Source organism: Giraffa tippelskirchi, chromosome 13 (assembly GCF_054371585.1).
Source record: "Giraffa tippelskirchi isolate mGirTip1 chromosome 13, T2T-mGirTip1v1.2.pri, whole genome shotgun sequence".
NCBI classification, from domain to species: domain Eukaryota; kingdom Metazoa; phylum Chordata; class Mammalia; order Artiodactyla; family Giraffidae; genus Giraffa; species Giraffa tippelskirchi.
This window is the reverse complement of record NC_137287.1, coordinates 61,656,209-62,102,858: the sequence shown is the minus strand read 5'-3', so window position 1 is coordinate 62,102,858 and position 446,650 is coordinate 61,656,209. Positions and strand designations below refer to the sequence as shown.

Here is a 446,650-nt window from a genome sequence, read left to right as displayed (position 1 = left end):
AGACCTTCTGCAGGTCTCACCAGCAAGTCTCACTTGCCAGATGCTCATCGTCACCTCCTTCCGTAGCTGCTCACTGGCCTGGAGAGTGGAGTTAAAAGCTCTGGATTCCTAGTAAGGATGCAACCTCTGGGGCTGGGAGGGTGGCCAGCTTCTGTGAAGCATATGGCCAACTGGTGTTGAGAACTGGATTCTGGAAGAGCCAGGTGTGGGCAGCTAATGGGGTCTCCCATATTGGTGATGTGCAAGGCTGCAGCTGGCCAGGAGTTGGGACCTCAGTGGGATTTGAGGCTGGAGCCGCACAGGACTTCCCCAGATTCTGGCTCATCTGATTTGTACCTTGGAACCTCCTCTTTTGCTGCTAGATTAGCACAATGTGCTAGCTCTCTACCCAGCATTAGCAGATACTGCCTGCAGCCTCCTGGTGGATGGAGCCAAAGGTAAGTTGGAAGCTCTGTGAACATTGATTGTCTCATGCAGCAGTGCTGCATTGAATCCAGAGCTGTCACTGTGTCTGTGACTTTATTCTTTTAATCCTAAGAGTTTCTGCACCTGGACTATTGGAAATAGAAATTACTGACCCTAGGTTGGAGGATTACACCACCTTGTCAGATTTAACTAGGTGACTTGTGACGTGAAATTGCTCAGAATGGAAGAATAGAGGCAGGACATTGCTGGGTGTGTGGCCACGAGCTCTGCACTTACCCGAAGTAGGACCGTTTGTATCAGCAGCCTTGCCTCTCCTCTTCCTTCATCAGCTCTTATGTCCAGTAAGGCTGTGCCTTTGTGCCTAAAGTACATTTTAAAAATACGAGGACTCTTGAAACCAACACACTGCTTTTCTAGTCCTCAACCAAAAATAATGGCGTGATTTGGGCACATGTGCGGCACAGGCTGCCCCCGAGGCTCAGCCGGCCCTACTCAGTTATCAGCACTTCACAAGCTTCTCGGCAGCTGAGGTGCCGCATCTGAGGTGGTCCTAGAGACACCCAACCCCATGCCAGCTACTCAAGCATGGCACAGTTTAATCTTTATGCTTTGTGCGTAAGCTTCTCTATAAATCCATTTTCTCCTAAGTACATTTCATATTCATACATTTCAGAATTCCAAATGTATTTTTTTTTAAACACAAAGCCTTGTTAACACGGTATGGTTTGTACTTCAAAGATTTATTTTGCCACCGGGTACTGTGTGATGACTCATGACAAGATTTAAGGTAAGTCTCTTCATGTACACATAATTTCATCAAAGATGGAAAACGAATAAAACAAAAGTGAACTTGCACTCTGTTACAGTAGCTTGTATGTGCTTAAATAAAATGCAACCCTTATTTCTAAGCCAGTCTTAGTTTTCAGGAAGATAGAGGTTTTTGTTTTTTCAGATTTCCTTATTAAAAAAAAATGTTTGTTTGTAAACAGTACCAAAAGGCCAGCTCAGTGTGGGTTGTGCTGTGGACATTTCATTACCATTTGTTTTTACTTAATTTTTTTTATTTTTTGGCCGAGGGATCTTAGTCCCCCGACCAGGGATTGAACCAGTGACCCTTGCTTTAGGAGTGTGGGGGTGTGGAGTCTTAACCACTGAACCACCAAGGAGTCCCTGTTCTTGCTTTTAATCCAGATCTTTCCCTTTCCTGGGCCATTGATCAGATGTGGAGATAGAGCCTTGCTCTGAATCTACGAATTCCTTGGATCTTTGTGCAGAAAGAGTCAGAGCCTGAACTTAACAACCTTCCTCCTCCCCTCTGTGCCCCCCATGGCTTCTGCACACAGCCCTGAGGTAGGAGGCGGGGGATGAGGCGGCCTATGAGGCTCGACTTTCAGCTCCCTAACTGTCCAGAGGGAAGGTGTCACCTTTAAAAAATAAATTGTATCCTTTTACTTTTCAGAAATCAACTTTATTTCCTAATATAGGTAAGACATATTTGAGATTAAAAATTCAAAGGATACAAAGGTATAGGGTGGGAAGTCTGTTTCCCATCCCTGGCTCCAGTCACCTGGGAGGCAACTGCAGTCACCAGTTTCTTTTTTGGGAAAGAGATTCATGGATGATGCCTCCTGTTTCCTTAGATTGCTGCGCCATATTAGGGACTGTAATGAGAGGTTTCTGAAAAGAGACCTGCGGAGTCAGGCAGCATGTTCATTGCTACAAGTGAGAAAGGGTCTGGAAGAAGAGAGGGTCAGGGCCCATGGCAACATTGGCACTTCACGGACTCTTCTGTTACATCCTGAGTCCTGTGGAGGCTCCAATCGCACAGCTGTTATCGAAAGTAATGGCTGCCATTTACTGAGTGCTGTGTCTGTGCCCAGCACCAAACTGTGTGCCATTCGGGGCTTATCACACCTAATTCTCATCAGTAGTGGTGCTTTTACCATCATCCCCATCTTGCAGATGAGGAAGTAGACTTGGAGAGGGTAAGTGACTTGCCCAAGGTCACACAACTGTTAGGGCTCAGGGCTGAGAGCAAAGCTGGCAGAGAGCAAGGGAGCCCGGACCCAAAGCAAGAATGTGGCTGGAGGGCATGTGTGCTGGCCAGGTGGGTGGTGGCTGGAGACAGCTCTGTGGTCCCATTGGGTAGACTTATGAACACCCGAACCCTTCCTATTGTAATGAACAAGGGCATGCATCCATTTCTTTTTAAAACTTTTTATGTTGGAATATAGCCAATTAACAATGTTGTGATAGTCTCACGTGCACAGCAAAGGGACTCAGCCATACATGGACATGTATCCATTCTCCCCTAAATTCCCCTCCCATCCAGGCTGGCACATAACACTGAGCAGAGTTCCCTGTGCTATACAGTAGGCCCTTGCTGGTTATCCGTTTGAGAGCATGCATCCGTTTCTCTCTGGTGTTTAAAAATCCATGAAGCCAATCAGGAGAAAATGGCACAGATTGAGGATTAGATGTTGGGGTATCAAAGCTGCAGACTTACATGTTGGAATAGAATCCTCAAGCTAAAAGAAGTCATAAAGGTGTAACTTACTGCTTTAATTTTACAGACAAGGAAACCAGATTTCAGGTTGATTTATTTAAATGTTGACAGTTACTGGGAATGGCGAGATTAGAAATACTCAGAACTCTTAACTCCATTACCACAATGCCCCTCTTTTTTTATAAACTAGATTTTCAACCAGCTTTTGGTGAAAGCATAGTTTTCTGAGAAACTATTTGCCCTTATGACCCCTGAAACAGTGGGAGGCTGTAGGACCCTGGTGGATCTATCCATCTCTGACATGTGGTACAGAATTCATGAGCAAAATGGCCTTAGACTGAAACTGGCCTTAATGAAGGAAGGGGTGTCTACTTTGATCCAGATCATCTAGGTTAAGATTTTGACACATGAAGACTTTATTTAGACAAATGTTACTTCACTTACAGTTATTTATAAATATGCTCAAAATGTGACTGAAAAATTTCCAGCTCACAAGTCTCTGCCTTGCTTAATCTTAACACGGCTGCACTGAGTAAAAGGAAGTATTGCCAGCCCAGAAACCACTGTGGTTTTCAATGCTTTAGAAGATTTACCTTCCCATAACCCGACTTACTGATTTTACCTTCTTCAAAGAACTAAATTAGTCATGAGTAAGAGAGACTACACTCCTTTTAGATTTCTCTCCATGTTAACTAGTTATTTGAAAAGTTTTATTGATTATTTTATCTGATTTTTAAAATCAAACTTGTTATTTGAATAGTTTCATTGATTTTTATCTAATTTGATGGAAATTTTGAAAATTCTACTTTTAAATTTAGTTTTAATGTATAATAGCTATACAAATTCAAGTTTATATAACAGAACATATAACTAGTCCAAAACCAGTTTTAAAGGACTTTCATATTTCCAATAGGACTCAATTTCTAATTTGCTTATTGAAGATTATTGTGGTGTGAGGTTTTTTTTTTTTACTTAATTGCATATCAGTTCAGTTCAGTCGCTGAGTCATGTCTGACTTTTTGTAACCCCATGGACTGCCGCACACCAGGCTTCCCTGTCCTTCACCAACTCTTGGAGCTTGCTAAAACTCATGTCCATTGAGTCAGTGATGCCATATAACCATCTCATCCTGTCGTCCCCTTCTCCTCCTGCCTTTAATCTTTCCCAGCATCAGGGTCTTTACCAATTAGTCAGTTCTTCATAGCAGGCGGCCAAAGTATTGGAGTTTCAGCTTCAGCAAATATCATGGGTTAAATGATTTGATAGCTACGATCACAGAAGATTTGCATAAGCAAATATTTGAAAATATTTCCTTATTCCTGCTACCTGACTCTGGTACTTGGTAACTTCAAACCCCTGAGACCCAGGACACAGGAATAATTGTGGTGAGAGGCAGCCACAGTCAGTGTGGTTGGTGATGTTCTCTTTGGAGATAGGTTCATGGCAAAATCCTTCATGTTTGTCTTGGCTGACACTCTGTGGTCATATAGTGTACTGCAATGAATTTGGTGTGTGGGAGTATCTTTATTGAGATATAATTCACATACTGCAATTCATCTAGTTCAAGTATACAGTTCAGTGACTTTTAGCTGTGTAATCATCACCACAATCTAGATGTTAGAGCATTTCCACCACTCCACTAAGATGGTTCATCCCCATTTATAGTTAACTAATTTGCTTTTATTTTGCTTCCTGTGATATAAATGGTAAGATATCATTTATAATTTGGGATTTTATCAAAACTAGGAGAGAATTTTTTTTTTTTTTGGCTGCACCATACAGTTTCTTGGATCTTAGTTCCCTGACCAGGGATCAAACCCATGCCCCTTGCTGTGGAAAGTGGAAGCACAGAGTTTTAACCATTGGACCACAAGGGGAGTCCCCATGTATTTTATGATGACAGTCTGGAGATGCAGGAGAGAACCTGAGGCAGCCTATGTTTGGGCTGGGTTTCATGATGAACATTGCCCTCATGTAGTAGCTGTGTCCTCACAAATGACTGGAACCCACAGGTGAGCCCCAGGGGCCAGGTGGGGAAGCTTCTGGGAGAGGTTGAGGGTCCCCTGGGACCTTGCATGGTGATCATTTCACCTGGTCAAGTTAAAATAAAGATGTCTCAGGATCCTTCGAGCTTAAACTCAAGTGTTATCTGATCAGACTCTGATCTGATTTCTTCTGGGAACTTAGAGGAAAATTTCTAAAGAAAAAACAAGGACAAGCCACAGTAAAATGGGAAAAATACTTTGAATTTTTTTGAGCCTTTGATCCTCAGAATTCTCATTTGTTAAATGAGATTCAAAACGTGATAGAAATACATAAATTGCCAGATCATACTTACACTAAAAAAATTTTACTAAATTTTATACTAAAATTGTTTTTAATCTGAAATTTAAATTTTATTGAGTACCCTGTATTTTTATAAACCTGTCAATCATATATACAAACTTTAGTCATTCTTCAAAAAATGTTATGTGGCAGTCTGGATGGAAGGGATGTTTGGGGGAGAATAGATAACATGTCCATGTATGGCCAACTCCCTTTGCTGTGCACCTGAAACTACCACAACATTGTTAACTGGCCTTACTTCAATATAAAATAAAAAGTTTAAAATAGAAAAGATTTCTTATCCACTTGAAAAAAAAAACCTTAGTCATTCTTCAAAAAATGACTGTCATGTTTGCTAAAAATGCATATATTGTCTTAATTTTAGTCAGTTATTCTCCCCCCAAAAAACCTAAGAAAAATGACTATGTTTTAAGAGGGGTTTTAAAGGTGGCACTAGTGGTAAAGAATACACAGAAGAACTGTACAAAAAAGATCTTCACGACCCAGATAATCACGATGGTGTGATCACTCACCTAGAGCCAGACATCCTGGAATGTGAAGTCAAGTGGGCGTTAGAAAGCATCACTACGAACAAAGCTAGTGGAGGTGATGGAATTCCAGTTGAGCTATTTCAAATCCTCAAAGGTGATGCTGTGAAAGTGCTGCATTCGATATGCCAGCAAATTTGGAAAACTCAGCAGTGGCCACAGGACTGGAAAAGGTCAGTTTTCGTTCCAATCCCAAAGAAAGGCAATGCCCAAGAATGCTCAAACTACCGCACAATTGCATTCATCTCACATGCTAGTAAAGTAATGCTCAAAATTCTCCAAGCCAGGCTTCAGCAATACGTGAACCATGAACTTCCAGATGTTCAAGCTGGTTTTAGAAAAGGCAGAGGAACCAGAGATCAAATTGCCAATATCCGCTGGATCATTGAAAAAGCAAGCGAGTTCCAGAAAAACATCTATTTCTGCTTTATTGACTATGCCAAAGCCTTTGACTGTGTGGATCACAATAAACTGTGGAAAATTCTGAAAGAGATGGGAATACCAGATCATCTGACCTGTCTCTTGAGAAACCTGTAGGCAGGTCAGGAAGCAACAGTTAGAACTGGACATGGAAAAATAGACTGGTTCCAAATAGGAAAAGGAGTACGTCAAGGCTGTATATTGTCACCCTGCTTATTTAACTTATATGCAGAGTACATCATGAGACACGCTGGGCTGGAAGAAACACAAGCTGGAATCAAGATTGCCGGGAGAAATATCAATAACCTCAGATATGCAGATGACACCACCCTTATGGCAGAAAGTGAAGAAGAACTAAAGAGCCTCTTGATGAAGGTGAAAGAGGAGAGTGAAAAAGTTGGCTTAAAGCTCAACGTTCGGAAAACTAAGATCATGGCATCTGGTCCCATAACTTCATGGCAAATAGATGGGGAAATAGTGGAAACAGTGTCAGACTTTATTTTTTGGGGCTCCAAAATCAATGCTGATGGTGATTGCAGCCATGAAATTAAAAGACGCTTACTCCTTGGAAGGAAGGTTATGGCCAACCTAGATAGCATATTGAAAAGCAGAGACATTACTTTGCCAACAAAAGTCCGTCTAGTCAAGGCTATGGTTTTTCCAGTGGTCATGTATGGATGTGAGAGTTGGACAGTGAAGAAAGCTGAGTGCCGAAGAATTGATGCTTTTGAACTGTGGTGTTAGAGAAGACTCTTGAGAGTCCCTTGGACTGCAAGGAGATCCAATCAATCCATCCTAAAAGAGATCAATCCTGGGTGTTCATTGGAAGGTCTGATGTTGAAGCTGAAACTCCAATACTTTGGGCACCTCATGCGAAGGGTTGACTCACTGGAAAAGACCCTAATGCTGGGTAGGATTGGGGGCGGGAGGAGAAGGGGCCGACAGAGGATGAGATGGTTGGATGGCATCACTGACTCGATGGACATGGGTTTGGGTGGACTCAGGGAGTTGGTGATGGACAGGGAGGCCTGGCGTGCTGCAATTCATGGGGTCGCAAAGAGTCGGACACGACTGAGCGACTGAACTGAACTGAGTGGTAAAGAATCAGCCTGCCAGTGCAGGAGACACAAGAGACTCGGGTTTGATCCCTGGGTCGGGATGATCCCCTGGAGGAGGAAACGGCAACCCACGCCAGTATTCTTGCCTGGGGAATCACATGGACAGAGGATTCGGCCGGCTACAGTCCATGGGGTTGCAGAGTCAAGACAGGAAAGCACACACTATTGCATATTATTATTAAAGAATAGATGAGAACCTATGAAAATTCCCAAACTGACCACTAGATGGAGAGAAATTGTTAAACAGAAATAACAGCCCATCTCCTGGTCTGCTTAGTCTCAATGGCGCGTCAAAATGAACCCTATTTGAGAATCACTTTTCTGAAAGAGATGGGTTTTTCTTTTAACTTCCTCAAAGTAACATAACTAACATATCCAACGTCTAAAAGCGGTATCAAACAACATATGCTTTTCAACACGAGTATGCTTTGCGTTAAACATTTCTCATTTGCCATGAATGGAGATGGGGAAGAGCAGGGAGAAGGTGCAAACTCACAGGAAATACCCAGGTAACAAGCCCTAAGACTGATGATGTAATGCACTAAAACTGCAAACTAGAATCAAATACCAGGAAAACAGTGTAGGAAGTCTCCAAGCTTCATTCTCTCCACCAGTGGGATGTCACCTTCCCGGTAGTCCTCTGACCAGAAGGTGAACCAACTTATTTTGCTGCTGCTTCCTCTCCCCAGATCTGGAAGAGACGGGATTTTTCTATTTTCCTTTCCTGTTTCAAGGGACTCCCTGGCGCTCTGGTTTAAAGTAAACTTCTGTTTTATCCTTGCATTTTTCACAAGATCATTAGTGTTAAAAATCAAGCTCTTGTAATAATGTACAAGCCAGCCTGGGTTTGCCCCTGGAAATACAAAGACAGAGCATTTGGGATTTAGGAAGTCCTGTCTCTTTTGAAAGCCTGATTTGCAAGTTTGTGATCTTAAAAATTCTCGATAGCAAAGGCTAGACTGCACAAACATACATGTTTTTCTTTGCCTTTCTTCTGGAAGAATCATAATTCTGCCTGAGACAAATGGATGTTACCAACAGGGCATAGGGAGGTCATGTACATGGAGGTTCAGGGAGAGAAGGACTGCTGCTGCTGCTGCTAAGTCGCTTCAGTCGTGTCCGACTCTGTGCGACCCCATAGACGGCAGCCCACCAGGCTCCGCCGTCCCTGGGATTCTCCAGGCAAGAACACTGGAGTGGGTTGCCATTTCCTTCTCCAGTGCATGAAAGGGAAAAGTGAAAGTGAAGTCTCTCAGTCATGTCCAATTCTTAGCGACCCCATGGACTGTAGCCTATCAGGCTCCTCTGTCCATGGGATTTTCCAGGCAAGAGTACTGGAGTGGGGTGCCATTGCCTTCTCCGGAGAGAAGGACATCACCTATTTAAAAAATAATATCCATTACAATTTTTCAGCATGATAGTGAAGCCAGCTTTATCAAGTACTTTCTAACACCTGATGTTTAGCCAGTAGTTATTTAGATCCAAGCAAACAGAAATACTTCCTACCTTTAATTTTATTACAAGTTAATCACTAAAGGGATATTGCCTATAAACTTAAATCATACATAATGGTCCTCTGGGAACCCTGCCTCCCAGGTAATTAGCATTAAGCTAAAATACCTTTGTTTAGCTCCCAGGAAACATCCTGACCAGGCCCACCTGTGAATGACTTCAGGGAGAAAGAAATTAACACATGCCCTCCGAAGGCTGACCGGAAACAGGAAATGTCTGACTTTACTCCCTCCTCTGTTAGTATAAAAGAAGCCTGAATTCTAACTCCAGACAAGCTGCTTATTTGGGACACATCCGTTATTTTTTTTTTCAGGCTTCTGGCTTTCCTCTTAAAGTTGTTATTCCTTGCCCCAACAACTCATCTCTTGACGTACTGTCTGTCACGCAGTGGGCAGTATAAGCTTAGAATCAGTAACACATGTACATTCTCAAGTGAGATGTACAAAAATCCCTGCTATTCGGAGGTCACCTGTTGGGGCCACTCCAGCCATCCACAAACACTAGAACAAACAGATGTTCTCTGTGTCTCAGTGGCTGAAGTAAGTATTACAGAAGAGTCTAAGTGGCAAAAGAATTGTTCTAAAAGAATTTTTCCAAATGACTACGCACTGTTAAAAATTTCAGCACTGTAATAATGAAAGAAATTGCTAGGAAACTGGGGTTGTAACAGTTATGTTTTGGTAGTTATTAAGTGTTGCAGAAGGTTGAATAGCATTTTGCCATTACACAGCAGAAACTATACATCTGCAGAAATAAAGAGCAATGAACAAAATGAGAAAAGCAAACGCCATTATTCTGAGTTTGCAACAGTAAGGGGGCCAGCCACCATCACTGGTGTTTCGGTGGCGACTCAAAGGTGGGCAAGGAATGGGAAAACTTTATAAGATGGAGAAAGGGAGGTTTCAGGTGTGCCTGACCAGAGGCTGGTGGCAGGGGGCAGCTGAGGGTGGATAACCTAGAACTGGGGATCTTACCTGATTGGTTGGGGGTCAGATTTGACTCTCTCTGGTTGGCTTTAAGTTGGAAGCAGGGACAAAATTAGGAAGGTGTGTCAGTTATTAACCAAGCCCTAGCCATCTGAGGCCGATTGTTACAGAAGTTACTATTTAGCTTCCTGGCTTGTTGCTAGAGACAGCAATCTTGCTTCCTGTAAGTTTGATTTAAAGGAGGCTGGCTTCCTGGGCTGGTTACTATAGATAAGGGGTTGGTCTCCAGGGTAGGTGGCCGCAGGTTGTGGGTCAACCTATTGCTCTGATGGTCTGGCCATTGAGTATGTGTACAGTCAGTCTCTCCCATTCCATTCCTTAATCTGTAACAGAAAGAAAAACTAAGCAGATACACCCAGAAGATGTTGATGAGAGATCAAAATTAAAAATTTTAATCATAATGGGAATTCCCTGGTGGTCCTGAGGTTAGGACTCTGTGCTTTCACTGTATCTGTGATTTGATTTCCCAGGTGCCTCACATATATAAGTGGAATCTTAAAATATTCGTCTTTTTGTGACTGGCTTATTTCACTTGGTACAATGTCCTCAAGGTTGGTTTATGTGTAGCGTATGTCAGAATTTCCTTTCTTCCTTTTTTAACAGCCACCCCCACCTGCTGCTCCCCCTGAGAAAAATTAGGAAAGATTTAATCTGAGAATAACAACTCACAGTGGTGCCCTTGTTTCTCTTCACTTAATTTCACCTTTTGGAAATGGGCCTCATTTCCCGCTTTTGTAAGATGGGGTCAAAATATATACATGTTCATGTGCCCACTGCCTAGCACAAAAGAGGCGATCAGGGACTGTAAGGTCTCCCCTGCTAGTCCCCTCAAGACGGTTTTCCCCTGTACCCCATCTCTCCCTACTCCATTTCCTTCTCTCTTCTTTTGACACTCCTAGGAACTGAGAGAGGGAGGGACCAGGGTGAGGTGTCAGTCATGACATGCAGGGGTCATGGGCTGGAGGGAAGAAACTGAGAGGGAAGAAAACTCACTAGGCCCAAGACAACATAGGGATTCTCAAGGGGAAATTCAGCCTTTTTAAGGCTGGAAAATATTCCACTGTAGATATACACCACATTTTGTTTATCCACTCGTCAACGGACCCTTAGGTTGCTTCCACCTTTTGTCTACTGTAGATGCTGCTGCTGTGAACGTGAATGTACAGAAATCTTTTTGAAACCCTGCCTTCAAATTTTTTTGGGGGGGTACACTCAGAAGTGGGATTGCTGAATCATACAATAATTTTATTTTTATTTTGGGGGGATTCCCCTGGAGAGGGAAATGGCAACTCACTCCAGTATTCTTGCTTGGAGAATCCCATGGACAGAGGAGCCTGGCAGGCTACAGTCCATGAGGTTGCAAGAGTCGGACACAACTTAGCGACTAAACCACCACCACCATACTAGTTTATATAGCAGCTGCACCAGTTTACATTCCTACCAGCAGTGTACAAACATGTTTCTGACTCCTAAGTTTGATTTCCTGGTGTGCTGGTCTGGAGTAGATTGCTTATTTAGTTACTAACTCGTGTCTGACTCTTTTGCGACCCTCTGAACTGTAGCCTGCCAGGCTTCTCTTTGCATGGGATTCTGGGGCAAGAATACTGAGTGGGTTGCCATTTTCTCCTCCCAGGGGATCTTCTTGACCCAGGGATCAAACCCCCATTTCCTGCATTGGCAGGTGGATTCTCTACCACTGAGCCAGCTGGGAAGCCTGTGGAGTAGATTAGAAGCAGTGCATTAGAAGGGACCAGTGGGTAAAATAATAGTGTGTCATCTGGCAATCTGGCTGAGAAATAAGAATTCTAAGAAGAAAAACTAGCACTGGATTATTACAATATTCAATAACGTATACTTAATGATGCTTTGGAATGTAATGAAAAAACTTAAATTATGTTTGATTTCCCATTTACAAGGAGGCAGACATCTATATACATTTTAGAAAAACATCCATTGATAAATATGTAAGTACTGAAGCGTTTGATTATATTATGATTTATGAAACAAAGAGTGCCATCAAAAATGGTGAAACTTTTCGAAGGGTCCTTAAGGAGGTCTTTTCATTTACCCAGGAAGTTTACTTAAATGGCCTGGACCCCTCCCTATAATGCCACATCAGTGAGACATTGCTGTTCCCATGTATAATGATCATACAGGGAGGGGCCTTTTCAAATTTAAATCATGATGTAATAAGGACATACACTAAGCCAGAATGATATTTTCAGCTAATGGTGTTTGTATGGTAGTGAAATGTTTATTAAGGATAGTGAAATGTTTATTAAGGAAAGTGCTAGTCTGTTGAGCTGGGAAAACCTTCTCCAAACCACTGGAGAACAGGTCTAACAGATAATTACCATTTGGGGGTGTATATTGAACTGTCTTATGTACAGGGCACTAGGAGTCTGAGAGAAGCGAGGAGGTGACTTATGGCCTGAGAAAGGTCATGACCTAGTTATGACACACAAGGGACATTATTACAGTGTGTGGGCTGCACATGGGAAGAAGGGGGTGGTCAGAGAGGGGTGTACCCTTTATCCCGGGCAAGAACCATTGCAGCCACCCTGTTGATGGCTGGTGGGCTGGCAGGCATGTCCAGAGGCGGGTGGTGGAGGCATGGTGATGAGCCTGTGCAAGCCAGGCCTGGGGTGCTGAGGATGGAGGGTGAGCTTGGAGGCAGATGAAATGGTTGTCGGAAAGCTTACTCAGGGCTCACCATCAGAGATCAAAGCCAAGGTTAGGAAATCCAGAGTAACCTGAACAGAAGGTGTTGAGACTGAGACTAAATAAGTCACTGATAGTTAATGGGCTTCCCAGGTGGCACAGTGGTAAAGGAATCCACCTGCCAAAGCAGGTGATGCAGGAGATGTGAGTTTGATCCCTGGATTGGGAAGATCCCCTGGAGTAGGAAATGGCAACCCACTCCAGTATTCTCGTCTGGAAAATTCCATGGGCAGAGGAGCCTGGTGGGCTATAGCACAGAGTTGGACATGCCTGAACACACTACCCCGATAGTTAAAACGGCAGAGGTGTGTGGGGACATCTCACATAATGAGGTTATGCTTGCCCATCTTTTTTTTTTTTTTTAATGTTTTCCCATCTTGAAATGGGAAAAGTGCTGCCGTCCTTTATTTGCTCCATATCCTGGCCCCTTTGTGAAGTCGGCTGTGTTGTCATTTCAGGGTCATGGTGAGGAAACTGGGCAGTGCGCCCGAAGTCCCTTCAGTCACATCATGTCAGGAGCTGAACTGGAACTGGAATTCCCTGCCCTGGAGCTTTCTGCTACCAGGTGAGCCTTGGTCCTGTTATTTTCCAGTGCTCAACATCTTCTCCTTCCTAGAAAAAGCTTTTGTTTCTAATAAATGTGTTATGTCTTAATGGGCAGTGGGCTGTGAGGCCTGGAGGGTAGCTTGTGCAACAAATTCAGTCAAAATTGCAGTACCCTGGTTTCCTCAGCAATGTTAGGAGGTGGCCTGAAATTGAGGTGACTTGGTTTTTGAAAAGTCTTTTTTAGAGACACTAGGTTTTTGGTGGCTGGCACTGAGACTTCTATTCAGTACAGATTCTATACTAACCAATAATCCTTGACTGGACTAATGATTTCTATCTAGGTGAAGGTATTCATGTTTTACAGGCAATGAAGCAATGGCTTTTGCATGTACATTCGACACTTTAGTGACTATTTCAGAAAATCACTAAAATGTAAGACTACTGAGATTGCTTATGTTATTTAAGGCTTTTAAAAAATTAACTGGACTGGTAGGGAATGAATCTTGGCCACATTTTCTTTTTCAACTGTAAGTTCCCTTATTCACTAGTTGTATCTTTAAACCTGAGTTACTACTCGTTGGTTACAAACAGTTCAAGGCATTAAAGTATTCTAGAAAGTTCTGCAAACAAGTGCAGCTTAGGATGTATACTAACAATGAATTGCAAAGTGAAGTGGGCTCCCTTACTTCCTAACTCACCTCAATTGTAGAGAAAATAACCTTGGAGCTTTGTTCTATGGATAAATAAATCACTTCACGCTGGTCCAGGTCAAGTTGCTATCAGAGCCAATACTTCCCTCGTAGCTGGTTACCATCAAATTTTCCAGGGGCCTATTTTGGAGGGGGAGGGGTCATTGGAAAATAAAGTGACAGGAAGAGCACTGGTGGTACAACAAAGGGTCTTGGTTATCCCACAGCGGCCTTACAAACATCAGCGTGACCGACATGGAAACTGGCCACCAGGTGGTCGGAGCAGATACACTCTGAGCAGGTATTTAGCCTGAGCTTGGGATCATTTTCCTTCTTTTGAACAAAGGTCCATGTCCTGGGTTAACTTGGCTCAGTCTTCTGTCTTCTGGGTGATTCAGGGAGTTGTGCAAATGACTGGTGTGTGTAATTATGGCTCCCTGATTCAGTTGAGGTGGTTTCTTTTCATAAGCAGATATTTATAAATTGTTTGACCTGACATTGATATTGCTCATGTTTTCAATATTGTGATTCCTTTCAAAATTCTGCTTTAAAAAACCCAGCTTCTATAGCTAAAAAGTTTGAAGAGCACTGACTAAGCTATCCCCCCAAGTTTCATATTTACTTTTCTACAACAACCAAAACCTTCAACAGTGATTACAGAGATGAATGGAAAAAAAAATTCCCAAGTACTTCTGTCTGCTCAGAGAGCAGGGTGGGGTTAGCTGATCCAACTGCAAGTTTTCTAAGGCTGAGTGTTCAAGGACAGGGTCTCAGGCTGCACTGCTTACCTCCCCTCGCCCCCTCCAGCCCCAAACCTGGGCCAGATCCACGTGAGAAAGTGCCCCTGCATTCAGACTTCCAAGGGCTACATCACAGCAGATGCTGGGACTAAAGGCACAGGGTTTTCCTGAATAACGCTTCTCAACCCTGCTGCCTTTGGTTGGGAGGGCTGAGTTCCACAGAAATAACAAGGCTCCCCTCTCTTCAAGTCTAGAACTAGTCCTAAGCAGTTACTCCCAAACCACTTCAAAAAGAGGAAAGAAGCAAGGCTCACTAGAATGAGTCTTTTTTCCACTCGAACCATCTGCAGAATCCTCTCTCATTATTCCAATCTGCTTCCCTGAGCTCCTCCTGTTCAGTGATTCCTGGAGGTGGGGCAGGAGGGTGGGGTGGAGGCAGCTGAGAGGGGATCTTGCAGACAAGATCCCCACTTTGGCCATTTCTCAGGAGTGTGACCTTCCACAGATTTAATGATCAGAGTTAGTGTCTTTATTTGTAAAATGGAGGATAAAAGCATAGGCTTGGTTGTAAAAACAAAAAAAACACTTTAGTATCCAGCAGCACCTTTCACCATCATACTGGCACCATTTCTCTGCAGTGTGACCTTCTACAGGTTTAATGATCAGAATTAATGTCTTTGTCAAATGGAGGATAAAAGCATAGGCTTGGTTCTATACACACACACACACACATATATATAAAGCCAACTTAGTATCTACCAGGTGTTCAATAAGAGATGCCCCTCATCATCATCTTGGCATCACACTGCTTCTGCGGCCTTTCCTGGAACCCTCACCATGTGTCAAGCTGGAGTCATTTGTCTTGAGGGTTTTCACGTGCGTGTGATGTTTTGGTGGGCGGGGGTTGGCACTCTGGAAAATTACTGATGAGGCCTTCGTACTTGTCTTTCCTTTCCAGGCCTGCTGACCCAAAGTTGTATCCTGAATAAGCCCCGCAGATGCATTGCTAAGGGGAATATGGCAGAACATTCAAGGAGGCGGTGGGATGGGGGCGGGTAGTGCAGAAAAGTCCCTGTAGACCTAGTAGCTGTCCATCAATGGGCAACAGTCTGTGGCCACCTTGCCCTCTGGTCGTGTCTGTGCCCTCCCCTAGATGGTGTTCTCAGCTGACACTGCCATTCTGTTCTGCCAATGACCCTTCAGCACAGAAAGCTTGCAGAAGTCATGCTGTCTCCTATGTGCCATTCTGTGTCTCCTTGTAAGCCCTTCAGCCCACATCATTAATATAAATATTTTAAGTGTTGTGATTAAGTAAAAAGTTCATGTGTCTGCATGGACATGCTGCATACAGATGGTCGAATGACTGCATGCTTCCTTTCATACAGCACCCAAATCACAAAACAGCAACTGGAACAGATCACACAGTAACCATGCACTGCAGCCCTGAAAATCTGAATATTCACTGACTTGCAGTTACATCCCAGTCAAACTTGCCTGGGAAGCAAAAGGGTCAGAACTGCCTTAATAAAAAGAAATAATTTCATCCTGTCGCTACCTCCCCACCTCTATGGGACTGCACTTCTTTAGAACTTTCCTTCCTCATCTTGGCATTAGCACTTAGCTGTCATTTATTTTCCCAGTGCTACTAACCTGGGCCCTTGGACTCTTTAATCAATAGAAATTGACAAGAGGCCAGATGAGAATTTCCAACAAGGTTTTATGGGGGCTCACACTGCAGCACAAGGGAATAAAGGCAAGAATCAGGTGTCCTTGCCCACCCGCTCCTTCACAAAGAGCTCCCTGGGTCCTTAGATGGGTGACGGTGGGAATGGATCTGCAGTCCAGGCAGAGGGCATGGCTCAGGTGGTCTGTTCATCCTCCTTGGCAGTGCCATACGCATGAACTGTGTAGTTTTTTGCTTTCTGCATTAGCACTTCAAAATGGCAGACTTGCCGACTACCGCCACTAAGAAGGGTGTGTAGTGGTCAACATCGCCCTACTACACAGGCGTGAGGTTGTTTTTAATCACTTGTGGTTAACTTATGGCCTTCAGCACCATGTTGTTTAAGGAAGCTTCACCCCTTGGCCAGTCTACAGATGCCAGCTTCCTGTTGTTCATGGAGGAGCTGTCCAGGGGCAGGTGTCCTGACAGATGACCCAAGATCCCAACCAATCTCATTTTCCTTTGAGGGATTCTACACCTTTTATTCTTAAGGGTCAAGGAGCTGAATGTCTCTTCTTCTGGAGCTCCTTCCTGCTGAGACCCTAGCCTAGCCGAGAGGTGCAGAAGTCTCTCGCTGACTGTTCCAAAGACCTATAGGGACCAGGGTCACCTTCTAGGAATGGGTTGAAATCCTTGGGCCATCAGGAGCCTCACTTGGAACTGTTGAAGCATGGAAGACACAAATCTAACTCAAGATTAAACAGGCAGGCTCTGAATAATAACAAAAGAACTACCACCACTAGAGGGCCTAGGAGAGGCAGGAACCAAGGGAATGTAACAGGATGAAACCTTTGACTGAGTCCCATATAGTCTGGGCAGTGGGGGAGCTGAACCCATGTAGCCATTTAACTTGTTCATAAATTTCCTGAGTATTTACTTCAACTTCCTCTGAGTTGTTGATGGATGTTCTACAAGTTTTGTTAATCACTGCATAGACACCCCCTTGTTCATCCAGAAGATGATCCAGGCTTATTGTCAAACACAACATTGGCTAAGGATCTGGGGACTCTTGGAGACCCCTTAAAGGGATCACCAGTTGTTTTATTTCGCTGCACCAGGCATATCTTGCAGGATCTTAGTTCCCTGACCAGGGATTGAACCCGCACCCTTGGCAGTGAAAGCATGGGATCCTGACCACTGGACCACCAGGAAATTCCCATCACCGTTTTTTGCGACCAGGTTTTCTATGGCCTGTGTGAGGTTTCTTAAGATTGTTTCATGACAGGTAAAACTACCCAAGGGGCAGCCAGACCTATGGCCACCCCAATTCCTGCCAGGACTAGCCTGAGTGCCCAGTTATGTCTGTTTTGAGAGGTGGCATTATTATATGCAGTGGTGCTTAGTCCTTTAGCGCCCAATCGGCCCAAAGAGCATTCTCCTCGGAAATGAACATTGTCTAAGCATGGGTAGGCCATTGCTCGGAGAGGCCAGGAGAAGGAGGAATTTGGGCTCCCTTCAAAGGGTAGTTTATTCTGCGGTGGACCACAGAGGAATAGATATCCGGCAGGGGTGCAAGCTTGGCGGGGTGAAGTAGAATTAAACCACTGACGTAAAAGGGCACCCCAGCGAGGGGCATTACTGCATCTAGGGGACAAAGGCCCTCCGTCTAGCGGTCCCCCATCCATTTCTGAATTTTCCTCTATTTCCTCGTCGTCGCTGAAGGCAGAGGGGGTCTGATAGGTGAGCCTCCAGGCCGGGGCTGCTGTTCCTTTCCAGTGCGTACAAGATGTGTTGGGCTGGGTGCCTGGGGAGAGCAGAGATGGGTCCACACACCAGTGAGTCTGGTTAGGGGTGCAGGAGGAGCTTAATGTGGAAAATGACATCGGATAAATAGACAGTGAGCTTCCCGCATCAATAAGGCAGGCATCTGTCTGGCAGGGGCAACAGGGTTTTCCTTGCCCTGTGCAGAGAAAGGGCCGCTTGATCCAGAGACCCGTTTGGTTCCAAGGGTCTGTAAGCTCTACACACCCCATTTCCTCGTGATCTTCAAGTTCCACTATTAGAAGCAGCGTGTTCCTAACCGGTTCAGAAGTCAGGGTGAGATTAACATCCTCATCTACAGGCACAATCTGGAGCTGAGGAACCCCCTCTTGTGGGTGGGGATGACAGGTCCAACAATTGGAGAGATTATTTCCTGAAGCCAAAATGCTGGAGAAGTTGATGACTGAATTCTCTCTCCAGGTTCCCCTCTCCTCGTTGTTTTGTCCCCAACCCCTCCTTAGGAGAAGGGCCAGGAGAAGGGTCCACGTTTCCCATCCTGTCATTGGTTCTGGTCTTCTAGACTCCAAGGGTCCAAAAAAGCTGCTTATCCAGTGGGGATGGCTGAGCAAACCAGGAATATGCGAGCAAATACGCAATGACAAAATTAGCAACCAGAAGTCCAGCCTAATGCCTCACTTTTTACTCATCTGTTAGAGGTGCTTGTCTTCTGCATAAGTATCTCAGGTCTTCAACTGGCTCACAGATGTGTTCTTCCGTTGTAGCCTGTGGGATTTTTGGAGGCAAGAAATTTAATCTAATCATTTAATCTAGTTAAATGTACCTAACTAGGTATTCCTTGTAGTTCACTGGCAGTGAGGGTGGCTAAAATTACTCCATAGAGGCCCTTCCATTTTGGTAGCTGATCTTCAGGGGATCCCTCCTTCCAAGTTTTAAGAACTTGGTCCCCGAACTGAACTTGTAGAGAAGCTGCCCACTCCACTGTATCCCTAGTGGGCGCTGGTGGTGCTTTGTTGGCACTAGCCAAGGCTGCTTTGTGAACCTGTTCCAGGTTAACAGTACATTGTAGACACTGGCTCAGTTCCTCACACCGATGGTAAGGAAGGGCCTCTGCTAGGTCATGTCAAATGGGCTAAACTTCAGGATACCCCGGGGGCCGCGTGCACCCTGAGGAGTGCAAGAGGGACCACAGGGCTCATGAGTCTCTCGGCAAAGTTTTGTTAAGGTCTTCTTTGAAGTATGGTTCAGTTTTTCTACTTTTTCCTGAAGATTGGAGGTGCCAAGAGGTGTGCAGATTATAGCTAATCCCCAAGGTGTTTGTTAGGGTTTCCTGTGCTACGATCCAGTATTCTTGCCTGGAGAATCCCTGGGACGGAGGAGCCTGGTGGGCTGCCATCTATGGGGTCGCACAGAGTCGGACACGACTGAAGCAACTTAGCAGCAGCAGCAGCATTATGGCTCTGGAGGGATTTTAGAAGTCCAAACCAAGCAACTGTCTCCTTTAAGAGAGACTCACAGACTTCAGTGGGCTTTTCAGATTGAATGGGGAAGGCTTCCACCCATCCTGTAAAAGTATTGATGGACACAGGAAGATACTTTTATCCTGACGGTGGGGGCATCTGGGTGAAGTTTAATTGCCAGTCTTCCCCCAGGTCTGTCCATGGGTGTTGAACTGGCTTGAGTAATGAACCAGGGATTGGATGGGCTTGCAGATTATTACGGGGATACAAATCACAAGCAAGGGTCACTGGTTTTATTGTTCCTTTAAGCCCCTTTCCTGAAAAAGTCCTTAGTATCAAGTCCCATAGTGCACTCCTCCCATAGGTGGTGGCATCATATGAACCCTAATGAGCCTTTATTGTTAGGCTCCGGGGATAAGAAACTTGTCATCCTTTCTATACCAGCTTGTTCTAGCTTTCTTGTAGCCCCATTTTTCAGCATCCTCTTGTTCCTGTGGGGAATACTGGGGAAGGCAGGCCAGGCCAGGGTGGGGAGACAATCACTATGGCCATGATTTGGTCATGCTCTGCAACTGCACTGTGTGTTTAGGGACTTGATCAGCTTTGTTCTTTCTTTGGGTTATAAAGGACCTGTCCTTCCGATGGCCCTTACAGGGAATTACTGCCATCTGGGTCAGGAACTGCACTGCTTCTAAAAGAGCTAAGATTAAATCTTCATGTTTTATGGCAGAATTTCTAGCAGTTAACATTCCTGTCTCTCTCCAAATGGCAGCATGAGCGTGTATATATCACATGGAATCCATATTTAGAATCAGTAAAAATATTTTTCTGGGCTGAAGTCTGGGGTGGTGGGGCCTTGGCTTTGATGATTTTATATAAGCTAACTATGTGTGCTGTGCTTAGTCTCGAAGTTGTGTCTGACCCATGACGACCACAAGGACTGTAGCCTGCCAGGCTCCTCTGTCCATGGGGATCTCTAGGCAAGAATACTCGAGTGGGTTGCCTTGCCTTCCTCCAGGGGATCTTCCCAACCCAGTGATTGAACCCAGGTCTCCAGCATTGCAGGCAGATTCTTTACCATCTGAGCTACCAGGGAAGCCCTAACTATAGCAGCCTGCCATTTGGATTCCCATCTCTATAAACTACTCCCATCAATGAACCGTTCAGCCTCAGGGTTGTCATGGGGTTCATCCAGAAGACTGGATCTGACAGACTAAGTTTGTTTTACTGTCTCTGTACAATGATGCAATAAATTTCCATTTTCAACAGCTGGGAGAAGTGTTGGGTTTAAGGCTTGGCACACTTTTAAAGTAATATCAGGGGCGTCCATTAGAAGAGCCTGGTATTTTGCTTACCTCCCTCTGGTTCACCAATGGTATCCTTTGGCTTCTAACACAGATTGTACCTGATGAAGGGTTAATTCATCTAGGTGTTGTCCCAGGGTGAGCTTGCAAGCCTCACTGACGAGTAGGGCCATGCTGCTAATGCCTGAAGGCAGCTGGGGCATCCCAAGGCTACTGAGTAGAACCGTTTTGAAAAGTAAGCCACTGGCCGTTGATCTGCTCCCAATTTTTGGGTCAGGACTCCTAGTGCTATCCCTGCCCTCTCACGGATAGGGTGAAGGGTTTGTCTAAATTTGGAAGCCCCAGTGCTGGTGCTTTGCTCAACTCAGTCTTTAGAGTCTCCAAGTGCTACTGGTGCTCCCTACTCCACTGAAAGGGTTCCCTTTCTCCCTTCAGAGCTTCATACATAAGGCCACACTTGGAATCCAGATACAGCAGAACCCAGACATTCCGAGAGAGCCTCCGAGTTGTCTCTTCGTGGCTGGAGGTGGTAATGCAGGAACTGCTGTTTTCTGATTTATGGCCAGGGGGTCAAAACAAACCCTAAACATTGAACCTGTTGTAAAAGCTCAGACTTTGTTGAGGAGACTTTTTATTCCCTTTCTGCCAGGAAACTTAGGACCTTAACAGTATTCTGATCTGAATCTTGCTTTATCTCACAACTTATTAATGGTTGGACATGAATTTCACCAAACTCCGGGAGGCAGTGAAGGACAGGGGAGCCTGCTGTGCTGCAGTCCATGGGGACTCAAAGAGTCGGACACGATTTAGTGACTGAACAACAATTAATAGGTCATTAACATACTGGAACACAGCGTTCCACATTACAGGCTCAGTTCCATCAGTTTTTTTGCTAATGCATTTCCAAAGAGATGGGGGCTCTCCAGAAAGCCCCAGGAAAGCACTGTCCAAGTGCTTCCAGGGTATCAAGTTCCCTCTGTTCAAAGGCAGAAAGGTGTGAGAGTCTGGATGAAGGGAGATAAAGAAAAATGCATCCTTGAGGTCTAGGAAAGAGAAGTACTGAGCCACCCCCCTGGCATTTAGGTGAGTTGGGTGTATGTATGGGTTTGGCACCAATGGGTGAATGGGGTGGATGACCCATAAGTCTTGTACAAACGGGAGCCAAAATGTATCCCTGTGAGGCTTTTTGGATGGGAGAATTTGAGTGCTGTAATAGGACTGACTGGACTCAGTGGGCCTGTGTCTTAGGAATTCGCGTGCGCAGAGCAGCAGTTTGATCTGTGACCCCTCCTCCCTGTCAAGGTCTCAGGCTTTAAAAGATAGTGCCTCTACCAGGGGTATTTTCCCACAGGCTTGACCTCTATTTCCATCCGGGGAACAAGCTTTGCCTTTCCTGGTACCGATATAGTTCCAAACCACAGGATCCACCTGTTCCCTAATTTCCTGGGGAATATTTTCATGACAAATGGGTGGGGCATCTGGGGCTACTAACAAAGGCCTTCTCTGTTTTCTTGGATCTCACCTGGTTCTAAGAGTATACTAGCTCCCAGTTTATTTAGCAAACCTCTTCTGAGGAGGGGAAGAGGCCCCTCAGGCATATACAAAAAAGAATGAGTGATGAGATGACACCAGCTGCAAACTCACAGGTAAAGGGGAGGGGGTGTAAATCGTCTTACGTTTGGCCGCCCATCAATCCCCGGTAAGTACAGTCGCGGATAGAGAAGCAGGTGGGCCGGGGACAGCACAGTCAGGCAAGTCAGAACAAGGACACCCACCACTTATCCCAATAAACGGCAACAATACACTTCGGACATGGAGCTTTTAAAACACGGACTAACAAAGAGACAGAGGGGGAAGCACAAGTTTAAAAAAGAATAAACTCGTCCAGAATTAGACAATATCATGTTTACAGTGCCTATGGCAAGCTGTACACACATTGCGGATGCAGAGTATTTGCTCCCTTTTGTTACCAGTTAGCACCTGCGTCGACACGTCGTGTTTCTGGGCCTCAGCTTCCTCGCATGGAGAATGGGGTCACGCCAGGTTCCACCCGTTAGAGCATTCTATCCCCAGTCTCAGGATGCCTTCCCCGGCCATTTGGAAAGGGGGGGGAAGGGTGGTTTCAGCTGCCTTATTTTGTCCTTCCGAGAGGTGAGGGCTCAGCGCTGCAGTGTGTGTGTGGGGAGAGGGGGGTGGCAGGCTGGGGACCACCCTGCAAAGTTCCCGCACCCACAGCCGACTGCGTGGTGGGGTGACAGGAGAGCCTGGCGCACCTGACGATAAACCTGCGGGGAGCGCGGCGCCGCCCCGGCCCAAGGTGCATTCTGAGCAGACGACGGGCGGCTCAGGCCGGGAGAGCGCCCCAACCCTGCCTATTAATTCTAACCTCTGAGACTTTAAAGGAGAAAAAAAAATCCCCTCCCTCCACCCCGACTCCCCTCCGCCGCTGCCAGCGGCCCAGGCGCCGCACGCACCTCTAGTCCCTGCGCCGGTTCCTCGCGACACCACTGCACCGCCGCCGCGCGAGCGCGGGAGACCGCCCCCTCCTCCGCATCCGCTTCCAGGGCAGAGGGCGGTAAGAGGCCGGGTGGGCGGGGCGCGGGGGGCGGGGCGGCCCGTGGGTAGGTGGGGCGTGGGGGGAGCGGGGGACGCGGAGGGCGGGGCCGGGCCTGCGGGTGGGCGGGGCGCGGAGGGCGCGGAGGGCGGGGCCGGGCCCCAGCGTCCCCCGGGCCGCCCACGCCAGGGCCCAGCGCCGCGCCTCCCCGCCGCCCGCGTTCCCGTCGCCCACGGCCGCTCGTGTCCCCGCCGCCTGCTTTCGCCCCCGCGGCTCCGCATCCTTAACGGCCGCGCCCCCTGAACCGGAACCGCTTGCGGCCGCCGGCGCAGAGCCGGGCCGATCGGGAAGCGGAGGCGGTTGCGCGGCGCCGGCCATGGCGGCGGCGGGGTGAGCCGGGCCGGGCGGCCGCAGTCGCGCGGGCGCGGGCGCTCCTCCGCCGCGGACAGGCCGCCGGGCCGGGCGAGGGGAGCCGGGCCGCCCATGGCGAGGCCGCGCCGCCGCCGCCGCTGCTGACCCGGGGCCGCGCCGGGGCCGGGGCGCCAGCCATGGGGAACACCGCCTCGTGCTGCGTGTCGTCCAGCCCCAAGCTCCGCAGGAATGCCCACTCGCGGCTGGAGTCCTGCCGGCCCGACGCCGACCTTAGCCGCGAAGATACGGGCTGCAACCTGCAGCACATCAGCGACCGGGAGAACATCGACGGTGAGGCGGGCGGGCGGGTGGGGGGGTCCCTCTGATTCCTCCGACGCCCCGCGCCGCCTGCGCGCGCGCCCCGCACCCCGCGCCCCGCCCGGCGGCCGTTGCTCTCGGCCCGTTACCGCCAGCGGACAGGGGTCTTCGCCCCGGAGAGCGGGCCGGGGCGGGGTCCAGGCCGGGCTCCGGCTGTCTGTCCGACGGAGCTGGCTGTCGAGTTGCGCGCCGAAGGGTGAGCCTGTCTGTATCCCGAGAGGCGAAGGAGATAGGGACCCTGGGCACGGCCGAGGACGGAATGCCTGGGTCGGCTCCCCGGAAACTCGCGAATTGAGCCCACTTGCTGGCCCTGACCCCATTTCTTTAAAAAAACAAAACAAAAACACAGCCCTCCTCGCAAAATACCAACAACAAAAAGGATTTTGGGGGGGGATGTTGAGAGATCGCAGTCAAATAACGTCACCTGAATTCTTTAACATTTTTTCCTTTACAGTATTATCGCAGTGATTTGCAGACAGCTTTGGAATAAGTCCCCTTGTTTTTGCTTGAGGTTGAATTACAGTCCTGTGAATTTCCGATTGATTTCAATGACTTCTGGACTAGGATTATAAAGGAAGTTAAAGGACTGATCGCTGAACCTAGTAATGATTGTTTATTTTATTGGTCTTACAGTATTTTATTAGTACTGTTTTATCAATAAGCTTATGTGATTTAATATCTAATAGATGGGTAGTTTATGCATCATACAGTTAAAAATTTTGAAATTGGAAATATATTTTTATGAAACTTGACTTTTTTTTAACCACCGATTCTTTTCACAGTTGATGTGGTTGAACTAATTTGAAAAAATTTTCTTACGTGAATGAATTGGCACAACTCTGTCATAATTCATTCTTGTCACTTTTAGGATAGCACATTCCATCTAGTATGCAAAGCCAAATTTAAACTCTACCACGGGGAAGAATTTTTTCATTGTTTGGCGTCATTTAATTTCTTGTAAATAGTAAATTCATCTTTTTAGAACAATTTTATTAAATGGGTACCATATGTAAAGAGAGACTAATAAAATATCTGATTTATAGTAGACAGTAAGTTAGGGTTCAGTATGACATTTCTAGTGGTGTTATTTTAGACTTCCATTATATTAACCTGGGCTTCCCTAGTTGTCTGGGTGCGTGGGTGCCAAGTCGCTTCAGTCCTGTCTGACTCTTTGTGACCCCATGGAGTGTAGCCACCCAGGCTCCTCTGTCTATGGGATTGTCCAGGCAAGAATACTGGAGTGGGTTACCATTTCCTTCTCCCGGGGATTTTCCTGACCCAGGGAGCAAACCCACATTTCTTAAGTCTCCTTCATTGGCAGGTGGGTTCTTTACCACTAATTAGCACCACCTGGGAAGCCCTCCCTGGTAGCTTGGTGGTAAAGAATCCCTGGGTGGGGAAGATCCCCTGGAGAAGGAAATGATAACTCACTCCAGTATTCTTGCCTGGGAAATCCCATGGACAGAGGAGCGTAGTGGGCTATATAGTCCATGGGATCGAAAAGAGTGGGACATGAATCACGTGACTTCGCACATGTGCACAGCAGAAGTGTATTAAGTCCCACTTGTCTTGATCTCACTTCTGTGGTCCCAAGCACTTGAAAGAAGTGTCCAGCATGTAATAAAGACTGAATAACTATTGTATTATAAAGGAATGAATGAATGACTTTGTTGTAGAATATTGTTACTCATATATATTGTTGGAACATTGGAAATAATTTTTCTCTTGTGTTGTGCCCTAATATTGGGTAGAGACATTGTGTTTTAAATAATGGATTAAAGTAATACAAAGAAAAGGAAGACTCAACGTTTCTTAGACCCGGGCTGCATACCGTTATGATTATAATAAGGAAAGGGGAAAATAAAAGTAACTGTAATCAGCTGTTTGGCAATAAGGTTTGGAAGGATTTTGCCAGAAAAATGTAGAATGGTGTTGTGTGTTCTTTCATTTGGAAGAAGTCTAAGTTTTGCTCATCATTTGTTTTTGAGAAAACATTTGGAAGATCATCAGTACTTGGTTTGGAGCTTTGGGTTAGTTTGAGAGACTGTAGAGCAGGCTAAGAGGATTTCTGATCTGGGTTGTAGTGTCTTCTCGCCCCAGAACCCACTGGTTATGATGCTAATTTAAACCCGAAAGTCCTCATTCACTATTTAAATAATGTCCTCTCTGTCTACCACATTCAGTCAATAATACTAGTAGTATTTACCTATTCAGCCGTTCTCAGTGATTTCAGTTAGACCGGAAATCTAGGACTGGGCTTTGGCATGAGTATGTGCAAAGCTCTCCAGGTGATTCTGAGATGCTGCTGGTTTGAAAATCACTGGTTGGGATGAGTCTTGAAAGTGTCATTGTTGTTTAGAGGCATTTTCCATGGAAATTCATTATGTCAGAAGCTGGCAGAAGAGAACAGATTTGCTCAAGTTGTGGTGTATAGATATGTATATATATATTTGTATTTTAACTTCTGATTGTTAGATGATTAAACTTTTAAAAACTGTGTCTCAAGAGTTCTTACTTTTAGTACCTAACAAAAGCTGAAGTGCCTAAGTACCATATGTCTTCTGTCCTGAGAGACCTTCCAGATAGCTAGACTTGGAAGATTCAGAGAAATTCAGAGCTTGGTTAGGATAATTTCTTTAGGGCACCAAAGATGCTGGGTTCATGTTTTCCCCACCCAAGTACAGCAGGTAGCGTTTGTCCGTAGAATTTCAGTGATTGTCTTAGGCTTCCATGATGCCCAAGGGGAACTTGCCTGCTTTTATATTCAGTGTGCGGTATCCACTGGAGGAGGGAATGGCTACCCACTCCAGTATTCTTGCCTGGAGAATCCCATGGACAGAGGAGCCTGGAGGGCTACATACAGTCCATGGGGTTGCAAAGAGTTGAACATGATTGAGCAGCTGACACACACACAATGTTAGGTTATTCCTGTCTTAGAAATTTATGTTAGACTCATCATTAGGTGTTCTTGCCTGGAGAATCCCAGGGACTGGGGAGCCTGGTGGGCTGCTGTCTATGGGGTCGCACAGAGTCGGACATTACTGAAGCGACTTAGCAGCAGCAGCATCATTAGGTAAGTAAATGAATGAGTTACTAAATGAAATAAATGTTACTAAATAAATGTTACTTCTTGTAAAGTTATTGTGAGATCAAGAAGTAACAAAAACACTTAGCAACAATGATGATAACAAAGTACAGCACTTACATGTTGCTTGCCATCAGCTCATTCATTTAGTAACATTTAGTCACAGTAACCCTGGGGACAGTATCATCCTTACTCTACCACCAGAAACAAGGCAGAGAGGAGAAATGACTTGCTCAAAGCCATGGAGCCATTAAATTACAAGTGGAAACTCGGCAGTGTTGCTTGACTAGCCATCAGATAATAACTAGGCTGGGGTTGCCTTCTTGGGTAGGCTGTGGGTCACTGGGTCATATCTGTGGTTTTTCTTCTTCCATCTGTAACAACTGGTATTACCTGATTAGATCATTTTTTTGTGGAAGAAGAAGAGGAGGAACAGACTAAAGAGAATTTAAAATTCAGTGAGGCCAAATAAATCAGGATAATTATAACACCTGTACCTGCGTGTCAGTTTGGGTTGACAAACTCAAATCTTAAAATGATTGAGAGCCACTTCATCCAGGAACTAGCTGTCATCCTGGACCACCCTATCACTTCCTCATCTCCTGTTCAATCTGCTAGGAAGGCATGACTCTCTGCCTTCAAAATACAGCCAGAAGGACTCCCCTAGTGGTCCAGTGGCTAAGACTCCACCCTCCCAGTGCAGGGGATCAGGTTTGATCAGTTGTCAGGGAACTAGATCCCACACACAGCAATGAAGAAAAAAGATTCCTCATGCCACAACTAAGACCCGGTGCAGAATCTGACCACTTTAAGACCTCTCCTGCTGTTGCCATGTAATGAGCCTGACTGGTCTCCCTGCCTCTCTCCAAGCTCACCCACCACAGTCTGTTCTCAGCACTGCTGCTGCACTGAGATCCTTCTGAGAACTTTAACACATCACTCCTCTGCTCAGAAAACTGCAGCAACTCCTTCTGTCACATAGAATAAAAGCCTTACAGTGAATTTGACAATGCAGGCCTTCCAGTGGACTCCAGGGTCCTTTGTAATCTGCCTGCCTGCCTGCCTACCTGCTTCAGTCACTTGCTCTTTGCAGCCACACTGGCCCCTTCAATGCTGTTCCTTGAACACATCAGACATGCAGTCACTTTAGGACCTTTGCTCTGTCACTCTGCCTGGAGTTCTCTTCTCCATGTGTGCTCTTGGCTAGCTTCCTCATCAATTTCAGTCTCAATTCAGGCCTCACTTTTCAGTGAATCCTTCCCAGACACCCCACTAAACACCCCTCTTGTCACCCCATTAGCAATCCTAATATGCCTTTTGTGCACCACCATTTCTTTATTGCATATCACCTATAGTGCCTTGTATATATCCTTTTACCACTGCACCACTTGCGAAGCCCCTTTTCGTACATATATACAACTGTTAACTATAACTATTTCTACTTTAGCATGTAAGTTCTAATAGAACTCTTTTATTCATTAATGTAACCTACATGCTTACAATAGTGGGTTGTCTGATACCTTGCAGACATGCTCTATTTGTTGAATGAACGAGTGACGCCACCCGCTGAAGGACATTAGTCAGAGCATCAGCGTGTGTGTTTATTGAGAGGAAGTAGAGAATGTGTAAGACTTGTAGTAATGAAAGCAGATTGGGGTAGGAAACTTTTTGGTTGGTGTGCGTTTCTGCCTGAGAGGTAAGCAGATAGGGTCGTGTCCTGAAAACGAAACTTAAGAAAGATTTCAAAGCATATAGCAAAAGGAAAAACACCCAAACTGAAAGGAAACCGTGGTTAGTGGAAATCTGTTTAACAACATGATGCTATTCAGTCTTCTTTCCTTGTCTGTTTAGATGAATGACTTTAGCTGTCTCACATCTTTGAGGATCAAAGAGTCTCAAATGCTTAACACACCAAAAAGTACTAGATAAACATTTTTGATCAGGGACACAGCCACTCACGGTGATTTTCATGTATTAAATGTGAAGTGTGTTACGGGCTGTACAGCACTGATATCTGAACCGCTCATCTCAGGCATGGGAGGGTAGCTGGGCAAGTCCACTGTGTTTAAACTCCAGGGGCCTCAGTGCCTGTTGGGGAGGATTAGCTTGGACTCCTGCAGTCAGTTTCCACGCTGTCTGCAGCCTATGAAAAGTTATCTCTTATGCATTCTCTTTCTTGGATTTAACCCACTTTAACCTTTCCAGCTTGACAGGCAAAACCATGCCTGTAGACTTTGCTTCCAAACTGAAATTTATTAGCAGTGCTGCCTGCGAGGTTGTGAAGATGCTCCGACCAAGTGTGGGCTGACTGCATACAGGTGGCTCCCTGACCTCCACCCTGCTGACTTATTTTCCTCTCTGATTTAGAGTAGGGGCTTGTTTGCTCCCATCCCCTCATGCTGTGCATGAGGAAACTGAATCTTGGAGACGTGCAGTCTCGCCCCGGTCTTGTAGATCCTGGACAAGGGCAGTGAATCTCTTCATGTCTTTGTCCTCATTTTCCAGGGGAGGTAATCGAGTCTTAAAGGTTAAGATATTTGCTCGAGTTTCCGCAGCTGGTTAGTGGCAGAGTTGGAGTCCAGTCTGTCCTCACTTGGTAGAGCATCCCACCTCAGCTGCCCTGTGACTGCTAATACGAGGTGGGGGGTGGTCTGTGCCTGGCCCACACTTGCCTTGTTTTCAGAGATTCAGTTGTTGCCTGTGTGCTTTTGGCTAGCAGTATTTGCGATTAGGATTTTTACTTTTCTGCTCCTTTTTGAGAGGAGTGCATATTAAATAATTTTGTGGAATAGTATTGAATAGATTTTCTCACCCTTTTCTACAAAGCTGATTGTCTCTATCATCTTGAGATGAATTGCTTTCACACTTCTGGCTAGATGAAACTTAACAACACACAACACAAAGATGAAATCCATTCCTACTCAGGAAAGGGCAGAACCAAAAGGAAAAATATGAGAGACAAGCCACGTGAGCAGTTTTGAAATCCTGTTTTAATCATGCAGGGTCAGAGATGTAGCTCCAAGTGTATAGTGTTGGACTTGCCTGTAAGAAAGCAGTGTCTGGTATTTTTCACAAGAGAGCTATTGACAGTGTTATACTTGTCATACTTCAAAGTACAAATCCCTTAACGATTCAACATCTGGGCACCCAGGGTAAGTGCGTGGTACTAGCAGTTGATGTCAGGGCCTCTCATGCTTTCAGTATCGTTTTCAGCAGAGAGCTAGAAGGAAAGAGAGAGCTCATTCTCTCTGCAGCCTTTGCGTCATTGTGAAATGTTGAGTTTGTGGCTGCGAGTCTTGGGTAGGAGATCATTTCCTCTCTGTGCTCTGAGACTCACTGTTAGCCTGTCCTACCTTTCCCAAAGAAGAGGGAGGGCTCTTCCCTAAACTTTTTTTCAGAATGTGCCTCTGGCTATGTGAAGTGGGTGGAGGGTGAAGAGTCCAGAAGTCAGGAGTCTGCACTCTGGCCATGACCCTGCCTTGGCTATGGATCCTCTGTCCTACTGACCCTCACTGCATCTCTGCTTAAACATACCGCCTTGACATGTGACCCGAGGAACCTGAAATTAGGCTAAGATGGTTAATAAACCAGAAGGTGCTAGATGGATATATGTCATTATGAACATAGCATTCAGGTTGATTTTCTTAAATTAAATATGCAGCGGGTGGTAAGAGCTACAGCAGCCTGTGTATGAACTTGCTCTAGCCAGAGAAGCCAGAAGCCAGAGGGCTCATCCTGCAAACACATCGAGGGTTCAAGGCAGTCCTGGAAGTGATAAGTGGAATTTGAGAGCTGGGTGGGATGAGGTTAGACAGAGCTCTGTGACTTGAGTGGAAATCCTCCTCTTGGCATTTATTGCCCTTCTAGGTTGCGTCTCTCTACAGTCACACCATAATGCCATGCAGAGAGTGTGGGATGAATGTTTGAGGCAACTCCCCTCTCTCCCGTGGGTGCCAGGCCCACCCAACTGGCCAGTCTGCGTCCGCCCTTGGAGCTGTGTCCTCGGTACGTCAGCTTGTGCCCTGACAGAGAGGGTGAGGCCAGGGATTTAAAAAAACAATTATTCAAAGAATAAGGTTTAGAGGCCTGCATACAGGTGCTTTATTTTATTAAAATAGTGCTATAACTAAAGAGGAGTTGATGGACTGAAAAATAAGCGCAGGCAGCCCTGAGTAAATTTGGGGGATGGTTTGTGCCTGTTTCTTTCAAGAAAAAGTCTGACCGGCTGGGTCTACAGCTGCAGAGGTCAGAGGAGACCTATGGTCCCTTCCTTTGCTTCTTTTTGAGGCTTCTGTTGCTCTCTGCCAGCTTGGAGAGAGGGATGTGCTGAAGCTAAAATCGAGTGGTCGGCCCAACAGCAGACAACTTGGCAGGCTCCTCGGTCGGCAAGATTCTGCCTAGAAAGTCAGTTGGTGGCTCTTAGAAGAGAGGTCATCTCAGGGACGGTTGGTCCCAATCAGCAGCGTGCTGGCTTCTCTGCTGCTTTGCTGGGGAAGTTACTTAACACGCAAATATTGGAGGGGAAAGCCTTGAAATCCTTTATTCTTCACCTTTGTCAGAATACCGACATTCTGTACTTCAGTTTTGACTTTGTAAAGAGATTTTTGTTTTCATTATTTGTTTTTTCATATGGCTCAAAAGTTGGACTGAAAAGAATCCAAAAAGGGAGTTCTAAAATGTTCCGGCAATGGTGACATCTCTGGGTTAAGTGTCTAGTCTCCCTTGGTTATACTACTTTGATGAAAAAAAAAAAAATTCAACCTGATTTCATTATTCTATAGATACATCACCTGGCACGTGTGATTTTAATTTCTGGGTCATTTTCTGCGGTCTTTGTTCCCTACTCGGGCTGTATAGTAGGGGCTCATTGGGTGTGACAGATGAGTGCTGTGCCCAGCAGAGATGTACCAGCCTCCGCAGACATGTCAGCTGGCTCCTGGTACTGAGAGGAATACAGCTGGAGTACACTAAAGATAATTGTTAGCCACTGCAGTTACATCCTTGCCAGTGTGCTTTATGAGCTTTGCAGAAATCTTCGTTGGATGGTGAAATGCAAGTCACTTCTATTTTGGATGCCTCTGATTATAGACCTTGTGACTCTGAGGGGGGTGAATAGGAAATACTCTGCATGGGAGTTGGTTGATATGTAGTATAGCCATGAGTGTAGAGCTTGAAACATTCTGTAAGCAAATTCTTTCTTGTGGCTGGGTGATTCTGGTCCTTGGTGGGGAAAGAAAAGCTATGAAAACTATTCTCATTATATTTGGGGAATTCTTGTCTCACTCTGCAAATTGACCATTAATATGGGGAATTGGTGCATGGATTGATAGGTTGAGAGGCCTGTACTTCAAGAGAAGACTTTGCTCTACACTTAGAATTTTGTCCAGTAATGAACCTTTGACTCAGGATACCAGTTAATGACAGCTGTTCTGTTAAGTGTAATTGTCATTATCCTTTAAACATGCTCTTGTTTTTAGATGTGGATCTAGATTTTGTACAGTTGCTTGTCAATCTAGGTTTTAGGGCTCCCTGTGTGTCCTGCCAAAATCTAGGACAAGAGTCGAAGTCATGATGCTGTGCTTGAATTCAGCTTCAAAAATTTTGAACTCCCAAAACAATCAAGCAGTACTTTCATTTATAGTGAACACTACTTTTGCTGGTTTTATGCAGACAGTCTTTTTTCCCCTCAAGCTGTAAGTGATGGGCGGTTATTTTAATGTGTAGTCATTGTTACTCCTTTGCTAGAAAGGCATTAGTAAGCAGGGTTTCTGCAGCGTTGGAGCATGCCTTCTGTCTTCTGCAAGCTGCAGTGGGGACTCGTTCATTCACTGTAATGTTAGCGTACATTTGACTCTTAAGATAAATCTAATGTCTAATTTTCTGTTTCTTGCATTTTGTCAAACATCTGGAGGAAGCATAGCAGAGCTGGCCTTCAGAAGTGTGACTTTAGGTTTTAACCACACAGCCCTGAACTGGAGGAGGAGAGCACGGGTCCTTGCTTTGCACGCCTCTCTCTTCCCAGAGGCTGGTTGTTCGGAGCCCTGGCCCAGCTGCAGGGCCTGCTCCTTTGCAGCGAGGGTAGTGCAGCTTTGTTGCTGGCTTTGCAGCTGTCACTGGCCCCCGGGTGTTGGGAGTGCAGGATGTAAGTGGAGTGTGCGTGGAGGAGCTGCAGTGGCCTCGAGAAGTGGGGAGGAGACCCAGCACAAGACCCCCAGACAGGCACAGCCCCCACGGTGGCCCAGGAGTGGTCAGTGGCTCTGCTTCTGGGCCATGTTGGGTGTCTCTGAGCCTTTGAGAATGACTGGGGCTGGACAGCGAGTGTGGCCATGGTTTTCAGTTGGGGGGCATGGTCTACTGGGGCCCTGTGGTCTTCTGGCATGGAACCAGGAGACTGGATGACTGGACCACATTGCCTTTTCTCATTTAACCAAGAATGTTCTGGGAGGAGCCCTTGTGGAATCTAGAGTCAGGTTTTGAAAACAAGTTATTCCTCTGTCTGGGGTAAAATGGCACTGTGATGGCTCAGAGGGAAGGGCAGAAGGAGCTGCGGACAGAGTGTGAGGACGAGAGGATGGAACGAATAAGCACGGGCCCCAGCCACTGAGGCCAGGCTGAGTCAGCCTCGTCCTGGCCACCCAGCCCCCAGGGGCCTCAGGCTCAATCTGTATGTTCACGTTGGATGCAGAAGGGTGACAGCCGGGGCACCGGGCAAGTGCTGTCCCCCGCCTTCTGGATCCGGAATGTAGTGCTGACATCCAGCCAAGAAGGACCTCAAGCTGACTTTCATAAATGGGTTTCTGTCTTGATGAGCTGTATTCATGTGTGAGGGGATATTTATGGAGCCTGGCTTCTTGGGGTGAAGATCAGGGTCACATTCAGTAAAGCAGGTGTCCTCAGCGAAGTCCCACTGGGTCTCTCAGCCTTGGTGTCATTGACGCTTTGGGCAGGATCCTTCTTTGTTGGTGGTGGTGGTCCTCCCTGTCCATGGTAGCATGCTTAGCAGTGCCCCTTCCTCCACTCGCTGCTCAGGACAGTCAGACATGTCTCCAGACTTTGCCAAATCTCATTTCCCCAGAGGGCAGCTCCCCTTTGCCCCTTTTGAGAACCACTGAGCTGCCAGGCTCCATGAGTCAAAATGACAGAGAAACTGACATAGTGGCGGTCCTGCACCTTTGTCACTGTCACACACCAGAGGGGGCGGTGCGGGTCTCCTGGGGCACCATGTGAACCATGCTACTGTTCCCCCACCGGCCTGCTTTCTGTACTCATGTGGACTCCGTGCAACTGGCCCGGGCTCTGAGGTGGGGCTCCTCGTGTTGCTGTGGACAGAAATCTGTGCCCCTGACTCTGATGGTGCCATGGCGTTCTGGGTGCACTGAATGGTGTGTGATTCTTTTACTCAAATTAAAAGGTCATGTGTTTTCTTCTCTGTGCCTTTTCCTTTTTTTCTCCTTTCTTTTTTCCCTTTTTAATGCAATATACTGAAAGGTGTGGTACATTGATCTTCTTTTAGCCAGCAGTTTTATTTTTTACTTCAACTTCAAAATCAGCTAGTTTTTTGTGTGGGCTTTTCATATTTTATTAATACTCACAGTGGGCTTTCCTCTGAGACTCTGTTTTGAGGAGAAATGTAAAGATTGTTCAAGTTGGTAAAGCTCTGATCTGTGTTTTCTGCTTCACTCTGGCTTGGTTTGAGTTCTCAGTGCAGTTTTGTATTTTTGTGGACCATATCAAATCTCATCTCTGCAGCTGGACGATCTGGGTGAACTGGGTGGGTGTTTGATTCAGGGTCTGGTGTTCAAGGTCATGCTCAGTAGAATACTTGAGGGGAAACCCTCAGGGCGTGGATCTCTGTTGCACTGTTACACTCTGAAGGAAAAAAGTTGAGAGATGAACCCATTTAAGTCATTTGATTTCAAGAAGTTTCTTTACCCAAGCACACCAATGCTGGAATGAGGAAGTGGAGTTTGGGTTTCTTGAGATGGAAGTTTAGAAATTGAGGTCTTGATTTGTAGCTTGCCTAGGGGAAGAAAGCCCCCTAAAATATGGTGATGCTGTATTCCTGACAATTAAACCTTGCTTTTATGAATATTTGAACCCAAAATGTCAGTCCCTCTGTTGTAAAAGTGCTTATAAAGATACAAACGGAAGTGGTTCCTGAAGTTAGAGGTGTTCTCTCAGAGCCTGGTGGTTGAAGGGTATGGTCAATGCCTGCATAGCACAGATCGCTGGTTAGGAAGCATCCTTGTGGTCAAGGTACAGCTGCTGGTTAGAGGGGTGGTGGTCAGCACCCTTGTTGCAGAGCTAGGAGGGAAGTCGGCTGCCTGGACCTTGACTGCAGGATTGAAAAGGATCCTGGCAGAAAGATGGGAAGACCAAGGCCTTGATGCTGGGACTGCGTCTGGGGCTGCCTGTCTGTGTGCACACAGTGTGCCATTTAGCAGCACGGTTTGGAGTTACTAGGTCGAGCCCCTCTTGGTCCTTGGGACACATCTGGACGTGACGCAGAGATGAACCTCAGAAGCATCCAGAGCTTGGTCATTTTCTCTCAGTTCTTTCTGTATTCTGAAGTCCTCCAAAGTGACCTTCAGTATTGTTTTCAGAGTGGCTCTTAAGTTTAACCAACCCCAGCACATGCCTGTGTGCATGAAATAAGAGGTCTCTCAGGGAGGGAAGGTCTGGCCTTACCCAAGCGAAGTGTGTTATAGTTCCTTCAGCTCCTTTCACGAGCAGGCCAGCTAGCGAGTCTCTTTGCACAAGAAGAAATACAGCAAAATACTTTCTGTACCACTTATGGAGTGGTGCTTAGCAGTGTGTGGGAACTCTGAGACAGAAGATTGTGGTTATAGTGAATTTTAAGTATTTTTATTTTAGGCATATAAATAAAACCATGGGGCAGTATGACCAGAAGAGCTTCTTATTAGGTATCCTCACAAGACTCTTTCAGTGAGCAGGTGACCAGGATATAAGGGGGTGTCCAGTATGAACTTGTGTCCTGCTCCCTCAGTAAAGAGCAGTGTTCCTCGCGAGTGTCTACAGCCCAACAGTTCATGGGACTATTTATTTCTCCTTTCACCTGTTGGTGGTTTAACATGGCGACCAGCTGGGCGCCATCACTGAGGTCTGTGTTGGTCATGTTGTTTGGTTTGCTCCCCGGGGTGCAGGTATGAGAATACACAACTTTTGGTACCATTTTTATTTGAAATGATTGTTACTGTTGAAAATGGGATCAGCGATGCCATCACAAAGCTGATCACAAAGTTCTTTTTTTCCCCAGAGTTCAGAAATGTGGTGACGGTTTGGAATTCTCTCTATAGATAAAACAGGCCATGTGAGCAAAATGCTAATGCTGAGAAGTTAGAGGGCTTCCTTCCCTCTTAAACTAATATGTCTAACAAGTGGTAAATTCCTTGTGAGAAAGTATTTCTAGAATGTGTTCTCTTCAGCCACAGAGAAGCAGGAGTTGGAAAAAACGTGGAATTCAGTAGCACGTGTTGGCTGAGAGACGTCTGGTCTCCCTCACTTACAGGGCAACTCCTGGTGCCTGTGACCACTGGGCTCAGAGCCCTGGCTACCGTGGGCAGCACACAGCTATGCTGGCATTTTTTACAGGAGCAAGAATTTGATGCCCCCTGTTGGAGTTTAAGGTTCATTTCTTCTACAGGTCAATAAATAATTGGTCAGTCCAAGTACCAGTAAATTCCAGGCTCCTCACTGGATACTCGAAATGCAAAGAACAGTGCAGCTCAGACTTTGCCCTTAAGGACCGGATGATCCTTTAAGGGAGACAGATATGCAGATAAATGATTGCAGTACCTTATGCTGAGGTAGAAGGGAGGCCCGTGGTGACCTCTGACCTAGGTGGTGAGGGGATGTGATCAGGGGAGGCTTTGCCAAGGCAGCCTGGTAGTGAGGGAAGAGGAGTGGGCCTGGGGAAGAGGCAGGAAGCAGGCAGGGAAACTGCTTCAGAAAGATCGTACATGAATCGGGCACGGGATGGTGTGAAGTCAGTAGATAATGTTGGACTTGTTAGTGGCTTAGTCCCCAGACATCTCATTTAATGGATTATGCTTGTTAGGGGGACGTTTGTTTGTTCTAAAAGATTTCCTAATGGATGGATGTTCATTGGAGAGCAGTGTCTTGTGTATTTTGCCCATACTCTGGATTCTGGGAAATGATGACTCTAAGTTGTAACATGGAAGACAGAATAACGTCTTGAGAACTGTTTTTGTTGAGCTTGAGAAGTTAGCCTTCATAGAATCACAGAATGTTCATACCATCAGGGACCACCGAGATCCTTGAGCCCTCGAGCCTGCTGGGAGGGCTGCTCCTCCCCAGAGCCCCACAACTCCTGCTAGGTGGTGTGCAGGCGGGAGCTGGATCCTAATGGGGTCAGAGCCTTTCCCCCTGGTTCTCGCCACCAGGTTAAAGATTTCCCCAGAGGAGATGAATCTTGACCCATCTTAATGTTCCTTCTTTACATGATGTTAGTCTGATTGAGAGTTGTGTCTTAGAGAATTGTGTTAGTCATCAGTCTCTGTAACAAACTACCCCCAAATTTGGTAGCTTAGAACAACAGCATTCATAATCCTCAGGGTCTGTGGGTTGGGACTCAGACCTAGCTCAGCTCGGGGCCTCTGGTGGCATTGTAGTCCAGTTGTCACCGGGGGCCTCCGTCCTCTTAGGGCTCAACCAGGGGAATCGAATCTCCTCCCAAGGCCTCAGGTGCTGGCTGTAGATATCATTTCCTTGTCTTGCGGGCCTCTCCAGGGCAGCTCACACTGGCAGCTGCCTTCCCTGGAACCAGTGATCTAGGAGAGCAAGAGAGACCCCTAGGGTGAGAGCCGCAGCTCTTCTGTACCTAAGTTAGAAATGGCATTTCATCATTGCTCAAGGCTGGCCCACACCCAAGGAGCCTGTGTTCCACAGGAGTGTGAATACCTGGAGGTGTTTGGGGGGCTGTATTGGAGGCGGCTTACCATGAACATCAGACCAGATTCTCTTGCTTGTATGTAACAGAAGTCCGCTGAAACCACGAGAGCAAGGTGGGTGGGGAGTGCGAGAGGAAAGAGCTATTGCAAGTATGGGAGGATATTTCATGGAAAGCGAGGGCCAGGAGCAACCTGAGTCTCATAGGGAACTGGAGTTGGGAGTTGGACACCCTGTTGGAACAGGTGCGCCTTTCTCTTCAGTATTTTACTATCAAATTCTCTTGTCAAGCTTAGTTGATCTCATCCTTCTCCATGTCTCAGATTTACTTTTATGTCAATTTTTATTCTCTATAAAATTTCTTCTTTCCTTCCTTCCTCCTTCCCTCCCTCCTTTCCTGTCTTCTTCCCTCCCTCAGTTCTAAGACCCCCACTGACTGACTAGGATCTCAGTGTTCCAGCTTCCCAGGAGAAAGGATTGCATTCACTCAGTGCAACTAATGGGGTGGCTCCCCTGTGAAAGGTGTCCAGTCAGCTACGGTGTGTGAACGTCAAGATGGGGATCTGGACCTGACTGTAGAAGCATTATCTCTGTTGTTGTGGAAACAGATAAAAGGATGAGGATGCAAAAGCTGATGAATGGTTGGGGGAAGCACATTTCAGAGAAGGGCATTTGGAAATAATTTTTTCAGATAGGTATATTCTTAAAATCCGTATTTCAGTTTTTCTTAGTAGGAAAAGAAATTCCCTAGTAGACCTAAAATAAATTGATTTGGGTAAAACTCAAGCTAAAGATAAGTTTGCAGATAGTTTTGAAAAGAGGGACCTTAGCAGAAAAGCATGGTTATCTCTATTAAGAAACAAATTAAAAAATTTCTTTGAGGCTTTTGTTAACTTGAAAGCTGGAAAATCTATTGGTTACTAAAATTACTGTTTCTCTTTCTCACTCTTTCTGAGCTTGCCCCTTATAAATTCCAGGTTTATCTACTTAAAAAAAAAAATGTTCTTAGACTGTGAACGTCTGTCAGCTTTCCTATCTTAGATTTTTTTTTTTAGGAGTTTATGTAACTTGAGTTGAAATAAGCATTTTTGTTCTTTTCTGAAACTGCCCACTTAAGTGTCTTCATAACATTGTGTTTTGGGCTTTAATTGATTTCAATAAATTATAAAAATGCACAGAAGGTTCTTATCCACGTTTTCGCATGCTTGTTTACTTTCACGGCATTTTTAAATGATGTACACTTTGACTTAGCTGTAAAAAATTTTATATTGTAAAGATGGGAACTGAAAGCCTTTCCCAGAGGTTTTTTGTTTGTTTGTTTGTTTTGCTTTGTAGACAAGTTGGTTGGTTGGTTTCGAGTTTTCTCAGAGTTTGATTTGAATGGCCCCAGTAGTAGCAACAGGTCTTTTTTCCTTCTAGATTCTAACAGGAAATAGCAGCAGCATTACCAAATCTATATCTGCAATAGGGGTTCCCCAGTGGCTCAGTGGTAAAGAATCTGCCTGCAGTGCAGGAGAGCCAGGTTCAATCCCGGGGTTGGGATGATCTCCTGGAGGAGCAGATGGCAACCCTCTTGTTAGGAAAATCCCATGGACAGAGGAACTTGGAGAGTTACAGTTCATGGGGTCACCAAGAGTCAGACACGACTGAGTGACCAAACACATACACACCAACTGCAATAATGGAGTATTGTGTGAGGAATATATTAGAGTAAATAGAGCGAGTAGACTTTTCCAAAGGAGCACCAGCCAGCAAACCTTGCAGAAATCAGTGGACCCTGAAACACTCAGAATACCCTCTGGGTCTCCACACCCACCGATGCCAACTCCACTTGCCAGCTCCCCCACCCAGGGACCTGTGAGGGCTTAGCATTCCCAGAGACCATTCTGCCAGTTTCAATTTTTAACCAGCAGAGCAACATCCTAAGATGTACAGGCTTAAGTATTCACCACGTATTAATCTGCTTTGACTGGCACATCACACCCAGGGGCACATGTGTCCTGTTCATCCCAGTGCTGCTGATGTTGACTTCACCCTTGGTTAAGGGATAATATCATCCAGGTTTCTTCAGCACTCTGGCTTTAGTTAATAGTAATAAGTGATTTGTGGGGAGATCGAGACTGTGTTGACACCCTGTTTCTGATGAGTTTTTTTCTGTGAGCTGCAGTGTCCATTGGTGACTTAGCCCCTTCCGTGTTTGGGGTAGGCATCTATTGTGGGGGTGAGCTCTTCCTTCTCACTTATATATTTGCCAGTATGGAGTCATGGATTCTTATTTTATTCAGTGAGTTGCAATACCCTCTTCTTCTTTTTTTTTTTTTGTTGCTCAAATTGTCCCAGATTTGGTTGGTGGAAGCCTCTTCAAACTGCAGACTGGTTTCTTTACAAGCTGTGTCATTTTGTTATGTCTTCCTCATTCCTTGAACACTTCCTTAATTTCCAGCAGGTTATTTGCCTTTTAGAAGTAATTTTTCTCTTAGTTTGGAAAAAGTTTTCCCCCTTAAGAAATACGGATGCAATATTTTCCTTTCTAGAACATCACAGTAACATCAGTAGCCAATCATGCTGCCTTAGAATGTGACTAGTAGCCAGTCTCTTGTAAACTCACATGATTTTGCTTGCTGGTCCTGAGAAATCAAAAAGAGGCAGCTTATCTGCTGGTAGCTCATGGAGTAGAGAGTTGAGTGAGTGTTTATTGAGTACTGCCAGTGGCTCAGTGGTAAAGAATCTGCCTGCCTGTGGGAGACACAGGAGATGTGGGTTTGATCCCTGGGTTGGAAAGATCCCCTGGAGGAGGAAATGGCAACCCACTCCAGTATCCTTGTCTGGAAAAATCCAATGGACAGAGGAGCCTGGCGGGCTACAGTCCATGAGGTCACAGAGTCAGACACAGTTGAGTGCACACACATTCCAGTGTGTGAAGCCTTCTACCTGGAGCTGAAAAAACTGACGACAGTTGCCGGCTCTGCTCCCTGGGATGGACGGTTTAGTGGAGGAAGACAAGACTGTCTGCCCTGAAGAATGAGTGAGGTCAGAAAGTTGGACTTTGGTAACGAACAGTCCTCTTTACATGCTCACTCACACAGGACAAGGCAAGACCAGGGCCTGACCCTTTGACTATAAAGATATGGCCAGTCACCTTCAGATTTAGATGGTTGATTACCTATATGGACAAAGGAGCCGGTGTCGCATAATCCTTGTCCTACACACCAGCAGGGTTGCACTGAAATAAAAGGGACCCATGATTGTGTGACTCGCAGAACCTTGCTGCCATGAAGCCACATCTCAGTGGGTTTATATTCTGGACATCTGCTCAGGCCAGAGCGAGGTGTGCAGAAGGCCCCACTTCACCAGAACCCTGGGGACAGTGAGAACTGTCTCATGGCAGCTGCCAGAGAACAGGGGTGGCCGACGGGAAGTGACCTCTGCTGTATCTGAGAGTGTGTGTTCCCCAGAATTCATGTGTTGGAATCCTCACTCCCATTGGGTTTGTATTCAACTGGGGCCTTTGGGAGTGCTTAAGTTGTGAGGGTGGAGCCCTCGTGAGTGGGACTGGTACCTCATGAAAGAGATTTCAGAGCGCTCCCTCGCCCCTTCTACTAGGAGAGGGTACAGTCAGAAGTCTGCACCCTAGAAGAGGACCCTCACCCCACCGTGTTGGCACCCCAATCTCTGACTTCCAGCCACCAGAACTGTGAGAAATCAGTTTCTGGTGTTTATAAGCCATCTGAGCTGTTTGTATCTGCGACCAGAGCAGACTAAGGCAGGTCCCTGGTGCTCCTCAGGCCCCCTCCTCTCATGTCCCAGGAGGGGCACAAGGTGTTCCTCCAGAACAGGTCAGCTGCGCTTCTGCCTCTGGGACTGTGTAGATGAGTGCAGGGTCACTGGGGCATTGCGGTGGAGCCATCCTTCTGCACTTGTTCACTTTGTAACATGGTTGATACCTCCACGTGGAAATAGTCATGGGACCTCTGATTATCGCTTACCTGGTTGTTCACTTCCCCCAGTCCTGATCCACCTGGCTACGCATCTGTTCTGTGATTGGCTCTTGTATGTATTAGGCTGTTCTTGGTGCTTTTTTTTTTTCCTGTCTACTCTACTCTTTAGATCCAGGCTAAACTCATGAATGGCATTTGTTTGAGAACGCCAGGTCAGGCTGTCCTGATGCCATTGTTCAGGAGCATCTGGTTTTGGGCAGCAGGCTCAGCTGCTCAGAGTGGTCCAGGAAGGTGAGTATGTTGGAGCTGTGGAGCCAGATAAGTTGCTAATAGGAAATGACTGGAGCCCATGGGTTCACGTGGAAAGTCTGAGGTGGGATGGTGGTCTTGAAAAGAAAGTTGTGGAAGTGCCCTGCTGCCACAGCCCCCAGCGCCATGCAGACTGAGTCCATCAGAGCACCCACACCACTCACTCAACCAGCTTTGTTGCGAATGAATGGAACAGTCTTGGAATTTAGTGCCCGAGTGACGATTCAAAGCTGACCCTGGGTCCTTGGAGATGGGAGAATGCTGTGCTAGTGAATGGAAACTGCAGCAGAGGAGGAGGAATTGACTTTAAGGAAGGAGGGGGCAAACTTTGGGGGCAGAGACAGGTTTCATACAGTCTCAGTGTTCAGTGATAATTAAATTTCACAGAGTTCATTTTCGTATATTCCTGTTAAGAATGTAGTTTTCTAAAATCTGAGTGTTCTCATCCTCAGATTAGTGTCAAAGGGATGATGAAAGGATCAAGATTTATAGTCATTTCACTTGATGAAGGTGTGTGTTTATAGCAGCTCTTGGTGGTTTGGGATCCTTTGATCTCATTTCTCATGGGACTTCAGGTCCTGTAGCCCTTCGCCCATAATTCAAAACAAGAGAAGAGGCAAGTAGGTGTGAAATTAAAGTATTCAGATTTAACTAAAGGTTCTTTTGATTATTCCTTTAAGTTATTCAAGCTAATATGACAGAAAGTTGACTAAGTTTTATGTCCTGTTTGTTTCATTTGTAATTAAATATACCAAAAGATTGCTTTCTGACCCCCAGACATACTTTTTAAGTTGGTTCAATATAATGTTATGCGTTTAACTAATTAAAAAATGTGATGTGGTGGAATGGTCAGAAGTACCATTAGGATGATTTTTTAATTTTATTTAAAAAAATTTTATTGGGGTATAATTGATTGACAGTGTTGTATTAGTTTGAGGTGTACAGCAGAGTGAATCTGTTAAACAAATACTTTAAATCCACTCTTCTTTTAGAGTCTTTTTCCATATAGACCATTATAGAATATTGAGTATTGAAGTATGATTGATTTACAATATTATATTACTTTCAGCTGTGCAACATAGTGATTCAGTGTTTCTTTACGTTACAAAATAATCACTGCAATAAGTGTAGTTACCATCTATTACCATTCAAAGTTATTAAAATAATATTGAGTATATTCTCTTTGCTGTACATTACATCCTTATGACTTATAACTGGAAGTTTGTGTTTCTTAATCTCTCTCACCTATTTCACTCATCCCCCCACTTCCCTCTCTTCTGGCAGTCACTTGTTTATTCTCTTTATGAGTCTGTTTCTGTTTTGTTGTTTGTGTTTGTTGGTTTTTTTTTGTTATATGCGTCCGCCTTCCCAGGTGGCCCAGTTGACAAAGAATCCGCCTGCCATTGCTGGAGTCACAAGAGATGCAGTTTCAATCCCTGGGTAGGGGAGATCCCCTGGAGTAGGAAATGGCAACCCACTCCAGTATTCTTGCCTGGAAAATTCCACAGACAGAGTCGTCTGGAGGGCTACAGTCTATGGAATCACAAAGAGTCAGACGTGACTGAGCACACACTCATAAGTGAAATCCTATGGTATTTGTCTTGTCTGACCCATTTCACTTAGCATAATCCCCTCTGGTCCATCCATGTTGTCACAAATGGCAAAAGTTCATTCTTTATGGCTAATACTCTATTCTATTTTATAAATATGCCATGTCTTCTTTATCCACTCATCTGTTGATGGACACATAGATTGTTTCCTTGTCTCTGCTGCTAAGTTGCGTCAGTCGTGTCCGACTCTGTGCGACCCCATAGACGGCAGCCCACCAGGCTCCACTGTCCCTGGGATTCTCCAGGCAAGAATACTGGAGTGGGTTGCCATTTCCTTCTCCAGCGCATGAAAGGGAAAAGTGAAAGCAAAGTCGCTCAGTCGTGTCCGACTCTTAGCGATCCCATGGACTGCAGACTACCAGGCTCCTCCGTCCATGGGATTTTTCCAGGCAAGAGTACTGGAGTGGGGTGCCATTGCCTTCTCCTTCCTTGTCTCAGCTATTGTAAATAATACTGCTGTGAATTTGGAGGTGCAGGTAGACATAGTGTTTTTGTTTTCTCTGGATATGTACCTAGAAGTTGAATTGCTGGATCATGTGGTAGTTGTATTTTTAATTTTTCAAGGAGCCTCCATACTGTTTCTCATAGAGGCTGCACCAATTTACATTCCCATCAACAGTGTCCAAGGGTTTCCTTTCCTCCACACATTCGGATGAGCTTTGAATTTGTGTTCATAGTGGCATAAAATACCAAGAGACAGCATATTTCTGAAGAGTTCTGAATTCTTATGTGAAAGTCAGCTTTAATAGGAACATTACCTACATTGATGTGCTTATTAGACATTTCACCTCTGTGAATCATATGTTTTTATACTTCATTTTTTCCAGCTGATTGTGTTTTTTCCAAACTTTGGTTTCTTTACAGATATGCCTGTTAACTCTTACAACTTTTGAACTTCTAAAAGCCACCGTGTTTTACAGATTGAGGTCTTTGCCAAAGCCAAGGCTGTATAAATCTGATTTGGGGAATGGTCCCAAGTTAGAATTGGCACTGGCTGTCAAAATGTGGATGTTTTGAGTTCTTCTAGTGCTCATTTAATTTCAAGACCACCTTGTTTATGCTTTTGAAGCTAGCCAATTAGCATATGTTTAACAATCAGTCAGTTTAAACAAATGTGTTTTGTAACATGTTGAACTTTGAACATTAGTGCTTTGGAAGGTGGAAAATTCCAAGTGCATGTGAAAGATTTTTATCACTGAATTTCATACCTTAAAGTCAGTTCTGTCTCACACTTACTGAGTAAAGTTTGTTGAGCTGGTGAGGTTTATGGAGTATAAATAAGATAGGTTATTTTCTTCCCTGTAGGACATTTGAAAGCAAGAGTAACATAAATTTGATACTCAACTAGGAAAGAAAAGAAATGTGGCTTAGTGGCTGCAAGTGCTCGTTCGTTAAGTGGTCCACTTTGAATGCCAATTTAAGTGTAAAAGAAGAGACACAGACATTCAGTTCTCCATTTTCAATATAAAATCTCCATTAAAGCACATAGAAATGATGTTACCATGTTGACTCTCTGCTTTTGCTTTAGGGGTACCTTAGTGAGAGTCACCTTTTGGGTACCTCTTTTTTTGGGGAGGAGATGGCATGCCACATGTCTTGTGGGATCTTAGTTTCCTGACCAAGGATTGAACCCAGGCCTAGCAGTGAAAGTGTGGAGTCCCAACCACTGGACCTCCAGGGAATTCCCCTTGGGTACCATTTTAAAATATAATTTTTTTTTTTCACATAAACTTTTTTCCCAGGTCAGTAAACATAACTTATCTCGTTGTTATTAATCACTGTTGTAGTGGTCTATTTTATGGCTCTGTCATTTACTTATCACCTATTTATTCTTTAAAATATTACATACAATTTTTATGTTACATGCAATTCTTAGGAGATTAATTATGTACATTCACTTGGGAGGGGATACATCTTTGCTTTGTTCCTCAGGAAATTCCTAGGATTACAGTTTCATAGTCAAAGCTCAGGTGTATATTAGGTTGGTTTGGTATTTACTGCCAAAGTGCCCCTGCTGTCACCCCCGCCCCTCGAGGCTAGACCAGTTTGCTCTCTAAACTGGCATTTGTGGAAGGTTCACCAGAGTAAGACACTTTTTAGGAGTCATTTGTTGAAATAAAGGCAGCTTTGAGGTGGCATGTGCACTTTGCTGAATCTGTCTCTTCTTTCTACCCTGTTTGGGGCAGAGATGCTGTGACCCTGAACATGGTGTTGTGTTAGATACTTGGCTTTCTGGGTTGACCTCAGGGTGATGGCTCAGCAGCGCCTCCTGAGGGGCAGGGTTGGGGCTCGTCTGGTGGGTCCATGGGGAGCTCTCACCACGGCTCTCGCTGCCTGTCGGGTCTTGCAGTCGAGAAGCCGTTTACTGGACAGCAGTGGGTCTGGAGCCTTCAGCTCTCTCTCCCTGGCACTGCTGCCCTGGTACAGAGGCCCCGGCTGAGCACAGTGATGCCACATTCACGGCCGGCGCATCTCTTGCTGGACCAAGTTAGCTGTCTGAGGTCAAGTCAGTGCTGCCAGTCCAGTGCTGAAAACAGGTGTTATTTGACATTTGGGACAAAAGGGGGCCATTTTCTGTCACGTTTTTCTTAGGATTCTGTCTAATCTTCCTTTTGAAAAAAGCCTCAAGTTCAGAGACTTTTTGAAAGGAAGTAGCCTGGCTTATTCTTAATTTATTTTTAAAGACAGTTTTTAAAAGAGCAGTTAAGGTTCACCACAAAATTGAGAGGAAAGCAGAGCAGTTTCTCATACATGTCCTTCCCCCACAGCTGCAGGGTCTGCCCCACTGCCAGCATCCCCTCCCAGAATGGGGCTTGTTACAATTGCTGGACCTACACTTTACATTAGGGTTCACTCTTGGTGCTGTACATTCTTTGGGTTTGGACAAATATATAATGACATGGATCCATCATTATAGTATCATACATAGTATCTTCACTGCCCTGAAAATCCTATGTGCTTCACCTGTTCCTCCCTCCCTCCTCCCAACTCCTGGCAACCACTGATCTTTTTTACTGTTGCCATAGTTCCTCCTTTTCCAGAATGTCATGTAGTTGGAATCATACTATATGTCACCTTTTTAGACTGGCTTCTTTCACTTAATAATGTTAATTCAGGGCTCCTCCATGTCTTGTCATAGCTCAATAGCTTATTTCTTTTTAGCACTGAGTGATTTTGCATTGTCTGAATGTGCCACGTTTGTTTAGCCATTCACCTACTGAAGGACATCCTGGTTACTTCCGAACTTGGGCAGTTCAGGATAAAGCTGCTATAAACATCTGTGTTCACTTTCAGGTTTAGGTATGGGCTTAAGTTTTCGATCCCTTTGGGTAAATACTGAGGAACATGATTACTGGATTGTATGGGATGAGTACCTTTAGTTTTGTAAGAAATTGCCAAACTCTCTTCTGCAGTAGTTGTACCGTTTTGCATCCCCACCAATAATGAATGAGAGTCCTTGATGCTCCACGTCTCACCAGCATTTGGTGGTGTTGGTGTTCAGATTTGGGCCATTCTTACAGGTCTGTGGTGGTACCTCATTTTAATTTACATTTCCCTGATGACATTTGCTTATTTGCCTGCATTTTAGAAAAAGTAATAATTTAAAAATTGTGGTAAGAACTGACCTCTGCTAGAATTAAACCTGGGGAAGTGCAGACCACTAGCACAGAGATGAAATCCCCGAACTTTAGAATGGATGGTGGAAAGCTTTTTCTTTGACGGGCTGTAGGTGGGTGGGAATAACAGCACTTGCTTATCGGAGAGTAGAGTGATGTGGGAGATAAGATATACAAGAAAGAGTCACAAAACAAGAAGGCTTTATTAGATCGTAAGAAGGTGAAAGAGGCAAATGGGTTAACATTCATGGAGCACCTGCTGTGATTACCTGGGCCTGTTACTTCATGTCCCTCAGCCTCATTTTCCTCTTCTGTGAACTAGGATAGTAAAAATACCTACCTCAGAAAGTGTTTGGGGCTGGCATGGGGAAAAAAAGGATCAAGATCACTTACTTTTTTTGGTACAAAGTAAACAGTCAACAAATACTAATTGTTATTAATCATATTACTAGGTGAAGGTTGTTTCTTGTGAAATGACATAGGCCCAAATGTCATGGATCTTAATAGAATAAAACAAACGGCAAAAACTTGGGATGGGTTAGGCATCTCTGGATTCCGAGTCCCAAGAGCTGACCATTATACCTTGGAACCAGCTAGTCCGGCATCTCTGGAATGCTGCTCTCCAAGAGGCTGGCTTCCCGAGTAGGCGGGCAGCCTCTTCTGGGGAAGTCATGTGGTTTGTTAGAGGGCACCTTCCCCTTAGAGCCAAGTGGTGGAGGTGGGCAGGGTCATCAGGGCACCTCTGGGCCTGTGTTTTTTCCACAAGTCTGTGGTTTGAAACTGATTTTCCTAAACTAGAACAAGGCATGTCTGAATGACCAGAAGTTGAAGATGTCTTGGGGACATCTCATTCTGCCCAGTCTCCTGAGTAATGGGGTACAGAGAATAGTCACACACACAAGTTCCACCTTCCCACTCCTCTGTAAAGCTTCAGAGTATAGGTGCTGGTTTAAAGAGTTTGGTTACTACCTAGATGGAAAGCCACTAGCTTTTTTTTCTTTTTTAATCAGCACAGGGAAATGGGTAAAATTATCAGAAGAGTGATTTAGGTACATGTGCTAAGGAAACTCTTAAAAGTAAGAAAGGTTAGAACTGGAACTAGTCACAGGTGAGGCTGCACAGCCTTGCCTGGGGGGCCTTACAGCCAAGGTGAGAGCTGCTCCATTGGGAAGCAGCTCTGCAGCCAGAAATTGGGAGACCTGCCATAGTGTTCACTCAGCTGCTTTTAGCTGCATGACCTTGGGCAAGTCTTAGGAGTTTTCTGGGCTTCAGGTGCTTAACCTTCATCTTTAGGATCCATCTGTAGACCATGTCCTAGTATTTTCATTTGCAGAAACTGCACTGCCACAAAAAATGGAAAAATCATAGTCTTTTCCTAATTTGCAAAAAGGAAAAAAGAAAGCTTTTAAAATTGCATTGATAAGCTTTTCTTTGTTCTGAGTTTTCTTATATAAAATTGTCTTCTACTTCTTTTTTTTTTGGTTCGGGCCCAGACCAGGGATCAAACCTGAGCCCTCTGCAATGGGAGCACAGAGTCTCATCCACTGGACCACCAGGAAGCCCCTGTCTTACACTCTTTTGCTTCTTTTCACCTGTATCGAGCATTCATAGATAATATATGTGCTTGTTCTGTTCACAAATGTGGACATCATCATATCCTCTGTTAGGCTGTCAGAGGCATGTCTGTACGGGTGAGACCATTCCCAATTTGCCATGGAGCCATCTGCACCCCTGCCCAGAGACCGAGGGCTGTCCTGGGGCACTCACTGCCCTGCACGGGTCCTTCCCAGTGGGATTAAAGATGATTTTTGTAGTAAAGAGTCATAAAATCCTACATTTTAGATCCTCAGAGGGGCCTCACAGAACATCTCCTTAACTAAGGCTCAGAGTTGTCCCACCTCACAAGGCTGCTGAAAGGCTGCTCAGTGGGCTGGGCAAGCAGCTGTCCAGATTCCAGGCCAGTGTCCTTTCCACTACTGAATTCTGAGAACTTATCATTCTGTTGAGAAACCCTTCAGTGTTTGCCACTTTGTGGTGTATAGGAAAGAGCAGCAGTAGCCTGCCTGTTATCCTGTGGAACTTCCTGCTGGTCTGACATCATGGACACCGCCCAGCTTGCTTTGTGGAAGTGGTTCAGTGCCAGACATACAAATAGTGTTCTGGACTAATTCATCATCAGGTACAAATGGCCTTGCACTGTGTCATGGACAAGATTAGTTAAGATTATCTTAATGAAGGTGCTGGTGACTGTGGGAACTGATGTCCCCCTGAGGCTGTCAGCGGATAGAGGGACAGAGCAGGACAGATGAATCTTGACAGAGGTCCTGCCCGTGACCTTGGACTCAGTAGCATCATATCTCATCCCACCAGAGGCATCAGCTAAACTGTTAGGGTATGAACATTGTTTTGTTTCAGGGGTAAATTTGATGTTAATCACATTTGCAAAGCCGAGGATGAAAGACTCAGCAGAGTTCAGGGAGGTTGTGGTCTCTGGCAAGTCCTAAACAGAACCATTTCTGTAATCCCTGAAAACTTGGATTCTTGCTGTCAGAAAACACAGAACAAATTCCAGTCAGTTCTTTATGGGAAATAATTATGAAAATGTAAATTGAATAAATTCTTGGCTTTGTTGACTAGAAAAAAAAGCACAGTGTTAAGAGCTGTGAGTTTCAGTTTGATTCGGGGATGGCAGTGGTCTTACTAAGGACTTCAGCCTGGGAGACAGCCTCTCAGATAGCTCTGAGGAACTGCTCCACAGAGAGAACCATGTGTATGATTCTGGTGAAGGGTATAGCATGTGTAATTAGGGCTTCCCTAGTGGCTCAGTGGTAAAGAATCCGCCTGCCAATGCAGGAGACGTGGGTTCGATCCCTGGGTCAAGAAGATACCCTGGAGGAGGAAATGTCAACCCACTCCAGTATTCTTGGCTGGAGAATCCCAGGGACAGAGGAGCCTGGTGGGCTACAGTCCATGGAGTCATGAAGAATCAGGCAGGACTCAGAGACTAAACAACAGACAACAACATGTAATCAAGCACACCTCTTGGTATAAGGTTACTGGTCGTCACGAGGAACAAATAGCTCAGTTAATGATATTAGTGCTTTTCTAAGTGTGGGAAGATGCCAGGAACTGGGTTCATGACATTTTCTCCTAAAAATACCTGTGTGAAGCTTGAAGTGCCTCATTCCTGATCTTTGCCCTGAATTCCTTTCGTGATATACTGTAGGTAGAATGGAATGTGGGCAGCATTCTTTGTTTTATAGCTTTATATACCCTTCTGAGAAAACTGCTCCATCAGGCCATCCTCTATTAAATTTATCTTGCCTGAGATTTTCATAGCATTTTTCTCACTGGACTGAACCAACTTAGGTGAGCTAAACGTATATAAAAATTTGCGATTGAAATATGTTTCTGAGATTAAGCCTACTAATGTGTAATGGAGTATTTTTCTACTTCCCATTTGTGTGTATTTCATCAATTGGACCCCAGAGAAATCAATATCTTTATTAGATTAGAGGTGACCAGATATCTTAATAAAGTGCATTTAAATTCTGCCCTGTGTTGCTCTAGACTTGGCAGACCACTTTTGAGAATATTGAAAAGGGTGACTGTACGTTATTCTGGATCAGAATTCCCTGGGTGGCTGTTTGAAAGTACAGATTTCTAAATCAGAATTTGCAGGAATGGAACTGCAGAATATGTGTTTTTAGGAAATTGCCCAGGTGATTTGTCCTAAAGCCTTAGCTCCTCCAAGACTCACAGTATCCCCAGGATTTCACTGGTGAGGGCATGTGCTCAGAGAGGGGAGGTGAATCCTGTCTGTCACCCTGGCCATATTCTCTGGGCGTTGACATGTATTTGCTGTGTGCCTGGAGGTGGACTGGTTATGAAGCCTGAATTGAACGTTGTTCTGACTTAGCAAGTTACAACATTGCCCATAAACAGAGATCTTCTGCTCCGTTCCCATTACTGATCATCCGGAGACTTGGCTGGTTCATGCTACTGCTTTTCTTCCTCTGCTCAGCTGTTTCTGGTCTCATCTTGGAAGAAACTTTTAGACTCTGTTCCTTGTTGATTGCCTCTTAGGTAGCTAATTTCACTTTTTGTGCTGTGAGGTTTTTTTAAAAAAGGCTGGATTTCTTTTCCTTCCCCCCTGCCTAGCCTATGTGTCCCTGCTCAGCAGGGACTGTATATGGTTGGTGTTGGTAACAGCAACAAAGGGAAGCAGGAGGAACGTGGTGCCTAGTTAGTGACGTGGGCTGGTGAGACCTTGCGTTCTGTTGCCACCCTCGCTCCTGCCCTCATCTCCTAAGGCTGGACTCAGTGGCCTCCTCGGCCTCCTCCTCTGTGGTCAAGACCTGTCTTCGCCATCCTGCCAGGCTCATGTGTGAACACTGCTTTGACTGAGTCCGTCCCTCCTCAGTGACCTTCGCTGACCCTTGCTGGCCTGGGAGACTCTTCACAGTCTCCCTTCTGCCTGCTTTCTCAGCGTCTCATCCTGCCCTTTCAGATCAAGTCTGTACCAGTTGGGATCGGCTTTTTCATCCTCCCCATGGTTTTAAATGAGGGGTTCGTGCTGAGCAGGGTCAGGACAGTGCCGAGGTGGTGGATGTGTTCTCCTGGCAGAGGCTGTGGGCCCAGGACAGGACGTGGGGCCACAGCTCTGGGTTCAGAAGTCAAGTGGAAAAGGGTGGTCAGAGTTGAGACGGGAACCAGGACAGGCAGCCACAAAGTCCAGTGAAGAAAGCATTTCCAGGTGAAGAGGATGATTGAGAGGATTGCGTGTTCAGGCAAGTGGGCGAAGACCAAGGGAGTTCCATTGCATTTGATGAATGAATGATGACAGTCTGGTGTGCTCTGAAAGCACTTCAACAGAAACAGAGGTTAAATTGCAGCAGGGAGGAGCCAGACCACACACACTTTTGTGAGATTTAAAAATGAAAAGGCAGGTTTTATTTTCTTTTTTCCCAAATGGCAGATTCTTAGGTGTATTGAAGGCTCAGAGGAGAAGATTCAGAATAAAGAACTGTCGTGGAGGATGAGGGAAGGGACCGGGTTCCCTTGGGACAGTCAGGAAGGAGGAGAGGGCGGGAGGCAGGCGGTGGCACTCTGTCCAGCTCCGTCCGTTTTGCTGCTGGGAGGAGAGGAGTCTCACTGTTAGCTGCTCACCTGGGGCAGCTTGAGGTGAGCCTGCACACATGAGTCTGGCAAAGGTCTGTCTTGTGTCATCCTCTTCACAAAGCTTAGCTGACTCCCTGTCGCTGGCGTGAACCCGGGTGACTTCTGTGGTGGCCAGGCCATTGCCCGTCTGCCTGCCCAGCCCCTCTGTCCCGAGTGTTGTTCCCCCAACACACCCAGCTGTTTGCCGACGTGCCTTCACTCACATGGGCTCAGGCCTTGGCCGGAATCGGCCTTTCCTGCTCCCCTTCCGCCACTGTGCTATGGGTCAGTTAACTGTAGATCTCACTCCGTAGAGAATGGAAACACATTCCTTAAAACTATGGTTATTTTTAGTCATGCTTTTATTTCCTCTGCTAGGTTGTGACTGAAAGGATTTTTAAATACAGGAATGATTTTAAATGTTAATAAAATGTAGTGAGAACATGCATGTCTGTATCAGAGGACAAGCCCTAACTGGGCTGACTTTAGTTTGAATCCAGGCTCTGCTTCTCCCTGGGTGTGGTTTGGGGTGGTTACATCCTGTCACCTTATTAACCTACAAAATGGGGATCATGCAGCTGACCTTTTAGCAACGTGGGGCCCAGGCCTGGCACACACTAAATACTCAGCAGCCTACACCCCAACAACATCTGGCTGCACCTCGGGGGGCGGGGATAACGAGGTAGAGGAGAGTGAGTGAGGGTGCCCCCTGCTCCTCATTAGGGTGACGGGGGCAAGGATGCATGTTTCTGCCCTTCTGAACATCCTTTCCCGTGTCTGTGTGCATTGGGTGACACATGTCATAAAGAGCTGGTGGACGTTCTTTATGACTGTGCTCACTTGTTTCCTAGAGTGTCCTATGCTAATAGTGGTTTCATTTTTTTCCACTGGTGATTGCATAGAAGGAAGTGTGTATTTATTCTAGGAAAACAGTGTACACTATAGTCAATAGCATCAATTTGTACTTTTTAAAAAAGATTTGATTGGCAACTATTTGGGAGTATCACACAATTCGATGTTTATAACATTTATGGTGGGAAGTGCAACCTGTAAAGTTAGTTTCCCCATTGAAGTTGCTCTGTTTTGCCTTTGTCCACAGAACTCTGGGCATGTTGAAACAATTTGGTTGTTGGCCCTCTCCTTTTCAGAACAAACACTGAGGCTTAGATGTATAGTAGGTCAGATGTGTGAAGTGTACATACCATATCGCTTATGAAACCAGAGAAGGAATATTACCACGGGGTTCATTTTTTCCTATAAATTTTTAATGTATTTGACATGGTTGTGGGTAGCTGATCCTTCCATTTTCTCAGTAGGAATACAAATGTTTCCTAACAGAGAAAGGAAAAGAAGCTTGCTCTATGAGAACTCGATAAACCAATATAAATATTTTAAGAGTATTCTGTTCCTCTCCATAGCCAGTCACACCAGGTTTTATTTCTCATCCATCTTCATGATAAATGAGTGCACATGAATTTTTAGTGCTGAAAATATGTCTCGTGACATGGAGGCTGGTGACAAATGACACTTCCAACCAAGAGATTGTGTTGAGATGTTTTGCGGGTGCAGATGGGGTGGTGGTTCATAATTGAGCCAGTGGGAAGCATCTCATTGAATGCTGATGCATCTTTGACCTTTGTGAAGTGTTTCTTGGTTTTTCAGATGGGCATTCTGAAACAGTTTATATTCATAGCATACTAGAGGTCTAACTGAAGGTCTAACACGTGGATCTCTGGAAAATAGGTAAATATGCCAAAGAGAACACTGACAGAAAGGGTGGGGGAAATGAAGTCATTGCCCACAGAAGAGATTTGGATTGTTAAAACCAGAATGCAAAGGAGACAAAAGCGTATTGTCAGTACTTGTTACGAAGTGGTGCTGAGCAGGTACTTTGATGTTTGTCATTCGACAGAAAAGAATAAGGGTTCAGATTGTAAGAAAGGACGTGGAAAACTCCAGGGAAAGAGCGTGGGTAGGTCCGTGCCCCTTCCTTCCTCCCTCCGTCCATCCCTACCTTCCTTCCAAGTGTTTGCAGGAACTTTATTTGGAAGAGTTAGAAACCAGAAGCCACGCAAATGTCCTTAAACAGGTCAGTGAGTACCCCAGGGAGCTCTACACAACGATCAGAAGAAACATACCACTTAAACATGTAACTCCCTGGGGGCGTCTCCAGAGTGCTGGGCTGAGTAGGAGAAGCCAGTCCCCAGTGATGACCTTGTGTTCAATACCAAGCGTGGGGCCGGTCTCCTTTCTCTTTCTGGGTTCCTGTCCACCTCTCTACTCTCGTCTCTCCTTCACTTTCATCCCAAGTGTCTCTCTCTTCTCTCGTCTGCTGTACTTCTTGGCTTCCCATAGAAGACGGCCTGTGACAGGCACCGGCAGGCAGACAGCGCTGTGCTTCTTGGGCCCCTCTCTGAGCACCTGTCACAGCACAGACTTGGAGAGGTGGATTTAAGAGCCACTTTTCAGAGTTTCTGAGATACAGTAAAGATAGCATAATGCCCTTGTGGTCTGTTCATGCTATAGCAAAAGGCAGGATTTCCTTCTTTTCAGGGACCGCATTTTGAGGTCCGTTGGACTAACACATAGTAGATGTTAAGTGCATACATCAGCTACTATTGTCTTATATTATAATTCTTTGTAGCTCCATCTTCTTTGATCCAGGCTCTCATCGCTCCATCTCCAGCATTGGGCACAGTGCCCCAGGGAGAGCAGGGCACTGATAAACCTGGGATTAACTCATGAACTCCTGCAGGTTGGTATTGGAGGAGGTCGAGTTCAGCAGCTGCCTGCTGTGCTGGATGCTGAACGGAAGGAGGCTGCTTTCCGGGACGAGTAGTTCATCTTTTGGTGCTTTCTTGATAACTTTGATGGTGAGTGACGTTTTCCCCAAGGGTACCAGATAATTGCAGATTTTGATATTTGACATTTGGCTGAGACCTCCATCTCGGGAGTCTCTGTGGTGACGTTTGAGCTCAAGAAGACGTTTCAGGCAGGCAATACATGTGTGATTTCCAGCCGTCACCAATGCCGTCACCTCTTTCGAGGAATTGGCCCCAGTGTCCATTTGGACGTGCACGGGGAACGCAGGCGCCAGTGCAGGGAGGGGGCAGTGGGGCCACGGGAGGCTGAGTTCCACATGGATCCATTTCTACATTAAGACGTGCTTTCTCAGCACTTTGAGCAGTTTTTGTTTTGTTTTTTGTTTTTGTTTTCAATTTAATGACAAAGTTCATGAATATGGGAGCCATTTCCTTAAAGAGGTTTCGGTATTCTTTATCCTAACCCTGAAACTTGGATAATTAACCTGGAGGTGACTTGTTACACTTAGATTTTTCAAAATCGACATCTGCTTAACTTCTGAGCTCTTCCTTATTACCAGTGTTGTCGTCAGGGGGAGAAGTGGCTTTTCTTTTTCAGTGATTCTCTGTGGTGTGATCAACATATTCCCTTCCTCCAAGGGGCTCAGAAGTTGAGAGGGAACCCCAGCTGTTGGCCTTGGGGGCTGTGATAAGACATGTGATATTCAGTGTTTGGCAGTATGAGAGATTGTGCCTGGTATTAGCCTGTTTACATGGATGAGTTCCTGGAAGTCCTCCGTTACTGCTCGGGTATGAGGAGAGCTGGGGGTTTTGTTTGTTTGTGTTCAGGGATCTAAGCCTTTAGAGCAGAGCCCGAGGGAGCAGAGGAGGGCAGAGAGCAGGGCAGGTGCTGGGCGGGGGCTCATCACCTCAGGAAGCCACTGTGTGTGTAGCACCACAGCTTGCAGCGTGCCGTCCACCCCTTCTGCTCCCCAGAGTCATCAAAGGGCAGGCAGGATGGCCAGCAGTGGTTTATAAGTGTGAAAGTGAGACTCACACCTGCCAGTCTCAAGTCTTAGGCAGTCGGGGGTGGAGTGGGCCCTGGTCCTCAGGCCTTCTGCTCCTGTGGACGCCTGTAGGTTTGTGACCACAGAGTTGGCATACCAAGTGGCGACCTTGGAAAAGACTTGGGCCGAAGTCAGAAGGAACACCTGGAGACGTGTGGAAGTGGGGTGGACCCTGCTTGAGCTTGGTTCAGAGGTCGGGCTCACAAAGTGGCACACACACAGGGTGTGTTGTCACATCTGAAGCTTTATGGGGAGCACCGGGCGGGCTCTCAGGCAGGCTGAGGGGTGTCTTAAGAGAACAGGGGAAGGACATGGCATGGCTTTATGTTTCGAGGGTGAGCTTGACTGAGGGATTCCTTGGTTTGAAAGTCCTGCGTGTGCTAAAAGGGGTCCCCAGCTTTCTTCCCAGCCCACCCCTAGAAAGCCTTAGAGTCATTTGTGGTATAGTATTGCCTTCAACTCAGTCAGCCTTTTGAGGGGGCATTTCCTTCCTCCAGCAACAGCCCCCATCATTGTGTCCTTTGCTGGGCTCTGATCCGTGAAGAGCAGGAAGATTCAGGCACCAGTCTCAGGTCATCAGGGGCTTGAATCTGAAAGTGCTGGTCCTGTTTGGGTTTGTATTTTGTAATGAAAGCCTGGGGTCAGTCCAACATCCAGTCATTGAAGCAAGTATGTAGGATGCTGAAATGGAATAGTATGATGTATCCCTATAGATTCATCCCCCAGATTCAGTAATTTCAAGGTATTTCCTGGGTACAGCTGACCATTATATCTAGAGCACTTAACTCTACTTTTATTACCTTACAACAGCCCCATGGGGCAGGTATTATTTATTTCCATCTTGAAGGTGAGAAAACTGACAGGCCCAGAGAGATGAAGTAACTTACCCAGGGTCACACAGCAGCAGCTGGCCTTGGCAGCCTGTGTGCTGACTCTCTCAACTGCACTGCTTGGGAACGCTTCTTAGCTTTTCTGACACAGTTCAATAAAACCATCCAAAAGTTTGTCTGCAAAATCCGAAAGTCTAGAATTGTGCCTGTAATTGTGAATGTCATTGATGGCATACTCCTCCAACAAAAATCTTTTGTTGGTGTGTGTTCTGCATAATTGCTATGGTAACTTGAGTTTTAACAATATATGTATAAGCCTCAAATGAGTACTTTTTGATTACTTAGCCTTTAGTAGACAGCATAAACTGCATGAAAGTTAAATCAGAGACTGCTAATTATACAGTTAGCTGCTAACACGTGGTGAGGGACTCAGCTATGTGCATTCATTTCGAGAGAAGATTTTTAGGAGTTTGGAATTGTTCCAGCTTGCTTCAGACCTTCTTCCCTACTTAACTCCTGTGGTACTGTGTATTTCTGCATTTAAACAGTAGATTTGAAATGAACAGTAGTAGTGTTATTGAGTAATTCTGTCATTCTTTGTGACCATGTGGAGTTTTTATTTCTGTTTAAAAATTAAAACAGATCTGGAGGTGTAATATTTTTTCTTTGGTAAGTTCAAGTTTTAGGTCATACATGAACTGTTTTACTAAATTTGCTTAATATCAGTAAAGTTGAAATGTATTATTTTAAAATGGGTGGTTCTGATAATGAAGAACAAAGCATGAAAATAGTTGATTTTTATGTAATTATTACTGAAAATAGTGTTTTCATGTGAAGAGAGTGTTTTTAAAAATGGTCCTTCCTGGCTGTTGAATACACAAGGTATATCCTGGCAGGCAGAATTCTTTTCCTGTGATTCCTTTTTAAGTGGACAGAATGAGAATCTCGTATGCATGCCGCTGGAGCCTTTGGCAGGACAGGAAGAAAGACGTAGGACTCTACTGCGCGAGGAGTCTGTGCCAGAAATCACCGCAGGCACCTTTATCTCATTCTCCCTCTGCGAACTTCTCCCAGGCCTGCAGCCTGTGAGACCGAGCAGTGAAGGCTCCAACAGGGCTGGCTGGATGGAGCCACAAAGGATGGCATTGAGGCTGCTCCCACCCAGGTGGTGGGCTGGTGGAGACCTCTGCTCTGACCTCGAGCATCACTCAGGGCAGTGGTCCCTACCTGATTGTGCGCCCGGGGGTGTGTGGTGAGGACTGGAGACATTCGTGGTCACAGCTGGAGGGGATCTGACCGTGGCATCTTGTTTGTAGAGGTGGGTTATTCAGCTGAGCGTCCTCCAGGGCACCAGGCAGCCTCTCCACCCCCACGGCAAAGAACTCTCTGCCCAGAACGTCCATGGTGCTGAGAAACTCTGACTTAGGGCAAATAAAGTAAAATTCCCTAGCCTGTTTCATTTCCTTGAAATGGAAAAAAATTAGTGCTTTTCTCATAGCGACTTTGTGGCAAACTGTGGAAAATGATACATTGAAGAGGCCAGTTTTTGGTGGCATAACAATGATGGTTAATTTGGTGGGGAGACGCATAGGATGGAAACCTGTTGCTGTGACGGCTCAGGTGCAGTAGAAGCGCTCCACTCTGCATGCTAGGAGCTCTCCACAGGTGATGGTGCTTAGGATCCAGCCTTAGATATTTATTTATTTATTTTGGGCTGCACTGTGCAGTTTGCGGGATCTCAGTCCCCTGATCAGGGGTTGAACCTGAGCCACTGCGCCAAGTTGTAACCACTGGATCCTCAGGAAATTCCCAAGATTGTGCCATTAAATTAGGAAATTGAACTGGAAATCACTTAGAAATGTTTGAACAGGAAGTAGTGTTTCTGGCCAAATGCTGGCTTGTCAGTCTTTTCCTGAACTGGTCTGATGATAAGCCATCTGGGCTGCTTGTTACATGACAAGATCCTCCCCTTGAAGACTCAGAGGTTAGAAGAAGGGGCCAGGGTTGTGACCGTGTGATGGGAATCCTCAGTGTCAACAGTAGTCCTCGGTGAGTCTTAAGATCAAGCAAGTTTGGGAAACAGTCCTTTTAGTTGGGGAAAAGCTCCTTTGTCAGTGAGTTTGGAAAATCGTGGTTTAGAGTGATGTGTGTGTATTAGTTGCTCGATCATGTCCAGTTCTTTGCAACCCCGTGGACTGTAGCCTGCCAGGCTCCTCTGTCCATGGAATTCTCCAGGCAAGAGTACTGGAGTGGGTTGCCATTTCCTTCTCCATGGGGTCTTCCTGACCCAGGGATCAAACCCAGGTCTCCTGCATTGCAGGAGGATGCTTTTACTGTCGGAGCTACTAGGGAAACCCATCGTTTAGAGTAAAGCAGACATCTTTCGTATAGCACTCTGCTGAGCCTTTAATAGGATAATTTGCATTGCTGTCTGCTCAGTGTCCCATCTTGTGCAGACGTGGGACAGGGTGGTGGGACGGGAAGCGGCTTTAATCAGCCTGCTGACCACATGTGCAAAGTTGGACACTGGGTGGTACCTCCGAGAAGCTATGGGGAGATCAGGAAAAAGAAAGAACTCTAGACATGAGAGGAGGGGAGGATACACATGCTCTTAAAAGTGACTGTATTCACACAGTTCACTTGTTTTTAAAAATTTACAGTGGCAAGTGTTCTAAGTTCAAAAAACTAAGACAAAATTTTGGACGGTGTAATAAATTTAGTAGTTAATATACAGCATGTAGAATGCAACTTGCTGCCAGCATCCACAAGATAATTTTTAAGCCACAGATAGTTGATGGATTCTGGACATAGCTGTGGGATTTCATACTGAAGCCCGACTTTCCTGAAAATAACCCATGAGGCATGGTCCTTCCCCTTTGGCCTCAGTCCTCCTGAGACCGTGCTCCCCAGAGTCATCTTGAGGCACAGACACACTGCAGGCTGGGACCCAGGGGAAGCCATCGCCTTGTGCTTTTCCACATTCACGTCCAGTTGGTGTTTCAGAATTCGGCCTAGCAGGAGACCTGGGTGCTATTTCCTCTGCAGAGCAGTTCCGGAGAAGCAGACTCTGTGGCCCCTGATTCTGTGACTTTTTGTGGCATCACATTTAAATGCTGTGCTCCATTTATAGTCTCTGTTGACCAAGGCTGCCGCAAAGTAGACTCGGCTAGCAGGCACCTCAGAAGAAGGCCTGCATCAGATGCGTGGCACTCACATGTTGAAAGTGGTGGTGCCAGCCCAATGGTAGTGACCTTGTAATTTGGCAAGTAGTTTGTCTCCTAAGTGACAGTTCTCTGGCTGGTGAACGAGTGAAGGGTGTTTCGAGAGCAGGCCCCGGAGACCTACTGTAGCACCATGAATGTGTGGAGCTTGGCCGTTTGTGCTTCTTTGTGGAGCATTAAGGTTGAACAGCCTCGCTCTCCTTGCCGAGCCTGGCTGATGAAGCTTTGGTAAGAGTGAGTGTTCTCATTCACATGTAAATAGTATCTTCCCACTGAAGGGCTCTTGATTAACTTTCTGTTGCTACCTTAAATTACTGCACACTTAGTGGTTTAAAATGCTACAGACGTATTTTTATCTCTGGTTCAGAAGTGAGCATGCATCACCAGGCTGACATCACGCAGCCCTGTATGTGGTTCCGAGAGCTCCCTCTCTTCCTGCCTTCACCAGCTGCATCCCTTGGCTCGTGGTCCCCTCTGTCTTCAGAGTCAGCAGCCTCACATCTCTTGACTTGCTTCTCTCATTGCATATCTTCTGTTCTCCATGTTTATAGGTTCCTGGGGTTAGGGTGTAGACATCTCTGGAGCCATTATTCTGCCTACCACAGGCTCTTTCTATATTTCCATAGTACCCTCATCTGTACTGAGTCATATAGAAGTTCTATTTACATATATTTCATTCCTACTAAATTTCCCAGACTCCTCTAGGGCCACCACATTGTCTGTATCACCTTTGAATTCCCAGCATTTCCACAGCACCTGGCACACAATGTAGGGTGCTCAGTAAGTGTTTGCCAAGCTAAACAGAACTGTTTCAACCCCCCCCACCCCACCCCAGCCCAGATTTTAAGAACAAACATAAGAGCTAGAGAATTGTGACTTTTATAGCAAAGCAGTAAGAACTCAAAACTCCTTTTGTCTCTTGACTTCTGGAAAGCCATTGAGTGTAAGGCTCAGACAACCTACGTGTGCAGTAGAATTCATTATTGTAGCCATCTCTCAGGAACGCATCATCTGATGCTGGTCATAAGTGTGAAACCAACTGTGCAAAATGAATTACCGCTTGTCTATTTGAAGACTGCTCTTTGCTAAACCGAGTATCGCTTCGTAATAAATCATGGAAAATGGAAAACCTCAAACCACACATTTATTATTGCCTTGCTCTTAAGGATAATATTGTGAAACTGTGAGGGCTTCAGATTATTTTTGTATTAAATATACCATACAAGTTGGCACAAAAGCATAATTTGATCTTTCTTTGTATTACAGGTGAATATAGATAAATTCTTGTCCATTAATTTTGACTTTGTCTGAATGCCCTTTGTGCCACCTTTTAAGTGATTAATTTTTAGGAGGCATGCCTCAGAGTAACGCCCCCCAAAACTTGCCCAGAATACCTAGTGAGACTGCCTCAGCAGCAGGAATGCTGAGAAAGCTCACTTTTTTTGGCAAGATTGGCACACATTCAGTTGATTTTAAAATAGAGTTACACATCTGTTGCATTTGTCTTGGTATTTGAGTTTTTAAATCAGAGCTGGCTCTCCCAGAACAGCAGGCTCTCTGAAGTTTGTATTAAATGCCGTGGCTTTGAGGGTGACCTGCACATTTGGTTTTGGTGTGGATGGTTGTCACCCCTAGAGGCTCCTTCACATCTCTCCTGCTCCAGGTCCTCTGGAACTTCTGGCCCTCATGTTCCATCTCATTTCTGTTTCCAGCACACGCCCCTTCCTCCCCACTGTGTCACTTGCCCAGCATACCTGCCAAATCCATCTCAGCCCCTCAGGGCCAGTGTAATTGGCACTATGGCAAAGGAAAGTGGTTTTCAAACTGTTGTTTATTTTTTGAAGCGTTGAGAACTCCTGTTTTTGTGTGTGTGTGTTTTTTAATGCTCTCTTACACAGATACTGAAGATATAGAAAATGGGTACAGGTGGAACTGCTCAGGTGATACTGAAGGGGGCCAGGGCCTTCCCTGCTCAGTGTGGGGACTGAAGCCAAGTGTCTGAGGATCCCGCTGGTAACACAGTACCCCCTTGAGAAGTTGCTAGCGGAGTAGAGAGAGCACAGACTCCATCACTTACTAGATGTATGCTTCAAGCAAGTCACCCTGATTTTCAGTTCTGTCATCTTTAAAATGGAAATGATAGTTATACCTACCCCCTTCACCCCCCCACCCCCCCAGTGCCACCCCCCACCCCTCCAGCGCCACCCCCCACCCGGTGGTTATAAGGACGAGATGAGATTATGCTTATCAGGAGCCTGGGGTCTGGCTCCTCTCGATAAATGGTAGCCTTGGCTGGAGACAGGCTTTATTGGGACGGCAGGCCAGGCATGTGTTCTCCTATTTATAGGGCCTCTCAGAAAACACGTGCAACCCCACGCTCACTCACCAGCGCCTCTCGGATACTCTGTTGCGCCTGATTCCAGCCACGTGGATAACTTTCCTTTCTATTTGGCTCCCCTTCCAGCAACATGTATTTGATGTGGGTAGTTTTGCAGAGGAAGCCTGGGAGCCTTTGTGAGACACTAAGAAGTCGTCCTTGTCATGCAATGAATAGTCATTTTATTCAGAAACCCCCTGGTACAGTGCTGGCGTTTTATTCTGGGAGGAGAAGCTGAACAGTTACCTTCTTCTCACCCCATCCTCCTGCTTTGGGAATGCATGTGCAGGGCACCCAGTGGGTCCCTGTAGATTCACCGGTTCTCGGAGGGAGGAGGGCACTTGGCATCACAGCCTGGAGCCTTGTAGTTGCCGACCTGATCAGATTATTTGAAGTAACCTTGTGTACTTGGTTAAGAATAAGTCTTATTGAGAAAGTGTATTTTCTGTTCTAAGAACTAAAAGAGATTTTCCTAACTGACATCTCTCAGTTCTCTAACTGAAAGAACTATCGGGAGATGTCTCCAGAGTCATCAGCTGTGGGTTAGATGACTGGGAGCAAGGAATATGAATGGTGCAGTAGGTGCTCAAACAGTGTTTTCAGTGGAGAGAATTCCAATCACAGAACAAGGGAGCCTTCCCTGCCCCGGGAATCTTTGCAGCGTGGAGGCATCGAACGGTTGATGCTGCGAGTTGGGCTGTGGAACTGTTGCTGTGGCAACCTCTGCATGAATTTCCAGACTATTGTGTTTTCTTTTAGTAGGCATGCTGTGGCAGTGATCTGATGTTGTTAATCAGCGCTTGCTTTCTTTTGGGAGGAGAAAATGGTGGAGAAGAAAAGAGACTTTTGCATGTGTACTTTCTAGAAAATGGACTGCGGTGAACTGTGCTTTGAAGGGCACGCAGGACTGGCAGGGAAGGTGTGGGGCTGGTAGGCCCCTGCGTGCGGTACTTGTGTTTGAGCATGTTCCCATCTGGGGGGGTTCTGTCGTGAGAGGCATGTGCTTCTTCACATCCCTGGCGCCCAGCCGCCCTGTGATTGCTCCATCGCAGCTATGCAGAGAGGAGTGGAAGCGGGGCCGAGGGCAGGCCTCTACAGAAGAGCATGTACTCCCGGGGGAGGCTGCTGCGCGTTCCTCTGTGACCCCCTCATTGCCTGGGAGGTGATAACAAAACCCTGGCACTACCAGAGGACCACAGAGTACTTCCCCTTCCAGCTCCACTCTCTTGGGTTGAACGATTGCCTGCCAGGCCTCTCCTCAGACCAGCTGTAGCAGAAATTTGTTTTGCCAGAAGCAGGCCCAATTGTAAATTTTTTGCAGGGTAGGGGAGGGAGTGGCACCTGCCTTTCTCACTCTGAAGTGTTTTTTCACTCAAAATAAGTGAAAATTTGGGACCTGACATGAGAAATTGATGAACACAGGCCAACAAACTGTATTGTTTCATCCTGAATGGCTCAGCTTATGTTCTTGCCATCCACCACCCTGCTTAATAACTTGTTCTTGTTTTCCAGGAGAAAAACAAAAAATAATTACTCTTTTCCCTGAACCCAGGCACAGAGATGAAAGCCTAAATCAAAGTGACCCTACATCATAGCTCATTATTAGGCAGAGAAGCCAGCTGTGTTGAGAGGACTGTGTCTTCCTCATGGACTCGCCTGGCTGTATTGTGACCAGGAGTCACCAAGCTTCTGGCCCAAGTCCACGTCGGGAGCCGTGATGCTGTGTAGCCAGGTGCCTTTATGGGGGCGAGCCCTGTCCCTGCCATGGTGAACCCCCCACCACTCCTGAGCTGTGGTGTTCCCAGGTCACTGCAGTGATGGCTCTGGTGCCCTTGCTGCCTTTTCTGGAGCTCCTGTGTTGGGAGAGCCTCCCAGCTGACACGAGCCTGGGCGCTGGCTGAGGAGGCCCGGCCGCAGCTGCTGTCCGAGCATCTGAAGTGGGGCAGCTGTATGCGGGGTGGCCAGGCCACACGCTCCAAGCGTCACTGAAGTCACCGCCGGCAGCCGGAGGGTAACGGCTGCTGTGAACAGAGGACCAGCTGGTCTTCTGCCCTCCAGAGGCTGGGCCAGAGTGAGCAGAGAAGAGAAACAACCGGGAACAGAAAATGTACCATAATTCTAAAGTGCAAAGAGAAATTGCTTGAATTTTAAACTGATGTACAGATGATTCCTAGGCTTCCCTGGTAGCTCAGCTGGTAAAGAATCTGCCTGCAATGCAGGATACCCCAGTTCGATCCCTGGATCAGGAAGATCCCCTAGAGGAGGGGTAGGCTACCCACTCCAGTATTCTTGCTTGGAGAATCCCCCAGGAGCCTGGCAGGCTACAGTCCATGGGGTGGGTCGCAAAGAGTCAGACACGACTGAGCGACTCAGCACAGCACAGATGATTCCTAGGGAAGAAAGACACAGTATAGGGAACACCTTGAAGAAGTCATGTTAAAATAAAATTGAAATTAATACTAAAATGTTACAGATAAGAGATACTCCGCTGCCATGTGATAAAGTTGTCTGTGATTCTTAAGTACGTCTTGGATGGTACAGAAACACAAAGGAACCAAAAAAATCGGCCTTGACGTGTTCCCCTAGAAAGAGGAAACTAGATGCAGGAGAGGCACTGACTTTTCAGAACAGTGTCAAAACCCAGAATAAGCAGAGGCTTTCACAAAAGCTAGAGACAAAACAGAACAGTGAAAATGGTCTTATGCCTTGAGCACAACCAAGGAAGAGACAGGCTCCCTGCATGGAAAATGATACAAAACAAGCAGTTTGGTTCTCTCCTACATGCCCCTTGCTCGGCTTGCATACCATCCGGGCAGAGCCGGACTGAGAATGAGAGTAGGCATGGGAGATGTGATGTTCAGGACAGAGGCACCCTCCACCCCCATCCCCCCCCCCCACCCTGCTTTCTTGGGGAGATGTGGAGCCAGTGGTGGCTGAACTTGACCTCTCAAGTTCCCTTCTGCTGTGGAGCCTCTGTCACAGAGTCAAGTTGCAGATATGGATCTTTCAGTCCAAGGATTTCTACCTTTTTTTACCTGTCCCTTCTGTGTTAGTTTTTTATTGTGGTGTGACAAATCACCTCAAATTCAGCATACTGCGAGTGCTCTGATGTGTTATTTCTATTACTTGGGAATTCTTGAAGAAAAGTTAATAAAAGGTAGGTTGAGGTTAATTGTGAGGTACCTTTAATGTGATTTGATGCTAAATAAGTTGGACTTTGTCCTGTAAGTCTTTAAAAAATTAAGCAAAGGAATGGCATGGAGAAGTGTTTCGGAGATGTTGGAACACTGGCAGAGTCATCCATGATGGACCCGAGGTTTCACTGGAAACCTGCTGAAATAATGAATGCAGGTGTGCCTCAGGCATGCACCTGGGCGGTATCCATGGAGACATAAAGGGAGCTAGGGTGCATTGGTCCTTTCCCTTTCTTTGCAGTGTGTATCAGGTGTTAAGTTAGAGGTTGAGAGACTGATTGAATAGCTAATTGGGAGTCTGTTCAAAACTAGGTCCCCATAGACACACCACTCAGTGTACTTTCATCCTTAGTCATTCATATAGATGTGTGTGGATTTTACATATATATGAATTATACATGTATATATGATGTTTTCAGTTTTGATGCTTTCCCATCATTGTGGCCATCTTCACTCTTCTGAAGGTAGGACGTAGGTTGACTGATTATCAATTCCTAGATAAATTTTCTAATTAAAAGAAATAAGAAATACGGCTGCCATTATTTGGTCCTGGAAATGATTTCTTCCTTTTTCAATTTTTCTCTGTAGGAAAAGTTTGGTGCCCCCTGTTCCTAATCTTCTCTTTTTTCTTAGTTGAGGCTCTCAGCCTGTGCTTGCCTGATTCTTCCTGCGCTCTCTTTCCTAGCTAAAATAGTGGGAGTGTTGTCATGTATATAAATTCCAGAAATTTTCCTTTGAACCACTTTGCTCCCTAGAGAAATCTGCACCCTGCTTCATCTTTTGTTTGTGTGTGGGAGTGTATGGAGCCATGCCTGAGTGATTCATGTCCTGCTCTGGGCGATACCTGTTCTGGTATCGTTTGCCTTGTGTACAGCGGAGCGGGCTGGTGGGATCTGGCCCCAATGGTCCTTCCTAATGGGGAGAAGGGAGCTAGCTTGGGAATCTAGGTCCGCCTGGATATTCTGGGTGTTTCTCACTGGTGGCCTCTTATTTCTCGAGAAGGTGTGAAGCTCTTGTGATGATATTTTTATGCCTCTGACTTGGCACAGGTAGCTTTTTGGTGAGTTTACACCTACGCCTCCAGCATATCTTCAATTTGAGGTTAAAAAAAGATGAAAATGTGTGGAGTGCAATTGGAATGAGGTAAAAACCCACACGTGTGGTGGAGGCTCTAGGGAGTAGAGTGTGGGACCCAGGATCGCCAATCTGGTCCCTGATAATTGAATCATCAGGAAAATCACTACCTTACCTCAAAATCTCATTTGAAAATAAAAACGAAGTCTCACCTAAAAAACAGAAACTGAAAGTTTAAGTAAACTCTAAAATGAAACAACTAGCTGCCACGCTGCGAAAGCAGGTGCTTGCTTTTGGCAACTTTGCTTGTCAAGCCTAGGCTGAGTGTGAGTGGAGAATAATTCTTAACTATTTCAATATTAATTTGTTGGAGTCTGGATGAAAATGAGTCTGAATTCTCATTTCAAAATCTTATTTGGCCGACCACAGTGAAAAATGTGTCATTGTGTTACTAATTCAGAGTCACACCTTGTAGCATTTTAAGCCAAATCTGAGCCTGTCTTCATCAAATGTAAATGTGCAGTTTCCATTTATTTCTTAATAGCTCAACCAGCCGAGTTGACAGGCCTGTCATCTAAGTCAGGCTGTACTGCCCTCGTGCTGAGGCCTGCTCGGCTCAGGGGCTGGACCTTGGGTACAGGACCTAGGGAACCTGGCTGAGGACACGGAGCGGCCACACAGGGGTCCAGGAGGCCCGGTCCCGGAAGCCCGTGCCTGTGCCCTTCTCTGGTTATCTTTGGAAGGCCAAATGTAAGGAGAGGGCATTTCTTCTTTTGATTGGCAGTCCTGGCTTCATGGACATGTCTTTACTTTGACTTCTCTGGAAGTTACCGGGCAGACAACATGGCGCTTCATGCTGTTCTCTCTAACTCAGTAAATCCCACTGCTTGTCTCCTGTTGCTCAGGTTTACGGGGCTGGTGCCTTGCAGTCCTGTCCAGGACCCCTTTCCTCTTATTCTGGACCCTGACCTCGACGGCCCAGAACTTGCTAGTGTCTCTTCAGTGTCCTGTCTGCAATCTATGGCCAAGGACTTTTGACTCCCTCGGTATTTCAGAGTCGGACCGTTCATGTCAGAGACTCAGTTTCATGCCCCCTTGGCTTTGTTTTCCTCTAAAACCACCCTGCTAGAGTTACGCCGATTGCTACCGTGTTCTCCCGGCTGGACCCCCTTCTCCTAGAGTCTGAGTGACCCTTCCTACTGGGTCTGGGCAGCCCACCCTGTGTCCCTGAGTGCAGGTGCTCGTCATCCTGCAGGAGCTGTGTCTTCCTGTCTGCTCTGTCATGTCTTCTGTGTTCTGTCCTTGTCCACGGGGTAACCCTCCCTCCAGACGTCTCCCTTCACAGCAGCAGCCCCAGCTCAGTGCTCTCTGTAGCCAGACATGGTTCTCAGTTGGGGCACATTTAACCCATTCCTCATCACAGTCTTACCAGGTGCATTATCCCCGCTTTGCAGGTGGGGCGACAGAGGCGCAAAGAAGGTAAGTCACTGCCCCAGGTCGTCAAGACTGCTAAGTCGGGGAAGCTGGATTTGAACTTAGACATCTGTCTCTGTGGCCAGATCTTGTACCACTGCTTTATTCTGCTTGCAGATCTTGGTTCCTTCACTCTCTGAAATCTTCTTTCCATCTGGCCCAGTGGTCCCAGATGGGTCAGCTCATTCATACAAGCTCAGCCACCCTGTAACACAGGCAAGTGTGATGTTTTGAAAACAGCTTTGGGCTTTGGATTAGATCTGGGGTCCTGGCTTCAACACTCACCTAATTGTGTGACTTCGGACAAAATTCCTAACCTCCCTGATCTGTTTCCTCCTCTAACTCACGAGCAATTGGGAAGATTAAATGTGAGTAAGTAGCAAGATTCCTGGCGCAATACTAGATGTTCAGAAAATGGCAGTTATTATGTCCTTTATGAAAAAGCAGTGAACTGTTATTAACTTGAGAAAGATGCTAGTTCATGTTTGCAGTTGGTTCAGGTTTATGATGGATGGGGCCAAGAAAAGACTTTGCAGTTTACATTCAGTTTGGGACAAAAAGGCTTTTTTTGTTTTTGTTTTTTCTAGTTAGCTGAAGGGATAGGAGAGAACTTTTCACATCTAGTTAAGTCTGAAGATACTGATTTATCTTTTTCATGTTTTTTTCCCCCATTTACTTTCTTTCTTAAAAAATATTGACTCATTTAATGTCTATAGCTAGGGCAAAGGCCCTTACAAAAATTTTCTCTAAAAGCACAATAAAATCGTCTCTGCTTTCATCTAATTGCAGCCTTTGAAACTGACTCCAAATGTTGTTACATGGCACTAAGTCATCCGCAGTTAGTGCTCTAATTAATGAGGAAGAAAACCCCCTTGATTTGTGAACCTCTATTTTGAGCCACCAAACCCCCACCTCCCTCAGTCTCCTAAAATAAGACGGGCCCTCCTCGGGTGCTGCTTCGTCAGCGTGATGCTTGCCTTTAATTCAGTTCAGTTTTCTATAGATAGTCTTCTTTCATTTATTTAGTCGTTTTCTACTGAAAGAGGCTTTTGGGGGAGGGGGCGTGCATACTGGGGTTGACTGCAGCAGCAGGTTATATTGGTAGAAACTTTTGTGTTGGGAAGAAGCTTTCTTCCCTGTGTGCTGGACGATGACAGATGCGTCAGCTTGGTTTCGACACCTGAGACCTCATGGAGATCCTGCAAAGAAACCTTCTATCCAAGAAGAACTTTGGGCTGCCTGAATTCTTAGGGTACCAGCCATGGCCAGATCAGGCAAACGATTAAAAACAGCAGACCTTTTGACAGACGTCCTCTTTTGGAAATTCTCACATTTGCTGTTTTGAAACTCCTGTGAGGCTGCACATATCCAAAGGTTGATTTTCTGGTCACCTAACAGAATTCACACTGTGGAACGTGCTGTTTAGAGAAGAGCCCTTCAGATGGCCCCCAAGTCCCCCTTCAGCGTGGAAATGAGGATACCGGGGCAGTAATGTGCCCAGAACAAGAGGGCAGAGCAGAGAGCAAGGACGGGCCCTGCAGACTGCCTGGGCTTCTCCACGTCCCGAGCCGCCCAGCATGGGTAGGAGCCCCTCCTTCAGAGCAGCTGTGAGGGTGGGACGAGTTAATGCAGCAGAGCCCACTGTACACTCTCAGATGTTAGTTCTTCTGATTGTAGTAAATAACCCCTCGTGTTTCTGCAGTGCTCTGTGGCTTACAGAGTGTTTCCTCGAAAATTCTCTCATCTGAGGTTCACAGCATCTTCTCAAAGGGGGTGTGTCTGCTCCAAGGTCCAGTGACCCTGGACCTTGTGTTCAAGGGGCCTGAGCAGAGGCTGGCTTTGCAGCTGTCCAGAGTGTTGAGAACCAAGATATATGTTCCACCATGTGTCTGAGGAGACATGTATAGTTTATAGAATTCATGCTTTGAAACTCATGCCTTGTATGATTGTAGAAATTCCCTTTGCTGAGAACATATCTGCTGTCAGGCACAGTCTAGAGAAATGTCTAATCTGCATTGTCCTCCAGCTACACGAGCTTAAAAAGTGCAAGTAAAAACATCAGGTAGAGGATTGGTTCTAAAACAAGTAGAACTATGATTTCTTCTCAACCCCATAAGCTGGCTGGGGTTTTCTCTGGTTCTTCAGAAGTCCTGATGCTGTGTGCTGTGTTCCAGGTGTGACATGGGTGCCCTGCTTTCACTCCACATGTATACAGTCACCGCGTGCAGCCAGGTGTGCAGCCTGGGCCCCCAGAAGGTACGCGGCAATTGCCTCCGGAGATGGCAGGCTGCCCTGAAAGGTGGTGGTGGTTGTTGTTTACTTGCTCAGTCATGCCCAACTCTTTGTGACCCCATGGACTGTAGCCTGCCAGGCTCCTCTCACCATGGGATTTCCCAGGCAAGAAATACTAGAGTGGGTTACCATTTCCTTCTCCAAGGGATTTTCCCAGCCCAGGGATCGAACCCTTGTCTCCTTCGTTGGCAGGCAGAGTCTTTACCGCTGAACCACCAGGAAAGCACTGCCATAAGATGGGCTCCCTCCAAGTAGCATGGGCTTTGGGATTGCAGTTCCCATTTATTTCACTTACTCTTTACTGTTTTCTCCTATTAGGGCCAGGATCCTTGGAAAGGCCTAAAGATGATTGCATTGGTATCAGATTAAAAGTTGTTCTGTAAATTGTCACAACCTGTTGGGCAGGTGACTGGGCAATATCTGTTTAAATTTACTTGAACCCTACGACCAAGAAATTTCCATTTAAAGGCATTTATTACTGGTATGCATTTGCAAAGGTCTAGGGTGTTCATCTGGGCTTCCCTGGTGGCTCAGATGCTAAAGAATTCGCGTGCAATACAGGAGACCTGGGTTCACTCCCTGGGTTGGGTAGATCCCCTGGAGAAGGGAGTGGCAACCCACTCCAATATTCTTGCCTGGGAAATCCCGTGGACAGAGGAGCCTAGCTGGCTAAAATCCATGGGGTCTCAGAGTCGGACATGACTGAGCGACTACCACCTTTCAGGCGTTCATCACAGCATTATTCATAGTAACTATTTATTGGAGGACTTCTGGAGAAGGATATGGCAACCCACTCCAGTACTCTTGCCTGGAAAATCCCATGGACGGACGGAGGAGCCTGTTAGGCTGTAGTCCATGGGGTCGCAAAGAGTCGGACACGACTGAGCGACTTCACTTTCTTTCTTTCTTTCATTCAGTTAAAACCCTGTTTCCTCCTCCCCCCTCCACTACCCTAGCACACACCTGTGCACACACACCCGTGTGCACACACCCACACTCATTCTTACACACTTGCACACACAATGAGCAGCACTTAGGCCTTTGCTCTGAAATCTTCTCCACAAACATGCTGTGTTGCCTGCTTTCCCAGTTGGAAGCAAGTTATTAGGAAGGTATGATAGTGAGGAAGGAGACAGCAGAACTATAGAGAAATAAACCAAGACCTCAAAAAACACCCCAAGTCAAACTCCACGTTGATGCAAAGAGCCCAGCATCCTCAGTAGCCTCTTCACTGCAGTAATGCGTTGTCCTCGCGGATTTATCCCAATGACTTTGGGCAGGCGTTGAGAGCAGGCAGGATGCGGTCTCAGATACTCTGATTAGGAAGGCAGGAGGGTGCGCGGTACATTTTAAAAATACTCTTAGAATTTCTTGTACAGCATGGTTTAATACAGTGTCAGCTATCTGGAAATTCTGTGATGCTGAACCAGTGGTTTCACTGACTTTTAAAGACAATATCCATCTCCCTGGAACTCTTTGTCTCAAAAATAAAATGTTAAGTTGAGGCCAGAAATCTTTCTGGCAACCCTTCCACCCTGGTAGAGTATTAGAGTATTCTGAATTATCATTTCTACGTGGACAAGCACTCTTGACAGAAAAGACCTCGATATTTTGTTCTGAGGAAGAAATCAGATTTCTACCGGTCTGTGTCACAGTAGGCTTTGTGGTTCCTTCATTATTGGTAGATCGAATTTGTAATGAGCAGAAGCCATTGTGCCCCTGAGGCTTCCTGTCTCAACTCAGACAGATGTAGCCACAGTGGCAGAAACCATTTCTAAGATCCATTGTGCACTCTTAAAAAGTATATCGGTGTCTTGAGCAGAGCAGAAAGAAGGTCCCTTTAATATCCTGGGCTTTATGTTGGTAATTAAATGCAATGACCCCATCACAGATTTATTGAGCATCACTGAGAAATCTACTGCTCAAGCTGCACACCAGGGCATGCGATGTGAATTTTGTCAGGGAAGTAGTTGGTACCTGGATGGACTAAGGCATTAAAGCCTTGGAGTGAAGAACTCGGATGCCTGTTGGGTCTTTCATGGTGGGGGGCTGGGGTGGGGGCCTGCGGTGGCTGCCGGAGGGAGGCTGGTCCAGGACCCTACCCCTCCCTCCGGCTACCCCACAGGCTCCCCAACCAACTCTGAGATCCACCTGGTCCCAGCCCATCCCAGACCCATGGAATCAGGAGCTGTTGGGGTGGATCCAGGCATCAGTATTTTGTAAGCTTCCCAGGTGAGTCTCACCTGCAGCCAGGTGAGCACAACTGCTTGGGATGGATCAGTGGGAGGAGAGGAGCTCTCCTTCGAGGGAAGAGGAGGTGGTTACCTGTCTCTCCCAGTCCTGCCCTGTCCACTCAGGGAACCAGCTCCACCTTTTCTGTGACACCTACACATGCAGGAAGATACTATAAATTTAAAAGGGAAGGAAAGAAAATGGAAAACTGTGATTGAAGCATAAGATGAAACAGAAGTGAGGCTGAACACAATTCCAGAGAGCCTGAGGACTTGCCGTGAGCAGGGGGCTCATTTTGCAGCAGCCTGAGTCTTAGGGAACTCTCCTGGGGTTCACAGGAAACCAGGGCTTCCCAGGCTCCATGCCTTCAGCCTGCCTGGGGTGCTGGGAGATAGGGCACCGTGCCAGGGCTGCTCGGCTGTTTGCATGCACACGCGTGCCTGCACAGTGCGGCCTGAACTTGCCTCTCCACCCTGTGGCTCATCGAACAGAGCATCAGACAGCACAGCTGGAATTCATTAAATACCAGAATTTATGAAACAGTGCACTGTAGAGAAGATGTGTAAATCAGGGGTGGGCTAGGGTCCTACTCCGTGCGTCTGTTTGTGTGCAAGTCTAGAGAAGATGCCTCCAGTTCACTGTGTGTAATGGGGGATCAGGGCCTTCCTGTGGGTAGAGGTGAGGAGGGGTGTGTGGACTGGGAAGGGGCACAGGAGCAGATCTGAAGTTATGTAAATACTCTGTCTTGACTGTGATGGTAGTCATACAGTGTATAAATTTGTCAAAACACCCTGAGATGTACACTCAAAATGGGTGTACGTTTAATTCCCTGTAGATCACTTCCATCAAGTTTATTTTTAAAAAGTGGACAAGAAAAAAGGTGGGCAAGGAGCAGCGATGTGAGTGGAGGGCCCTGGCATTGCTGTTCTCAGGGTTTGTATGTCATGGGTGTTTTTCCAGGGAGGGACATGGTCATTTTCTCTGTAGTTAAAATACATGCTTCCTAAGGGCATGTTGTAGTTTTCCATCCAGGCCAGCAAGGGTGGAACCAAAAAAGTTGGTTTTAAGAAATGTACAGAATAAATGGTATTACCCTTGGTAGTTTCCTCCCCTTTCTTTGATGCGTGTGATTGTACGTGCTTACATCTGGCCTGCGAATTCATTCTATGGTGGAGATGGATCTCCGAATAAACCCACTGTGCTAGCTCTGTGTGTGGTCATGGCCTGCTATGGCATGGAAAGACCAATTAAGCTAAGGACGGTATTTTCTTCTCTTTAAAAAAAAGCCAAAACATTTTTCTTTTCAAGCTCCTGCTGGTTGGCTGTAGTTTGGCAGAAGTCGGGTGAGCTTGGGGGAAGAGATGGCGGGTCTGCAGCAGACAGACGCCGGCTCTGCCTCTCCCCTGTGGTGGTTCAGTCGCTCAGTCACTTCTGACTCTTTGCAACCCCATGGACTGCAGCACACCTGGCTTCCCTGTCCTTCACTATCTCCCGGAGTTTGTTCAAACTCATGTCCATTGAATCAGTGATGCCATCCAACCGTCTCTTCCTCTGTCGCCCCCTTCTCCTCCCGCCTTCAGTCTTTGCTAGCTTCAGGATCTTTTCCCATAAGTCGGCTCTTCACATCGGATCCCCAAAGTATTGGAGCTTCAGCTTCAGCATCAGTTCTTCCAATATTCAGGGTTGATTTCCTTTAGCATTGACTGGTTTGATCTCCTTGCTGTCCAGGGAACTCTCAAGAGTCTCCTCCAGCACCACAGTTCAAAAACATCAATTCTTCGGGGCTCATCCTTCTTTATGTAGCCTTGGGTCTTGGGCCAGTTATACAGCCTTCTAACCTTCAGTTTCCTCATTCTAAAATGGATATGATCATAGAATGTTCTTGAAAGCCTTCTAGTAAGTAACTGAAATAATGCATCTAAAACTTTTGTTATTATGCCTGGCACATAATAAGTGTTCCATAAATGTTAATGAATATGTGTATCTGTGTGAGTATTATAATACTTACTGGTACACATATTCTCCATGTATGTATATGAGATAAATTTGTTACAACCCATGGAAGCATATGTGTAAATAAAGAACATAGATTGCAAGGGAGTTGAGTTGAGATCAGCGTCTGGGATTTGCCAGAAGCAAATATGTGTAGTGTCAGCAGGAGCCTGTCAGAGGTCTTCGTAAAAGAGGCTGAAACCCAGTCTCAAATTACATCCTTCATTGAGATTTAAGGAGCAGCAACCAGCCAAGCGTTGACGGGTGCCAGCTGTGAGGGCACCGCATGCTGCTGCCTCCTTCACCACTGCCCCTCCTGGGCCTGGCAGCCACCACTTAGCCAGGATGTGGAAACTTCCCTAGTACCTGGTGACAAAGATGGGAAAAGTCACTTCCACACCCTGTGGGAATGTAAATCGGCTCGTTCTTTCTGTGTGTGTATCAGCACATTCTGATTATGTGTTAGTTTTTATTTATCTAGCAGCTATTTATTATGTACTTACTCTATGCCAAGCTTTGGGTTAAAATGGTGAGCAAAACAGATGTCGTCACTGCTGCCAAGTTGTTGACAGGAGGGAGAGGCGGTGCACTATGATGGATGCTGGGGGCGTTCAGGAGAGCCTGCAGGGAGAAGCAGCACTGCGGGGCCAGGGCGGGTCTAACTGCAGACCTAGTGGTCCGGCTGAGACCCGAGGGCTTGGCGGAGACCAGAGGTAAGCGTGTGGACTGCTGCCCGCCACCAGCAGCTGCAGGAAGCCCACGTGGCCAGAGCAGGAGCATGAGAGGGAGGGAGGGTGGTGGAGGGTGAGCCCCGAAGGGTGATCAGGGCCAGGTGAAACACAGCAGGTAGGCTGTGGCAGTCCTCTCTGTGTTTACACTGAGAGCACTGAGAAGCCAGTGATGGGGTGTGAGAAGAGAGGGAGGGCGCACGGGCGGGACACTTGTCAGTGTTGGAGAATACGAGAACAATCTAGAGAGGTGATGTGGTGGGGAGTTGTGCAGGTGAGAGGTGATGGAGATAAGATTAAGGTGGTAACATTGGCAGCACGTGCTGGATGCATGAGGGGAGGGAACCACTGGGTTGAGCCACTGCGTGGTGATTCCACAAACTCAGGGAACCCTGGAGGAAGAGTGTTTTGAATGCATCTGGACCTTCTCTCCTTCAGTCAAAATAAGGACAGTTGACGCTTGAACACGAGAGTCTCCTGGAGGGGAATGGAGTCCGCCATAAGGCAGCGGATAGCCAGAGCCTGAATGAAGCAGCATTCGCCTGGTCTTTGGGGTGGCAGATTTAGGGACTGGAAGCATGGACTGAGGAAATTGCTAGCTCCTCTCCTGACTACGATTGCATTTCCCTGGATTGGCTTAGGCTGTGGAGAGAAAGAATCTTAGGCAGCTGTCCTTATCCACTGCTCCCTAGGGGCAGTTCTACACGGAAGTAGCTTTATGCTTCCCTTGTGTGCTGAGTTCACATATGATTTACATCTGCAGGAGATGAAAGTGCTTTATAGACTGTGGGGTCAGGTGAGCTAGGTTTGGGTATGGGGTCTTCCAGTTTCTGGCTTTGAGACACTAGGCCAGTTATTTAGTTCTCTCTCAGCCTCAGTTTGGGCTTCCCAGGTTGTGCTCATGATAAAGAACCTGCCTGCCAATGCTGGAGATGTAAGTGGCGCGGGTTTGATCCCTGGATTGGGAAGATCCCCTGGAGGAGGATATCGCAGCCCACTCCAGTATTCTTGCCTGGAGAATCCATGGACAGAGGAGCCTGGTGGGCCACAGTCCGTAGGTTCGCAGAGTCAGACACGACTGAAATGACTTAGCACGCACGCACAAGCCTCAGTTTTCATTTGTAAGATAGGAATTAAAAGACCATGTTTATAGGGTTGCTTTAACTAAATACATTAAGACTTTGTTAACTTGTACCATGCATAACCTGCTCAACCCACTCAGTGTCTGCGGTGGTGCAACGGTGGGCAGAGGAAGGCAGGTTGGTGGGGGGTGAGGACAGAGCAGGTTTTCGTGTCAGCAGAGTGCATGCATCTTTTGAAGCATATATTTGGGTTATATAAATGCCTTTCAAACACTTAAGAGTGTTTGATGTTTTTTTGAGATACTGATAATTAGCATTGAAGGGTAAGAGACTTGAATAAATGGTATTCCTGTATTCCTTACATGGATAAAAAGGATGGGCTGATACTGCCTTTTTTTATTTTTTAAAGCAACCATTTTCAAAAAGTCTAAGCATAATTATTCTTTGTTTCTTGTGGTGTGTCTTGTCACTTGTTTGTGAGAACTAACACATGTACTTTTGCATACGTACTTTTTACTTAGCAGAGAGTGTGCTGTCGGGGGATTGAGAGTAAGGACCGGGTGGGACTGGTCTAGAAGCTTCCTTGTCCTACACCCTGCTTAACCGTCAGTTGACTTAGACATTCTTGTTCTCCTGGGGAGTGACACTTCTGTGCCCCTATCCAGAGATTCCCTCACATGTATTTCCAGCCTTGGTCTTTTTCCTTATCTCTAGACCAGAGGTCAGCTGCCTTTTTCTGGAAAGGGCCACATGGTCTGCATCTCACCTACTCAGCTCCACCAAAGAGCTACAGAAACAGCCACAGACAAGCTGCACATGAGCAGGCCCCCCTGCTCCAAATCCTTGTTCTTTCCCATGCCTCACACGGCTGTTTCTCCAACACTCCCAGAAGCTTCTTTGGGGTGTCTGACTGGGGCTTATGCCCGTGTTCTAGACCCTGTTCCTGATCTCCAGTGTTTGAACATTTGACACATACTCGAGCACACTGGGACCTGATCTCTAGAGAGCTGCACTTCCAATAGACATTACACAACACTTGTGTGCTTGTTCACAGCATTTTTAGTGATGCTACCCATAGAAGTCATCCAACTCAGCTGAACCATGTCTGCATTTTCACATAGCGTCGCTGAGTCAAAACATCTCTTTTTTACACATCATTTTGGCTTGTGTTTCTGTGATGTTGTTTAAGGATGGGTGTTCTTATTTCTGTTGTATAGCTGTGGCCAGAGACATTGCAGAAAGCTGTGCTTTTTCTCCAGTTAGAGTATTGTGGTTGCTAATTCAGAGTTCATGCTATATTATTAGCACCTCCCTGACAAGACCCCATTTGCTGGAAATATAAAGGCAGTCTCTTAAGAAGCCAGACTGAAATGAATAACATGAATTAGATTATTTACTTGAGATTATCCCTTTAATATGGGCTTTTCTGATGACCCAGTGGTAAAGAATCCACCTGCCAAGGGGAAGACTCAGGTTCAATCCCTGGGTCAGGAGGATTCCCTGGAGAAGAGGATGGTAACCCACTCCATTATTTTTGCCTGAAGAATCCCATGGACTGAGGAGCCTGGTGAACTACAGTCCATGGGGTCACAAAGAGTTGGACATGACTTAGCAACTCAACAACAAGGCCTGTAGTAGAAAAGGAAAGATGATAAATGTTCATAACAAGAAGGGAAATCCCCTTCTCCCCCCCCCTTTTTTTTTATTAAGGAAAGTCATGTGTTACAAATCAGACTGAAATTGCTTGAAATGTAAAGTTTCCCAAAATGTCAACTTCATAAAAGTTCTCCTCATACTGCTGCTGCTGCTGCTGCTGCTGCTAAGTCGCTCAGTCGTGTCTGACTCTTAGTGACCCCATGGACTGAAGCCTACCAGGCTCCTCTGTCCATGGGATTTTCCAGGCAAGAGTACTGGAGTGGGTCGCCAGTGCCTTCTCCATCTTCTCATACTAAAGGGACATAAAATGTAGCAGTAGAAATTTAATATAGGAACTTAATTCTGAGTCCCAAGTGCTGCTAATCTGAGAAAAGCACTGTTGCATAACATTCCATGCTTTGAAAGATGGGCTCTGTGCTCCTGGCCGCTCCTGTGGAGCGCGTCATGGGGTGGGGTGGGCTGGGCTGGGGGTTCTCCAGCTCCGACAGGTGTCGGGCCCCCTCCTTCTGAACACAGCCCGTTCCACCGTCTTGCAGAAAGGCGCCATTGTGAGTGTGGAACAAGTTGGCTTTTAGACTATTGTCAGCAGAGAAGCAGCAACAGTCTTGTTTGAAACGACTTTCACTGTGGAAGGGAGACTTTCACTGTGGAAGGGACGGTGACAGGAAGAGCCAGAGCTTTCCCAGATGTTGTGTGTTTGTGGCCTTAGGTAGTTACATAGAGTGTTTCTTCCTGTGCATCAGCCCTGTGTGTGCTGTTTGTTTTCTTTATCTTCGTGGTCTATAAATAGACTGCACCTTAGAAATTAGGCTTTTAAATGGAAAAAGCAGGAGGTTATTCTTAAAATTTGGTAAGAGTTTATCTGTTATATCTCATTTGACAGTGGAGATGCCTTTTATATAAAGTTAATTTTGGTTAATGACTCGCTGTAAAATTAAAAGAGAAAGAAAATGTGTTTCTTTGGAAATAAACTTGGCTTCAGAGTTGCAGATACTGAGAATACCCAACCTTATAAGAAAATCTATGAAAAGGAAAGTTTCCATTTATAGTTTTAGATAGAAAAAATTTTAAACAGTGAAACAGTTAATAAGAAAGGAGGTTTTAAACAATAGTTTAAAAGTCTGAGTAAAGCAATATGAAAAGTGTCCCCAGGCATAACCCAAGGGCTGACCAGCACTAAATGACCAGTTACCTGACCAGCAGAGCGCATCCATATCGCCCCTGGTGTGTAAGGTCACGTGCTGAGGTTGGGCTTTGGCAAACCTTGAAGTCAGGGCCCGTTGCCCTGCATGGGTTTACAATGGAGCCTCAGGATCCTTCCCACGGCAGAGCACTGGGAATTGACAGTAGTTGGGGCAAAAAGTGCATCGTATTTGAAATCTAAGGGAAGTCTAAGAGTCAGAGGAAGAAAATTTCATGGAGAGACAACAGCGGAGCAAGAGTTGGAGTCACATCTCGACCAGAAAAGCTGGAGTCTGGTTAGAGCTAGTGTCTTGGGAATGAGAGTCATTGATGACTTTGGTAAGAAAGGATTCAGGTGAGAAGAAACAGAAGCCCGTGTTTGGAGGAGGCTTGGAGCTGGGAGTGGGGCGAGAGAGGCTGCTTTCCTACAAGTCTGACTAGGAAAGTACGGATGGAGGTTGGATGAGAACCAGAAGTAAGGAAAGGTAGAGAGTCTGTAGGAAAGACTTCACAACCTAAATAACTCTTCTTTTGTGTAGTAAACCTGCTGATACATGTTCCTTCATGTTTTATTTGTAAACAGTTTCAGACTTACAGAAAAGTTGGAATAGAACTAACGTCACCACAAAATGTAGTTAACATTTTGCCACAATCGCTTTATCATTTTTTCTTTTCTTACATACATTTTTTTCCTGAACCATATGAGAATAAGTTGCAGACAGTAGGTACTTTTACTTCTAAATAGTTCATGTTTTAAGAACTCTTACGTTTGTTATATAATCTGTTTAATACCCTTTACTCTCATAAGAACAGGCTTTTGAGACACTCTGTTGAAAAATAATTAGGGCACCCCACCATCTCCTGAAATATTTTTTGGTTATTTGTCTAGTGGGAGGCTTAAACACAGAAAGTTTGGGACTTGGACTATACTATAAAGCTCTGAAATAGAAAATATACTTTTAGATATTGGTTTTTCTTGATTGGTAACCAATCAGAAGAAAAGGTAGAGGAACATGATGGCTATTTGGGCCTTTTTCAAAAAATAGTAAATGTTTGAGTCCACAGTGTAATACTGTGTTATTTATTAATTTTATTAATTGTCTGAGAAGTGAGATAGATTAGTGAGGTTCAAAAGTCTTCCCTTCAAAATACTTACGTGTCAAATTAATCCCTAAAGCGTTGTCCCCTTTTCGGCATTGGACAAATATATACGCCCAGTGGAAAATGTGAGTTTTGTTCCATCCCCTCCAAATACAGAATATTTTAGTTCATTTAGATAGTACTTAACTGTCCTAAATCAGCTGCCCTCTGGAGCATGTTTGTGTGCAGGAAGTCATTCCCTTTCCTTCTCTGCTTTCAGTGAAAACGGGTGGTGTATATTTGCCACAGATAGTGGATATTTGGAACACAAAACTCAGAAACAGGAATTCTCATAAAATTGTGTCAGATCATCTTTCTCGAGAAGCTTCCCCTCTTTGCCAGGAACTTTGTTTGGTGGTGAGGAGAGACAGCCTTCTGTCCTTGCCCTGCCCCTTGTGGGATCTGTGAAGCTGATGACCACCCCTCCACCCCCACCCATGATGTTTCCCCAGGGCTGTTTATGGTTCCCTGCTCTGCTGGTTAGAGGGGAGAAGCGGGTTGGTTTTCATTTATATTTAAAAGCAGAGGATAAAAGCCAGCACTCTGGGCCTGAGATGGTGATGATGATGACAAAGATGGTGGTGGTGATAATTGATCACCATCATCATCATCGTCCTCATCTCAGTTATTTCTAACACTACGCGTTCATGTTTCTTAAGAAAATATGACAAGGGGGTTCCCTGGTGGTCTAGTGGTTTGGACTTGGCACTTTCACTGCCATGGCCCAGGTTCGATCCCTGGTGGGGGCTGCACGGTGTGGCCCCCCCCAAAATTAACTCTGAATCCTAAAAAAAGAAAAGAAAAAATATGGCAAAACTGGAAGTAATGTAAAATTTTAATTTCTAAGATATCATGGGTTATTTAGTAGCAGTGTTGTTTCAGTAGCTTGAAAGCTTTATAAATAATAACCCAAATGTAGTGTGTCTACCATGAAATGCCAGAAATAGTGTGTCTGACACTGGGGCGTTTACAGGCTTCATGTGATTTCTGTTCACTGCTTTTGCTCAGTCTTTTTAGCCTAAATTGGCTATTTGTGCAGTGTCTGTGATTTGGGACCATGGATAGTTGGATAAGGAAGTAACAGGCAGGAAACAGTTAATACACTTTTAGCCCAAATGTGTAGGTCTATCCTGTGATTTCTTTGGGGCACTAAGCTGCTCAGGGTGCCCCTGGGTGCTCTGCTCGGCTCCCCACTCTTCTGTGAAACTTTGTCTCTGCCTATGTGCTTAGTCGCTCAGTCATGTCTCTTTGCAACCCCGTGGACTGTAGCCCACCAGGCTCCTGGGGGATTCTCCAAGCAAGAATACTGGAGTGGGTACCTATCCCTCCTCCAGGGGATCTTCCCGACCCAGGAATCAAACCAGGGTCTTCTGCATCGTAGGTGGATTCACTACCAGCTGAGAGATGGCTGAGAGACGGGAGAAGCCCCGTCTCTACGTATACCTTTAGGTTAAATGCTGCTGAAATGAGAAATGACATGTACACTTTTCACCTCCTACTCAGATATCAAAATAGCCTTTTAGTTTATATCAGCTCAACAATGGTATTGGTCTTCTTTAAACCAACCATAACCTTGCTTATCTGGAATGAAACAATATTCCTGTTCAACAGTAAATAAATTTAACCTTGTTTAATTTGTAATGTTTATCTTCCCATCTCTTACATGAAGTTACTACCAACTCTTTGTTTTTCATCTAAATGACTGTGGAAGTTTCCACCATTTTAGAGTAAATTTTTTTGTCTTTGTTGATGCTGAAAATTTAATAGTAAGATTTAAAGCTCTGTAGCATGATATACTTATAAAGGGCAGCTCTAACGCTGTCTTCATTTTAAATGTGCAAAATATGTCCGCAGAGAAAAACTGGAACATATAGAAAATTAAAAAAAAAAAAAAAGACTCAAATGTGTTCCTTTTTATGACTGAGTAATATTCCATTGTATATATGTACCACAGTTTCTTTATCCATTCATCTGTCATTGGACATCTAGGTTGCTTCCATGTTCTAGCTATTGTAAATAGTGCTGCAGTGAACAATGGGATACATGTGTCTTTTTCAGTTTTGGCTTCCTCAGGTTATATGCCTAGGAGTGGGATTGCTGGGTCGTATGGTGGTTTTATTCCTAGTTTTTAATGGAATCTCCATACCGTCTTCCATAGTGGCTATATCAATTTACTTTCCCACCAGCAGTGCAAGAGTGTTCCCTTTTTTCCACACCCTTCTAATGAGGTGGACAAACCTAGAGCCTATTTTACAGAGCGAAGTGAATCAGAAAAAGAAATATAAATGTTGTATACTAATGCATATATGTGGAATCTACAAAGATGGTACTGATGAATTTATTTGCAGGGCAGCAGTGGAGAAACAGACATAGAGAACAGACTTAGGGACACAGGGAGAGGGGAGGAGAGAGTGAGATATCTGGAAGGAGTAACATGGAAACTTACGTTGCCATGTGTAAAATAGATAGCCAATGGGAGTTTGCTGTATGACTCAGGGAACTTAAACAGGTGCTCTGTATCAACCTAGAGTGGTTGGATGGGGAGGAAGATGGGAGAGGAGTTTGGGAGGGAGGGGACATGGGTGTACCTAAGGCTGATTCTTGTTGATGTTTGACAGAAAACAACATAATTCTGTAAAACGGTTATCTTTCAATTAAAAAAATAAAGTGGAAAAAAAATGAAAAGAGAAAAAGTTCCCATGCTTGCCTTACACAAAAGAAGTACTGTGAACATTTGTTTGTGTAGTTTCTTTTAGTACTTTTAAAAGCTAGATTTACTTAAAACCACCACCACCAAAGCAATAAAATCCAAACCTGGGTGACATATAATTGTGGTGACACTGTGTACAAAATTTTTTATCTTCATTTTCATTTAGCATGATAAATAGAAGCATTTCCCCAATTATAAATACATTATGCATTTTATAAACATTTATTATTTGTAATAGCTACAAAATTTTCAGTATGGTTAATTTGCCACCTACTTTATTCAGTCTCTTATTACTGAACATTTAGATTATTTATAGTTTTCTTTTTCCTATTATAAATAATGCAGTAATGAACATCTTTGGGCTTAAAGCCTTGTCTGCATGTGAGAGCATCTCACTAGGATAGAGTCCCAAAACTAAATGAATGACTCATAGAGTTTCAGATTGCAGTCTGAAATTACTATATGAGAAAGTACGTAATACTAATATTTAATGTAACTAGCAAAAGCTACTCATTGGATGTCTAAATTGAGCAGGCATAGCTTATTTTAATCCTTTTTAATTACCTTTTCTCTGTCCAGTGACTAGACTTTTTAAAAGATTTTAATCAGGCAAAAGAAAATCTGGTATATTTAAGGCTTTTTGCACAGTTGTGCATGCTCTCTAGTAATAATAATATTGGTGTTTCACTGATATACTTGTGGACCTTATCAATTTTTCGACTGTGACTTGTCTGAATCTGTGTTTTCTGTTCACAAACCCCCATGAAGCAGTATGATCCTTGCTTGGATCAGACGTGGCCGCTTGGTGCTTTGAGGAGGAGGCTGTCAGTGACTCAGAACCTCTCACCACTCTGACTCCTAAGAAGCATGATGCAGTGAACCATTCTACCTGAGGGTTTCCGAGGGCCTGATGTCACTGGAACTGTCTGTCCCCTTCCATTGGGTGCGGTAACCATGGCAGGATGACCTTTCAGTGAACGCTCTAGGACATTCTCATTATGGAAGAAAATCAAAGCTAATCACTGCTAGTGTTTTCCTCTTCTCAAAGGGCAGTTCATTGTATCATGCGAACAAGTGACATTTCCTGTTTCGAACATAGTCACCAGGGTATGTGGTTGATCATGGATTTCTTGGAATGCTGAGAAAAATGTTGCCTTAAAAGTCCGTTTTCACCAAACCTGGCAGATTGCAGTAGGAAAAATGTAATAAATGTGGCATTCTCCCCTCCTCTTCTCCATCACAAGAAGCCTACCAGAGGGCCTGCTCCTATTCTGCTCCCCCTGGGGTCGCCACCACACTGCCAGCGCAGAGAAGATGCCCCCTGGCTGCCCTGCTTGGGCCTTGGGATACCGAGCAGGCTCAGTGCCTGACTCCCCAGCCCTGATCTCTCACCGGGTCTGGAGAGGAGAGGAACAGGACGGGTGCTGAGCCCCTGGTTCTGGCGTACTGATCGAACAGTTTACTAGGTTAACAAACCAGGCACCCCGAGTGACCTGACCCAGTCAAATGTGCCTTTGTTTTCTTCTGCAGTCGTGATGGCTGTTTTAGTGGCAGGCTGGGCACTTGGCTGCCTGTCCCCCGTGTCTCAGTGTCTCGGGTTTTGCAGAGGACTAAGGGTTGTCATGTGTGCTGGTGTGTGTGTGCTTGCACTCATACGTGCTTCGAGTTGTTAAGTTGCAGCCACCGTTTGCCGGATGGTTGTGGAGGGAGGGCTCCTGCGTTGCCCACCTCTCTGCGTCTTGGTGCCGCCTGGACTGGAGCCTGACGTGCCCAGTGCTGAGCCCTCAGATGGAACAAAAGAAAATCAGCACCGCGCTTCTCTCATGCTGATTCAGCTTTAAAAACGAAGTGTGATTATTTCGGTCCAGTGATAGTGAACCAAGCAGCAGGTCTGTGATGGCAGGTTCTGAAGCACATTTACTTGGATCTTCCGATGTGGCTCTTCTGAATGTATGTCTTGTCCATCTGGCTGCCTGTTTTCTTTCCCTCTGAAGCTTGACAGACCTGATTAAATACAGAACGGCTCGGCCCTGGCAGTTGCCTCTCAGATTTTATTATTGGTTATGCATCCCATTTCCTTGTGTCTGAGTCGAGTAGGACCCTCAGAGGCCACAGTATTCGCGTCTATATATTTCCCCAGAATTGGCAGGTTGAAGTTACAGATTGAAGTAGGAGGTAAATTCTGGATTTAACTTTCTTCTTAGAATGTAAGATATAGATCAGGTCTAAACGTGAGGAAAATACTGAAGGGTGATGATCTCATTTCCAGAGTATGAGTTTGACCTCTTGAAATTGTAGATGTGCTCTCGGCTGACATGTTGGAACTGAGAGAACAGTCTTCAGAGTCTGTGGAATAGAACTGCTGTAAGAGAGGCAGGCTGGTTCATTTCCTGTCGTTTATTCCCTGTTGTTGGTGTCAAGTAGGAGCCAGGGCTTTCTTCCCCTCAGACAGTTCTGGGGCGTTGCACCTCGGTGCCCACATTCTGGTGTCACTCACCCAATAGGTCTCCTCACACATAGGTTACACTGTGTTTGCCCCGAGTTATCTTTTCTATTTTCCTGTCTTTCATGTGATATCCTTTTGTAATCTTATTTTCATTTTTTATTTGGTTTATTTCCTTTCTTTAAGTGCTTTCAGATAATTCCTGATTTATATAACCATGATTTCTGTTTTTAGTGCTTTCTGCATCTGCTCCAAATGTGACCCTCATTTCCATGTCTGGTGGTGACTGGGGAACGCTCCAGATTACTTGGGGAGAATTGATCAGAGAATCTCTTGCCACCCTCTTGCTTGTGCTCTGTGTCCTTTATGGCACCTGTGAGCTTTTGGTGGTTTTGTGTTTGAAAGTGGAAATACTGTAGGATCTGTTATTGGGAAATCTCAGTATTACTGACTTCATTTGTCCTGGAGTTATTCAGTCCCACCTGCCTCTAAAATCAGACGTGAATCTTTTTGTGGACTGAGTGTTCTTGGTGCATTTATGTTTTTATCCCCGGCACCCCCTACATCCCTCGCTCCTCACTCAACACGCAGTGGGACTCGATTCACGGCGGCCTCAGCTCTCTCCTGGATTCTGGGGCACCGTCCCGCCCTGACTACTTCCCCGCCCCCAGGCCTCAGCATTCTGGGGGCCACAGGAGTTTCACTTTGTATTTGTTGCATGCAATGCCTGCATCAAGTTGATCCTGAGTAATAATTGGGACTCAAGTGTCTCTGCTGACTTTCAGGGTGTCATTTCAGACACTTTTTAGTTGTCTGCAGTAGCCGATTTTACCAATATTGCCCATACTAGACCTAGTTATCTGCCTGATATTAAAATATCAGTGTTCCAAGTGGTGTTTTTACTGTTCAGTGATAGCATTGATTCAGGCCTCAGCAGAGGCTGGTTGCTAGGAGATTCTCTTTGAATTAATCTACATGTGAGTTAATGGTTGGTTCTTGCCGGTTTTTCTTAAAAAAAAAAAAAAGAAAAGAAAAGCTGAGAAGAGCTGCTTCACTTGATGATTCTCTTGTGTATTTCCATTATTCAGCTTGTTTGTTGATTACTGTTGAGCATTTGGACTTTGTACACGTGGTCTCTGTCCTCAGTGCTGATCTGTGGGGCTGAGGGCCCCACTCAGCCTTTCCATGGGGCCCCCAAATCCTATTGGCTTTAAGCAGCACTGTCTCTGATCATCACAGGGTCTGGTGGCCTGTCAGAGTGTTACTATCATCTTTAAGTGATTTGCTCAGGTGGCTGAGGAGAAGCCAGAATTCAGTCTTGTCATTGTCAGTTGTACAGTTTTTATCTTTTTCTCTCCTTTAAGTACTACTTTAAGTACCTCAGCCTGTGCTTATTTTGCCGTCTCTCACCAGCTCTGTTATCCAGGTTCTAGTCGCACCATTTGTTGTGTCTCTTGACTCTTGCTTCTGATGGATCATTTCCTCTGAGTCATGTCATTTGGGATGGGGAGCCTGTCTTTGGAGAGGCTCAGAGAGGCAGACTTCTCCAGAGTGGTTTGCAGTTACTTCTGCCAGGCGCACAGGGGTCTCACTGGCATGTGACCAATTTGGTGCAAAAGTCACAGGGTTCCCTGGACTACATGTGCAGAGTAGAGTGGAACTCCAGAACCATGCTGGAGATTCAGACAGACCAGTGGGTACCATTCACTCTGGCAGGGGGGAGCTTGGGAGACATTTCCCCTTCTGAGGCCCAGCTCCTTTTTCATTTGGGTTTATAGATAACTTTGTTTTCTAGTTCAGTTTTTGTTGCAGTTGTATCTCTTTGAGGATTTCAGACACATATACAAGCATCTGTTCTAACTTGTATCCTCTCTACTGCCTTATATCCTGTCCTGCAGGACATTAAAATAAGGTAACTTCCTAATCAGGACGTTATAAGTAAAGAGGATAGCATTGGTTATTGTACCAGAATAATCGGTGTGAACCAAGACATGTGGTCACCTTGGTTGAAACCTGAGACCCAGGGCACACAGCCAGACAGGCTTTGCTCTGCCAGAAGACTCCACTTCACTCTTCGGTTAGAGGCTCGAGCCACTTCCCTTGCCTCACTCTCTAGGCTTTTAAATGGATGTCTTATATTTTATCTCAGATTTCTAGGTACTTGTAGTGTGAGAGCTTGTAGGTTATCTAGTTGCTGTATTGGTGGAACAGTCTCTCTTTAGCCTTAAACATTAGGATGTTTTCTCTTCTTTGGTTCATCTTAACAAAGAATATTTGAAAGGGACAGTGGAGAGACTGGAGAGAGGGTGCGGGAGGGAGACAGATACAGGGAGAGAACAAGAGTGAGTAGGAGACAGAGAGATAGGCAGCTTAGAAAGAGGTGGATGAAGAGACAGAGCACATGAGTGTGAGTCAGATGTGTGCACAGACCTAGGCTGGAGGCCCACCATGCATAGGAGTGCCCCCAGGAGAGCGAAAACAGAAAATGACCAAATGTGAGCGTGTTAGAATAATCGTAAGAAATAAACATGAAGAAAGCAGGGTTACAAAAGATGGCTTTGGAATCAGTCAGAATTGTAGTAGCAGTGGTTTGCTGCCACACCAGCAGCAACAGGGTTTATAGATAGGGGTGCTGATGCGGGATGCAGGGATTGGGGCTGGCCCAGTGGCAACCAATGGAGCAAACCAGTGGGGTCAGGTTCTGATGAATGGAGCACTAATGAATGGAGATAGTTGCTGATCTTCAGGCAGTGGGTCAGTAGTGACTAAAAATAAAAGTAAACCAAACTGATTTAAAATTAACAGGCTTTATTTGTTGATTTTTCATCATTGCTTTGCAGATCCTAGTCACACTTAGCAATATGACTACCTAAAATTGAAATTAGAAGTTTAAGATTATGACCATGTCAAATACATTCGTCTAAAGATAGGAAACAGACCTGATGAAATCATCTGAGGTTAAGTTGGGGTTGTTAGCTGACCACAGTTGGTCTTAAAGCACTACCAAGTGCTCAACAGGGTCCTTGAGTCCTTCAGCCTCTACTCACTGATGCTGTCAAGGCCGAAATGAACAGCTCGTCTCTTGGATGAGTCACTGGAACATGACCAACCTGAGGCCAGGCAGTGTGGAGAAAGTGGGTGGGAGGTAAAAGTTTCTGGTTTTTGCAGATAGTCTTTTATGTTTCCTCATCTATCCTAATTAGACCCAGCACTGTTTAGGCCTTGCTGCACCATCATGTTTTTCTTTTTCTGGTTTTCCAGACTGCCAGTCATGGATTATGACTCCCACTTGTCTTAGGCACCATCACAGGGATCTTTATAGCATTGGTGCTAGTTTAAAAGCTGAGACGAACAAGGCTATGACATCTGTGGAAAGGACAGAAAAAAACTAGGCTACATGGCATGGGAGAATATAGTCATTTCTCAGTAACCACCAGAGATTGGTTCCAAAATCTGTGGGTGCCCAAGTCCCTCATATAAAATGGCATGGATTTGCATATAACCTACCACATCTCCCTATACACCTTAAGTCCTCTCGAGGTTACTTATAATACCTAATGTTATGTAAATTTTATATACAGAGTTGTAAATATGCAATACAATGTTATTTAAATAGATGCCCATGTGTGGCGAATGCATTATTTTTGACCAAAGGTTGATTGAACCCACAGGTGCAGTTCTCACAGACATGGAGGACTCACAGCACTGCTGTATTAAGTTCTGTCAGTTTCTTTTCAGTTTTGAATAAAGGGATCCTATCATGCCTTGTACTCAGGCGAAATGTGGACTGAAGGCATTGTGACCTAGTATTTTTGTTTTCACCCGAAAGTCTGGCAATAGACTCTTAGAATGTTCTATTAGTATGAGGTGCTCAGTCATGTCCGACTCTTTGTGATCCTGTGTACTGTAGCCCGCCAGGCTCCTCTGTCCATGGAATTTCCCAGGCAAGAATACTGTAGTGGGCAGCCCTTTCCTTCTCCAGGGGATCTTCCCAACCTAGTGATTGAATCTGCGTCTCCTGCATTGGATTCTTTACTGCTGAGCCACCTGAGAAGCTTAATAAGTATCATCATCATAAAGAACCAGTGGGTTGAAGTCAACTCCAGGGACTCCACATCTCCTAAAACTGCCTTTTCTCTCTGAGGCACAGTCACCTCAAAGGGGTCTTTGTGACAGCCATCAGGTGTTGCCTCCAGGGTACAAGGCAGAGTGCCAAAGTAGTGGTGCCTTCGAACTGTGGTGCTGGAGAAGACTCCTGAGAGTCCCTTGGACAGCAAGGAGATGAAACCATTCAGTCTTAAGGAAAATCAACCCTGAATACTCATTGGAAGGACTAATGCTGAAGCTGAAGCTCTCATATTTTGGTCACCTAAGGTGAACAGCCGACTCATTGGAAAAGTCACTGATGCTGTGAAAGATTGAGGGTAGGAGGAGGGGAGGGCATCAGAGGATGAGAAGGCTGGATGGCATCACCGATGCAATGGACTTGAATTTGGGCACACTTTGGGAGATGGTGAAGGACAGGGAAGCTTGGCATGCTGCAGTCCATGGGGTCACAAAGAGTCAGACATGACTTAGTAACTGAACAACAACAAAGAATAATAAAGTGCACAATAAAAGTAATGCACTTGAATCACCCCAAAACCATCCTCCCCACCCAAATCTGTAGAAGAACTGTCTTCCACAAAGCTGGTCCCTGGTGCCAAAAAGGTTGGGGACCACTGGCTTAGAGCAAGCCCTAGGCTTTAACCTGCCACTCTGAATGAACTCTGAAGCCATTTCCCCTGTGTTCTCTCCTGATTGGCAGATAGATACTTATCTCCTCAGAGGATATGATCCTCAAGTTAAAATGAGCAAAGAACGACTTCCCTGGTGGCCGAGGGGCCAAGACTCTGTGCTCCCAAGGCAGGGGACCCCAGGTTGGATCCCTGGTCAGGGAACTAGATCCCACCTGCCACAGCTGAGGTCCGAGGCAACCCAATAAATAAATAATAAATACAATAAATATATATATTTTTAAATGAAGTGATAGAACACGAAAACAAACAAGGAGTCGGCCCCAGCCACCGTGGGCCACAGGCACCATGAGGGCTCTCCTGGTCTGATTCTCTTTCTTTCCACCAGCAAGTCACAAACGCCCACCTTCTACCAGGTCATGAGCTGCCACACCTTAATGCAGGTGGCACCTCAGGCTGAGACACAGTCATTCTCTCCCTCAAGGCAGGCTCCAGAGACAACTCACAAGCACAGACACACCAACACCCTCCAGAGCTGAGGCTGCCCTGAGCCCTACTTCGTGAGGGCCCTGGATGCCCCCAACAACAACAATGTGTGACCATCCTTGTTTTTTCTTTCCTTTTATCTTTGACTGGATTAGCTATTAAAGCTAAGGATAAGATACCTTCTGTTTTTTGTTGGTGTTGATTAGATTTCTTTGCAAATTTATTGAAATAATGGAACTCAAAAGTTTTCACTGTGATGTTGGAAGCTGATTTGAAGACCATTCTGACTTTCCACTAATTTTGGTCTTCTCTCTTCCCTCCTGTAACTTTACTCTTTTGTTTTGCTTAACCATTCTTTCCGTATGGAGTTTTTTTTAATTGAAAAAACTCCCCGGTGATGGGATTCTGATTGTTTATACTGGACAAGCCTGTAGCCCTTGGAGACTGTTCTAAGGCAAGATTACAAAGGCAGATGCCAGTATCGGGGAGGAACTGAGGAACGGCCCCAAGGAGTGGGTGGTGGGGCAGAGGGTGAGGACTGGGCATTGGGGTCTTAGGTCCTGCCAGTTCCTACCATTGGGGTGGAGCCCAGTGTTGCTAAATGATCTGATTTCTTAAGAGAAGCTGGAAATACAATTTTTTTTCCCTTTGTGATATGTGTTTGAAATACAGAAATTATACATGGGCTCAAATTTATTAAAAAAGAAAGAAAATAAATGAATCAGACAAAACACATCTGTGGCCCCGATTATGCCCACAGATGGGCAGTGTGAGCTTTTGCTCTAAAGGATTAATTTTGCCTTTTCAGAAAATAACTGTCTTAATTAAGCAGAGTGTGTAGATACCAATTTGGCTGAGATATCCTATTTTAATCACATTTAACAAGGAAATACCACTCGCTTAACTGTGGATTTAGATGAATCAGTTTTCGCACATGCTGCTGCTGCTGCTGCTGCTGCTGCTGCTGCTGCTGCTAAATCGCTTCAGTCGTGTCCGACTCTGTGCGACCCCATAGACGGCAGCCCACCAGGCTCCGCCATCCCTGGGATTCTCCAGGCAAGAATACTGGAGTGGGTTGCCATTTCCTTCTCCAGTGCATGAACAGGAAAAGTGAAAGTGAAGTCGCTCAGTCATGTCTGACTCTTAGCGACCCCATGGACTACAGCCTACCAGGCTCCTCCGTCCATGGGATTTTCCAGGCAAGAGTACTGGAGTGGGGTGCCATTGCCTTCTCTGGTTTTCGCACATACCTCTCCTTAATTACATGTTAGGACTTTGTCCTGCTATTTTGTAGTTATACTGGGTGCAGAACAGACTTTTGAAAAGAAAATGGAGTTTTTGGCTAATAGATCTCCAGCCAGGTGTCTAATTTTTATGTATGACTTTCTCAAGTTTCTAAATAGTTAAGTGTTTGAAGTTGAACCTGGAAGAATCTATTAACACAGTAACTGTTGGTTTCTTCCAGAATCCTTGAATGTCTTAGTAATCTAAGGTTTAAAAAACTGAAAATCTTGACTCCCTTTAGTTATCAGATGGGTTTATCATATATCTTCTTTTTCTTTCTTTAAAGATTTGAACATGGAATTCAATCCTTCAGACCATCCTCGGGCCAGCACGATATTCCTCAGTAAATCTCAAACAGACGGTAGGTTCTTTCTTCTTTCTTTTTGTTTTTTTAAAGACTTATGTTGGTAACTAGCCTGTCTTGATTTTTCAGTCGCTGTGATTCTCAAGATAAAGATAGAATCCCCTTTAGTAACCACTAAGGATGTTTGGGTGGTTACCCTTTGGGGTTTCTTTACTTTATAGTAAGTTATATTTTTAGAATTTACTGTTTGAAGCAACTGTCCTCATTTTGCCAATCATTGGGATCGTTCTAGGCAGTTTCTACTCTGAGAATGAGAAACTTTCCTTTAAAAATTTATTATTTGCATAAATTCTCTAAAGATCAGAAGTATTAGATAGTAGGTAAAAAGAAATCATAATACAACTCTAAATAAAAACACCATTATCTCAGTTGTGTCATTTGAGAGCCAAATTGAACCTGTACACTAGGGGTAGATGTTTTCCTTCTGTCATACTTGTGTTAAGCTGTTTCTGTGGCGTGGAATTTCTTTTGGGGGATTTTCTCTTCTTTTCAGCCCTTGACTTATGTCACTGTTCCCTGGCTCTTGGCTACAAAGGAGAGAGAAAACACACAATACCGTGAACACAGCCCGTTCCTGCAGAAAAGAGCAGTGGAGGAATCTGTTAAATGATGTTGTAGTGACAGTGCTGAGGTCCTGGGGGTTCTAGCTGTGACTCTTGTCAAATTGCTAAGCTCTTATTTTGAGAAGATCCTAAGTTAAGTTGACTAGAAAAATAATCAAACATGTTTAAGACAGTTCATTTTAAGAACTGATAACTCCTCAGTTAAGGCTAGGTGACAACTTTCATGTAGCATAATGCTAATATAATATTGGTGATCTTGCTTTAAGCAGGCTAGCGACGAGATCTGAGAGAATTTGGTGCATTTATTATTTTTTTTAAAGTGTGCTTCCAGGCATAAGAAGAAATCACTGTAGGCATCAAATACTTGTGAGATAAGTTTTGAATGTTTTTGGTGGAAACTAAGCAAGACATTTTTTTCTTCACCTGGTGAAGTGGGAGCCCATGGAGAAGGGAGGGTATTGCCAGGCAGGAAAGTGGCAGTGGTTTGAAGGTTTGGGACAGTGAGAAATGAGAATCAAAAGCAAGTTTTTGCACTTAATATTTAATACTATGAAAACAAGTTACATGGCTGGCACACTTTCAGATTCGGTTCTTGCTTCCTGTGAATTCAGGGCACAGACCAACATCAATCAGAAACTTTTCACCTAGATTCACATGGAATGGCATTAGAGCCTCTTAAGTGGATGACACGTGGCTAGGTTGTCACGGGGAGACAGATGGCAGGGTCCTCCGACCTCACAGGATCCCCGGGTGTGAGTCAGGGATGCGCATCTACCCCTGCCCTCTCACCCTCCTCTCCTCCACCGATCATTGGGGTGTTGGCAACTCTCACCCTTCTGTTTTCGCTTCATTCCTCAAATGCTGGGTCCTCTCTTTGAGTGTAAAGGATCTACTTGAGTCTCACAGGTTAAAAACAAGGAAGAGGAACCGGCACCGTCTCTGTGCAGTGTCCTGTCTCCCAGCCTGCAGAGTGAACACTCTTGTGCCACCTCCTCCTCCTCTTCCCCTCTGCTTGCCCACTAGGGTCTTCCTCCCGCCACCCCTGTTCAGGGGATATGTTTACAGTGAAATACTGAAGAATCCATAGGTTCTACGCTACTTGGTTTATGTGTCAAAAACTCCAGGGGATTTATCATCCAGAGTCCCTCCTAATCGCTGCAATTCAGTCTTATTCTCCTTCAGTTCTGTTGACAGTAAGGAATTCGAGTCCACTTATGCGTAAGAGTTTCTCACCTGGTTGTGGGAGCTCCTTAAAAGTAAGGAGTTTCTGGAAAGTACACCCTAAAGCCTTCACCAGCCCTGTGAATGACTATCACTCGTATCCAGTGCTCTTGTCATTTGGTGGCACCTGGGCTGACCTGACACACTCAGGAGCCTGGAAAAAGTGGACAAGGGGTCTGCAGCATCTGTGTGCCCTCTGGAGCAGCCACGAGTCTCTTCTCCACACCAGGCGCAGCAACACACAGACAAGGACCTCACATCCACACTCAGTGAAAGAGCCTCACCTGCCTTTTCCTTTCAGCTCATGTTCCTTTTGATTTAAATATATTGCTGTCCTCTCCAGTGACCTGCTTGTTAACTGTTGATTGATTACTGTGTTGTTGTTCAGTCACTAAGTCCTATCTGACTCGGTGACCCCATGGACTGCAGCATGCTAGGCTTTGCTGTCCTTCACTATCTCCCCAAGTTTGCTCAAACTCATGACCATTGAGTTAGTGATGCCATCCAACCATCTCATCTTCCATCATCCTTCTCCTGCCTTTAGTCTTTCCCAGCATCAGGGTCTTGTCCGGTGAGTAAGCCCTTCGCATCAGGTAGCCAAAGTGTTGGCACTCCAGGTTCAGCATCAGTCCTTCCAATGAATATTCAGGGTTGATTTCCCTTAGGATTGACTGGTTTGATCTCCTTGCAGTCCAAGCAACTCTCAGAAGTCTTCTCCAGCACCACAGTTTGAAAGCATCACTTCTTCAGTGCTCGGCCTTCTTTATGGTCCAACTGTTACTCTGTGCTATGCACAGTTTCTCAGTTGCGTCTGACTCTTTGACACCCCATGGACTGTAGCCCACCAGGCTCCTCTGTCCATGGGATTGTCCAGGCAAGAATACTCGAGTGGGTTGCCATTCCCTTCTCTAGGGAATCTTTCTGACCCAGGGATCAAACCTGGGTCTCATGCATTGCAGGCAGATTCTTTACCGTCTGAGCCACCAGGTAAGCCCCAGAATACTGGAATGGGTAGCCTGTCCCTTCTCCAGGGGATCTTCCTGACTGAACTCTTACTCTGTATACTCTCAGAAGGGAGTTTTCAGGAAAGAAAATGCAAAACTCAGTGATAATAGGTTGTTAGAAAGCTCTTCTGGGTTCCCTGTCTCTCCCCTCTACATCTCTGAGGTTGAGGGCCCCCATTTTGAGAAACACTGAGGTCTGGGAAGCCAAGGTGGGGTGCTGACCGCGCCACACAGACAACAGTGTGAGAACGGCCTCTGAGAAGCAGTGCTTTTGTTGTGAGTTTGCTTGGCCTCCCTGGAGCGGGCAGGGTGCTCTGGGAGGCCCCCCAGCACCAGCACGGAGAGTAACTGGTTTCCAGTGATGCTTCTGACATCCAGTGTCCTGTATTTTAATCAGTTATGGGTAGTATTGTTATCATTTGTAGTTCAGTCACTAAGTTGTGTCATATTTCACCCTAATAGTATGGACCTTTATGGGTCTGTTTTGGTTAGAAATAAATAGTCCTGCTTTTTGTTGAACATCTTAATTAGTGGATGCAGGCAGAATTTTATGAGCTTTACTAGTTACTGTTTTCTTTAATTATTGGGAAGCTGTTACCCCTGGGTTAACTATGGCGCAGTGATTCTGTTGGGTGCTGTGGTGTGCATGGTTTTATGTTCTGCTCTCTTATCAGAGGTCACATCTGCATGTGTGCAGGTTGCATTTCTTAAGTCCTAATTGAGCAGCTGGATATGTTGGTTGGTGGAAGGATGGGACCTTAACGCAGAGAGAGGCCCATCCTCAGCAACCTGCCAGGGGTTAGCACGCAGGCGTGTAACATTTCTGTTGCATCTTTTGTTTTCACAGTGAGAGAAAAGCGCAAGAGTCTCTTCATTAACCATGTAAGTAGAGCTGTTCCCCTCTGTTCTTCGTAATAACTGTCCAGAGACCATCCACACTGTGTATGCGGTGGGGAAGTGGTCCGTAAATCTTGTCTGCACGTGGAAGAGTGTGAAGAAGGCTGCAGGGCACTCATGCTCTGTTTCACCTGTGGCTGGACGGGCACGGCTTGGCATTTATTGCCGGGGCCAGTGTGTGACCTGAAGCCCTGGGCTGCTGCTGCTCCTGGGATGGTGTGCGTGGACAGTGCGGTATCAGATCCCACAGGTCCTTTCCTGCCTCCCTTCCCCCAAGTGACTCTCTCCTAACTCAGTCCTATTTGAATAAGCAAGCACATGTTTTCTTCCCCCTTGTTGTTTATAGGTCCAGTAGAGTCTGTCTGTTCTTTCGATGCTCTAAGAAAGGATGAACTTGACAACACTTGAATTTTAAAATGAATTTTAAAAAACCCAGCTCTAGCCTTTCGGCCATTCTGAGCAGCATCTCCCTACTCTGCTGGTCAGGCAAAAAGATACTTGATCATTCTCCTTTGATCAGTGGGTACAGCCAGCCTCCCTCCACCCCTGCCCGGAGGTGACCTCAAGCTGCCCCCCCAGGACTGTGGTGCTCGGCCACCAGGAGATCTATGACCACACCTCCTAATCCTCTAAACTTAGGCCTCTTGATGAAGTAGGTGTGTTACCAAATAAGCATATGCCATCAATTCTCATATCGAAAACGAGCACGATATATTTGATTTCTCAGGGGTTTTTCTCAGGGTTTCTAAACTGTCTGCATTTAAGTATTTGTGAATCTTGAAGTACTTGGCACTGGAGCTTTGTGCTAAGCAGACTTAAAGCCACAGCATTGCCTCTTCTGCCCTTTGAAAATCTGGGCAAAATGCAGTTGAAAGGAAATTCATAGCCAGACCCTTGCACCCAAAGGGCTCCACTCTCGGCCTGTAGGAGGTTGGTGAGTCCTTCGTGGGCAGTGGTCTCAGGGTTGGAGAGAAGCCCTGTAGTTTTTATCAGATTCTTACAGAAGTTCACAGCCTATTCCCTGGCCCTCTCCAGTTTTGCCGCAGCAGTGTGAAGCATCTGTGAAATTATGAGCTGTGTCTTAAGGAAAACGTGGAAAATTGCTATGCCCTTTTTGATTTTTTTGAAAGCTGTATCTGCCTGGACCTAGAGAGGTGAGAGATTTGACCCCATTCCGTAAGTCCTCACGTGCCGGGGGCACTAGAACACTGCTCCCCGGTTAGCACATCTGCCCAGGAGCCTGTAGACCACCTCTGCTGGTCACTGCAGCCCCATTCAAGTGGGCTGGAGGGGAGGCCTGCCCTCGTGCCAGCCGCACGCCCCACGTGTCTCCCCCGTGCCCCACGACTCACGCTTTGTGGCGTGCCATTCTGGCACCTGTCTCGCGCTGTGCCCCCTGACTCAGCGTGTCCCCTTACCCCTGCCAGCCCTGTCACCCCCCGACACAAAGAGCAGAAGCACAGTTGTTGGAATGTGCTCATTCCTGTAAAAGAAATCTCTGTGCTGCCTTATGTAACAGATGCTCGGGTAGCAGCATGCCCTCCAGACCGCATTGCACAGTAGCATCTCAGCTCTGCCCACGCTGGGAGAAGCCACTGGAATGTGCTGTTTCAACCAACTGAAATCGAATTGGAGTGGAAGTACCTGCAGGTTCAATTAGGCTAATAAACCAGCTGTGCTTTTCAAGTTTTGAGACACTTGAGTGTCATAAGTTAGGGCAATAAAGAGACGATAAGTGGTAATAATAATCATCAGTACAGTGGAGCGAACATTTTATACCATGTTTGTGCCAGACTCTGTTCTTTAGTTTAATGTGCTTGATTACTGTGCCCAGGAGGTACTGTGTGTCACTCCAGTCTTCCATATGGGGAAAGTGAGGCACAAAGAATCAGCCAGCTGAGCAGTGGAGCCAGCCTGGGGCCCAGGGGGCTGGCCTGGGCTATTCAGTCCTCACACGGTCATACCAAGCGCCACCCGGACACAAGTTGTTTAGCTTTTTATCTGAAGACAGAGAGCACTGTTTTCTGAATTGGGGCCCCAACTAACATTTGTAATTTCTTTTGTTGTTGAACTCTGGAATGACCGTTATTCTTTGCCCTTGTTTATAAAACCCATTGTGTTTATTTGCTTTATTGTGAGGGATGTTGTTTCTTTTAATTTTACCCTTCAAGTTTCTGAAGAACCTGCTTATTAGTACATGCTGCTAAGACAATCTTTAAAGAGGCTACTATTTAAGAAAAAGCAGTGGATGTAGATAAGCCATGTGAGGAAAGGTGAGGGCTGATGGTCACAACAGGAAATAGCTTCCACCAGGTGGAGAGAAACAAGGTTTTTTCTGGCTCCAGGACAGTAACACAGTCTAGCAAGTGATGGAAGCTGACTTTGGATGCAGCCTTCAGAGAAGGGGCCAAAAGAAGGAACCCCTGGCTGGAAAAGAGGGCACCGCTTGCTGGCTGAGAACTGCCAAGAGAGACTGACAAAGTAAAAGGAGCTTCTTCTGAAAGAATTATTAATACGTTTTAAATCTTGAAGCTATTTGAGGATAAACCCTTTGGGGGAGTTTTAACGTAAGTTAAACCAGGGCAAATTATAAAGATTAATATTCTAATCAGCACTATGTTTTAGATGTAATTATCCAATCAGCAGTTACAGGAAAATTTAATACATTACAATAGAGTCACAGGTATTTTAGCAAGGATTGTGTAAAGGGCTTTATTTAAAGTTCATAGCTTGCTTAAAATTGGCTGAAGTTTTGGCTGGCTATTTTAATGACTCTTTGAATTAAAATGCAGTAGTCTCTGATTATAAATTGTGGGTAGCATTGTCGGTGGCTGAGAGTCTGAAATCTCTCTCCTGAAACTTAGGGAAAATGCACATCTTTTGCTTAGCCTAATATTTCCGTGACATTCTCCTCCCCTTGATGACAGCGTACCTGAAGGGAATTGATCATTCTAAGTTAAAGAAAAAATTAAAACAGAGTGAGTCAGGAGTTGAATGGCTAGCCTACTTCACCCTCAGCAAAATAATCAGTTATTTGTCTTAATATTGAGACAGGTGGTAGCTGTAAAAACTTCGTGAAGGAATATAGAGCGTTCTTTATCAGTTTAGCAAGAGCCACATTTGTAGCTGGACTTGGAGCCAAAAGAATTTTGTTCAAGCCCTAAATCTACCAGCTGATAAAAGGGGGATCTTGAAACAGTCTTGAAGTCATAGTTGTCTGATCTCGTAGAATGACTCCTGGTCCGCCTGTTTACCTAGTGGACTGAACAGAAGGTGATTTGCAAAAGTGATTTTAGCACCATCTGAGTATGTTGATGTTATTATTGTTATTGCTCATTAGATTTGTAGGTAAATTTTGTTTACTTTTCCAAGTTCAGTAGCAAAACTGATCAAAGTCTTCCTGGTATTTTAAGTACAGATATCGTTTTTTCATAAGTATTAAGCCATAGAACTTAAGGAATGAAGTGAATGTGATCCAGAAACTGAAATTTTAAAGATTCTAAACCTTGCTTTTGCCTCTTTGGGAGCTTTGCTCTTAATAGAACACACATTTATTGAGCACGGTCCCTGCCTGCCTCTGCCACACGAGAGTTCAAACCAGGAACCAGGCAGGGGAGCTGCCCTGGGCTCAGGAGCCTTTCTGTGGAGGGATCCTTGTTCTCTCAGCCTTTTTTTTTTGGTGGGGTGTGGATGTCAGATCAAGAGAAGTATACATTCTGTGAACCTTGTAGCCCTTCTATCCAGCAAATGACTTAATGCCCAAATAGGGTTTCAAACTTAACCCCATTATAACAATGCCAAGGACTTCTATTCAATTTAGAAATTATTAAATAGTTTGAAGGGGGCTTCCCTGCTGGCTCAGATGGTAACGAATCTGCCTGCACTGTAGGAGACCCGAGTTCCATCCCTGGGTTGGGAAGACCCCCTGGAGAAGGGAATGGCTACCCACTCCAGTATTCTTGCCTGGAGAATGCCATGGACAGAGGAGCCTGGTGAGCCACAGTCCATGGGGTTGCAAAGAGTCAGAAAGCTGAGTTGGCATCCCCCTTTGGCACACCAGCCCTTAGTGATAGAGGGCTCAGACTAACAGCTGGGGGATCCCCAGGCCAGGACCGGCCCCCCTGGGGGTGCTGGTTTCCAGTTAACCCTGTGACCCCAAAACTGCTACTCCTGAAAGGAGGACGAGGAAGTGCCCGCTCTGTGACCTGGTGCATCACCGACCTCCTCTCCTTAACTCTAGTGCTCATGTTTTCTTAGGGAAACCACTTACTCTTGGCTGTTCCCATCACGTTTTCATCTTGAGGAAATTTGTGTCAGAGGAAACAGTGGAAACCTCACAAATACAAGCCAGTCATTGCTGTTCTTTGCTTCACTGTTGTGATTATTCCTAAATAATAATTCTCTTGTATTTCTAAAGATTCTTTAATATATCAACTAATTACTGAATTTTTGTGTTAAGTATATCTGTTGAGGTTTCTGTTTATACTAGATTTTCCATTGGTGGGGAAAATTTCATAAGGATTTTTAAAACTTGCCACACATGTTAATAACTGTTATTAGATTGCGAGTTTTTGTCTGTGACTTAAGTGTGATTGCTACCTGACCTACAAAAGAGATCAAAATGGTTTTTAATCCCTCTGGTTTGTCTTAGTGAAACTGTTGTGATTAATTTGATAGACATGAAAAATGCCATGTTAAAATTGCCCTCAAGTAACTTGAACTTGACAGGCTTTTTTGGTGCCCTTATCTTACACAGGCACAGAACAATGTGTGCCTAAACACATTGGCCAAGAACAAGTCTTATCTTTTGAATTCCCTGACTCTGGTTATTTCCCCCTGACCCACATGCCCTTCGTAAAAGCAGCGCTCAAGAGGGTCATAGTGATTCGGTGGTGCAGTGCCCTCTGGCGGGGATTTTAGGAACTGTATGCCCCAAGGAGTGACGATTAGCAAGAGGGGAGATTGTGTCACTGTCTTCTGTTTCTCAGGCTGTTGCATATTTCCATAATTTTATCACATGGGAAGTGAAAGTAAAAGTCGCTTAGTCATGTCCGACTCTTTGCGACCCCATGGACTATACAGTCCGTGGAATTCTCCAGGCCAGAATACTGAAGTAGGTAGCCGTTCCCATCTCCAGGGGATCTTCCCAATCCAGGGATTGAACCCAGGTCTCCCGCATTACAGGCGGATTCTTTACCAGCTGAGCCACAAGGGAATCCCTTATTACATGGGAAACCTTATTTAATAAGAAATAAATGTTAAACAAGGCATTTGGTCTCTGATGAGCTTTAAGGCTCCCTTCATGTTGATAAACCATGGGTACTGAGGGCTTTCCTGCGGGTGGGCAGGTGAGTCAGGGCAGTGTTGTTATCCTTAAGTAATTAATTGTTTTGGTTGCTGAAAACAGACACTTTTGATTGTCAACCAGACCAGTCGAAACTCATTTGGATGATTTGATTTTTTTTTTTTTTAGCATGCTTTGAGCAAGAATGATCCAGATTGATATCTACTAATCACGTTGCCCACATAATTGCCAAAAATCTACTTACTATTCAATTAGATGTCATCTGAGTGTAATTTAAATTCTGTTTTCTTTAACAGTATGTTTTAGAAGTATAGTTCTTAGTTCTAAAGTTTTCCAAAGAGCTCAAAATTTACACAGCCTTAAAGAACCAGGTGCACAGCTGCCACAGGCACCCCACCTGAAGCTTATCCACTGGTCACATTTTCAAAAGCATCAGATAACTGTCACCTTTAAAATGTATTTTACCCTTAAAGAAGGAATACTTTTTTCTTTACATCTTCACCTCCTGAAATTGAAGAGTAGGAGATTCTAAATTAACAGTGGCTGCATCTTCCATGGTCCACGAGTCAACTGTTCCTCAGGGGTAGAAAAAAATGGGTGCTGTGGACTCCTGTCTTGATTCTGGCACCTCACACCAGGTTGCCCTCTGCAGCATGGGCTTTTGCTGGTGTGATGAGCACACGCTTCTTGCTTCTCAGTGATTTTTATGGACTCTGCAGCACACCCTTTGATGCTCGATTTTGGGAGTATGCTGAGCTGATGGAGGTTTGGGACCGGGAATGGTGGTGGTGACTTTTTTATATGAAAGAACATGGAATTCCATTGTAGGAAAAAAGTGAGTTTTGTGCTGTACTTTCTGGTAGTATTAACATTTCTCAGTAAGACACTTTTCCTCTATAGGCTGGTCTCAAGGTGAAGGGGATGATGTTCCTTGGAAGAATTTTGAGCCCCTTTTTAATTGTTCTTGTCTTGTTGCCATTGTTTTTGTAGCATCCTCCAGGACAAATAGCGAGGAAATACAGCTCCTGCTCGACTATTTTCCTAGATGATAGCACAGTCAGTCAACCAAACCTCAAGTATACAATTAAATGGTGGGTATACACATTTTTCCTTTACTGAATGTCTTTTCTGTTCCTTAACCTGCTGGCTAACTGGTTGTGGGGCCTGTGAATGGTAGCAGGGGGAGGACACTGACTACTCAGGGAGTCTTTTAAAAATGTGATTTTGGGAGTTAAAGTGTAGAGGTGTTCAAAATATTTATGTATACTACCATTTACAAAAAAGACCAAAATTTTCAATTACTTGAAATTGTAAGTTAAGCATAGTTTTGTTTTTGTGCATGCTTTCTACCTTCCTACCTTGTATGGACTCCATCCCAGCCTAATTCTGCTTGAATTTTACTGTCAGGATGTGACAGGTCCCACTTTGACTTGGGGCTGCAGTAGAGAGCAAGCCTGGCACCGTGGAAGTGTGCTTGTCTGGAGCAAGGACAGCAGGCTTCTGACCTCCCCCAGTGGGGAGGGTGAGAGTGAAGACCCTTCGCTTTGGGCTTCTGCTGTAAAGTGGGGTTTAAGGGAGGAAGGGGAGTATTTGGATTAAAATTTTTCCCTTTGGGCTTCAGCTCCCTTATTTTAAAGTGAGAGGTGGGAGGGCCGGAACACTGGTTTTCCCTGAAGTGTGCCCCCCAGCATTGTAGTAGGAATCTTTGACTGAAGTTACAGAGACCCATTTGCTGGGGATCTGGGCTTAACTATGAAAAACCTGGGATATTTTGCCTCTGTACTCATTTAAGGAGAATCCACGTTCAACAGTTCTCTGTGCCATCATGTGCAGTGAGTGTTTGCTTTCTAAATAAGATGCATTCTGTTCCATTGAGCCAGGCCTCCAGGTCTAGAAACCCTTTCCTGCACATGCCCATATGTGACAGTGAGTTAGGCCCGCCAGGCAGTGGAGACTGGGATGGTCTTCTATGGACAGTGTCCCCTCCAGGGGGAAGGTAGGAGGTGGGCCCACCCGGAGAGTTGGGTGGGTTGCATGTCTCCTATGGGTTACATGTCTCTAAGACCTCAATGGGACCGTAGCGTCTTCCTTTGTTCCACTGGTGATAGAGGGTGTGGTGGTGACCAGTGGGCATCACCCCATGGTGGACACTCACAGCTAGGGGACCGTGTGTGCACTCACCCCACTGTTCTGCCCTTGGTCAAGCCACTCTGCCCTGGGAGCTTCATGCCAGGAACGAGAGGTGCTAGGGGAGTGGGAGCCTGGAGACCTTTTACCTAGCACCCACTCCAGCCCTGGAGCCCAGCCTCCCTGGAGTCTGAGACCTGCCTTCCGGGGCCAGTGGGTTTCTTGGGCCTCCGACTCTGTTGCTCAGTGCTTCCCCTGGGGATGACTTCACACTGCCCCTGGTTGTGACACAGACACTTGGAGGCCCAGCAGGAAATTTGGGTGACAGTTGGATACTTTGGTATTGAGTCTGGGAGGTGCCAGCTCCAAAGTCACGTGTGTGGTTTGTGCATCAGCAATTTTAGCTGTACTGCACCTGTGAGGCCCCCGAAGGGGCTTAAGGGCTCCACGAGATGTGTCTGGCTCCACACATCTGGGATCTGGATTGTCAGCCCCTTCAGGAGGGTTTCATGGGTAGCCAAGGCTGAGGACCCCAGATGTCTGTTCCCTTGAAGATGTTGCCTGTGGTTAATACCAAGAGGAAGAGAAGGGTCTCCCACACAAAGAGTGGAACGTCCAACCTGACACCCTCAGTATCATCAAGTCGTGACTTGTGTCTGCAAAAAAAAGTGGAAACTTAACAGGTCTTAAGAACTACCACAGATGCTGGATTCTTGTAGAAAACATATCACATTGACTTGGTCTCTCCTTGTAAACACTAACAACTGGTATATGATATCAGTTTGTCTCATTATTGTGATGTTGTGATGTTGATTTTGTGCTTAAAGTGGTCACCAGAGAGCACCAGGTTGAGTTCCCTGTGCTATACACTCTAACACCCTCTTACTGAGATGCCCATAGTTCCCCGTTGGTGGGTTTTCTTTTTGTTGCAACAAGTAACGAACCTGCTCAAGGACTCTGATGAAGAAGAACATGAAGAGATCAAGCCCTGAGCCTTTAGAGTGGGAGCACTGACTCTGAGACCCTCGACTACCAGAGAACTAACCCTAGGGAATATCAAATAGTGAGGACTCACACGAAGGAAACCACTTGAATACAAGACCAGGCATCACCCAACCACCAGTAGCACCCTTTGCAGGATACCCCAACTAAACAACAAACACAAACTCAATCATCAGCAGACAGGATTACCACTTCACTCAGCCTTGCCCATCAGAGGAAAAACAAACAAAAAACTCAGCACAAATCTCACCCTATATGAAGCTTACACAAACCACTGGACCAGCCTTAGGAGGGCAGAAACCAAAAGGAAGAAAGAATTCAACCTTGAACCCACGGAAAAGGAGACCTCAAACACAGTAAGTTTAAAAGAAAAAAAAAATAATGAAAAGGCAGAGAAATACTACACAAATGAAGGACCAAATTAGAAACACAGAAGTCCAAATAAATGAAGAGGAAATAGGCAAACTACCTGAAAAAGAATTCAGAATAATAATAGTAAAGGTGATCAAAAACCTTGAAATCAAAATGGGGAAAATGCAAGAATCAATTAACAAAGACCTTGAAGAATTAAAGAATAAACATACAAAGACAAACAACACAATTACTGAAATTAAAAATACTCTGGAAGGAATCTGAAGCAGAAGAACAAATCAATGAGCTGGAAGATAAAATGGTGGAAATAACTTCAGAAGAGCAGAATAAAGTAAAAAGAATGAAAACAACAGAGGATAGTCTCAGAGACCCCTGGGACAATATCAAACACACAAACATTTGAATTATAGGGGTCCCAGAAGAAGAAGAGAAAAAGAAAGGCTATGAGAAAATTTTTGAAGAGATTATAGTTGAAATTTCCCCAACATGGAAAAGGAAATCGTCAAATCAAGTCCAAGAGGCACAGAGAGTCCCATACAGGATAAACCCAAGGAGAAACATGCTGAGACACATACTAATCAAACTAACAAAGACTAAATACAAGAAAAGAATATTGAAAGCAGCAAGGGAAAAGCAACAAGTAACATACAAGGGACACCCCATATGTTTAACAGCTGATCTTTCAGCAGAAACTCTGCAGGCCAGAAGGGAATGGCAGGATATATTTAAAGTACTGAAAGGGAAAAATCTACAACCAAGGTTACTGTACCCGGCAAGGATCTCATTCAAAATTGATGGAGAAATAAAAAGGTTTTCAGACAAGCAAAAGTTAAGAGAATTCAATACCATGAAACCAGCTTTACAACAAATGTTAAAGGGACTTATATAGTCAAGAAATACAAGAGAAGGAAAAAGATCTACAAAATCAACCCCAAACAATTAAGAAAATGGCAATAGGAACATATATATCAATAATTACTTTAAATGGGTTAACTGCTCCAACTAAAAGACACAGACTGGCTGAATGGATACAAAAACAAGACCCATATATATGCTGTCTACAAGAAACCCACTTCAGACCTCAAGCTACATATAGACTGAAAGAGGATGGAAAAATATATTCCATGCAAATGGGAAGCAAAAGAAAGCTGGAGTAGCAATTCTCATATCAGACAAAATAGACCTCAAAATAAAGAATATCTCAAGAGATAAGGAAGGACACTACATAATGATCAGGGGGTCAATCCAAGAGGACGACATGATAATTGTAAATATCTAAGCACCCAACATAGGAGCACCTCAATACATAAGACAAACACTAACAGACATAAAAGGAGAAATTGACAGTAACACGATAATAGTAGGAGACCTCATTCACACCATTGGACAGATCATCAAAACAGAAAATTAATAAGGAAACACAAGTCTTAAATGATACATTAGATGAGATGGATCTCATTGATATCTTTAGGACATTCCATCTAAATGCAGAAGAATACACTTCCTCAAGTGCACATGGAACATTCTTCAGGATAGACCACATCTTGGGTCACAAATCAAACCTCAGTAAATTTAAGAAAATTGAAATTGTATCAAGCATCTTTTCCAACCATGGCACTATGAGACTAGATATCAATTATAAGAAAAAACTGTAAGAAACACAAACACATGGAGATTAAACACTGTTTCTAAATAACAGGTTACTGAAGAAATCAAAAGGGAAATCAAAAAATTTCTAGAAACAAATGACAATGAAAACACGACAGCTCAAAACCTACGGGATGCAGCAAAAGCAGTTCTAAGAGGGAAGTTGATTGCAATACAATCCTACCTCAAGAAACAAGAGAAACGTTGAATAGACAACCTAACTTTACACCTAAAACAACTGGAAAAAGAAGAACAAAAAACCCCCAAAATTAGTAGAAAGAGAGAGATCATAAAGATTCAACCAGAAATAAATGAAAAGGAAATGAAAGAAACAATAGTAAAGATGAATAAAACTAAAACCTGGTTCTTTGAGAAGATAAACAAACTTGACAAACCTTTAGCCAGACTCATCAAGGAAAAAAGAGAGAAGAATCAAATCAACAAAATTAGAAATGAAAAAGGAGAGATTACAACAGACAATGCAGAAATACAAAGGATTATAAGATAAGAGACTATTATGAACAACTACATGGCAATAAAATGGATAACCTGGAAGAAATGGACAGATTCATAGAAAAGTTCAGTCTTCCAGGAAGAAATAGAAATTATGAACAACCCAATTATAAGCACTGAAATTGAAGCTGTGATCAAAAATCTTCCCAAAAACAAAAGCCTAGGACCAGATGGCTTCACAGGAGAGTTCTATCAGACATTTAGAGAAGAACTAATGCCTATCCTTCTAAAACTCTGTTTCAAAAAATTGCAGAGGAAGGAACACTTCCAAACTCATTCTACAAGCCACCATCACGCTGATACCAAAACCAGACAAAGACAACACAAAAAAGAAAACCTTATTGCCAAATACAGACTTAAATTGAAGAAAGTAGGGAAAACCACTAGACCATTCAGGTATGACCTTAATCAGATCCCTTACGATTATACAGTGGAAGTGACAAGTAGATTCAAGGGATTAGATCTGATAGAGTGCCTAAAGAACTATGGACGGAGGTTCATGACATTGTACAGGAGGCAGTGATCAAGACCATCCCCAAGAAAAAGAAATGCAAAAAGGCAAAATGATTGTCTGAGGAGGCCTTACAAATAGCTGTGAAAAGAACAAGCAAAAAGCAAAGGAGAAAAGGAAAGATATACCCATTTGAATGCAGAGTTCCAAAGAATAGCAAGGAGAGATAAGAAAGCCTTCCTTAGTGATCAGTACAAAGAAACAGAGGAAAACAATAGAATGGGAAACACTAGAGATCTCTTCAAGAAAATTAGATATACCAAGGGAACATATCATGCAAAGATGGGCTCAATAAAGGACAGAAATGGTATGGACCTAACAGAAGCAGAAGATATTAAGAAGAGGTAGCAAGAACACACAGAAGAACTATACGAAAAAGATCTTCAAGACCCAGATAATCACGATGGTGTGATCACTCACCTAGAGCCAGACATCCTGGAATGTGAAGTCGAGTGGGCCTTAGGAAGCATTACTATGAACAAAGCTAGTGGATGTGATGGAATTCCAGTTGAGCTACTTCAAATCCTAAAAGATGATGCTGTTACAGTGCTGCACTCGATATGCCAGCAAATTTGGAAAGCTCAGCAGTGGCCACAGGACTGGAAAAGGTCAGTTTTCATTCCAATCCCAAAGAAAGGCAGTGCCAAAGAATGGTCAAACTACCGCACAATTGCATTCATCTCACATGCTAGTAAAGTGATGCTCAAAATTCTCCAAGTCAGGCTTCAACAGTACATGAACTGTGAACTTCCAGATGTTCAAGCTGGTTTTAGAAAAGGCAGAGGAACCAGAGATCAAACTGCCAACATCTGTTGGATCATCGAAAAAGCAAGAGAGTTCCAGAAAAACATCTATTTCTGCTTTATTGTCTATGCCAAAGCCTTTGACTGTGTGAATCACAAGAAACTGTGGAAAATTCTGAAAGATGGGAATACCAGACCACCTGACCTGCCTCCTGAGAAATCTGTATGCAGGTCAGGAAGCAATAGTTAGAACTAGACATGGGACAACAGACTGGTTCCAAATGGGAAAAGGAGTACGTCAAGGCTGTATATTGTCACCCTGCTTATTTAACTTATATGGAGAGCACATTATGAGAAACGCTGGGCTGGATGAACCACAAGGTGGAATCAAGATTGCTGGGAGAAATATCAGTAACCTCAGATATGCAGATGACACCACCCTTATGGCAGAAAGTGAAGAAGAACTAAAGAGCTTCTTGATGAAAGTGAGAGAGGAGAGTGAAAAAGTTGGCTTAAAGCTGAACATTCAGAAATCAAAGATCATGGCATCCAGTCCCATCACGTCATGGCAAACAGATGGGGAAACAGTGGCAGAGTTTATTTTTGGGAGCTCCAGAATCAGTGCAGATGGTGATTGCAGCCATGAAATTAAAAGACGCTTGCTCCTTGGAAGAAAAGTTATGACCAACCTAGACAGCATTTTAAAAAGCAGAGACATTACTTTGCCAACAAAGGTCTGTCTAGTCAAGGCTCTGGTTTTTCCAGTAGTCACGTATGGATGTGAGAGTTGTACTATAAAGAAAGCTGAGCGCCACCAAGAATTGATGCTTTTGAACTGTGGTGTTGGAGAAGACTCTTGAGAGTCCCTTGGACTGCAAGGAGATCCAACCAGTTCATCCTAAAGGAAATCAATCAGTCCTGAATATTCTTTGGAAGGACAGATGTTGAACCTGAAACTCCAATACTTTGGCCACCTGATGGGAAGAACTGACTCATTTGAAAAGAACCTGATGCTGGGAAAGATTGAAGGCGGGAGGAGAAGGGGATGACAGAAGATGAGATGGTTGGATGGCATCACTGACTTGCTGGACATGAGTTTGAGTAAACTCCAGGAATTGGTGATGGACAGGGAGACCTGGCATGCTGCAGTCCATGGGGTCACAAAGAGTCAGACACAACTGAGCAACTAAACTAAACTGAAGGAGACAAAAGAACCGTACACAAAAAATTATAAGACGCTAATGAAAGAAATCAAAGATGACATAAACAGATGGAGAGATATTCCATGTTCCTGGGTAGGAAGAATCAATATTGTGAAAATGACTATACTACCAAATGCAGTCTACAGATTCAATGTGATCCCTATCAAATTACCAATGACATTTTTCACAGAACTAGAACAAAAGATTTCACAATTCATATGGAAACACAAAAGACCCCGTATAGCCAAAGTATTCTTGAGAAAGAAGAATGGAGCTGGAGGAATCAACCTTCCTGACTTCAGGTTATACTACAAAGCTACAGTCATCAAGACAGTATGGTACTGGCACAAAAACAGAAATATACGCCAATGGAACAAGATAGAAAGTCCCGAAATAAACCCACGCATCTATGGGTACCTTATTGTTGACAAAGGAGGCAAGAATATACAATGGGGCAAAGATAGGCTCTTTCAATAAATGGTGCTGTGAAAACTGGAGAACTACATGTAAAAGAATGAAATTAGAACACTTCCTAACACCATACACAAAGATAAACTCAAAATCGATTAAAAACCTAAATACAAGACCAGAAACTATAAAACCCTTAAAGGAAAACATAGGCAGAACACTCGATGACATAAATCAAAGCAAGATCCTATGTGACCCACTTCCTAGAGTAATGGAAATAAGAACAAAAGTAAACAAGTGGGACCTGACTAAACTTAAAAGCTTTTGCACAGCAAAGGAAACACTAAGCAAGCTGAAAAGACAACCCTCAGAATGTTGTCTGGAGAAAATAATAGCAAATGAAACAACTGACAAAGGATTACTTTCTGAAATATACAAGCAGCTCATACAACTCAATAACAGAAAAACAACCCAATCAAAAAGTGGGAAAAAGACCTAAACAGACATTTCTCCAAAGAAGACATACAGATGGCTAACAAACATGAAAAGATGCTCAACATCGCTCTTTATTAGAGAAATGCAAATCAAACTACAATGAGATATCACCTTACACCAGTCAGAATGGCCATCATTAAAATGTCTACAAACAATAAATGCTGGAGAAGGGTGTGGAGAAAAGGTAACCTCTTGCACTGTTGGTGGGAATGTAAATTGATTCAGCCACTATGGAAGATGGTATGGAGATTCCTTAAAAAACTAGGAATAAAACCACCATATCACCCAGCAATCCCACTCCTAGGCATATACCATGAGGAAACCAAAATTTAAAGACACATGTATCCCATTATTCATTGCAACACTATTTACAACAGCTAGAACATGGAAGCAACCTAGATGTCCATCGACAGATGAATGGATAAAGAAGTTGTGGTACAGATACACAATGGACTAGTACTCAGCTATAAAAAGGAACGCCTTTGAGTCACTTCTAATGAGGTGGATGAACCTAGAGCCTATTGTACAGAGTGAAGTAAGTCAGAAAGAGAAAGATAAATATCGTATTCTAACGCGTATATGTGGAATCTAGAAAAATGGTACTGAAGAATTTACTTACAGGGCAGCAGTGGAGAAACAGACATAGAGTATAGACTTACGGACATGGGGAGAGGGGAGGAGAGGGTGAGATGTTTGGAAAGAGTAACATGGAAACTTACATTACCATATGTGAAATAGATAGCCAGTGGGAATTTGCTGTATGGCTCAGGAAACTCAAACAGGGGCTCTGAATCAACCTAGAGGGGTGGGATGGGGAGGGAGATGGGAGGAAAGTTCAAAAGGGAGGGGATATATATATATACTTATGGCTGATTCATGTTGAGGTTTGACAGAAAACAGGAAAATTCTGTAAAGCAATTATTCTTCAATAAATAATAAATAAATGTTAAAAAAAGAGGAAGAGAAGCTGGAAAGCTGGGCCAGTGGTGAGGGTTGAGTGTCAAGAGGAAGAGTCCAGTGTGGATGCTGTGGCTTCCCTGGACACCACCCAGATTTGAGATGCCTTCAGTCTGTAGCTTATTTGTTTTAAAATGTGCCCTGTTTTTAAAAATGTCCATTTTGAATCTGAGAGCTTGGCAGGGTAGACCCTAACAGTAGACCTAACATCAGAATCCTTCCCTGTAAATCCGGTGTGTCACACGTGACTTGGTGGTGGTCATTTTGAGGTGTTAGTGGGCCTGGTGACTCCAGCCAGGGCCTTTGCCCACACAAGGGGGACGCATGTCATGAAGGGCAGGGTGTGCGAGGTCTGAGTGCCCTCCTGTTCTGAAATTCTGCCTAATCTTGTCCTACACTTGCCAAGACCCCTGTGGCCTCCTCCTCCAAGATGTTAAAATTGATACAAACTCACTAATCAGTCATTTATCTTCCTATGGGCAGAGCGGGCATTCGAGGGCTGAACTCAACCTCCTGTTAACCACATTTGACCTTTGAGAAAAGCTCTGGGTTCTAACAACTGCTTTGTAAGCTAATTTTAGAAGAAAACCCTCTGGGGAGTTCCCTGGTGGCCTAGTGGTCAGGATTCTGGGCTTTTCATGGCTGTGGCCCGAGTTCAATCCCTGGTCGGTGCAGCCAGAAAAAAGAGTAGAGTTACAAAAAGACCCAAATGGAAATCCAGGAACTGAAAGGTACTGTGAAATAAAATTCATATTAAAAAAAAAAAAAGAAAACTCTTTTGTAAATTGGGGATTGTCCAAAGAGCAAACATATTTACACATTCTGGTTAGGGAATGAGTGGAGGGTTGAACGGTCAAAGAGAAGCAGACATGTGACAGGTTTCCACACTATTCTGTGTTCATTTTTTTCACAGGCATGATATCTTCCCTGAGAACTTGATTTTTCCCATCTTTCCCCTAAATGCTGATAGCTGTGGTATGAATTCAGAGTTTGCCATCCACCCCGGTGCCCCTGTAACCACCCTAGGCCCCCAGTTGCGTATAAGCATGGGGCTGGTGCTCAAAGGACGGGTGCAGGTGGTGAGGAGCTGTTTGCAGCTGCCCACGCTATCATCCGTGGCCCCTGGCCTCAGGGTCGGAGCAGCTTCGTACACCTCCCAGAACCTGGCACCTCTGACCTAGCTCTAGGTCAGAAGTGAGGCAAACAAAATGGGTTTTGTCTTCCTGGGCAAGAAAATAGCATCTCTTCCTTCCAGGCTCTCCTTTCCTCCTGGCTCTGCAACTAGGGCGGTTGCGCCAGCCCTCTGGTCGGCCTGTCCTGGGAGACCTCACCAGTTCTGAGCACGTGGTAGATTGGCTAGGTCTCCCAAGCTGGCCATTGGGAGTGAAGCCTGGGATTGATTCCGTTTCCAGCTGACCAGGCTTTGCCGCCCAAGAGTCGCTTACTTCTTTCACGGTGACCTGCTGAACTGGCCAGTGGAACTGGACCACATGTGCATCCTCAGCTTGGTTTTCTCACTTTCGTGGTTTGACCTTGAGTGGACATTGGCCTTCAGAGCATCCCTCTGTTTCACGGGGGTGTGAGTTGTGATAATGTCCAACCTGGCTTTCGGCTCTGGAGATATGAGAGATAGTAGTAACCTGGGGCCCTGAGACTTTCCCTCCACAGAGGCTGGAAGACCTCCAGAGGTGGAATTATTCACAGGGCAACAGCAGCAGAAATAATAGTAACTTTCATTTGAGATCATGCTTTTATTTACTTCATTTGATTGTAATAACCACTCTGCGATGCAGGTTGAATTGTCCGAATGTTATAGATGAGGAAGTGACGGCTCTGAGAGGTGGATGAACTCTAACTGATGAAGGAGTCAGGTTTTGAGCCCAGCTGGTCTGACTTCAGTCCAATGATGTTTTTCCGATGACATGTTCCCTCCCAGGGAAAGCAGAGACCATATTTTTTCCTCAACCAATTAAAGCAATTAAAGTAATCACTTTACCAAACCCAATCACATGAAACATTCAATTTAATCATCACAGCATGACTTTTAAATGAATAAAACAGTACCTCTTCCTTTTTTCCAGAGGCAGCATTATAGAATGAAAGGGCACAAAACCATTGTATAAGTCAGAAATCCTGACATCTGATATCTTTACCTGAATTTTCTCATTTATAAAATAGAATTGGTTACATTTATTATTTCCCATGGCAGGGCTTTTTAGGTACATGTGAAGGCACTTTGAAAACTGTACCATTCTTTTTTAAGCTTTTGAAGTCCCTTCACCCCAATTACAATTCCTTCATCAGCTTAGATGCTTTTCAGGATGTTAGGAGAACAAATATATTACACTCACTCAGGAATACTTTTCACACTTAACTAAAATCACTTGAATTCATAGATCCGGAAAGAGATTTGGGAGAACGTGCTCTCTTTCAGCAGAGCGAGATGAGCTGTTGTCGTGTCAGGTCGTGGGTGAACGTCTGGGCCGCTTGGAGTCCAGCATGCACGCCCGGGCTCTAAGTGGGCATCGCCGAGTAAGAGGAGGTGTTTGGGGCTCAGTCTGCTCGCTCCATGTTGGGGCCCTGGATGGCAGTTCCTGGGCTCAGAGACCAGAGCTCAACCTGATGCAGCCAGTTAGCTACGTTCTTAGAAGCTTAAAAAAAAAAATATTGGCCTCCTCAATAAATTTTAAAATTGTGGAAGGATCTAGACAGGTTACAAAGGAGGAAGTAATAAAAAGATTGAGCAGTTCAACCTGAATAACCCTGCCCACTTGATAGGTGATCAAAGAAACTCAGGTTGAAAGCAGTTACCCTTTTTACCCTATCCAGCTGGAGAACATTTTTTCAAAACATTCAAGGTGAGCGTTGGTGAAGGTGAAGTGAGACAGACACTGGTGAGGAGGTGTATATGGTACAGCTTTTCTGCAGAGATATTGGGAGGTATGTCTGGGGGAGCCTTACAATTATTAATGACCTTAGAGCTCCTATTTCCGATTACAGGATGTTTTCTTGTGGAAATAATAAGAGTTGTAGGTCACAAAATGTTTATTTGTGGGAATATTATGGTGTTAATCATAATTGCAGAATACTATAAACAACTTAAATGTTCAAGAACAGGGAAATGGTTAATAAATTAATCAGCAGTATGGTGAAATATGGAATATAGTCAGCCATTTAAAGTTGTATTTTTGAGTAACATTATTATGGTAAGAAACATGTTAATGAGGGTGAAAGTGGGATGCCAGCCTGCTTGCTTACACACATAATTGATAGGTAACTAGGAATAGATGTCTCTGTATCTCAAGCTGGTAGTAATCATCTTTGGGCAGAGGAATTATTTTCTGTATACTTGATTTTCGAAAATTTTCTACAATATGAATATATCTCATTTTATAATCAGAGAAGTGGTACTTGAAGAAAATTCAGGGGATGGGAATGTCTTCATTAAATTATTTTAAAATGTAAAATGAAATTTTAAGGTATTAAAGTATAAGGTATTACAAATAAGAGGTAAGTACCATTTTAGCAGATGAATGAATAAGTTAGGCAGATTGCCAAGAGGTTATTGATTTTAAGAGAAAAAATGATAAACCACTGTGGGTAATATTCACATTTTTCCGGCAGTTATAAAGAAACCACTGGTTTTCTAAAATAGCAGGTGATAAGTTGGGAGACCTCTAGAGGAGTTTAATTTCATCATTTAATTTTTACATAATGACTGTATTATAAAGTGAGGAAACTTAAATTTTCACATAGAAAGAGAAATTTATTTCTGAATATCACAAAATTTTGGTGTTTCTGGAAAAGATTTAATAACTTCTGGGTATAAATACCTGATTGATTTACTTTGAAGAATGCATGTTCTTAATCAGCATTCTGAATTAAATGGGGGCTGTTCAGATGGATTGTTTTATTTAAGTTTTAAATATTTATGATCAGACTGATGCCAGAGAAAATACAACATCTTGAATATGCTTATGAAACACTGAACTCCTGCATTTTATTTTACAGTGTAGCTCTCGCAATATATTACCACATCAAAAACAGGTATGTGGATTTTGTTTAATTTTGTGCTGAAAACATCACACTTTATCTGCTGTGACATTTTCCTGTTGCGTTCTAGTTGCCTCAGCCTTTAAGTTTTGTATTTTTATCTCACTTTCATAGAATCTGTAAAGGTAACACAGTTTACCCACACCTCCCAGAGAAGTACTGAACTGCTTCTGAGTCAGAGGAAACCAAATGAAGTCAGCAAAAGAGAACAGAGTTTCTTGACAGTATTCAGCCTCCTCTTGACTTTATTTTTTGTGTCATTCACTTAAACATTCTGTCTTTTATAAAATATTTTAGCAAGTTTCTGTGCACAGTATTCACATGAAAAAGAAGTTTATAGTTTCAATTCAGTAGAAACAATTTTGTTGTAAAGTTAGTCATAAACTCTTTTAAGGTGGTAGAAATCCTCTCTAATGGGAGTCTGGAGATAGTTCAGTTAATTACAGAAGTGAATTGAAAATCACGGAATCATGGAAAAAGCATATAAGAAATTACCTGTTCTGCCAAGCTCTCTTTCGTCTTTTTGCAGACAGTAAGTCATAGAGCAGAAACTGTGGTGTGTGCCACGGGGGTGCATGTCAGAGACAGATCTACAGCTTCTGATAATTGCAAGCCTGACTGACGTTGGAACATTACGTGCTGTTACCAAAGCAGGGGTTTCCAAATTCGGTTTTCAAAGAATAATTTTTTAGGCAACACTCAAATGACATAAGTCAGGTGGAAGCAGAGCCGTCACTAGCGGGGTGTGGCCCCCCAGAGCCCAGCGCCCCCTCTGCCTGCGTTCACAGAGAGAGCCACCCCTTTAAATGGATCTGTGCAGGGACTGGCTTGGTAACAGCCAGGGACACTTTTCTACGTGCCCCCTGTTGTTTTTCAAAATTGAGTCATGGGGCTTCCCTGGTGGCTCAGTGGTAAAGAATCTGCCTGCCAGTGCAGGAGACACAGGTTTGATCCCTAATCCAGGACGATTTTGCATGCTGCAGAGTGGCTAAGCCCGTGGGCCACAACTACTGAGCCGTGCTCTGGAGCCCAGGAGCCCAACCACTGAGCACACGTGCCTAGAGCCTGTGCTCCGCAACGAGAAGCCCAAGCACAGCAACTAGAGAAAAGCCCATGCAGCAGTGAAGACCCAGCATGGCCAAAAATAAATACATAAATAAAAGTATTTTTTAAAAATACAGTCGTGAAGCCGCTCATTAGTGAAGTGGTTAAGCTGCATGCTGTGAGAATTTCAGATTAATCTCCAGGACACACTGCGTGTTCATTCTTACCCTCAGACGTCTTTTGTGTTGACCACAACGTAGTGATGGTTTAAACAGATCCATCAAACTTTGCTCAGAAACAAGATGTTAAAGAAATTTAGACTTGGTGCATTTGAAAACTCAGGAAATGAAAATCTTTGATTTTTACTTTACTAAATGGGGTTCATAACCTTTATTTTATGGACTATTCAAAAGTGATTAAGTATTGTCCCCAAGAAAAACAAATTATAATTCATGAATAATCAGTAGCATCTCTTAACAGTACTGCCTCTGTTTCTTGAAATAACAGTTGAATCAGAATATATTTTGTTTTCATTTTGACTGGCACTCTGTTACAGAAGGGAAACTCCGTTTTCTGTTACTTTCCTCCCCAGGGACCCAGATGGAAGGATGCTCTTGGATATTTTCGATGAAAACCTTCACCCTCTTTCGGTAACCCTCCCCTTGGGTCCCAGGGTGTGGTCCAGTCATGTCTCTGTGGCTCCTGTGGGGCGGCTGGTCGTTGACAATGTCTTCCTCCCTAGAAATCCGAAGTGCCACCAGATTACGACAAACACAACCCAGAGCAGAAGCAGATTTACCGGTTTGTTCGGACACTGTTCAGTGCTGCTCAGCTGACTGCAGAATGTGCCATCGTCACCCTGGTGAGTGCCCGCAGGATGACGTGGCCATGGAGTGGGATGCGAATATCCACTGTAGACCTGGGAACCCCAGCGCCACCTCAGGGTTGTCTTTTATCCAGAACAGCGACTGGATCTCCCAAAAGAGGGCCTGTGGTCTGTTCCACAGTCCCACCTAGAGCCCCTTGTCAGATCACACTCAGAATCAGGAAAGCTGAAATGACCCATGCAGGTGAGTGAGACACAGGGCCCACTGCTGAGAAGGACCAGGGCCGCCTCATTGATGTCCAGGTTTCTGGTGTTGGTTCCCGACGTCTCAAGGACTGCTGTAATTGCTGCCTTCTCTTCTGTGATTTTTGTGTAAATACATGTCTGTAAGATATTCAGAGACAGCATAGACATAATCTGCACACTGACTCAAGTTAAAAACCTGTAACCTTCCTTAGATTCTTAAAACCTTAGGGACGGATGATTTAGCTCCAATCTCATTGGGGAAGTAGCTTTGACAGCAGAGCCCGCTGTCACTGACTTTTCACACTGTGCACCACTCAGATAAGAAATGGGCTCTGCCAGTGCGTGGGCTGCCCCGTGGGCCTGTGCGGTTCCCTAAGAGATGCTGTGGTGTGACGGCGAGCGTAAGGACCCTCCACATCTCCGCCACACTGAGAGCCCTGTGTTCTCGGCTGATGGCACAGTGACCTGTTTGCTTGTGCATTCCTTCTCTCCTGGAACTTGCCCCCTGACAGATGAACAGACATTCAGCAAGTCTTCCTCAGGTGCTGTGGAGTGCTGATAGACCCTGAGGTCATGACTGAGAAGCATATTTATGGCTCAGCTTTGTTCCTCCAAAGGATCTCAGATCCTCAAAAAACACCCTCCAGGTGGCAGGGTTGACATTTTAATGAAGGGAGATTGTGACAAAGGGGGAAGAAGGGGAAGAAAAGCAGATAATGAGTACTTAAATTGACGCCCTGAAGAAGGATTTATTTTGAAGCTCCTGCTTCAAGATGCAATGTGGTGGGGTTTTTTACCTTCCATTCGGAAGAAAATGGTGACTTGACTTCGCCCTGTAGCACCTTCGAGTTTGGATTTATCAGTGTGAAGAAGCTTCGTGTCCTGTGAAAGATGTAGTTTCTGCAGAGACTTCTGTTGAGAACATGTAGAGTGTGTTCCCCTGTCTCCGAGCAGACGTGGGTGGTTAGTTTGTCTTGGGAGTGCTGTGGGAGTGTGTGTGTGTCTGTCACTTGTGGGACCTGCTGAAATCCTCCCTTGTCCTGGGACATCAGCTGGTGGCTTAGTGGGAGATGAGCATCTCTGGCTACAGCTGACAAGTGGGCAGCGTCAGGGGCCCTCACAACAGGCACAGCTCTGCAGACTGATTCTCCAGGGTCTGCTTGGTTGGCCCAGGCAGCCAACTGTGTGTTTCGAGCAAGCCCTGCGTGTGGTGGTCCCACCCATCTCTCCAGGTTCGCAACAACCCTTCACAACAGGTCTGGGCTTGAGCTAGCGGGCTACATCCCTCTCTGCCTCTCTCCTGGGCCTTCCCTTGGTGGCCTGGCCCGTTGCCCAGAGGAGGCAGGGAGGACCACAGTTTGCTCTGTCCCACTGCCCTCAGGGAGCCAGACCGCTGCCTGCCTGTGGGAGGCGCTTCCAGGGCCTTCAGGCACTTGCTGCTGTGTGTGTCCGGGAGCACCAGGCATGCCAGCCCAGCTGGGTCCCCCCACCCCCACCCCGGGCAGCCCTGAGGGCTGTCACTTGGCCCCAAAGTGCCTCTCAGAAGCCGGTGCTCTGGTGAAGAGGCCACCTGTGGAATCTATACATTCTGACCCCAGAAACCCCCTTTTTAGGGCACATTAGTGGTTTCTACTGAGGTCAAAGTGTTGTTCAGATAAAGTCCAGTGAGGAATCCAGCTACCTCAAATATTAGCAAATAGGAAGTGCTGGGGAGGCCCACAGTCAGCTGAGCTGTGGGTAAGAGTACAGTGAACAGACCCGGTGCTGCTCTTTGTGATGGACAGGGAAACCCAGCGTCCTCGGAAGCGTGGTCCTGTGTACCCTGGACTCTGTGAGTTGCCACTTTCTCCCTCCCCTCCTCCCCCCCACGCCGTGCCTTCGAACAGCTTTATTTTGTACAGTCACCTGAATGCTCTGTAAGTGCTCACTAACCTGTATTTTCTAGAGACTCTCAGGATGGTCCTTCTTAGGAAATTAAATCTGAAAATTTGATTGAGAAGCAGTGTCCTATTAGCAATGGTGTAGGGAATGGTGTTCAGAAAAAATCAATCGTATATTATTTTACTTGGCAGAACATTAAAATACCCAAGTGGGAGTTTACTAAAGAAATTACAGCTGACCCTTGAATATAGCTTTCTTGACAAGTTCTGCTAAATTACATGCTATTATGTGGTGCTTATTATGAATTCCTCCTCCCCAAACATAACATCTGCTTCCCCTTGGTAATGGAGTGTGTTATCATATCTAATTTCTTTAGTTCATCTTAGTGGAATATCAGATGTGGTAGATGCCTGTTTTTTTCCAAACATCTTAAATATTACCTAGTGTGACTGTTAATATCTATCTACTATGGTTAAGTAAGACGAAAATTGAGTAGCCTTCTTTTTGTACTGAGTCAGTGAGAAGCTATTTCATTGGAGAGCTTGGAGAGGTTTACATAGCTCGTTTATATAAAGGAATAGCGTGTTAGGGATCTGATTGAAGAGTGTCCATAATGATTGCTTCAAAAAATCTGGAGTTAGATCCAGCCTCAGTTCTCTGCTCTTAGCACAATTTTGTTGCACATTTAAAAAATTCTTTTCTTGGTGGAATGAGAAGAGTTAGTCATCAACCTTTGTAACATACATAGTCTGGGCTCCTGAGGTCGGTGTCCAGTTAAAATTCTACTCAACCTGGCCTGGATCTCTCGCTGAAGAATTTCAGTTTTCACACAAAAAGAATGATCTAAAACATTAGCTTACTCTTCCTGCTCCTTGAATGTAATAAATGCCATTAAAAACTAAAATCTGAACAATGGAAAAGATGATTGAACTTTGCTGAGTGACCTACTTTTTTTCACCAGTGGTTGTCATAGCCCAGTGCTGTTCTGTCCCCAGGAGACATTTGGAAGTGCCCTTGAAGGTACATAGAGTGTGGTTGGCAGGCACGTATCGTGACCCTAGAGGCCTCTGTGAAGGCCTCTCAGATGTTCTGTGCTGAGCACCACAGTGGGCTCTTCCCTGAGCGGTCTCCTCTGACCCCACCCCCCTTCCCCCGTACTTCGATCCAGGGCCTGAGTTTCCCGCCTGCCTCTTACCGCGGCTCCTTCCTGAATGCCATTGCTGTGGTCATCTCATCCACTCAGGCCTCCCTAGACCTGCCCTCCTGTAGCCGCATTCCACACCCAGAGCTCATCCTTCCTGCAGGGTCCTGTGTCCCTGAGGCCAGCACGCGGGGGCCACTCCCTGACCCAGCCCCATGCTGGTTGCTGGGCACACACGGTGGGAGTGAGGCCTGGGCGTGGTCCTCAGGGGACTCTGGCTTCCTCTGGGGAGAGACAGGAGGAGGGCAGCTGCCCTTCCTGGGGAGAAACGCAACCACGGTGGCGGGGGCGGGTCACCGGACCAGGGTGGGGCAGTAAGGTGGACGTGATGGCTTCCTGTTTCATCACCTTTCAGGAAACTTAGGGCCTCTTGGCAGCTCATTGGGTATGGCTATTTTGTCTTTGTGATTACATTAGTAATTTCTTTCTCATGATTTTTATTGTCTTTCATACTGTGCCCCTCATCTGGTCTGAGGAGTACCTGGTATCTGAGATCAGCCATAAAAATCCTGCTTTTTAAGATGGAAAGAATTGATTTTTCATTAGTAAAGTACTGGAAGCAGAATGAAAGCCTTTTAAGCAAAAGAACTATCATCATTCGTCTGTTTACTGACTTAGCAGACCGTTGAGTGCCGGCCCCCATCTTAAGAGGCTCCTGTCTGAGCTCCTGTCTGAGTGGCAGAGGCAGACAAGGGGGTGGCCCTCTCAGCCTCCCTGGGGCTTCCCCACCTGTGCCCCCGTTCACAGGCCGCAGGCCGCACAGACTGGCTGCGGAGGCCATCAGGGGGCTGCTGTGGTTTGGGAGGGAGCCCTTGACCCTCCTCTGCCTGTGGTTTAGGGATGAAGGGTGCCCGTGTGCTCATGTCTTCCAGGTGTACCTCGAACGGCTTCTCACATACGCAGAGATTGACATCTGTCCGGCCAACTGGAAGCGGATTGTTCTGGGGGCCATCCTGCTGGCCTCCAAGGTGTGGGACGACCAGGCTGTGTGGAACGTGGACTACTGCCAGATCCTGAAGGACATCACGGTGGAGGACATGTGAGTGGGGGCGGGGGCGTCCCCGTGTGGACGTGCATGGGGTGGGGTGAGTGACCGTGACTGTGTGTGTCTGTTGTGAGCTGGCCGAGCAAGGACACGGTTGCGGACAGGATTTACAAAAACCTGTACGTCTTGTCCCGTGGGTCCCAGACGTACAGGATTTACAAAAACCTGTACGTCTTGTCCCGTGGGTCCCAGACAGGTACTGGTAACGCTTTCTGGCTTGTGAATCTAGTCTCTGAAACTATGTCCCAGGGAACCTTCCTTTACCTTCCTGCTCCCCTTCTGCAGTGGGGTTCATCCCCACTCTGTACTCACTGCAGACCGACAACAGGCAGCAGACGGACTAAAATGCTCCCTGCCTCTGTTCAGTTTCAGAGAGAAGATTTTCACTGCTTTTGTCACGTGTTGCAAGTTCACTTGGCTTCACATGAACTTTCTGTCCCTAAGGGTCCTCCTGTGCTTCCTGGTCCGGCCGCTTCTCTCTCAGGGCACCGTCCTGGGTTCACCTGCAGCCCGGGGCCTGGGGTCCCTGGGGCTGGGTGTACAGGAAGTGGGGTCAGGACGAAAGGAGCTGCTTTGGAAACAATCAGGATGATCTTCTGCATCATTGCTGTCCCAATTCTTAGGTTTTTCTCATCTTGTTTGTCCGGCGTCCTCGAGGCATCTCTTGCTAGAGGAGGTTCCACTGTGTCCCAGCCCCCATCCGTGTCCCTGGACCCTGTGACCACTGAGTGCTCCTCCCCTGCCTGCCCCCTTCCTCCGGTGGCTGGCTGGCTGGGCACCCCCCTGCTTGTTGCTGCCCTGGGGACACTTGTTTATGTTCTTGCATCTTTTGCCACAGAGCCTTTTCCTACTACAGACCAATAAGACTCCTTCCTGCACCTGTCATTCTTAATAAGAAAAATATGAAGTTTGTGATAGCAAGAAAAAGAAAATTAAAAACATTTTTTAAAGTCTTAATTTTATTCCACGCTAAGAACAGTTATTAAGAGAATTGTCATCCAGATTGTAAGTTGGTTGCTTCCACCTTTTGGCTGCTGTGAGTAACTCTGCTGTAAACGTGAACAGGAGTGTGCAGATTCCTCCCTGAGGCCTTGTTTGGAGTCTGTGCCCAAGAGTGGGATTGCCGCTTGCTACTGCTACTGCTACTGCTACTAAGTCGCTTCAGTCGTGTCCGACTCTGTGCGACCCTGTAGACGGCAGCCCACCAGGCTCCGCCGTCCCTAGGATTCTCCAGGCAAGAATACTGGAGTGGGTTGCCATTTCCTTCTCCAGTGCATGAAAGGGAAAAGTTAAAGTGAAGTCGCTCAGTCGTGTCCGACTCTTAGCGACCCCATGGACTATAGCCTACCAGGCTCCTCCGTCCATGGGATCTTCCAGGCAAGAGTACTGGAGTGGGGTGCCATTGCCTTGTAGCTGGCAATCTTTAAAGTGAGCTCATTTTTCGAGAAAAGTCGATAGGCCATGAGGTGATGAAAACAACTCTCTTTCCTCCATTGTAGAGCCCCATTCGCAAGTTGCTAAGTGACATCAGTTCAACTGGGTTTCTTTACAGTGATGATTTAATGTAACAGATCCTTCTGAAATGTTTTTGGTTTATTGGCTTGATTTGTTTATTATAAAGTTTTACATCAGAACTATTTACTGGTAATTAGGCTTCCCAGGTGATGCTAATGGTAAAGAATCCACCTGCCAGTGCAGGAGATGAAAGAGACTCAGGTTTGATGTCCTGGGGAAGATTCCCTGGAGAAGGAAATGGCAACCCACTCTAGTATTCTTACCTAGAGAATCCCATAGACAAGGAGCTAGGCGGGCTAAAGTTCATGGCAATGCAAAGAGTCAGACACGACTGAGCAACTAAATGCGCGCGCACACACACACACACCCTTGAGAGTAGCAAATCCATCAAGCCCATTCCCTCTGCATCACTGTTAGTTTTCTGATGATTTATCATATAACAAGCTGTCAGATGTCCCTGGAGGAGGTACTGCTATTGTTTGGAAATTCAAATTTGGGGGATTACTTTTATTTTCTAAATATTGCCCTAGTTTGAAAACACAGCCACTCTAAAATCTTTATTTCCCCCAAAACTTAAACAGAAACATTTAAAAAATAAATATTCAGAAAGGCTGTTTTTCCCTTAAGGAACTTGGGGAAACTGCCACCTTGTTGGACACCAGATTCCTCTCGACTTTAATCCTGGTTATACCCGCAACAAAAGGCAGTGGTGTCTAGGTACCGTCTGGGGTGGGAATAGCTTCCTGGCTCTCACTGGTCTTCTTCGTGGCATTGGAGAAGGGGATCTGCAGTGGCACCTCTTGGCCACTAGGTGGCAGTGTTTCCACGGGCAGCTCCCAAGTCTTGTTAAGCTCTTGCCTGGATTCTTGTATTTCACAGGATGAAATACAATTTCCTAAGTCTGACTTAAAGCAGGCATAAATAAAAGTCATTAGAAGTGTAAATTTTGACATAACATATACATTTGGGGCTTAACTCCTTTCTCAAAGCTGTATGGAAGCAGCCCCTCTGATTAGATGAACTGAATTCAATGTCTTGGTCTTTCCCTCCAAAGCGCTCAGGCCTTCGATAACAACTTGCTGAGGTTTCTCAGTTATCTTTTGCCTGGGAGCTGCTGTCAGGGAACCAGCCACTACGGCCTCCAGACTCAGCTCAGCTCTCACTTCCAGGAAGCTTTCCCTGATCCCTCCACCCAGGCTGAGCTTGGTACGCTCCATTCAGTAATTAATAACAGTAATTACTGAGCACCAGCTGTGTGTCAGGTGCTGTGCTGGGGCCAGGCTGCAGTCAAATGTCACAGTTTCCGGCTCGGAGAAGAGTAGGAGGGGAGACTGTGGTAAAGGACAGAAGCGAGTCCAGGGTGCTGCCCGGGGAGTGGCCTAGAGCTGAGAGTCTGGCCCAGGACCAGTGCTGACAGACAGACCTGTCCCTGAGGATGCTTCTCCCCCAGCAGTGACTACCAAGAGGTAGGCCTGCTGATGGGGGACGTTTTACAATGTGTTCTGGCCTTCATCCAGCTATAAGTGGGTTGGCTCCTTTATGGACCAGGTGCTGTCATCCAGGTGTTCGGCAGGAGGGCAGGCTCAGCCGCAAGAGCGTATTAGAGATGCATATTCTTGGGCCCACCCAGACCTGTCACATCAGATGGGTGGCCCAGGCGTGGGTCCTCACAGACCCTGCAAGTAATGGGTTTGGATTAGGGTTAGGGTGGGTGGGTGGCTGCATGCTGAGACTGGTGGTCTCCTCCCTCTACTCCCATGGTCTTGAGGAAGCTGCTCATCGTTTCCCCACCCTTCCCTCCCAGCAAGGCGATCCTCTGGGTCTCGGAGGCCTGTCCTCTAGGCAGCTGTCCAATCTCACTGGACTCTGTTTGACAGCTCCGAACTGTGTCTTCTGCCCCCTGTTTGAACTGATGGTTCATGCGGTGAGGTGAGGCCAGAGCCTGCTGCATATGTATGTGTGTGCAGGTTGGTCTCAGTGTTGGGGTCACTCTGAAGCACTTCCTGGCGCTGATCATCCCAGTTAAGCAGGCCTCATCCTTCCGGGCACTGGATCAGATGGGCTTGGCTTTTATCGCCAATTTGGTGGTGAGATGGCAACTCTGCATCCAAGCAGGCTGCTGGTGAGATGGCTCTTCTCCCTGGAGGATGCGGCCTTGTGGCCTCTGTGTCCAGCAGCCTGCCTGGGCCATCGCGGTGGGGACAGCGGCCCAGCTGTGTATTTCTGTCTTCCTCTGCAGGAACGAGCTAGAGCGACAGTTCCTTGAATTGCTCCAGTTCAACATCAACGTTCCTTCCAGTGTTTATGCCAAGTATTATTTTGATCTTCGTTCTCTGGCGGAAGCTAACAACCTGAGCTTCCCCTTGGAACCCCTGAGCAGGGAGAGGGCCCACAAGCTGGAGGTAAGGGGCGCCAGCGTCCCGCGGGTGTACTCCTGCGGCAGAGCTCTGTGCTCAGGCTAGTTCCTGCCATTGCCAGTCATCGTAAAAATAAGGACCAGATGACCTGGATTGCATTGGTACAACCTCGTACTTTTAATAACCTTCTCAGTACTGGTTTTTATTTAATATGCATTGATTCTGTTTTTTAAACCAAATAAGTTTTTTAAAACCCCTGTTTTAAACCAGCCTGCACTTTTATAAGGGAAAAGATACCAGATGACCCTATGATTGGCAATCCAGAAAGGTTTGAGTCTGCTTTTATTTTTCATTTTGTAAAGTGTTTTCTCCACAGCCTAGTTAGAGCACCGGCCAGCCGGTTGGTCTTAACCTGGGTTTAGGGCAGTCACTGTGAAGCTGTGGGACACTTGTGTCTTATGTATAACTCGGCTTTGCACGTGCACTGGGCTCTTCCCATCCGACTTTTGGCGGCTGTAGGTGTGGGGAGGAGAAGGCTCACAGGTCAGAGCCATCTTCCACGGGCGGTGCCGGGCCCTCAGCACCTTCATCCCGAGTGTCCTCAGTGTGGATGGTGCTGGCCAGCTGCGAGGATGGAGGGTGTGGCCAGGGTACCGGCCCCGGGGCTGATCTGAGTGTGTCTCTCCTGCCCCTCAGGCCATCTCCCGCCTCTGCGAGGACAAGTACAAGGACCTGAGAAGACCCACGAGGAAGCGGTCAGCGAGTGCTGACAATCTGACTCTGCCCAGGTGGTCCCCGGCCATCATCTCCTAACCATGGGCGTCCCTGCCGGAGGCCGTGCCATCCCTCAGTTTCTCCTTTAGTTCGAGAAAAGACAGACGTGGGGTGGTTTGGTTTTGTTTCCCCTCTCCTTTTCTTTTTAATTCATAGCTCCGCCAGGCTGCCTTGATGAGTGCCTCCAGGCTGCGCGCATGCGCAGCTGGGCTCCGAGGACGCGAAGTCAGTGCCATGGGATCCCGTCCACGCCTTCCCAACCCCGGGACAGCGCTTCCTTCATGGAGGAAAAAGACTCTAACCCTGGAGGAGGCAGGGAAGGGACGGGAAGTCGCATAGAGGCAGGGAGAGCGGCTTGGCCTGGTTCCTAAGTCCCCGTCGGTCAGTATCGGAACCAACCCAACAGGAGAGCCTGGCGTAGGTGACAAAGTTGGATGCTCATTAAAGGCGCGCGCCCTGTTCACCACCCCACTCGGATCAGTATGTCCCGTTAAGACTTCCTTCTTGCATTCCTTCTTGCTGCTTCTCGGGGACTTGGGGGGGATTTTTGTTTGTTTTATTCTGTTTTGGTTTTGGTCCCACAGAGCAGAGAATATAGTTTGTACCCACCATGGCACAGACATCCAAATAAATAGCACTGGCTGTTTCTCTCTGCACTACTCCTGCGAGCTGTCTTCTGAGCTTTCTTGCTCTCCAGGGGGAGCACTTGTCACGTCTCTGCGCACCTTGATCCTAGCCGGTTTTCTCCACAGTGGTGGAATCAACTTGACTGTAGTGCTGAACCAGACGACTCCCTTCCCCCAACTCCTCCCCCAGGAACATTCTAGATCACATGGGTGCTTGTGCCTTCTGATCCTGCGGTGGTCTCTCTCTCTCTGCCTGCCCCAAGGGGCAGCCCCTTCCTCGCCCTGCCCACCCCACTCCTCTACTTCCACGTCCATTGTGCAAGCAATATTCCTCTCAACTTTTATATGTTTACTTCAAATCAAAGTTAGTCTATTTGTATAAAAATTTTTTTAAAAATCTAAAATTAAAAAAAAGGGGGGTGGGGGTGGGTATTCACATGGAAGATCACTGAAGAGCAAAATGTTCCTATTTACTGAGGTATTTTTCACAGAATGATTGAATAAAAAACTCAACTTGCATTTTCATTGTGGGTGCTTAGTGAAGTTATATGAAACTAAAACTGTGAAGGTTTATGTGTCATTAATTATGACCGTCCTTTTTCATTTCTGACTATTCTTCATTTCCTTATGGGCTAGATGAAAAGCTTTTATAGCAAGGAAAATTAAAGAGTTAATGACAGAACCTCACAGTTAAGTCTAAGAATCTGGGTCAACGAAGCATACAGTGCTTTGGGGTTTGCACATTTTCTCAGGTCACAATGACAGAGGTTTCTAAGTTTTTCGTTCATTAGGTCTTTGAGGCAAATGGCAGTAGATAAATCTGTGTTTTACCACCCTCCTGTGTGAGCTTGGAAAACTCTGGAATCTTACATTATTTGTCGTGTGCCCTGAACTCATACACCTGCTCCCCAGACACGCCTGCCCCTGAGGAGACATGCTTTGTTAGTGGGAGGTACTCAGAAACAGCCAAGCAGCCCAAAAACATGAAGCCCAGTGCTAGTCAGATGGCCCTGAAGTTTGTAGCATGTGTAAACCCAACTGTGTGGGCCAGAAATACTGTCAGATTCTTTCTGGCTTAAACTTTCAAAAACAAACAAGCAGAATATGAAAAGTTAATTATCTTTCCATTGTAACTGTGTCAATATACTCCATATGGGTTCCAAAATCAGCTGCTCCCTTCAAGTAAGATTTGGATTTAGAACATGAAATAGAGACCCCCCAAAATGTAGAAAATACCATTTTATATTCCCTAAACTATATAGCTTAAAAAGGGACATATTTTCTTAGCTGACTATGAATACCTCTCAAATAAGTTAGTTCCTCCCATGTAGAGTATCTTACTTTACCGATCCATTTCAGGAAAGAGGTTTTGCTGCCTTTCAAGCAGACATCTTATTTTTATCCCTTTTATTTGAATGAGAGATTTGAAAATTGAATTATGTAAATATTTCAATGCATCTACTATTATTTTGTGGAGTTTATTAAACTACTTTAAAAAATTGTATAGTCTATTTATTGTATGTATGTACATACAGTCTGCTAACTTAAAGTGGATTCCGTACAACCTGACTCAGTCTTGTTTAGACTATTGAATATTGTTTTAGCCTTGTGCACTGGATTCTACCTCTGTATAGGAAAATTTTCCATATTCCTGAGCATCGATCTGTATTAATTGGTTATGTTTCTTGCACTAAGGATTTTTAAAACTCTGCTGTAAGTGTAGATTTCAGTTTTACTTTTGCAGAATGGATCCCTTGCCATGAAGGTAATTTAGGTTGGGTTTATTTTTCTACATGATGAATAAGACTTAAACATTACGTTTTCTGGTTTGTTCTAAGTTTGCAAAAAAAAAAAAAGCCCGAAAACACCCAGTACAGTACCTATTGATAAATCATCGTGATGTAATTTGTTTGCAAGGTGGTTCATGCCCTAAAATTAAAGCTGGATTGCTATTTAGGAATATATTGTCTTAGTGTAGTTTTTGAATGGGCAGTTTTCATCATTAATGAAGGGTGAAGAAAACCACACAACTTATTGCCTTTTAGATTTGACTTAAACAAAGTCATTTGGGAGAATAAGTATCCCAGTGAATTTTCCCTTTTTGTTTTACCCTTTTTTTTTTTTTAACTGGGAGAAGGCGAAAAAGTCAGGGATTTAAAGCCAACTGGAGGGCAAGATGGGAGGTCCTGCCAAGATCCAGACATCACTGTGCCTTAAATGCACCCACTGGGGCTATCACCTGGCCCCTCTCCTGGGTGCCCCCTCACCCCACCCCCACACCACCCTCCAAGCTCCTCCTCTTGGTCTTTGGCAAGACCGTCTCTGCCCTGGGCTTTCCCTTGGGTCTAGGGGTTTTGATGCTTGGCCAAGCTGCAGAGCAGAATTTGCGGAGTGAGTGATTTTGATCCTTCCAGGCTACTTTTGGTAACCTCTCACCTGGGGCCATATTTTACAGCTTTGAAATTTTTAAACAATAAGATACAATTCCTGGTTCATTGTAGGTACTTATTAAGTGTTAAATAAACACAGAGACCAAATAGTGCTTGCCTCCCTGCTGCATTTTTTGAATATGACATTGAGGTAGGATTGAACCAGTTTTGAGGATGCTGAGTGAACCTGTTCTTTTCTACATGATGAAAAGCGGTGGAGAGTATTATGGGTTCTGTAAGTGTTAAGTGATCCTCAGAAGGACTGGATCTTCTTCATCCGCTTTGACTTCACTAGAATTAGCATCTCAAGACTCCCAATGGGTGGACTGTGGCAACACAGGTCGTCTTCTGAAAGGCTAACCACAGGAGCCCTTCCCTGCCCTTGTTGAAAAAGGGAAGTAGGGAACGTACTCTCAAGTGAAATAGGAACAGGATACCGAAGGATTAATTTGGGACTCATATTTTAAGCTCCGCGAATTACAAGGAAGGCCCCGTACACAACTGCATACAGTTCATGACTGGCGGGTCCTGAACGCCAAGCCTTCCTAGCCCCACTGTGCTGGAAACAAATCGTCCCACGGGGGCCAGCGGCCCCATCCGCAGTAGGGAGGTAAGCAGGAGCTTTCAGTCACCAAGCTGCTGGACTCAGACTAGAGCGGGGTAGCGGCTTCCTTCCAGCTCTTCCTGGTAGGTTTTCTCACTAAGTTTGCATGTCTGGAGCTGCTCAAGGTCAGTTGTGTCATTTTCCATTAGAAACGTTCATCTCTGATTTGAAAGGGTCATGGGAGGCCTCTGTTTGTCTGCTTCGCTGTGAGTCTGGGCCGTGGGTCAGACTGGGTGGTCCTGGTGCCCACAATGTCCATTGTAGGTCTTTACAGCAAGAATTGTGGAGGAGCCTGTGTCCTTTAGGGACTCAGTCTAGGTAGAGAGCTTTATTCCTTAAAGAGCTTTGTTTAAATAGAATGCAGGATTAAAAAAATGGCATTCCAAAACAACTGCCATAATGGGCAAAAATATTAAATGTAACTAGAACTTAGGCATAACATTTATATTAACGTTATTCATTTATATTGTAACAGAACATTGGGTTTCAGTCTCAGCCCAAAGTTAACTTGCTGTGTGACCTTGGACAAGTTCCATCACCTCTCTGGATCACTCAGCAAACTTCACTGGCAAGAGATCAACTTGCTTGTGTTTTCTCCACCTGTCTTACTCTGTTTCTAAACTCACACTGCTCAGCTATACTTGCATTACGATTGTTGGGATGCTGCTCTGTGTGTATGTAGGCAGGCTGGACCCACTGAAAGACAAGTCCAAGCTCATTTGTGAGTTTCCTTGGGGAAATCGGTTGGCCCTTTCAGGGCCAGGGTGGAAGAAGGGTGAGCATCAGCAGATACGGCTGTTCTTAGGAGAAGGATGTGGGTATCTAGAATTCAGCTGCTGTCCATCCTCCCCAGGTTTGCCCTAATGCAACTGAATCCTCAGCTTGTCCAGTTGGGTTTTACTGCACCTTGTGGTTCTTTTCCACGTTGATGGACAATGAAAATCTTGCAACAGAGAAGTTGGGTCTAGGAATCCTCCCCAGTGGTTGTCTTGAGAAGGGTGCTGCCTCTTGGGTTAACCCCCAAGTAATGCTTATCCTCCTTAGACCTGAAGACCCAAAGCTCTGGGGGTCACCATGGAGGACAAAGAACCCCCTCCCCCTCCTCTCCTGCAGCGCTTCCATGGAACTCGGCTTGCAGGCTTCTCAGGTCTGCCTCTGCTCACCAGCTCTTGGGTCTGTTGCAAAGGACTTGCATTGGGGGTGGGGGGGTGTGCAGAAGAGTTGGGGTTTACTCCAAAGAGAAGTGCAGTATTTGCGGGACAGTGTAAGGTAAAACAGTAGACTCTGCAGGGTCAGGACACCCGCGTATGAGGACTCACCAGGGTACACTGGGCATTTGGTCTGACCAGCAAGTCTTAGAACTTTTCTGGCTTCCAGGAGCTTCATCTTTAGAGCAGAGAAATAGGTCAAACCCTGGATCACCCTAAGATCCTTTCACTTCTAAAACTCAGTTATCTTATGAACTACTTATTCTGAGATTTCCAGGAGCAGCCTCCGGGCTCAGAACAAGAGATGTACTCACCCCTGCAGTGTTAGGAAAACAATTTGGGAAAGTCTATTCCTGAAGCATTCTAGGATCCCACGTGTGTATTTGCTCCCTTCCATGGTTCTCAGCTACATCCTTCAAAGAGTGCCAGCCTCTAACATGTGAGCAAAAACTGGAAACAAAATTTCTATTCCAGAATATTCTCTAGAACACAGGTGTTTGTGAGGAGTAGACTTGAATGAAGGCTTTAGCTCACACAATGACTTCATTCAGCAAATACTTACGGAGCAGGAACTATGCGGGATGCTGTCTGTGGGTCTAGTGACACCAGGGACAAGACAGGCAGGGTCCGTGGGGCAGTAGGGCAGACAATCAGTAGGTCACTGTCAGTAGCACATTTCAGACTGTGATCAGGGTCATGAAGGCAGTCGGGTGGCCTGAGTAGTGGGGTGAGGCACCTTTTGAGTGGGGGTCTCCGTGGAAGAGCCCCAGGGGGAGCCGTTTAGGGGGAGGGAGGGAGGCACTTTGCCGGCCTCCATGAGGAGAGCATGCAAGACCATCCTTGACATAACTCCTAGCTATATCTTCACTAGAATATCATGATATCATATCACACTAAGTGTTCTTGCTATTTTAAGTTACATGTGGGTCCTTAAACAAGTTAGTTTTTTTTGTTGTTGTTGTTAATGCTTTCTCTGCCTGAATGCCTCTCAGGCCCCCTTTTCACCTAGAGGTGAATTTCAGGACCCATTTCACATTGTTAACACTTCTAGAAAGCCTCTGCTTTCATAAGTATAACACTGCAGAAAGTACTGGAGAGCTTTCTCCTCCTTTTTGGAGGAGAAACTTCCTTCTTGGGAATTATATGAAAGCTCTGCTCCCTTCTCCCTCAAACATCACCAAGTCAGTAACTCAGTGGCTGTCTCTTCAATAACTTTTGTAATCCGTTTACATTTGGGCTCCATTTTTTTCTCCCCTTTTCCTCATCTGGTTCGGAATTAGTGGGACAGATAGTAGAGAAATTATCAGAAGCCAGGTATTAGGAAAAGCTTCTTTATCTTAGCCAGTGAAGAGTCAGCACCAAGGACAGGGCACCTGTGCCTGTCCAGGCTCTCTTCCCTGCCCACTCCTCCCCATCAATATTTTAGTCGTGCCATGCCTGTGTTCCTTAGGTGAAGAGCTCCTCCTCACTCCTCCTCAGTGCTGAGTTAACTCTATCATAGGTGTCACTTTATATTGAAATTACTTGTCTCTTATTATCTACCCTGCCAAACTTAGGGGTACCCTCCTTAACTACACTTAGCACAATTCCTGAGGCATAGCAGACTCTTCAAATACTAGATGAATAAATAAATGAATCAATGACAATAGAACCACAAATACAATTCATAAAACAGTAAAATCCAAGGACACATTTAGATAAAACAAGTATGCATGGAAGCAAAGTAATGTCTTTTTTATTACACCTTCAGATATCACTTCTCAACCATGGCTGTGCATCAGAGTGATCTTGAAGTGCAATATCCAAGATGCTACTCTAGAAAAGTAGACAAAGAATCCTAAGAGTGGGGGCTTTTCATGTGCATGGGAGTCAAGGACAGGTGACTTCCAAGGGCCCGAAATAATTTCTTCTGCAAAGGGCATGAAGTGATTCTTCCACAAATGACCATAAAGCTGCCACATCCCTAGAGGGAGAAGCAGGCATCTCAATGAGTGAGGAAGCCCCAGCTGCTCCTGTTTGTATGAGCAACAGGACCAAATCTTTTCATCTAGGTGAACCAGAAATCAGGAGGACTGTGTCCTTATGCTGACATCTACTGGTCTCTCAGTGCTGGTATAACAGTGCAGGCAAAATTATTCTTTCGGGTCCTCCCTTTTCCATCTGCAACTTAAAAGTAAACAGTCCTCAGAATCATTTCACTTCCCAGGTGGTGCCAGTAACACAGTAAGTCCATTCTGCTTCAACTTTTTGTTGTTGCTCAGTTGCTCAGTTGTGTCCGACTCTTTATGACCCCAGGGACTACAACTTGCCAGACCCTGTCCTTCACTATCTCCCAGAATTTGCTCAAGTTCATGTCCGTTGAGTTGGTGATGCTATCTAACCACTTCATCCTTGCCACCCCCTTCTCTTTTTGCCTTCAACTTTTCCCAGCATCAGAGTCTTTCTAATGAGTCAGCTCTTCAACTGGGGAAGCAAAGAAATGCCAAAACAGCACAGTGGATGTGAGAGAAAAGGCATTTCAAGCTTTTGACTTCCTTTCTTTTTGTGAACTTCACCTTTCTGGTTATCTAACTAGCTATAAATGTTCTCCTCAAAATATGAATGATAAGCATTTTCATTAATACTTGGAAGCTCAGGGACTTCCCTGGTAGCCCAGTGGCTAAGACGCCATCCTCCCAGTGCCAGGGGCCCAGGTTGAATCCCTCGTCAGGGAACCAGATCCACGTGCTGTAACTAAGAGTTTGCATGCCACAACTAAAGATCCCACATGCCGCAATGATCCCGTGTGCCACAACTAAGACCCCGTCAAATTGTAGGTTAAATGAAAGTGCTCAGTTATGAAACAAAATGGACTAAGGAGACCTTCCTCTGACTACGCTGATTTTAATGGAAACCATTTTACGGAAAAACCCAAATGAAATTTTTGGCTAACCCAATATTAAAACACTTTTGTATCTCCTAAGAACTCACAGACAGTTGTTGAGGAATGCCCAAAAGAATAGTGATGGGTAAAGGGGAGGCAATTTAGAAATAGGATTTACCCTCCAAAGTCCAGAAATTTGCTAATCCATTTGCAGGTGAGCAAAGATTAACAGCCTGTGTGTTTTATAAAAATTACATGCTCATTGTAACAAGAAACGATCTGAGATATATAAACTGAAAGACATACTATGTGCTGAAAAAACTGATTTTAATAAAAGCTGATGGTATTTCCTCAACAAATTTCCCCAAATTAATGAATAAATGCTAATATACAGGGAGTGTATCTGGTCTCACAACAGTAAGATCATATTATTGATATTTCTCAGCACTTTGCCTTTGCCATTTAATAATAATCATCATCATGGAGATTCTCCACCTTTGTCAATACATAGCACATCTATATCATATCTATGTCCAATAACATATATATTGATACACCAAGTTATAAAAATTATATATCAGTACACACAAAAATGTTGTAGAGATAAATCACATTCTGTTTAGCACGTACAAAGGCCCCAGGGTTATTTAACTGTTCATCCAGGCAATCTTTCCTCTATCAGAAAGAATTTCTGAACTCCATACCTAAGCAAAGCAGAACAGATAATGATGAAGTCAAACACCTAAACATTTTCACATTGAAAAGTCTGAGAGAGAAAGGAGGAGATCTTCTAAAATCTTGAAATTAAGGTCGAGGCACTTCCTTCCCTACAGTGTTTGCTACAGGAACAAGGTCACACAACATGGCTCCATATCAATATCTTTTCTGATCTTCAGCTTTTGAACATCCTTCTAAATTAGTCATTCAGTAACTGACAACTTAATCATTTTTTGTTTTCTTGCCACTACAAACAAAGCTGTTAACAAATATCCAGGAACATACGGCTTTCTATGCCACTATCTCCATGAGACAGATTTCTAAGGTGGAACTCCTCTGCCAAAGAGAATGAATTTTTTTTTCTTTTGGTAGGTGGTCAGATTACATTCAGAAAAGGCACAGCACTTGACTACCTCCAGAAGCAAAGGAAGAGAACATCCGCTTTCTGCAGCACAGCGACACACAATGCGATCCTTCCCCTTCCTTTTTCCTGCCAATTACATGATTTATAGTTACATTTAATGATTGTTAGCACTTCGTAAAATATATATATTTGATATAAAATTATCAAATATTCCTTCTGAAAAGAGCTGATATAACCTGCACCCACCTGACATCAGAACATTTCTTCATAATTTTAAAAATAGTTGTTAAATTATTGCTTTAACTCCTGGGACTTCCCTGGCAGTCCAGGGGCTAAGACTGTTCCCAGTGCAGGCACCCCAGGTTCGATCCCTGGTGAAGGAATTAAGATCCCACATGCTGTGAGGCATGGCCAAAAAATACAAAGAATATATATATATATATATGCATATACACACACACTCCTTGTTTAACTTTCACCAGCTTGACTTCTAGTCAGTTTGAGTATCTTTTCATATAAATCTTATCTTCAGTGAGTCACCTTTGCCTCTATGTTTTCTATTTCTTATTCAGAGAAATTATTATTATGGATATTAATAGTTTTGTTTGTCATATCTATTGAAAATATGTTTTCCAATCTGTCCAACCTTGGCTATGATTGTTTTGCCATAAACTTTTAAAAATAAATATGTAAAAAAACATACCTGTCTGATTACTAGGATTTTTGGTATGTTTGGAGGATTTTTCCCATTCCAAATTTACTCTCCAAAATATCATTCTAATTCTTTATTGTTTTCTAATATTAAACCATTACTATTTCTGTTTATAGTATGAGAAAGGGAGGCAGCTTTGTTTTCATGTATCTAATACGTTGTGTATATGTTACATATATTTAAGCATCTATCAGGGAGAATGATGTCACCAAGATGGCAGAGTATGGGGGCCCTAGTCACCGTATCCCAACAAAGATCCATAATGAGACAGCTATGCACAAACACACCCTGGGAATGGAGTTCACTTAAGAAACTTTAGTAACACAGCAGAACAAAAAAACCCTGAGGATAACCACACAAAAGGAGAAGGAAGACAACCTCATTTTGCCCACATCATCCCATCCCCCAAGCCAGCTTTGCAGAGCATCGAGAGAGAGAAGTCCCCAGTTAGAAACAGTTCCCCTCATAAAAAGAGGAAGAGCAGGGTGAGCAACCAGCCTCCCAGTCTCTCTGGGCCCCACAGAAAGGTCCCATTCAGTTTTACCACAAGCAGAGGCCGGCAAAGCTGAGATATAGACAGATGACTAGGAACGACAAAATCAGGAGGCTACCAGCAGCAGCCACATGACAGAAATGATCGTGGGTTCTCAGGGCCCTGTCCTGGAGACAAACCCAGCAGCCTTCACTACCAGAGAGATTCCTCACAAATGTCACTGGTTTCCATTCCACAGGCACCTACAGCTGGCCGCCACAGCTAAGCATGCGTGCACGCCACCAGTGCCGCACCCCTAACCCCCCTACCTCCCCATCCCCCTGCTGCTTGCCCTCGTCCCTGTTCACGGAGACTGGAGGCTCTGCTGAGGACCCCACCAGCCCTACAGCCTCTGTAGACCTTCCTCCCCTCCTCCTGCAGTGCTCACCAAGGACCACACCGTTGTTCATGCTGTGGAACCCAGCAGCCTGAGCTAATGACCATCCCTAGACTTGGGGCCACAATCACCCCCTGCACTGGGCAACCTTCAATAAACGGTGTTGGGAAAATTGGATAGTCATCTGCAAAAGAATGAAATTAAACCTCTTCCTTATAAAAATTAACTCAAGTGTAAAAACTGAAACCATAAAACTCCTGGAAGAAAACATGGAGAAAAATCTGGATGTCTGTCTTGGCAATAAATGTTTGGATTTGGACACCAAAAGCACCAACAACAAAAGCAAAATTTAACAAGTGAAACTACATCAAAGTGAAAAAGCTTCTACATAGGGAAAGTAAATATATATATCAATAAAAGGCAACCTAAGGAATGGGAGAAAATAGTTGCAAACCACATTTGTGATAAGGGGTTAATACCCAAAATATATGAAGAAATTACACAACAGCAAAATTAAAAAGTCCAAGTCAAAAATGAGCAAAGGCTTTGAATACACATTTTTCCAAAAAAGATACATAAATGGCCAAAACGTACATGAAAAGATCAACATCACTAATCAGGGAAATGCAAATCAAAACTGTGAGGAAATATCTCATGCCTGCTGCTGCTGCTGCTAAGTCGCTTCAGTCGTGTCCGATTCTGTGCGACCCCATAGACGGCAGCCTACCAGGCTCCTCCGTCCATGGGATTTTCCAGGCAAGAGTACTGGAGTGGGGTGCCATTGCCTTCTCCATCATGCCTGCTAGAACAGCTATTATGAAAAACACAAGAGATAACATGCTAATGAGGATGTGAAGAAAAGGGAACTTTTGTGCACTGTTGGTTGGAAATGTATAGTGCAGCCACTATGGAAAATAGTATGGAGGTTCCTCAAAAAAATTAAAAATAGAACTGCCCTGTATGTGTGTGTGTTAAGTCACTTCAGTCCTGCCGACTCTTTGTAACCGTATGAACTGTAGCCCCACCAGGCTCTTCTGTCCATGGGGATTCTCCAGGCAAGAATACTGGAGTTGGTTGCTATGCCCTCCTCCGGGGGATCTTCCTGACTCAGGGATTGACCCTGCATCTTTCTTTTCCTGACCCTGCATCTTTTATGTCTCCTGCATTGGCAGGCAGGTTCTTTGCCACAAGTGCCACCTGGGAAGCCCCTAGAACTACCCTATGATCCAGCAATTCCATTTCTGGGTGTATTTCCAAAGGAAATGAAATCACTACCTCAGAGAGGTATCTACACTGCCATGTTTACTGCAGCATTTTTGACAATAGCCAAGACATGAAACAACTTAAGTGTCTACTGATTTAATGAATGGATAAAGAAAACATGAGAGAAAGATATAAGGAGAGAGAGAAAATAGAATTTATCTATGAGAAAGAAGAAAATCCTGCCATTTGCAACAACACAAATGAACCTTGAGGGCAAGTCAGACAGAACAAGACAGTTACTGCATGATCTCCCTTACATGTGGAATGCAAAAACATTAAATTCATAGACACAGAAGAGAATGGTGGTAGTCATTGGTTAAAGGTTATACACTTCCAGGTATAAGTAAGCTCTGGGGAATTATGTACTGCATGGTGCTACAGTTACCAATACTGTATTATATGCTTGAAAATATCTATAAGAGGAGAGATTAAATTTTCTCACCACAACACACCACCACAATGATAACCATGTGAGGTAAAGGTAAAGGATATGTTAACTAACCTTAGTGTGGTAATCATTTTGCAAATATATGTGTATCAAATCATTATACTGCACACCTTAAATTTACCAAATGTTAATGTTGATTATATTTCCAGAACGCTAGGAAAAAATAGCTATGATTAGTATGTTCAAGAAATTAGATGACACAATGGAAAAACCTCAGTAGAGAACTGGAAACTTTTTTTTTAAAAGAACCAAATGGAAATTCTAGAACTGAAACAATGAACAAAATCAATTGGGTTTAACGTAGATGACAAACAGGTGAACCAGAACACAGCTCAGAAGATTAAAGCACAGAAAGAAAAAATAGGACTCAAAATTACAGAACGAGCATAAGAGATTCATGTAAGACAGCAGAAACACTTAACATGCAATTAGCGTCCCAGAAAGTGAGGAGCAAAAGAGGGGGACAAAAGCAACTGGGTTTGGGGGATTTTTTTTTTCTTTCTTTGTTTTTTTTTTTTTGTTGAGAAAACAATATCCCAGCGACGGAATGGATGACAACAGAGGCAGCCCTCATCAAGGGGGACAGGAAGACTTCCTTGGCCCACGCGTCACAAGAAAAAGAGTAAAGTCTACGCTTTCTTTTCTTACTGGCTGGTGAGAGGCCTTTGATAGATTCAGACCAGGATGTGGCCTTCAGGTGGCTTATTTTCAGTTAAGTGTTATGTGAACTGTGACACTGTCTATGTGTGACTTTTAACTTCGACATGTTTCTGATGTAGTTTAATTGTATGTTACTAAATAGCTTCTCTGTGCAAATGCAATTTGGACTCTAAAAATACTGCTTAGTTTTACTGGAATACCTTATAAATTTGTTATTAACAGTGTCTGGATGATTTAGCCTGATGAGATCTAATTATTTCCCTTTGCACCCGTGCATTCTTTTCTTCCTCAATACCATCTACAGCAACAAGAGAGGAGTTTTGAGCAGGACGTTGCCTGAGTTATAAATCACCTTATCGCAAGAAAGAAAGAGGAAGAAAAGATGTTAAATAACACAGGATTGAGCAGAATTCATTTTTCACTTGTACTTCCGAAGCTTGGAGTAAAAGGGGAGAGTCCAAGAGAAGAGGAACAGGGAGGGGAGCTGGTATGGGTTGCCCAGCCTTTCGGCCTGGTCTGCAGGGGTGAGCATTTTGAATCAGGTGGATCCATGCCCTGACTCCATTCTGGTTGCCCGTGGAGGGAGCCGGTGTCCGTCACATGTCCACGGCTCGGAGAGTAAAGACAGCGACATGGCAAAAAGCGGAAGAAGATAGGTTAGAAAATACAGCTCACAGTCCCCAAGCCTCAGCATGGGGGGGGGGGGTAGCCAAAGGTTTCTCCTGAGTGCTCAGCATGGTGACCACAGGGCACTGGCAGCTTTCAGTCAAGAGAGGCACCATTCACTCAAGGGGGCAGAGGGCCCAGGGACCCTGCCTGTGGGACCCTGCCCGTTGGGAGTCTGCCAGGATTCGCTTCACAAGATTCAAATATAGGCAGATCACATCAACATGAAATAGATTTGGGGAATTTTTTTTGAGTAAGATTCCTTTGTAAATAATAATAAAATCACTGAGAATCACGCAAGATAGGATGGGAACGAAAAATAAAGGAGCCTGTTGACAGATGCACTGATGGCTTTACCAAATACCATCTAAGTGACTGATTGCAAGCATGGTTCTAGGAGAGAAAGAGAACCTGTCTCTTATTTTGAATAAATTACAATTAAAAGATGGAGACTTCACCCCACAACATGGTTCTAATTAGAAATTTACATATCCAGTGATGGATTTTTTTTAAACTTTCACCTTAGATGATAGGATATAAAACTGAATGAAGCAAAGCAAACAGAAGGAGTCAAGGTAGCCTTTGTGGGGTCTTAGCAGCTCCCCCAGGTCATCTGATTACACCAACATCCCCTAATATCATTAATGAGTACCACTAAAATATCTACTGCCAGCTGTTTTACTGTGCTTGCCATTCATTTGTTCATAGGAAGTTTTCCGCTTTGACCAGTTTCCTGCTTCAATCTTGACAAAGATGGGAAGGAATCAGCGGAGACAGTAAATGAGGGAGGTAAAAAGGGAATTCTCATCTAAGTCAGCTAGAGAAAATTTTCTCATTTGAAATTTAATTTGGGGGGACCTTGCTGGTATTCCAGTGGTTCAGACTTCACCTTCCAGGGCAGGGAGTGCAGATTTGATCCCTGGTCAGGAGAAGGAAATGGCAACCCACTCCAGTATTCTTGCCTGGAGAATCCCAGGGATGGCGGAGCCTGGTAGGCTACAGTCCATGGGGTCGCACAGAGTCGGACACGACTGAAGCGACTTAGCAGCAGCAGCAGCAGCAGCAGGAAGCTAAGATCCCACAAGCCTCCTGGCCCAAAATACCAAAACATAGAACAGAAGCAACATTGTAGCAAACTCCATCAAGAGTTTACAAATGGTCCACATCAAATGAAATGTATTTCTTTGCTGTGTTCTTTGAAATAAGAGGCACATATTGTTACTTAGTGTTTGAAGGCTGCTGCATGATGGGCAGTGGGTCCCTTGAGGTCCCCAGAGCAGGCGATGAAATTATCCTAAGGGCATCTCCTCTACGCCTGTTGACCTTCTTTAATTGGTCCTTGGCAGAATTCACAAAGGAAGGCACACTATGATGTGAAGACCACATTAGCCTGAAGCACTGGTTCCTGTTTACAGTTTTCAAGGCAAACTTGCCCAGTTTATCTGCACACCCACCCTGTGATTTGGGCAGGAAGACATTATTATTAGCCTCATTTTATAGCTAAGAGTGGGGTGAGAACATAAACACGCCAACTTCTGACCTTCTTATGTTTCGTAGTCTAATTACAGGTATTTAAACTGAATACTTCAAACTATTTCTCTTAGAGAAGGCACCAGGGTAGGAGGCAGTACTTGGAGAAACAAAGCTCCCTGAGCTCCCTCAGTCCCTACCTTCAAACCACCCCTTTCCCCACACTGCAGCAACACCTCCATGTCCTCCTGGACCTTATCTAACGGGGCAGAAGGCCACCTTTAAGCTGAGACTGAAAGGACGTGAAGACACCATTCAGGAAAAATCAGAAGGAAAGAATTCCAAGTTTCTCAATCAGGAATAGAGAGGAATACATCAGTGTAGCGTGAATTCAGCTTGTTTTGGAAGAGAATATGAGATGCTATGAGATGAGGTTAAAGAAGTGGAGCTGCCACCCACCAGAACACCGACACAAGCTCCCCCAACCAGGAAACCTTGACAAGCCACCCGTCCAACCCCACCCACAGTGAGGAACCTCCACAATAAAGAGGAACTTCAAACTACCAGAATACAGAAAGGCCACGCCTAACACAGCAATCTAAACAAGATGAAAAGGCAGAGAAATACTCAGCAAGTAAAGGAAAATGAGAAATGCCCACCAAACCAAACAAAATAGGAGGAGATAGGGAATCTATCTGAAAAAGAATTTAGAATAATGATAATAAGAATGATCCAAAATCTTGAAAACAAAATGGAGTTACAGATAAATAGCCTGGAGACAAGGATTGAGAAGATGCAAGAAATGTTTATCAAGGACCTAGAAGAAATAAAAAGGAGTCAATATATAATGAATAATGAAATAAAGGAGATAAAAGACACTCTGGAGGGAACCAACAGTAGAATAACGGAGGCAGAAGATAGGATAAGTGAGGTCGAAGATAGAATGATGGAAATAAACGAAGCAGAGAGGAAAAAAGAAAAAAGAATCAAAAGAAATGAGGAAAACCTCAGGGACCTCTGGGACAATATGAAACGCCCCAACATTCAAATCATAGGAGTCCCAGAAGAAGAAGATAAAAGGAAAGGCCATGAAAAAATACTCAAGGAGATAATAGTTGAAAATTTCCCCCAAATGAGGAAGGAAATAGTCACAGAAGTCCAAGAAACCCAGAGAGTCCCAAACAGGATAAACTCAAGGCAAAACACCCCAAGACACATATTAATCAAATTAACAAAGATCAAACACAAAGAACAAATATTAAAAGCAGCAAGGGAAAAACAACAAATAACACACAAGGGGATCCCCATAAGGATAACAGCTGATCTTTCAATAGAAACTCTTCAGGCTAGAAGGGAATGGCAGGACATACTTAAAGTAATGAAAGAGAATAATCTACAACCCAGATTACTGTACCCAGCAAGGATCTCATTCAGTTATGAAGGAGAATTCAAAAGCTTTACAGACAAGCAAGAGCTGAGGGAATTCAGCACCACCAAACCAGCTCTCCAACAAATGCTAAAGGATCTTCTCTAAACAGGAAACACAGAAAGGATGTTTAAACATGAACTCAAAACAACAAAGTAAATGGCAACGGGACCATACTTATCAATAATTACCTTAGATGTAAATGGGTTGAATGCCCCAACCAAAAGACAAAGACTGGCTGAATGGATACAAAAACAAGACCCCTATATATGCTGTCTACAAGAGACCCACCTCAAAACTAGGGACACATACAGACTGAAAGTGAAGGGGTGGAAAAACATATTTCATGCAAATGGAGACCAAAAGAAAGCAGGAGTTGCAATACTCATTTCAGATAAAATAGACTTTAAAATAAAGGCTGTGAAAAGGGACAAAGAAGGACACTACATAATGATCAAAGGATCAATCCAAGAAGAAGATGTAACAATTATAAATATATATGCACCCAATGTAGGAGCACCACAATATATAAGGCAAATACTAACAAGTATGAAAGGGGAAATTAACAATAACACAATAATAGTGGGAGACTTTAATACTCCACTCACGCATATGGATAGATCAACTAAACAGAAAATTAACAAGGAAACACAAACTTTAAATGATACAATAGACAAATTAGATTTAATTGATATTTACAGGACTTTCCACCCCAAAACAATCAATTTCAACTTTTTCTCAAGTGCACATGGAACTTTCTCCAGGATAGATCACATCCTGGGCCGTAAATCTAGCCTTGGTAAATTCCAAAAAATTGAAATTATCCCAGCCATCTTCTCTGACCACAATGCAGTAAGACCAGACCTCAATTACAGGAAAAAAACTATTAAAAATTCCAACATATGGAGGCTAAACAACATGCTTCTGAATAACCAACAAATCACAGAAGAAATCAAAAAAGAAATCAAAATATGCATAGAAACAAATGAAAATGAAAACACAACAACCCAAAACCTATGGGACACTGTAAAAGCAGTGCTAAGGGGAAGGTTCATAGCAATACAGGCGTACCTCAAGAAACAAGAAAAAAATCAAATAAATAAACTAACTCTACACCTAAAGCAACTAGAGAAGGAAGAAATGAAGAACTCCAGGGTTACTAGAAGGAAATAAATCTTAAAAATTAGGGCAGAAATAAATGCAAAAGAAACAAAAGAGACCATAGCAAAAATCAACAAAACTAAAAGCTGGTTTTTCGAGAAGATAAACAAAATTGACAAGCCATTAGCCAGACTCATCAAGAAACAAAGGGAGAAGAATCAGATCAACAAAATTAGAAATGAAAATGGAGAGATCACAACAGACTCCACAGAAATACAAAGGATCATAAGAGACTACTACCAACAGCTATATGCCAATAAAATGGACAACTTGGAAGAAATGGACAAATTCTTAGAAAAGTATAACTTTCCAAAACTGAACCAGGAAGAAGTAGAAGATCTTAACAGACCCATCACAAGCACGGAAATCGAAACTGTAGTCAGAAATCTTCCAGCAAACAAAAGCCCAGTACCAGACGGCTTCACAGCTGAATTCTACCAAAAATTTAGAGAAGAGCTAACACCTATCCTACTCAAACTCTTCCAGAAAATTGCAGAAGATGGTAAACTTCCAAACTCATTCTATGAGGCCACCATCACCCTGATTCCAAAACCAGACAAAGATGCCACAAAAAAAGAAAACTACAGGCCAATATCACTGATGAACTTAGATGCAAAAATCCTTAATAAAATTCTAGCAAACAGAATCCAACATCATATTAAAAAGATCATACATCATGACCAAGTGGGCTTTATCCCAGGAATGCAAGGTTTCTTTAACACCCGCAAATCAATGTAATACACCACATTAACAAATTGAAAGATAAAAGCCATATGATTATCTCAATAGATGCAGAAAAATCCTTTGACAAAATTCAACATCCATTTATGATAAAAACCCTCCAGAAAGCAGGAATAGAAGGAACATACCTCAACATAATGAAAGCTATATATGACAAATCCACAGCAAACATTATCCTCAGTGGTGAAAAATTGAAAGCATTTCTCCTAAAGTCAGGAACAAGGCAAGGATGCCCACTTTCACCACTACTATTCAACACAGTTTTGGAAGTTTTGGCCACAGCAATCAGAGCAGGAAAAGAAATAAAAGGAATACAGATAGGAAAAGAAGAAGTAAAACTCTCACTGTTTGCAGATGACATGATCCTCTACATAGAAAACCCTAAAGATTCTACCAGAAAATTACTAGAGCTAATCAATGAATATAGTAAAGTTGAAGGATATAAAATTAACACACAGAAATCCCTTGCATTCCTATACTCCAATAATGAGAAAACAGAAAGAGAAATTAAGGAAACAATACCATTCACCACTGCAACAAAAAGAATAAAATACTTAGGAATATATCTACCTAAAGAAACAAAAGACTTATATATAGAAAACTATAAAACACTGATGAAAGAAATCAAAGAGGACACAAAGAGATGGAGAAATATACCGTGTTCATGGATTGGAAGAATTAATATAGTGAAAATGAGTATACTACCCAAAGCAATCTATAGATTCAATGCAATCCCTATCAAGCTACCAATGGTATTTTTCAGGGAACTAGAACAAATCATTTCACAATTTGTATGGAAATATAAGAAACCTCGAGTAGCCAAAGCAATCTTGAGAAAGAAGAATGGAACTGGAGGAATCAATCTGCCTGACTTCAGGCTCTACTACAAAGCCACAGTCATCAAGATAGTATGGTACTGGCACAAAGATAGAAATATAGATCAATGGAACAAAATAGAAAGCCCAGAAATAAACCCACGCACCTATGAACACCTTATCTTCGACAGAGGAGGCAAGAATATACAATGGAGAAAAGACAATCTCTTTAACAAGTGGTGCTGGGAAAACTGGTCAACCACTTGTAAAAGAATGAAACTAGAACACTTTCTAACACCATACACCAAAATAAACTCAAAATGGATTAAAGATCTAAACGTAAGACCAGAAACTATAAAACTCCTTGAGGAAAACATAGGCAAAACACTCTCCGACATAAATCACAGCAGGATGCTCCATGACCCACCTCCCAGAATATTGGAAATAAAAGCAAAAATAAACAAATGGGACCTAATTAAAATTAAAAGCTTTTGCACAACAAAGGAAACTATAAGCAAGGTGAAAAGACAGCCTTCAGAACGGGAGAAAATAATAGCAAATGAAGCAACAGACAAACAATTAATCTCAAAAATATACAAGCAACTTCTGCAGCTGAATTCCAGAAAAATAAATGACCCAATCAAAAAATGGGCCAAAGAACTAAACAGACATTTCTCCAAAGAAGACATACAGATGGCTAACAAACACATGAAAAGATGCTCAACATCACTCATTATTAGAGAAATGCAAATCAAAACCACAATGAGGTACCATTTCACACCAGTCAGAATGGCTGCTATCCAAAAGTCTACAAGCAATAAATGCTGGAGAGGGTGTGGAGAAAAGGGAACCCTCTTACACTGTTGGTGGGAATGCAAACTAGTACAGCCACTATGGAGAACAGTGTGGAGATTCCTTAAAAAACTGGGAATAGAACTGCCATATGACCCAGCAATCCCACTGCTGGGCATACACACCAAGGAAACCAGAATTGAAAGAGATGCATGTACGCCAATGTTCATCGCAGCACTGTTTACAATAGCCAGGACATGGAAGCAACCTAGATGTCCATCAGCAGACAAATGGATAAGGAAGCTGTGGTACATATACACAATGGAATATTACTCAGCCATTAAAAAAAATACATTTGAATCGGTTCTATTGAGATGGATGAAACTGGAGCCCATTATACAGAGTGAAGTAAGCCAGAAAGAAAAACACCAATACAGTATACTAATGCATATATATGGAATTTGAAAGATGGTAACGATAACCCTATATGTGAGACAGAATAAGAGACACAGATGCATAGAACAGTCTTATGGACTCTGAGGGAGAAGGTGAGGGTGGGACATTCTGGGACAATAGCATTGAAACATGTATATTATCATATGTGAAACAGAACACCATTCCATGTTCGATGCATGAGACAAATGCTCATGGCTGGGGCAATGGGATGACCCAGAGGGATGGGATGGGGAGGGAAGTGGGAGGGGGGTTCAGGATGGGGAACACATGTAAACCCATGGCTGATTCATGTCAATGTATGGCAAAAACCACTACAACATTGTAAAGTAATTAGCCCCCAACTAAAATAAATAAATTTATTAAAAAAAAAAAAAAGAAGTGGAGCTTGCATCAGATCTTTTTTTTTTTTTTGGGCTACACAGCTTGTGAGATCTTAGTTCCCCTGAGTGGGAATTGAACCCAGGCCCTCGGCAGTGAAAATACAGAGTCCTAACCACTGGACTGCCACTGGAATTCTCTGGCATCAGATCTTGTAAAGACTTGGAGGTCATGGCAAGGAGTTTAGATTTTACCTTAAGTACAAAGACAAGTTTAAATGACAAATCTGACATGTTCAGGGAGCTGTGATATATGATGGTTAATGATCCAATCTCTAGAATCAGACTATGTATATGTAGATTCAAACACCATTTCTACCATTAAATGAAGACATATTATTTAATTTCCATATGTCAGTTTCCTCGTTAATAAAGGTAACACTAGTACAACATAGGACTCTATTAAAATGATTCACGGTAAATCACTTAGAATGGTGCCTCGTGTCTAAAAAGCATTGGTAAACAATTGTGTATGTGTGTGTTAGTTGCTCAGTCATGTCCGACTCTTTGCGACCCCATGGACTGTAGCCCACCAGCCTCCTCTTTCCCTTCTCCAGGGGTCTTCTTGAGCCAGAGATAGAACCCTGGTCTCCCACATTGCAGGCAGATTCTTTACTGTCTGAGCCACAAACATTACTTGCTTTTATTTTGTTTTTAATTATTCTGGCTGCTGTTTCGAGAATGGATTGGGGGCAGGGGGTAAGGAACAAGGTCAGCTGGGAAATTATTGAAATGGCCCAAGCGATAGTTTATGGGGCTTGGACTAAGTAGGTGAGAACAGAGACAAAGGAATATACATTTGGGGAGAGCCAGAAGGACATCTGCTGCATTAGACAAGGGTAAGAATTAAGAGATAGAATTAATAATGGTTTTGGGGGTTAGGATTGAGGTATGAAGGGGAGAGATCAGTTTTACTGAAATGACAAAGACCGAGAGGAGCACTGGTTTAAGGTAAAATTAAAGTTTCTATTTTATCCAAAATAAGTTTCAGGCAACTTGTTGCAGATTCAAATGGAAAGGTCAACAAAACAGTTATGTAAAAACCAGGTAAATGTAACAGCTGAAGCTGTTACAATCTTGGGAGCACAGAGTCTTAGCCGCTGTATAATTTAAACGGTTCTATAGAATAAGACCTTAAGGTCTTATTGGCAACCCCAATGCCTTAAGGAAATAATTTGTATTGATCTTATATCCAGCTCAGTGTTGAAGACCAGCATTTAAATGTGACTCTGTAGGGACTTCTCTGGTGGCCCAGTGGCTAAGACTCTGTTTTCCCAATCCAGCGGCATGGTTTTAATTCCTGGTGAGGGAACTAAGATCCCACAAGGTATGGCCAAAGATAGAAAAATGTGACTGTGCCCATTAAAAACTGCTAAATCTTAATTTTATGTTCTAAAATACTGAACAGAGTCAATTGCAATAAATTCTCATATATATATATTTGCCTTAATCAAGCTATTATAATCTTGCCATATAAACATACATACAGAAGATTAACTATTTAAATTGGAAGCAGTTGAAATTCTTCCCTTCTTATCAATGGAGTTTCACCAGATCATCTGAGGAGTGCGTTGGCCTCTGTTACCATCTTCCCAGGTGGCACTAGCAGTAAAGAAACTGGCTGCCCATGCAGGAGATGAAAGAGACTGAGTTCTATCCTGGATAAGTAAGATCCCCTGGAGGAAGGCATGGCAACTCACTCCAGTATTCTTGCCTGGAGAATCCCATGGACAGAGAAGCCTGGCAGGTACAGTCCATGGGGTCACAAAGAGTCGGACAGACGAAGGCAACTTAGCACACGCACATACACCAGCTAAAAAGCAGATTTAAAAAACCTTTGGATACAAAAGACCTTTAATAAGGTTTGTGCTCTAAACTTTAAAAATATGTAACAATAGTGTTTCTTAAATCTTGTTCTCTTTTCAGTTCTGGGACAAACCCCTTTTTGCTGTAGGATCATTTAAGGTTCCTCTGCAACCTCCAATAGCTTGTTGTAGCCAGTGGCATCAAACAGAGCTTCTGGAAAATCTGTAGCATTTAATTTCATATTTCTTCCCACACAATTTTGAATTTTCTCCCTAATTATATTTCAGATCAAGGCTTCCTACAGCAAAACATTGTGATTCTTTCATAATTATCAATATTTGTTAAGAATATTAATATTACAGACTGAAAATTTTCCTTTATTTTTGATAAGATTCCAATTAAAATATAGTATGTAGATTGTTAAAATTATGTGTGGGGTTTTTTGTTTTTTATATTTTTTTCTTAATATTCGTTTTGTTATTTCTGTTAAATAGTAAGTGAATAATTGCACTAAAATTTGAAAATTGTGAAATGCTGACAGTTTCCCATTCTAGCTGGAAATAGATTCCAACAACTTATTTCAGTAATTATTTATTAAAGACTGCAGCTGCTGCTGCTAAGTCGCTCAGTCATGTCCAACTCTGTGCGACCCCATAGACGGCAGCCCACCAGGCTCCCCCATCCCTGGGATTCTCTAGGCAAAAACACTGGAGTGGGTTGCCATTTCCTTCTCTGTGTTTTCTAAATTTTTTAAGTTGCTTTTTGAAATCATGAATTGAAAAACAGTCCAAGGTACAAAGATATTTTCTATAGCTCTGTTGATGTACAACTGACATATAGTAAATGACACATATTTAAGGTGTACTATTTGGTCAGTTTTGGGCATATGTACATACGTTTGGAAACCATCACCAAAACATGTTCATTACCCTTGAAAGTTTCTTTCTTTTTTCCTTGGCCTCGCAGGACATGAGGGATCTTATTTCTCTGACCAGGAACTGAACCTGTGCCCTGCAGTGGAAATGCTGAGTCTTAACCACCAGGGAGAAGGCAATGGCACCCCACTCCAGTACTCTTGCTTGGAAAATCCCATGGACGGAGGAGCCTGGTAGGCTACAGTCCATGGGGTCGCTAAGAGTCGGACACGACTGAGCGACTTCACTTTAACTTTTCCCTTTCATGCACTGGAGAAGGAAATGGCAACCCACTCCAGTATTCTTGCCTGGAGAATCCCAGGGATGGCGGAGCCTGGTGGGCTCCTATCTATGGGGTCGCACAGAGTTGGACACGACCGAAGTGACTTAGCAGCAGCAGCAACCACCAGGGAAGTCCCTAGAAAGTTTCTTAAAAGTTCCCTTGTGCCCCTCTGTAATCCTCCCTTTTTCCTTCCTCCCACCCCTCCCAGTTCTTTTACTCACTATAGATTATTTTGAATTCTCAAGAATTTAAAGAAATAAGACCAACCATTCAACATGTCTTCTTTTTAACCTCTTTTCACTCAGCATTATTTTGAGATTCATCCACACTGTTGTATCAGAAGTTTGTTCTATTTTATGGCTGAATAATATTCTGCAGTATAATTCTTTTAACACTATTTTTTTTTTATCCATTCACCTATGCTGGACAGTTGGGTTGTCTCCAACTTGGGACTATCACAAATAAAGCTGCTATGAATATTTGTGTACAAGTCTTTGTGTGGACATATGCTTTTACTTCTCTTGGACAGTTACCTCGAGTAGAATAGCCAGGTCATGCAGTAAGTATGTGTTTAACTTTTTAATCACCTGCTAAACCATTTTCTGTTTTCGTTCCAATCCCAAAGAAAGGCAATGCCAAAGAATGCTCAAACTACCGCACAATTTCACTCATCTCACATGCTAGTAAAGTAATGCTCAAAATTCTCCAAGCCAGGCTTCAGCAATACGTGAACTGTGAACTACCAGATGTTCAAGCTGGTTTTAGAAAAGGCAGAGGAACCAGAGATCAAATTGCCAATATCTGCTGGATCATCGAAAAAGCAAGAGAGTTCCAGAAAAACATCTATTTCTGCTTTATTGACTATGCCAAAGCCTTTGACTGTGTGGATCACAATAAACTGGGGAAAATTCTGAAAGAGATGGGAATACCAGACCATCTGACCTGTCTCTTGAGAAACCTGTATGCAGGTCAGGAAGCAACAGTTAGGACTGGACATGGAACAACAGACTGGTTCCAAATAGGAAAAGGAGTCCGTCAAGGCTGTATATTGTCACCCTGCTTATTTAACTTATATGCAGAGTACATCATGAGAAACGCTGGGCTGGAAGAAACACAAGCTGGAATCAAGACTGCCGGGAGAAACATCAATAACCTCAGATATGCGGATGACACCACCCTTATGGCAGAAAGTGAAGAAGAACTAAAGAGCCTCTTGATGAAGGTGAAGGAGGAGAGTGAAAAAGTTGGCTTAAAGCTCAACGTTCAGAAAACTAAGATCATGGCATCTGGTCCCATCACTCCATGGGAAATAGATGGGGAAACAGTGGAAACAGTGTCAGACTTTACTTTTTTGGGCTCCAGAATCACTGCTGATGGTGATTGCAGCCATGAAATTAAAAGACGCTTACTCCTTGGAAGGAAGGTTATGGCCAACCTAGATAGCATGTTTAAAAGCAGAGACATTACTTTGCCAACAAAAGTCCATCTAGTCAAGGCTATGGTTTTTCCAGTGGTCATGTATGGATGTGAGAGTTGGACGGTGAAGAAAGCTGAGGGCCGAAGAATTGATGCTTTTGAACCGTGGTGTTGGAGAAGACTCTTGAGAGTCCCTTGGACTGCAAGGAGATCCAATCAATCCATCCTAAAAGAGATCAATCCTGGGTGTTCATTGGAAGGTCTGATGTTGAAGCTGAAGCTCCAATACTTTGGCCACCTCATGCGAAGGGTTGACTCATTGGAAAAGACCCTAATGCTGGGTAGGATTGGGGGTGGGAGGAGAAGGGGACGACAGAGGATGAGATGGTTGGATGGCATCACCGACTCGATGAACATGGGTTTGGGTAGACTCCGGGAGTTGGTGATGGACAGAGAGGCCTGGCGTGCTGCAATTCATGGGGTCGCAGAGAGTCGGACGCGACTGAGCGACTGAACTGAACTGAACTGAACTGAAACCATTTTCTAAAGTTGTACCATTTCCACTCCTGCAAGCAGTATCTGAGAGTTCCACTTCCTCCACACCCTTGCCAACACTTACTATGACCAATCTTTCTAATTTTAGCCATGCTAGTGTAAGTATGTAGTATTGCCTCATATGGTTTTAGTCAGTGCAGTAATTTTGATATTAACAAGTTTTTTAAGATTTTGGTTAAGGCGTAAGTATTTTTCAGGCTTCCGCTCGTGTTCTCATTCACACCCAGGCGTGGCAATCAAACTGGATGAAACATACAGAGGAAAGACTTTAAATATTGGTTTTATAGCTTGCATTTTCATACATTTTACTTTGACAGCCTTAAACCACTTTTCACCAGGTTTGGTCTTTGATACAAAAGCTGACTGCTGGATGTTGCCATATGCCATTACTGTGTGAAAAGAAATGGTGTGGAAGAACAGGTGTTTTCTTTTCAGGTTTTGCTAGGGTTAACAACTGAGTGAGCAGAAAGTGGATATTAAAAATGTATAATTATCTAACAAAACAGAAACAGACTCACAGATATAGAGATCAAACTAGGGTTACCACTGGAGAGAGGGAAGAGGGTGAGATAATATAGGGGTGAGGATTAAGTGACACAAACCAAAACAGATAAAATAAATAAGCTACAAGGATATATTGTACAGCACGAGGGATATGGCTAATATTTTACAATAACTTTAAATGGAGTATAAACTTTAAATACTGTGAAACTTCTATCACACCTGAAACTTACTGTTCATCAACTATACCTTAATTAAAAAAAAAGCAAATAAGCTACCTGGTATATCATACAGCACAGGGAATACAGCCAATATTTTCTAATAAAGCTAAATGGTGTATAATCTATAAAAATACTGAATTACTATATTTTACACCTGAAATTAATGTAATATTGTAAATTGACTATACTTCAATTTAAAAAAACTTAATCACAAAAATTTAACATTCTCATAATGTACAAAGAACTCATAACTCAACAATAATACAACAAAGCCAAATAAAAATGGAGAAGGCAAAAAAAATGTATAGAGTGAGAACTACAGTTAATAATACTGGATTGTCTATTTGCAAGTTACTGATACAGTAGATCTTAAAAGTTCTCATCACAAGAAAAAAAAATTGTAACTGTGTGTCTGTGTATGGTGACAGATGTTAACTAGACTTATCCTGGTGATCATTTCACAACATATACATGTACTGAATTATCATGTCGTACATTAAAGCTACAATGAGGTACCTACCGCCTCACACTTATTAACATAGCTACTAGAAAGAGGGAGGGTGTGGAGAAATTGGAACACATGCAGTGTTAATGGGAATGTAAGATTGTACAGCCACTGTGGATAACAGTACAACAGCTCCTCAAAAATAAAAAAGTAGATATGATCCCGCAATTCCACTTCTGGGTATATACACAAATTTATTAAAAGCAGGGGTTCAAAGAGATATTTGTATACCCATATTGAGGTGGCTTTATTCACAAAAGCTAAGATGCAGAAGTAAGCCAAGTGTCCATGTTTAAAAGAACAGAGAAGCAAAATGTGAATACACAAGGAATGGAATATTATTCAGCTTTAAGAAGGCAGGAAATTTTGATTTACGTTCCCACATGGATGGAGCTTAAGGGCAAAATGTAACTGAAATAAGCCAGTTTCAAAAAGATAAACACTGTATGATTCTACTTACATGAAACAGTCGAAATCGTAGAGAAAGCAGAGAGGTGGTTACCGGGGGCTCCAGGTGGGGAAGACTAGGGAGTTAATGTCCAATAAGAACAAAGTTTTGGTTTTTACAAAATGAAAAAGCAATGGAGATGAATGGTGGTGATGGTCCCACAACATTATAAATGCATTTAATTTTTGTTGTTGCTGTTCAATTGCTAAGTCGTGTCCGACTCTTTGAGACCCCACGGACGGCAGCCCACCAGACTCCTCTGTCCTTCACTACCTCTTGGAGTTTGCTCAAATTCCTGTCCATTGAGTTGGTGATGCTGTCTAATACCACTGAACTGTACCCTTTAAAATGGTTAAGATGATAAATTTTATGATATATATATATATATCTTACCACAATTTTAAAAATTGGAAAAAAAAAAAAAGATTCAGAGACTTCCTGGTAGTCCTCTGGTTCTTAGTGTAGTCCCTCAAGAGACCCAGCTGTACTTCTCGAGTTCAATGAGCCATCAGAGCTTTTCTTCAAGAACTTCTCCTTTATGCCTGAGCCACTCTGAATGGAATTTGTTCCTTATAAATCATTCCCCATTGGTTTCATACTTTCAGCCAGTGATACTTGGTAGCAATGAAAATGGCTCCAGAGTCACAAGGTCTAGGGAGGCACAGTGTATGTGTGTATCTCAGTATTTCACTTTTCACTTTCATGCATTGGAGAAGGAAATGGCAACCCACTCCAGTGTTCTTGCCCGGAGAATCCCAGGGATGGCGGAGCCTGGTGGGCTGCCGTCCATGGGGTTGCACAGAGTCGGACACGACTAAAGCGACTTAGCAGCAGCAGCACTATTTCACAGATGTTAATGCTTATCAAGTAACCAAACACTGGGCTCCCATGGGCATAGTCTCTATGCAGTGGCAATGCAAAGAAACCAACGACCACATTTAATTTTAAACCAAGCCTACAATTCTTAAACCCCCCTTCTTCCCTTTCTTCTCACTTTCTGCCTCTCTTTTACCCTGCAGTGTCCCCAAACATCCTTCTCCCTGCTTAGCTCTCAGCTCCCCACCAAAAATTCTCTCCCAAGCTTTCTCGGGCATTGTCTTCCTCCTCATCCTTCTCCTCCTGGGGTTATTCTTCCATCTCTTCTCTTCTGGTTCTCCTCCCACTGACTAGCACCAGGGTGTGGGGCAGGAAAGGGTTGGCTGAAGGAGGTGAACAAAGGTCAGAGGACTAAACGGTCAGGCAGAGGGATTGTTTTATTAACAAGCAAGAGGAAAGATATAGACTATATATAAAACATATATGGACTGGGTTTGATCCCTGGTCAGGGAACTAAGTCCCATATGCCACACAGTGCGACTAAAATTCTTTTTTAAAAAACCCATCCTCCGTCCATGGGACTCTCCAGGCAAGAATACTGGAGTGGGTTGCCATGCCCTCCTCCAAGGAATCTTCCCAACCCAGGGATCAAGCCAGAGTCGCTTACATCTCCTGCTTTGGCAGGTGGGTTTTTTTTTTTTTTACCACTAGCCCTACCTGGGAAGCCCTAGTAATAGCATCCTAATTACACATACATGTAAATCATGAGCTGAGTTATTGAGTTATTTTTTTTACTACCAGTTTGTAAGTACACCTTTACCAGGACAGAAAAACGAGCAGCAGAGGTACCCAAGATGATATCCTGAGCATCTCTGGCTGTGAACAAGCTGAAATTCAGAGGCTCACACAGCTCTTTATCATTATTGCTCAGGGATCTGTGGGTTGACTGGACTCAGCTGGGTGATTATTTCACCCTGGTCTCTCTCCTGCAGCTTCATTTAGATAAGAGCTGGGGGGAGGCCCTGACGGGGGCTGAGTGCCTTCACCTCATCCCTGATGCCTCTGTGTTTCTCCACGTGGCCTCGCCCCCCTGTGGGCTGAAAGAGCCAATGAAGGGCTCAGCCCACCACCACTTCTGCTGTCTTCTATCTGTCAGAACAGTCACAGCGCCTGCCTGGATTCAACGGAGAGGGAAAGAAATGGATTCCAGCTCTTCGTGGGGAAAGAGAGAGATGGCTGTGGCCATCTTTGGAAAATACAGCCCGCTGCAGGGGGCATAAAAGTTAGACATTTATATCAGAAACAAATATTTCTTATGATTAAGGGCAAGCCAAATAAAATAAATGGGCAAAACTATACAAAATGCTAAACCAAAAGAAAAAAAAAAAACCCTCTCCACTGGAGGAAAAAAAAAAGGTAGCAGGATTCTTACCTCAAGTCAACCCAGGTCCCTTGCCAGAAGATGAAAGTGCCCTTTAGCTGGAAGGAAATGAGCCAAAACACAAGTTGTACTTGGTGGATGTGCCCAAAGAGTGAGGTTGTAAGAAACAGTGAAAATCCAGTTCAGTGAAACCAAGTTCCCCTGCATTCTCTATCCACAAGCCACCCTCTGCAGAGATATTCCAGGAAGCCACCTAGAGAATTTTCTTCCACCCTATTGTACCAGGATAATCAGTTCTTCCTTGCCTGTAATTCCATCACGCATTCTCTTCCCCATCTCCCAAACTCAGTCACTGCCACTCCTGTGTCCTGAAGCTATTTCTAGAGCTTTCCTCTACTGGGGCATTAACTTTGCCCTTGCAGACTTTCCACTGTAACTTAGTCAACGGTAGGTGGTCTATTCTCTCACACTCCATGTACCTTAGGTTCAGAGGGTGAGTTTGTTGTTCTCTGTGCTCCCCACTGCTACCTGCAGACATTCTAGTGGCCCAACTTTTTATTTAAAATAATTCAAAAAGCAAACACATGTTTCTCTTGAAGCTCATGCCATTTGGGTAAACTATTCTGTTTACCTCTTCAGAACTGTCATCTCTCCGAATCCCAGTCACTCCTGCTTTCTCACTTCAGAACCCTGACACTTGACTTCCAATCTTCCTTAAAGATTACCTTAAATCTTATCATCATTCTGTTTGTCCAGAAGAGTCATGCATTACACCTGTTTCCTGATTTCTCATCCAGTTGGCACTCTGGTACCCTCAAAAGTGTCCCAGGCTTAACAGTTCTATGTGACCACTCTAACCCTGGGTGACTTAACAGTTTGCTACTCTTTGGCCTCTTATTTCCTTGATCATCTCAGACATCCAGGCCCTTGGTCACACCCTGGACATTGTCAGCATCCATAATCTCACTGCCTCCAGAAGGCAACTTCAAACTGCCTCCCTTCTGACCACAATGGCCCACTCTTCCAGCTGGCTTGTTTTGGCCACTCCCATTACATCTGAACGATCTCCAAACCTAGGTAACCAGCTCTGCAGGAAGGCCACATGAACGAGCAGACTGCTTCTGCCACCATCACCAATTTCAGACTCTCAGGCTGCCTGGAAATTCCATTACATTCTTCTGAGCAATTCACTCTCCGATTCTTTGCAATGCCCTTGTTAAACTTTCTCCAGCTCCCTAAATCTATGACCTGCTAACCCCAGCAGATGACCCTACTTCTTTTTTTACTTTACAAAGAAAATAGAGGCTTCAGATATTATTTTATACAATCTCATTGTTTTTAGGATGAGAAAACAATCCTGGACATGGTCCACGTGGTCCTACCTGGCTTGTCCCTACTGACCTTTCTCCAGTAGCCCTGCCTCATACCAGAGCTCCCAGAATGCCAGTCTCACTGGTTTACACTTAATTTCTAATCCCTTCTGCCCCTCACCCACCCTCAACCCAGCCCATCAGCAATGCTGCTGGTTCTGGTTTCATACTGTATCTTGGATCCAAACTCCTCTCCTCATCCCCACTGTTCAAATCCTGATCAAAGCTACCATCATCCTTCATCTGGATGGTCCCCACAGCCTCCTAAATGTTCTTACTGCTTTTCCTCTTGTCCTGTCTGACTGATCTTCCAATCATGGGCCAGCACAATGGCACATACCAGAAATCAAATCACTTGCTAAAAACCTTCCAATAGCTCCCTGCTGTAATTAGAATAAAACCCAAAGTCCTCAAGGCTGACTCCCAGGCCCTGCTTGGTCTGGAGCCTGCCTACCTCTCCTTCCCCAGCCTCTACCACTGCCCAACTCTTTTGCCATATTCCGGTTACACTGCCTTTTTAACCTTCTCTGTTCCTACCTCAAGACCTTTTCTTGCTCTTTCTTCTCTATGAATGCTTTTCCAAGTCTGAATGACTGCCCCTTTCCATTATTTTGCAAAGAGGTGCTCCTTAACCTCTTTTGCCATGAAAGTCACTCTGCTGCTCAACTCCGCCTCTTTACATAGTACTGTGACTGTTCAGAACCTCCCACTGTCTGCCCATCACTCAGAGCAAGATCCCTACCAGACCAGAACAGTCCCTTCCTTGCTGTTTTTCCAACATCTTGAGTGCCCTCCTAACCCAAGGGCACTTTGAATGGGCTTCTTTTGCTTGGAATATTCTCATCCAAAAATCCACATGGATTGCTCTCTCATCCATTTAGGTCTGGCTAAAGTGTCACTTAGCTAGATCTTCCTTGACTTTAATTAATACAGCAACTCCATCCCCACTCCCATCACTCTATTCCTCCCCTTTCAATTGCTGTCAAAATGCTTATATTACTTGACATGTTAAATATTAATTTGTGTATTGTCTGTTTTCTCCCAACTAGAATGTACCTTCCATGAGAGCAGAATTACTCTCATCGCTACTGTTTTCCCTGTTCTTAGAAGGGTAGGTGCTGAACAGTTTCTCATTAAGTATTCAATGGCTGAACTATCTGAAATTACCTAATGAATTTATGGGTCTAATTTATGCCATCAGGTCTCCACCACCTTCCCCACAGATCCAGCTGTAGAACGCCAGAGGACGTGACTTCAACCACATTTCCAAATCTGGCTTTAACTGCTGTGTTTTCAGATTTCATCCACTTTCCCTCTAGAGATTCCACTTCCAAAAGTCACCGGGTTCTTCCCAGTTAGTCCTTTGTGATTATAAATCCTGCAGCCAAGAGTGGCCTGGCCCTGTGCGCAGGACTTCTTTTGCATCACTGTATCTCTGTAACCCATTCTTAGTATGTATTACATTAGATCTCAGATCGCTGGGTCAAAGGGTCACTGAAGATGTAAGTTAAATCGCTGTGGCCGAATCCCCGTGCACAAGGTTTTGGCTCTTTTGGATTTCCACCAGCTATATGGGAGAGGCCACAGCCTCACCCGCCAACTGAGTGTCATTAGTCTTTAGGGGGTTGCCCCTGCGGAGCGCACCCTTCCCCGCCCCAGCTCTACTACGGAGACCGGCCAACCGCGGGCGGCGCGCGGCCTGCAAACAGGACCTTGCACAAATGGCCCGAAAAGGGGACGCCCCAAAAGGGCTGAAGTCGACACTTACGAACACAGCTGCAAAAGAAACCGCCGTCTGGGGCCCAATCCCTTGGCCGGTGATAGATACATCGAGGCGACAATCCAGGGGACGCCCCCGAGAGAGGCGGGTCCGCGGCGCAGGTAGGGGAGGGCGAGGAGGGGGGAGGGGAAGGAGGAAGGGCCGTGGGAGGTGGTGGTGGGGGAGGGGTAAGATGCGCGGAGGCACAGAGCTGTCGAGTCGGTAAAAGCAGCCCTGGGGCTTCAGGCGTCTGTATCCGCGTCCGTGGGTGTGTCTCCCACCAGGCGCCCTCCTCGCACCTCGATGCGGAGCAGCGCGCTGAGCGCCCCCCGTCTGCTCGCCGCGAGGGTCGGCCCGGGCTGAGACCACTTCCTCCCGAGCCGCCGACCCTAGCCGGGGCGCAGCCCGCAATCCGCGAAGCCTCCCGGCTGCCGCCCCGAAGCTGCCCCGGGCACGAGTCTCCGTCGAGTGCCCGCGCGCCCAGAGCCGCCGTCGAGGTAAGTGGCGCCGGCCTGCCTGCCCCGGGGACCCGGGGAAGGGCACTCGGGCCGCCCCCGGTCCCCGACTCCCCGCGCCGGGGATGTCTCCCGACCAGGGTCATGCCCTAGGTCGGGCCCGGTGAACGCGCGGCTCCTCTCGGCCCTGGAGGGCGGTCCCCTCCACCGACCCCTGCACTTGACCCAGCTCCGTGGGGTTTGGGGCTGGGGCTCGCCTTCCCCGATTTGGGTTTCGTCATATTTGACTGATTTCCTGCCTAGAAAATTGCTCCAAGGTCAGACGGGGAACCGGTGCACCCTCGCCTGTCCAGCGGTTCCGGGAGCCCCAGCCTGACCAGCGCTGAAGGGGTTCCAGGGGCATTTCAGGCGGCATGTCCGGGCGCCGTGCATTGAGTGCAGGTCGTGTGAGAATTTGAGAGTGACGGTCACAAGTCTGTCGCGTCTTATTGTTTCTTTCCTTGAAAACTTTCAGATGGCTGTTTCTTCTTTTTTAAAATAACTTTGCCTCCGAATTATTGTCCTTTTCGCTTTAAAATAGAGAGGAACGAGCTGGACACCAGGCACAGGTGTTGTAATTTGGCTTGGAATGAATATCCAGAGCGCCCCTTTAGAAGCACGAAGCAAATTAACCAGGATGTCGTTATATCCAGGAGGATCTCGGGGCAGGGGTCCCCCAGAACACCTCATCCAAGTGCACCCCTTATCTTCCTTCTGGGAGGGTGTTTCTTTTTTTGTTGTTTTGTTTTTTGTTTTTTGTTTTTTAATTTTTATTGTATAATGAATTGCTATTGAACACAGTGGAAGAAAAAGGGGACTGTGATGAAGTCCTGGAAGCCCTGAGTTTCCTGGCTAAATGATATTTGTTAGGAAAGAGCCTTAAAGGGTCCCTTTCTTGAAATTTGCAGAAAATAATTGTGCATCAAGGAGGACATTAGATACTAAAAGCTTGAGATTGTATGAGAGCATACTTATATTTGAAAAGTAATTTTCAACTGAAGAGTGCTTTCATAAATTTTTATCTGATTTTATCTTTACTAAAACCTCATATCTACAGGACAGATGTTATTTTTCCCTAATTTGATAGGGAACCTGACTCAGGTTAAGTCTCTGGTTAAGTAAGCAATGTTGTGAAGATAAGTTATGGTGGAATTAGGTGTTAATCTCTTCATTCGTGGAACTATTCAGTAGCTACCATTTGTCAGGAGATCATGCAGGGAAACAAAATAATACAGAACCCTATTGTCATCTAATTCCTCCACTATCTTCTAAATAACCTAATATGGAGAAGAGTTATCTAAGAAATAGAAATAGGTAAGTATTAATGAAAATTAAGGGCAGTCTCAGAAAAAAGCATGGAAAGTTGGGAAAATTGTTCTAGTGTGTGCTTTCCGTGCATAGAGATGTGTCCATCTCACACTCATTTCACAGCACAGTTGAGTCCTCTGGTCTTCTCTGCTCTAAATTTCTCTTCTATTCTTTTAAGCTGTAAAGAGTCAGAGTCCACTGATGGTAAAAATGCTCTCTTTTGTCCCTTAAGTGGACAATTCTGAAACAGATTCTGTAAAGATCTTCAGAGGCTCCCAGTAAGATTGAGGGCCAGTTGCTTACAGTGGTGACCATTTCAAGCTCACACGCTGGTAATGACTTTGTTGTTGTTATTAAGTCACTCAGTCATGTCCGACTCTTTGCAGCCCAGTGGACGGCAACATGCCAGGCTTCCCTGTCCTTCACTATCTCCCAGAGTTTGCTCGAACTAATGTCCATTGAGTCAGTGATGCCATCCAATCATCTCATCCTCTCTCACTCCCTTCTCCTTCTACCCTCAATCTTTCCCAGCATCATGGGCTTTTCCAGTGAGTTGGCTCTTCCCATCAGGTGGACAAAGTACTGGGGCCTCAGCTTCAGCATCAGACCTTCCAATGAATAGTCAGGGTTGATTTCCTTGGTCATGAGTGTCCTTTATTTTTTTTCTCTCTTTCTCTCCATGTTCTCCATTTTTGTTTCTTTTTAACTTTTAATTGTAGGATAATTGCTTTACAGAATTTTGTTGTTTTCTGTCAAACCCCAACATGAATCAGCCATAGGTATACATATATCCCCTCCCTTTTGAACCTCCCTTGCATCTCCCACCTCATCCCAGCCCTCTAGGTTGATATAGAGCACCTGTTTGAGTTTCTTGAGACATACAGCAAATTCCGGTGGGCTATCTATTTTATATTTGGTAATATAAATTTCCATGTTACTCTTCCCATACATCTCACTCTCTCCTCCCCTCTCCTCATGTTCATAAGTCTATTCTCTATGTCTGTTTCTCCATTGCTGCTGCTGCTAAGTCGCTTCAGTCGTGTCCGACTCTGTGCGACCCCATAGACGGCAGCCCACCAGGCTTCGCCATCCCTGGGATTCTCCAGGCAAGAACACTGGAGTGGGTTGCCATTTCCTTCTCCAGTGCATGAACAGGAAAAGTGAAAGTGAAGTCGCTCAGTCATGTCTGACTCTTAGCGACCCCATGGACTACAGCCTACCAGGCTCCTTCATCCATGGGATTTTCCAGGCAAGAGTACTGGAGTGGGGTGCCATTGCCTTCTCCGTGCGGGAGGGTGTTTCTTATCGTTCAGACCATTGTGGAATGCTAAACGTGTTTGTTCCTGGTGCCACTCGCTGCAAAGTGGTTCAAAAACAACTTTAAATGCAATCGTTATAGAAATAAATGGAGTATCAGCAGAAGTAACATACAGAAAAAGCTCAGGGGTTTATTACTGCTCAGGTATGATGTGGTTTAAACAAAGGCAAGAGTACTAGCTACTACTGATTTTAAAGTCTAGGCCTCCGAATGGAGGTTTCCGGGCCTTTGTCTCTCTGAGGAAACCTCAGGGTCAATTTTCTCTCTGGCCTGAAAACTGAAATACTGGGACAGCTCATGGCCAGCCTTACAGTAACGCAGGCTAGCAAAATTAACAGAGAATCTACTAGGAAATTTCTGTAATGTCTTCTGGGTGGTATTTCCTGTCTGCTCAACGTGTTGTGAAAAGTCTAAGGAATTTAATGTCATCTTCAGATTCTGAGCCACCAGGGAATCAGATGGTAAAGAGTCTGCATGCAAGGCAGGAGACCCAGGTTCCTTCCCTGGGTTGGGAAAATCCCCTGGAGAAGAAAATGGCAACCCAGTTTCTTTTCTTTTTTTTTAAATTAGTTTATTTTCTGTTTTTTAACTTTACAATATTGTATTTGTTTTGCCATACATTGACTTGAATCCACGGTGGGTGTACATGTTTTCCCCTTCCAGAACCCCTCTTCCACCTCCCTCCCCATCCCATCCCTCTGGGTCATCCCGGTGCACCAGCCCCAAGCACCCTGTATCATGCGTTGAATCTGGACTGGTGATTCATTTCACATATGATAATTTCCGTGCTTCAACGGCATTCTCCCATATCATCCCGCCCTCGCCCTCTCCCATAGAGTCCGTAATACTGTTCTGTTTATCTGTGTCTCTTTTGATGTCTCGTATACAGGGTTATCTTTACCGATTGACTAAATACCATATATATGTGTTAGTATACTATATTGGTGTTTTTCTTTCTGGCTTACTTCACTCTGTATAATAGGCTCCAGTTTCATCCACCTCATTAGAACCGATTCAAATGTATTCTTTTTAATGGCTGAGTAATATTCCATTGTGTATATGTACCACAGCTTTCTTATCCATTCATCTGCTGATGGGCATCTAGGCTGCTTCCATGTCCTCCACTCCAGTATTCTTGCCTGGAGAATCCCATGGACAGAGGAGCCTGGCAGGCTACAGTCCATGGAGTTGCAAAGAGTCAGACATAACTGAGCAACTTCACTTTCTTTCCGATTCTTAGTCATTTTCACATTATTACTGATATTTATATCTTTCCTGGATATTTGGGAGACTTGGGTTCTTTTCCACACCTGCCTTTAACTAGAAAAAAAAATGATGTTAATTAAGTTGCTTAGATCTCTCTGACCTTATCAGTAAAGATTATTGGCCTACCTGATGTCTATCATTAAAATAGCAACAGAGTTTCCAGAATTCTTTGAATCTGTCCTGTCTTGAATGCTGACAAAGATTGGCTGATCACTAACAAAAAAGAATGGAGAAAATGATAACAGATGTTGTTAGAGTCAAATCTTTTGAGGTCTTTTGTTTCTGAGAAGTTCCTCAAGAAACAGTGAATTTCTGGTCTATATGTAAGAAGGCGCATTTCCATTCTATTGAAAAACTTCAATAAGAAATTGATGAGCCCAAGCTTGGGTAGGTCTATATAATCAATTTCAAATTTTTTCAAGTGTTAATTCTCAGGACATATAACTTTGTAATAAGGATTGCTTTATGACTCAGTTTCTTTAAATCTTAAGTGGTGCTTACTAGGTTTTGTTCCTTGATGGCTCAGATGGTAAAGAATCTGCCTGCAATGCAGGAGACCCAGGTTCGATCCCTGTGTTGGGAAGATCCTCTGGAGAAGGGAATGGCAACCCACTCCAGTATTCTTGCCTGGAAAATTTCATGGACAGGGGAGCCTGGCAGGCTACAGTCCATGGGGTTGCAAAGAGTCAGACATGTTTGAGCAACTAACACTTAACACTAAATTTTGTAGTGTCTATTAAATCTTTTGTGTATTTATATCCTGAGAATGTATACCAATCACCCACTATTTTTTGACTTTTTTCAATAACAAATTAAAAGTTCTAGATATCTTCATATTACTATTAGAATGAACTGCTCATAAAATGCATTGTCGGGACTTCCCTGGTGGTCCAATGATTAAGACTTTCCTTTCCAATGCAGGGTGTACAGGTTCCATTCCTGGTCAGGTAGCTAAGCTCTCACATGCCTTGCAGACAAAAAACCAAAACATAAAACAGAAGCAGTATTGTAACAAATTCAATACTTTAAAAATGGTTCACATAAAAAACCTTTAAAAAATGCATCGCTGTAAATGCCTGTATTTGATATACCACTTTCAATTTCTTTAAACCATCCCACTTTCACAAACATGATTTTCATTTACTTCTAATCCTCTTCAATGTTAATTATTTTTATACTCAATGCCTTTTAGTAAGTGCAGAAGCTTGTAATAAATTGTTTGTGTGTCATAGTCTGTCACACCGAAACATTTACAATTGCACTGCATCCCCATCACCTAGCCAAATTCCTCGCACCATAGTTGGGACTCAAATAACATTTACTAAATGTCCAGCGATATTAGTTCCACTTCTGGGTGGTACTATCAATCTGTGTAAGCCCTGAGACCCAGCTGGCCCCCTACCAACCCTGACACTTTAGCAGGCAGAGCTATAGCATCGCCCCAAGGCACCAGACCTTCTTAGCTCCTGTTCTAAAGCTTGAATTCCTGACCCCATTTCCAAACATTTTCTAAACATCATCTTTGCACTTGAATCACTAAGAATCTTATTATAAGAGCTAGTCTTTCTTCTCTCTCAACTCACTTTCCTCTTTATCACCAAATGGTCATCGTAAACAGTTATTATATTTATTTAGCTTATATTTTGTACCAGACCCTGTGTTAACTAACTTGGATGTGTTGTTTCATTAAGCTTCACATCCTGTATCTATGGGGCTTCCCCGGTGGCGCTGGTGGTAAAGAACCCACCTGCCAGTGCAGGAAACATAATGAGGCCTGGGTTCTATCTCTGGGTCAGAAAGATCTGGAGGAGAGCATGGCAACCCACTCCAGTATTCTTGCCTGGACAATTGCATGGACAGAGGAGCCTGGCGGGCTACGGTCCATAGGGTCGCAAAGAGTTGGACACAACTGAAACAACTTAGCATACATGCACGCACACACCTGGGCTTATACTACTATTAACCCCTTTTATCATTGAGGAAATGAAAGTACAGAGAGGTTAAGAAGCTTAGCCAGGGAGTGAGAAGCAGAGCTGACCTTTGAACTGAGTCAGTATGACACCAGCACTCGAGGCGCTATACCAAGGGCAAGAGCTTAAATGGTGGAAAAGAACAGGAGGCCTTTCCTCAGTGAAGTTCGAGTTTAGTAGGGGAGACATAAATGGGCAGTTACAGCCCCACACATGACCAAGGCCCTGTGCTGTGGGAGCACCCATCAGATTCCTACACCACACGGGGGTCAGGGAGGATGAAGTGAAGGTAGGCCAGCAAAGAACGTGCCTTTTTAGAGTGGGAAAACATGTCTTTTGAAAAAATAATCTTTATCAGCAACCATGTGATTTAAGTTTTGACTGTGTTGCACAGTATGTGGGGTCTTAATTCCCTGACCAGGGATTGAACCCACACCCTCTGCATTGGAACCGTGGAGTCTTAACCACTAGACCGCCAGGGAAGTCCCCATGTGGTTTCATTTTTATCTTTATTATATTTCCAATCCTCTTGATAATGGGCTGTGTTAATTAAATCAATGAACAGTGAGTAGCTTTTATTTTTTTTCTATTTCTGCTGGGGATCCTTCTGATTTGATCTCATATCACAAACTCATCAGTGAAATGGCTGTGGGCTGGGAGCGGGGATAAATGCTAAATCACACAATAGTTACGTTTCCATAAACTGGCCAGAAGATTTATGTCCATAGATCTATATCATATCAAACTGGAGGGAAAATACAGAGTGATAGTAGAACAAACGAAAACTAGATTTATTTTCCCTTTTTCACTATGAAATATTTTATACATACAGTAGATGGTGTAAGATATATATGTGAGTGTGTGAAAGTCCATTAGTTGTGTCCAACTCTTTGTGACCCCATGCGCTATACAGTCCATGGAATTCTGCAGGCCAGAATACTGGAGTGGGTAGTCCTTCCTTTCTCCAGGGGATCTTCTCAACCTAGGGATTGAACCCAAGTCTCCTGCATAGCAGGCAGATTCTTGACCAGCTGAGCCACAAGGCAAGCCCATACATAAATTACAGCAAATAATAATAAAGCCGACATCAGGAAACATATCACCTAGCTTAAGAAGTAAAATAATACCAGTACCTCTGACTTCCTCTCAATAGCATTACCCTTTTTTCTTGATGGACTTCCCTGGTGGCTCAGATGGTAAAGCGTCTGCCTACAATGTGGGAGACCTGGGTTCAATCCCTGGGTAGGGAAGATCGCCTGGAGAAGGAAATGCCAACCCACTCCAGTATTCTTGCCTGGGAAATCTCATGGACGGAGGAGCCTGGTAGGCTACAGTCCCTGGGGTCGCTAAGAGTCGGACACAACTTAGCGACTTCACTTCACTTTTTCTTGATAGAGGTCATCATTATTTTGAGTGTGCTGATTTTTTGAAAAGGATTTAAAAAGCAGGTACATGCATTTACAAAGATTTCAAACTGGGAATTAGGCTATATTGGCACTTGGGAAACTGAAATTATTTTTTAAATATTTATTTATTATTAGTTTATTTATTTGGCTGCACTGGGTCTTAGTTGCAGCATCTGGGATCTACTTCCCTGACCATGGATGTGACTTGGGCTCCCTGTATTGCAAGCACAGAATCTTAGCCACTGGACTACCAGGGAAGTCCCCTGGGAAACTGAAATTAGAATCTTCACTGACTCAAAGCATGGTCATAAATAGAGTAGAAGACGAAGTACCATGGAAGTAGTAGAATCTTAGTCATTAATGAAGTAACCAAGATTCATCATCGGATAACTGTAACTTTTAAGTGTGGTAAAGCATACGTAAGGTAGGAACTGCTAATTTCCATATTGATTGAATTGATGCTTTTGAATTGTGGTGTTGGAGAAGACTCTTGAGAGTCCCTTTGACTGCAAGGAGATCCAACCAGTCCATCCTAAAGGAGATCAGTCCTGTGTGTTCATTGGAAGGACTGATGTTGAAGCTGAAACTCCAATACTTTGGCCACCTCATGCGAAGTTGACTCATTGGAAAAGACCCTGATGCTGGGAAGGATTGGGGGCAGGAGGAGAAGGGGATGACAGAGGATGAGATGGCTGGATGGCATCACAGACTCAATGGACATAAGTTTGGGTAAACTCCGAGAGTTGGTGATGGATAGGGAGGCCTGGCGTGCTGCGATTCATAGGGTCGCAAAGAGTCGGACACGACTGAGCAACTGAACTGAACTGAACTGAACTGATTCCAGGTGAATGGAAGAGACAGAGATCTCTGCATTTGGGGAGCTATATTCCAATGAGAAGACACAGACAATCATCAGTAAGCATCATAAATAAGTAAATAATATAGTTGAGTGAAAAGTCCCATTTAAAAAAGTAAAGATGAATGAAGTAAAATTGCAGTGTTAAATAAGATGGTCAGGCTTGGCCTCATTGGGAAGGTAAGACCTGAGCCAGGGTTTGAAGGAGCTGACTGTCTGAGGGAACAGTGTTCTGAACAGAGGGAACAGCTAGTGCTGAGGCCTTAAGGCACAAGTAAGCCTGGTGTGTTTGAGGAAAAGGGCAACTGTGTGGCCTGGAGGGAGAGAGTAATAGGAGGTGTGGTTGGAGATGTAGGATGAGGGTGAAGAGATCACGTAGGGTCTTGTAAGCCATCATGAATACATTGGCTTTTACACTGAGTTAAATTGAGGGGCCATTACAGGATTCTGAGGAGTATTGTAATCTGACTTATACGTCAAAGGCTCACTGTGATTGGTTGACAAAGAGCTGGATAAAGTCAGAAATCTATTAAGAAACTTTGGGAATCAGCATATATTTTAATGGTAGAGCCAACAGGATTTCCTGGCAAAATGGATGTGGGATTTAAGAGAAAGAGGAACCAAAGATGACTGGAAAGTTCTTGACCCAAACAATGGGAAGGATGGAACTGGCATCAGCCATGTGGGCAGTTTAGAGGGGAAGCTGTGAGAAGTTGAGTTTTGGGGAGGGAGGCTTCAGAGGGAGGGAGCATATGTATACATATAGTTGATTCATGTTGTGGTACAGCAGAAACTACAACATTGTAAAGGAATTATACTCCAATTAAAAATAAATTGAAAAAGAAATCTGGAAAAAAAAGTTTTGGACATGGATATGAAATGTCAACTGATAATAACTATGTGCTTATTACATAAAAGGCTACAGTCATTCAGCCTAAGTAACTTTTGGGGAAGGTACTGTCATTAATTCTCATTGTACAGATTAGAAATGACAGAGAGTTTTAAGAATTTTACCCAAGATTACAGTTTAAGAACTAGGATGTAAAATTAGCTCTTAGGATCTTAATGCTTTAACCCTTTTTTTGAAACTTGCTGAAAGAATTGACCAGCAATCTTTATCATATAAATGAAATAAGCATGCCCTTGAAACTTAAGACAGTGAGAGTTCTTTTTAATAAATGAGAGAGTGAGAAATTAATATTGAAAAGCCCCATATTTATACATGAATTCACAACCAGTGACGTGGGCCTTATAAAAGGTTTCTATGATTGTGAGGGTTTTTGGAATTTATTTATTTATTTGACTGTGTTGGGTCTTAGTCGTGGCATGTTGGATCTTTACTGGGGTGGGCACACAGGCTTTCCTCTAATTGTGGCTCTTGGGCTTAGTTGTGGGATCTTAGTTTTCAGACCAGGGATTGAACCCACGTTTCCTGCTCTGAAAGGTGGATTTTTAACCACTGGACCATCAGGAAAGTCCTCTCTAAGATTGTGAGTTTAACATCAGGATTCTGAGGAAGGGAAGACAACAACGGCCTTTTCCAGAAAGGAAGTTTTTGTGCCCCGAGGTTAAGATACTTATATTTTCAAAATCTAAGACAAGATGGATTTTAAATGGATACACGAGTTAGAGCAGGACTAAGAGTTCACTAGCAGCTGTTGGATGGTAGGTAACACTGCTCTGATGTTTGGAAAGCTGGAAGTCGTTTCTAGGAAGTAACTACTGAGATCAAGATAGCTGATATTTCATTTGTTTTGGCTACAGTAGGTGTCAGGGCAGTATAATTATGAGATAGTAGCACTCAGTGGAATTCTGCTTACTTCATTGTCTGCATCATAGTTCATGTCATAAACTATTTTTCCCCCCATAGGCGAAAGTTTGTTTTTCAATTAAGTGCATTATTAGAATTTCAAATTTCATCTCGAAAAGAATGAACAAATCAGTTATGTGGCAGAAAAAAATACCACAAAATCTTTTTCAGGCAGTTTACAGAATGATCTCAATTCAGTGAGCTGACTAAATGAATTTGTCTAAGGCTACTGTATTTATGGTATTAACGAACTCTTTCATCTTTGCTGATAACATAAAATTCACAGTTGATGGGTCAATGAACTGATGAGGTTTGGGACGTAGCATTAAAAAAATCATTTATTTTTTTTTTAAGGGGAATGGCTCCCTTCTAGTTAAATTCCTAAATGATATAGCTTAGCAAGTCAAGACTGTTTCTTAGCAAATCAAGACTATTGTTGACTGACATAGTGCTTAAATTTCCGCCATTGTATGTGGCAAACAAGAAATGAAGTGGCTTGGGCCCGGGACGTGGGTAAGTGCAGTGTGATGCTGTGAGAAAATGGCTCCCAAGATTACTGTAGAAGTGAAAAGCTGAAACATTCAGGGAACTCACTGCCCTGACCATCAGAGCAGAAAAACGCCCCTCATTCGAGATTCACAGAAGCGACTTCTGTGCTTACATGCACACTCAAGTTGAATGACACTCTGCTGAACATGCTGACCCTGGAACTTTTTCTCCAGTCTTATTACATATCTGTTGAGGGCTGACCATGTGCCAGAGTAGAAGGTGTAAAACAAAATAAGATATGGCACCAAACCTCCAGAAGCTTCTGGTCTAGTGGGAGACCCAGGCGTGCAAATAAACACATTCCAGTTTGTGATGAGCATAAGACGGTGATGGGAGTGATTGTAGGGAAGACATAGTATGGGGGGAACCAAAGGCATTTTGAAGGATAAATGTATTTCCAGGAGGCCCAATGGAAGAAAGCCACCTCAGGCACTACATGCATGAGATTGTTCGGCGGAGCTGGAGCATACAGGGCAGTGGGAAAGGAAATGGGGAGATTTAGGTTTAACTCTTAGTGCGTAATACTCAGATTACATTTATGTGGTACAGTCCCCACAATCTACCACCTTTGAGTCAAAATGCTTAGCACTTGTAAAAACAGAAAACTCTGGTTCTCTGGAGCCCTGTCCGACACAAGTACAATGCGAGTCACATAGATTATTTTTGTTTATTTATTTATTTTGCCATGCCATGCGGCATGAAGGATGTTAGTTCCCTGACCAGGGATCTAACCCATGCCCCTGCAGTGAAAGGGCAGCATCCTAACCATTGGACTGCCAGGAAAGTTCCCACATAAATAACTTCACATTTTCAAGAAGCCACACTAGAAACAGTCAAAGAGAAACACGGGATGTTAATTTCAGTTCAGTTCAGTCGCTCAGTCGTGTCCGACTCTTTGCAACCCCATGAATTGCAGCACGCCAGGCCTCTCTGTCCATCACCAACTACCGAAGTCTACCCAAACCCATGTCCATCGAGTCAGTGATGCCATCCAACCATCTCATCCTCTGTTGTCCCCTTCTCTTCCTGCCCCCAATCCTACCCAGCATTAGGGTCTTTTCCAATGAGTCAACTCTTTGCATGAGGTGGCCAAAGTATTGGAGTTTCAGCTTCAACATCAGTCCTTCCAATGAACACTCAGGATTGATCTCCTTTAGGATAGATTGATTGGATCTCCTTGCAGTCCAAGGGACTCTCAAGAGTCTTCTCCAACACCACAGTTCAAAAGCATCAATTCTTCGGCGCTCAGCTCTCTTCACCGTCCAACTCTCACATCCATACATGACCACTGGAAAAACCATAGCCTTGACTAGACGGACTTCTGTTGGCAAAGTAATGTCTCTGCTTTTAAATATGCTATCTAGGTTGGCCATAACCTTCCTTCCAAGGAGTAAGCATCTTTTAATTTCATGGCTGCAATCACCATCAGCAGTGATTTTGGAGCCCCCCAAAAATAAAGTCTGACACTGTTTCCCCATCTATTTGCCATGAAGTTAGGGGACCAGATGCCATGATCTTAGTTTTCTGAACGTTGAGCTTTAAGCCAACTTTTTCACTCTCCTCTTTCACTTTCATCAAGAGGCTCTTTAGTTCTTCTTCACTCTCTGCCATAAGGGTGGTGTCATCCGCATATCTGAGGTTATTGATATTTCTCCCGGCAATCTTGATTCCAGCTTGTGTTTCTTCCAGCCCAGCGTTTCTCATGATGTACTCTGCATATAAGTTAAATAAGCAGGGTGACAATATACAGCCTTGACGTACTCCTTTTCCTATTTGGAACCAGTCTGTTGTTCCATGTCCAGTCCTAACTGTTGCTTCCTGACCTGCATACAGGTTTCTCAAGAGACAGGTCAGATGGTCTGGTATTCCCATCTCTTTCAGAATTTTCCCCAGTTTATTGTGATCCACACAGTCAAAGGCTTTGGCATAGTCAATAAAGCAGAAATAGATGTTTTTCTGGAACTCTCTTGCTTTTTCGATGATCCAGCAGATATTGGCAATTTGATCTCTGGTTCCTCTGCCTTTTCTAAAACCAGCTTGAACATCTGGAAGTTCACGGTTCATGTATTGCTGAAGCCTGGCTTGGAGAATTTTGAGCATTACTTTACTAGCATGTGAGATGAGTGCAGTTGTGCGGTAGTTTGAGCATTCTTCTGTTTTATTTAGTATGTATGTATCCAAAATGATCATTTAATGAATTAATATTAATTATACTAAATTACAGTAAATGTAAGTCATATTGAAATTGTGGATGAATTCTTTTTCTTTTTTCATACTAAATCTTCCAAATCCAGCATGTCTTACACTTACAGCACATTTCAGTTTGGACGAGCCACAATTCAGGTGCTCAGTGGCCACCTGTGTCTAGTGGCTACTGAACTGGATGGTGCAGCTCTGGGTAATTGCACATATACTGTATCCTAACTAAGTGTTGACTGTTCAGCTGTATGGAGGATACTAGATGCCTTATGAAGGAAACTAAGGGGAAAAAGAAGCAAAAAGCATTTTCTATTACTGTGGGATGTGTCCTTGGAACCAGATTTTAATGCATAGCTCAGCCTACACCCAGAATGGTTTATTAGCCCTCTAAGCAACAAAAACAACAACAAATTGCCATTGCTTACTTTTTATTCTTTATCTTCCCCTCTGCCCACCCTCCCATCATCCTCACCCTTATTTTTAGGATTCTTCTTAAAAGTAACAGGGACTGTAAAAAGAGTGGAAGCAAAACATAGAGCAGGATACCATAAACCCACATCCGGCAAATGTGATTGGTTGCGCTAGGCAACAGTGGTTGTCAACTGTTTTTTTTTTTTTCTCTTTAGTTTTCATCTGCTAGCTCACAAGCATAACACACCCTCACAACAGCAGCTCTCTTTGTCATGGTCTTCAACTCCAAAAATACACCTCCCTTCCAGGATGGAAGGTAGTGATAAGATTTGGATTGTGGAGTTGTAAGTGCCATGGGTACAGTTTGAAAAAACTTTGGGGAGATTCCGATGCAGTTCCTCTGTAGTTTAGAATGGTTAAGAATCTCTGTCCTAGGGATGTCCCTGGTGGTCTAGTGAGGAACTAAGAACTCACATGCTGTGTGGCTTGGCCAAAAAAAACACCCACAACAGCCTCTGTCCTAGAAACACAACTTACAGATGTCCTTTCCAGTGGTCTATGGAAAAATGGCCGTTCAGGTACACAAAAATGCAACATGCAGAAGTAAACAAGTCCTGCTTGGGACCTGGGAAACCTGTATGTGGTGTATGGGTAAGTGACGGACATTTGTTTCCGCTAGTGGTTTTAGATCCTCTGGAGAAGGAAATGGCACCCCACTCCAGTATTCTTGCCTAGAGAAACCCCATGGACAGAGGAGCCTGGCGGGCTACGGTCCATAGGGTTGCAAAGAGTCGGACACGACTGAAGCGACTTAGTACACGGTAGTTTTTAGCACACGGTGGTTTTAGAGGGACATACAGTAACAAAAATGATGATGGTGGTGATAATAATAATGGCTTAGTATAGTATATCAGACACTATACCAAGGACTCAGGTTAAATCACTTAGCCAGGATCTCCCAACAGCTGAATGTATTTACTGAGTACGTGATGTGTGTAAAATACAAGATTTTCTGCCTAACCTCAGTGTGGTCTGAAAGATAGACACGAACTCAGTTGCATTCAAACTGGACAAATAGATACTGTAACAGCAGCATTAGCAAAATAGCTGCCAAATTCTACCTCTTAATGATCACCGTTGGTTTGTGTCTTCAGAAGGCCCACGTGACATGATTGTGAACATGAGCTTTCGACTGAGACCTGGGCACAGTCCAGTCCTCCAGTCACATGAGCTTGTGCAAATTATTGTTTCTCCAGCCCTAAGTTTTATAACCTGTAAAATTAGAATAATGTCACTACATCCAAAGATTGCTTTGAGAATTAAATGAGATACTATGTGTGTCTGATCTTTAGTAATTGTCCCATATTTATAACTCCTACTACATATTAACATGAACTGTTATCCATTGAGTTCCAATAGTTGAACTGTTCTCCAACCATAGCGCTGTGCCAGCTGCTGGGAGAGTTGAGTCAAAATGCTTAGGCACTTGTGAAAACAGAAGACTGTGGTTCTCTGGAGCCCTGCCCAATACAAATATAATACAAATAAAATGCTGCCCCTCTCAGCACAGCTGAAAAGATTTTTTGAAATCTTGGTTGTTGATTCATACTTTTATTGAAAGGCTAGAATAAAATAAGAAGGTGGTATGACTTACTTGGCAGCTGAACAAGCCTCTTTCTTGACTATGAGGCTGACGGGTTCTATAGAGGGATGTGGTGATTGACAGAAGGCAGCTTTCCTGTTTGGTTTGGATAAAGATCAGATGTATAAGTTTCAACCCTCCTTGGGGGCTATTCGCTGAGGCCAGCAATGCTTTATGCTGAAAGTGGAGCTCCTAAGAGTTCTTAGTGCATTTCACTGAATGTGAACATTTCTTTTCTCAACCCCTTCTAATGGATGGAAGGATGGATGAATAGTTGGCTGATTGAACTGGGATCTCATGTCTGTTACAGAGTCCCAAACTTTCTGAGTCCCAAACTGCTTAATTTGTTTTTGTTTTCTTGGCTCAAGTCCCACCTTAAGAACCTGTGAGCCAGTTGGCCCATAGTGTATAGGGCAAGGGTTCTTGCTGATTTTAGACCCAGGGCAGTTGCAGTTTCTCTTTGTTCCTTGTGACAGAGGAGTCGAATGGCCCATAGCATCAGTCCTTAATTATTCCAGTTTGTCCATGACCTTCCATCTTTGCTGACCCCGAGTTTGGCCATTTTCCTTGGCTCTGTGTTTGACAGCCCTCTTCCAGACCCACATTGGACCGCTGCTCCCCTCGCTCTAGTGGTTCTCTGTACAATCCTTTCTCCTTAACATCTTCCAGAAATTCCTCAAGGTTTTTCATCTAGCAGCAGCACCCTTCCTTGCGTTCCAGACTGCTCTGGAGTCACTTCACTGGAATCTTAGGAAAGGATGTGTATTCACTGCCAACTAACCAGAAGTTATCAGTGCATTTATTTTTTAAAAAATAATTTTATATATTTATTTATTTTTGGCTGTGCTGGGTCTTTGTTGCTATGTGGGCTTTTTCTCTAGTTGCAGAGAGCAAGGGGTACTCTAGTTGCAGTGGGCGGGTTTCTCACTGCAGTGGCTTCTCTTGTTGTGGAGCATGGGCTCTAGGGCACACCAGCTTCAGTAGTTCTAGAGCTACTGGGCTCTAGAACACAGGCTCAATAGTTGTGGTGCATGGGCTTAGTTGTAGGATCTTCTTGGATCAGGGGTAGAAACTGTGTCTCCTGCATTGGCAGGCGGATTCTTCGCTACTGAGCCACGAGGGAAGCCCCTATCAGTGTATTTAAGTGATTTGAATTATGTAGATCATGAAACAGTTACCACAATAAGTTTGGTGAATATCCATCATCTGATATAGATATAAAATCTAAAGTAATAAATTCTTTTTCCTTGTGATGAGAACTCAGGATTTACTCTCTTAACATCCTTCATATATAACATACGGCAGTGTTAATTATATGCATCATGATGTACACTACATCCCTAATGGTTATTTATCCTATAACCAGAAGTTTGTACCTTTTGATCACCTTCTTCCAATCCCTACCCCACCTCCCAGTAACCACAAATCTAATATCTTTTTCTATGAATTTCTTTGTGTTTGAAGTATACTGACATACAACCACTGTGTTAGTTCCTGGTGCACAACATAGTGATTTGATCATTCTATTCATTACAAAATGATCACCACAATTTTTGCCGTCTTCTAACTATTATTTTTGGATAAAGACTGACATTTTGGCTTTTTTTAATGCACTGAATATTGACATAAATAGTTATTTACCACGTGTGCCTTTGCATGACACTTTTCTGCTCACAGCCTCCATTTCTTCACTTGCAGACGGGACTAACATATTTTGCAGAGCAGGTGGAACGAGGCAGAATCTAGCATAAGAGCATAGTACCATGCTGGACTTGTAGAAGGTACCCTGGAGTGGTAGCTGCAGTGATCATTTGTTCCACTATCAACAGCTGCATAACAGATCACCCCAAACTCAGTGCTGTGCAACAGACAGTTTTATTGTGATCACGGATTGTGTGGGTCAGGACTCGCCACCGCAGGGCTAACTGGCCTCAGCTATGTGATGTCTGTGACCTCAGCTGTGGAGACTTGAACAGCTGGAGGTGGTGGAAACTGCTGGAGACTGGGCTTACCTGGAGGATTTTTCACTCACCAGCCTGGCCCCTGAGCTGGGCGGGACTGGTAACCAGAGTATCTCCTGTGGCCCTCCAGGTGGCTCTGGCTTCTCACAGGGCGACAGCTGGGCTTCCACAGGGAGTGTATGGAGGGAGTTCTAAGCGACCCTGTGGATGGCCTCTCATGGCCTGCCCCGCACGTAGAGCGTCACTTCCTTAATACTGCATCCGTCATAGCAGTCAGACTGCTCAGAGTCAAGGGGAGGGGACAGAGACCCCACATCAAAGAACAAGAAGCCTTGTTTAAAACCATCATCATCATTACCATCTTTAAATTGTGAATCTGCTTATTCCGTGTGAATAAGGAAAGGAAGTGCTTCCAAGTCCCATAGCAATTGAGTGAACATTTTCCTCAAGAGGTTACACATTGCCCAGGGAAGGAACATGAGTGATAAAAATAAGTTGGATTTTCCAGTATCTAACCAGGTTAGATCCAATATTTAACCTGGTTCTTTTTCACTCCATACTTTTTTTTTTTTTAATCCTTTTTTTTTAGCCATGCCACAAAGCTTGTGAGAACTTATTTCCCCAACCAGGGATCACATCTGGGCCCTTGGTCAGTGATAGCTCAGTCTAAACCACTTGACTGCCAGGGAATTCCCTCATTCCATACCTTTAAACAGTAAATAGACAGTTTCTTATGCATTTTCAACACAGAAATAATACAGGGCATGGCACATGGCGAGAGCCTTCCTTGTGTTTGACGTAAAGCACAAGCCACTTTTGTCTTGGCTAAAACTTTTGATTCTCATAATCTTCATACACCCTGTACTTGCCTATAACATTTTTTTTAATTTATTTGTTTTTAATTGGAGATAATTACAGTATTTTATTGGTTTCTGCCATACATCAACATGAATCAGCCATTGGTATACACATGTCCGCTCCCTTTTGAACCTCCCTCCCTTTTAAAAATTTTACCGTCAATTTGTAGACCAGTGGTTCTCAAACTTTAGCATGCAAACAAATCATGTGGGAGGCTTTTTAAAATACAGATTTGTGGTCCTCACCCCCAGAGTTTCAGATTCAATAATTTTAGAGTGGGGATGAAGAATTTGCATTTCCAAGTATCTGGGTGATGCTGTGGCTGTTGGTCTGAGCTCACACTTTGAGAACCACTGTTGTAAAAAAAAAAAGGGGCTTCCCTAATGGCTCAGCAGTAAAGAATCCACCTGCAGTGAAGGAGACATGAGTTCGATCCCTGATTCAGGAAGATCACCTAGAGGAGAAAATGGCAATGGACTCCAGTATTCTTGCCTGAAAAATCCCATGGACAGAGGAGCCTGAAGGGCTACAGTCTGCGGGGTTGCAAAGAGTCAGACACGACTGAGCAACTAAGAGGGTAGCAGGCAGGCGGAAAAGAAAGTGCAGATCCAAATCCAAAGATTAGCTTGGGCCTCACTAGATTTCCCAACTCTGTCAACCCACCATGTGCTTCCAGAGTCTGGCGTTCTTCTCGTAGGATACACGTACTGACTCAACAAGGGCAGTGGTGACCTTAGCACTCTTAGCACTTTCTGAGCATCTCACATGTAGGAGGCATTCGGTGTTATCTTATTTAATCCTTACAAAAATTCAGTGAAATATCCTCGTTTTATAGATTGAGAAACCAACACTATTAAGGCCAAGTTTCTCAACATTTTACCACAATGAGGGCAGGGCTGAACCCCAGGTCTTCCAGAATCCAAAGTGCTAGCCCGTGCTCTCAGCTGCTGTGCATCCCACCATCGTCTCAGGCTGCAGAGAACAACTTCTCACCCCCAGAGACTGAGTGATCTCTCTTCTCTGATCCCTTATTATTTTATATCTTTCATATTATTGTGTGTGCTCAGTTGCTCAGTTGTGTTTGGCTGTTTGACTATAGCCCACCAGGCTCCTCTGTTATGGGATTCTCTAGGCAAGAATACTGAAGCAGGTTGCCATCTCCTGCTTCAGGGGATCTTCCCTACCCAGGGATTAAACCTGTGTCTCCTGTGGCTGTTCCATTACAGGCGAATTCTTTACTCCTGAGGGGAAGCCCTTTAATTATTGTTCCATGGTGTTAAATTATTTTCATATCTGCCATCCTATTTAGACTTTGAACTTGATTCATCCATTCACCAAATATTCAAGGGATGGATTCTAGCATTACCATAAGGTCTGGCAGAGAGCTTGCCTCCCATTATTGCTTCTTGAGATAATGAATGAATTAAGAAGCAAAGAATCATGATCTAAAACTATGACCTATCGCTGTGTAGTTAAATGAGTTCATGTGAAAATAAACAAGTGGTCTCTAGGTATATTTGTTTTTGTATCACTCATTTCTCTAGGTCATCTCAACCTAAGAGAATAAGAAATATGGTTATTATAATAGCAACTACTTAATGGCCCCATAAAGCAGACCTGTGTTCTTGGTTTCCTTTAGGGAAACAAAAAATAGTCTGTTTTCTTTTTGTTTTTACCTGTTTTGTATATCGTGGTGTGTCTGTGTTAATCCCAAACTTCCAATTTATATCTCTCCTAGTCCCTGCCCTGCTATCTGCTTTAGTAACCAAAAATTTATTTTCTATGTCTGTAAGTCTGTTTCTGTTTTATAAGTAAGTCCATTTGTGTCATTTTTTTTTGATTCCACAAATAAGTGCTATTATATGATATTTGTCTTTGTCTGACTTACTGTACTTAATATGATCATCACTAGGTCCATCCATATTGCTGCAAATGGCATTATTTCATTCTTTTTTGGCTGAGTAATATTCCATCATGTGTATGTGTGTATGTAGATACCTACATAAATACATACATACGTACCACATCTTTTTTATCCGTTCATCTGTCAGTAGACATTTAGGTTGCCTCTGTATCTTGGCTATTGTAAATAGTGCAGCTATTAACATTGGGGTGTGCATGTATATTTTTAAATTAGAATTTTCTCTGGATATATGACTGGTAGTGAGATTGCAGGATCATACAGTAACTCTAGGTTTATTTTTTTAAGGAGCCTCCATACTGATATCCATGGGCTTCCCAGGTAGTGCTAGTGGTAAAGTACCCAGCTGCCAACGTAAGAGACACAAAGGACGTGTGTTCAATCCCTGGGTTAGGAAGATCCCCTGGAGGGAGCATGGCAACCCCCTCCAGTATTCTTGCCTGGAGAATCCCCAAAGCCTGGTGGGCTACAGTCCATAGGGTTGCATAGAGGCAGACACTACTGAAGTGACTTAGCATGCATGCACATACTGATAACCACAGAGGCTGCACCAACTTATATTCCCACCAACAGTGAAGGAGGGTTCCTTTTTGTCCACACCCTCTATAGTATTTATTTATTATTTGTGGACTTTTTAATGATCGCCATCCTGACTGTTTGGATTTGTAGTTTTGATTTTCATTTCCCTGGTGACTCAGATGGTAAAGAATCTGCCTGCAATGCAGGAAACCTGGGTTCGATCCCTGGGTTGGGAAGATCCCCTGGAGAAAGGAATGGCTACCCACTTCAGTATTCTTGCCTGGAGAATTCCATAGACAGAGGAACTTGGAGGGCTACAGTCTATGGGATTGCAAAGCGCTGGACATGACTGAACGACTAACAGTTTCTCTTTCACTTTTTGTCTAATAGAGATATTGAGCATCTTTTCACGTGCCTGTTGGCCATCTGTGTGCCTTCTTTGGAGAAACGTCTATTTAGATCCTACTATATAGCACAGGGCACTATACTCAATACCTTGTAATACCTATATGGGAAAGAATCTGAAAAATAATTTGTATATGTATAACTGAACCAGTTTGCTGTACACTTGAGACTCACACAACATTGTAAATGAACAATACTCCAATTAAAAAAAAATCTTTAAAGAGGCTATTGTAAAAAAAAAAATAAAGATATGTATATATTTTAAAACACTCTCCCTTTTCTTTCCATTCATGACTTTCCCACCCCTGCCAGTTACATCCAAGAATGCCTGTGGAGCCAGTTGGTTTTCCTGGTGGGGAAAGGATGGTCTGAGCATTAGGCTCCTGGTCAGGAGACTGTTGGGTGGAACAGTGTGACTTGCGCTGCTCACCATCACCCTTCTCTCCACAACCATGATCAGAATATCCGATCAGCCCATATCCTTGAGCATCGGAGCATGCAGTATGATTTGGTGGAGATCTTGAGGGGCCTGCTTTTCTTTGAGGAGGTGACATTTAAGCTGAGTCTCAAGCACCAAAGCTACTGCATTCACCTAAAATCTCTCTCCTTAAACCCTAAGCTGCTAATAAGACTCTAAATAATGGATCTAAGGCAGTGATTCAAAGTGGCACTTATTTTAAGTAAAGTAATTAGTGATTCCATACTATTGCAGCTAACTAATTTTCTGATCTAGGATAAGTTACTTAAACTTTGTAAGATAGGAAAAATAATGCTAGCTTCTAAAGGATTATTATCGGGATGTCTTCAGCCTTCCAGGCCTTTCAGAGGCTAAAGAAGGCTTCAGTTCCAGTTGCTTATGGTTTTGGGGCTACAGTTACTGAGTGCTCAGAGCTCAGAGAGGCCTGTTGTACAGACTTTACATGCATTCATTTATAGACTCTCTCCTGGACCCCACAAGGCAGCTAGTTATCACACCTTTGGGAGATGAGAAAAATAAAACGCTGAGAGGTTTAAGTAACTTGCCCAAGGTTACCCAGCCAATAAGTGACAGTGCTGGGTTTTGTCTCTGAATTCTAGACTCTGCTCCGTCCCTGGGGAAGGGTCTTGTCTGCCCCAGGTGGCTCAGTGGTCCCCCAGCCTCAGCCGTGGGTGGGCCCATGTGTCACAAGGCAAATGTGAACAAAATAGGAGCGCCCCCCACACACATTGCACCCCAGCTACTTATGGAAGATGATTTGGGAGAAAAATATTGTTAATAGATGTTTTTTGCTTTTTTTTTAAGGGATGAATCATCACAAATGTGTGGGAGTAAAAATTCAGTTCCTATCTTCAAAATAGAGTAGAAAACATTGTCAGTGCATCTTTGAGGAAAAAGAGAAAATTTACTGATTTTAAAATTTACTAAAAATTGACTCATTTACTAAAATTTTAGTAAAATACATTAGCATTTACTAAAAAATTTTAGTAAAACTTAATAGAAAAAGAATTAGAACTGGGTTGCCGCTGAAAACTCTTAAATGCACCTCAGATTTTCCTGATATCTTTTCCGTGGCATGTGGTATATCATGTTTTGGACATATGTGGTCGCAGAAATGGCCATAAAGACTTGAAAATAGAGAGAAGGCCGGGGCATGGTGGGGACACACGCTGCTTGAACTCATTAATGCAGAGTTTACCACCCTTGACTGTTATTTTTACCAATAGCCCCAGTCCTTTGGGGGCTTTGGTGCCAGGTGCAGAATACTGATGAAGACCCAAAACCAGAGATTTTCTTACCCCACAGAAAGGCAACAAGAATTAATTGATATTTCCAGTTTTATCCTTAAGCCTTGCTGCATATAATTTTTCAGCAAAGGAAAACATCTGGCTCATAACATTATTTCTTGAAAAGAAGGGCAAATAATCCATTTCCAGCAATAGAGAAGTGGTTAAATGATGGCACAGCACATCTGCGGGGGACTTCCGTGGGGGTCCGGTGGTTAAGACTTCATACTTCCATTGCAGGGGCCGTGGGTTCGAGCTCTGGCTGGGGAACTAAGATCCCACATGCTATGCGGTGCGGCCGAAAGAAAAAATTAAGTAGATAAAAATAAAATTTCAGTTTAAAAGAAAGATGTTTGGAGCCTTGAAACTGGAAGAACTGTGAGTGACAGGCAGGAACACGTTACAATTGCTACTGACTGAATGGACTCATATTCTCAGATAGGTTGTATTGTCTAATCTCTCTTCCCCACTCCCTTCTGAAGGGGCTCCGTTTGGTTTATACCCTCAACCCTTCTCCAGAGATGACTAGTGAATTTTATGTGGTTAAAGCCAAAGGTCATTGTTCACTTCTCATCTTGAGAACATTCAGCATCATTATCCTATTTCATTGATCAATTCCTTAACAGTTTCTTTTTGGAGATAGAAGACACTGCATCGAATGTTCAGGGACATTTTAGGGCATAACAGCATACAGTTGCTTCTAGAATTTCATATTGTTTCTTGGTATTACAAATAAAATATGAGCCTTTACCTCTTCACATTGAGAATCTTAAGATTCTAAGACAGGCTGAGTGTGCCAGACACTTAGCCAAGCCTGTTACTTTCAACCTTTAGAGTTCACAGTGTAATTTTTAAGCTTATCCAAAAAAGTCAGTCCATCCTAAAGGAAATCAGTCCTGAATATTCATTGGAAGAACTGATGCTGAAGCTGAAACTCTAGTACTTTGGCCACCTGATGCGAAGGACTGACTCATTTGAAAAGACCCTGATGCTGGGAAAGATTGAAGGCAGGAGGAGAAGGGGACGACAGAGGATGAGATGGTTAGATGGCATCACCGACTCAATGAACATGAGTTTGAGTAAACTCCAGGAGTTGGTCATGGACAGGAAGGCCTGGCGTTCTGCAGTCCATGGGGTCTCAAAGAGTCAGACACAACTGAGCAACTGAACTGAAAAAAGTCATGAATTTTAAAAATATTTCTTATTTGCTCAAATACAAAGATTTATTTTTCTTTATTGTCTTAAATATTTTTGGAGGCGAAACAACTCTTGAATTCCAATTACAAGTGTTTAATACATAGACCGTTGGTACCTAAATGATAATTTTTCATGATACATAAATCTATGACATCCAGCTCTTTTGAGTTTGAAAATTACAGTCTGAGCACCCTAGTAATTTCTGCTGCCATGAATTGCATGTCCTGGTCTATGAATGTCAGTCTTCACCAGACCTTAACTTTACATTTCAGTGCTGCATCACTGTGAATTTTTTGAAAGCTTTTTATTTATTTTTAATTTTATTTTTATTTATTTATTTTTTGGTTGTGCAGCATGCAGGATCTTAGTTTCCCAACCAGAGATTGAACTCAGTGGATTGTTTTTTTTTAATTTGTTTTTTATTTGGAGGAAAACCGCTTTACAATGTTGTGTTTGTTTCTGCTCTACGACAGTGCATATCAGCCTTCCTTCCCTCCCCCCATCCCACCCTTCTAGGTCATCACAGAGCGCCAAGCTGAGCTCCCTATGTTATATAGCAACTTCTCACCAGCTGTCTGTTTTACACATAGTAGTGTATACATGTCGATGCTACTTTTTCTGTCGTACTTTTTCCTTCCCCCACTGTGTCCACAAGTCTGTTCTCTGTATCTGCATCTGCATTCCTTTCCTCCAAATAGGTTCATTGATACTATTTTTCTAGATTCCATATATATGCATTAATATACGATGTTTATTTTTCTCTTTCTGACTTAACTTCACTCTGTATAACAGGTTCTAGCTTCATCCACCTCACTAGAACAGACTCAAATTGCTGTAGTCATCAAGACAGTATGGTACTGGCACAAAAACAGAAATAAAGACTAGTGGAACAAGATAGAAAGCCCAGAGCTAAACCCACACACATATGGGCACCTTATCTTTGACAAAGGAGATGAGAATATACAATGGAGAAAAGGCAGCCTCTTCAATAAGTCATGCTGGGAAAACCAGACAGCTACATGTAAAAGTATGAAAGTAGAACACTTACTGACACCGTACACAAAAATAAACTCAGAATGGAAGTGTGGATTCTTATGCACTGGGCCACCAGGGAAATCCCTGGTAACTTTTTAAATGAACTGTGTCTTCTACTACCAATGCCTGTAACAAAGAAAATGACGATAAGATAAAAGGACACCTTTTCTGTTCCACTCAGTTGACACATGTGTGGTTAAGGAATACTGTGTCATAGCTGATTCCTACTGGTGGGAGCCAGATTTCGTATTCGGCAGTATGAATCATGGCTTCAGAAGTATTTGAATGTCAAAATATGTTTTCGAATTGAGGAAATAAGTTGCCTTTAGTTTTTCTTTTGGTTTCAGTGATTTTTTTATGGTGTGCAGTAACCTGTGGGTCTATTTTGCCATAAGAAACAACTCACAAAGCTGGCCAACAGTCTTAGAGTGTTGTTGTGGCAGATTCAGCCCCGAGGAGCTGTTTCCTGCTTTCTAAGCAAAGCCTGGAACATGTGCTCTGCTGGGGACTGTTCCACACATCTCAATGGACATGTCTGGTCCTTTTTACTCCAGTGATGGCCAAGGTCATGACTCTTCATTCTTAGGAGTCCTTAGGAAATATCCCCTCTGCCCTCCTGCAAATTAAAAAGCCATCTGACAGTAATCTTCTCATGCTTGGATATTTAAGAATTTCAGCAATCCCTCAGGGAAATCCTCCTTGCACTAGAACACATTGGTCTTCACTGCCAAAGCAAAAATGAGGAACTGAAGCCAAAGGGCCAAAGCAAAAATGAGAAATTGAAGCCAAAGTGTTTTGACCTCTTTGCCTTCATCCTTTTCCGCTTTCAACTAGGAGTTGGAAGAAGGGAAGATTACTGTTTTAAAATCATGCATCAAAATCTTGTGATTACCAGATAATTTCTGTATCCATCTGTTCGTTAAGACCCAGGTGGCCCCTCCCTTTCCACCTATCCTAAGGGGTGGATGTCAGGACCATGGCCAAGTAGGGACCCTAGGTTAGCATAGCTGTTCTAGAGTGGGGAGATGCTATGACATAGCACCCACGGTCACGTCTATGAAGACAAAACCCCATTCTGGAGTCTTTAGAAGCTCTGATGTGAAAGAACCTCCCTTTGAGCTGAGATGTTACTGCGTGAAATCCTGTTTCAGTTTGGCTTCCTATACTATGTGTGCCTTTTTCTCCTCTTAAATTTTCTTGTTGCCTGTGACTATGTGTCATCTCTAGGCAGATGTGCTGTGAGTGTCCAAGTGTACTTTGCACCTACGTTTTTCTTTCACAAAGACTCCCCTGCTGTGACTTTTTGACTATGTGGATTATTTTCTTCATAAGGCAAGAGCAAGCAGTATGATGGAAGAGACAGGACTTGAGTTTGAGTCCTGTCCTGTGTGATCTCGGGCCTGTCACTCAGACTCCTAACCACAAGCTCCTCATCTATGAAGATGGGAATAAGTAGTGTTATCCACCCCCACAGGGTTATATGAGAATTAGATGAGATAACATATCAGCTCTGCTTAGGATAGATTTTTTTTTTCTTTTGTTTTGTCTTTGCCTGCATCTCACATTTCATTCTCTCCCTGCTCCTCTTTCTTTCTTTCTTTTTTTTTGGCTTGGCTTTTTTTTTTTTTTAAAGGAGTACCATTTTATTTATTTATTTTGTTTATTTTTTTATTGCTCTGGGTCTTTGTTGCTGCGCACAGGCTTTCTCTAGTTGCAGTGAGCTGGGGCTTCTCTTTATCGCAGTGCATGAGCTTCTCATTGCAGTGGTTTCCCTTGTGGAGCACAGGCTCTAGGCACCCAGGCTTCAATAGTTGCAGTACTTGGGCTCAGTAGTTGTGGCACATGGGCTTTAGTTGCTCCAAGGCATGTGGAACCTACCCAGAAGAGGGATCGAACCTGTGTCCCCTGCCTTGGCAGGCGGATTCTTCTCCTCTGTACCACCAGGGAAGTCCCTGCTTTGCTTTTTTAAATTCAGATTCAGTGGACTTAAAAGATTTTGGTTCTCCCCCCCCCACCGCCCCAACTTTTTCTCTTGAAAAGTTTCAATACTTCAACCACAACAAAAAAGTAAGAATAGTGCAACAGACAGCCATATTCCCATCACCGAGATTCACTCATTGTTTACATTTTATGGTGTGTGCTTTATGTTTTTCACCAGTTATCTCTTAAGAACAAAGACTGTCTCAAACACAAACCACAGTTATCACACCCAGGAAATTTAATTAATTTAAATATTCATATTTTCCAAATTATCCCAATAACATCTTTTTTTTTTTCCTGAAGAGTCTAGACAAGTCATTTTGTTTGTTCTGCAGAAAGTCCCTCAGTGGAGATTTGTTGGATTGACCCCTCCAGACTAGACTCCAGCGAAACACTCTGGTGCGTTAGTGTAGAGGTGATGCCACGTTCTGGGGGCATAACCACAGAGGCAGTGATGTCAGGTTATCCTATCAGTGATGATCCTAAGTTTTTGATTATTTGGTTAAAAGTGTGTCCACTTTAACCAAATAATTCCCTTTGAAAGGTCTTCCCTTTGAAAGGTCTTCCCTTTGAAAGCATTAAAGAATACTCTTGTGTCACTATTTCTGAGTTCTGTTGAACGTTTTGGGGTCTTATTCACGCATCTCACCTCTCACCTACCTGGAGCTTGACTTAGCAGAGCATCATCTTTTTTTCTTTCCTTTCCTTTCCTTCTCTTTTTTTCCTCTTTCTTTTCTTGACTGTACCTCAAGGCTTATGGGATCTTAGTTCCCCAGACCTGGTCCATTGGCAATGAAAGTTCAGAGTCCTAACCACTGGACCCCCAGGGAATTCCCTACTGTTCCTTCTTACCACCCACTATGGTGGCTGTAGAAATATTTCCCTTCTCTTTTCTTTTTTAAAAATATTTTTGGCCACACTATGTGGCATTTGGGAGGTTAGTTCCCCAACCAGGGATCAAACCTTCACTCCCTGCAGTGGAAGCACAGAGTCTTAACAATTGGACCATCAGGTAAGTCCCCATTTCCCTTTTTTTATCTGTTTCCCTCTCTCATCATTTCTCCTCCACTGCTTCCCCTTGAAGCCATTCATCCATTCATAGAAGACTTTTGCAGGTCTTCTGTGACCAAGACAGGCACTATGTTTGGCACTAGGAACACATAAGTAATCCTTGCCCTCTTGAAACTTAATGTATTGCATTTTATATTTTGTATTCATTCATTCATGTGACAAGTATTCACTCAGTGTCTATCGTGTATCTGCATTGCTCAGCTTCCTGGGAACCCATAAAGAAACAAAAACAGTCAAATCCCTGCCCTCACGGAGCTTACATTCTAGTTGATAAGTGGAAAGAGAATGCAAACAGGGAGAAGTAGGCTTGTGGTAAAAAGTTGATTTTGAAAGAGGTCGGGGAACACTGAGGGAACATTTAAGCAACCACCTAAAGGCTGTGGGGAGCAAACCATTTAGGTCAGCAGGAAACAGCTGTTCCAGACAAAGAGAAAAACATGTGGAGATGCACCCTGGCAGGGTCCTCAGCAGCTGGGGGGCTCCGGGGAGCAGAAGTAAAGAAGATAAAATCGGAGACTCAAGGGATGGGGCGGGGCTAAGTAGTAGTTGAATATGTGAAATAAGAGAGAAGTTTGGGCTGGAGATGCACGCTGGGATTTGGCAGCTTGTATGCAGTGTTTAAAGCCACAAGACGGCATGAGATCAGCCCAGAATGAGTGTAGGTAGAGGCAGCTTGTATGCAGTGTTTAAAGCCACAAGACGGCATGAGATCAGCCCAGAATGAGTGTAGGTAGAGGCCAGAGAGAAGACCAGGAGATCTGGGAAATGAGGAGGGACTGATGGGAGAGGCTGAAAGGAGAAGCCAGTGAGGTTCCTCCTGAATCTTACACATTTTGAGGACATCCCCTTAAAAAAAAAAAAAAAGAGTACAAAATGATGAATAAAATTTAAAATAGAAAGTAAATATTTAGAGTGAGAAAGGAATCACAACAAATGGCTAATTTTTTAAAGTACTTACCACAAATCTAAAAAAATGATACAAAGGAACTTACTTACAAAACAGAAATAAACTCACAGACTTACAAAACAGAAATAGACTGACAGACATAGGAAACAAACCTATAGTGGAATCTAGAAAAATGGTACAGATGAACCTATTTGCGGGGCAGGAATATAGACACAGATGTAGGAAATGGACATGTGGTCACAGGGCAGAAAGGGGAGGGTGGGAGGAATTGGGAGATTAGGATTGACATTTATACACTGCCATGTGTAAAACAGGGGCTTCCCAGGTGGCTCAGCGGTAAAGAATCCTACCAAGCAGGAGATACAGGAGACCCAGGTTCAATCCCTGGGTTGGCAAGATCATCTGAAGGAGGAAATGGCAACCCACTCCAGTATTCCTGCCTGGGGAGTTCCATGGACAGAGAAGCCTGGCGGGTTAGAGTCCATGGGGTTGCAGAGTCGGACACGACTGAGTAACTGATCATGATGGGTAAAATGGATAGCTAGTGGGAGCCTGCCGTAAAGCATCGGAAGCTCAGCTCTGTGCTCTGTGGTGACCTAGATGGGTGGGATGGGGCTGGAGTGGAGTAGGAGGGGATATATATATGTATACATATGGCTGATTCATTTCATTTTAAAGCACTTATACTCCAATTAAAAATTTTTTAAAAATTAAATATATCAAAATTAAAAAAAAAAGAAACCATGGTTACTAAAGGGGAAAGGGGAAGGGGAGGATGAATCAGAAATTTGGGATTAACCGATATACACTACTATATATAAAATAGATAAACAGCAAGAACCTACTGCATAGCACAGGGAATAATATTAAATACCTTAACCTATAATGGAAAAGAATCTGAAAAATAATACATATATATATGTGCATTATATATAATATGTATATATACTATACATATATATATATATAAGCTGAATCACTGTGCTGTACACCTGAAATATTATAGTAAATCAACTGTATTTCAATTTTAAAAGAACGTACATGCCACAAATATCATAATATCCCCAAAGTACGTTTTATTACTAACTGCCTGACATATGTCTTCCTGCATTTTAGACTGCATATTCTCTGATCAGCTCTCCATATGAGGATGGATTTGAAATACAATCTTCTGTAGTGGGAATAGCTAATTTAGTCTTTCCTCCAACTTGGTTGCTCAACATTAATTGTGTTACTGGTAATTTAGAAAAAGTTTTGCTTCAGTTACATAACTCTCCATGGTCAGGCCTCATCTGAACTTCCTCTGTGGTTTCTTCCACTGGTGGTGGTTCTTGCCCAGGAGCAAGATCTCAGAGAACTGAGTCACTTGCTTCCGCTAGATATGACATGGTACCCATGGCTCCCAATGGCTCAAGAAGCAGCTGGTCCAGTTTAGCTGGGACCACAGAGCTCCTGCTCCCTCCCAACTGCTAAGCTGTCCCTGGGGGTGAGGTAAGGTGGCCATGGAGCCTGGGTCAAGGTGACTCCAGGCGAGTAACAAAGCAGAACAGTGAGTGTTTCCTTTCGATATTCTCCTTGGAATAGAAGATGGCATCCACAGTCTGTGAGATTTACCTTAGATCCAGCTCTTGCTGGAGTCCAGGTGAAGTGGATGTGATGCTGGCAGCCCACTAGCCCCACTCTAAGCCCTGAGACCACTACCAAGGTGATCTCCCAGCAAGAAAGCAGTGTTCCATGCTGTGGCTTGGGGGCCAGAAGAGAAGTGCAGTCTTAGAAAGAGCCTGTAAGTGAGGATCCCTGAAACTTAAAAAGTTTATTTATTTGGCTGTGTCAGGTCTCAGTTGCAGCATGTGGGATCTTCACTGTGACACACAGACCTAGCTGTGGCGCGTGGGCTTAGTTGCTCTGCAGCATGTGGGATCCTAGTTCCCAGACCAGGGATTGAATCTGAGTCGCCTGTATTGCAAGGTGGATTCTAAACCACTGGACCACCAGGGAAGTCCCTGGAATCCCTGAAACTTAAGTTTTACTAGCTTCAGGTTCAGTTGGTCTCTGTTAGGAGGAAAAGCAGGAAGGAAAACTTTCATGGAAGCCAAGTGAAGAAAGTATTTCCAAAACAAGGTCATCCGTGAATGGTGTTAAATGCTGTTTAAGAGGCTGAGAATTAACTATTGGACTTAGAAACGTGATGGTTGTTGGTGATCTTGACACAGTTTGGTGACATGGTGGAAACAAAAGTTCTTGGTGGCTCAGATGGTAAAGAAGACGCCTGCAGTGCAGGAGACCAAGGTTTGATCCCTGGGAAGATCCCCTGCAGAAGGGAATGGCTACCCACTCCAGTATTCTTGCCTGGAGAATTCCATGGACAGAGGAGCCTGGTGGGCTACAGTCCATGGTGTTGCAAAGAGTCAGACACGACTGAGCAACTCACACTCTTCATTTCGTCAGTTTGAGATGCTATAACAAAAATACCGTAGACTGGGCAGCTTAAGCAACAGACATTTATGTCTCAACAGTTCTGGAAGTTGGAAGGTCAGAGACCAAGGCATGAGCAGATCTGGTGTCTGGTGAAGGTCTTCTTCCTGATTTGCGATAGCCATCTTCTAGCTATGTCATCACATGGCAGAGAGAGAGAGAAGCAAGCTGTCTCATATCTCTTTATTTCTTTATCTGGCTGCACCAGGTCTTAGCTGTGGCATGTAAGATCTAGTTCCCTGACCAAGGATTGAACCCAGGCCCCCTGTACTGGGAGCGAAGAGTCTTAGCCACTGGACCACAGGGGAAGTCCCTCTAATCTCTTCTTATAGAATCAGTAATCCCAACATGAAGGCTCCACTCTCATGACCTAATTTCCTCCCAAAGGCCCCATCTACAGATACCATCACATTGGAGATTAGGGTTGCAACAAATGAATTTGGTGACCAGGGCAGCGGGTAAGTGGGACACAAACACTCAGCCATAGCAGGGTAAATTCAAGAGAAAACGGAGACAAGTAGAAAACAGTGAATACATATAACTATTCATAGGAGTTGTGTGTATGAAATTAGTACCCATTGTTCTTATTTACAAATGAGTGAATAATGTATTTTTCTATTTTTATCTCTTCAGAAAGCCCTAAATTATGTTGTCACTTTTGTTTGATGCCACAGTAGATCCTAAATACAAAAGCAGCTCCCCATACTTTATGTAAAATGCTCAAAATAGAATAAAAAGGGAACTTAAGAAAATCTCAAGATCTCTTTTCAGCCCAAGTATATACAAGTGACACTAGTCTACTTCTTGTCTTCTAAAGATATAGAAAAGTCAGTAAGACAGATGCAAGTGAGAATTTGCATTCATATAAGCCGCCCTTCCCCCATGTCACATGTGGTTAACTTTTGATGCTGTTGAATATTTTTGGGTCTCTTTCTGCCGTCTCACTTTTCACCTCCCTGGAGCTTGAGTTAGCAGAGTACATTATTACTCTGCCCACTCCACTCTGTATTCACTCAAAACCAAAACGATTTGGAAATAAGTCCATTTAAAAATCATACTTTTGGTGCTTCCCTGGTGGTCCAGTGACTAAGACACCACACTTCCAATGCAGGGGGCCTGGGTTCAATCCCTGGTCAGGAACTAGATCCCACGTGCCACAACTAAGAGTTTGCATGCCACCACTGAGACCCAGTGCAGCCAAATAAATAAATACAAATATTTAAAAAAATAATCTTTTTAAAAAATATGGTAATCCATTTCATGTTATGTACGTGTGTGTGTCTACGCTGTCAACAAATTCTAAGACTTTTCCAAATACTTGTTCAGTGTTTTTTTTAATTATTAAACTATGTCATTTCATGATCACTCTTCCATTTACAGATGTTTTTTCCATCATACTTTTGCCATCACAATACTGCCTACCAAAGAATCCTATTGTCTGTTCCTTTTGCATGATCATACATATACACAGTTACGACATCCCTGTGAATTTCCATTGTGATTGATTGTTGTGTTGGTCTGTATTGTTCATATGACCATAGTGATTATTCTGTTAACTTCATAACTATTTGTTTGCCTAGTTCTTAAAATTTTCACTGATTTCCACCCATGAATGGACAAAGAAGATGTGATACATATATACATTGAAATATTACTCAGACATAAAAAGGAATGGGATTGGGTCATTTGTAGTGATGTGGATGAACCTAGAGTCTGTCATACAGAGTAAAGTAAGTCAGAAAGAAAACCAAATATTGCATGTTAAGGCAAATTTATGGAATCTAGAAAAATGGTACAGGTGAACCTATTTGCAGGGCAAGAATAGAGATGCAGATATAGAGAAGTGACATGTGGATACAGAGAGGGAAGGGGAAGGGAAAGGTGGGACGAACTGTGAGAGTAGCATTTATATACACACACACAGACACACAGACACACACACTACCATGTGTAAAATAGATAGCTAGTGGGAAGCTGCTCTATACCATAGAGAACTCAGTTCTGTGCTCTGTGATAACCTAGAGGGGTGGGAAGTGGGGGTTGGGAGGGAGACTCCAGAGGAAGGGGGTATATGCATACATATAGCTAATTCATGATGTTGTACAGCAGAAACTAACACAACATTTTAAAGCAATTATACTCCAATAAAAACATTTTTTTCACTGATCTCAAGTATACTGTGCAAAGCCAGTTAAGTTGACCCAAGAGATTTCTTATAGTTCTTTGTTGAGTATTATTTGATCCTGTATGTAATTTTAGAGATGTTTCTGCTTCCTGTTTTATGTTACGCAGAAGTTTTACCTCCCTCCTCCCCCACACATTGCGAGAACCTTTAACCACGGGCTGTGTTGTTCCATGAACCACTTCCTCTTGAGGAGGGCTTTCATTGCATTTTGAAAAAAAACCACACAGCAGGAATTGGGTAAAATGCAATATTGTCTGTTATTTTCCAGTTGTACCGTACACTGGCTACTTCACGAACTCCACCAGCATTTGTGATCACCTGGATTCTGCACTACATATTCCATACCAAGTGTGATTCCTATCACCGACAGATTTTTTAAAAATTATCTCCTCTTTTGTATCTGTAGTTGTAATATGTGGGCTGGGGCTTCCCTGGTGGCTCAATGATAAATAATCCATGGACCAAATGGGTTCGATCCCTGGGTTAGGAAGATCCCCTGGGGAAGGAAATGGCGACCCGCTCCAGTATTCTTGCCTGGGAAATCGCATGGACAGAGGAGCCAGGCAGGCTACAGTCCATGGAGTCACAAAAGAGTCGGACAGACTGAGTGACTAAACAGCAACAATGTGTGGGCTGATTTTTTTTCCCTCAAAAAAATAAACACAGCCAGTTTTTTTTTTTAATTTAAAAATAATAAAAATATCAAAGCAAATTGATACTGAAAGAATCTCAGATATTCCAACCTTCTTTCTCATGAATTATGTTAATAGTTATAGTTTAATTCTGGCAATCTAGCTATAGACTCAAACACCACTTCGCTTGCACAATAGTGGATGACACACGATAGTACATGATACACAATAGTGCTACAACCAGGGTGAATCTTCAGGACAAATATTTCAGTCCACTTACATGAGATGTCTAGAGTATCCAGATTCATAAACACAGAAAGTAGGGTGATGGATCCTAGGATTTGGGGCTGGGGGTGGGAGGGATGGGGAGTTACTATTTAATGGGTATGAAATTTCGGTTGAGGAAGATGAAGAGCTTCCGGAAATGAATAGTGATCATGGCTGCACACCAATGTGAATGTCACAGCAATCCTATGAATTACATGTTAATCTCTCCATTTTACAGATGAGGAAACTAACCCAGGGAGGTTTAAAAACCTTATCCAGGTGGTTGTTGTTGGCATCGGAATTTACTGATAGGGTTGCCAAGTGCAATGGACAGCAAGTCTCTCCACGAGGTATGCTTTCATCCATGAAAGTTGGATTCCAAATGATCAGTAGGTTTATATGAAGGATGAGTGGACAGAGGAGGATGCTACTTAAAGGGAATAGTGTGTACGAAGACAAAGAGAATGTTTAAAAGCCTGTTCAGGCAGTGTCAAGGGCCCTGATGGGTAAGAGTTGAACCCTGAAGAGTAGGTTGGGGCAAATTACGAAGGACTTTAAAAGATGTGGCGAGACTTGAACTCTCCCCGCTTCATCGTGATCAGCCATGGAACAGGAGATTGAAACATTCATATTCCCATTTCAAATTCTAAATGATAGTGATGGGACTTGATGAGGAATCCTGGAGGCTTGATGAGCTGATGAGAGTCTCAACAGTGAGGATGAAGGAAAGGAAAGCTCTCTGCAGGAACCACTGACAGGATTTTTTTGACTGATGGGGGTGGAAAAATGGGAGGAGTCTAGGGACTATGCCAGGGTTTCTGAATTAGACTAATAGATGGATAATGACCAATAGCCAAGTTAGAGCGTATAGGAGGAGAATGCACCAGAGGCGGAAGAATGATGGAAAGGCTTGTGGAATATTGAATGGGCTGTTTTAGGTGAGTCAGTTCAGTTCAGTCGCTCAGTCGCGTCCGACTCTTTGCAACCCCATGAATCGCAGCACGCCAGGCCTCCCTGTCCATCACCAACTCCCGGAGTTTACCCAAACTCATGTCCATTGAGTTGGTGATGCCATCCAGCCATCTCATCCTCTGTCGTCCCCTTCTCCTCCTGCCCCCAATCCTTCCCAGCATCAGGGTCTTTTCCAATGAGTCAACTCTTCACATGAGGTGGCCAAAGTATTGGAGTTTCAGCTTCAACATCAGTCCTTCCAGTGAACACCCAGGACTGATCTCCTTTAGGATGGACTGGTTGGATCTTCCTGCAGTCCAAGGGACTCTCAAGAGTCTTCTCCAACACCACAGTTCAAAAGCATCGATTCTCTGGCGCTCAGCTTTCTTCACAGTCCAACTCTCACATCCATACATGACTACTGGAAAAACCATAGCCTTGACTAGACAGACCTTTGTTGGCAAAGTAATGTCTCTGCTTTTTAATATGCTATCTAGGTTGGTCATAACTTTCCTTCCAAGGAGTAAGCGTCTTTTAATTTCATGGCTGCAATCACCATGTGCAGTGATTTTGGAGCCCAAAGAAATAAAGTCTGACACTGTTTCCATTGTTTCCCCATCTATTCCCCATGAAGTGATGGGACCAGATGCCATGATCTTAGTTTTCTGAATGTTGAGCTTTAAGCCAACTTTTTCACGCTCCTCTTTCACTTTCATCAAGAGGCTCTTTAGTTCCTCTTCACTTTCTGCCATAAGGGTGCTGTCATGTGCATATCTGAGGTTATTGATCACTCAGGTCCAAAATCACGGCTGGAATTGCTCATCCAAGTGGCAATGAAACCTGCGTCCAAACTGGTTTAAATAGACAAGGTTAACTTTGCCATAGATATAAGCAGATGTCCTATTAAGCAATATATAGAGATATATTTACATAACATATATTATGTAAGTTATATATAAATGTATTTATATTATGTAACATATAATATATAACATAAATATATATCAGAATGCTATCAGGATACCCTTTTTCCTGCACTCTGGGGATCTAACTGACATCTAACACTAAGGCATCCACATAATCATATGATATATGTATATATTGTGAAACAGTCACCACAAGTTGCATTAACACCTCCTATAGTCACCATGTTTTCTCTGACAGGCAGATTTTTAAAAATATGCATATTTAAAGCTTATATTGGAAATGTATGTATGTGGAGAAGACAAACTATCTGTAGATAAAAACAGGCTTAGAAGTTTGAGCTTTAGGGAAAGACAGAGCATTAGGGAAAATCCCACTGTCATTCAGGGACTCTAAGGCAGAATTTCGGCCTGAATGTACTGCCTCAACCACCCCATCCCCCTCCTATCCAACTCTCTGCACCCTCCAAAAAAAAAAACAGCAAAATCTATCTGATAAAGAATGATTCCAAATGTTTTTAAATCAACAATGTGTTCTTCCCAAGACACAAAAGGATTTCAGAAATGACATACTCACAAAAAATGTTAATTCCACCCAGTTGATATGGGCACGTTGGTTGTTTCACAATCCATTGCTTCACTAAGGTTCCTCCACCCCTTCTCTTTTGGCTGTTAACCCATACAACACTTCGAGTGCTCAGGGCTGGGTGTTTCCTTTCTCTCTTTCTCTCTTTTAACTCTTGATTTTGACCTTCAGGAAATACCACACATACAAATAGACACAGCCCTATTTTCTTGTGCATGTGTGTGTGTGTATATCCATGGGACTCTGGTTCTGTTCATTCCAAAAGCAAGGTTTTCTTGCAGGGAAGATAAATATGTAAGATGGTTTGAATTTACACATTAATACACATTTATGTTATTGATAGCTCTTAGCTAAATGTTTCAGGATTTTCACCAAGGATAACAACACTTTTTAAACCGTGATCCTTTCAGCAACCTACTTTACTTATAACAAGATTTACAGAATAATTTTGATGTTAACTCCTTTAAATAATTCAATATCAACAGACTCTAGGGAAAAGGAATGAAAAGGCAGGGGGAAGATTTTTTTTCTACTTTGATGAACATAGAGGGAGTCAGCAGAGGTCACGAGAACGTGCTGCTGTTTCGAGTTATTTCCACACTAGGTGTGTGATTCACTCTGGCATGTCCTCAACCTGTTCTGGTTTTTTTAATTTTTAATTTAATTTTTATTTTGTATTGGAGTATAGTTGATTTACAATGTTGTGTTAGTTTCAGGTATACAGCAAAGTGATTCAGTTGTACATATATTCATTCTTTTTCAGATGCTTTTCCCGTATAGGCTATTACAGAACATTTAGTAGAGTTTCTGTGCTCTACAGCAGGTTCTTGTTGGTTACCTATTTTATACATAGTTGTGTGTGTATGCCTCAACCCATTCTGTATGTGGTGTATACAGTCTGAGAATCAAAGGTGTTTGGGCTCAGTGGATATTTCTGACCCATCGATGCCACGTCTTAGCCACTGGGCCACAAGGGAAGTCCGCGGGGTGGATGTCTGGAAGATATGCACTGATGGACTCGAGAGGGTTTTTACAGCCCTCATTCATTCTGATTTCTCAGTGACAGTGCCATTCTAGCTGTTTACTATTAATATCAACCTGGCTTATAGATCAGTTCCTAGAACAAGGTTAAGTGCTAGATAATGCCTTCATCATTGTCATCATTACATCTCTGTACTTTCAAGAACTGATTTTTTTTAATCATTTAGGTCAGTTTTAAGTAAGCAGAGTCAGTATGACAGAGGTCTTTTAGCTACATATAAATAGACAGAGGGTTTAGTTAAATCCTGATTAACTAAAGCTATTAAATATGAAAAGGTATTATTGCTTAAGTATTAGTTTGAGGTTACAGTAAAGGGAGAACTATAAGTTTTCATGATAATTTATTCAAGGAAAGATAAATCCACCTTGACTTTGCCTATTTTAGCCAAATATTTTTTATTGACATATAGTTGCTGTAGTGGAGAAGGCAGTGGCAACCCACTCCAGTACTCTTGCCTGGAAAATCCCAGGGACGGCAGAGCCTGGTGAGCTGCTGTCTATGGGATTGCACAGAGTTGGACACGACTGAAGCGACTTAGCAGCAGCAGCAGCAGCATAGTTACTGTATGGTATTATGTAAGCTACAGGTATATAGTATAGTGATTCACAGTTTTTAAAGGTTATACCTCATTTATAGCTATTATAAAATAGTGGCTATATTCTCGTGTCATGCAGTATATCCTTGTAGTTTACTTCATACCAAATTGTTTGTACCTCTTACCCTGCACCCCTATATTGCCCCTCCCCTTTCCTCTCTCCCCACTGGTAACCACTAATTCATTCTCAACACCTGTGAATCTGCTTCTTTTCTGTTTTATCCACTAATTTATTGTGTTTTTTTAGATTCTACATATAAGTGATATCATATAGTATTTGTCTTTGTCTGTCTGACTTATTTCACTTAGCATAATGCCCACCAAGTCCATCTGTGTTGCTGCAAATGGTGAAATTTCACTTCTTTTTATGGCTGAGTAATATTCCACTGTGTATGTATACCACATCTTCTTTATCTATTCATCTATTGATAGATAGGTTGCTTCTGTATCTTGGCAATTCAAATAATTTATTTCAAATACAAATACACAAAAGTGTGTGTGCAGAGATAATATTATCATGGTTATATGAGGAAAAAAAAAACCTTTAGTGTTACATATATGATATCTACATAAAAAAGATCAGTCATGAGTTGGTCATTATTAAAGCTGGACAATGGGTACATGAAGATAATTACATTATTTTCTCGACTTTTGTATGTATTTAAGTTTCATATAAAATGATGGAAACACAAACACATGTATACACACACATACATATTGTTTGGTTTAAATAATCCATGCTGATCTCATCTATTCACCAGACTTCTTAGCTTGAACTGTAATGAGCACTAATTTTGTAGTGTTTTAGAGCATTTGCGACCCTTAGAAATTATCTGAGACAAAGTCCCCATCTTACAGATGAAGCAGTTGAGTCTTTTTTGCCAAACAACACATTACTAATTAAGCCTTGTGACCGTGTCTCCTAATGTCCTAATCCAGCCTCACCAACAATGTCAGGACCAGAGCAATTAGTTATACCTCCCAGGGCAACCCTCTTCACACTTTATGGAAGCACTTTTTCTCCCTCGGCCACTTCCTTAACTTGGTTTAGGTAGAGAAAGGTTATAATGTAAAATACGTTTTATTTCCATCTCTTATCACTTGATCATGTGGCTGTTTGAGTTGTGTTTGTCACCCTAATATTTCCAAATAAATATGCTGAAAACTGATGTTTTGGAGATAAACTTGTAAAGCAAGGAGTTATTTGGTAAATTTGCTTACTCACACCTGACATCATTTTTGTGTTCGTTTTCAAGTGGGAATGAAGTTCTTGGCGGCTCTGGTGCCACCACCCGTGGCCTGAGGCATTCTCTTTTTCCAATCAGGGTGTCCTACGCGGTTGTGAATTCCTGAGTGTCGTGCACTTGGCCCCAAGGAGACTAGTTCTGTCTGGGAAAACAGTCCCCTTGTCACTCTGAGACAGTCCCTGGAGTTCGGCTCAGCCTTGGACCAAGCAAATCGCAGAGAGGTCAGGCATGGAAGTGCAGGCTGAAATGAACCTTCCTCTCCACAAGCTTTTCTTCTCGACCTACCTGCCTATTGATGGGCCTTTTGGAGGAAAAGAAAGAGATGGGACAGTTATCCCCAAGGACCAGGCTTTTATTAGACTGTTTATATCTGGATTTCTTCCTTTTTCAGATGGGTGAGTCAAACGAAGATATAGACCAAATGTTCAGCAATTTGCTGGGAGAGATGGATCTCCTGACTCAGGTAAATTCTTCTTCTTAACTTTCAAATTAGAAAAAAAAAAAAAGTGTTACCGAATTTGATTCTAATATGACAAGAGAGCAATCTTGTTAAAGACTGGAAATTGACAATGTTATATATTCCTGCTCTAACTGTAGTAGGGGAAAAAAATAAAGCTTTTTTCCTGATTATACCCTTCTGAGTTCAGTTAACTGAATACATGGATCACACACACGTTTTGTTATGGCAGTTCTCATGCTCACGGTGTTCAAATACTTAGGAATCCCAATGGAGGAATTTTCCCCAAGCAAACCCTCTACAACCACCACCCTCCCTGAACAATTTCCCTGGCAGTTACCTTTATGTAAAGGCTTATCAGCTCATGACTTTCTGCATAAAGCACTAAAATAAGAATCATCCAGTATTCCTAAATAAGACAGGGATCCCAAAATTTTCTACAAAATAAATGAAGACTAATCTATTTTTTATGTTTATTTTAGAAAAATAAATCAATACTAATTAGCATCTACTTTATATTCCATATGAAATTCAAGGAAGTTCAGACTCTATGAAGGAAGAGACAAAAGATGAGACAATAGGCTTAGAGAAAAGGGGTGCTGACTAAAAACCAGAGGGAGGGTGTTAGGGTGGTAGCCACATTTCTGTAGATCTGAGGACTTTTTTCCACCCATGAAGGGGGAGAATTTGATGAACGTCTGCATGTCTCTGTCCACTCACTTCTGCTCCATAGAGGAATGACTATCCTGTTTGGTCAGTTTGGGATTTTCATAGTTGAGTAGTGTTGCTATAACCTCCAGAGTAAGACGGGGACCCTCAGTGTCTTGGATCTGCCTTTACTGAGGGCCTTTCTGAGTTTTGATCTTTATTATGGTCAGGTGAGTCCAGTCACAGGGTTTGCTTGGCTAAAACTGGTGAAAGGAGTTCCTTCCTAAAACCAGTTTCCTTTCTCTTCTTCCCTCTCTATTTTACTCAAAGCCTGTTACATCACACATTCATGGATACATATTTTGATAGAGAACTACTTCTAATTTCTTTAAGTAGCCTGATGTATTCCTGAGAAAAAATGAGTTGGCTCCCCTAATTGCAATGTTATACTTCCTAATTATAATGTTTAAAAACCAACTAGTTAATGAGTAATTTTATGTGTGTGTGCACTTCCTTTCGCTAATTTTTTTGCTCCGGTATCTGCCCCATAGTTTCTCCATCAACCTTCCCTTTCCCTGGCAATTTTTGCAAGCTTATTCTAGTTTTTAGAATGAATTCTAGGGTTGTAGTCACTCTTCCCTACATTTTATCCTTGATTTTAACTTTCTTTGGTTCAGTTTTTTAAGCTACTTGATTAATGGTCTTTTTTTTTCTACTTGTAACTGATAGTATCTCATTAATTTATTCTCAAAGATATAATGATTGCTTCTTTCAGAAATTTAAAACATGAACAAGGATATTATTAAGTCAAATTAACATCAAAAAATGTACTTACTGGCATGAAAACATTCATGAGTAGGAACAGGTGAAATCACTTCTCAAACTATGGATGTAAAAATATTTTTAAATATTAGCTTTTAAATCATATAAGAAGTATCTTTTTCACTTAAAAAATAATGTTATTTACAAAATTAGTAACTTACTGTGTCTTCATTTCTTTTTAACAAGAGTTTTATTAAATAAAAGCAACAGCATTAACATTTTACTGTATAATAAAAGATTGCATCCTGAACAGGTCTTTTCTTCTAGTGACTAAATATTCCTTTCTTTGATGTCATAACTTAAGTCTTAATGAATTATATACAGTGTATGTGTCACAAATGCACCATTACCAGAACAAACAACTTCATTCTCATCAGTCTCAGTTGTTCTGTTTTGTTTCAAGATGTAGTTTCTAGAATAATTTTTAACTTGTCATTTTCTATAGGGGAAAAAATCACCTAAAACGTGCAAATAAGAATACAGTTTTTAGAGAACATATTTAGAGAGACCATGGGTAAACAGTAGATGATTCTTTACTTAATGAATAATTTGCCCTGCAAAAATGTGAGTATCCTGAATAACTTTGGGGCTGGGGATCTGTTTTCACAGAGTTTAGGAGTCGACATCCTCCCTCCTTCAGAACCTGAACCGCCCAGAGCTGAATTTAACTACAGTGTGGGGTTTAAGGATTTAAATGGTAAGCATCATCATTTCTTTTCTTGAGTTATTTGAAATCATAGCAATGAATAAAATCTGTCAGAGTATAATTGGTAGCACTAGAAAACTAGGAACACACTTCCTTAGTTCTACATATATTCTTTCTGAGATTTTTAAAATTCATTTCACTTAATTTTATGAAGAAGTTATATGCAAAACAACTGGCTTAGGAGGAAATAAACCCTTTGTACATGGTTAGGAGATCCAAACTTCAGTCCAAGTGCTGTACATAGAACCATTGTTGTTGTTCAGTGACTAAGTTGTGTACAACTCAGCGACCCCATGGACTGCAGCATGCCAGGCTCCTCAGTTTTCCACTATCACCTGGACTTTGCTCAAATTCATGTCCATCGGGTTGGTGTCCATGAGATCTAACCATCTCATCCTCTGCCGCCCCCTTTTCCTTTTGCCTTCAATCTTTTCCAGCATCAAAGTCTTTTCCAATGAGTCAGCTCTTTGCATCAGGTGGCCAAGGTATCAGAGCTTCAGCTTCAGCAACAATCCTTCCAATGAATATTCAGGGTCGAACCATTAGCATTAATGTAATAATATGCTACATGGTGTTTGTGCTGATGATGTTTGGCAATAAATGATTTCCCCATGCTTTCTGCTCCTTTGTTCCTGAGAAGGCTGTATTTCCCCTGCTCCCATTTCCTCAATCTCGTTCACGTTGCACACAGCAGCTAGATTTCTCTTCCTCATCATCACTTCCACCCTACTCACCCTTTGTTCATCACACTCACCATCCAGTGACCGCCTGATCAGCCAAGTGCTGTGCCAGCTCGATTCACAGCCACGGCTCCCTGGATGCACGTGGTCTCATTAGTTTTCAGCATCCCATGTCTGATCACAGTAATCTCACACGTGGAAGAAATTCCAGTGAAACCATCCTCCCTCACCCTCACTCTGAAATCCGGGTCTGCCATTTCCTTTAAGAGTTAACTCCCAGGACTGCCCTGGTGGTGGAGTGGTTGAGACTCCTCCGTGCTCCCAATGCAGTAGGCCCAAGTTTGATCCCTGGTCAGGGAACCCCCAAGCCATGTGGCACAGTCAAAAAAACAAAACAATACTTAACTACTAGTATTAATGTATAGAAAGTCTTGAAAACAACAAGAGAAAATTCTTAAAAAAAAGAGAGAATTAACTTCCAACTCACTGTCTTATGAAGTCTTTACCAGTTAATCCCAATTTTTCAAAAAACATTTTTTTCACTCCTTAATGCCCTTTGTGGTTTGTTTCCTGCTGTTTATCAGTAGTTGCTCTTTTTGAGATGTGAGAGTTCCTATAATTGGATGATGTGCCCACAGAAACTCTCTCCTCACCCCAAATCTCAAGGCATATCAAATAAATCCCAGTTGGTGGAGACCGACTCTCTTCCAAGTATTTTCATCAGTGTTGCTCTGTTTGCCACTGTCCAAAGACCTGGGAGAACTTTCCATCCATTTCCAGCCTCTCCCATGCCCTACTTTGTAAAACTCTTAAGATCTTGCACCAGAATGCACAAGGATTTCCTACTTAGGCCTCCAAACAGCACTTGGATTTGACTTTATAGGTGGCCTGTGAGAACGCTCAATGTGGGGAAGGCATTTGCCTCCCTTTCTTTTCTGTTTTTTGGAAGGAAAGGATATTTTTAGCTTTATTGAGGTTTAATTGATGAATAAAACTGTACGATACCTAAAGTGTACAACGTGCAGATTTGATGTGCATATACATTGTGAAAAGATTCCCCCATCAAGATAGTTAACCTGTCCATCACCTCACATATTGACTTCTTTTTTTAGTGAGAACGTTTAAGTTCTACTCTTTCAGCAGATTTCAATTATACCATACAGTGTTAGCAACTAGAGTCATCATGGTATACTTAGATCCTCAGACCTTATTTGCCTTATAAAAGTTCATATTCTTTCACCAACCTCATCCTATTTCCCCAACCCCAGTCCCTGGAAACCTGTACTCAAACTTTTTAAAAAAATTAATTTATTTTTTAATTGAAGAGTAATTGCTTTACAGAAAAACTAACTCTTTAAAAAGACTTTCATTTAGTTTTTCCAGGTACACATCATTATCTTGTTCATGAATGTGGTTTTCCCTATCAGAGTCCTTAAATGCACTGGAAGACCAAGATTTAGATGCTCTCATGGCAGATCTGGTAGCAGACATAAGTGAAGCTGAGCAGAGGACAATCCAGGCCCAGAAAGAGTCCCCTCAGAAGCAACCTCATTCAGCATCCCTGTATGTGCCAAGTTTCAGTGGTACAGCCTCTCTTGGTTACGGAGCAAATGTTGCTGCAACGAATCAGTATGATGATGACTTACCACCTCCACCAGCTGATCCAGTGTTAGATCTTCCGCTGCCACCACCCCCTCCAGAACCCATCTCTCAGGTAAGTCCGTGGGGTCAGGACTCTTGACCTCTGCCACCCATGATCTCTGACTTTCTTCAAAGTGATGGTTCCATTCATAAATTTGTATGCCCAGAGCTCTAAGATTCAAAAAAATGGATCCCAGATGTGTTCATTGCAAAGTCAGACATAAAATGCCCGTGAAAGGACTCATTGGTGAGTATAACGAACTTATTAGGGCCATATTCTGGAATTATTACAGTTTGGCTAAAGTCTACATTTGTATGTGGCTTTTCCTGATAATACTCAACCTTTGGGGCTCATGTTTGATTAACTTGGTATGAGCTGTGGAAATGGTTTATACATTGCTGTGTCCCTGGTCTTCGCCCAGTACATAAAGAATAGAAGGCATTCCTTACATATTTCTAAATTCAACCAAGTGGAATTTTGCTGAATTTGACAGCCTTGTTCATTGGCAAAGATATCACTTGTAAGGTCATAGTTGGAAGGGGTGTTATGGGCAAGCAGGTGGTGAGTGTTTGATATTAATAGGTTTCTGGGAAGTTCATATTGTCATTATTTGGGATGTCAGTTTATGTCCCTCATCAATGCAAAAAGGGTGCTGTAAGGATTTTGCTTAGGGTAAGCCACTTTTTAAATATTTTAGAGAAATAACCTAGCTCTATTTCCTGTGGCTCTCACATTTATTGCACCGTATGCTGATCAGTACTTATAAATACAACTCTAATAACCCTGAAAATCCCTACAATATCTTTTGGATGAGTAAATATGAAATATAAACAAATATCAAATACTACTCATTGCTGTATTGTGTGATTCTTGTATAAAAATTATTTGAAAATTGGTGATCCATTTAGAACAGAGGCTCTTTTTCCCTCCAGTTTATTGAGATATAATTGATGTGGAATATTATAGAAGTTTCAAAGGGCCTGGTTGAGTCCAAAAAACTTTTCAGAGAGAATTTTGTACATTTATATTATTTACAGCAAGATGCAGTAACATAGGGCTTCCCCAGTAGCTTGTCAGTAAAGAATCTGCCTGCAAGTCAGGAGCTGCAGGAGACACGGGTTCCATCCCTGGGTTGGGAAGATCCCCTGGAGGAGGGCATGGCAACCCACTGCAGTATTCTTGCCTGGAGAATCCCATGAACAATGGAGCATGGTGGGCTACAGTCCATAGGGTCGCAAAGAGTTGGACATGACTGAAGAGACTTAGCATGCACATATGCAGTAATGTAAGACTTCCCTGGTGGCTCAGTGGTAAAGAATCCAGCTGCCAATGCAGGAGATGCAGGTTTGATCCCTGGGCTGGGAATATCCCCTGAAGTACATGGCAACCCACTCCAGTATTCTTGCCTGGGAAATCCCACGGACAGAGGAGCCTGGCGGCTACAGTCCTTGGGATCACAGAGTCAGACACGATTTAGCAACTGAGGCCAAGCACGACCATACAATTTTAAGTTATACAACATGATGAGTCTCAACCCCTGGGCAGCCAGGCGAGCACCAATACAGCCTTTTATCAGCAGAAAGTGACTAAGACACTAGCGGTGGTGGGAGTACTTACTTGCTAGTATGATTAATGGACTGTGTTGACGTCTTCCGTTTTACAGGAAGAAGAAGAAGCTCAAGCCAAGGCTGATAAAATAAAACTGGCATTGGAAAAACTGAAGGAGGCCAAGGTCAAGAAGGTAAACTATGAATCACTTTTGCATGGGGCAGTCAAATTAACAACTTCTTATGCTTAAGGGTAAAAAAGTTTTACATTCAAGTGGTACTTTCCAATGACTTATATTTTTTTTTAACTTAAGGACAAAGATAAATTATTCTTTCCATGACATCAATTGCTCATTTGTGATTGATAAATAGGGAGCCTATGTTAGTGTCAATGTGGAAGTTTCCAGGTTTCTACCCCCAGGGCTTCCTCCCCTGAGGATGCCCTCTGGGTTCTGCTCACTCTTGGGTAATAGCAGGTGGCATCCTCTTCTGGGCCCACCTCAGTTTGGTTAGAGTTCAGCTTCTACTGGCATCACCTCATTCACAGTTGCTTTTGTGCATGTAATATACCCCCTGGGGCAGCCCCTAGCCTGCCCTGGGTGTCCGAGTTCTCCCCTGAACTTCCAAATGTTCTTCTGGCTGGTGCTGTGTGTTCAAAGTTGCGTAGATTTTGAGTGACCTGCCCCACCCTGTGGTCTCAATAAGCGTGTAATTTATTGTGCATTTTCTGTAGGCTTTTCCAGAGACATATTTATTGTATTATATCAGAAACACACATATTTAACCTCAGTAAAAGCATCTGCCTAATAATAAAGTGTTAATAATAGTTAATTTGGTTAATTGAAAGATAAACAGTCTCACCTCAACCCCTGAGGCATACGCCATGACTGAGACTCATTAAGAGCTTTTTACTTACAGTTGGGTGAATTATTCTTATCATAGAAGGTGTTCGATTTTATGTTCCTGCAGCCCCTCTCATGGTTCTTTAAATGAAGGAGTTCAACACATGCTGATTGATGTTTAATAAATATTCCTTCATTACCCCGGGATCCAGACAGTCAAGGTTCATCTGTGAGAATGTTTCCAGATCAGCCTGGTTCCTTTCATTTCAAGCACGCATGCACCTTCTTACTATTTTCCTTCCTGTTCTCTATGCGTAATTACATTCTGTGGTCGGTTACTGAGCTGATGCATCTGAGAGGGCCATTTCCTCCCCTGCCTCGTTCTCTGTGAATCCCTGGTTAAATCCAGCTCTCCTTCTGCTCAGCCCGGGCCCTCAGTGCTGCCGGAGCTCCCCACTCCAGTCTCTGTCTCACGAACCTAGAGGACCGCTTCCACCGTGTCCTCTCCCTGAAAACCTCCAGTACCTCTTCCCTCTTCCTCGTGATGTTGCCACCCATTGCAGAGAAGTAGAAGCGATCCAAAGAAAGGTTCGACAAGCTCCTAACACATTGGCCTCCTGCCCAGCTGCAGCTGGTCCCTAGTCTTGTCCCTGTGGATGGACTGTCCTATTTCTAAAACCAGTCTCCTTTGTGTGCTTAACTGGAGATGAAGAGGACAGGGACAAGTGAGCAGTATTTCCTGCTGGAGACCAGAAGCCAGAGGAAGTTGCCATAATTCAGTTGAGGTGAATTGTAGTGGCCGCAAAAAGCAGCACCTGCCTCTAGTCAACAAAGTGTATGAGAAACAGATGATCGGGGGTGGGGAGGGAGACAAGAAAATTAAGAAGCCAAGATGTATATTTTTTCTGACTTGAGATACTCGAGACTTAGTTTTAAAAATAAAAGGCTGTGTGCCACAGATAATTTTAAAAAAATAACTGAGTCATACTCATCCGTTAATAAAGTAAATAAGGTATACTAACACATAATCTACAGCATGTTTTATAAAGGGTGGAAATCAAGTTGACCTGAAGTACTCTGTCCTCAAATATTCTGCTGGGTGTTGTCATCTTTTTGGATGATGAATGATGTACATAGTTTGTGGTGCAAAGAAAGTTTTTAGAACTGGAAAGAGTATCAGACTTGCTCATTGACTGCATTTGTTTCTTTGTGGTCAAGAATCTGCCTACCAACGCAGGAGAAGCAAGAGGTGTAGGTTTGACCCCTGGGTGGGAAAGATCCCCTGGAGGAGAAGATGACACCCCACTCCAGTATTCTTGCCTAGAAAATCCCATGGTCTTTACTACAATGGATTAGAAAGGGGAAGCCTTTTCATTCTGGAATCATTGTGCCCTGTATCATATGGCATTGATGTGAAATGGGGTCGCAAGGAGTTGGACATGACTGAGCAACTGAACTAAACTGATTGATGTGAAAAGTACTCAGCTTGCTACCTCCCGTAACCAAGCTTTAGCGTGTCATGTGGTGGTAGAGAACTACCTGCAGCTTTGAAATGGGAAGAAAGCTATGAAGAAGAGTCAACATGGTTTCTTGTTGCTAAACGTCACCTGCCTTCTCGGTTGTTTTTCCTAAGTTTCATAATTGTGGACATTCGTAACTACAAGTGGGTTAAATTTAGTTTGCAGTTTCTGCCAAAAGAAAAACCAAAACCCAGCCCTTTCCATCATTGCATCATCGTCAAACTATGTGGTTTGCTTTTTTTCTCTCTTACAAACAAAAGATAACACCAAGCTATGTTTTATTTTCTCAAGAATTCCTAAGCAAGAAAAAATGTGGTCAAAAGTCATTGATTTTCCCATCGGGAACATTATCCTCTAAATCCTAACATTGGTAGGCTTTCTTGGGACCCGTAGCTACTTTATAGCAATAATCCTCAGCAGAGAGCAGTGGGTATGCCTTCTATGGAAAATAAGCCATGGTCATTCTGATATTTGACGAATTTCTGTTTTTCAGTGCACCCCTCCATGCGTGATTTCTCAGGTCAGATGAATGTTTTTTGTGGGTTTTTTTGGCCATGTGGTATGGCATATTGGGATCTTACTTCCCCGACCAGGGATTGAACCCCGTGTACCCTGCAGTGGAAGGGTGGAGTCTTAAGCACTGAACTGCCAGGAAAATCCCCAGATGAATGTCTGACACTGTGGTAAGCCTGTATTTAACTAGACTCTGAATTAGGGAGGACCAGTGATTTTGGTCATCAGAATGCAGAACATACAACAAAAACAAAGTGTCCAACTAGAAGTTTCTGGGCTACAGGTTTCAAAGGGAAAAAAGTATTCTTTGGCCAAGCCTGGAATAAAAGCCTAATTCGAATGGCCCCAGGAGGAGGAAATGCACTTTACTGCCCCAGTGTTTGCATTTGAGTCTCAAGAGTGCAAGTGGGGGAAGGGAAGATACTAGGTGTGCTTTGACTTGTGCACCTTGCCCGCTCCTCACCCAGATTCTTATCACCACCCACACCCTTGTTTGCTCTTAGTAAGTCTGCACAGCAGGCCACAGGGGCTGTGTGTGCCCTTCACCAGTCACTGTGCAGTGTCGTCAGGATCCGACTGGGTGGGAGAGGGTCCAGCGAGGCAGTTTACCTGCTGCTCAGAATGTGGCCCAGACTTTAGGGGAGGAAGAAATGTTGCCAAGTGTATGACTTCTCTTTCCATTCCGTCTAAATACTTTTTACTTATTTATTTTTAAAATGTATTTATTTATTTGGCTGCACCGGATGATAGTTGCTGCACATAGGATCTTCAGTCTTTGCTGAGGCATGCGGGCATCTTTAGCTGTGGCATGAGAACTTCTATTCTGGCACGTGGGATCTGGTTCCCCAACCAGGGATCAAACCTGTGCCCCCTACATTGGGAGCGTGGAGTCCCAGCCACTGGCCCACCAGCGAAGTCCCAATACTTTTTAAATAATGATACGCTTCCTGTGTGAATAGCCAGGACCAACCTTAGACAAACAATAGGCAGAACTTGTCTCTATCTCACACTTCTCTTTTCAAGTGAGAATAGAAATTTAAGGAAGAGTGTCTGGGGTTCTGGGTGACGATGTTGCTTCGGGAATTCTCTGCTGGCGGTGTGTGGAGTGGCTTCAAGCACTGCAGGCTGGAGGTTGGATGGGGATGGTCTGGAAAGGGAAAGACAATCCCATGTGGCAGAGGTAGACTCTGAATTAGGGAGGACCAGTGATTTTGGTGGGCTTCCCTGGTGGCTCAGACAGTAAAGAATCTGCCTGCAATGCAGGAGACCCAGGTTCAGTCCTTGGGGCGGGAAGATTCCCTGGAGAAGGGCATGGCAACCCACCCCAGTATTCTTGCCTGGAGAATTCCATGGACAGAGGAGCCTGGTGGGCTACAGTCCATGGAGTCACCAAGAGTCAATATCTCCCTCATCAGAATGCAGAGTCTCTGAAGACTGGGTAAGCACTTTGCTTATTGTGTAATATTTCTGTTTTTGTGAATTGGTTTCTCTAGCACCTGCCTGTATTCCTGTACCTTAAACAAATGCTTGGCACATGAATGAGTCTGTGGGATACCTTCTTACCTAAACATGCAGAAGCAATAGCAGTTGAAACCTGAACCTTCCTCAGTGGCCTTCTCCAGTTGCTGGAATTTACTGGCTGTCCTGTGGCTTTATCCTCAGCTTGTTGTCAAGATACACATGAATGATAACAGCTCGAAGTCACTGATGGTGGATGAGCGGCAGTTAGCCCGAGATGTTCTCGACAACCTTTTTGAGAAAACCCACTGTGACTGTAACGTGGATTGGTGTCTTTATGAAATATATCCAGAACTACAAATTGGTAAGTCCCAGTCCTAACGGCAGGCTGTACTCCAGAAACCTGTGGTTTGCTTTATTATATTATGGGTTTTGATCTAATTATGAAGAAGAGTTTTGTTCAAGGCTGTGAGGACTACCCCATCCATCACTTTCCTTATGTCGGATTCAGTGCTTGTCTCTTGCTTGATGTGTGGTGAAGAGACTCAGATGGAAGCAGGTGGCCAGACCCGGGGGAGTGTGTGCATTATTGCAGCTACTTCTCTAGCAGATCCAAAAGGAAAGTGAGTGACAAGATGATGCTTCTTACTGCTTAGCCAGCTGAGCAGATGGGCCTGGGTACTGGTACATTCAGCCAATGTCTCTTTAAAGTTTGCTTCTTTAAACTCTAAGGCAGTCATCCCCCACCTTTTTGATACCAGGGGCCAGTTTCATGCAACTCAGTTTTCCCGTAGACCTGGTCAGGGGTAGTATTGGGATATTTCAAGTGTGTTACATTTACTGAGTTCTTTGAACAGGAGAAGGTGGATCTCTGGCAGCAATAAGAGTGATGGGGAGCAGCTGTAAATACGGATGAAGCTGCTTCACTCACTCGCCCGCCGCTCACCTCCTGCTCCTCAGCTGGGTTCCTAACAGGCCACGGACCAGTACCAGTCTGTGGCCCAGGAGTTGGTGACCCCTGCTCTTGGGTAACTCTGCACGGGCCTCACATAACTGTCCACTTCTCTTCCTCCACGCCTCACTTACTTAGTACCTGACACTTTGTCTAGTTGAAGAGGCTCAGCCCCAAAGAGCAAAGGACAGTTGATAGAAGCTGATGAACTAAAAAGCAGTTAAAGAAAGATTCTGTTACTTCTCATTCTTAGTGCCACTCACAGAACAATTGTCTCCTGGAGAGTTGGGATACAGAATGGTTGGGATACAGGATTGCCTGTTTTAGAAGCTTTGGGTATATGTCTTACTGAAGGAAATGATCTACAAGGAAATAATCCTCCGAGTTTTCTTCGATTCTTGGAGTCAGATAGAGAAAAGATGGGAAGGAGGGTTTAGGGTTGGTTTCAATATTCATATAATACATTGTGTTTTATATGTATTTGATATGTGTTTAGGAAGCAATGTTTTGTGGGGCCCCCAACCTCTAGGATCTAATTCCTGATGATCTGAGGTGGAGCTGATGTAATAATAATAATAGAAATAAAGTGCACAATCAGTGTAATGCCCTTGAATCATCCTGAAACCATCCCCCGTCCCCAGTTGGTGGAAAAATTGTCTTCCATGAAATTGGTCCCTGATGCCAGAAAGGTTGAGGACCTTTGTATAAGTGCTTATTAGTTATCTCACAATTTCATTCAAAGTTATTTACCCAATTACTGCCTAACTGTCCTCCTTCCAGATAGGGTGGAGGGCTATTTAAAGTAGTAAAACACCCAAATACAAAAAAAGAGCCATGGCTGACCACTACCACTATATTGTAGGTTCATCTGCCATGTTTTTTTATGGGAAATAAGTTGAAGACCTGAGACTGAAGAATACACATAACAGAGATGTTACAGTATGACATCATGTAAGAATTAGGAATTTCTAAAACCAGTGAGAAGTATGAAGCATTGTGTTAGCTCAGTACCAACTTATTTCTGTGTTGGAAACCCTGATGTCTTGGGTCTGAAAAAATGCTTTCTCTTGTTACATCAGAAAGGTTTTTTGAAGACCATGAAAATGTTGTTGAAATCTTATCAGACTGGACAAGAGACACAGAAAATAAACTGTTATTTTTGGAGAAAGAGGAAAAATATGCTGTATTTAAAAACCCCCAGGTAAGATAATTTGTATATTGTTAAACCATATAAAATAACCATTCTGTAATGTCAGCTGTGTCCTCACAAGATATCTCACAAAATTTCACATTATTCATTATCTCACAAAATATCACAAATGTATTCCTTTCAAAGAAATACAAACTCAACTCTTAGGGGTCAGGACAGGGGCCGCTTGTGCCCACGTGGTCTTGCCTCTTTGGGGTAAAGTAGGTTGGGGCAGGGAGAAGGCAATGGCATCCCACTCCAGTACTCTTGCCTGGAGAATCCCAGGGACGGTGGAGCCTGGTGGGCTGCCGTCTATGGAGTTGCACAGAGTCGGACACGACTGAAGCGACTTAGCAGCAGCAGCAGCAGCAGGTTGGGGCAGTAGAACCTTACTGTCCGACTCAGGGCAACTTTGTTGATGAAGCAGCTGAGTCTCTCTCAGTTTCTCAGGCCCGTTGGTGTTGGGAAAGTTCCTCTTCCTAGTTAACTGTGGTCACAGGGTGGTCTGCTCATCTTAAAAAAGTGCCAGGTGTTCAAATGAACACACAAACCTCAGCTGTAACCCAAAGAGTTTTGTTTTCCCAGCTGTGCTAACATGTATCCCCCACTGTGCGAAGACCAGTGGGGCCCAAAACCAAAATAAGAAGTGTGAGCCCTGGGGTCTGTGTCTGGAGAGGGTGACCCACCTTGGTATTAACATTAGCCGACCTTCTTGCCAGGAGCCCCGACGAATGTCTTTTTCAGAGAACGTATTGTGAAAACAAATTAAGGTCACCTGTTTGCTGTATTGCTGTTTGTTTCTTTTTATAAACATCTTTTATGTTTCTGACTTCAAAATTAATATCAATTTATTGGAAAAAAACTGAAAATAGAAGAAAGGAAATTTAAGTATTCCCACAGTTCAACGATCATCACTATTGATACTTCAGGCAATTTTTGCTCCACTGTTCTGTTTCTTAACTGAAATTTGGTAATGGTGGTGGTTTATTTAGTTGCATGAGTAAGAAGCAGAGACGGAACCACAATGGCATGCTTCCCCTTGGGTATAGAACGACATCAGGCACCATGGGGGAAAATGACCTCATGGCCTCTCCCCTCCTTTCCAACCTCCCTCTCCTGCCAAGGTTCATCTCTGACCATCTGGGACCAGGCCCAGCTGGAAGGAAAGTCATACAGGCATCACATTTACAACCTCCAGAAGGGGCTTTTATTTTAATTTATTAATTTTACTTATTTGGCTATGCTGGTCCTTAGTTGCAGCACTGAGGATTTTAGTTGCAGCAAGATCTTTAGTTGTGGCATGCATTATCCCTGACCAGGGATCAAACCCGGGCCTCCTGCTTTGGAAGGATGGAGTCTTAACCTCTTCACAACCAGGGAAGTCCCTGAGAGGGGCTTCTCCTTTAAAGCAAAGTCTGCTCTCAACTTCAGTGCGCAGAGCCCCTGACCAGCCAGTGTGGGCATGTGTATCAGTCAGGGTTGGAGGTGTAAACACAACCTGAGGATCCCAGTGGCTTCTGCAGCTGCTAAGTCGCTTCAGTTGTGTCCGACTCTGTGTGACCCCATAGACAGCAGCCCACCAGGCTCCCCTGTCCCTGGGATTCTCCAGGCAAGAATACTGGAGTGGGTTGCCATTTTCTCTTTCTAGCAGCAGGTATTTCCTCTCTCCAGGGCCTACAGGTCATCAGGTCCTCTGTCCCTGGCTCCACAATGTGAGTCAGATCAAGAGAGTTCCACGTGCCTCTTACTGTCCTCAGACCAGCAGCCACCTGTGAAACACTCTCCTCCTGGTGAAGGGCAAGCGTGCTGGAGAAACCGTGGAAAAACACCATGCCACTTCCCAGGCCCTCTGCTCCCATGGACCCACAGTCTGTTCTCCCACCCACATTCTGCTGGCCCAAGCAAGTCACGTGGCCAAACCGAGCATAAGATGGCGAGGACATGCGCTCCAGGCATCCTGGGGGGCAGGCACTGCAGAGTCACTAGGTGACAGGCATCAGTGAATTCTGACCCAGGACGGAAGGGAGGACTTGGGGTGATGGTCTGGGCTGCATCAGGTGTGCCCCAGCTCTAGCCAGGCTGGTTGTTCACCAGTGCCCCAAAGATACCCAGTGATTTTTTCAATTGAAGTATGTTCATTTATTGGAGAAGGAAATGGCAACCCACTCCAGCGTTCTTGCCTGGAGAATCCCAGGGACAGCGGAGCCTGGTGGGCTTCCGTCTATGGGGTCGCACAGAGTCGGACACGACTGAAGCAATGCAGCAGCAGCAGCAGCAATGTTCATTTATAATGTGTTAGATTCAAGTGTACAGGAAAGTGATTTGGTCATATACACACACACATATATACATATGTTCTTTTTCAGATCATTTTCCATTACAGGTTAATACAAGATATTGAGTAGAGTTCCCTGAGCTATACAGTAGGTCCTTGTTTTTACTTCTTTTATATATAGTAGTGTGTGTATGTTAATCCCAGGTTGCTACTTTATCTTTCCCCTCGCTCCCACTATCCCCTTGGTAACCATAAGTTGGTTTTCTATGTCCGTGAATCTATTACTATTTCTGTTTTGTAGATAAGTTCATTTGTATCATTATTTTTAGATTCCACATATAAATGATATCATATGATATTTCTTTCTCATCTGACTTACCTAATATGATCATCTCTAGGTCCATCCATGTTGCTGCAAATGGCATTATTTCATTCTTTTTATGGCTTAGTGGTATTCCATTGTATTTATGTACCACATCTTCTTTATCTTTTCATCTGTCCATGGACATTTAGTTTGCTTCAAGGAGCCCCAGTGTTTAACCACCTCTGGGCCTCTGTCCATGCTGTTCCTCCTGCCCTGAATGCTCTGTTTCTTTTTCTCTATCTGAATATGAACATCTTTCAAGGCGCAGTTACAACTTTGACCTCCTCTGGGAAGTCTTCCTTGATCATCTAAGCCCACAGCAATTTCTTCCTCTCTGCAAACCTACAGAACTTGAGCTCATTTTTAATTGGTGCAGTCTTATACGGTTTCCCCATCTATAGATATATAGCCATCTACTTACATTTATCTTCTCGGTGTGATAAAATGATTCTTGAAACAGTGATATTTTACATGTGAAGGGTACTCACAAATATTTACTCGTGGATTGATAAGTGTTTGTGTAATTTATTCATTATCCCAGCGAGGTGATTTTATTTTTTTATTTATTATTTTTTAAAATTTTAGTTATTTTTTATTTTTTTCACTTTACAACGAGGTGATTTTAAAAAATGGATTTGCTGTTTCTTCCCTATCCTGCTGCTCTCCAAGCTTGCACTTTCAGAAGCTGTGAGAAAGAGGGGCGGGCTGCAGCTGAGAGTCTCATTTCCCATTTTAAAGTTCCTTTATTTTGCAATTTTTCAGATTGTCCCTAATAGATAATGGGTTAACTGTTACATTCTGCCGCTTGCTACAGAGCCCTCCAAATTCTCACCCAAGAGCAGTCCTTCTAAGGATTGCCCTGCATGATCTCCAGCTTGGAATTTCATTAAAGCAAAAGCACAGTGTAGTACTACCACCTGGAAGGGGAAAAGGGGTATTCAGAAGCTGAAAAAGTGAGAGGGGTCTCAGAAAAGTTAATGGCTTCAGAGTACCCTCATAAAATGAGACCCTTTGTAGTTTAGAAAGGCTCTTGCCCTGTCTCTCCTGCAGAGGGCGACATATGCCCTCTTTTTCTCAAATGATGATGCCCCGCACATGCTCTGCAGTCTCTTCATGTTCCTCTCCCTTCTTGCAGCGCATACGCGGTCACATTTTTCCAGGGCCTGGTGGGTCTGTGGGGTCGCACAGAGTTGGACACGACTGAAGCGACTTAGCAGCAGCAAAGCAAGTGTGCTTGCTAGCAGCACACTCTGTATTCATTGTCAGGACTAAGTTATCACATTTTTTAAAATTTTGGTAAAATACACATAACAGAATTTACCATTTTAGTCACTTTTTAGTGTGCAGTTCAGTGGTATTAAGTCCATCCACACTATCATACTAGGTTCTTTCCTGTGGTGTTTAGAGCAGTTTAATACTGAGAAAGATTATGAAAAATTCAAACCTCTGCCCCTAATTGTTCTCGGGCAGTCACTTAATCTGTTTCCTTATCTCTGAAATAGCAGTCACACCTACATTGTGGGGTTGCTGAGAGGATGAAATGAAAAACCTGTAAGGCCTTAGTATAGAGTTCAGGCAGGTGGTATATGTTCCATATTACATTAGTCACAGTCTGCAAGCCAAATACATAAAATAATAACCACACTAATTCACAATATGCTATCCTTTCAAATAATACATAAAAGTTTGTCTTTAAAAATGCATTAAAAGATAATTCAAGGATATCAACCTTGAATATTCACTGGAAGGACTGATGCTGAAGCTGAAGCTCCAGTACTTTGGCCACCTGATGAGAAGAGCTGACTCACTGGAAAAGATCCTGATGCTGGGAAAGATTGAGGGCAGGAGGAGAAGGGGGCGACAGAGGATGAGATGGTTGGATGGCATCACTGATTCGATGGACATGAGTTTGAGCAAACTCCAGGAGATAGTGAAGGACAGGGAAGCCTGGTGTGCTGCAATTCATGGGGTCACAAAGAGTCGAACATGACTGAGAGGCTGAACAACAACAGAAAGATAATTCAACAAGATTTATGGAAGGAGTTGTATGTGACTTATTTCCTCTATTTAAGTTAACAATTTGTCATCATGGTGCATTCTATTTCTAGGAGATGTCCTAATTCTACAAAGTTTGCTTTGCAGTTTGCTTCCTCTTTATTCTCAAACTTCAGTGTAAGTAGAAATCATCCAGGAAGTGTGCTGGAATGCAGATTCTCAGGTCCCCTGAGATTCCAGTTCAGTAGGTTGGGGCCCCGGGAGCATGCATTTAACAGAGCATTGGGGTGGTCTGGGGGTCACACTTGGGGAAACACTCCCATCATGTAAGTAAACATTTGTGTCTAGACTCAGGAGGCTCCTTAACTTAGTCACTACACTCCAGGGTTATATGCTGTAGCTTTAATACATGTTTTTCAGGCATTATTTTATAAACTTTGTTTCCACCCAGAAGACCTTAAATGCTTTAACTGTGGCGGTGGTTCTGCCTGACATAGTCCACAAGCAGATGTTCCAAAGGGATAATCATGGGAAAGGTGAGGACCCTGCCTCCTTGCTGAGTCAGGAGCTGCTGGAATTAGAGTAGGTTTAGTCTCTCTGCCCTTGAACTGCACTGACCTTCAGTTTCAGGGGTAGTGGCTGTGGTGGTAAGAGCCCACACATAAGACACTTAGCTCTGGTGTTCATTCACCTGCAGTGCCCTAGCTATTTAACCTGGCTGAGCTTCAGTGTCCTACCTAACCTGTAAAGTGGAGGGGACTGTCACTTACCTCACAGCTTTGTCATTAGGATTGGAGGTGATGTTTGCAAAGCACCTGGCTGAGGGTCTGCCATGTAGTAGGTGCCCCCGCAAATCATGAGTGCTTCTAAATGGTGGTCTTCTTTGCCTTTGCTAAGCTGGTTCTCTTTCCAAAAATGTCCTTTCTGCTTCTCTTTGTCCCTTGAAGTTGCCAAGTAGCAAACTCTGTGTTGTGACTGATGCATGCAGTTTTTAAAAATTAAAATTGGTTGCCCACACTGATAAAAGTCCAGATTTCACGCTTCTCTGGAGAAGCCAGAATCTCTAGTCCTCAGGGACCCTACATGGTGACCAAAGGCCTGGGATCTGGGATGCTCCACTATCCTCCAGTTCTGGGCTTCTCCAAGGGCCCTGGGGTCTCCAGGCTTCCAGCATTTGACATGGAATTCTAGACCATGGTTAAATTAAATGACAATTGTATCCTTTGCTAGTGTTTTCTCTCTTGCGCTTGTTGCCTCATTGATTATACACTGTGCGGGGAAGGGTAGGTGTTACTTCAGGCCAGTGGGACAGTGCTCAACGCTTGGTAAGCCCCTCGATCAGCACTTGGTTGACAGAGACCATACACTGTGGTCCTCAGTTTACCTCCTCCAGGTATGTGTCCGTCTCCAGCAAGACCGTGGGTTCTGTGGCTACCATGGTGATCAACCCTTACTGATCCTATCTTTTACTATTTTATTTAGAATTTTTACCTAGATAACAAAGGAAAAAAAGAAAAAAAGGAAACAAATGAGAAAATGAATGCAAAGAACAAGGAATCCTTGCTTGAGGTAAGATTAATTTTGCAGAGCAGTAGAAGAGAGAGGAATATTAGCTGTATCTTTTTAAACTATTTGCTTCTCAGAATAATGAGTGATTCAGAGACACATTGAAATTTTAACTTGGGGTTTTAAGATCAAATTATTACTAAATTATAGCTATTTAGATTAAACTGGTTCTTGGAGTTGGTTGTTCAAAAGTATGGTTTTAGACAATATAGTTTACTCTTCATGAAGTTGGATTGGTAATTCTTGATAAAAGACAATAATCCACATGAAACTCATCTCTAACATTCCATAGATTTCATTGCTTACATGCTCTTAACAGAAGTCAGGCGTGACTTCTTTGTAGTGAATTCTCCAATGCCCCTCCAGCAGGCAGGTGTGGTAGAAAGTGTGAGATGGCAGTTGGAGATCTGATCCAAGTTTGGTTCTGCCTGTGGAGGTTCATGTGTTATTGGGCAAGTCCAAGAACCTTGGTTTCCTGTATCGTATTGCATTATTACAAAGATTTAGGAAGAGAGTGGAAGCACCATGTGTAAAGTGTGGTACACATGTCTGATTATCACTCAAGGCTGTATTGCTGAAGTTCATTTGATGGTTGATTTTTTTGAAACTTCTGAATGACTTTTCACGCTGCAACTTTGCTAAAAATTGAGGCTGTGGTCTCTGCCTATAATGCAGATGCCTGCCAGGTCACAGGTCACAAATGGGCACTGGAGCCCCAGATTTTTGTTGCTCCAACAACACTATGACCTTTTGAGTTAGGAGATTTGCGGTTTCTCTTGAAAAGTCAGAAGACCTGGTGACACCTGGGCCCACATTCCTACCTGGAGCCAGTTCACTGATGCTCATCATGAGGAAAAAAATGTATTACTATGTGGGGTGATAGATGTTAACTACACTTATGATGGTTATCACTTTGCAATATATACATACATTAAATCATTAGGTCGTATACCTAAATCTAATGCAATATTCTATTTCAGCTGTATCTCAATTTAAAAGTATGCCAAAAATAAAATACTAATTTATACATATTTTATGTACAGAATTAATGATATAATTTTTCTATTTACTAGCAGTGAAATCATAACTTTTCCACTTACAGGTAAAGGAATAAGTTATATATTTATCCACCTACAGTAACAGAAATAGATTTTATGTAATACTTCTACAATATGTACCAAGATTGTACTCACTACCTTCGTTACGAAGTTGGAGCTATCAGCACTCTTATTTTGCAAGTAAAAGCACTGAGGTTGAGTCACTTGCTCAGAATCACAGACCTAAGTGGTCAAGAAGCCTGGAAGTCTACCTCTAGAGCTGAAATTCAATCACCATGTTCTTCCTGTCTTTTGGCAAATAGTATGCAGTGTCAATATATGCTTTCAATTAGAGCTGTAGACAAAATGATTTTTAGCTTGCAGGCTAGCTTGCCACAGTTTATTTCAATGTGAACAAAATATGTGTTTTATCTCTGATGGGTTTTACATCATTGGAATCCCAATTTCAGGAGAGTTTCTGCGGAACATCCGTCATTGTGCCAGAACTCGAGGGAGCTCTTTATTTGAAAGAAGATGGGAAGAAATCCTGGAAAAGGCGCTATTTTCTTTTACGAGCTTCTGGAATTTATTATGTCCCCAAAGGAAAGACTAAGGTTAGAAAGAAAAAAAATATGCGTATAAAAAAGTCATTTCATGAAAGTGAAATTCACTCAGTCGTGTCCAGCTCTTGGCGACCCCATGGACTATACAATCCATGGAATTCTCCAGGCCAGAATACTGGAGTGGGTAGCCTTTCCCTTCTGCAAAGGATCTTCCCAACCCAGGGATCAAACCCAGGTCTCCTGCATTGCAGGCGGATTCTTTTCCAGCTGAGCCACAAGGGAAGCCCAAGAATACTGGAGTAGGTAGCCTATGCCTTCTCCAGCGGATCTTCCCAACCCAGGAATCGAACTGGGGTCTCCTGCATTGAAGGTGGATTCTTTACCAGCTGAGCTACCAGGGAAAAACTAAAGAAATCCTCAGGTGGAAATTTCAATACTCTGTCTTTTGCTGTGAGATTCATGTGATGACAGTGTTTATGCAAATAAATATACTTTTAGGATAGAATTATAGAAATCCTTCTGAATCTTTCAGTTGCTTTCTTTTAAAGGTAAAGAAATCTATCTACTTTAAAAGTCAGGTCTCAGGAATTATGACCAAAGCATTTCTCTAAAGATTAATTCATTTTTTTACATATTGATTTCAGAGGACTTTTTTCCCTCCCTTTTTACTCTATTGTTCTGTAGGCATAAGAGTAAGACTTCTTTTATCTGGAATCATACATCTGGGTATAGCCAAATTAGGGGACAGTTTAGCAAAAGGTCTAGGCAAATGTCAAAGGGAATACCCCTTCAAAGGCTGGCTCTATGTTTAGCAATCTACCCCACAGAGTATTTTTAAGTATTTTTTGTAATAGCAAGATATTAAAATAGCCTCTGGTCATCTATAGTAGGATGGTTGAATAAATAATTACATCTGTACAGTGTAATGTTATGCAGCTATACAATGTGATATAGCCTTTCATACATCCTGATATAGAAAGACCCCAAGATATAATCTTAAGAAAAAGAATAAATTCATGAAAAAATATTAAGAGTAAAATCTCATTTATATTTTTAAAATTTTATATGTGAATATGTCTACACATACATAGGCATATAAATATATCCCCCAAAACATTTGGAAGAATCTCTTCTCTGGAGAAGAGAAATGAAATGAGAAAAGAAGGGTGAAGGAAGATTTTCATTTTTCTTTTAAATATACATTTATATTTAATTTATCTTTAAATATAAATGTATAATTATTTTTAAGTTATGATGAATGTTTAATTTTCTAATTAAAAAGACTAAAACTTTGAAAATCCAGAAGAAAATATCTCACAAGAAAAAAATGTAGTATAAAGGAATAATTGTGCATTGAGATGTAGTAATTCTGCCCTTTATTTTTTATTCGTTAAAAAACAGAATGTGCGAGGGGAAAAAGTAATGGAACAAATTTGTAGTTGATGTGTCACCAAATATGTAGATTAGAGGTCTTCACAATGTATATTATATGTAAGGAGAGGATTCTGTTTCCATAGCAACACTGCCAGCCCTAAAGAGATGGCATGAAAGGAATCTTTTCTCCTCAAGAAGAGGTGCATGAAGTGTGTGCTGATTTTCTGAGCATCAAATATCACTCATTGTTCATCCATGAGGGACTTTTTTCCTAAATGCTCAGTCATGAAATCCATCAGTGACTTAGAATGGCAAAAGCCAAAATAAAACGTCTGACAAGGTGCTCAGTCACCTTGTCTGGACCACATCAATACAGTAATGATGTCTCAAGGTCAGCCAGTCATCATCTTTTGCTCCACCTGTGGCACACTGTTTTGCCTTAGAAGTGCTCTTTCACTTTTTAAAATGTAGGCCTGGCTTTTAGAAGACTACATGGTAAATGCTTAAGTAACACCTGAAATTCTGTATTTTCCTACTAAAATGTAACCCTTCATTGTGCCGTGAACAACCTTGGGAAAATATTACCTGTCAGCTAGGTTGAGGTTATTTTTTCCTTCTCTTTCAGACATCTCGAGATCTGGCCTGTTTTATACAGTTTGAAAATGTCAACATTTACTATGGGATTCAGTGTAAAATAAAATACAAAGCACCCACTGACTACTGCTTTGTTTTAAAGGTAGGTTTTAAGTCCTTACCTTAGATCTGTAAGAAGTTTGAATTAGTTATTTCCTTTTAAGAAAAGAAATGTTCAGTGTTACACAATTAATTACAACATAATAAGCTTTTTATTGTAAACCAAAATAGGAGAGGAGAAAACATTTCTACCCAGTTCAGATCATTTCCCCCAAAGTCTGTTACTGAGTCTAAAACTTTCAAGTTAGCCTGTCTGGATTTCTTCATCACTTTATGAGAATAAAAGCTCTACAATTTGGACAGATTTTATTTATAATTTTATTGACAAAATGATTGATTGTTCAGTTCTTTATCAGGTCCTTATTCCATTGTAAGATATTTTGAGAAATTAGGAAGTTGGCAAGACTTCCTAGAAAAATATAGAAAATAGAAAAAAAAATCTTTTTCTAAAAATAGTATTAGTGGGTCTTGAAACTTTTTAAATTGCACATTATCAAAAGTCAGTATATATTATCAGGTGTCTGGTAAGGTTGACATTAGCACCATATTTTGGAAGGTTGGTCAGAAGTAACTTTTCTCTGCCCAATGTAACCAACTGATTCCTAGAAATGGACTCAAGGAATTTATGGAGCTCTTCTGGCCATGTCAATAACCTCAGATATGCGGATGACACCACCCTTATGGCAGAAAGTGAAGAAGAACTAAAGAGCCTCTTGATGAAGGTGAAAGAGGAGAGTGAAAAAGTTGGCTTAAAGCTCAACGTTCAGAAAACTAAGATCATGGCATCTGGTCCCATCACTTCATGGGAAATAGATGGGGAAACAGTGGAAACCGTGTCAGACTTTATTTTTTTGGGCTCCAGAATCACTGCTGATGGTGACTGCAGCCATGAAATTAAAAGACGCTTACTCCTTGGAAGGAAGGTTATGGCCAACCTAGACAGCATATTTAAAAGCAGAGACATTACTTTGCCAACAAAAGTCCGTCTAGTCAAGGCTATGGTTTTTCCAGTGGTCATGTATGGATGTGAGAGTTGGACGGTGAAGAAAGCTGAGTGCCGAAGAATTGATGCTTTTGAACTGTGGTGTTGGAGAAGACTCTTGAGAGTCCCTTGGACTGCAAGGAGATCCAATCAATCCATCCTAAAGGAGATCAATCCTGGGTGTTCATTGGAAGGTCTGATGTTGAGGCTGAAACTCCAATACTTTGGCCACCTCATGCAAAGGGTTGACTCATTGGAAAAGACCCTAATGCTGGGTAGGATTGGGGGCGGAAGGAGAAGGGGACGACAGAGGATGAGATGGTTGGATGGCATAACCGACTCGATGGACATGGGTTTGGGTAGACTCCGGGAGTTGGTGATGGACAGAGAGGCCTGGCGTGCTGCAATTCATGGGGTCGCAAAGAGTCGGACACGATTGAGCGACTGAACTGAACTGAACTCTGGCCATGTCATTGCCTCCAACACCACAAATTCCCCTTCACAAATTCACACCAGAAAAACCCAGGTTATATCATTCCATTTGGCTCAGGTGCAAGGCTGTGTGCAGAATTTCTTTTTTTCCTGCAAATATACTTTATTATTTTTTATTAAATTGTAAATATTGCTGTGCAATGTTATATAAATTACAGGTGTACAGTATAGTGATTCACCATTTTTAAAGGTTATACTCCACTTACAGTAATAAAATACTGGCATAGAAAGGGCCATGAGAACAATGGCAGACACATTATACATTGCATTTGCAATGCAATGATTTAAGCACTTTTCATATGGTAATTAATAGATTGATTCATTTAATCCTTTATCAGCCTTCTGTGGTAAGAGCCACAGTTCTCCCTAGTTTGATTTATTTCTTTATTTTTGGTTGCGCTGGGTCTTTGTTGCTGCACACAGGCTTTCTCTAGTTGCAAAAGAGAAGAGCGAAGGCTTTGAGAGAGCGAAGGCAACTCTCTAGCTGTGGCTCACGGGCTTCTTGCTGTGGTGACTTCTCTTGTTGCGGCTCCCAGGCTCTAGAGCACAGGCTCAGTAGTTCTGGTACATGGGCTTAGTTGCTGCATGGCATGTGGGATCTTCCCGGACCAGGGATCGAACCTGTGTCTCCTGCAATGGCAGGCGGATTCTTTACCACTGAGCCACCAGGCAAGCCTCTCTCCGTAGGCTGTAGATGTGGAATCTGGGCACAGAGACTCTCAGCCAGGAAGTAGCTGAACCAGGATGAGAAGCCAAGAAGGGGAGGATGGTGTGGGGAGGCTATCTCTCAGACACTGTTTGCCGGCACACAAAATCTCTCCTCTGCCTCCCCTAACCCCAGCCCTAGCCACTCTTGAACTGTGTCTTCATTGTGTTGCTGTCTGCCCTCATGGCCCTCATTTGCAATCCTGAGACTCTGAGAACTTACGAACACAGAGGCCCTCCTTTGCACATGGGCATCCCGATGCCTGCACGGCATAAGAATGTCTTCTGGCTCTAAGTTTCAACAGTCAGGGCTTCTCTGCTGGTGATGAAATAAATATGCTTCAGAGCAGACAAATATAATGAAAGTTGTCAGAAGTGGGTAAGGGCCCATAAACCCATGGCCAGAGGCTGGAGCAGAGATTTTCAGCAAGAGAAAGCAGAGATCTCAGACCTAGAAGTCTCCAGGCTGAGGATTTAGACCCAGTGAGCAGGGTGGGAATGTGGTTTCTAGTGCTGACTCACAAACTTGGGAATAAGTCCCAGGATCATGGGTTGAACTATCTGGCCTGGGACGCGGGTCACCCTGGGCTGCACCAAGAATGGCGATGCTGAGACCCAGCAGAGGACCTCCCACGGACGGGGACGAGGGCTCTGAGATGGAGAAAAATGCAGGCCTCATGATCCCAGAACAAACAAGAATCAGAACAAACAACCCAACAGGAACATGCATTTCCCTTTTCTCAAAATGATGATCGACTCTGTTCTCAAGCCAGGTTCCTTCTGGGCAGTCACCCTGCTCGTTTTGCACTTAGGCACACTTCTCAGTTCCTTCCCAAAATGCTAGGAATTTTTATTCATTTGCTGAGTAAAAGGGTCAGTCATCCTTTGGAGAACTTAATTTTTTTTACAAACATTTTGGTCACTTATTTCCCTTTCTGTCCACTCTGGAAGGCGGAAAAAACTCTTGATATGCAAATATTTCATGAGGGTGAGCAAACTGACAGAATTCAAAGAGTATGCACATACATTGCAGAAAGGGTTCAGGATGAGAGTAGCATGTTAAGAGATCATGTGAGCCCACAGACGTGCACAGGCTGAGAAATTCAACCCGGGAGCTTCTTACTCAGGATGAACCCATGGATTATGACCGTCCATGGAGGGTGCTGCCAGGAAGATGGGAGTTTGAGTCCTGGCTCTGTCTCCTGGCACAGTGTCAAGACTCTCTAAGCTTCACTGCCCTCTGTATGAAGTGGAAATAACACTTCCTGTGCAGATTAAACCATCTATGCCCGTAAGACCATTAGTGCAATGTTGACAGACATAACCAGTGAGCAAGAATTGGAGTCATTCTTACTGCATTCTAGTACCAGTTAAACATGTCTGTTGACCAGCATTTCTTAAACTTGAGAGTGCATAGGGCTCACCAGGAGAGCTGTTAAGACAGGTGGTTGGGCCCCCAGAGCTTCTGATTCTGTGGGCCTGGGATCTGGCCCAGGAATTTGCACGTCCACCAAGCTTCCAGGTTCTTACCTGCCTCTTCCTTCCACAGCTGTCACCTCTTCCAAAGAACCTTTCTCTGTTTTCCAACTTTTGCTGCAGACTTTACCATGTCATCGAGTGATCATACATTTGTTTACATACGTCTCCCTCAGCAACACCCCAGCCACCACTTCCTAAGTACGGTGTGAGCCACTCTTCCTCATCTCTATCTAACCACCCGGAGGTATCTACTGAATGCACGAGCCCTCGGATCTCATTAGGGTTCTGCCACTCAGTGTGACCTTGGATAAACAGCTTAACCTCTCTGGTCTCCCACTGTTTCGAGGATCTGTAAGATCCCTTTGGACAAGGGTCTGCAGTTGCCCTGACATTTGTGTGCTGCATAGCATGTCTGCAGGAGCTTCTCCCTTTCTGTGGTCAGGAGCAACCAAACCAATGGCAGAAGAGGCTGGCCAGCGGCATGAAGCTAGCATTTTTCCTTAAACTTCTTTGCAAACATTTTTCCAGCTAAAAGCTCAAGGGAGTAAACGCCTTGGCAAGGTCCCAAGACATGACAGAAGACTAAGCACAGCGATGTGCTGAGTGATGTCCTGGGAGCCTGTAGGGCTCCTGCCTTAATGGGGGAGCCAGAAAGGAGCCTTGTGCCCACCAGGCAGCTCATCTTAGAATCATAAAATCTGAGGCTCACAAGTGATCTTTGAGGTCATCTTCAAGATCATCTGATGTTTAATTCTCCTGTGTCCAGTCCTGGTACACTTGTGATATGAGGAAGCTGGTGAGATGCACCCCACTAATATTGGAGAGAATGAATCCAAGTCTGTACATCAACCTCTTCATCACAGGAAGAGCCATGGTTAGAACTCAAGGTCAAGTGTTCCTGCCTATGTTTTGTGCTCAGCAGCCACTGTGTTGAAAGGAAGAACCACATTTTACTCTGGATGAACATACTTAAGAAATTGTTGACTGTGCTGTTTAAGTGGATCCCTCTACCCAGACAGTTGCTTTCTCTGCCTTTCACTCCAAGCACAATATGATTTACAGTCTGCTCCTGGGAACCCATCACGTGACATGCACCAAAAAAAAAAAAAAGAAACTTTAATATACCAAGCCCAAGGTAACAAAAATCAACTTTTTAAATTCCTCCAGGGGGAAAAAAAAAACCAGCTGTTTCCTAAGAACAATTATAAACATCAGATTTCCGGAGACACCCATGTTTTGCCCCTCTTACACAAGGGCCAGACCAGAAAGTTCTGTTCTGGTTCAGCTGGAAAGTTTGGTTAGAAGTTAGGGAGCCATGTTTCTGGTGTTGAAAGACAAAGATGTTCTGTATGACCTTGGACCCGTAATACTCCATCTCCTTCGCACCTGCCCATCACTGTTTTCTTTGACTGGGAGCTCCTGGAAGGCCCGGGTGACCCCCTAGTGCAGCATCCAGCTCACTGCCACTTAAAATTAGACAGAAATACTCCTTCTCTGGGCCATCCATGTGGGTAAGAGATGACAGAAGACAGGGTGAAACCCTGAATTCCTCGTAGCAGAAATAACCCTAGGCCTGCATGAGAGTCACAAAAGCATTAATTCCTTGGCATGAGGATTACATCAGATAAGTTCCCTTATCTGATAAATGGAGAAGTGATTTGGATTTTTCTTGTAGGGCTAGAAACATGATAGATACGAAGGTTTCCAGATGTTCAAAAAGCAGGAATGGAAATGACTATTGATAATATAGTAAAAAGTGCTTGTGATAAATCATGTCAATTCTTTCCAAATTTAGCCTCTGTAAAAAAGTATCCCTATTTCTAATTCTAAAATTGCTACCAGTGATTTTGGCCACCATCTCAGGAAATTTCAGACACTGTGAGAATTTTCTAAACATTTTTTGAAAGGTGCTAATTTGTGAAGAGATTACAAATGGTCTTTGGAATGGCTTTTTTCCAGCATCCCCAGATTCAGAAGGAGTCCCAGTATATCAAGTATCTGTGCTGTGATGATGCCAGAGCGCTAAGCCAGTGGGTCATGGGAGTCAGGATCGCCAAGGTGAGAGAAAGGGTGGACTCACCCCACCATGAATTTGCCAGCTAGCCTCCTGACGTGGGTCCAATCTTTGTGCTACTCGGAAACAGCTGATTCATTCTTTTTTTTTTTTTGGCTGCACAAGATCTTAGTAGCCTGTGGGATCTAGTTCCCTGACTGGGGATCAAACCCAGGCCCCCTGAATTGGGAGCTCAGAGTCTTAACCGCTGGACCACAAGGAAAGTCCCAACACCTGATCCATTCTCACTAAGTCAAGGCCATTAATGGATCAATGCCACAGCTATCACCTCATTTATTTGCCCATTGGTTTTTTATTGAGTAAGTGGGAGTGGTTGAGACGTGGACCTCTCCCATGACCTGAGAAGCAGGGATTTATTTTCACATGAGCCATTGCAGATACTGATTTATGGAGAGCTTTGCAAGTAATTATGCATAATTAAGAAGCATGAGATACAAGCTGTGGCAAAATTACATAGAGACATATGTCATCATATTGCATAGCGAAAGCTCCCTTCTCATAGAGAGGTACAAATATTACCTGATTTTGCTAATCTGGAATATTTTTCACATATGAAAATGTGGTTTGTGGATTTTTTTTAATGGAAATACTTCTACTAAAAGTATCTCAGGAAAGGAGTAAAAAGAATAGTCATGAGGTCCTCTTTTCCCTGAATTTGTAGACTGCAGTGGAGTACAGAATCTGGGATCTATGGACTGCTCCGTTGCTTCTTTGTGTTCTCTCTCTAGTATGGGAAGACGCTCTACGATAATTATCAGCGGGCCATGGCCAGGGCAGGGCTTGCCTCTCGGTGGACAAACCTGGGCACAGTCAACGCAGTGCCACCAGCCCCGCCTTCCACAGGTACCACGCAGGGGGGAGATTCTGATGCCTGTTCAAAGCTCAGAGCTTGTGCTCAAACTTACCTAATGTATTTCATAGAAACAGAACTCTGTAGACACTGTCCTGAATACTCTTCCCTCCTGATGGTCAAATGTAAGATCCCCCAATACCTACCCCCCACATACTTGTATCTCTTTATAAGTGACTTTTAGCAAAGCTCTGACCTTTTTCTTCATGATATGCTTATGGACAAGATGGTGGTCACCAGCTTAGGGTGAGCTTGTAGGGAACTGTGTCTCCTCAGAGTATAGGTGTGATGATTGTCCAAGGCTCCATTAATGCCCAGCAGACTGTCCGCACCAAGGGTTAAGAGCATTCCTCGGTGTTTGGCCTCAGTAACATCACACCTAGGTCCTTGTACCCAATCCTGGATGTCACATGTGAATGTAACAGCTACTGGTTTATATTTTAAGACACTGAGGGATGGAGTGGGTACTATGTTACTACTCTTTATATATATACAAATTTACATATATATATATATACACACACACACACACAAATAGATCTATATAAATATACATATACAACTATACATAATTTCTGGTCCTTACAGCAAGGTATACATTATTATCATTTACTCCACAGCTGAGAAAACTGAAGCTGTGGGAAGCTAGTATCTAGCTTGGAAAGTACGCAGTTCCATGCCAGGATCCCAGGACAAAGACCAGACCCGGATGTATTATTATGCCATTCTCTTCCACTTTCTCTCCTGCTCTCCTGTGTCCTTCTCATCAACACCACTCCCTTCTTCAAAGAAACAAAGTTAAAACCCTCCTATGACTCCAAATCCCCCTCCTATTGCTCCATCTGACAAGCAAACTATTCTAAAGGGTGGACTGTATTTGCTGTCTCTGTTTTTCTACTTCCTGTTCACTACCCAGGGCTTCCCAGGTGGCTCAGTGGTAAAGAATCTGCCTACCAATGCAGGAGACCTGGGTTCAATCACTGGGCTGGGAAGATCCCATGGAGAAGGAAATGGCAACCCACTCCAGTATTCTTGCCAGGGAAATCCTCTGGACAGAGGATCCTGGCAGGCTACTGTCCATGGGGTCGCAAAAGAGTCAGATGTGACTTAGTGTGTAAACAGCAATGACAGTTCACTCTTCATAACCATTTCAGTCAGGCTCCTGCCTCTAGTACGTCATGGAAAATGCTCTTGCTAAATCAAACTACTACAGACTCCTCTTTTTTTTTTTTAACTTAAACTTTTCAGCTATACCCCACAGCATGGGGATCTTAGTTCCCCCACCAGGCATCAAACCCCAGTCCCCTGCATTTGCAGTGCAGAGTCTTAACCACTGGACCACCGAGGAAATCCCATAAACCCTTCTTTCTAGTTGACCTTTCAGCAACTCCAACACAACTGACCACTCCTCCTGGAGCCAACCCCTTTTCTGGCTTTCCAGATATCACACACTCCAAGACCCACACCCGAACTCAACTTCTCTAGCCACTCTTTTTCAATCTGCTGTAATAATTCTTCTTCTTCTACCCCCAACTTAAATTATGCAAGGCCGAGTCAATCCTAACCCTACTCTCACTGTACACTATCTCCCTAAGTGATCTGATCCACCCCCAGCACTGTCTACACGCTGACCACCTATAACTGCATAAATCCAATCCAGGCTTCTCTGTTGACCTTCAAAACCATGTATCCAGCAGTCTGCTCAATGGCTTCATCTGAATGCACCCCAGACCTCAAACTCAACATCTGTAAAACCAAGCCCATCCTCTTCCTCTCCCGACTTGCTCCCCCATGATTGTTCCGTTTCCACAAATAACATCATCATCTGCCCAATTACTCCTGCAGGAAACATGCAAAAAAAGCTCATTGTTGTCAAGTGGTGTCTGACTCTTTGCAACTCCATGGACTACAGCATGCCAGGCTTCCCTGTCATTCACTATCTCCCACAGTTTGCTCAAATTTATGTCCATTGAATCGGTGATACTATATAATCATCTCATCGTCTGTCGTCCCCTTCTCCTCCTGCTTTCAGTCTTTCCCAGCATCAGGGTCTTTTCCAATGAGTCTACTCTTCACATCTGGCGGCCAAAGTATTGGAGCTTTAGCTTCAGCATCAGTCCTTCCAATGAATATTCAGGGTTAATTTTCTAAAGGAGTGATTGATCTCCTTGCAGTCCAAAGGACACTCAAGAGTCTTCTCCAGCACCACAATTTGAAAGCATCAATTCTTCGGCGCTCAGCTTTCTTTATAGTCCAGCTCTCACATCCATACATGACTACTGGAAAAACCATAGCTTTGACTATAAAAGATTTTCACTAAGAAAAGCTCATTCATCTTCAAATCCAGTCACTCCTAAATCTTGTTGATTCTACCTTCTAAGTATTGGTCAAATCTGTCCGTGCTTGTCTGTCTCCATTGCCATCAAATCCAGACCACCACCATCTTCATGTGGCCCCACAGGCTCCAGTCCTTCCAATGCTTTCCACTGCTCTCAGAAAAGTCCCCAGTTCCCAGCAAGGCCACCAGAACCTGCATGAAATGAGCCTCGCACATTTCGCCTCTTTCCCCACCTGTCTTCCTGTTCCTGTCACAAGACCCTTTTTTTTTTTTTTCCCACTTTTTCAAAGCCCCAAGCACCCTCCTTTCTTAGGGACTTCACAGATGCTCTTCTTTGTTTATGAGGCTCTTTCTTTTCTTTGTTTAACAAGATCTTTTTTTTCACGTTTAGTATTATTTATTTGGCTGTACCAGGTGTTAATTGTATTTTGTGGAATCTTTTCCCATACATACTCTCCAGGCCAGAATACTGGAGTGGGTAGCTGTTCCCTTCTCCAGGAGACCTTCCCGACTCAGGGATCCAACCCAGCTCTCCTGCATTGCAGGCAGATTCTTTACCAGCTGAGCCACAAGGGAAGCCCAAGAATACTAGAGTGGGTAGCCTATCCCTTTTCCAGCAGATCTTCCTGACCCAGGAATCAAACCAGAGTCTCCTAAGTGGGATCTTTTAGTGGTGGCATGTGAACTCTTCCCAGGTGGTACTAGTAGTAAAGGACCCGCCTGCCAATGCAGGAGACATAAGAGATGTGGGTTCCATTCCTGGGTTGGGAAGATCGCCCGGGGGAGGGTATCACAATCTACTCCAGTATTCTTGCCTGGAGAATCCCATGGAAAGAGAAGCCTGGCATGCTATAGTCCATGGGGTTGCAAAGAGTCAGACAGGACTGAAGTGACTTAGCACACATGTGAACTCTTAGTTTCAGCATGTGGGATCTAGTTCCCCGACGAGGAATTGAACCTGCGTCCTCAGCATTGGGAGCACAGAGTCTTAGGCACTGGAAGTCCCTATGGTGTGCTTTCTTTCATGCAGCTAATTTCTGCCCATTTTCAGATCTCAAATAAATTATCCTTTGTAGGCCAGTCATAATAATCTGTGTAACTGTTAGTTTAGTATCTGTTACCTCCTCCAGACACTGAAGGAAATCATGCTGTCAGGGACTATTTCTGTATGGTCAGTTCAGTTCAGTTGCTCAGTCGTGTCCGACTCTGTGACCCCAAGGACTGCAGCACACCAGGCTTCCTGTCCACCACCAACTCCTGGAGTTCGCTCAGACTCATGTCCATTGAGTTAGTGATGCCATCTAACCATCTAATCCTCTTGTCGTCCCCTTCTCCTCCTGCCTTCAACCTTTCCCACCATCAGGGTCTTTTCCAATGAGTGGGTTCTTCGCATCAGGTGGCCAAAGTATTGGAGCTTCAGCTTCAGCATCAGTCCTTCCGATGAATATTCAGGACTGATTTCCTTTAGGATTGACTGGTTTGATCTCCTTGCAGTCCAGGGGACTCTCAAGAGTCTTCTCCAACACCACAGTTCAAAAGCATCAATTCTTCGGTGCTCAGCTTTCTTTATGGTCCATACATGACTACTGGAAAAACCATAGCTTTGACTAGATGGACCTTTGTCAGCAAAGTAATGTCTCTGCTTTTTAATTTGCTGTCTAGGTTGGCCATAGCTTTTCCTCCAAGGAGCAATTAATTAATTGCTCTGTTAATTTTATGGCTGCAGTCACCATCTGCAGTGATTTTGGAGCCCAAGAAAATAAAGTCTCACTGTTTCCATTGTTTTCCCATCTGTTTGCCATGAAGTGATGGGACCAGGTGCCATGATCTTAGCTTTTTGAATGTTGTGTGTAAAGCCAGCTTGGTACATGGTAGTTTTCCCAGAAGGAAGCAGAATGCTTGGCAGATAATAGGCTAGAATTTGAAGATGGTTGGGGTGACAATAAATTAATAACTTGGAGGGTTTCTCTGAAAGTGAAGTAATATAAACACTCTTAATACTAAATGTTCAATACATGTTCAATCCATTTTCCTAAATGAATTGCTTAAATCCAATTTTTGAAGAACACTATCACAGCAGTCAGATGAGATGTCCATTGATCAAAAAAGAGGATCTTTCTTGTAATGGAAAATCTGCTAGTAGACAGTAAATTAACCCATGTTGGTTCTGCTGTAGAGTTTTATCAGAAATAAGCCCTACAGAGAACAAATGTGCTGAGATGTTAAACCATACTGGCAGTGTTCCTGCTTATTATTTTTTTAGAGCCTTTTGAGAGTAAGTAGATTGACTGTCATGTCCCTTTGCCCATTAAATCTTCCCTTTGTATTTCCTTAAAAAAAAAAAAAAGTAAAATAAGGCCATTTTCTTACTAACAATAGTGCAGTTATAAAATTTTGGAAATTTAACTTTTCATGTTGATAGAGCATTTTTAGGTAAACCACAGCCTGTATTTCAGTTTTGCCAGGTGTCTCAGTGATGCCATTACAACAGTGCTCTTTCCTAGCATGCATTCCCTCCAGAATTGCATTTAGGCATCACATTTCTTTCTTCTTCTTTCATTTGGCACATTTCCTCAGCCTTTCTTTGTCTAACAGGACATTAACATATTTTAAAAAATAAGGGCCATTTATTTTATAGAATGTCCCTCAGTTTGGATGTGTCTGATGTTTCCTAATAATTCATCTCAAGTAATGTGTTTGGGGCAGGACTAAGCTGCTGTGTCCTTTTCGGGGTACCTCCTTTGGAGGCCTGTGGTGTCTGTGGCCCCTCGCTGAAAACATTCACTCTGACCGCTTAGCTAAGATGCTGTCCGGGTTTTCTCCTGTGCAGCTTTTTCATATTGTACTTAATAATTTGTACAGAGATACTTGGAGACAGCAGAAGTGTCCAAGTCCTTATCAAACTTTCCCTTCTTCCCCTTTTCCTGGAGTGCTTAATCACCTCCTTTGAGTTATTCTGTAGATTTATGGGCTTTTTGAAATATTGGGAAAATATCTGAAGAAGCAAGCACACAGTCATTTCATAAATGTTTGACAGAAGAGCTAGTCCTGAGCAGAGAGCTAAGGCAAGCTCAGATGCACTCAAAAAAGGAGACCTCATGTCTGGGGCTGGGAGGCAGTTCAGTTGTGGGAGGAGCAGCCACCCACAACCCCCACATCCTCACCCCACCTCCCCCTACCCCACCCCGAGGATGCCCTCTTAGGAGCCAGAGATCAACGCACAGCTTCTTCTCTCTGATTGACCCTCTCAGAACTGTGAAACCTCAGCTAGGCACACTTGTGCAAAAGCGCAAATAAAAAGACAGGAAAAGAAGCACCTATCAGGACTTTCTGGGGAAAATAAATCTAATTCCAGGGTATATTCAAGGTTTGTACATTTTGCTCAGTCCCCTCTGTCTACTGTTTTTGTGCCCAAAGTATTTTTTTGTTGAGGATAACGTTCAGAAGTTGTTTCTGTACACAGCATGGTGCAAACCCAGATACATCCATTTCAGAAAAAATCATCCACAGGAAGAATTCTTCTAGAAGGGAGGTTTTCGAGATTTATTCCTCAGTTACGAAAAGGTTTTTAAAAGCAGAACATACTATTGTTTGGGACCCCAGTTAACCCAGATCATGTGGCTTGTATAAAGCATTCACTTTCCTGAATGTTTTGCTGAACCTTATGAAGTATTGTTATAGAAGCTCAGATTTTTTTGTAAACCCTGTGTACCTGTAAATCCTTTCACTTTGGAGACAAACTGCTTTATCTTTTCAGATTAACTCTCAAGAATGTTGAAAATACCCACCGACTCTTATTTTTAGTGAAGTATAGTTGATTTACAATACTATATTAGTTTCAGGTGTACAGCAAAGGGATTCACTATTCTATTCAGATTATTTTCCATTATAGGTTATTATAATGCAAGACACTGAATATAGTTCCCTATGTTATACATTAACTCCTTGTTGCTCACCTATTTTATGTACAATAGTTTGTATCTGTTGATTCCATATGCCTAACTTTCCCTCCCCCCTTATCTACTCTTCTCTCTCTCTGCCTCTTAGGAGTTACAACAGGCACCACCCAAGCCAATGGTCAGATCCCCCAGGCAACACAGTCTGCGAATACTGCTCTTGGAGAAGACCGCAGACACCTTGAAACAACCAAGGTAAGGCTGGGGGTACCTCACCTACTTCTGTCAGATGGTCACTTGTAAGCCCGTATTCTAAACTGTGTTTGAATAACTGCTCCTTTAAAAAAGAAAAAATACAGTTCTAACAATTCAAGTCACTATAATTTCATTTAGATAATTGCTCCATAGATAGATAGATAGATAGATAATCTTAAAGTTATATAGGCTAGAAAGGAAAATTAAAACCAACTACTACCACACAGCTTTAGGAAAATGTAAGAATCTTTTTTAATACTGAGGATTGGTAACTATTTTTAGTTTAGCTACACTTATTTTGACTGAAGTGATTTTTGTTTGTTTAATTCAAGTGGTTTTAGCCCTCTCTGAAAGTGAGGGCTACATTTTAAACCCTTGGGATTTTAAATTATTTTTTCTGAATAACTTAGAGCAGTGTGATGGTCAGAAGCCCTTTATTAAATGCTAACTGGGCCCCAAACCAAATTAGAAGAATATTGGTAAGGTTCCGCTGTAAAATACACATTTTGTATTTTTCTGTTAATGTTCTACATATATCCTCAGGCTAATGGAGAATAAAACACATTTGAAAATAATAGCCAAATTGGTATAACATTCTCCATAACTTTTTTTTCAGTAGAGGAGATATAATGAAGAGTTATTTAAATCTAAAATTTTAGCTAAAAATTATAGTTTAGTTTCTAGTCCAGTTGCTAACATCTCAATTGACTATAGAAGTTCCACTGAATATTTCTCATATGTGACTCAAACCAACTCTAAATGTACCTTCAGAAGTTTTCCACCTCACTCTTCCCTTTTACTTTGTCCCATCAGCCAGTGGTGAAAACAAGTCATATAGTTATTGAGCTGCTTATAATTTTTGAAGAAAAACTTAGGTCATTAAAAGGGCCACCTGGGAAGCCCTTATGTCTGTATGGTTCAGGAGCAAAATAATTTCAGACACCTGCTCCTGATGACTGCATTTCACAACCAGCTCAACTCAGACCAAGAAAAATGTTGTATCTGTGTATGCCTACAACCCTAGTAGGGCTTCTGTGGTGGCACAGTGGTAAAGAATCGACTGCCAAGCAGGAGGCTCCAGTTGGATCCCTGGGTGGGGAAGATTCCCCTGGAGAAAGACATGGCAACCCACTCCAGTATTCTTGCCTGGGAAATCCCACGGACAGAGGAGCCTGTAAGGCTACAGTCCAGGGGGTCCCAAAAGAGCAGGACACGACTTTGTGACTTAAAAAACAACAAGGGTAAAGACTGAGGTAACCCCAAACTAAACTCTGTACCACTAGAGCTCTAAGACACTGACAACCTTGTATCAAGCAGTTCCTAGAAGATACATTATTAGTATTATAATAAGTACCTTGTGGAGTAGGGCAAAATCTTCCATTTACGGAATACAAGGCAGATTAACACCAGGTGATAACGTAAAATAATAATGTTATTGTTGATGATCCTGTTGAAGGGCATTTGGAGTCGTTCTCTGTCCCAGAGCACAGAGGGGCTAATTCAGGAACAACCTGGAGGCTCAGGACTGAGAGATTGGGGGCCACCCCTGGCGGGGGTTTGGAGGCAGGACAGATGCTTCCTAAATCCGCAGACTCACCTGTCCAGGTAAATGTCATGTCCGCACGGCCGTGTGGTCACAAGCATAACGCTGTTGTCGCTTTGTTGAAGGACAAGAAGCCCGGCCTCGGCAGCCACGACCCCGGAGCGCCCAGGGCCCAGCCCCTTCCCAAGTCCAGCCTGCCTCCGCCCCCTCCTCCCGTGCGCCGGTCCTCGGACGTGGGCGGCGGCAGCCCGGGGACGCCCCCCAAGGCCAAGGGCGCGGCCGCTCGCTTCCCCGCCCCGCCCGACGACCTCCTGCCACCGCCCCCGCCGCCGCCGCCGCCCCTGGAGGACGAAGAACTCCCCCCTCCACCCCCCGACTTTAACGACGCGCCCCCAGACTTCGTGCCTCCCCCGCCGCCGTCGTTTGCGGGGGATTTGGAGTTCTCTCTGCCGCCGCCGCCGCCACCCCCACCCGCCCTCGCCCCCGAATCCGCGAAGACGCCCCCGGTGGTCGTCAAAAGGCCGCCGCCTCCGCCAAAGAGGCAGGAAAACCCTGGACCACCGGGCGGGGGAGGCGGGGGAGGCGGGGAGCAAGATTTCATGTCGGATCTCATGAAAGCATTGCAGAAGAAGAGAGGCAACGTGTCCTAAAGGGAAGCTTAGAAATACCTTTGGGTGACGGGCGTAACATTGCTAACCTGAAGTGCATTTTTGCTACTGTTTTTAAACTTCTCCCTGTTGATCAAGTACATTAGTAATCCTTAACCTACACAGAATTGAGACTATCTGTGTGAATGTACCGGAGAAGGCAGTGGCACCCCACTCCAGTACTCTTGCCTGGAAAATCCCATGGACAGAGGAGCCTGGTAGGCTGCAGTCCATGGGGTCGCTAAGAGTCGGACACGACTGAGCAACTTCACTTTCACTTTTCCCTTTCATGCGCTGGAGAAGGAAATGGCAATCCACTCCAGTATTCTTGCCTGGAGAATCCCAGGGACGGGGGAGCCTAGTGGGCTGCCGTCTATGGGGCCGCACAGAGTCGGACACGGCTGAAGCGACTTAGCAGCAGCAGCGTGAATGTACACATCTTTTCTGTGTATTTCCATTTCGATGGATTTTTCTCTTCCAGGTTAACTAAAATAATGTTTTGTGTTCGTTTATTATGTTCTGAACCATCAAATTAATAAAAGTTTAAAATGTTTTATCTGAAAATGGAATTTCTAGAAATATCAGTATAAATCTAGTGCAAAATCAATCCTGTTTTATAATATATACTTGACCTTTTACAAATCCTAGGCCTTCTAAAGTCTTGTTGATCTTCGAAATATGTTCCATCTCTGTCTCAGTAACCTCCAGAATTTTCAGAAAAGTCGAAAGGGGAGAAAGAAAAAACCAGGAGCGGTAGAGTGAATTTAGTTTCTTTGAGATTTCATTGTTTTGTTGAAGTCCTGGACATACCCTAACTTGGTTTTGGTCTTCTAGTGGCTGAATAACAGTAACTGGGGTGGGGGGAAGCTTTTTAGATAGTTTTTGGATTCTCTATTATACTTTTATTTGCTATAAGTTGTTATGATGCTATAAATTGCTATAAAAATTTAGAGATAGGAAAAGGCAATCATATTCTTCAATCTGGAATGTTTTCCCGCAGATAAACTTAATGCTTAATTTTAACAACCAGTTTATCCTAAGTTCCTGTTACCCTTATCTCCCTTCTCTTTCTAATTGGCTGAGGATCCTTTTAGATTTTTTTAGTTTTATTTCCATGGTTCTGTTTTATTTTCTTTTTAAATGTAAAACAGCTCAAAATCTTAAAGTGGGTAGAAAATAATAATGTGTTATTTTCTACTTAAGGAAGATTATTAATCTGATGTTTTAATATTTGGAGAAAAGTAAGCTCTAAATTGACATTTAAGACAAAAAGCAAATTCACATTTTAAAACCAAAATATTTAATCATTAAACCTGGTAAGATGCACTCAGTTTTTCCTAAACACTGGGACCAATGGCCATGGAAAGAAAGGGCTCAGAGAGCAGCACCAGGGGACTGGGAAACGGAAAGGGAGAGATGTGTTTATTACGGGCTTCAGTGGTGACCCCCAAACCATCAATTCAAACATATAGAAATATAAAAATGCAAACTTTAAAATGTTCTTGAGTTTTAGCATTAGATGATACATATTTTAGAAAAACTACAGAAGAGAATTAGCTGATTTTGTGGTCAAAATATTGATGCAGTTTTGGTGGACCGAAAGGTTGAATGCACTGTTTCTCTCTATCCCTGCCTTTGTTACAGGCTATAAATGAAAACACTAGGAAATAGATGGTCGAGACAGCCCTTGCTTTGCATAGTTCTGCCTGCACAAGTTCCAATTAGCACAGTTTAGTTAAATAACACTAGACTCCCAACATGGTTCCTATATGCTGCCATGGTATTTTAACTAGTAATTAGTTTTAACTAGTAAGTAATTGGAGAAGGCAATGGCACCCCACTCCAGTACTCTTGCCTGGAAAATCCCATGGACAGAGGAGCCTGGTAGGCTACAGTCCATGGGGTCGCTAAGAGTCAGACACAACTGATCGACTTCTTTCACTTTTCCCTTTCATGCACTGGAGAAGGAAATGGCAGCCCACTCCAGTGTTCTTGCCTGGAGAATCCCAGGGACGGCAGAGCCTGGTGGGCTGCTGTCTATGGGGTCGCACAGAGTCGGACACGACTGAAGCGACTTAGCAGCAGCAGCAGTAAGTAATTATATGGAATACAAACTTTGCTGTTAGGTTTTCAGCCCACAAATCACCATATAAGTAACAGATACGTATCATGATCAGTGACTAGTTACACCCTTCTTTCAACGCCTGTTAGGGATTGATCACTGAATATTTGTTCATTTATGTACAGACAGAAAAGTGTCTTAAGGTGCTAAAGTATTATACATATGTGTCAAGCCATTAATGTTTGGAGATATAGAAATATTCATAGATTAAGTGAACCTATGTCAGAATTCCTTTAAAATACTTGGGGATATGTAAATTATACTTCAATGAAAACAATAACTAGAAATGCAAAGTGTGTAAGGGTAAAAATGAAGCAAGACCGATCTTGCATTGATAATAAATTGGTTGAATGGTAAATCAGGTTCATTAAACTATTCTCTTTATTTTGGTAAATGATTGAAAATTACCATAATAGACAAAAGCTTGAGGAGTACCATTAAATTATATTATTTGATATGATGCAAATTTCTAGGTACATGGTGTTAGATTGCTAGTATTAGATAAAAACTTATAAATTCATTAAAAGATTGTCATGGTTTTTTTTTAGTTATTGAGAATAACTCAGGTGGTTTATTATTTATTAAATTTATTAATTAAAACAAAAATGATCACAAAGATGTTCCAGAGAATAGGCCAAGTTTATTTGGTTAAAAAAATATTTCTATACATTACCATTATTATAGAGTGCAGTATTGTCAAGAGAATGTAGGTGGTCATTAAGAATTTATCAAATAGATTGTTTTACCCTGGGTTTGATGACAGAAGTATTCCTTAATTGATTTGCCCCAAATTAAGATGAGCAGCTAACCCTGAGATCTCTGGCCCAGGAAGGAGTTGGGGAAGAATAGCCTGCTGTCTCAGCTGCAGAATGCTTCTGGAAAGGATGGCGGAGAACTTGCTGGAGGAGGTGGACCTGGGAAACAATTTAAACTAGATAAATACGGATTCTCTTACTAGGACCCTTATGAATTTTCTAAATTTTCGAAACAACTAGGTAAATTTTAAATGTATATGAAGCTGCTTAAACATTTTCTGTTTCATTACAACTTCAACTGTGGCTGTTACTTAAGATTTCTGTTGTTCCACAGAAAGTTCCTTAGGTACTAGTTTTTTTGCTAAAACAGGAGAGTGAATATGTACAGTGTCATGAAGAATACATATATATCCTGATCATTTCTTAATTCCTTCACAGCATTAAGAGAATTTTAATTTTCTAAAATATTTATAAAAATAAGAGGATGTCAGTGATTTACACTATTTCCAGATCAAGGGTATGGATTCCAACTGATGCTGCTTCCTCATTTGCAGTTTTGCCCTCTGACGTAAACTGAGGCATCAAAGAATCCACCTCTTTCAACAATAAATTCTGGGATCAAAATGTGTATTTTCATTTAGTTATAAAGTAATTAAGTCATGGGGATATACAGCATGGTGACTATAGTTAATAATACTATATATTTGAAAGTTGCTAAGAGAATCTCAAAAAAAAAAAAAGAATAGCTCTCAAAAGTCCTCATCACAAGAAAAAAAAAATTGTAGCTATGTATGGGGACAGATGTCAACTAGACTTACTGTGGTAAGCATTTCACAAGATACACAAGTATCAAATCATTATGCTGTACCCCTGAAATTAAAAAAATGTTACATGCCAACTATATCTCAATTTAAAAAGTACGGATAACATATATTAAACCTATCTAATCTCACTTGCTAGTTTAAAAGCTCCCTGAATATATTTTTATACTTTTCCACAGCACCTTGCAGAGAGTGGATTCTCAAGAAATGTTTGATGCAGAAAGGTAAACACAAGAGGTATGTGTCAAGGGTTATAGGTCTAAAGGTTTGACAAAGTCATTTTCTTTTCCTGCAATGAGAATTTAACCCTTGGTTAACTTTCTGGGTCTGTTCCCCTAATAACCTGATAAGCGGTTTGTCCACTGGATCACCATACAACATGGCTCATGACTGACAAATAGCACTTGGCCTGGGAGAACTGGAAACACCTGAGAGAATGCCGGGCTTCCTTTAGTGCGAGGACTCGTGGGATAAGGCAGGTCTCTTGCGGGGGTATTGGAAACTATGCCCATGGAGTTGTTATAGGAGCCACTGGTTTGTGTGGAACATTCAGCTTTCCAGCCAGGGCCAGCCCTGCGTCTTCCCAGTGTGGATCGTGTCCTCCTGCACCTGAGCTTTACCACTGTCCCTGCCTGCCTGCGTGGACACTACAAGAACTGCAAAGGAGGAATCTGATGGCGCCTGCTGGTAAGCTGTGTTTGTGTCCTATGTCTTTCTGAATCAACTGGGGCCAAGAGCAGCCTGTAATTATCTTAGGAAGCTGAATGCTTACTTGAACCTAGGAAGACACCTACCTACCCACGGTGGACACTGCATCCTTACTTAAATATAATTTTGAGGAGAGAGAGAAAACGGAATGAACAAAAGAGAGGGAAGGAAGGCAAAACAAGCCAACACCGTATTAAACACTGTTTAGTTCCCCAGCTTAGACTGATTTATCTAAAGATAATACCGAAAACTCCTTTCTCTTTGTTTTTCCTTAATACTCTAAAAAGGTTACACTTTAAAATATTTTATTTTCTAAGATGAAAACCTGGATTTTGTCAGGCTAATTGAACTACTGAAATGAAAAGTTAATGCAAGCTCCACGTTAGAAATAGCAAGAACAGTTTCTCTGTCATGCCCGCTCTGGTGGGTTGTGGTGACTACACAGTACGCTGTGATGAAGAAGATTCTGAGGCTGTGACCCATGTGGGACAGAAAGAGGGCCGTGATCGTCAGTAATGTCTGCAGGACCGAAGAGGGACAGCACGAGTGCCGGGACCACTCCTGTTCTAAAGACTACACTGTGTGTAATGCATTTTTAAACAATTAGGAGATATTTGAGACAAAGAAAGTGTACAGAATAATAAAAACAAACACCTGTGTACCCTCTACTCAACTTCGGAAATAAAATGCTTCCTGTATGGTTGAAGCCCTGAGTATCCTTCCCTAACCCAAACTTCTCCTTGTTGCTAAGCAACCACTGTCCAAAGATAATGTTATCATCTCTGTTCATTTTTGTTACTTTTATTATATATGCATTCATATATCCCTAAAAACATATGATTTTACATGTGTTACATGAAATTGGGGTGGTGACAGATTGTAGGTATTCCTTTGCTTATTTTGCTAACATTATATGTGAGAGTCATCCAAGCTGAGAGTCATCCAAGCTGAAGAGTGTAGATGATGCCTTCATCTTCATGGATGTTAAGACTCATTTTAGTGGACCCAGGTCACTAGAGCCATGGAAGCCTGGTGAAAACAAAACTTAGCTCCCTCTGGAGAGATGCTCAAATCAGGCTTCACCAGATTTCTGAGACTAAAATCCAAAACCCCCAACGTGAACAGTGAATAGCAGAACCAGACCCTCAGGAGTTCAAATAATGCAGGTAATGTGATATCAAATGAATATTTAAAATTTTAAGTACATTAAAGAATAAACTTTGAAATACAAGAAAATGCTCCACTGATTTAAAAAAAAAAGAAAAAGGAGAGACCAGAGAGAATCCTGGGAAGCTAGTGCTAGCAACGATGTGGTTTAGTAAGTCTGCAAAGAAAAAAAATAAGTGTGTTTAAAAGATGATACATTTAAAAATGAATAAAAATAAGTCCAGACCTTACCTCTGAAAAATCATTCCTTTCTGCTTTTTGCACTGCGGATTCTGCCATCCAGTTCTTCAGCACATATCTAGGATTAACAGCTTAAACAAAGAGGAGAGGTGCATCGTGGAACAATAATTACTAAGTCGACACAGGCCATATGAAATTACCACTGAAATGAGATAACCTTTAAGAACTTTGCTGGAAGGCCCAAATGAGAACAATGATCAGCCTCAGTCAATTCTGATTGTTTACAATGTACAGTACTCTGACCTTGTGGCACAGAAAAAACTTTGTTTAGCATTATGAGCAACATTATGGTTTATCTTTTCAGTGTTTCATCAATTTGGTTTTTCACCATGTTCAGTTCACTAAGCATTTTATAAAGCGCAGAGAAAGTAGCAAATTCATCCTGTAGCCCATGTGAAGAGAGGAAAATAGTCTCTGCTTTTAACATCTTCAAACAGAATTAAGGTCTGACTCTTAAGATTGTTTAATGCTGATGTTGCCAAGGGCAAACAGGAAGGGTTACATGCAAGCAAAACTCTCTGTAAATTTATATTTTTTACAGTAACCATGCATTGTTTCATACTAAAAAGTATTATAATAGTGGGACATTGCAGAAACTATGTCTTTATTTGAGATGAACCTTTTCCAAAATAATTTATCAAGTGGGTGGAGAGGAGGCAAGTTTATCCCCAGTGGCATAATAGGAATTCAGAGAGGACTCCCGATATCACCATTTTGTGATTCTCAACAGCATTCTTCTGAATTACTTGAATAGACAGAACATACAAATTCCATTTCAACTTGGTTTTAAAGATCTGCCAAGACATGACAGATAATCTAAAATACAACTTCTAAAATAGAACTTCCCTGTGACCCAAGTAATCCTATTTCTCTAGGAACATAGTCTCTGGAAACAAATTTAAACATTCAAAAGCATTATTTATATTATGGAAAATTAGAAACAACATAAATACCTATTAATAGGTGACTAAGTGAAACATTACACACCTTTTCAAAGATATATTATGCAGTCACTAAAAATGTTACACTATAAAGGATGAAATAGGCAAAATGTTTATTTTTAGTTAAAAAAGCTCTAAAATTATACCATAATATGATTACTACAGTATTTTCTCATAATCAATACACACAGAAAAAGAGAGACCAGAAGGAAATGCATCAAAGAGTGAATAGCAGTTGTGTTTGAGTATGGGAGTCTTTTTATTCTTTCTACAAATTTGCATTTTCCAAATTTTAAAGAATTCATAGAGAACTCTTTTAAAATAAAAACACATACATACAATAAATGTATACAGTCCTTAGATGAAAAAGAAATTGGCATGCAAGGAAAACTGTGGAAGCCGTCAGCTTAGGCAGAGGGAGTAGAGTCACCCAATTTAAAGTTTGACAATCTTAATACTTTATAGAAACCTGGCAATGGAATACTGTTAAAATATGCTGAGACTTCCAGCTGCAAACCCAAGTACCTTGGATGAAATTATACACATACAAACTATTTGAAATCAGAAAATTATAGATCTGCTTATAGAATTCTTTGAAGAGTTACCTAATTCCATACAGTTTTTTAACATGGTCTGGAACTTTCCCATTGCTCATTGTGGAAATTAAGAGTACGTTGTTCAGTACTTATTATTTCTTTAACTCAAAGCTGCAGCCTTGAATTCACTTAAATATCTTTCATTTTTCCATCTCATCCATCCTGTCATGATCAAACAAATCCAAATCCTAATGACAGGCATCATATTTTCTTCTTTCAATTTTTTTTTCTCTTAATTGCTGAGACTATCCATATTGAGCTGCCATATAAATTCTGTGTGACTACATCAATGTACATAAGTGGCTGGCAACTGAACCCATGCTGAGCCCCAAATAGATTATTCACTTCCTTGTAAAAACTCCACTTGCTTTTATTTCTACAATGATGTCCTGAGTCAAGAAGCAATCTCATCCACTAACAATGTGGGATATTAGCATCACCCTTATTTCATCCACATGGATCAGCCGCCTTGGTGATACCAACTTACTAGCTCTCCTCAAGAGTCCTCGGTAAGGCAAGAGAACTCCAGGACTTGAGTCCTTCTGTCTTAACTTATTTGATCTATTAGACCCCACAGTGCAAAAAAAACTAACTTCCATTTTTTTTCTTCCATTTCTTTTACCAAGCATGATGTCACATGGTAAACTGAAAGCAGTATATAAAGGTGATTTTTTTTTTTTAGCTCTATCATTTAGTGGATGTGTATTATGGCCCAGGCACTGTAACAAGATACCTTACAAATATTATTGCTCACGATCACAACATTCCTGCAAAATATGCCCCCTTTACAAATAGCTGAGAGCCTTGAAACTATATTATACAGCAAAACAGTGGCAAGATGAGATTCATCTGTCAGATTCCAAAACTCATGTTCTTCCCACCATAAATACATCATCTTCCTTGTCTCTCCACCACCATCTTTGAAGACCATATTATTTAAACATCAATTGGCAAACATATTGAAAGCAGGGGTATCACCTGCTGAAACTAGAAAGGCTTCTGTTTGACACTTCAACTCCACTAAAAGATATTCATCTAGAGTTACTGTAGTTAAAACAACAAATTCAGTTCCCTCAAGTAATTACTTCCAGGTTTCAAAACCTATCACTTTTATGTAAAAATCTTTAAAGATGAAAAAAATCAAAAGGATTACTTACCTGTCATTCTTTTTCTTCTTTCAGAATCTGAATCATTGATGTTACTAAAAAAATGAACAAAACAAAGGACATAATTAATTACTGTTTCCCCAAATCATATCTTTTATCCAAAAGGGTGAATATTATTTCACAAGACAAATATTGAAAAAAAATTTTTTTAATTACACTGAATCAGTATTTGAAAGGAAGACAGAAAATACTGTTTGATTAAACAATACATAAAATAATGCCTTATTGAGTTATTTGTGCTGTGTTGTGTTTAGTCGCTCAGTTGTGTCCTACTCTTTGCAACTCCATGGCCTGTAGCCTGCCAGGCTCCTCTGTCCATGGGATTCTCCAGGCAAGAATACTGGAGTGGGTTGCCATTCCCATCTCCAGGGAATCTTCCCAACCCAGGGATCAAACCTAGGTCTCTTGCATTGCCCACAAATTTTTTTACTGTGTGAGCCACCAGGGAAGCCCATTTAGTTATTTGAGATAAGCCCAAAACTTTTATTTTTACCAATTAAAAAAAATAATTTTGTAAAAAAAAAAAAATGTAACTCCCTGACACCTATTTTTATCTTCAACATAGTTTTCTGAAAATAACTTGTTCTTTGTTAACCAGGGTCAGCTTTATGAAAACCCTCAGCTGTCATTAAACTGTGAAAGGCTATTTGCTCCTGTGCATGCTGTGGTCTCCCTCTTCAACTCTTTCATGTCCTACCTACAACTTCATACTCTTTCATGTTTGTTGCTTCAGATTCATTGTGACGGTTATGAAGCAGAGTCACTTCTGACAATTGTATAAGATGTGAGGACAGTTAACAGACACTGGATGAAAGCCTGGGGCGCTCTCTCTCTCCAGAGCTTCAAGGCTTTGAGGGGTGGGTCCTTGGGCTGTGTTATCAGAGTTGAGGTGAACAGAAGGGTGCTCTCTGTGCGGGTGAGATGTTAGCAGACGCGCCTCATCCAGAGCAGACTTCCCGGGCGTTAGAAGGAAATGTTGGAAAATGGAAAGAAAGTGAGGAATCGGATGGGTTGATGATGCCAAAGTAACACATTACACGCTCTTTCAAGAAGTGATTAGGTTACTTTACCTCTTCAGTCTCGAAAGGTACTGGGACACCCAGGCAGGAAAGAGTTTGTGCTTTGAGATCATTTTCAGTGCCCAGAATTCCTAGAAGAAAATACAGTAATAGACTGCTTATTGATATTTGTTCAGTTTATTTTAACTGTATATTTCTTAAATTGTGTACTTTAACAATATTAATAATTTATAACATCCAGATTTCTTTTAAGGTTCTCTATTTCAAGCAGAAGCAGTAAAAAGGAATAATGTTTTCCTTTTCTTTATATAACATTCAACTCAAATTCTAATTCATGGAAATCCATGTCATGGAATGATTTAAGAGAAATAAAAAAATTATACAAAGTTCTTATAAATAGACATTACATGTGAATACTTATCAAAACCCTTCCTTTAAATAGAGAACTCGCTTAATTTATAATTTACTTTGAAAATTTAATTTGTAACTATTTTATTTAGTTATCTATTAATTCATTTAGCAAATATTTATGGGGTGTCAGCTATGTGCTAGGAAGTATGTTAGTTGGGAAGGATGTAAAAATTAATAAGACATAGCCTCTGCTTTTAAAAAGGAAAATGTGTAAACAAATAATTCAGTGCCATTTTAGAAGTGTTATAGAAATATACATAACGGCTAAAGGAACAGAAATAAGCAATTAGCTCTAGCTAAGTGTTACAGAGTTGAAAAAGTTTCAAATTCAGAAGACACAGAAATGAACTATTAAAACAAATAAAGGCGTTATAATCTTCTCTCCTAGATTTTCCCAATAGTCAGTAAATATTAACACTTGTCAAGAACTTGTTCAGATCACGTTAACATTACTTTGTCTCAGTTTTCTACACATTAAATGATTATTAGTTCTGATAGGCAAATCATTACTAATTTTAAAATTATATCCAAGATGCTTAATAGTTAACATTTTGCTGAATAAGTAGACATTCTTTTATTCAAATCACTCCTAAAAACATAATTTATGGGTATTTCACACCTGTGAGAACTATATATATGTATATATAGTTTTATGTGTATATATATATGTATATATTTCTTTAGTTAACACAGAAAAGATCATAAAATATAATGAACTGAAATTTTTAAAAATATGGCTAGGTTTTTATCTGAAAATAATAAAAACAATGATCAATATAAAAGATTCACACCCTATAAGTAGATCTATATTTATAAAAATCTATAATAAGTCGGAGTCCTCTGGTTAGTTCAGTTCAGTTGCTCAGTTGTGTCCGACTCTTTGTGACCCCATGGACTGCAGCACACCAGGCTTCCCTGTTCATCACCAACTCCCAGAGTTTACTCCAACTCATGTCCATCATGTCGGTGATGCCATCTAACCATCTCATCCTCTGTTGTCCCCTTCTCCTCCCGCCTTCAATCTTTCCCAGCATCAGGGTCTTTTCAAATGAGTCGGTTCTTCACATCAAAGTATTGGAGTTTCAGCTTTGGCATCAGTCCTGCCAGTGAATATTCAGGACTGATTAACTTTAGGATGGACTGGTTGGATCTCCTTGCAGTCCAAGGGACTCTCAAGAGTCTTCTCCAACACCACAGTTCAAAAGCATCAAGTCTTCGGTGCTCAGCTTTCTTTACAGTCCAACTCATATCCATACATGACTACTGGAAAAACCATAGCTTTGACTAGACAGACCTTTGTTGGTAAAGTAATGTCTCTGCTTTTTAATATGCTGTCTAGGTTGGTCACAACTTTTCTTCCAAGGGGCAAGCATCTTTTAATTTCATGGCTGCAGTCACCATGTGCAGTGATTTTGGAGCCCCCAAAAATAAAGTCTGTCACTTTTTCCATCGTTTCCCCATCTATTTGCCATGAAGTGATGGGACCAGATGCCATGATCTTAGTTTTCTGAATGTTGAGTTTTAAACCAACTTTTTCACTCTCTTCTTTCATTTTCATCAAGAGGCTCTTTAGTTCTTCACTTTCTGCCATAAGGGTTATGTCATCTGCATATCTGAGGTTATTGATATTTCTCCCGGCAATCTTGATTCCAGCTTGTGCTTCATCCAGCCCGGCATTTTGCATGATGTACTCTGCATTTAAGTTAAATAAGCAGGGTGACAATATACAGCCTTGTATACTGTACTCCTTTCCCAATTTGGAACCAGTCTGTTGTTCCATGTCCAGTTCTAACTGTTGCTTCTTGACCTGCATACAGATTTCTCAAGAGGCAGGTCAGGTGGTCTGGTATTCCCATCTAAGAATTTTTCAGTTTATTGTGATCCACCCAGTCAAAGGCTTTGGCACAGTCAATAAGGCAAAAGTAGATGTTTTTTTGGAACTCTCTTGCTTTTTCAATGATTCAGCAGATATTGGCAATCTGATCTCTGGTTCCTCTGCCTTTTCTAAATCCAGCTTGAACATGTGTAAGTTCATAGTTCATGTACTGTTGAAGCCTTGCTTGGGAATTTTGAGCATTACTTCTGGTTAATATCCATATTATTTCATAAATGCAATGGATTAGTACTGAAATAAAAAGATGACACATATTCTTAAAACTAAGTTAAGAACAGCCACTTTGGTAACTATTGAGCAGTTCCTTTAAAAATTAAACATACATTTACTAAACAACCCAGCAATTCTACTCCTTATATCTACCTAAGAGAAATGAAAACATGTTCACACGAAAACTTGTACATGAATGTTCATAGCAGTATTTATTCACAATAGCCAGAAAATAGAAATGATCCAAATGTCCATCAACTAGTAACTGGATAAACAGAACGTGGTCTACCCTTATAAGGGAGTTATAAAGTAATAAAGAGGAAATAATATTTTAAGATCTACTTAAAGTAATAAAGAGGAAAGAACCACTGATAAAGTTATGACATGGGTGAACCTCAAAAATATGCTAAGTGAAGAAGCCAGACACTAAAGACTACATATCATATGATTCCATTTACAGAGAATGTCTAGAAAGGGAAACCTTAAGAGAAAGAAAGAAGATTAGTAGTTGCTTGAGGACAGAAGCAGAAAAAAGGGATTCACTGCAAATGGGCACAAAGGATCTTTTAAAGTGATGGAATTGCTCTACAATTGAACTGTGGCATATCTGCACATTGTTTAAAAATCATTGAATTGTACACTTAAAATGAGTGGAATTTTAGGGTATGTAAATTATGCCTTAACAAACCTGTTAAAGAAAAGTGAGTTAAGAAAAAAGCCAAAAGGCATGAATAAATACCTGAGGAATGATTAGTTCCTGTAATTGGCTTTGAGTGATCTCACTGAGCTGCCGAAATGTCATTGTAAAGTCAGCTTCTGTCTTTTCCATGAGCTAATGAAAATAATTACATTTAGCAACCTCAATCATTCTAAGAATATACAGTGTATTCAGTCAAATGTTAATCAGGAAAAAAAGATAAAATGATAATAAACTCACATGTAAGAGAAATGCAATTAAATCATCATCACCCTCGCTTTTTCCAAGTAATCCCAATTTGGCTTTGAACAGTTCTCTAAATCTAAAAGGAAAAATGCCAATTTGATTTGTTATTAGAATTCTCACTATTTTAAGAACTGCCCTCAAACCAAGCAGGATGCTTTAATATGTGTTGAAACAAACAAACCTTGTATAATAAAGAACGGGATACTCCTTAAGAATCTGAGTGGCACTGTAGGGAGAGAAAAAAAGAGAGCATAGGTAAACCTTAATTTAATATTCACATTCTTGAGTTACATGTTATGTGAACAAAGTGAACCTTCTCATACATTAAATAATGTTTGATTATGTACGACTGATTCTGTTTTAGTGATTTAATTATATATCATATCTTAGAGAAAATTGTCCATATAAATTTACTGTCTCAAAGATGTGAAGACAGTACAGGTCAAATCATGTCACTCCTGAAATATCACTACATACCATTAGCTTAGAGGATAAATGTTAATATGTCTCCATAATACCAAAAAAATTTGATGTATTTTAAACTTGTCTTAGACTCAAAACAATGCATTAGATACCTCACCCAATACAATGACATTTTATTTGCCTGAATGGGATGGAGGGGAAAATAATACACAAATAGACACTTAGTGAGGAAAAATATCTGAAAAACTTGTTCTCTTTAAACAGTAGAGAAAGTGGCAGAGAAGGGAAGGTAACTGGGTGGGGGGGTGGGGTGGGAAATGCAATAGTTTCCAAATCAAAGGGGGTGGTGTTGGGGAGGAATGAGTGAATTGCTCAAATCATTAAAAGGTAAGGAGAGTAGGGGGAAAGTTAAATCAAAGATAATGCACAATGTAAAACAGAAGAAATAAAATATATCAATTATTATAATCAACATGAATAACCTATATATGTCTGTTAAATAAGAAGCCTGACTACTTAGAAATTCAGAAAAACAGTAATACATAACCTTTGGATCAAAGAAGAAATAAACTATGATTTCACAACACCTAAAAAACAATAAATAAGAGAATAGTTTATCCTTATAACTATGGAAAAAGGCCAACACTGTACCCTCCCCCCCCAAAAAAAATATATATAAACATATATATAGTTTGGAAGCCTTCATTATTAAATATTAAATAATAAGATTGTTTTTAAAATGTTTCTTGGTTTTCAAAAAGTGATCTCTATACAGATATATTTTCACACTGATTTAATTAGTAAATTTTAGGTTTACTCACAGATGCTTTTGCCTAGGATTCAACAATGGGTTTAGTGCTTGTAACAACTTGTTTAAATTAAACATCCCAATATTGGCCTGATTTCCTATTTTATATCTTCTTTCATCATCAGATGTGTTTGGTACAAAATCTGTTTAGAACAAAAATACAACCGTTTTACAATGATGACAATTATAATAGTTTCTTTTTTCATTTTTAACTTTACATTTAAACTGAATGAATTTATATTTATTAGATAAGAACATTTTTGACATTTAAACATGTAACTCAAGAGTAATGTAAATACTTAATACCCATGCTCATGAAAATCTTTTAAAATATGAATATTTGCCTAATAGAGGCACACATTTCTAACCTACAAGAATTTCCGGGTTATCACATGTACTTTACACTCCAACTCAACAGCATGTTTCCCCACCCTGATCCTATAACAGATTAGTAAGGGGGGAGGTTAAGTTACTTGACCAAGAGCACTGATTAAGGATCGATCAGATGCCAGAGCTCAGACTCATGTCTGTCTGACAACAAAGTCCCTTCCTCCCTTCATGGCATCTTCTCTTAATAAGTAATTCTTTGGCTTTCTGGGGTTTTTGCCACTCCTAGGGACTTGCAGGATCTTACTTCCCAGACCAGGGATTGAACCTGTGCCCTTGGCAGTGAAAGCTCGGAGTCCTAATCTCTGGACCACCCATAGATGGGAATTCCCATCTTTGAGGACTCAATATTATATCCCTGTGGCACCTGAAAGATTGAATGGCACATTACACAACTGTTTAATCAATGAACCCAATTCTTTCTACTACCTCAACATTGTGTTAGCCATAATGGTTTATCTAAAATAAACCAGTGATAATTTTTTTTTTAGTTAAATAAAAATAAATCATACATACCTGGATTATAGGCCTCCATAAAACCAAATGGACCATAGTCAATTGTAATGGATAACAAACTGAAGTTATCAGTATTACAAACACCTAACAACAACAAAATGCCAAAAGCATGATAATAAAATAATAAAGCATTTTTAACTGTATAGAACTATATAGAATAGGAAAGGTCATGAAGATGCATTTGTTTTAGAAATGAAACAAAATTAGTTTATCAACTGAAAGTTTAACTGGTGAAGTCAACTAGCTTAACATATATTAAAACTGTATTTTAAGATTAAATTTAGCCTTTTGTTGTATACTTCCCCTCCCCAAAGATTTCAAATACTACAGGAACAAAAGCCGGAAGAAATAAAAGTTCCTCTCATTTGTCCTGAATTTATAGCATTTACTTGAAAATATATGTAGTTTGGAATGGAACTGAAGAAGTAACATTAATTTTCAAAGGTTGTGAGAGTGGGGGAATGGTAAAAATATCCATATTGGTACACACCCATATACGTCATAACTAACAGTCCTTAGCTGCAGACCACCAGCAGTGTGGGGAGGGAGTGTGACTTCCTAGGGGAGGGGGTCATGGCAGAGTGTGGGGAAGGACGGAGGCTGGGTGTGCATACACCAGCCTAACGTAGGAGAGTTGGATGTGGTGGCAGCAGTGTCCAGGGAAGATGGTTTCACCCTTTTTCTGAGCAGGATGACTCTGCTTGTCAAAGTGTTTAGTATATATATAGACTCTCTAATCCAGCCATTCCACTTTTAGGAGTTTATCTTCAGAAACTCACCTTCAAATACAGCTGCACGGTGGTCACTGCAGCACAGTTCGTAAAAGCAGAAACTCCCTGCTCACCACCCCAACCCATCCCAAGTGAGACATAGTGAGTATGTCATTAAGGCAGAGTTCAAGAGGTTTTGCAACGTGAGAACCTTCTTTGGTATTTAGCTAGAGATCTTAGTATATATATATGATTTGCTTTTCAGTATTCTCAGTTCAGGCAGATATTCCTTTCAGTATAACCCCACACAGTGAATGGCTTCCAAACACACAAGCCAGCCCTGTTTTTATAGATGTATGAATACCATCCAAAAAAAGTCTAGAAGAATTGAGATGAAATGGTTACTAATGACCCTGGAAGATCAAGAATATGCTGGAAGACAGAACTCACAGGCACTTCTATATATTTTAAATTCTTTACCATAAGCAGACAGTGCTTTTATGATTAAGGTTTTTTTTTTTAAAAAAAAAGCTTTTAAAAGACCTAATATATACTCACAAGGTTAAAAAGCTTTACAGGTAACAATACCCTCATCAAATCAAGGATGCTTATTCTATTTGGTGTATCTGTTCCATTCAAAGTCATTTTAAACATAGAATTGTTTCTCTTTTGCTAAAAACAAATTTATATATTATAAGTGTTATTCCTGCTCACTGGTGGGAATATTTTAAAATACTTAAAAAAAGAAGTCTCCTGGCTTCAACAGATTGATTCTACTTTCCTATCAGAAGACTGAAACATCAGTAGATCGCTTACCATGAGCAAAACCAACAGACATCCACAAGGCAACGAGCTGTGCCGTCTCAAACACCACAATAGAAAAAAAATCCTAAAATAAAATTTAGAAGATTTTCAGATTTCTCAGTAGTATATATGCTTTTAGGATCTTTCTGTTTCCAACATAGAAAGATCCTCTCAAGGGTGACCCAAAAGGTGATTAAAGGGATGGAAATTAGTACATGTAAGAAAACAATGGAAGTACATAGAATTATTGACCCAGAAATAACATATAAAAGGCTCAGGCACAGTATTATGATCAGATTTTCTCTATGTACAGTAAGAAAAGGAAAAACATTAGAATTCATCACAAAGGAGTTAAATGTAAACAAAATGAATTATTAAACTTTGAAATGAGTCACCAAGAAAAATAATGGAATTTCTTTCTCTGTGGCTGTTAAAAGAAAGAAAAAGATTATGCAGATCAAAAAATTTCCATAAGAATAAAAAATCACATTTGCTTATGATGTATTTTTTTTTTACAACCACTACTATAGAAATGTCTATATATCAAACGTGTGAGAAAAGAATATATGTGACCAAGTTGCAAAAAGCAACATATATAGTCAGGATGTAGTCACATCTGTTCTTTTTCTAGATACCTTTCAAACGGAACAACTTCCTTATCCATGTCTTGTTTACGAGGTAGTTCATCACCTTTTCCTTTCACAACATGTTCAAAGTGCTCTACGTTTCCCTTTTTAACTTTAGTTTTTTAAGCACTGGGTTGTAACCACTGATGGTGGCCAGCCAATAGAGAAAACAGAGTATTGCTCTTTGTTTTAAAAAAAAAAACTTACCACATATCTGTTAGGTTCCTTGACATCTACTAAGGGGAAGTACTCCTGTATGATGAAGTCTAATAATATCCTAGAGATAAAGGGGAGATAGCCATCAGTGTTCCTCAGAATACAGTATCAAGTATCAATCATCTCAGTCCACTCCTGACATTCATGAAATCATTAGAATGCATGCTTATCATTTTAAAAAGTAAAATAAGATTTTACGCCCAGCCACAGAGAAATATTTCAATACCAATCACAACTGGAAATATGTTTCTAAGATCATGTTAGATGCCATCTTATTATGATGCAACTCAGATTGGTTCAACAAACATCTATGGAGAACCTCCAAGTGCTAGGAAAAAGAATGACAAAACCCAAACCCAGATATTAAAGAGCATAAAGTCTATTGGGGTGAAAAACATCTAAAGAAATAATGACCTCACTGTCTAATACATGCAATCATAGAAATATATAAAAAGGACAAAGATAATAGAGCAAGGAATGATTATTTATGTGTAGAAGGTCATATAAGGTTTCCCAAATAAGGTTTCAAAGAAATTGGTCAATGTTTGAAGTTAAAATAATGAAGTTGTGTATCATGTTCCATTCCCTACTTTAACTGACTACTCTGTTTAGTTGACTACTAGTGTTTCTTGCATTGGATGAGAGAGAATTCTGAAAAAAAGCTGGGGATTGCAGATATGATTTGGGAATTATTAAAACCCATTCAAAACAATAGGAGTGGATTAGAGTTTATTTAGAGTGGATTAGAGACCTGTTTCAGGCACTTGGCAAACAAAAAGGAATATACACATGGTCGTAGTAGCCAACATAGACATTTTCAGGATAAACTGGAAATGTCAATATACATCAAATGTCAGAGAGAGAAGTGAAATATAACTGAAGTATGACCACCAGATGGAACAATTTCAGCAACGTGGTAAATCTGAGTGGAATGACCACCCCCCAGAAAAATAAGAAGTTAGAAACAGCACGCTTTGAGAGGAGACCCCTCTCTCAATGAGCTCGATGACACTTAGTTCAGTGTTGTTGTTCAGTCGCTAAGTCAAGTCCGACTCTGAGACCCCATGGGCTGAGGTATGCCAGGCTCCCCTGTCCTTCACTGTCTCTTGGGGTTTGCTCAAATCCATGTCCACCAAGTCAGTGCTGCTATCTAACCATCTTCTCCTCTACTGTCCCCTTCTTCTGCCTTCAATCTTTCCCAGCATCAGGTTCTTTTCCAGTGAGTCAGTTCTTTGCATCAGGTGGCCAGAGTATTGGAGCTTCAGCTTCAGCATCAGTCCTTCCAATGAATATTCAGGACTGATTTCCTTTAGGATTGACTGGTTTGATCTCCTTGCTGTCCAAGGGACTCTCAACAGTCTTCTCCAGCACCACTGAGTCCAGTAAACACTTGCTAAAGAGACTTGGGAGAAGAGTCATAACAACAGTGATGACTTCTCTGCTCTTCTCTCTCCCCATACTCTTCATGGACCAGGAATTTGGATTTACTAAGCTGATAACTTCCCTAATAGCTCAGTTGGTAAAGAATCCATCTGCAATGAAGGAGACCCTGGTTCAATTTCTGTGTTGGGAAAATTCGCTGGAAAGGGGATAGGCTATCCACTCCAGTATTCTTGGGTTTCCCTTGTGGATCAGCTGGTAAAGAATCCGCCTGCAATGCAGGAGACCTGGGTTCGATCCTTGGATTGGGAAGATCCCCTGAAGAAGGGAAAGGCTACCCACTCCAGTATTGTGGCTTGGAGAATTCCATGAACTCTATAGTCCATGGGGTCGCAAAGAGCTGGACACAACTGAGTGACTTTCACTTTCACTTCACTTTCACTTTCAAGCTGATAACTACAGTGAGGATCCATGATCCAAATGATTCTAGTCTGTCCAAGAGAATTTTCTTATATTATTTCTAGTGGCTTTTAAAAACTGTATGATCTTAACAAATGGAAACAGAATTCCTCTTAAAGGAGGAAACGTTTTTGTTGGAAGGAACATCCTGCTAAGTCAGCTTTGAGGAAGACAGAATTTTGTGAGTGCTGATTCCGTTGGCCCAAGACATCAGAGTTTGGTGGAAGCTACACTGCGTGACACAAGGGGAAGAGCTTTTGATCTTTTGAGAGAATTGTTTCTCTGTCTTACCTGAAGAAATCTTCAGTAAGATTTGTTCACAAATGCTTTGTGCAGTTTCAGTCTGGCATTTGTTTGCTTTCACCCTGTTGAAGGGACTGGGTCAACCCAGTATGAAACAGGCATCACACACACGTCAAAACTGGAGTCAAGGAAAGAAGACACATGAGCCAGAGCACATATCCTGGGAACCCCAGATGTTTGGGGAGAGCTCTGGAACCTCGTGAGGCTACAGAATTCAGGAGTTTGAGTCGCTTCCACCTGGTGTCTGGGTGGCACAGAGGCCCTCAGTTCCAGCTGAGTTTCATACTAGATAATAACACTCCTTGAGAAGAGGGTCTATTGAGTCTTAACACATCTTTTTCAGCCTCCTAGAAACCCAAATGATGGTAGACACAAAACATATCTAATAGATGTTAAAAATATCTATTAATTGAAATTTGAGGTCTTACTTACAAGAAAACCAAAAATATTTTAACTTCACAGCACATAAATGAGCATTTCTTTCCACTGTCTTCTACCATTATAAAAAAACTGGTTTTCTAACCTTAGTAAATCCAGTTCACCATAATGAGTCAAAATTTCTAATGATCCAATTCTAAACCAGGATTCTGCAACACGCAGCACTACTGCACCTGGAAGAGAAACATTTATTTTAGCATAAACTATTTTAAACTGTGCAAATACAGCATAATATGCTCTTCTTAAAATGAAATTATTTTAATAAAAAAGAATAGAGTGATTGAATTTATCAGAAAAACAATTAACTTACATCCTACAAAGGGCCAAGGCTTTTATATCTTTCTTTACCTAATAAAGCATGTAAGGCTGTCAGCCGTTCTCAATAGCTCTGCTTTATAAGTAGTTAAATATGTTTATTATTGGTTTTCAGATCTCCTCCCTCGCCAGAGATTTAGAGTCACGTTTCCCTCGCTCTTTCTCTTTTTACTGCTTTATGGCACTTTCTGATTTTTTCTTTCTGACCTACTAACATTCAAGAAAATTAGAGATACCAAGGGAACATTTCATGCGAAGATGGGCTCAATAAAGGACAGAAATGGTATGGACCTAACAGAAGCAGAAGATATTAAGAAGAGGTGGCAAGAATACACAGAAGAACTATCCAAAAAAGATCTTCATGACCCAGATAATCACGATGGTGTGATCACTCACCTAGAGCCAGACATCCTGGAATGTGAAGTCAAGTGGGCCTTAGGAAGTATCACTACGAACAAAGCTAGTGGAGGTGATGGAATTCCAGTTGAGCTATTTCAAATCCTGAAAGATGATGCTGTGAAAGTGCTGCACTTAATGTCAGCAAATTTGGAAAACTCAGCAGTGGCCACAGGACTGGAAAACGTCCATTTTCATTCCAATCCCAAAGAAAGGCAATGCCAAAGAACGCTCAAACTACTGCACAATTGCACTCATCTCACACACTAGTAAAGTAATGCTCAAAATTCTCCAAGCCAGGCTTCAGCAATATGTGAACCGTGAACTTCCAGATGTTCAAGCTGGTTTTAGAAAAGGCAGAGGAACCAGAGATCAAATTGCCAACATTTGCCGGATCATTGAAAAAGCAAGAGAGTTCCAGAAAAACATCTATTTCTGCTTTATTGACTATGCCAAAGCCTTTGACTGTACGGATCACAATAAACTGTGGAAAATTCTGAAAAAGATGGGAATAGCAGACCACCTGACCTGCCTCTTGAGAAGCCTGTATGCAGGTCAGGAAGCAACAGTTAGAACTGGACATGGAACAACAGACTGGTTCCAAATAGGAAAAGGAGTACATCAAAGCTGTATATTGTCACCCTGCTTATTTAACTTATATGCAGAGTACATCATGAGAAACGCTGGGCTGGAGAAAGCACAAGCTGGAATCAAGATTGCTGGGAGAAATATCAATAACCTCAGATATGCAGATGACACCAGCCTTATGGCAGAAAGTGAAGAGGAACTAAAGAGCCTCTTGATGAAAGTGAAAGAGGAGAGCGAAAAAGTTGGCTTAAAGCTTAGCATTCAGAAAACTAAGATCATGGCATCCGGTCCCATCACTTCATGGGGAATAGATGGGGAAACAGTGGAAACAGTGGCTGACTTAATTTTTTTTGGGCTCCAAAATCACTGCTGATGGTGATTGCAGCCATGAAATTAAAAGATGCTTACTCCTTGGAAGGAAAGTTATGACCAACCTAGATAGCACATTAAAAAGCAGAGACATTACTTTGTCCACAAAGGTCTGTCTAGTCAAGGCTGTGGTTTTTCCAGTAGTCACGTATGGATGTGAGAGTTGGATTATAAAGAAAGCTGACCATAGAAGAATTGATGCTTTTGAACTGTAGTGTTGGAGAAAGCTCTTGAGAGTCCCTTGGACTGCAAGGAGATCCAACCAGTCCATCCTAAAGGAGATCAGTCCTGAATATTCATTGGAAGGAGTGATGTTGAAGCTGAAACTCTAATATTTTGGCCACCTGATGCAAAGAGCTGACTCATTTGAAAACACCCTGATGTTGGGAAAGATTGACGGCAGAAGGAAAATGGGACGACAGAGGATGAGATGGTTGGATGGCATCACTGACTCGATGGACATGGGTTTGGGTAGACTCCAGGAGTTGGTGATGGACAGGGAGGCCTGGCGTGCTGCGATTCATGAGGTCGCAAAGAGTCGGACACGACTGAGAGACTGAGCTGAACTGAACTGAACTGCTGAGGTGAAAGGTAACCGAACTTACTGGAAGTAAACAGGAAGTAAGAGCAATTAGGATCTGAAGAAAGGTCTTGGAGGGGGTCTCCTGGGAAGAAGTGTATGAATGTTGGTGCACTGGCTTTGTGACGTTTTGGGATGTTTTGCACTGGTTGTCCATGAATTTCCCATCTTCACTCCCCAGATGTTTTGCTATTTCAAAAGGATGGCTAAGTGATATAAGCGTATGAGAAAGGATATTCTACTATAATATCATAATGCTGAACTTACATCATGAAGATCCACAGGTCATGTTTTTGATCTTTTGTTTTTTAGTATTTTAAAGTCTTTACTGAATTTGTTACAATATCGCTTTTTATATTTTGGCTTTTTGGCTGCAAGCCATGTGGTCTCCTAGCTCTCTGACTAGGGATTGAACCTGCACCCCTTGCACTGGAAAGTGAACTCAATCACCAGGGAAGTCCCCACAGGCCATGTATTACAAAGACTGCTGAGATGCCCAATATCTGTTATTCCCGAAGAAGTTAGTCTGATTTTATGTAAGCATTCTAAGAACTGTCATTACCTCGTTCTTTTGCAAGGTTTCCATTGTAGAATTGATCTCTCCATACCACATCATCACTCACAACCAGACTGAAAGGTAAGAGAACCATTCAAGTTATACTTTTAACTGCTAGCAAGCTATCAAGAAGTTATAAGCTATACCTAGTTATGTATGGACGTGAGACCTGGACCATAAAGAAAGCTGAGCGCTGAGGAATTGATGCCTTTGAACTGTGATATTGGAGAAGGCTCTTGAGAGTCCCTTGGACTGCAACGAGATCCAACCAGTCCATCCTAAAGGAAATCAGTCCTGAATATTCATTGGAAGGACTGATGCCGAAGCTCCAATATTTTGGCCACCTGATGTGAAGAACTGACTCATTGGAAAAGACCCTGACGCTGGAAAAGGTTGAAGGCAGGAGGAGAAGGGGACGACAGAGGATGAGATGGTTGGGTGGCATCACCAACTCAATGGACATGAGTTTGAGCAAGCTCCGGGAGTTGGTGATGGACAGGGAAGCCTGGCGTGCTGCAGTCCATGGGGTCGCAAAGAGCAGGACACGACTGAGAGTCTGAACTAAGCTGAACTGAAAACTGTAAGAAATAATGAGAAGTCACGCTCTTGGGGGCTTATCTGCTCACTTGACTGATGTGTTTCTGAAGGTAATGGGACACAGTCCTGAAAGTTAGCTTACCGGAAAGGAATTACCTTGCAGCTCTGCTGGTAGGAATTCCGAGATAATGCAGAGCCTCACTACACAGAAATTCTCTCACAGAGGAACGAAGGACGGCTCTGCCATCGCCATTTCTATGGGTAAAATGATAAAAAAGATTTTCAGTTATAATTCAGATAACATTAATTTTTACTTAGATGACTAAAATTAAAAAAAAAACAAAAAAAACCCAACCAAAATATACCGGGAGTATGGGGTCTTTCCTGAGCCTTTTAATTGGAGCTCCCATTTTTCACCTTGCCTTAGGGGAAAAAAAAACAACTAAATGTTAGAAGATTTGTGTTAATATTTAGAAGAAAAGCTATTCTACAAGAAAACAGGTAGTACCTATTCATGTAAATTCCAATAAGATGGGCTCTTCCATCCCCAAGCTGATCTGCCCATATCCCAAACTAAAAGGGAAAAGAGAAAATTATTCATGTTGATTAAACTCTAAAGTGTTTATTGTAATCTTATATTCAAAGTTACTTTGTCAAATGATACTGGAACAGTGCATTTTTTAGATTATAATAATCAACAACCTGAATAAAGGTGAAAATAAAATTCAATCCATAAGTCAAATTCATTTTAAAAATATAAATTTAAGACATATAATCAATTTCTTCATCATTTTATAGCTGAGCTCAAGCTTGTTTGGGGTAGAATACTGACAACTGACCTATTTAATTCCAGAACATGAACTAGGAACAACTGTCAGTAGAAAATTTACCTGTACTATACATATACAATCAGAGAAGGCAATGGCACCCCACTCCAGTACTCTTGCCTGGAAAATCCCATGGACGGAGGAGCCTAGTAGGCTACAGTCCATGGGGTCGCTAAGAGTCGGACACGACTGAGCGACTTCACTTTCACTTTTCCCTTTCATGCACTGGAGAAGGAAATTGCAATCCACTCCAGTATTCTCGCCTGGAGAATCCCAGGGACGGTGGAGCCTGATGGGCTGCCGTCTACGGGGTCACACAGAGTCGGACACGACTGAAGCGACTTAGCAGCAGCAGCAGCAGCAGCATACATATACAATATAAAACCAGGAACATACTGTACCTGGAAAAAACTGCTTTTGAATGGACATGATTAACGGTTTCCAGACTTTTGCATTAAGATTTGTTTGTGGTTGTTCAACTCCCAGCTATGCCACTTACTAGTTGCGGAAATTTGTTTGAGTTACTTAATCTCAGTGAGACTGACTTTTCACTTACGTAAAATGGGAAAACCCTTGCCAGATTGTTGTAAGAATGAATGTTAATATATGAAAAATGTCTTGCACTATGTCCAACACACCCAGGTGCTCAAAAGATGGTAATTATTATTATTGCTAATGGTTACTTGCTAAGTTAAAGATCACTCTATTTTCTTAAATTAATCAAACTCACAAGAAAGTTACAGCAATTTCAACAATTGATTCTGTTTCCTCCTCTTTTTTTTAAATCAGTGTTTCCACACCTTGAACTTGCTTCAATATCTTGCTTTACTTCTAGAAGGCAACATTAGTATAAAGCAACATCTTTGCTTTATTTCTAATTCCTTTCACAAGTACAACATCCCCAATTAATCCTGATTTAATTTCTACCAGTTTCTATTAAAAGCAGTTCTAAAACTTTGCTCTACAGCTATTCTGGCAAAATTATATTCTACTTATCCTTCTGAGGCTTTTATATTGATGCATCATGCGACCTGACTTTGCTTAAATCTCTTGCCAAGAACTCCACAGAATGAGTTTTTTAGCAGTAATTCACAGAGCTATTATATTGTGCTGCCTCAGTTTCCTCAGTTCCATCAGAGAAATTTAAGAAATCACATCAGCTAATCCATATAAACATTTCATGACACATTCTTCTAGAAACATCTTGGTGAAGTTTCAATATACTAATATTAGAGAAATTAATGCAAGAAGGAAATGGCAACCCACTCCAGTATTCCTGCTGGGAGAATCCCATGGACGGAGAAGCCTGGTGGGCTATAGTTCATGGGGTCGGAGAGAGTCGGACACGATTGAAGTGACTTAGCACGCACGCACTTCTGTAATGGGATAGCATTTCCACCAGCTGCTTATATTTGCATAAGGAAGGGATACTGGTGTTATTTTTTTTAATTAATTAATTTATTTGGCTGTGCCAGGTCTTAGGCACTCGGCATATTCAATGTGTTGTGGCATGCGGAATCTTTTAGTTGTGGCGTGTGGGATCTAGTTCTCTGAGAAGGCTTCGAACCCGGGCCCCCTGCATTGGGAGTGCTGGGTCTTAGCCACTGGACCACCAGGAGAGTCCTGGTACTATTCTTACCTGGTGGCCGCCATATCTGTGAGCCAATGGAATGGATCCAAATACTATCTTTCCACCACTTACAAGCTGGATAAAATCATCTGTTTCTGAGACAGATAAATCAAGGTCCAAAATATCTTCTAGCACTTCCTGAGGCAGGGAAAAAAACAAAAAACTTCTTACAAACTTAAGTAATCCTTTAACAGTTTTTGAGAAAATACACTTTTTGGAAGAAGGAAAATTAAAAGAATAAACTTCTTACAAAATTACATTAATATCTTCCCAGAAGAGATGTACCATACTTTCTAGGATTATTTATGCTACTTGGGAAAATTAGTTCTATTAGATAGTTATACAATTTTTGTGGGTTTCTTATTATGCATGGTAAAATAATATTCTTCCTAGCACATATTCTTTCAAGGAAGTAGAAAAAAGTAAATGTCCAATTTTTTTAATCTCAAATTCATTTATATCTTGAGAGAACAATTTAGAATTTATTAGAGCCCCTTTCTAAGAATTTAACTCATTTACCTTTTTTTTTTTTTCACAAAAGTGTGTTTTCCTTGAAGATAATTTTAAAATGAAACTGAGTACCAGTCCCAGGAATAAGTATTAAAAAGTGATTTCTAAGAATGACATTCTCCAAGTTATGAAGTTTAAACACAAATCATTTATCAATAGACTAACAAGTTAACTCTGAAAAAAGTTACTAATTTTTAGACAAAGTTATAGTGAATTAAGTATTTGTGTTGTGAAAAAGTAAAGCCTAACCTTTGAAACTGCTACAAGACGTACTCTGGATTGGAAAGGAGTGGGGATGGCAATTGAAAAAACACAGTTTTTCACTTTACGCACATAATTTTCTTTAACAGGATCAATTGGCAACACAGCTGATAAAAAAAAAAAAAGACCTTCTTAATGTTCTCATTTGTTGCATATACAGCATTAATAATCTTTAGAAAGGTTACAGTTCTTGAAGAAAATCGTCTTCAACTACTATTTTGTTCACACTTTGCTATTTAAAGCTATCCTATTAACCATTTTCTGATTCCAATCTCATGAGAAACTTCAAAACATTTGATACATGCCTGTTCACAATGCTAGAAATTTAACAATTGCCTCTAAAGAGGTATGTTTCATAAGGTCCATACACTAAAGTACATATTTTAAAAGCTATAGAGAAAAAAGGAGAGCTTTGAACATGTTTACTTTTAAGTATAATTCTTAAACCTTAATGTTTTCCTAATCTTAATCAATTAAAACAAAAATATAGAGGAGACTAGGTGTACTACAAAAAGATATAAGAAACACAAAAATCTATGTTTCTGGATAAAGATATTATCAAGTTGCCACTGTCACCAAACATAATGGAAATCCAATCAAAATTCTAGTAGAATTTCTTTTTTGAAGAAACAAAGTGTAAATACAGGAAAATAAAGACTTTTTTTTAAATAAGAGAGATAGGAGCTTCCTTATCATTTTAAAACTTATAAAATATTGCTATCCCCAAAATAGATGCAAAAATCAATGGGCCTCCAAAAGCACAGAAAAAGTAATGGAAGAATTCTCTATATAATGAAAATGATTATTTTGAATCTGTGGAGAAAGGTGGCATCAGGTTGATTTGCTAAACTGTTTGGAATAACTCCTATTTTTTCCACCCAAGCCTAGGTGAACTAAATATCAGTTGTAATAGAAACAAGAGAATTCTTATATCTCCTCCATGGGAGTAAAAAACAGGCAACTGTGGGTCAGATTTAGGTCTTCATGGTGTTCCCTAAGTACATGGTGAACAAGGCAGCACCGTGGGGAATTATCCACCAAGAAAACCTCTGATTAGTAGTAGATGATCCAATAGCTTGTTTTCTTCTCGTCTAGAAGAGCCATTGTGTGGAAACAGACTAAATTATATAATAAAGGCATTTTCTTTTATGGCATTTTCAATTTCAGTAGAGCATGGCAAGTACATGATGTTTAACTGATAGTTATGATTTTGTACTGATGGACTCATACTTTGGCAAGGTAGTTCATCAGCTAATACCTGTGATCATTGACTATGGAACAAAAAAGACTGTTTCACAGGCAATCAGTCCTCACACTTATTACATTTAGCCAACTTATCAGAGACCAAGACCCCAGCAAAAATTCCAAATATGTGTTAACCCTTTATCTTAACGTTTTGGAGAAATTGGTCATAGAAGTAAGGGTATCGTTTCAATTCTTCAGAATTCAGTGGGGCTTCAGAATATGAAATGCACAAAAATTGCTAACCTTTCAGTGCAACTATGGTTGAACCGGTTCTCTCAGTAAATGTTATCACAGTTATATTGATAATTTTATCAGTTATCGAATAACCTCAAAATGAGGTATTTCTATGAAGTACTATGAAACAAGACATGGTTAATACATATATAGTATTTTATATATAATCCTTCCTTGGCTGTAAAACCTAGTCCTACCTAGTGTTATGAACAGTATCTTCATGATGGAAATGTAGCCAATTCTGCAATATCAAGATAACTATGAAAATGTTTTCAGTTATTCCATTTTTATCGGTGTTGCTAGTTGTTTCTTTTGTTTAAGTGCAGTGAAAAAGACAGTGCACAAAAGGAGTCTGTTCTTTGGCAGTTCATTGCTCAGCATAGAGAGCGTGTTAACTTCCTAGACTCACGCTTGACTTAGTTGGGTCAAAAGAACTATTTTGTATTCTCTGGGTGTCCAGTTGGTGGGTTATTGTTCATCAGAAGTTTAGTTATAATGTTGGAGGCCTTGACTAATTTCAGCTGTTTTCCCTACCTTAGCCTTGCCATTACTACATCTTTGTAAGAGCCAGGTTGTTGTTTTAATCTGGCAAACAATGTCTAAATGAAAATGACTTAACAGAATCATGCAGAATTATGTTCTACCAACTATGTGAGCTTGGGCAAGACACTTAATTCCTCTACATCTGTCTCCCTATTTAGAAAAAAGAGCAAATGATACTATTTAAGTCACAGGATTGTTACAAGTTCAAGGGTTTACTGCAACTCTATTTTGGCAAATTCTACCTGTTGGTTATTTCTTAATATGTAAACCTAGATCAAGATAAGCCACCAGGTGCATAGTAACAACCTTAATCTAAAGCACCTGACACACTTTTTACATAATTTTCCAAGATTGGAGTTGGGGAACACCTCGATAAAATGGACATTAAAAAATTTTTTTTTATTATATTCTTTTATTCAGTTGAAAAAACACTTTGAAGATAAATCTAAAAATACTGTGCTCAGCTATTTGGGTACTTATGTTTTTTTAAGTGCAAAATGCATGTGCAAAATGCCTAGGTGAGAAGAACAAGAAAAAAATATCAGAGAATCACAGTTGTCTGTTTGCTGGTCTATTTTCTCATAGGAGAGTTGTTTTTTGTTTCTTTTTGAGGAGGACAGAGCAAGTTTCTATTTATGTATCCCTGATGCTTACATTGTCTCTGATCAGCTTTGTGCGTGTATGTGCTTGTGTTGAATGATTAATTATATCACAACTTCTGTTATAAAGGCTCAGACGGTAAAGAATCTGCCTATGCGGGAGACCTGGGTTCGATCCTTGGGTGGGAAGATCCTCAAGAGAAGAGAATGGCTACCCACGCCAGTATCCTTGCCTGGAGAATTCCATGAATAGAAGAACCTGGAGGTCTACAGTCCAAAGACGCCCTATTAGTACCATGACAAGAATAAATGTGGACATAAGATTAAGGAAAGGACTTTCTAACTCTTCTCGGGTATTAGTCTTGTCTACTCTCCAGTATCCCCTGGGCTGGTTACAAGTAGCTTCAACATTATCAAATAGGAAACTACTCCACACAGCTCAGTACACCCACGCGCAGGACTCACACATCCAGATGTGAGCAAGACCGCCAAACTAGACCACGATATACCTATGAGGTTTTCAGAGGAGAGAGTCCAGAAGTCGAGAGACGAGGCTAATCTAGCTCCTCTTTCACAGTAGCCCTGCTCGGGGTTTGACCTGTTCCTGGAAAGATGCAAAAGGCTGGCATTTCCTTGAAAGCTAGGTCGCCATAAGGAGCCGACAACGGCGTGGCAGGTGACGCCCAAGAGAAGCAGCGGCGGAAACTGGAGCCTCCAAATTAGGCAGCAAAACGGGAACCCGATCCTCTGCGTCCTATTTCCCCCTAAAAACGCAGAAGGAAAGTTAAGGACTGTTCGTCGGGCGCCCTGTAGCATTTCCAGGTGACAGCTGGTTTCCGCCAGGGGTAGATTTTGGCGGTGACTGCCGGAGGCACGGGCTGGACGGGGTCGGGAGAGGCCGCTTCCTGGGAGGAAGATCCCGCTGGCTTCTCCCGGGCCGGCGGCCGGCGGAGGTACGAAGGGTCCAGCCGCCGCGGAGTAACCTTTGTGGCCGCCCCTCCAGCTCTCCGGCTAGAAGGTCCTCCGTGAGGAGAGCGAAGGGGCGGGGCGTGCGAGACCAACCTCTTCCGATGCCGGACTTCCGGCTCCGGGTCCCGGGAGGAGGGGCCGCCGGGCCAGAGGCGGAGCCGCCGCCCTGCCGCGACTTTCATACTCGGACCATGGCCTCGTGCTGGTGGCGGTGGCGGTGGCGATGCGGCTGCTCTTGGAGGCCGGCGGCACGGAGCCCCGGGCCCAACTCCGCCGGCCGCGCGGCACTGTCTGCGCCGCGGGCTGCCGCCGTCGCTGCCGCTGCCACTGCCGCCGTCGCCTGCGCGCAGGTGAGGCCGGGGAGCGCACGCCGCGGCCGGGCGCAGAGGTCACGGCGCCAATGACAGCGGCGCCGCGGAATGAATGGGACGCAAGCTGCAAGAGCGGCGGGCGGGGACCGTGGGGCCGCGCTGGGATGCGACCCTGTGCTGGCGGGGCTCCGAGGATGGGACCGAGCCGAGGGGTGGGCGCCCGGCGTCCGCCTGAAATGGGGGTGCCCCGCGCGGGGCTGCAGAGCGGTGTCCTGGGACCGGGGAGCGTCTTGGGTGTCGGGAAGGGGCGACGAGGAGCCGGGTCCCGGGCAACGCAGGTGTGGCCCAGTTTTCTCCTGCAGTCTGTGTAACGCGTGGAGAGCGTCTGCAGGTGTTTCCTTTCGAGTTAACAGTCAAGGCTTCGGGGGCAACCGAACTTAATTGGGATTTTAGGGCATAAGGGGAGACAATGGCACCCCACTCCAGTACTCTTGCCTGGAAAATCCCATGGACGGAGGAGCCTGGTGGGCTGCAGTCCATGGGGTCGCGAAGCGTCGGACACGACTGAGCAACTTCACTTTCACTTTTCTCTTTCATGCACTGGAGAAGGAAATGGCAACCCACTCCAGTAATCTTGCCTGGAGAATCCCAGGGAAGGGAGCCTGGTGGGCTGCCGTCTATGGGGTCACACAGAGTCGGACACGACTGACGTGACTTCGCAGCAGCAGCAGAGCATAAGGTGCTCTGAGCGCTCAGAGATGCGAAGGGCCAGGGTGACCTCGGAATAGGTCTCGTGGAGAACGCAGGGCTGATGCTTAGAGTGAACCGGAGATCGGTTATGCGGTAGTTGCTTCGGAGGGAGGGCACAACTGGACGGGCTGGAAGAAGAGACCCAAGGATGTCGCAGAAGTGGGGAAACCTTTAGTTTAAGTCTGACTTCTTGAAGTAGAGTCAGAATCGGAGTTCTAACCGTGAACTCTGGTGTTGTCTCCTGCTGCCTTTGGACTCCATCTCTTTTTTTCTCCCTTTGTGGTCAGTTTAGCTCCTGTGTATTGATACGTTTCTCTGGCTCTGTAAATCCTTTTCTGCACTTTGTAGTGATTAATTCCTAACTTGCTGTAGGCTAAGCTCGCATTGGATAGCATAACCATGCAAGATCGATGGGCTCACTCTCTTTTTGGAGACTTCTCCCATCACATAGTAATTGTTATGTGTTTGCCTCTCATCTGGAAGGCTCATTTTTTTTTAAAAGTTTATTTGAATTTAGGACTCTCTTCTGTCTCAGATTTGGTACACTTCCATGTACCCATCAAATACCATTTCCCAATATGAAATATGTAGCATCTCTAAGTGTCTGCTTTTAGATACGTATGGGTACAAATAACAACTTATTCAGAACAGACACTTGAAGAGAGAATGCTGTTGGACTGGTCTACAGAAAAGACAGTAAAGAGAGAATATGGGGAATAGCGAGACTGTGGGATCCGTGTAGGTGCTGTCCTAGCCAGGCTTCAGATATTCCTAGTACTGCAAATGAGGATGTTACTTGCAGACAAGGATGCACCCACCACTGATGACATTGATTCTTCTTTGACGCTCCTTTTTTTAAAAAAAATCCGTGCCCATTAAGCAATTATCTTAGCTACAGAAAGGGTGCTTTCCTGGAGAGAATTGTTGGAGGAGCTTTGCCGATAATTCCAGTACTGTATATCTCTCTTTTTTTATTAATTTTCTTTCTTTATTTTTTGGCTCTGCTGGGTCTTGCTGCTTGGGCTTTTCTCTAATTGCAGTGAGCGGGGGCCACTCTCCAGTTGTAGTGCATTGGCTTGTTGCGGAGCTCGGGCTCTAGGGTATGAGGGGTTCGATAGTTGTGTCACATGGGCTCAGTAGTTGGTCTCCCTGGCTCGAGAGCACAGGCTCAATAATTGTAGCACTCGGGCTTTGTTGCTCCCCAGCATGTGGGATCTTCTGGGACCAGGGATCGAACTCATGTCTCCTGCATTGGCAGGCAAATTCTTTAACTCTGAGCCACCAGGGAAACCCCAATACCGTATATTTCTGATTTCTGTGTCAGTCGTATTTTTCACTGTAAATTAATACAGGAGCCTTCTGGTGTCTGCCTTAGGAGGATGTGTTTTGGCTAGTTCAAGTCTCATAGGGCCTAATGGTCCTTGGGGACAAAGAGCAGCAACAGTAAAGCCACGCCCAGCTCTCCCAGCAAAGCTCCACTCTTACTGCTGTTTGTACGTTTTCTCAACCTCTTCACTGGGAGTGTTCGCATATCTTGTGATAGGACAAAAACCAGGGTGTGTCTGATTGTGCCAAATCACTAGTCGGTATGTCTTGATTCTTACTCAGCATTTTCTCTCTCTCTCTTTTTTTTTAAAGTAACTTCATGGGAGGCAAGTTGAATTTCAGGGGAGAGTATGAGATGGAAAGATAGAAAATCAGATTTGGGACATTGTTGATGTTTGCACTAGTCATGCCCCTAGGTGGCCCGGTTCAACAACTCCCTTTGAATACAGCTCTTCTGTGTATCTCTAACCTCACTTCAAAAAACCTCACCCCAAGATACTTTTAAAGCAGAAAATAGCTTGGCGGAATACATCCTATAAATGTTCACAGCAAAGAGCTTTACGTGTAATTGCTCAATTAGTCCAAGCATCTTTGCCATAGATTTTATCAGAAAGCTGTCTGAAGGTAACTACTAGGAAATGTTGAGATCTGAGCCAAGATCCACCCTCTAGGCTTTAAACGTTGCTCAGTGATTAAGAGCCCTCTGTGCTAGCTGTGTAATTTTAACTCTTCACTGCACTTAGAGATTAGGTTTCAAATTAAATAAGTATTATAATAAATACTAAATTCAAGTGAATTATTTATGTGTGAAGGCTGAAGAAGTAGGTTAAGTGTCACCTTAGGTTGAATTCAAAGGAGGATTGTCAGTTTTTTTCTTTAGGACATTGTAATGCTTGGGACGTCATTAATGGATATGTAATGCCATGGGGAAGCTAGAACTCTGGGCCACTTCCTTTGGCCACTGCCTGCCAGGAAAAGTCAGCGTTTATTGTCATTTTATTTTATTTATTTTTTAAAATAGTGGGCCATTTAAAAAATTCTTTATTTATTTGACTGCCCTGGGTCTTAGTTGCAACACGTGGGATCCTTCCTTGCAGCATAGGAAGGATGCCCTGCTTCAAGGCATGTTGGATCCCTGATGAGGGATCGAACCCACATGCCCTGCATTGCAAGGTGGATTCTCCCCGACTTGTCCACCAAGGAACTCCCTATTGTCATTTTAATACGTCTAAAGCAGTATGTGTTCACTAGAGAAAACTCGGAAAATATGAATTAAAAACAAGCAAAAAAACTCCCATAATCTGATTTATTCCAAAATAACCATTTTTAATACCCCCCTTATGTGCTTCCAAATCCTGGATTTTATTTGTATAGTTACACAAATTTTTAGTGGAATCACATAGTGCACCCTGTTCTGTAGGTGCTTTTTTCTTTTGACGTGTTGTAAACATATCCGCATTATCAGTTTTTCAGACTTTTCTGAATTTCAAGTTCCCTGGCTGTGTAACAAGTAATTGTCAGAGTCAAGCCCACGTTGTAGGACTTTATTGTAAAGTCTTGGTTGTAAGACCAATACAATGGATTCGTTTTCTTTTTGCTAATGCTAAATCTATCCTTGGTTAAAATGTTTTCTTTAAATATCCTACAAGAGCCCTTCCTACATCAGATTAGTAATTTTTGAAATGCCTGTGTCCCTGAATTCTTCAAGTTTGGCTGCTGTATCTCTGGGTCCCTAGTGCCTGTCACAATTCCTGACACACAGTAGTGCACAACAATTGCTGTTGTTGCCACCACAACCTCTGAGTCTTCTAAAAGTCGTCTTCTGTTGTTCTTGATCTCTGATTAAGTTAATATTATCAAAATGTCCTGCTGAGCTTGTTTGTTAATACTACTTTTCAAGAAATACCATTTCTAGGTATATTCAGGAACAGTGGCTTGACATATGCAGTGTTTGTGTGGCTAAATTTCTTAACACTGAAATCCTCTTTCACTGTCTGGGCAGGTGCTTTGGGGATCTTGACTATTGTCTTAAACCAATTTAAGATTTTAAAACAGTGTAAGCCACACTAATCCTTACTACTCTCTGCCCAGTGTTAGTTAAATGGAAGGGAATTTCAGATCTGGAAAGATAGGTATAAATGTGGAGCAGTCTTTGGGGGAAGGGCTAGATTATAGATGTTTTCTATTTTCTGTTTTTTTTCATATTTATATTTTCTGTAATGACAGATAACTGCTTTTATAATATGGAGAGAAAACTTTCTTATTTTTTCTGAAGTTTGCAGTCTCTAAATGGACAACTAAAAGATAAAAGATTACCATTTTTTATAAGTTATGGGAATTCTTATTTAGTGTTATAAAAGTTTTTCATGAATATTCTTTCTTAGAAGTTTCTTAATATTTTATTTTATAGGTGTCCTATTGTAATCTTATGAAGAGTTTAACATCTGCCTTTCCAAATATGTATGGTGTATCACGGTAAGTTTATTATCCGTATTGCAGTTAAAATTATTAGTCATATATATTGCCAGTAAATGTCTATTCTAAATTGTGGTGGGCTATTCAATTCAGGAAATTGAATATGCTATTTAAGTTCCACAATACCTGCTTTATGTGATCTTGATCTTCTTAAAAAAGTCATCCATTCGTAGGGTGGGGGGGGGGTAGGGGACATTGGTTCTAGGGCACTCTCACCTCAGATACCAAAATTAGGGATGCTCAAGTCCTTTATATAAAATGGCATAATACTTGCATATAACTTACACGCATCATTCCTTATACTTTGTCATTTTTAGATGACTTATAATACCTAATACGTAATATAAATGCTATGCAAATAGTTGCCTGAGCATGGTAAATTCAAATTTTGCTTTTTGAAACTTTCTGGAATTAAAATACACACACACACACACACACACACACACATATATATATTTTCAATATGAGGTTGTTTGAATCCAAAGATGCAGAACCCATAGATAAAGAGGCCCAACTGTATAATAAAATTTAAACTTGGACTTCCCTGGTAGCTCAGGGTAAAGAACTCACCTGCTAATCAGAAGACATGGATTCGATCCCTGATTGGGATCCCATATGGAAGATCCCATACGCCTCAGAGCAACTAAGCCATGCGCCACAAGTTTTGAGCCAGCACCGTAGAGCCCAGAAGCTGAAACTAGTGAGCCTTTGTGCTGTAGCTACTGAAGCCGGTGCACCCTAGAGCTCATGCTCTGCAGCAAGAGAAGCCACTGCAATGAAAACCTGATACATTGCAACTGGAGAAAAGCCCTCACAGCAATTGAAGACCTAGCACAGCCAAAAAAAAATAATCTGACCTTTAAAAAAATTTTTAAACTCAGAACACAGTGAACATGGTTTATATTTCTTTTGATTTTGTGGCTCCCTAGGTCCTGGTTATGAAAATTGGTGTGGTGTTGAGCAGGATCAGAATTCTATGTGATCTTCGAAATTATAATGACCTTTTTGCATTCATGCTTAATTCCCAGCAGGTATCTAGGCTTAAATTTTCCATCCTCCAATTGTGTTACATATATGTATATATGCATAGGTCTGTATAATTTTTACTTAAAAATGAAGTAACGAGGTAAAATAGCGCCCAGCCTTCCGTTGTGTGTGTTTCTGCTTAGGTTCCATCACACGACGCCAGTAGCTTGCTGCTGCAGTAAAACACACAGCGGTGAGAAATACACCGACCCTTTTAAGCTTGGCTGGAGAGACTTGAAAGGTCTCTATGAGGACATCAGGAAGGTAAGAGATTTTTGACGATACTGTGAAGTTATGTCGATTTCTTTGAATTACAAAAAAAACCTGCAGGTTTCCCCATGTGTGCCATGCCATTGCAGACCTGATTCCCAAATGTCTGGTTTTAAATGTTTCTTGAGCAGTGAGTATGAGGCGGTGTGGAAGATGTGATACAAGTCACCACCCAGAGGCGGGTGATGGCAGGAATAGGAAACTGAAAAAAAGGAAGGTTCAGGCCACAGGTGCATGTCCACAGAGTCCTCTGACTCTCTGCCCCCAGATCAGTCTCTTGCGCCGGGCCTGGTGCGGCTCTGAAGCCTCCATTGCCTCCGCTACTGTCCTCCTCTCTGGTTCTGAATATCAGTGCTGGGATGCCCCTGACAGGGCTTTCTTCATCAAGCATTCTGTTGCCCAAATTTTCAGTGGCCCCCAGCCTCACGTGGATTCTCCTATGCTGCCCAAGATGCTCAGATGCCCCTGGTCAGCTTCCTTCCCCTTTCAAGGTTCTGCATTTACCCCCTCCAGTCCCCGCCCCACTCTCCTGTCTCCCTGGCACCACCACTTCCTGTCCGAGGAACCACACAGAAGCTGTGAAGGAGGAGCTCCCTGAACTCCTGCCCTGGGCCCGTTACAGTCCACACCACTGCTGTAGCCTGCCTCCTCGCCTCCTCCAGCGTCATCCCTGTGTCTCTGGTTAAGTCCCATGCCCTTTGCCTCCTCCTTGGGGCCCTAGGCTCTTCTCCCCCAATTCCCTGTTCTCCGTGTTTGTCTGCAGACTTGCCCTCTTTATTCTCTTCTGGATCCATTTCAGATGCTCCAGCTTCTTCCTGTTCATCTTTTAAAGGACCATCCCATCACCCTGTGTCCTCCTGATTCCATTCCAGTATTCCCAGCCTCTCTCTGTCTTGCCCCTTCACCACGGCTCCATCACCACCCTTTGCCTACCTATCCAGCCTCTCATCCGAAACTGCCTCTGCCCCCTTTTACTAACTCCAACAGGCACTGCTGGCTTGTATCTTCACAGACTCTCTGAACATTGGACCCTGTTCACCACAGCCCTTTTGTGAAGCCCAGCCCTTGGCTTCTGCACTGTCCTTGTGCTCCTCAGAACATCCTTTAGTCGGCTTCCTGGGTTCCTCTCTGCCCCCTCCAGCCCACCCCCTTTGATTTTGCCGTTCCCTGGGGTTGTTTGCTCCTCTTCTCGCTCTGTCTTCAGTTTACCCGTTTCCATGCTAAAGACTCCCGTGTGATGGCTCTGGCCCAGAATGAGTGTTCTCTCCTAAACTCTGACTGCTCCCTGGGCAGCTCTGTGGAGTGTCCATCACTGTCTCACACTGGCAGATCTGAAGCTCCGCTTTTTCCTACGAATTGTTGTTTCTCTTATTTATCCTGTTGATGCAAGGTTGTCACCCAGGACCTTGGGGAGAATCCTTGACTCCGCCCACTCCTTCCCCTCCACACCCTCCTCATCTCATCTCTCTCTCTTTTTAAAGTTGCTTTTATTTATTTTTGGTTGTGCGGGATCTTTGTTGCTACGTGAGGGTTTTTCTCTAGTTGCGGCAAGGGCGGGGCTACTCTCTAGTTGTAGCGCCCAGGCTTCTCACTGTGGTGATTTCTTTTGCAGAGCCTGGGCTCTAGGTGCACAGGCTCCAGCAGCTGTGGTCCTCAGGCTTAGATGCTCCGCGGCATGTGGGATCTTCCCAGACCAGGGATCGAACTGGTGTCACTTGCATTGGCAGGCAGATTCTTATCCACTGGACCCTCAGGGAAGTCCCTCATCAGTATCTGGCCTTCAGTCCCCAGCCCTGGGTTTCTGTCACCCCTCCACCTCTGCTCTCGCCCTTGCGGCCTGAGCCTGAGCCAGAGGTGCCTCCTGTGTGCTCCCAGGCAGGCAGCCCTCACCTCCAGGACAGGAGTCCTCACCCTGCTATGTTACACTACGGTCCTGTTTCCCTTCCCCTACCTAGACTCTGAGCTCCGTGCAGACAAGAGCCTGTCCCATTTATCTCTGAAACCTCTGCGTTTATTATCGTCCTTGGCGCCGAGGAGGGAGTGCCTGGCCTGCTGGGTCATGTGCGCTTGAACCCTGTGAAGGGCTGCTGGGCCCGTCTGTTGCTCCTGGGACACAAGCTCTGATTCTTCCTAGCAAGTCCCTGAGGGCTAGAGACAGGAAACACATGAGCCCATCCCCAGGACAGCTCTCCCTCCTCTTCAGGAAGCAAAATCCTCCTTAGCCTCTCTTCCCCAGGCATAGCTTGTCTCCTCCCTGAAATGCTCAGTTTTTCTCATCCACACTGATCTTTCCATTCTTTGAACCTTAATGCATTTAACAAACGGCCATTATTCAAGTTGCCACCATATCATTCACTGAATATTTCATATTTTAAAAAATTTTGCTTCCCTAATGCCATCGTAGGAGAAGGCAGTGACAACCCACTCCAGTACTCTTGCCTGGAAAATCCCATGGACAGAGGGGCCTGGTGGGCTGCAGTCCATGGGGTCGCTAAGAGTCGGACATGACTGAGCGACTTCACCTTCACTTTTCACTTTCATGCGTTGAAGAAGGAAATGGCAACCCACTCCAGTGTTCTTGCCTGGAGGAGCCCAGGGATGAGGGAGCCTGGTGGGCTGCTGTTTATGGGGTCACACAGAGTCGGACACAACTGAAGCGACTTAGCAGCAGCAGCAATGCCATCATAAGCTCCTTGCAATTATGTATAGCTTTTGTTGTACACTTGCCCTGTGAACCTTTGGCTTGTGTGGCTGAGGAACGCCTGAACCAGACTGACCCCGCCCTTCTCTCTTCTCATCTCGTCTGCCACCCCCTGACCTTGTGCTTCACTGGCTCCCACACTCCACCTCTTTGTCCTCCCGCCTCCATCTTCCAGGCTGCAAGCAGCCCCGTTTCTCTCCCTCTCCAGCTGTCACCAGCCTTCTGGTGTCCCCCCTCCGCCGCTGTCACTCAGGGTCTCCGCCAGCGGCAGGCCCACCCAGCACTTGGGCCCCTGGCGGGGTCTGGCCAGTCACTGCTTGTGGCGCAGCCGCAGGAGCCAGCTTTGTGGCCACACAGTGTTGGCACCTCTTCCTACCAAGTGTTGGATTTCCCCGTTGAAATGAATGCGCTAAAATCAAAGCTGTGTGAAAGAAATTCCACTGACATTTTGTGTAGTTATGCTGCCCTGTTGACGCAGAGAAACTTTGTTTCAGGAACTCTTCATATCTACAGCAGAACTCAAGGAAATGTCTGAATACTACTTTGATGGAAAAGGAAAAGCCTTTCGACCAATTATTGTGGTGCTAATGGCCCGAGCCTGTAACATTCATCATAATAACTCCCGGTGAGTTATTTACTTTCTCTCCTCTGGTCTCTATTTGGCAAACCTTCCTTCCCAAGGTTTCCCATTTACTTTCTTGTTTAACTAGTACCTTGTGTCTGTGAACTCACTTTGTGGTGAGTAATTTCCAGCTTTGTGTTCCCAGGGTCATCCTGGAGTCTCTTCTGGGCATCTTCCTTTTCCATGCTTTTTAATATCCATGGGAGAACAACTTCAGCAGCAAATAAACATTTTAGAAAGAATGTTCAAAGCTACATTGAGTTTTCTCATGCAGAAGTAAAGAATGCCAGCATGTATGCATATTTGTAACTGTTGTACACACGGGGCCATTATTCCAAAGGTTGATGGTTATAAAGTCATGAGTTAGGCCCAGATTCTGGCCACCACACCCCCTGCAGGACCTGACTTCCTGTGGCCTTCAGAAACATGCCAAAGAAAATTTTTCTTAAAAGAAGGCATTTTGACTTTTGGTCTTCAACTTCTGTGTCGCAAATATATGTAAAATTTTCAACTATTACAAGAACTGCCATGTTTTAACATTAAAGGAAACCTTGAAACGACAGAGGACTTACCCATTGGCATTGTTCTTAAAACTCTTTGCCATGTTACTGAAGTGTCTTCACTGTGTTTATTTTTACATCAGGCAGTCTACTGCTGCACACTCCAGTGGACCATAACGTACTGGCACATTTTCCTGGTGTTGAATGTTTGCATCCTGCTCCCTTTTATCTGTAGATAGCTCAAGAAAAGATGTAGAGCTTAGGGAGGGCCTAAGGTTTGCCATGCTGGGAAAGACCGAAGGCAGAAGAGGATGATGGATGATGCATGGTTGGATGTTATCACCCAGAGTTTGCCCAAGTTCAATGGACATGAACTGGGGCAAACTTTGGGAGATGGTGAGGGACAGGGAGGCCTGGCGTGATACAGTCCATAGCATCACGAAGAGTCGAACAAGTCTTGGCAACTGAACAGCAGAGCTTTGCCAGCACCAAATCTAAGGATGCTGTAAGAGTGGGTGTCAGGTGTTGCTTCTTAGCACATGCTCAGCCGCTTGTGCCCTGAGTCTGTGCCACTCCAGCTCCAGGACACAACTCTGTGCTCAGGGGTGCCTCCCATTTGCCCTGAGACTTTCTAAGTGCTCACAGGAGAGTATGAACAAGCAGCAAGGTCTCTGGGGGTAGCTGTTTTCCCATCAGGACCATTTCACCTAGAAGGCAGAGCAGCAGAAATACTCCCTCTGAACCAAACTTGAAATACCTCTCATGAGGTCTGGAACTGGGTTCCTCAGCCTTGCCTCTGCTGACATTTGGGGGCAGGTAGTCCTTAGCTGTGGGGACTATTCTGGGTCTTGTCGGGCGTTTGGCAGCTATACCTGGCCTCCATCTGTTAGATGCCAGTGGTACCCCTTCCCTAGTTGATGACAAACAAAAAATGTCTCCAGACATTGCCAGGTGTCCCCTGAGGAGCAGAATCGTCCCTGGTTGAGAACCTCTGGTCTAGAGATAGTGTTTATGTCTTTATTAACGCTTGATACAGGTCATCACGCTCGGAGATGTCATGGGAAGGAAAACATTCTGCGTTGCTTGCTTTAAATCCTGTCAGCTGTTATCCCCATTGTCAGAGCCTTCAGTTTATGTTGTTGAAACTGTAGAAATTGTTGGTTTGCAGGAACAAATGGGAGACTATAACACAGAAAAGGCATTGCTGGTTTAAGAAGTGAGTTCCATTCTGCCTTCCCTGGGGATGTCCTGGCTCCAGCTTCATTCTCCCCGTGTTGGGAGCAGGGCTGACTGAAGACTCAGAGCAGAGCTGTGTCCAGCATTGAGATGTGCATCATGACTGGTGTGCATTCTGGTGGCACAGTAGCCTAGCACGATTACTCTCCGAGCCCCAACTTCTTGGGAATACTCACCTCCTAAGGACCCTTGTGGATCAGGCACTCAAGGGACCGAGTGTCTTCCCACTTAAAGCAGGAGCGGGTTGGGAGCAGGGGGAGAGCTTCTGGAGAGCAGGGGCCATCTGTGGTTTTGCTGTAAGAGGTTTATTAGAACAAGGTGAGCAAAGGTGGCTGAAGATCCCAGGCGGGGCCCCACAGGCCTGTTTGCCAAGTAATTTTAGGAATGCGATCACTGAAAAGGAAACATTTGAGCATCAACAGAAGAGACTGGCAAAAGCAAGAAACTGTTCAACTGAAAAGTGGCTCCACCAAAGGTATCCACGTCCTAAGCCTTGGGACCTATAAGTGTTGCATTTTGTGGCAAGAAAATGGTCTTTGCGGGTGTGCTTTCAGCTAAGGATTTTGAAATGGAAACGTCATCCTGGGTTTTCTGATGGGCCCTAAATGCAGTCACTGGTATCCCTAAAGAGGGAGGCAGAGGAGATCGCCTCACACAGGAGAAGGGCACGTGAAGATGAGAGGGAGCGGCTTGGAGGGGACGCCTTCCAGCTTGTGGCCACAGCAAAGGTCACCAGCAGCCAGCTTAACTGGAAGGAGTGAGGAGAGGACCCTGCCCTTGAGCCCCTGCAGGGAGCCCAGCCTTGCCAACACCTTGGTTTCAGCTCAGGGGAACTGTTTCTGGACTTGCGGTCTCCAGAACCGTGGGAGAATTTCTGTCAATTTAAACCAGCACGTTTGTGGTGACCTGTCACAGAGCCCCAGGAAACTAGTACAAACGCCGTTGTTGACGTCGTGTCATGTCCATGCGGGCAGTGCGCCTGGCGGGCTTTTCCCTCCCTCTGGAGGTGCCTGCTCGGGAGGCACCAGGACTGGCAGCGCAGCCCCAGCGGGAAAAGCAGAACCCTTTCCACCGTGTCGGTCGTTGAGGGGCCCAAACTTGTAGCAGTCCGCCACCCGGCTTAGTGGCAGATAAGATAGAATCTAAAGTGCGTCGATGTGGATATATTGTTCAGTGTGTTGAAAACTTGGCTATATATAGTTTCATCAGGTAACAGTTCACATCCTGAAGAATTTTAGAGACAGAGACTTCGTTTGCCTTTTAAATAGAGAATTTCTTCGGTACCAAACTGATAGTGTCCATTCCTATCCTTTAAAACTCGAGATGACACGGAGTGTCAGAGAAGAGGTCACCCTCCTCTGATTGTGCCCTTCAGAGCAGAGGACACTGCCTGCCCTCGAGCTATGAAGAGACTTGGAGAGAAGTTGGCCCAAGACCTTGCTTGAACTGAGCCGCCAAGTTCAGGTCACCTTTCAGGCAGAGGAGACTTCTCATGGCTGCAGTTTAGAGGCTTGGCCACAGGGGGGCAGCAGAGACCATGCTTCTGTCAAACTCCTTCTTAGGAGCCGCTTCCTTTTGGGGCTTGCGGTAAGGCAGGTGAATGCCCCCCGCTCACGGATCAGCATTTCCCTGACTTTGTGCGTCAGACTCAGTGCGCCTGCCACTTCACAATCCCAGTTCCTGAGCCCCATCATGAGAGATCCCAATTGCTGTGTCTGAGGAACTCAGTCTGCATTTTCAAGAATGTTGAAATTTTTGACAAGGTGGGCAAGAGATGAGATTTAAGGAATACTAAGCTAGTGCTAACAAGCAAAGTGAAAAGCTTCTCTTTAGAATTGTCAGAAGAGATAAACAGAAGAACATAGTGAACTTTAGAAGTAGAGCCTCCTGTAACCCACCTGAGAACTCTCTGGTCTTCATACAGTCCCGGTAGTTTTAGGAATAGATGTGCCTCTGTCCCTGTTAAAGTGAAAACTGCATTTACTATTTAAATTTATCTGCCTCCTTCATTTGTTGCAAGTCAAGGTAATCCATTGACAAGGTTTGATTTTCTTTTTGGAGACAACTTTCTCACTCTCGGGGTTTGCTTGTCATTTAGACTTGGCGTTATATATATCAGCATGAATAGGAGGAGAAAGGGTTTTACTTCAGTCACATGTCAGCTTGGTAAAGGGTATGTGGAGAGGTCATTATACTATTCCATCTATTCCCATCTGTGCTTCTGATTCTTCATTCTAATAATGTTTTGCATCTGATGAGGGGGAAACCTCTGATGGTGATGAGGGGCTGGCTGAGTCATCGCTCGCTCTTGCAGGTGTAAAGTGCAGGGGGTAAGAACCTCTGCTTTCTGAGGTTCGGGGCCTCCCTTTCTCCCACTGTCTCGCCTGGCTGGCTTTTCCTAGCACCTCTCCCAGAAGCTGGGAAAGTGTGGCCGCTCTTTCACAGCAGGAAGTAGAAACAGTGCCCATTTTTTTGAAGGCATGATTCGGTACACTACTTGGAAGATTTCGTCTTCGCACAGTGTGAGTCGTTTCCAGAATCTGTAAATTTGGCTTGCAGACTGTTATGCTGTGCTTGGGTATTCAGTGGCAGCATTTTCCAGATAGAATCTCACACACGTGAAAGTCTAAGTGGGCAGGAAAAAGTATATCAGACAAAATGAGGAAGCGTCGAAAATGTGATGCTTATCCTACGTAGGGGCTGTGTGATGATGCCAAAGAATGTTCTAAGCAAGAATCCTGGTTTCATCAATGTAGGCATACAAAATGGCATTTTTACATACATGTAGAGTCTATGAAATTTCAAAATATTTCAAGAAATCTGTGTTTTTTAATATCTTAAAATTACCAAAAAAAACCCCACCCCAGTGTTTCACTGAGCACTGCCACTTTACTGCAGTTTCTCAGCAGGGCCTTTGCCTGCTGCTGTGATAATGGAAGTCGTGCCTGACCTAGAAATGCCAGAGAAAGGCTAGATGACATCTTCCCAGTTGTTTGAAGGTGAGTCTGCTATTAACCAATAGCGAGTATATGTTTCATCAGACTGAAATTCATTGAGAAAATATTCTAAAAAAAAAAATAGTCTATTTAAAAAATGACTGTAAAAGTCTACATCTTTTCTTGTGCATTCAACTCAAAAAAAGATAGGATCCAATAAATGTACCTGGAAAATATTTAAGGTCCAAGCTTCTTCCTGTGGGGTCTGTGAGTGTCTCACTGAGAGATTCGGAGCAAGCTCCTGGAAGCCCTCTGAAGCTCCATTTTCTCACTCACTAAAGTGCTCTTACCAGATCATTTGTCCCTCCCTACTATGAAAGTAGGCTGTGATCCAGAAGTATTTAGAACAGTTATAATTGTGACATTAATAAATAATAAGCAGCACTTTACAGTTTATTTCCAAGCTAAAAGCAGTTGGAAGGTTCTGAGGTTTAGTTCTGAAAATCTTAGGTAAGAGTTGCTGGCAAAGCACTATATTTTAAAATTACATTTCAAGCAAAACGGGAAGATGTCTTTAGGCTGATTTAGTAGTTAAATTCCAGTATCTGTACTGTAGCTGTACATCATTTTTCATGGCTTTCTGCTAGAACTGAGGCATTAGAAGGAACACTGGCTTTTGCAGATGTTCAGGTTAGATTTTTAAAGAAAACATCACATTTCAGGATCCCCTTCACTTTTCTCCTGAGAGAACATGATATTTGAAAAGTAAGCTAGAGGAATAAGTGAAACATTTGGTTAGCATGTGTTTGATCCAGGCTTCTGTTTTTAGGTTCAGAAAATTCAGTTGGTTATTTTCCCAGTTTGATTTTCTCAAAATTCAGTGTTTTAAAATTTCCCTAGAAGATTGATGGTGATAATAATCACGATTAAAAAGAAATTGAAGTCCCCTTTTAGCTGTAGTACTCATATCCATGTATCTTCTTGGAGTGCTTTTCCTGTATTTTGTGTTAAATATGGGAAATGAAAGTTTAAATTTCTAACGCACAGGTTAAACATGAATTGGAACTCATACTCCAATATGAATGAATTATCAATTCATATTGATAACCAATGTCAGTAGCCAAGTGGAATTATGAATTCCAGCTATCTTGGTTATGGAGGTCTTCTTACTAAACATGTGGTGGTGGTGGTGGTTTAGTCACCAAGTCATGTCTGACTCTTGCAACCGCATGGACTGTAGCCCGCCAGGCTCCTCTGTCCATGGGATTCTCCAGGCAAGAATACTGGAGTGGGTTGCCATTTCCTTCTACATACTAAACGTGTAAGACAATATTAAAAGGTTTGAACAGTGATTGGTGGTTCTTTAACACACGATTCTCTAGATTGCTTTTCACCTATCTTCCCCATCAACTCCTGAAATTTAGTTGTAATCTAATTACAAACTTGATCAACTGACCAAGACCACTGTTACAGGACATAAAGATGATTGTTTTCAGTCCAATGCCCAGACTTATAAGCTGTTTATCCTTCTTTTGTTGTTCATTATACAAATTCTACTTCTTAATGTGGTGTCCTGAAAGCATAATCTTGATTCACAGTATCGCCTGTGTTTTTAAATGTTCTCCAAATGATAGAATTGGCTGTGTAGGGAAGCCGAAGTTTTTATACAGTTTCTCTTAGAGAAATAAAATTCTTTATCCTAGATCCAATGTCCACTTTTCACAAGATGATTGCTGAGAAGGTTATAGGCGGCGTCTCTGTTAAAAAGCACTGCTTTCTGTTAACTAGAAATGTGCAAGCAAGCCAGCGTGCCATAGCCTTAATTGCAGAAATGATCCACACTGCCAGTCTGGTCCATGACGATGTCATTGATGACGCAAGTTCCCGGAGAGGAAAACACACTGTCAATAAGATCTGGGGTGAAAAGAAGGTACGTGCGGCTTTTTTGGGTTTTTTCATCTTTCATATTAAATACCACACTCTTTGGATTACATTTATTTTTCAGATTTGTCTCAAATGATGAAAATACGTTTCATCAAATGTGGTCTTCTAGCTTTCAAAAGAGTTTCTTGTATATAGTTTTCATCTATATACAGATGTTTGATCGTAGATAACACCATAGAAAGATAAACTTACTAGTTCTGTTTAATCACAGTTTTACATAGAATTTGGTTAAGGAAAGCGTTTTGTAGTTATCCAAAAAGTGTCTCTTATGAGGAATCACACCTTTTACTCTAGGGCTCAGATTACTCAGATTCACCTGAATTACTTAACCACCACATGTGAGAGTGTCAGGGCAAGTAAATAAAACTAAAAAAAATATATATATATATAAATACACAAGCGCATGCACACACACACACACACGCACACACTCCCTCTCCATTCCTTTCCATCCGTCACATGTCTGTAGTACCTGGTTCCCACCTGTTTGCTAATCGTATTCAAAGAAGAAGTAATACCTTAATTACTACGTTTACATGCTGGTTTTGCTTTAGTATACACAGTTCAGTTGTATAATCAAGTCCTGCAGTTTCAATTGTAAGACTCTTATCGCCAATTTTAGATGAAAAGGTTTTGTGTCCTACGACATGTGCTGCAGTTTGCTGTGTCCATTTTCAGGGCCCGCTCTAAAGCCGTTAATACTTAAGCACTTGGGCAGAGGAGGCTGAAGTGAACAAGTTGACATTTTCTCCTGACTGGCCCCCTCTCGTGAGTGCCTCTGCTGTTGGGGGCCCCCTGAGTGGCAATGAGAGATCGTGTTTCTACCCTCACTGCCTCGTTCAGCTGCGAGGCTGGTCCGCCCTGCCCGGGGCCACCTGCTAGTCTCCTCCCCTCCTCTGCCCCTCAGACAGGACTGCTGTGTTACCAGTAAAGACCCAGTCATACAGTGCCTCCCCCATCCCTGCCTGTGTCTCTAGTCCTGCTTTCCTTTCACCCCTCAGTCCAGCCATCCCTAGTCGGGCAGTTTTATTTCCGTTTTGGCTTCAGGGATCCCCAGGGCCAAGAGAGGCAGGAGGCAGAAGCTTGGAGATCCTGAGCCTTCAGCTGCTCGTGCTGTGGGGCGGAGGCGGATGTGTGTGTGCCTGTTAAGTCATGATGTGTACAGTGACTTTATCAGTGTGTATTTACAGTTATGTCAGGATACCTCATACAGTGTGTGTTGTATAAAATGATGTTTAGTTGGTAAACAAACTGAACATCACTAATTTTTAAATGCCAGAGAACTAATAGACAATTAAAACTTGGGACTTCTCTGGTGGTCCAACAGTTAAGACTCCAAGCTTCCACTACAGGGGGCATGGGTTCAATCCCTAGTTGAGGAACTTAGGTCCCACATGCTGTGTGGAATAAAGACTTAAAATGTTGCATTCTAAGGGATTAAAATTTCCATGAACTTGATCATTTATAACTGCTCTTTAAAACGTATGCATATCTTTAAGTATGCAGATTAGTATACTTGATTATAGCATATAATTCAATCATGATTTATAATTAGTTGTAAATACAGTGCAAACATTTAACTCATCATCTAAAGAAGATTGAAAAAATATCGATGCGTGTTCAGTGAAAAAAATATTTTGTTCTGGAATGAGAGGCAGTGTAATAGTGTCCTAAGCGCCTTGAACTTGGAGCCAAGGTTCCTTGGTTTAGTTTTCATTGAGCAAAGCATGCGTGGGGCCATGGTGTGTGCCAAGTACTAGCTGGGTGATTCACAGTATGTGCCCTTAGGGGTTTGACAAATAGGAAAACAGGAAGACAGCAGTACCCAAGGGGCGCTGTGCTCACCGGTCAGACTGAGGCGTCTGAGTGGACCTCCTGCAGGTACTGCCTGAGCTAACCCCGCACATGAGTCACGAGGTGAAGGGGAAGGGCTTTTTGAGCAGAAGAAACAGTAAGTGCAGAGGCGCAGCCACGTGGTGTGAGGGGAGAACGAATGGTCCAGAGCTAAATGAAGGCAGTGAGATGCATTTTGCTGCGGCCAAGGATGAAGCCAGGGGGTCAGGCAGTTCCCATCTCCAGGTGTTCATTTCTTCAGCTCTCAACTGGAGAGAGAGACTGGATAATCTCTGAGAGCCTAGAGATTCCAAACAGGGTCCCAAATGCAAAACAATCCCGCCGAGGAAGAGGAGAAACAGAGACCCAGGATGAGCCCTCCCTCCCTCCCATTCTGGACTTCTCTCCTGAGAAACTTCATTGTTGGCTCCAGTGCTCGGACACTTTTCTCTGAAGGTTTTTCTTCTTTTCTAGGCTGTCCTTGCTGGTGACTTAATTCTTTCTGCAGCATCAATAGCTCTGGCACGAATTGGAAATACAACTGTTATATCTATTTTAACCCAAGTGATTGAAGATTTGGTGCGTGGTAGGTTAATTCTGACTTTTCTTCTTTGTTCATTCTTAGTATTTTGCCAGCTCCCCCCCTCCCCCGCCCCAAAAGAAACAAAAAAACAAAAATCCCTCACCTGACCACTTTCCTTCTTTGTAGGTGAATTTCTTCAGCTTGGGTCAAAAGAAAATGAAAATGAAAGATTTGCACACTACCTTGAAAAGACTTTCAAGAAGACTGCAAGTCTGATCGCCAACAGTTGTAAAGCAGTATGTACGTTCTGTTTCTTTTCAAGTTAAAAAAATAAATAAAAAGCCTCCTAGCTCTTTCTTGGGAGCTAATTCTTATAGAAAAAGTTGCACTGGAGAATCTTAAAATAGTGACCAAAATCCCAAGAGTAACTGAGAAAAGAATTGCATCCCCAGACAGCAAAGAACTTCTGCTATGGTTTTCATTTTTGCTGTTTCGGCCCAACTTTCCTCCTAGGAGTCGAATCAAAACAAGCTTTCTAATATATTCCCCAGTCTAATTTCCAAATGGGTGCAACATTTTGAACTAATCATAAGTGGTCTCCCTCACGGTTACCACACACTGTTTTGTACATTTTACATGTAAAAGTGCTATGTTGTGTTCTTAAATATTGACCAGGGCGAAAATATCCAACTAATAGATTGTTCCAGTGTTCTGTGTCCTCCTCCATGAGTAATAAATCCCTCCCAGTTATATGGAATATAAAAAAGCCCTTCTACTTCCAAGTATAAGCTGAGCATGAACCATAACTTTTCTGTACTCCTTGCTTTCTCTGTGGCCTTCCCTCCACTCCTCACATAGTTTCCTTTTTTAAAAATCAATATTGTCTTTAATCATTCAGTGCTAGCCCATGAATGAGAGACAGTTCTCTGCCTAGAATTATTCATCCGATCATCTTTCAGCCTAGCAGATACTCAGGATGAAAACTGGGCCAAGTAAGAGTCCCTGTGATTAAAGCAACAAGAAAGGGAGACTCCTAAGGGGCAAGTGTCAGTTGCTGTCATGATACACTCTTAACATAATTACAGTTGAAGAGAGCTTTTTCTCAGGCCTCTCAGGTGAAAAAGCCCCTTGCCAGTAATGTCTCTGTTTGGAAAAGTGTCAAGAAATGTGTAATTGTAATTGAGCCAAAAAAGAATGAGGACAACATTTCTTCCTAAAAAGACCCAATTGAAACCCAAAGGAATGTGAATTATGTAGAACATGATGGCCACAGTCTCAGCCATTTTTGTCTTTTTATTGAAAGAGCATTTTTTTCTTAATTTCCCAGAAATTGCGAGTGTGGTTTTCTAAAAAAAGAGAGACAAAAATAGGATAGGCTTGAGAATGCTAAATTAAAAAAAATAAAAAGATTTAAAATGGTGGCCTTCAATCTTAATTAATCTTGAGAACATTGATCTTTCATTGCTCATCATACCCTTGATGGCCAACGTCTCCATGAAGCTGGACACCCAGCCTCGCTAGTGTGTTAGGTGACAGTGAGATCTTCACAGGCCTGAGGCTGTGGAGGGAAGCACAGCCATTACTGGGGCAGTTGGATCTGAAACACTGAGGGTCATTGTCCACAGAATGGACATTCCACAGGGCAGCAGTGCTTGCTGCCCCGAGCCAGAATGGGAGCTCGTGCACTCAGTGAGCGAACCCTCCGAAGGGCCCACGTCATTGAGGAGAGACTGCATTTGCTGTCCTCTGCTTAGGAAGCCAAAGGCAGGGTCGCACGTATATTCGTTCATAAAGAGGACCTTGTCCCTCACAGGTAGGCAAGTACAAGTGGACCTGCATATTAACAGGGCTCGACCCTCGTGAAAAATGAAATGTCTCAGGCTGCCCACTAGGAGGCAGGCTGACATCAGCCCTGAACTGCCCACTTCTGTGATTTATTCCTGAGCTCCAGAGCTGTTAGAATAATAAAGCAGAATGCTAGTGTGAGCTCCCTGAATAAAAGTTTCTATATATAAGTGCCTATGGGGAGAGATGTTCCAGAGGTGTTATATATTCAAAACTGCTATTTTTATGTGATTTTGGTATTTAAAATGCAGACACGTGGGCTCTGAGAGAACACATGCAAAGCAAATTAGAGACACCAAAAAGAATGGGTAAGAACTTAAACATCAGAATCATTGGAGAAGAACTAATGGAATTCAGGATGTCGTGGGAATTTGGAGGAAACCTCACAACTTACAATTCATTGTCCTAAGGACTGTTAAATGGAAAATGGTATTAAATCTAAGAGAGGGCTGTTCAGGATTGTTTTGGGACACTGATTGATGTTAAAATAGAAGTAATCTTAAAAGGTGATTGGCTCTTTGTTTCTGTACATAGTCACGCAAAATACATTGTATAGTTTACCAGTGAACACTGTGCCTGTTCCCCAGAAAACCTCATGGGAATGAGACCAGAGGGATCTCCCATCCAGTGTTTTTCAGGCAGACAGTAGCTGAGTGGAGATTTAAACCCAGAACTGGGTATGATAACTGCAGATTCATGTATTCGTTCATTTTTTGTTGTTTTTTTCTGAATTTCTGTTCTCTCGAGTGCTGCATGTGTCCTGAAATCAGTGGACTGTCTTCCTAGTGCCTTATTGTCAAAGCTATGGAGGGCTGCCCCAGAATCTCAGTTTGTGGGTTATAGCTGTAGAACACCTATTTTTTTTATTATGATATTCTTATCTAATCTACACATAGTCCTTATTCAAATTTTAATAGTTCTCATTATATTGTTAGAACAAATGGGAATGTTGTTTTCTGGCCCAGGATCTAGTCTAGGATCTCATGTTGCATTTAGTTGTCGAGAATCTTTTTTTTTTTTTTTTTAAAGTATAGTTGATTTGAAGTATAGTTGTATTTTAGGCGTATAGCAAAATGATTCAGTGATATATATATACACACACACACATACATATATCAGATTATTTCCACTATAGGTTATTATAAGGTATTGAATATAATTCTCTGTGCTGTATAGTAAATCCTTGTTATTTATCTGTTTTACTTATAGTAGTTTCTGTCTGTTAATCCCATATTCCTAATTTATCCCTGTACCCTATGGTAAACATAAGTTTGTTTGCTATGAGTCTTTCTGGTTTGTATTCAGTAATTCATTCGTATTATTTTTTCGATTTCACATATAAGTGATATCATATAATATTTATCTTTCTCTGACTTCACTTAGTATAGTATTCTCAAGTTCCATCCATATTGCTGCAAATAGTATTTTATTCCTTTTTGTGGCTGAGTGATATTCCATTGTGTGTATGTGTATGTGTACACACATACACATCTTCTTAAACCAGTTTTCTATTGCTGGGTACTTGAGTTGCTTCCGCGTCTTGGCTTTGTAAGAGTGCTGCCATGCATGCTGGGGCATGTGTGTGTGTCGCAGATGTGGCGCCAGGCTGTGGTGTGGAGTGGGCTGTGGCCTGGGACCTGGGCTGCCTCTGTGGCCGGCCTCTTCCAGGACCTGTTGGCCCAGATCCAGCTCCAAGCAGGGATGTGGGGCAGGCAAACCAGGGCTGTCGGCTGGGGAATGAACCGCTGTGTGCTCCTCCCCAGAGGCTCCCTGCCCAAGGCCCACGGTTAACATGGTTGCCTGTTTTCCCACAGCCACGCTAACCAAATGTAGCCTTAGACTTGAGTGTTTGACAGTCTGATAGATGAGAAATGGTGTTACGGTGGAGTTTTAATTTACATCTCTCTTTTCTCAGTGAAGTAGAACTCCTTTTAAGATGCTGAAGGGCTGTTTTCATTTCTTTAATTTTTGTGAATTGTATATTCATGTCTCTTGCCCATTTTCTTGATGGGTGGTTGGTCTTTTTTCCTTCTCAGTTTTAAAGAGTTCTTTATATATGAAGAATATTAGCCCTTTATCTGTGATTTTATGTTGAAAAAGTTTTCTCCTCAATGTTTTCCTTTGGTTTCTGACGACCACCTGTTTTGGTATTTTTTTAATATAATGGTGGCGCTCCAATAATCTCCATTATTTTTAATAAATAAGACCACAGTACGTATATTGACTCTCATAGTGATGTAAACACACACTTTAAAGACAGAGATGCTCAATAGATGTCAAGGGCTGTGCCCCGGTCGATGTGATCTTTCTGATGGTTTTGAGGAAAGGTGTAGAAGAGTCTCCTGAGAGGTGTGGGCCTTACCCCCCACCCTCGACTCGTGCGCCCCGTGGCCTGGCTGCGGACCTGCTTCAAACAAAATGGTTAGCTGAGCTCTGCTTTCTTTTACCCTCTCCCCTCCACCTTCCTCCAGGAATCAGATGGGGGGCGTCTCTCTGAGGCTGAGGACGAGAAGCGTGCACGTCAGCGTACCTCCTTTCTGTTTTGTGTTGTGTCGCTTCTGACTTTCCTGGTTCAGACAGTCCTCATGGGGCAGGGGGAGCAGGACTCTGCCATGAGAAGGGGTGCTGTTCACGTTGTAGTGGGGAAATCTGAGCAGCAGTGTCCCTTTACTGCCTGGCTTTGAGGGGGCGGCGAGGCGGACTCAGGGCTTTCTGATTCCTGAGCGCCGTGACTGGCCTCTCTGAGCCTCGACTTTGAGGCCCATTAAAGGCAGCAGGTCCACGTGATAGGGACCAGTCTCTGAGGCAGACCGCCCGGGCTCGGTCCTGATTTCGCCATCTCCTCATCCTGTGACGCCTGGTCCCCGCTGTGTCTCAGCGCCGGCCTCCTCAGTGAGTGGCAACGTGAGAAATCTCAGGACAGCGCCCAGCACACAGAGTGCTGAATGGCTGTTAGTTTTTACCCTCATCAACCACAGAAGAGATATTTATAGGCTGTTGTGAGATCTAAGATAATGCACAATGCTTATCGTATGTACTCCATACATTTTAATCCATTGAGTTTAGAAATAGAATGGAGTTTTTAAAAATCTTCAACTTCTCAGGAAGGAAGTCTGTATTTCTGTGCTGCTTTGTGCATAGGAAATAGCATCACCCTCTACAGAACTTATTTACGAGTTATTTCTGTCTAGAAAGGGGATGTCTTTGTTTTTTGGGCTCAGCATGTCCCAGGCTGCCCGAGCCTGGCTACGCACTCATTCTCTCAGCCAGGTTGATGCATTTCTTGACTTCTTTCAAAATTTCTGCACTGTCTCCCCTGGTGGTCTCATGGATCCCTCCCTACAGCCCACCGTGGGTCAGTCCCTGCCGGTGGTAAGGTTTTGCTATTGGGAGCAGTTGAGTTTATTATTCACTCAAGTAAGCGGCCGCCTGGCCTTTTACCATGTGTGCGTTTTTATCAAGGACATGTGACCAAACATGACATAGGCACGGGCTTCGCTCAGTCCCTGAAAACCTGCTCAGGGCTGAGCAGGTTATGTGCTCTGGCTGCAGCAGCAGGCCGGGACACTCCCCGGGCTCCTGTTGGCACAGCAGTGGAGGAGGGCTGGTCACAGTCTCAGCAGACACTCGGGGTTACAGCTAGACGCCCGCACTGTGCAGAGGGCATGGGTAGCGTCACGCGTCCTCCTTCCAGCCTCTGCTGTAGGCGCTTGTGAGCCTTGGTTTTACAGACGAGGAGACTGAAGCACAGACAGACAGGATCACAAAGGTCACGTGGTAACTGAGGGGCAGGAGCGCCGCCCCCCCGGCTCACTGTGGCACCCAGCTGCCTGTGCCCAGCAGGGTCCCCTGTGTCCCCAGAGGCCGACAAAGGTGAGGGCTGAGGCCAGACAGGAGGCCCAGAAGAGCTCTGTCTGGCTCTTGGGGCCAGTCCAGGCCCTCCCTCCCCTAGAGGAGTGTTCTCCCCCACCCCACCCCGGTTCTCTGAAGTGTGGCCGGGCCTGCTTTGCATGCTTAGCAGAACAGCAGGAAAAGTGCTGAGTGGCCAGTGCCAGCTGGGTTTTTGAAGTTTTACAGAAGACTTAGAAGTCCTGTTCCCTCACTGAACAGGGGAAAAAGCTTTTATACAGTTACATGACTTCTTGTGAGAGAAACATGGAAAAAGTAGGACTGGGGACTGTCCTTAGGTAATGGAAGAACCATACCTATGTCTGAAGCATGAGGCTTGAGGCTGTTACACCAAGAAAAAACAGCTTTTCAGAATCAAGTGAAATCACCAAAAATGATTATAAGGACTACAAATGTGGAAATGAACGATGGCCACATCCTGTGTACTATTAGATCAGATCTCTACCCCTAAAATAAGGGTAAGTCAGTAGAAAAATAAAAATAATGCCAACAGTTGGGCCAGGTTTGCCAGGCGCTGGAAGACAGCATTTCAGATACTGTAGTCTGTTTGGTTTGCACGTCAGAAAGGCTGACTAGCAGAACTGGTCTTTTTTCTTTTTTTTTTTTTCCTTTTGAAAGTTGCTCAGTTGTGTCTGACTCTTTGCGACCCTATGGACTGTCCATGGAATTCTCCAGGCCAGAATACTGGAGTGGGTAGCCTTTCCCTTCTCCAGGGGATCTTCCCAAACCAGGGATTGAATCCAGGTCTCCCGCATTGCAGAACTAATCTAGTCCTATCTCATTTTTCCCTAAGTGGTGGGAAAGATGGCCTGTCTTGTGAAAGGAGGTGGGAAAGGTGAGTTTTCTTGAAATTTAAGAAAACAGTCTGAGACTGAAGTCCTTTATACCACAGGTCAGACACACAGGTACTCTGTATGTGATTGGTCTCCTGAGAGCAGTCTCTCTTGGCTGCACACACCCAACATCACGGCTCCTTTTCTAAGGAGGAGGAGGTGTGAATCCCCGTGGGGATGCCACCCTGCCTCTGCAGCTTACCAGCAGCTTACCTCGGGATCCTCTGTTTCAGGTCTCTGTCCTGGGATGCCCTGACCCAGCGGTGCATGAGATTGCCTATCAATACGGGAAGAACGTGGGCATCGCTTTTCAGGTTGGTCTGCTGCTCTGGAAGGGTGCGGTCCAGCAGGCAGGGCGGGTGGGACACTGGTGTGGCGGGGCTGTGACAGCCCTTTCTCCCTCTCCAGCTGATAGACGACGTCCTGGACTTCACCTCATGTTCTGACCAGATGGGCAAACCGACCTCGGCCGACCTGAAGCTCGGGTTAGCCACTGGCCCCGTCTTATTTGCTTGTCGGCAGGTAGGTTTTATGCACTTCCCTGGGACAATCTTCCGGGAGGCCCTGTGGGACCAGTACCTGCCAGGCACAGCTGATGGGAAGGTTAGATGAGATGGGAGCATTTCTAACAGACCAGAGTTCTAGATTTGATCCCAAGTCCAGGGCTGAAGCATCCAAGCCAGTCATTTTTGCCTCTGAACTCTGTTTCCTTGTCTGTAACATTGAGAAGATTATAAGATTCCTTCCAGGGCCACTGTAAGGATTACCTGAGATGATACTCATGGAGATACTGTGTGCATTAAGTGCTGTGTGCATTTAAGGAAGTGCTGCGATCATTTCTGTGTGTCTTGGGCACTGACAGGGTGGGTAGTTTCCACATCTTGATTATAGGGCTGGACTTTGTGCATCAGAGCCCCTCAAACAGGTACAGGAAGGCCCCCAGCAGGAGTAATTCTCCAGTTCTAGAAATTTAACAGGACTGTTGGCTGCTCTCAGCAAGCCTCTGCCATTGCCTCAAAAATGTCAAGAACAGAGGGATGCACTGGGACCACATAGTTTCTTCTTTATCCAGATTGAGGGGCTGTGAATTAAGGAAGGAAGTAAAGCTACCATCATCTTCCCCTTAATATGCGGAAGCTTCGGAGAAGCCTTGGTGACTAGCAGGGCGGACCCTTCCAGATCCTGCTCTGGCCCCTGGCCACACTGCTTCTGGTTTGCCAAATGCTCTTTGAAAGAAGTAGGACATTAGCTGGTATTTGGACTTCTTTCTAATAGATTTTCATCTTCGTATTTAATTCATTGTTTAGCAAAGCTAAATGTTCATCACCAGGCTGTGAAATTTAGAATTAGCTCTTTGGTCCAAAATGTTGTAGTCTGCTGAAAATTTTGCCTCTATTTCTCTCAGAATTTACAAAGATAAATCATTTTTTCCATAGACCTCAGTGATTCCATTTGTGTTTTTTTTTCCTTACAGTCAGATTTTTAAAAAATTGGATCCATTTTGATATTCCAAAAACCAGTGTCCTTGTTTTCACTCAGTTTCTGGTGCAAGAAAACAGAGTCTATCTTTTAGCTGTAAACAGGGTGATACTCAGAGAAGGCAGGTGCCTGGGGGCAGCAGGGGACGGAGGAGCGAGCCTGGGGACAGGCTCTGGGCAGCCTCTCGGGATGTTGAGGCAGAGGTGAGAAGTGTGAGGTCTGCTAGGAGTGGCTCCTTTCTTCTGACTTGCCCAGCCAGAACTCAAAGCGACACGTTCTGACAAAAATCTGTCAGATCACCTTGTGTGCATTAAAGGGTGAGTGAGGGACTTACTTTTTTTAACCATGAGCTCACAGAAAAGCAGAGGATTCATGAGCCACGTCCATGTAAGGCCTCTGAGATTAGAAAGAGGAGGCACTGGCTGTAGACACGAGTCTCCTTCCCGGGCCCCAGTGAGGAAACGTGGGTGAGGAGCCACAAGCTGGGCCCGGCACTCTGAGCTGCTGCCCCTGGTCCCCGGGTTATCAGGATGCCTGAGGAACCCGCCTCTCCCTGAAGAAGCCTGCAGTCTGCTGAAAGCCTTGGGGGGCTGTGCTGTCAGAAGTCTCCCCAAGTCTACATAACTATCCTGAGCCTCTGTGACTCCGTTAACAGCAGGGTCCCGCTTCAACCTGAGGATGGAGAATGTTTGCCTCTTCTGATTATGTTTGACCACGAATGTGTTTCAGAAGAAACACATTTACTTTCCTCTACTCAAAGGAGTATCACTAATTCTGCCTGCAGATACGGAGGGGGTGAAGTCGGAGGGCAGTGGACCACGCCCACAGATTGACTTGTCAGTGGTCTACAAGAGATTAAGAAGTGGTGGTTTTTAAAAAAAAAAAAAAGGAAAAGGAACCACCAAAAGCATGCAGTGTGCGAAACCACAGTTCTGTATCACTGGGACAGCCCAGCATCAACGAGGCGCACACTCACCCTCACTGGACAGGCTTCTCCCATCTGCCCAGAAAAGGAGTTAAAAGGCACAGGCTTTGGAGTGAGGCCGAGCAGGATGCCGCTCCAGACAGGACTTGTTTCCTAAGCAGACTGACTGTTCTGTCTTGTGGCACATGGGCCTACAGTTAGTCAAATGTTTCAGTTCTTTTCAAATAAAACATCACGTCTAGGCTCTACTAGTTCACACTGTCAAAAATTAAGATTCTTGGTCAGAAATTTGTCAAGATTTGTGGGGCTAAAATTGATTTGGGATAAAATAAGTTCCATAAAATAACATGAGACTGCAGTATCTCCACTGAAGGAAAATGCATTGCTCTTAGAGCTTGTAAAGGATTACCTCTGATCTCACAGCTCTTCTGGGGATAGGTAGTATGTCCCTTCTACAAATAAGAAAGTGATGCTCAAACTTGGCCAGAATGAAACCTCGGGTAAATGGCACAGCAGGCAGTTAAATGCTTTGCATCCTCTTAGACCAGTGTCGTGTCCCCACACGCTCAGTATTAGTGCTGCTGCCTGTGGGGATCAGCACTGGTGTCCAAAGGGCCCATCTGAGCCCCCAGAGGCCACCCAGAGCAGGGGACTGGCTTCTCCCATGCTGGAAAGGCTTTGAAGACACTCAGGAGTCTGTGTCAGCCTTTGCTGTTTGCCCATTTAGTGGAGTAATTCCAAGATGCCTGTCATCTTTTTCCATAGGTAGGTGTGTTTTGTTTGCAGATTAATTAGTCTTTGAATTTTTCCACTTAAGAACATTGAGTTTCATTGCACCAAGACAAGCAACCTTGGGAGACCATTTTTCCTTTCATTTAGCATGCTGACTTGTCTTAAAATTGGAGTTTGTTGATAGAAACCCCTTCTGTTTGGAACTCACTATTTCTGAAATCTCTCTGAAGGGGTTTTCGGTCAAATGAGGATTTAAGAAAATCTTCCACATTTCTGGGGAAGTCCGAGAGATGACAGCACACTCCCATGTGTATGTGTACACATACTATACTATGTATAAAAAACACAAACCTTAACGTTAAATAACAGAGGTTGGATTTCAAGATCTTCAGAAACCAAATGGAAGTTGTTTTCTTTTTTGGTGAGATTATATTTGTTCCCAAATACCCTTGAAAAGCTCTCTCCTTTCTTCTGCATCTCTTCCTTCTGTGATCAGTCAGCAGACCTAACTAAATGTCAGCCTGTAGTCATGCTTCCAACCGCCAACACCACCACCACCAGCCCCGCACCAGCTGCACGGGCTTCTGCTATTGTTGTGAGTGTCGCTGCCTTAGAGTCACCCTCAAGTTTTGCTTGAGTAACAAGCTCACCACAGTTTACCGACCACCTTTTGTCATTAGTTTATGGACAAACTTCACAGTCAGACTCTGATTTTGGCCACAGGTGACTTCCCTCTTAAAATCAGAGCCCAGGCAACAAGAACTTTCCTATTTCTCAGTAGGTCTGCAGGCAGGCCAGCGCTCCTCCCACCTGGTGAACAGGAACGCCTAGGGGAAGAGTTTGATATTTGCATATTAAAATTGCACACATTTCATGCTTCAAAGGAAAGATGTAGTCAACACTCAGTGGAAAAAACTTTTTTTCCCCCAGATTTTGCTTTGTCAGTGCTTTTTATAGTGAAAGAACCAAAGAGAAACCACCCAATCAGCACATTTTACTCCAGTTGTTGGTACTGCAGGAAAATGCTCATCTCCCCTAAAAAAGGTAGTTTTACCAGTTGCCGGACCAGTATCACATTAGCTTTGAGGATACGCAGCCTTCTCGAAATCCAGTTGTGAAATACGGTGTTAAGTAACTAAGACCCATGCCTACTTGGTTTGACTCTTACCACTAAAATTGACTGATGGGAGCTTTCCTATGAAACTTAAACTTTTTGTTCTTAAAAGACCAGTACCTGAAACTAATCACTGGTTTTCATTTAAGAACTAACCAGTTGCCACTCTTTACATTTCATAAGCATGTTATAAGCAGCCTCTCCTTTGTCTGGACACGTACTTTGTTCTGAAAGGAACATTCTTCATTCGTCATTTGCTGCCATCTAGTTGAGATTTTTCTGTGACCTAGTTTCCCTTCCAGGATTACTAACACCATGGTGGTTCCAGGACAAAGCTGACTTCATCCCCCGGGCTGCCTGCCAGGGGAGCACTGGCCGCTGCCCTGGGCACTGCCTAGCCGGAACCACACACCTTGTAACCTCATTTCACGGACTATAAGCTGTTAGAACTAACAGATTTCTGATCATGTAGCTCGGCTCCTTCCTAACATAGACGAGGAGGCAGAGGAGCTCGGCTGTGGCAGCAGGACACGAGCTCGAGTCTAGAGGAGGAAATGATTTGGTGTCTTGGCTTCCAGGTTCTGTTCATGGTGACAGTTCCCCTACCTAGTTGCTAAGTACTACAGGACAGATTTTCTCTTCATTGCACCTTGGACCTGTTTTGTTTTCCTCTTAACTGCCGTCAGCTTAAACTGGTGTTCAGAATTCACTCCGGTAAAAAAAAAAAAAATTCACTCCAGTACCCTGACTGCCACTTCTATCTCGGTCTCCTCTTAACTCCATGGTTCTCAACCTTGGCTGCATATTAGAAATGCCCAAAGAGTTTTTAAAATATGACGCCGGGGCCAGACCCCAAGCCAGCTGAGTCAACCTTAGGGAGCAGATCCAGGCAGCTGCACCGGAAGCCTCCCCAGCTGACTGCAGGGCCGGCGGGCGTCTAGCGTTGCTGCCCCATCCCGTCCACAAGCTGAGCTTTTCCCGGGATTCCCTCTGCTCAGAGACCTTGGCGGCTCTCAAGTGAGGCACAGGTTAGGACTGAAAGCAGAATGCTTACCCTTGTCTTAGGCAGAGAGCAGCAGGACCGCCCCGGGAATGCAGTAGAAAGGCACCCACAGGCCCCACGGCTGCTGAGTCAGAAACCTCAGGGGAGAGGCCCAGTGGGCCCCCAGTGACTTGAGACCCTGAGGGAAGCTGGTAGGTGTCGGGGCGCACGCCTTCTCCTCCCCGCTCACTCAGCATTGGACCCAGGAGAGAACCAGCGGCAGAGCGAGCACGGGTCAGGTCGAGGCACCTCTCAGGGCCTGGCTTGTCGCTGGGCCTGCCGGGCCTGCTGCTGTAATTGCAACAGCTTGCTGCTCCCCCACCCACATCATGTAAACCTTTGATCACCTTTTTTTTTTTTAACCTGTTCTTGCAAACTGATGCTTTAACATTTGATTTCTCCCAAGAGCTCTAAATAGGTTCTCTTTCTGGTTAGTTCCCAGAAATGAATGCTATGATAATGAGACGGTTCAGTTCACCAGGAGACGTGGACAGAGCGCGACAGTACGTATTACAGGTGAGACGATTTCAAAAGGAAAAGAGGCAACACTAGGTATGGTGCAGTAGAAGAGTTCTTTGGTAACCAAATTAATGTAACAAATTTGAGACACAAGACCAAGTTTGGTCAGGGAGTGTTCTATGTTTTCCTTGGAGAGTTTTATTGTTGCTGGCCTGTGTTCAGGTCTTTAATCCATTCTGAGTTTATTTTTGTGTGTAGTGTTAGGGAGTGTCCTTCCTAATTTCGTTTTACATGAAGCTGTCCAGTTTTCCCAGCACTATTTACTGAAGAGATTGAAAATCACTATATAGTCTTCTCTCTTGTCAGATGAGGTGACCATAGGTGCAAGGGTATCTCTGGGCTTTCTATCCTTTACCATTGATCTGCATTTGCTTTCGTGCCAGTATCATACTGTCTGGATTACTATAGCTTTGGAGTAGGTACAGTCTGAAGTCAGGGAGCTTGATTTTTCCAGCTTCATTTTCCTTAAGATAATTTTGGTTATTCAGGGTCTTTTGTGTTACCATACAAATTCTAAAATTTTTTGTTCTGATTTTATGAAAAACGCCATTGTTGGTAATTTGATAGGGATTGCACTGAATCTGTAGCTTGCCTTGGGTAATAGAAGTCCTTTTGACAATATTCTTTTGAGAACATGGTATGTCTCTCTGTTCATGTTGTCTTTCATTAGTATCTTCGTTTTCTGCATACAGTTCTTTTGCCTTCTTATGTAGGTTTATTCCTAGGCATTTTATCCTTTTTGTTCCAGTGGTAAATGGGACTGTTTCCTTAATTTCTCTTTCTGATCTCTCATTATTAGTGTATAGGAATGCAAGAGATTTCTGTGTATTTTGTATCATGCAACTTTACTACACTTCATTGATTAGCTCTAGCAATTTTCTGGTGCCATTATTTAGGATTTTCTATGTATAGTATCATCGAAAAAGCAAGAGAGTTCCAGAAAAACATCTACTTCTGCTTTATTTAAAGGGAGAAGTGGCACCCCACTCCAGTACTCTTGCCTGGAGAATCCCATGGACGGCGGAGCCTGGTGGGCTGCCGTCTATGGGGTCGCACAGAGCTGGACACGACTGGAGTGAGTTAGCAGCAGCAGCAGCAGCAGCTGCTTTATTGACTATTCCAAAGCCTTTGACTGTGTGGATCACAATAAACGGTGGAAAATTCTGAAAGATGGGAATACCAGACCACCTGTCCTGCCTCCTGAGAAATCTGTATACAGGTCAAGAAGCAACAGTTAGAACCGGACATGGAACAACAGACTGGTTCCAAATCGGGAAAGGAGTACATCAAGGCTGTAAATTGTTACCCTGCTTATTTAACTTATATGCAGAGTACATCTTGAGAAATGCTGGGCTGGATGAAGCACAAGCTGGAATCAAGACTGTAGGGAGAAATATCAATAACCTCAGATATGCAGATGACACCACCCTTACGGCAGACAGTGAGGAAGAACTCAAGAACCTCTTGATGAAACAGGCGAGCGAAAAAGTTGGCTTCAAACTCAACATTCAGAAAACTAAGATCATGGCATCTGGTCCCATCACTTCATGGGAAATAGATGGGGAAACGATGGAAACAGTGACAGACTTTACTTTTCTGGGCTCCAAAATCACTGCAGATGGGTGATTGCAGCCATGAAATTAAAAGACACTTGCTTCTTAGAAGAATAGCTATGACCAACCTAGATAGCATATTAAAAAGCAGAGACATTACTTTACCAACAAAGGTCTGTCTAGTCCAAGCTATGGTTCTTCCAGTAGTCATGTATGAATGTGAGAGTTGGACTGTAAAGAAAGCTGAGTGCTGAAGAATTGATGCTTTTGAACTGTGGTGTTGGAGGACTCTTGAGTCCCTTGGACTGCAAGAAGATCCAACCAGTCCATCCTAAAGGAAACCAGTCCTGAATATCCACTGGAAGGACTGATGCTGAAGCTGAAACTCCCAATACTTTGGCCACCTGATGCGAAGAACTGACTCATTTGAAAAGATCCTGATGCTGGGAAAGATTGAAGGCAAGAGAAGGGGACAACAGAGGATGAGATGGTTAGATGGGATCACTAACTCAATGGACATGAGTTTGAATAAACTCTGCGAGTTGGTGACGGACGGGAAGCCTGGCATGCTGCAGTCCATGGGGCCACGAAGAGTTGGACAAGACTGAATGAACTGAACTGACTGATGTACAGTATAGTATATCATCTACAGAAGATGACGGTTTTACTTCTTTTCTAATTTGAATTCCTAATTTTTTCTGATTGCCATGGCAAGGCAATCACTGTTGAGTAATAGCAGTGAGAGTAGACATCCTTGTCTTGTTCCTGATCTTGGCGGAAATGCTTTGTTTTTCACCAAGGAGATTTGTGTTTGCTAGTGGTTTATCATAGGTGGCCTTTATGTTGAGGTAGGTTCCCTCTATGCCCACTTTCTGCAGTTTTTGTGTATCAATTTTGTCAAAAGCTTTTCCTGCATCTATTAGAGATGATCATATGGTTTTCATTCTTCAGTTTGTTAATGTGGTGTGTCACACTGATTGAATTGCATATACTGAAGAATCCTTGCATCCCTGGGATAAATCTCACTTGGTCATGGTGTATAAGCCTGTTAATGTGTTGTCAAATTTGGTTTGGTAGTATCTTATTGAGGATTTTTGTGTCTAAAATGTGTCCTTTCAATCATGATGCTACAGATATCTTGTTCTGAATGACAGAGGGAACCACTCAGAAGAAAAGCAACTATATATCTTGATTCTGCCATAAACATTTTGACATAATGGAAATAGTAAATATAATTATGTTATTAGTGTTTAGCTTTTTGAAAGAACCAACATAAAAACATGGTTACAAAATGGAATGCAACTCTCTATAGTGTAAAGATAGAGGAAAGAGAAGGAGCAGTGGTTTCCTCATCTCAGATGAGATGAAGTCAGAAGTCGATGCTGCATGGTGACCACAGTGATCAATAGAAGAACTGAAGACCAACAGTCAGTGGTCAGGCTGGGAGACAGTATGGCTGGGCTTAAAACCCTGTCTTAACAGAAAGGCAATAGATAATTAAAACCAACAGACAAAACTGGTGCCTTTGGAAGAAGGAACTGTTGATTTTCATCGTAAGCTCTTCTGTATTATGAATGTATTAAGTTGCACTTAGAATTTTACTGTAAAAATTTTAATGTACATGTAACTTAAAAACTAATATTTAAATGAAAAATAGGGGGAAAATAGATGGCTACTTGGTATTAATGAGTTCACTACTTGTCATGGTAATAGAATAAAAATATGCTTCAGTCTGAGAAAGGGGGAAAGAGAGAACATTAGAAACAATGTCCAGCTCTTAATCAGATCTCAAGAGTATGTTTTAACTCATTGTAGCAGGAATTTAAAGAGCTGATCCCAGTGGCTGACGTGCATCTGTTCTGTTGTGTTTTGTTCCACGTCCGGTAGAGCGACGGTGTGCAGCAGACAACCTACCTCGCCCAGCGGTACTGCCACGAAGCGGTGAGAGAGATCAGTAAACTTCGACCATCCCCAGAAAGAGACGCCCTCATACAGCTTTCAGAGATTGTGCTCGCAAGAGACAAGTGACACCTCTTTCTGGTATTTCTGGCAGCTATTTTACCAGATTGTGCCTCAAGAATTTTGTGGAATATACTTTGCTTCATGTGCAGATAACCAAAAAAATCATTTGAAAAGATCATTTCCTTATTAATGGGACTTTTTTTTTTTATTGGCAAAAAGTTTTTCAGAAAACTTTAAATGTATTTAAACCATCTGAATCTGTCATTCTAGTCCTGTAAACTCTAATCGAGGTATCTTGATGGTTATATGTGGTATTGTTTACACAGTTATAGTAGCCACATGTAAAGCCATTACACAAATAAATAATGTTAAAATTCATATGGTTTATCTTGTTTCATCATAGGAGTAAAGATCATAAAACTGAAGTCTACATTTCAGTCCACATTAGTTAGATTTTAACAGTATCCAAAATTTCATAAAGGAGAATGGTTTATTATAAAAGACTGTACATAAAATTTGGACAACAGGTTATATACAAAATTAAAAGAACAGTCCACTTGAAAAAATGAAATGAAGAAGGTAGCTGATTACCAGTGATACTGAAATCATGTTTAAGATTAACAAAGGCAAAATGCGTATGCAACAGTCACATTGATTTGGTAGCAATAATGGCCTTTAATTTTCAGAAATAAACATCTTGCACTAGTCTTACCATTTACTATACTGTTGTAAGTCTGTAACGCCCAGTAGTACATAACTATAACTTGAAATCCAAACAAATCATTGAAACACAGAAACCCACAATTGAGTGCTCTACTTTAATGTCCTAGGCAACAGAGAATTATCCACGATGAGAAAACACCCCTTGAACCTTCCCTTAAGGGGAGACACACAAAGTGCACGTGTTGCATTTCAATTATGTCAAACGACAGTACAACTCTGTCTGTCAGGTATATCCCTGTCCAATGACGAATACATGGCACACCTTTCCCCCCAATTACTTTATATTTAAAATCTTTTTATGTTGCAAGTGCCAGGTAATGGGTTAAACAGTGCCTATTCGAAAATCCATTGCATTCACTTCTACCAAAAAAAATATGTAAAAGATTATTAATCATTTCCTATCATTGAATCGTATATGACAGTCCACTGGGAAACCAGAGGCCTCGGAGCAGTCCTTAAGAATCTCACCTACAGCATGTGCACTCTGACACATTATCTTAGCTTTGAAAATGTTACTTTAGAAAAGGGATTCAGTAGACTGACTTGTAAATAACCATCTCTGATTTTAAATTCTGCAAAAATCAGCCACTGCTATTGAGATAGGTTGAAATAAGGCTAAATTTTTTTCCAAGTTAATATATTGAGAAAATAGAACCATAATTCTGCAATAATAAATCGGTATCTCTTATTTATCATTATTTTTAAAGCAAACCAGTGAAGGAAAGGACAAAAACCTTTGGTTCACTTACATATTTATGAATGGAAAAAATTTATAATGCAAATTCACTCATTAAAAAACTCAGGTACAAATTACAACATTATAGGTAACCCTTTGTTTTTGTTTCACGTGGAGAACTTAGAGACTCAGTTCATTTCAAGAGACCTAAGTATGAGTACTCCAAGTAACTATTACACAAATTGGAAGCATCTTGGATTTTTTAAAAGTATATTTCAGTACATAAATTTGTATGCATGCTTTAAACAAACAGTATATTTCAAGAATGAGAGAGTCTAAACAAAAAGTATGACCAGCACCAGCATTTAAGTTTTCTGATTTTTAGTATCAGTCTGACAGAGCGTTAGTAACCATGCTGCACTGAGACATGTGATGGCACGATCTGAATCACAATTTGTTAAATAGACCCCACACCCCCAGAATATTTAGGCTGGTCATCAAGTTAACAATGTGTAAGTAAGTATGTAAGCATAATCCGTGACAGGCAACCTCATGTAGAATGCTGTTCAGCAATCCACAAACTGCCTCAGAGATTTATGCTTATAGGTAGACAGTCAATTATACCAATAAAACAGCATGTTCTGAAAATATGGGCACATTTTAAAACATTTTAAGACAATTCTGTTAACCATAATAGTCCCACAGTATGACTGAGTGATAATAAGAACCTACTTTAAAAGCAAAAATTTAATCAGTATAGTGCATGATTGATTCCACATAGTTTCCTGGGAACAGACCAGTCACTCGATTGCAGACTCCTTCATACCAGCCATCGTCGTTTTTCTTTATTACATAGATGATTGCGCCCTCCATAAATGACAGCTCATCATCCTTGTCTTTTGTATAATCATATATTGCCACAACTGTGGAGAAGAATTGGAAGATCATGTGAGTGCATTATATCCAACGTTTAATTGAATTTTTAAATGTAATGCCAACGAATAGTATAGCAAACCCAACCTTTTTATGAATACTCTTAATTCTTAAATATCTATATCCAGGTAGGTCAAGTAGCCAACTGTATGCCTAAATCACTAGCTTGATCTTTCAGGCCAAACCGTCAAATAACTCGAGAAGTCAAGAGTTTCTATCAACCTATTTAGGAAAGGTCTCTGAATTTTATGATTTATTACATGTTTCAATTCATGTGTTCAAATATCTACTAAGTTCCAACCATATGCAAAGCACCATTTATCAAAGTAACTATTGAGGAAAGCTGCAGAGCCAATCGGTAAACCAGGTAACAACCCAAACTATCTAATTTAAAAATATACATATACTGTGAAGTAAATCTCATCCTACTCATCCCAGAAAAATATTCATATGTTCATATAATTTATGGGTCTATACCTAGATTTAAATATATATATATATATATATACCTTAAAGGTCAGCAAGAATTTTTCTTTATTTTTAAAGGAGAAACAGGTGAATAAAGATTCACATAAGACTTACGAGAACATTTTTGCTATTTATTGTGCTATCGGTGATTATGCTGAGTACAAAATATCCATTTCCTTTGCAAACGGTGTTGTGGAAAGCAAAGGCATCAAAAAATCACTAGCTTTCCAAACCATTGGTTTATTATTTTAAGTATTCCTTCCTTCTGGCTTTATAACATGATCATTCTAGAATATGCAATTTTCCAGTATATGTGAAAGAGTATGTCATACAAAATTTTTTTCATTACCTCATGCAATCTTTTTCTTAAAAGAGGACTTTTAAGATATTTAAGATATTCTGGAACTCATTTTTTCCTTAAGAAAGGTGGCTATGTGCCATAATTATTCTGAATCAGTAAATTACAATAAGAGACCCGAAGTACTGATCCACAGCATCATTTGATAAAGTAAAACAGGCAATCTTTTTTTCCCCTTTACAAAACAGTACATGAAGTAAACTCAACAAGTACATTTTCCTCCATTTTAATCCTGTAGTGAAATCACAGTGTTGTAATCACAGGCTCACTTAACATGCCCAGTTTCAAAACACCAAAATATATCGAATAAATAACATTAATTATCCTGGTATTTTTAGCTAAATAACCACTCAAGAAAACCAAGTGACTGCTAGAAAGAAACATTTTCTTTTGTATTCCATCACATTTTTAGTGGTATAGATGAGTTTTAAACTGATCGTGACAATGCCTGATATCCTCAAAGTCATTCAGCAAAATTAAACTAGTATTTCCTCATGTTCTTAGTTCCACTTATACTAAGCTGATAAAAACACTGCACCCAACTAATTGTTTCTATTTGCCAAATCCCCTCTGTAAATGAAACTTAGTTGCCCCTCACACCTCCCCTTCCTGAATGCATATATTCTCATATAACAACTCTCATTGCTGAGTATTTAACCATTAACAATGTGTGTCCATCCTAGTCTATAGGATCCTAGTCCACATAAAGTTCTGAACTCTCCCTTCTCTATATATTCACTGTAGGGTTCTATGGGACTAGAAATCTAATATTCTTATCTACATCTGTCATGAATGCATGCGTGCTAAGTCACTTCAGTTATGTCCGACTCTATGTGACCCTATGGACGCTTTGCAGTCTGCCAGGCTCCTCTGTCCATGAGATTTCCCAGGCAAGAATACTGGAGTGAGTTGCCATGCTTCCTACAGACCCAGGGATCAAACGTGCGTCCCCTGAATTACAGGCAGATGTGAGCCACCAGGGAAACCCCTACATCTGTCTATATGATAAAAATTTGAAGATAGCTAGCTAGTCCCTCTGAAATCTTCTTTTCCTCAACTTAGAAACAATGCTTTTAACTCATTATAGATACACTGTCTTAAATATTTCAGCCTCCTGAATATCATCCTCAAAATTAAACATACTATTAGTCTAATATAAGTGACTGAACATGGCTTCTGCAACAGTCATGTCATACTGTTGGATTAACATATTCAACTGAAATCCTATTAAACCTGCTTTTAATCATCTTGTGACTTATAAAGGTGACTATTAAAGGCTTTAAATATAACTCTACTAAATACCAACTTTCTGATTAAGACCTGGAGTCCGTAAACAATGGCTCATGACCAAATTCAAACCAAAGCCTTTCTGTCAATAATTTTACTGGGGCATAGCCATATCCTCACTTGTGTTCTGTCTATGACTGCTTGTTTTGTCTTGTTTTTTCCCCCTTTGGTTGCGCTGCATGGCTTGTGGGATCTTAGTTCCCCAACCAGGGATTAAATCCAGGCCCCCAGCAGTGGAAGCATGAAATCCTAACCACTGGACCGCCAGGGAATTCTCAATGACTGCTTTTGTGCTACAACAGTGGGGTTGAGTAGTTGTGACAAGCCTGAATGACCAGACTATATTTTCAATTAAAAAAATTAAAAATGTCTCTCCAGATGAAGGGATAAAGATGTGGTATATATATTTAATATATACAGTGGAATATTACTCAGCCATAGTAAAGACCTAAGTGGGCCTTAGGAAACATCACTACGAACAAAGCTAGTGGAGGTGATGGAATTCCAGTTGAGCTATTTCAAATCCTGAAAGATGATGCTGTGAAAGTGCTGCACTCAATATGCCAGCAAATTTGGAAAACTCAGTGGTGGCCACAGGACTGGAAAAGGTCAGTTTTCGTTCCAATCCCAAAGAAAGGCAATGCCAAAGAATGTTCAAACTACCGCACAATTGCACTCATCTCACACACTAGTAAAGTAATGCTCAAAATTCTCCAAGCCAGACTTCAGCAATACGTGAACCATGAACTTCCAGATGTTCAAGCTGGTTTTACAAAAGGCAGAGGAACCAGAGATCAAATTGCCAACATCCACTGGATCATCGAAAAAGCAAGAGAGTTTCAGAAAAACATCTATTTCTGCCTTATTGACTATGCCAAAGCCTTTGACTGTGTGAATCACAATAAACTGTGGAAAATTCTGAAAGAGATGGGAATGCCAGACCACCTGACCTCTTGAGAAACCTGTATGCAGGTCAAGAAGCAACAGTTAGCACTGGACATGGAACAACAGACTGGTTCCAAATAGGAAAAGGAGTACGTCAAGGCTGTATATTGTCACCCTGCTTATTTAACTTATATGCAGAGTACATCATGAGAAATGTTGGGCTGGAGGAAGCACAACCTGGAATTAAGATTGCTGGGAGAAATATCAATAACCTCAGATATGCAGATGACACCACCCTTATGGCAGAAAGTGAAGAAGAACTAAAGAGCCTCTTGATGAAAATGAAGAGGAGAATGAAAAAGTTGGCTTAAAGCTCAACATTCAGGAAACTAAGAACATGGCATCCAGTCCCATCACTTCATGGCAAATAGATGGGGAAACAGTGGAAACAGTGGCTGACTTTATTCTTTCTGGGCTCCAAAATCACTGCAGATGATGACTGCAGCCATGAAATTAAAGGACACTTACTCCTTGGAAGGAAAGTTATGACCAACCTAGACAGTATATTAAAAAGCGAGACATTACTTTGCCAACAAAGGTCTAGTCAAGGCTATGGTTTTTCCACTGGTCATGTATGCATGTGAGAATTGGAACGCTGAAGAAAGCTGAGTGCCACAGAATTGATGCTTTTGAACTGTGGTGTTGGAGAAGACTCTTGAGAGTCCCTTGGACTGCAAGGAGATCCAACCAGTCCATCCTAAAGGAGATAAGCCCTGGGTGTTCATTGGAAGGACTGATGTTGAAGCTGAAACTCCAATATTTTGGCCACCTCATGCGAAGAGCTGACTCATTGGAAAAGACCCTGATGCTAGGAAAGATTGAGGGCAGGAGAAGGAGGGGACGACAGAGGATGAGATGTTGGATGGCATCACCGACTCAATGGACATGGGTTTGGGTAGACTCCGGGAGTTGGTGATGGACAGGGAGGCCTGGCGTACTGTGATTCATGGAGTCGCAAAGAGTCGGACACGACTGAACGACTGAACTGAACCGAACTGAATGCCATTTGCATTTGCAGCAATATGGATGAACCCAGAGATCATCTAACTTCCTACTTACTTACTAAGGGAAGTAGTCAGAGAAAGGCAAATACTCTGTGATATCACTTATATGTGGAATCAAAAAAATGATACAAAATGAATTCCTTAAAAAAACAGAAACAGACACACAAACATAGAAAAACCTACAGTTACCAAAGGGGAAGGGGGTAGGGTAGGGATAAACTCAGAGTCTAGGATTAGCAGATACAAACGATAATATAGAATATAAACAGCAAGGACCTACTGTACAGCACAGGAAGCTATATTCAATATCCTGTAATAAACTATAATGGAAGAAAGCTGAAAAAGAATTTATATATATATACACACACATACACATAGGCATATAACTGAATCACTTTGCTGTACACCAGAAACTAACACAACACTGTAAATCAACTATACTCCAATTAAAAAATTAATAGAAAATAAAGAATCCTTGCTTTATATTGGGAAATGTTTAGGAACTAAATCATCTTGTCTGCATAAGGGTGTTCAAAAGGTAGAGACATACTGGACTAGGTGTTCTTTACAGCTCTAAAATACGATCATTGCTAGTTCCTTCCCGTTACAGCAATTCAGTGATGACTGTACCTTACCTTTCTCAATATAATTCTTGGGGGCCCAAGCAGGATCCCCATCTGCGTATGGGTCATTATACTGAACTACCGCAGCCTCCTCATCTTCATAATCCACTGGCGGCGGAGGTGGTGGAGGTGGCGAGTCGTCAAACATGGGGATGTCGTCTGGTGGAGGTGGTGGTGGTGGAGTTGGACTATCAGCAACTAAAAAATTCAGATACTTAATTGAAATCAGAAATCAGACTAGATGGAAGTTCCTAAGTTAATAGAATTTAAGGAAGCTCTATCTCATATACAGCATGCACTATAATAATACATGCAAGATTAGAAATAAAAGCTTGGTGTGTTAAAGCTTCTACTACTTTTAAGAATAATTTTGCAATAATAAAATGAGTTAAAAATTAAAGGTATTAGGAAGTACTACAAATTAATGAATGCAGAGGTTAGGAGACAATATGTCTTTTTTTTTTTTAAATAAGACTACAGGAGTAAGGAAGTTCCCTTAAGGTTCAGGTCACAACAAATGTCACTCTTTAGTTAGCCTCTCTCCTTAAATAAGCCTTATATCACATCTGTCATCTGGACTATGGTAAACATTATGAATGTTAATTTAATGGTTTGATAACCATTTATTGTGCACATTCATGTCCCCGATTTTGGCTTTTAGTTACCTTTAGTTACAAAGAAATCTCTAGTGGGTGGATATATGTTTATTTTTATTTGTTTTATGCAAGGGGGAAAAAAAGCTGTGGTGTAGGTATGCTTCTATGTGTAGGTTTTCTATTTAAATTTTAACAAGAGAAAATAAATTTAAAGTTAAATAATTCTAAGCAGAAAATCTCATTAAATATTTTTTAAATGTTTGTACTCATAATCAACTTTAAAGAAAGATAATCAGCTTCTAAAATGTAGAAAGCAAGCTAAGATTTCTGTATTATTGCTTGTAAAACTAAGATAGAATGAGGGAAAAACTAGATCCTAAAGGTCCAATTTCCTAAGAATACATCCTCAATAAAGATTTTAAAAATAAAGTACTGCAGGAAGATGTTTAAAAAAAAAAAAGAACTCAAATCATGCAAAACAATAAAAACGATTCATATCTCAAATTCTAGATGGCTGTGGTATGTATATGTGTGATTTAAATAAAGGTGTAAACAGTGAAATGGAAAAAATGTCACGCTAGAATTGTTTCAAGAAAGTATTATGATACCAGATAACAAATGCTCCCAATATTAACGAATTCAGAGCTGAAGCACAACTAATTCTTAAATTTCTGATCCACAAATTTCTTAAAAAAAAAAAATGAAAATATTTTGATACAAAGAATTATATAGTCTCCAGTATCTGAGAGAAGTAATTCAGAATTCCAACATACTAATAATTCCAACATACTACCTCAAGTGCCAATTTCTGGGGCTATTTATATGATCAAAGAAAATGGTCATCATCTATTCTAAGATAGTGTTAAAGTTTTCAACACCCTATTTGCAGTAATGAGCTGAGAATATAACCAAAGAACCCAGATTTAAAACATATGCACATAAGAGCCCTACTGACAACCACTTTAATTCTGTGATTTCTACTTTATCCTATTTGGGGTAAGAAAGGACACTATTAGGAAACAAGTCCTGTGTGCTGATGCTCATTCAGACAGCTCTCACACAGGTGTGCAGTTTATTCTTCCTACAAATGCTAGGATCCGTTTTATTTCTGCCAGTACCTTCTCCATAAAGCTTGCTAATATTATTGAGATGAGAAGAAAATGTATATGAATCCATTCTGACATTGAAGAGTCATAGCTCATATCCTTAATATGGCTTAATGAATAAATTATGTATGTTTGCCTGAATTCTTAAAGTACATTTACTCTTTATACACAACTTACTAGTCTAATGTTTTCATTCAACTGTCTTTATACCCAACTGCTGTTAATTTACATTGGCTTATCTTCAAATTGCATACACTGGGGTGAGAGTCTTGTCATCTTATTCTCTGTGCATAATACTCTGTCTAGCACCATGTGTAATTAGTTCAAAAATGCTTCCTGATGTTAATCATGCTGCTGCTGCTGCTAAGTCGCAGATGTAAACACACTGCTTTTTTAGATGCTCATGTCTTAAACTGAAACAGATTTATTAATAGGTTAATTGCTCTGTGCATTCATTATCACCACTTTGTCAAAGAAAGTGAATGTTAAAGAACATAGAAAATTTGTAATTCATAAAACATTTAATATACTGATACCAATTTATCAATAATCTTCCTAACATGCTTTCAAAGAAAACAGATGCCAAATAAAGTGAGGCATCCTGTGGCACCAGGAGAATTACCGACTCAAGATCACAAGTTTGGGAGAAGAACTGAAATAGCCCATGGGCTCTAGAGCAAAGACCATACATGTACATTACACTGAATTTCTGTTTAAAAAGGGATTACCAAAAATCTAATCTATGAGCTCTGGACTCACTAAATGGATGTTTATTATGGCTATTTTAAAACATTTCCTAAAAATTCTCGGCTATTAGGCAGTTCAAAGGTTGAACTGGATTTGTCTTTAAACTCTTGCAAACAATTTTTAAACTCTTAGAGCACCAAGAACCAGCAATTTACCTTTATCCACTAATTTTTTAAAAAGAAGATTCGCTTATTTTCACATGTTTAAACACATAAGAGTTTCCAATCAAATGTAAATGATAAGGTTGGTTTAGGCTCAGAAATTTCAGCATTTTGAAACTGTTTTATAAAGTCTATTAAATCACACATTTCTTAAAGATGGGGACTTTGTCTTAGACTATGTATATTCCTCCCAGAGCCTAGGACATAACACTGAATAAACAAATACTTGACTGGACGAAGGGAGGAAACGTGGAGAATAATACAACAAGGTCAGGAGAAGCTGCAGGATGGAATTTGCCACAATGTTTTCTCCTGGAAGATGGGCTGGTCATTTGAGTTACACATCTTGTTCAAACTGTTCTGAGATTTATCTGCATGGTGATGAAGCCAAATGAAGTGAATTAGTACTAGACCATCTTACCATTTTCAGCATTTTTGGCATAATATAATTCAATAATAGCAGTATTTTCCATTTTGCCAAATAACATTCACTATGATCATATAGTTAGGATGATGTATCTCCCAGAACATCAAAGTAATCAGGTGGTAATAAAAAAAAAAAAAACCACTCTATCCTAATTCATATATTCAAAAGAATTTCCTAGTCAATCTGACCCTCCTTCAAAAAGACCTAAAAAATGTGACAAGTCTGCCTGTTCAGAAATTATCCTCATGGGCCAAAACATAAAGAGGGCTCTATACGGATCATCACTTAAATGGAGTGCATGGATGTAATTTACTTATTCTTGCAGATCCTTGTTTATCCTAACAAATCTTTATATTAGGTTCAAAACTGTTTATGTATAAAAATTTGAACAAATCTTTATATAGGTTCAAAATTGTTTATGTATAAAAATCAAAGGCTACAAAGTTTTCTTCAAAAATGTTTCGTAACTAAAGGAGAAAATGCCACAAAAAAACCCCAAAAAAACCCAAAGCAAAGAAAATAAAACAAACCACCTGTCCTAATAGATTTAATCTCACAGTGTAACTATGCATCTTGATGGGTTTGCTGGCAACAGAAAACTAATTCCCCTAAAAACTATTGAAAACTAGTAGTTTCCACACAATTTTAATTTGAGGCTTTGATTATGCTTTCCTTAAGAATCTGCAAAGATCTGATTTCATGTTTTAGAGCATGTGAATACATAAGGGAATCGCAGTTGTAACATTCATCTGAGTCAGTAACCATGCACACAGAGGAAAACTGAAGATCGTGCTCTTCAGTTTCAATAGCGGATCTGCACCTATTTTCAAGGTAAGATTAGCTTCTCAACAAAAGTAAGGAAAATGATGACTTATCAGCCATGCATGCTATAAGGAGACAGCCTCTACTCTTGGACAGCTCAGGTTTTCCAAACTTACTGTTTTCCTGCACCCTGGCCACGAAGCCTGTGAGAGGTATCTGTGGAGTCAACTGGGGCATAGGGGGAGGGGGTGGAGCAATAGAAACTGGCGGTGACAACACAGAATGGGGGAAGTAAAACAGATAAAGGAAAGAAAAGGAAACAAACAAAAAGCAGAAGTCAGTTACAAGGACCACAAACATAAGTATGCAAAGAACAGTTTGTAAATGAAACAAAACAAAACAAGAAACAAAACAAAAACCTGCAGAACCTTCTTCATTTCCCACAAACAAACCTAAAGCTGAGCTGTGCTTAGCCAACTGGTAATTTTATTAAAAAACAAATACATTTATTTTAATCCTACTGTTATATTGTTTGCGGAAGATTGAGATTTACCATCACCTTCTTCCATGCAATGAAAATTTTGAATTCTAAGGAAAGACTAACAAAACAGGTAAGAATGAAATACCAGTAAAGGTTTCCAGGATACTGTTAGTTCACCTTACCTCTCTAATCCTAACAGGTATGTCTAGCTTAAGGGTAATGCTGTAAATCAGAATTCAAATAAACAAAACAAAAATGTTATGGAATAGCTGTTTATTCCATGTATAAATAAATGCACTAGTTATAGGTTTTCTTTAAAAACAGTTCTTATGTATCTAAATATATAATATACATCTAAATTATATATAATTTTATATATAACATGCATGTATGTTATAGATAGTAAGATTAACTATATAATGTATATTATATAATTATGATAGTATAAAGTCATGATTTATCATGTAAATTACACATGATTTAATAATAAACACAAATTATAATAATTATATATTATACAATTATATAACATTAATTGTATGATTGATTATATAATACAATATTATTATACACAGTAATATAATCTCATTATGTACCTAAATATATTCTATATATCTCTATCAGCTCTCTAGGAAAAAATCCTTGTTTATAAAAAAAAAAAAGGTTACTATTATTTTTTAAGTTGACAATTTTAAATACATCACTCTTAAATTTACTAGGGAATAAGAGTGCTCCATATACCATGTTAAGTGTTCACTGAATTTCAAGGGATATTTCAAGGGACCTTCTTCCTTTCATATCACAAAATTCTGTGTACTAGTAGTCACCAAGAAATGACACTAAACTGACAGGGAAAATTTATTGGCTCCCAAAGATCATTTAATTGAAAGATTGTTTCCATTAATCCAATCTAAAAATTGTTTGCTAAGCATAAAAATCTGAAAGAGGTTCAGTGTACAAATAAACAACAAAACAATGTATGTGTATTTATATTCATTATATGGCTAAAAATAACATTCAATTCACTATGAAATTAGTCCTGGTTCATTCTGATACTCTGTATATAGAAGTGTATACATGTGTGTATATACTGGAACAAGTTCCAGTATATACACATTTATATATGATAGTGTTAATAAATAAAAGATTATATACCTTTTCAATGTAAAAAAAATTTAAAAAAAACTTCCACAAACCTAAAAATTTAAAAAAACAACCCTTAGTAACTAGCCATGCTGGTTAGTACATAAAGAAAAGACAGGTTATGCTGCAACAATACTAATCATATGCACAGAATATGCACATCAAAACACTAAACACTCACATGCTACCACTACAACACCAACAGTAACTCAGGTTGAAGGATAATTGATTTGACAACACATAATAATATGTTTAAAATGTGAGGCAAATTTGCTTTACAATATCCAAAAATATGGACATTCAGTAATGACAATGTCTTCTTTGAGGATAAGCAACCAACCCAAGCAGTGTTAAAACAGAACTACACAAACATGTATCAGGTGAAGAGTCACCAGAAGCCCTATTTGCAGAGTAAACTAAATGAATGTCTAAGTGCAGAAAAGAAAAATAACACAGAGATGAGATCTAAAAATGCAGCATAATATGAAAAAAAAAAAAATTAAAGGTTCATGAAACTAGTGAGACTAATGATCAGATTAACTGTGGGATTCTCAGCTGCCAGCTACTTTTCTTTACCAAAAGGAGACTAGGGGAAATGTGAGGTAAAATTCTAACTGCTAAAGTTTCTCAGGAGCTTGGATGAAAATTTCAGTCTGGAAAAGGGATCTATAACATAAATGTGGGGATTACTTGTGAATTATGATATTTCTGCTAAAGTGATTTTCAATTCTTAGAAGGCTTTTGGCTTATAACCACAATTAAGTCTTTAAAACTAAAATTTAACCAAAAAAAAAAGAGAGAGAATTTAGTTCTACTTTAAAACACTTGTTTAAAACATGCATTATAAATAAAAAGAATTTAAAACCAATTTCCTGTGTAAATATGGAGTATTCAATATTTTTTAGGTAACATAAAACAACATGCAGCTCCAGAAAGTAGTTAGAAAAACCATATGAGAAAGCGTGTTTCAGTCTATGTCTGATGATCACTGTTTCAAGCCAGTAACAAATACTGAACAACTGGCTCATTTCAGATTTCTCCTGGTTGGATTGAGCACCCTGATAGGGAAAGTGAAATTAATGACTACTCACTCTAAGCAACTGGAACTTTTTCATATTTTAGGCCAAAGTTATTTTCTAATCTTATCAGTCTTTAAACACTGATTGCAGTTAGTGTTGAGATGTGCAATCTGAGGTGAACAGAAACAATTTGTCAAAGGAAAGTCCTCCCCGCTGTTATAATTATTAGAGACAGAATAAGCAGGCATCAAGAATGGTTTTTAATGGTTTGGAACTCATTTCAGTATAGGTTAACAAGCTTAAAAGTGATAGCCAGCAATTTTGTTATATTACTGAAAAGAAAAATTGTCACAATATTTTTAATTTTACTGTTATCAAACTGTATCAAACATGCCAATATTTTTAAATTCAGCTTAATTAATTTCAGAGTTTTTCCTCTTTAATTCTATTTACAGTATATTCAGTGAGTTGGAAGTTTTTGAAAGTGATAAGCAATTATTCTTAAAATGATATGATTCAAGGTCAAACTTCTTAAAACAAAAATAAACATGAAATAACATGGTTTCAATTGTTGTCTATCACTGGCAAGAACAATTTAAAATAATTTCCTTCAAAAGGAACTCCACTGCTGCGTGCGCCTGCTAAGCACAAGCTTACTTGAATTCTGAGAATAAAGTGGACCTCCATTAACATGAGGCTGAGCAGAAAACTGAGCCGTCACAGAGGGAGTCCGTCTGTATCCACCAGAAGATGTCGAGGAAGTGGTAGAGTTGTGTCGAGAAATCTGCCTGGTCATTGTGCCATACTGGGAACCAGGAGCTGAGCCCGGGGCTGCTGGAAAGCATTAGTCAAAGGCAACCAACAAAGAACTTGAGCATTGCAGGTAACCTCCGATGGCAGAACAAAGAGAAGCAGACTCTCAGCAAGAAATGTTTTTTATCACTTTTTAAAGTCCACAGCACAAAATAAAGAGAAAAGTAAAGATACAACATAAATAGCTCTATCTCTGAACTTACAAAAACTTACAAAAAAGCAGAAAAAACAGATACTGTGTGGAAAGTGCAAAAGTTGAGTATGAAACATTCTTCAGCCTTTTAATTTAGCATAATCCCAAGCGGTATTTTGCTAATAAAATGTATAATCTTTTTCTTTATTTTAGAACATATAGTTTTTATATGTCAACTGTGTCTCTCCAACAAATAAGTACCAAATGACAGTCTGAAGTGAAAAGCATTAGTTTTTAGATGTGACTACCTTAGTATCTGGATTGTACACTTCTTCCTTTTCATTGGCAAGTCTACAGAAACAAAGTCTAAGAAGCTAGCCAGCCAAACCTGCTTAAATTATAAAGTTTAAACAGTTAAGCTTATTTTCCACATTTACTAGTATATTTATTTGACTGTTTACTGTATTAGCAGTTATACATATTATAGTAGAATCATTTTTTTAGAGAAGCACAATTTCTAGCTTCAAAGCACCTATGTCAGATTTGTTGTATATCTCCAAACTTTTAAGAATTACACACTTTACCCTATCACTTAAATTTCTGTGAATGATAAAACTGAAAAAAACTTTAAGACTGTAAAATATGGACATTTTAAGGCAGCTTTGGGTAGAGAATCCACTATCTTTTCCCACATATTTGGAGGGCTTTTTTTTTCCCCATAATACATCCAAAGCAATCTTTTCTTTTTTAATTCCATGCATATTTAAACTAACTAAAGTATTAACAATACTTAAAATTTCATTCAATGTCATCTTTACCAATGTCTTCAAAGTTTAAAATTTTAAAGGTTAATATAAAGTTCAAAGCCTCTAAAGTTAACTATACCTTCCAGGCAACTTCAGGATTTACATCATTCTCCCAAACATCTAACCACAACTGAAGAAATAAAAAGGCAGAATCCTGGTTTCCTTTCCTTCAGTCGTTTCATTTAACCTCTCCTAGAGGCCATACAAATTATTAGAAAAATCATACAGCAGAGGTTGTTCATTAAAAGAAGTGCTAATATTTAACATTTTGGAGCTCCCAAGCCATAGGCAGTCACTAATTAAATCATCCACACACTCATTTTCTAAACAGAGACACACTTTTAAAATAACAGTCTATTCAAATGCCTTTGAGAATGAGTAATTCTGGACAGTTAAGTTTCCCAAGGAGCTAAGAGGTAATCCTTTAACCATTTTAGTAGAAATCTTAAAATGATTTTTTATATTTCTTTGACTTATATAAAACCTATATAAAATCCAGGTTATTATTTTTGGTGATTGAAAACCAAATTGAGCTATTTATATAGTCCCAAACCAGGCCAATTTCAGAATTTATTTTAGTATTTTATTATGAAATAAATCATAATGTTAAAGGGTATGTGACTGATGTATATATAATTATATATGCTATATACATATAAATAATACATATACTAATATATATTATACAACTATTTACAATGGTTATATATAATCTGTTTACATATATAAGTATTATTTATATATTTGATTATATAGGATTATATATTCTGTTGGTTTGCTGTTTTCCTTTTATATTTTTTAAGATTCATTCATTCATGTTGATAAGTATATCAATATATCATTCATTTTTTTGCTTTATTTACATACAAACATGCCACGATTACAATTACTTATCCATTCCACTGTTAGACATTTGAACTGCATCCAGATTTTTGCTATTATTATTATACCACCATTATGAACATTCCTAAATATGGTTCCTCAGTTCCTCTGAAACAGTTCTCAAACACTGATCAGAATTTTATCTTAAGAGCCTATTGTGATACAAGCTGCTTGGCTCCAGTCTCAGTTTCCGAATGAGGAGGTCTGGAATGGGACCTGAGAATTTACATTCCTAACTAGCTCCCACGACAATGATGCTGTTGATCTGGAAATCATATTTCAAAAGCCACTGCTCTAATACAGTGGTGGTTAAACTTTTTGGTCTTAGGGTCCACTCTAAAATTAGAGAACCTCAAAAAATTTTTATTGAAGTGAGTTACAGGAATAGGTAATTACCATATTAGAAATTAAAACTGATTTATCTTTAAAACACATGAATACACAAATACACATTCCTTTAGCTGTCAAAAACTATGCTATCAAATGTTACATAGCTTCTGGAAAATTCCACTGTGTCCTTGTACCAGAATGAGAATGAAAATGGCAAACAAGTCTTAGTATTATTATGGTCATAGTTCTAACCTCAAAAATGCCAAGAAAGGATTTTGGCAACACTCAGGAGTCACATACCTATATGTTGAGAACCAGTACTCTAGGGGAAATATCTAGAAATGAAATTGACGAATCTAAGGTAAGAAACCTGGTTCAACTTGACTGAGTAACAACAAATTACTTTCTAAAGGGAGCATATTAGCTAATAAACTCCCGCCAGCAATGTACCTTTCTGTTACTGCACATTCTCACTGACATTTGGTATTAGGAGACTTCGACATGTTTACCTATCGTAGCTATAAAATAGTATCCACTGGTTTTTATTTTCTGTGTTCCTGATTATTAATTAGGTTGAGGGCATTATTTTTTCAACATGAACTTTCTGCCAACAACTTCTATTACTAGGGTCTTTTTTTTAAATTACTTCCTTTTCCCCTTTTCTTTTGAGTACAAGTGCCAATGGTTTTAAAAGAAGATTCTAGATGGTTTTATTTCACCTAAGCTCCATCATTTGAGACAGTTCTTTATCCATTTCCGCCCAAATGCTACTGTGCATTTCTAGGCTGAATGGTTTTTATATAGTCTATATTTGGAATTCTTATAGCTCAATCCAGTCTCCCTCAACCTGGGAACAATTTAAATGTATTTTATTGATAAAAACTTTTCACAGCACCCTCAGATGCCATAAATCCTTGACTGTATCAGACTTTTTCAACTGTGAGCCACAGGGAAGCCTCAGAGCATCCCACACATCATTCTCTTTTCTATTTTTCTTCCTCCTGTCCTCCACCTTCACCCCACTCATTTGACTGTTGTATACACCAGGGAGTTCCAAATCAAGTCTCACTTTAACAAAATACTGCATCACTAATAAAAAAAATTTTTTTGAACAATCACTGCTATAATATTCCTAGAAAGATCTAAATAAAACAAAAGCTAAACCACATTCAACTGGTTATAAACAAGGCAGAGACACATTTGACATCACAGAGAAGTTTCTGTGTAACTTCAGAGGCCTTTCACAAGGAGAAATTAGTGTAAACTAGATTTAATACTTTAAACTTTGTACTACAACCTAATAACTACAAAAGCTAACCATCTAACAGAGGAGTGGACTATGAACTAGGCACAGTAAATTAAATCACTCCAGTGGTTATGCAGTCTCACCTATCACAGTGTTCGCGGGGAGGGGTGGTGCAAGAGGTGGTGCTGGTGGAGCTCCAGAAGGAGGAAGGACAGAAATGTTTTCTAATAAAATAGTTTATAATTCAGGTCAGAGTGCAAGAAAGAGAACTAATCATTCTGAAACAGTAAGAAAGTACAATGCTTTGGAAAGAAGAAAAAAAGAAAGACACCCATATGCAAAGCATGTTCCAAAGAATAAGAATTTTACAAGGTAAAAAGGTCACCGAGTTCACACTTTCATTAACTATAAAATACGCCTGTTTTTATAAGTAGCTTTTCCTTCTTTTTCAACAACATCCTTGAGAAACTAAGAATTTTTCCCAGTTTTGATTATCAAACTCATTTTTCAATGTATATTTTAACACCAAAAAGTCTTCCTTTCATTTACTAAACAATCAAGGGACTAATCATAGCTCTTAAATTTTTATATAATCTAAAAAGTAAAAGAGCTTTTCCTAGTTTAATCCCATGTTACATTCATAGTGTTTTACTGACATATGTATCGAGTATCATACATAAAAGCAGTAAAGTCACAACCAGCTATCACCAGAGTTGATACACCTACCAGGCTACAAGGCAACATCAAAGTTCAGTGATACATAATTCACATTAAAGACACTGATCTTTCAGTTGAATTATCAACAATATTGGTTTGCTCTTGAAATAATAATTATCATTCTTGATTACTAAAGCAAATTGCCCCAAAAGTTATTTAATATGCTTTTTTTATAAGTAAGGAGAAATAGCTGCAAAACTCTAAAGACTCTGAAAACCAATCAAAAATTGTTTTTGAATTTGTTAGCTTTCATTCTGGCAACAATCACATAAACTTAATAAATGGTTTTATCTAATATAACTAAATTGCTTCAGACTTCCATAATAAAGCTCATAAATGCCACCACATGTGACAGTGGATGAGTGGATGACACACCTGGCCCAATGGTGGGTGGGGAGGGTGTAGGCACAGCGATGGGAATGCCAATACTGCTGCTGCCACTGTTCTCTCGGCTGCCGCTTCCCCCGCTGCTTCCACTGCAAAAGAGAGAAAAATCATGAAAACAGCAATTCTAGGGACTCCTTCAAAAAATATAATCAACTCAAAGCCACCAGATACCATTATGATGGATATGTGTGTGCCTACGTATACACACGCTTACATAGAAAGAAATGTTTTAACTGTCCAATACAAATTTTAACTCTAATACCTGAAGTGGTTTTTGTGTTTCACTGTGTGTGTTAGTTGTTCAGTGGTGTCCAACTCTTTGCGCACCTATGGACTGTAGCCCACCAAGCTTATCTGTTCATGGAATTCTCCAGGCAAGAATACTGGAGTGGATTGCCATTCCCTTCTCCAGAGGAACTTCCCAACCCAGGGATTGAACCCTGGTCTCCTGCCTCACAGGCAGATTCTTTACCGTTTGAGCTACAGGGAAGTCGATGTGTTTCACTATGTTTCTCCATCTACTGAAAAACCAATAAAATCATATAGTACTCAGAACTGTAAGAGATCACTGAGAAATGAATGACCAACACAATCTTATATACAGTGAATCAGCAAGGATTTATTTAAAACCTAGTATAAATAGCAGTACACAAAGCAGACATGAACTACACTGTCATGGGACTCTTGGCTGAGAATGGGAAAACAGACATTAAAAAATAGTGGGATGGAAGCCACAAAAGAAGCTATGGAAGTTAATAAAAATGGTAACCAACCTTAGTCTAAAATTAGTATGCAAACCTCTACTTAATGTCAAAGAACAGTAATAAGATGGAAATTTTTGGAAAAATGAGCAAATGAAAAAGAAGAAAGACAATAATGAAATTTCACCAAGGAACATTCTAGAACAGTGGATACTATTAAATTTTAACTTCGATGGATTTACTGTCCCTTTAGGTATACAACCTCACACTGACCAGTTTCAGTAATGTGAAGTGGACATGTTGTTGTTGTTCAGTCGCTAAACCATGTCCCACTCTTTGTGACCCCATGGACAGAAGCATGCCAGGCTTCCCTGTCCTTCATGATCTCCCTGAATTTGCTCAGTCACGTCCATTGAGTCAGTGATGCTATCTAGCCATCTGATCCTCTGCCACCACCTTCTTCTTTTGTCCTCAATCTTTCCCAGCAGCAGTCTTTTCCAATGAGTCAGTTCTTTGCATCAGGTGGCCCAAGTATTGGAGCTTCAGCTTCAGTCCTTCCAATGAATATTCAGGGTTGATTCCTTTTAGGAGTGCACATGTACACATATGCAAATATACCTATGTACCCATGTAGCCTGAAGCCCCATATTGTATTTTTAAAACTCAACATCACTGGTTCAATAGGCCCAGAAACCCAGCAGAGTAATAATCTGCACTATCTAAATTAATTTATTTTCTTCAATATGATCCCTCTATAATTACACTGTCACATACTAACAAAAGGGGAAAAAATATTTATATAACAAAAATAGCTCTGATGTGAAGGCCTCCCTACTTCCAAGCTAGTCAATACTCTGCTTTGTGCCACCACCATATAACAGACAGATGTGCTTATCTGCTTGTATGATTAACTAGTCTGTATGCCTTTTTCTAACATGGAGGTTGGCAAGTTATAGCCTGCAAGCCAAATTTGGCCCATAGTCTGATTTTTATAACCCATGAGCTAAGAACACTTTTTTTATATTTTAATTAGTTGGAAAAAATCAAAATAATAATATTTTATGACACATTAAAATTATGTGAAATTCAAATTCCAGTGCCATATATAAAAGTTTTGTTGGAACACAGCCATGCTCATTCAATTACGTGCTGCTGGTGGCTGCTCTCATGACAGAGCTGAGTAACTGCAGCAGAGACCACATGGACCACAAATACTAAAGTACTGACAATCTGGCCCTTTATTAAAAAGTTTGTTGATACCTATTCTAATAGAACAAGTTCCTGAAAAAAACAACCATATCTCACTGGTATATCCCTAGTATCTAATGAAGTAACTTAGCTGTTGAATATGATTAAACTATTACTACATCTACTACAGAGAAAAATCATGCTTTGATGTAATAATTCAATAATAAACATATAAAGAAACAATTTAAAAAACAATTTTGGTCCTCACTGAATTCATACTGTAACTGATACTGTAACTGCAGAGATCAATATGACGAATTATTTACTAACAGGAATAATAACAACAAATAACAATTACATAGCATTTAAGAGCTTGATATACCCTATGCAACTGAATCCTTCAAAATAATTTTACCAAGTTATATCTCTAATAAAACCAACCAAAAATCAAGGTAAAGAGCAGTTCCCTGTCCAAGTTATTAAGTGAGAGGTAAAAATTAAATTAAAAAGTTAAACTATACAATAAAGTACTGCCAAAATAAAGTAGTTACTTTAGGAGGAGGGAAGTAGAAGCAATCATTGGGAAAGGCCTGAGGCAGACTTCTGGGTTGCTGGTACTATTCCATTCTCTCATCTGCGTGGTGGTTACATGACTATATTCAGTTTGTATTAATACATCAAGCTTTATATTAATAAATTATCTCCTTTTCTGAAATGCACGTTATGTCCCATACCAAGCCTTTAAAAATCCACTGGGTAGATTCCCTGGTGGCTCAGTGGTAAATAATCCACCTGTCAATGCAGGAGACAAAGGTTCAATCCCTGTTCTGGGAAGATCCCACATGCAGCCCGGCAACTAAAAGCCCATGGCGCCACAGCTACTGAGCCTGTGCTCGAGAGTCTGAGAACCACAACTACTAAGCCCACGTGCCACCACTACTGAAGCCCATGCACTCTTGAGCTCATGCCCTGCAACAAGAGAAGCCACCACAATGAAAAGCTTGTGTACCGCAACTAGAGAGTAGCCCCTGCTCACCTCCACTAGAGAAAAGTCCGCATAGCAACAAAGAACCAGCACAGCCAAAAATTAATAAAATAAATTTTTAAAAATAAAGGGGAATAAAAATCCACTGGATAGTTGATTTCTAGAACTTTTTTAAAAAACAATTTATATAATAACATATTCTACAGTCTATCAACTCTCCTAAGAAATTCTTCCTTAGAGCTTCAAGTTTAAATCTCATTGTATAGTTTCTGATATTTTAACCATTTACCCAAAAAATTTCACAGTGGTTATCTTGATCTTTTTTTCCTAAATGACCATAAAAAAAAATTCTTTAGGCTTCATCCAAATGTACATATGTACCTCTGTCAAAAAGAGGAAATACTAGCAATCTGCTAGCAGTATAGATACTAAAAAATCTAAAAAAAATAGAAGTCCTATAAATTTACAGAAACGTATACAGTACTATCATCCTCAACCTTACCATCTATGTTAGCATCAGAGGAGCACTTTTCCTATAATTCTACAAGTTCGTCACCAATCAATAACATACATTCTCAGCTGTTCAAAGGCTCAACCTAAAAATTTACCTGTGTGTCCTCGGTCTCTGATTTAAAGAAGCCGTCCTGCCTGGACTATGCTGACTTCCCAGCCTCGCAGGACTTGTCATGTAGTCGTTAGGAACTGTTGGAGGTTTAACAGGCTCCAGGGTTTTGTAAGGAGTATTTCGTCTAAAGAAGCATAATAGAGAAAGGAGTAATGGATAAGAAAGATAAAATAGTATTGTCCCCCAATTTGTCACTATCCCTTTATTATCAAATATAACACAATTTTTTAAAAATAATAATGTTTGTTTTTAAAAAATGCTTTAATTGGAACGTATGAATTTTGTTACTTTAACAAAAGCTAAAATCTGTTACCTTTTCTTAGGAAAACCACTGAGAAAGGTAAAAGTTCTAACTAATCTTATTTCTAAAAATAATAGTCGTAATTTTTTAAATGCTCAGTAATATTAAACTTTAAAATACATATGATTCCCAACTCAGTAACCCACAAGCCACTGTCCTTATGTATTGTGGAAGCTAAATATCTCCTCTGCAATTTATTCCTACCTCAATATGGAAATATTAATATATACAGGCAAGTACATTCTGGTCCGAGTTGTGATGCCATTAATTTCTCAATAAATGATTTTAATTTTTCTATTTAACAACTTCATGGTTTTTTTTCAGGGGTAAGGGGTTCACAAAATGAAAATAGAAACTAAGAGATACAAAAAAAGTTGCTTACTGATTCCTGTTACTATAAAGTAACGATGCTACCACCCCACCAAAAACAAGGAGTCTATAGTCTTAAATAACATGAATAATCTTTCAGGACTGTCTTACCAAATATTCAGTATTTGCATTGCACTGAAAATTGGGAAGGAAGAAGGCACAAATTGTTATCTTTTCTACTTTTGCACTGGCCTTCTCACAAAGCTACTCTAGAATGAAGGGCCCCAAGATGACCAGCAGAAGCACAGTTAGAAGGATTGCCAGTAAAGATTCCCAAGTCTCAGGTGAAGCAGAAATGGAGGAAATGGAAGAACTAAAGGCTACCAAACCAAAGTATGCAAAACAGGCCACTTATTCAAAGTTCTATAATATAAATATTGCAAACAGATGTGAAGACAACATATATGGAAACCTCTGGTTATTTCATTTTAATAAATATTTCATTTTAAGATCAGATTTATATATATGTATATAAAATTTTTAATGAATTGGAAAATAATAGACAATGCTCATTTATACACATACAAAAAACTTGTCTAGTACAGTACAGTTCCTCAGAGAAATTACAGAATAGGCAGATTCATTTTGGATTCCATTCATTGGATTTGAAGAATGTAGATGTAACTGAGTTCTGACAGATGTAACTGAGTTCTTACCCCAACGTTCCCCGGCCTGACATGGGAGGACTCGGTGGTTTCTGAGTAGGAGGATTTGTTCTCGACAGTGTGCCAGTTCTTGCAGGCTGGTTATTTCCATGCTAAAATGTGGAAAGAAATGCTTTTATTTTTATATCAAATTGTTCTCTTGGTGTCTTGACACCAGGTATTATTATTTTTTAAATATCAGAATGTGAAATAAGGATTCCCAGACAGCTTTAATAACCGACTTTGGTACTATATTTTAAAAAGTCAAGATACCAGTTGCACTTGGCTTTTCATATTATTTTGCGTCCTTCATGCCAATTAATTGCAAAATACAGGTGAGATTACTGAATTTTATATATTATCTTATTGTTATACATGTTCACTGAGATCTAACTTATCTGCAATTCAAATATTGGGTTTCCTGAAATTTTTGAAACGTGTGCATGAATATAAACTACAGATCTCAGTGTCAACTTGCTAAAATATTCATCTGAAAAATCATCTCTATCACAACTCAGTAACAAAGTCACATGTAATGTCTGGGAAACCTCCTAATTGTAAGTCAATAAAAGCAAGGCAACTATCAAAAAATGAGCAAAGCAATAAATGTTAGCAAAATTAATGTTCCTATATAAATGCAGATGTCAATATATCTTTGATATATTAACACATCCAAGCTAAATGTTGCTGATTTGAACTGGGTTTGAGTATATTTAACCCATATAAATCCTATGGGGAAAAAAGCAGACAGACATAGGAGAAGTTTTCAAGTTTTAGTGGCTCTGCAGCCTCTATCAATACAGAAGGAATACTGTGGATCAAATGATAAGTAGTATTTCTTACCTTGGCTTTTAGCCACTTTAGGTTGGCAAAAAAGGGGGGAAAAAGTAGAAATTAATTCTAGATATCTTATCTGATAGGACAGTTACTTGATTCATGTTAATAAGCTTTTACCCAGTCATATTTCAAGTATTTTATAAAGAAAAGACATCTACAAGCAGTAGGGAAATATTCATAGGTATCACATATTTATTCAAAGTAATATATTCATAGGAAAATTACCACTTAATTATGCCAATCTCATGCAAATTATCTAATTTCTTAGGTCAGTATTTTATCCTATCAAACTAATTCAACTGAATCATGGATGATAAAAAACAAACTTTGATTTAAACACAAACACCATACCTCACTAAATATATGGCTATTTTAATACATCAGTGCACAGACCTTAAGAACACTGGATAATGAATGCTCATGCTTCATTATTTGAATGATAGTACAGAATTTTAAAGAGTGATCAACTGTAAATGTTAAAATCCAAAATTACAGGTTGCTTCCAAATTCAGAAAAGGACCTAGCAGCTCAGGATTTAAAACAAAATTACAATGCACCATAACATCTTAGCCAAATTCTAATTAAGGAACAAACAAACAGGGTCTGGAAACCCTCTCATGTGTAGCTTAAGAATCCAAATCCTAAGAGGCCAGCACTAGTAGACGGAGTTTGCTTTAGTTCTAAATTTCCCTCTGAACAAGTCTGACTAAATTTCAAAACTGAAGAAAAGCTGCTTTGATCCTAAAGGCTACATCTTTGAAACCTGGCCAGCTTATACACACGAACTAATGTGTCCAAAGCAGCCTACCTGCAACATGCCACTTAAGGAAAAATTATCTTCAGATTGTAGTCTTTTTCTACACCGGGGAATATGGAGTTCCCTCAAGTTCTTTCCATCTCATCTGCCATTCTAAATTTGTATCTTATCATTTTTCAAGTGATCATAAAAGCAACATTAAGGAAAGCATCCCAAAATGGAATATACCTTGACTCATATTCTCATTGCTAGAAACTGCGCCAGAACTTTGGTATTCTTTAAGATTTGTTTAGAATAACACGGCTCATTATTATCTAGATTAAACAATGTCTGGAATCCTACCTTGCCACTACATTTCACACCTGGATTTAGAAATTAAATGTGAATAGCCTCATTATCTTTGAAGAAAAGACATATTAATGTGATAGCATTATAATACACTAGATACTATTCTAAAGTAACTTAGAAATATTCTAAATATGACCATACATCTTCCCTCATATACTGTTTCAAGTGAAAGAAAAAACAACAAAATAGCATTCAAGTATAAACTAGTCCTAAATGAAAGGGTGAAAGGAGAATTTATTTGGAAATGAAAATTTTACTTGAATTCTGCTACTGTGTAATGGTGTAACCTTTAACCTGTTATGGAGCACAGCCTCCTCTGTTAAGTGTGTGTAAATTTACACAAAAGTGTTGGGAGTGTTGGAAGGAAATAATCCCTATACCTTACAACTCAAAATGTAATTGGTTAGCAACTTAAAAACTTTTCCACTTTAATGTCCCCCAAGCACGTTATAGAAATAAAACATCTTAAGGAAATAAAACTAGGCTTTTTATTTCCTTAAGATCTCACTTCATTTCCTTAACATTTACATTTATGGATGAGTCAGTTTACCATCTCCCTGGAATCTAAGGTTGAAAACAATAGAACTCTCTTATTCCACCGTATCTGCAGGCCCTAAGTAGATCATAAGCTTCACACACCACATGAATGAAAGTCTGTAAGATGCCAATTCTTTCAAATAATTCATCAGCTCATTCCTCTAATAAAATTGAAACCTTTTAAAAACACCATTCCTATGTATTATAAAGCTTCAGTGTTTCCATTAATAAAACGGAAAAACCCTTAGATCACATGATCTTTTCAAGGCTTGAAAACAAAGACATAAGTGGAAAATCCTTCACAAGTTATGAACCAGGCTCTATAGCTATTATTATTAACAAATAATTTTAAATGTTTCTACTATGTATTCAAGTTTACTCTGAAACTGTATAGCCTGCAAATTATTTCAAGAGAATACGATATGAAGACGCTTACCTTGACACCATGGCCCACATCATCCAGAACTGTATAGTCAATAGGTTTCCGAATATACCTTACAGGTCGCTCCATGTTCGCAGGTGCTATTATTTTGTGAGTTCTTGATGTATTCTTATTTGTTGTCAAAATACCAATCTCTCTTCGAGCCACTTTCTCTTTATGAATGTCCACAGTCTATATTTTAAATTTGAACAAAGCAAGAAAATATTGTTTGGCAGAGTAAATAATACATATACTGCTAAGTCACTTCAGTCGTGTCCGACTCTGTGCGACCCCATAGACGGCAGCCCACCAGGCTCCCCCGGCCCCGGGACTCCCCAGGCAAGAACACTGGAGTGGGTTGCCATTTCCTTCTCCAGTGCATGAAAGGGATGTCCACATATTAAGACTGTATCACATGTCTATTTTCCAGTGACTACTACTACAGGTTCCCCTTCAAAATTAAGCAAATTAATATCTTTGACGTCAAAACATGGAATCTCTAAAGCTGATTAAAAGCACCAACTAAACTATTGGTTTTGATTCCAAAGTGATTCTGAGGGAAGTGATTTTCTCTCCCAAAGACCTGGTGTGAGTGGAAAGGGAGGGCTCCTACTCTGTGTCGCTCTCAGTTTATTTTGTGGAGATACAGACCAGATAAATCAGTAATTACAACTAGATGAACTAACTACTATAGTGACACACACACAGTTTATTTGCAATTACTCTAAAGGTGTTCAGAGCAAGATATCCAACTAGGTTGAGAAGGCTTTAACAGAGTTAAGTACATTTTTAAAAATAGAAATATTAGAGGAAAATTATGGAAATTATTTAAGGTGAAAAGAACAGCATATTACAGACAAAGGTTTGAGAAGGAAAAAAAAAAGACCAGGGGTTACAATTTGGCAGCAAAGAGCCCACACATCTACAGCTTACCTAGTACTGGCCTTTTTGGCTTTAAAAAAGGTGGGGTTTTGTTTTTCTTATTTAATTCTCAGTATTAAAAAACTGGATAGTAGTCAGCACATGAGAAATAGTTACACAACTGCTCAACAATTTAAGCTTTGGCCTAATAGTAATGAGTGGGTAGCCATTCCCTTCTCTAAGGGACCTTCCTGACCCAGGGATCGAACTCGGGTCTCCTGCATTGCAGGCAGATTCTTTACCATCTGAGCCACAGCGAAGTCCCAATAGTAATGAAAAACCAATAAAAAATTCAAATTGAGCAATATCATCAGGTCTGCATTCTAAAAGATCCCTCTTGCACAAGAGGACAGAGAGACTACTGGGATGTGACCAGTTAGAAAGTAGTGAGAAAACATAAGCATGTGAAATGAACTGAAAGGGGGTGGAGGAGGGGGGGACTGTCAGGAAATAAAGGTTAATGTTATGTGTATTTCTGCACACCTTATGAGAAGAGGTGCTGATTCCCTAGCCTTAGAAGATATAGTGTCTCCTCAAGCACAAAAGGCAGGCTTACTGTCCAGTATAATAAAGATTATGTCAGAAGTCTTAATGCCCATTATAAAAGAGCTGGTCCCCTAAGCTGGCAGCTCCTTTCCTGGAACACACCTGACTGTGTATAGGCACCACCTGGCTGTCTCGGACATATCCTATAGAAAGTGGGGCTGGTGTCTGACACAGTGTTGACTATGACCACAGTAATGACCTTTGTCTCTTACCTGGAGTCTCACGTCTTCTCCTCACATCTATGGAATTGTGGCTGGCTTAACTTGTGAGCGTCCGCGAAGGGTAAAATCTCAAACCCCTCACGATGTTTGACAGCTTTGATAATGAAGATGGAGTGCTGACAAAGACAAAGCTTTTTAGAAATGGAATGAAAGGATAGCTAATGAAAACGGAGAAAAGTCCACAGGAATTGTGAGTGAACATGATCAAATCATGTGGTCCCCGAGGCAGCGTCTGGTCCTCTGCTTCACTGCTTAGTAATGAGGCTGAACTGGGGCGGCAGCTTCAGGCTGAGTACCAGGAAGTAGTTTCAAAAACAGCAGCCTGAATGATGCCCTGGCTTCTCTCAGCTACTCACTAAGCTCACCTGGTGGACCCTGAAAACAACTAGTAATATTTATCTGCAGAGGGAGGCGAGGGCACATAAGGTTCTTTCTATGTATCTGTACTGAGCATGAAAGAAGGAAAACTGTAACCACTCTAAGCAGAACCTGGAGAACCTAGAACTCTGGCTAGTTTGTTTGGGAGACTGAGGGGTCGGAGGGGACACATAACGCTTGTTAAAGAAGAAAGGCAACAGCTAGCTATCTTCCTGCTCAGTACCTCCTGCAGTTTGTCTTCTCTATTCATTCGAGATGAGGCAAAGACCTCGGCATTTTTGACAGTGGGCCCCGTCTGCTGTAAGACAGCTTTGGCCCTTTGGGGAAACTTTCCCTGAAACAATCTCCCAAGGGCACTGATTCGTCCTGAAGCCTCTTCCACCCTAAACTGAGTTTTAAATGATGATGAAGATGATTCACCAGAGAAGGAGAAACTCACTGAAAGATTAAATTCTGCCAGCCCTGCCAGCTTCAGAAAACTCCCAGTCCTACGTTGAAATCAAGCAAGAATTACAGAGCTGGTCTTTTGACAATGGAGCAGCCAAGAGCCCACATAAGGTGAACTCCTAAGAACAATGATGCCACCGTGCAGATCAAGCCCTAGTCAACCAAAAAGTACAAACTCATGGCCCCCACCAAAAAGTAATACGGCTGTAGCTGCTGAGTAAAGGTGTTCCCAACAGAAATGGATGATGTCCATCAGCAATGACGACCTTGACACAGAAAACAGAATGCAGGCCTTTAGGTGGGCCAGAAATGCTCGCAGCCACAGCACTGCTCAAACAAATAAATCCACCTTGTTTACTGTAGCAAAGTTGCTCTCTCCCAACCTCCCCATACACCCTAAAGAGAAAGACAGTTAAGGGTGGGGCCAAGTTCTCCAAGTTCCCAGGGAAATTGAAGACCAAGCATGCCTGGGTGTGTGAGATCACTCTGGGGAAGGCTGGCTGATATATACATATTAAGCCCACAGCCCCACCCTGTGCGGGGAGAGGGTATCTGCTTTCAGCTGCGAGGTTTGGATGTGGTTCACAGTGGGGAACAGAAAGCTATGGTGTCCTTCTGGGTGGGGATCTTGGGACCAACTCAATGGATTACTGTTGTGCTTCCACCAATGAATGTATAATTTGGTATTGATATTTTTCATGCTTGCATGGTGAATGCTCTTAAGAGCCAGAGGAGATTATGCCAACTGGGAAGAGTGGCATGTAGAAAAGCACTAGTGGTCCTAGTGCCCATGATCCTTAGGACCCCTCTGAGTACAAGTTTCTGTACATGGGTGATTTTACTGACTGGAGCCTCTGGCAAGAGGAGCAGCCTCCACTGGAGGTGCCCCTTGGGTTTGGTGTCTTCAAGAATGCAGCCAGCCCAGCTCCTATGACATCCCAGCTTTACATGAAAGAGTGGCAGCTACATCTTTAGGGAAAATGTCTCTTCCATGCTGCCACCTAAACCAATGCTGTTGATTCACAGAGGATCCTCTAAATGGCTGGGCCTGGTGCATTAATAATTCAAATAAGCTGACACCCTGTGGTGTTCTATGGGCCGCTGTGCTGTTCAACCTCAGGGCCAGCTACACAGAATTGAGAAGTGGGTATGGCTGCTGTGCTCTGTGGGCGGAGCTCAAGGATGTTCTCATAGATTTGGCTGATATTCCCTGTGATAAAACCTTGTTAGATTTTTACTGATCTGAGGCTGGTACCCATTGGGAATAGCTGTTTGAGTCTGCTACTTGGAAAATGACAGACTGACATCTTAAACATGGGCCATATAAATTGTGGCGATAAATCGTAGCTGCTGATCAGACCATGTGGGTCATTAACAAGTGTCCAAGGTAAGGGCCCACGGTCTGACGAGGCCAGCTGCAGTCCAGTGGCTGATGAAGCCTGCACTGCCCAGGCCGCCATCACTGCCGGCAGATCCATCACCATTCCAGATGCGTCAACACGTGGACATGGACCATCAATGAACAGACGCAGAGTAAAGGACTCTTGCTCCTCATGCAGAGGTAACCACTGCATCCCACACCGTGAGTCCAGGAGAAAGGCCCATCTGTCTCCTGGTGAGAGACGCCACATCTCCCACCACTGGCAGACTAGCTACATCTGACCTTTAACCTCATCTTCAGACCATCAGTGGTGCATCACCATCAAAGGCACTCTTTCATGTTATGGTATTACAATCCCGATCCAATCTGCTGACTCCAGCCAAACCACCTGCCAATTCCTCCAGGTGTCTTTCCAACTGCCACCTCCAATTCCTGTAGCTTTTCATTCAGCCACCCCAAGGGGCAGATGAATGCCACCTGACTGGTGGCATAGACCAGTAAGACAGATTTGACTACCTTCAGGTAATCCTCCCAAAACAAAAACAAGTACTAGATTCAGTTACTTGTACTGAACTGGGAGCCCTGATGCCTACCATGTGTGCAGGAAAGGACACTGGAGAAACAGCTGGCCCATGCTCCCTAAGTAGGTCCCACCTGTGCTGCACAGGGAGGTGGGGGGACATACAACATTCTTTACAGAAGTACTTATGCAGAAGTCAAGCATTAACTTACCTCCCTCCAGAAATGTGGTGACTGGTACTTTAGGGGTGATTCTAAGAGACACTCAAGCATTTAAGCAAGCGCCACCAGTAGATCCTGTACCCGTAGACAGCTATGACCTCTCCAAAGTATAGCTATTCCTGACTAGTAGGAGGGGCTCCCCAGAGGGATAACTGATTTGTTAATTATGTGCAGTCTGCTCCAAACTATTTAACCCTAAAATGGGAGTTATCCAATTAGAAAGGGTGGTTTGAACTGTCCCTGACTTAAGCTGAGGTGAACAATGACATCATATCAGCCCTGGAGCCATTCAGGTCAGGGTCAACTATTTGGGTCAGGCCAGCATTGTAATGGATGACAGAACCTCCCCAGACTTCCTTCCTGCAGACCAGGCCAAGGCTTTGCGTTCCAGCATCCTCCTGCAGTACTTGCGTCAGGTAGAAAGTCAGTGCAGAAACTTGAAGAGAAAGCCACTTGGCTCTCTAGAGCAGACCCTGAAGGGTTATGGTATTTGTTCAGCTGGCTGGACGAGGACCCTAGGGAGCCAAACTGTGGTCAATATTGCAATTTGGCCTCATTCTGCTACCATGTTGATAGTACCTAAACTGAATTACATGTTTTATGAGACAAATTCAATGGCTCTGGTCCCAGGTTCTGTCAGACAGATTACTCAGGGTGGTCAATCATAGGAAATTTTGCCAGAAGCCAAGAAGGTAGAGAAATGAGGGATGAATATTGTTGGAAGGCAATTACCCTTGGACCCATCGCATTTCTGTACATCTCGTAGGTAGAGGCACTCTCTTTGTTCCAGACTATTTTAAGTACATCTATATAGTAAACAGCCAGGAAGGACAGAAATGTCACCCTCAGCAACAACGGGCAGGTTTGCTCACTGTCTTGCATAAAAAGATGTCATCTCCCTCCAGGAGTAAGGTCAGGCAGGATTTCTACCCATTATGATGGTCTGGGGGGCTCCTCTCCTGTAAGAGACTATACTACACATTCAGAAGCATCACCCACCCTCCTCACGGTCTATGGAGCTCAAGGTTGGGAAAAGCAGCACAAATGCCAACAACTCTGGTTCCTGTCCCTGTCATGAGTCATCAAGTCTTATGTCTCTGACTGAGAAGTCCTGTGCCTTCTACCAACATCCATGAAACTATGGAGGGAGCTAACTTGTTAAACTGGAGTTAGCTAAATTTGTGTGTGTGTATGTATGTGTGTGCACACGTCCGCATGTACCCCTACATATCTCTTAAATACTTTTCTTTTCTAGCAGGTCCAGCACAAGATTAAGCAGTACAAATTTTAACTAAATTTTGCTTGACATGGAATTAAAGTTTTGCTACTTATTACTCCACAGAAGGGAAAATATTGAGATTTCATCCGAATATTAAAAAAGATAGATCGCCTTGGTTTGCTCCTAATCCCATAAACGCTCATTCTCTGTCTCCTTTACAAGGTCACCTGACAGATAAGGTGCCTCCAGGTTTAGTCATAGGTTCTTTCCCTCTACAACCTGCCCCTGACAAATTCATCCACATTCAGGTCTAAATTACTACTATATATCCATAAGCTCTTCTCCATTCTAGACCTCTCTTCTGCACTACAGAATCATACAAACACTTGTGATGTTCCTCTTGGATATTTCAATGGTACCTCAAAATGAATCTGCCCAAAATATACAAAAATATACAAAATATACAGAGTTGACTTAACCCCACTTCCTCCTTCAGTTCTCTACCAAGTTAAACAGTTCAGACATTCACAACTCACTTCATATCCAGTATCATTAAATCTTGTCACATTTTCCTTTAAGAAAATGTTTCCTTCTGTTTCTAACACTTCAATTTAGTCAATCTACTATCATCCCTCACCCTGGCTACTCCCTCACCCTGGCTACTGCATCTGTCTTCTAACAGGTCCATTTGCAGCCAATCTAGCCTCTTTCCAACTGTTCTCCATAGTATAACTACAGTTATCTTCACCAAAAAAACTAAATTTGCGAAGACAAAATGAAAAAATCTGAAGCTATCTGCTTAATCCTACTAAAAAGAACATCCCATACAGCTTCCAGTCTTCATGGGGGAAAAAAAAAACAAAATGGCTCAAATATCACAGTGTCCACAACTCCTTTTAAAATCATCTTTTTTTTTTTTTAATCCTTATTTCCCTCAAACACTCTAGAACTATTCAGGACACTATTTCCAATTATCTGAAAAAAATTTTTCTGAGTTTACTCCCTTACCAGTCTCCTAACTGGCAATCAGGAAAGTCCACATCATCACCAGATCAGTGGCGTACAACCCTCCAAATGGCAGGGTGAGTGAATACGGCACCAGCAGGAGGGAAACAGGCCTGAAACGTCTATATGACGGCATGATTATGTTCACCAAGCCAAAGTCAGCTTTTCCAGGGAGACTGGTTCCTTCTCACATTTGAATTTCCTTACTTTCACACTTTATCTTTAGATGTCAGAAGCAGTAGTCTGATAAAAAGAAAATTCATTTTCAATTCTAACAAACATAAAATTCAAGAGTCTCTCAAGTTGAGAGGGACTAGCAGGTTGCAGCACCCTTACAGCAATCTCTGGCCCCATGAAGCACAGGTGAAACCACTACAATAAGTCAGATTTACTATAAAGCCAAAGTAAATAAGACAGCAGGGTTCTTCAATCGAGTTAAGTAAATGGACCGATTCAACGGAAGACAGAACTCAGAAACAAACTCATGATCATAAGGAACCTTGTTACCTTACAGTGACTGCACAGGGCCAAAGAATGCATTACTTAAATAGGGCAACTAGTTTGCCAGATAGCAAGAGACACAGAAAATGGACCCCTACCGCACACTCACTAGAAAGAAAAAACCAATTCCAGATTCATTAAATATAAATGCAAATAAGTGGCAAATTTATACTTGAACTATTACATTAATGAGAATGAACTACTATGAATGAAATATATGAATTACAGATAAATAGTAGAAACATAATGCTGAATTTAAAAAAGCAAGTTATATACAGAGTTTTGGTTTTGACTACACATAGCCTGAATCTATTTTTATAAAACTCAAACCCAAACAAAACTAAACAATAACTATTTAAGGATACACATACATGTGATAAACTTTAAAAGGGCAAGAAAATAACAACACTCCTTGGGAGTAGACTGAAGCACACAGGTAGAACTGACCATTTTCTAGTAAAGTTTGGTGGTAGAATCACATGTTTATTTTGTTATAAATTTTATGTTACATCATATTTATTCTTTTGAATGTTATTAAGTATAACTTTTTGAAGTATTTAATTGTACAAAAAGCACAAACAGAGCAGGGAGAAAAAAAATGACTAATATTCCTGGAGCACCATCATAAGACTCCGCAAAAGAAACCTCACTTCAGCCAGCTGTATCTGGCAGGCTAAACAGAAGAAAGCAGACTGTTGGGGTAGGGGTGGAGGTGGAGGTGAGAGGGATAACAAGCAAAAGGAACAGAACAAAAAAGGCCAAGAGGCATGAAAACACAACATGTGCCTAGAGATAAGAGACAATTTAATAGAGCATGAATAAAAATAGGTTGAACTGTACTCCTATTAAGGAGTTACTAAAGAAAGACTAAAAAATTGGAAAACCAAATTTGACGGTTTCTTTTTAAAGGGTCGAGTGAGCCCTTAATATGGGAAGGGGAAGTAAATAGGAATAGGTAAAATAACTTGTGTAGAAAGCAAAGATTCGAAGAAAAGAACATGCACAGTATTCCAAGAGTGATTCTATCTAGAAAGAAAAAGTTTTCTAAAATGAATGTTGAAATAAAAAAGAAAAATTTCACAAGTAGACAAGATTTTTAAACTGCTCTTTTTTCAGGTTTAACTATTTTAAATTATGAAATGCTTCAAACATATGATTATAAAACAAACATCCATATACACACCACTCGGATTAAACACAGATTAACATTTTGTCTTGTTCCCTTTTAAGACATGATTATTTAAAGTTATTGTACAGAAATACATTGTTTTAACTATACTCCCCCCTTACCACTTTAGGAAGTTCCAGGGTGGTAAAGGGGCTAGGGGGTAAAGTTGGGAAGGAAGGAAAGAAAGCATATGCTCCTTTTAAATATATTCTCCAGAAAAACAAATCCTTTTTAATTATTGAAAGATAGGCACGAAAGAATATGACACAGCAAAACGACTTAATATTACACATATTTTCTACACTATCATATTGGAAGGGCTACCGTCCCCATAAATGCCAGTGCCCATACAGGGAGGCATTATAGGTTTCAAGCAAAGAAACTTGTATGTAAGTAAAATCACAATAAATGCTTGTTAAAAGAGGAACTACAGAATGAAAACCAAAACACTTTCGCCCTGAATAGAAAAAGCAGAGGAGTATGAAAGGGGTAGAAAAAGTGTAAAAGAGTCCTGAGACAAGCCACACACAGAAAGCCTTCAGCCAAGAAAGAGACGATCTTTGTCTGTTACGGCTTCTTTTGGAGCAGACTTTGGAAATGGCCCTCTGCCCAAAATTCTGTGTTACAGGCCTTTGTTCAATAAGCCTGAAACAAGGTCCCAATCAACTGTGAAGTTAACTTGATTCAGAATGACCTATATATACACACACTACAAAAAAGATCTATTTAGAAAAGATGAGCTGCAAAATAAGACTCTGGTGGAAAAACATAATATAATAAAACACTCAGATCAGAATTATTCCAAAATATTTTATCCTGGGAAAGACTGAATCTGTCACTAACACTCTGGCCTACACCCAATTTTTTAGTACAACCCAAGGACATTTTTCTGTCCGCTAACCTCCTGCTTAAAAATATAATGCACACTTTACAACACTCTCAGTTGAGTTCAGTCGCTCAGTCGTGTCTGACTCTTTGCGACCCCATGAATTGCAGCACGCCAGGCCTCTCTGTCCATCACCAACTCCCGGAGTCTACCCAAACCCATGTCCATCGAGTCAGTGATGCCATCCAACCATCTCATCCTCTGTCGTCCCCTTCTCCTCCCGCCCCCAATCCTACCCAGCATTAGGGTCTTTTCCAATGAGTCAACCCTTCACATGAGGTGCCCAAAGTACTGGAGTTTCATACAACACTCTACATGGCAATTATGTGTCCACCTCAAAAATATATATTTTTTGTTATGTGCTTGATTTAATCATTTTATCCAAACCAGGATTTGGATATGTAAATAAGTAAATATGAACTTTTAAGAGGACACCAGGGAGGAAGGGGAGTCTCAAGAGGGAGGTGATACACGCATAATGCCGGTTGATTTGTGTTGTACGGCAGAAACTGACACAACACTGTAAAGAAATTTTCTCCTCCCAAAAAAATGTTTTAAAAAAAGAACATTAGGGCACAGTTCATCTTCTACACGTCAGGTCATGAACTTGTACTTATTCCCAACTACTACTCCTTGTTGTTGTTAGAATTAACATTTGTTTTAATATTCCAAGAGTGTCCCTATCCTCTCAAAAAGATAATACATTAAAAATCCTGTAGAAATGTCAGGCGTTGTAATATAATGACTTCAAGAGCACAGACTCAAGAACCAAACTGCATAGATTTAAAAGTAAACTCTACCATTTACTAGTTGTGTAGCCTGGAGCAATTACTTAACTATTCTATGCCCTCAGTTTTCTTATCAAACAGACGAGGTTTAAAAACAAATAATTTTATCAACTTCACACAGTTAATACGAAGGTTTAAATGAGCTAATATACATAAAGGATTTTCAACATGTCTATCATCTGGAAAAAACTAATGTTAGCTTTTATTGTTATTATTCTTTGTTCCCCAATCCATACTCAAGTGTTTAACTGAGTTTACCAGGTGGTGTTAAACCAGTTAAAGCTTATAGCCAATACCAAATACAACTCTTACAAGCAATCTTAGAAATTAAAAATTGTTACTTAGTTCATTTAAGACATTCCAGCTATATTAAACATATAATAAGGAGTACAAATCAAATCAGTATGATCAGAAGAGTTAAACCTAACCCTTTAAAGGGATTTAGAGTGTACTTAATAATAACCCCTTCTGAGCCTCATTTCTTTCACATTCATCACAGGAATATTTTTGGTCCTGTAATTCTTACGTAAGGAAAGGACATCATTTGGGGATATTCATAAAGAAAGAATATTTAAAGGTACAAGTTGGTAGATTAAGAGAAATGATAACACTGGTTTTATATATTTATACACACACACGTATCATGCTGCCGTGCTGTTTAGGTGCTCAGTTGTGTCTGACTCTGCAATTCCATGGACTACACCCTGCCAGGCTCCTCTGTCCATGGATTTTCATGGGATTTCCCAGGCAAGAATATTAGAGTGGGTTGCCATCTCCTTCTCTAGGGGATCTTCCTGACCCAGAGATTGAACCTACGTCTCCTGCACTGGCAGGTGTATTCTTTACCACTCTGCACCTGGCAGGTATGTACCACCTGCCACACACATACATTTTTTTTTCTTCTCCAGAATGATAAAGGAAAATAAGGAGAAAAATCAGCGGACAAGAACGTCCAACAAATCGTTAAATATCAGAAAGCAAATGGAGGCAACGTTAACTAACTGAACAGAACAACAGGAGAAGCTAGAACCCCAAACACCCACAGATGGCAAGGCAATTTATTCTAAAAGAAAAATAATGACCACTGAGAGGCTGAGAATTTGGAAGCAACAGGTTCTTTAGACTACGAAAGTGAGGAAAAGAATCAAAATCACAATGAGATGCTACTTGATATCCACTAGGATGGCTGTTAAAAAAAATAGATAAAACAGAGCTTCTGAGCATGTGGAGAAATGGAAACCAGGACACACTGCCAGCGGGAGTGTAAAATGGAGCATCCACTTTGGATAACAGTCGGCAGTCCCCTGAAGAGTTAAACACAGAGTTACACAGGATCCAACAATTCCACTCACAGGTATATAACCAATGTAACTGAAAACGTATGTCCACACAGAAACTGGTACACAGATGTTCATAGCAGTGTTATCTGTAATACCCCCAGCTGGAAAAAATACAAATATTCATTAACTAATAAATGGATACATTTGATATATTCGCAAAATAGAATACTATTTGGAAGTAAAAAGGAATAAGCACTGGCACATGCTCCAATATGGATGAGCTTTGAAAACATCACGCTAAGTGAAAGAAGACATCACAAACAACCACTTACTACATGACACCATTTATATGAAATACCCAGAACAGGCGTATCTATAGGGAAAAAAAGTAAATGACTAGTTGCAGGGCTAGGTAGAGAGAGAAGGCAGGGACTGAGGAATGAGAGTTAAGGAGGATGGGGTTTCTTTTTGACGTAATGACAATATTCTAAAATTGCTGTGATGATGCATGTGCAACTCTATGAATATAACAAAAGCCACTGAACTATACATTTTAAGATGGTAAACTGTGGTATGTGAATTCTATCTCAATACAACTGTTTTTCTTTTAAAAGTGAGGAACAAATGAGAGGTTACAACAATGCAGAAATACAAAGGATTATAAGAGACTATTATGAACAACTATATGGCAATAAAATGGATAACCTGGAAGAAATGGACAGATTCTTAGAAAAGTTCAATCTTCCAAGACTGAACCAGGAAGAAACAGAAATTATGAACAACCCAATTACAAGCACTGAAATTGAAGCTGTGATCAAAAATCTCCCAAAAAACAAAAGCCCAGAACCAGATGGCTTCACAGGAGAATTCTATCAAACATTTAGAGAAGAGCTAATGCCTATCCTTCTAAAACTCTTTAAAAAAACTGCAGAGGAAGGAACACTTCCAAACTCATTCTCTGAGGCCACCATCACCCTGATACCAAAACCAGACAAAGACAACACACACAAAAAAGAAAACTACAGGCCAATATCACTGATGAACATAGATGTAAAAATCCTCAACAAAATTTTAGCAAACAGAATCCAACAACATATCAAAAAGCTCATACACCATGATCAAGTTGGGTTTATTCCAGGAATGCAAGGATTCTTCAATATACACAAATCAATGTGATACACCATATTAACAAATTGAAAGATAAAAACCATATGATCATCTCAACAGATGCAGAAAAAAACTTTGACAAAATCCAGCACCCATTTATGATTAAAACTCTTCAAAAATGGGCATAGAAGGAACCTACCTCAATATACTAAACACCATATATGATAAGCCTACAGCAAACATTATTCTCAATGGTGAAAAACTGAAAGCATTCCCTCTAAGATCAGGAACAAGACATGTTGTCCACTTTCACCACTATTATTCAACATAGTTCTGGAAGTCCTAGCTATACCAATCAGAGAAGAAAAAGATATACAAGGAATCCAGATCGGAAAAGTAAAGCTCTCACTGTTTACAGATGACATGATACTGGACATAGAAAACCCTAAAGATAGTATCAGAAAATTACTAGAGCTAATCAGTGAATTTAGCAAAGTTGCAGGATACAAAATCAATACACAGAAATCACTTGCATTTCTATACAATAATAATGAAAAATCAGAAAGAGAAATTAAGGAATCAATCCCATTCTCTACTGCAACAAAAAGAATTAAATATCTAGGGACAAACTCACCTAAGGAGACAAAAGAACTGTACACAGAAAATTATACGACACTAATGAAAGAAATCAAAGATGACATAAACAGATGGAGAGACATTCCATGTTCCTGGGTAGGAAGAATCAATATTGAGAAAATGACTATACTACCAAATGCAATCTACAGATTCAATGAGATCCCTATCAAATTACCAATGCCATTTTTCACAGAACTAGAACAAAATATTTCACAAGCCATAGGGAAACACAAAAGACCCCAGAGAGCCAAAGCAGTCCTGAGAAAGAAGAATGGAGCTGGAGGAATCAACCTTCCTGACTTCAGGTTATACTACAAAGCTACAGTCATCAAGACAGTATGGTATTGGCACAAAAACAGAAATATACACCAATGGAACAAGACAGAAAGCCAAGAAACAAACCCATGCACCTATGGGTACCTTATTTTTGACAAAGGAGGCAAGAGTATAAAATGGGGCAACGATAGCCTCTTCAATAAATGGTGCTGGGAAAACTGGACAGCTACACGTAAAAGAATGAAATTAGAGCATTTCCAAATACCATACACAAAGATAAACTCAAAATAGATTAAAGACCTAAATGTAAGACCAGAAACTACAAAATTCTTAGAGGAAAACAGAACACTCGATGACATAAATCAAAGCAAGATACTCTATGACCCACCTCCTAGAGTAACGGAAATAAAAACAAAAGTAAACAAGTGGGACCTGATTAAACTTAAAGCACAGCAAAGGAAACTATAAGCAAGGTGAAAAGACAACCTGTAGAATGGGAGAAAATAATAGCAAATGAAACAACTGACAAAGGATTAATTTCCAAAATATACAAGCAGCTCATACAACTCAATACCAGAAAAACAAACAACCCAATCAAAAAGTGGGAAAAAGATCTAAACAGACATTTCTCCAAAGAAGACATACAGATGGCTAACAAACACATGAAAAGATGCTCAACACCACTGCTCATTATTAGAGAAATGCATCAAAACTACAATGAGATATCACCTCACACCAGTCAGAATGGCCACCATCAAAAAGTCTACAAACAATAAATGCTGGAGAGGGTGTGGAGAGAAGGGAATGCTTTTGCACTGTTGGTGGGAATGTAAATTGATACAATCACTATGGAAGACGGTATGGCGATTCCTTTAAAAACTAGGAATAAAACTACCATATGACCCAGCAATCCCACTCCTAGGCATATACCCTGAGGAAACCAAAATTGAAAGAGACACATGTATCTCATTGTTCATTGTAGCACTATTTACAATAGCTAGAACATGGAAGCAACCTAGATGTCCATCAACAGATGAATGGATAAAGAAGTTGTGGACATATACACAATGGAATATTACTCAGCCATAAAATGGAATGCCTTTGAGTCAGTTCTAATGAGGTGGATAAACCTAGAACCTATCAGAGTGAAGTAAGTCAGAAAGAAAAAGATAAATATCATATTCTAACATACATATATGGAATCTAGAAAAATGGTACTGAAGAATTTACTCACAGGGCAGCAGTGGAGAAACAGACATAGAGAATAGACTTATGGACATGGGGAGAGGGGAGGAGAGGGTGAGATGTATCGAAAGAGTAACATGGAAACTTACATTACCGTATGTAAAAAGACAGCCAATGGGAATTTGCTGTATGGCTCAGGAAACTCAAACAGGGCCTCTGTATCAATCTAGAGGGGTGGGATGGGGCGGGAGATGGGAGGGAGGTTCAAAAGGGAGGGGATATATGTATACCTATGGCTGATTCATGTTGGGGTTGGACAGAAAACAAAATTTGTAAAGCAATTATCCTTCAATAAAAAATTTTTTAAAAAGTGAGGAACAGAGCTAAAAGCTGGAGAATTAACTGTCTATTAGATTTGGGTAAGGCCTGCTCACACCACCAAGTGACAGTCTCGATCACGTATGTATAGTTTCTACTTAAGCATTTTAGTTCCTCATTCTTAAATAGAAGCAGACTAGAACCACCAGATCACCTGAGACAACACAGCATGGCCGAGTGAGTGAAGACCTAAAACAAAATAAAAACAAACAAAAAAAAGAACCTCCGCCCCAAATTTTGCACAGATTAGAGGAATCCTTTTCTGAAAAGGATTTACATTACATGAAATATATATGTACATATCATATGAAGCATAAAAGATAATTCACTGACAAAAACCCAACTTGTGAAAAAGAAACAAACATTCTGAAAAATTAGAAAGAATAGTAACTGATACACCGGAATTTATTTTTGAGATGTCTTCCAAAGGTAAAGAAACAAGAGATGAAAACAGCACTAAAATATTAATTTAAACGGTCTAATATCTGAATGTAGAAAAAATGGAAATATATGAATTTATGAATATATGAATAGTCTCAGAATATATGGGAAAACAAATTAAATAACACATAGCACCCCAAAATACAGCAGCATATCCCCCAAATGGCAGCATAATTTACTTTCGAAAGACCAAGTTATATCCCTGTGAAATTTCAAAATATCACAGCTAACAAGAATAAATATTCCAAAGTTTTCAGAGAGAAAAAGGCAAGTTACATAAAAAGAACCAGACATATCAGACATCTCAGTGACAATACTGGAAGCTAGAAGAAATGGACTAGACTGCCTTTCAAAGTATAGAGGGAAAATAATTTTCATTCTAAAACCAAAGCAGTCCAGCATAGTGATAACAAAGCAGATTCTAAAGCCAGACTTCCTGGTTCAAATAATGCCATTTAATAGATGTATGATTCTGAAGAAATCAAATAACCTTTTTGAGTATCAGTTTCTTCATCTGTGAAGTGGGGTTGTTGTGAGGGTGAATTAACTCACAGGTGTTCACGTGTGTAAAACATCTGATACACAGTAGTATCTTAGACGCTCAGTCGTGTCCAACTTTTTGTGACCCCATGGACTGTGGCTCACCAGGCTCCTCTGTCCATGGGATACTCCAGGCAAGAATACTGGAGTGGGTTGCCATTCCCTTCTCCAGGGGATCTTCCCAACCCAGGGATGAAACCCAGGGTCTCCTGCATTGCAGGCCTGATACACAGTACTTACTATTAAAGTGCTCTAGAGAGCAAGACTGAGTATAGAAAGGGGCAAAACAGATCTCAGCTTTTCACTATAATCCCTTTGGTTGTATCTGACTGGCTTGCGCACACTCACGTATTATCAGATAGGAGGAGGGACTTGTGAAACAAAGTCCAATGATAACTGCTCAGTAGAGAATAATATCCATATGCCTTTAGCTCAAACGAGACAGAAAAATAGAAAACAGAAATTCGTATTGAAAGAGAACCACCTGACCAGACAGTCAAGGATGGAAACAGGAAGTAATACGAGAGAGTCTTGGTCTGGTTAAGCATCAGAATCAGAGTAACCCAGGACAGATGAGGTCAGGTTAAAAGAAAAAAGGCAGTTTGTCGATAAGAGCAAAACAGAGTACTCAAAGAAGAGAAACTGACTTTAACCACAGTTAAAATGACAAGCTTGTTCAAAGATGAGATTCACTGAGGTTTTTGGGGTTGGGTTTTTTTTTTTAAGGCTAAATTAAAAGCATTTAAAATTAAAAAATAACAGAAAAACAAAAAGGAATACCAACCGAGGCAATATGGCGGATTAGATACCTGAAACTCTCCCACAGAGTTTTCTAGGCAGTATGAACTGCCTAAACATACTTGACAGACTCTTTAAAAATTCAGAGTCCAGTATTAAATACAGCAAACAAAATCCAGGGAGGAGGGAGAGGGGGGGACTAAAGATCAGAGCAGAAAACATCAAAGCAGTTACTCCATAGGGGTTTGCTGGCCACTTACGACTTACACCAAATGGGAACAAGGGCCTCCCTGGTAGCTCAGCTGGTAAAGAATCTGCCTGCAATACAGGAGACCCCGGTTCGATCCCTGGGTCAGGAAGATCCCCTGGAGAAGGAAATGGCTACCCACTCCAGTATTCTTGCCTGGAGAATTCCATGGACAGAAGAGCCTGGCAGGCTACAGTCCATGGAGTCGCAAAGAGTCAGACACGACTTCGTGACTAACATTTTTACTTTCAAATGGGAACAAAATAGAAGGTCTAGGTTTGCTGCATGTGGGAAGGTAGAAGTGACATGGCAAAAGGATCTCTGTAGATGTAATTAAGAATCTTGAGATAGAAAGATTATTCAGGATTACTGATAACAAGCTCATGTCATCACAAGAGTGTTTAGGAAACTAACACACACACACACACACACACACACACACACACTGAGGGGGAGGGCAGTTATCCAAGAAACTAACACACACACACACACACACACACACTGAGGGGGAGGGCAGTTATCCAAGAAAGTATAACAAGTTCCCATGTTTTCAGGTACAAAACTCTCAACAGTCCTGGATTGATCGTACCCCAAGAACACTTGCCAGAATAACAGAATAAAACTGTCTAGGAATGTGTCTTCAATTTATCTTACCAATGTATCACCCTCAGCATGCAGAGAGATCTCAAAGTTGCTATCTTAAGATGGGCTCACAACCAAAATTTATAAAACACGGAAGGAAACAATTCACCATAAGCAGGAAGCAGCATACACACACATATGCACATACATACACGTGCACACTTACACAGTAAGGCCTCCAGAGAATGTTAATCCAAAAGAGAATGTTAATCCAGAAGAAAGGAAAGTAACAGAATAGATGACATGAATAAAAAGTACAAAGTAATGGTGGTTCATCTGAATCCAAATAGTTCAATAACTACATTAAGTGTATATGCAATAAATGCCCCAGTTAAAAGAAATGTCACACTATTTTTGTTTTTAATTTTTTATTGTTGGCTTGTGGGATCTCAGCTCCCCAACGAGGGATTGAACCTGGGCCATGGCAGTGAAAGCTGGGAGGAATGCTAACCACTAGTCTACAAGTGAACTCCCACACTGTATTTTTTATAAAATCCAGTTATTCTTAGGAGAGACAAATCTTAACAGGAAAAAATTGAAAGTAAAAGATAGGGAAGGGTATATTCTGTATGTTAACATGTAGTATATTAATGGTATCAAGACAAAATAGGCTATAATTTTTAAAAACTCTAGGGCCAGAGAATATTTTATTCCATACTAATGCTGTCTTTCATCAAAAATAGTTCTACATGAATTTACTCAATGGAGGTTTTATAATTTATACTTTGCTCTTCGAAAAGAACAAACTAAAAACATTAGAGAAGCTACTTTCATGCCGAGCTTGGAAAGGGAGGGGACCATTTTAGAAAAAATGAACACGTGTGACTGCACATAAAACTGCAGGTGGCTAGAAAGGAAATCAGCTCAAAGGAAATATAACTAAAAATAGGCTTAGAACAGGGGTTCTAATGCCTTCATTTGGATTTTCAAATTATTTCAGAGCTAAAATGCACACAATTTGTTTTTAACCAAGAGAGTTATTTTAGAAATAATTTCTGCCATAATTAAATATATTGATTTATGTCTTAGAAGTTCTCAAGTACCACTTGCAACTCAGAGACCAAAGGATTTTTAAATGTGCAATGATCTTAATGGCAAAGTACAGCACAGTTAATTATTTTTGACAAGTTGAAATAAATTCCTATGACAGTAAATTTTGCTGGATCTCTAACAAAACATTCTTAGGGGTGTTATGCCTTGATGTGTTTCACACCAGATTCTTTAATAGAATTCCTCTATCTTTAGATATTATGAATTTACAAGCCCTAATGCTAGAAACACTTAGAAAAAGACTTAAAAGTAAACAAAAAAGTTTTCTTAAAAAAATTAAGACAATGAAAGTGGTTTTTAAATGGGAAGCTACTGCCTCCAAAAAGTCTCTTTATCACATGAATTTACTCATGAAGAAACATTAAACATATTCATACTGACATTCTACAAATTAACTGGTCTATAGTTTTCAAAAGTATCAAGGTCAGGTAAAGTTAAGCGTAGACTGAGGAACAGTGGCAGACTGAAGAAGGCTGAGGAGACAGGATAACTAAATGCTTCTGAACTGGCTCAATTTCCCATAAAGTTACTGAACAAACTGGCAGACCGAAGTAGAAATTCGAGTAGAGAGTAGTAATATATCCATGTTAATCACCTGATTTTGATGCTTGTATAACAGCTATGCAGTAGCATGTACTTGTGTCTAGAAAATACACACCCAAGATTTCAAGACTGATGGGGCAACCATAGCCGCAGGTTATTCTCTAACAGTCCAAAACAAAAAAGTTCTTTGTCCTATACTTCCAATTTTCTGTGAGTTTAAAATTGTTGTTCCTTCCCCTCCAAAAAAAATATCTGAAGTCATCTTTACTACTTAAGTCACAAAAATGACAGCAAGACTTTTTTTTTAAGTTCACTGATTCAGAGGTATTAAGCAATCAACGTTCCATTAACCTATGAAGGAATACAACCAAGAAAAATTTCTCTAAGATAAAAATACAATGATTTTTTTCCCCATCAACTGAAATTAAAAGGGGACAGCCCCATTCAAAACTAACAAATTCCAATGGCTCTAAAGACTGTTGCGCTGAGCTTCTCTAAAGAGATTCTGTGACCTTCTACTATAATTTCCCTCCCTTTTATTTGTTGAAATTAACGGATGCATGCATGCTAGGCACTGGGATGATCACAGCAGAACCCTGCGGAAGGCAAAGGGAACAGGACAAATTGACTAGGTAATTCTAATAATAAATGCTTTGAAAGGGAACTATAGGATGCTGTAAAAACAATCAGCAGAGAATTCTAATAATATGTGCACAGGTAGGAGACAGGACAGAAAGCGGCATTGGGGAAAACCACCCTTCAATAAAATTCAGGGTTAAGACCTTAAGGATGACTGGGAGGGACTTGACCAGATGAAACAAGCCTATAACAATGAGTCAAGTATGATGAGAGACTTTTATCCCTAGAACTTAAAAATCCTAGATGGGTTAATAATAAGGAATAAAGCTAAAAATAAAGGCAGGTGCCAGGCCTCTTAAAGAACCTTAAATGCTGTTAAAAAGATTTTAGGATTTTTATTCTTGCAGTCCAGTCAATGACTTCCAAACCTTTTTTTTATTGTTCATCCTAATTTCAAGTCAACTCTTACACAGAATCTCAATACGCAATATAAACAAAAGCAGCACTAACCTGGCTAAAGTGTAAAGAGGGTGCTCTAGAACTTCATCAGCTGAGCCTCCTGCTTCCCTAAGTGAGAGCAAAGGCAAAAACAGGATAAAACAGATGGGGCCAGTATGAGAAATAATATAAGCTGGGCTGCATTAGCCAGACTTCCAGTCAGAAACTGGTGAAATATTCCAATCAGAAAAATTCAAAGAGCATTTATAACAGAGGGACTAAACACAAAGGAATGGGAATGGATAGGGGAACAGAACGGGGTATAAGAGCCAATGTTCTCAGCAGGAAGAGCGCCCCTAAATCCAAAAGGACAAGGGCAGGAGGATCACCAGAATGAGGAGGACAAAGTCACCCAGACAAAGCCACCTTGAGAGGAACAGGGACTTGTTCTAGACACAGCGTCCACTGGGAAGATACCAGGGAAATAAATGTTCTGAGCTTCCCTTCCTCACTGCTGCTGACTTGCCCATGTCCACACTGGCTGCACTCTCTCTGAAACCAGAAGTCACAGATGCCCATGGACATAATCCATACGGTAAGCCTCCCAGAACAAAGACCAGAGGGGAGAGAAAAATTAAGGAAGATCAAACAGAAGTTACCTGTCATATAGCAGCAGGCACAGAAGTACTAGGAAAGATCAAATCTACTCTTCTGGAACCAATGAAATGCTTTCCATGAGGCCACGGCAATTAAACAGAAGCTGAAGAGTGACCAGGAGTTAGGCAGAGGAAATCGAGTAGGTACACATTCTAAGCAAAGGGACTGGCCACAGCAAAGGCACACTGCTAAAGCACTATGTGAATGAGGAGGTGTGAAGACCAAAGTATGGAAGGAGGGAGGGACAGAATGAAGCTAGAGAGGCAAGGGGAGACAAGACCGTGCTTAATATCGATACCACGCGAACCATCCAGCCTTTGTCCTCCAGGCAAACTGTAAGGACTGACATGATATCACTTGATAGAGGTATGGGCAGGTTTTTAATAAAAATAATAGGCAAAAAGATTTTCCTCTTAATGGTAAAAGTCAATTCTCACTCTTCCTTATTGACCAGCTCACTCTTCCTTATTGACCAGCTCGCTCTTCCTTATTGACCAGCTTCTACCTGGCAGTTTCACAAGAACTGCAAGGCAGAGTGCAAGTGTGGAGATGAATGCAGACACTGATAATATCTAATTACAGGACCTAATCCATTTCAGCCTCTTAATTCTTCATAATTCTTCATACTTGGACTTCCTCAGGGAACAAGCGGGTAAAAATATATTCAGTAACCACACTGATTACTGTATTTAAGATTTTGTATCAAATAACTGATAATTCAAAATTTACACTAGGGTATGTTCATTTTCCTTTGAAATGGAGAACTTTCTAAACACAACAGTGGTTAGTTCAGTTCAGTCACTCAGTCGTGTCTGACTCTTTGCAACTCCATGGACTGCAGCACGCCAGGCCTCCCTGTTCATCACCAACATGAGTAAACTCATGTCCATTGAGTCGGTGATGCCATCCAACCATCTCATCCTCTGTCATCCCTTCTTCTCCCGCCTTCAATCTTTTCCAGCATGAGGGTCTTTTCCAATGACTCAGTTCTTCGCATCAGGTGGCCAAAGTATTGGAGTTTCAGCTTCAGCATCAGTCCTTCCAATGAATATTCAGGACTGATCTCCTTTAGGATTGACTGGTTGGATCTCCTTGCAGTCCAAGGGACTCTCAAGAGAATCTTCTCCAGCACCACCATTCAAAAGCATCAATTCTTTGGCGCTCAGCTTTCTTTATAGTTCAACTCTCACATCCATACATAACTACTGGAAAAACCATAGCTTTGACTAGACGGTCCTTTGTTGGCAAAGTAAGGTCTATGCTTTTTAATATGCTGTCTAGGTTGGTCATAACTTTTCTTTCAAGGAGTAAGCATCTTTTAATTTCATGGCTGCAGTCACCATCTGCAGTGATTTTGGAGGCCAGAAAAATGAAGTCTGCCACTATTTCCACTGTTACCCCATCTACTTGCCATGAAGTGATGGGACCGGATGCCATGTTTAGTTTTCTGAATGTTGAGCTTTAATCCAACTTTTTCACTCTCCTCTTTCACTTTCATCAAGAGGCTCTTTAGTTCTTCCGCGCTTTCTGCCATAAGGGTGGTGTCATCTGCATATCTGAGGTTATTGATAGTTCTCCCAGCAATCTTGATTCCAGCTTGTGCTTCATCCAGTCCAGCGTTTCTCATGATGTACTCTGCATATAAGTTAAATAAGCAGGGTGACAATATACAGCCTTGACGTACTCCTTTTCCTATTTGGAACCAGTCTGTTGTTCCATGTCCAGTTCTCACTGCTGCTTCCTGACCTGCATACAGGTTTCTCAAGAAACATGTCAGGTGGTCTGGTATTCCCATCTCTTGAAGAATTTTTCACAGTTTGTTGTGATCCACACAGTCAAACGCTTTGGTGTAGTCAATAAATCAGAAATAGATGTTTTTCTGGAACTCGCTTGCTTTTTCAATGATCCGGCGAATGTTGGCAATTTGATCTCTGGTTCCTCTGCCTTTTCTAAAACCAGCTTGAACATCTGGAAGTTCATGGTTCACGTATTGCTGAAGCCTGGCTTGGAGAATTTTGAGCATTACTTTACTAGCGTGTGAGATGAGTGCAATTGTGCGGTAGTCTGAGCATTCTCTGGGATTGGAGCGAAAACTGACCTTTTCCAGTCCTGTGGCCACTGCCGCATTTTCCAAATTTGCTGGCATATTGAGTGCAGCACTTTCACAGCATCATCTTTCAGGATTTGAAATAGCTCAACAGGAATTCCATCACCTCCACTAGCTTTGTTCGTAGTGATGCTTTCTAAGGCCCACTTGACTTCACATTCCAGGATGTCTGGCTCTAGGTGAGTGATCACACCATCGTGATTATCTGGGTCGTGAAGACCTTTTTTGGATAGTTCTTCTGTGTATTCTTGCCACCTCTTCTGAATGTCTTCTGCTTCTGTTAGGTCCATATCATTTCTGTCCTTTACTGTGCCCATCTTTGCATGAAATGTTCCCTTGGTATCCTCTAATTTTCTTGAAGAGATCCCTAGTCTTTCCATTCTATTGTTCCTCCTCTATTTCACATATGATTAGTCTTCATTCACAAAAGACTAGATTTTTAAAAGTGCCACAGAGTAACTTAAAGTTTCAAGTATCTACTCCTTGTCAGACCCTAAGGGAGACACTGGGGACAAGACACAATGATGAACCCAACAAATGAGGTTTCTTCATCATTAAATTTACCTCTAAGAGAAGAAGCAGGCATTAAATAGGTAAACACACAAACACAATCACAAATTTGTCATATGCCACAAACAAAAGCAACACGGAAGAGGTGCGAAAAAATATTTATAGATTTAAAACAAAAATATCATTGTTCCTCTTTGCAAAAGCAATATCCAAGGATAGGAGACAAAATCAAACCACAATGGATTGACACATATGTATGTTTCAAGGAAGAAGACTGCCACAAGATGACAGATTCGAGAACTTAGTCTGTGAACTAAGAGAGAACAAAGAGAGAAAAGGTAGTCTCTCAAAAGGTATGGTAAGGAAAGCTTTTTTATAAGATGGAGGGAAAATGCTGAATGTTGATTAGAGGGCTAATGCAAGAGAGGCCGAGCGTAAAGAGAGAGAACAGATGATTAGCTATGATGACTAATAATGCCAACATTTTATATCCAGATATTAGGCTAAATTCTTTACATGCAATTTCTTATTTCATCTTTTAAGATCAGCACTAATGGGCCAACTCTGCATATGAGAAAAGTTAGGTAATTTGAAGAGATCACATGCAGGCAGAATTAGGATTGAAACTGAGATCTTTATGAGTTCAAAGCGGACTACACCACACTGTCTCATTCAAAAAATACTTTTTAAATCCTCTCTTAAGTGCCAGTTAACTATATACTGAGGATAAAAAGATGAACAACTCCTGGGGCACAATCAGTCAGCACATGGTACTTACAAAGGATGGTCTTTACCTTTAAAGAGAGGAGGGGGAGAGAGACATGGACCTCAAGTCACTGATACCAGGGGGAAGGAGCAAGATGGCATAGCACAGAGAGCAGCAGTATCTACCCTGCGCTAATCAGGGAAGACTTCAGATGGTGCTTATGTTAAGCAGAACAGAGACAGAACAAAATTAATGCCAAGTAAGACAAACAGATTACAGAAAAGAGGCACAAAATTGCATGCTATGTTTAGAAGACTTCAACAAATTGAGCATGGCAGGAATGTGATGCGAGTCGGGAGAGACCAGACCAAAGGGCCTTTTATACCACACCAAGATATCTGAGGTTTAAAACCATAGGAAGCAAAAAACCATTTCCAGGCTTTGAAACAAGACTGGCAACTGTAAAGCCTCAGCAATTGACTAGGAGGTTCAAGCTGTAGCCTGGGGCATGGCTTACAGACGACCAAAAGGCCAAAAGATCTGCAAGGAGACTCCCAAACTAACCTCGTATTATCAGACCAGAAAAGGGAGGCTCCAGCCCCTTTTTAGAAAAACGTAGCCTTTATTCTAAGTGGGATGAGAGCAGTCTTCAGTTATTACTATTCATCAGGACAAAACTAAAATATGGTTTGGGCTTCCCAGATGGCTGGGAATTGGCTTGCCAATAAGGAGACTCAGATTCGATCCCTGGGTTGGGAAGATTCCCTGGAGAAGGAAATGGAAACCCACTCCATATTCTTGTCTGGAGAATTCCAGGGACAGAGGAGCCTGGTGGGCTAAAGTCCATGGGGTCAAAAAGAGCTGGACATAACTTAGTGACTAAACAACAACAAAAATATGGTTTAGCCCAGACTTTGTGATTAGTAGGGAAGGGTTTGAAGGTTTGCTTCCTCAAAACCCCAAATAGATTATCTGAGGCAGAATGTGGGTTTGGGTGATTCATTTCTCCAAAAAGCATACTGAATAGAGGCAGGATAGCCTGCCGTCTGCCTTGAAAGTAAAGAACAGAGTCTTCAGTTTCCGAAGGATACTCCCATCAGGGCTTAATCACAGCAGTCTGCCATTTGACAATGGTGAGGGAAGATAGATACTCTCTTTTTCTGCCCAGCATGCTGCTCTGATTCAGGAGTTGTGTATTTCCCACCAAGCAGATAAGAGAAGCAGCAAAAGGATACACCCACTCCCCTAACATAATGCAAGCCATTATTCAGCTTCATCAATGAAAACAAATCAGAGAGAAATGAATTGTAACTTAGAACTTCAGATTTATCTTTCAAAACTAACCTCCAGGTACATTCCTCATCCTAAACAAAACTGACATCCTAGTCACCCTGAACAAGTCATCATGACTTTGTCTAACACCATTATCTCAGACTGGAATGCATTTGTACTCCATGTCCGTATGATCAAATGCACAGGCTCCCATCAAACCCCAACTTAAACATCACTCCTTCAGTGCCACCCAAAACACATGCCCACAGGACTTATTTCTCTATTCAAATGTTTATTAAATATTTCCAGGTACTGTACTGAATAGTATACAGACCAATTCTTCCTAAAGAGAAATTTTAACAAACACTTACTGAATGCTTAGCATATGACAGGTTTAGTGCTAAGTTCTAGAATTTTTTTAATTAAATAACAATACAATCTACTGCCTTTCAAAACCTCCCTTACTACAGTAAAAAAACATACATAGTAAATGTAGCATTTAGGGTAAATAAGTAAGGACAAAAAAAGAAATAATTAAGACCATAATGAAAATCAATTTAATAGATGAAGGTCAATTCTACGCAAATGTTGCTATAAAACTGAAGAGGAGGGAACACTGTCCAATGTTATTTGGTAAGGTTGGCATTGCTGCTGCTGCTGCTGCTAAGTCGCTTCAGTCGTGTCCGATTCTGTGTGACCCCACAGATGGCAGCCCACCAGGCTCTGCCGTCCCTGGGATTCTCCAGGCAAGAATACTGGAGTGGGTTGCCATTTCCTTCTCCGGCGCATGAAAGGGAAAAGTGAAAGTGAAGTCGCTCTGTCGTGTCCGACACTTAGCGACCCCATGGACTGTAGCCTACCAGGCTCCTCTGTCCATGGGATTTTCCAGGCAAGAGTACTGGAGCGGGATGCCATTGCCTTCTCCGAGGTTGGCATTACACTAACACAAAGCCACAGACCAGTAACCACTGGGATATGTATTTTACCACACACACACGCACACACGGAATAGTCTTACTGAACTCAAGGCTGAAGTTGAAAGTGATAATGACTAGTCAGTAAGAAGATGAGTAAGGAATCCATATTTCCAGGCTCCCTACCATGCTGCTAGTTATTTAAATGTGAATTTAAAGCTTTTCACAAGCTGTTACCTGTGAGATATGATTGATGGAAGACTCCATTCTCCGGAGCTGAGAGGCTTGGATGTCCAGCAGTTGGAGCACATTGTTAGCCAATGCATTTATTTGATAAGCAACACTAGCTAGGGATTGGGTTGTATAGGCTTTGGTTTCTTCTAAAGCTTTTCTCTTGTCTGTAGCCTGAAATAAGAACAAAAAAAGCCCAATATTTATTTTGGTTAACATTCATTAAATATCTGCTCTATAGAAAGGCAGCATTAGAATTATATTTTTTTTAATAGAAAAGCCCAACTGAATCAAAGAACTTACCAGGCCAGTTTGATGAACCACAAAGTACTCCACCCTCTGACTCTAATAAAGGCAAGTGCCTCAAGTCCTGCTGGCTTACTCTCTGCCTGCACTGACCTCCCCATGTGTCCCCTCAAAGCAAGCTATGAACCTCCTCCAGGATCTGTGAGTAATAAATTCTCCGTTTCACTTTCCCTTACAGTCTTTTGCTGAACCTTGAGCTCACCATCCATGACACTCCAGGGCTCTACTTAACAACAAAAAAAAATCACAACATTCACCAGTACAATGATATGGACTAAATCCATTCTACCTTACAATTCTGTTTACATCAATCAACATCAGAAATCCAAACCACCTGTTAACCATTACAATCAAGCTTCCAATCTCTACAAAAACTACTGTAATCTTATGACCCCATCCTTTACCCATCCGTTTTCCCCAAAGTGGAGTGCAGAACTCACAGACAGTAAGAAATGTTCAGAGACCAAGTTTAAAGCTAAGTTCAGAGAAAAATTCAAAGACAAGTGATAAACTCTGGGAGGGGCAGGGTGGGAAGCAAGCAGAGTAGCCAGCAACTTATATTACAATTAATATATAATCTAAAAACAAAAAGGCCAAGGATAGAAAAAAATGAAAGGTCTAACAGTTCAAAAAAAAAGAAAGCAATGCAACCACTCTTAACCATGTTTAATAACATTCAACCTTGCTCATCATAGAAAAGAAATGCAGATGCAAACTAATATGAGATGATATTTCTCATCTATCCACCCAGCAAAAATCCAAAAGCAAGACAAGGTACTCTGCAAAGTTGCAAGGAGAGACTCTGATGCACTCACTGCTGGTGATATCCAGCAAAATTACACACTGGCTTATTTTTTGTCCCAACAATCTCACTTTTAGCAATCTCAAAGAATCACTGGCAAAAATATATATATATAATTATTGATTACAGCACTATTTGCAATAGGAAAAGACCAGAAACAACCAATACAACCACTGATGGGGGACTGGTGAAATAAATTATGGGATCTCCAAACATTAGGGTACTACACTGCAGTAAGAAGTAATGTTGAGAGATACTGTTATTACCACCACACCCAATCTCCAGAATATTGCTAAGGTGAAAAAGAAAAAAAAAAAAGTTTATAGAATGCTACCACTTATGAAATGAGGAAAGATACAAAAATATATTCCTTTACTTTTTAAGAAAAAAGGATAAAACATAACAACTTTAAAAAATAATTGCATATGGGACCAAGGGTCAATAGGTTGGCAAGAATATGGGTAAGATTCTTTAAACATATCTTGTTTTTTAGATTTGCTTTTTGCAACTATGCAAACAATTTACAAAATTATAAAACAAAATTAAATTTTAAAAAGGAATTCCCCCAAATTAAATGTCAAATTAATCAAATAAGCCTAACTGTGCATCCAATTAGTGGCTTAACGAGAGAGGAAATATCCTACAAGTGGCTTCAAAGCATAGTAATTTGATTGTACATTTCTAATGGGGTTTATCCTTAGGACAAAAACAATTAAAAGAGGGGAGAAAAATACTGAATCTGTTTTCAGTCACTGTATTGCTGATGGTAGTTTTGGAATTATCACCCGGAGACTGCTGTTTGTGTGGTGTGGAGTAAAGCAAGTCATTAATTATGTTTAGGTCATTGAGAACTGAGATTTGGGGCATAATTCAAAAGACATTCCTGATGTAAGAAGAAAAAACCTGTAGTTCTGCATTTAGGCTGAAAGCATTAATCTGAACTTAATTTTTATTGTATCACATTTTATATATCAATATCCAACAAAAAAAGCCTAAATGGTGACTGTAGTTGGTAACACTGTACTGTAAAATTGAAATTTGCTAAAAGGACAGACCTGACATGTCCTCAGCAAGGGGGGAAAAGAAAAGATACACATGAAGTGATGCATGTGTCAACTAAGCTCTGTCAATAGCAGATACAGGTGCCACTTCCAGGCCTAGACATAAAAGCTTCCCACTCATGTTCAGATGCAACGGTTAAAGGAAAATGCAGTCCTACCAAAAAAAATTGGTATGATGATTGGTATGATGGCATCACCGACTGGATGGACATGAGTTTGAGCAAGCTCCGGGAGTTGGTGATGGACAGGGAGGCCTGGCGTGCTGCAGTCCATGGGGTGGGAAAGAGTTGGACACGACTGAGCGACTGAACTGAATCAAAAAAATTAAGTTGTATTTAACAGAAATCATTGTACACTGCTTCCATTTTTAAATTTAAAATAATTAAAATTAAATAAAAATTTAAAATTCATATTCTCAAACTAGCCACATTTTAAAGAGCTCAACAGTCATATATGGATTGTGGCCTTACTGGAGACAGTGCAGTTCTAGTCACAGTTAATTTCCTCTATAAACCATGGATTTAAAAGTTAAGTCTGCACAAGAATTATTGTTTTCACTTATTTCACTTAAGTTTAGTATCCAATAGTTGGTCTCCCTCATTCTTTGATACTTTTGCTGTATTAACTACCAAGCAGCCTTAGTACCACCAAAGGATCACACAAAATGGATTATAAACCAGAAGACTTCTCCAGAGCTAAAACAGACATCGTTAATCAATTACAACAGTCTTCCTACAAAAGTCTAAACACTCTTAACTAATCACTCAAGGAGATGACATGTGATTGTAACCTATCTGCCATCCCTGTCTTATGCCACTGATGAAGTTTGCTTAAAATGGAAATAAACACATGGCTTTAAAAGAAAAGTTAATTATTTAAAAGAGCTAAACTCAAAATAAATAATGTAGGCCAAGAACTTAACAGGAAATTCCTTAGATAACTGAATTTTCTCAACAGCCATATATAAAACTGTCTTTTTCCTTCCGTAACCACCTGTGGAAACCAAGTTTTACTGAGTTAAGATCTGCATGCTGGAGTAAAGAACCTTTTCAAGCAGTACCTACTCCTATTATATATCCTTTTCTTGCCCTTCAAGGTGATCTCTTGTTTTCCACTGTTTAAGATGGAAATGACGATGCTATAAGCAATCTCTCTCATACCCATACATTTATCTTTAACCCCACCTCCTCGTCCTCATTCTCAACTTCCACCTATGACCAGAAGAAAAACCTCTCCTCCCTCTATTACAACTAAGTAATTGAAGCCCAAAAGACACAAGAACATCCTCGCCACAAGTATGCTTAAAAAGTAATACATTCTAAGTGAAAACAAATTACATGGTTTAATTTTTGCCTTTTTTTAAACAGAGAGAGAAATATACAAAATTAATGCATCATCATGGAAATGGACCTTACTAACATTTTACTATAAGTTCTTCAAATCTCTCAAGTACATGTGTTTATCTTACAAGAATGTAAATCTAACCCTGCTTTTTTCATTTAAAAATGTATGATGAGCATTTCCCCATGTGCTATTCTTCTATGCCTATTCTTTTTCAAAAAAAGAATTTTCAATAGCTATATAACAATGGCAGTAACTGTTAGCTGACTGTTCTCCTTTTAATTCCTCTAATATTAAGACCCTGATTTTAATCAGGACATCAACGTATGCAGATTCAAATCCAACTTCCTCTAAATAACCAAACAAGAGGTGGCATTATTTCCAAACATTAAACTCTAAGCTAACTTTAAGAACACAATTTCCAAGTTAGGGCCTGACTACTGAAAGACCTGGCACATGTCCTGTAGTACCAGCCTGTCTAATAACATTTCAGAAAAATAGTTTAAGTTAAATTACAGTGTTCTCTTTCTCACTCACCTGAACCCTTCCCTAAAGTCTGACAAGAAGATCAGAAAATGATGTTTGCTCTGAGGAACAATCTTTCCCCATGTCTTAACTGCAAGACATAGGGCTTCACATGTGGCTCAGTTGGTAAAGAATCCGCCTGCAATGTGGGAGACCTGGGTTTGATCCCTGGGTTGGGAAGATCCCTTGAAGAAGGGAAAGGCTACCCACTCCAGTATCCTGGCCTGGAGAAGTCCATGAACTGTATGTGTATAGTCTGTGGGGTCGCAAAGAGTCGACACGACTGAGCGACTTGCACTTTTAACTGCAAGTGATTTAATGATCCTGCTTAGGTAACAAAACAGGGGTCTCATGCATTTTTTAAAAACAGAGTTTCTCCATCTTGCTTCTCTTTTTACTTTTCCTCCTACTCTTTGTAAAAATGACACCACATCATATCATTTTAACAACTTTTAACTTTAATCCAAACTTGCCAGAAACTTTTCCAAAGTAAGTTATTTTTCCCACAGAATATTTTAAATATTTAAATAAGGTTTTTCCAATTATATTAATAGAATGGAAGCAATTTCATGGTAATTCATTAAAAAATGACCCACATCTACCAAAACATACCATATTTCAATGACTCCAACAAAACAGCTATGTCAGATGCACCATCTTTATGTATCACTCAGGGAGAAACCAGCCAACTCCATTATGTCAGAATGCTTTCTTATGAAGAAATTTTATTTTATACTTAACAGAAAATGCTCTTTGGGATTTATTTAGATGGTGAGCTTTATATGTCACTCTTAATCATACAGTAATACCAGCTATTTTCAGATTCATTTTCAGATTTATCCAACTTCCAAAAGAAACCCTTTTTATCTTTTATTTTGTATGATTCAAGATCCAACCAAACACAGTTCACAACACTTGACAGTCATGTCTACTCAGTTTCTAAATCCAGAACATCCCCTTCAACTCTGACCTTTTTTTTTCTTTCAAAACACAGACTTTGTTTTAAAATTTCAGGCCAGTTGTCTTATAGGAAGTCCTACAATCTGGATTTGTCTGACTGTTTCCCCATGATTAGATTCAGATTAAGCAGAGTGGCTAGAATAACAACAGGTGATGCTATAAACTTCCCACTATAAACAATACATCTTTTAAAATAAGCCTCCATCTTTATTTCCTGGATTTTCTTCCAAACTCCTGACACCAATTCTGCAAACTTTGATGCTGGTGCTATCTTACAAGGGGGTAACCAAAAAAAAAAATTTTTTTTAAGACAAAACCCAAGACTCTTTCCTCAAATGGTCTTTAAATGTTTTGTCTCTAGTCCTTCCTCAAATGGTTTGATGACACGCTGCAATAATCCAGTTATCCCGACAGTAAAACCATCCAAATTCACACAAGTGGGAACAATGACAACTGCTGCCTGGCTGATAGCTTTCTAAGGACAACATTAATTGTAAAATCCATCCCAAGAACAGAAATTTTAAAATGTAGGGGTGAGGAGAAGGTTTCTTAGAACTGCTAAAATATACTCTATAAGGTTAAGGTTTCTGTCAATTAAGAAGGATTTAAAAGGTCAACTTTCAATACTTGTACGGAAGAGTTATATATACACAAAAAACAAAACATCTATTTTGCTGAAGGCCACTTAAAGGTCTGGCTTGAGAACATTTCCAGAGGGAATCCAGAATCACTGTGTAGCCAGGGAGGAGAGGATTCGGGTAAAAAGAGCACACAGGCCAAATCCTGGTTGGAGCCATGGGGCTTAGGGTATGCATACACTCGATACCTAGCTAACGCTGAAAGGATCTAATTTTCTCCAACACAATTTCCATTCCAATAAAAGTAAAAAGGAAATAAAAAGAAACCCTACCAGGTTACAGCAAATATCCAGCAAAAAGAATAAATTTTTTGCAGAACAATTCAGGTTGAAACCTAGTCACTGTAACCCCAACACAGCTCCTCCCCACCACCTCCCACTTAAGCAACTACTAACAGGCCTATGATCCTTTCATTCCCAGCAGAATCCAGGGAAAACCTCTGCTGCCTACTGAGTCACACAGCACCGATGGACAGGAATGCAAGTTGTGGCACGTGCTCTTCTTTAACTGACAAGCGAATACAAAGCAATCAACAGCTAGTATCCTCATTAAATAACATTCCAAATTCAACTCTAATGTAGATTATGTGTTCAAACCTTCACAGATCAATTTATATCTCCAGGGCACTTCCAATAACTAGATAACTAGGTTCTGAAATTTTAGGTTTTACCCTAATTATAGCCTCAGTCAATGAATTATATTTATTAAAAACAGGCAAAACCTGCAAAAACCCAATTTTAGAAAGAGCAACGACATTTAAACACAAAATTAGTTAAATGTATTATTGACACAATATATTCCATAGGAGTCCAAGACACTGGGTTCCTTCCATCAACTCCTTCCATGTTAACTAATTATCTTCTCATATAATCTTATTTCTTCTCAAAAGGAATTAAACTGAAAGAGCCATGATGAAGAATGTAGCTTGGACACACACTTTTACATTCTGCTGGTAGGTGCAATTAGACAAAAACAAAAAACTAGAAACAACCTAAATGGCCAATGATTGGTGTTTAAAATATTCATGTATTAGAATACCATGCAGTCAATAAACATAATCTAGATATTTACCAACAAGGAAAATGCATTAAGGTAGAATTCAAACTGGGAAGTAGAATCACTATGAGTTACAGAATAATTATAGAATTTTACCTTACACAATTATAGAATAGCTGGGAAAACTGTGAAGGTCCCAAAGGGAAGTAGGAAGATCAGAAAGTCATCAACGCGAGTTTTGAGACATCTGACACATTCAGCTACAAAAACGTGGCTGCAAAGGAAAGACTCCTGGGGAGATCTGAGAAGCTGCAGGTCTCCCACCAAGTGAGTGGGCCTGACGCAGCTGTTAACCAAACTATCAGCAACCAGAAAAAAAGAGCTGGACACAGAGCAAAGGAGATCAAGGTCTGGCTGGACCTCACCAACACCTCCACGTCTCTCACTGCGTATCACCACAAAAACCTTCAGAGGTTTAGTGAGGGTTGCTTACACAAATTCTCTTTTGGCCAATTCTAGCCATACCCAGCTTCAGCTTAAGTAAACTGATACAGTATTAACTACCGTGGCACCCCCGGTCAATATGCTACACACACAACTCTGTCATCATATTCAACTCCTGAATTAAAACAACAGCAAAATCACACTCCAGTGTAACATGACGCAACCATCCCTTATATAATCAAAAAGATGCTATGTCCTCAAAACAGAATACAAAGTCTATCTTCTCTTCGAGTAAAGTTCTTTCCTTTCCTAATTGAGTTGTACTTCGCCTTTGATATCCTGTGACTTAAATACTGAAATACAAGGTTAACCAGTAATAACATACCTTAAGTTAAATACAGAAGAATGGGGGTGGGGGGGAGAATTGGTTCCTATATACATAAATACTAAGAAAGATATAGAACAAATATTCATAACTACTAGTTTTCATTCTGTAACTGGTCATGAGGTGACCAAGAGCAGCTGGTGTTTATTGTAATTTTCTTCTCCCACTATCAATCACAATTTCACCTGCCCTCTGCAATCATCTCATTTGGTCACTGTTTCTTGCCTGATGTGTCTGTGCTTAGCTGCTCAGTTGTGTCTGCGTCTTTGCGACCCCATGGACTGCAGCCCGCCAGGCTCCTCTGTCCATGTAATATTTCAGGCAAGAATATTGGAGTGGGTTGCCATTTCCTTCTCCAGGGAATGTTCGGGACCCAGGGATCTCCTGTGTCTCCTGCATTGTAGGCAGATTCTTTACCTGCTGAGCCACTGAGGAAGGAAGCCCAGTGACTCAAACCTTCTTTACCATCAGCAGCCCTACTTGTATTGTGTTGCATTAGCTTTCTATTAACTTTTTTATTATAGGACTCGGGAGTGGTTAAGAGGCACTCCGGGGACCTCGGCATTCCAGACATACTCCTCTCCACCCTCACTGTGTAGTAGCAACCCAATTTCCACTCGACGGTCGGGATCAATCACCGTAACCAATACAATAATCTCCTGCCTTGCCCATTAATTTACTGGCACAAGGAAGGCAAAGTGGCCAGGTGTTCAATTTCCAGTTTAATAGAACCAATGCTGCATTTCCCAGTAAAAGCATTCCTCTTTGGAACTCAGAACTCTAAACCAGCATGCCCCAGAGTTGAAGATAAAGAAGAAAAATTTTTGCTAGCAGATCATTAGGGGTAATAGTGAGAAAAGGTCACTTTATTTCCACCTCTCGAGCCCCAGATCTATGGATGCTGGTTACAGGAGAAACCCCACCACACACCTGTGACTGATTCAGAGACCAGACCCCATCTCAGAGAACATTACCCAGCACTGCGAACAACTGCCACCAACAGGTGCAGTGAGTCTTCAGAAGGACATTCCACTGTTCTATCAATTCAGCTGCTTCAAGGAAATGGGGAAAATGGTAAGACCAGGGATTCCGTGAACATGAGCCCAATGCCACATTTCACTTGCTGTAAAATCAACTGCCTGTTCAGAAGCAATGTGATACAAAATACTGAGACATAATTAAGGCATTCTGAAAGTCAATAGGAGTTTTCGCAGAAACAATGCAGGGAGGAAAAGCAAATACATGCCCAGAGCAAGCAGCTTTTTCAAGGAGAACAAAGTGGGGGTCACAGTGGGGGCACTCTACCATTAGCAAGGTGGTCATTCAGCGGTAGTGGGCTCCAGGCCAGCTGTGATGTTTCTGAGCATACACGCCATCTCCATGCCTGCCACCATGATGTCTTTTTCATCAGCCCTTTGGGCAAGGACAGAGGTAGATGGGGAAAGGCTGAAATCCAGACATGCTATCCTGTCCACCTGATCATTAAGATCCTTCTCTACTGAGGCTGCTCTTTGATGGGCATTCACAATGAACCCAAATATTACTTTGTGTCCATCTGGAAGTATGTCTGTATATCTATTCCCCATACTTCCAATTATGTTCCTTCCAAGCCCATAATCGATCAGCCAAATGATTAGCTACTGCCATGAATTAGAATGGGTCCACATCTCTAAACATCTCTCTTTCAAGACAAAACTAGGTGCACTGTTTGAAGATGTACCAGTGAGTTGCAACAAGGATTTATCGTATAGCACAGGGAACTATATTCAGTATCTTATAATAACCTATAATGGAAACTAATCTGAAAGAAAAAAAGTGTGTATATGTGTGTATATATATATATATATATATATATATAATATATATAATCATTTTGGTGTATACCTGAAACTAACACAGCATTGTGAATCAACTATACATCAATTAAAACAAAAAGAGCTGCCCATAGAGGGAATTTCCCTTCACCACTGCGCTCTGGGTCACGGCTAACTGTGGCTATAGGGCTACAGATGTCCATGATGGCACCAGCATATTATGTAAAACCATTTGTAAACTAGACCTAAGTTGTTTCTTCCTCAGTCAACTGGGACTCCTTCCTCATAAGGCCATAAGTGTGGATTGAGAGTGAAGAAGCAAAGAAACAGGAACCTAAGTATATACCTTGTGGAGTATACATCATAAGAGAAGGTATGTAAAATACTCAGTAATAAAAGCAAGTTATAAAATGATTATGTACCTGCTTTTTTAAAATAAATGGCATATGTAAAGCAATTATCCTTCAATAAAAAATAATAAATTTAAAAAGAAAAAAAGAAATGGCATGGGGGAGACCATTGTCTCCCCCTATGATTCTAAGAATGAACGAAGTACAGTTTTAAAACGTCAGTGAATCCACTGAAGTGCTTCCTCCAAGATTTGAATACCACATGAATTTTAATTAACTGGAAGGGAAAAAGGAATAGAGTGAGAAAGTATGCTCCACATAGTTGAGGAGAAATAGTTCCTCCAGATAGTTCATTTTTGACCAATGAAACAATTAAAGCTCTACATAAGGGATCTATAAATGGAGGAAAAAAAAAAAATCTAACAGTTTTCTAAGTTATTCCTCATACAGGAACAAATTCATATCTTTAATTCATACTCAAATAAATGTAACTTTGCAAGGTAATTACGTAAGTAATACAACAGCATTGTTTCACAAACTACAAGGTAAGGTGGTAGTTAATACTATCACAATCAGCACCACCCTTAATTAACAGACTGGAGAAACAAAGCACTCCTGCTTTAAAACAAACAAAAAAACCAAGGTTCTATAAATATCAACAAAACTAACTTGTGCTACCACTGACTGCCTATTTCCTCACACCAGCTCACAAAACAGCCTCACAGAATCAGTACTGGCGGTCTCCATCCTAGACTGATTTACTGGCCACATTTTCCAGACCAAAAATCGCAACGAGCATGACACAATCTGACAAACTATATTTTCCCCTAATTTTTTCATCTGTTATATAAAAGTGTAAGAATTACAATGGTATTAAGAATCAATTAACAAGTCTTACTGAAATCAGCTAAATTTTCTAAATTATAGCTATCCCCAAAAAATGTGAGACATAGAGTCACTTTTACAAGTATTGCAAAAAAACCTGAGACATGGAGAGAGGGATGTTCTGTTCCATCCATCAGTTATAAAACAGAAAGAGATAAAAGAAAGACACTTTATTAACAAAATACCACATACTGAATACAAACCAAATAAGTTAACCATTTAGAAACCTAAATACCAATTAAGGAAATACAATAATATTAAAAAGAAAGCCATCTAACAAGACATGTGCAAGATCTATATGAGGAAAACTACAAAACTCTGATGAAAGAAATAAAAAAAAACCAAACAGAATCCATGGTCAGGCCTAAGAAGACCTGATACTATCAAGACATCACTTCTCCCCACCTTGATCTACAGATTCAACGGAACCCCAATCAAAATCTGAGGAAGTTACTTTGTGAATATCGACAAAGTGATTATGAAGTGTATATGGAAAGATGATGTCAGACAGATAGCTGAATATGATGTCCTTCATCACATCTACCTTCAACAATTTTGCATCCATCCTTGGACAAAAGGGAGCTGTGGGATCCAGAGAACAAACTGTAAAACCCAGGTGTAGTACAAGATCAAGGAGAGCGGTTTTAAACCAGACTTGTACCCATGGTCTCAGCTGGATTTAAAACCAGCTCTATACCAGAGGCCATAGCTATTGCCCCAGTTAGCTTTAGTTCTGACACCAGCACCAGATGCCAGGGCCATAGGAGGACTCCTACCCACTTGTAAGCAGGTAATACACATACAGACATCAGTCTTGGGGTAAACCATGCACTGACCTGTGAACCAGCTCCAGTTCCTTGCAGCTGCAGTTCAGGAGCCTCTAGCGAACACTAATTTAGACAATCACCCAGAGATGAGAGAATCTCTGTGAAAGTCCAGGAGTCCCGAGAAGAAGTTCCAGCCCACCACTGGAGCAAAAGAAATGTGAGATAAGATGCACTGGAAAGGGTAAGAAGAACAGTCTAATTTCACACACTTCACACATCCCTCCAAGGCAGCACAGCTCAGTGCCAAGAGAGCCCTTCTCAACCAGCGACTTCTCCGCTGGGTCAAGAGAGAGCAGGTGAGGGAGCTCCGGACTTCCCAGCTGTGGGACACACTGCCAAAGCCCATTTCTTTCTCGCCCCATCCAGAATACTGAAGCGTGAACAGCACCTCTAGGAGGTGGTGGCGAGTGGCTGGTATACAACAAAAGGGATGTAGATCCTACTGAGCGTGTCAAAGACTCCACTAGGAAACCCAACCACAAGCTTCTGAGGATGCTTTGCCCACAGTGCCCTGCGTGCCCAACCTTCCATATCCCCACCTCATAAACTGGCTCCAGAGAGTGCTCCTGACAGTGGCAGAGTGAGCTTTTGCACAAGATCAGTGAGCATGCACAGAGAGGCAGACTGAACCTGTGGCCTGGGAAAGACCATAAACTTGAGCCATAAGCACCACCCCCAGAAAAGCAAAAAAGGATGCCTGTTATTTTGCAGGATCAAAAGAATCCAAGAAGCTTAAAAATTCTGTCACAAGGAGGAGCAAAAAATATAGAGCAGGCATATCCTTAGAAGATCTATCAAAGCCTTGGAATTCCTAGCAGATGTGACAAGATATTTCTCTCCTGCAGTCAATTAGTAAAGACTGAAAGAGGTGACAGCTCTACTTCAAGTGTGAAGACAGCAACACAAGAATTCAAAGAATACGAAAATTCAAGAAAAAAGGACACCATCAAAGGCTCACAATATTCCAGTAACCAATCTCAAGGACAAGGAGTTCTGTGATTCACCCAATAAAGAATTCAAAATAGTGTTTCAAGGAAACACAATGAGCTACAAGAAATCAGAAAGATCATTTAATGAAATCAGTATACACATGAACAAAATGTGTTTAACAAAGAGATAAAAATCCTAATAAACAAACAAAGAGCTAAAAGATGCAATCAATGAAATAAAAAATACAAGAGACCATCAAAAGCAGCATGGATCAAACAGGAGAATCTGTGAAACAGGAGACAGAAACTTCAAACACAGGAGAAAAAAAAAGAATGAAAAACAGTGAAAAATGGCTACATGATTTGGGGGTATGATTAAAAGAAACAATTTGTGAATTATTGGAGTCCCACAGGAAGAAGAGATGGAGAAGAGGGCATAAAGTATTTTTAAAGAAATAATAGCATAGGACTTCACAAATCTGGAGAGAGATTTGGACACCGAAGTTAATGGACTAAAGACCTTACAGACACGTCATCAAAGAAGAGACACAGATGGCAAATACACATAGGGAAAGATGCTCCACATCTTTAGGGGAATCCAAATCAAAATGAGTTATCACTACACATCTATCAGAATGGCCAAAATCCAGAATATTGACAGCACCAAATGCTGGTGAAGATATGGGGCAACTAAACTTTCATTCACTGATGATGTGAATGCAAAACTGTGCAGTCACTTTAGATGTGAAAACATAGGTATGTACAAAAACCAATACATGAATGTTTATAGCAGCTTTTATTTATAATTGCCAAAACCTAGAAGCAACCAAGGTGTCCTTCACTGGGTGAACAGATAAATAAACTGTGGTGTATCCACACAATGGAATACTATTCAAAGCCAAAAATAAATGAGCTATCAAACCACGCAAGGACACAGAGAAACCTTAGATGAATATTACTAAGTGAAAGAAGCCAATCTGAAAAGGCTACAAATTGTATGATTCCACCTATATAACAGTCTTTAAAAAGCAAACCTTAAGAGATAGTAAAAAGATCACTTATTTCCAAGAGTCAGGAAAAGAGGGAGAGATGAATAAGTGAAGAACAAAGGATTTTGAAGGCAGTGAAACTACCCCATACTATAGTATAATGGTGGACACATGTCATTCTACGTTTGTCAAAACCCAAAGAAGGGAAAAAAAAAAAAACCCCAAAACAAAGAAATGTACAAAACCAAGAGTGAACCCTAAACTATGTAAACAAACTTTAGACTCTGGGTGATAATGATGTGTCCATGTAGGTTCATCAATTGTAATAAATATACCATCCTGATACATTTGATATTGATGTTGATAATGTGGGAGGCTGTACATATGCAGGGGCAGACAGTACATGGAAATCTCTGTGCCCTCCATTCAATTTTGCTGTGAAGCTAAACTTGCTCTTAAAAAGTCTACTGGGGGAAAAAAGTGAAAGAGAAAAAAATAAATCTGTTCACCTCATTATGTTAGCTCATCCACAGTTCTGATGCATCAGCAGTGTTACTAGTTCAGGCTGTCGAACAGAGCTCAACAAACTATGACCCTCAGGCCAAATACTTACCTTCTACAAACAAAGTTTTATGAGAACACCTTCACGCCTATTAATTTACATGCATCTATGCTTTTCTTACTACAGTGACAGAGTCGAGTAGTTGTGACAGATCCCTCGGACTGCAATGCCTAAAATATGGATATTATCTGGCCCTTTGGGAAAACACTGACCACTCTTGCTCTGGAGCAGTGATTTCCAACCCAAAGTGGATATTGACATCCCTAATGAGCTTTTCAAAAAATTCCAGAGCCCTAGACCCCACCTAATCCTTACCTCCCCTCTAAAAAGATAACAATTTAATTGGCCTAGGGGTAGAATCATTAGCTATTACTATACCAACAAAAAAATCTGTACAATAAAACAGGAAACTATACAAGATAAAAATCAGGATACCCAATAATACAGAAGATAAAGACAGGACCCTAATACACAGACCACAGAGACCACAGAGAACTATATGATAAACTGGAACCATAAGTCTGGCTCTGATCTCCACGAGTCTGCAAAGATAAAGAAACAAGATCACTACATGATTAACAGTATCCATGAGGTCAAAACATTTTGGTGAAACTAAATTTTTTTTCTAAGACTTCAGCCTGACTGTAAAAGGAAAGCTTTATTATAATTTTTCTCTGTGATGTAAACATATCATTTATTCCTCTCACCTTACACACCTTACCTCTTAGCCCAAAAAACAAACAAACATCCTCAGAGTGGCAGGATTTCACACAGACAGTACCATGCTCCCTGCCTGCCTTTCTTCGCTTTTTGGGGGGGATTGGGTGGGGTGGGGTGGAGAGTGAGACAGGAGGAATAGGGAGAATAAGGATGAGTGTAAGAAATGCACCACTAAACTGGAGATAAGGTGGCTCTATATTCCACACTATTAAATACAAATAATAAACCCACTAACGCAAGGAGTACCCAAGTTATGACACACGGTTGAAACAAGTGATTCATTCAGACCTATAATTCATTTCTGCTGCATTTACCCACTTTTGAATGACATCTGTTGATTACACTAAATGTGTCCACACAAAAGAACAGAGTATATATCAGTTCAGTTCAGTCGCTCAGTCGTGTCCGACTCTTTGCGACCCCATGAACCACAGCACGCCAGGCCTCCCTGTCCATCAACAACTCCCTGAGTCCACCCAAACCCATGTCCATAGAGTCGGTGATGCCATCCAGCCATCTCATCCTCTGTTGTCGCCTTCTCCTCCTGCCCTCAAATCTTTCCCAGCATCAGGGTCTTTTCCAACGAGTCAGCTCTTCGCATGAGGTGGCCAAAGTACTGGAGTTTCAGCTTCAACATCAGTCCTTCCAATGAACACCCAGGAGTGATCTCCTTTAGGATGGACTGGTTGGATCTTCTTGCAGTTCAAGGAACTCTCAAGAGTCTTCTCCAACACCACAGTTCAAAAGCATCAATTCTTCGGTGCTCAGCTTTCGTTACAGTCCAACTCTCACATCCATACATGACCACTGGAAAAATCATAACCTTGACTAGACGGACCTTTGTTGGCAAAATGATGTCTCTGCTTTTGAATATGATATCTAGGTTGGTCATAACTTTCCTTCCAAGGAGTAAGCGTCTTTTAATTTCATGGCTGCAATCACCATCTGCAGTGATTTTGGAGGCCAGAAAAATAAAGTCTGACACTGTTTCCACTGTTTCCCCATCTTTCTGCCATGAAGTGATGGGACCGGATGCTATGATCTTAGTTTTCTGAATGTTGAGCTTTAAGCCAACTTGTTCACTCTCCTCTCTCACTTTCATCAAGAGGCTTTTTAGCTCCTCTTCACTTTCTGCCATAAGGGTGGTGTCATCTGCATATATGAGGTTACTGATATTTCTCCCGGCAATCTTGATTCCAGCTTGTGCTTCTTCCAGTCCAGCGTTTCTCATGATGTACTCTGCATATAAGTTAAATAAGCAGGGTGACAATATACAGCCTTGAAGTACCCTTTTCCCTATTTGGAACCAGTCTGTTGTTCCATGTCCGATTCTAACTGTTGCTTCCTGACCTGCATACAGGTTTCTCAAGAGGCAGGTCAGGTGGTCTGGTAATCCTATCTCTTTCAGGATTTTCCACAATTTATTGTAATCCACACAGTCAAAGGCTTTGGCATAGTCAATAAAGCAGAAATAGATGTTTCTCTGGAACTCTCTTGCTTTTTTGATGATCCAGCGGATGTTGGCAGTTTGATCTCTGGTTCCTCTGCCTTTTCTAAAACCAGCTTGAACATTTGGAAGTTCACGGTTCACATATTGCTGAAGCCTGGCTTGGAGAATTTTGAGCGTTACTTTACTAGCGTGTGAGATGAGTGCAATTGTGCGGTAGTTTGAGCATTCCTTGGCATTGTCTTTCTTTGGAATTGGAATGAAAACAGACCTTTTCCAGTCCTGCGGCCACTGCTGAGTTTTCCAAATTTGCTGGCATATTGAGTGCAGCACTTTCACAGCATCATCTTTCAGGATTTGAAATAGCTCAACAGGAATTCCATCACCTCCACTAGCTTTGTTCGTAGTGATACTTTCTAACGCCCACTTGACTTCACATTCCAGGATGTCTGGCTCTAGATGAGTGATAACACCATCGTGATTATCTGGGTCGTGAAGATCTTTTTTGGATAGTTCTTCTGTGTATTCCTGCCACCTCTTCTTAGTATCTTCAGCTTCTGTTAGGTCCATACCATTTCTGTCCTTTACCGAGCCCATCTTTGCATGAAATGTTCCCTTGGTATCTCTAATTTTCTTGAAGAGATCTCTAGTCTTTCCCATTTTGTTGTTTTCCTCTATTTCTTTGCACTGATCTCTGAGGAAGGCTTTCTTATCTCTCCTTGCTATTCTTTGGAACTCTGCATTCAGATGAGAATATCTTTCCTTTTCTCCTTTGCTTTTCGCTCTTCTCTTCCCAGCTATCTGTAAGGCCTCCTCAGACAGCCATTTTGCTTTTTTGCATTTCTTTTCCATGGGGATGGTCTTGATCCCTGTCTCCTGTACAATGTCACAAACCTTCTTCCATAGTTCATCAGGCACTCTATCAGATCTAGTCCCTTAAATCTATTTCTCACTTCCACTGTATAATCATAAGGGATTTGATTTAGGTCCTATCTGAATGGTCTAGTGGTTTCCCCTACTTTCTTCAATTTAAGTCTGAATTTGGCAATAAGGAGTTCATAATCTGAGCCACAGTCCGCTCCCAGTCTTGTTTTTGCTGACTGTATAGAGCTTCTCCATCTTTGGCTGCAAATATAATCAATCTGATTTCAGTGTTGACCATCTGGTGATGGCCATGTGTAGAGTCTTCTCTTGTGTTGTTGGAAGAGGGTGTTTGCTATGACCAGTGCGTTCTCTTGGCAAAACTCTATTAGCCTTTGCCCTGCTTCATTTTGTACTCCAAGGCCAAATTTGCCTGTTATTCAAGGTGTTTCTTGACTTCCTACTTTTGCATTCCAGTCCCCTATAATGAAAAGGACATCTTTTTTGGGTGTTAGTTCTAGAAGGTCTTGTAGGTCTTCATAGAACCGTTCAACTTCAGCTTCTTCGGCGTTACTGGTTGGGACATAGGCTTGAATTACCGTGATACTGAATGATTTGCCTTGGAAACAAACAGAGATCATTCTGTCATTTTTGAGATTGTATCTAAGTACTGCTTTTCGGACTCTTTTGTTGACTATGATGGCTACTCCATTTCTTCTAAGGAATTCTTGCCCACAGTAGTAGATATAATGGTCATCTGAGTTAAATTCACCCATTCCAGTCCATCTTAGTTCACTGATTCCTAGAATGTCGATGTTAACTCTTGTCATCTCGTTTGACCACTTCCAATTTGCCCTGATTCCTGGACCCAACATTCCAGGTTCCTATGCAATATTGCTCTTTACAGCATCGAATCTTGCTTCTATCAGGACATAATAAAAGCACAATTTCACCTTAACAATATTACAGTACATTTAAAATGTGGTTTCTCTGCTTTCCAAGGTGGGAAACACCACACTGGTTTTCTACAGTTTAAGGACAATAGTTGAGGGATATTTTTGGCTGAGCCTTCATCTCCCCCACTACCCTCCCTGGCAACTGACACTATCAAAATCAAACAACTTTCAGCTCTTGCAAACGTGCCCTGGTGTGCATGTTGTACTTACTACCTAGATCCCTTGCTTCTCAACCTCCCCTTCCATGTTACTCATGACTCAGACAAACTCACGCTATGAGGCATTCAAACTTCCCTGAAAGCCCCAAACACTGCGCTGTTCCTTAAAATTCTAAAAGATCCTTTCTAAAAGGGACAGTTCTCAATCCACATGTAAGTCACACATATTTTGAAGATATTTATATTACACACACACATAAAAAGATTCTAAATGTCTAAAAATGCAGCGATCTGTAACACAGGAGATTATGACAGGACATCAAAGTTAACATTAGAAGGAGAAACTTGCCCCTTGCTTCCTGACACAACAGTACACAGCCAGAGAGAACTCAGGGTCCCTCCCTTTCCTCTCTCCTACTGCTCCCCACTGCGGCCCACACTGCCACCTAACATCAAGCCTTATTCCTATTCTCCATCCCACTGCTCTGCCAATCAATTCAATTGTGGAGGAGGAAAAGCTGGAGTGTGTTGGAACCAACTGTGTACTAACAGCTGAAAAAGAGAAGGTCTATAGATTCACTTCTGTGACTGCAAATTACTTTCTGTGGGCATACTAGCTTTATGCTGGAGAAGAATGGTTCCAGGTAAAATAAGTCATCTCTGAGTTCTCCCCTTCCTATCCACCACATCCCCTTTACCAAGCTTCCCGATTCTTCTGGCACCTATTCCTCCTTTTCTCTCTTAACTACAGCTATCTCAATTCAAGAAATACCCTTTATGTGTGGACAGATGCAACTGTCCTCCAACTGGTCACTCTGCATCCTCAACCTCTGAGCAAAAAGTGGAAGGATACAAAACAAACTGACAGTGGTTGGGAGGAGGGGGTGTGCAAGCATACGGGAAGAAGAAGGAAGGGGAACTTTAGGTTCTGCTTTGACTACAACTGAATTATCAGAATCTTTTACAGGAATCTTTCCATTACCTAGATGCTCCTTAAAAAAAAAAAAATGCTGCCTGACATTTGTTCTTTCCATAAGCAAAATTCTACTGACTGCCAAAAACTAAAATCAAAAACCTTTCGAAAGCAACAATTTTCTTCTATACAGAATGTTTCCTCTTCCCTAAATTTAAGGTTTATAAGCTATCGTTCAATGATTTTTCACATAACTATACTACATATAATATTGACATCACAACATCTGGCAAAGAGTCTTTTACAGAGTATGCAATTAATAACTATTTGTTGTGTGTATTAGTTGCTTCATCGTGTCTGACTCTTTGCAACCCCACAGACTGTAACCCACCAGGACACTCTGTCCATGGGATTCTCCAGGCAAGAACACTGGAGTGGGTTGCCATTTCCTTCTCCAAGAGGAACTATAGAAAGAAAGAAAGTGAAGTCGCTTGGTCGTGTCCGACTCTTTGCAACCCCATGGACTGTAGCCTACCAGGCTCCTCCATCCATGGAATTTTCCAGGCAGGAGTACTGGAGTGGGTTGCCATTTTCTTCATGAAATAACTATTTGTTGAGTTACTTTTAATACAGCTCTACAGCCTCAAACACTCTTCCTTCCAGCAAAGAAAAATAAGTAGTCACAGCCTACCACAACGATTCCAGGCATTAGAAAGTTCAGATAATTCACCACCACTCACTACCATCACGCAAGACCAGCCTCCCCCCATCTCCTCTTGAGCTCCTTCCAATCCATACGTACTCCAGCCTCCTTCCAATCTGTTCTCCACTCTAAACACGAGTCATCTTTAAAAAGTAAAAATGATAATGTCATCCCACTGCTTAAAATTCTCAATGTCTTCTTATCAGCTTCAGAAAAAAAGACCAACACCCTTAACACAGCCTATAAAAACCTTATTTGATCTGGTCCTCACCTAACTCCTCTCAGATCACCATCCCGTCTTTGTTCACTATACTCTAGAGCACAGGGTTTATATAAATAACTCATTCAAAATCTTTCTGCTTTCCCTCACCTTTGGGCCTGCACATATAATGCTCCTGGTTCCCTCTGGTAGGGACAGCACTGTTCCTTCCCTCACAATTTCTTGGTTATCAATATAGTCCCCCACTCAGATCTCAATCCCAGCATTACTTCCTTGGTATGCCAGGCTAGGTAGAACCACCTGACAGGACACACTCATGTCAACATGTGTTTCCCCAGATAAAACTTACTACAGTATGTGACTTGATTAGTGAGGGAGGCAGAAATTATATCTGATTCACAAAATACACTCAGGGCATAATAGAAAGTCAAAAATTGCTGAATAAGTGAATAGGGGACAAACTAATATATTCTGTAATACAATGAAGTACATTACATATAATCATGCATGTTTCATTTTCCTGGGCATTCCTATGGTTCCAAACTTAGAAACCCTTGTAAAAATCTGCCTGTTTTCTTTAGGATTTTTATGGCATTCTCTGATTATTCTGAAAGAATGGGAATATCACCAGTCTGTCTCCCTAAGCAAACTCTGAATGTGACTGATTATTAATTTTAATGAAACATGGACCTGAAAACAAAAAGATTTCTCAACCTTTATGAAAGAGAAATGGATTAATCCAAAGTTTTTTTATTAAAAGTATAAAAAAAAAACCTAAGAGGAAAAATGCCAGAGAAAGAGCTGAAACAAAAAGCCAGTTTTGGTTTGTTTTTTTTTTTACTTCTTCTCCCACTTTAGTTGGGTTTTTTTTTTTTTAAGACATAAATAAATTAGTACAGAAAAGGGATATATGTACCATAGGTAATATCAACAACAGATTTCTTCAAATCTAATTTGGAACATACTCAAATTAGAAAAAAATTAAATGATTACTATAAACAATTTAAGATCAGTGTTTCATATTACTTCATAAAAATCATATAATGTAAACAACTTCCTATTAATCAAATAAATTTATTCGAACAAATTACCAAACTTTTGGCATGGGTAAGATTTGGAGAAAACAGATATATGAAACTAAAACTATTTGGGAATTAGTGCTGAAAGGTAAAGTATACAAAGGAAAAATAACACGCAGAATATAAGAAACTATCAAAAATGATTAACGTAGTATATGCTGTATTAACAGAATTCCTACAGAAGGAACTTTAAATTTTTTATGAGGTATTGCACAAGCTTTTAGTCAGAGATGCCCACTACAGACAGTGCTATACAATGATATTTAAAATTCAGACTCCCAGCGTTACCTTAAATGGAAGATGTTAAGCCTACTAAACCAACCATTCATATCAAAGTTTCTCCAAGTGTGGTCTGCAGGCTACTGAGGATCCCTCACACCCTTTCAGGAGATTCACAAGGTCAAAACTATTGTTTTCATAGTAATACTAACGCTATTTGCCTTTTCTTCTGACAAGATTGTCTTTTAATATTCTGTGTGACAAAAGGAAAAGTACTTTAAAATAATTCTGCGGCATTCTAAGTATAATAGGAAAAAGCACTTGTGCAAGCTAAGTAAGTCATTTTTCCTTGGAACTTCAAAAACTACATGTTACCTCAAAAAACAACTAACAAACTATGGTTAATCAGATTGGACATTTGGCAGACATCTTCCTTAAAGTGAATGAAGTAAGCCTATCATTTCAAGGAAAATTTTTGTTTGTTTTGTTTGGCAATGTTTGTTGCCAACAGTAAAATTCGAGCTTTCAAGTAAACATTAGAATTTTGGAAACCTTCAATCCACCAATGTGAGCTTGGAAGCTTTTCAATACTTAAGACTTACGAAGATCTGCAGTGATATTAATGAATGTGATTTTTTTTCATATCCTGTAATGGACTGGGTCAACATTCAGAAGGATCCACATAACTAAGTGAACAAATATTTTCCATCCAAATGACCCATGCAGTGATTTTTAATGTACTGGAGTATAAAATGTTGACATTGTTTCAGAGTCCAATACTGCAACAAACTGTTAAGAACTACTATCTGAGTTTTGATACAATATCAAACAAAATTATCCATAGTTCTATGCATGGATTATTAAAACACTTCTCTTTCAAACTACATAACTGTATGAAGCCAGATTTTCTCATATACTTCAGCCAAAATAAAGTATCACAAGAGGTTGAATGCGGAAGTAGATATGAGAATTTAGTTGTCTTCCAGCCACACTCTAAAGAGATTTGGAGTCATAAAACAATGCCACTCTTTTCAAACTTTTTTTTGTTTCGGAAACCTATGGCTATTTTTCAAAATTACTATTTATATGATTTATATGAATTAATAAATGTTTTAAATTTCTCCATTTTAATTTTTTTTTTTAAATAATTACCAAGGTTTGTACAGATTGTATTTAGTTTACCTTTATCCCTTCCCCTACTCCATACTCCCCAAAAATACCCACCATGAGATAGTTTCACAAATGAATCGGTTTTTCATAAAACATTTTAATTTTTGATACAGTACATACTGATAAATATAACCCCTTTAAAAAAAGTTCCCTGGGGTCCTTGGCTTTTTTTAGGAGTATAAAGGAGTCCTGAGACCTTTACGTTTCTGAATGGTTGATCTATACTGTGAAGAGACAAAGACAAAGATGTTCTAATTTAACACAATCTCACTTATATTTTCTCTCTTCAGCAAGACTGAACTAATATTTATTCAACATCTTGATATCTTAGTTATGACAAAGTAAACATTTCAACATACAAAACCGAAGGAATAAGTGGAAGTAAATCGGAGGGTTTTTTAGAGGAAACTGAAGAAATAACTCAAAAACAAACTAATGAAAAGCACCAGAATTACAAGACTAAAAAGTCAGAAGCAAACTAATAAAAACCATCAGAACCGTGACTTTGGACATAATCTAGTTTAAACTCGTCATTTTACAGAAGACGATAAGAGTTAGCAGGAGAAGGAAATGGCAATCCACTCCAGTATTCTTGCCTGGGAAATCCCATGGACAGAGGAGCCTGGTAGGCTACAGTCCATGGGGTTGCAGAGAGTCAGACACGACTTAGTGACTAAATAACAACAACAAAAGAGTTAAAGGTTGGTTAAAATACAACTAATTCGTGATAGAATGAGGACAAGAACTAACCTTCTAGACTCCTTGAATAGTCCATGTAAACTTTCCAGAGCTCATACACCAGGCAATGGGTAGGCACTGGAGATATGGGAATGAACAAGACAAACCTGGTAAACGTGCTTTCTTGGAGATCAGCATCGTGTCAAACAGATGAAATGAGTGCACAGAGGAAACACACTGGAGTCCATGGGAGCACTGAACAGAGTATAAACTGAACTCGCAGGACAGGGAAGAGGTCTCTAAGAAAGTAACCTTATTACTGTCATCTACCAACATCCTCATCACTCCCTCCTTCGCTAAGGACTCAGTAATTCATCATCATTCCTATCATCATTCTTAGTGATTCAACATTCACTCAGATAATCCACCCCAAACCCTGGCCTCTCAGTCTCCAGACTTCCTGAACTAAAACATTTTTTTCTTCATCACTGTCAAAACCTCCCATGGTCATCACTAGTATTTACACTATTTTCAAAAATCTAGATTTTTAAAAATCCTGTATTCTGAACATCCAATTTCTTCTTCTATCTCTGCAGTTCACTTGCTCTAGCACTTCAATTTCAACAATCCTTAGATTTCACAGGACTTTCCATTCACTAATCGTCCCAGTTTTTCACTATCTACTTTGCAACTAAGACATGCTGCAAGTATAAAATACACATCAAATTCCAAAGACTTGGTACTTTAAAAAGAATGTAAACATCTCATTAACAAACTATGTTGATTGAGTATTGAAATAATTATATTTTGGGTGCACTGAGTAAATAAAATGTTATTAAAATTAATTTCAACCTATTTCTTTATACTTTAATATGGCTATTATAAGAATTTTTAATTAGATATGTGGCTTGCATTATATTTCTATGAGGCAGTGGTAATCTATTCTGTGATGACTCTTAAACGTGGATCTCTAACTCTGACTCCTCCTTAAACTCCAGAAGGACTATCTACTTAGCCCATCTACTTAATTGTCTAATCTAATGTGGACTGAACACACATCCACAAAGAGCACTCTTGACAGCCCCTGCCCGTGTGCAGCCATCCACTGACACAGTTAGGAAAATAATTTCGACTAGGGGTCATTCTTCAATCCCTCTTTCCCTCATACCGCATAGTCAATCCACCAGTAAGCCCTGTTCAGCTCTGCCTTAAAAATGGCCAACCTCTCCTCTGAATTCCTCACTCCATAACAAAGTACAAGCAATTTTCATTCTCTGCCCGGACTAGTACAATAATACCCTTTCTCCTGGAAATTTTGCTCTTGCTTTCCCTTCAGTGTGTTTTCCACTCAGTAGCCTGAATAATTCTTTCAAAAAGTAAATTAAGTACTGCCATGATAACCCCATCACACCTGGAATAAAATCCAACCACTTTTCAAGCCTACACGTGATCTGACCCCTGACAATCTCTCTGACCTCTCTCCCACCAGTCTCCTTCTCACTACCCTGTAGTCATAACCCTTAGAAAGATTTTTCCCAATCTTGCCTTCTTCCTAGATCTTCACAGGGAAGATGCCCTATCCTCCAGGTCTCATTTCAAAGGTCACCTCCAGAGAGTATCACTTCCTCCTGCCCAATCCCAGTTTTCTGCATCCTGTCACCCTATTTAACTTTCCAAACAGCACTTCTCCCTATGTGAAAGTCTTTTTGTTTTGCGGGGAGGGAGGGGAATCCTCTGTCCCCTCCCCTCTATAATGAAAACTTCCTAAGGGTAGGAACTTGGCCTCACTCGTTATTTTATCTGTGGTATCTGGAAGGTACTCAAAAGATTTTGATCAAATGAAGAATGATGAATGAATGCAGTAATTTTTCACCTGAACTATAAGACCTGACATATGAGTGATATTTAGACCAAGAGGAACAAGTTTTCTAGTTAGAGAACACCATTTGCAAGGTAGAGAAGAATGAAATTTCAAAAAACTGAAAGGGCAATATGACTGGTAAGACTAGAGCAATGGGATGAATGTAGCAGGACTGGAAAGACAGGAGCTATACTATATATGGCCTGATAGGCTTCACTGTGAGACTGCATATTCATGAAGAACCACTGACTAACTTTTAAGCAGGGGAGTGACATGATCAGATTTCCATTTTGAAAGTGCCAGTCAAGCGACAGTGTGGATAATGGGGATGTGATCAGAGGGGATATGTGGTAATGTAAAGAGAGAAGCTAGAGCAGTTGCCTAAGCTTTACACTAGGGTAGTACAATGGAGACAAAATAGACTAATTTAAAAAGATATTTAAGAGGAAGAATCAAAAGGGCGTGGTACAGATCACTAGTGGTAGTTGGGTAAGGAGGTGCCAGGGAAGCATAATGGAGGAGCCAAGAGATGAATAAACAAAATGTGGTATAATATACATACACTAGAGTATTACTCAGCCAGCCATAAAAAGGAATACAGTACTAACACATACTACCAAGTGAATGAACCAAGCTTGAAAACATTAAGCCTAATACAAGTCAAAGAGACACAAAAGGCCACATATTGTATAATTCCATTCATATGAAGTATATAGAATAAGTAAATTAATAGAGACAAGGCAAATAGGTGGGTCCCAAGTGCTGGGGGCAGGGTGGTTGAGATGGGGACAAACCGCTTAACAGTCTCAGGCTTTTCTGAGGAGCAATGAAAATGTTTTAGAATACATCGAGGCAGTGGTTGCATAACATTGAATGTACTAAGTACCACTGAACTGTATACTTTAAAATTGCTGGTTTTATATTATATGACTTATAGCTCAATTTCTAAAACTGCATTATGAAACAAATAACATAGCTATATTCTAATCAATCTATGGCAGGAGTTACTAACAAAACTGGTTGTAAATTTAAAATATATTAACTATTTTAAAGCTCTCTACTCCTTACTGTCATAAATAAATTATAATAACATTCATTATTGTTTTCCCCACATATAGAAGTTGTGCAGTGGATTTAATAAGACTTTTATCTTGTAGAGATACATACTAAAATATTTATGGCTGAGATGGTATGTCAAAGATGGACTTTACAAGAACAGTAAAGAGACAGGAGAGGATGATAGATGGCCATGAGTTGGCAATCATTAAAGCCAGATGATGAACATGTGGAGGTATCATTATACTAGTCTCTTCATTTGAGTACGTTTGAAATTTTCCATAATGAGTTTTAATTAATACGCTAAAAATTAGTAAAGTAAGACTTCGGGGCTTTCCTGGGGCTCAGTGGTAAAGACTCCACCTGCCAATGCAGCAGACGTGAGTTTGAACCCCAATTTAGGAAGATCCCACATGCCATGAAACAACTAAGCCCATGCACCAAACACACGTAACCCTCCTTAGTGTGTTTTGGTTTTAGGTTTTTTTCACAAATACTAGTTCACTACCAACTATATCTCAGAAAATTTCATTTTGTAAATGAAGAAAATTGGTAAATTAGTTAAGCATACCTATTTGGGTACGTTAAAAAACTTCAAGCCTCCTTTCTATGGAATTAAATTATGTGTCAGCTATTTGCTTTAAAAACAAAATCCAGTAATAACCATTTTCCAAATGCCTTATCTTCTTAATTTTGTACTTTTTAAAAAATCCCTTATTTTTAGCATGATGTCTTATTAAATAAATATTAAGGTCTAAAAAGTTTTCAGTCCCAGGACTTGACTACTATTCTTCAAAAATCAAGCCATAACTTCAGTAAAAATCATAATCAACACAAAAAGGCATTAGAAAAAATACATAGATCCCCCTAAATTCAAACTTTTTAAATGCTCCAAAATCAGCTTTTAACTATGACTTTTACTTTACTTTTTGTACTACCACTATTTTCATGGAATTACAGTCTATATCTCTTCTAATATTTGACTCAACCTCTTGTCCCAATATTAGTATCTTCCTCTCTGGCTAATACATTCTTGTCTGCTAACTCACAAAAGTCTAATTCCTAGAATATAATTTAACCTAAGATAAACAGATTTATCCTAAATAGCCATAGAGGGACTCCCCCGGCCATCCGGTGCTTAAGATTATGCTTCCACTGCAGATCGCTCTTCAGGGAACTAAGATCCAACATGTCAATAAATAAATAAATAGCACTGATCAGAACTCAAATGGCCCAAACATCTCTTTTCTACTTTAAGGAGTAGTAGCATTCTTCACCTATCAGAACCAACTGGAGAAAGCAGACACAAAGAAGAGGAATTAGAAAAGTGTTCTTATTTGAAGGGATTAATTCAACAATTTTCTTAAAAAAAAAAAAAAAAAAACAAACACCTCTCTCCAAAAGACCAAAACAAGCTAAAACTGAGGATCTAATCACACACCAGAACTAGATCACAGTATCGCATGTAAAGTTCTTAGTGGTACTGTAGTTACCACTACAAAACGAAAAAAAGATGTTGGTTTTAATACAAACATTCAAATGATATACAGCCCTAAAGAAGATTCAGTACTCTTGAGAGCATTAGTAAGAACTGATATAAAACTCCACTTATGAATGGACTTTCATTAAGACCTAATATGCAAGGTCACATTCTGCCTGTTTAATGGCAGCATTGCGTTAGTTGCTCGGTCATGTCCAACTCTTCGCGACCTCATGGACTCCTCCGTCCACGGGATTCTCAAAGCAAGAATACTGGAGTGGGTTGCTGTTAACGTTCAATTAATGTTATGACACGACATAGGTCAATCTAACAATTAACTGAGGATCTTCCATAAAGTTATTTAAGATTCCATTTTGTTTATTGAGATATAATTGACTTATAACACTACTAGTTTCAGGTGTACAATATAGTAATTCACTATTATTTGTATATACTGCAAAATGATCACCACAATAAGTCCAGTTAACCATCACCACACAGAAATTTACAATTTTTTTTCTTTCTTATAGTGAGAACTTTTAAGATTTACACTCCTAGCAATTACACAATATTATTAACTAGAATCACCATGTTGTGCATTACTAAACCTGTTTAATTCATGTATTATAGATTTCCAAACTACATCTCTAATTTTCAAGTGCAATTAAGATTTCTACCATTTCTAACCTGTCCTCACCTCTGCAATCATTTTGACTGTCTTTACCTGAACACAATTTGTGTGGAAATCAGAACCACTCCAAATATTTCAAGAAGTTTTTTGTTTTGTTAACGTCTACTAATTTTTCTACAAATTTCCTTATCACAATTGCAAAGCTGATTCAGAAGGGGAAAAAAAGGCAAAAACACACAGGAAAGGAAAAAGGTCCAGTGAGCTCAGTGAAAAACTAGCCTACAATTTCTGTAATTCAATACTTCAAGTGCCAAAGCTACTATATTTTGTGATTCAGGCAAGTTCCCAAATTACAAACATACCTGGTCTTATATTACAACTTGGAACTCAGACGAAACAATAGTAAGATAGTTGTGAGGATCCAGACACGACCCACAAGAGTCTGTTTATTTCATGACATTTCTGGATTCATTTGCATCTGTAGACAGTGTGATATGAAAAGAGTATGGCTTTTAGAGCCTGTCAGAGTTACAGAGAAATCCTGACTGCCAATTCCTAACTGTATGATAAAATAAAAATTCATTTACGTTTTCTGAGTCCTAATTTCTTCATCTGTAAGAGAATACTGTTTAAAAAAAAGAGAGAATACTGTCTATCACGGAGTTTTTGCACGGATTAAAGATAATACAAATCAACCAGCAAAGACTGTGACCAAGTAGGTACTCAATAAGCAGAAGCAGGTGTTTTACGCTTCCCTTTTCTATTACCCTCTTCATACATTCTTTTTATCCACTGAGGATACAGAATCAGAAAATCTGGGTTTGATTCCAGACACTATCTCATACGTGATATGGAACATGAGGCTAGGTATTCAATGTCTCAGAACCTCAGATTCCTCATTTGTTTAAAAAAGAAAAGGAAAGGAGAAAGAAAAAGATCACAGAATTACTGTAATACTTAAGTGACATCAGTTTATAAACTGGAATAAAGTATAAAGTACGAAGAGTCAGTTTTTACCCACTCCAAAGTGCTCCCACTCAAAAAATTACCTGCCTTCCAAGATCATGAGTCTAATGAGCAAATGGATACAAACTAACATCACAGGTAGGGGAAATCAAACTAAACTAAGTAGCTCACTGACCTCAATCCCCTCATCCTCCCAGACTTCAGGATATACTTGTTGACCCAAAAGAAACCCCTATGGGGGGGTTTCAGGGGAAAAAATTAAGTTAAGCTGTAAGTAAGACTTTTCTGTCCTTACTCAACCTATGCTGAGAAATCTTTCATAAGCAGTTTCTGCTCCTTTTCACTTGTATCTCCTTCCTACTCCCCCAGAATCCCTATGACAAAGGCAGTATGGACTCTAAAGTGGAGTGCAGAGAACTGGCCAGAACAAATGAATTCGAGTTGAACAGTGACTGTCCTTGACATAACCACCAGAAAATTCAAACTAAAGGTAGAAAAAGGCAAAGATTTTTCTTTATGTCTATATAAAATACACTTTCTATTTTGAATACTATTTTCCCATAAGAAATTCAAAAGCCCTGTCCTTTTTAAGATAGCGGACTCTTCTGAGGAGTTTTGCTATTAATAACAAAATTTAATAAAGTCACCAGGACCAAAAGAGCTAACAAAGTGCTCAAGGACTCAGTTGCACTACAGCCAAAAGAACTTGCCACCTAAACACCTTCCCAGAACTGTACTTTCAAAGTGTAGGAGAGAGACAAAATCAAAACTAAATTCTCAGGATAAAAATCACTCAGGCAATAATTTAACTCATCTTGGATATAAAAAAATTCTCAAAACACAAGTGACCATATACTTTCATCAAGTGAACCTATGTTTACACAGGGTGTTGGCCAGTCATAGAAGAGATACAGAGAGACCTCAAAAGACATCCAAATGGATATTTCCAGTACTATTTGTCCCCTCTCCACAGCACCACGGTAGATCACAAAATCAGCTACCACCACATCAACTTCCACGAAGTGCGTGTCATCTTCGGAGCCTGTCTGAGCCTCCTGGGAAAGCAGCTAGTAACCAGCTTCATGAGCCCAAAGCTACAAAGATAAAACACTGCTGTGTGTGAATTTCATCCTTTCCCTCCCCCAACCCCCAAGTATTTCTGAGTATCTCACTGGTGTTGAGGATCACCAAAAAAAAAACAACTTGGGGCCAGTGACAGTGCATCTTAGCACCATGGTATTAACATGCTTAAAAGACTACAAGAGAAACAGAATGATTTATTTATTTACAGATATAATGAAATTTTACAGTGCTTCAAAATTACATGATGGTAGCTAGAAGGGAAAAGAAAAGGGGTCAAGGAAGAAAAAAAAACAAAAAAAAACCAGCACAGAACTACCTGAAAAAGAAATAGTCAACAGACAGGTTAAAACACGTTTGCACTGGCCAACGCGTAGCAGTTACCACACCATATATTTGTCAGATTTCCCAACATGCAAAACAAAAAAGAAATCACCCCTTTACGAAGCGCCTGTCTGCTGACTTCTACAAAGAAATGACTTCTCTAGAATGTGAGTAATTTAACTTCCTGTGCTCTTCCTTTGGCTTTCAAAATCTTTAATATCTGCAGCAAACTGAGATTCACCTCAATTTTAAGGTTCTTCATGTGAAGCTGAGTAAAACGTGTTTATTTTTAATATCGATAAACTGTAAGATCGCGTTTCTATTTGAAAGCTATATTCACATTCCTACTAGATTTAAGAATATTTTCTTAAAAGCCAAATATAAAGTTTGCAAAAACAAGTAATGCAGTAGTTGTGGCAGGCACGCAACAAGTTTATCAGTGGAATTTCTAAAATAAAAGTCTGAAAAAATTTATGAGATAAATCCCTAGTAGTGCTACTGAAAATACAATGTTACTAATATGGGAATTGAGAAATATTCAAAATATTCTGAAAACAGTATCTCCTTCTAAAAATAAAGAGGAAAAGTATTTGCCAACACAGAGACGATTGGTTCTTAAAAATGATAATCACATGGGATGCATTTCTATAAATATTTAGTTCTCAATTGCCATAACCCCAACCTTTCAAAGCACGTTTCGGTCATGCCTTTCCACTAATAAGCGAGTTTTTGGTGCCATTACATTGATACAAAGGACTCTGCTACTTTTATTTGCTTCTACTGCAAACTGTTTACGCAGTTAAAGATCTACATATCAAACTATCACACAACGTAATTCACTTTCCATCATTAAAATGAAAGCAAACAACCAACCCCTGTCATAGAAAAGTGAAACGAATTTTCTAATAAATTTACAGTAACACATCTGACGTTACAGTTCTAGTTTGGAGATTCATTCTATACATGTACTTAGGGTGGAAAGAAAGAAACCTCGGGGAAAAAAAGGAACCGGCGATTATACCGTTCTATTTTTACTTAAGAAGCCAGCAGTTCAAGAACTTTTAGGGAAAAGAGAATATTCAAGCCATTTTTCCAAGTAGTAAAGGATAATTTGTGTTTTACACTAACGACCGCCCTAATAATCTCTAGAATATATTGTGGTGGGGGCGGAAGTGAAATTGATGAGAGGGGAAAAAAAACGCGACTTGAAAACCGACAGGCAGGCAGATTTACAAACCTTCAATTAAAGGGAATTCGGAGGTTAACTTCTCTACGCCCTCCCTCGCTCGCCACCCGCTTCCTCCTCTCCTCTGGGAGGTCTATGTGATGTGACTCATGACCAATTTTTTTAAAAAATAAATAAATAAAAGACACACCCTCTGGGCTGAAACTGACATAATCGCCCCCACCCGACCCTCCCCCGATGCACCCCCGCTTCCCCTCCGGCTCCTGCCTCTCCTTGTCCCGGCCCTCGGCTCTCCGCTCACTCGGCCGCTACGAGAGCCTTGGCCGGCGGCGGAGGGCTCCGGGACGGAAGCCCAGCGGGTGGAAGGGGGCTGGAGGGCAGCGCGGTTCTGGGGGCCGAGCAGGCGCGGGAGGAGAACGGCAACGGGGCGCCAGGCTGCGGCGGCCGCGGCTCCGGGATCCTTCGCCCATTTTCTCTCTCGGCTTCTCGGGGTTTCAACCACCGCTGCCACTTCCTGTATCACAGCCCGACTTCCCCGAGCCCGGCCGCTCGCTATCTACCCCGGCTGAGCTTGGGGTTGCGCTTTGGGGTTACCGCTGGGGTTAGGCAGTTCCCCACCCCGCCCAGTGGGCTGGTCACTCGGGCGGCCGGTGGCGGGTCCTCGGGCCGGCCGGCAGCGCCCACCGGCCCGCCCGCGCGGCTCACCTGTATGTAGTTGTTTTCACAGTATTCCGCTACCCGGGTCAGGTTCTGGTAACTCTCAATCAGCGCCCTCTTGCCGGACGGTATTTCCTCCTCTAGTAACATCTGCAGCTCTGCCATTTTCCACCCCTCCGCATCGCTTCCTCTCGCGTTAAAGAAACAGAGGCAACGGGAAGGTCCGCGGAGAATCCGAGCACCTCACAGCCCGGATACAAACCGCCTGCCCGCCCTCCCGCCTGGTATTGTGGGACAGAACCTCCTCCTCTTCCTCCTCACTTTCTCCACCCGCCTCCACCCACTTCGCGCAAGCGCAGCAAGCTCGTTTTCTCGCGAGCTTTCCTGCCTTTCCCTCCCTCTTCCCCGGACCATGGGATTGCCCACCCCCTTTGGCATAGCCTTCTGGGAATTGTAGTCTCTCACTGGCTTCAGTTCAGTTCAGTTCAGTTCAATTCAGTCGCTCAGTCCTGGCCAACTCTTTGCGACCCGTTGAACCGCAGCACACCAGGCGTCCCTGTCCATCACCAACCACTGGAGTTAACTCAAACTCATGTCCATCGAGTCAGTGATGCCATCCAGCCATCTCATCCTCTGTCGTCCCCTTCTCCTCCTGCCCCCAATCCTTACCAGCATCAGGGTCTTTTCCAATGAGTCAGCTCTTCGCATGAGGTGGCCAAAGTATTGGAGTTTCAGCTTCAACATCAGTCCTTCCAATGAACACCCAGGACTGATCTCCTTTAGAATGGCCTGATTGGATCTCCTTGCAGTCCAAGGAATTCTCAAGAGTCTTCTCCAACACCACACTTCAAAAGCATCGATTCTTCGGCGCTCAGCTTTCTTCACAGTCGAATTCTCACATCCATACATGACTACTGGAAAAACCACAGCCTTGACTAGACAGAACTTTGTTGGCAAAGTAATGTCTCTGCTTTTAAATATGCTGTCTAGGTTGGTCATAACTTTTCTTCCAAGGAGTAAGCGTCTTTTAATTTCATGGCTGCAATCACCATCTGCAGTGATTTTGGAGGCCAGAAAAATAAAGTCAGACACTGTTTCCACTGTTACCCCATCTATTTCCCATGAAGTGATGGAACTGGATGCCATGTTCTTAGTTATCTGAATGTTGAGCTTTAAGCCAACTTTTTCACTCTCCTCTCTCGCTTTCATCAAGAGGATTTTTAGTTCCTCTTCACTTTCTGCCATAAGGGTGGTGTCATCTGCATATCTGAGGTTATTGATATTTCTCCTGGCAATCTTGACTCCAGCTTGTGCTTCTTCCAGTCCAGCGTTTCTCATGATGTACTCTGCATATAAGTTAAATTAGCAGGGTGACAATATACAGCCTTGACGTACTCCTTTTCCTACTTTTGCATTCCAGTCCCCTATAATGAAAAGGACATCTTTTTGGGGTGTTAGTTCTAAAGGTCTTGTAGGTCTTCATAGAACCGTTCAACTTCAGCTTCTTCAGCGTTACTGGTCAGGGCATAGACTTGGATTACTGTGATACTGAATGGTTTGCCTTGGAAATGAAGAGAGATCATTCTGTCGTTTTTGAGATTGCATCCAAGTACTGCATTTCAGACTCCTGTTGACCATGATGGCTACTCCATTTCTTCTAAGGGATTCCTGCCCACAGTAGTAGATATAGTGGTCATCTGAGTTAAATTCACCCATTCCAGTCCATCTTAGTTCGCTGATTTCTAGAATGTCAGCATTCACTCTTGCCATCTCCTGTTTGACCACTTCCAGTTTGCCTTGATTCCTGGACCTAACATTCCAGGTTCCTATGCAATATTGCTCTTTACAGCATCAGACCTTGCTTCTATCACCAGTCATATCCACAACTGGGTATTGTTTTTGCTTTGGCTCCATCCCTTCATTCTTTCTGGAGTTATTTCTCCACTTATCTCCAGTACCTTATTGGGCATCTACTGACCTGGGGATTTCCCCTTTCAGTATCCTTCATTTTGCATTTTCATACTGTTCATGGGGTTCTCAGGGCAAGAATACTGAAGTGGTTTGCCATGCCCTTCTCCAGTGGACCACATTCTGTCAGACCTCTCCACCATGACCCATCTGACTTCGGTGGCCCCACACAGCGTGGCTTAGTTTCATGGAGTTAGACAAGGCTGTGGTCCGTGTGATCACTGGCTTGCTGCCCATCAAAAGCGCATGCGTCCGGGAAGCCTCAAAAAAATACCCGGGAGGAGAGTAATAAAAGAACTTGCGAAGAGGATGGAGGTTTAAATCCCAAATTTCTTGACAGCTCCGGGAGATGGCGCCACAGGGTGATTTTAGAGAATGAACCTGGTTCCGGAGAAGGCTGTGAAGCTTAGCTGAATTTCGTTCACTAGGAATAAGATACCATTCTGACAAGGATTAAAAGGGACTAAATATGGAGAACTCCAAATCTTTACTTCCTCTACCTTTTAAGAGATAATGCGACTCAGGCTTTACTGTCTAAACTTCTGCTGCCCTCAATTCACTTAAAATTTAGTCATTACTTGATATTGCCATAGTTCATCAGGCACTCTGTCTATCAGGTCTAGTCCCTTAAATCTATTTGTCACTTCCACTGTAGACTCATAAGGGATTTGATCTAGGTCATACCTGAATGGACTAGTGGTTTTCCCTACTTTCTTCAATTTAAGTCTGAATTTGGCAATAAGCAGTTCATGATCTGAGCCACAGTCTGCTCCTGGTCTTGTTTTTGCTGACTGTATAGAGCTTCTCCATCTTTGGCTGCAAAGAATATAATCAATCTGATTTTGGTGTTGACCATCTGGTGATGTCCACGTGTAGAGTCTTCTCTTGTGTTGTTGGAATAGAGTGTTTGCTATTACCAGTGCGTTCTCGTGGCAAAACTCTATTAGCCTTTGCCCTGCTTCATTCTGTACTCCAAGGCCAAACTTGCCTGTTACGCCAGGTGTTTCTTGACTTCCTACTTTTGCATTCCAGTCCTCTATAATGAAAAGGACATCTTTTTTGGGTGTTAGTTCTAGAAGGTCTTGTAGGTCTTCATAGAACCGTTCAACTTCAGCTTCTTCGGCGTTACTGGTCGGGGCATAGACTTGGATTACCGTGATATTGAATGGTTTGCCTTGGAAACGAACAGAGATCATTCTGTCGTTTTTGAGATTGCATCCAAGTACTGCATGTTGGACTCTTTTGTTGACCATGATGGCGACTCCATTTCTTCTAAGGGATTCTTGCCCACAGTAGTAGATATAATGGTCATCTGAGTTAAATTCATCCATTCCAGTCCATCTTAGTTTGCTGATTCCTAGAATGTCGACGTTCACTCTTGCCATCTCCTGTTTGACAACTTCCAATTTGCCTTGATTCCTGGACCTAACATTCCATGTTCCTATGCAATATTGCTCTTTACAGCATCGGACTTTGCGTCTCTCACCAGTCACATCCACAGTTGGGTATCGTTTTTGCTTTGGCTCCATCCCATCATTCTTTCTGGAGTTATTTCTCCACTGATCTCCATTAGCATATTGGGCACCTACTGACCTGGGGAGTTCATCTTTCAGTGTCCTATCCTTTTGCCTTTTCATACTGTTCATGGGGTTCTCAAGGCAAGAATACCGAAGTGGTTTGCCATGCCCTTCTCCAGTGGACCACAATTCATGGGGTCGCAAGAGTTGGACACGACTGAGTGACTGAACTGAACTGAACTGATATTGCCAGCTCTGTACCAAGCAATGAAGTAAACATTGCAGGAACAAGTTGAGTAATGATAATCTGTACCTTTGCATGCGGGCTTAGTCGCTCCCCAGGTTCCTCAGTCCATGAGATTGTCCGGACAAGAATACTTGAGTGGATTGCCATGCCCTCCTCCAGGGATCTTCCCTATCCACGGAGGATCCAACCTCCATCTCTTACGGCTCTTGCCTTGGCAGGCGGGTTCTTTATCGCTAGTGCCACCTGGGAAGCCCACTCTTTACCTTTAAAGACCCACAATTTAAAAGCATACGTATAATCAGATACATATAATCTATTAAAAAATACATACAATCTATTAAAAAATATCCACTCTGTTGTACACGTGAAACTGAAAAGGAGTCCTCTTAAAACAAAGATCTCTTGTTGAGTTTATGACTAATTTCTCTAACCAAAACTTTATTCATTTCTTCTTCCCCTTTGACTTCAATCCTGTGCTAACAACGCTAATCAACCAGCATCAGATAATTAAAGTTACTGCTGTTGATAACATTCTTTTTTTATTAATTAATTTTTTATTGAAGGATAATTGCTTTACAAATTTTGTTGTTTTCTGTCAAACTTCAACATGAATCAGCCATAGGTATACATATATCCCCTCCCTTTTGAAGCTCTCTCCCATCTCCCTCCCCATCCCATCCCTCTAGGTTGATACAGAGCCCCTGTTTGAGTTTCCTGAGCCATACAGCAAATTCCCATTGCTATCTATTTAACATATGGTAATGTAAGTTTCCATGTTACTCTTTCCATATGTCTCACCCTCTCCTCCCCTCTCCCCATGTCCATAAGACTATTCTCTATGTCTGTTTCTCCATTGTTGCCCTGTAAGTAAATTCTTCAGTACCATTTTCTAGATTCTGTATATATGTGTTAGAATATGGTATTTATCTTTCTCTTGCTGACTCACTTCACTCTGTATGATAGGTTCTAGGTTCGTCCACCTGATTAGAACTGACTCAGAAGCGTTCCTTTTTATGGCTGAGTAATATTCCATTGTGTGTATATATACCACAATATCTTTATCCATTCATCTGCAGATGGACATCTAGGTTGCTTCCATGTTCTAGCTATTGTAAACAGTGCTGCAATGAATAATGAGATACATGTGTCTCTTTCAATTTTGGTTTCCTCAGGGTATATGCCTAGGAGTGGGATTGCTGGGTCATATGGTAATTTTATTCCTAGTTTTTTAAGGACTCTCCATATCGTCTTCCATAGTGTCTGTATCAATTTACATTCCCACCAACAGTGCAAGAGTTTTCCCTTTTCTCTACACCCTCTCCAGCATTTGTTGTTTGTAGACTTTTTGATGAGGGCCATTCTGACTGGTGTGAGGTGATATCTCATTGTAGTTTTGATTTGCATTTCTCTAATAATGTGTGATGATGAACATCTTTTCATGTGTTTGTTAGCCATCTGTATGTCTTCTTTGGAGAAATGTCTGTTTAGGTCTTTTTCCCACTTTTAGATTGGGTTGTTTGTTTTTCTGGTATTGAGTTGTATGAGCTGCTTGTATATTTTGGAAATTAATCCTTTGTCAGTTGTTTTATTTGCTATTATTTTCTCCCATTCTGCGGGTTGTCTTTTCACCTTGCTTGTAGTTTCCTTTGCTGTGCAAAAGCTTTTGATAACATTCTCAATGATGCACTAAAATCATGGTTACAGGTGTCACTATTAAGGTACAAACTCAGGTTGTTTCACTAGGGCAAGGTGAGCTCACCGACTATGGAGTCACCTGGCCAGAAACTCATAAATGAGAGATTCTGACTCCTAAAACCACGGATAGAGAAATGTCACAGGGCAATGATTAATCCAAGTTTTTTTGTTCCTCCCCTTTAGAACACCTGTAACTCAAAGACTAAGCTGGAGTAGATCTGAGGCTCATTTCCCATTCACCTGGCTTGGTGCCCTGGAATAAGTCCTTACTTTGCTGCCATCTTCCGCTGTCACAGTTTGACTTTCTGAGCCATGAGCACACAAGCCCTTTGCTTGGTTACAAAACTAAGATAATACTGTAAATCAACTTTGCTACTGCTGCTAAGTGGCTTCAGTCATGTCCGACGTTTGCAACTCTGTGGACATAACCCGTCAGGCTCCTCTGTCCATGGGGATTCTCCAGGCAAGAATACTGGAGTGGGTTGCCATGCCCTCCACAGGATCTTCCTGACCCAGGGATCAAACCCGGGTCTTCTGCATTGCAGGCAGGTTCTTTACCACTGAGCCACCAGGGAAGCCGTAAATCAATGATATTTTAATTAATTTTTTTAATTTTTAAAATTAAAAAACAAACAGGGATTCTTTGGTGGTCCGGTGGTTAAGACTCTGAGCTCCCAATGGAGGGATCATGGGTTCGATCCCTGGTTGGGGAACTAAGATCCCACATGCTGTGTGTCCAATAAATAAAATAAAACAATTAAAAAAAAATTAAAAACAAACATAATTTTCTTTTACTGCTATCACGTCCTAATGTCTCATTCTTTAGGAGAATGTGTGTGTACGTCCCTACACTTTTGAAGTTTTGTACAGGTTCTCTACATCATGTAAGATCATTTTGCTTTTTCAAAAATCATCAGCTGCTTTAAAATAGTCTTAAAGAACTTATATTTCAAGAGAAATATTAAATGCTTTTAATATAATGGACTATGAAAAATTTTGTCCAAAGGCCAAAAAACAAACTAAAGGTCACTTAAAAGTCCATCTTTTCATCTCTGTGAAATCATTTAGAACCACAGTAATTATAAGAATAATAACATGATAACCAAATGTTTAAAAATTGACCCATCAGTAGGTATTTATTGGATATTTCCTTTCCTAGGAGCCATAACATATTCAGCCCTCTACAATGAAAATTCATGTCTCCTACCTGAAAGAGATAACTACTCCCAGTTACCAGATTTTTTTTTTTTGACCATGCGACTTGCAGGATGTTAGTTCCCCAACCAGACTGAACCCAGGCCAGTACTGGAAATGCCGAGTCCTAACCAAAGGACCACCAGGGAATTCCCTGAATCAAGGATTCTAAGGTCCATAAATTAATAAATGAAATACTCTACACAATAATCGGAGAAGGCAACGGCAACCCACTCCAGTACTCTTGCCTGGACAATCCCATGGATGGAGGAGCCTGGTAGGCTGCAGTCCATGGCGTCACTAGTAGTCAGACACGACTGAGCGACTTCCCTTTCATTTTCACTTTCATGCATTGGAGAAGGAAATGGCAACCCACTCCAGTGTTCTTGCCTGGAGAATCCCACGGATGGGGGAGCCTAGTGGGCTGCCGTCTGTGGGGTCGCACAGAGTCGAACACGACTGAAGTGACTTAGCAGCTACACAATAATCCAAGATAGATGTAATAGTCTTTCTTTACTACTTATCATTAATCCACACATCATTTAACCCAAGTTATTGAAATTTGATATTCTTTACTTTGGTCTCTACATGAGCCAGATTTAACCAAGGAAATCACTGAACATTTCCATACACTGCAACATTTCAAAAACACTAGAGAATTATTGGGCAGGTGATGCCGCTTTACTGTTTTCAAAGTCTTGTAAGATTTCTTTAATGCTTACAACTCTGAGAGATAAATGACCTAAAGCTTTTTTCTATCGTTACCAAAATAGTAAATTAAAGTTTATGCAGGTTGAGAGATTTAGCTAACAGCCCTGAAAATAGTAGTCAAGTTCTCTGACTTTTAGATTAGAGGTCTTTCTACTTTCCAGTTAAAACCATCTCTTAAAATATTTATGGTTCATATAAAGTCTAATCAACGAAGTGATCCCTCATAGGGTAATTGAGTTGAATATACTAACCTTGTATTTTTGTTTAAAAAAATTAGTCTCCCTTATGATAGTCTGTAATAAAGCAATATTTTCTTTAAGAGTAAATTAAGATTTGTGGGGATAAAACTGTAAAACATAACACCATACTGGAGTCATGGGTTTTCAATATCTTTTGACACAACTCAAAATAAAAAAATAATATTATATAATGTGAGTGAAGATATAGATATAGATATAGATATATACATGCTGGTATAAAAGTTTCACCAAACTAATTATGGTATTCTGATTTTTCCTATTCTAATTCAATTTATTTAATGCTGGTAAGGACTATTAAACTGATTTCATGATCCACTATTGAATCATAACCCATAGTTTGAAAATCATTTTTCCCTTCCACTAAATTAAACAAATATGAGTCTTTACTAAGCATGTGTTATTATCATAAATTTCTTGTCATAAATTTTTTAAAAACACAGTTATTAACAGCAGAAAAAATTTATTCAAAGATTTAATAGAATAAATTTAGCTAAAGTAAAGTAAACAATCTGAATTTCTATATTAAAGCAACTTACCCTGTGCAATCCTAATTAAAATCCTGCAGGTTTTTTGTAAAAATTGATTCTAAAACTTATCTTAATGCAAAGGCCCTAGTACAACCAAGACAAAAGAAGAATGAAGTTAGAGGACATACACTATCAAATTTCAAGATTTACTTAAAAACTACAGAAATTAGGTTAAAGTGGACTTAGTGAAGAACTTACAAATAGTTCTTTGGAACAGACACTAACACACAGAAACTTAATTTATGACAAAAGTGCCAATGAAATTCAAAGGGAGAAAGAATTCTTTTTTTTCTCAATAAATGTGCTCTAGCCATTGGATATTTTTTCTCAAATGAACATTGAATCTACACACAATATGCCAAAATTTATTTAGGATATTAGTTCGGTTCAGTTCAGTCACTCAGTTGTGTCCAACTCTTTGTGACCCCATGGACTGCAACACGCCAGGCCTCTCTGTCCATCACTAACTCCCGGAATTCACTCAAACTCATGTCCATTGAGATGGTGATGCCATCCAACCATCTCATTCTCTGTCGTCCCCTTCTCCTCCTGCCTTCAATCTTTCCTAGAATCATGGTCTTCTCAAATGGGTCAGTTTTTCACATCAGGTGGCCAAAGCATTGGAGTTTCAGCATCAGTCCTTCCAGTGAATATTCAGGACTGATTTCCTTTAGGATGGACTGGTTGGATCTCCTTGCAGTCCAAGGGACTCTCAAGAGTCTTCTCCAACACCACAGTTCAAAAGCATCAATCCTTCAGTGCTCAGCTTTCTTTATTGTCCAACTCTCACATCCATACATGACTACTGGAAATACCATAGCTTTGACTAGATGGACCTTTGTTGGCAAAGTAATGTCTCTGCTTTTTAATATGCTCTCTAGGTTGGTCATAACTTTTCTTCCAAGCCAAAGATGGAGAAGGTCTATACATTCAGCAAAAACAAGATTGGGAGCTGACTGTGGCTCAGATCATGAACTCCTTTTTGCCAATTTCAGACTTAAATTGAAGAAAGTAGGGAAACCCATTAGACCACTCAGCTATGACCTAAATCAAATCCCTTACGATTATACTGTGGAAGTGACAAATACAGGAATGGGAAGCCACTTCAGTATTCTTACCTTGAGAACCCCATGAACAGTGTTTAGGATATATCACTTTCCAAATGTAAAAGGTAAAGCAATGTGCTTCTTTAAGAAAACACAGAGTAACTTCACAAGCTTGGGGCAGGCAAAGATTTCTTAACCAGAAAACAATAAACACTAACAAAAAGGAAAGGAAAAAAAAGATAAATCGCTTGTTTTAGGTTTTTTGTTTTATTTTGTGTATAACTGCTTTTTAATAAAATGAAAAGCTAAGTCATTCTACTCATTTCCTATTGCTCCTGTAAAAAAAATTACAACAAATTTAGTGACTTAAAACAACACTATTTTATCATCTTACAGCTCTGGAGATCAGAGGTCTTGCTTGTTTCAAATTAAGGTATCAATAGGCTTTTTTCCCTTCAGAGGCACTAGAGGAAAATGGATTACCTTGCCTTTTCCAGCTCTGGGAGGCTACCTGCATCCCTAGGCTATGGCTGCTTCTTCCATCTTCAAGTCGGCAGCACAGCTTCCTCAAAGCTCTCTCTGACTCTGCTTCTGTCATCACAACCCCTTCTCTCTGACTCTGACCATTAACCTGCCTCCTATAAGGACCCTGTGACTACATACATCCCACATAGATAATCCAAGATAATCATTTATAACATAGGCAAAGTCCCTTATGCCATGCTTAGGTGGTAATAAAATATATTACCTTAATAATACACTCACAGTTTTCAGGGATTAGGCCATGGACATCTTTGAGGAGGCCATTAGTGAACCTACTAGAGCCACCATTAAAATTAATACCCTGCTCATGAAAAGATACTATTAAGAAAGTGAAAAGATAAGCTACAACACATACATTTGACAGAGGACTTATATTTGGACTATAGTAAAACAAAACAAGAAAACTCCTCCAAGTCAATGAAGAAAAAAAAAGACAACGCAAAAAAAGAAATGGATAAGAGGACAACTGGAAAAAAAAAGACAACTGAATTCCAATAAATATATGAAAAGGCACTCAACTCAATATTTACCAAGGAAATGCAGCTTAAAACCATAATAAGAAAAACCACCAGGATGTAGTGTAAAATTTAAAAGATTATGCTGCTGCTAAGTCGCTTCAGTCGTGTCCGACTCTGTGCGACCCTATAGACGGCAGCCCACCAGGCTCCGCCGTCCCTAGGATTCTCCAGGCAAGAACACTGGAGTGGATTGCCATTTCCTTCTCCAGTGCATGAAAGGGAAAAGTAAAAGTGAAGTCGCTCAGTCGTGTCTGACTCTTAGCGACCCCATGGACTGTAGCCTACCAGGCTCCTCCATCCATGGGATTTTCCAGGCAAGAGTACTGGAGTGGGGTGCCATTGCCTTCTCCGTTAAAAGATTATACTACATACCTATTAGAAAGGCTAAAATAAAAAATCCTGACAATAGCAACTGCTACTCACAATGTAGAAAAACTGGGCTCTCATACATTCAAAAGGCTGCCTCCACTTTGGAAAATACATCAAGTTTTATAAAGCCAAATATATATATACAAACAAAGTCATGGACGAATCTCAGATGCGTTTTCCTAAGTGAAAGAGGCCAGATGCCGCCCCCCACCCAAAAAAAAGACCAACAGTATCCAGCGGTGGCATATTACATCTAGCGCGCACACACACACACGGGTATATATGAATATACAAGTGTAAAAGGGCACTGTCACTTTGAAAAACTGTTCGGCAATACCTGTTAAACCTAAATAAACACTTCCTTAAGGTCCAGTAATTCACTTCTAGGTCTTTATTCAAGAAAAATCGGTATATATATATATTCACAAAAGGACAGGTATAAAAATGCTCAAAGCAACTTTATTCATAATAGCCCCAAAATGGAAACCACACAAAAGCCTATAAACAAAAGAAAAGAGAAATAAATGGTGGTATATTCATATAATGCAGCAGTAAAAGGACCAAACTACTGATAAATGCAGGAACACGGATGCCTGAATCCCTAGGTGTACTCTCAGAGATGAAAGATGTTTTATCAAGTAAAATTAATCAGACATAAAGAGTACATTGTGGTGGGACTTCCCTGGTGGTTCAGTGGTTAAGACTTCATGCTTCCAAGGCAGGGGGCATGGGTTCGATTCTGGGTCGGGTAACTAAAATCTCACGTGCCCCACAGCGCTGCCCCCCCCCAAAAAAGGAGTACATTGGGTATGATTTCATTTCTATGAAGTTCAAAAACAGGCTAAAGTCATGGATGATGACAAAATTCAGAATTGTAGTTAGTTGTTATAAGGGATGGGCTAGAAAGGAACATGAAGAAATCTTCTGGGGCACCAGGAATATTCTACATCTATTCACCATCTGGTTGGCAGTTACGGGGGTACATATGGAAATAAAAATGATCAAATTATACTCTTGATTTCATTAATTTATTTATGTTTGGTTGCACTAAGTCTTCATTACTGACCAGGCTTTTCTCTAGGTCCAGTGAGCAGGGGCTACTCTCAAGTTGCACTGTGCAGGCTTCTCACTGTGGTGACTTCTCTTCCTGCGGAGCACAGCCTCCAGGGCACATGGGATCAGTAGTTGTGGCTCCTGGGCTCTAGGGCACAGGCTCAATAGTTGTGGCGCACAGGCTTAGCTGCTGAGCAGCATCCCAAATCAGGGATCGAACCCGCGTCTCCTGCATTGGCAGGCAAACCCATTACCACTGAGACATCAGGGAAGCTCAAACTTACTCTTAAAAGTAGTGTGCTTTGTACAGTTTACTGTATGTATATTATATTTTGGACTTCTCTGGTGGCTCAGATGGTAAAGAATCTGCCTGCAACACAGGAGACCTGGGTTCAATCCCTGGGTTGGGAAGATCCCCTGGAGGAGGGCATGCCAACCCACTCCAGTATTCTTGGCTGGATAATCCCCATAGAGAGAGGAGCCTGGGGGGCTACAGTCCATGGGGTTGCAGAGTCGGACATGACTGAGCTGAGCGACTAAGCACTAAGCATCTTATACTTTATTTTAAAAGTGGATAGAGAAAAATAATTTTTTAAAAATCTCACATGGGACTTCCCTGGTGGTCCTGTGGCTAAGACTCCATGCTCCCAATGCAGGAGGCCCGTATTCCATCCCTGGTCATGGAACTAGATTCCACATGCTGAAACTAAGAGTTTGCATGCTGCAACAAAAATCTAAGAACCCATGAGCCACAATGAAGACCCAGAGCAGCCAAATAAAGAAATATTAAAAAAAAGTATGCACTGAGAATCACACCTGACTCCTAGCAACCAGCCTCCGAGGCAACAAATATTATCAGTTTCTTATAGACCTTGTAGATCTTCTATGCATATAAAAACAAATTTTTTGTTACCTAAATTGTACATGGTGTTCTGTCTTCCTGCTTTTCTGTTCCTGTAGCCATATCATGGAGATCTTTCTATATTATACATTAAAACTGTCCCATCATACTTTATGGTATTTCACTGAATGGATGGGCCATAATTATTCACTCAGTTCCATGTGGAAGGACATTTAAAGTGTCTTCAAACTTTATCACCACAACCCTGCAGTGAATAGTTTTTATTTTATATAAGGAAATTTAGCCCTATGTATTATTAAAACATATTTAGATGCTACTGTAATTTAAATGGTTTGGTAATGGCACATGAAGAGATAAAAAGAATAGAAAGTTCGGAAAGAAGCCCTCAAATATGATGAAACTTTGTATTTGCTTGTTGGTTGCTTTGTTTGCTTATGTATACACATGGGTGCATGCTCAGTCATGTTCAACTCTTTTTGTGACTAAACATGCACGCTACAGTCTCACCAGACTGCTGTGTTCACAGGATTATCCTGGCAAAAAGACTGGAGTGGGTTGCCATTTCCTCCTCCAGGGGATCCATTTACTCATTTGAAACACACTGGCCTATTATGGAGAGAAAAACAGTCCAACTTTTACTTCTGATTAATCCTGGATGAAAACAGTTTACTGGATTTGTGTTAGTCGCTCAGCCGTGCCTGACTCTTTGCGACCCCATGGACTGCAGCCCACCAGGCTCCTTTGTCCATAAGATTTTCCAGGCAAGGATACTGGAGTGGGTTGCCATTTCCTTCTTCAGGGGATCTTCCCAACCCAGGGATTAAACCCGGGTCTCCTGCACTGCAGGCAGATTCTTTACTGACTGAGCTACAAGGGAAGCTCCTTAATGGATTTGGCTTTGCTGAAATAAATACAAAGACTTGAATTTAAAAGAAAAAAAAAAGATTTCTATTGCAAAATTCATTTCTGTGAAGTAGGATTTCTCTATTTTCCCACTGTTTTCAGAATTTCCAAGGGCATATAACTTATAAAGTTGAGTTTTTATTGTGACAAAATATATAAATAACACAAAATTTACCAATTTAAGTGTACAGTTTAATACTGTTCAGTATATTCATAATGCTAATGTACAACCATCACCTTCATGCATCTCCAGAACTATTTCATTCTCCCAAAGTGAAATTCTATTCCCATTAAATAATAGCTCCCCATTCACCTCTCCACTCAGCCTCCGGCAACCAGAAGTCTACTTTCTGTATCAATGAATTTGACTGCTGTACCTCATGGATGTATAGAATTTTTCCTTCTGTGACTGGCTATTTTCATTTACCACAATGTATTCAACAGTGTTCTTGTCTGGAGAATCCCAGGGACGGCGGAGCCTGGTGGGCTGCCGTCTATGGGGTCGCACAGAGTCAGACACGACTGAAGCGACTTAGCAGCAGCATTCAACATTTATCCATGTAGCATGCATCAGAATTTCCTTTATTTATCATATTCCACTGTATGTATATTACATATATTATTTGTCCACTTATCTGTTCATGGGCACTTGGATCCACCTTTCGGTTATTTTCACTAGTTTTGTTATAAACATGATTGTACAAATACATGTCTGAGTTTCTGCTTTTGAAACTTTCGAATAGATGCCCAGAAGTGAAATGCTAGGTCATATGATAATTCTAATATATATGTGTGTTCTAATATAAAGAAAGAGAGAGAGATTTGGTCTCAATTTCTGGGCTTCCCAGATGGCTCAGTGGGTAAAGGATCTACCTACAATGCAGAAGAGACAGGAGATGCCGGTTTGATCCCTGGGTTGGGAAGATCCCCTGGAGGAGGAAATGGCAACCCACTCCAGTATTCTTGCCTGAAAAATCCTGTGGACAGAGGAACCTGGTGGACTACAGTTTGAAGGGTCGCAAAGTCAGACGTAACTGAGTGACTAAACACACACACATCTTTCAGAGTCTTAGTTCCCTGACCAGAGACTGAACCTGGACCTTAGCAATGAGTGTGCTGCGTTGAACCACAGACCACCAGAGAAGTCCCTGACAATTCCATATTTAATTTCTTGAGGAACTGCCATACTGTTTTCCAGAGCTGGTGCACTATTTTACATTTCTATCAGCAATGCACAATGGTTCCAACTTCTCAACATCCTTCCAAAATTGCTATCTTCTGTTTTTTGATAATAGCCACTCTAATAGGTGTCAAGTGGTATCTCATTGTGATCTTGATTTCCATTCCCTTATTGATTAGTGATGTTGAACATTGTTTCAAGTCTTCATTGGCCACTTGCATATCTTCTTTGGATAAATGTCTCTTCCTTCGTCTCTTTTTAAATCTGTTTCTTTTTGCTGCTGCTGAGTTGTGGGAACTAGTATTTTAAAGGAGGGCATTTCAAATAGAAAGGGGAAAGAGATGAATTATTCAATAAGCAATGTGGGGCAACTGGGTAAAATTCTGTAAAATTAAAAATTATTGCACTGTTCATATTAGTATTTGTTTTGTAAAGGGAAATAAAATATTCAGATAAGAATGTAGACCTTTTTTGCACCATATCCAGTCCCTCCACCCATCAAGGCAATCACTAGCATGAATTTCGTGTTTATCTTTCTATTGAAAAACAATTTTACATATTAAGCTTGTATAAATAATTTACAATTCTGGTTTTGTATTTTATATATTCTTCAAATTGATTTTTTTCCACTTCATATTAAATTCTTAGGCTTCAGAGTCGAATATGGTCCATTGTTTTTTCATGGGTGAAACCTGAAACTCTAGTCCCTCAAAGTGATGGTTCTGGAGGTATGGACTTTGAGATGTAATTAGGTTTAGATTAGTTCATGAACTTGGGACTCTTATGATGAGATTAGTGCCCTTATAAGAAGATGAAGGTTTCAAAAAAAAAATGATAATAAAAGTGGTTGGTTTCAAAAAAAAAAAGAAGATGAAGGGAAAGCGACTTCTCTCTCTATGAACATGCATCACATTGAGGAAAGGACAGCAAAAGAGTAGCCACCTGCAAGCCAGGGAAAAGGGGCTCTCACCAAGAACCCCAGGCTGCTGGTACCCTGATCTTGGATTTCTCAGCCTTTAGAATTATGAGAAATAAATGTCTGCTGTTTAAGTCACTCAGTCTATGGTAGTTAGTTAATGGGAGCCTAAGATAAGTATCCATATTTTCTTTTCTTAAAAAATTATTTATTTTTGGCTGTTCCACCCAGCATGTGGGATCCTAATGCCCTGACCAGTGATCGAACCTGCACCCTTTGCATTGGAAGCATGGAGTCTTAACCACTGGACCACCAGGGAAGTCCTCATATTTTCTTTTTACAATTCTATTTTGAGGCCTTGTTATGTAAACTTTTCCTTAACACTTAATCATAAGCAAGACCACTGTGCTGCATGACTTCAGGGGGCATCAGCTAATATCAGTTAATTACAACATGAATGGTACCCTCTGGGGTTGTGAGACACAGCAGATGTTTTATTTCTCTTCTAAAGACTTTAAAGATACATTTACATATGAGATCCTTAATCTGTGTGGAATTTATTATGTGTGTTTCTCAGATAAGGATCTTAATACTTTTGTTTTCCATGTGGAATTGTTCCATTGCTACTTAATAGTTCATTCTTTGTCCACTAATTTTTAATTCCTGTCTATCTCTGGCTTCTCTATTCTGTCCTATTAAACTAGCTTTCCTCAGTCAATATCACACTCATTAATTACTAATTATTCTTAAGCATGCTATTTGGCAGTGCCAATATTTTGTGGTAGAGATGGCTATTTGTTCAGTAAGCCCAGTTTTCTTTTAGGTAGAAATTTCAGTAGACTAAAAATTTTTAGTATTGTGTGAAGTGGAACTCATATTTGCCACTTTCAGAGCTATAAGGTGATATTCACCATTTCTAGAGCTGGCTCCTAAAAATCTCCTGACACTGTGTCTTCTTTCTTAGTGTCTTCTTCTGGCTGGAGGCAGCAGATCCAGTGGAGGACTCAGAGGTCTTTGGGATGATGGAGGATGATAATCCTACCTTCCTGGATGACCAAATGGAGCAGAGTCCACCCTACCCCTGAGTGAGAGATAAACTTGTGTTAAACCTCTGAGATACTGCAGGAGTTGATTGTAGCAGATAGCTCACTCTGATTAATATAGCTTTCCATCGTGTTCTTTCTGGAATCATCTTGCCTGTTCTAGACTTCCTTGTAGGGTTTTTAAGAGTTGGGTTATAAAGTTCCACAGAGTCCTATGAGGATTGTAACTGACTTTACATTGTATTTATGCATGAATTTGAGAATAGTTTTCATCTTTGTAGCTTTGGGTAGAACCATCATGTGTCAATTTATTCAGGTCTTTCATGTCCATTGATAAATTTTATAATTTTTCTCCATAAAGGTATTACATATTTTTCTTTGTTCAGAGTATTTTGAATTTTATTGCTATTGTCAGTATTTTTCTATTACACTTTCCAATATTATTGTTGGTTTAAGGGATCATTTTTGATTGACTTTATGTTCAACAAGTTTGCTGGACACTTTCTTCCCTGTAATAATTGCCCTAAATTTTCTATGTGGACAAATGTATCATCTGCAAATAATGAAATATTTACTTTTTCTTTCCTGATCATTGTATCTCATTCATACTTTTCTTTCTTGTTGCATTAGCTAAGACTTCCTTATCCTCTAAGAATCTGTAGTTTTGCTTTTTATATTTAAGTCTCTAATCTATCTGGGCTTAATTTTTGCATTCCAACATTAGAAAGCTATAGATTTTGTATATTTATCCCAAATTATTCATCTTCCTGATGCTATTTTAATAGCATTTTAGCTTATTCAATATCATTTTTCTAGATGGACAATTATATTATCCAAAAATAATTTTCTCTTCTTATATTTATGCCTCATTTCTTCTTCCTCTTTGTCTGTCTTTCATAAGTATTCCTGGTGTCTTTGTTCACTTAGTCTGCCATAATAAACAAATACCATAGACTGGGTGGCTTAAACAAGAGAAACTTATTTCTTACAGTTCTTGGAGAAGCCCAAGATCAAGATGCTAGCTTATGGGAGAGAAAGAGGGCTGCTGTCTCCTCCTCTTCTTATAATGGCACCAGTCTATTGCATTAGGGCTCCACCCCATGACCTCATTTAACCTTTATCATAGGTCCTCTCTCCAGATTCAGTCACATTAGGGGTTAGGGCTTCAACATATGAAGTTGGGGGACACAAACATTCAGTCCGTAACAGATGGCATTTCCGAATAACAGCCAAGATCTGATTTTTGTCCTTTCATTTTCTCTTTTGATTTATGTTAAAGTTTTTAATGTTTATCTTTCTATACATTTCTGGAGTAGAATCTGGCCACTCAAAGAATAATAATTGTGGTGAATTTGTCTTGGGCCATCACTCTTAGAGATGCTAGAACTGTGTCTCCCAGATGAATTTGTGTGATGTTTGGTAGGTAGAAGAGAAGTGGTTCTGAAGGACACAAGGCTGGAGTAGCAGCTTGACACACAATTGCTCTGAGTCTTAGGTCAGGGGTGAGTTCATCTCCATGGAGACTGGTACCATTTTGTTCTGAAGGTTGTGCACATCACTGATTTTAGAAGCAGTGAGAGGTAATGTTGGATTGTTTGTCCTCATTGGTTCCAGTTTGTGCTTAGGGGGTTTCAGTTTGTTCTTCTGTCTTTCACATCAGTTCCTGACTCTAAGATATGCTGACCTACAACCATTTTAGCATCAGGTCCAGCAACAGAGGTGAAGTGTTTCAGAGGCCTCCCACAGTCATGGAAACTCTAATCCCCACAATTAATCTCTTATACTATATCAATCATAGTAGTTTTACTTTTGTAATCTAACTGTGAAAGTCGCTCAGTCATGTCCGACTCTTTGCAACCTCATAGACTGTAGTCTGCCAGGCTCCTCTGTCCATGGAATTCTCTAGGCAAGAATACTGGAGTGGGTAGCTGTTCCCTTCTCCAGGGGATCTTCCCAACCCAGGTCCCCCGCATTGCAGGTGGATTCTTTACCATCTGAGCCACCAGGGAAGCTGTGGAATCAAACTGTAGCTGATACAAAAATGGTCTTTGTGGGTTCAAAACAAAGTACAAACTCCTTTGCACGGCAGATGTGACCTTCAAGTTGGCCTCAATCATCGCTTTCACCTTTCATCCAGTGTTGTGACTCCCCTTCCCTCATATCTATGGTCCCATTATATGAACAAATTTGCTGCTGATCATATACGGTGCACTGGTTTAGGTTTTTTTTCTTTCAGTTTTACTGAGTATAATTGACATATCTGTTTACCACACTAGACTGAATACATTAAACACGCTCTGTAACTTCAGTGTCAATTACATTACATGACAGTAAGGACTTTTAAAATATTTGCAAGTTAAGTGTTAGACAATTCTTGGCGACCCCATGTTCTATAGCCTGCATGCTCCTCTGTCCACGGAATTCTCCAGGGAGGAACACTGGAGTGGGTTGCCATTCTCTTCTTCGGGGGGGTCTTTCTGACCCAGGAATCGAACCTGGGTCTCTTGCATTGCAGGCTGATTCTTTACCATCTGAGCCACCAGGGGCTTCCCTATAATTGTAAAGGAAGGAGCATCTAGAAGAATCCTTTTTAACTTACTTTAATATTTACTCCTTTATGTTTCTTAAAACCCTTAAATGTACTATTTTACCTTACTTATGATCATGTATAAGAAGTGGGCCCAGTCTTAATTAAATATTTATTAAACATCTGTAGAAAGACATGATCAAGAATGCTCTATTTACTGCAGTGACCATTTTATAATGTATACAAAGATCAAATGATTATGTTGTACACCTGGAACTAATAGATTGTTGTATGCCAATATACCTCAAAAAAAAAGAATGCTTCATATTAGTCACTATACTGAAAGTACTAAAAGGCATTAGTGTTCCATGAAACACATTTTAGGTAGAATTACAGGATTATATAGGGCTTCCACAGTGGCTCAGTGGTAAAGAATCCGCCTGCAATGCAGGAGACGCGCCACTGGTTTGATCCCTGGGTTGGTAAGATCCCCTGGAGGAGGGCATGGCAACCCACTCCAGTATTCTTGCCTGGAGTATCCCATGGACAGAGGAGCCTGGCTGGCTACAGCGCATAGGGTTGCAGAGCTCAACATGACTGAATTGACTAAGCACACATGGGTAGATATATAACTAGAAGGTGCTTTAGGAACTGACTTAATTTATCACACTCATCATTACATTTCAGTAGGAAGTACCACATCTAAACCAGAACAGCTACATAAATGAGCTACTTTTTAAACACCTTTAACTGATTAACCTCAATTTCTTTTCTCTATGCTATTCTCCATGACTGGAAATCCATAGTACCAGCAAATGGATATACAAGAGAAGTCACTGGCAGAAAAATTCTTACTCATCATTACCTAATGACCAACTTATTACATAAACCTTACAGCTTATTGTAGAAACCTTAATGAACAGTTGCCAAAATGAATTCTTAAGACGTGAAATAAATACCCATGTCCTTTTACAAGTATGCACAACTGATTGAAAGTGGAAAGGTTATAAAAGAGCAAGCAAAGAATAGAGGAAGCAGTAGATATTAAACACATAAAATCTTCCTTGTTTGAATAAGTTAGAAAAATTGTTAGCCTCTTACACTTTAGTGTCCTAGAAAAAGTTCAAGACGTAAAGCAAGAGTTTTTGGGCTTGACTGACTCCTGGCTTCGCTCCTGTTGTCCTTTGGTCATTAAGTGGTGTCCGACTCTTTTGCGACCCCATGGACTGTAGCCCGCCAGGCTCCTCTGTCCATGGCATTTCCCAGGCAGGAATACTGGAGTTAGTTGTTATTCCGTTCTCTAGGGGATCTTCCCCACCCAGGGATCGAATCCATGTCTCCTGCACTGGCAGGCCGATTCTTTACCACCGAGCCACCTGGGAAGATTTCCCTACAGACTCCTGTACTCACTGCTACTTGTTTTTGGACAAATCCTTTAATATGTTTCAATTTCCTCATTGGTTAACACTCTACAGCGTTTCTGGAATATGTTATACACTTGGCAAGTATTATCAGACAATCAATAAGCCGCAGTCTTTATTACCTAGACGGTAACATAACAGCAACGACCTCAACGTTTACTAAACATCAGTTCAGTTCAGTTGCTCAGTCGTGTCCGACTCTGCGATCCCCTGGACTGCAGCATGCCAGGCCTCTCTGTCCATCACCAACTCCCGGAGCTTGCTCAGACTCATGTCCATCCAGTCGGTAATGTCATCCAACCATCTCACCCTCTGCCATCCCCTTCTCCTCCCGCCTTCAAATAGTAAACATCAAGAGCAAGCAATGAGACCCCAGTTTCCGAATCAAGTCCAGTCCCACCGGGATTCCTCCGAAAGATATCACAGAGGGTCGATTTCCTTCGGATGGAAGCGGATGTGTTGTTTCTGGAAGGAGCACAGGAAGGCGGGATTTCCGGCCCAACGGCTCCGGCGTCTGCGGGACAGAGAACCCGAACCGGAACAGGTGGGAGGAAGCCCCGCCGTGGGAGGGAGGTGTCAGGAAGCGCCGGAAGCGGGGACTACATTTCCCACAAGCCCGCGGGGTGGGCGGGGGAAAGGCGAGGGGCGGGCATCGGGGACCTTAACGGACAGGCCTTGCCCCCGCAGAATCAAGGTAAAGGCTGGCACTGCGGCTCCAGGGGAAGAGTAGATTTGGAATAGTCACCCTCCTAACCCATCCCGAACTGACAAAGGGACCTTGGCGACTTTGGGGATTCCGGGCCGCTGGACTCCACCCCCCAGAACCCAAAGCAGCGCCCCCATGGTGGGCCCGGGGCCGCTTCCTAGGTGCCTGACGATGCGGTTCGATGCGCTAGGAAGGCGAAGACCCGGGGTCTACCCCTTTCTAGGGCTGTCGCGCCTGTACTGTGTCCTCGTTCGTCCCTGCCCCACGCCCTGTCTCCCGTTAGCGCGGGCTGGAGCGCCCGGCTCCTTGGGGCTCGAAGTTGGGGGGGGGGGAGGTGATGCCGGGGAAGGTGTTCTTCCTTCCCCTGCCCCGTCTAAGTAGCGGGCGACCCCCCCTCTTCTTTGGTTGTTGCTCTGACGTTCTTGTGTCGGGGCGGCTAAAGCTGTCGAAGGCCTGCGAGCCAAGCACTGCTAAGCACCTCCACCCACCATCCCTAAATCCTTTCATCTACCGGTGTTAGGAAGATTGCCACCGGGAGAGGCGAAGTGACTTGCCCCTAGGTCGGTCACAGAACTTTAAATGGCAGAACTTAAGGTTCGCACCAAGCCTCTCTGGATCTAAAGCACTTTCCTTAAGCCCCATCACCTTTCTCCAAACCTTAACCTAAGACGCTGGGGACCACAGTCATTTTTTTTTTTTTTTGCCCCGCAGCGTACCCCCCTTAACCCCCCACCCTGCGCGCTGCACCCCCGCGGCGGCCGCGCTGGCAAGGACACTTCGCTAAGGCCTGTTCAAACAGCGATCCCAGGGCCCTCCAGCGATCCACTTTCCCTGCTCTCCTTTTCTGCCTTCTCCCGCCCAACACTCCGGCGATCCACTTTCCCTGCTCTCCTTTTCTGCCTTCTCCCGCCCAACACTTCTGGGGAGGGACAGACAGCGTGCGTCACCGCCGCAGCCGCCGGGCGGGTGGGTGTAGTTTGCTGCGCAGCGGCGGCAGAGAGTGCGTCCCCCCACCCCCAAAGCTCTGGGGCGGGGCTGCCTGGAGGTCGCGGACTGACAGACAGACCTCGCCGGGATGGGGGGTGTGGCTGCTCCGCCAGGGTCCTGTGGGTGGGACGGCTGCACCGCGACCACCGGTGCCCTGGGCCCCTCCGCCTTCTGCTAGAGATGCTCTTCCTCTCGGTGAGTTGTTTTTTCGTCCGGGTGGCCCGGCCTCCCCAGCGTAGGTCACGCCCCGGGGAGGAGGAGGGAGCCGGGCCATCTCGGACGGTGTGGCCTGGAGAGGGCAGGGCCACGGGGAACTGACCAGCTGCGCTCTGGGGTCCTCCTCCCATCGGGAATGTTGATCCGCGGCTGCGCTCCATGTTCCAGTTTCATGCAGGCTCCTGGGAAAGCTGGTGCTGCTGCTGCTGCCTGATTCCAGGCGACAGACCTTGGGACCGGGGCCGGCGCTGGCGGCTGGAGATGGCGGACACGAGATCCGTGCACGAAACCCGGTTTGAGGCGGCGGTGAAGGTGATCCGGAGTTTGCCGAAAAATGGTACGTGCACTTGGGCCCCTCTGAAGAAGCCTTCTGCAGAGGCCCGAGGCCCCAGTTTTCTGAATCTCACCTCCTTGAACCTTCTTTTCTGCTCTGGTCTTGCTTATTTAACCTATTTATTTTCTTCCTTGATTTTTGCATGCAGTTGAAGGGAGGTATCGGATGTGAATTAACTGCCTGCTGATCTTTCAAGCCTGAAACAGATACAGTATCCAGATCTTAAGTAGTTTGTATTGTTGAAAAATCTCGTCACTTAATGACTTCGGATTTGGGTATGGTAAAATAAAATCTAGGATAGAGATGCCTGGGGTCGTATACTCATAAAGTCTACTTTCTGAAAACTTTTCATATGAAGGAAAAGAAAGGAAAGAACCACTGTATTCGCATGTAAAACGATTTCTCTTAAGTGCGTAAATATTTACTGCTTAAAAAAAATGTTTCGTTGTACTAGTGTTCTCTCTTTTACACTCGTTTGGAGTCTTGCCACTTAGGTGAAAAGTCATTGGAGTTGTTCTTTGATATTTGGCCTATCATTTTTCTGACTTTTGTCAAGATTTTCTCTATGTGGTTTGATTATGACCTGTCTTGGTATGGTTTTCTTCATGTTTATGTTGTTCAGGATTTTGCAGAGCTTTTTGAACTTGTAATTTATGTCTTTGACAAATGGTGGGAAATTTAAGGCCATTATTCAAATATTTTTTTTTTCTGTGGAAAGGCTTGGAGAGGGGGACTTTGACTTTTCGCTTATCTTTCTGCATTATATGAATTATCTTTCACAATAAACTTATATTCTTTAAATGATGCTTTTAAGTGCTATCATTGTGCCAGAGTGTAAAACTAACTGAATACAACACTAATATATTACTACAGTATTTAATGTCATGGTCACTGTTTTCATGATCATTCGGCTAAGTAATTCATTGGGCTAAGTTCAGTAAATCATTGGGCTAAGTTCAGTACTATTAACAAACATTCATTAAGTGCAGATAAAAAAGGTTTTGAAAACAACTGTACATAAAATAACTTTCTTTTTGTAATCTTCAAACATCAAATTGGAGGACACATGAGGGATTGAAAGAGAAGAGTGAATGAACAAAATGTAAAGAAATAACATAGGAACTTAGGTATTGATTTTTAGAACATCTGATTGAGAGAGTTTATAGGAAGGCATGTTGCTAATAGTGTTGTTTAAATGGTACCTTCATCTTTATTTCTAAAACACATGTTTTTATACTTCTTGAGAATTGCTAGGATAGACTTGGTGATAGTTTGCTATCTTTACTAGGATCATATATTTTTTAGGAAATCCATGTCAGTATAAATACAGTTTGTATTATATAACGTTTAAGAAGATATTGCAAAGTCAAGACCCTCTGCCAAATGGCAACAGGGTTAGGGAATGATCAGTACTCTACTATTATTCCCTGAAATGAAATTGATAATAATTGAAGCAGAACTATTGTTATAATGAATCATTAATTATTTTTATAGTAAAACTTTTAGGTTGTGTCATCTGTCCTGGATTATTTTGCAAATAATCTTATAGTTTTTTGTTTTTTGTTGCTTAATCTTTATTATGGTGTAAAGTTATGAAGAATCCTGTAGCATCTTGTTTGGTATGCTCTTGGCCTTTAAAATTTGTTTTCCTATATAGTATTTTAAACACATATATATCAAATATATTATGCATGAGCACCTTGAGGACAGAGATTATACTTTATCCAGTGTCTTATACATAGGATACATTCAGTATATGTTGTTAGTTTTTGTTGTAACCTAATGTATATGTTATTCACTTTAACCAATAAACTTTTAAATCTCAGTTGATTGACTTACTAAAGATATTATGAGATGAAGCTTTTGATGTTTTAAATTTGGGTTTGTGTTAGTGACATAGGTAACCATTTTAAACTATAGTTTCTCCATTTTTCCCCCTCTGCTGTGTAAAGACTACGTCACTGAAACACTCTATCTAATGGATTTTCTTAAATGAGCATATAGTGTGTACTTAGTTATTATTGTGATTTTGGAATTAATTATTTATTCCTAAAAAGAAAAAATTATTTATTACTGGCCAAACCTGAACCATCAGCTCTCAGCTTGTCTGTGTTGTAATTTTCACAATGTGTATGAACTATTAGCTTTCGATAACTACATGTTACCAGATTATTATGCAATCTATGAAGTTTTAAAAATATTTTTACAGTTTTAATTTTTGTTATAAATTTTGGAATAAAAGTAATATACACTAAATGTAAATTTTGAAAAAATAAAAATAAGCAAAAGAAACTAGAAGTAATCTATATGCCTATGATCTAGCTATACCCTCTTTTAACATTTTGATGTGTTTCCTTCTACTCTGCTTTTTAAGTATGTAAGTATTTATTTTGCAGAAATGAATTGTGCTGGTTGTGCTGTTTTAAACTGCTGTTTTGTTCTCATTTCATAGTTGATCATGAAACATTTTTCATGCTATTTTTTATATTTTTCTACAGTAAATTTCTAAGTGATTTCTACTTGTCTTAATTTTCTGTATTTTAAATTTTATTACAAAATAATACATACTTTGTAATATAAAAATAGTGCAAGTGAAAGTTGCTTCATTCCCCACTTCCAAGTCCCAGAGTTAATCAGTGAGAATAATTTGATATGTATATATCTAGATCACACATTCATGAATACAAGCTGGCTCTTACACACGCTTGTACAACTTATCAGTATCAGTTCAGTCGCTCAGTCGTGTCTGACTCTTTGAGACCCCATAAACCGCAGCACGCCAGGCCTCCCTGTCCATCACCAACTCCCGGAGTCCACCCAAACCCATGTCCATCGAGTCAGTGAGGCCATCCAACCATCTCATCCTCTGTTGTCCCCTTCTCCTCCTGCCCTCAATCTTTCCCAGCATCAGGGTCTTTTCAAATGAGTCAGCTCTTCACATCAGGTGGCCAAAGTATTGGAGTTTCAGCTTCAACATCAGTCCTTACAATGAACACCCAGGACTGATCTCCTTTAGGATGGACTGGTAGATCTCCTTGCAGTCCAGGGGACTCTCAAGAGTCTTCTCCAATAACACAGTTCAAAAGCATCAATTCTTCTGCACTCAGCTTTCTTTGTAGTCCAACTCTCATATCCATACATGACCACTGGAAAAACCATAGCCTTGACTAGAGGGACCTTTGTTGGCAAAGTAATGTCTCTGCTTTTTAATATGCTGTCTAGGTTGGTCATAACTTTCCCTCCAAGGAGTAAGCGTCTTTTAATTTCATGGCTGCAATCACCATCTGCAGTGATTTTGGAGCCCAAAAAATAAAGTCTGACACTGTTTCCACTGTTTCCCCATCTATTTGCCATGAAATGATGGGACTGGATGCCATGATCTAAGTTTTCTGAATGTTGAGCTTTAGGCCAACTTTTTCACTCTCCTCTTTCACTTTCATCAAGAGGCTCTAGTTCCTCTTCACTTTCTGCCATAAGGGTGGCGTCATTTGCACATCTGAGGTTATTGATATTTCTCCCAGCAATCTTGATTCCAGCTTGTGCTTCCTCCAGCCCAGTGTTTCTCATGATGTACTCTGCATGTAAGTTAAATAAGTAGGGTGACAATATACAGCCTTGATGTACTCCTTTTCCTATTTGGAACCAGTCTGTTGTTCCATGTCCAGTTCTAACTGTTGCTTCCTGACCTGCATACAGGTTTCTCAAGAGGCAGGTCGGGAAGGTCAGGTTAACTAATACATTTGCATATATATTTATTTTTTGAAGATGGAATAAGACAATAAAATTGTCTACAACCTTTCCACTTATAATATGGCATGAACTAATTCCATATTAGTACCCAAAAGACAGCAAAAATTTCAAGGGCAGTAGTTATAAATAATCCTGTCATATATGTGTATCAAAATTATTTAGCTTGTTATTATAAAACATTTATATTCCAGTTTTTCTCTGTTGTTAAAGAGTATTGCATCTTATAGCATTAGTTTAAACAATTTGAAATTTTTAAAAATAAAAATGTTTACTGATATGCTAGAAACGTGTATGAAGACTGATCCTTAAAAAACTGATGTGTCTAAAAACTATGGAGGTAGGAAATGAGATACGTATTTCATAATTGAATTAATTCTTTTTCTACCACAGTATACACTGGTTGGCTGTAGCCCAACTTTGTAATCCATTGAGAAATTGGAAATCAAAAGAAGTTGAATTGCTTGCTGTTGCAATTTGAGTTAGCAGAGTATATATTTGACTTTTTCGTTTATTCTAGTTAGTGTGATTTGTCACAAGTTTTGGATAAAAATACCTTATTACAGTTCCATGATACAGTTATTCTATATTTTGGTTTTTTAAGTGACATTTACCAATTATTTTGGTTACACTTATAGCATATTTGTTCATTTATTCTTTTATTTATTGAATTGTTAGGCATTTTTATGAAAGTGTAAAATCTCAAGAGTTTTTTGTTTTAGCCCACGCTGTGTACCATATGGGATCTTAGTTACCCAACCAGGGATCAAACTTGTGTTTGATCTGAATTGCAAGGTGGTTTCTAACTACTGGGCAGCCAGGGAGTTTTTTTTTTTTAAATCAAAGGAATAAAGAAACTGAGCCATAACTTTTGCTTCTGTAAAATAGGAATAGTTTGAAATATTAATGAAATATTAAAAAATCACTGTTAGTATAGCTTAACTAATTTATTGCATTAAATGATCAATTGTATTCTCCAAGTGATCTTACTTAATGTATGTTTCCAACAGGTTCATTCCAGCCAACAAATGAAATGATGCTCAAGTTCTATAGCTTCTATAAGCAGGCAACTGAAGGACCTTGTAAACTGTCAAAGCCTGGCTTCTGGGATCCTGTTGGAAGATATAAATGGTAATTTTATGAAGAAAGCTATGAAAGAATTTTTAAGTTTAATAACATAATTATCATATGACTGTTATTTATGTGGTTATGTATTATTCTATGTATAAACGTATTCCAAGTATTAGATCCATTTTTATCCTCCATGTGCTCTAACACAATTTCATACAAATAGGAAAGTCTTGGAGAAGAGAGAAAAACAATAAAACCACAAGAGGTGGGTGTATCAAAGATAAAAAAGCATTTTCAGTTAGTCTTTTCCTTTATGGAATTTTTTTTTTCTTTTTATTATGCCAAGAATGTCTCGCAAACTGCATTTAAAAAAACCAAACTCTCCTGCTTCTTTTACCTGCCAAGAAAACTGACTTTGGCTTGTCAGGTGACATGGTTTGCTTCGAGCCTTTGAGATAATAAGTAACTAGGAGCATGACTCAGGTTCTGGCTTACTTTTTATCTCAGCTATCACTCCTGTCCCACTGTACTTGAATAGAAATTTGATTTTTAATATATTTAACAGAATCACAAAATACCTGTGCCATGTTTCCAACTGACCAACATTTGATGTTCTTAAACAAAATATCATGACCATACATCATGTAAGTCAGGAACAGAGTATGCTAACTAGCAGAGTAAGTCTTTAAGAGCCATATGTTTCGATGGCTAAGTTCACCCTGCATTGGAAGTCCTTAAACCCCTTTGAGGATTTCTTAGTCCTGTACTTTCCTCTAAGATCGTTTTGAAAAGTCCTAGGATACTAGCTTAAAGATAACAGCAATATGGTGTTTAAACTGTTTGAAGAAAATTTATTTATTAATGATTTTCCTCAGAATTGACCTTTGGTGGAGTTAAACTGCTTCTGGAAAATACCTCTAAAAAGAGAGGTTTTCATTTTAGGCAAAAATTTCAAAACGCTCTTCTCATCATCTAAGACTTTAAATTTTTCTTGTCCCTCACATTTTCAGTTTTTTTAGAAGTAAGAAAACTTTTCCATTTTTCAAGTGTCTAAGTTAGACTCTTATTTAAATTAACCAAAACTTCTGTTCATTTGAAACATGAGTGTGACAATGCTTGTAAAATTTTCTAAAATGTTCATTTTTGTCAGTGTTCTTTATAATGATAAAGACTTTAAAGAGTTTTTAGCGAATAATCATGAACAGTGTATAGTGTCTGTGGCCTGTAGTCTGTATAACATGGTCTCTGTAATCTATGATATATATATATTTTTTTTATACTTCTTAGTTTTAGATACTACTCAATTTGCCATTTTACTCGGTGATATTTTTCTTCAAGTTTGGTGCATTTAAAGAGATCCTTTGGAAACATATTAATGTTTATATTAATAGCTTTAAGTAAAGCCTATTTTAAATTAATGACCCTATAGCAGTAACTGTAAATTGCATTCTAAGCAATTGAAATCAGGTGTCTTTCTGTTGTTATTTGGGTATCTTCATTTCTAGGGATGCGTGGAGTTCTTTGGGTGATATGACCAAAGAGGAAGCCATGATTGCTTATGTTGAAGAAATGAAAAAGGTAGGGAAAATAATTCATAATAGAAAATAAAACTTTTCAGGGCTGCCTTAATTTTTATATCAGTCTAATTAACTGCTTTGTTGTAAGGAACAAGGAGATTGTATTACATTAGAATGTAGGATCTAGATTATTGACTTTATCAGGGCTTTATATCAAAGTTCATCTTAAGGTGCAGTTTTTTTCTTGAAGCTAGATCACATCGTGGTGACATGGTATTTTGTTTTCTTTTTTTCATCTTTCCTATCTTTCTCTATAGTTGACTTCTGCAGAAAGTATATGAATAGGAACCTTTTAAAATATTGATTTCCTTTTCTCAGGAGTCTGGGACTTACCTAGACTGTCTTTAAAACATTCCTGCTTTGAAACTTTTAATAAGAAATAGGTAATAAAACTGCCCTAAATTACCTAAATAAATAAATAAATAAAACGGCCCTAATTACCTAAAAAATAGGTAATAAAAACACTTTTTTCTCATATAAGTGTTGACTCATAAATTGAGATGTTCCTATCAGTAGATTTCTCACTAACAAGCTTTTTTCTGTGAATGCAAAAATTCTTCAGAAGGAGAATAAGATAAGGATGCTTTTAGTTTGTCTGGTAACTAGTAAGGAGGGCATTCTTTATTATTTAGCTCTTCCAGAAGCAATTTAATGAAGAAATCATTTTTAATTGTCGTTTTAAAGATGATCTTAATGCCTTTTTATGAAGGACCATTTGTGTGTTGCGATAGATCAGAAGTTGTGAAATCTAGATCTGTCTAATAATGTAAAATAACCTTTGAACATAAAATCTGTAAAAAGGAATAGTTTTTGCCAGGCGCTTTGACAGTATTAATCTCTTAGTTGTATTCTTTATTTGGTAGATTCAGACTGATTTGCTTTGGTTTAATTTCTTCTACACTGCTCAGAGTTGTACATTTTGTTACATTTTCACAGTTTTATTTGGTGGACTTTTTTTATCTGTAACAGAGGTCAGAGCTTAGTTCTTTTGGTTGTTAACTGTATCAGTAGCACAACAAAGGAGCCTCTCAAAAGCAGAGAGAAAGATAATCTTCAGCTTTGGTTTGATACCATTCTTTTTTTTTTTTTACCTTAAATATTGTTATAATCTTTCCTCATTCCCTCCATTTTAATTCTTTAGTGGTAATTACTTTTAATTATATTTTGTAGATTGATACAGAAAAGACATATATATATGTACATATATATATCCTGTTATTTAAAAATGGAAAGAAAACCAATAGTGGTATCATATTAAACATACTGTGCAGCAACTAGCTTTCTGCCTTTAAAAAAAGATTATAGATATTTTCCCAACCAGCACACACAGAACTAATCTTAGATTTTTTTAATATCTGTAAAATATTCCATATATAGGTAGGAGGTGGAAGGGAGATTTAAGTGAGAGGGGACATATGTATATCTATGGCTGATTCATGTTGATGTATGGCAGAAACCAATAGAATATTGTAAAGCAATTATCCTCCAATTAAAAATAAATTTTAAAAATTCCACATATAGAAATAATTTGTCAGTCAGCAGCTGATGACTGTTTATTTCAATGCTTTTTTATTTAATTTACCTTGCCTTTTAACTCTGATGATTCTAAATTGGCCCATAGTTATGAAGATGTCTGAAAGTGGTTACCATTTCCTACCTTCCTTAAGTACCTTTTTAAATACCGAACACAAGAATTTTACTTTAGTCCCACAGTTTTCTATTTTATTTTACATTAGTGCCTTTAGTGTTTAATCCACAATCTATAGGTTATCATGTAAAATTTTACACGAAGCTTATGTAAAGTAGTTTTCAAAATGAGAATGCTTTTAAATCTTTGCCTGAAATTTTTCTAGGGTAGTGTATAAATTAATATGTAATTAACATAGATACTTTGAGGAGTCTGTAAAGGAACTTCTCAAAGTTTATCAGTAACTAAATTATAACTATATTATTTGGTCCTAGTGTGGATCACATTAATAGTTGGTTTTCACAAGATTTGTTTCATTTTATTACAGATTCTCGAAACTATGCCGATGACTGAAAAAGTTGAAGAATTGCTACATGTCATTGGTCCATTTTATGAAATTGTAGAAGACAAAAAAAGTGGCAGAAGTTCTGATTTAACCTCAGGTTGGACTCTTTTACCTAGTTTTTCATTCAGCAATTGATATATTATGTGTGTATTAATATTTATATGTCTAATTTTTTTTTCACTTTCACATGCCAGTCCGTCTGGAGAAAATCTCTAAATGCTTAGAAGGTAGGAATAAATGAAATCCATGTGAAACTTTTGTTCAAAATTTATATGTCAGAAGAATTCTGCACAAATTTATATAACTTAACGAGCTTTTCACTTGAGAGGTTTTTTCTAAGCAAATACATTGCACCAAGTTTCAAAATATTATAAACCCTAATTTTTAACCCTGAGTTATTAAAATATGACAGATGGTTCATTTGTGTACAGAATTGTAACAGAATTCATGGTTTTGTTTTTATGATTCATATTTTATATTTTCTGTTTGCTTAATGAATTGTATTAGCAGTGCTATAGCTGAAATGACTTGCTAGCTAATTTTAAGTGATTATGTTTATAGTATGGTTTAACTTTAGTGTAGCTAGAGTTTTAGAGTGTTTAAAACAAGACGTCAGTGAATTCACCTCACTTGTCTTTTTTTTTTAGAATTCTGTTTTCATGTTCTCAGTAAAGAATTGAAAGGCTTATCTTTTATGTACTAGCAGGAGCTGAATAATCTGCAGATTTGCTGGTATTAACTGTCAACATTTGCTCTTCAAATTGTTTTAGAAAGTAGAGTGAAATGAGTCAGTAAGAGTCATTTTAAATGACAGTCATATATGTTTTAAGTAAAAAGCAGCTTGGCCATCCTTACTTTCTTTTTTCCTGGCATCCCATTCCATCTTTTACTAATTGATGGAAACAGTAATCTTCCTGTCCTGTCACACGGCCTGCAGATTGTCTGCCATCATAACTGACAGTATTTTTTACTGTCAGTGTATGACTCAGTACCACACCCGCTGTATCTGATTTGTCTACTCGAGGGGTCAAATATTAACAAATCACCTTCTTTATATTTCATACTTACTCAGGTCAGAAAAGACTATCAATGTTTTCTTTCTCTGAAGTGTATTGCTAGGATGCAGAAGGGAATAATTCTGAACCTGCTTTGGCTTTGGCTGTGTCCAGCCTACAGCCAGAGACAAATGTTGAAAAAGCTAATGAAGTTTCAGATAATGAAGTCTCAGATCCCTAATCCCTTAGCTATAATTAAAAATTTCAAAAGGCTTGATAAAGCTTTTTTGGTAACCCATTTGGCAGAAAAACGTGTCCTAATATGTATAGGAGGAGCAAACCTTGATCTGAAATGACATGAGACTGTTTTAAGTTTTTATTCTAATTTTGCCTATTACTATGTTTTGCTGTAAAAATATTTTTTAAAATTTTTTAGTGAGAGCTGCCTTAGACTCTATTGAAGGTGTTGTATAATATATGTTATATACAGTATATGACCGTTGCAAAGTTAGAAAACTCTGGATTTCAAATCATATCTAGATCCAAGAATTGTGAGGGATATGGACCTACACCATAATTTATTTAACCTGTGCCACTCTAAAGGAATTTAGATTGTTTCCTCTTCTGGTCTTCAAAGCCTGCTGCTGAAAGTAACCATGTACAAATGTTATTTTACATATGTGGAAATATGTAAGTAATAAATTATATTAGAAATGTAATTGCTAAATCACAGGTTATGAGTGTTTGATGGGTGTTTCCACTTTCGTAAGATATTGCCAAATTGCAAGACAGTTTGTAATCTTGAATTTTTTATGTTTTTTTTTTTAAACAAAGAATCTTATTAGAAGTAGTTCTTTTTGTTCTTATTAAAGTAGGCCAAGTAGAACAGATTATCTATGTCACGTGGGCTTTTTCAGAACATACATAGTAAGTTTTGAAATCAGGAAATATGAGCTTTCCAACTTTGTTCTTTTTCAAAATTGTTTTGTCGGTTCTTGATTCCTTGCATTTTCCTACGCATTTCAGAATTAGCTTTTCAATTTTTATAAAAATGCCTAGCCGAGATTTTGTTAGGGATTATAATGAATTATAGATCATTTTGGGGAGTATTGTCAGCTCAACAATATTACCTTCCAATCCATTTCTTTAGATCTTCTTTAATTTCTTTCAACAATGTACTATCATTTGCAGTGTATAGATCTTACACTGTCTTTTGTCAAATGTGTGGCTAGTTATTTTATTCTTTTTGCAGCTATTGTAAATTGACTCTTCTAATTTCATTTTTGGATTGTTTATTGGTAGTTTGTAGAAATACATTGATTTTTATGTATTGATCTTGTATCTTACAACCTTACTGAACCATTTATTATTTCTAATAGATTTTTTTGGTAGATTACTTAGCATTTTCTGTGTATAAGAGCATATCATTTGCAAACAGAGATCATTTTACTTCTTCCTTTCCAGTATGGATGCCTTTTATTTATTTTTCTTGCCTGATAGCCCCAGGTAGAACTTAAAGTACATCTTTGTCTTGTTCCTTGTTTTAGGAACAAAGCATTCAGTCTTTTAACATAAAGTATGATTCTAGTTGTAAGTTTTCATAAATGCCCTTTATCAGATTGAGAAATTTCTCTTATATTCTCAATTTATTCAGTATTATATTGTTGAGTGTTGGGTTTTGTCAAGTGCCTTTTCCGGATCCATTGTGATAATCATGTGGGTTTTGTCCTTTAGTCGGCTATTACAGTGTACTACGTTGATTTCTGAATGTTGAGTAGCTGTTGTTAATAATTTTTCATGCTTTCTGCAGCTCTCATCACAGAGGTGATACGGGGCTGCTTTTGTTGCTGTTGCTGTCTGGTGTTTCGCTAACAAACATCCATTTGATGAGAGGGGTTAGGCAGTTCCCTGTTGCTTTCTTTGTTGAAGGTGTCTGTGAGTGGTGGGTGTTTCTCTATTTTACTTATTGTCAGTTTTTATTTATTTATTTTTTCTGGTTGTCAGCGGAAGAGTAAGGGAGATTCAAAAGCTGTGCTATCATCATGATTCTCTGAGAGGGAACAGAGCTCAATGTTGACTATAGAGTTGACGTTTTACTTGTTACTGCTACTGATTAGGGAGATTTAAATAAGGCTATAAGCCTGACTGTTAAAGATGAATGGAGATTTAATAGGTTATTTGAGATGCGTGGAAGCATCCAGAATGGACCTGTATAATTGAAAATAAAGCCCAGATGTTTGTGGAGGAAGACCACTGTTTTTGGCCAAGAGCCACTTAAGATGCCTTCAATGTCTCAGAGTTATGGAAATATAATCCCCAGTGTCTCAGAATGTGGTCCAGTAACCATCAGCATTGGCATCACATGGCTGCTGCTGCTAAGTCGCTTCAGTCGTGTCTCTTCACTCTGTGCGACTCCATAGACAGCAGCCCACCAGGCTCCGCCGTCCCTGGGATTCTCCAGGCAAGAATACTGGAGTGGGTTGCCATTTCCTTCTTCAGTGCATGAAAGGGAAAAGTGAAAGTGAAGTCGCTCAGTCGTGTCCGACTCTCAGCGACCCCATGGACCGCAGCCTACCAGGCTCCTCCATCCATGGGATTTTCCAGGCAAGAGTACTGGAGTGGGGTGCCATTGCCTTCTCCGCATCACATGGCAGCTTTATGGAAATCTAGAATCTTATATTACCCCAGATTTACCGATTCAGAACCTGCATTTTAACTAGATCTCAGGTGATTCCTATCCATGATAATGTTTGAGAACCTTTGATGTATTTACTCTCAAGGTATAACTTTGGGTAATAGGACAGTTTGCCCCTTTTAAGTGATTGATCACATTAACTAATGCTTTTTCTTTTTTTAAACTCATGCTTAAAAAAAAAGAAGATTAACTTTACATTTACTATGTAAAGACATAGTAATGTAATTTGTGCACCTGAAGCCCTAAAGGTAGTAAAAGGATAAAAAACTTTTTAATGCAGTCCAACCATAATATTCATGAGTGCTTTTAGGGCCAAAGGTGTTTATGTTTTCAGCATGCTAATGTATGTAACAACTGTCTCTTCACTTACTGTGTATAAAGATCATTCAACTCTTACCTTTACATTTTGATCAGTGTTAAAATAATTTATCTTCTGCCTTGTTTAGAAAGAATTTAAGATAGCGTTACCATTTTGTTGTGAACAGATAACTGGAGGATTAATGTAATGTAAATATATTTATAGTTGAAGAAAATAATACTGTTAATTATATATTAACATTCTTAACTTTTTACTTCAAGATTATTTTATTAGTTATTTGTGAATTACACAAGGTATTATTTGTAAATTACAACATGATTGTGTGTTACAGCATAAAGTTGAAATGGTCATTTTGTATTTTAGATCTTGGTAATGTTCTAGCTTCTACTCCAAATGCCAAAACTGTTAATGGTAAAGCTGAAAGCAGTGATAGTGGAGCTGAATCTGAGGAAGAAGAGGCCCAAGAAGACACGAAAGGACCAGAACATGATAGCGGTAATCTTTGTGCCATGGGCTGATCACTTTGCATTAACTAAGACGAAAGGCTGTGGAGAGGTGTGGACTAACTTGGCATTGTGTGTGATCAGGGCACGTGGAGGGCCTGGACTCTTGACATCTAACCAGGTTTGTTGTAGATCAAGAGGCTCTACTAGAGTTCAGGGACAGCCAGCCTTAAGCATAGATGGGCTGATGTTAATTGAAAGCTAACAAGGATAGGCCATTCCTGTAAATGTAGTGCCTGAAATGCTGCATTAGAAATGTATTCCATTTATAAATATGCATATTGTTACCAAGGAGAGGAGACAAGTTAAACCCTCAATATCTTGTCAGGAATAGCATGGGTTCCAGAGAATAGGATACAGGCAGAGATTCTGATGAACAGGGAATGTTGGAATCATGGGGTATTGCATTGGGGGGGGGCCTTGTGAGTAAGAATAGCTGTGATTCTTTGGGGGATTGTTTTAGAAAGGGGAGGCAGAAAGACACAAACAAACCATACAGCTTAGTTTTGCCTTCACTTTCCAATAAAGTCTGACAAGTAATACCTTCTTTGAAGGCTCTTTTTGTTGGCTATGTAGACCTCTTAGTTCGACTGGGTCTCAAAGCAATTTGCTTATGCCTGAGAGAGTGAAAGGACCTTGAGAGAGTGACTCTTGAAAGGGATTTGAGGAGATTCACATGCAACCGAAGCAGTTTTGAAACCAACACAGTTTGGGTGAGCTCTCAGCATGTAATTAACCCATTTTCAAGGAGCACCCTGTCTCTCTGATCCAAGTAGGAAGCCTTTCAAAAGGATTATCTTAGGCTGGAGAAATGACAATCTAATATTAGAACATAGTGTACAGAAGTTTTCCTACAGTGAACTTTTATGAATCTCTCCCTTTTCACATGAAAGATAAGAAAATGATGAAGAAATCTGCAGACCATAAGAATTTGGAAATCATTGTCACTAATGGCTATGATAAAGACAGCTTTGTGCAGGGCATACAGAACAGCATTCATGCCAGTCCTTCCCTGAATGGCCGATACACTGAGGAAGTAAAATCTGTAGATGAAAACTTGGAGCAGACTGGAAAAACTGTTGTCTGCGTTCACCAAGGTACTGTCCCCATCAAAATTTGTTTCTCCGGCTTCTTTCCTATGAATAAAATACTCTTAGTAATTTTAAGATATTTAGAATCAGCTGAGAATTTTAAAAAAACCTCTTATGAGTAACATCTTAGGGTTTATTACTATTATAAGGGTTATCTCTTTGGAAGACTGAATTAAGGCTGGGGCTTTTATCTTTTTCTTGAGACATTTTTTATTGTGTTTTATATGGCATTTTAAAATAAAATCTTGGAAATTTTTGCTTTTATTACTAATGTTTCTTTTTAACTCGTACTCTTAATTATATGACACTTTTGTTCTCAGTCAGCAAGGTAAGTTACAGTCTTTTCATAAGTTAGGGCTCTAGGGATGAGCATATAGTATGTATACAGTGAATTATTGACATTGCTGCAATTCACTCCAGAAACCAAGAAATACCATTTCTTAATGTAACAACCAAACATGCATGGTTGCATCCCAGATTTAGGGCCCTAGCAGGTAGTCAGTTTTTTTCTTACGTGTTATTAGGTTTTCATAAGCTTGATCTGGACAGTGTCTTTGTAAAATTCTATGATAAAATACTTTGTATATTATCATATGAGAAACGAATCGCCAGTTTCTATGGCAAAACCACTACAATATTGTAAAGTAATTAGCCTCCAATTAAAATAAATAAATTTATAATAAAAAATATTTTGTAACCTTCTTACATAAAAATTAGATTGAATTTAATATTTTGGTAAGTTAAAATAAATCAACTTTCATATTTCTATCCCAATATGAAAATAATATAGAGCTGATAAGTTTTGAAAATGAAATAAATGCATTTTTCTTCAATTAGAGAATAGCTATTCTACCTGGACATTTGTTTATATTTAGATGTAAACGATGACCATGTTGAAGATATTTCAGGAATTCAGCATTTGACAAGTGATTCAGACAGTGAAGTTTACTGTGATTCCATGGAGCAATTTGGGCAAGAAGAGGTAAAAATAACATTTTTTTAATTGGTAAGTTTTCAAAGTGATATATTCAAATTCCGTGCATAACTTCTGCTAATAACAGATGTGTATGCTTTTCACCACTTTGAAAACGTACCTGTAAAATGTTTAAACATTTGTATTTTGGTTTTTGTGAGTTAAAAAATATATAAAATTTCTGACTATTCAAAATATTTAAATATTATAATTTATAATGTATTTACATTTAGAAATATTCTGAGAGAGGTGGGATGGGAGGCAGAAGGTGAATTCCTTTTGCTAGTCCTATGTCTGAGACATTAACAGTCAAGAAGATTGAATAACTTAAATAAATCTGTTCTTCACGTTGACTAATACGTTAGACTGAAATTTTGAGTGGAAATACTTTTTAAAATTTCAGTTAATTAAGATTTGGTATTGAAAGCGAACTTTGGAAAAACCATTAAAGTACATGAATTTTATTTTTCCTTTTTGACAACTTTTCCTGGTAACAGCTAAGGTGGTTTTGACAGTTGTGTTTATGCTTGTTGTTTATATATCCCCCGCCCCAGTCTTTCCCCACCCCTATTCTAACACAGTTCCTTCTAAATTTCTTTTCAATTTATTTTATTTTTTCTTTTTAATTTCATTAATTCATTATTTTTAACTTTATTGAGGTATAATTGATTTACAATGTTGTGACAGTGCTTTTTGAACCCATTAACTGTAGGTATTTAAATGTCTCTTGGATAAATGACTCATGAGAACAATTCATTGCCAAGTATCTCAGTTCTTTGCTCATAGATGAATCATTTCCATCCCATTTCTTCCCTGCAGATGGGAGGCAGAAAATGAGTTGACATTTTTTAGAGAAATAATATTTTCTATGATAATGTTAAAAAAAACCCAGTTTATAAAGCCAGTAATTCTTCAGTCATCATAAGAACTCGGTGATGTATAACTGTTTTCTCTTTGTAGTCTTTAGACGGCTTTATATCAAACAGTGGACCGCTCTCCTATTACTGGGGTGGTGATCCCCGTCAGCCGATGGAAAGCTCTGGTTTTCCTGAGGATGGTCCCGCGCTTGCTGGGAGCAGCAGCGCTGGGGATGTGCAGGCAGCGGCAGCTGAAGGCAAAGGTGAAGTAAAGCGTGGGGGAGAGGACGGTGGGAGCAACAGTGGAGCCCCACACCGCGAGAAACGGGCTGGAGAAAGTGAGGAGTTCTCTAACATTAGGAGAGGGAGAGGTATGTGGTACTTGTTTGTTCTCACTGCCTTTATAAAGGAATTAATGAAATGGGGAGGTTCTCGATAGGAGAGGCACCAAGACTGTCCCTAGGCAAAGGGAGTGTTGAGAGTTATCCTCAGGACATCTGACCATTTTCCTTTATGTCTGGTTCTCGCCTTTGACTCTATAGTGCACAGCACTGTATTCTTTGAAGATATGGGGGAAAGCATGTCTATTTCCACATCTTTTATGCACTTCTTGAAGGTAGCCAAATGTGTGTCCTGTCACCTCTTTTTTTATTTTTGTCTTTTGTCCATGCCATGCAGCATGCTGCTGCTGCTGCTAAGTCGCTTATGTCATGTCCGACTCTGTGCGGCCCCATAGACGGCAGCCCACCAGGCTCCCCCATCCCTGGGATTCTCCAGGCAAGAACACTGGAGTGGGTTGCCATTTCCTTCTCCATTGCATGAAAGGAAAAGTGAAAGTGAAGTCCCTCAGTCGTGTCCGACTCTTAGCGACCCCATGGACTGCAGCCTACCAGGCTCCTCCGTCCGTGGGATTCTCCAGGCAAGAGTACTGGAGTGGGGTGCCATTGCCTTCTCCAGCCATGTAGCATACAGGATCTTATTTCCCCAATCAGGAATTGAACCCCTCCCCCTGCAGTGGAAGCATGGAGTCTTAACCCTTGGACTGCCAGGGAATTCCCGTATAATATTTAAAACTTACATATTATATTAGCAAACATGTAAAACTTGTGATATCTCATTTCTGCAAGGGTAAGGTAACATGGTAGTACCTTTTACACACTGCAATATGCAACTATTTTGGACTTCCCTGGCAGTTCAGTGGTTAGGACTCTGCATTCCCAGTGTAGGGGCCCTGGGTTTGATCCCTGATTGGGAAACTAGGATTCCCAGTGCAGCTCAGCTGAAAAAAAACACCAAACAAACAAAAGTTTCAGTCTTTCTGAAAAATAACTTGGCAACACTTATTAAAAACCAGAACAGAGTTGTTATCCTTTCACCCAGAAATTCTTCTTTGAATTTGTCTGACCTAAAGAAATCAACAGAAATTTGGACAAGAATTTATATACAAAAATTTTCATCGCAATGTTATTTGTAATCGCAAAAATTTGGAGTCATCCTAACTATCCGCAAGTGGAGAACAATTGAGTAAATTACTTCTTGGTCTTACTAATGAATTCACGTAGCCATTGCAGTGTTATTGGAACTGGAATAAAATCTTATTATTTAAAATAAAATTTGTTATGAACACACAAATGTTCATAATATCCTTTAAAAAGTAGTACACAAAATCACATATAAGGGGTAATGCCAATTCTGTAAATATATGTGTAGGGAAAAATATGGATGGATAGATAACCACGTGTTAATAGTAGTGAGATTTCCATATGTCTATAAGTATGATGGAATTTATAAGAAAAATCACTTAAAAACCTTTGGGAGGCTTACAATGACCAAAATAAGAAAACATGGCTATTTGGTGTAACTCTCAGTACTCTAAAGAAACAGTTTTCATATTTTTCAATCTTGTTACTATATTAGTAAATAATTTTTAAGAATGTACCCAAATATGTGTATTATTTATATATTATACACATTGAGTCATGTACTAGTTTATTAGGTACATTATAAAACCTTAGCAAAAAAACAGTAAGTGTAAATGGAAGTTTCCACCTATGTCAACTTCTTTGATTTTAGTAGTTTATTTTGTGTACTTTCTTATTGCTTCCACTCCACTTTGGAAATTTAGATCTCAAAGAAGTAGAGGAAAAATGAAAAAAAAAACAAAAAACAAAACCCAAACCCCACCATTTCTACTTTTATAAAAATGATTGTTGTTGTTTAGCTGCTAAGTCATGTCCCTCTTTTGCAATCCCATGGACTATAGCCCACCAGGCCCCTCTGTCCATAGAATTACCCAGGCAAGAATACTGGAGTGGGTTGCTATTTCCTGCTCCAGGGGATCCTCTCGACCCAGGGATCGAACCCACGTTTCTTACATTGGCAGGTGGATTCGTTACCACTGAGCCAACAAGTAATTTATTTTGGTCTCTTAAAATAGGGCACAGGATGCAGCATTTGAGCGAAGGAAGCAAGAGTCGGCAAGTGGGAAGTGGAGGTGATGGGGAACGCTGGGGTTCACACAGAGGCTCAGGGGGCAGCCTGAACGAGCAGATCGCGCTTGTGCTCATGCGCCTGCAGGAGGACATGCAGAACGTCCTCCAGAGACTCCACAAACTGGAGATGCTGGCGGCATCACAGGTGGGCTTCTGCATTTGTCTTGTCTTAATCTGGGGTTGATCCTGTCAAACAGTGTGCAGCTGGGATCTGCGTTAATCTGATTTAAATGGACCACACAAATGATACCCAAACCTTTTTTAGTAGTTAAGTAAGAATCTATTTTTAGGGAACAGGGCTCAGATGATGTTTTATCAAGAGGTGTATTCAAACACACTGGGAAAAATATTCAAGCACACTGATTTGAATGGTTTTGCTAAGAAAGAGATTCTGGAAGCACAAAATGCTACACAGTAACAATTTACAAATGGTTTTTCATTGTTGAATGTGTGATTTTTTTGGTACTGTGTGTTTAATATCTCTTTCCTGTAAGACTATTAAACACTATGATTGTAGGGACTATTTTATTTACTGCTGCTTAAGCATGGAGCCTCATTCCAAGTAGGGGGCACAGTAATTATTTCCTGTTAGATTAAAAAAGAAATCTGATTTACACATATCAGTGGAGATTAATGATTTTTAAAAGGATCTACTTTTGAAAATATTATTTCAGAAAAGACCGTGCCAAAACCCAAATACCACATAGGAAATTGTCAATCTATAAAATTAGGAGTACCATGTTGGAAGTAGGAAGAAGAATAGGAGAATAAGAATTGTCGAATAGTACAGTTTTAAGGCACTAACAGAGACTGTAGCTAATGTCCTAGAGTCCATCATTGAAGTGTTATCATTTTATAGTAAGCATGGTCCTCTATCTTGACCTCTTTTTAAAATGCTCTGGGGGCGATACACTATAACTTCCCCATTCTTTAATGTAAATTATTTTTAAGATGAAAACTTCTAAGCAGAGAGAAAGGAAAAGTTATGATTTGACCTCCACTATGGCTTGCTATAGCTGATCATGAATTTCCAAAACAAATATTTGGATATTGTTCACATAATCTCTACATTTTTATATTCTTAACGATCAGGGCTGTAGTTCTCGAATGTTTGTAAGTTGGTAATTTATATGGAATTTAAGGAATTAAGAAATGTTGAGTAAGTAATTTAAAAAGAATGTAAAAGAAGTAATGGCTCATTAATTTGAGGTTTTATTTTGATAATTTTATATTTGAACTACTATAAAACGTAAAATGCCAAAGATAACTATTTGGCTGGCAACTTTAGGGACTTTTAATTTGGTCACTCTGAGTTTCAGGATAATCATAATTAGCAGAAAAATTGAGAATAAACTAATATTTCAGGCTTTTTTTAAAAGACAGAAAATAGGAAAAAAATTACTGTATTTTTTCTTTCTGTCAAAGCTAAATCACCGTTTGTTTGTATTTATAGGCAAAATCATCAGCATTACAGACCAGTAATCAGCCCACTTCACCGGTAAGAAATTCTTTTCTTAAATCTAAGTGCCAGGGTTTCAAACAGGTTACAATAAATATAGATTATATGATACTCTTAAAGTTTTCAAAATAAAATTTACTGTTTTGAACATTGAGGTTTAAAATATATTTGTTTTAAAACAGAAAGAGAATCATAGACTTGGAGAAGAAACTTCTAGTCGCCATGGGGGTAGGGTTGGGGGGAAGGGATAGTTAGGGAATTTGAGATGGACATGTACACACTGCTTTAAAATGGATAACCAACAAGGACCTACTGTATGGCACAGGGAGCTCTGCTCAATGTTATGTAGCAGTCTGGATGGGAGGGGAGTTTGGGGGAGAATGGATACATGTATATGTATGGCTGAATCTGTTTGCTCTCCACCTGAAACTATCACAACATTGTTGATTGGCTACACTACTATACAAAGTAAAGGATTTAAAAAATTATTTATCTATGTTTGTCTTGTAAGTCTGAAGTACTTCTGAAAGTCTATGTTACTGAATTATGCTCTAAAATTATCTCTCTTCATTAGGAGGAATGAAATCTTTTATTAGTTGTATATTTTAAAAATTATGAACTAGGTGTGTTTTTGAGTTTATACATGTGACGGATTGGTGACTGGCTTATTTTATTTTCTCAGAGACCATCTTGGTGGCCCTTCGAGATGTCTCCTGGTGCATTAACCTTCGCTATCATATGGCCTTTTATTGCCCAGTGGTTGGTGCATTTATATTACCAAAGAAGGAGAAGGTAATATGATAGTTTTATAATTCTAAAGTGAAAAAAGTGAACGTGTTAGTCACTCAGTTATGTTTGACTCTTTGCGACCCCACTGACTGTAGCCCACCAGGCTCCTCTGTCCATGGAACTCTCCAGGCAAGAATACTGGAGTGGGTTGCCATTTCCTCCTCCAGGGGATCTTTGTGACCCAGGGATCGAGCCTGGGTCTCCTGCATTGCAGGTGGATTCTTCACTGTCTGAGCCACCAGGGAAGCCTGTTTATATTACCAGTTTACATACTGGTATATAATTCTAAACAGTATGTATTCTAAGCGGTATGCAAACTCTTCTACAGCAGACAGAGCTTTCAGCAGTAGTCAGGGAGGTAGGTCCATCTTACAGATAGATCGTCATACTGAACATCCTGTACTGATCTGAGACTGCGACTACCTTGGTAACAATATCTGGTGGGTTGCTAGACACTTGTTAGATTAAAATTTTTTCACTTGAGAGCATCTAAAGAATTTGTACACTTTTGATTCATGCAACAAGAAAATGATTGATTATAGGCATAAGTTTTATGTCTTATGGAGAAATAATGTTCTTAACATCTGATGTTTATTTTGGGCCCTTTGCTAATATTAAAAGACAACAGATGAAAAATAATGCCTGCATTCATTCTTTCTGTACCTTAGAAATATAGACACTGGCACTTTAGGAAATGTTCACCCTGGTGGTTGACTGTCTCCAGAAGTAGGGCTTATTCTAATTTGTGAACCAGAATTCCAGATTGGATGCCAGGAAATAATTCAGATAAGATGGAAAATATTAGGATTGTTGGCAAGTACTCTGAGGTTGTCTAGATGAGGAGTAACGTGAGGCCAAAACTCTTGGGTTCAAGAAAATCTTTAGAGCAATTTTTTGAGATACTACATAAACTGAATTACTTTCCCTGGATGGGCAGATGGACAAGTGTTGGTTGTTCTTGGCCTCACTGATTATGTTTTTGTTGTTTTGTCACCATTTCCCATTAAGTCAGAACCGATGGGGAAGAGAGAGAGGGTGTTCGGTGGTAAGATTTTAAGTGTTCTCTTACATATGTGCAGTAGAAACACATTTTTTAAAAAACCTACAAATTTAAATGATTGTATGTCTATTGTATCTCTACCAAAGAACTGACATTTCTAATTACTGCACATGATAACAAAAGCAAAAACCAAATATTTACCCTTCTCTTACATCACAGGGGTAAACAGCTCACTACTCTTTAGTGAGAGTACTTTATAGTAGAGAAACTGAAAATGCACGTGACCTCAGTTTAGTTTTCTTTGTTCTCTGCTTATGTTATGACAGTTTGATTTATGTTTATAAATGAACTCAGTAAGTTTTCTGGTACATTAACGTTCTTGGAATATCCTTGCTGACTTACAGAAGCTTAGGTGGGATTTCAGAATTCTAAGCTGCTTTCTCAGTGTCATTTACCCCCTTTCTAAGCCATCTGTATATGTGTTATTTCAGCTGTTAAGATATAGACCATAATTTAAATCCTTTCATTTCCCACACATTTTATGTTTCTACTGTGATGGTTGGGTTCTAGATAGTGTTTTAAATCCTAACATCCCTGATAACAGGAGGAAAAAAGGGCCAAACTGTTTTTCAGTAGGTGGTTATGCTGAATTTAAACAGCGGTGCTAATGGAAAGTGTATACATATTTTGCAATGCATTTAAGAATTCTTTTTCATGTTTTCCTTTGTTGAAAGTTGGGGACTGGAGAATAGAGCAACTGGGCACAGGATGAAAAAAACCTAAAGCTTATTACTTCAGTATTATTTCACATTATTTCATGGTATTATTTTAAATATTTCATTATTTAAAAACTGAAAAAACAAACTGTACTTTGCTTAGTCTCTGAAAATTGCAGTTTTTCTAAAATGATTATTATTTTTTAATGTTCCTCACTAGTGAAAGTATATACCAGTCATCCTAAGTATGCCTTCTAGTTGTTGACAGATGTCTCTGAACGGGAAAACTTCTCTCTGTTTTTACTTTTCTGTTTTATTATTATTGAATCTGTATCCAGTTTTCAATGTATCTTGGGTGTTTAGTCCTTCCAAGTTGTAAATTATTTAGTGCTGTGCAACTGCATTTTGATGAGATAGTGTTTTTATGTATTGTTTGCTTACACGTGTAACAAACCAACCGGGGTTGGATGTGGAACCATGTTTGATTTGGAAATAAAGTTTTGGCTTTGAGGGGCTTTCTGCATGTTTTAATCTGGCAGTTTTTATTCCAATCCCCCAAAAAGGCAATGCCAAAGAATGTTCAAACTACTGCACAATTGCACTCATCTCACACACTAGTAAAGTAATGCTCAAAATTCTCCAAGCCAAGCTTCAACAGTACATGAACCATGAACTTCCAGATGTTCAAGTAGGATTTAGAAAAGACAGAGGAACCAGAGATCAAATTTCCAACATCCGTTGGATCATTGAAAAAAACAAGAGAGTTCCAGAAAAACATCTACTTCTGCTTTATTGACTACACCAAAGCCTTTGACTGTGTGGATCACAACAAACTGTGGATAATTCTTCAAGAGATGGGAATACCAGACCACCTGACCTGCCTCCTGAGAAATCTGTGTACAGGTCAAGAAGCAACAATGAGAACTGGACATCAACAACAGACTGGTTCCAAATCAGGAAAGGAGTATGTCAAGGCTGTATATTGTCACCCTGCTTATTTAACTTACATGCAGAGTACATCATGAAAAATGCTGGGCTGGATTAAGCACAAGCAGGAATTAAGATTGCCAGGAGAAATGTCAGTAACCTCAGATATACAGATGACACCACCCTTATGGCAGAAAGCGAAGAAGACCTAAAGAGCCTCTTGATGAAAGTGAAAGAGAGTGGAAAAAGTTGGCTTCAAACTCAACATTCAGAAAACCAAGATTATGGCATTCGGTCCCATCACTTCATGGCAAATAGAATGGGAAACAGTGGAAACAGTGACAGACTTTATTTTTGGGGCACTCCAAAGTCACTGCATTTCTTTTCCATGGGGATTTTCTTGATCCCTGTCTCCTGTACAATGTCACGAACCTCTGTCCATAGTTCATCAGGCACTCTGTCTATCAGGTCTAGTCCCTTAAATCTATTTGTCACTTCCACTGTATATTCATAAGGGATCTGATCTAGGTCATACCTGAATGGTCTAGTGGTTTTCCCTACTTTCTTCAATTTAAGTCTGAATTTGGCAATAAGCAGTTCATGATCTGAGCCACAGTCTGCTCCTGGTCTTGTTTTTGCTGACTGTATAGAGCTTCTCCATCTTTGGCTGCAAAGAATATAATCAATCTGATTTCGGTGTTGACCATCTGGTGATGTCCACGTGTAGAGTCTTCTCTTCTGTTGTTGGAATAAGGTGTTTGCTATTACCAGTGCGTTCTCGTGACAAAACTCTATTAGCCTTTGCCCTGCTTCATTCTGTACTCCAAGGCCAAACTTGCCTGTTACGCCAGGTGTTTCTTGACTTCCTACTTTTGCATTCCAGTCCCCTATAATGAAAAGGACATCTTTTTTGGGTGTTAGTTCTAGAAGGTCTTGTAGGTCTTCATAGAACCGTTCAACTTCAGCTTCTTCGGCGTTACTGGTCGGGGAATAGAGTTGGATTACCGTGATATTGAATGGTTTGCCTTGGAAACGAACAGAGATCATTCTGTCGTTTTTGAGATTGCATCCAAGTACTGCATTTCGGACTCTTTTGTTGACCATGATGGCTACTCCATTTCTTCTAAGGGATTCTTGCCCACAGTAGTAGATATAATGGTCATCTGAGTTAAATTCACCCATTCCAGTCCATCTTAGTTCACTGATTCCTAGAATGTCAACGTTCATCCTTGCCATCTCCTGTTTGACCACTTCCAGTTTGCCTTGATTCATGGACCTAACAATTCCAGGTTCCTATGCAATATTGCTCTTTACAGCATCGGACTTGGCGTCTCTCACCAGTCACATCCACAGTTGGGTATCGTTTTTGCTTTGGCTCCATCCCATCATTCTTTCTGGATTTATTTCTCCACTTATCTCCATTAGCATATTGGGCACCTACTGACCTGGGGAGTTCATCTTTCAGTGTCCTATCCTTTTGCCTTTTCATACTGTTCATGGGGTTCTCAAGGCAAGAATACTGAAGTGGTTTGCCATGCCCTTCTCCAGTGGACCACAATCTGTCAGACCTCTCCACCATGACCCATCCGTCTTAGGTGGCCCCACACGGCATGGCTTAGTTTCATTGAGATAGACAAGGCTGTGGTCCGTGTGATCAGATTAGCTAGTTTTCTGTAGTTTTAATTTTAGTGTGTCTGCACTCTGATGCCCTCTCGCAACACTTACCGTCTTACTTGGGTTTCTCTTACCTTGGGCCTTGGGTAATTCCTCTTGCTGCTGCCACCGCCGCCGCTGGCCCCAGCCCCCGACCCGGCCTAGTCCCTGTCGGCCGCCCCCCATGGAAAAGAAATGCAAAAAAGCAAAATGGCTGTCTGCGGAGGCCTTACAGATAGCTGGGAAGAGAAGAGAAGCGAAAAGCAAAGGAGAGAAGGAAAGATATTCTCATCTGAATGCAGAGTTCCAAACAATAGCAAGGAAAGATAAGAAAGCCTTCCTCAGCCATCAGTGCAAACAAATAGAGGAAGACAACAGATTGGGAAAGACTAGAGACCTCTTCAAGAAAATTAGAGATACCAAAGGAACATTTCATGCAAAGATAGGCTCGATAAAGGACAGAAATGGTATGGACCTAACAGAAGCAGAAGATATTAAGAAGAGGTGGCAAGAATACACAGAAGAACTGTACAAAAAAGATCTTCATGACCCAGATAATCACGATGGTGTGATCACTCACCTAGAGCCAGACATCCTGGAATGTGAAGTTAAGTGGGCCTTAGAAAGCATCACTACAAACAAAGCTAGTGGAGGTGATGGAATTCCAGTTGAGCTATTTCAAATCCTCAAAGGTGATGCTGTGAAAGTGCTGCACTCAATATGCCAGCAAATTTGGACAACTCAGCAGTGGCCACAGGACTGGAAAAGGTCAGTTTTCGTTCCAATCCCAAAGAAAGGCAATGCCAAAGAATGCTCAAACTACCGCACAATTGCACTCATCTCACATGCTAGTAAAGTAATGCTCAAAATTCTCCAAGCCAGGCTTCAGCAATACGTGAACCGTGAACTTCCAGATGTTCAAGCTGGTTTTAGAAAAGGCAGAGGAACCAGATATCAAATTGCCAATATCCGCTGGATCATCGAAAAAGTAAGAGAGTGCCAGAAAAACATCTATTTCTGCTTTATTGACTATGCCAAAGCCTTTGACTGTGTGGATCACAATAAACTGGGGAAAATTCTGAAAGAGATGGGAATACCAGACCATCTGACCTGTCTCTTGAGAAACCTGTATGCAGGTCAGGAAGCAACAGTTAGAACTGGACATGGAACAACAGACTGGTTCCAAATAGGAAAAGGAGTACGTCAAGGCTGTATATTGTCACCCTGCTTATTTAACTTATATGCAGAGTACATCATGAGAAACGCTGGGCTGGAAGAAACACAAGCTGGAATCAAGATTGCCGGGAGAAATATCAATAACCTCAGATATGTGGATGACACCACCCTTATGGCAGAAAGTGAAGAAGAACTAAAGAGCCTCTTGATGAAGGTGAAGGAGGAGAGTGAAAAAGTTGGCTTAAAGCTCAACGTTCAGAAAACTAAGATCATGGCATCTGGTCCCATCACTCCATGGGAAATAGATGGGGAAACAGTGGAAACAGTGTCAGACTTTACTTTTTGGGGCTCCAGAATCACTGCTGATGGTGACTGCAGCCATGAAATTAAAAGACGCTTACTCCTTGGAAGGAAGGTTATGGCCAACCTAGATAGCATGTTTAAAAGCAGAGACATTACTTTGCCAACAAAAGTCCGTCTAGTCAAGGCTATGGTTTTTCCAGTGGTCATGTATGGATGTGAGAGTTGGACGGTGAAGAAAGCTGAGCGCCGAAGAATTGATGCTTTTGAACTGTGGTGTTGGAGAAGACTCTTGAGAGTCCCTTGGACTGCAAGGAGATCCAATCAATCCATCCTAAGAGAGATCAATCCTGGGTGTTCATTGGAAGGTCTGATGTTGAAGCTGAAGCTCCAATACTTTGGCCACCTCATGCGAAGGGTTGACTCATTGGAAAAGACCCTAATGCTGGGTAGGATTGGGGGCGGGAGGAGAAGGGGACGACAGAGGATGAGATGGTTGGATGGCATCACCGACTCGATGAACATGGGTTTGGGTAGACTCCGGGAGTTGGTGATGGACAGAGAGGCCTGGCGTGCTGCAATTCATGGGGTCGCAGAGAGTCGGACACGACTGAGCGACTGAACTGAACTGAACTGAAAGTCACTGCAGATGGTGACTGCAGCCATGAAATTAGAAGACGCTTGATCCTTGGGAGAAAAGTTATGACTAACCTAGACAGCATATTAAAAAGCAGAGACATTACTTGCCAACAAAGGTCCATCTAGTCAAGGCTGTGGTTTTTCCAGTAGTCATGTAGGTACGTGAGAGTTGGACTATAAAGAAAGCTGAGTGCAGAAGAATTGATGCTTTTGAGCTGTGGTGTTGGAGAAGACTCTTGAGAGTCCCTTGGACTGCAAGGAGATCCAACCAGTCCATCCTAAAGGAAATCACTTCTGAATATTCATTGGCAGGACTGATGCAGAAGCTGAAACTCCAATACTTTGGCCACCTGATGCGAAGAACTGACTCATTTGAAAAGACCCTGATGCTGGGAAAGATTGAAGGCAGGAGGAGAAGGGAATGACAGAGGATGAGATGGTTGGATGGCATCACCGACTCGATGGACATGAGTTTGAGGAAACTCCGGGAGTTGGTGATGGACAGGGAGGCCTGGTGTGCTGCAGTCCATGGAGTCACAAAGAGTTGGACCCGACTAAGTGACTGAACTGAACTGAACTGAATCTGGCAGTGTTCAACAGGTTTTTAGTCTGATAGGAAAAAAGATTAGAGAACATTGTGCATGGTTTGGAGGAGACAGGTCCGTGTTAGTGATGAAGACAAAGATCTACAAATCCTCTTAGGATGGGAAAAGTGTGGCCAGGACAGGCCTCATTCTGTATGTCATGCTTTGGCACAGTGTCTGGCACGTATCTGGCTTTCAGTAAATATATGCTGAATACATTGCTAAATGCCAACTCTTGGTAGAGCAGCTGAAGTACCGTGTAACATGGATAGGCTTTGATTTTATTTAACATATATGCATCTGGACACAAGCACATACTGAGATAATCCTATACACATGTAAAGTAACTGCTTATCTATTTATGTTAAGCTTAAAAAAATTTTTTTACATGAAAAGTAATACTTAAGGTCCACTGCTTGATTTTTTCCCCCCCAGTATAGAAGAATGTACATTTTTTTAGTCAATTTAGTGTTAATTCTGCTATATAGCAAAGTGATTCAATTAAACATATATATATTTTATATTATTTTACATTATGTTTTATCATAGGATATTGAATATAGTTCTCTGTGCTATACAGTAGGACCTCAGTGTTTATCCATTCTATATATAATAGCTTACGTTAGAAAATTATAAAAGTAAATGAGATCCTATATCACTCTGCAGGGTATCTGAAAAACATTCTTTCTGCATGCTATGGAGAGTAACATCTGTAGCCCTGTTCAAAATTAGGCCCTGAACAGCCAGCCTCCTAAGATGGTACCTCCTGTGGTACCATATTCCCTCAGATATCTAACCTGGTCATTCTGCTATTAGAATTGTCCATGACTTAAGTCTTAAGTACTGATAGCAGACCTTTCTTTTTTGACCAAGCCACATGGCTTGTGGGATCTTAGTTCCCTGACTAGGGATTGAACCCAGGCCACGTCAGTGAAAGTGCTGAGCCCTAACCACGGGATCGCCAAGGAAGTCCCTGAAAACAGACCTTTTAAGTCCACAAGACTAGTCTTAAAATGTTACAAGCAGACCTTGTCTCAATTTTTTTTTGCACTTTGCGCATATTCTAGTTTTTAAACTCTGAAGTTTTGTGACACCCCTGTTGTAAGCCTATCAGCACCATTTTCCCAACATCTGTTCACTTCATGTCTCTTGGCCTTATTTTGGTAATTCTTGAAATATCTCAGGCTTTGTCATTATTTTTTTAATCTGTTATGGTGATCTGTGATTAGTGATGTTTGATGTTATTCCTATGACTTGTCAAAGGTTCAATGATGGTTAGCAGTTTTTAGCAATAAAGCATTTTTGGAAGAAAAGCTGTGGCAAGCCTAGACAGAGTATTAAAAAGCAGAGATCACTTTGCTAACAAAGGTCCGATAGTCAGAGCTATGGTTTCTCCAGTAGTCATGTATGGATTTAAGAGTTGGATCATAAAGAAGGCTGAGTGCCAAAGAATTGATGCTTTTGAATTGTGGTGCTGGAGAAGGCAATGGCAACCCACTCCAGTGTTCTTGCCTGGAGAATCCCAGGGACGGCGGACCCTGGTGGGCTGCCGTCTATGGGGTCGCACAGAGTTGGACACGACTGAAGCGACTTAGCAGCAGCAAATGAACAGTCCAGGTTGTACGTCTAGCAAATTTTTTGTTGTTTTAGGAAGTGTTGTTTCAGAACTTTTCCATTTTGATAAAAATTATGAAATAATTTGCAAAAATCTGAACTGTGGAATAGCCAACTAGATGAGATTCTAGAAGCCATAAGAGGAGGAATGTACATTTATTTATTAAATTTATTTATTTTTAATTGAAGTATAATTGCTTTCCAATATTGTGTTGCTTTCTGCCAAATATCAGTATGAATCAGCCATAGGTATACCTATGTCTCCTCCCTCTTGAACCTCTCTCCCAGGGAAGGTGAGTTTAAATTGTTGGAAACTATAACTTGGTAATGTCATCACTTGCAGTGGGATCTTTTCTGTCGAGCTCTAAGTGACATGAAGTAACTGCATAAGAATCATTTGTAATTTCATGGTCTTATTTTGAATTTGAGTATTATTATTATGTTACCATTCGGCAAATTCTTTGGTATGGATGTGTCTCATATTCAGGTTGCATTTATACTCATAGAATCTTGTTTATTTTCCTCTTTTCAAAGAAAACTGAACTAAAGAAAATGACATTTTGTTGAAGAAGTCTACTGGCCCTGGAAACCTCGGGATGAAACTGATTGTGGAGCTCACACGAGAATCCTAGTTTGTGATGATTACATTTTTGTTGTCCAGTAGTTTGGTTTGTGTGTATATATATACATATATATATTTTGCACTACACAAATGATAAACATTTTAAGGACTAATATTGCTGATACTTGAATAATCAATCTCAACTAGGTGATAAGTAGCATAGATTTCCCCTACCCTTGACTTCGAAGGACATTAAGTTATTAATTACTGTTTGGTAACATGTTTACCTGATTATCTCCCATAGAGAATTGTAAGCTGCTTTTCCCAGATATAGTTGTGATGATGAGAACAGATTTATAACTGGGTATTTTTAACTTTCTAAATTAAATATGAGAAAGTATGCAAACCAGGAGTGAATTTCATCTGATAAGAAATCAACCGTCTTTCTAAGTCACTGAACTGCCATGCAATTTAGTAGAAAAAGACTGGAAGAATCTTCTCCACATCCACTCTGGGCTGCTCATGATCCCACTTGGGCATGCACAGCTCTGACCTCAGTGTTCAGGCATCATCATGACGGCTTTGTTTTTACAAATGATTCACAGAATAGACCTAACCGGCTAATGGAAATGATGAAGAGTGGGCTTAAAGTAGGTTTGTCAGTGTGTTCTGAGCCTGCAGATCATTAAGATTTATATTCAGTTATATACATGGATTCCTTTGTAATCATTTTCCTTTAAATGAGAACATCTTGTTTCTGCTTCATAGGGTGCTTTGAAATATAAAATGAAAACTTATTTATACTGTTTTTACAAAGGTCAAAAGGAAACACATGAAAAATCACTTTTCTGCAACTGGTATAAACCACACAGACCGGACTCTTAACCTCTTAGTGCCTCAGTTTTTCTTCGGGGTATAATACTGGAGACGTACCTGTTTCTCAAGGGGTGTTGGAGGGATTTGCAAACTAGCAGGCCATATGCTTCCATTTGAATAAGACACACCCAACTAATGTAAATTTAAGTGTCTCTCCCCCACCCCCCACCTATAGACTAAGAAGAAGACTGTAATTTAGATTCTTGAAGGCTTTCTTTGGAATTACCCTTCCTGTATGCCTTCTGAAACTCCCTGCTCATGTAGATGTACCTTACTTATACTTCAAGATTTCTCTGATTCAAAGGCTTAGTATCAAATGATTTTTAAATATTCTTGGTATGTGTGATGTTGGCTTTAGCATCATGTGTTCAGAGTGTTTTTGATAAGAGAGAAAGTAATCTGTCCCTAGTATAGAGAGTGGTTCTTTGTTTACCTGAAGAAAAAAGAATATGATTTGCTTTTCTGAAGACTGTTTTTCCCTTTGTTTTTTTCTTACATGTAACTTGGTGTTTTTTTTTAAATTTTTTAATCCCATCTTGATTAAAATATGTCTGTCTAAATGGATCTACTGATATTTGCTTTTTAAAAGCTGTCCTCTATTTGTTTAGGGGAAAAAAATGAAGGCAGTAACTGAATTATATGTAACAATAAAATTTAAACCTGTGGATCGGGAATTATTCTAAAAAATTAGCCCTCTATGTGGTATCAGAAAATGGTGGCTTTTCTCTTAATATATAAGGAAATAAGATGCAGAGTAAGAATGTAAGCAGTTGTGATTTGTGACAAGTAGTTGGAGGTAACTAGCTCCTACGGATAACCATTTGTATCCTATTCCAAAGTCTTATTTTATAGTTTGAAAAGCACTTTGCACACTGTTCTTGTATATACAAGTAAAGATGTAATTACAGGACATAGTGTTACTGCTTTGTTTAACAAGAATCTCATTTAACATTTAAGATTGACAGCTATGGTATTTTTTTAATGATAATACTTTTCTGTTTCTTTACTGTAAAACTAAGTTAAAAATAAAAGGTTAATGAGAATTGTTATGGTTTTTATTTTTTAGAAGTGCATTGATTACATACTAAAGCTTAAATAAGAATAAATAGTAGGAATTCAGAGAAGGTAATTGTCCCTCTTTCAAAATAAAGCCATGCTATTACATGTCATTAAAAAAAAAAAAACAACAGGGTGAAGTTTAACTCATTTAGTCATTTGGTTGAGAGTGTTATTGATCATGTGAAAATCTTAGTTTCAATTTTTATTCCAACTCAGTCACTTCCCACAGCCTCTCAGTGCAGCCTTCATCAGCCATCTTAAATGCATACAGTTGGTCTTAGGTAGAAAAATGGTGTTTTTAATACAAATGTGTAACTTGTAACTTCTCTAGGTAGTGATAAAAGTGATGATGGCTATTTGTAACCCTTAAGATATCAGTGTTCTGTTGCCTGTAATAGGAACCTAACTGCAGCAGCTTGAGTTTTTTTCCTCATCTACAAGGAATCCAGAGGTAGGAAGTCCAGGGCTAATGACGTGCTCCTTCAGTGCCCATAGGGACACAGGTTCCTTCTGTCTTTCTGTCCTGTCATCATTAGGGCGTGGGCCTTCTCTTTGTGTTTGCCAAATGACTGCTGTACATCTCGGTCCAATGTTTACAGTACGGGCAGGCAAAGATCCTTATCCAGTAAAGAAACAGTAACTTGCCTGGAAGTCTCACAGGACATCCCTTCACCATCTTCGTGGCTAGAACTGGGTCTCATATCTTTGTCTGTAAGAATATTATTTAAAGAATAAAATTGTTCTAGTTTATAGAGATACTAATTTTACAAATTTTGCCCATACACAGGAAAGGCCATGTCTTTTGGCCTTTAAAATACTGTTCTAAATTATCTTCATTTTTCTTTTCTGCTTCCTACTCCTTGTTTTCTCTCGTTTTCACCCTGATCTTCTCTTTCTCTCCATTAATTCTCCTTCCCAATGGAACTACATTTTTCAAGCTGAAAAATGGTAAGTGTTCTTTTCTTTTTTCAAAAGAAACAAAGAACTTTTAAATATATACATAGTATAGGTGAGATGTAGCCACTGTTATTTTTTCTGCCCAGCACCAATTCACCCGCTGATAAAACATCACTCTCCCCTACCTATAATTCTGCCCCACCCCAAGCCACAGTAATGGGCATGTGACTCAGACCTGGCCCATGTCTATCTCATTCTCCTCTTGACCACAGTGACAATCCCAGGGAGGGGCATATGACCATCAGTGAAGCAATAAGTTATTCTCCAGATCTATTTCACAGAGCTTGTAGAGAAAGTGTTTTGCCTTTTCCAGAATCTTACATAGTTTGAATCATAACAGTATGTAGCCCTTTCAGACTGGCTTCTTTCACTTTGCAATCTACATTTCTTCCATGTAATATCATAGCTTCATAGCTCATTTCTTTTTGTTTTTATGGCTGTGTTTCAATAAAATTTTATTTACAAAACAAGTAGGGGGCCCTATTTGTCCCATGGGCTGTAGTTTGCTGACTTCTGATTTAGGTAATTCATCTCTTTTTAGCACTGATTAATATTTCATTGTCTGGATGTATCAATTTATTTATTCACGTACTGAAGGACATCTTGGTTGCTTCCAAATTTTAATGATCATGAATAAAGCTGCTGTCAACATCTCTGAGTAGGTTTTTGTGTGCTCATAAGTTTTCAACTCACTTGGGTAAATACTGAAGAGCATTGCTGGATTGCATGGTAAAGTTACCCTTCATTTTTTAAGAAACCGTCAAATTGTCTTCCAGATGGAGTAAGAAATGGCAACCCACTCCAGTATTCTTGCCTGGAAAATTCCACGAACAGAGGAGCCTGGCAGGCTGCAGTCCATGGGGTCGCAAGATGATTGAGTGACTTTCACTTCACTGTCTTCCAAAGGTGGCTGTACTATTTTGCCTTCCCACGAGTAGTGAGTGGGAGTTCTATTGCTCCACATCTTTGCCAGCATTGGGTGTTGGTGTTTTGAATTTTAGCCATTCTGATAGGCGTGTAGTGGCTGTCCCATTGTTGCATTCTCTTTCTCTTTAAATTACAGCCTGTAAGGTTATAACTGAGAGATCCTGAGGATGTATATCATGCCACTTGGAGGATCCTTAAATAGCCAACATCTAAATAAGCCTTATTTATATAAGGCTTAAATAAGCCAACATCTAGACCTAGGAACTTAGACAGGAGTCTGAAAACAGTGAGTTCAAGTCCTTTAATCCAGTTAACTCTGAAAACACTATCCCTATGTTTACACAGTTTTGTTTACATGAGTTAATAAATTTGCCTTCTTACTTAAGACAGTTTAAGTTAGGTTTCTGATACTTGGAACCCAAGTCCTGACTAGTGTAGATGACTTGTGATTGTCAGGACTGAGCGCAGGCTCTGAAGCCAGACTGTCTGGGTTCAAATTCTGTGCAGTCATGGAAAGTCCCTTACCTTGTGTTTCAGCTTCCTTAGCTATACAATGTGGATGAAAATATCTCATAGGGTTAATGTGTGTATAAAGTACATGGATAAGATATAGTTCAGGATATAGTAAATGCTTTTAAACTGATAGCTACCACGATGATAGTAATACTGGGTTGGCCAAAAAGTTCATTTGAGTTTTTCCATAAGATCTTATGTATCAATATATCAATAATTGGGTTATTATTTCACTACATTACATAAAAATCCAAATCCCTTTTGCAGAGATAGACACTGGTAATGTTGGTGCAAATGTACCAAATTTTTTTTTCCTTTTTAACAAGAGCTAGTCTTTTCATTATCCTCTGGTTACTATTCCTTCCCTTTAGATATCTGCTCTGGAGGCAACTACTTTCAGCACTTCTGGCTGTTTGGAACTTACCTCCAAGGTTCTAAATGTGTGAACTGCTACTTTTTGATACTTCTGTTTTGGGAATTATCTGTTTACTTCCACCTACTGAAAATGGAAGATATCATTTTTTCCCCCTCCCTTTGCAGTCACAGCTCATGTGTAAATAGTTTACTGTTTATCACTTTGTTTCCAAAGGAAGTGGTAAAAGATACAGATGAACCTATAGATGGAAGGGATGCCGGAAGTGGTGTGGAGCTTCCATGCCTCTCTAGAGGCACGGTTCTCCCAGTGCCTCCTTGTGTTCATCAATGAGAATGCAGGGTGGGGCAGAAAATTACATTCTCCAGAGAAAGGAAACGGAGTTAATGTTTGATATTGCCTATGTGACAAAGCCTCCATCAGAATCCCCCAATTACAGGGTTCAGAGAGCTGCTTTGCGTGCAGGAGAGCACGCAGTTCCCCAACCAAGGATCAAAACCTTGCCCCCTGCAGTGGAAGCTCCGAGTCTTAACCACTGGACCTCCAGGGAAGTCCCCCCAAATTCCAAGCTTCTAATCATGGCTGGGTCTTTCTGGTGACCACCCTACCCGGCGCCCCCTGCCGCTACTCCCCCCATCCAGAAGCCCACCCAGAGTCACCTCATTAGAACAAAAGGTACTGCTATCGCCCAGGAAATCCCAAGGGATCTAGGAGCCCTGGGTGAGAATCAGGGCCAAAGATCAAATATGAGAACAACAACAAAAATGCTCCTGGTGCTCTTACCAGTTTGGAGATTAAAAAGTTTTAGGAACTCTGTGCTGGGAATAAGAGGCAGAGACCAATATATGTATCTTCTATTATCTCTTACCAGTCATTTTTCTTTCTCTTTGGACGCTTGCAGTATGTTTTTTCCAGTGTCTGAAAAGTCAGTGTTATAACTTGGTATGCACAAGAAAGGTATCAGCTACAATGCTGCTGTGTAACAAACGAGTTCAGAACTCCTATTCTTTCACCCTTCTCATCCCATCCATCAGTAAGTCCTGTTGATTCTACCTCTAAAATTAACTTGAATCCAGATGGGCTGGTCCAGTAGCCTTCTGTTCAGTCTCCCTCCTTTAAACATTGCCCTGACCTATCCACTTTCCACAGTTAGAAGAATGACCCACACACGGCTGGCATGGTATTAACTGAAAGGAGGCCAGGAGGAAACGGTAAATATTTGCACCGTCTTTTGGACTCTGAGTCTATTTGTAACGGGTTAAAAATAAATAAGATGGTTCTTCCTGACAAATAAGAGTGATCAGACCTGAAAATGGTCTTCAAGATGTTTTGGAGAATAATAGTAGGGTTTTATACAGCGACTATTTCCCAAACCCCAAATTAAGACAAATATTCTGAGTAGTAGGGTACTTAGGGCCATAGTGATCATTTATTAAGCACCATTTAATGTACTTAGCGTGTTATTTGAGTCTGTACTTGGTATTTATGTACTTCATGTTATTTGACTCTGACAAAGGTACACCAAAGTAAATGCATTTTCTGTATTTGTTTAACAATTAGTGGATGTGGGGATAAAATTATTTTTAATTAATAAAAATTATACATAGTAATGGATGCACAGATTTCTACTGGCAGAGCAATCTGTGTTTTTTAAAGATACACACATCCACACAGTTGCCAAAACACTTCCATTTTTTTTTCATTCTTGTTCTGTCTCAAGTTTTTTCTCAATGAGTATCTGAACCCAGAACATCTTGAGAGGTGTCTTCTTAAAGGTTTATGTGCGTGCTAAGTCGCTTCAGTCATGTCCGACTCTTTGCGACCCCATGGACTGTAGCCCACCAGGATCCTCTGTCCATGGGATTCTCCAGGCAAGAATACTGCAGTGGGTTGCCATGCCCTTCTCCAGGGGATCTTCCTGACCCAGAGATAGAACCTGTGTCTCCTGTAGCTCCTGCATTGCAGGCAGATTCTTTACCACTGAGTCACTGGGGAATCCCCAAAGGTTTAAGTTTAGATAGTAAATAACTTGGTCCCAGCAGACACCATTATAGG

At 41.6% G+C, this 446,650-nt stretch overlaps 8 protein-coding genes, 3 long non-coding RNA genes and 1 other non-coding gene across 84 annotated transcripts; 5 read left to right on the top strand and 7 right to left on the bottom strand.

The window, feature by feature from the left end:
• Window positions 1–13,062: 13,062 nt before the first annotated feature.
• Window positions 13,063–127,606, top strand: CCNY (cyclin Y). 8 transcript variants are annotated; one of them, XM_081554257.1, is made up of 11 exons: window positions 13,063–13,127; window positions 55,430–55,547; window positions 92,961–93,035; window positions 96,674–96,708; window positions 103,019–103,119; window positions 116,017–116,052; window positions 117,695–117,752; window positions 117,845–117,964; window positions 122,129–122,295; window positions 126,056–126,218; window positions 126,870–127,606. In XM_081554257.1, exons 3-11 carry the CDS (start codon window positions 92,969–92,971, stop codon window positions 126,984–126,986), a joined length of 864 nt encoding a protein of 287 aa, XP_081410383.1. In that variant the 5' UTR covers window positions 13,063–13,127; window positions 55,430–55,547; window positions 92,961–92,968; the 3' UTR covers window positions 126,987–127,606. The 8 variants fall into 8 exon arrangements, with proteins under 8 accessions (XP_081410383.1, XP_081410377.1, XP_081410378.1 ...); XM_081554252.1 differs by lacking the exons at window positions 13,063–13,127; window positions 55,430–55,547 and adding exons at window positions 23,444–23,539; window positions 23,789–23,999; XM_081554256.1 differs by lacking the exons at window positions 13,063–13,127; window positions 55,430–55,547 and adding exons at window positions 24,100–24,222; window positions 64,523–64,702.
• Window positions 16,235–18,746, bottom strand: LOC145531537 (endogenous retrovirus group V member 1 Env polyprotein-like). Its single transcript, XM_081554313.1, has one exon. It carries the CDS (start codon window positions 18,522–18,524, stop codon window positions 17,466–17,468), a length of 1,059 nt encoding a protein of 352 aa, XP_081410439.1. The 5' UTR covers window positions 18,525–18,746; the 3' UTR covers window positions 16,235–17,465.
• LOC145530951 (uncharacterized) lies at window positions 16,235–36,304 on the bottom strand. Its single transcript, XM_081552283.1, has 6 exons — window positions 36,188–36,304; window positions 34,264–34,486; window positions 31,080–31,133; window positions 29,924–29,993; window positions 23,218–24,056; window positions 16,235–18,744 (listed from the first exon to the last, which is right to left on the bottom strand). The coding sequence occupies exons 1-6, from the start codon at window positions 36,302–36,304 to the stop codon at window positions 18,719–18,721; spliced, it is 1,329 nt and encodes a 442-aa protein (XP_081408409.1). The 3' UTR covers window positions 16,235–18,718.
• On the top strand, window positions 81,693–81,764 carry TRNAE-UUC (transfer RNA glutamic acid (anticodon UUC)). Its single transcript has one exon. It is a non-coding gene; the product is annotated as a tRNA-Glu (tRNA).
• Window positions 127,607–159,805: 32,199 nt separating the features above from the next.
• APBB1IP (amyloid beta precursor protein binding family B member 1 interacting protein) lies at window positions 159,806–238,007 on the top strand. Of its 2 annotated transcripts, XM_081554181.1 has the most exons (14): window positions 159,806–160,086; window positions 199,731–199,802; window positions 201,876–201,963; window positions 204,080–204,366; window positions 205,958–206,035; window positions 210,379–210,538; window positions 212,206–212,327; window positions 218,432–218,518; window positions 220,023–220,166; window positions 222,115–222,225; window positions 227,800–227,898; window positions 228,643–228,757; window positions 235,150–235,253; window positions 236,922–238,007. In XM_081554181.1, the coding sequence occupies exons 2-14, from the start codon at window positions 199,731–199,733 to the stop codon at window positions 237,444–237,446; spliced, it is 1,992 nt and encodes a 663-aa protein (XP_081410307.1). In that variant the 5' UTR covers window positions 159,806–160,086; the 3' UTR covers window positions 237,447–238,007. The 2 variants fall into 2 exon arrangements, with proteins under 2 accessions (XP_081410307.1, XP_081410308.1); XM_081554182.1 differs by lacking the exon at window positions 220,023–220,166.
• On the bottom strand, window positions 198,543–206,951 carry LOC145531538 (uncharacterized). Its single transcript, XR_014072512.1, has 3 exons — window positions 206,758–206,951; window positions 201,280–201,327; window positions 198,543–199,820 (listed from the first exon to the last, which is right to left on the bottom strand). It is a non-coding gene; the product is annotated as an uncharacterized LOC145531538 (long non-coding RNA).
• On the bottom strand, window positions 222,319–236,840 carry LOC145531540 (uncharacterized). Its single transcript, XR_014072514.1, has 2 exons — window positions 232,971–236,840; window positions 222,319–222,968 (listed from the first exon to the last, which is right to left on the bottom strand). It is a non-coding gene; the product is annotated as an uncharacterized LOC145531540 (long non-coding RNA).
• A 2,178-nt stretch (window positions 238,008–240,185) lies between the features above and the next one.
• On the bottom strand, window positions 240,186–267,732 carry LOC145531531 (protein nucleotidyltransferase YdiU-like). 4 transcript variants are annotated; one of them, XM_081554183.1, is made up of 19 exons: window positions 267,206–267,732; window positions 264,064–264,182; window positions 263,314–263,442; window positions 261,356–261,420; window positions 261,213–261,269; window positions 261,004–261,102; window positions 260,317–260,384; window positions 257,592–257,679; window positions 254,918–254,987; window positions 254,097–254,169; window positions 252,571–252,654; window positions 251,681–251,810; window positions 250,618–250,662; window positions 250,431–250,512; window positions 250,233–250,325; window positions 247,030–247,109; window positions 245,951–245,994; window positions 243,248–243,327; window positions 240,186–240,479 (listed from the first exon to the last, which is right to left on the bottom strand). In XM_081554183.1, the coding sequence occupies exons 1-19, from the start codon at window positions 267,510–267,512 to the stop codon at window positions 240,357–240,359; spliced, it is 1,836 nt and encodes a 611-aa protein (XP_081410309.1). In that variant the 5' UTR covers window positions 267,513–267,732; the 3' UTR covers window positions 240,186–240,356. The 4 variants fall into 4 exon arrangements, with proteins under 4 accessions (XP_081410309.1, XP_081410311.1, XP_081410310.1 ...); XM_081554184.1 differs by lacking the exon at window positions 240,186–240,479 and adding an exon at window positions 242,635–243,173; XM_081554185.1 differs by lacking the exons at window positions 257,592–257,679; window positions 260,317–260,384.
• Window positions 267,733–267,771: 39 nt separating this feature from the next.
• On the top strand, window positions 267,772–302,409 carry PDSS1 (decaprenyl diphosphate synthase subunit 1). Of its 6 annotated transcripts, none has more exons than XM_081554244.1 (11): window positions 267,772–268,314; window positions 272,463–272,527; window positions 273,697–273,817; window positions 277,019–277,149; window positions 283,607–283,748; window positions 286,070–286,181; window positions 286,305–286,414; window positions 292,939–293,019; window positions 293,114–293,227; window positions 298,433–298,513; window positions 301,957–302,409. In XM_081554244.1, exons 1-11 carry the CDS (start codon window positions 267,889–267,891, stop codon window positions 302,095–302,097), a joined length of 1,524 nt encoding a protein of 507 aa, XP_081410370.1. In that variant the 5' UTR covers window positions 267,772–267,888; the 3' UTR covers window positions 302,098–302,409. The 6 variants fall into 6 exon arrangements, with proteins under 6 accessions (XP_081410370.1, XP_081410369.1, XP_081410374.1 ...); XM_081554243.1 differs by having other exon boundaries at window positions 267,786–268,015; XM_081554248.1 differs by having other exon boundaries at window positions 267,786–268,015; window positions 283,522–283,748.
• On the bottom strand, window positions 302,395–387,638 carry ABI1 (abl interactor 1). Of its 50 annotated transcripts, none has more exons than XM_081554187.1 (12): window positions 387,424–387,638; window positions 355,203–355,370; window positions 328,533–328,709; window positions 326,461–326,475; window positions 325,630–325,730; window positions 324,287–324,427; window positions 320,793–320,893; window positions 319,844–319,924; window positions 316,148–316,324; window positions 313,024–313,110; window positions 309,061–309,246; window positions 302,395–304,353 (listed from the first exon to the last, which is right to left on the bottom strand). In XM_081554187.1, exons 1-12 carry the CDS (start codon window positions 387,538–387,540, stop codon window positions 304,178–304,180), a joined length of 1,527 nt encoding a protein of 508 aa, XP_081410313.1. In that variant the 5' UTR covers window positions 387,541–387,638; the 3' UTR covers window positions 302,395–304,177. The 50 variants fall into 50 exon arrangements, with proteins under 50 accessions (XP_081410313.1, XP_081410314.1, XP_081410334.1 ...); XM_081554188.1 differs by having other exon boundaries at window positions 316,148–316,321; XM_081554208.1 differs by lacking the exons at window positions 319,844–319,924; window positions 326,461–326,475 and adding an exon at window positions 322,652–322,657 and having other exon boundaries at window positions 309,061–309,236; window positions 313,020–313,110; window positions 316,148–316,295; window positions 320,764–320,893; window positions 328,527–328,709.
• Window positions 387,639–407,870: 20,232 nt separating this feature from the next.
• On the bottom strand, window positions 407,871–409,765 carry LOC145531529 (uncharacterized). The gene is made up of 2 exons (XR_014072510.1): window positions 409,648–409,765; window positions 407,871–408,389 (listed from the first exon to the last, which is right to left on the bottom strand). It is a non-coding gene; the product is annotated as an uncharacterized LOC145531529 (long non-coding RNA).
• Window positions 408,505–441,809, top strand: ACBD5 (acyl-CoA binding domain containing 5). 8 transcript variants are annotated; one of them, XM_081554174.1, is made up of 14 exons: window positions 408,505–408,569; window positions 409,953–410,121; window positions 414,876–414,996; window positions 416,442–416,514; window positions 418,529–418,643; window positions 418,741–418,773; window positions 422,919–423,050; window positions 423,952–424,155; window positions 425,025–425,131; window positions 426,083–426,350; window positions 428,417–428,616; window positions 429,925–429,969; window positions 430,613–430,722; window positions 439,863–441,809. In XM_081554174.1, the coding sequence occupies exons 2-14, from the start codon at window positions 410,046–410,048 to the stop codon at window positions 439,873–439,875; spliced, it is 1,497 nt and encodes a 498-aa protein (XP_081410300.1). In that variant the 5' UTR covers window positions 408,505–408,569; window positions 409,953–410,045; the 3' UTR covers window positions 439,876–441,809. The 8 variants fall into 8 exon arrangements, with proteins under 8 accessions (XP_081410300.1, XP_081410302.1, XP_081410304.1 ...); XM_081554171.1 differs by lacking the exon at window positions 408,505–408,569 and adding an exon at window positions 409,608–409,763; XM_081554176.1 differs by lacking the exon at window positions 418,741–418,773.
• The last annotated feature ends 4,841 nt before the right edge of the window (window positions 441,810–446,650 follow it).

Excerpts from the sequence above, each read along its gene's own strand:
- LOC145531537 (XM_081554313.1), bottom strand. The coding sequence starts at position 18,524 with ATGACAGGATGGGAAACGTGGACCCTTCTCCTGGCCCTTCTCCTAAGG.
- CCNY (XM_081554252.1), top strand. The coding sequence starts at position 23,846 with ATGGGGAACACCGCCTCGTGCTGCGTGTCGTCCAGCCCCAAGCTCCGC. Across the intron at positions 93,036-96,673 it reads CAGTAAATCTCAAACAGACG|TGAGAGAAAAGCGCAAGAGT; the intron begins GTAGGTTCTTTC and ends TTGTTTTCACAG. Across the intron at positions 116,053-117,694 it reads TATTACCACATCAAAAACAG|GGACCCAGATGGAAGGATGC; the intron begins GTATGTGGATTT and ends TTTCCTCCCCAG.
- LOC145530951 (XM_081552283.1), bottom strand. The coding sequence starts at position 36,304 with ATGGTACCAAAAGTTGTGTATTCTCATACCTGCACCCCGGGGAGCAAA. Across the intron at positions 31,134-34,263 it reads AGGTGCAGGACCGCCACTAT|GGCACAAGCTGACGTACCGA; the intron begins GTCAGTTTCTCT and ends CCTCTCTGTCAG. Across the intron at positions 29,994-31,079 it reads GGGCGGACGCAGACTGGCCA|TTTCATCTAGCCAGAAGTGT; the intron begins GTTGGGTGGGCC and ends TGTGTTGTTAAG.
- APBB1IP (XM_081554181.1), top strand. The coding sequence starts at position 199,731 with ATGGGTGAGTCAAACGAAGATATAGACCAAATGTTCAGCAATTTGCTG. Across the intron at positions 204,367-205,957 it reads CTCCAGAACCCATCTCTCAG|GAAGAAGAAGAAGCTCAAGC; the intron begins GTAAGTCCGTGG and ends TCCGTTTTACAG. Across the intron at positions 227,899-228,642 it reads TGGGAGTCAGGATCGCCAAG|TATGGGAAGACGCTCTACGA; the intron begins GTGAGAGAAAGG and ends TTCTCTCTCTAG.
- LOC145531531 (XM_081554183.1), bottom strand. The coding sequence starts at position 267,512 with ATGCTACAGGGCGCCCGACGAACAGTCCTTAACTTTCCTTCTGCGTTT. Across the intron at positions 261,270-261,355 it reads ATTGGAATTTACATGAATAG|GCAAGGTGAAAAATGGGAGC; the intron begins GTACTACCTGTT and ends TTTTCCCCTAAG. Across the intron at positions 240,480-243,247 it reads AAAGGAATGATTTTTCAGAG|GTCCACCTCCTCCAGCAAGT; the intron begins GTAAGGTCTGGA and ends ATTGTTTCCCAG.
- PDSS1 (XM_081554244.1), top strand. The coding sequence starts at position 267,889 with ATGCGGCTGCTCTTGGAGGCCGGCGGCACGGAGCCCCGGGCCCAACTC. Across the intron at positions 273,818-277,018 it reads TCTATGAGGACATCAGGAAG|GAACTCTTCATATCTACAGC; the intron begins GTAAGAGATTTT and ends ACTTTGTTTCAG. Across the intron at positions 293,020-293,113 it reads ACGTGGGCATCGCTTTTCAG|CTGATAGACGACGTCCTGGA; the intron begins GTTGGTCTGCTG and ends CTCCCTCTCCAG.
- ABI1 (XM_081554187.1), bottom strand. The coding sequence starts at position 387,540 with ATGGCAGAGCTGCAGATGTTACTAGAGGAGGAAATACCGTCCGGCAAG. Across the intron at positions 328,710-355,202 it reads CCATCAATCATATCTCACAG|ACTGTGGACATTCATAAAGA; the intron begins GTAACAGCTTGT and ends TTTAAAATATAG. Across the intron at positions 316,325-319,843 it reads CCCCGCGAACACTGTGATAG|CAGCCCCGGGCTCAGCTCCT; the intron begins GTGAGACTGCAT and ends AATGCTTTCCAG.
- ACBD5 (XM_081554171.1), top strand. Across the intron at positions 418,774-422,918 it reads AATCTCTAAATGCTTAGAAG|ATCTTGGTAATGTTCTAGCT; the intron begins GTAGGAATAAAT and ends TTTGTATTTTAG. Across the intron at positions 425,132-426,082 it reads AGCAATTTGGGCAAGAAGAG|TCTTTAGACGGCTTTATATC; the intron begins GTAAAAATAACA and ends TTCTCTTTGTAG.